This window comes from Peromyscus leucopus, chromosome 14, assembly GCF_004664715.2.
Source record: "Peromyscus leucopus breed LL Stock chromosome 14, UCI_PerLeu_2.1, whole genome shotgun sequence".
Classification (NCBI taxonomy): Eukaryota; Metazoa; Chordata; class Mammalia; order Rodentia; family Cricetidae; genus Peromyscus; species Peromyscus leucopus.
Window position 1 is genome coordinate 5613202 of NC_051075.1, and position 497610 is coordinate 6110811.

The 497610-nt window shown below is 39.7% G+C and overlaps 2 protein-coding genes and 1 pseudogene across 4 annotated transcripts; 2 read left to right on the forward strand and 1 right to left on the reverse strand.

Moving 5' to 3' along the window:
• Positions 1-34152: 34152 nt before the first annotated feature.
• On the forward strand, positions 34153-38436 carry Sostdc1 (sclerostin domain containing 1). The gene is made up of 2 exons (XM_028878419.2): positions 34153-34551; positions 37034-38436. The coding sequence occupies exons 1-2, from the start codon at positions 34347-34349 to the stop codon at positions 37447-37449; spliced, it is 621 nt and encodes a 206-aa protein (XP_028734252.1). The 5' UTR covers positions 34153-34346; the 3' UTR covers positions 37450-38436.
• Positions 38437-87159: 48723 nt separating this feature from the next.
• Positions 87160-368828, forward strand: Crppa (CDP-L-ribitol pyrophosphorylase A). 3 transcript variants are annotated; one of them, XM_028878413.2, is made up of 10 exons: positions 87162-88162; positions 95355-95631; positions 133775-133924; positions 190233-190337; positions 200197-200242; positions 219069-219163; positions 237253-237345; positions 237789-237881; positions 272554-272685; positions 367964-368828. In XM_028878413.2, the coding sequence occupies exons 1-10, from the start codon at positions 87912-87914 to the stop codon at positions 368066-368068; spliced, it is 1347 nt and encodes a 448-aa protein (XP_028734246.1). In that variant the 5' UTR covers positions 87162-87911; the 3' UTR covers positions 368069-368828. The 3 variants fall into 3 exon arrangements, with proteins under 3 accessions (XP_028734248.1, XP_028734246.1, XP_028734249.1); XM_028878416.2 differs by lacking the exon at positions 87162-88162 and adding an exon at positions 88289-88648; XM_028878415.2 differs by lacking the exon at positions 190233-190337 and having other exon boundaries at positions 87160-88162.
• On the reverse strand, positions 206527-207163 carry LOC114699384 (annotated as a pseudogene).
• Positions 368829-497610: the final 128782 nt, after the last annotated feature.

Genomic DNA, 497610 nt, shown 5'->3' on the forward strand with positions numbered 1-497610 from the left:
GTTCTCATTGGACTTCACAGGAAGGCTCAAAAGGAGAAGCCATTGCCATGCTTTCTAGTTTCTTATGGGAAAACTCTGTTGAAATAAAACAGCTCATGTCTAAGTAGTTCTTCTCACAATGCATAGCTTTCACCTCAAAAGGAATTAGAGTTTATTCTAGAACCAAGTGTGAGTGACCAGCACCTTATGAATAGAGGAGTAGTGCGCACGGATGAGCAAGTGTCTCTGTGGTATGATGAAGCGTGTTTTGGGTATATGATAAGAGTAAATATAGCTGATTCTAGAGGTAGATCGATTCCCATCTTCCTGAGAAACTGCCATGTTGATTTCCATCTGAGTTTGTTTTCCCACCAGCAATGGATGAGTCTTTTCCTTGCTCCACGTCTTGTCAGCATGGGCTGTCATGAGTTGTATTGATCATAAGCTGTTCTTATGGGTATAAGATGAAATCTCAAAGTAGTTTTGATTTGCATTTCCATGATGACTAAGGATTTGGACATTTCTTTGTTTCTTAGCCATCTGAGTTTCCTCTTTTGAGAATTCTCTTGAACCCCATCTTTAACTTAGGTTGTTTTCCTGATACCTAGCTCTTCAAGTTCTTTTATCATACAAGTCTTTACTTGCTTGTTTAGAGTTACCCCAAGCTATTTTAGATTATTTGAGGCTATTGTAAAAGGATTATTTCCCAGGTTTCTTTCTTGGTCAGTCTGTCATTTGTATTTATAAAAGCCATTGATTTTTGTGAGTTAATTTTGTATCTAGCTACTTCCCTGGTAGAATTTTTAGGGACATGTATATATGCTATCATATCATCTGCAAATAGGAGTATTATGACTTCTTCCTTTCCAATTTCTATCCCTTTGACCTTCTTTAGTTGTCTTATTTCTTTAGCTAAGACTTCAAGTACTGTATTGAATAGATATGGAGAAAGTGGACCGCCTTGTCTTGTTCCTGATTTTAGTGGAATCGCTTTGAGTTTCTGTTCATTTAATTTGATGTTGGCTATGAACTTGCTGTAAATTGCCTTTATTATATCTAGGTATATCCCTTGTATCCTAATCTCTTCAGAAATTTTATCATGAGAAATGTTGAATTTTGTCAAACATCTTTTCTGCATCTAATAAGATGATCATCTGTTTTTTGTTTTTAAGTTTGCTTATGTGATGGATTACACTTATCAATTTATGTGTGCCGAGCATCTCTGCATCTCTGGGATAAAGCCTACTTGATCATGGTGAACAATTTTTCTATGTTTTCTTGAATTTGATTTGCAAGTATTTCAATGAGAACTTTTGCAACTATGTTCATAAGGGAAATTGGTCTGTAATTCTCTTTCTTTTTGTTGAGTATTTATGTGGTTGACTATTAGGATAACTGTGGCCTCATAAAATGAATTGAGTAGTGCTCCTGTTTTTATTTTATGGACAATTTGAGGAGCATTGGCTCTTCTTTAAAAGTCTAGTAGAATTCTCTGATGAGGCCTTCTGATCCCTGACTCCCCATTTTGATAGACTCTGAATTGCTGCTTCTACTTCTCTAGGGCCTGTAGTCTGTTTCAGTTTATTTGGTCCTGGTTTAACTTTAGTAAGTGGTATGTAATAATTTATCCATTTCTTTTAGATTGTCTAATGGTGGAGCACATGTTTTTAAAGTTTGTTCTTTGTGTATGTTATTATGACCCTCTTCTCATCTCTAATTTTGTTAATTTGGGTATTCGCTCTCTACCTTTTTAGTTAATTTGGATAAGGATTTGTTAATCTTACTGACTTTCTCAAAGAACCAGCTCTTTGTTTCATTGATTCTTTGTATTATTGTCTTCTCATTTGTTTCTGTTTTTATTGATTTTAAGCCCCAAGTTTAATTATTTCTTGATGTCTAATCCTTTTGGGTGTGATTTCTTCTTTTTGTTCTAGAGCTTTTAGGTGTGCTGTTAAATTGCTAGTATGAAATCTCTCTAGTTTCTTTATGTAGACACTTAGTGCTGTGAACTTGTCTCTGAGAACCACCTGCCTTTATTGTGTCCCATAAGTTTGAGTATGTTGTGTATTTACTTTGCAGAAAGTCTTTAATTTCTTTCTTAATTTCTGTCTTTACCTATTTTTCATTCAGTAGAGAGTTGTTCAGTTTTCATGAGTTTGTAAGCTTTCTGTTGTTATTAATATCCAGCTTTAACCTGTGGTGGTCAGATAGGATGCACAGTCTTATCTGAATTTTCTTGTATCTGTTGAGACTTGCTTTGTGTCTGAGGATGTGGTCAATTTTGGAGAAAGTCCCTTGAAGTTCTGAGAAGAAGATATATTCTTTGGGGTTTGGGTAAAATGTTCTGTAAATATCTGTCATGTCCATTTGGTCTAGGTCATCAGTTAGCTCCAGCATTTCTCTGTTTAGTTTTTGTCTGGATGACCTGCCTATTGGCAAGAATGGGGTGTTGAAGTCTCCCACTATCAACGTGTGAGTGTCAATATGTGATTTAAGCTGTAGTTGTGTTTATTCTATGAACTTGGGTGACCTCATGTTTGGCCATAGATGTTAAGCATTGCAATGTCCTCTTATATTTTCCTTTGATGAATATGTAGTGTCCTTCCCTATTTCTCCTACTTAACTTTGGAAGTCTATTTTGTCAGATATTCAGATGGATACACCAGATAGCTTTTTAGGTCTATTTGTTTAGAATATATCTTTTCATCCTGCTACCCAAAAGCAATGTCTATTCTGGATATTAAGGATGTGGATTTTTTTTTTTTTTGGTGCAGCAGAAGGATGGATCCTGTTTTTGAATCCATTCTGTTAGCTTGTGTCTTTTTATTAGGGAATTGAGACCATTGGTGTTGAGAGTTATCAATGAGAAGTACTTGTTGGTTTCTGTTATTTTGTTGTTGTTGTTGTTGTTGTTGTTGTTGTGGTGGTGGTGGTGGTGGTGGTGTGTGTGTGTCTCTCCCCTCTTTTGAATTTGCTGGTCTTAGATTGTTCATTCCTCGAGTTTTCTGAAGTGTGATTAGCCTCTTCAGGTTGAGGTTTTCCTCCCAGAACTTCCTGTAGGGCTGGATTTGTAGATAAATATTGCTTAGGTTTGATTTTTATCATGGAATATCTTTTTTTCTATTTTTAAATTTTTTATTAAACTTTATTTTTATTTATTCTTTGTGTCTTTCATATCATGCATCTCAATCCCATTCATTTCCTGTCCCTTTGTATCTGTCCTCTGCCCTTGCAAACTCCACTCACAATAGAATAAAACAAAATTTAAGAAGAAAAAAGAAAGATCTCATCATGGAAGCTGCAGTGTGACACAGTGAGTCATGCAGTAACCTCCTTTATCCATACATCTTTATGTGCAAGTGTTCATTGCAGAGTCATTGGTCTGGTTTGAGGCCTTTGGTTTCTTCTACTCTATTGATGCTGGGTCCTCACTGGGACTCCTCTTGGATGTCTTGTTGTTGCCTTGTATCATGGAGATCCTGCAGCTTTGGGTTTGTAAGACCTGCCCCTTCACATGCTCAAGCAGATCATAGATGGGATAGATGTTGTGGTGGGCCAACCCATAACCCTGGTTCTGGGACTGGGTAGTTGCAGGATTGGTCAGCCCACCAGCTTTCCCCTGTCTTCACCACCAGGGTGTATAGCTGAAAGTTTTCCTGTGTCCTGCCCAGTCCGCTTTCACTCAGACCCAAGTAAACACACAGAGACTTATATTAATTAAAAGTGCTCAGCCATTAGCTCAGGCCTACCACTGACTAGCTCCTACACTCAAACTCAGCCTATTTCCGTTAATCTATATGTTGCCACGTTTTCCATGGCTTTACCCGTGTGCCGTTACATGCTACTCCTTGGACAGCAGACTAGCATCTCCTGACTCAGCCTTCCTCTTTCCAGAATTCTCCTTGTCTGCTTATCCCGCCTATACTTCCTGCCTGGCTACTGGCCAATCAGTTTTATTTATCAACCAATCAGAGCAATACATATTCACAGCATACAAAAAGACATTCCCCCCCATCAAGGATGAGCTCTCCAGCATTACTCTGGCTAGTTCAAAATTTGCAGCAACGAGCAAGGGGCAGGGCCAGTTCACCTGCCTTCATGCCCTCAGGGTTGGCTCACCCACACTCACACCTTCCCAGAAAAGGTGTAAGGGCTGCTCTCCTGAGTGCTGTAGCTGGTGAGGGGCAGGGCCAGCTCCCCTGCTCTTACGACCTCAGGGCAAGCTCTCTCACCTGCCTCAGAGGTGTAGCGGAGCAGTGGGGGAGGACATCTCTCCCCCACCACGCCGCCATATGGCAGATCAGGGGTGGGGCCAGATCGCCCATGCTCACAGTCTCTGGGCAGGCTCACCTGTGTTCCCATGCACAGGTCATCCTCATCTGCTGTGCTGCCCAGATGAGGTGCAGGGCCCGCTTTCCCCAATGGTGCAGCTGGTAAGGAGGAGGGTCAGCTCCCTCGACAGCTGGAGGTGGTAGGGGGAAGAAGGGAGGGCGTATTTCTCTCACCCTCACCGCCATATGGCAGATGAGGGAGGCAGTACCAGCTATGCGCCTCTCGTGCCCTCAGGGCTGGCTCCCCTGTGCCCCTATCTACAGGGTCAGTTCTACTGTGCTGCCCAGGTAAGGCGCAGGGCTAATCCTCCCGAGTGCTGCAGCTAGTGAGGGGTTAGGTCAGGTTGCCCCACCTACTGCAGGAGTCGAGGGCAAGAAGAAAAGGGCATCTTTCCTCACCCATGCCACCACGTGACAGACTAGAGGGGTGCAACCTGCTCTCCCATTCCTCTGTCCCCGGCCAGTTTGCTCACGCCCCTGCAAACAGGTCCAGTTCTATTGCGCTGCCCAGGCCATGTGCAGGACCTGCTCTCTTGAGTACTGTAGCTGGTGAGAGGAAGGACTGGTTCTCCCTGGTGTTGTAGCCAGGGAGAGGCGGAGACAACTCTGTGCAGCCCTATCTTCTCGGTCTTCGGCGGTATCAGGAGCCTCAGACATCAACACAGACCGTGGCTGCGTCAGGGCCATAAACCCAGCTATGGGCCCCAGCATCAGCCCAGGCCCAGACATCACCATGGCCCTGGGTGGCAATCAAGCCACTCACTCCAGCCTGCTCCTCACCACTTTCACCTCCTCAGATATGCATGCCTCTGTCCACAGGACATGAACCATTCTGTTTCTTGATCTCTCCCACACCACACCATAGTTTGCTCACCGTAGTAGTGCCCCTCTGCCCAGTGCCACAAGGCACCAGGCAGGCCATGCTTTCTCCTCAGAGAGCAGGCCTGCATGTGTATTTACCCTACTCAGTCTGAATATATTACATTTTAAGCCATAATAAGGCTTTAAAATGAATATTTTTCTTGTCTACTAGAGTACCAGGTCTTGGTCATTGTTTTTCTTATTTTCTTTGTGCTGGGAAATGAACCTATAGACTCCGGCAGGCTAAGCAGGTGCTTCCTTGCCACTGAGCTGCACTCCCAGCTAGGCCTTAGGACTGGAACATCTTAATTTCTCCATCTATCTGATTGAAAGTTTTGCTAGGTATAATGGGCTGGGCTGGCATCTGTGGTCTCTAGAGTCTGCAACACATCTGTCCAGGACCTTCTGGCTTTTAGGTTCTCCATTGAGAAGCTAGGTATAAAATTCTAATACTATATATATATATATATATATATATACATATACATATATATACATATATATACACACATATATATAATGTATGTTATAGATATGCCTATATGTGTCACTTGGTCTTTTTTCATTTCAGCTTTTCATATTCTTTCTTTGTTCTGTATGCTTAGTGTTTTGAGTATTATGTGGTAAGGGGAACTTTTTTTTCTGGTCCAGTCCATTTAGTTAGGAAAAATGTCTTCTATGATTTTGTTAAAAATATTTCCTGTGTCTTTTACCTGCATTTCTTCTCCTTCCTCTATTCCTATTATTTTTAGATTTGGGTTTTCATAGTGCCCCAGACTTCCCGGATGTTTTATGCCTGGATTATTTTTAGATTTAACATTTTCTTTAGCTGAGGTATTCATTTTTTCTATCATGTCTTCAACATCTGAGATTTTGTCTTCCATCCCTTGAATTCTGCTGGTGAGGCTCACCTCTGAGTTTCATGTTCGAGTTCCTAAATTTTTCATATCCAGATTTCCTTCTCTTTGTTTTCTTTATTGACTCTATTTCCACTTTCATGTCTTGAGATGTTTTATTCGTTTCCTTCCCCTGTTTGTGTTTTCATAGATTTTTCTAAAGGGGTTCACTCATCTCCCCTTTACAAATCTCCATCATATTATAAAGGCTGTTTTAAGGTCTTTGTTTTGCGCTTCAGCTACGCTGCAGTTCGCAGGACCACTGTGGTAGGGTTGCTGGCTCTAGTGGAGACGTTGTCCTGGCTGTTGTTGCCTGTGTTTTTATGCTGGCATCCAGGCATCTGGCTTTGGGAAGATTATAATTCTAGATGTCTTTGTTGGGTGGGTGCTTTGTTTCTTGGTTTCTGTTGCCCTCTCTGGTTCTTAGGAGAGCATGGTGGCTGTGTGTTGCTTCGCAGGGATTTTTTCTGGGATCCTGCCAGTTGTGGCTACTGGAGGCTCCAGCTAAAATGTGTTTCTAGGCATTGGGAGCTGACATTTAGGAATGGGGATGAGCTAGGTGGGGGCTGAAGGGGTCCACAGGAGGGAGGACCGTAGATGTTACACCAGACTGCTCGATCCCCTGGGAGTGGGGACAAAGTGTGAGGAGCGACCACAACATGTAGTCTGCAATAGAGCTGGAGATGAAGCAGAGGATATGGAGGAGAGGATATGGAGGAGAGGATATGGAGGAGAGGATATGGAGGAGAGGATATGGAGGAGAGGATATGGAGCAGAGGATATGGAGCAGAGGATATGGAGCAGAGGATATGGAGCAGAGGATATGGAGCAGAGGATATGGAGCAGAGGAGGGAGCGGTGAAGAGCTGCAGTTAGCCTCCCTGCTTCCTTGGCCTGCATGGCTGGTAGGTTTTCAGGAAATAAAGAACTCTCGAAGGAGAAGAAACTGACTGGGTTTGCTTCAGAAAGCAGCAGCAGTATCCATATAATGAAGGAGGTGGATGCTGAAAGACCTTCCCAGACTCCTGCATGAGTAGTCTGGAAAAATCTTAACTCACTAGAATCTGCAGCAGGGACCAGTATAAGAAAAATTCAGGAAGCACAGTCAGAGCTCTAGGTTTCCAGGAGGAGGTTTGGAAGACCTACGTGTCTTTCTCTAAGCTCAACAAAAATACATCTTTTCCCGGGGTGGAGGTGTTTTGGAATGATTTTGATGCAAGTCTTCCCATGAGGAAAATGTCACTCCAGGAGTGATCAGAGATCTCAGAGTCATAGGAGCCTTTAAGATGAAGAGAAAGTTCCAGAAAGAGCCAGTCTCCGGGTGTGTGAAGAGGGTGCTGCTGGCAGTGAGAACAGCTCCAAGGAAAACTCCCCCAAACCTACTGGAAGACTGGATGGACATTCCTAATGAGGCGCACACAGCATGGTGACAGGGGCCAGGCCACCATCAGTAACAACATGACAGTGCCCAGGGACCCAATGTTCGTATTTCCTCTCCTTTTAACTGACATCTCATTTTACCCGAAGTAGTGCTGTCCAGTCTGGATCTCATGCCAGTGGGATCCCACTTCAAGTGTGTCACAGAAAGAGAGTTGCCAGATGTATGGAAAAGAAAAAAAGGGTAAATGCCCAGTTACATATGAATGTTGGATAAATATTGAATAATTTTAGGGTGTGGTTTATATATACCCATTATTTAAGGATTTATTTTAAAGTGTGCATGTGTGTGTGTGGGTGGGGTGGGGGCACACTGTGTACACGTATGAGTGCAGGTGCCTGTGTAGGCCAGAAGAGGGCATTGGACTTCTTGGAGCTGAAGTTACAGGTGATGATGAGCCACCAGATATGGGTGCTGGGAACCAAACGGGTCCTTTGGAAGACCAGCAAGCACCAGGCCATCGCTTCAGTCCTTGTTCTTAGCATTTAAAAGATCTGGCTCTTTTTCTAAAATCCCAGTCCCACCGGGTGTCTTGTGTTTATGTGGCGGTACTGGCCAGGAGGCTCTTGCTTTTTAGGTACTGGACCTTCCTCTGGAGCCACAAGCACTTCCTTAGGCCAGACAGCCAAAGCACAGCGGATCAAGGGAGGTGTCCCGAGGCAACCTCTATAAATGGAGGATGGCGGCTCGGGACTAGACAAGCACCACCCGTCCTTTGCCAGAAGAGTGTGGGCATGCCGTTGCTCAGTGGCCCTGGCAGCCCGGTCCTGTTGGCACAGCAGCCATGTGGGTTATACATGCCAGTGCCGGCTTTGCCTTCTCCCTCCACAGTCTCCCTGCTCATTCCCGCCTGCTCCGATGAAGTCCCTTCAAGTGAGGTTTCGTCCACCTCTTGGTATCTACATTTGAGCAGTCATGAACAAAGAGAACACATTTAAGCATGGAGGCAAATATCAGCAACCCCTTTTCTTCCAAATAGTTTTAAGTATTCAAAGATTTGAAATGTAAGTTTGTAGTAATAAATTTGACAATTGAGAAATGATTGTTACCTTGCATGACAGTATAATTTTAGATAATAAGCAAACTTTTTAAAATTTACTTTTGGAAAAGGGCATTTTCCTTGTTTGACAATTAAAAATAAAAACAAGTGCCTTGCTCATATTTTCTTATAGCCAAAGGGAAAAAAGTCTCTCTCTCTCTCATCTATCTATTTATCTATCTATCTATCTATCTATCTATCTATCTATCTATCTATCTATCACCTATCTATATAGCTATTTATTATCTATCTGTATCTATTATATATCTATGTATCTATCATCTATCTATCTGTCCGTCTGTCTGTCTATCTATCTGTCTGTCTATCTATGTCTGTATCCAGTACCCTGTCAGCAAGCCCAAACTGAGCAACCACAGCTCACCAAGTCTATTTTCTATGATCTCTTTGCTTAAGGAAGTGATTTTAAAATAACTCTTTATAGTGAGACTGTTTGCTTGTGATGTTTGTGATCACTACTTCTCAAGTGCTTCTGGTCACCAGTGTAAACACTGTGCCAACATTTGAGGGAGAGCTCTCTTTTGGTAGTTTTGTGTTTCACCAACCTGGGATTTCAGTACCTGGAGCCTGCACTGGGTTCTGTGTGCAACAATCCGTCATGTCCTCTGGGCGGTTTGGCAGACAGCTGATGACTTGTTCTGTCATGAACTGAAGTCATGGATACCCATGAGGCACAGAGAAGTACTCCATTGTTCCAGGTGTTTTGTTATTTTAAAATAAATCATGCAGGCACCATCCCACTCAATTGCTGGCAAAGAAATATTCATCCTCACCTTTACGGTTTTGCAGTGTTTTGACTTGTACAGTTTAGCCCACATTTTGTATGTTTTTCCCCTCAAGGAGTAAGTGACATGGTTTTTAAAAAGTACCGTCTGTCCCTGACCTTTTAGCAGCATCATTTAGAAATAACTAGAAAGTGAAATGACATCTGACCCTAAGTGGCAATGATATGATTTTTCACACACCGAGATTCATGGTGCAAAGGTAAACTTAGCATGAGAAGGGACCGCAGAGGTCCGTCCCAAGATTCTCAGTCTCCTCTGACTATTCCTTATCTATTTGTGGAAATTTCTCGAGGATCTATTGTAATTGCAAACTTTTAAATTCTGCCAGGCTACATCTGTGAACTTCAGCAAGAGCACCCTCACTCCATACCTCACCCCTCACACTATCGCCCACCCACACCCCCCACAGAGCATGGAAAAAACTTCCCAGAAAAGTTAATTTAGACCTTTGAACGAACAGGGAAATGGTGACTATTTCCACTTGAAACCATCTTTCTACCTGACTTGGGTCTGCCTTTCTGAATCACAGTCATCCTGTACTGTTAAAAATCATGTCAAATCAAGAAAGTGTCTGTGAAATAAAACTCAGAGACAAGGAATCTCCGAGACAAGCACTGGCCATCCCCAATTGCCGTCAGCATGGTTCTCAGTAGGGCCAGTTTATTGGGTCTTCCCTGACTAAGAATATTGTTTTCAGCAACATGCTGGATCCGGCACTTACTGCCTGGGACTCTAACAATGCCCATTTGTTTGAATGGCACTCTGCCGACTTAGAACTTAGTAAAATTCTTGCCATAGGGATCAACAATGATCAGCAGCACACATATTAATAGGAATGTGGTTTCACACAGGGTGCAAATCAGATTCTTGGAGTTTGAACTTGGCCCTGGTGAACCTGGGGCGAATGAACCCAGAAAATTAGATTTTTAACGACATTTTCCCCAAGCACTTCCTTCACTGTTAGGAGACAGTGTACGAGCACAAAGTAAGAATGTGGAGTTTCAGCTATCGTTTTTATTTTATTATCATATTTTGATGGTCAGCTGTAAAAAACAGAGCACACCCCAGCTGGATTAAACAGAAGGGATCTTTTGTAAAGGTGAGGGACTGTGGGGGGGGGGAGGACCAGGCCGCCAGAACCTGGTGGTGACGCAAAGGGACGGTGCCAAGTCACATGCTCAAGGCTGCTTGCAGGACACCATGCCGCTCACACTGCAGAAGTGACGTCCCAAGCAGCGTGAAATGAGATGGGGGCACTTGTTCAGACAGCAGGATTCCTCCCACTCAGAGTACTAACACACAGACCTCTCCCCCTTCTCATTTTCTCTCACAACTTGTTAGGGGCTTTTCAAATGTGCTATATGTTCTAAATAAATAAAAAAAAAAAAAAACCTAAATTTTTTTTTAAAAAAAGCTCAAAATTCAATTTGAATACAGATTTTCACTCATTTTTATATCAGTTTTGAATGCATTTATTGAATGCATATGGGAATATATAAGAATGTGACCATGTGGAATTATTCAAAGGCATCACAGTGTATAAACATAGCTCGACTGTGTGCACATTCTAACAGTCCCCACTTATGGGCACACTCATGGGGAAGGAAGGTATGAAAGGAAGGCACTATGGGTTGATGGTTTTCTTTGTTTCTGTGCCACCATTTTTTGGTCTAGCCATGACAGAAGCCATGTGAGGAAGAAAAGTGTGCCTTAGAATTTCTTCAAAGGGCATGTGTTTTTCTGTGTAGGAAACAAGGTCTGTTTCAAAGAGAACCTGTCTTTCAGGGTTGCTGATGCCTGCTCAGTAGTGGACATCAGCATGGCTGCTTTGCACTTGCTGGGAGGGAGCCTTGCTGGACTCACAGGGCACCTTCTGTTGAAGTGCTGAGACTGTGGATGGTACCCGAAAGCAAGCAATAAGGAAGTATTCCCCACATGCCCGCAGTGCACGGCATTGCACTTCCGGTACGCTGGCTGGGGTGTGCCTTGGAAGATTCTAATTCACCAAGAAAGATATTTCACTGTCTGTAAATATGCTTTTCCAAGCAGGAAAACATGAATGCTAGAAAATGTGCTGACTTATTTCATTAAAAACAAAACAAAACAAAACAAATATACAGGTTGCCTAAGACTAGGTACAAGAAACGTGTATAAATCTATCACTTTCCTGTTAGGCATAGAGAGCCCAAGAACAGAAGTCACCTGGTATGGCACGTTGTATAATCATGATCCTGAGCTGGAAAACGCCTATTGGCAAAGCCTCCTGTTACACTGCCACACCAATTCGATGGATTTTGCCTGCACTTTGTCCTTCAGGGCCTGTGCTCATGGGCTTGTAAACTACCGTCAACACCCACCTTCAATACACACAGACAAGTAAAAGACACGTCAATAAAATGCTTGTCCTCACAACTAAGACTGAATGCTTGACTTCTCTCTAATGGACATTGGGCTTTGTATTTTTGACATTTATTTTTTCATTCTATTTTAGCCACACTGTCGATGGAGGTGGAGTTTTCTAGGCTCGACTCCCTGGTCTCAGATAAACACACAGAAGCTTATGTTAATTACAAAATGCTTGGCCAATAGCTCAGGCTTATTAATAACTAGCTCTTACATTCAAATTAACCAATTTCTATTAATCTATGTATTGCCACATGGCTTGTGGTTTTATCTGCACTCTAGCATCTTGCTTCTTTGTAGGCACACTGGCGTCTCTCTTGACTACACCCTTCTTCATCTGAGTCCTCATTTTGATTGTCCCACCTAACTTTATCCTGCCTTGCTATAGGCCAAGTATCTTTATTATTAACCAATGAGAGTAATAAATATTCACAGTGTACATAAGGATCATCCCACAGCACCACACTCATTATTCTTTCAAACAAAATTTGTTTTCTAACTTCAAAGTCAGGTTAATTTTAATACGCAACATATTTCATCCTACTATACACATTATTCAACTTGTGTGGAAAATTTATATAAATTATAAATTGTTTATATGCTGTGGGATGTTGTTCTGTATGCTGTGAATATGTGTTGTTTTGATTGGTTGATAAATAAAATGCTGATTGGCCAGTAGCCAGGCAGGAAGTATAGGCTGGACAAACAGATGAGGAGAATTCTGGGAGCAGGAAGGGCTGAGTCAGGAGTCGCCAGCCAGACACAGAGGAAGCAAGATGACAAGGTAGAACTGAGAAAAGGTACCAAGCCATGTGGCTAAACATAAATAAGAATTATGGGTTAAGTTAGGTGTAAGAGCTAGTTACAATTAATATAAGCCTCTGTGTGTTTACTTCGGGGAGCCGAGTGGGAGAGATTTGTCCCAAACACCTGCTGACAGGGACACAGGAAATCTTCTGATTACATTTATATGTTAATTGACTTTGCTATTTCATTTCATTATTGTAAAAGTCTTCCACTATGAATCACAGAACAAAAATTAAAGACATAAATACATTTTTTAAAATATTAGAAATAGCATTAGTAGATACTACTTCATAAGTATTTATTAATTCAGATGAAGTTATAGGCTGTAGATACATGAAGCCTGTTTTCTCCATTAGATTTTTTGCTTCTGGTGTATTTCTCAGAACTGGTTTTGGAAACATTGTGCAATTAACAGTTGTTTGAAATATGCTTTAGAATAGGTAATCATGACCATTCCATGAAAATGTAGGCCTTGTTCAGAAGAGCCAAAATAGCCTTAGATAAAGAAAACTCATAAAATCCAGTTTTCTATTTTGGATTACTAATATTTTTAATAACTTCCTGAAAATTTTATAAAAGTATTTGATCAATATTTAAAGGAAACCATAACAACACAAAATATTTCTCTAAGTGGTTACAGGGGATATTGTCCAAGCTGAATATAACCTTTACACAGTTGACTAATTTTTCCCATCACCCCTTGCAGCAGACTACTTTGGCTGGCTTCCTGGTGGACTGAAGACTACATTTCCTAGACATTCCTATAGCTGGACATGGTCATGGCATTAGACTCTCTTTTCCAGGTGACTGAATGTTGAGTCTAGAGAGATATGAACACTGGTGATGGTTGTTAGACTGTCTTGTGCATAGGAAGTTGGTCTTGCTTACGCCACCGTGAATCTGGCTTTATGTTACATAGGAGACAAATACTCATTCTAGATAATGCAATGCCCAAGACTCCACAAACAGAACAATCCACTAATTTGCCAGTGGAATAGATTAATCTACGATGTAAATATTAAGATTTTATTTATACACATATAAAATGTATATATATTACACAGCCATGTATATTTATATGTATTAATTATATGATTTGGAGATCTATGTTATGAAATAGTTTTCCTTAGTCTAGCTCAGCTCTGGAGTTTAGGACCACATGGCAGTATTTGTTCATAACCAAAATGATCAAGAAGAGCTATGCTTCATTATTATGAAAGCTTCTGCAATCTAAATGTTCAGAAGGCTACTGAGTCAATAAATTCTAGAATAGATACATTTAAAACATACAAGGAAGAGCTTAAAAGGAAGTTGATTTTCTTTAACATTTTCATTAAAAGTATTGATGGTATTTATTTCCAATGAAAAAAAAGTATTTGGGACTTCATTGGAGTTTGGAATTTACCATTTTATCCATATGCTTCTTTTTATTTGAAAGTTAGACAAAGAATACACATTTAGAAATGTTGCGCGTGTGTGTGTGTGAGTGTGTGTGTGTGTGTGTGTGTGTGTGTGTGTGTGTGTGACTGTGTCTGTAGATATATGATAAGTATGAACTGGAATTCAGGAAGGCTCAGTCTGGTTATCTTGTCTGGGAGAAAGACATTTAGTTCTTTGGATTACTTTTAACTTTAGAGTTATCTACTCCCAGATTTCCTCTTGTTTTAATAAATTACCAACTGTTGATATGTGAGTAAGTTACACACATTCTTTGAAAAGTGTAGGATATACTGTTAGCTTGCAGGGTGGCTTCAAAGATGTTAGACAATATTACCAGATGCCAAAGTGTTGACATACTATTGCCTGTCACTCTGAGGTCACTGTCAAAGAGTGGACAACGGAAATAAAATCTTTCTGAACAACTATTTTGTTGCAGCAACGGGAAAATTAGAAATGTGTGAAAAGTGCACATGATTTAGCTTCAAACCACAGTCTAAGACAAAGATTTCTGTGTGGGTAATTTGTTTAGGAATGTAATGCCAGCCAGTAAGAGTGAATAGAAAATATCCTACCAGAGGAAGTTAATAAAAGTATACATTATCTAGCTGGCTACTCTCTGTGTGTCAGGTTTTTCTATTCCAAGGGGTGTTCTGGGAAGACTCGGAATGTCCACTTTAAGAAACTGGTAGCTATGAGTGTCAACAGCCAGGAGGTGATGATTCCTGCAGGTTTTCACAGTGTGCCCTGCCCTGGAGCACACAGGAACTCCTGGGAACTCTCAGAGAGGGGTCAGTGGCACCCAAGAGCAAGAAAGCACGAAGTGTGGGACAGAAGCAAACGCAGGCGAAGGCACTCAGGTGGCATTGCCACAAGCAGGGCCAAGTCCCCAGGGACTGAACACTGCAAGAGTGGCCGGGAAGAGAGGGGAGGATGTGAAGCCCGTCATATGAGATGGTTATGGCAAGCCAAACAAAGCGTAATTAAATGGCAAAACAGAAATATTTTCTGTTTATAATAAAGCAGTTACAGCACAAAAGGGGAAGGCCACTTACAAATTCTTAGAAAGAACAAAGTGAACACGATTTTTAAATTAATAGGCAAATAAAGGAAGAAAAAACCCTATGATAAACATAAAAAATGACCTCATAAATTCACAGTTTTACAGATATTAATTCAATTAGCTATTGAACTGACAATTCAATTAAAATTATTATTCTCAGTTATGGTGTGGGTAGAAAATGACTGCTTTTTTATGCAGCTGAAGATTATTCAATACAGTACTTTTTGAAGAGCAGCTCGGCATTATTTGCAAATGCTATGAAATGACAGCCTGCCACATTCACAGAGGCACTCTCTTCCATGGAGTTAAAAATACAGTTAACCTGCCCTTTATCAGTGAAATCCTTGATAATCTAAACATTGTCATTATACCCACAGGCACTCTCTTCCATGGAATTAAAAATACAGTTAACCTGCCCTTTATCAGTGAGATCCTTGATAATCTAAACATTGTCATTATACCCACAGGCACTCTCTTCCATGGAATTAAAAATACAGTTAACCTGCCCTTTATCAGTGAAATCCTTGATAATCTAAACATTGTCATTATACCCACAGGAAAGGATAGTCTTCACCCCCTGTCAAGGAAACTTCTTTGTGCAACAAATGGAGACCACAGAAACAGAAAACCACACCCAATCAAATCAGACTTGTGGAGGTCAGACCCAGTGGATACATCCATAGAACACTCCTGCATCTAAGGATCAGGGACACTGTGGAAGGGAAGGGGGAAAGAGTCTAAGAGCCAGAAGATCGGAGAATTTGCTGTGCGATTGTGTCTCTTAGTAACATCAGAAGCTACACCCATAAAGTCTCTGCAACACAACTGCCCAAACTTGAGTTGAACAAGGGCAGCACCAACAGATATGTCAAAGTGGACGGGAAAAGCCCACAGGCCACAACCCTACACAAAGAACTATAGATAACCGAAGAATGCTGGGAGCAGGAGACAAGAAAACTGGAAAAGGACACAAAATGTAATAAAATCATATACCAATTTGAGGAACACAGATATAAAAATTTTCAGTAAAATACTACCAATTAAATTAAAGTCCCAATTAGTTTCAGCCCAGAAATTCAACATTAGCTCAACACAATACAAGTGAATCAATATGATACAATATATAAATGGGCTAAATGACATAAACCACATGATAATGCTAATAGATTCAAGAAAGGCCTATGACAAACTTCAAATCCTTTTCATGATAAAAGCTCTGAGAAACTCTGACCAAATGAACATTTCTGGAGATAACAAAGGCGATATGTAACAAACTTATAGCCAGCACTTTACTAAATGAGTAAAAGCCAAAAACATTTCCTTTAAAATTAGGACCAAGCTGAGAGGTAGTGGTGCACACCTTTAATTCCAGCACTCGGGAGGCAGAGCCAGGTAGATCTCTGTGAGTTCGAGGCCAGCCTGGACTACAGAGCGAGAGCCAGGACAGGCTCCAAAACTACACAAAGAAACCCTGTCTGGAAACAAACAAACAAAAAACAAAACAAAAAATAAATAAAATTAGGACCAAGACAACGATGCTCACTCTAACCAGTCTTTAAAAATATAATTCTTTACCACTGTCATAAGGACCAACCTCCAGCAGCGCAGGGCTCAATGAGGATCCATAGAGTCAGCAAACTAGGACTTTTTTTTATCTGAGGGAGTAAGGGAAAAGACACCCACACTCTTGATGATTTCCTTCTGACTTGTTTTTTATTCTTCTAATTTTTTCTCTACATCTTTCTTGGTGCTTTCCTTCTCTCAATCTTGATCTTTTCCTTCTAATTCACTTTAATTTTTCCTGTACAGCTTATATACCCCAGCAAAATCTTTCAAGGAATGTAAAAAATCTATATGGGTACATTCTATTTTTCAAGTGACTACAAGAAAAACAAAGCACATTTTCCATATCCTTTACATGAATAAACATTTTACATATTACAGGTTAAAAAACAAGTTGTCCCAAGAACCCACATACATTCATACTCAAGCAACTTGTTATAGATTAATCATGTGGGCAAGCAAGGTATTCTTCTCTGCTGGGTCTTTTACTGGCAGGCTGCATTTTCCAGCTACAAAGAAAGGACCAATTACTTTATTACTTATCTTGAAAGATATTTTTTTTTTGTTTTTTGTTTTTTTGTTTTTTTGTTTTTTTCGAGACAGGCTTTCTCTTCTGTAGCTTTGCGCCTTTCCTGGAACTCACTTGGTAGCCCAGGCTGGCCCCGAACTCACAGAGAACCGCCTGCCTCTGCCTCCCGAGTCCTGGGATTAAAGGCGTGTGCCACCACCGCCCAGGCTGAAAGATATTTTTATAAGGAATCTTAGGAGAATCACAAACCTAAACCTTTATATATGAAAGAAGCTCTACTTTAAATCTTTAGGGTGCACACCCACTCATCAGCAGTTTTTATATCAGGAAGCTGAGGGCAGAAATGAGTGTAAGGAATCAATCGTCATCCCATTTTAGGAAGAAAGGCTTGTCAGCTAATGATAATTGGGCTACCTTGTTTTTGATTCCTGACCTTAAGGAGTCCCTCACTCAACTATGTGTCTGTCTAAAACTTTGGATTGTCTTCTTGTTTTTTTTTCCTCAAAGCTATTTCACAAAAAACATCTCAATCTAACCTTAAGTTATTTTCAAAGCTTTGTTTCAGCTATGATGCACTCTGAAACCTGTGAACACATCTCCCAACATTAAAATTAAAAGAATTTAAGCTAGCTGGGCTACTGGGCCTCAAATGTTTTTCTTACTCATTAATCTAAGCCACAGTCTGTGGCTCCTCAGCAGAAACTCCTGTGTCCTCGCCGTGTGACACTTCCTTGTTACTGATTATCCTCTGCAGCCTCGGCTTTATCAGAGGCAGGGACAACATTTTATCCTACCTTTACCTACGTTAATTTCCCCACTAAACTAACCTCTATCATAATTCTTTACTATATTTATTAAAAACCCTCAATCATCAAAACCCTTTCTAAACTAACACTATTGATGTATAAAATCATTGCTTCAGTTGAACAGTACAGCTTAGGAGGAAATCATCTCCGCAATAATCCACAGGTAAAAATGCCCAGTAGAACGGGATATTTCCAAGAGATGATCATACTGCATTAAGGGCAGTGGGGATCCCCCCACACCCTTCACACCATGCCAGATACCAGAGAAAAACGTCAGTGGCAAACATGCAAAGATGCAGCAGTAGCAAGAGACATTCGCCAGGCGGTGGTGGTGGCGGCGGCGGCGGCGGCGGCGGCGGCGGCGGCGGCGGCGGCGGCGGCGGCGGCGGCGGCGGCGGCGGCGGCGGCGCACGCCTTTAATCCCAGCACTCAGGAGGCAGTGAGTTCGAGGCCAGCCTGATCTCCAAAGCAAGTTCCAGGGAAGGCGCAAAGCTACAACAAGAAAAACCCTGTCTCAAAAAACCAAGAAAAGAAAAAAAGAAATAAAGAAAGGAAGGAAGGAAGGAAGGAAGGAAGGAAGGAAGAAAGAGAGAGAGAGAGAGAAAGAAAGAAAGAGAGAAAGAGAGAAAGAGAGAAAGAGAGAAAGAAAGAAAGAAAGAAAGAAAGAAAGAAAGAAAGAAAGAAAGAAAGAAAGAAAGAAAGAAAGAAAGAAAGAAAGAAAGAAAGAAAGAAAGAAAGAAAGATTCTGGGTCCAGGCTCTCAGAGCCTTGCCTGTTGGAGATTCAACCATCAGGATTTTGTTTCCTGGTAGGAAACCCTGAAGACAGTTACTACCTGCTACTTCTCCGACATGGCCATGGGCAATTCTTCAAGTTTTGTTGAGACAGAAGAGAAATAAGTTAAAGAAAACACACAGGAAAGGACATGATTGAGGGAACCCTATTTGTAGATGATGTGATCCTATACATAAAAGACACTCAAGAGTCTATCAGAAAACTTGAAGAACTGCCAAGCATTTTCAGCTAGGCAACAGGATACAAAACCAATGTTCAAAGCCAATATCTTTTCTAGATAACACTAATGAGCTTGCCAAGGAAGAAATCACAAGGGAAAATATGCACAGGTAAATTCACATAGGGAAATTTGTGCAGGGAAATAGCGGAAGAGAGAGCCATTGCCAATGGCTTTTGGAAAGCGTAAGCTGCAGGAAATGATTTCAAGAACTGGCCAATGAGATTGCATGAAATTTTAAAGCTTTTGTATAGCAAAGGAAACGAATACCAGAGCAAAGAGACAGCCTATAGAGTGGGGAAACGTCATTCCCAATTGAGATAGGAGATTAGTATCTAGAACATGTGAAGAGCTTGCAAGCTGGCCTTGGTGGTGAATGCTTTAAGCTACATCTCTCAGGAAGCAGAGGAAAGAGGATCCCTCTGGGTTCAAGGTCAGCCTGGTCTATGTCCTAGGTCAGCCAGAATATGTAGTAGACCCTGTCTCAAAAAAAAAAAAATCCAAAATAACTATAAAACTTGAACACTAGAAAAATCATCCAGTTAACTAATAGGCTAGTGAGCTGGATAGATACTTCTCAGAGAAGAAACACAAACTGTTAATAAAAAGTTAATTAAAAATGTTCCATACTCTTGGCTACCACAGAAATACAAATTAAAATTGTGTTGGTAGCCTATTCCACCTGAGTCTGAATGGCTACCAAGCACACCAACGGCAGCAAATATCCAAGGACATGGGAAAAGAGCTCTGCACACTGCCGATGGGTGTGTAGACTGGAGCAGCCATGATGGAAATCAGTATAGACCTTCCCCCAAATAACTACCCAGTGACCCAGCCCTACCACCCTTAGGTATATACCCAAAAGATTCTCAGGCAACAAATCATAAGATTCTTTTCCATCAATATTTACTGCTAAACTGCTCACAGTTGCTAAGAAGTGAAAATGACCTAGATGTATATCAGCAGGTGAATGGCTAAAGAAAATGTGATGCATGTACATAACGGTAAATTTTATTTAGCTAGAAGAAAAACAATCCAGGCACTTGCAGAAAAACAAATGGAATTAGATCTAATTAACCTGAGTTAAAAAAGTCTGACTCAGGCAAACATGTTTGTTGTGGAATATTACTTTAACTATGTAAAGGTGTGTTACATTTGTTTATGCTGCATTTGTTTAACGATGTAAAGATGTGTTGCTTTGCCTGCCTAAGGCACCTGATTGGTCTAATAAAAAGCTGAATGGTCAATAGCTAGATAGTAGAAGGACAGGCAGAGCTAGTGGGCAGAGAGAATAAGTAGGAGGAGGAATGTAGGCTTGGAGAATGGAGAGAGAATAAAGTAGAAAGAGAGGGAGACATCTGGGGCCCGCCAGCCAGGCAGCTGCCAGTCAGACAGACATAGAGCAGGACATACAGAATGAAAGAAAGGTAAGAAGCCCCAAGGCAAAATGAAGATGAAGAGAAACTGGTTAAATTAAGTTATAAGAGCCAGTGGGACAAGTAAAAGATAAGGCCAAGCATTTATAATTAATAATGTCTTCGTGTCATGATTGGGGATCTGGTTGGTGTCTCTGAAGAAAGCCTGCTAAGTGTTTTCTCCCACATGTGGGACCTTGACTTAAATCCATAGATATGTTCATTTAATTGTGTGTGTATGTGTGTGTGTGTGTATGTGTGTGTGTGTTATGGGGTGTGTGTGTGTGTGTGTGTGTGTGTGTGTGTGTGTGTGTAAAGGTCATGAAAGCAGAAAGGGCTCCACGAGAGGAGGAAGGACTACTAAAAGATGGGAAGAGGGTAATGTATCATGTGACGTGGAGCAAAGGTGGGGACTGTCTGACCCACTAGAGGGGGGAGGCGAGGGGGGTAACAGCAAGCAGAGGAGGGCAGTAGGGGTGAAATACAGCCAGAGAGGGGAGAGGAGAGGAGGAGGAACAACAGCAAGAAGCTGGAGAGCAGTGAACAATAGCAAGAGGTGAAGACACGGAAGCAGGAGACTCCTGGGCTGCTGGGACAGGGCTCCCAGGAGCTTGTCCTGTGCGCTTGACGACCTGTGCTGGAGCACCCCTAAAAGTTGTCCTGTGACCTCCGCCTGTGCACTGTGTCATCTGTGCTCCTCTATTCGTACACACACACCACATGTGTGCAATAATAATAAATGAAATGTAAATGAAGCTATAATGAAGGAAACTATAATGAAACCCATTATTTTGTATACTAGAAATTAGTAAAAATACACTCAAAGAAATGTACACACTGGGAAGAGATGTTACTCAGTGGTCGAGTGCTGGTCTAGCATACGTGAGGCCCTGGGTTCAATTCCCAATACTGTAAAAGAACAATGAAATCAGTAACACACACACACACACACACACACACACACACACACACACACCCATTAGGGAGTGTTTTATACCAAAACAATTCTATATGATATTCAACTTATGAGACTGGAAGCTTAGAAAGAATCCTCAAAGTACCGTGTGCTGTTTAAAGCATGTCGCTGATATACCCGTGTGAGAATATAAACCATGTCTTGGAAAAATGGGGCCTTAACCATATGCCTCCCTTCCTTCTCCAGTTGGAGACTTACGCCTTAAGCAGTGTGTGTTGCTTCCAGTCAATTCTGCAACATTCCTCTCTGCTCCTGCTCTGCACAGTGACGGCTCAGCCACCTCATTTCTTCGTGTGTCGGGCTTTCTAGCCAGGTGTGCTCCTCAGTGGTCCATAGTTTGATATGAGATATGAATAACTGAGATATGAATAGTTTGATCTCAGCTGTGAATCACTGTGTATTTTGAATTCAACTTTCTTCTACAGTGCTTTGGTATTATCTACGGCTCCATACTGATCACATCCCTGCTTTGCTCAAAATTCTTCCAAAAGCCCCTTCGGTTGACTTCAGACTAAAACTCAAACTTTTCAACTTTTCAGGGGGCAAACAATGGTACTTGAAATCTTGTCATGCTCACTGGAATCTCCCGCCTCTTTCCTAACGACTCACGGAAGGCATTTCCTGACAGGCGTTTGTCATGCCCTCTCATTGCCAGGCCTCGGTATGCCCGCTTCCTGCTGTCTCCAGGACACAGCAAGCTCGCTTTTATCATCTGCCTGCTGTTCTTTATCCCTAATGTTCTACTCAGCGTTCATTTCCACTGGAATCTTCTTGGCCCCTGCTGGTGGCTTGGAGCCCTGCTCCTGTCTGTCATGACCTCACCCTTACTTAAAACCTTCTATTGTAATTATCTGTTTAACTGACTGTCTCCACCTCACTTTGTGAATTGGGGGTGGTAGCCTTGTCTTGTGTATAACTTCAGGGCAAGTCATAGTATTAGTATTTTCTAAGTACCCCATTTGTGTTGGTTAAAGTGATAAATTAATGAAGGGTAACAAAGGGAAACATTATCAGTCTTACAAGGGGAAAAAAAAAAAAAAAAAAACCAAACAACTGTATTTCTTCCCACCGATAAGGAAAAATCAGTTTTTAGATGGAACATAGGGAGGTTAGACAAGACGATGAGGATTTAAGATGTGAATTCTCGAAAGGCTCTAGGCCTTTTTTTGAATCATAGGATGATTTCACTGGATCAAAGAGTGGTTTGGCAAGCAGTTGTTTGGGAACCCTGAAACTGTGCCAACATTTCTGCGCTGATCTGCTCAAGAGTGAACGCATTGAAGGAACCGTCATTACCATGTGCACTAGCCGCCTTTATAATCGGGAGGCAACACAGCGCAGGAAGAGGGCTGTAAACGACAGTGGTGATGTGCTCTGGGTTGCCTCTAAACGCTCAATCTCCCAGAGATCGGATCTGTGGGGACGCGAGCCTTTCAAGTGCTTCGGTCTCGGATTTGTGAGGTATTTGGAGACAGCCACCCTAGGGTGTGGCTCGGCACAGTTGCACTTCGTTTCGTTGACTTCTGAAGCTAGCCGGATTCCTGGGACTACAGTATGTCCGCTGCAAAAGCGGGCGGACATTTCGATGGCCACTGAACAGCTTGTAATGTCCTGGCAGCGGGGACTCTTGAGCCTGTTTCAAGATCCTCTTTGGCTGTCTGTCAGCGAAGTTGATCTCCCCAGACTCTGGCAGCTGCCAGCCCCGACTGCGTTATAAACACGAAGATGAGGGAGGCCCAAAGACAATAGGAACCTTTGCTTGATATAAAGCTGTCCAAGCAGTAAGACATTGTAAGGATCCTCTTTGTCTTTTCTTGTCAAAAGCAATTTAATCAATGCCTCTTAATCAGAGAATAATTGGTAAACTGTGTAAGATTTTTACTTAACCTAATTTTTACTAATCTTAAACAATGGTAAGGCCTTAAAACACCTTTACATAAGTATTAAAGATGAAAGCAAAGATAAAATAAGAAAAAAATGGTCACAATTCGGGTATTGCCTCTCCAGAAAATTCTTTTCTTCCTAATAAAATATTGAGTCTCACCTGTCCGTGTGCACTTCAGAGCACACGAGGTCAGTACATCAAAGAGCTACAATAAATTGTCGTGACTTGTGGCTTAGTGAAGTCACAGTTTGTTTCTATAGGATTTTAAAAACTTTAAAAATGAAAGAATCAAATCTGTAAATAGTGGTGAATATTAAAGAACACTATGGAATATGCACATTTTCTCTGTAACCAATGCAAATTACCGGTGATCTATGAATAAAAAGGATACAAGTTAAAGTCTGGCTTAAACTGAGTGCTGACAAGGTGGTACTGTCCATGAAAGTTGTCGTTGCCAAGCCTGATGTCCTGAGTTCTGTCCCTGGGACCTGGGTAATGGAAGGGAGATCTGGCTCTGGAAAGCTCTCTCCTGCCCTTCACATGTTCACCATGGTGTGCATTGCCCACATACATGCGAAGTCAATGAATAAATATAACAAAAAGACATTAAAATTTTATATCCTGTAGAATTCAAGTGCTCATGAAGACTGTATGAATTCCAGTCTAGAAATGAAGTACACAGAATTTACTGCTTTTTGTTATATTTTAAAATCAATTTAATTAAGAACCCTGGCCTTCATTTTCTTTTTCCTCTGTCCCTGGTCCCTCATCAAAGAGTTTGCAAAGCCCCCCACCCTGCCCCACCCAACTCCCGCGTGGAATCTGTCCTGGCACTGGTCATCCGCAGCTCGGCAGGCCGTTGGTACATTCCCGCAAGCTCAGCGAGGACTTCATAGCCTTCTGTGTTCTTGGAATCTTTGATGACTGTGCTTCCCATTCCTTAAGAAGCCTCCTGTCTTTTATTTTTGTGTTTCTGTAACAAAACTCCTGGTACAAACAGCTTTGGCCTGTGGTTCCATCATTGCCAGCCAGTGAGTTCCTGGCTTGGGGAGAAGTGTGGGCCAGCAGCTCTGTCTGGCAGACCAGGAAACTCAGAGAGCACAAAGAGGAATCCATGGCAGATACAACCACCAAAGGCTTGCCCCATTGACCTCGACTCCTGAAAGCTCACTACACAGCCTTCAAAATGCTAGCGCGATCTGGAGACCAAATGTTCAAAATACAAGCCTGTGTGGAGCATTTCAGATTCAACCCACCACCTCTCTTGTCTGGGGTAATGTCAGGGACCAGGTTTGACCCTGTCTTTCACCAACTGCACATGCCTAACCCTCCTTTTATATTCCCTACCTTTCCTCTACCCAATTACTAGAATGTGAGAATATAAAAACCGGGGTATAAAAACATAGTGGATTAAAGTGAATGTCCTGTTAGATTTATGGATGAGAAGACTTGGAAATGCTCTAAATATTCATTAATTAAAAAAAAAAACTAGATCAATAAGGTATGTCAAATCGTACAGTAAATGGTTATAAAATGAGGTAAATATAAATGTTCTGATATGAGAAAATTTTCAATGTAGTGCCTTATATGCAAGGAGTACTTTGAGGAAAAAGAATAACATGATATAATCTGTACGAAAAGAAAAAATTTACATGCTTGTAAATGCAGAAATTGTTGGCAATCAGCATAATGAACTCATAACTGTGATTATCTTAAAGAATGAGTTGGAGGAAGCATGTGCAAAGGTGGGCTTTATCCTTCTACTTAATGAACCATTTGCATGTTTTGGAATATACATGTACTATTTTAAATAGGTTTTGTAACCTCCAGTTTTTAATTTTTAAAGGTTTGTTATTTGATGTTTTGTGTTTGGCTTGCATGCATGCAGATGTATCATGTGCATGCTTGGTGTGTGAGGAGGTCAGAGGAGGGAGTCCGATTCCCTGGATGGTTGTGAGCCACTGTGTGGGTCCTGAGAACGAACCAGGCACTCTGCAAGAGCAAGTGCTTTGACCACGGCACCATCTCTCTAGCACGATAATGTCAGAGTTTTAAAAGGAGCGTCAGTGTGGATCTTTCCTATAATAAAATCTTTTTTGTATTTCTTCAATAATTTTTAAGTAAACTTAGGTATTAAGTAATGTGGTGATATTTTGTTTGTGTTCTAACAAATAAAGCTCGCCAGGAGATCAGAGTGGGGAGCTAGCTACTAGAGGCCAGCTGTGGTGGCCCACGCCTTTAATCCCAGCACTTGGGAGGAGGAAACAGGAAGTGATATGGCTAGGTAGAGAGAGGAAGTGATAAGGCCGGGTGGAGACAGGAGCTCTGACCTTTCCATCTGAGGATTCTGCAGAGGTAAGAAGTCTCTCTAGTGGCTGCTCCTTTACTTCTCTGATCTTTCAGCGTTTACCCCATATCTGACTCCAGCCAGGTTCATATTATTAAGACCAATTAGAATTCATACTACAAAGTAATCATGCCAATTTTCTTGTTATTGTCATGGAAATAGTAAGAATGATATTTGTTTAGAATATTGTTTTGAATATTTACAGCAGCATTGCTTTTCAAGGTTTAGAAGTTAAGTCACTAGTCTATGCTAAAGTCTACATTCTTTCCTGTTTTACTTTGATGCCTCATTTTTAATTGTTTAATTATTTTATTGATGATAAATGTGGTTTCTTGTACACAAGGGCAGAAATGCAAATCACTCAACCTTATTAATATTAGAACAAGTATCTTTATGTTATTATAGAACAAAATTCTCAAAAATCCATATGCCCCATGTTTAGAAAAGCTTGCCTTTGTTCGGCTTTTTCCTTGTCTTTCTCATTGTCTGACTGATGAAATACAAATATGTACACACACACACACACACACACACACACACACACATACACACACACACATACACACACACACACACACCACACACACACACACCACACACACACATACACACACACATACACACACACACATACACATACACACACACACATACACACACACATACACACACACACATACACACACACACACACACACACACACACACACACACATACATATATATAAATGAAGGATCAAGAGGCAGACCTTTGACTATAAAATGATGATTCACAGGAAGGTTCTTGACATGAGAAACAATGTCTGCGAAGGCATGGAAAGAAGCACTGAATAGAGTGTAAGTTTAAGAACCCCTATTGAGGATAAAACACAGTAAGAGACAGACAGGAAAGGGATGGGGTTGGCTGGCTGACAAGATGGGTGTTTTGATTCAAGTAGAAGGAACAACCGATTTCTTGAAGAAAGGTTCAGGCGTGTGTTTTAAAAGTTCATTCTGGAAGGAGCATTTTAGCATGATTGGAACAGAAGACAAGAGGAGAATTAAGAAGTTATGACCACAGTTGAGGTAAGTGATGCTGGAAGAAATGAGCAGGGCCAATAGCTCCATCTGTGCTAAAAGGCCTGAGAGGTTCATGTTATTTATGGCTTCACATAAAATACAAGCCGTCCATTTTATAAGCCAGCAGAAGCACACCAAGGTCACCTCCCGGGGCTGCTGACAGTGGGCAGTCAGAACACTCCGGGCAATGTTAGGTGACTTCAGATGTACAGGAAAGTCTTCTGTGGTTACCATGTGACACTTTGGTTTTAAACGGAGATCTATGGTAACATGTAGAGCATACTCCCCAGTGAAACTGTTGTCAGAGCCTAGAAAGGTCTTCTCCCAGTTGTCTCTGTGATTCTTCTTGGTGCCCATCAGCACTTAGCCTCTTCCTGACTTACCTACACTATTTATTCTCCTTTCAACCCTGTCAGATCCCCGTGGATCATTCTCTCGGGCACCCAGGGTTCAAATACGTTTTCACCTTTGTCATCTTCTCCAATCAACTGCCAAAGTAGCTCCACGGGATCTTTCCCCAGGGTCCCAGCCCTCCCTCCTTCCACTGTGAGGTCTTGTTCATCTTCACCGAGGCTCTCTTAGAACACCCCCCTTACCATGTTCTAGTATACCCACACCTAAACCACCTTGCACAGTGTGGTTACACTTAGTGTCTCAAAGCATCATGTTCCTTTGTCCGTCTTTGAAATCTAGGAAGGCCTGTAGAAATTTCAGCTAATAGAGGTCCATTGGAAAACTCTAGTATTATGTACTAAAATCAAACCTCCTATATCTCATTCATTTCATAGCTGGATCCATAAGCTATAAATCATATTCCCTTTCAGAGGAAAGGGTATTTATGGCAACACTCTTCAAAATAGCCAAATGTTGCTCAGCCCATCGCGGTAGTCAGGATATATAAACTGGGGAGAGTTCATATAGGGACCTACTGCACAACAACGGGAAAGTCAACTTTTATTTCATATCAAGCTTTTTAAAAAGACAAAACTAATAACCGCTGTCAGAAATCAAGAGTGCTTCTTTAGGAACAAGGAAGAGAGCAGCTGCTGAGAAGGGCAAGGGGAATTTAAGGGACTGGAAATTTTCTAGTATTTGGCTTGGGTAGCAGTTACATGACTTTCCAACTATGAAAATAAAAATATATACTCATGGGTGTCCATCAGTGACTCCTGTCACTGAGCAGGTAATGTCCAAACGTCCAAACCTATGAGACTAGATTAGTCAAGATCTGATCCAGTCTACATTCCCATCTGTCTAGTCATATGCTGCCTTCCTGATCAAATCCCCTTTGCACAGCTCTGTAGGTGTGGGATTTCCTACATCATGGGCTCTATGTATAAAGGAGTGGGAAAAACCTATGTCACCAAAAAATATTAGATTTAAAATTAGAAACTTCTGACAAATTTGTTTACTGGAAAGAATGTGATTTTGTTGCATCAAATCCTCTACAAAATTGTGGGGTTTTATTTATTTATTTATTTTTTATTTTCTTGTATTTCAGGGAACTTCAAACTGTGCTGGCTCTAAGCTTAAGTCTCTACTGGTAATGTACGGTCATAATCAACTTAGTTTTACTGTGAAGCTGGCTGGTACTACTGGAGCAATGCTGGCTACTGCCAGGCTGGGAGCCAACTTCGGTTGTGGGATGCCCTTCAGGCTTGTGGGCAATAACCAAAACCTAGTGATCAGAGTTTTGTCTACACTGGGTGACCTTGGATTCTCAGCAAATCTGATACTGATGCCAAATGTATTGATTAGGAGTCAGGACACTGCAGGCGGTGACTGCCAGGGCCCTGGGTACCCACTTCTGCACATGGAGCATTAGTCAGGGAACCCAGGGTTTCCTAGGATTGAGGCAGGATAAATAGAGCTCGAGGAAAAGAGTTGGGGTTTCGGACTTCCGTGTGACTGGACAGTAGAAGGATCTGGAGCACAGGCACAGTTCCATAGAGGACTGGACTGGGCCTGGAGGGAGACCACTGTTATGGAAGCACGTGTGCATTATTAAACATCATGTCTGTAACGTTCACATGTAAAAGCATCATTTGGAAAGCTCATTAACACAGGTTCCTGTGCTCTGACGTATGCTATTCGGGTTAGCTCCAGGCTTTCCAGTTCTATCAAGCTATCAGGTGAAATACTGTTTTTAATTGCTGTTAGGAACAAAACTACTTCCCTCTCTCAGTAATCACCCAGGTTAGGATATTTAATACTCTGTCAAGTTGACTTTAACTATGATAGGGTCTGGGTACACTAGATGAAGACATTAATTCCTGTTGCATAAAGTAGCAAGCGGCAGTAAAATGGACAATTTACTAGGCTCCTGGCATGTGCAATTAAATGAGAGTGGAATCCCTGTTCACCTAACCTCGGGCTTAGAGCTTGTATGTGAGGCTTCTGGGGAGGAGGGGAGGTGTAGCCAGTTTCTAGTTGGCAGAACTCAGAGATACTATTAAACCTCCTATAATACTCGGCCTCCCTGTCTACCAGGGAAGAGCTCCTCGGCCCCAATGTCAATGTTGAAGACTTTGCAAAGCTCTGTCTGGCAATACGTATGTTGGGTTTAGAAATCTCACTTGGGTTTTTTAATCAGGTTACACAGGTCATTCATTATGTGTGGTCATCTAAATTATTATTATCCCCATTAGGAACATTAAAAGTAGAAGAAGAAAATAGAAAAAAATCCTCCAAACCAAACCCTAAAGAATCTAAAGAAACTAAAACTTAAAAAGGCAACTATTAGAGATGTCACAGCTGGGCCTCCTTCAGCAGAAGCTGGAGGTTTTGGTAGCACTCGTGAAGGAGTCTTTCCTTTTATCTCCGAGAGCTGCTGAGTTTCTCACTGGAGAAGGGTCAAGCCCCTTAGCACAGACAGGCAGGAAGAAAACTGTACATGAAGACTAGATGAAAGGCATTTCTTTCAGTGAAATGGTGGCCTGAGCTTGGCAGTTCATGCCTGGTACCGCTTTTGAGGCTGAGTGACAGATTTGGGTGTGGTGCCTGTGAAAGCTGAAGAAGGAGAATGGCAAGCTGGAGTCCAGCCTGGGCAACTGCAAGACCAAACCAGAGCAACAACAAGTAAGTCGACGAACGAACAACAGCCAACATTCGAACTCTTGGGGAGGTAGGCGAGCAGGGACAGGGCTCTTATCTGATTGATCAAGACAGGGCCCGCAGCAAGTCTGTTCTCTTTTTAAGTGAATGAAAAGCCTGTATTTGTTCAGTTTCCCCCCCTAAACTTACAATGGTTATTCACTTTTTTGATGAACAAATTCTTTCTATTAACTGGAACCATGTGAAAATGATTAAGGTCATGAAAAAACAGATATAGATCATACTTGAATACAATGAACATTTCTGCATATATTTATTTCAATTCTTCCTTTGTCAAAGATGGAAAAACAAGTAGTCAGGCTCCATTTACCTATTTCGCTGGGGCAGACAGTCTCCATCCTCCTTGACTTATGTTTTTACCTTACACTGGGTAAAATCGTGTTTATTCAGGACTTCTCCAGTCTTTAAGTCATGTTTATAGTTTGAAGGCTATAATGACAACATTACTTTTAGAATTCATATTCAGGGAATATTTCTCCACATATTTTATGTGTTTGATAGATTTTGTGCTACCTTTTAGATGGGGACTTATTGCCTTTCTGTGGTAAAACAGTCTGGTGATGTTTACAGATGAAGACACTGACAGAATTTTAGGAAAGATAACATGTGTAAGTTCCTGAGCACTGTAAATGGTGGAAATAAGCCTCAAGTGCAGGACCACAGTCTACTTTATGGAATGAAGTATTACCTAACAAGAATTGAAAATGTCAGTAATTGTGATCTCCAAAAAAGATAGATTTGAAATCATATTCTGATTAGAGCTCCAGGAGTCACACAATGGACAATATTATTGGAACATAAAAATTCCTATGACACATTCTGCTTGTTAGATCAATAGCAGAAATTGTAATTCTATCATTTAGTTGTAACTAGTTGAATGATGCTGATGACTCAGCTATGAAACAGAAGGCAGGCCCCAAAACTTACCTACTGAAAATGGCACTTGTTATGTTTTATTGTTCCAAATGTGATGCTACCAAGGCCCCGGTGTGAATCACAAAGTGACTTACTGACCCCATCATTATTTCTATACACAACGTTATACAGATCACCCCACTCCTAATTAGTTAGAACAAGTAAGTCTTATCTCTGTGGATGTTGTTGATTCAGCACCATTTACTAGGCTGCATTTGGGATTTGAGCCAGGGCTGTAGCCTCATCTAAAGGAATGCCTTTAAGGAATTGCTCCCTAATGTGCCCATATGGTGACTGGCAGAATTCTGGGACATTTTCTGAGAGTCTCAGTTCCTAGGTTGCAGCCTGAGAACTCATTTGATGTCTGGCTTCCACTAGGACAAGGATATCAGAGACCCAGAGCAGGTGAGCAAGAAAGAAGTCACTGTTTTTCAAAAACATAACCTGCATCTCATCATGTTCTCATATCATATCCATTGACAATTAGCCTGTTAGGGTCATCCTATAGGCAGGCAAGGAAGATTGACACAACAGCGTGGATATCGTGAGGAAGAATGTATCACATTCCATAGTGGCTGCTACCAATATTTACTGATCTTTTCACATGTTGAAGGGTTTTTTTTTAAATGTAGTTCAAATATTTAATTTTTTCTCATTATCCATAATACTCATAAAAAATGTTTCTTCCTTTGTGAGGCCTGTCAGGAACAACAGATGTGAGGCTGGATCCAGATGTGAAGGGCACAGGGCAAGGGATCAAGTCCTAGTCTACCCAAAGAGGGCTTGAAGAAAAATAGGTATTAATCAAGGAATAAGAGGGAGTAAGGCTATTCCAAGGAAAGGGGGGAACAGATGGTGAGGAGGCCTGAGGGGGAGGAAGAGTCAGGGGTGCTGTTTAACATTCACATCTATAATCCTACCAGAGTACCCACGGATTACAGTGATTCTTAATACAGTGGGTTACAGTGATTATTAAATAATCATTAGATGTTGTTTATGATTGTTTCTATTTTACCGTGTTAGTTTCCGAGATTAACCCTGCATTTCCTCGTAAGTGTACACAGCCACACGCTTCCCTCCTCATCTGGCTGCCCCCAGAGATGACACCCAGGGTGGAGTGCACAGAACACAAGAGCTTAAGAGATTTCACAAGTGATATGAGTTTGTTCAATCTGTAATCCAACCTGATAATTAAATTCAAATTAAAATATTTCCTGCTTTCGATACACAAAAAAAAAGAGTACTTTGGGGGAAGGACTGTGTTATTTTTGAATCCTGCTTCCTGTAGGCATTGCTTCAACTGTTAATATGAACCTTGTGTAATTAACATGGAGTTCCTTAATGTACAGTAAATTTATTGTTTGGCTCTGATTTCCAATTTTTTATTTTATAGATTTTTGGACACATAAAGGAGTAAATAGAATACTCACCATCACATCCTAACAGCCCTCAACCCATATGAATTTACCAACATCCACACTCCTAACTAGCCGCCCCCCCCATATTATTTTGACGCTTATTCCAGACACCGTATTGTTTCATCTATGGATTGCTGGGGATGCTATGAATGTGTTGCTCTGATTGATTGATAAAATGCTGATTGGCCAGTAGCCAGGCAGGAAGTATAGGCCGGACAAGCAGAAAAGAGAATTCTGGGAACAGGAAGGCTGAGTCAGGAGTCACCAGCCAGACACAGAGGAAGTGAGATGTAAAAGTACCTGTAAGCCATGTGGCAACTTATAGATTAAAGAAATGGGTTAATTTAAGATGTAAGAGATAGTTAATAGTTAGCCTGAGCTAATGGCCGAGCAATATTAATTAATATGAGCTTCTGAGTGATTATTTTATAAGTGGGCTGCAGAACTGCAGGGGCCTGATTGGGACTGGAGAAAACTCCAGCTACAGTGGAAATTTTGTATCTCTAAAGGATAAGCAGTCATCCTTTCTAAAGTAAAATCACAGTCCAGGTTTCTCCTGAAAAAAGAAAAGAACAGCATTCCTTTATTGTTTAATACTGGGACATCTAGTCTCATATTTATTTTCTTTTTATAGGGATGGATAGATGATGGAAAATTGATGGTTCTTAATTGGGGATGGTTTTACTCCACTGGGAGAAACTTGGCAGTAGCAGAATTATTTTCCTTATAAGTGGGGGCGCCACTGGCATCTACTGGGTAGAATCCAAAGATCACACTAAAGATCCAGGGCAGTGCCCACATGGTAAGCAATTGCTTGTTCCACAACGTCAGTAGGTGCCACTGTTGATAGAGACAGTTGAGGATGGATGGAACGGGGTTTGGTGGGGGTTAGGGGGCTGCAGGGTAGAGGTGGTGCCAAACAGTAGCTATAATGGATCAGAACATACAAATAAGAGAGATACAAAATACCAAGACATCTTCCTAATAGCCACACTAATGACTAACGTGGATTTATAATTGAAAAGGCAGATGAAACTTGGCTTCTTTTTTAATCATTTATTTTGTGCATGCATGCTCCTGCCATAGCACACATGTGACAGCTAGAGAACGCATTCCCAGAGTCCACTCTCCTCCCTCTGTGTGGCTTCCAGAGACTGAACCCAGGGTTGTCGGGCTGCTGACTCATCCTGCGGGACCCTCATGTTCTCAGAGATAAAGATCAGGAACCTGATAATGGAATATTTGTGTCAGGTGGAAAGAAAGTGGCCCAGACAGAAACAGCACTTCTGGCTTGGGCATGGGACACAAAGGAAGTGGTGAGAAAAATATCTGACAATACAAACACAATCGGGATCTGCAGCGTAAGAACAGACTAGAAATACTTTGAATTGGTGAACGATATGTAGGAAATGGATTTCTTGTGTATAAGAGACAGGCTGAATGCTAAATCTTGTTGGCATATTTCAAGATGAAAACTGATATTAGTTACTTTAATTCAGACAGAGTTCTGCTCATTATCCTCTATAGAGAACCCCTGGCAATAATTTACTTAGCAGGACAGTAGTTCATGCAGATCAAAGCAGCGTTATTTAAGTGTGTCCAGAGGGCAGGATTTAGTTCTGTGCCTTCTTCTTTACAGGAAAAGTGAGGAAAAGGGTTTTTTTTTTCCTCAAGAGACAAAACATATTGAACTAAATAAATACTTTATGCAAGTCCAGCACTACTGAAAACTCACATGGATTCTTTCAACTACTGAGGAAGAAGTTCTTCTGGGCCCCAAATCTTCTCAAGTCTGAGGGGAATACAGAACCAAAACGTAAAACATAGATTAAACTAAGCGCAGTCTCTTCGTGTGAGCAGCAACATACTTCTCCTTCCATTAAACTTGACCGCGAACGAGGCTCCCGAGAGGACGTGGCACAGGCGGGTGGCGGTTGTGACTGAGCCTTGCCTGCTTCAGCTCGCAGACCAGCAAAGCCCGACTCTGAAGTCTCAGGCAATCTGTGGAGCAAGCTCCTCCTCTTCTGCAGCCTTCTTCTCCATTGGTAAAATTCTTTTGCAGGGTCATGTAGGGATCCCACCCCTTCTCTGTGTTTTCACTCTGAAGCTCACACAACTTTACACCTGAATGAACGCCAAGCCTCTGTGGATATATAAAGGGAACGGTGGGGAGGAATTCCACAGTCAATAGTGCAGAAGCAGGGGAAAGAATTGCTAAGCGCCTCCTCAGGCAAGCAAACCCTCCACTCACCATGCTTCCTCCAGCCATTCATCTCTATCTCATCCCACTTATATGCATCCTAATGAAAAACTGTTTGGCTTTTAAAAACGATGCCACAGAAATCCTTTATTCACATGTGGTTAAACCTGTTCCTGCACACCCCAGCAGCAACAGCACGTTGAATCAAGCCAGAAATGGAGGCAGGCATTTCGGTAGCACTGGACTGGATCGCAACAGTAAGTGTGTTTTACTTGTATAGATTTTTTTCCTTTGGGGGAGCATCAGCTGCATTCCTGTAGAATGGTTTTATTGTATTCTACCTTGAACGATGATGTATGTTTTGCAAAACAATCTGGAAGCAATCTGCTGCGTGGGTAGGCTGGAGTTCTCCTGGCTAGTGATTTTAGAGTTAATATAATTATAACGGTGGCTTGATAATGCAAATGCAGATGTGGTTTGTCCAATACCCACTGAAAAATGAATCTATGAATTAAACTGTTGCTTCTTTAAAACTCTGCAAAAGGAGAATTCTTTAGAGTGTTGCTCTGCACAGTTTAAGGTCATGCTGTCTCACACTTTGTTAATTTCAGAACATGTACAAATTTGGTGAAGTGACCAATGGTAACTAACTAGAATTATGTATAGGGAACCACAAAGGATGAAAGGAAACTTTCAGGCAACATGAAATCGCTCACACAGATGTCTAAAATATGCCTAGTTTGGAGAGGTGTAAAGGTTTGATGATGTTCACTGTAAATGAGGTTTATACTACAAAATATTAGAGGATCGTGCTTTTCTAAAATTCTTTATTCAACAGGTCAAATTGAGGTAACTGTATGTTTCTGTGAAGCACTGAGTGCATATCTCTAATGGGAGATTTTAAATACTAGTATGCTAATGTTTAGCACAGGGAGTGTTCTGTGACCCCTTTCGGTTTGCTTAATTGACATGCTGAGTAACTACTAGTTAGATGTATTCAAATTTCTGCCCCTAACTTTTGCTTTATTCTCTTTCTTTAAAAGCGTTCACATTAGTAATCAACTTGAAGACAGAGAGACAGTGTGCAGGAAATCTTACACAGATATTTGCCCCTCCTTTTTAAACTTCATCCAACAACGAAAAAGAATTTTTTGACCTTAGCAAAGTCAAAGCACAATGCCTCTCTAAGAAGACCCAAGTGTTTGAATTGCCTGGAGATGGTTGATTTTGGGGGCACAGGAAGTGTCTGATCAGTACTGGGTTACTGAGCAGTGTGGTGGGTATTCATTGCCCGTGAGAGAAACGTCACCACAAAAATGCCCAATCTTAGACACCCAGGAACAAAAGCCAGGCAAGTCAAAATCACTGCTGGCTGTTTCCAGGTGCATTCCTAAGGCAGCTGCAGGAAGGTGAGCTGGAGTCAGAAGCAGGCTAGTCCAAAACACTGTCCAGCCAAACCGTTAACCCTTTCATCTCCGTCCCCAGCTCTGTACGCACAGATGTACACACGCACATATTTCACAGCTACACACTTCCCTGTGCCTATGAGCCTGAACTCAGACATTCTGGGGTACAGAAATGGAGCAAGACTCCTGACTCACTGTCCACTTTGAGATTGTTTTCGGGAGTTAGATGAACGATTTCCACAGCTTTTATTAGTTTTGGTTTGGACAGTTCATCAGCCTGTTTTTAAGCCTTTTTCCTGTTTAATAATAAGCCTTGATTTCTTTTCATATTTGTCATAAGCAATTCTCATTTAGATAACAAAGAGAAGAAAACTTCAAATGTTTTAAGACTAATTTTTGTTTTAATTACATAAGGCACATGACCAGAAACAGCCAATTAGAGAACATACTTATCAAATCCATATAACTAAAACAGAACGTCGTCCACGCCTGATCGTCAGGAAGTGAACACTGTGCTTCCTCGTGCAGTTGTAAATCAGACATGTTAGGTATTTTTCTGCCATAAAATTCATGGAAATGTAGCCAAGTTGTTATGGCAACCATACGTTCCCAATTTAGGGGCTTTTATATTCTTTAAATATTGAGTTGTGGTGGCATTTTGCATTTCAAACATTTTACTGTTTGTATTTTTAAAACATAGCTTGGGAATTTATGTTTAGAACATAGTTATTAAGTTTGATATGCAAAATGTCAATGGTTGTACCCATATGCATGTGTGACTGTGCAGCTGAATTCTATAATTGAAATAAAATATTACAGCATGCATATGCACTGTACACAATATTTAAATACTTTCCACATTTTCTCAAGAGATTTTTGAAAAACTTAATTAAAAGCACTTGCAGACATTAACCAATATGACCCATGAGAGCAAAAACATTAAAGTGTACTCTTTGAAGAGTGAATATTTACAGGAGTGGAAGGAACCCTTATTGGGAATGAGACTACGAGAACGTGACTTTTAGATACTTTAATAAACAATCAGTTAATGAAGCAAATGTAAAAGAATGAATCTCTTTCTTCCTGACCCACTTCCTCCAACATAGTTACAGACTGTATGTAGCCTGGTCATTTTGATGAAAGTGTCTTATGAACCCCTCCCCCCTCTCACCCCACCCCTCCCCCCGACTTGCATTGTGAAAATAAAGTGCGTAGTCCTGCAATTTTTTTTTTTTTTTTTGGTCATTGCAAAATACTTAAAACGAGAAAAAAAAATCCCAAACACCTTCAGTTGCTTTTTGTCTCTGATGCAGTTCTGTCCTGTTTCCTCTAGGTCGAGTTCAAGTGGGCTGCCGGGAACTGCGCTCCACCAAGTACATTTCCGACGGCCAGTGCACCAGCATCAGCCCTCTGAAGGAGCTGGTGTGCGCCGGCGAGTGCCTGCCCCTGCCGGTGCTTCCCAACTGGATCGGAGGAGGCTACGGAACAAAGTACTGGAGCCGACGGAGCTCCCAGGAGTGGCGGTGTGTCAACGACAAGACGCGCACCCAGAGAATCCAGCTGCAGTGTCAGGACGGCAGCACACGCACCTACAAAATCACGGTGGTCACGGCCTGCAAGTGCAAGCGTTACACGCGCCAGCACAACGAGTCCAGCCACAACTTCGAGAGCGTGTCGCCCGCCAAGCCCGCCCAGCACCACAGAGAGCGGAAGAGAGCCAGCAAAGCCAGCAAGCACAGTCTGAGCTAGAACGGGACTGACTAGAAAGCAGCTGCTCCCCAGATTTGATGGCTTGCAAGACTCGAGCCTGCAATTGCTCTTTTCTCACTTGAAAGTATATGCCTTCTGCTTTGATCAGGCCCAGCAGGCTGTCCTTCTCTGGGACCTTCTCTGGGACTAGCTTTTCCTTTGCAAGTTTCTCAAGATGTAATGAGCACAGTGAAAGCCAGGCATCCTGTCGTTTCCATTCTTAAAAAGCACCTGATGCTGTTTAAACATCCTCAATTTACAGTTTAAAACGTGCCATCCCCTAGCCCACCCTTACCTTTCCCAAACATAACCCCTTCAAACCAGAAAAGTTCATCAAAAAATGTATCTTCACGAAACGTTTCTGAAAGGGCCTTTTCCAGTGGTTTTCATGGGAATAGTTTGGCAGCCAGGGGTTAGCTTCCCTTGAAAGAGAGGCAAACCTTGCGACATTTCACTTCAAAAATAAGCCCTGTAGCTTTTTACAGACTCGGTGTGAAATTATACCCTGCATGTTGACCTCGCTTGGAATGGAATGCCAGCAATGCATGGCAGCAGCTAATAAGTAAAGCTGATTATTTATTTTTCAATGTTGTTATTTAATGAGCTTTCACATGTGATTTTTTTCAAAATGTTATTTTTTTCTTTATGTTTTGAAGCTTTTTCATGTACCTAAATATTTCCCAATATGATTTGTGGTCGGTCTAGAAATATGAAAATATGTGTTGTAGATATGTAAAGTAAGTATTCTAGTCTCCTCATATATTACTTGTTTCCTCATGAGCTTCGTCAGCATGGTTCTCTGTAAAGCTGAAATATGTACACTTGATTATTTGGTCCATGCAATCAGAAGTCAGCTTGACCTCTAATGCCATTGGTTTCTTTTAACAAATATAAACATGGCTAAATGTTATTGTCCTTGCCTCTATAACATGTATAAAAAGGTACATGCTTGCAAACATTGTAAAATAAAGTTATAAGTGTACCTGGCTCTTCTTGTCGCTGCTGAGGATCAAAATTAGGGCCTAGTAAGTGCTGAGCCCTCAGACTTAGAGTCACATTCAAGCAGAATAATCTGCATTAAAAGAGGGGAGGGAGCGGGGGGGGGGGGCGGTGAGCTGCAAGGAGCACAGCGGATGGCAATCTCTGGGTGGGAGAGGGCATTGAAAGGCTTCCATCAGAGTTCCTGCACAAGTTCTGGGGGCAGAACTCAGTGTTTCAGTTTTCCGGGTCATCTCCTTGTGCAGCTAAGTTTGAGAGGAAAGGAAAAGAAATGGGTACAACATCCTACCTTGGGGAACTTTGAGCACTCTTATATGGTCCCAAATCACAAAAGGAAAAGAAAATTTCTAAGCTAATTTTATAGTTTCCTCAGGTTCATACCATTAGACTAAGTAACATAATGATAGTCTTTGACCGGATCACCTGCTTAGATGACTGATGATAATTCAAACATGATTGGTCCCTGCTTCACAAGAGAAAAATCAGAGAGGCCCACTTTCCGCTAGCTGATGGGTAAGGACTCCTCAGTTCTCCTTAGTGCTAGGTTGGCATCACATGTGTATACAGAATGCTGTCAGACTGAAACAGAGACCAGAAAACAGCTCCAGACGACGAATGCCAGTTTACTAATGATTTATTTCCAGATCTTAAACTGTTTCACAGTACATCATATCAGCGCATGGGGCATCCGCAAGTATTTCATTACACCAGAATGTCTCATTTCATGCCCCGGTCTTCTTTGCTGAATCACAGGAGCTTGTACTGACAATGGCTTTTCAGACCCAAGAAGCCTTTCACTAATCAAACACTGAGTGAAGGTCTCAGTGAAGATAAAGCAAGAGCAGATTCTGATTAATTAGGACACAGGGTGAGGAATAAAGTAAGCTCACAATCAAGACTTCCAATAGTCTCCACTGAACTAAGAAGTGGATCTGTTTTTCATGTTCACATTCAATTTGCCGGTCTACATGTGGCTGCATTGCACTGGTGATATGCTCAATGTGTGATATTTAATGCTAACTAAGAGGAGAAGGTCAGCAACCAGTTGGGAAGGTCTAGGGCACAATCTCTTTCAGTGAAGTAAAACTGAAAGGTCAACAGAAAGGGCCAGTTTTAGTTATCTTACAAAAAAATGTGCCTGAGCTGCCATTTACACACTAGGTCTCTTTAAACAGTTCACTCAGGTTGGTGAGGCGTACTTAATTTTATTATCACCTTAGTAACTATCACTTCAAAATGGTAGACTGTGATACTTTTAGCATGGAATGTCCTCTGGTTTACTCTCAGAATGTCGACCCCCAAAGACATTTATTTATCAATTTTATTTATCAAGTAATTATTTTGGTTACTATGGGTAAAGGGACTTTTTAAGTAGTTTGATAGATATGTAGATGGATACATTGACACTTATACTGGACAGCTATATACACATGTATATTAGTAAGAGTAGGGGAGGAATAATTACTAGTACACATGCAAATGGATAACATGCATACCTAGAATGGACACGGAGCCTTAGAGAGTCTGTCTGCAGGGCCAGAGACACAAGGCCTGTTGCCAAGTCTGGTGGCCTGAGTTCAATCCCCAGGGCCTACATGGCAGGAGGAGAGAAGTCACTTCCACAAGTGGTCCTTTGACTCCTGCACGTGCTTGTCTGCATACCCACACAGCCCGCTAAATAGCTAACTTTAAATCTGTTTATAAAAAGTTAATATTTTAGTGCCTAGCCACTATGATTTGCTAACTGTACTAATTGGAACTAACTAACTAATGAGTCTGCACTTGAGAGTGGAGATAGGAGGAACAGAATGTCAAGACTGTTTTCAGTCACATAGGGAGACTAACGCCTATCTCAAAACAGCAACAATAAATAACAAAAGATAATAATCGGAACACTTTATTAATCATCTTTATTCTACTGGATTAAAAAAATCCATCAAGTTTAGTGTATAGGCACGCTTGACTAAAAAGACCGACTCTCTGATGGAGATACAGCTCAGTTAGGAGAGGGCTGGTCCAACATGCATGAAGCTGTGGTTCATTCCCAACGTTACAGAAAAGCTGGGCATGGAGATGCATGCCTGAGATCTCAGTGTTCAGGGGCTAGAGGCAGGAAGATGACAACTTTAAGGTCATCCTTGGCTACATAGTGAGTTTGAGGCCAGCCTGGGCAACATGAGACCCTGTCTCCTAAAAAGAAATCCAAAAGCAGAAAAAAAAAAAAAAAATCCCAAACCACAAAAACCCAGCCAACTGACCGACCAAACAAACAACCCAAAACTTGGTTCATTCCTGTCCCTTCTTAAATGGGTAAAGGACAATGGAATATTTTATTATGTAATATGACATGTCTATCAAATGTGGTGTTTTATTGGACACCATTTAATGTTTGCACGAAGAAGTTGTAAGTGAAGAAAACAGTATCTAGCAGCAGAAAAATTTTTAAAACTTATATAATATTGAAAAAATTCAAGTGCTTGATAGCTTCTTTTTAATATTTGATTTTGTTTTTGTTTTTTTAACCATCATTAGGAATCTCTAGGTATTACAATCTCATTCATTTTATTTGAAATTAGAGCATTATTTGGATTACATTTAAATTTCAACTACACTTGTTAGTCTTAAAATAATAATTAATTCCATACCCTAAACTCAGCACTTATGAGCTTTTCTAGTAACACAATCTCAGTAAGCAATGAAAGTCATGTATGTGGTCACCAACAGATATTGGAATGAATAAAGAAAATCTGAATATTTATTCGACATCAAAGAAGAAGAAAAAAAATGGGCCAGTGAGGTGGCTAAGTATGGGTATTACCAAGCCTGACATCTTGAGCTAAGTCCCTGAAACCCAGAAGCAAACTAGTAAGCAGCGATGCTCCATGGCCTCTGCTTTAGTTCCGCCTGCCGGTTCCTGAGTTGCTCCAGTTCTTGGTTTCCTCCAGGACAGACTGTGATCATGTCATGTAAGCCCAGTAACCCTTCCTTCTCTAAGGTGCTTTTGCTTATGGTGTCTATCACATCAATAGAAATCAAACATGGAGAAAACCCTTCCTCAAGAAAAAGAGATATATTTTATTTTTATCTGTGTGTATGTATGTGTCTGCATGTGAGTATGTGAGACATGTGTATGTTGTTGGTTGTTTTATCTTTTTGGCTCTTTGTTTTTGCTCTTTGGGGTTGCCCATCACCCAGCCCCTAATAAACACATGGAGACTTATATTAACACTTATGAATGCCTGGTCTTAGCTTAGTTTATTTCTAGCCAGCTTTTCTTAATTTAAATTATCCCATCTATCTTTTGCTGCTGGATTTTTACCCTTCTCTATTTCTCTATATCTTTTCTTTTCCTGTGTCTGACTGGGTGGCTGGCCCCTTCTTTTTTCGCTCCTTCATCTCCTTGTTCTCTTGCTCTTTCATCCTCCCAGATTTTTCCTCTCATTTATTCTCTGTACCTGCCAGCCCTGCCTATCTTTTCTCCTGCCTTGCTATTGGCCATTCAGCTCTTTATTAGACCAATCAGATATTTTAGACAGGCACAGTAACACAGTTTCACAGAGTTAAACAAATGCAACACATCTTTACATCATTTAACAAATGTTCCACAGCAAAAACAAATATAACACATCTTAAAATAATATCACACAACACGTGTATATGGGTGACAGATCCCTTGGAGCTGGAGTTAAAAACTGTTGTAAGTCACCTGATGTGGGTGCTAATCATTGAACTAAGGCCTGTTGTAAGAATCTAAAGCACTCTTATGAACCACTGTTGCAGCCTTCCTCCTGCTTCGGTTCTAATTGTTGTGTGGATGCATGCACACTCATGTGGCCAGCACACGTGAAGGTCAGGAAGACCCCAGTTGTCACTTGCCACCATCCATCTTGGGCCTCCTCTTTGTCACTGTGTGCACTAGCCTGGCTGGCCTGCAAGCTTCAGGGGTTCTCCTGTTTCCACCTCCCGTGGGAGCACTGAGGTTGGAGACACATGCTACTGCTCCGGCCTTCTGGAGACCCAAACTCAGTTCTAACAGTTGCTCAGCAGAGACTTTACACAGAGCCATGTTCTCAGCACAAACTCTTCTTTGAGTTGCTTTGTCATGTATTTTATAATAGCAATGAACTTCATCCGAGAGAACTATGGTACCGATTACATGCCTGTATCAAACATCATAACAAGCCCCATCACTTCCTACAAATAAGATACATAATTTAAAAAAGCATGACAAGTGGGATCCTGATAGAAACGCAGGAGTTCAGTGGGAAGGTGACTCCCAGAGGAGAGCATCCTCTTTTTTAAAAATAGAATTCCTTTCCTCAAGAACACAGAGAGATGGCTGCCAGCATGTTTCCACTGGAACTTATCTTGAATTTAAGTTGTCTGTCTCCACTTCTGAGCTAAGCACACATTTGGCAAGTAGCAATCTTTGTTCCGCCCACAAAGAAAGGCTGCTGTAGTAGTGGACCCAGCAGGCATTGTGCTTACCCGTGTTTGGAAATCACGCACTCTAACAATGTATTTGGTCCATTAGCCTGGGTATTTTATGAATAGTCTTGAAAAGCTATGTCATAGGTGTTACAGCAGAAATCCTCATGGGGAGATGGTTCATTTTCCAGGTTCAAATATTTAGTAACATGAATTAATGCCAAGCTGACTGCATAATCATTTCCAGAGCAAATCAGACCAAAGGGTGGTGTACCACCAGGCCTAGCCAACTTGCTGAATTATTTTCTGTTAACAGATGAGTCAAACAGTTGGAGGATTTCTATAAAGAAATGAAATACTTTCTATAACTTTAGTAACTGGAAACCAAGAGCTGCCTTGTATTACTGATTTTATTTTCAGCCATGGAAATAAACCAGAATGTTTAAATTGAATGACATTGTCAAAGAGGCCCAGATATTTTATCCATAGTTTATTGTCATCAAGATGACTAATTGTTTGATGTGGCTTAAAGATAAGCTACCATTGAAGTATAGCTATTGCTTTTGCTTTCTCTCTCTCTCTCTCTCTCTCTCTCCTTATTACTTTTTTCCTTTTTGTTTTGCATGTGTGGTACATGGATATATGTGTAGTGTGTGTGTGTGTGTGTGTGTGTGTGTGTGTGTGTGTGTGTGTGTGTGTAGGCCAGGGTAGGATGTGGACCATCTTTCTGTCACTCCCCGCCTAGAGACAGGGTTTCTCACCAGACTGGAAGCTCATTATCTGGCTAGGCTGGGTAGCCAGGAAGGCCTCAGGATCCTCCATTCTCTGTCCCCCAATGCTGTAGTCTTGTGGGCGCTGGGGATTTACACGCAAGTCCTCACGCTGGCAGAGCAAATATCCTTCGTCACTAACTCCCTCCCAGCTGCCCTTTTCTATTTTTACCCCTTTTAATTATGTTTTTAAGTTAGGGTCCAAAGTAATGGCTTTCATTATGATTTTTTATTTTAAATAATTGTGTGTGCGTATGTGTGTGTTTACATTGCTCATCCACTTCTATAACCTGCATAGGTCAGAAAAGTTGGTATTGGGTGGGTTATACACACTCTGATGGAGACGTACCAGCAGTGGCCCAGAAACTCAGTGTATTTATTTTATACATCTGAATGCGTGGGTGGGTTTACTGGATACAGCTGAACAAGGAAATGGGCTGAAGTCATCTGGTGGTGGGGTCCACAGGGAAGCAGTTCCCGGCTGCAGTCACCTGAGAGGAGGAAGCTCCGGCTGACACTTTCTGCACACTGACAATAGTCATCCTTCGACCAGGAGAAGGCTTTGCCGTTTCCGTGGGTCTGAGACACTGGAGTGCTTGTCACAGCTGTGCTCACATCAGCAACACACATTTGCCTTTCACCTTTTAGATTCTCTCAGGGCTTCCTCTGCTTCCCAGCATCTACACTACCTGCCCCCCCCCATGGATTCACTTCCGTCCCACAAAGCTGTCCTTCTGCTTTCATCTTCACATTCAAGTGAGAGAAAGCATCCGCATCCGCAGCCGCATCTCTTTATGAGTCTGCCTTACTTTACCGAACACAGTGAGCTCCAGCTCCATCAATTTTCCTGCAGTGTTGTGGTTTTGTTCTTGTTTACGACCAAATACAACCCCATTGAGTGGATGTACCATATTTCTTTATCCACTTATCTGCTGGTGGGCATCTAGGCAAAGAGTGAGCAATACACATGGGTGAATAAGTATCTCTGTGATTCCGATTCCTTTGGGCACATGGCTAGGGGTGTTTCATCTGGACCACACAGAAGATCTACTATTAGTGCTTTTTGGAGCCTCCCAACGGACTAGCAGACTTTCTCCCTGCCAGGGTGTAAGCGCTTTTACCCACATCCCTGACAGTATTCTTATCGTGTTTTTTTTTTTTTTTTAAATTATAGTCATTTTCATTGAGGTGAGATGGACTGTCTCAATTTTCATGTTCAATAGAAATAAATTTTTCATTTGAAATTTATTCTTAATAATTTATACAAACTTTAGATTTTTTTAAAAACTTACAATAGGGCAAATATGCTACTAAATGATCAATGAGTACTTTCATTTGCAAAGTGGTTGATCTACATTTGGCATTTAAAGACAGCTAAAAACACTGAACACAGCCATGAAGCAACCCAAACTTTGAATAGTATTCTACAGTATGCATTGGACACTTCATTTATTTTATTTATATACATGCCAATCTTACTGCCTGAGTGTCCTGATAATTGTTTGCCCTGTTTCCTCTCTTATTTTTCATACATGGTTTATAAATGATAATATTTTTTGCTTTAAACGTATTTGTGTTGTTTTACTTATGCAACTCTGCATGTGTCCATGTGCATGTGCATTGGGTGCCTGTGGACTCCAGGAGAGAGTGCTACATCACCTGGAGCCTGAGCTACAGGCAGTCATGAGCTGCATCAGGTCAGTGCTGGGAACCGAACTCTGATCCTCTGCAAGAGCAGTGTCTTAGTTAGTGTTTTATTCCTGTGTAGAGACACCATGACCAGGGCAACCGCTATAAAGGAAAACATTTAACTAGGGCTGGCTTACAGTTTCAGAGGTTCAGTCCATTCTCATCATGGTGGGATGCAGGTAGACATGGTGCTGGAGAAGAAACTGAAAGTTCTACATCAGGATGGCAGGTAGCAGGAAGTGAACTGAGACACACTTCCTCCAACAAGGCCACACTACCTCCTTCAACAAGGTCACATCTCCTAACAGGGCCACTCCCTATGAGCCCTTGGGGCTGCTTTCTTTTAAACCGCCATAAACATCTTGTGCTCTTAACAGCTGAACCATCTCTTCAGCCTCCAATTTTTGTCTTTGAAAGGAGATTTCTCAAGTTCAAAGTGTTAAAAGAAACTTTCTTGTCATGGTTTCCTTTATTACTAAACCTACCAAATGCACTTAACAATCTAATGAAGGAGTTTTATTTTACTACTGACAATATTTTTTTCTGAGTTGATTAATTTTGTCTTCTTTTTTAGAGGAATACATATTTTACATTTAACCTGTGATTGTTTGATATTTCAAAAAGTAATACCATTTTCAATTCAACCCATTTGTATAGGAGAATATGCAGGCATGACCTGGTGGCCAGCCTACTCGGCATACTGCACTTCTAAAACATGACACACCACGCTCCTGAAGTCAGAACACTGAATTCTGAAGTAGCTCTGGCTGGCCTGCAGATGAGTCTGCACTCTCCATGTCTCTTTTAATGTGCTTCTTGTGCCTGGAGACCAAGTATGAGTGTTCACTATCCAATCTCAGGCAATGTGCTAACGAATCACAGCTGATAGGCTTCCACTATATAAGTGGAATAAAGCATGCAATAAAACAGACACGGTTCCCTGAAACCCTCTCCAGAGTAGTTTATTTTCATGCCCTTACCAACCCACCCATGGGTATTGCTGTCTTGTTAGAGGATGCCCAGTTAAGAACAGCACATTTGCAATGGGTCCCAGGATGTGTGGACTTGAACTTAGAAGTCTGCTGTGTTGCTAATTGGTTGAGTGACTCGTAATCATAGCTCCAGTTTCCTGAGTCTCTGGCACTTGACCAGTAGGGTAACGTGACTGAGCTACACAACGTCTAAAATGTCTGGAAGCTCCCAAACCTTCTCTTATCTCACACAACATGATTGCAGTTCCAACTGTAGCGACAGACAGACGCATGGTTTCATGTATGCTCTTCTCTAGTTCTGATTATTTTCTAGTTCACCCAGTCATGTAACTTCAGAGTAAGGTTTTGGTCAAAGTTCTTATGAAAGTCGACATATTGCCTCATGTTCATTGTTTCTGGAAATCATGCAACATATGCTGAAAGTAAAGACCCAACTCTGGGAGAATGAAGACTACACTTTCTTTCAGGCATTTTGCACTGTGTCCAAACACCAGGATGACATTAAGGGCCAAGGAAAAGTGGAAGGGCTTTGGAACAACACATTAGAATTTTTTCTTGTTAAAAAGTTCTACTGTGGATCTACCTACTTGATTCTAGATAAAATGATAAGAAAAGGCAAATATAACCTAGAAGGTTTTATTGTAAAATAACGTTATGATGCTAATGAAAGGTTTTCTTTGGAAAAAGTTGAGCATAAATATTATGACAGCAACAGAACAGAGATCTTTGTAGCAGACAAATCGTATGCATCTTTAAAGTCATCCGCCAGCCAGCTCCTTCATCTACCAGTTGTTGGGGATATAGTCTGTGTCTGTCAGGTTCTAAGAATACAGCAGTGAACACATGGAAATCCAACGGGAAAGCACACATGTTCCACTGTCAAGTGCAAAGGTACGTGCACACGATCCTGTTCTTGAACAAGACTTACAGGGCAGCATTGCTGTCATCCGTTTCCGGAGCTCAACTCTTCGGACATACCAACAGGAAGACTATGCTTCCGAAGACAACATTGCCATTGCCACAAGCATTTGAGTTAAACGCTTGCAAATAAGAGGAGTACAGTGGAAAAAAACACTTAATCTGGTTTTGATTATGAAGTCTGCCAAGAACAGTTGAAACCTCTATTTTTAGTAGATATAATCTTAGTAAAGATTTTCAAAAGCATCTATCTTTATATATAAAATTACTAGATTAAAAACATTTAATTTTCCCTGTGGTCTACGAATATGTATGCATATGTGGATGCGCACACTTGTGTGCATGTTTGCAGCAACCAGAGGGTAAAATCATAGGCCATTTCCTATCACCTTCCACCTTTCTCTTTTCTTTTTTGAGACAGTTTCTTCCTAAATCTGGATCTTGATGTTTTGGCTAGACTGGCTGCCTGGCAAGTCCCCAGGATTTGCCTATGTCCAGCCCCAGATGGCGGGCATGCTCCACTTTTACGTGGGTGTGAAGCCAAATGTCATTGTCAAGTGTCTTCGTCTATTGTTCCTCCCTAGACCCCTTTCTTGAGTCAGGGTCTCCCATTAAGCCTGGAGCTTGCTGGTTGGGATAGGTTTGTGGACCAGCAAACCCCACGGACCCTCCTGTCTCCACTTCTGGAGTGCCGAGACTATAGGCTGGGGTTTCTCTGGGTTCTTCCAGATCAGTCTCTCATGTTGGAGCAGCAAGAGCTTTCCTGACCGAGCCATGTCCCTATCCCAGATTACAACTCCTTATATGCATTTCAGTTGCTTTTGGGAGTCTCCCCTCTTCTAACCGTTATACTAAATCTGAAGGTTCCTGCTTCATGCTACTTCCCATTTATTAGCTGAAGTCATTCTCTTGCTGAAGGTAACATGGGTTTTGAGACAATAGTTGTAGACAACTTTAGCAAGCAAACTATGTAGAGCTGTTCATTCATGCCACTAAACACTGTTTAGAAAGACATTCTAAAGGAGGGGTACACATTTAAAACAAAGCCACTGTAATCAGTTTGCTCTGGAGAGGGGAGTGTGGTGATAGGATGGCCCATCTGGATGTGTACAGATGTGTAAGGCTATGGAAAATTTTATAGACTGCACTGGGCATTTGCAGGGCTATCGAGAAAGCCATGTTGTTATTATCAAGTGAAGTTAATTCTTAGTCATTAACATATGTCTTATGTAAAAAAAAAGTAAGACAGATTTCATTTGTGTAAATATACATTATATCTGTGCTCCTTAATTCACACAGTAAGGGAAGAATCCAAGAGAATGCCTCTAGCAGATGTTGGAGCAGGAACAAAGCTACTTTCTGATTACTGTGTTCTTTCAGAGTTGAGACATTTATAAATTGGTAATATTATTAAACTGAAACAGGTGTGGTTACTGGACATCGTGGGTTATGGATTTCCTGTTGCATTTTATTATCTCTTTATGAACAGTTGTAATGGTCTCTGTGCTCATGGGAAGGTAACCACAGCAGCAGAGAGAGCACTGTGTGTTGAGCTGAGGTAGGAGAGATGGGACATGCTGATCATGGAGGGAAGGCAGAAAGGACAAGTGTCAGCACAGTAGAGTGGCACTGGCCAGGTCCAGACAGCAGCAGTCTCTCGCGATGGCGGCCCAGCACAGGAGCCTGCCATCCTGCCGTCAGAGGCCCGGTGCTCTCTGTCTGCTTACACACACTAAGCACAGGAAAACATCTCTCTCCTTGCCAGGAACTATTGCTAGTCCCCATTAGAGCATTACCTCCACTGTTTGTATTCCTCTTAAATACACATATGCCCAGGGGGCCACCAAGGCAAGGTCTGCAAACTTAAGGATGACTAGTCCCTCAAGGCTGAGAGTGTAAGGCGAGGGAAAACGGCGGTGACTGCAGAGAAAACTTCAGTCTGCTGCCACACCGAAGCCAAGTACGTCAAACCCTTATATTTCATACACATTTTACTAATTTTATATCGTAGCAGTTAATTCTTAAAAGAATTGCACCTGACAGGCTGTATCTACCCATGCATCTGCTGGCTCGGGTCTATCTGTCCGACAGGCCGATGGGTGCTTACATGATCTCTCAGAAGTTAGGAGACCTGATTCACCATCTCAAATATATCACTCCTGAATTCAGCTGGACTGTAAATTCCCCAAGGTCCAAGTTGAGATTTCTGCATTCGGAAACCAAGAGAAACGGAGGACACACTCTGAGTAAGTTCAGGGACCTAGTTACAATGATTCTGTTTATTAACGGTCTAAGCAGGAAGGTACAAGGCTTAGTGCAGGGGGGTGAGGGGGGGTCAGCAGTGACAGAGCTGTCACCACCTAGGCTCTCAAAAGGGAGGAAAGGGTGAAGTTACGGGAGGCTGGATGTCTAGGGTAGGCATGAAGACTGTTCAGTCTGAGCCCATCAGAGGGGCCTGCAGAGGGAGGGAGCCAGGGCAGTAATCACCTTGTCCCTCTCCTTACTCCTTCCAATTGATCTCCTGCCAAGGCTCCCACCAGCTGACTCCATCCGGAGGCCATGGGCCAGGGAGCTGAGGAATGAAATTCATGTCAATGACGGGCTTATCTTCCTTTACAACATCTGGAAGTATGGATTGCACTGAGTCGGCATTGAATCATGACAGAACCTCTTGGTCTTTGGTGTGTCGTTCCCCAAATGCAGACATTAAGATGCTCTTCGAGGCCCCTCTCATCATCCCACCTCACTGTTTCATGACTGAGAATGTGATAGTTTGGGGAGACATTCCCAGAACTTTGAGTACCTTTCTTAAAGTCCAATATCATGTGTATCCAGAAGTAAGTTAATAAAAAGTAAAGACTGGAGACACAAAAACCAAGATAGCGTGTTTTGAGCAACAGCCTGTGGACTACAAATCAGGGAAATGTTTGCTGTCGGCTGTGGTAGCGTCTGAGGAGTCTTCACATGTTTATATTCTGCAGCAGGGGAGGGGAGAGTGTTTTCGTTCTTCACATTATTAGATGCTTTCAGAAGAGTGGTGTTGCTAGAATCTGCTGTTTATGAGTGATGATTGATGGGTGCTGTCTACTGACGCCAAGTAAAGGGTCTATTTCAGAGATGTTACCATAGTTCAAAAATGGGATATTAACTGGGAGAAAAGACTGTACAGCCTTAGAGATCCATTAAAAATTTATCTAAATTGATCTAAATTAAATTGAGATAAATGATACCCTCAATATGATAATGCTCACCAAATGGTATTACTGATATCACCACAAAACAAAGCATTCTTTGCTAGGTGAATTCTTCAACTTTAGGAAAGCAAGAATTTGCATTTAGCATCTCTTAAGTTTGTCTGCGATCATAAACAAGGGCAAGAACAAAATTTCAGAAGGTTCAAGGTCTACAGCTTTGAGATACGTTTGCTGCGTGATGTTTCCTGTGATTTCAAAATGTGTACATGTCACTCCCCAACAATGTACCCTCTGGTGGCCATCAGCATAATCCACGAGCTCCTTGAAGTTGTAGAAGGACATCGTCATTGATCATGTGCAGCTGGTGTCCTCACGTGGGACAGTGATGATCATATCACGGTTTCACAGGGTGAGACAGATCCAGGGATGAGGACAGCGGGGTGCCAGCCACTTTAGATAGACATCAAAGCCAATCTTGGAACTTGGCATAGGTGTGGAATGATGCGAAATGAAGCACTCAGCTTTCAGAATTTCAAAGACTCACTTTAAGGGGAAAGCACTCCATAGATAAAAGTCAACGGGACAGCATGAACAGCTGTGCCAGGCTTTGCTTTGTGGTTACTCTGCAGAGCACAGCCTTTAGATGTACAAAGCGTGGAAAGGGCTGCCAACTTTCTAATTTCTTTTTCACCTACTCGGAGTGCCTGAAAGTAAAACATCTGTAACAAGGATGGCTCCCTCTTCCTCTCTACTCTTTCATACTTGGAAAGCATGTGGCAGGTCTCAGCCGTTAGTGGTATATATATATTCCTTGTTCCACAGCCAGCATCTAGACTGCTGGGATTTAGGAACACAGGGAAAAGGTTAGAGAAGGAATTCATTCACACTTTTGTCTCATTTTATAGTATTACATAGTGGGACACATAGAGAGAAGCACCAGCATCAGAGTACCTGGGATCGAATCCCAACCTCCACACTTCATAGTTGGTTATTCTGAGCAGTATGTGTTTCCTCAGCTCTAAGGATGTTAGTTGTGTGTGTCTTAGATGAGGTCCTGTTATGAGTTGTACTGTGGGCGTTTCCTAGGTGGAAACTAGTTCAGTGAGGGAGAATGTTGACTTGAGTAGGACACATCTTCTCTGTGTTTGGAGTAGGAGCAGGCTACAGGGAGAGAGGAGAGAAGGAGGGAGAACTCAGAGTGCGGGATGGAGTATTTGAGATTTACTCTGGACATCTCTTTTGTTTAAATAAAAACAAACAGCTTTGACATCCAGACTCTGGTCCATTAACTTTTTCTCCATCTTCAGTTTGTTTTTTATGACTGTCTTGCCATTTGACACACAGTGTCGCTCCAAGCTGGTGCAGGATGTGTTTTATACAGGCAACCCTGGTCCTTTGGTACTTTCTGGAACCTTTCCACTACTGCATTGGCTTATATGTTGCTTCAGGGGTCGTCCTTGTATGAAGAGACAAGAGCAGCTTCCGCCTTCATTTTTGTTTTCATAATCCTAATCAAATTTGTCAATCCTGTCCTAAGTGTTCAGATGGCTACTTTGTTCTGGCTTCTCATTTTATTGTTAATGTTTACTAATGGCTCCATCATTCCGGAAAAATCAGTCTTTAATTATTTCTAATATATTCTCCATGAGAAAAGAAGAATTTTGAGCATTTTCCCATGCACACTTATTTATAGATGATATTTGGTAATATTAATATCATAAAACTACTAAAATTGTAAAACACATGTAAGAGCAGTCACCTGTTAAATTCAAAGATAGGAACAATATTTTTGGTCTGAGTGTTTGTGGCTGCCCTGACTCACAGGTAAACCTAGCTCCCTGGTAACAGTGGTCAGTTCCAGGGTCTTTGGGAAGTGACCAGGTCATGAAGGTCCTAGTCACATGCACAGACAAAAGCTAGATAATCCCTTCTGCCCTGTGAGGACACAGGCAGGGCCATCTGTGAAGAATGGAATCTCAGCAGACATTGCCTTGTCTTCAACTTCCAGCCTCCCAAACTGCGAGAAATAAAGGCTTGTTTTTAAGCCACCAACTGATGGTATTTTGATATATTGGTCTTAAGGAACTATGGGGAACACCAAGGACAAAAACAAAACCAAGTGGCCCTGAACGTATTCCCTGAAGAGTAGCCCCTGTAACTTAGGGACACTTGTGCATCATGTAACTTAGACTGAAACTCTAGGTGTTCCTGGTCTATTCTTTAGTTTGCTCTTAGTACCACTGAAGTGCTCTAGGTCATAATGTAATTAGTGCATTACAAACTAGTTTTCTAGGATATCACAATTGGATAAATTCTTCCCATTTATCAATCTCTCTGCCATCTATTTTTTTCTACAAGCCAAGACCATTTTATATAGGTAAAACTCAGAAATGGCAACAAATGGGAATAGAATATTTAATAGCATTGTAAAAAGCGTGTTCTGTTTAGTTTTATAAAAGGATATTTTAAAAGAGGCTAAACACTGGGCTTGTTTTCAGCACAGTTTGCTAATTTAAAAATGTGTTGACCCTTCTTCCCAGTATACCCTTACTATGCTAACCTAATAAACAGCAGATCGACCTGTTCCAATGTCTACATTTACACAGACATTAACCTCTTTTGTCACTTTTTACGTAAGATGGGAATACACCTGGAAATATTAAAAATTTTACTTCGACAGATGAATAACTTCATTTCTTTTACTTTTCTGTGCCAGAAACAAATTAACTTGGTAATTTCAAAATGGAACCTATCATGTTTAGCTTTCAATCGCTGTGACAAAGACCCAGAACCCAGAGGAGGAAGGGGTTTATCTGGCTTACATGTCCCAATCATATTCCATCACTGAGGGACACCAGGACAGATAGTCAAGCAGGACAGGAGTCGGGAGGCAGGAACTAAATGAGCAGGGACCATGGAGGAATACTGCTTTCTGGCTTGCTCCTCAAAACTTTTTCAGCCTGTTTTATACCACCCAGGACCCTCTGCCCAGGAACAATACTACCCAAGGGGGATGGTTCCTCCCACATCAATCATCAGTCAAGAATTGCCTACAGGCAACCTGATGGAGGCAATCCCTCAGTAAAGGCACCTTCTTCCCAGATGACTCCAGCTTATGTCGAATGAAGAGCAAAACAACACACACACACACACACACACACACACACACACATGACTAAACAACACAGCACACAGTCATTTTCTCTTCTGTTTTCTGTAGGTAAAATCAGTGTTACAGAAAGATTAATCCAGATCTGAGTATCCAGTGGTTTTTTTTTTTTTGCTATAATAGTGCATATAAATTGTAGATTAAATATTGAACTTTTGGAAGGAAAGCAGAAATAACGCTGCTGGATGACTATAGCATCTGTTGCTTCATGACCTATTGCTAGCACTGAACACTTAACTGCATTGGAGTCTGTGTAGTGATACATTGTGTACCCTAATAAACTTGCTGAAAGATCAGAGAAGCAGAGCAAGCCACAGCCACCAGTTCTTACCTCTACTACATCTTCAGTCTAAAGAGAGTGAGTTCCTGTTTTCTCACGCCTTATAAATCTTTCTCTGCCCAGACATCACTTCCTGGAATTAAAGGTGAGTGTGCTTCCCAGTACTGGGATTAAAGGTATGTGCCACCACTGCCTGGCTCTGTTTCCAGTGTGGCCTTGAACTCACAGAGATCCAGATGTATCTCTGTCTCCAGAATGATAGAATTAAGGCTGTGTGCCACTACTGCCTGATCTCTATGTCTAATCTAGTGGCTGGCTCTGTCCTCCAATCCCCAGGCAAGTTTATTAGGGTACACAATATATCACTACAATTCTAGGGCAAGTTTTTGCTGTTGTTAATTATATGCAATGCTTTTGGAGGGTCTGGCTGTGTTTTATACCATCTGTGTACAGTGGAACTTGTGTATAGTTCCTGATTCATGGCTGCCCACGGTAAGTACCAAAGATCCAGTTGAAGCTAACTAATAAAATGGTGAGCATGAGTGAAACTTGTTGGCATAGGCAGCTAACCAGCCAGGCTGGTTCTAGCACATGTCAAGCCTTTAAGAAAATCTGTTTCAGGAATCCCTTGTTTTAATTTAATGTATAGTGTCTTTTTTCTCTTAATTTTTAAAATGAAGAACTACTTTCTCAATTTGGAGTCATAATTGCAATTATTGTCTGTATCTCTTGGTTCTGTAATTCAGTAGTACTTTCTGAGGTGGAAGTCAGCATCCCAAGCAGCGTTTAGAATCTCAGATGACTAGAGGCAGGGAGGCAGTGATCTTGCACTGCCCTTAATACAAAGCATCATTGTTTCACGGAACAGAAAAATCTCAACAATGTGCAGGAGACAAAGTGGGTTTCTGTGTGCATCTAATTGGTGAATGCTCCTTTGATATGGCCTCCATACATAAAACAGAGCTCAGGGATAGTTGCATGAGGTAGTTATGATTATTTTACTCTGGTTTTTAGATGCCCTAATCTTTTAACATGAAATAGTTCACAACCATAGCAAAAGGAATCAATATTGACACTACTTTTTAACCTAACCCTTGAGAAAACTCAGCCAAACCTTCTACTTCTGCCATTGTTCACAACAACCTGTTGTTTCTTAGTCTTTCCCACTACACTGAAGACCTGATATTTAAGGATTAGCAACGACCTAAGGTGAGAACATACTTTGCTTTTACACAAGATGTAGCCTATTTCTACAAAAAAGAGCACAGTAAATGTGTTAAAAAGAAGATCAAATTAACAAAATGTTTCCCTAATTTCTGGGCCTAATTCCATTACTAAGCCACAAAGGCTTGATAGAAGTCATTTCATTGGTCTGCCTCCATTTTGACTAAAGCAGGTTCTTTCCTATAATTGTTGAACCTTAAAGACTGTCTCAAGGCTCTGGCTAAGTTGATTCTGATTGTCATGCATTATATTCTATTTGAATTCTATCATTGTTGACCTTGGGATTTATTCAAAGACTAAGAATCTTGAATATAATATGGAAAATATAATATGGAAAAAGCAGGAACCCTGAATGAAAACCACAAGAAAACCATGACATGATGGCTGGCTAAATCTCTTCTTCAGAGGACACTGCTCAGGAACAAAGGACCTGAGGTTATAAAGAACACGTCTTCCATTAATGTAAGATAGTGGAAGCATCAGCCTAAAGTGAGGCCTTTTTAACAATCTAGATCCTATGGTTCCTCTCTTGATTTCCGGAATCAGTGTCTTAACAAACCCCTCAACTTTCTATGACTCTCAAGTGTGACCATCTGTGGCTCAGCTGAAGCTGAAGAATTGCATCTGAGCAGGTATCAAGCAAGCTACTAACTGGAGGTCAAAAACACTGCTGAGCTATTTCCAAAACTGTAGATGTGCTAGTTAGTCTGTTTTTTTTTTTTTCTAAATTGCTCACATCTTTAAAAATTAACAGATTTTAATTTTTAGACAAGTTTTAGGTTCATAACAAAATTGATGAGAAGTGGGAGCTGTCCCTATATAGTATAATTTGTGGGGGGGGGGGGAAGAGGAGAGTCAGACATCAACCTTGGACATCCTTTCTCTGTCCACCTTGTTTTTTGGTACAGGGTCTTTCACTGGGGTCTGGGGCTCACCAGTTAGGCTAACCTGGCTGGTCAGTGAGTTCCAACAAAATGCTTGTCTCTGCCTCTCAGCTCTGAGGTTTCCAGTAAGTGCCACCAAGTCCAGCTTTCTGTGTTGGGGACTGGAAATTGAACTGAAGTCCTCATGCTTTCAAGATGTGCACTTTATAACTGAGTCATCTTCCTGGCCCCCAGTTTCCATATGTTCTTGGTGTGCATTCAATGGGTTCTGACAAATGTATAATGATATACATTCGCCATTGTCATATCTACAGAATAAATTCATTATCATAAAATGAAAAGGAAGAGAAAAAGGGGTTTTTAAGTAAACGAAACTCTAGTATAGGCTATGACAATGGTAGATACATATGGAAATATACATCAAGAGTGAACCATATTATGGTCTATAGATCACAATAGAATAAATGCTACCTGAACAGCAAAGAATCCCCCTGTCCACATCACTGAACTCTCTAATTTCACCAAGTCTTCTTGGATGTCACTCATCAGGAGCTTGTAGTTTTTGTGGTGTATCTTTTACATAATTCTGTCACATTTATACATAAATATTTCAATTTGGGGGATATATGTATTATGTGGTCTAAAGTTCAAATTATGCTTGTTCATTATTAATATATATATATATAAAAGTTTGAATTTTGTACATTAGTCTTATATCTTAACCTTAATGCAAGAACCTATTAGTTTTAAGAGTTTATGTTATCAGTAAAAGAGGTAGACCTTTCTTTTATAATGTGCATACTATTTCTTTTTTGTTTGTTCTTCTTTTATTAGCAATTTCTTCTATTACCTGTTGAGAGGAGTGTGAGGAGAGGCGTCCTTGTTTTGTTACTGATCCTTTTGCTTTTTGCGGCAGGTTCTTAGGTAGCCTGCAGTAGCCTTGAGTTTAGCCTTGAGAGTAGCCTTGTGTATCTGAGGGGGCCCTTAAAACTCTGATATTCCTGCTTCTACCCTAAGACTAGGTCACATCACGCACCAGCAGGCATAGCTGTTTGTGATGTTAATTAGACAGTTTTGAGTGTTTCATGATGTATGATGTCACCAGCAGGAGTGTTATAGATTAGGATCCTCCCCCCCATTCTTGCTCACTGAGAGATTCTTTTCTTTTCTTTTCTTTTTTTTTTTTTCTTTTTTTTTTTTTTTGGTTTTTCGAGACAGGGTTTCTCTGTGTAGCTTTGCGCCTCTCCTGGAACTCACTTGGTAGCCCAGGCTGGCCTCGAACTCACAGAGATCCGCCTGGCTCTGCCTCCCGAGTGCTGGGATTAAAGGCGTGCGCCACCACCGCCCGGCATAGAGAGATTCTTTTCTTAATCATGAACAGTTTCAAACCATGAAATATTTTGTCAAAAATGTAGTTTGTACCTATTGATGTAATCACATTGATTTTTCTTTTCTTTTTTGATTTCTTGGCATACTTTAATTGAATTTTAGGTACTGAACAGACCTTAAGATAAATCCTAATCAGTCATGATCTCTACCTCTGTTTATACTCTATTGATTTTGATTTATTTTCTCTTCCTCCATATATCATGTTGTGTATATTCACAAGAGCTTTGTGCGCGCGCGCGTGTGTGTGTGTGTGTGTGTGTGTGTGTGTGTGTGTGTATGTGTAGTGAAGTCTTGCTGTGTGACCTGTCTGGTCTCAGACTTATGATAGTCCTATCTCATAGTTCATGTGCCGGGTTTGCAGGCATGAGTCCCCACGCTCATTTCTACTTTTCTTTTAATATGGCTGCCACTTTGGAACTATGGCAATGTTGGCCAATGAAATGAGGCTCCCTGCTTCTATATTCTGAAAAAGACTGTAAAAAATTGTTATAACTTCTTTTTTAAACATTTATTTTAATTTCTGTGTCTGTGTGAGTATATGATGTGGGTGCAGGTGTCTGAGGACGCCTGAAGAAGGCATCAGCTCACCTTAGTCATAGGTGGTTGTGAGCCACTTGACTTGGGTGCTGGAAATTGACCTCAGATCCTCTAAAAGAGCAGTAAGTTCTCTCATCTGCTGAGCCTTCTCACCAACTCCTGTCATAATTTCAAAAAGATTTGGTACAATTAACAGCTGAATCCATGTGGGGCTGGTGCTTCTGTTTTGAGAGAAAGTAAGTTAATAAACAACTTTTGTTTAGCAACTATAGTTCTATTCACTTAGTTTGTTTCTTCCTTTCTGAGTTTCAGTAGATAGCTGTTCATGAAATTTGTCTATTGTATTTAGATGGTAGGTTTGCAGGCCAGAGTTGCTCATATTATTTCTTAGTGATTCTTCAGTACTTATGGAGTTTTTAAACAGTGATAGCACTCATCTGTGTCTTGTTATTTTCTCTCCATGTTTAGAACTTTATTCATTGCTTCGCTAATTTTATTATTTATTTTCTTCTACTATATTTTATTTTACTTTTATCATTTATAAAGGTAGAAAATCAGTTATTGGTACTAGGTCTTTACTAACATATGAAGTTAATGCCATGCATGTCTCTCTCTCTGAGCACAGCTTTCTCTGCATCACATATACTTTGACAAATTGTATTTGATTAAAAATATCTAACAATTTCTCTTGAGACCTTCAGTTTTGGCCATGTGTTCTTCTGAAGTATTTTGTGTATTCCCTAAGTATTTTTAGATTTTTGTCTTTCCTTCTCCTATTGATTTCATTATGAACTAAAATGGGCACTGTATGATTTTCATTTCATTGATGTTCTTGAAGATTTCCTAGTGGTCTATCTTGATGATTGCTCCAAGTGAGCTTTAGAAGATGTGCATATTCCTTTTCTTGGATGAATAGATCTGTTGGTTGACAGAACATTACATTCACCTGTGTTGAGTCTACCTGCTTGACCCATCCTTCTCTGATAAAAGTTATGTTGAACTCTCCAACTATAACAGCGGATTCATGTGTGTTTCCTTGGAGTTTTATCAGTTTGCTTCATGTATTTTGCCATGTGGCTGATGGATGACTTGTTTGAGAACTGACCTCTTATGAAATATTCTTTCTTTAGCCTTGATAACATTTCCTCTTCTGAAGTTTATTCTATATAAAGAAAAGTACCCACCCCTCTTAAAAAAAAACTCATTTATTACTGTCTTTCCTATACATCTATGTATTCTTTTACATTCAAAGGTGGTTTCCTGATAGAGACCAGATGGTTGAGTCTTCTTTGGACAACTAAAACTTAAGGTGATTTTTGATGTAGTTGGAGCAATATTTACTATGTTTGTTATAGTTTTTTTTATTTGTTGTACTTATTTTTTGGTTCCAAATTTTATCTTTCACAGATGTTCAACCTTCTGGGTTTTATTTGAGAAATTTTTTTTATTTTATAATTTGATGTAATTTTACATATCAGCCACGGATTCCCCTGTCCTCCCTCCTCCTGCCCCCCCTCCCCCAGCCCACCCCTCATTCCCATCTCCTCCAGGGCAAGGATTCCCCTGGGGATTCAGCTCAACCTGGTAGATTCAGTCCAGGCAGGTCCAGTGCCCTCCTCCCAGGCTGAGCAAAGTGTTCCTGCATAAGCCCCAGGTTCCAAACAGCCAGCTCATGCACTAAGGACAGATCCTGGTCCCACTGTCTGGGTGCCTCCCAAACAGTTCAAGCTAATCAACTGTCTCACTTATCCAGAGGGCCTGATCCAGTTGGGGGCTCTTCAGCTATTGGTTCATAGTTCGTGTGTTTCCACTAGTTTGGCTATTTGTCCCTGTGATTTTTCCAATCTTGGTCTCAACAATTCTCAATCATACAATCTCTCCTCTTTCTTGCCGATTGGATTCCTGGAGCTCTCTTTCAGGGATCATTTCTATAGTTTGTTATTTAAGAATTTTATATCATTACATTTTTCCTCTTTTTTTAACATATCAAATATACTTTGGAAGTTTCACTTAATGCTTGCCCTGGGATTTACAACATATGCTACAAGTAATCAGGCTCACTACAAATAGTATTATTCTGCTCCATGGGTAAGAAAAATCTCTTATAATGTCTAGCTATTCCTAATTTTCTGTTCCTCATCTCTTGCCTCATTGCTGTCATTTATTTCCTTTATTTTAAAACATATACATAAATAGATAATGAAAAGCATTATTTCTATTTTTCTTCTTCTTCTTCTTCTTCTTCTTCTTCTTATTATTATTATTATTATCATTATTTAGTTTTTGAGAGAGGGTTTCTCTGTGTAACAGTCCTAGTTGTCCTGGAACTCCCTTGCAGACCAGGCTGGCCTTGAACTCACAGAGACCTGCCTGGTTCTCCCTCCATAGTGCTGGCGTTAATGCCATGCACCTGGCTATTTCTATTATTATTTGAACAAACTGTTATTTGTTAGATCAATTATGAATTATTATTTTATTTTTGCTTACAGACACTCCCTTTCAGATGTCTTCAATTATCACAAGGCTTCCATCTTCTGACTGATTTTTCTCTTTCTGAAGAACTTCTTCACTTTAACACTTCTTACAGGGTAGATTTTACTGACAGCAGATTTCCTCAAGTTTTCTTTGTAGAAAAGAGTCTATTTCTCTTTGACTTTGAATAGATGATTTTGAAAGAGAAAGAATTCCAGCTTGGCATTTTCTGTATCTTCCAACATTGCTTTATTGCTTTTGTTTTCTTCTGTTTTGTTGAGAACTCAGATATGATTCTCATTTTTACTGTATAGTATTGAAGAGATTACTCTTTGATATGTGTTCCATAACTTGAGTATACGGTACCTTGGTTTAATATTTTTACACTTACTCTACTTTTAGTGTTCTCTTATCTTTCTGAATCTGTGGTTGTGGTTTGCCTGACTTTAATTTGGAGGCATTCTCTATTTTCAGTATCATTTCTGACCTTTCTCTTTGCTTTTTAACTCCTTCTTACATGGATATAAAACCATTTGACATAGTCTCACAGTTCTTTGACACTTTTTTGTTGCTAATCCAGAATTTATTTTATTCTATTTTTAATTTTCAGAATTTCTCTTTTAATAGTCTCAAACTCAGAAGTTCTTTTTTATCTATTAAACAATTCATTAATAATTTTAAATACAGCTAGCTTACAAACTCAAATATTTGTAATATTTGGAACACTTTGGGTCTGTGATCTCTCCCAGTGGCAGTTCCTTCCTGGTGTGACTGGCCGTGCTGGATTGTGAGTCTCTTTCTACTTCACTGTGGGGCTGTGTCCAAGCAGCTAATGCACTAGAACTGCACTGTTGAAGCTGTATTGTGTTTCTGTAAGTTCTCTGGGTGCATTCTCAGTTGCTAGACCACTGTCCTGGCCCTGAAATTCCTATCCAGGGAAGAAGCCTTGCATCAGGCAATGTTGTGGAATATTTCTTTACACTGTGAGAAGATGTGTCACCGTGATTGGTTTAATAAAGAGTGGAATGGCCAATAGCTGGGCAGGAAGAGGTTAGTGGGACTTCTGGGGAGATAGGTCTGGGGAAAGAAGAAAGGCGGAGTCTCCAGCAGAGGCAGAGGAAGAGGACACACAGAAGGAGAGGTAACAGCCAGGAGCCACACTGCAGCATGTAGATTAACAGAAATGGGTTAACTTAAATTGTAAGAGCTAGTTAGGAACAAGCCTAAGCTAAAGCCTAGCTTTCATAATGAATAAGAAGTCTCCATGTTGTGGTTTGTGAGCTGCTGGCAGGACAGAAAAAGACTCATTACAAGGCAAAGTTGGATTTTTAACTTAGATTCAAGAGTTTCTTTCTTGCTCTCTTTTTTCTTTTTCTTTCGCCATCCCCCACATTTGTAAAGCAAATTTCCCTGACACTTGGCTTCTTGTGGGGACAGAGTGTTTGTAATTTCTGTTCCATGCACTGGATGCCTAGAATGAATTCTAGAATGAATACCTAGAACCAGGTTCTCTGCAGAGAGGTCAGTTGTAATATTGTTCTACCTGCCCCAATCTAATGTGGACCAGACACTAACATCCAGGGCTCCATCCTATTTTGGTTCAGACATTCCTTCAGGGCATTAGTCCGGTCTTTTACTGAGCTCAGCAAAGTCTATTTCATTTTTCTTACACTCTTCTTCTTCTTCTTCTTCTTCTTCTTCTTCTTCTTCTTCTTCTTCTTCTTCTTCTTCTTCTCCTCCTCCTCCTCCTCCTCCTCCTCCTCCTCCTCCTCCTCCTCCTTCTCCTCCTCCTTCCCCTCCTCCTTCCCCTCCTCCTCCTTTTCTTCCTCCTTCTTCTTCATATTCTTCTTCTTTTGGCTTTTAGAATTTCTTTTAATACATAGATTATCTGCCTGTTCACATTTTCCACCTGTCATTGTATTGCCTATTTCTACTATTAGAATATTAATCATAGTTTAAAATTTTTCCCAATTAGATAATTCCAACATCCTGTTCACACTTTCCTTTGGTTATGAAGACTGTTCAGGAATATTCTCTATCATTCTGTTCTGCCTGCCAGTGCTTGGCTGAAAGGGAGGCCTGGTATACTCGGCAATGTTGCTACTGCACATGTCCATTTGATGAAGTAGAATACAGAGCCACATAGTCCTATGGCAGGTCTAATGCTTTTGGTGTCCCTGATTGTGACCGCCATCATTTCTAAGTCCCCTGGCACCCACACCAATTCATCTCTTAGGTTGGACACATCTGCTGACAGAGGCTGGTTTTGCTGATTTTCTTCTTGGTTAGGCATGGTAAAACACCAACGGTTTAAGTTTGAGTAAAATAGTCTTAAGGTCAGGCTTAGTTCAAAAGAACAGAGCAGTATTGCTTTTTTTCTTCTTCATAGAACAGTTTCCTTTCCCCTCCTCTGCCAGAAGCACAAAGTGTTTCTGTAGGTATTCAGTGAAGGATGTAATAAAAACTGCTAGGAGTGAAAAGACGATTGAGTCCCCTGCCCTCTAGAATGTTGCTCTCCTTTGTATTTCCACTTGCTTCCGCAGCATTAGGAGGCAGAGATTTTCTGTGGCCTCTGTTCTCTGACAGAGCTAAGAAGTGTTGTTTCAGTTTCACTTGGCTTAGCTTTTTACTGGTCAAGACAGAGTAACACCTAAGCTCTAGATACACCCCGTTTTTATGAGGCTGTCCATGTACCTTGGATACCAATCTTGATTACAAATGGTTGTCAGCGCAGTGGTAGCTGTCTCTTTCAGACTCCTGTGAAAATAGCTACAAAGTTCCTATACTTACTTAAAATTTTCCATTTAATTACAAATAACACAGGATTACAAACAGAAAAATTTACTGATGTACAATTAGCCTGGCATGTCCACGGGAAAAACAACAACAAAGACTATTTCCAACATAACGGAAGGTCAGCACAGACATAAAGGTTGTCTTCTGACCTCCATGCATGTGCCATAACATGCCTATGCCCACATCCGTTTCCACATACACACATACACAAACGGATACACACATACACACATGATCACACACAGAGAAAATTGTGCATATACAGATTTTTTTGTTGTCAGTATTCCATAAACAACAGTATAACAAATGTTTTACTTAGCATATTTACATTGTAGTAGAAATTAAAACTAATCTAGAGGTTACTGAAATATGCAGAAATATGTACAGATCATAGGCAAATACTAAAAAATTTTATATAAGAGGCTTAAATATTCTCAGATTTTTGTATTGGCCAGGTGCCCTGAATCAACCCTAACAGGTAATAGGTAGCAGCCTGTCTCTTCATTAGAACAAACCATGAAGTAATACGGAAGAGGGTCGAGGTGCTTAAGCAGGAGCCACCAATAGAATGGCTGCTCAGATCTTTATCCAAATCCAGTCTTTGCCTCGGGTTCGGAACACTACAATGACTCAATGCTTGTGAAAGTAGTTTCAGTTATTGATTAGGCACACACTAAAAGTGGAGCTTTGCCCAGCCTTCATGCGGGGGAGGAGCTCCGTCCAACCTCAACTACCCCGCCATCCACTCCTCCTGTCTCCACTCAGAGAGGTGCAGGCTTCCCATGGGCTTGAACAAAGCTCGGCACCTGAAGTTGAGGCAGGACGGAGCTCCTCCTGAAGGACGTAGTACCTATCAGCACACAATTCAGGTCTTAGACTTGGGGGAATGAGTGACATTAAAAAGCAAAACAAAACAAAACAAAAACCCCAAACATCTGGATAGCTGTCACTTTGGCCTCATTATGGACAGAAATAGTTGAGAACTATTCATAATTAACTTGTTTTAGATAACTGAGATGCAAACATTGCGCAATTTTATTTTCAGATTTCAAAGACTTTTTTTGGCAGCTAAACTCATTAACATCTTAGAATTTCTTTTTGTATATATTTAATTACAGTAAAATCTGTCAATTAAAAAAGATCCACATTGCATTGCTGTAGCAAATGAGTATCGATAGACTGAGATCTAAATTAAGTTCTATTTGAGCCCATTTTAGAAATCCATCCAAAAGAAAGTTGAATTACATCAATCTGCCTGTGAAATAGCCTTGAGGTCTTAGGATATGCCATGAATCAGTAACCAAGTCTTCATCATCACTTTTTTTTCCTTAATTAACTTGAGACCAGGAAATTCATTTTCTTATAATTATAAAGAATTTTTAGAAGCACAAAATGTGTTTACAACATGCTGCTAATATGCAACAGACTGAGCAGCTTCCAAGAGATGAAATCCGGTTGAAGAGAAGAAGATTCATCTTCTTTAGCTCCATCGGCCGGCATTCTTAGCGCGGTCACCAGGCCACGCAGGAAGCTCACTGTCAGAACATCATCTGCATGAAGATGAGCCGCTCTTGACAGACTGGATTCTCCAGCCTGCTTAGGGGACGACCCTTGCAAGTCTCCTTTGAAATCAAGAGCTATTTTAAATCAGTGTTTGGCTGGTTAGGCCTCATTGTCTAGGGTTTCATTGTTGACTATTTCATAGTTTTACTGCCCCCCCCCATCTCTTCCTTGCTTTTAGTGCTTATTTACTCATTCATTCATTTATTCTTCATTTAAATATTTCAGGAGATATTATTATTATTATTATTATTATTATTATTATGAATTCTTTCCTTATTTGTGGAGCCAAATAGAGAGGTCAAGAAAAGTGACACCAACCAGACAGCTGTCCTTAGTTAACTTCAGAGAGATTACAGTCCTCAGCAGCTCCAGGGAAGCGCTCTAGAGACAGTGGCAACAGAAAGGGTTTTAAGGAAGGCAAGTTTCTTCTCCCCTTTTTCACATTAGTATCTATCAGTTGTACAATGCACTGGGTTGCACTGTAATTTCACACATGTGTATGATGTAGTTGGCTGGCGTTCATCGTCTCTCTGGGCCATCCTCTCCGATCCCCACCCTAATCGTCAGAAGAAGGGATTTTTGAGCAAGATTGTAAGAATTTGACTTGGAAATCTCTCCAGTTCCTTGGAGGCATCCACCTTCAGCTTCTCCTAACCTCATGGACAGAGATGAGGTAAGGACAGAGAAGGATGACTCCATCTGAGACACTCTTTGTGTGTGGACCCAGACTTCAGAAACTTGGACTCTTAGAGTTGGAAGGATTTAGAGAAGTGTACAGATTGAATTCTAGAGGAATTTTGCCAATTCAGGACAACTTGAGAATAAAGCGCTGTCGTGAGTCATAACTAAAGGGAAACACGAGGTGGGTCTGGGGGTTGGGGCTTTCCTTTTTAAAAAGACTGAAGTGCCTAAAACAGTGAAGAATGGAACTGACAGTCTTCCATGTTCTGAACAGCGGCCCAAGTGTGTCCGGCCACTGAGGGGGGTCTCTGCATAGCTGGGGACAGGCTCTGGATTTGTTCTTCACACTGAAAACTGACAGACCTTGCTGGGTGCTATTCTGGTATTATATCCATATATAACCATTTGAAAGCACAGACAGGGGTTTTGGAATTATTTTGATTTTAGACAAACAAGCAAACAGACAAAAGGATAGGAAATGTGATCTTTTCTTCACCTTCAGATTCATGAAAAATTATCTTGTATTGTTAAAATATAAAATGTATCCTGTAACCTCTGAGATTTGTGTATAAAACAATTTCTTGGGTTATAAATTGGGGAGAAAAGTATAGTTAGTTCAAGAAATATATATCCCTGAGAATAAATGCATTTATATTCAAACACATAGTAATTCTTTTTTCTGTTCCTAAAATATGAAATTATGGCTCTCTGAAAAATAGGAGCTTAGCTAATACTGGATTTTAATCAAAAGAATGTGAATTTGTGTGAAAGGGGGAGGGGGAGGGAGGGAGAGAGAACACAAATACATCTAAACACAGGAGAGAAACTGCAATGCACTCTGAGTGAGGAAGGAGCTTGCAATTGGAGATGAATTCAACACACATTCTCACTCTTTTCCACAATGAAGGAAGCTAGGAGACTGGGCCGAGTCTCCTCAAATTAAGTGCTGAGTGAATAAGTCAACATTCCAAAGGAGCGCACATACTCTTCATTTTTTAAGTTAAATCCTTAATTCACTAAATGTTTACTGAGTTCCTGGGATGCATAGCTGGTCCTTCTCACTGGAGATGCTGTGGAATTACAGATGTGCTCGGCTCAACAGAGCTTTCATTACAGGACGACATGACTAAGGAATGCCACTGTGTGACATACTCCAAGGCGCAGCAGCAGAACACCAAACACCACACTGTCTTCCTGAGTCACTGCCAACCCCCCAGCACTCCTGTGGGTGGCGGGTGATTGCCTGGACAGGTATAAATCAGGCATTCTCTTGGTGCATGCTTTGAGTTTTTATTGATACAAAGTGCTTGGGGGAACACAAGTTGGTACTAGTTGGAACCCCTCAAATACCAACTTTTTTCTTTTTCTTTTTTTTCTGACAAGGAAGGACAGCCTTAAAAACAGAAGGCCACCATTCATTAATAAGATGTTTTTAAAAGACCCCACAACGGATAAAGTATTGTGTTATGAGGACAATGAAAGTAGGTTGAGGTGAGACCTTCCCTTCCAGTCAAGTGCATTTCGTGAAGATGATAAACCAGCAGAAATAAGGATGTGAACACACACACACACACACACACACACACACACACACACACACACCACAATTTACATATATTTTATTCTGAAAACAAGCCTGTAAGATGGGGTAGGAAATGATGTTATTATGTCCAATTTATAGAAGTTTTATCACTAAAAATAACCGACTTGCAAAGTCTCCATGGCGGGATCAAGCACGCCCAGACTTGGCTCTTTCAGTCTGGGGCTTAGTCATGTTTCTAGCTCCATTTTGCTCTTCCTCATAAGAATGCTAATGGCCCTGTATACAGAGTCTTGCTCATTCATTTATTTGTGTACTTATAGAAGACCTCCTAATTGTCAACCACTGTGAAAAAATGCTAGGAATATAAAAGCAAATTGCCTGCTATCAAGGTGTCTCCAGGTCTTTGAACAGCATTTTATCTCCTCCGAAATGCTCTTTATGAAAAATTAATCTTAATTGTATTCTATACTGTGTATCAATTATTTATATTTTACAGATGAAGAAACAGAAACTTCAAGGAATTTTGTAACTCACCTGACCTAAAAATGATAGGAAGACACAGTCACCATTATTCAGTACTCATGGTGAAATGAGTAGAGAGCTCAGACCCCTGTCCTACATGGTCAGACGTGAATCTCTACACACTAAGCTGACTGCATGAACTGGGCACTGGGATGCATGCCTGTCATTTTCGGACTCAGGTGCTGGATGCAAGATCAGAAGTTCAAACTTATCCACAATTACACAGCAAGTTCAAGTTCAAAAGAGACTTTGTCTCAATATCACCACCCCAAAGAAGAGACTTCAGTCTCAGCTGAGATGACAGCCAGACATCCCCTGCTGCACCCCCATTCTCTAGCCTCCTTGGGTTCTCCCAGCCTTTCCAGACATTGGACAAGAAAGGTAAAGACAAAGAACCGGGCTGCCAATGAAGACCTACTACGTGTCACACTGAGTGCCCTGTGCCTTCCTTCTATCAGGAACTCCCAAGTCTGCAGCCTGGCATGAGTGTTCAAGACGAGAAGGAAACAGTCTAAAGACCTGAATGTGTGACTATGGAGGCAAGCGTTGGGGGCCACGCGGACTCTTTCTTTTCTCCACCGCAAGTAGCAGACAGAGGCCTAATGGCTAGCATGAGACAGGCCTGTGAGGGGCTATGCAGATTAGTAAGCCTCCACGTTTGCCTGTGAAGGGTTCTCTTGGTCACATTAATTGTGGTGGGATGTCCAACCCATGCTGAATGGCACCATTCCCTGAATGCGATCCTGGGCTGCGTAAACAGAAAGGGAACTGAGCAGCAGCCTGTGGTCACAGCCCGTTTCTCCTGACTATGAACATAAATGTGACAGCTGCTTCCCACCCCTGCTGCCTCAACTTCCCTGACAGGATAGGCTGCACTTTGAACTCTGAGCTAAATCAAACTCTTTCCCCCTTAAGTTGATCTGTTAGAGTGTTTCATCACAGCAATAGGAAATGAAACTAAGATACTAGGTTCAATGTACTACAAAACTCACAATATTAAGGTCTAAAAAGGAGGAAAGGCAAAGTAAATACAAACTGAAGTCTTCGTACTTACTTCCTGTAATTAGATCCTAATTAATTCTTTTGTATAACGCCCAGGGCACACATACTGTGCTTTGAAATCACTGGGGTAATAGACAATAAATTCTAACTCTTCGTTTGTTTGTGTACCTGTATGTGTGTATCTCTTGGACTGAAGTCAGAGGACAACCTGAAGGAGTCAGTTCTCTCCTTCCATGGGAGCTCTGGGGATTGAACTCAGGTGGTCAGGCTTGGCACCAAGCGCCTTTGTCCGCTAAGCCATCTTCTTGGTTGGACAATGAATTTAAACATGTATTAAAGGAGCGACAGTCAAAATCTTTAGATGATACTGTGGAGATGCTATTTTTATTGAGTTCTGGGTGCCTAGTAAGTTGTGGGTGTATAATCAACAATCTAGAAAAATATGATCTTCATGGTGCAAGTATGAATGTCACGGGAAACCCTCATAAGTTGCAAACTTTTCACATTCATTTCTATCAGTTTGTTTCTGGGACACATTGGTTAGCTTTTGGCAATGGGACAATCAAAAATTTGAAATCCAAACATTGTATACAAGAAAACTTTGAATTAATGAATTTCTCAAGTACAATACAGTGAAATTCTTCAATGTCATTCCATTCAAACTGATAATCACAGAAACTGTTTCTGAAGATGAAAAAGGGAAGGATTTGAAACTTAGAAGCCTTTCATTTCAATTCTCCATCACCTATTAATGTAGTTTGTGCTTTCAAAGTAACTTCACCATTCTATGGAAACAGTTTTCATCTGTGGAGAAGAGATCACTTGACCATCGCCAACATACTCCAGTTGAGTCACGCTTTAATTGCTTATTTATAATGTGTACAAACTCTGCCTTCACACACACACACACACACACACACACACACACACACACACACACACACAGAAATTTCTACTCCAAAAATGATAGTACTGAAGTTCTTTGCCCCCACCCTCAGTTTTCAGATGTTCAGAAGGAAAAGCAAAATTTACTTCATCCTTTCTTTGAAAGATTTAAAACATGCAAATTAGAAGTATATATCTTTGTCTTTTTAATGCAAAACTTAAAACGAAGATACAGACACAGAGAGAGAGAGAGAAAGAGAGAGAGAGAGAGAGAAGAGAGAGAGAGAGAGAGAGAGAGAGAGAGAGAGAGAGAGAGAGAGAAAAGGGGGGAAGGGTCTTCCATCTCTATCTTCTAAAATTAGTTTAGTTAACAAGAAGTAAAAGAATAATAAATGAAAGTTTCCCTCTGTTCCACTGCATTACCCAATTTCGGGGGGGGGATGTACAGTGTATTTTCTGGGCATAGTCATTCTTAGAACTTAGCAACATGGTGGCCTTGGCCATTATTAAGTCAGGGCAAATTACTGGAGAAATAAAAATATGTTTGCTTTTTTAAAAGGAATAATGATGTCTCTGTGTTGTGCTACAGCCCTTTGAAAACCTAATTGAACATGTTTAAGACTTGAAAAAGCTTTTTCCAATTTCAACAACAAAGACCATTAAAAATTGAGTCACTATGCAATTCTTGAGAATATTTCATCATGAACAGAGAGCTCAATTTCAAGTTATTTATTTATTTAACACTTCTATTCAAAAAGTGGGCTTTGTTTTCAAGTTTGTGGGCTTTGCTCTGGCATATGTCTGAAATTTTTTGATGATTTATTTCTTTTATGGTGCTTGGAATTGAACCCGGGGTCCAGGATACATGAGTTTTGAAATAAATTTAAAAAAAAATAGAAAATGTTGAATCAGAAAATAAAATGAATAAATAGAAATATTCAGAGGAAAACTAATTTATAATATGTGATATGAGGCATCATTCAAGATAAAAAGATATCTCAATTTCTAAGGCACACTAAAGGTTTCAGCGCTGCCATGGATTCCATGTGCAACGTCCCTCAGAGGCTCATGAGTTTGAATATCTGATCATCAGTTGGTGGCAGTGTTTTGGGAGGATAAGGAACTCTTATGACTGTGGCCTAATGAGCAGAAGTGGGTCATTGCTGGTGGGCCTGGAAGGTCAAATCGGTTTCTGGTTTCCATATGGATGGTATGCTTATTGGCCAGTTGTAATATGAACAAGCCATATCTTAAGTTCCTACCACTATGGACAGGAGTGTCCTCAGCTACCATGGCTCCCACTGCTGTGGACAGAGCAGCCCGAGGTGCCAGGCTTTCCTACTATGGTGGGCTATATTCCTTGACACTGTGTCCAAAACAAAATAACCCTCCCTTGGTTGGCTTTCATCAGATGTTTTACCACAGAAATGAGAAAAGCAACACAGAAAGTTGATGCCTTCATGTGGGCTTTTTCTGAGATGCACCTGATCACATTGCTCACGAGCCCTTTTGCTTTGCAGGGAGAATGGGGAGGAGCAGGAATAGTGGGCTAGAGGAGGTCTAGAACGCTGCAAGCAGAGTTTCCTGGGAGGTTCCACAGTGAGTTCTGAAGCTGCCAATACCAATGTGGACAATAAAGAGCACTCTGAGCCGAAGAGACGGTTTTTCATGAGGAGTATGTACAGCTCTCGAAGAGGTCCTGGGGTTCAGCATCCCAAACCCTGGTCTTGCTCTGTCAGGAACACTGTCACCATGACAACAGAAGTAACTAATGAAGAGGTTTTTACACTCAATGCCTTTCATTCTGCCCAGAAAAGTTTGCTCTAAGAGACATTGCTTGCTGCTAATTAAAAAAAAAAAATGTGATTTTTTTTTTTTTTTTTGGCGGGGGAGATATTTTGATAATCTGAGACAAAATAGGAATTAAAATGTTCAGCTTCACTATGAAGAGTACTGAAAACAGAATGGAAATACTCTGCTCTCTTTTAACACAATATAAGTTCTTCTGACCTACGATTACAGCCTCTTCCTTCCGGCCTGGCACCAATTTCAGGTTCCATTCCTGTAAAGGCAGAGCAGTAACAGCCATTGTCTCACAGAGCAGTTGTGAGATATAAAGGAAATAATTCTTTCTATAGTCACATGATATTTCAGCATGCTACAATTAGTCAATAAGTGTTCGACCGTGGCATCAAAGCAGACAGCCCTCCGGGGTCAGTGATCAGCTTGTTACAGAACACTGCTCTTTCTCCACCTTAATCTATTAAAAGCTAACTCAGGACTTCCACGCGTGTGATATCGAGTGTGGCTCCTGACTAACAGGTCTCCTCCAATGAGCCCTGCCCAGAACCAACCTCAGACGCGGATTCGCATGTGCACCTGTACAAACCTCAAAGCTAATTCTGATATACAGCCCAGTTAGAACTGCTAACCCAGGTCATGTGTCCCGAAAGAACTTGGCTTCTTTTCATTTCCCAGATCTCTAGTTTGTTAAGGCAAATTCCCTTTACCTTAGCTGCTGTTACTAAATTTTGAGTTTTTCTTAGCCATGGCCATGGCATTTTGTAAAACTCTGTTTTTTCTTCGTCTCTTCTCTAAGTGATCTCCTCTTTCCTGGAAATCATACTGAGGATGTGACTGAAACTGCCAGGTCCTGGACAATTGGAGTGGGAACCAGACTAACCAGTTCATTTCCTTTCATGACTCCACCCTCTAAAGCCTACTGGCTGCGAGGCCTTGGTCCCCAGTGGTCCCCACTCCACGGAGCTCCGTCTCCTTTTCTTCTCTTCAGCTCCCTGTAATAAAACACTTACTTTAAACTGAAATGCGCTGAGGTCCATGCATTTCATACTTAAAACTTTTGAGACAAGAACCTGGAAGCCACTGATTTAGTGCACGTTTTATGCGACCGTGTGTGTCTTATGCCCTAACTCCTGAATTAAAAGCCCACCTGCAAGCTGAGGAGGCCTCCACTTCTCTCGAAGACACTTCCAAATTTCTCATTTCTCTGGGGATGCTGGCTCTTCTGAACACACAGTCACGACATGTGGAAATCATATTAAAGTCTTATCTGAGCTTGCTTGTCAGAGGACTCCAATTTTCCCCATCTCTGAGAACTGAAGCAGTAACTAAATGCTATTACCTCTACACAGTGGGGAACTGTCCTGAGACCCAATGGAATGAAGGTTCCTTGTTGTTTAACGACAGTGTCATTTCCGACCATGAGCTCAGAATGCTGCCATAGATGCTGGAGGCGATAAGCAGAAGAATAAATTTACAAGTGTTTCCAGAACACTGGAACATGCCTCTGGCAGAACTTAGGGAATCTGCCATGGCCTCCCCTCTCCCCTTCAGCGTGTGTAGCATTTATCTGTGGCTCCAGCAGGCATTGGGTCAAATGGTAGGTTGATTTTTAGTTCTTTGAAGAATCACCACAATGATTTCCATAAGCACTAGAATAATTTACATACATATCAACAATACATTAGGGTTCTCTTTTGTTCATATTTTCACCAATACTGGTTATTATTTGTTTTCTTAATGACTGTCATTCTGACTAGGATGAGGTGGAATCTTGATATAGTTTTAATTTATATACTCTTGATAGCTAGTGAGGTTAACATTTTTCGTGTTTATTGACAATATGTACTTCATGTTTTGTGAACTGTTCATTTTGGTAGACCTACATTTATCAATTGAATTGTTTTTTCTATTTGTTTAATTTTTGATTTCTTTGTATATTTTCGATATTAATCATCTGCCAAGTGTATTGCTAGCAAGATCTTTCCCCATCTTTTCTGTGGACTGTCTCTTTTTAGTTAATTGTTTCCTTTGCTCTTCACTTTTATGCGGTCCTGTTTGTGGATCACTGGCATCATTTCCCGAGTGACTGGAAAATTCATGCCTCCCCACTCTTTGGAGTTGTTTCTCTTGCTTTTGCCTCTGAAAGTTTCTGAGTTTCACATCTTACATTAAGGTCTTTCATCCACTTGGAAGTATTCTCACTCCAGATGAGAAGAGGGACTAGTTGGATTTCTGTACACTCTCTGTGCGCTGTCACTCCAGATGAGAAGAGGGACTAGTTGGATTTCTGTACATTCTCTGCGTGCTGTTTTGCCAGCACCATTAGTTGAAGAGGCTGTCTTTTTTTTTCTTCATTTTTTGGCAACATTGTCAAAAATCATATGATTATTAATACATTCGAGTTCATGTCTGAATCTTCTCCTCTATTCATTGGTCTAGATAGACAGGAGACATTGCTGAATGCTTCGTTACAATGAGTCTGCAGTGCCACTGGAAATCAGTGTTATTCCTTTTGCTCAAGATTGCTTTGGGTGTCCAGAAAATGTTCTGTTTTCTATATTAATTTTAAGAAATGTGGAGAACCAAATGTGAATCTGAGCTTGCTTCACCCAGCAGGGCTGCATAAGGGGATGACTTAACCACGGGCATGGTTACCAGGTATTTGGAAGGGTCTACACTTGGCTCTGTGGTGTGCTTTGATCTAGCAAGGAGGAGGTCCCTTGCCCCGCCCCTTGGCATTGTTATTAAAAAATGGGAAAGGCTGTTGTGTATTGACCCAGGTCCTCCCAAAGCTCTCCTGAGTATCTGTCTTTATCCTCTTCACTTTATTTCTATCTAATATTTCTTAATTCCTCTTTTCACCACCTAAGGACCCCTCAAAAGGTGGGAGCTGGACTCCCACAGATGGTGCCATAACTTGGGACTTGGACACAGAGGAGATAAGTAAAGGAGGATGGGGGCACCGTGGAAGCAGTTGGACATGTCCAGTCATGGATTACAGTTAAGGTGGTGGTATTCTGTCCTTCTGGAGTCAAATTGTGTATAGATAAAGCAGAGTGGCTAAAAGTTAAGCCAAAGCAAGTAGTAAAAGTTAGGCTGCAGCAAGTATCTCTCTCCGTCTCTGGCTATGTCTGTGTTTAAGGTTCTCAGTTTCTCTCTCTCTAAAGTTGTAAAAATTCTGGTGAAGTTTTGTTTGAGAAGTGTGGCCTTAGGTATATTAGGATAGAATAAGCTTTAGGTCTAGGGATACAGTGAACAATTTTTTTTTTTTTTTTTTGAGACAGGGCTTCTCTGTGTAGCTTTGCACCTTTCCTGGATCTCGCTCTGTAGACCAGGCTGGCCTCGAACTCACAAAGATCTGCCTACCTCTGCCTCCCAAGTGCTGGGATTAAAGGTGTGCACCATTACTGCCTGGCACAGCGAACATTTAATAAGAAAGTCATTTAAAATAAGAACAGATTTTCCTGAGCGGAAGCTGGAATGCAGAAAGCAGCATCCAGGACCTAGTAGCCACTGAGAACTTAACAGTCCAAGTGGCTTCAGAGGCTTCAGAAGCCATGAACAACAGTGATCTGAGATCAAAAAGCCACTTTAGAGACTGCCAGCTTCAGAAAGCAGCAGCAGCAACAGAAGAGTGTGAATAGCTGCCCCAGCCAGGTATTGGCCGCTGAGACCCATGGGGCATCATAACTTCCCAGGAAGCAGATGCCAAGAGCCAGCACAGGCAGCTGGGGTCTGCATGCTTTCGGGCATGAGGAGCCATGGTGAGAAGAAGCAGTCAGTCAGGGTAGTTGTGAAAGCCTGATTGACACAGTTTGAGGCTACACTCAACCTTGACAAGCCGAGCAGCAGAGATGCTGTGCCACGAGAGAGGTGAGTGGCAGGCTGCAGCTTGGGGAGTGCAGTAGAAACATCAGGCCCCAGCAGCTGGAGCTGAGTGAGAGACACCTGGGAGAGCCCAGGCAGAGAGCTGCCTGGGGCAGCATCCTCCCAGGGTGGAAAGGGCAGCAGAGGTAGAGCTGTGGACCGAGGGGAAACTGCTGGCTGATAGAGCGCCTGGGTGAGACGCACTGGAACTCAGGCCAGCCTGAGCTCCCAGCAGCAGGGTAAGGTGGAGCAGCCCTGAGGGCTACAATTGTCTCTGTAAGCAGGGCAGCCCACAGAAGCTTCCTGGACTCGGAGTGCTGCATGAAAGGCCACCGACAAACCAAGTAATGGGACCTGAGGAAGCCACAGCCTCTTAACGGCTGGGTTTCCTCCCGGAGCCAGGGTTGCTGAATCAAAGACACATGGTGTAGCAGCAGGAGAAACCATGAGCTCGTGTGGTGTGAGGTGATTGAGAGCCTCAGGGCCTCAGGACACAGGGGGCCTGGTCGGTTATGGGAGGCACAGGAAGACTGGAATTGTAAAAGCAATGGAAGGAGCCAGGAGCCAAAAGCTGTGCAGTTTCTGTTTGCTGGCTATAAGAAGGTCTCTTTCTAAGAGCATTCTGCACCAGCCAGCTATTATGGCACTAATTGTGGAGCTAATAGCTTTAGCCCTGGAGCAAATTGCCTAAGGGGAAGGCTATGGACTGCAAAGAGCAGCTGTAGCTGAGAGCAAAAGTTTCAGAGACTCTAGTTTGAACTGAGTTGATTTGTATTTCGAGGAGCTGCAATAAATTTGGGTAATGGGACTTCTCATATTTGGAACTGTTTGCCTAAGAGTTATTATGACTTGGACCATTATACAAAGACTTCAGGGCAGCTGATGAGCCAGGCCCTGATCTTGATCTGTCACTTGAACTTTGGGACTGACTTTTTGAACTTTTGCAAACCTCAGAAATGGGACAATTTTGATTTCACCTATAGACTATATCAACTGTGATGACTTGTGAACTGTTTTGTGTAGGCATATATGCTTCATTAACTATGGTGATTCATGAATTGTTTTGTGTAAAAAATGGAACTATTTATTTCATGTAAAAATGGAGAAATTTGCTTTTTCTAATGAGGCTCAAGATGCAGCTTAGAAAACTATAAAGAAAATGGGGAGTTAATATTCCTCATTCTCTTTAATTAAAAAAAATTCTTGTCCCTTGAGTGGATTAATGTTAACTTGTGCTACTGTATCCTATGTTTTGTATAGTTCTATTAAGAAATTGATTTTTATGTTTGCTAAAGGTTAGGAAATGTAAATAGGTCTATTAAGAAATTGCTTTTGGATGTTTGCTCAAGTTTGTAAAGTGTAAATAGTTCTATTGAGAATTTGTTTTAGATATAAGTTTGTAAGAATTGTAAATATTATAGTGATCTAGAGTTATGTTAACCTGTTGATATTGCTGAACCATGGTTTGGTGAAGCTAAGGGAGCCTTTAGGTTTGATGCAGTTGCATCAGGAGTTTACTGATTTATTTGATGCAGTTGCATCAAGAGTTAATTGATTTTTTAAAAAAGGGCTTAGTGCAGTTGAGGCTGCTATAGACATCTTAGACCCATTTTAAAAAGGCATTTCATCTTGGTCATCCTCTACTCCTTTACTTTGAGATGTGGCAGTCTGAGGGAGCAGGAGTATTGCTTTTGATGTTTCAGCTACTTGCAAGCTCTTAGTAGGGACCTGAATCAGAGTTGCATAGAATTAAGTTCTGTACTTTCCCCTGTCAAAGGCTGGCAGTCAGAGATGGGTAAGTCCTTGTTAGTTGCCAACCTAAGACAGAGTACACTTGATGGACAGTGTGTAAGTAACTGTGTTGGAACTCTGTGGATTTGGTCCTGGGTTTCAAAACCAAAATGTGAGCTTTGCAACTCTGGAGGAAAGGTATCCTGACTACTTGGGGAGTCAGGCGATGCCTTGAGCTGCTAGGACAGCTCTGATGGCTGGAGCTGTAATGAGACAGTTCAGCCCTGGAGGGTGAGGTATCCTGGATACCCCGAGCTACTAAGACAGCTCAGCCCTGGAGGTATCCTGGAGCTGCTAGGACAGCTCTGATGACTGGAGCTGCAATGAGACAGCTCAGCCCTGGAAGGGAAGGTGTTCTGACTGCTCAGGAGAGTCAGGCCTGGAGCTGCTAGGACAGATCAGTAGGGGAGGGTATCCTGACTGTTTGGGTATCAGGCTATACCTGGTGTGGTGGGGGGATGGTCTCTCCACAGGATATAGCAATCCTGCTCCTCTCCTGGAGAGCCGCTACAGCTGAGATTTGCCCAGCCCCCACTTAAGGGGGCTTCCTAGCACAGCTCTGCTTCTTCTCCAGCCTAAGATGTTGCTTCTTTTGCTTCACTCTGCAAAAGGAGAAACCCCTGCAGAAATGTAGCAATCTCTTCTGGCTCTGGAGAAGTGTTTCTTTTTTAGCTCCCCCTTGCTCAGTCCACTATAGAACATCTCAGCAAGGTTCTTCTCTGCACCAATGAATGAAGACACCCAAAACTCTTTTGAGAAAGATATTTACTTGGGAATGAGGAGTCCAGGAGAGTAGCTGCCTCTACCAGGGTGGAGAGAACAGCCCACACCTGACCAGGCAGGGTGGTTTATATATGATGTCTTGGGGCAGAGTCAACCAGGGATTGGTTAGGTTTTTTTTTCTGCCCAGGGATTGGTCAGTTTTGTAGGCTAGGGGCAGAGATAGCCCTGATTTCAGAGCCAAACTATGTTTCTTTCACTAGCCTTTCTTACCTTTTTGACACTAATTCTAAGGCCAGGGCACATTTCTTTCACTGGCTCTGATTCTAGGGACCAAGAGTGTTTCTTTGGTACTGGTTTCAGAGTCAGGGCATGTTTCCTTGGTTCTGGGCTTGGGGATAAAGTGTTCATTTCTCTGGCTCAGGTTTCAAACCCAGGCTGTGTTTCTTTGCCTGGTCCTGGGCCTCAGGGCCAGGGTGCTACTTTTCTGCTCTGTCATTGGTTGGTTTCACAGGTCAATTGGCCAGGCACAGAGATGGCTCTGATCTCACTGAGTTTTCTTTAGCCAGCCCCCTTTCCCTGCACCCCTTTTTGTTTAGTAATAAGCAGCTGGGAGTTGGCAAGGGGGCAAAGTTATCATTAGACTGCTTCCTGCTGAATTGGGGCATCAAGGTTCTTTGTACAATCTTGATCTTCTTCCTGAGGATATAAGCAGGTTCTACAGATCTCTGGCTTTGCTGATAGGGGCTGGTAATCCTGTAATATTAACTGGTTCAGAATTTGATTAGAAATATTTTGGACCTGTTGTTGAAGAAATCTAGCCAAGAGGTTTATGAGGCAGGGTACAATTAGTAGGGCTAAGAAAAGGAAGAAAAGAGGGGATAAGAAAGGTAGCATCCATTTCCATATCTGACTATTAGTGCTCCACTGTTTGGGGGCATCAAGCTGTTTCTGAGTTTGAAGATCCATCTGGAGTTGTTGGATCTTATCTCTCACTATCCCTGATTGATTGATGTAAAAGCAACGCTCTTCCTCAAGAAAGAGACCAAGACCACCTCTTTCTGCTGTTAATAAATCTAATCCTCTCCGATTTTGTAATACTACAGTGGCCAGTGAGTCTATCTGTTCCCAAAGAGTAAGGATGGTCTGAGCTACCCGTTGGAAGTCCTGGATGAATTGTGAGGAAAGCTGATGGTAAATAGTTAGGGAAGTAGTCAGTCCCGCTGTTCCAGTGGCTACACCTGCACTTATGCCCAGGGCTGCTAGAAAGGGTATTACTTAGATGGCTTGTTTGTCATGCCTTGCTGCTATGAACTTGACAGTGGGAACTGGCAAGGGTTCTTCACCAGGTACCACCCCTAATTTAGGAAACAGGAATACCAGGGCATAAGTCCCAGACCACCTAGCAGGTAAACAATGATAAACTTGAGTACCACAGAGAATAGAGGCATTGTGAATGTTTGGACATAGGGGCTGGGTGATAGTACCATGGGTAATGGTATTATTGCAGTTTGCAGAATCCAGAGTGCCCACAAGGTGTGTTCCTGAGGAGTCAAAGCAGTCTGTAATGCCAAAGAGGAATGTGAGAGAGATAAGGGGTAGTAGTGACATTTGGCTCAGAGTAATTAACAAGTGGTAAGGCGAGAGAATCTAAAGGACAATGGGTGAGGACACGAATAGTGGGTGAGCATTTGATTCTGGAGGGACACATAACCAGCATTCTCCAAAGTGGTCAGCCTGAGCATTACTCAACAGCTGATATGTGGTAGTTACGGTCTGAAACAAGAAATGGTGTGACAAGGAGGTGGGATCAACATTGTCAAAAAATGGTAACATTAAGGATGTAAGAGCTTTTAAGGAGCTTTGGACCACTTCTACTATATTCCTATGGGTTAAGAGAGTAGAATTTGTACCCTCTGTATTTTTAGCATATCTGGTGGGCAGGTTTGATAAATGCTATGGTAAACCTTCCCAATGACTCCTATTTTCCAATTGCCATGGGTCCTTAATTAGGATGTAAAAGGTTCCCCATTCTTCATAACAGGCAGGGTGTTCTCCTGAATATGCATTATGTCTCCAGCAGTCTCCAGACCTTGCCACATGAGTGGTCTAGTTGAACTGAACCTCAAATCTCCAAATGTAGAGTTTGATAGCAATGTGGGTGAGTTGGAAGAAGTATAAGGACAAGAGGTAGGGCATGACCTGATAGAGTGGGGCTCGAGTCTTGACAGAATCAGAGGCAGGCTGGTAGTCTGTATATAGTTTTTGGGATTGTCTCTTTGCTAATTGACAAGCACAGGTTAGAGCTATCAATTCATCCTGATGATTTGTGGTATGGGATGGAAGAGCTTGTGTTTTGACCACTATGGTGTCTAAGATGGTTGCATATCCTGCTGTATGTACTCCTTCATATAAGAAGGAGCTGCCATCTGTATACCATGTATAAGTGGCCCCAGGTAATGCTCCTTCCTGTATATGTATAGGATAAGGTAATAACTCTTCTAGGGTCTCAATGCATGAATTTGACAGGGAGTATTCCAGTACTGGTTGGTGGAGAAGATTTGAAATGTTAAGAGGTGGACATGGTTGAAAAGTCAGTGTTGTGTTCCCTACCAATGCCACCTGAATGGAGAGAACTTTGGAGGGAGGTAATGTTTGAAGGCCCTTGTATGTTAAAAGATGTACAGATGGTGAGGAGAAAGGACAGTAATGGGTGACCCAAACATTAGCTTCATAAGAAGCTGCATCCATCTGTGATCTCAGGATCCAGGTTGGTATATTGTGAGTGGGCCTTTGTAAGGTGGTTGGGAAATGGAGAGAGGGTTTCAGTTTTTTCGTGGATGACCTTTTAGACTTTTTCATAATTTACTGCCTTAAGGGAAGCCTTGTGGAGACCAGTTAGGAGGAAAGTTATAAATTTATTCCTAGCTTGAATGTCTCCTGGATTATTGTAACCCCATTCGGGCTCCTGATCTTGGACTGCCCTAGCCCCCATTGGATAGGTGTTATCTGTTTGATGGAGTTCATCTGCATGGACCCTAGCCTGATCTCAGACTTGCCTATGATCTTGTGGGAGGAGATTGTTGGTAAGAATCATATAAAACTGTAGATGTAACCAACCATCTTATTAAATAAGAAACACAGAACCAATGCAAAGAAGAAAGCCAAGAGGTCAGAGCTAAGAGCTAAAACCTTACCCTTCCTCCTGCGGTGGTCCTACCTCTCCGATCCAGAGCTACTTCCTGTGTGTCTGTCTTTTTATAGTGTTTCTGTTCTGCCTTCTCGTTGGTTGTAAACCCAACCACATGACCGCCTTGTCACGGCCTGTCTGTACAGAGCTCCAGGTCTTCTATGGTTGGTATTGAGATTAAAGGCATGTGTATCCAATACTGGCTGTATCCCTGAACACACAGAGACTTACCTAGCTCTGCCTACCAAATGCTGGGATTACAAGTATACGCCACCACTGCCCTGCCTTCCTATGGCTTGCTAATAGCTCTGACCCCTGGGCAACTTTATTTATTAACATACAAATAACATTTTATTACAATAAAATATCACCATATAAAACATTGTGAAAAGTAAGGTCATAGGATTGGTTAATGTACTGGAATTCTTTAATAAAAGTAGAAGAACTGACAGTATTAGAACCCTAACGTTTTTTTCTATTTGGGAAAGCTCAGATAAGGAGAAGGGGACATTTACCCTGACTAGACCATCCACCCCAGCAACCTCTCACAAAACAGAACTGGGGCTGGTTTAGATCGGGGAGGGACAGAAGGTCCCAAGGTAGAGTGGGAACAAGTAGTGGGAGGCCTAGGGGCTGTCCGTGAGTTGAAGGTGGGTGACAGGGAGAGTTGACCTGGGGGATGACCTGTTACTGAGGAAGGGGGAAAGGGAAACTGAAGGGACTGGAAAAGAGGGAGCCGTGGGTTTGGGCTTTGGTTTATAAAATCTGGCTTTAGGAAGGCTCGGAAGGCCTTTTCTTAATTAGTGATTGATGTGAGAGGGCCCAGCCCATTGTGGGTAGGGCCACCCTGGATTAGGTAGTTCTGGGTTTTATAAGAAAGCAGGCTGAGCAAGCCATGTGGAGAAAGCTAGTAGGCAGCACCCCTCCATGGTCTCTGCATCAGCTTCTGCCTCTGGGTTTGTGCTGCTTGAGTTCCTGTGCTGGCTTCCTTCAGTGATGAACACTGATGTGAAGAATAAACCAAATGAACCCTCTCCTCCCTACACTGCTTTTGGTCATGATGTTTTGTCACAGCAATAGTAACTCTTAACAGGACAGACTGCTCTCTTTGTACCTTATAGCATTAACATTGTGTTTTCACTTTCATGAAATTCTGAGAATTTCTTTTATAATTTGTTTTGATTTCTTTGACACACCGTTCATCATTAAATCTCCTTGAGTTTCTGTATATTTTATAGTTTGTCTTAGCAAAGATTTCTAACTGAGCCCATTGTAACTAGGTAAAGACAAGAAACTGTTTCAATTTTCCTGAATTTGTTGAAACCTCTTTTGTTCTCTAATAAATGACCCATTTTAGAGGTTATCCCCTGGGTTGCTAAGAACAATGTGTATTTTACAATGTTTGGCTGGAACATTCTGTAGATGTCTGGTAAGTACATTTGAGCTATGATGTCATTTAATAACAACTTTTTTTATTGGTTGATCTGTCTGTTAGTGAGTGGGGCATTAAAATCTTCCATTATTATTGTATTGGAATAAATTTGTCTCTTTAAGTTCAACAGTATTTGCTGTATGAAACTAGGAGAATTGGTGTTCAGTGTATGTCTAGACTTGTAATGTCCTCTTAATGGATGGTTCCTTTAATTAGTATAAAGAGATCTTTTAACAGTCTTTTTTTATTAGTTTTGATTTGGAGTCTATTTTATCATAAATAACAGCCACCCCTGCTTGCCTTTTAGTTCTCTTTACTTGGAATAACTTCTTCTATCTTTTCCAGATAAGGCAATATTTGATTTTGATGGCAAGCTGTGTCTCTGAGCCAACAATTAGATAGATCACGTTTTCTTAGTCTAGTCTACTAGGCTGTCTTCTGATTGGTCTATTAATATTCAGTTACTATTAAAAGGTGTGTGTTAATTTCTATCATTTTATTAGTTTTGCTTCTTTATTCTTCTTTTAGTCTCTCATATAGGACCACCGATGTGTTTATATTCATTCTCACCCCAAAAGACTCCTTTTAGTGTTTTCTTTTGGGTGTGTGGGTATGTCCATATAGATGTGCATGAGTGCATGTGGTGTGTGTGTGTGTGTGTGTGTGTGTGTGTGTGTGTGTGTGAATGTGGAGGCCAGAGGCTGTGATATCAGGTATCTTTCCCAGTGATTCTTTATTTTTGAGTCATGGTCTTTCATAAAATCTGGATCCTATAGATTTCTCTAGACTATCTAGCCAGGAAGTTCCAGGGATCTGCCCGTTCCTTACCCTGTCCTTCCACCCTAGTACTGGTGCCATCTCCTTAGCCCTCTGCCACGTTCCCTGCAGGGCTGGTTTAGCGGCAACGACTTCCTTAATTTTGTTGTTACTATGGAACATTTTCCTTTCTTCTTCAGCTATGACAAGTCATGCTGCTGGATTGCTGGCTATAGTAATCTAGTTGACAATTGTTGTCCATTAGAACTTGGGTAATTTTTATTTTCAGCTTGACATACTTTATTGCCACTTGGGAATTGTCTGTTCTCAGCAGAAGAATCATCCTGCCAGATTGGTCTGTGAGGAACTGTTTTGACTGATGATGGATGTAGGAGGGACTAACCGTCATTCACGCACTCCTCTCTTTTAGAGTTTCTGTTGAGAAACTGTCTATAATTCTGATGGGTTTGCTTTTCATCTGTGACCTGGTGCCTCTCTTGCAGCTGTATTCTCGATGTTTAGTTTGGTAATTATCCAACACGAAGATTTTTCTCCTCTTTTTAGTGTTTTGTGACAAATGTCTGCAGAGTATGCATGCTTACCTCTTTCCCTAAATTTGGGATATTTTCTGAGATGATTTTATTGAATATATTATTTATGTCTTTAGCCCCCTTGATTTATAAACTTTGTATGTTAACGGTATCCCATTGATCTTTTCACTTATTATTTTTTTCTTTTCTTTTTTTTTCTTTTTACTTTTTACTCTTGGCTCTTCATTCTTTGGGCTCTTTGGGGGCCTGCCATCCAGCTCCCAAATAAATACACTGAGTCTTATTCTTACCTTTGAATGCCTGGCCTTAGCTTGGCTTATTTCTAGCAGCTTTTCTTAAATTATCCCATCTACCTTTTGCCTCTGGGCTTTTATCTTTCTCTATTCCATGTACCTTTCTTTCCTTCTTTCTCCGTGGCTGGCTGTGTGGCTGTGTGGCTGTGTGGCTGTGTGGCTGTGTGGCTGTGTGGCTGTGTGGCTGTGTGGCTGTGTGGCTGTGTGGCTGTGGCTGTGTGGCTGTGTGGCTGTGTGGCTGTGTGGCTGTGTGGCTGTGTGGCTGTGTGGCTGTGTGGCTGGGTGGCTGTGTGGCTGTGTGGCTGTGTGGCTGTGTGGCTGTGTGGCTGTGTGGCTGGCTGTGTGGCTGTGTGGCTGTGTGGCTGGCCCCTGATGTCCTCTCTCCTTTTGTCGCTCCTTGATCTTCTCCTCCCAGATTTCTCCTTCCATTTATCCTCTCTTCCCGCCAGCCCCGTCCATCCTTTCTCCTGCCTTGCTATTGGCCATTTAGTTCTTTATTAGACCACACAGGTGTTTTAGACAGGCACAGTAACACAGCCTCACAGAGTTAAACAAATGCAACATAAAAGAATGCAACACATCTTTGCCTCATTAAACAAAGGTTCCAAAGCATCAACAAATGTAACACATCTTAAAATAATACTCTACAACATATATGTTGTGCTCAGACTTTCTTATTTTTATCTTTGTCAGTTTCTGAATTTGTCTGTCCTGTCTTCCCTTCCTGATATTATGTCTTCCACTTGTTCCATGGTGTATGTATGTGTGAATACATGTCTGAGTGTAGGTAAGTATACATGTCTGAAAAAAAGGAGGCCAGAGGAAGACACTGAGTGTTATTTCCCCCTCTGATTCTCTGCTTTACTGCCTTGAAACAGGAAGGGCCTCTACCTCAGCTCACAGCTCATTTGGCTAGGTCACCTGACTGTGAGTTGGATCTGTAAGTCTCCATTTCTCAAAACCTGAGTTATCTGTCTTTTTACATGGATGCTGAGGATTGGAATTTGCTCAGCATGTGCTCATACCCATTAAGTTATCTCCCCAACACCTTGATATTCTTGGATGATGGTTGGTTGTTATAAGTTAATATAATAGGAAATTGCATCTGTGCATATGCTTGAATGGAATCTATTGTTTTATGTCTATACAATATGCATAAGATACTGCTTTTCTCATATATGTATAAATGCTGTAGTTTGTCCTTTTGCTCACTACCAGTTGATCTGCTATGTTTTGTTCATATACAGCATATGAGATCTAATGAGTCTTAGTGACAAGATCAAAATTACTGTATTTTCTTTAAGAAGAACTTTAACCAATGTTGTAAGTTCCTCACTATAGTTTGTCAGTATTTGGTCATAGAAAATGATTCTACAGTAATTGGTAAAGTATATCCCTTTTTAATTATAAAAATGAACAGGTTTCTTTGTGAGGTTTTCATACCTGAATGCATTGTGCTTAATCACACCAACCCTCAATACTACCTCATCTCCCTCTCCTCCCCTTGGACTCTTTCCTCTTAGTCCCACATATGAGAGAACACACGTGATACTTGACATGATGATCTCTAGTTCCATCCGATTTCCTTCTTTATGGACAAATATCCCATTGTGAATGGACCATACTTTATCCATTCTTCTCTTAGACAGCTAGGCTGATTCTGTGTCTATAAAACTGAATATTGCCTTGATAAACAGGGTGTGTGCATTATCTCTATTCTAGTCTGAACTCATTTCCTCAGGTGTATGCACAGAAGTAGTCTAGCTTTGTCATCTGGTAATTTGCTTTTTAATTTTCGAGAAACTGCTGCAGTGAGTCCTGTAGAGCTACCCTAATTTAAATTCCCACCACAGGCAGACAAGGATTCTTCCCCCTGCATTCTTGCCAGCATTTGCTCTTGTAAAACTTCTGTCCTTTTGGATGGCTTGCTCTATAGTCCACTTGTTCCTCATTCCACATGCCCCAAACCTGACATAGCCTAGCATAATGGAGCTTAATGGTTAACACTGCGGACACAGAGGTAATGTACTCCATTGCAAAGAATTTATAAAATCTAACCAGCCCACAACCACTTAGGGAAGACCAAAAGCCATGGTCTTATAGAGGCACAGTTTCCCTGATGCTCTCTCTGCTGTCTGTGGTGCTCTCTACCCGCTGAGTGCTCTGCTGTCTGTGGTCTTGCTGTTGACCTTCATGGACACTCTTCTCTCCAGGATCTGTAACAAAATCCTTCTGTTAGTTTATAAGCTGTAGTTGGAAGTTTTTCTCAGGTCCCACCAGGCCCCTGAAGTCCCATGGCCTGCTTATAAAATAATCACTCAGAAGCTTATATTAATTATAAGTGCTCGGCCATTAGCTCAGGCTTATTACTGACTGGCTCTGACACTTAATTTAACCCACAATTCTGTCCTATGTTTAGCCCTGTGGCTTGGTACCTTTTCTCAGTTCTGCCTTGTCATCTTGCTTCCTCTGTGTCTGGTTGGCGACACCTGACTCAACCCTTCCTCTTCCCAGAATTCTCCTCGTCTGCTTGCCCCACCTATACTTCCTGCCTGGCTACTGGCCAGTCAGTATTTTATTAAACTAGTATACAAAAGCATTATCCCACAGCAGATGAGCCTCTCTAGTGTCTCATGTGAGCAAACTATAACACTTCCAAACACCTAACTCCCTAGCAAAGATCTCTCAGCTAGAATCAGTCTCTCCCCACCACACATTTCCCTCTCCCTGTCTCTCAGCCTCTCCCTCCCTTGCTCCCCCACCTCTGTTTCTGGAAAGAAAACCTTCAAGCATTGCAATACAAATATGTACACTACAATGCTTTCTTTTCATCTCAGGGTCAAGAGTTCGATAAACTTCAGTTAGCACAGAAGCTGTCCTTTAGCCACAATGAAAGCAACAAAAGAAAATGCTTTAGAATATTAGACAAAAGAGGGCAAGAGCAGAGAATTTATTTTTGTATGCTTTTAATTTGCAAAATGGATAAAAATAATGAGATTTAATATTATAACTGGGTAATTTCAATGCTCAACATTTTTTATGAATTTAATTTAGCTATTGATGGGTGAAGATTGATAATATACATGGTCAAATAATTCCATATACTTTGCCATATTCAATCAGCAATTCATTCAGTAAGTATTAGGCATTCCTGGAGCTGGGCATATAACCCCAACCAAAAGCAAAGCTAGTCCTTGCTCTCATGAATTTTACATTCCAGATTCCTGAATACAATAGTGCTTGACACTCCATTATATTTCATGAACACTTTCCAAATAATGGCAAGATGCGAAGCAGGCTGGAATTTCTCAACGCTGGTTTGCACCTCTAAATAAACAAAGGATTTATGGCTGCCTGTGTAGTCTTACACAAGTTACTTAGCATTTTTATTTCCTCCATCAAGGAATTTGACCACTAGGGTTTTTCTTGTTAACATGAGATGTGTGTTGGTTATTCAGCAGTTACTGTGATTGCTGTCGTTCTCTGGTCACAACAAAAACGCACTTGCTCAACAGGATCACCTTTGCAACTTTGAAAACGTTCCACAGCCTTTGGCTGCACACTAGACTAATCAAATGCCAAATTTTGATCATGGAACACAGGGTTCAGAGACACTCTGCTCGGTGGTTCCATCGTGCAGGCAGGTCTGGGAATCAGTCTGGGTTCTAGACTTCTCCTATCCCATTCACCTGACTGCTTGGTAGAATCAGTGCGCATTTGCGGACATCGAAATTCCTATAACCGAGGCGCACACATCTGGGTTTTGTACTGTAACTTGAACACAGATCTTTCCCACTTATCTAGAATGGGGACAGTGACTGTGTCGTGCCCAGCTGCGTGTGTGTGACCATCACTTGTGTAAGGACTGCAACCACAGTCTCAGCTGGGCCTGCCCGGAGGGAGAGAGGGAAGAGCAGGAAGAGCGCTCGCAGCCTGGGGCGCTGGGCCCGGGCGGGGAAGACAGGCTCGGCCGCTCCCGCGGGGATCAGCCCCGGGGCCCACCTTCCCCTTCTCGGCGCCGCTCCTCGCCCACCCCGACCCGCGATCGCGGCCCAGGGCTGGTGTTGGCGCCCCCTTCTCGGTTCCCGCCTGCACCGCGGGGTTCAGAGCTCTGCTCGAGTCATGGAGCTGGGGCCGCACAGCAGGCCCGCTGAGCCGGGGCGTTGCGTGAGCGGCTCGCCGAGCGCGGGCTCAGCGTTCCCGGCGTCCCGGGTGTCTGCCGCCGGGGCCGAGCCCGTGAGTCGGCCCACAGCCGTGGCCGCCGTGCTGCCGGCCGGAGGCTGCGGGGAGAGGATGGGCGTCCGCACCCCGAAGCAGTTCTGCCGCGTTCTGGAGAGGCCGCTCATCAGCTACACCCTGCAGGCCCTGGAGAGGTAACTGGCGCGAGGCCCCGCTCCCCCGAACCCGGGCCCACCCCAGCAGGCGCGGCGGGGACCGGGCTGGGGAGCCCACTAAGCAGTGCACAGGAGCCCGGGGACTCGGTTCCTACGCCGGCCCCGCGGGGCCGCAGGAAGAGCGTCTCTAGGAGTGCCCGGTGCGCGCTGCCGCCGCGCATGCGTGCGCCCCAGTGCCCTGGACGCACCTCCAGTCCCCTGGGCAGGCACGTTTTTGGTTTTGGTTTTCTTCTGGGAGATCGGCCTGGACTAATACCAGGCAGTAGAGAGAAGGACAGGGTTGATTCCAGTCTTTCAATAGCCGGGAGGGACTGGAGGGTGAGATCGAGGCCAGCCACCCTAGAAAAGAGACTGAATTTATTAGTTCCAGAAACAGTGGGCAGTGTCAGGAAGGCCCGGAAGGGAAGATGTGGTGAGAGGAGAAGGAGGGACCTGTTCTTTGTGTTGTGATGTCATGGAGCTGAGGTGAGACTGGAAGCATTGTAGAGGTCTCCAGTTCCGCAGGGCCTTTACTTTTGAAGTCAGATGCAGACCTGTGTGAGGCCTTAAGTCCAGAAGTGGTTACATTCCAAGACAGAGGGCGTTGTTTAGCATCAGGAACCTTTACAGGAGGCTTTGATAGAAACCACTGTCCTTGGCATTTTGTGCCGGAGAGCAACTCCATCTCCCGTCCCCAACACACACCAGAAAGCCAAAGGGACAAAGGAATTGCTTATAAGATTATTTTACTTTCTGGTTATTGGCATTTGGCAAATGGAAGTGTAAGGGGCCGCAATCATCCTTGATTAATGTAATCAGGCCAGTGGTTAGATCTGGAACTCAGTCAGACCTGGAAACGATTCCGAAAGTTACCACCCCTGTCTGTGGCTTTTATTCCTCTGGATAATACCGAGACTGCTTCGTCCAGCCATCCTGTCAATACCACACACCTACAGAGGTCTAGCACCACAGACATGCTGGCACCACCGCATCCATGCCGTCAGTGGGATGGCTTGCAGCATCTCTGCCGGCCATGGGATGACTTGTGATGGACACTGGCAGGAGAATCTTTGACTGCTTGGTAGTTATATGAAGGAAGTTGGAGATGTTTTTTTTTTTTTCATTTACCATCTCTTTACACGGGAAATGCTTCATATTAATTGGCTTTTTTGCATGTACCGTGGTAGCCTGAGATAGGTGAACACCAAAATTTAAATCTTTTAATGTAAAAAAATGTTTGGAGAGTGTTTGGAAAATATTATGGAATATACTATAAAATATAAATAACAAAATATTATTGAAAATATGGCAAAAGTACACTTGTTTTCTATTGGAGAAGTTATTTTGGCCACTCCACGTAGTTAAAAGGATATTTATTTAATGGCGTAACTCACAAATTAAGTGAAAGGTAGGTCGCAGGGTCTGGAAAAGGTGTATCGCAGTCCAGCAGTGTTCTCCGGAGCTCTGCTCAGTCCACCTCCACCGTTCAGGGTCCTGGAACAGAGAGCATGCTGGCCCATCCAGCTCTCGGGTCCCCAGGCGCCTCCCTTGGCCCCGCCTCGTAGGTGTGACAGTTGCCAGAGTCTCAATGGGGATTGGAACTTCCAGATCCAAGCTGGAATGGCTATCCACTACAGTTTTCCATTTTGCTTAATTGATTACAGCAATTTGAAATCCTAATAACCTACTAGGGAAATTGGGATAAATTATAGCAGGTTATAACTCAGGGAACTTTGATTACTTTTTCATTTGATTGACAAGGAACTGAGATCAGAAGTCTTAGTCCCTCATGTGACTATTGCTTTGTGACATGAGTTTCTATGAAGAAATTTTGTTTCAAGAAGCCACGTGACCAAAGTATTATTGTCAGGGGCATTAAGTTCCGATAGGAGGCTCAACTCAGTTCATTAACTTAGGTATCCAAATTTTGCTGTTTAGAATAATGTTCTTCCTGGATCTGAAGTTGGAAATTGTTTTGTCCCTCAGTCACTGAATGGGAGGCCCATAGAATCGACAGCAGAGCAGTTCCGACAATGGAGTGAGCACATTTGCAGCGGGGCTGATTGACATTCCACAGAAGGAAGCAGTGGATGGCACAGTGTGGAGTCTGAGAAACAGACAGAGTGCTGCTGCTCATCCTCCTGACAGAGGAGAGGCGGGGTGATGTTTTGCATAAGGGGTTACAGGATGGAGTTGATAGTTTAGTGAACTTTAGCTTGCATAAGGGGTTACAGGATGGAGTTGACAGTTTAGTGAACTTTAGCTCAGGATTGGGGCCCATTTCTTCACTCTGCTGTGTAACAGCTTTACCAAGACCTGGGGATGTTTAAGATCTTGGCAGGGGCTGAAGTAGCTGGGAAAAACCTGCAGCTGGCTGACTCACAGAGGGGTCAAGGCTTGATTTTTTTTTTTTTTTTTCTGTTGTTGTTAAGATACAAAATGTGGGGTTGGTGACTGGGGGACCGTAGAAAAAAAAATTCTTACCAGTAGTCTGATTTCTGGTTTCAAATACTTGGGGAAAGAAAATGTTGATTAGAAGTGTGGGTTAGTGTGGACTAGCTTTAGAAGAGGACAAGATTATAGCTACACAAGACCAAACCAGTGAAGAGAACCTCAGCCATGCTTGGGTGGGGCTGGGCTGCCCCGTCAGGTCGGCTGTGACCTCGCTTGCCCTAAAGCTCTTACGGTTTCTTTTTTTTTTTTTTGGTTTTTCGAGACAGGGTTTCTCTGTGTAGCTTTGCGCCTCTCCTGGGACTCACTTGGTAGTCCAGGCTGGCCTCGAACTCACAGAGATCCGCCTGGCTCTGCCTCCCGAGTGCTGGGATTAAAGGCGTGCGCCACCACCGCCCGGTAAGCTCTTACGGTTTCTTAAGCCCTCTTAGGTGGAAGACCCTTCTTAAGAGAACTTGTTCCTCAGATATGGTTCATGTTTATCAAAGCATTATAATTTGACCTCTGATATCAATCACACACAATTGTTCTGGTCTATAATATTGGTTTAAACCACTGCAAATTCTTCAGAGCAGGTCAGATGAGAATTCCTGGAATGTTTCTGTAAATGAGCAATATTGATCATGGGAGTTAAACTGAGATCATAAGAATGGGAGAGACGAGCTGTGAGAATTGTTTAGTGATTCAGAAAGAGAAAGGTGCTTAAGACCCTCTTAGTTGAATGGTAAGCAGATCAATTTGATGAAGTCAGAAGGTTATATCCAAGCCAAGGGAAGAAGCAAGGCTGTCCTACTTTGTACAGGTTGCATGATCAGAGCTCTGTGTTGCCTTGCCTTTTGAGATTCCTTCAAAACCAGGCCAAGACCAGTGGCTCCAAGGCTCATAGAGCTGAGCTGCAGCTAGAGGATTTGCTGTTGCTAAGGGATTAGCATCCAGTCTACCCCACTACCTCAGTATTTTGTCCTAAATCATCAAAATGGGCACGAAGAGGTGGGACCCTGTAGACAGTGGCTACAATGCAACTCAGAGTCAAGTTTCCCCAAAGGCAATCATGTTGATTGAGAGCAGCAGCTGCCACTGTCCCTGTCAGGCAGGCTTTCTGCAGCCTGAATGAGAGTGTTTTGTAGGTGTTAACAAGGCTTGATTTCCCCCAGGTTTTTAAATAAGAAATTTGTGTACATGTTCTATTCCCAACCAGCTTTATTAAACCATCTGAGCAGAGTAAGCTTGTAACATTTGTTATTCCAGAAGAAAATAACTTCTGAGATATTATATTTCCTCCTCAAAATGTCTGTAGGTGTTATAGAGCTTGGGGCTAGGTTTATATTTGTTATGGAATGTGCTAGGAAGGAAATAATCATGCAGATTTGATGGAATTGTGCTGCCGGGGTTTGGTGTGGACTTGTTTTCAGCTCAGAGGTAGACCAGATGCTTCTATTCAGCAAGTATTTATTCAGCACGCACTGTGTGAGGTACTTAAGGTCTTTTACAGTCTCATGATTTTGCATTATTAAAAGTCTTTTATAGAATTAAAAATTAATTCTGTGATTTGAAAAGAATGTGAATAAGTCCTTTGAAATACAAACAGTACTTACAAAAGCTTGCAGGCCCTGGTTGTTGAACAAAATAGTATAGTAAGCTTACTCCTTCTTGAGTGATATGGAGTAATGTTTCCTAAACTATCGCTTTTTTGAGGGACTTTTTCCTCTTTCATGCTATAATTCTATTCTCATTTCTATGTAACCTAATCAATGATACGAGATTTAACTTAATGGAAGTTCTCATGATATAGCAATTCCTGAAATGCATGCTTTGAAAAACAGTGGTGTAAAACATTGTAAAACTGGGCATGGTGACTCTCATATGTAAATCTGTCAGTCAGGAGGCTAATGCAGGAGCTTGAGACCAGCTTGGGGTCAGTTGTGCATTCCAGGGCAATTGGTATTGGACACCATCTCAACAATAGCACCCCTCCCCAAAGAAAAGCAAAAACAAACCAAGACCTACTATAAATTCAACTTAATAAAGTTAGGGCTAGCAAGATGGCTTAGTGGTTAAGAGTACTTGTTGATCTTGCAGAGGACCTGGTTCAGTTTCCTTTGCCACAGCTCACACTCATCTGTTCTGTCTTCTAGTCTCACTCGACTGCATGTGGACATACATGTATGCAGGAAAAACACTCATACATTTAATAAAGTTTATATAATTGCCTGGGAATGGTCTAAAGCTACAGGTTTAGCTGTTTATTTATTTATTTATTTATTTATTTATTTATTTATTTATTTATTTTTGGTTTTTCAAGACAGGGTTTCTCTGTGTAGCTTTGTGCCTTTTCTGGAACTCACTTTGGAGACCAGGCTGGCCTCTAACTCACAAAGATCCGCCTGGCTCTGCCTCCCAAGTGCTGGGATTAAAGGCGTGCACCACCACTGCCTGGTGGTTTAGCTGTTTATAACAATTACATCTACTTTATTTGAAAGAGAGGGAATCATGGAACAGATATTTGAATGCTTATGTGTTATCCTTTCATTTCTCTTCTTGATTCTTTCATATTTTAGATAAATGTAATTTTTCATTAAACTCTTTAAAGTTATCTCAGCTGAAGTCTCTGGAAGAGTATGCAATGGAAAGAAACAAAGGTAAACCACTTACGAATCAAGTGAATCTCTTGCCACTGATGTAGGTGAATAGTTATTATAATTCCTTTTATATTAAAGAGAAGTTAACATGGGACCACATTATATAATTAGACAGGGTTTCTCTTTGTAGCCCTGGCTGTCCTGGAACTCTCTTTGTAGACCAGGCTAGTCTCAAACTCATGTAGATCCTCCTGCCTTTGCCACAGGGTGCTGGGATTAAGATGTGCACCACCTCACCCCTGGCTAAATAATTTCTTAAAAGCATTTTTTTTTTTTTTTTTTCGAGACAGGGTTTCTCTGTGGGTGCATTTCGACCCGGACCACGGTACTCTCCCTTCAGGAAGCAGCTAGGCAGGAAAGTGAGAGGGTTGTAGCAGAGGGGAGGCCTGTGTGTTATGGGCCTGGAAGAGGCAGTAAGGTCTACAGAGACCAGTAGCATGGCCCTGGGGTTTGACCATGAGAGGGATCATCCAGAAGTAGCCAGAGTAGATTGTGTTGGGATGAGATGAGGAGACAGTTCAGAACCCCATTAAGGATTGGACATAAGAGATTGCAAGAAAGAATGATGGATCACAGCTGTGGGAGTTGAGCCAACACCTTTCAGAACTCCCCAGTGAGGCAGGACCGAAGGGTGGTGATTTGCCAGTTGCTAGAATCTTTGTGAACAGCATAATTTCCACACTCCTAGGATAGGGTAAATTCTAGAGTTGTCAAGAATGAGATTGGTGTGGGGGATGGGCTAAGCAAACCAAGGAACAATTTACAAGTGGTCTCATTCTGGAGTCTTTATCACTTATAAAGACTACAGATTGCTCATGGGCATCCTGTTATTGCATCATTTTTATCATTAAAGTCATTTTGAAATGTCTGGTAAAATGTAAAAGTAATTGAGTACCTCTTACTTAGAATCTAAGGTTAAAATCAAGGAAACCAGCCCACAAGTGTTGTAAGATGTTACACTGTGGGCAGTTTATTCATCTAATAAACACTTGCATAAGAATTTTGTGTAAAACAAGACAGATATGTGTTGCTCTGGGGCGTATACTCCAGAAGATGAATTATATAAAACAAAACACAAAACAAACAAAAAACACCAAAAAGGAATATTGTATTATCAATGAAGAAATGGCATCTTCCTATCTTTATTCATTTTGAATAAAACAGAAATACAGAGGTATATATTTTTATACTATGAAAGATAGTAAAGACATTATATGAATCTATGGTTTTGATACTTGGTGTATTTCCAGGACTTAACTATTCTAGCATGAATATATAGGATTTTGTTGGCTTATAATTCTGTTTAATTTTTCTTATTTTAAATTACTTTTTTGTAGTTGGCATATAAAATTTTAGAAAATTTAAATGACTTTTACTCAGAATTGACACTGTGGGTCAGAGGCATTTGTCCTGGTTTGGGGCCCTTGGAACATGCAGGTCCCCAGTGTCACTTGCTGGCTAACACCACTGTCCATAAGCCTGCCACACTTTCTGATCCAGAGCCAGTCAGTAAGGACTATATTCAGTCTGGGGGGCTGTGTGGGGCCCGTCAGTATGGACTGTGTTCAGTCTGGGGGGCTGTGTGGGGCCTGTCAGTATGGACTGTGTTCAGTCTTAGGGAGGACTGTGTGAGGGCAGATACTTAATTTTCACAGGGCAGTGGTTGGTTGTAGCTCATGGATCATCTTGAGATAGTCAGCTGGTAGAACTCAATAGTGTTGAGTTCTCACACTGTGGGAGAAAATAGTAGGAAAAATATAAATATAAAAGCATATTCTTTTGTGTGTTTTCTCAGATAACTTACAGATATACTACTTGTTCAAATTTAATTGAAGGAAAAAAAAATCTAATGTATCTAATATGTAGGATAGTATACTTTATGTACCCTGCCATGTAAGACACATAGAGCGTGAAAAATCTCCTCCATTGATAGTGTGAAATGCTTACTGATTCCCAGACCTAATCAAAACGTGTGACAATTGAGCCTTCAGGAATAATCTCCCAGTGTAGATAGATTGGTAGCTTATTTATACTGGAATGCAGTTTTCTTTTATGAGCTTTAGAGTCCGTGTCTATTAAATGCACACATGCTTTCTTTGTAGAGTATGCTGGATAAAGGACATTGTCGTGGCAGTGACAGGGGAGAACATGGAAGCAATGAGGAACATCATCCAGAGGTACGGGCACAAGCGCATCTCACTAGCTGAGGCCGGAGCCACGCGCCACAGGTCGATTTTCAGCGGACTGAAAGCCCTGGCAGAGGATCAGCCAGCCTGTAAACTCGCTAAGCCAGAAGTGGTGATTATCCACGATGCCGTGAGACCTTTTGTGGAGGAAGACGTTCTCCTGAGAGTTGTCACGGCGGCTAAGGAGCATGGGGTGAGTGTTTGACACTGAGGACGGGTGAGGGGCAAACACTGTGGTATGGTTAATTGGTTGAATTTTTGATAGAAATGTGTTGAACTGCCTCTAACTGGCTGCATAAGCTGGAGACATGACTTGAAGGCTGTCATAGCACTGCAGACTGTGAGACTTGAACTTTCTTTGGATATCATATGAGCCATTTGGAGGACTCACTAACGATGCCATTAGAATATATGCCCATTACACTCATCCAGTCCTCCTTCCCCAGAGTTGCTTTTCTTTTTCTCTTCATGCTATGCTGTACCAACATGTGTATTTGTTTACATATATGCACATATTACTGGCTAGATTCCACATATGAGAGAGTATGCGGTTTATTTCTTCTTGACATTGTAGGTAATGGACATGAGTTGTGAAGGAGGATATAAAGCTAGCTATTTTTCTAGTACTAATTCTGTTCTGAATTCTTTGTTTTTGGTGGTGGATGAGCATATCAAATATATTCAATACTGAAAATGGGAAATTTAATATGCTGTTTCACAGTTTCTATTTCAATGCCAATTCTAACTATATAAATTTCATTAAGTTGTATAGACTTTGAATTGGGTTAATTTTGGTGTGTGATGTTTTTATTATTTGAAAGTTTTTTTCCTAATGAAGTTTATAAATATATATACACAAATGGAACTTTAATGAGTTAAATTCATAAGCAGTTGTATTTCCAAAATGCATAGAAATCTGGTAAAAGTGCAGTATATACACAGTTAACAAAGACCTGGCCCATGGAACTTGTTTTCATACCTTGACTCTTCCAGAAATGGCCTATGTTCTAGGGTAAATAGCACCTGACCTTTGCATTGCTTCCAGTGAGTCATTTGAAGACAAGACTGCTTTCCTTTCTGTGGCAGCAGATAAACACAGGCTGGGAAAACACCTATTGCCGTGTGTAGAGCGTGGTTACTTTGTTCTGTTCTTACCAGGTAAATGTCTGTAAATATGGGCACGGATACCAAACTTAAGTTTGCATTCTAAACTTGAGACAGAGAAAAAAAATATTGTGTGACACTATTCATGGGGAGACATGAACAAATATCTGCTCACCCCAGATGGGGAACCAATGACAGATTAAAGTGAGGATACCACCGAAGTCCAACTTGATGAGCCAAGGAGTTTAATTGGGGATATTTATAAGAATGTGGGTGAGTAGACTCACAGGTGCAGAAATGACTTAGAGACAGTTGCATCACTGAAAGCTGGCCCCAGCCTAGGTGACGCTCAGATGAGCGGGAAATCCTGCACAGCCTGCAGGCAGCTCTGCAGGTTGGAGAAAGGGCCCTTTTCCAGGTAGCTGATTTGGTCTCAGTCTCTTCTGGGCAGTTCAGCTGGTCTCTTCTTCCAGGTAGTTTGACTGAACTCTGTTTCTTTAAAGCCGCTCGGCGGAGCTCTCTTTTCTCAGCAGCTGCACTTGTCTGAGAGTCTTTCTAGGTGGCGGACTGTTCTGTCTCTTCCAGAGGCCACTCAGTTCTTAGTGCTTTTATAACCTTGGGGAGGGAGAAGCCTAGCTGGAGTCACTAGTCAATTTCAGAGACTTCCTGGAGCCTCTAAGTCGTTGACTTCCTGAGCTTAATGTACTTCCCCCAAAGCTGGAGGTTTGTCTGTGAGGAAACTGCTACACAACATACAGAGTGTTAGGGTCCGAGAGAAGTCCCATAAAGGACTGCTGTGGGATGTCTTTCCGTAGGCTGTGAATATGTGTTGCCTTGATTGGTTGATAAACAAATCTGTTTGGCCAACGGTGAGGCAGAATAAGGTTCTGCCGTACGTTTGAACTGGAGAGAGAGCAGAGGAAAGGAGAGTGGGGCAGACGCTGCCAGCCGCAGCCAGGAAGAAGCAAGATGTGAAAGTGCCGGTAGGGCACGAAGCCACGTGGCAATGCACAGAGTAATAGAGACGGGCTGGGTTCAGTCGTAAGAGCCAGCTAGTGAGGAAGGAGCCTGAGCCAATAGACCATACAGTTTGTAAATAATATAAGCCTCTGTGTGTTTACTTGGGACCAAGCGGCTAAGGGACGCAGGTGGAGAGATTTGTCCCGACCACTGGGCCAGGTAGGACCAGAGAAACTTCTGGCTACAAAAGACCCCCAGTCATGTTTGGAATCAGCAAGAGAGTTTAATAAAAGATTCCAGCATGCTGGGGTCAAACCATCTGACAAATGGCCATCCCGAGAGAAGCTGGAGGCTCCTTTCAAGCAGGCTTAGGGGCATTTCAGCTGTGGTTCAGTGTACCCTGAGGTGATTGGGTGTAGACCCTTACTTACTAGTATAGGAATCATTTTATGATTGGCTTGTGACATCTGGTCAGCAGCTGTGGTTGCAGTGTCAGGGGTCTGTCTGCTGTGTCAGGGGTCTGTCTGTCTGCTGTGTCAGGGGTCTGTGTGCTGTGTCAGGGGTCTGTCTGCTGTGTCAGGGGTCTGTCTGTGTGCTGTGTCAGGGGTCTGTCTGTGTGCTGTGTCAGGGGTCTGTCTGTCTGCTGTGTCAGGGTCTGTCTGTCTGCTGTGTCAGGGGTCCGTCTGTCTGTGTGCTGTGTCAGGGGTCTGTCTGTCTGCTGTGTCAGGGGTCCGTCTGTCTGCAGTGTCAGGGGTCTGTCTGTCTGCTGTGTCAGGGTCTGTCTGTGTGCTGTGTCAGGGGTCTGTCTGCTGTGTCAGGGGTCTGTCTGTCTGCTGTGTCAGGGGTCTGTCTGCTGTGTCAGGGGTCTGTCTGTCTGCTGTGTCAGGGGTCTGTCTGCTGTGTCAGGGGTCTGTCTGTCTGCTGTGTCAGGGGTCTGTCTGCTGTGTCAGGGGTCCGTCTGTCTGCTGTGTCAGGGGTCTGTCTGTCTGCTGTGTCAGGGGTCTGTCTGCTGTGTCAGGGTCTGTCTGCTGTGTCAGGGTCTGTCTGTGTGCTGTGTCAGGGGTCCGTCTGTCTGCTGTGTCAGGGTCTGTCTGTCTGCTGTGTCAGGGGTCTGTCTGTCTGCTGTGTCAGGGTCTGTCTGTCTGCTGTGTCAGGGGTCCGTCTGTCTGCTGTGTCAGGGGTCTGTCTGTGTGCTGTGTCAGGGGTCCGTCTGTCTGCTGTGTCAGGGGTCTGTCTGTGTGCTGTGTCAGGGGTCTGTCTGTGTGCTGTGTCAGGGTCTGTCTGTCTGCTGTGTCAGGGGTCTGTCTGTCTGCTGTGTCAGGGGTCTGTCTGTCTGCTGTGTCAGGGGTCCGTCTGTCTGTGTGCTGTGTCAGGGGTCTGTCTGTCTGCTGTGTCAGGGGTCTGTCTGTGTGCTGTGTCAGGGGTCTGTCTGTGTGCTGTGTCAGGGGTCTGTCTGTGTGCTGTGTCAGGGGTCTGTCTGTCTGCTGTGTCAGGGGTCTGTCTGTGTGCTGTGTCAGGGGTCTGTCTGTGTGCTGTGTCAGGGGTCCGTCTGTCTGCTGTGTCAGGGGTCTGTCTGTGTGCTGTGTCAGGGTCTGTCTGTCTGCTGTGTCAGGGGTCTGTCTGTCTGCTGTGTCAGGGTCTGTCTGTGTGCTGTGTCAGGGGTCTGTCTGTGTGCTGTGTCAGGGGTCTGTCTGTGTGCTGTGTCAGGGGTCTGTCTGTCTGCTGTGTCAGGGGTCTGTCTGCTGTGTCAGGGGTCCATCTATCTGCTGTGTCAAGGGTCTGTCTGTGTGCTGTGTCAGGGGTCTGTCTGTGTGCTGTGTCAGGGGTCTGTCTGACTGAAAACAGCAAGAACAGTTCCTACTTGTGGCCGGGTAGAAGCCTGATTGGTCACCAGACTAGACGTATTTCCTGAGGGTCTGATTGAAGCCAGACATGAGTCAGCTTAGGATGGTGGGGTAATATGGGGCAGGAGTCTTAGCAAACTGGTCCCTGGAAAAAACAACAACAACAAAAAAACCCCAGTAACTGGCCGTTAGATTCAATCCTATTATAAGAGGAGATGGCCATTTCAAGAGATGTGTTGTGGGATATTTGATTGCATTGACACTCCAAGACTGTTAATAACGTTTACCTTGAATCAGGGAGTGCAGTTAGTGACCAGCCAACGTGAATTAGCCACAGAGAAGCCAGGGATATGATAGAGAGAGGCACAGGAAAGAGTAGTGAGGGGCTTAGAAAGATTCACGGGTCTTTTCCATCTGGGAAGGTGGAGGGTCGTCAGCTGGTCATTCCTCCCCTGCTTTCTTGATATATCAGATTTTTATCCTAATATCTGACTCCTGGGTTTTTGTTAATAATAGCACAATTTAGATAAGTGCTTCAGAGATGGTATAGTTTAATAGATCTCAGATTTGTTTTTGTATTGGGAATTCTCTTGGTGGTGTCTTAAGGGACAAAAGATTGTTTTTCTTGTTCTAATTAATATGCTGAGAGTGTCATTGTTTCTCATGTGATTAATAAATGTTATCAAAATGTATGGCAGCTATTTTTTATTAAACACATCAGGGAGAATTCTTGAAAAGAAGCTGTCTGTAAAAACGGATTGAGTGATTAGGACTGCAGTGATGTGGACAGGTTGGAGACTTCATCTCTAGCCAGCTTTAGCCCCCTGAATATCCATTCCTTGCTCACCTCTGTGTTGGAAGTAATATCTCATGACTCATAGATTAAAAAGCCTTTGGCATCTATTAACTTAGCTGAACACTAACTTCCTCCAACCCCCAAGGTAAGATTGTCATCAGATAGCATGCACAGCTAGTAGAGCATTCCTCATTTTGCTGTAACCACCTCTGTGATATTTCCACCAATGCATTTGACAGTGTCTGGATTTATTACTTTCTTTGTTTTGATACTATAAAACTTCATGAAACTGCTTCCACATTGGAACTCAAAATTTAGAGTAACCTAAATCTGTGTTCCTAGGCTATGGTCACTCAAATTTGGTTCCAGATAAATTATCCCTTATTCCTGTTGAGGTGAGAGCTGTGTTGTTTTTCATTGACAAAGTTTTGTGGCAATTTTTGTTAAACTGTCATTTCGTTAAATTGTGAATCCAACTATTTTGAAAATTTAATCACATGTATATCTTAAAATCAACAACTTGTATTTTTAATGAAATTTGGACATTTCTAATTACACTTAAAAGTATGATTCAAAAACCAAAACTTTATGTCATTAATTTTTGGGAAAAAACATAAGAAATATGGTTTCATTGGGAGACATTGCCTTGGTTTTGTGGATGGGAAAGGATGCTTTTCATGAATGGTAGAATCATGAGTTTCATATGGATATGTGTATTAAAGATTTTTCTCAATTCATTAATGATTAACTAGATGTTACAGTTGGTTAAAGTTTAAATCCAGAGACCCACAAACTTCTATGCAATAAAAATCAGTTCTTAGATGAACTAAAATATAGGCAAAACTGGAATTTTCATGGAGGAGTCACTCAGACCCTACTAGACAGAACATATTCCCATATTTATGGACAAAGTTTATTGAGAATTGCTCTAGTTATCTGTAAGCTTTAGAATGATGAAGAGCTTAAAGGCCACACTGAGATGATGTGGGAGGGTCTACTCTAAGGAACAGGTTTTCCACTGACGTGATCCTGTCCAAAGTTTCTGTAAGGGGCTGGCAGTGCCTGGAATACTGCCACAGCAACTCAGGTACATGCAAGTGATATTTCCTGCCACCTTAGACTTGGAATCATGAAAAAGCAAATGCAGTTGAGATAAGAGTAGTTGTATTCAAAGGGTGGCAAATACTGTTTTAACCTGTCCACAAAATGGGAAGAGTGACCTGAGTCATGACCACTCAGCTAGAACTCAGATAGTTTAAAAACTATCAATGGAGATGGGATACACCAAGCAACTAAGAAGAAGGTTAGCTGCATATAGAAGCTTGGGAGTGTCACCAGCACACAGTTTCTCTTTGTGTGGTTACATTCTCAGGATCCACATGGAGGAAAGATGGCTTTTATAGGGCCAGTGGCTAGATTCTTACAGAAATTTCTCTTTCTTACTATTAATGTTAATTCGGGTATAAAATACTAAGTGAATTTTTCTATTACTTTAAAAATAGGTTGTCATTTTTTCCTGTTTTCTTTTCCTTCTGCTTTTGATAAGTCTGTGAAATAAACCAGACTGTTAAAATTGTTTTCCCATGGAGATGGAGAGGTGGTGTAGTGGGCTGCTTTATCCAGCTTGATATGAGAGTCTGTGCCCAGTCTTATTGTAACTCGTGAGGCCATGTGCTAAGGACATCCCTGTGAGGCCTGCTCCTTTTGTGAAGGAAAATGGAGAAGGAGTTGATTTTTGGAAAGAGAGGAGTTGAGGGGAGGGTCTGGAAGGAGTGGAGGGAGGAGAAACTGTGGTTGGAATGTAAAATATGAGAGAAGAATAAAAGTCAAAAAACCAAAGAAGGGCATGTAGAGGACTAAAGTTCATAGCCCAGCATTCATGTCTCGTGGTACACAACACCTGTAACTCAGGCTTCAGGGGATCTAATGTCCTCTTCTGGCCTCTGTAGGTGCCTGTACTCATGTCTGCAAAGCCACACTGACAGATCATTTAAAAAATAAAACACTAACAGGTACACTGTTGATATTCCCTTGAAAGTAAGTTGCCTTTAAAAAGACGTTTATCTATTTCTCCTCACAGTGGTTCAGTTCATAGAAGTGTCTGCACATGAGCTGCTTTCCTTCCTTACTGTCCTTTAAGAAATTGAATTCCCAGCTTTATTCTAGAAAATTCTGAACCATTGTCTGGTTGTTCTCTGCTGCATTTCCTATCTGACTCTATTTTCCTTTTCCTTATGTATAAGCATGCTAGGTCCTTTTATCCCGTCTTCATGTCTAGCTTTTCCTTCCCATTTCCATGTTTTCTGGATGCCTGGTCCTAGGTGATCTGTTTTCTATTTCATTTACTTTTTAGCTATGTCAAATCTCCTGGTTAGGAAGCCACTGAATATTTTTCAGTTCTCTGGAGTTCTTTCTAGTCCGTTTTCAAATGTGATTAGTCCTCCTTCTGGTTTTGATTTCACATTTTATCCTTTAATATTTAAACCATTTATACACTGCAGCTAATTGTACTTCTTGGTAGCTCTCCAGCTTTTCCTTTCTGTTCACTTTTGCTCGTGATTCGTTTCCTCCTTTGCCCTACAGTTTGAGCTGCAACAGATGTCGAAGAACAAGTCCTGCTCATGTTTGGCAGGACTTTATCAGGGAGAATCCCGAGGACGTGGGAGAGGGTGCATTTCTGAAGCCTGGATTCATGTTCTTGCTGCCAGCAGTTCCAAGCACATTACCAACTTCGAGCAGCATTACATTGATTCTTGGCTTGTGGTTTTGTAGATCCTGGGTAACATTAAATCAAACTATTCCTGCACATATGCCAAGCTGATCATTAGGACTTTTCAGGAGCAGCTGTCCCTGCAGTATAGGTCGAAAGCCAAGACAATCTTGCTTGCGGGCTTCCTTGACTTGGGTGTTCTACCTTTTAAATAAGGACTGTGCCCTTTGTGAGCCGTGTCAGAGCCTCATCATAACCAAGTGGTTCAGGCTCAAGATGTTTGTTATCCTTCTTCATTGTCTACTAAAGGTAATGTCCCTGTTCACCAAAGTGTCTTTATAAATTACTTCTTTTTTTCTAGCTATTGTCTTTGTTACTCTCAGGAAGTTTTGTCATGAGTTCAGTCATATACTTTAAAAATCTTTTTGTAAAATTCTGGCTTATATTTATTGGTTTTGTTTTTTATTCAATGGTTTTAAAAGAAAATATTACTGCCATTTTGACAAAAATAGATATCTCCATCTCTTCTAAACATGAAGTAATCTTATGATTTCAGTTCAGATGTTAAGATGAATAGCATCAAGAATTTCTTACAAGGGAATGTTAGAGAGTGGAAGTATGCCGGGATATTAAAGGATGTCTAAAAGGTGGTTGAGACTCATTTTTACAGGAACAGGCAGGGTATTCCATATTAGGAGAACAGGCAATGTCTAGCTACTGCATACTGTAAGAACTGATACTCATAGCATGGATTGTAAAGGATGCAGTATATATCAGTTTCCAAAAGACTTGCCCCTGGAAGAGACATATGGAAAGCTGCTTATGTACCTTCTTTCCTTTGGGTGAAGAGTTTGATGTTTCAGTGCTTGCTTGCATATATTTCAGTTTTCCCAGTCAATTTATAAAGTAGATCAGATTTGCTGTGTGTACTTCCACATCCCAGGTTGTTTTCCAAGGTATAACAATATGGCTTCTTCTAGAACTGTTCTTTCTAATATCTTGGGTCTTCCTGATTTAGAAACTAAATGTATTATCAGTATGCTTTATAATAAAGGATTTTATTGGCCTTTGTTCTAAGTTCTTGGAACAATCTACAGACTTAGACTTTCTAACTAATAGGTTTTTTGTTTTGTTTTTTCTATTTCTGAGGTGGGATCTTTCCTCGGCTGATGCTCATGAAGGATGATGTAATTTGGGATGGGAGTTGGTCACCAAAAAGGCCTGTGATGCCATTAGAGGGTTAATACTTTGAGCTGGCTCACCATTGTAGAGGTGAAGGGGGCTGTAGATTAAACTGAATTGCAGGGAATCCATTCAATGAGTCAGGTGTATTTCAGGAAACTGTAGTATGGACCCTGAGGCTCAGAACAGCTGCCTGATTACTGTGGACACACTGAGGTGCTGAGTAATGTGTTCTGAGTCCATGGAAACTTTGTGTTTCAGATTCTTCCAGACCATATGAAATCTAGATCTTCATTCGGGAGTTGGTCTGACATTGTAATCAACCTGGAATTGTGAATGTGGCGCTTCCTTGAGATTTGGGTGTTGGTTTATCAGACCTCTGTTGTCCAAATGCTAAGCAGTCTTATTAATAAAAAACCCAGAACCAAATATTGGAGTGAAAGCTGAAAGATCAGAGAAGCAAAGTAAGCTACAGCCACCACCTCTTACCTCACTAGCTTCTCAGCCTGAAAGAACCTCTAGCTGAAAGGGACGATTCTGCCGAAAAGCCTCTAGTTCCTGTCTCCTCATGCCTTATATACCTTTCTCCACTCAGCCGTCACTTCCTGGGATTAAAGGCATGTGTGCTTCTCAGTACTGGGATTAAAGGTGTTTGCCACTACTGCCTGATTCTGTTTTTTTTTTTTTTTTTTTTTTCTCCTAGACTGAGTCAATCTCATGTAGTCCAGGGTGGCTTTGAACTCACAGAGTTCCAGACGGAGCTCTGCCTCCCAAGGGCTAGGATTAAAGGTGTGTGTCACCACTGCCTGGCCTCTATGTTTAATCTAGTGGCTTGTTCTGTTATCTGATCTTTCTTGCCCAGTGGCTAACTTTTGCCACAAAGAAAGTAAACTCTATATGGAGTTTCTTCTATGCCCATCATCTTCTCTGAAGTAGATTGATGCTGCTAGGAGGAGGCATGTCTCATTGTCATTAAAAAACAAAAACAAGCTGTTTTTAAAACATCTTAAATGACATATTCTGTAGATCCCTGAAGTATTTGAAGATGACCTGCCTATCTAAAATATATCTCTTTGACCTTGAAAACATACCTAACATGACAGGTTCCATCGTAATAGGTGATTAACTACTAGCTTGCATTTCTTTATATCCCAATTAGTTGATAATAATAACTTTCAAGGACTAGAAATTTGTATTACATTGTTAAATAAGTTGTATAGGTACAATACCTTGAATAAGAGTTGAAATGTATGTACAGTATGTTCTAACAAAAATAATCTCAAGTTTGTATCAATATATAAAGATACACATCAATGTAAAATACTTAAAGCAAGGAGTTGCTTTTTAAAAGAAGATTTGATAATCTACCTTTTTATCTTATCATATCTGTATCCTTCCTTTTTTTTTCCAGAGTAGATTCAATAATCTACCCCTTTATCCTATCATTTCTATATAATACATTTCTATATCATATCCCCCTTTCTTCTTTTAGGAAGAGATTGACTATGACCAACAACAATTTTTAACCAACCCCTAAATAAAAACAAACATTCATAATCTATTTTTGGGGAATGTGGGCACAGTTTTCTAGGCTACTTCCTGTTGATAGCACTGGTAGTCTTATGGGGAAACAAAGAAAATTTAGGATTATGGTCAAGTCCTGACTGGAGTGGTCTGTGAGGCTTTATCATCTCAGCTAGCCATCTCGATAGTGTCCTGAGTGGTTTGTAGTCCAAAGCCAATCTTTGGGTGGTGTTTGTCAGCTTAGTGGTATTATTATTGTCCTGATAGAATCATTATTGTGGGATCCCATCATCTTTTTGGAGACTTCAAAGTTGCTCTTAGGCGTGGTCATGGTTCACTGCAGAAAACTGATAGAGACCCAAATCTAAAATCATGTATAGGAAGCTATAAGCCTTTTTTCTAGAATTAGTACTCTATATGACGATTAATATCATGAGTTTAAAATGTATATATTAATCTTATAAATTTTGATATAAAATTTATACCTTAAGAAAAGTTTTAAAGAGTCAAAATAAAACCAAAGGATCATGAGATTAATAGCAATAGAATAGTTCCTTAATTTTGGTTTTTCTTCTGTCCCATATCAGGTGGCTCTTCTGATGTGATATAGAGATTTTGCATTTTCTTTTAACAAGCATGCTTGGGTTTAGAGAAGGGGAGAGATATATTCCAACTCCAAAGCCAGCTTTAATTTTTATTGAACTAGGACTACGTAAAGACCATTTGCATTATGTCTCTGTAGAGAACAGCAGAAACAAACATTTAGGAAGACTTAAGAAATTTTATCCTGTTTGATATATGATATGCCAATAGGCCAATTTACTCTTTCTTGGGACATTTTTTTCTGTATGATTTATCCTTTTTCCTCAGATATCTCTTTTGTCCAGTGTTCTTCAGATTCCATAGCCTTCATTCTCCTGAAAGACAAAAACAAAACCCTTCCCCAATCCTAACTTTGGGGAGTTTCCCAATCTAATATTCATCAATTTTGATTTATAGTTTCTTCCGATTTTTTCTTCTTTGTTCTATAGCTGGTTTATCATCAAGAGCAGTATGGTTTTTTACAATAGGCATTAGGTTCTTTAATTGCTCTGGGAAGAAGTTTCTTTCATGGTGACAGGAAAAGACTAAACCGAATTTGACATGGGGGCCTGTGAGAGGCCCCTCAGGGAGTTTCCCAATGGCAAAGATTATCTTGACTGTCCTTTGTTGAACTACATTCCTTAGTTCAATGTCTGCCTTTACCACCCCTTCTGCAAAATACAGAAGGGAGGGGCATTCTATTAGGATTATTAGCAAAAACATTGTTTCTAGGAACACCATGTTTACAGCCAGTTTTTAGGCAACTTTGTTTACTGCAATTGAAACATTTTGACATTTTGATTTTTCTTCAAACCTCTGGAAATCACCTCTCCTATCCAAGCATCATCATGATTGTGAGATTCAATAGTTGTATCCATTCCTCCAAGGGTGCTGGTCTTGCCTTTAATGGCCTAATTACCCTTATGCATTGTGCATTAGCATTTTCAAAAGCCAGAGATTCAATTATTATCTATCTAGCTTCTGAATTTGGTATCATTCTATTTAGTGCTAAAGTCAGTCTTTGTAAGAAATAAGTGAAGGTTTCTTTTGGGTCCTCTATAACTTTAGTAAATGACTCAGTTTTCTTTCCAAATTCTTTAATCCTTTCCCAATCATTCAAGGCTGCCATTTGGCATAAAGCTAGGGTTTAGTCATCATATAAATATTGCTTTGTATATCACCATAATTGCCTTCTCCAAGAAGTTGATCTTGGGAAATTTTCATATTTCTAGCTCTACTTCATTGTTCAATGGTCTTAGCTTCATCCTTTTACCAGGTCCTCCACTGCAATTGGGGACCAGCCTCTAAGACAGCTGTAACCCAATTTATCCAGTCTTGGGGGATAATTCTATTACAAGTTGACCATGAGTTTAATACCTGCTCTAGGACTCCTCAGCCCGAAACAGATCCAGACAGATCTCTGCTTCCAAGTGCTAGGATTAAAGATGTGTGCCATGACTACCTGGCCTCTATGTTTAATCTAGTGGCTTGTTCTGTCCTCTGATCTTCAGGCCGATTTTATTAGGGTACACAATATATCACCATAAACCTGTGTAAGGCCATGGAAGAATTCTGGATTTGTGGCTATTGGGTGATCTGATCACCCACCTGGGGCCGTTGTCTGAAGCAGGAGCATTTTTGTCAGGGATTTCTCACTTCAATCTGTGATGTCCATGCTAACATAGGTAGCTTCTCTGAGAACTATACCACAGTGTGCCAGTTGGAACAGAAACAATGAACAGTCTTTACATCTGGCAGTATTAGCTCTTCCTTCTTGAGTGGCTCTTTGGGTATCCATGAATCTGTAGTTGCTTTTTTCTCTCCCTTTGTCTGCTCTTCTCAAACCATCTTCTAATCTTCTGTGTGGCTCCCTTGTTTTATTCTGTTTCAATAATCTACTGATCTCTGAGAAACCTAAATCATGGCTATACTATTGATTTCTACATAAAACTTAAAGTAAAATTCATATTTTTAGTATAATCACAATTTTGTTTGTTTGTTATTGGATGCTCCATTAAATGTATAAAGGAAGAGGTATATGTTAAAAACTTGATTTTACATCTAGTAATATACAATTATCTTAGTCAATGTTCTGTTGCTGTGAAGAAGCACCATGACCACAGCAATTCTTATAAAGGAAAACATTTAATTGGGGCAGGCTTACAGGTTCAGAGGTTCAGTCCATTATTGTCATGGAGGGAAGCATGGCAGCATGCAGGCAGACAAGATGCTGGAGAAGGAGCTGAGAGATTTACATTCTGACCACAGGCAGCAGGAAGAGAGCAACCCCAGGCCTGGCTTGAGCATTTGAAAGCTCAAAGCCCACCCTGTGACACACTTCCTTCAATAAAGCCACACCTACTCCTACAAAGCCACTCTTGCTAATAGTGCCACTTCCTATGAGCCTTTGTGGGCCATTTTCATTCAAACTACCACAACAATCTAAACTATTCTGTTCTTGGAAGGTCAAAGAGAAAGGACTTGCACCTTGAGAGAGAAGAGCTAATGAGATCTCCTATTGCTGGCTTGAACTGTCAGGCTGAAGGCAGTTAGGGTGACTGCTTCTCTGCGGCTCCATAATGACTCTGAGGCTTTCTTGGTGCCCAGCAGTTGTCCATCAGAACAACATGTAGCAGCAAGATGCATGTGTTACCGCCTGACATCCAGACTGGGCACTAGACGTGCCAAAGGGCTCTGAGCTGGCCTCAGGGCATTCTGTTCTGCTCATTTACTGTTCTTGTACTTGTCTAAATAGATGTCACCAGCCCTTTGTGCACTACTACAAGATAACCAGGGTCAGGGTTCTAGTCCTTACTGCTGGGGTCTGCCACAGCCGAGCCAGGGCAGGAGTCTCCAACCATTTCTCAGCAAACCACGCACAGATCCTTGAAAGCACTACCACAGAGTACAAGATAATTTGACCACCTAAGAGAATTGCTTACTCTTATTCTTACCCTAGTCCCTGCATGTATTCTCTGTTTTTATGCTTTCTGCCTTTTCTCATGCTACAGTTAACCTTTTGAAAAAAGATTATTCCTTCTGTGTGCATCACATATTTATATGCAGACATGGGCTCCCACCACCATGCTGAGATCTCCCAAATCTCCTGTGCTCAGGCCTTTCTTCTGAATTCAAGATCTTCTGTATTCAGCATCCAACTCAGTGGAGCTCTTTGAATTTGTCTTTTTTCCTTGACTATGGCTTTAGATACGTGTTAGAATATTTTAACCCTCTCTAGAGTTGGCCTTGAGGTTGATAATGGTGGTGGGGGCATTGATTCTTGCCTCTGGCTCCTTCCAACACTGGATAACACAATCAGATTAAGATGAAGATGACTTTTCAGTGATGTGGTAGGAAGTTTAGAGGGTCAGTATTAGATGAATAAAAATTACTTTGAAAACTATTGTAATAGTCCATATGAGAGATAATGAAGGCCTGTCTAAGCCAATGAGGTAGAGATGGAGTTAGAGGATGTTTAGGATTGTCTGGACCTGACTGACTAGCAGTGTGAGCCACTGGGTAATGAAACATATACCTGTTGTCCCCCTTCTTCCCTGATGTTGGGGCTCATTGCTCCCTGTGATAGGTCTGTCCTTTACCACCTCCTCAGATACCTCCAAGGTTCTGTGAGAGTAAAGCTTAGATCCTGACCTCTCACTGCCCTTGTGCCCATGCAGCCATGGGAATTGTATTTATGTAAGAGGTTTTACTGTCCGGGTCTTCTTTAGCACTGGGTCACAGGTCACCTTACCTCTTAATCCCATCGAGCAAAACTCCATGCACTTATCACCCACACTGGGTGGAGTTTTAAGTATTTTAAAACAGGAGTTTTTGACTTACAGGCAGGCTCTTCGTTTCTTTCAGTATTTCAGTTCTGTTGCGCAGACTTTCTACCTAGTTCACCGTCTTGTTATAGGAGTGGCCTCGATGTAGGACCGTTAGGCCCCTCCCTCTTTGCTTCTTCACCCCTACTTAGGATCCCTCATGTGGCAGTCACAAAGTGTGGGGGAACATGATAATTGAAAGTGTTATAGTATGTGTTTGTATTTATTCTTTAACAAAATAACTAGTTTTATTATTTAATAAGAATTTTTATTTTTTTTAACAAAATGACTAATTTTTGTTATTCCTTAACTTTTTTTTAACTCTTAGAAAAATGACTAATCTTTAATAAAAGGACCAATTGCCTAAAATTAATGTGTGATTGACAATAATGAGAGTTTATAGGTAGTTCTGGATAATTTGTTTATGGATTAGATTAAGAAATCCACCTTAATTAGTTTCAGATTGTTATAAAACACTTAACAAAGAAGTTTTACATAGATATCACTTCTTGTATAGCAAGAAATAGTTTATTATTCTTGATTTTTAACTAGTTTCTTGTTTAAAATGAGACACTTATATTGTTTCTTTGGAGACAGTGACGTGTGTAGCTAGAGACATTGGTAGGTCTGTATCTGTGTAATCATGGGCTTGTTCAATATGGCTATATTTAGCAGTGATTAATGGTACTGTGGCAATCCTCTTAGCTTCTTTTGTGTTCATCAGGAAAAATATCTGTTAACTTCAGTGTTCCAGCCCCAAGCCGTGGGTTCTGGGCATGTGCTTTGGAGCAGAAACAGAAAATCACCTGGCAGTGATTTAGTCTGCAGTTGAAAATTTGACTTTTAAGCAGAATTAATGTGACTAATTACTTGTATTTGATTGTGATCAGGGTGCTAGAAATCTGTCTTATTTGTGTGTAGGTTACATAATGATCCTTCCTAGATGAAGGAACAACCTTGGTATTGCTTTAAATCTAGAGCTAATGAAGGGATTCTTTTGTAAAACAGTGAGTTTTAAAAAATGGAACCACTCCATGGGAACAGATGAAACTGTGTTTGGTCATACTGCAGAAGCTACTTACTGCTCCGAGAGCCTTTGTGTATCTGTCCTATGCTCTGACTCTAGATGAGGTTGGGAGAAGTATGTCAAGGATGGATGATTCTCTATAGTGATTCAGTGAAATAAGGTTTATTAACACACAGATGCAATATTTGGTAATACTAGGTATTATACCAAATACTAGTATTTGGTAATACTAAAAATAAGGTGGATATTTTCTTTCTAGGAGTTAAAGTTTAGCCAATGACATGGAGTTCCTTTCATGACTTTTGTTGCACATCTAGTTTAGTGGTGTTTTATAGGGCAACAGAATAAGGTTCTGTCTCTCTTTGCCTCTGTCTCTCTCATATACACACACTCATGATGGGTCTTCTCTGATCTCTTAAACCTTTCTGTAAACATAACACAGGTATACACAGAGGTGTTTACATGGTGTTTTCTAGATTCCATCAAGTTGACAATGAATGTGAACTATTACAAAGTTCTTTTGGTGTTTTAGGATCTTCCCCTGTTTTTATGAAAGGTATTTCACATTTTGATCTTGGCATTGATGTTGTAAGACTTTCCTTTTTTAGCTTGACTTTTGTGCATTTTGGGAAAGAATTTCTCCTGCAGGGTTCCTCACTGGAGCTTTTCCTTCCTTCCTTCCTTCCTTCCTTCCTTCCTTCCTTCCTTCCTTCCTTCCTTCCTTCCTTCCTTCTCCTCCTCCTCCTCCTCTTCCCCTCTTCTTTCATCTCCTGACTCTGTCATCCCCCACAACTTCTGAGTACTACAGTAACACAGGCCCGAGCCAATCTGCAGCCTGAACAGATGCTGTCTGTCCTTCAGATGGAAGCAGCTGGTGATGCAGGCTTCTCACAGTTGCTTGTGTTACTTTACTTGATAGTTCTGAGTCTCAAGGGGCTTATGTCCATCAAGAAGAAGTATTTCTACTGTGCATTGTCTAGTTAGCTATAATCATATGCTGGTTAACTTGACATAAGCTAGGGTAAAGCAAGAAAATACCTCTAGCAAGTTGGTCTCCATCAGAAATTAGATATTCAACTTTCACAGTAGTTCTGTAAACAGGTCTATTGGGGTTTTCTTGATTGATGATAGGTATGGGAAGGTCCAGACTACAATGGGCAGTGCCACCTCCAGGCAGGTGATCTTGGGGGTATATATAAAAAAATGTGTACAGGTGTAGACACACATATGCACATTACCAATAACAACGAAAGCAAAAGAGGCCATGAGTTGAAAGGAGGCAAGGAGGTGAGGGTGCAGGGGAGGGTTTGGAGGGAGGAAAAAGAAGGAGGGAATGATGTAATTGTACTATAATCTTTAAAAAAATCATTAAAACAGTAAGATAGGAAATTCCTGGAGAGCAAGCTAGTAAGCTGATTTCTTCCATGGCTTCTGTTTCAGTTCTTGTCTCCAGGTTCTTGCCTTGAGATTCTGCTCTGATTTCTCTTCATGATAAACTGTAAACTGTAGGATCCTTAACCTTTTCAAGTTGCTTTTGTTCTTGGTGTTTATCACAGCAACAGAAAGCAAATTAGAGCAATGCATGTGCCTGAGGAGGAGTAGATGTTAGTACTACCCTAGGGGTGGCTCATAAAGTAAACCCATTTTTGTTTTGTTTTGCTTTTTAGCTTATTAAAAATAGGGCCTTTCTATATAGCTCAGGCTGCCTTGAAACACAGTGATCTACCTGACTCCTGGGTACTGGAATTACAGGTACTCACCACCATGCCCAGTTTTAATCCTGTTATTAAAAACAGTAAAGAGAAGTGGTGTTTGTGATTCTGCACTGTTTGATTTGTGTCAAGGATGACCACTGTGCATGGACCCATGTAAATACTTTAACCAATGAGAGGTGGGTCACCACAATAGTACCATGCTGTTTTGTTTCATTTGGAGTTCATTAGGCTAACTCCTAAGAATATTTGATAATATGGGGATGATGCTTTATCGAAGAGCTTCCCCGAGAGCTCATGTTTTAGAGGGAACTGGCTATGTCCATACTTGTGTCATATTTATGACACTTTTATTTCAGAAAACATCCCATAAATAAGGATTCATTGCACATGTGGCTCTGTACAGAGGTCTGTTAGCAGACACAGCCCTGGAATAGGGGTCTCTAGCTTTAGCATCTTGCTTCTGCGTCTGCTATTGTAAGATGGGTCGTGAGTGATGGTAGAAGGGCCAGCAGAAGCTGCTGTGACCATGCACTAATATTCTTACTGATTTTGAGGCATACAGAGACAAGATCTAGCAATTCTTTAATTTACCCATACCACTCTAAAGGTATTTAAAATGTGGATGAATTCTGCTCCCAAAGAGCTAGTGTTCAGTAGTTAAGAGAGAAGGGTTCCTGATACTCATTTTTGAAACTGTTCTGTATGTGTTGACATTATGTGGAGTATATTGGACACTAACATCTACCATCTAGTATGACAAGCTTACCATTGATTTTAAAATTGTTTCTTCCCCAATTTTACCCAGTCTCCTTTTCTACCAAATGGATAAACATAATGTAAACTTTATCATTCTCTGACTTTTCTCTTAGTTATGTTACATGCACGTCTAGGATAATTATTGGTTATATATGCATGACTTCTGTTTTGCATCTATTTTGACTTTTTTGAACATTGTATTTAGGGAAATTATTTTATATAAGTCTGTATAGTTATAATTTCATTCATGATCACTACTATAATATCACAACTCATTTATTTTACAAATGACATTTACTTTCTAAGTCCTTGCTACTATAGATGCTCAAGGGACAAATGGTGGGGAAGCTCCTGGAAGGCCTCAGGGAAGGAGAGCATGTGTATTAAATAGTGATATGGAGGCGATTGTGATGGAAGTGATGAAAAGTAGGCAGATTTCAGATGTTTTGCCATTGCCAGAGTTAACTGATAGGTTGAGCAGTCATTATGAGCGTGGGAGAAATCAAGAATGACTTTTAAGATACTGAACAGATTGACTAGAATAATACAGTTAGCATTCTTGTACATGGGGATGTCTGTAAGAGTACTGTGTGGTGTATAGCATAGACAAGACTAAAGCTGACTTTAATGTAATAGTTGAGATGTTTATTTTGAACTCAGTGAAGGTAAGTGGAGATATTCAACAGGCAACTGGATGTACAAATCCAGAGTTGACCAGAACATTACAGAGGAACTTTGGGTAACTGTCCAGGCACTTTTTTCCCCAGTGGCTAACTTTTGCCACAAAGAAAGCAAACTCCATAATGAGTTTCTTTAATGCCCATTATCTTCTCTGAAGTAGACTAGTACTGCCAGGAACAGACATGTCTCAATGTCTAGAAAGTCAAAGTTCTTAAAACATTTTAAATGCCACATTCTGTAGGTTTTTGAAGTATTTGAAGATTACCTACCTAATTGAATTATATCTATGTATAGTTAGAAAACTTAACATGGCTTTAAGTTTGACTATCATAGAAGACTAATTTTTGATTGGCATTTCTTAATTATTCATTACAATTTAAATGAGCTGCACAAATATAATATGTTAAACAAGAGTAGAAATACACATACAGTATAACAAAATTAACTTTAAATTTGTATCAATAAACTAAAATCTATACCAAAGTAAAACATTTTAAACAAGTTGCTCTTTAAAAGTAGGTTCAACAATCCACCCTTTTATCCTATCATATCTATATCCTATATTTCCATATCATATCCCCCTTTCTTCTTTTAGAAAGATATTAACTATGACCAATAACAATTTGTAACAAACAACCTAAACAAAGACAAGCATCCATAATTCATTTTTTGTGAATGTGGGCGTAGTGTTCTAGGCTACTTCCTGCTGGTAGGGGGCGCTGGTAGTCTTATGGGGATCCTGAGAAAATTTGAGATAATGGTCAAGTCCTGGGAAGACTATTGATAGGTACCATCTGTTAAGGTTCAGGAGGTCTGGCTTGATCAAATCTGATCCATCTTAACCTGGAACAAATCCATAGCCTCTTGCTTCCTGTGGAAACAAAAGCAGAGCCTCCTTTCTAAAGCAAAGATCCAAATTTTGAAGTCAAGATATCTTTAAAATAAACATATTGGTTTAACTGAGTAGCCTTTACAATCAAATGTCTCTCTGCAGTTAAAAATCCCAAAGACAATATAATTCATACTCTGTGTGTGATTTCCATCTTTATGTGGCTTATTTTTTATATTACTCTTTTTTCTTTTTCCTTAAATACTTTATTTTTTAAAACTTTCTATTTCTTTATATAACTGTATATATTCCTTTTCCTTTATCTTCCAAGCCTACATATATTTTTATATACATTCAAAACCAATTAAAATCTTATTCCATCTGAATCTGCCTTACTGTGAATCTATTGCTTTAAGCTGCAGTGATAGCCTTGACTGCTGACTCTGCCCATCTCAGCTTTCCAACATGGTGGAACTACATTTACCGCCAGCTCTGGGGGAACCATGCTCATGCATGGCTGAGTCTGTGAAGCAGTGGGTCTATGCTTCTATTAAAGCAGCATGTAGCCAGAAACCTCTTTTTTTTCCCGTCTGTACTAGCAAAGGCTAAATCCACCATGAAGCATAGTGTGAGGCTTAGAGACGTCTCATTCCTGCCATGCTGCAGGTCAAGCCTGCACGCCAAGAACCTGCCACAGAGTAGCTCAAGCCTGCAGGCTGTGGCTGGCCTGAGAGAGACAACCAGGAAGCTGCTTTTAGCTGCATTTTAGAATTTTTTTTTTTTAAACTTTCTCAGGTTTAAATGGAAACTCTTGTCCTGTGTTTTGGCACCATTTGTGGCTGGAAGTTTTCCTGTGTCCCACCCAGTCCTCAACTGTTCAGACCTAAGTAAACACACAGAGGCTTATATTAATTAAAACTGCTTGGCCATTAGCTCAGGCTAACTACTGACTAGCTCTTACACTTAAACTCAGCCCATTTCTGTTAATCTATATGTTGCCACGTATTCCATGGCTTTACCTGTGTGTCATTACATGCTGCTCCATGGATGGCAGGTTGGCGTCTCTTGACTCAGCCTTCTTCTTCCCAGAATTCTCCTCATCTGCTTGTCTTACCTATACTTTCTGCCTGGCTACTGGCCAATCAGTGTTTTATTAAACCAGTGTACAAAAAGCATTATCCCACAGCAGTTATTCTTTACTTTATGACTAATATGCATTTATAAGTGAATGCATACTCTATTTGTCTTTTGGGGTCTAGGTTACCTTACTCAGCATGATCTTTCCTAGTTCTATCCATTTACCTGCATATTTTATGATGTCATTGTTTTTATGAGCTGAGTTATACTCCATTGTGTAATTGTACCATATTTTCTTTATCCATTCTTCAGTTGATGGACATCTAGGTGTTTCCAGTTTCTTGCTATTATGAATAATGCTGATATGAACATAGTTGAGCCAGTGTCCTTGTAGTATGGTAGAGTGTCCTTGGTTGTATGCCTAGAAATGCTATATCTGGGTCTTGAGGTAGATAAATTCCTAATTTTCTGAAAACCACCATATTGACTTCCAAATTGACTGTACAAGTTTACACCCCCACCAGCAATGGAGGAGTGTTCCCTTTGCTCCACTTTCTTGCTAGCATGAGCATCCCTTGTGTTTTGATCTTAGCCATCTGACAGGTGTAAGATGGAAGGAATATCAAGTTGTTTTGATTTGCATTTCCCTGATGACTAAGGATGTTGAACATTTATTTGTTTCTCAGCCATTTGAGATTCCTCTGTTGAGAATTCTCTGTTTAGATCTGTACCCCATTTTAAATTGGATTATTTGGTTTGTTGATGTCTAGTTTCTTGAGTTCTTCATATATTTTGGAAAATAAACCCTCTGTCAGATGTAGGGTTGGTAAAGATCTTTTCCCATTCTGTAGGTGACTGTTTTGTCCTTTTGACAGTGTCCTTTGCCTTACAGAAGCTTTTCAGTTTTATGAGGTCCCATTTGTTCGTTTTTGAGCTTATTGCCTGCATGATTGATGTTCTGTTAAGAAGTTGTCTCCTGTGCCAATGCATTCAAGGCTATTCCCTACTTTCTTTTTTATCAGTTTCAATGTATCTGGTATTATTTTGAGGTCTTTGATCCACTTGAACTTCAGTTTGGTGAAGGATGATAGATATGGGCTGATTTGTATTCTTCTACATGCTGACATTCAGTTAGACCAGCACCTCTTTGTTGAACATGTTTTTTTTTTCCTTGTATATTTCTGGCTTTTTCATCAAAAATCAGGTATCCATAGGTATGTGGATTTATGTTGCTCTTTGATTCAGTTGCATTGATCAGCCTGTATGTTTTATGCCAATATCATGCAGTTTTTATTACTACAGATCTGTCATACATTTTGAAATCAGGGATGATGTTACCTTTTAAGATGATGTTACTTTTTAATAAAAGAAGTTCTTTTATTGTACAGGATTGTTTTAGCTATTCTGTTTTTTTCCCCATATAAAGTTGAGCATTGTTCTTTCAAGTTCTATAATTGTGTTAGAATTTTGATGTGAATTGTATTTAATATGTAAATTGCCTTTGCTAAGATGGCCATTTTTACTATGTTAATCCTACTGATCCATAAACATGGGAGATCTTTCCATTTTCTGGTATCTTCTTCAATTTCTTTCTTCAAAGACTTGAATGAAGTTCTTGCCATATAGGTCTTTCACTTGCTTGGTTAAGAGTTACATCAAGATATTTTATATTATTTGTGGCTATTGTGAAGGGTGTTATTTTCCTAGTTTCTTTCTCAGTCTGCTTATCATTTGTATATAGGAGGGCTACTGACTTTTTTGAGTTAATTTTGTATTCAGCCACTTCAGTGAAGGTGTTTATCAGCTGTAGGAGTTCTCTGGTAGAATTTTTGGGGTTACTATAAGATCATCTGCAAATAGCAATACTTTGACGTTTTCCTTTACAATTTGTATCCCCTTGATCTCCTTTTGTTGTCTTGTTGCTCTAGCTAGAACTATATTGAATAGATATGGAGAGAGTGGACAGCTTTGTCTTGTTTCTGATTTTAAGGGAATTGCTTGGAGTTTCTCTCCATTTAATTAGATGTTGGCTATTGGCTTGCTGTATATCGCCTTTGTTATGTTTAGGTATGTTCCTTGTATTCCTGATCTTTCCAAGACTTTTATTATGAAGGTGTGTTGGATTTGTCAAAGGCCTTTTCCGCATCTAATGAGATGATCACGTGTTTTTTTTTTTTCTTTCAGTTTGTTTATTTGGTGGATTACATTAACAGGTTTTCATTTGTTGAACCATTCCTGTATCTCTGGGATAAAGCCTACTTGATCATGGTAGATGATCTTTTTGATGTGTTCTTGGATTTGGTTTGTGAGTATTTTATTGAGTGTTTTTGTATCAATGTTCATGAGTGAGATTTGTCTGTAATTCGCTTTCTTTGTTGAGTCTTTGTGTGGTTTGGATATCAGAATGACTGTGGCCTCATAAAATGAATTTGGCAGTGTTCCTTCTGTTTCTACTATATGGAATAGTTTGAGGAGTATTGGCATTAGCTCTTCTTTGAAAGTCTGTTAGAATTCTGTATTAAAACCATCAGGCTCTGGGCTTCTTTTGGTTTGGAGACTTTTAATGACAGGTTCTATTTCCTTAGGAGTTATAGGTCTAAATTGTTTATCTGATCTTGACTTAACTTTGGTAAGTGGTATCTATCAAGAAAATTGTTTATTTCTTTTAGATTTTCCCATTTTATGAAGTACAGTTTTTTGAAGTATGGCTTAATGGTTCTTTGAATTTTCTCAGTGTCCGTTGTTATATCCCCCTTTGCTTCTCTGATTTTGTTAATTTGAATATTCTCTTTCTGCCTTTTAGTTGGTTTGATAAGGGTTTGTCTATTTTGTTGATTTTCTCAAAGAACCAACTCTTTGTTTCATTGATTCTTTGTATTGTTCTGGTTCTTTTTTATTGATTTCAGCTCTCAGTTTGATTATTTCCTGCTGTCTACTCTTGTCTACTCTTTGCTTCCTTTTTTCTATAGCTTTCAGGTGTGTTGTTAAGTCTCTAGTATGAACTCTCCAAATTCTTTCTGAAGGCACTTAGTGCTATGAACTTTCCTCTTAACTTTGCTTTTGTAGTGTCCCATAAATTTGGATATGTTGTCTATTCATTTTCATTTAATTCTCAGAAGTCTTTAATTTCTCTCTTATTTTTTTTTCCTTGACCTAGCATTGATTCAGTAGTGAGTTGTGCCTTTTCCATGAATTTGTAGGCTGTTATTTCTTTATTTCTGCTGTTGAAATCTAGCTTTAATCCATGGTGGTCTGATAGGATACAGGGGTTACTTCAATTTTCTTGTATCTTTTGAGACTTGTCTTTTGAGAGAGTACAAAATCAATTTTGGAGAATGTTCTATGAGGTGCTGAGAAGAAGGTATATTCTTTTGTGTTTGGGTGAAGTGTTCTATAGATATATGTTAGATCCATTGAGTCATAACGTTTGTTAGTGCCATTATTTCTCTGTTTAGTTTCTGTCTGGATGACCTATCCATTGGTGAAAGTGGGTATTAAAGTCTCCCACAATTAATTTGTGAGGTTCATGTGTAATTTAAGCTTTAGTAATGTTTCTTTTACAAACATGGATGCCTGCGTTTGGAGCATAGATGTTAAGTATTACAATGTCAGCTAGGCAGTGGTGGCGCATACCATTAAACCCAGGATTTGGGAGGCAGAGGCAGGCGGATCTTTGTTGAATGGGTGTTGCTTCCTTGGTTTTGTTGTGCCGGAATCACAAGACCCCCAAGCAAGACCACCACAGAGACAATATCAGATGCAAGCACACAGAGGGTTTTTTAAATAACAGAGCAAGCCCAGAGCTCTTCCAACATCCGACACAGCGGTTGGAGGAGGATGGCCTTGAGCACTCACTTTAAGGGGTTTATATAGGAAAGGTTTACATGCAGCTTGGGATTGGACAAGGGGCTGGCGTGAGGCAGTTCTTTGAAGTTACTGGCTGAACTATAAGCATGAGGTTACTGATGACTAACAGGATTCAGGAGATCTACAGAGACATAAATTTTTATTCCCTATCCCCTGCTTTTGTTGAACCCAGGATAGATACATTTGGATTTATTGTTCCAGCCCTACTCTCCCCTGAGTTCAACTTCTAGTCAGTTGAGCCCATTACTCCCCATATCTTGTTTTGCCAAGGCCAGGATATACAGATTTATTGTTTCAGCCTTATTTTCCCATGAGTTTAACTTCTGGTCAGTTCTAAAGCTGCTGGTCAGCATATACCTTAGTGGGGTGGCAGAGGGGGGTGTCTTTCCCTTTCAGTTTCTGTTTCCTCTTTGGTCTTCTGGCCTAAGTAACCAGGGGTTTTGTTGACTAGCAAATCTTCAGGTCAAGTAGAGTGTCCCTAGTGGGTTTTTTGTGGCCTGCAAGACCTCTGGGGTTTTGGTCTTCCTGCAGTCCCAAGTGCCTGTGTGGCTGCTGGAGTTCTGAGTACCTGCTTGGTACAAATCTTTAGGGAGTTTTGGATGGCTGTGGGCAGTGTTTTACTCTGGGTCCCTAGATATGGCCTGGCCTCCAGTAAGGCAGAGGTCTTCTTCTAAAGCTGTTTGTCAGAATATAGGGCCCCTGGGGTGGGGCACAGTCTTGACCTGGTGGACAAACTTTAAGGAGTGTTAATGGGCAGTTGGTCTTACCTTGGGTCCTTAGATTGGGCCTTGCCTCTGGTAATGTAGCCTAAAGCAGCTGGTGGGATGGGCTGGGATATAGAGCCCTGTCATTTGATTCTTAATAGTCGACTTTGTGAGTGGCTGAATGAAGAGAGAGAGAACAAGGGTATGAGGAATGAGACATGCCACTCAAGGGCATGCCCTCATATGACCCACTTCCTATAAATAGATCCTATCTCCTAGTGCTCCATTCAGATGTGAATTAATTAATAGATCAGAGTTAGAGCCTTCATGATCAAGTTACCTCTCAAGGTTCCCTTTATGGACAGTGTTATACTGAGGACCAAAATTTCAACTCACGAGTGTTGGGGTTTGGTTCATGTTCAAACTCTTAAGAGTCTTATTAATAAAATCAAACCTGAGGCCAGGTATTGGGGTGAATGCTGGAAGATCAGAGAAGCAGAACAAGCCACAGCCACCTCACCTTGCCAATTCCTCAGCTGATCCTGTTTCCTCAGACTGGAAACCTCTGAGTCCTCATCCAAATGGATCTCAGCTGAACTGCTGCTCCAAAGCCTGAAAGCTTAACCAACCAAAAGCTTCTAGTTTCTGGTCTTCACGCCTTATATATCTTTCTGTTTTTGCCATCACTCCCTGGGATTAAAGGCTCACTTCTGGGATTAAAGGCGTGAGTCACCATGCCTAGCTGTTTCCAATGTGGCCTTGAACTCACAGAGATCCAGAGGGATTTCTACCTCTGGAATGCTAGGATTAAAGGTGTGAGTGCCACCATTTTCTAGCCTTTGTATCTAGTGGCTGTTCTGTCTCTGACCCCAGATAAGTTTATTAGGGTGCACAATATTTTGGGGAACACAATACCACCACAAGAGGGGGTTGATTTAATGGTGGCAGTTGACGCAGCATGCTTACATGCTAATGATGATACTGGAAACTGAGGCAATGTAGAAAGATGGCTATGAATGTGTACTGAGGGAAACAGGTACCGTATGTAATGTGAAGGTGAGACCCTTAGGAGCTAGAACTTTTTGTATGTTTTTTCAAGGGTATGTATTAAACTTTGACTAAATATACTCCTTTAAAATACAGATTTATACAATATTTTCATAATTCTATTTTTGAATTGTTCATTTCTCATGTGACTTTTGTGTTTTGAACTTTCTCCATGCATCTTTTCAGCATTTGTTTGTTGTACAGTTGTTTAGTGGATTCATGAAGAGCCTCTATATACAAGGTGGTATCATCTGCCTCAAATGAGGACAGTTTTGTTCACTGCTGTTACATTTCCATAAGCGATTCTCCCAGTTATAACTCCTACAGTATTGTCTAATAATGAAAGTATAGCAGCAAATTGCTTTCCCCTTTTTTCCTGATCATAAAAAGAGAATTTTAGTCTTTACTGTTATGTATGATCTTAGCTATTGGATTCTCAAGACTCTTCTTAGTGGGTCAAGTCCCCTTGTGTTTCTATTTTGTATGCTTTTTGTCAAGAAGGGAGTGTTGGATTTTGTGATGTCTTCTCCATCTACTGAGAAGATATGTGCTTCATCCCTTGTCCTATTATTATGGTATATTATATTGGGTTTTAGTATGATGAATCAATCTGGCATTTCTGGAATAAATTCCCCCTTGGTCATGGTGTATAATACTTTTTACATGCTGCGAATACATATAAGCAATGTCAGCCCTCCATGTCCTAAGGTTCTGTGTTATAGATTTAAACAAGTGTTGATGAAAATACTGGGGAAAATGTGTTTATATTGAACATGTAGAGATTCTGAATAATGTGCTGTAGTAGCCACTTACATTATATTTATATTGTATGAGGTGTAAGCTATCTAGGAATGATTTAAAGTATCTGAGAGGCTGTGGGTAGTGATATGTAAATCCCAGGGCACTTACATAGGTGATTTTGGTGTGCACATGGACCTCTGGAACCAGTTACCTGAGGATACAGAGGGATGATTATGGTTAGGGATTTCTGTCTATGTGTCCACGAGGCATGGCTCTGCAGGTACCTTCCCTGTGATGATTTTGCTTCGTGTGGGTATTGAGGTTACGCTGGACACTGCAGGGTCAATGAGGAAGCATTCCCTTCCTGCACCTGCTCTTTTCTTGTTGGAAACCTTTTGAGGAATTGTCATTTTCTTTACATTTTTACATAATTAATGAAGCCATGCAGGGCTTGACTTTGTTCATTGTGGGAATTTAAGTTGTTAACTCAATTTCCTTGCCACAGTTCATTTCTAGTTTTCCATTTTTGAATTTGTTTTGATAGATTATATATATATATATATATATATATATATATATATGATAGAAACCAAAATGCTTTTTATCATAAACATCATTTATCCAGCATCTATAATTTCTGTAACTGATGCTTAAAAATTGTTCAACAGGAATAAAGACTCACATAGATATTTCAGCAATACATTAGCCAAGTCCCTTATGTGTAGCAGAAGTTTTTCCGGCTCCTCCCAGCCCTGCAGTCCCATAGTTGCTTATAAAATAATCACTCAGAGGCTTATATTAATCACCAACTGTGTGGCCTATGGCAGGCCTCTTGCTAGCTCGCTCCTTCATCTTAAATGAACCCATTTCTACTTATCTACGTATCGCTATGAGTTCCTTGGCTTTATCTGCGTCCCATTATTTGTTGCTCCTTGGACTGCAGTTCGGAGTCTCCCCCTAGTCTCCTTTCTCCTCCCATTATCTCTCTTGGATTTTCCTGCCTGGCTCCATCCTGTCCTGCCATAGGCCAATGCAGCTTTATTTACTAAGCAATGGGAACAGCATATATTCACAGCATACAGAAAGACATCCCATAGCACTTGGATATTTGTGTATTGCCTGTGATTTCATCTTAAAGTAACTTCAAGTTCCCTACTAATTGATTTTCTTGATTCATTGGTTTCTTTTTTAGTAGTATATATTTCAATTTTTACATATTTCTGAAATTTCTACCTTTCTGCTATAATTTCTATTTTTAAGATTTTTTTTTTATTTAAAAATACTTTTATTCAGCCGGGCAGTGGTGGTGCACGCCTTTAATCCCAGCACTCGAGAGGCAGAGCCAGGCTGATCTCTGTGAGTTCGAGGCCAGCCTGGGCTACCAAGTGAGTTTCAGGAAAGGCACAAAGCTACACAGAGAAACCCTGTCTCGAAAAACCAAAAAAAAATTTTTTTATCCATTTTTACATACCAACCACAAATCCCCCCTCTCATCCCTCTTCTCGCTCCCCCCCCACCTTCCCCCATCCCCTCCTTCAAAAGGGTAAGTCCTCCCATGGGGGCACAGCAAAAGCCTAGTAACATTCGGTTGAGGCAGGACCAAGCCCATCCCCTCTGCATCAAGGATGAGCAAGGTGTCCGACTGTAGGTAATGGGATCCAGAAAGCCAGCTCATGTACCAGGGATAGATCCTGATCACACTGCCAGGGGCCCCTCAAACAGACCCAGCTACATCTAATTTCTATTCTGAAGAGAGAATGTTCTTACTACAATTTGAGTCCTTCAAAATTTAATGATTTTTTTCTCCAACATTATATTTCTATTAATTTAGAAATTTCATCACACTCATGTCCCATTCCTCTGAGTCCACCCCCGCTTTGGAACCCCCCAAATAAAACCAAACCAAAAAAACAAACCGAAAATAATATCGAGTCAAATTTGTGTTGCCCATATACTCACTGGAGCATGGTCAAACCCCCAGTGTCCAACCCCTTAAAGAAAACTAGCCCCTCATCCCCAAACCCCTCCAGACGCTTCGGACTGCTGGGCTACATACACTTCAGCATTTTCATCGCAAATTTTAAGGACTCTCTTCAATAGCTCACTGTCTGGACTGTTCCTTTTTCTTGGCCTTCAATGTCCTTCATTCTCAGTTATGAGTCTGCAGTCATCGACACCACTGCAAAAGAAGCTTCCCTGCCCGTGGCAGCAGCACCGATTGTGAACTTCCACACAGTATCCAGTGGCAAAACAGACGGTGGATGCCAACAAGTTTTCCAGTGGCAGCTCACATCACAGGCATCAACCTGGTCCCTAGCAGCAGCACTGGTCATGGACATCAACATGGTTCCCATTGGCAGCATCATGGACCATGGGCGTCAGCAGGGCCTGCTGCACAGCACTGATCACAGACAGTAAGTGGCCCCCAGTGGCAGTGCAGACCGTGGACATCAGCTTGGCCTCTGGTGGCAGCACGGGCTGTGGAAGTCTTCAGAGGAGACTGAATCCAGAAAGTGAACCATGCTTCGTCTCGGATACCTTCTGGTTGTTCAGAGTCAGGGTGGCTGGGCAGCGTGTCCCGGGATAGGCGGGCCGGCACGACCCCAGCGCTGTGGCCCCAGCAGGGTGAGCAGCCAGAGTGTCAGCAGCAGCGGTGGTCCACTGCAGGTCCAGTGGTTTGCAGTGCTCCATCCCTGTTGCTGCTGCCACCTCTGCTTCTCTCCCAAGAGACCTGCCTTATTTCAGTTGTTCTGGGGATACTGTGCACTCTGCAGGCTCTTCCTCTGCTGCCCTATGTGGTGGTATTGTGTTTCCCAAAATATTGTGCACCCTAATAAACTTATCTGGGGTCAGAGAACAGAACAGCCACAATATTAAACATAGAGGTTAGGCAGTGGTAGCACACGCCTTTAATCCTAGCATTCTGAAGGCAGAGATCTGTCTGGATCTCTGTGAGTTCAAAGCCACACTGGAAACAGCCAGGCATGGTGACTCACGCCTTTAATCCCAGGAAGTGATGGCAGACACCAGAAAGGTCTATAAGGTGTGAGGACCAGGAACTAGAGCCTGGTTAAGCTTTTAGGCTGTTAGCAGCAGTTCAGCTGAGACCCATTCAGATGAGGACTCAGAGGCTTCCAGTCTGAGGAAACAGGATCAGCTGAGGAACTGGCGAGGTGAGGTAGCTGTGGCTTGTTCTGCTTCTCTGATCTTCTAGCATTCACCCCAGTACCTGGCTCCAGGTTTGTTTTTATTAATAAGACCTTTAAGATTCATGCTACAGCCCTGTCTCCGCTTGAGTCCTCCACACGTCTCCCAGACTCCTCTGAGTGGCCTGTGGCCCGTGTGTGCTCACAGCCACGGCCATTTTCAATCTTTTTTCTACACAGTCTTATTTTATGGCATCATTTATGGTCTGCCTTGGAGGATTTTCCATTTATATTTTGCTATTGTTGGTTGACACATTCAATAAAGCTTATGTGACTTAAAACAGTTTTCAAGACTTTCCATGTTGATTTGCCTAATGTGACTTTATCGAAGGCCTTTGCCTTAGGGTGTCCATTCCTGCAACAAAACACCATGGCCAAAAAGAAGTTGGGAAGGCAAGGGTTATTTGGCTTATACATCCATATTTCTGTTCATCACCGAAAGAAATCAGGACAGGAACTCAAGGCAGGAACCTGGAGGCAGGAACCTGGAGGCAGGAGCTGAAGCAGAGGACATGGAGGGGTGCTGCTTACTGGCTTGCTTCCCATGACTTGCTCAGCCTGCTTTCTTATAGAACCCGGGACCACCAACCAGCCCAGGGATGGTACCATTCACAATGGGCTAGGCTGTCTCCCATCAATCACTAATTAAGAAAATGGCTTATAGGCTTCTCTAAAGCTGTATCTTGTGGAGGCATTTTTTCAATTGAGGTTCCCTCCCTTCAGATGACTCTAGCTTGTGTCAAGTTGACATAAGACTAGTCAGCGTAGTATTACTGTTGCCAACTGAGTGTCAGTGTTGGAAGGTTTTCATCATGGGGTTTCATGGATTGGCAGCTGAATATGTTTAATTCTTATACTTTCCCAATGGGTTATCCTTTTGATTGTAAAATAGCCTTATTTATCTCTACTAACATTTTTGTTTACATTATATATATAAACATATACATATATATGTATGTATATATGTATATGTTATTGTTGCTTTAGCTTTATTATGGTCATGGCTTATGCAATCTTTTTTTTTTGGTTTTTTGGTTTTTTGAGACAGGGTTTCTCTGTGTAGCTTTGTGCCTTTCCTGGAATTCGAACAATCTTTTAAAAATCTTTTAATTTACTCTCTTTGTATCTTTGCATAGGGACTGCTTAGTTTTGCTGTTTAAACCTTATCCTCATGTTAGGACTGGGAAGCAGACTTGGCGGTTGCTAGGTCTGTTTGTACTCCTTCACAATGAATACTCTTTTTGTTTTCTTTTCTCTATTAATTTTTCTCTTTAGCTCACTGAGAATTGGAGTACCAGCTTTATTAAGGCTGAGAGAGCACAACTCTGACCATAATAACCGAATTTTTCCTTCTTTCCTCCCCTCTCTTTTCTTTTCTTTTTAAAATTAGAGTTTAGTTGTGTAGTCCAGCCTGGCCTGAATTCACGATTCTTCTCAATCTCCCATTTGTTTGTGTGTATTATTGATTTTTAAAAAATATTTATACTTTCTCTTTGCATTCGATGAGTATTTTCCTTTGGAATATTTGAATTTCTTACAGGTGTGCTATTAAGTCACTAGTATGAGCTCTCTCTAAAAGGCCCGCAGTGCTATGAACTCTCCTCTTAGCACTGTTTTCACTGTGTCCCATAAGTCTGCGTGTGTTATGCATTCGTTTTCATTGAATTCTGGAAAGTCTTTAACTTCCTTCTTTATTTCTTCCTTCACCCAGTAGTAACTCAGTGGAGAGTTGTTCCATTTCCACGTGTTTGAGGGCTTTCTGTTGTTGTTGAAATCCAGCTTTAGTCTATGGTGGTCTGATAAGATACAGGGAGTTATTTTAATTCCTTTGTATCTGTTGAGACTTGCCTTGTGGCCGAGTATATGGTAAATTTTGGAGAAGGTTCCATGCAGAATATTTTTATTTCTTTATCTGGTGTGTGTGTGTGTGTGTGTGTGTGTGTGTGTGTGTTTGTGTGTGTGTTTGTGTGTGATGTGTGTGTGTGTGTGTGTGTGTGTTTGTGTGTGTGTTTGTGTGTGATGTGTGTGTGTGTGTGTGTGTGTGTGTTTGTGTGTGTGTTATTGGCTAGTTTTATGTCAACTCTGCTTGACACAAGCTAGAGTCATTGGAGAGGAGGGAGCCTCAATTGAGAAAGCGTTTCCATAAGACTGGGCTATAGGCAACCCAGCAGAGCATTTTCTTTTTTCTTTTATTAATTTTTTAAAATTTATTTTACATACCAACCACAGTTTCCACTCCTTCCTCTCCTCCCGTTCCTCCCCTCACCTCCTTTCTGTCCCTCCCATCCACTCCTCAGAAAGGATAAGGCCTCCCATGGAATATGATGGCACATTAAGTTGAGGCAGGACTAAGCTCCTCCCCGCTGCATCAAGGCTGAGCGAGGCATCCCACCATAGGGAGTAGGTTCCAAAAAGCCAGCTAATGCACCAGGGACAGATCCTGATCCCACTGCGAGGGGCCCCACAAACAGACCAAGCTACACAATTGTCACCTACACGCAGAAGGCCTAGGTCGGTCCCATGCAGGATCTCTAGCTGTTGGTCTAGAGTTCATGAACTCCCACAAGCTCAGGCCAGCTGTCTCTGTGGGTTTCCCTGTCATGATCTTGACCCCCTTTGCTTATATAATGCCTCCTTCCTCTCTTCAACAGGACTCCTAGAGCTCAGCCCAATGCTTGGCTGTGGATCTCTTCATCTGCTCCCATCAGTTGCTGGATGAAGGCTCTCTGATGACAGTTAGGGTAGTTACCAGTCTGATTATAGGAGAGGACCAGTTGAGGCACCCTCTCCACTATTGCCAGGAGTCTTAGCTGGGGTCATCCTGTGGATTTCTGAGATTTTCCCTGGTACCAGGTTTTTCCCTAACTCCACAATGGCCCCCCTCTATCAAGATATCTCTTTTATTATGCTCCCCTTATATCCCGCCCCCAACCATTGGCCACCCAGATCCCTCATGTTCCCATTTCCCACTCCCCGCTCCCAGTTTACCCAGGAGATCTCATCTATTTCCCCTTCCCAGGGCAATTCATGTGTCCCTCTTAGGGTTCTCCTTGTACCTTGTTTCTCTAGGGCTGTGGATTGTAGCCTGGTTATCCTTTGCTTTATATCTACTATCCACTTATGAGTGAGGACATACCATATTTGTCTTTCTGGGTCTGGTTTACCTCACTCAGGATGAATGGCTCAGTGGTTAAGAGCTCTTCTAGAGGACCTAGGTTCAATTTCCAGCACTCACAACTGTCTGTAACTCCAGTTTTAGAAGATCCAGCATCCTCACACAGCCATACATGCAGGCAAAACACCAGTGCACTTAAAATAAAAATAAATAATTAAAAAAAAGAAATCATTGAAAAAGAACTGGAGCATTGGTGATCCCAGCTTACTATGGGTGGGTCCACCCCTGGGCTGTTGATGTCCTGGGTTCTGTAAGAAAGCAGGCTGAGCAAGCCATGATGAGCAAGCCGGTGAGCAGCACTGCTCAATGGCCTCTGCATCAGCTCCTGCCTCCAGGTTCCTGCCTTGTTTGAGTTTTTGTTCTGACTGCTCTTGTGATGAACAGTGCTATGAAAACATAAGCCACACAAACCCTTCCCTCTCAAAGTGGCTTTGGTCACGGTGTTTCATCATAGCAAGCGTAACCCTGACTAGGACAGTGTTATTTTCTTAGCTTGGTCTATTGGGCCCACAATATACATGTTAGCAAAAGTCGGATTTCCACTTCCCCATTCCACTGAGCTGAAGAGGCATTGTTGAGGCATACCCTAAGTTGTTGCATTATTACGTAAAATGTTGGTTTCTCAGACTTCGCCTTCCTGTGAGTGATACCATTTTACAAGCAGCATCTGACTGCATTTTGAAGATGGAAGATGGCTCTGTGTCTGGGTTGATACAAGAACAGCCGGCACTGTTCATGCAGCACAGACTGATAATTAACTTGTTACTGGGAATAGAATGGGTCCTATTCACAAATGTGTTGGGCAACTGGGACACATGAGCATATTGATATATTCAGGAAAAAACATTTCTGAGAATTCAGTAGTCACCCCAGAGAGATGAGAGGTTCCACCTCCCTCATCTGGGCTCAATGAAGAGATGGAAAGCCAGCACTGCACTGGTGAAGACCCATTGGTCTGTTACTGACCACCAATATGTGCATCAAGGGGCCACAGGCAGAAGACCTGGCTGCCTCGGGTGCTTTGATCTGCCTTGGTTCCTGGTTTGGATGTGGCCAACTCCAATTGCTGTCGCCTCTTTCCTGTTCACCTGTGTGTGCTTGCTGTCCATCCATCTGCTCTGTTTGTCTGCACCTGGCTCCTCCCTTTCACTGCTGCTGCTGGACTCTGCAGCTCTGACCCTGCCGCCTGACTCCACATCAGCAGCCCTAGTGCCTCCAAGACTCCGTTATGTGTGTATTAATTTCCCAGCTGCTTGGAAGCTGCTTGCCTTTTTAACTCCTTAGTCATTTTGTGATCTACATCTATACACACAAACATATATTTGTGTGCATTTTGTCTTGTGATGTGCAATGTGTGATGAGAGTTAATATTAGTAACTAACTAAGAGTAGTTGATATTGGATTAAAAGAGCCTGCGTTTGCCTATCAAGTAAAGCAGGAATATCTTGCAAATTAGACATTGTGGGAAGACATAGAATTTCATATATATATTCCTGACCTAGTGTTCTTACAACAGACATGTTTTTATATGACTCTGTCCTTCTTTCCTTCCATGTATTATTATTATTATGCATATATACTCTATGTGTTACAAAGTGAAGCCATGGTTATAATTATTAGCTCTATAGCCCCTTCTAGAAGCTGGAAGGAGAAAAGTAAACAGGCAGGTGTGGTTTATATTTCTTGTTAGGCATGTTTGCTTTATGGGTCACCACATTCATGTTCCCATTTATTGTCATTTTCTTATTTCTGTGAACTTTTTATCTCTATTCATTTTTTGTTTTAGTTGCATTTCAATGTGTGGATTATGTATCTCTTATTTAATGCCATTGCTTTTTAATTAGTTAATATAAGGGAGGAAATGATCATTTTCCTCGGTGTTTTAAATTTGCTGCTACTTTAACGATGTGTTTTCTGCTGTGCTTTAGAATTGCTGTTGGAGTTAATTTTCTTTAGATTGAAGAACATCTTAAATAATCTGTAACGTGAACTGGCTAGCAAAGCATTTCTTCTTTTATTGTGTGTTTTTATTTTCTCTTTTGAGATGTTGGTTCTACTGTTGTAGACTAGATTGTTTTGTTTTTCAGAGTGACTGCTGCCCCCCAGCTTCCTAGCACTCACCATTTCCGATGGGGAATAACTGTGGAGCTGCTGTAGAGAGTCACGTTACTTATTGTAGCGTTCCTTCCTAGATTTCCTCTTGGAAACACAGTGTCCGAATACCTTGCTTCACTTCAGAACTGATTCCCTTAGTTTTCTGATGACAGTACCCAGAGCCGCTTTGAAATCTATGTGTGCTCCGTTTCCCTGGGGGCAGTTTCTGTGACTTCCCTTCATGTGCCAATCATACTGTCGTCTTTGGATGCAATGCTTTATTGAAAATGCAGTGTTTTCGAAAATGTGTGTTTCTCCTTCCAGATACTGACTGGTTCCACAGTCCACCTTTCCAGGAGATGTTATTTGCTTGCTTGTGACTAGGCTGATGCATTCGACTTGAGACTTCTGCACAGAAAGCGTCTGCTGTCACTTTCTCAGGTGTTAGAAAGTTGGGCGTTTGTATTCATTGAGATGGCAGGTTTGGCATGCTTGGCTCTGGCTACCGTGGCCTCTCCTCCTGCTGTCCACTGGTACCCTTCTGGCTCTTCAGCAGCATCCTTTGCTGGCTCTTCAGCTCGAGGTTTCAGAATGCCGCTGGCATACTTCCCCTGCAATCTGACCCAGTTAGACGCTGGCCTTTGTGCAGGGGTAGGTTGAAGACCGATGTTTGAAGTTTGTTTTGATCCTAGTGGGTGGGAGTTTGCCAGCCTTGCTTCCTGTGTCTTCTGGTAAATAGCCAGCCTTCCACTCAGCCTTTTTGGGTCTCACGTAGATTCCAGTATCCTCTTAACTGCTCGTTATAATAATCTCCTTTTTCTAAGAATGTGCTTAGTCTGAATTTCTCTGTGATTTTTTTTTTGAGGGGGGTTTATAGATCTTTAATCTTAGACCCCTCCTCTCCCACTATGAAACCTTACTGCTGCTCTGGAGCTGTGGATGAGCATGAGCCCTGTTGCTTTTGGAGTGACACGCTCTTCATTGTGCTGCCACTGAAAGAGCCTTGAAGAACGGGGCTGTCTTCCTGCCTCTCTTTTCCTGGCGTAGACACTTTGCTCTGCCCGTGAGCAGGAGAGCATCTGGGCCACATTGGCATGGTTTCAGTGCCTGCACAGGGTGCCAAGGGGACCACAGCCTCCTTGCTTTTTGCAGAATGAGCTGGAGCCCAGTGCCCCCAGCTTTTGTTTGTAGGTCCCCTCCTCTCACGCTCCCTGCTTATCCCCTCTCTCCCCTCTCCTGCTTTAAGCTCTGCTGCCTCCTGAAGCTGCTGCTCCATTGAGCTGCGGATGGAGGAGAAGCAGGTCACCCCCTAAGGGCCACACACGCTTTTCTTTTCTCAACCAAGACTCAGATTGTCCTGAGTAAGTTGTTATCTGCTGGAGGCCCTCGGGGCAGCTCCCATAGGCTTTCCGTGGCTGCTCTAAAAATACCTTTCATACCTTTCATTGCCTGTTTCACCGGGGAGAGCCTGTGAAGCTCTTTGCCCTCCCAGTTTGGATATCTCACATTCTCTCTTAGTTTTTTCCTTTTCTTTCTTCTTTCTTTATGGCCTGATATGGAATTCTAGTACTGCCTATAGGTAGCTGTCACGGAAATTTAATATTTTCCTTAAAAATCAGGGTGAAAGTGTTTCTTTCCCATTTGACACTTAAATGTCCCTGTGGTAGGTGTTGGGCACTATTTTCCCTCCCTCCCTTTTGGCTCCACATTCGGACTCGATGTGCTGGAAACATTGCTGCAGTTATAAACTGGCTCCTCGGTTCGTACATTAGCTGTGTTTTCACCCAGCTGGCTGTAAACTGGCTTCCGTAAACTCACACGTGGACTGTCTTGCTCAGATGATGTTCTCCTCAGAGCACACTATTCTATTTGTTTATTGCCGTCATGAGCTGAGATTGTCATGTAACAATTCTGTGAAGAAATGGCATGTTGGAGTGAAGAGAAGGGTGAGCTGACCGCCCACAGTGGAGGCTTACTGTGAGGCTACTTAGGGGTAGCTGTCTGGTAGGACAGTCAAGACCACGTTACAAGGGAAACCCTATTGAATGTAGAGGGCAGAAGGTCAGTCATGGAGGATCATCCTTAATGTGCATTTCAGCTGTAGCCATTAATAAGACAGAGCTTTCCTTGAAGAAATGGAAATGAATGGATGCCTTGCCTGAGGAAGTGCAGCATGGACATTATGTTTGAAAAGAACTGTTTGTAAAATGAATTAGAGCAAGACATAAATTCATTGTTATTCAGGTTGTTTAGTCTCAAATGGAGATCCTGGGGAGTTTGTTTCTTTAATGATCCAATGTGTAAATTAAATTTTCTGAAAGCACACTCATTTCTAAGCATTCATTTGAAACTCATTTTAATTGTTTCACAATAGACTCTCCCCCTCCCGTCTTCAGGGAAAACCCAGTTGTCTTGTAACATTCTGTTATAGAGTTTGACCTCAGTGACTTATGATGGAAAGGATTTTTTTATTTCCTTTATTTCCGTGTGTGTGAGATGTGGGAGGGGGCATGTGTCACAGTATGCATGTGAAAGTCAGAGGACCATCTCTGGGGGGCTGTTTTCTCCTTCTACCTTGTGGGTCTCAGGGATCAAACTCGTCATGTTGCCTGCCTGATGGGGAAAAGAAGTTGAATATATAATGAAAATAGTATTTCCATATTGAAGTGCATGCATGGAATTGCTCTTCTATGAAGTCAATTTTTAAATTTTATAAGTTAATTGTGAATTGAGCAAACATTTGTTTAGATGCTTTCTTGAGAGAGATTTTTAAAACTATGAAGATCTAGTTTTGGAAGTGAGACATAGAATTATGAGTTTTCCTCCAAATGCTCTGTAGGTAAAGCAGATATGCTTATGCTTTTCTTTCTTTCTTTTGTTTTGCCTTGTAGGCAGCAGGGGCAATTCGACCTCTGGTGTCCACTGTCATCAGTCCCGCGGCAGATGGCTGCTTGGACCACGCCCTGGACCGGGCCAAACACCGGGCAAGTGAAATGCCACAGGCTTTTCTCTTTGATGTGATCTATGAGGCGTATCAGCAGGTAAGAGTCTGGGCTTTCCAAAAGCCACTGTTCTGTTGTGCTTTTTAAAACTGTCTACATTTGAATTTTCAGGAAGACCTACGAGACTCAGCTTGTAGCTGTAGTCCAGGGCAGAGTATACCACAGCGAAGAAACGGGAGTACTCGATTGGCTTAGAACAGATACTCAGGCGGGGCGGGAAGAATCCATCTGGAAGCTGCTTAAGCTCTCTCCTTCTTTTGATGGGTCGCAGAGAGCAATTCCCGGAGCAATGGAAATGCAGGAACATGTGTGTCATGCTTAGAAATCCCTTAGAGGACCAGAGTCCAGGGTTGGGGGTGGGTGGGCTTTGTCACATAGATGTCCTCTGGCCAGCACATCCAGAAATTCCACATTCTTAGGAGAAATGCAGATGTTCACTGTAAACATGGCTATGCATTCAGATAAATCTCCCATACCAGTGCCCTCCCAAACACTGGTCCACACCTGTCTTATAAACAGGTCTTCTTGAGGACAATAGTTTTAGGCCTAATATGGTGAATTTTCTGCACAGATACCTGGACATCTTAATTAAATATTTAAGTTAACTAACTATAAAAAATATCACCCCGGAAATTGATACTAGAATATCTGTAGTTTTTCTTTCATTTGGAAAGCTTCTGTACTTACATAATTTTATTGCTATTTATTTACATATTTGAGTAAGTCATTATTGAGTGTCATATAATTGATCTATCAGAAACTTTCTTAGTGAAACAAGTTGGAATAGCTCAGTGCTCCACTGGCATTGGATAATCAGTAAATGTGTTGAAAGAGATGGGCAGTTAAGGTTATAAGGTAATGAAAATAGAGACATTTATACTAAATATGTTAGATATAGTTAGGTTAGGGAATGGTAGTTGTTATTCCCATATATACATTCAATTATCAATACTTGGCTACAGTTACTTTTTGAAGATTGATTATGTAGACTTTTATTTCAATGAGAAATTCAGACATAATTTTTCTTTTCTTAAAGTAATTTGGAATATAGGACATTACTTTGAGAATTTTATTTTAATTAAACTCATTATTCTATTACGAATTTCTCCAAGTGGAGTTCACATATCCCACAGACTAAATGTTGCTGAGCTCTACTCTGCCATTAGCACATTTCTGAGATTTGTGAAAGTGTTTACTAGTTTTAATATATACCCTTGTGTATTGTTGTGATTTGAATATGAACTGTCCATCACAGGCTCATATATTGAACACTTGACACCAGTCAGGTGGTGCTATTTTAGAAGACAGTAGAAACTTTATGATGGAGGCTGAAGGAAGTAGACTGTGGGTGCCTTGGACAGAAAAGTCTTTGCTGTTTTCTTTTATTTTACTTTTTGGTTTCTTGAGACAGGATTGCATGAGTCTGACCTCAGACTATCTGTGTAACCAAGGCTGGCCTTGGCCTCCTGTGCTGAGGTTATGAGCATGAACCACCATGCCTGCCCTGGTCTCATTCTGTATCTTTTTCTTTGCTTCCTAACCACCATAATATGAATTGTTCTTGTCTTTGATGTTGGACTGAAACCTCTGAAATCATGAATTAAATACATCCTTCTTCCCTTAAGTTGTTCCGTCAGGTATTTTGTCATGGTAATGAAAAGCCCAAGACATAGAACATATTTATGATAATTGGGATAATTTAGATAGTGTAATATGATGCTCTAATATTTAGAATGGATTTGAAGGTAAAATTGGGAAAAGTCTCCTAGTAGATTGAATATCACATACCAAAGATAGGGAAGAATCATTAGCCCAAAGACTTGTTCTGAGAAGCTAGGATGCAGTTATCTTTTTCTGAGATGGAAGCGAAGGTTTCACTTACAAGATGTGATTCTTTCTAGACCTACGATTGTGAATGTTTAGAAAGTATAGTGAAGAGTAAAGACTGCTATGTGTAGAACATAGACTTGCTCCATGGAATGTCTGATGGGTTGGTTAATAGCAGGATGATGCTAAAAGCTCTTATTTCATCTTGTATCTTCCTCTTCTGTTGCTTTAATACTTGGAATCAGATCCCAAGGTAACGGTGAATGAAAATGTTAGTCATTAAAGACTGCATAGAACTCTTCCCTTTCAAGGCTGAAGAATCCAAAAGAGGAGAACTCAGGTATTTTCAGTGGATTCTCAACTTCCAGCTTCTATAAGCTCTCTTCCAGAATCCTGGAGTGGAGTCTAAAAGTCTTCAATCATTTCCCCAAGTTTTTCAGGGGCAGGAGAGTCGTTCAAGCTATCATTCCATGTTGAGGAGCAATCACAAAATTGAATTATTTTCTTTAAGCAGAAGCAATATGGGAACAAAATTACCACTTGTTTCAGGACCACAGTTTTGGTAGACAGACATCCTGTAAACAGAAGCTGATTGGCTTCCTTAACATCAACAATTCTTTAAGCACCAGGTGGAAAGATGGTATTGACTAGAACTGGGATAATGACCAATTAGACCACAGTTTGATAGAGACCACTGGACTCCGCACACTTCTTGTTTCCTTTCTGTGGAATCATAGAACTTACGTTGATATCTTAAGCAACAGCGCTTACCAAGCCAGGGTTACCTGATCATGATCTGTGGGAATGTCATCTATCAGGCCTGGTTGGAAGGTCACAGCAAGACTGAGGCTGAGACAAGCTCATTGCAAGCAATCAGACTTTTTATACCCTTATCAGAAACAGAATACAGAGGTGGTTTCCAGGATCAATACAATGGTAGTTGCCAGGATACAGGGATGTTTTCAGGCTATACAGGATATACAAGATTTATGTCAGCTGGGCAGTAGTGGCACACGCCTTTAATCCCTGCAGTCAGGAGGCAGAGCCAGGCAGATCTCTGTGAGTTCAAGGCCAGCCTGGTCTACAGAGCAAGATCCAGGATGGAGAAACCCTGTTTCAAAAAAACTAAAAGAAAAAAAAAAGACTAATGTCTAAAACTAACTGTCCTGTCAAACTTTTATATGCTTTATTGACTTCTAGGGAATGGAGAGAAACACAGGCAGCTTGAATGCTTCCCTGCCTGAGGGAGTGCCTCGGTTTCTCAGGAACTGGAAGTCACACAGTGTCCCAGGACCCATGGACACTATAATCTGAAAAGCCTGTTACACATGCCTCTCAAGGCAGCTGGACCAAGCTGCCATGATTTGCTGCAGTTCCCCCTCTTTATTTTTTAAATGCAGAATATGCAATCAATCTTCAAAGCAGGCATGGAGTAGCAAATCATTCTCAAGGCTGTAATGCTTCTCAGTATAACCACCAAAAATTCTCAGGGGCTTTCCTATGGACCACAGTTCAGAAGTTCCATTAGAGACACAAAAAATAATGACCAAAAATCTTTGCTAGGTTTTGCACAGCACCAGAGAAGGGTGATTCATTTAACTTTGAATGCTAAATGGTTAATATTTCATCATTCAAGGCCTCAACATCAATGCTTACATTGTCATGTGACTGTATTCCTGTAAGATGACTACGAATCTGACTCCAGTTAAATTGAGAATAATTAACATAAATAGGGATGCTTTTGTCTTCCCATTTAACAAAGTCAAACACAGGATCAGGTGCATTGTGCTCGGTGTGTCTCAGCAGTAACAAGCACATTCAACATAGGCAACACATCAAGGAACAGCATTCTTCAGTCACAGCCTCCCGCTGAGACTTTTCCCTCGGTCACTGTTGGTAGAGACTCCGTTCTTGGCTTGATGACTCCGGCACTCTGACTCCAGCACTCTGTTCACTGTGTTTTCTTCAGGGGAAGCCTCCGTAGATACTCTTGATCCTTTCCATTCACCTTCCACAGGTCGAGTCAGACTTTCCGATATCCACACCGGCTTTTCAGTACCCTGAGGAAACATGCAAACACAGCCACAGCTCCCGTGAACTTCTAGATCGGGGCCGTCCATTGACCAGACAACATCTCTCTAATGGACCATGATCCGTTCCACTGACCAGACAACATCTCTCTAAGGGACCATGATCCTATATTATTTTGGAGGGGCCCAAAGTGCTCTACAGCAGTAAGGCCAAATTTAAAATTTGGCTAAGCCTTGCCCAAATTAAAAACAAAATTAAAGTGTATATAGAATAGAATATAAAAATCTCGTGAGGAGTAGCTATACTACCCCTTTCCCTCTCCTTTATTTTAAATAACGTTTAAGTTGTCCATTAATTTTTCCACAAAAGATTACTTTGGGGGTTATGTGGAATGCCTGTGATGTGGCTCACAGCGTTCTGTTGGCAAAATTCCTGAAAGGGTTTGGCTGTGTCTGCAGGACCATTGTCAGTTTTCAGTGTTTCACAAGGGCCTGAAACAGTATTGGCTCTTAGTAAAAAGGTGATAACACCCTTAACTGCCTCTTCTGATAGGGGAATAGCAAAAAATGAGCAACGAGTAGGTGTCCCCAATGATGCGAACATATTTCAGTCTACCAAAACTAGGGTCACAAGTAACATACATGAGCCAAATATGATGTGGCAATAATCCTCAGAGTTACGGCATAAGAGGGAAGAGGCATGACACTAACTTTTACCCATGGAGGGCATTAAACCTGTTTTCAAGGCTGAATCATTTTTTGATGAAAGCGTACATGAGATTCTCGTGCTTCCTTTAGGCTGTTCATTCCTAGGAAAAGAGCCAGTGATAAAAGGGAGTCTGCCTTTGCATTTCCCTCAGATAGAGGTCCTGAAAAATTAGAAGGTGACCTAATATGGCCAAAATAAACTGGATTTTCCCACCGCTGCAATTCCTGTTGAATTAATGGTAATAAATCACAATTAGAGGTGCCTGGTGAAGTGATCCATGCTGCTTCTAGACACTGTGTTTCGAGGACTGTGTTTGTGAATCAGAGCTGCAGTTTAGAGGTTGAGGGTGGCATTATCAGGTGTTGTAAATCATGCGTCATTCCGTCTGCTGTGCAGAAGCAGTTGGGTGAGTGAAAATCAGCGAAGCCTCTCTAGACACCAGGGCACCTTAATCTTCCGGGGCATGTGCTCATACTGTTTGTGTAGAGGGTACTAGCTGAAGCCTGGTACTTTTAGGAAATAGAATAGCATGTCTTGATGTAAAATCAACAAGTTTACTGGAAAGAAAATGATTGTTAATTTGAAAGAGATATACAGCAAAAGCCAGTTCCAAGTCATCTGAAGTATTCAACAAAAATTCCAGCTGTTTTGTATCATAAGGATTACAATCTAAAGGGTTAAACCAAGTTTTACCTCTATCAACATCTTTTAGCATTTTAATATTTTTAGCAGAAATCAGAATACCATCCATGTAATGTATAACAAAAGTAAGAGGAAACAGCTCTCTATCTCTGCTTAAAGCAGTAGCAACACATTTTTGACATAGTTAAGGCACTATCGGCCCTGGGAGGGCTGTAGCCAGAGTTAGCTCTCGAAGGCCAATGCCAGCACAGAGGTGGATATAATCATTAGGATCCCCTTTCTTCCCAGTGGGATGGATGCAGTCTGGTGTGTAGCATTAGCATTCTCATACACTAGTTGCTTTGACAATAATTGCCCCTGCCTCTCTATCAACCACCAGGCAACTGACCACTGGCAAAAAACAGGCCCCAGTCTAATTTCATAAATTTCCTGTCTTTCTTCCAGAATCTAGTAACTAATGCCTTGCTTGCAGTACCAAAGCATTTGTTTGTCCACAAGCCTCAAAAGGAAATGTAATCTGTTGTTGAGCATCACTGTACATGCCTTCTCTTGCTAACATTTCAAAAGTTATGGGCATATTATTTTGTTGATTTCTAGTAGCTTGGTCTTGACATCTTTCTGAATAGTCAGTCCTCCACTGTCTGTATTCACCCCCAGTAGGACAAGTTTTTGTCGAGACTTTCCAGTCAACAGGAATAAAAGCATCCCTAGAAATAAAATCAAGGAGAGACAACATTAAAGAGCATTTGGCCCATATTGAGCACAAGCCTGCCTAATATCCTTAAGAGTCTTAAATGAAATGGGTATATATTTTCTACCTCACTGTGCCTGGTTATTAGGATGGGGTATTTCACTCATCGGGAAAAGAGAAAATCATTCTATGTCCTCTCCCTGGAGATCCAGGACTCAGTACAGAATCTCTGGTGTGGGAGACCTGTACCATGACTTAAAAGGAATGAGTTCACTAAAGGAGAGTAAGAAACTTCCCCAATAACTTCAGAAAGAAGTGAAATGAAGCATGGAAAAGAAGTCTCTTTGCTGTCAGGAACCGTACTTGATAGGTAGGAGTTAGGAATGGAGGGAATTGGAGCTGGGGGTGCGGGACTAAAATCAGCACAAGGAGGAGGAAGACCCTCAACCATCACAGAGAGAGCCATTGGGTAATATACCTTCAGGTTCTAGGTTTTTCGTCTGTTCTCAGAGCTAGTTCTGCTTTTTCTTCATCACTTTCACTTTAAATGTAACTATGTCACTTTTCTCAACTATTTCTTTCCAAAGCTGAAAAGCATCACTGGGTATTTTCTCTGATCCCCTTGCTTCTAATTCTTCCTAATTGCTCTTCCTAACTAGGACCCATTTCTGGGAACCAGAGACCCCTCGTCAGGGAAAGAAGGTGGAAGTTCACTAACAAACTCCAGGAATTTCATCAATTGATGGTGTTCACTTTAACTACTCCCAAGAGCAATGGAGTTCGAATAACCTTGGCAAACAAATTCTGCTCCTTTGACCCTACCTGTCCCATATATATATTTATGTCCAATGAATCAATCTCCTGCCTTTTTACAACTTGTGTGCATACCAGAACTTAGGAATTCCCCACCTTAACATTTTCTCTTTTCATAAGTTCTCACATTTCAGATTCCTGTTCAGGTGCCACCTGTAAGTAGCAGCACTTACTTACCAAGCCAGGGTTACCAGACTGTGGTCTGTGGGAACGTCATCTATCAGGCCTGGACTGGAGGGATCTCAGCAAGACTGAGGCTGAGACAAGTTCATAGCAAGCAATTCGACTTTTTATACTCTTATCAGAAACAGAATACAATGGTCAGGAAGAATAACAGGCGTAGTTGCTACGATTCAGTGATGTTTGTACACTATATAGTGTACACAGATTAATGTCTATGACTAATGTTTGGCCAAGCTTCTATTTGCTTTGTGGACTTCTAGGGAATGCAGAGATGCACAGATAGCCTGATACTCAACTACCTGAGAGGGTGCCTCCGTTTCTCAGGAATTGAAAGGCACATTATACCCCAGGAACTCTAACCTGAAAAACCTATGATGCATGCCTCTCAAGGCAGCTAGACCAGGCCAGCTGCATGATTCCCTGCAAACATCATTTAGTACCTGATTCACCTGGTTTTCCTGATATCTGCCTGTCTGTTATCTATCTGTCTATCTACTTCCATCTATCTGTCTGTCTGTCTGTCTGTCTATCTATCTATCTATCTATCCACATACACAAAAAAATTCTTTCCTTTCTTTTACCATTACTTTTCTCTTTGCTTTTAGGATAGGGGTCTAGACATAATTTATTGGGACTCCCAAAAGTTAAGTCCACTGTGGTCTAGGATTTTAGAAACAGAGAAATTTTGCTGGACCTAGACAGATAAACAAACATGGAGTTGCTATCATGTAAGCATTTAATGCTTTGGATTTGATCAAGACCGTCAAATGAATGAATATAGAAAGAGAAGAAGAGCAGAACAGGCTGAACCAATGTTTTGAACTTGTGGAGGGATTGTTATTTCATATGGTCATTTCTAAAAAATTACCAGAAACTCCGCGAATTAAAACACCTTACAGTTCTGGAGATCTTAAGGCTGAAATCAAGGTGTTGACAGAGTAGATACACTTCTGGAGGAGCTGGAAGACTCGCTTCTTGTCCTTCCCTTCTCCTCTATGATCTTGCACTACTTGGCACATAGTCCGTTCCTTGACCGTCACTGTCACATGCTCTGGGCTCACTCTGGTGTAGAAGGATCCTTATGATTGCTTGGACTCACTTGGGGAATTCAGGATAATTTTCTTATCTTATGATTGTTAAATTAACCACCCCTTGTCTTCTGTTAACAGATTGTAGGGATTAAGGCATGGGTATCGTTGTATAGGGAAACATTGTACAGCATACCACAGGAGATGAGGAATAATTGGCTGAGGGGAAAGATGATTGGTCGTATAACTAAGCAGGTTATAGCCCAGAAATATTGTAGGAAATATTCAGGATAATGGGACCATTGTCCTGAGTAATGGAAAAGTATTTATGGGAAATTGTGCCCATGAATCTTAGCAAATTGCTGAGATCACTAGTGATTGAGGATAATGGTGTACATGAGAATCTGGTTTGAATTAATTTCAGAGAGAATAGAGGACTAGTTTGAGGAAGCGCATTGACACAATTGAGCAGGAGATGAAGTGGGTAGCAGCAAGCAGTTGTAGATGAAGGTAGATGACCTAAGAGCTCATTGATGGAAATGCTTCCCTAAAAGCAATGTTGGAGTGAGTGATGGGACCCTATAGTAGGGTGTTGAATTCAGCTGACCTTGGGTGGGAATATCGATAGCACAAGGGCAGGAGACGTGGAAAGCAGGTGGATACAGATGGGCTTCTGTATGTGATGGTGGGATTTGAAATTTGTCCTTCCCCTGTTTCCTGTGTTCTAGGCAGCAGGTCTGTTATACAGGGAGGGGATGTGAGTGACATGTTATGGCCTTTTGAATTGTCAGTACTGTCATTTATTCCTTCCTTCTTTCCCAACCTTCTTGTTGGCTGAAGATTGAAGCCAGGAACTTATGCATGTTATACAAGCACTCTGTCAGCTTTTCACTCCCATATTTGGCCTAAGACATTTCTAATGACAAAAATAATGAGTCTGTTTTGGGGGTATTCATAACAAAGTAAGAAAAACTTTTGATTGAAAAGTCTATAAAGCAATTGAATGGTTCAGTCATTTGTGTGATAAGATTAGCCTTGAGATAAGGCTAATGTTGGCTTTTTATCAGCATAGAGCTTCTCTTTTTGGAACTCATGTGAAACATGCATACTAGAATTTACCATTTTTTAGTAGTTGTGGAGAAACATGCTAACCATAGCCAGGCTTGTTTGAAATTGAGTACATGAGGCTTGTACTTGGATGTTGTAGATCTGTGGGATGTTATAGGTGACTCTGTGGGATGTTATAGGTGACTCTGTGGGATGTTGTAGGTGACTCTGTGGGATGTTATAGGTGACTCTGTGGGATGTTGTAGGTGACTCTGTGGGATGTTGTAGGTGACTCTGTGGGATGTTATAGGTGACTCTGGGATGTTAAAGGTGACTCTGTGGGATGTTATAGGTGACTCTGTGGGATGTTATAGGTGACTCTGTGGGATGTTATAGGTGACTCTGTGGGATGTTAAAGGTGACTCTGTGGGATGTTGTTGGTGACTCTGTGGGATGTTGTAGGTGACTCTGTGGGATGTTGTAGGTGACTCTGTGGGATGTTGTTGGTGACTCTGTGGGATGTTGTTGGTGACTCTGTGGGATGTTGTAGGTGACTCTGTGGGATGTTGTAGGTGACTCTGTGGGATGTTGTAGGTGACTCTGTGGGATGTTGTAGGTGACTCTGTGGGATGTTGTTGGTGACTCTGTGGGATGTTGTTGGTGACTCTGTGGGATGTTGTAGGTGACTCTGTGGGATGTTGTAGGTGACTCTGTGGGATGTTGTAGGTGACTCTGTGGGATGTTGTAGGTGACTCTGTGGGATGTTGTAGGTGACTCTGTGGGATGTTATAGGTGACTCTGTGGGATGTTATAGGTGACTCTGTGGGATGTTGTAGGTGACTCTGTGGGATGTTATAGGTGACTCTGTGGGATGTTGTTGGTGACTTTGTGGGATGTTGTAGGTGACTCTGTGGGATGCTGTAGATGACTCTTGAGGGCACATAGGCCACACTTCTGCTCTGTGCAGCCTGCTGGTCTTCGTTCCCTTTCTGCATCCCACTTCCTTCAGCTGTGCTCTGACCATCGTCTGCTCCTTTTCGTTCCTTCACACATTTCCTTCTGTCTGGTATTTGCAGTCCTGTTTTGTTGCTCTTCACATACCGAGCAGACACTTAGGGAAGCCTTTACAGCTCCAGGCATGAGGTTAGGCCAAGCCATTACATGTTTTTAATTCCTTCTCACAGTGATTTAGGAATTCAGCTGTGAAATGTGTGACTCCAGATAGGTAGTGAGCCCCATGAAGGTAGGTATTTTAGTTAGGGTTTCTTTTTTCTTTTCTTTCTTTTTTTTAACCACTAAAACTATTTATTTGCAGTTAATGTTTTTCTTTTGTATTGTTATATTAAATCATTTAAATGAGTAGCTGCTATAATACTTCTTTTTCATGCTGATTTTTGACATTCTTGATGTTTTAGAAATAGAAAAGACAGGGGAAAAAAGAACAGTTTAAGAAATAGAGTAGCCACCATTGGGGAATGGCAGGATGAATAGTGCCATGTTACATGAATATTATGCAGACTTTAAAAATCCTACTTTAGAACAATTCACATTGTATGCATGGATTGTCTTATGTAAATCTTATCCAATAAATACAAATTTAACATAAATGTACTTTATGTACGCCATACACATATGCATTTCTAAAGCTGATTATGAATAGGGAACAGATAAGGAAATGAACTATAGTGATAACACCAATTTTTGTTGGTCAGATTATAACTTTTTTCCTTTTAAAAATGTCTCTACATGCATATATGCGTCTTAGATTTGAAGGAAAATAGAGCTAGGGAGGCGCTAATAACTGTCTGGATTTGAGTAGAAACGATTGGTGTGCAGCATCGCTTCTGGTTGCTTCCAAAAGCCTCCTGTCCCTCCCTGGTGGGTCTGCTCTGTTCTTGTTTCTCATTGGCTGTTGGCCCAACTGAGCTGCAGATTTGCTGGTGTTGCTCGAACAGCATGGGGGATGATAAAGACTCCACAGAGCTCCCTGTGTCCTCTGAACCCAGGGCATGAACTTTGCATTGCATTCCTTAGGCGAAGCACAGAATTAGTTTCCAGAATCACTCAGCACTCCCGGGGATGCCACAGAATAACAAAAACTAAAACAAAAAGTATTCCAGAACATTGATATCCTTCCTGTGTCCCCAAGAGTCAAGAGGCAGGCAGGAGAAGGCAGGAGCAAAACAAAGCACCTCTGCTATGCTTTTCGGGAGTGTTCATAGGACAGACACCTTTGGAAAAGAGGGCTGGTGTTTCAGTTGTGGGAGGCAGAAACAATGAGTTACTTGGTTTTTATTTTTATTTTTTTGGTTTTTTTAAGACAGGGTTTCTCTGTATAGTTTTGGTGCCTGTCCTGGATCTCACTCTATAGACCAAGCTGACCTCGAACTCACAGAGATCCACCTGGCACTGCCTCTCGAGTGCTGAGATTAAAGGCGTGTACCACCGCTGCCTGGCTACTTGGTTTTTCTTAAAGTTAGAAAATCTCTTTTTAAAATTTATTCTAATCTTATACATTACAATCTGAATGCAGTTTCCTCTCCCTCTTCTCCCATCTAGTCTCTCCCTCCATCTCTTCTTTCCCCCAGGTCCACCCTCCCTCCATCTCTCTTCAGAAAAGAGCAGGCCTCCCAGGAACATCAACCAAACATGGCATAACAAGCTACAATAAGACGAGGCACATACCATTATATCAAAGCTGGACAAAGCAATTCAGGAGGAGGAAAAGAGTCCCAACAGCAGTCAAAAGAGTCAGAGACAGCCCCGGCTCCCACTGTTAAGAGTCCCACAAGAAGACCAAGCTACACACCATTCCATATACATGCAGAAGACCTAGGTCAGACCCCTACAGGCTCCCTGATCTCTGAGGGCCCTCATGAGTCCCAGTCAGTTCGTTCTGTGAGCCATGTTCTTGTGGTGTTCCTGTCCTCTGATTGCTCCGATCCTTCCTCCCATTCATCCGCTGGACTTGCAGAGCTCTGCCTAATGTTTGGCTGTGGGACACTGCATCTACTTCCATCAGTTGATGGATAAAGTCTCTCTGGTCTCTTTGGTAATGACTCTGTTAGGCTCTGGTCCCAGAACACTCTGCAGGCAGGACAAGCAGTAGGTTGAAGGCTTTGTGGCTGGGTTGGTGTCCCAGTCCATCCACTTGGGGCGTTGCCTGGTTACAGGAGATGGCTGGTTCAGGCTCTATGTTCCCTATACTAGGAGTCTTTTCTAGGGTTACTCTTAGTTTCCATTGCACTAGGTTTCTGCCTTGCCTTGAAATGTTTCCCAGTATTTTCAGTTTCTCCCAGTATTTCCTCCCCCTCCTCCATCTGATCACCTCTGTTCCCAATCCTACCCACTCCCAGTCTACTCTCGATATCTACCCTATTTCTTCTTCCCAGGGAGATCCTTCAGACTCCTCTTAAGCCCTCCTTGTTACTTTGCCTCTCTAGGTCTGTGGATTGTGTTGCGATTATCTTTTATTTTGTGGCTAATATCCACTTATAAGTGAATACATGCTGTATTTGTCTTTCTAGGTCTGGGTGGGTTACCTCATTCAGGATGATTTTTTCTAGTTGCATCAGTTGCTTGCAAAATTTATGTCATTTTTTAAAAACAGCTGAGTAATACTCAATTGTGTATATGTACCACATTTTCTTTATCCATTCTTTGGTTGAGGGGCATCTAGGTTGTCTCCAGGTTCTGGCTATTATTAATAAAGCTGCTATGAACAGAGTTAAGCAAGTGTCCTTGTGATAGATGGAGCATCCTTGGGTATACGCCTAAAAGTGGTACAGCTGGGTTTTGAGGTAGGTTGATTCTCAATTTTCTGAGAAACTGCCATATTGATTTCCAAATTGGCTGTACAAGTTTGCACCCCCACCCCCAGCAATGCACCCCCCACCCCTCGCCAGCACGAGCTGTCATTTGTGTTTTTGATTTTAGCCATCTGACAGGTGTAAGATGAATCTCAAAGTTGTTTTGATTTGCATTTCCCTGATGGCTAAGGATGTTGAACATTTCTTTAAGTATTTCTCAGCCATTTGAGATTCCTCTGTTGAGAATTCTCTGCTTAGATCTGTACCTCATTTTTAAATGGATTATTTGGTTTGTTGATGTCTAGTTTCTTGAATTCTTTATATTTTGGAAATTAGCCTTCTCTCAGATGTGGAATTGGTGGGAATCTTTTCCCACACTGTAGGCTGCTGTTTTGTCCTGTTGATGGTGTTCTTTACTTTAAAGAAGCTTTTCAGTTCCATTAGGGCCCATTTATTAATTGTGATCTTAGTCCCTGTGCTGTCAGTGTTCTGTTCAGGACGTTGTCTCCTGTGCCAATGCATTCAAGGCTCTTCCCCACTCTCTCTTCTATCAGGTTCAGTGTAACTGGATTTATGCTAAAGTCTCTGATCCACTTGGACTTGAGTTTTGTGCAGGGTGATGGATATGAATAGGGTTTCTACTGCTGTGGTAAAACACCGTGACTGAAGAAAAAAACAAAATAAAACAACAACAACAACAAAAACCTTGGGGAGACCAGGACTTATTTCATTTTATAGCCTGCAGTCCATCATCCAGGAAAGTCAGGACAGGAACTCACATCAGGTACCTGGAGGCAGGAACAGACGTGGAGGCCATGGAGGAGTGCTTACTGGCCCTCTCAGATTGTTTTTTATGCAATCTAGGACCGTCTTGTACCACCTCCTGTGGCATGGACCCACCTACATTGGTCATCAGTCAAGAAAATGTGCCATAGGCCAATCTGGCGTGGGCATTTTCTCAATTGAGGTTTCCTCTGCCAAAAGGAAACTTGACTCTAGCATGTGTCAAGTTGACATGACACGAGCCAGCACAGCAGAAGTGGTGTCTGTCTTATTCCTGGCAGCCTGCTAATATTTTATTATATTACACATACATATGTCACATACATGTCTGTTCTGAAGAATAGCTAGCTGTGAAGATGTGTGTGAACATGAGCATACAGTAGAGAAAACGCTCTACACATGTTCCTCAGACACTTCTCCCTATGAATTAGGTCTTTATACAAATGTCACTCCCTCAGAAGCCTTTTGTAGATGAAATTCTAAACGATCTTATTAAATAAAAAACACAGAACTAAATACAGAGTTAAAAGCCCAAGAGGTCAGAGCACTAGTGAATAGCCATCCTTCCCGAGAGAGAGAGAGAGAGAGAGAGAGAGAGAGAGAGAGAGAGAGAGAGAGAGAGAGACCTTCTGTGTGACTGTCTTTTTTATTGTCTTTCTGTTCTGCTTTCTCATTAGCTCTAAACCCAACCACATGATTTCCTCATCACTGCCTGCCTATACAGACCTCCAGGTCTCTATGGTTCGTACTGGGATTAAAGGTTCAGGTCACCACTTGGCTGTGTCCTTGAACACACAGAGATTCTGCCTGCCACGTGATCCGATTAAGGGCGTGTGCCACCACAACCACTGGACTTCTGCTAAATGGCTTGCCTTTAGCTCCCCAGGCAACTTTATTTATTAACATACAAATAAAATCATATTTCAGCACAAATAAAATGTCACCATAGCCTTCCCTGTAGTCCATATGTGGCAACTCTTTCATGCACCCTCGTTATTTTCTTTATTAGATCTCACCGCGTAACATCTACTCTTTTGGAATTTTTCCCCTTCTATTCTGATAGAATTTCAGTTCCATGAGGGCAGGAACTTTGTCTTATCCTCTTCATCTCTAGTAGCTGGAAGTCATCATGGTTCACACTTAGTTTTTAATAACTATTGTTGAATTGAATTTTGTACATAAATACATGTGTGTGTAGATATGATGCTGCCAATGGTATAAATAGCCTTATATGGGGCAATCTCTCTCTCCCATCTCTCCCCATGTGTGCCTGGGTGTGTGCGTGTGCGTGTGCGTGTGCGTGTGCGTGTGCGTGTGTGTGTGTGTGTGTGTGTGTGTGTATGTATGGGCTGCGGGTATAGCCCAGTGGAAGAACATGTGTCTAATGTGTGAGGCTCTTGGTTCAATTCCTACCATGACAAATAAAACAAAAGAAAACACAGAAACTAAACCAAACAACAACAACAAAAATCCTGCAAGCCTTCATCTGTTCTCTAAAACCTTTAATTTATCAGAAAGTCATTAAAGTTATAGGCAGAGGCTTGTGTGTGAGGGTGGTAATTTGTAGCACTTTAATAAAAGTGAAAAATCCACTCAAACTATATATCTTGATAGCAGTTAAAATGTATCATGCTTGTTATTAGACATTTAAAAAGTTCATTAAAATTGTTTTGCATAACAGTTTCATAAATACTCATGATAGCTGTCACAGAACCTGTGGCATGTTTGGAACACACTCATCTATGAAATGGACTCTGGTTGTCTAAAGCATACATGAGTTAGTAATCATAAAGCAGGAAGGTGGGGTGCACCTGTGACCCACTCACATGTTAATGCCATGTTGGGAGTGCAGATAATTTAAAAGTTATTAAAATCCACACGCTTGATACTCAGGTTACTTAAGATTATAATGAAAATATTTAATAATTTGTTTCTCTTTATTCCTGTGCAACTAGATGAACACTGGCTTTCCTTTGTTTCTTCTTTCAAGATCATCTAGAAAACAAGACTACCCTTGGGGGATTTTTAAAGATATACTAAGAAGTTGCTAAAGGAAAAGATCCCTAAAGAAAAAAGCAAGAATTAAAGAACAGCAAACAAGTTGTCTAGTTAGTAGTGTGAACTAAACCCAGAGCATGGTCCTTGAGGTTCCTACTGATTGGTCAGATACGTCACTGTATCCTTGCACTTTTAAGGCAAACAACAGACTATTACACAAAAAGGCTTTCCAATTACACAAGTCTCTCTCTTGAGAAAGTTGTTGTGGTGGTCACAGATCATATTCCAGGCTTCATTGTGGGGAAACTCCACTCATTTCTTGCACACACATTTCCAAGTATGTGATGTTTAGAATGGCTGGTTTGTTAATAAGACTTTGAGAATGCACATACATAAAAGATACAGCAAGATTTACTGTAGACAGATTTTTCTTTGGGCTACCAGCTGACAAACAATGACATGGAGACTTATTGTTAATTATGACAGCTTGGTCTTAGCTTAGGTTTGTCCCACTAGTTCTTATGACTTAAATTAACCCATTAATACTAATCTGTGTTCTGCCACATGGCATTACCTCATCTCCATACTGCCTACCCTCTTCCTCTGAATCTGGCTGGTGACTCCGCCTTCTTCTTCCCAGAGTTCTCTCTCTGCCCTGAAGTCCTGCTTATACCTCCTTCATAACTATTGGACATTCATATTTTTATTGCACCGATTACAGCCACACATCTTCATGCAGTGTACAAATATCCCACAACATTTCCCCCTTTTTGTCAAATAAAAAGGGAAGGTTTTTACTCTAGCGCAGTAGAACTATATACAATAAGAACAATTGTCATATGTAAGAATTGCATTCACAATGTCCAGTCCATTGGTATTTGGAAAATTCAGAGAAAATACTCCATTATCTATTCCATTGTTGTGAGACAAACCTTAAATGGACACACCAGCCCCTAGGGCTCTGGGTACTGGCTCCATCCTCCTTGGTTCCCTGAGAGCCTAGCCTGCCAGCACATTTCCTGCCCCAGGTCTGGGAAGTTGCTGTGTCTAAGATGTGGAGGTATTTTACCTATCACACCTGTTGCTTAAGTGCTCTACTGAATAGCAGGGCCTCTTAAAATAGCCGTGTCTCTGTATGCTGAGCCTACCAAAGAGACTGCTTTCTCAGGACCTATGTGGACATTTGAACCTCCATGTTGGACACCTTATGTAGATGGATTTTTTTTGGGCCACCAGCTCACAAGTAATGACATGAAAACTTATTGTTTTGTTTTTCGAGACAGGGTTTCTCTGTGTAGTTTTGCGCCTTTCCTGGAACTCACTTTGTAGTGGCCTCGAACTGGCCTTGAACTCACAGAGATCCGCCTACCTCTGCCTCCCAAGTGCTGGGATTAAAGGCGTGCACCAGCCTTAGCTTAGGCTTGTCTCATTAGCTCTCATAACTTAAATTAACCCATTTATACTGGTCTGTGTTCTTCCACGTGGCTTTACCTCATCTCCAGACTGCCCATCCTGCTTCTCCCCAGTGTGACTGGCGACTCTGCCTTCTTCTTCTCAAGTTCTTTCTCTGCTCTGAAGTCCCACCTATCCCTCCTGTGTAGCTACTGGACATTCAGCTTTTTACTACACCAATCCCAGCAATACATGTACAAATATCTTCCTGTAATGCACAAATATCCCACAACAATTTACCAGTGACTGAAGCATTCTATGGGATGTTAGTTGATTAAAATTTTGACTTGCTATCTTAGACTTTCGTGTGGGTATATATAGTATTTACATGTTATTCTATAGTAGAGTTTGAGAAGAAAATTTTCTTTTTACAATACATTGCCTACTGAACTTTGAATGCAATGTCCTTCTCAGATTTCACTAATTCTTGCTATGTCTCTGGGTAGTGAATTATGAGAAAATAGAGGAATGTAACAGGGAGTTTATTTATAACACGTATCCTACCCATACCCCACATGGATTGAAATGAATAGTCTGTGTCTTGTTTGGTCAAGATATCTGGGATTCAGCTGCTGAGTTAATTGAAGCCACTGGAAAAGATGGATGAAAAGTGTCTTGCTTTTGTCCTCTGAGCATTGTGATTATCAGAAGTTCATTTCTTGTTATAGTCTTATTCCTTGTACCCTTCTCTTTCATCTTGGATCATTCAGCAAAGATGGAATAGGACAGTACTGAGTGTGTAGTGGGCACTGGATTAGAGTTTGAAGTTATTGGTATTTTCAGTCTCAGAAAAAGGAGCCTAAGAATGACCGACAGAGGCATTCAGGAGAAATAGGAGGAGGAGGCATAAGTTCTTTGTCAGCATGGATATGAGGAAAGGGACAGGGAATGAAAAGGGTGTGTGTGTGTGTGTGTGTGTGTGTGTGTGTGTGTGTGTGTACACGTGTGTGCTGGGGAATGAAAGGAAATCATAGGAAAAATGAAGGTGAAATGACTAGAGATTAAAAGATGAAGCCTTCGAAATCGGAAAGGGACAGTTTCCATGTTAATGTAGCTACAGACCGTTACTTCCTTCTGCATCCATTCCATTTGCCACGCATTGGAGCAGTAGCTGCATCTCAGCTGGAATGCACACAGGTCTGCAGCTGGGTTGCCTCATAGTGCACACCAGACTCAGTCTGAAATATGTTGAAATGGAACACTGTCTGCGTCATGGTTTTCTCCACTTGTCATATTTTGTCACTTTGCCTTCCTACTTTATTTTTCTTCTAACAACCATTACACAAGGTACACTAACTTAGCCGTGTAACTGGTTCTCTGGTGGGAAAATCCTAAAGTGCAGATCACGATTCTATTGTCTTTGCTGGGATCTTCAAGCACAACAGTCCTTATCTAGAGAAATTTGTGCTTGTTAGTCTAAAACCATAAAATATTTTTTCTCTGGTTCAGTTCCAGTGTATCAAAATATATTTATAATGATCAGATTAAGCTTAGTTACATGAGTTCATCAGTAGTTCTAGGCTCACAATATTTACTCTCAATTTGAATGAGTAACTTTCTTATCTGTGACTCCACTGTCTATTTAGTTTTAGTTAATTTCACCTAAAGAAGATAGTTTTCTATATACTATTTTTTCTTATTGCTTATCCTCATACTCTGAATGTCGTCTCCTGCTGAAGTTCATATACTAAAATCCAAGCTCTACAAAGATGATATGAAAAGTGACCTTCCAGGAGGTGGCTTGGTCATTGGACTCCATCCTACAAAGTGGGATTGGTATACTTACTGGAAGAGGCCACAGGACGCTTGCTTCTGTTATAAGGAGATAGCAGGAAGACCATTGGAAGTGCCTTGACTTCAGAATCTGGTGGCTTAATTTCAGACTTCAAAGCCTTTAGAATTGTAATAATTTTTCTTGTTCATAAATTATCCTACTTGAATTATTATAGAAGTCTGACTAGACTTATTGAAATCTCATTAATACTGATAATTAATATTTCTTATTTTTATTCTCTATATTTTTACTGATTTGCTGTAGTTTCTTTTATAGACTAGATATTATTCCTTTCCTGATTTTACTGACCATGTATATCTTCTCTTAACCTGTCAGCACTGTCTTCAATGTATTTCATTTTGATTCTTCAAGCTCTGTCAGTCTTAGGTCTTTATAAAGTTCCTAAATATGGTGGTATATTTTATTCTCCTGGCATTACCATTACCTTATTACTTCACAATTAAGTAAGTCTTCAATATATTTGGATATCATTTTAAATATTCTGTAACACAGGGCTCCTACCTCCTCCTCCTTCTCCTCTTCCTCCTCCTCCTTCTTCCTTCTCCTTCTCCTCTTCCTTCTTTTCTTTCTCCTCCTCCCCCTTCTTAACTGTTTTTGACATCATTCATTAATCATCCATTCTTAGTAATTTGGGCCTCTTTTGTGTTGTAAATCTCTGTTACATTCATGTGTTGAGTATTTTGGGGTTCATTATTTTCACATTTCAGTGGAGCCACTTCATTTTAATTTTCTTAATTACTTTCAAAAATGTCTTTTTGGCAGTGGCTTCCTAGGAATCTAAGCCTTAGGCAAAACTTAAATGCAGATACAAGAAGATATATTACTAATCTGTCCACTGCCTCAGGAACACACAGAACTTGTCTCTTCATCTCGCAGATAGGCTGATCAGGTCTGCATGCTTCTTTGATTGTCCAAGGCAGGATTCGTCTGCCTCTTTCTTAGCTTCAGTCCCACAGAGACAATCAAACCCCGCTTGTATCACTAAGCCACTGCAGAAATGAGGGAAGCCCGATATCTTGGCAGGTGCTGTAAAGCTTCACCTCTGTCTTTCATACCCACACCTGTGGCTCGCATGCTATCCAGTGGCTAGTCACACAGGGCTGGGAGAGACCAAGAGATTCAGAGGTCCGGCATGCTGTGTTACTGGCATTCTATGTATTGGCCTTTATTACATTTCTACAAGTTATTTGTTTATATGTCTGCTAATTCCTCATGTTTGGATATTTTTATTGATACTCACTGGAATTATAATCAAGAATTAAATTGATGTTCTTAAGTTTTAATTATTAGTTTTGAATATCCAGCTCATTTATTCAGAACTTTTATATTCTTTGAGGTGTGTTACTTCATACATTATATATTTCCTTAACATTTTCCCAAATTACTAAGGTATTTTCTGTTATACTTCTTCTTCTTTTTTTTTTTTTTTTTTTTTTTCAAGACAGGGTTTCTCTGTGTAGCTTTGCGCCTTTTCCTGGAACTCACTTGGTAGCCCAGGCTGGCCTTGAACTCACAGAGATCCGCCTGCCTCTGCCTCCCGAGTGCTGGGATTAAAGGCTTGCGCCACCACCGCCCGCCTCTGTTATACTTCTTAAACAGCCTTTATTGTTATGTGTTTGTTTTCTATTGGTGTATTGAACTTAGAGGTGGCAAACTGTGAAAACTTGGTGTTAAGCCTACACTTAAATTGTAAGGAGATAATGACATGTAGTGTCTTCTGCTTTGACCAGGGCCTTAGTGGGAATTTTATAGAACATCAAGCCTAGTGACGACAGTTGAATGTGTGTCACCATATGATTTAAAAAATTGATTGCCTTTTTGCATAAAAATGACATGCCCTAAAGATGTGTTTTTTTTTTTTCCCTTTTGCACAATGGAATAGAAAATGATACTTACTGTAAAATCCTTAGGAATCACCATCACCAAAGCTTTAGACTTTTTCCTTAGCTCACACTTCTTTAGGGACTGTGTGTTAACAGGACACAAAAGTATTTCTTGAGCTAGGATAAACAGATGTAAAGAACATGACATGGATCTGGTTGAACTGCAGATGTATGTAACAATAACAAGAAAATCAAGGGAGGAAGCAAACAGAGACTATAGACAGAGCCCAGGGAAGGGATAACAAAGATATGTCTCTTTCTTCCTGTGGTTTGCCCTGAATGTGATATTGTACCAGAAAAAACAGAATCCTGTGGAAAGTTTTTGACTTGGAAGACTTTTTGAAATACCATGTGGTTTTGAAGTGAGAAAGTTAAAGGTGGAGATGGGACTGGGAGCAGATGGGTGTGGGATGTGTGAGAAGACTTGGGACATGATGCGTGAGAAGTATTGCTGCTTATTCTACGGAGGGAGGAGCAGTGGTCTTTTGAACTATGGTGGGTGTTTTCTTTTGCCTTTCACAATCCTGATCTCTTTGTTGCAGAATTTGGCAAGAAACGCTGCTTTTCAAATGTTGAAAGAACTTTAAGCCACAGTGTCACCTCTGCCCAGTTGTTGCTCTGGCATTCTGTCCCTCAGATCAGGGGCTGATTTCTGGTAGATACCCAGGAGGGGCCAGGAATGACAGGCACAACTGACCCGGGTGGACCCTGAAGAATTAAACACACCCAGACTCACACTTCTGCTTTTGTGCATGACAAGAAGTGGCAGACACTGGTTTCAGGCCATCCTCTGACATTTCTCTCTCTCAGGGTGGCAGACTGATCAGGGACTAAGCAGTCCGTGATGGCAGCACCGTGTTTCCACCACAGAGTGTGTGAACAAGGGCATCTGCTCTTCAGTATTCAGGATGAAAACTTACTGATGGCTTGAAGAAGAGATGAAAGCCTGGTGGTGTAGATGATGAAATCGATTCGGTGCTGCCGTCCTCTGCTCGCTCGGATCTCACTCAATCCTAAGTCTCACTTGGACAGTGTATGCGTTACTCTCTTGGGAGCCTGATGGCTTGAATAAACCCTTTCTCAGGCAGGCCTTAGAGCTTCAATTCCTTTCTTTTTGGGTTCTTTTGTTTTGGAAAGTTGTAGCAGGGTAGAACAAGTATGGTGATACTGATGATGTATTTCATCAAAGAGTGCAGGTTTTAAAGTCAATGATCGTGTCCCTTATCTTTCTCTCTTTAGGCTGATGAACGAACTCTTCTATGTGTGCCTGGATTGTAGGTTGTTCATCTGCAGTAGATGTCACTTTGATCACACTGGGGATTACTTTTTGGTTTCGGTTGGTTAATATGGCACTCTAAGCAATGGTAAGATGCGGACAGCACTTTCACCAAAGCCTCTTTCCTGTCAGGCAGGCTGGACAACAGACCCGGAGGTCCTGGGGGGCTTCAGGCCATCCTTGCACTTGAGGTTCATATTGAACATGTTTTCTAACTGCTTACACTGTGGACCGTTAGTACCATGGCCAGACACAGGCCTATGCTCTTTAGACTTTTCTGTGAATTTCCTCAGCCCTCCTTCAGTGGCTGGTGAGCTGGCCTGGCAGACTGAGCACTCAGGGACTCCACCTTCAATATTCCCATCCTCCTTTTTGTTCCTTTCTTTCCCTATCTTGCCCGCTTTGAGAGATTTAACTTTTCTGATCTTTTATTTTATGTTGTTTATAGTGGTTCAGCTTCCAATGCAGCTTCCCACTCCATTCAAGCATGGAGGGAACTCTACTCTGTGATCCACTGAAGTGTACACAGCAACTCTTACTGTTCTATTTTCAATTAAATTGCTAAATTATTTAAATAATTCCTAAATTATTTTCTTGCCACATTTTAAAATGCACATACTTTTTAAAGATACACACGTCTCATATAAGGTAGTCACTTTCTGAGATGTTTGATGTCACCGTAGTTTGAGTTTTAACATAAGCTTCTTCTTGGGCGTATCAGGAAGGACTAGCCACTGCCAAAGACCTAGAAGGAAATGCTTTGCTTTTAAGTGGTTTTGGCAAAGGTTTGGTTTATTGGTATGCCAAACCTGAAAAGTCTATTTTGATTTCTAAAGTAAGTTTGTCTACAAATGTTAAAGCTCTCCTGTTTATGGATTCACCCATGTTATAGAAATTACCCAACTCTGAAATATTTTGTGTGGCCCATACCTTGCCAAGTTACATCCTCTTGAACTACTTTAACATGTGTCGCTTATTTCTCACTTTTGTTCATCTTTTTATTCGTACGGTGTTGGAGAGTGAGCACAGTGGTTGTTGGCTGCTGCTTGTGTGTCCTGTCGCTGAGTACGAACTCATCCCCAGCACCACAGACTTTCCATAATATAATTTTAATTTTACGTGATTTCAAATCTAATGTCATTGTTCTTACTTGTGTTTTGATAAACTCATTTATATTTCTAGCCATGAGCTAGTTCTGTGTTTTGTCATTTTTTTTAGGATAATTACTTATTTTCACAAGATTTTGAGTAAACTAATTTTTAAAGATTTTTCAGGACTGATAAAAATAAGTATTTTTTCATTTTTAGTCATTAGAACAAGGTTTTGTTATAGAAATATATGTGCACAGTTGAATATCATATATCTATACATTTCATAAGCCTTATAACCTTATAGTTAGTATAAAACATAAAACTATGCACCATGTCGTTAGGATTGGATCAAATCACCACCGAGGGTTCTGGCTCCTGCTTATGACAGAATAGCCTGTATAGCCGACCCTCTGGTGGGTAAACTGACAGAGTGCCCGTGGGTAGAGTTGAGCAGTGGCAGGTCTGATGGACAAACTTATAAAGACAATGAAGTGTGGCCAAAAGTGTGCAAAAATTGGGACATACTGAACCTCTGAGAAGGATTTCAACGGACTGGAATTTATATGATATATCACTTAATTCCCTGTCCCTCAGTGCTAAGTCGATCCTTACTGTCTTGGTGGGTTCTGCAGATACCCCCATTGCCAGGTCATTTGGAAATGGCTCGTCTTTCCACCTGTGCTGTGTGTACAGTTCCCCCTGCTGCACAGCCACCCCTGGTGTGCACGCAGAGCTCAGGGGTGCTAGTTATCCAGCAGGCATCTGCGCCTTTGCTGACTTCCTGTCGTCCGCCTGCAGCGCTGCACTCTCTGACGTCTTCCGTGTGCTGCTGTTGCAGCAGTAGACTTGGGGCAGTTGGTCGCACCCAAGGCTCCTCTGTCAGTCTCCCTCCTTCCTCCAGTAGTTCCTAGCTTGCTAATCCCTTGTCTGTTGATTCTGATTCATTACTCTTGGCTTGATGAGCTTAAGCCAACTCTGGCCTCACCAAGCTCTTAAACTTCTACAATTTTTGGTAGGTAGGCTATGGCGCTACCTTTACCAAGGATTTTGGAATCTCACATTCAGATTTAAAAAAAATATACTGACCAATGAGGTTTGCTCCTTCACTAAGTACAATTTTGAGAATTCTTGTCTCTGTCCCCTTCCCTCATACCCCACACCTCTATTTTTCTTTCTTCCCCCTTCCCAAACAATGTAGCCCAGCTGGTATCAATTGTCCTGCCTCAGTATCCCCGGTGTTGGGAACATAGGAATATAAGTGACCATATCCAGATGTTGGAATTGTGTTATTTCTTTGTAATTAAACTATCAAAAGTAGTTTAATACATTGTGTCCCATCGCTGTTTTCAAATCATTGTGGAGTATATGGCTCCTGAGTGGTGAATGAGAGCTTTTCTCCTCAGATTGCTATGTGGCCCTTGTAGGGTCTTATGAAGTCAATGGAAGTGTGGACTTGGAGAAGTAAATGAATTGTGAGTCTGTCCCAGAAATTTGGGAGCCACTGGTGAAACAAGCTGTATATGTGACTCTAGCTTCCCTACAAATCTTTGCTGTCTTCTGAACACTATATACAGACAGCAGTATCCCCTGAGGATCCAGGGAAAAACCCACTAAGATGGTGGGAAAGACAGTCAAAGCCTTTGTCAGCTTCATGCTGGAGCAGGGCTTGGCCTTGAGTTCAGGTCTTACTGTGATCATAGGAATTTGATAATCACTGATGGGGTTGATTATTGAGAATTCAGATGCACTGTGCCTTGTAGACTATTTCCCAATGTATACAACAACCTTCTAGAAAAATATCAAACTCTAGTTTGTAGAACAGCAATATGATCCAGTACATAGTTAAGATTTATTGTACATTAAAAAAATGACTTGCAGTATGGCAGTACTGGATTTTAAATGAAGAGACTCCTGAAAAAAAAAAAAGGAGACAAAGTTGCTATAATGAATAGGCTAAGGAATTTCAAGACAAATGCAGAAACAGTAAGAAAACAATAGAAAACTCCAGGGCCAAGTTTAGTGAATATATTGTCTGTGATTAACAGCAAACTGAAGAATGGAATTGTGAACTTGAAAACAGGCTTGGTTCCAAGAGACCACAGTAGAAGTTGCTGGTTGCCTTTCAACCTGGATCCAGGCCTGGAACAGCAATACTTCTCTTGTGGCCTCTGGTTGGAGCAGCCAGGGGCCAGCCTGTATTTAAAGAGGAAAATTCCCCAGGAACTTGTGGTCATTTTTAATTCAAAATAGCCATTATGTTTTCAGAGCAAGAAACATATACCACAGCTCCTGGAATTCCTGTTACTTATTCACTGGAGTAATTCAGTCCACTTTTCAGCCTGGCTGCTTCTAACGAGGAAGGAAGCTGTCTCATTTGCCAGAATATTGAGAAGGAACCATGTAGAAATTGTAGCAAGTATAAATAAGTAAAAAAAAATCATTTTGTGAATAATCCTTTCTTCTTTGGTTTAGTTTATTCAGCCTCTAGAAAAGTGTTTGCATGTTGGTATGTCTGCACAGGTCCACAAACAAGCTTCTTTGAGTTTTGTAGAGCTGAGTAGGTTTATAAATGAACTAACATTTTTTTTTTTCTGGTGAGATTTTTATCTTTAGCACTTTTGATGATATTAGGCTATAAACTGTCAGCCAGTAAGAAGGTTTTGCTACTCCTTTAAGTAATTCAACCAGCTGTTCTTTTTAAATTATGTATAAAATGGCAAGGGTATAAAACAAAAACATCATGCCATCAAGAGCTGGCTCAGCAGTGAAGAGTACTGGCTGCTCTCCCAGAGGACCCGAGTTTGGTTCCCAGCACCCACATGGCAGCTCACAACTGTAACTCCAGTTTTAGGTGACTGATGTCCTTTTCTGGCCTCCGCAGGTACCAGGCACATGTGTGAGTTGACATACATGCAAGCAAAATACCCAAACTTGTAAAAAAAATACAGTTACATTATATGTAAATGAAGATCTTCACACTATAATGCTGTGTGAACTGGAGCATCAATGCAGGAGCTTGTTCAACAGCAAGACACTGTGCCCCCATTCTTGGGTCAACCTGGTCCCCACCTTGCTATCCTAATGCCCTTACCTCTGTTCTACCAGGAAGTGAGAGCCAGAGGCCATGAGGACAGTGGGTCTCAAATACCACTTCTATTTCCAGCTGAGTGACTTGGGACAGTTAGAGCGACAGACCGGAATTTCTCTGGGCTTGTTTCCACACCTGTAAAGGAAAGGTTAGGATAAGTTGTTTTTCGAAACTCTTCTCCGTTCTGACGTCATGACTCAGAAGCAGATCAGGGCTGTGGTTTTTCAGACAGCATGTGGAAGAGACTGTAAGGACACCCAGTGGTCATTTTGTTGGTTACCTGAGTGGAATAGGTGTGAGACTTTAATCCAGCTGCTGGAGACTGCACCCATGCAGCGATTCCGTTCAGGTGTGTGAGGTGGCGTGGGGGTAAAGATAACTGCCGATGAGTCACTTCTCCACAATTTGTTGGAGAAGAAACACTTGCTTCCAAAGAGATTTCCTGTTTGGGGACTAAAACAGGAAAGGAGGGTCATTTCGGTTATACAATACCAGCTTTGTATGCAAAGCTCTAGTAATAATTTACCTTTTAGCTTAAGGAACTATAACATACTTAACAATTATTCCAGTTTTCACAGCATACCATATTGTTTTCTTTCTTTCTTTCTTTCTTTTCTTCCTTCCTTCCTTCCTTCCTTCCTTCCTTCCTTCCTTCCTTCCTTCTTTCTTTCTTTCTTTTTGCAGCAATTGCGAAGCCAGAAAACAAGGCGAAAGATCTAGGATTCACGCAAATGCCGTGAATTAACCTTTGACATATTGTGCTGACAGAGAAAGAGGCCCAAGTCAATCCCCTCCCTTCCCCAAGCAAGGCCCATATGTAACAGACTTACAGACAGCTGGCGTTCTGCCAAGACTCAAAGTCCCGTGCTAAGATACCGAAGTCCCATCCTCTCTACAGTGCTTGCCACTGAGCTGAGCCTGTCTCCCAGCTCTGGCCCATGTCCTCTCTTGGAAAGCTCCTGCTGCTGTCTACTGTCCAGTTTTGTGTTCTAGGATTCAAGAACCTGTAACCGCCCCCCCCTCCCTTATCACATGTGTTTGTTATTGAGTATGAAGAAGTCTGTGTCATGTGGTTTGCAGCAGCTTACTCTGGGCATTAACTACAGCTATGGTTTGGATGGCTGCTGTATCGTGTAGTTACTTTAAGCAGACTCTGAGTTCCTGGCAGGGACTTAGGGTTGATTGGTGATAATACATACGCTGTAGCCTATTAAGCCAACTGAAATTTAGCTAAAATGGCATCGGTACCTTTACCCCCAAATCTTCCCTTGTCAAATTTCCATAGCCTTTGGAATTTTTATGAGGGGAAAGGGAAAGTGGTTTTCTGAATGCCTACTGTATGGAAGGAATAGTCACTAAGAAGTGATGGTCCCTTCATTAAAACAAGAAGTCAGTACTTGGTAGGGAGATTGGCTACAAAATGGCAAAACAAGACACAAGTTGAAACTCCGATATGATTCCTGATGCATTTCCCCAACCACATCGCACAATGATAGAATATTTATTCTAATAACGGTTTCGATGATATATGCACAAAGCAATGCACAAGCATCTTTTTGATAAGAGTTGATAACCCAGATCTCCTTGCAACACCTATTTAGTCACATGCAGTCTTTACTTTTATCTGTTTTCATCTCTCTGGTTTAATGCTGTGGTTTAGTCTGAATGTTGAACGTATTTTTGATATGCATACCTCAGGACAAGTAAATTTCATTAGAATAGAAGAAATAAAACATGACTATTTTCTGATGGCTGTAGTTCATTGAGGAGGTTCAGGAAATCTATTGAATGTATGTGCTTAATGTCCTTAGATTCCTTTCTTGGTAACACACCCTTTTTCTCAACCACAATGTTCGTTTGAGTAAACTGAAAACTACAAAGAATAAAACCATAACCTCCCTTTTTAGGATAACTAAAATGAGCTTCATTTTTTCTTTTCTCCTAAGGCAATTTCAAATTTCCTTTTTAAGTTAAAACAAAAAAGAGTTCAGACTCTCCCTGGACAGAGAAAGATAGGTTTCATCATTACATGCAGCCTGTATGTTCTCTACCACAGAACATCAAATGGACTTGAGTGCCAGGAAGTCACTTAGACCCTCTTCCTAGTTTAATGTAGGCTGATCTCTTCACCACATTCCTGGTTTTGATGCCCTGTGTGAGGCACAAATGTCCTTTGTTTTCAATCATAGGTCAAGTCATGTTACATCATGTCCTGGTGTACAAAGGCAGTATGACATCCCAAAGGGGGAAAAGCTGAATCATACATTGAGTTCTACATTATAAATTTTAGTTTGTATGCATGCCTTTATTCATTCAGATCAAGGACTTTATTGAAGTTTTTCTTTTCAATAAAATGTTCTTGTTATCAAATCTTTTCCAAGAAGTTATCACTATCATTATTGTTATTATTCTATATTATTTTATAGAATATAGGTATATTATTCTATAACAAAAATGTAATGTGTCAGTCCTTGTGGTAAGGCATTTCTGTTAAAATTGATTCAATTTGGTGAAATCTACTGTAGTCAAATTGTTTTATTTACTAAAACCATGTTTTAGGTTTTGTCCTAAAAATCGATGGACAAAAGTTGCATACATTAATGTTGTATCAATATATATATATATATAAGTGGTGTACCCAAACCAGACAAATTAACATATCTCTTACCTTAAATGTATATTTATTTTTAAATAATTTTTTATTCTTTGAAAATTTCATACACTTATAGTTTGATCTTATCCACCCACCACTCCCTCCCTTCATCTTCCTCTAGTATCCCTTCCTCATGTTGTCTCCGTCCAACCTTCCTGTCCTCCTTTTCTTTTTGGACTACTATCCTGCTGAGTCCAATCAATGTTGCCTATATGTGTACGGCTGTGGGACCATCCAGTGAGGCATGGGCAACTTACCAGTGGCCACATCCCCCAAAGAGCCTGACTCTTCCTCCCTCAAAGCCATTAACTGCCACTACGTTTGCTAAGCAGTTCCATGCTGGGATTTTGACTGGCTTGGTCTCACACCAAGAGACTCCATCTCTCGTCAACATTCTCGTTGATGCTATCCGAGGTTCGCTTCTCCCATCCTCCGTGACACTTTCTTTGCAGTGTTTGATGATAGGCAAGCTAACTAGGGTCATGCAATGTCTGTGTTTTTATTTGTAATTTTTTTCTTACCCCCTAACCACTTGTATGTACCCCCTCCTTTTTTTGAGAATTATTCAGGCTCCTTTCTGTTTTCATAATTTTGGTTGTGAGCCTAGCTTTTAATACCTGAGCCATCTTTCTTGCCCAGCCTTTTCATTTTTAAAGTACAGGTTTTTCTTTTTGAGTTTTCCGCATACTGTTTGGCTCTTGTCCCTTATCTGACGATTTGCAAATACTTTCTTCTGCCTCTGGGATCTGTGGGGTTTCTCTTTTTTTAAGTTATTTAATTCACAGTGTAGAAGCATATTAGTTTTCACTTTTGCTCATCTATTTTTGGTTTGGCTGTTGTGGGTTTTTTTTTTTTTTTTTTTTTTTTTTTTTTGAGCTATAACCAAGAAATGGCTCAAATTAGTGATATGCAGCCTGGGTCATTTGGGGCTTTCTATGAGACCACCTTGGTCAACAACTCAGTTGAATGGAACCCAGTCCCACCACTGGGAACCTTGTCTAGCTACAAGAGATGGCCAGTTGAAACGCTGTGTCCTCTATTACTAGGAGTCCTCATAAGGATCACCTTTACCAAATCCAGAAAGTTTCCACTGCACTAGGTTTCCACCTCCTCAAAGGTCCCCCAATTCTAGCCCTCTCTCCCCACTCTCTCTCCACCCCATCTTCCCCCCCCCCACTGATCCTCCCCGACTCCTGTTCCTGCCTGCTCCCAGTCTGCCTAAAAGATCTGTTCTTTTCCCTTCCCAGGGAGATTCCTCCTTCTCTCCTAGACCCCTCCTCTTTTTCTAACCCCTCTGGGTGTACAGATTGTAGCTTGCTTATCAGTGACATCCAGTCAGTCTTTGAAATGATCTGTCAGAAAAAATTTTATGCACACGGGTAATGGGACACACACACACACACACACACACACACACACACACACACACACACACACCATTATGGGATGTATGGCCCCTACTTTCATATTAACCTTTAATAAATCTCTGTACTCCCCAGTACTTTCATGTTTCTTGTTTCATTATTTGCTCATTGCATCACAGAAGAACCCCAAGACACTATCAGTTAACATTACTAAATATGTTAGAAAAAAGTATTTGTAGATTTTTTTGATTTTATATATAAAATCTACAGTCAGTAAGCAGATTTAGGATTAACTCTCAGTTCAACTCTTAGTACCTGGATGCCTTTTATCTCTGCCTACTTGCTGTAGTTAATGATTTTGCATTATTATGTTGGACAGCAGTAGTGATAATATTCTTGCCATGTTTTCTTATATCAGAGGAAAAGCCTTCAGCTTTTCACCATTGAATAATAACTGTTTTCTTACCACATGTGGTCTAAATTTTGTTCAGTTAAGTCTCTTCTTTTTAAATCTTTCTTTCTCTCTCCCATGTTCTCTGTCTTTTTCTTAGTCTACCTATGGGTTGGTTAGTTTTTCTTGACTTTAAACAAAAGCCACTCAGCCAGCCTACCTCTCTTTCCTCGGGACTTGGTCTTTTGTTGTGGACCCCGGGCCCCTGCCACCCCTTTCAGCCTTGTTTATAGCCCATGTTCATTCGGCCAACCTGCAGAACCACTCTCTATCCCCAAGACCCAGAACTACTACTCCCGGGGACCTCACATCAACCACACTTGGTTATGATCCAGACTGGGGCTACAGTAACAAATAATGAAACACACACTCATCAAAGCACAGTCTAGATATCTACACTAAGAAACAACTCAAATGTCATGACTCCAGATGCTTGGGCCGAAGCACGAGCTATAAACATAAACAACCAACACAGTATGTCTCCTTCGAAGCCAGCAATGCCATGGTAATAGGCCCCGAGAAAGCAATTTAACTGAAGCCTAAGACAAAGACTTCAAAATAGTATTTATGAATATGTTCAAGAACATTGAAAGGGACATAAATAAATGCATTAATGAATATTGGGAAAACAAAGCAGTTGAATGAAATAATGAAAATGATCCAAGATGCTAAAGTATCATTTAACAGAGAAGTAGAATTGCTAAAGAAAAGGCAAAATGAAATAAAACTCACCATGCAAAACTCAGGAAGTCAAACAAAAGCCAAGAAGTAATTCTCACCAACAGATTAAAAGACACAGAAGGGTGAGTTTCAAATTCTGAAGACAGGGTAATAGATATAGATAGTTCAGTCAAAGAAAAATCTAAAAATCTAAAAAAAAATTAGGCACAAAGCATCCAGGAAATCTAGCATGTTATGAGAAGACCAAAGCTGTGAGTCACAGATATAGAGGAAGAAGAAGAAACCCAGATCAGAGGCCCAGAAAATATTTTTAACAAAATCATAGAAGTAAATTTTCCATATTTAAAGAAAGGTACAAAAGGCATACAAAACAGCAAATATACATGACCAGAAAAGAAATTCTATACAGCACATAAAAATCAAACACTCAATGTACAGAATAAAGAAGGGGTACTCAAAATTTTAAGGGGAAAAGACCAACTCACATGTAAAGGCAGACCCATTAGAATAACACCGAACTTTTCAGTGGAAACTCTGAAAGCCTGAAGGGCCTGGGTAGATGTCCTGCAAGATCTGAGAGATGAGAGGTTCCAGCCCAGACTATTACACACAATGAAACTATCAATGAAAATCAATAGATAAATAAAAACCTAAATCAATAGATAAATAAAAAGCATTTATGTCCACCAATCCAGATCTACAGAAGACACTAGAATGAAAACTTTAGTCTAAAAAGGTTATTACTCCTAAACAGACACAAGGAATAAATAATCTCAGAATATTTAATCAAAAGATGGGGGAAAGAAACCACAACAAAATATCAGGAATTAATAAAAACTATTCAATAATAAATTTTGACACTAATGTTCTCAGTTTCTCAATAAGAAGACACAGGCTAACAGACTGGATTGGAAAACAAATTCATCTTTATGTCGCATCTAATAACTACCCTTCACCATCAAGCACAGATATCAACTTAGGATGAAATGTATTTCAAGCGAATGGAACCAAAAAGTAAGCAGATATAGCTATTTTACTTGAAATCAAAAATAGATTTCAAATCAAAACTGATCAGAAGAGATATGGAAGACACTACATACTCATTGAAGGGAAAACCACAACAAAGGTACCACAGTTCTAAGCATTTATACAACAAACACAAGGGCATCCAAGTTCATAAAAGAAACATTAGGACAGAAAACAACAACAACCAAAAGAAAAAATCCCCCAAAAAACAAACAAACAAACAAAATCACATATTGACCCTAACCCAGTGATAGTGGGTAACTAGTACCCCATCTTGCCACTAGACAGGCCCTTCTGACAAGAACTAAAGAGTAAGACTGAAATTAAGTAACATCATAAATCAAATAGACCGAGCAAATCTTTTGAGAACATTTTATCCAAATACTAAAGAATATATATTTTTTAGCATTTACAGAACTTTCTCCAAAATTGGCTGCAGACAAGGAAACAAACTTAGTCCCGATATGTATAGGCAAATTGAAATAACTCCCTGAATCCTATGTGATTACCATGGAGTAAAGCTATATATCAACAGTAATAGAAATGGAAGGAAGCACACCAAATAAAATAAATCTAAATAACTCTCTACTGAATGAAAACTGTGCCAAGATGGAAATGAAGAAGAAAATCACCTTTTTAGAATTCACTGAAAGTAAAGACACAACACACCCTAACTCATGGAACATAATGAAGGCAGTTCTGTGAGGTAAGTTCATGGCATTGAGTCCCTACACAAAAAGAACAGAAAAGATCTTATATTACTAACTCAATGATATACTTGGAAGTGCTAGAAAAACAAGAATAAATAATACCCCACAAGAATAAGTGCAAAGAAATAATCAAACTCAGGGTGGAAATAAATGATATAGAAGCACCACCACCACCAACAAGAAGTACAATACAAAGATTTGTGAAATCAAAGACGTCAAGACAACAAGAATGACAAACCTTTAGTCAAATTATCCAAAAGAAAGAGTGTAGTAGACTTTCTTTTGGGCCACCAACCAGCTCCCAATTCATGACATAGAGACTCAATATTAGTTATGAATGCTTGGTCTTAGCTTAGGCTCATTTCTTGCTAGCTCTTATAACTTAATTTAACCTGTTTCTCTTAATCTGTGTTTGTCTCAGGTTTTTTAGCCTTTCTTTCATTTTGTATGTTCTATTTTCACTGTGTCCTCTGTGTCTGTCTGTCTGTCTGGTGGCTGCCTGGCTGGCTGGCCTTGGGTGTTTCTCTCTCTTCTCCCTCATTCTCTGTTCTCTTGGTTTCTCCTCTTGAGCTTAGATTCCCCCTCCTTTTTATTCTCTCAGCCCACCAGCCCTATGTATCCCTCTACTACCTAGCTACTGGACATTCAGCTTTGTATTAGGCCAGTCAGGTGCCTTAGACAGGCAAGGTAAAACAGAAGCAACAGATCTTTACATCATTGAACAAATGCAGCATAAACTAATGTAACACATCTTTATATAGTTAAACAAATGCAGCATAAACAAATGTTACATAACTTTGCCTAGTATTCTACAACATTTCCCCCTTTTTGTGTAAATAAAAAGGAAGGGTTTTAACTTGAAGATAGTAAGACTATATACAACAAGAACAGTTATCAAGTAAGAATTACATTTACAATTCAGAAAAATACCCCATTATATTCCTATCTTGGTGAATCTGAAGTTTTGTACCTAATTTTTTGCTGGGAGCCATTCCCCAGATGTGGATGGATCCTGCAGAGGATGTAAGGAGTCGGCAGGAGGAGGAAGTGGGCCAGGCCATGGTGGTCGGAAGAATCTTGCAGCCTGGCTGACTAGCAGTCAGAGTGTTTCTTTATTTATACAGAATTTAGTTAGCAGGGATACATTCATGATGTTCCAAAACATAGATCATATCATTTTTGTTTTTGGACATGTGTTTTACTTCCTTTTGCTCATCTTTTAGTCATCATTAATAAACTATGACAGAACAGATTTATCATTTTCAATCATTTCCCTCAAGTTTTGACATCATTGATAAACAGAGTTATCATTTTTACTCATTAACCCCATAACCCAATTTTTTGAGAATCTAGAGGTATATGACAGCCTGTACTCAGGCTGGTTGTTTTGGTTGTTTCAAGGACATTAGACCAAAACAAAATTTTCACCCACCCTGGGCATTTTGCCATGTCCCAAGCAGTGTATTCTTAACTCTTAGTGGGGACTCTGAAAAAAATTGAGATAATGGTCAAGTCCTATAGTGGTCAAGAAAAGTAGCTATAAAATTTGTTGTCTAGTCTCAGAAATGCTCCCATGCAGAAGGATCAGTGTATATGTCACGCGTCTTGTAGTTTTTCTTGGTTTGTTTCTTTATGTCTGTAGCCAAGATTTTTGGGAGGTCTCCTCTAATCAAACCTGATCTCTATTAACCTTGAAGGAATCCACAGCCTTTCATTTCCTCTGGAAACAAAAGCAGAACTTCTTCCCAAGTAGAATATACGTTCTGATTTCCACTTTCAAGTTAAAACATTCCTAAAGTATGTAGACTAGTTTAATCCAGCAGTCCCTTTTACAATCCATTATCTCTCATTAGCTGTCATTTGCTCATCAGCATTCAAAAAATTCAAAGTCAACAAAGCACCACACAGAATTCAGATTCCCTGTGTATTTCTTATCTTTACATGGCTTTTCCCCCTTTATATTATTTTTCTCTCTCTTTAAAGACTTTAGTTATTATTTTTAAACTATTTATTTTTTCTATGGCTATCTATACCCATTTTCTTTTCTTTCTTAAGCATCTACACACATTAAAAAACACACCATAACAGATTTAGAGGTTTTGTCAGTCTGGACCTACTTTACTGAGTATCTGTAGTGTTCTCTCACCATGTGAGTCAAACTCTAAACTTGCTGCCTGACTTTGTGCTAGTGACTGGCTTTGCCTAGTTTGGGTCCATGAGAGATGAGCTTTATGCCTCATGGGCCTAGCGAAGAGCTGCATTTAATTGGTAGCTGCATTGAGCCACCCCAGCTCACACTATGGCATGCATTTTTGCTTAGCTTGTTGTTTCTACTTAACATGCTGGCTGCTCACGTGCTCACTGTACCTCTGTATTTCAGAGCCATGTTTCTGTACACCACAACTGGGCTACTATGAAACCCTGGTTGATTTTTTTCTTTTTTTTTTTTTCCCCACTTTCTCAGGCCCTATGTAGAAATATGTGCCCCATGTTGGGTGCCAAATGTAGCAGGCTTTCTTAGACCACCAGCTCCCAAATCACAACACCAAGACTTATTATTAATTATGAATGCTTGGTCATAGCTTGGGCTTATTTCTAGCTACCTTTTTTTCTTTAACTTAAATAACCCATTTCTATTAATCTGTGTGCTAACCCAAGACTTGTTATATCATGTACATACTGTCCGTCCTGCTTTCCTGCTTCTTCCATGTCTGGCTGGTGGCTCCTGGCTGACTGGTGGCTCCCCTTTTCTCTCTCCCCATCAGCCCTATCTATCTTTCCTCTGTTTAGATATTGACTGTTCAGTTTTTTATTAGAACCCATCAGATGCCTTTACAGGCAAGGTAAAATAGCAACACATCCTTATATAGTTAAACAAATGCAGCATAAACAAATGCAGCACATCTCTACATAGTTGCACAATTATTCTGCAACACAAATGAATGCAACACATCTTTTCATAGTTAAACAAATACTCTATTCTACAACAATTGTTCATATGTTCTTTTGTGATGTCTGGATTAAATATTTCAACCTTCTGTATATAATATTACAGTCTTAAATTCTCAATCTTGTAATTCTATCATCCTTTTTGTATGGTTATGTTCTTGTTCATTTTGCTCAACTCCACATCCACTATCAGTATGCTTTGTAATTTTTTTTTATTGAAAGATAGATATGTTATACTGTATATTTATAGTAAATAGAACTTTAGTAATTTGGTGGTAAAGTGTCACTGTGGGGAAGTATTCCATATTTCTGTGATGAGAGGGGCTTGGGCTTTTGTCTCTCTGTCTGAGTTTGTAATACAAATTTTGTCTTTGGTTAGGTGAGGCAGGATCACTTGTATGGGTTGTAAGTGGACATTTTCTTTCATGTATGAAAGGCTAGGATGTGTGAGCTGATGGTTCTATCTTCCAGGTCAGTCAAGTGCTGATGAAAACCTCAGCACTTAAGAGTCTGGTTAATGAGTTTGTTGCAGGAGAACCTTCTTGCTGGTGATGACAGAATTTCTGTAATTGCTGTGAGAAGCTGACAAAGCTCCTGGAATGAGATTCACAAAGGCTGTGCTCTTTTCAGACTGGGCCTCTCTGGAGCTTCAAACTCAGACTTTCTACACTGAGGCTCCAGGAATTTAAACTTAAAAATGACAAAAATGAACAGGGATATTTGATTGCCATTATTTTAGTATAAAGTAGGTACTGAGAACCCACACTATTACCCCCACTACAGCAAAAGAATCAGAAACAACAGTGGTCCAAGACACTGCAGTAGTACGTTCGTCTTTTTCAGTATTTTGGCGCCAGAGAAAATTGGTTCAATATTGAGATTCACAGGGGAGAAAGGGTAACTTTTTCTTGCTCTTTGGATGATTAAGTGATTTCTGTTATTTGCGAATGTTATCATCCTCGATTTTTCATTTTAATCACACCTCTTGAAAAAGAGAATTGCACATCTACTCAGTTCTGTGAGAGTTGGCGACTGCTAGTACATATGCATGAAGATTATTCTTTTTCTGCTTGGAGCATGATATACACACAATTTTATGAAATGCATCTAACATAAATTAATCCCTTCCCCCTCAGCAATATTGCTTCAGCTTTTTTGGTCCTTCCATAGCCTAGAAATAAAAATAAACCAATTTTAGCTCACAGTGGACTTGATGACTGTAAAGGTTTTGCTCACATGAAGATTCCCTAGAGAAGGAAGACCTTTGTGATTGGCTGTGCAGGACAGACGATCTACCTTGATACACTGACGTATGTTTTCAGAGATTCCTTTCTGTTAAATATGCATCTATTTCTTTTTATATCTTCTTAGTGAAAATGAATCAACAAGCTATCTCTCCTCCTCAGTTTTTATGTTGGAGTTATCACTGGCCTATTTCTGATGGCTGGATAATAATTAGTATTTCATGAGGCGAGGGTACTGTTGCTTACATCCAATAGCAGGGGACGCATGCAGTCACTCAGGAAATAGTGATTCTAACTGAAAGGGAATGCAGTCAATTCAGACAATTAGCTGGGCGTGGAAAACCTTCAACCTTAGAAGCCCCCTAACCTTCCTAACTCACTGCTCTTCTTACGTGAGCATATTTTTCTATCTTAAAGCACATGGTTTGATTTGTTGATGTTTTAAGTGTCTGAAGGTTCATGCACTGGCAAGTTGGCCCCCAGTGTGATGCTTTTGAGAGGGGAGCCCCAGTAAGGCATGCAGCATTGCCTTGGCTAGGAGCCCATACTGTTCCTCTACAACAGGGTTCGTTCTGTTGAAAGTGAGTGGCTATAATGAATGCACGTGCAATGTTTGTGCCCCCCCTTTCAGTTTATATTTTCTTCTGCTTTTCTACCATATTACACAGCCATACTTCCTTTTCATCCTGTTTGGATGACAATCCTTGGACCTTCCCAGCCACCATAACCATGGCCTGGGGGCTTTTCTTCATATGTTATCTGTCCAATATCAGATACTTTGTTATGACAGCAAAAATGGACTGAAACAGGGGCTAGGGAGACATATCAATCAGTAATGCCAGTCATGTTTGCTGTGTCACCGTGAGGACCCAGGGCTGATCACTAGAACCTAAGTAAAAACAAGACATTGGGTGCGGTAGTGCACACTTGAGCAGCTCAGAGGAGACTGAGACTGGAGGATCTCTGGGGTGTGCTTACTAGATTACCTGAGGCCAGCAAAAGTTCCTGTTTCAGAAAACATGGTGGAAGGCCCCCAAGAAACCTCAAGTATACATGTAACACAGACACAAAAGGCTAAACCAACATTCTAGTCCATATGGAGAGTGTTATACTCTTACTTGTGACTATAAAACAGTTTTTGAGAGTAGTTGCTAGGTAGAGTATCCCTTGGCATATTATATTGGCAAATCTACACACACACAGACACACAGACATGCACACACATGCACAGACACAGACACATACACATGGCAAGTGCACACACACACTTTGACTATGTTGTTCTAAAATAAATCATGTCTATTAATTTTGAATATATTGTAGATACATTCCTTGGCACAATGTAGTTTATGTTGAACATGGAACCTTTTGTCATAATGTAGTGTGTTTAACCATTGTTGCTAGTAGAAGTTTCCATTAATGTTCCTACAGGCAATGACCTGATACTCTGAAGACTTTAAGTGTCCTGCTAATGGGAACAGTGCTTCGGCAGAGTGTGGTGTGGGAAAGGCTTTTGGTTAATTTGGCACATTTCCAAATAGGCACAGGTAATGCTTCACCTTGCATAGACTTCATGCTCACAGAGAATTTTCAGGTCTTTGCTGATAATTCTTATTTTTCCCGGAATTTTCCAATGCCCATGGAGTTTCCCTGACTAACTCTTGTGTTTCCAAGGAACAGATCCTCACTCTTTTCCAAGAAAGATGTTAACCACTGAAAAAACACAACTGGTTGACAAATGACAAAAGAAGAGCAGAATTATTTCTAGGGTTTTTGTTACTCTTCTTTTGATGAGTTAGTTTCTTCCATTTCCCATCTGCCTCATTCATTGACACTCCATCCCTTGAGATTTCAATTAGTCCATGCTGCTCTCTGCTCCCCCAAGGAGGGCATGACATTTATTTCACTCTTTCTCAACCAGGAAATTCTCTTCTTGCTTTCTGCAGATGGATGAATAACGACTTTCTTTGGCAGCTGATTCATCTAGATTCTAAACCAGTAACCATGTGCAGGCTGCTGGGAGGCTAGGTCTCAGCTGTACACCACTAAGAAGAATCAATAGAATTCGAATTTGGAGGGAATTACTGTAAATAAATAAGTTTGGCACCTAAAATCAACCAGGGACTGTGACTTCAGCATTCTGCTAGGATTAGGGAAGGGAGGATGCTCAATATCTCCAGCATTTTGAGTATGGCATCTTATTTAATAACCTAAGTTTCAGAAGAAAGAGAACAGATGAATTCAGGAACAGGCTAAAAACCTCCTGTTTCAAGCACATTCTTTGAGCTTAGAAGTGATCAATGACATTTGAATTGTTACATTTTATATTGCACTGTTCTGTCATGGGCTGACTGCATGAAAATAATGAGATTGGTAACTGTGCACCTAGAATATGCTTAGTCTCTTGGTCTGTTAATATTGATGAATGATTTCCTTGCATATTATAAAAGTTAACTGTATCAATGGACAACTGCCTTCAAAGTGGAAAGGATCAAGGTAGCTTTTTAACATCAGGGTCTGGTTGAAGTCAAATTATACCAAGGTGAGTGCCCAAAGTCAAGTATAACGTGGGTGGTTGGTGTGCTCTTCTCTTCCATCATGGAATACACACAATATGCAGAGAAGTGAGTAAAGCGACCTGCTTGTGAGTCTGCCTGCTCATTTTACTTTATCACAACTGAGCAAATAGAATGACCTAACTCACTGATGCTAAAGGGACTTAAGAACTCTCTTAGTAAACCATGAGAGAAGATGAATATTAAATCTTAATGGAATAATTAATAATATCTAAATCACATTTATTAAATATTATTGTTTATTAAACAGTATTATTAAATGATAACACATAGGTATTGATAAACATTAAAGAAGAATTACATGAAGAAGCCACATGTTCCTGCTTAAGCTTCCAGTGTTAGACAACCGTGGCCTGTAACTGTTAAATACTTCCTCACCAGTCTGCACCTCTGTGTGCCATGTGAGGGAAGGGTATGAGGACCTACGCCTGTTCCAGCAACAAAGGCTTTTGTTCGTGAAGGGGCATGATACATTTCTTAGCTGGTATTTTGTACATTTGGTGAATTCTTCTAAAGATAAAGCACACACATTTAGTTTACATTCATGCAGCATGCTGTGTGTCTTGCCTATTTTTATTCCTGTTCTGGTTTGTAGTCCCCTCTTCTCACATGGCTTCTGTTTTCTCTTAATTTCCTTGCCCTCCTCTATTTATTTGAAAATTTCCTTACTTTTGATGTCTTTATGGATTGAATTACACTGGTACTATTTTCCTGTGACTTGTTCTTTTTTGTAGTTTTTGTTATTTCTATTCAATATATTTGTAGTTTATTACTTTTCTATGGTTGTAATATTTGATTGTTTATTAAATTCTGTATAGTTTAGCCTAACTTGAAACAACTTTTCCAGAAAACAGACTATCAGATTCTTTTGTTATGCCAGTGGTTATTAGCTCCCTCGGTCCTCGCCACTTTGATGACGGTTGTCCATGGGTACAGTTAACTTTTATAAAATGCAAGTGTGTATACGGCAAATTAATAGGACACAAGAAAGCAAACATATTTCTACATACAAAGACCAAAATTGAAAATATAATACAATCATGCCAAAGAGTGTATAATATTACATATAAGCTTAATAAAACATTTAGGATGTATTTTTTTTATAATCAAGAATTTTTTTTTCATTTTACATACCAATCACAGATCCTCCTCTCTTCCCTCCTCCCACCCCCAGCCTTCTTCCCCCAAATCTACCCTAAATTCCCTCCTCCGACAAGGCAAGGCCTGCCATGGGGAGTCAGCAGAGCCTGGTCCATTCAGTTGAGGCAGGACCAAGCCTTTCCCCCTGCATCAAGGCTGTGCGAGGTGTCCTGCTTTCTTGTGTCCTATAAATTTGCCATATATACTAACATATATGTTAGGTTGGTTCATTGGGATTATCTACATAATTAATATTCTACAAATATAAAAATATGTCTTCTTTCTCAATCTATATATCTTTTATTTATGTTCCCTAGCTTATTGCAATAGTTACAAATTACCTGGCACCTTATCATAAAAATCAGATGACATTTATATTTGAATGGTCTCTTCTAGTTTAATGGGTGTGTTTGAAAGCCAATACCATGTTGATTTTGTTACTATGGCTCTATAGTGTATTTTGAAATCTGGTATTGTGAAACCATCAGCGTTAATCTTTTTATATAAGATTGCTTTGGCTATTTGATGTCTTTTGTGCTTCAAAATAAATTTTAACTTGCTTTTTTCTATTTAACTTGCTTTTTTCTATTCTAAATAAATAGATAGATAGATAGATAGATAAACAAATAAATAAAATGCAAGTGTGGACATGTCAGGCCTGTTGTATCATCTTTCTTTGACCAGTGGGTTGTTTAGGCTTGTTCTTATAGGTATGGTGCAGGTGTGGACAGAAGTGTGCAAGCTCTCCCAAAGCCAGCTGTGTAATTGGAACACTGTCGTTTCTGCCATTTTTGTTTTTGTTTTTTACTGTCCTTATCATCAGTATAGAGACATAGGTTTCATGTCTACCTTTGTGGGGAGAGATGTAAAGCTATGTGGTTGAGGGTGTAGATATAGGGAACACCTGGAAGCCATCATGTCCAAATTTATGAGTTCATTAGAAATATTTTCTACCTGTCATGTTATGTGGAGCATTGTTATTCGTGCCGCTACATGACATGATTTTTTTTTCCTTTCAGTTTCTTTACCTTGTAATGCCAGGTAGGAATTTAAGTTTTCACTGTTCTCATTACTATTTTGTTTTGCTTTATAATACATATATTAGTTTCTTAGGTTTCAAAAAATCCTCAGAGTGGCTTAGTAAAAGCAGAAAGTTACTGTGTTTCATTTCTGGAGCCTGCCAGTCTGACCAGGCGTGGGCTTGCTGCCCTGGGTGGCAACAGGATACCAGCCGCACTTGTCTCTCTCAGCTCCCAGCATTTGCTGGCAGCCTCACCTCTCCTGGTACGTGGGTGCAGCACTTTTGTTACCTAGTGTGTGTCTTTCTTCTTTGTGTGTTCGTCTCTGTCTAAAATTTGCCACTCTAAAAGGACATGGTGATTGGACCGGGGACCATCCTAATAACTTAATTCTAACTTGTTGGTCTTTGTAAAATCATCATTTTTAAGAAAGGTCCTGTTTTTAGGTTTCCAGAGATGAGACTTTCAAACAGAGCAGATACAGTATAGTCCATAATGGGTCATTGTTATGAACAAAGGATTTTTAGGTACTGATGTTCTCATCAGTTTGCCTAAAAGAATGTTTGCATGCTTCTCTTTGCAAATGGTAAGGTTATCCTAGATCACGCCTATCTAGAGAGAATGTGATGTGATGGAGACTAGTAGGGACACAGGAAGGCAGGTGCAAACATGAGCTGGGACCCTTAAGTGTTAGGCATTGAACAGGTACACTTCAGCATTCATATTTTTATCCTTTGGCTATACACAAAGTCAAAGATCAGTGAAAGCGTCTGTACTTAGTAGGATTATAGTCACAGATCAAAGTCATTCATATGAATATTATCTACAACAGTCTCATATGTATATCTCCTGGGTTTTATGGAATATATAGGAGACATATCTATGGGAGAATTTTGTCTATAGTATGTATACATTTAAATTTATTAGAGAGGCAGAAGGGTTTTCCAAGTGGTGACGTCGATGTCTGTGTGGTCTTCAAACTTTCTATTCCAGCATATGTTAAATAGCATTTCATGTATGAGTTTCCTTTCTGTTTCATGTTTAATCATTACTTTAGATTTAGATATAAGTGGGCAATTTGGATTTTGTTTTGTTTATTTGTTTGCTTATTATTTATACAGGATAACACTCTGTGGCTGGGTCTGGCCTATAACTTACTCTGTAGACCAGTGTGACCTGAAACTCACAGACACTGGTTTGCTTCTGCCTCCCAAGTGCTAGGATTAGAGGCGTGCGCCTCCATACTTGTTCAAAATAGCTACATCTATTTGTTTATATATCTGTATGCATGTGGGCACATGTGTACCATGGGCATGTGTGTCCATTAGGACACATGGGCACGGTGTGTGCTCATCAGGTCTCTCCTTCTGTGGGTCCTAGGGAGAAACTCAGGTCATCAGACTTTGTGGCAAGTGCCTTTACCTGATGAGCCATTCCTGCCCACTCTGTTAGTTTTATGCAGATTTATTCTTTATTGACTCTTTAGAATCCTTTTATATTCTGAATGAATTCTTTGTTATAGGTGGAACAATTAACTTCCCTCTCTTTGTTTTTTTTTTTTTTTTTTTCAATTTTGTGGATTTTTGAGGGTCTTGGAGACTTTGTACTTGGAAACTTTCCACTTTGAGGGCAAAAAAATATTCTCCAATATAATTTTTTTTCTAAACTTTTATCCTTGATTTGGGTACAGAGAAAAAGTTGTATAGTAATAACCAATTTAGCCAATACAATTTGCAGAATAAGTCCTCATTAATTTCCCACTTACTTGTAATGCCAGCTGTCAGATATTTACAACTACATGTATCCTTTTCTGCTATCAAGTTCCCTTGGAGATTTGTTCTTTTTAGCAAGGTATCCTACTTGCTATAACATGATACTATTATGGCAATAGGCACAAGGCAAAGAATATGTCAATTGTAATTTATAACTTATTGGCAATAACATATTCAGGAAGTTATATTGACTGATTCTTATTTAATAGTACTATGGGATTTTAGGGCTTTATTTCTTATATAAATTTTAGGGTTTAGATTTTTACAATTTTTAAGAATACATTAAGATTATTTATTTTATTTGTAATTTATCGGAGAGTGATTTGAAGATGAACTATGATATTTCTAATATAGCATCTATGAATAGTCAAATCTCTTTCAATTAAAACTACATTTATACTAAACTCAACTCTCAAGAAGTCTTAAAATTCTTTTGTTAAATTTATTATAGGGTAGCTTGTTTTTTTGTTATTATAAATGATATTTTTTGTATTTAAGATTCACTGGGACATACTCTGTATGAAAGTAGAACTCAAATTTCTTGGTAAGCATCACAAAGTGTGTAGCTCTGAAAACTTTACAGCAAAGTCCACCTGACAAATAGCTTCATGCGTCTTGCGCTCCCTGTGCTTGGCTCCTTTCACTGCCCTTTGAGCCTGGACACCGCCAGTCTGGTTTCTGTCTCTGTAGTTTACTCTAAAGTGCTATTCCAAGGCCAGGCATGTTGGCGCACACCTTTAATCCTAGCACTTGGGAGGCAGAGGCAGGTGAATCTTGTAACTGAAAGTTTTCCTGTGCCTACCTGGCTCCGCATCCTCATGGTCTGCAACCGCTCAGACCCAAATGAACACACAGAGGCTTATATTAATTACGAACTATATGGCCTACTGGCTCAGACTTCTTGCTAGCTAGCTCTTACATCTTAAATTAACCCATTTCTATAAATCCATACTTTGCCATGTGACTTGTGGTTTACTGGTATCTTTACATCTTGCTTCTCATGGCGGCAGCTGGGAGCATCTCCTTTGCTCTGCCTTTCTCTTTCCGCCTCTCTAGTTAAAATGTCCCGCCTAACCCTATTCTTCCTTACTACTGGCCAAACAGCTTTATTTATCAACCAAACAGAGCAACATATTTTCACAGTATATAAAAAGACATTCCCCCATCAGAATGTCTGTGAATTTGAGGCTGATCTGGTCTGCATAGTGAAAAGCCAGTGCTATATAGAAAGAACTTGTCTAAAAAAGAACAAACAAACAAACAAACAAATAAATGAATAAATAAGCCATATCAATGAACTCATGGATTTACAATCTGTCTTGCTTGCTGCAGTAAAAATTTTGAAATTCATTCACATTTTTGTCCTTCATTCTATTTTATTGTTTAAAAGATTTGTTTTATTAGTGTTTAGCCTTATTGCCTAGTGTTTAAGTGGATTTAATTCTTCCTCTGTTATGGTATCTGTCTAGTTAGAAGAACATAGCCCTGACAGAATAAAGAAAAGGTGTTTGTTAAGCAGAGGGGCCACAGAATTTGGCAGAAGCTGAGTTTCATGGGTCACATTTAGTGAAGAGTTGATGGTGAGGCACTTTGCAGTATGGCAGACTTGCGGGTTAGTTCTCCAGACTCCAGTGAGATGAAAGCTAGGGAGCAGGAAGAAGGGGCCAGCTTGAAGGAGAAGATCAGCAAGACACTCCTGGTCAAGCTGTGCAGAAAGTAGGAAAAATAATTTTATAACCATAGTTTTGTTTAGGAAAGATTTAGGATAATGTCTGTTGGGAATTAATGCAGATTGTTATAGTTCTGATTGCACTAAACTCGCATTTGTTGTGAGTTAGGATGTATCAGTTGAATGAAAGAAAGATGTGTAACAAGATCCATGGGTGTCTCTGTTTGGCTTCTCCATGTGTGGCATGTGGCCACTAAGACAGTGAGCTCCTCATTTTATATGTGCCTATGTGCTTCCTACCTACTCAACCCTCTCAGCCTTACTTATTCATCTCAGCATATTGCCTGGAAGATTTCCCATGAATATTTGTTTCATTAGTGAACAGAGGTTATCCAATGTCTCCAATTATTCTTTTCCATATTTCTCACTTAAAAGTTGGGAGATAATAGCTGGGCGGTGGTGACGCACGCCTTTAATCCCAGCACTTGGGAGGCAGAGGCAGGCAGATCTCTGTGAGTTCGAGGCCAACCTGGGCTACCAAGTGAGTTCCAGGAAAGGCGCAAAGCTACACAGAGAAACCCTGTCTCAAAAAACCAAAAACAACAACAAAAAAAGTTGGGAGATAAGTTTCAACTGCCTGTGAGTGTGACTATGCCTTGCAGGTAACTTCAACTCTTTTGACCACTAGCCACTGCAGTAGACTGGCTTTTATACATTGTGGCTGATCCTGCTGCTAGGTCTAGAAACTAAGTCTAGACCTGGGCTCTCCCTCCTCTGAATGTCTTGGGCTCATTTCAGCTCTTTAGGCTCCTTTGATGCGCTGGTGGCAAAACTCTCTGACAGTTCTTGCAGGAATTTAAATCTTTCTTTCTTTGTGCTTAGATGGTGATAAGGGTTTTGTTTTCCTTCAGTTGTTTACACATATTAGATAATTCATTGCCACATAAGATTAATGGCTTGTAATTTAGGCCACTATTTCATTTTCTGATTTTATTGTCTAACTTTTGAGTAGTTCACCCAAGAAGATAAATGAGAGTCAAACAGTCCACTGACATTTTTGCTTTTTATTGTTTTGGGCAATATTTGGTCATGAAGGGCTAAAAGTGCAATTTCAGTATTACCTATTATCAGCGAAGTTGTTTCCCATAATACTACCTTGTACTAATTATCTGGATCCATCCATTTAAATTGAAAGTCTCTGGATTGCTGAGCTGACAGCTATGGATGGCATTGCTATCGTATTGAGCACTGGCTGTGTAAGCTTGCCAAGATTTGGAATAATCTGATAGCTTTTGTTTTTTTCGTAATACTGGATATTTAAAGGCCTTTGCAAATGCATTGTGTAAACTCGTTTAAAATTTCCTACCCAAAAAGAAATCTTGTGCTTATGCACATCATTTGTGCTTTTACTTCTCATACAGTGAGGAGTGTTTCTGTATCAACCCCGTATGAACACAGTCGGAGGCTGTTTACTCAGAAGATGATCTGATAGAAGAACAAAGCTTCTTGGATAACTGTCTCATGCAACTCTAAGCAGCATTGCATAATTCAAGCAATGTAAATGTATGCAAAATGCTTCAGGTTTGATTTTGAGATGATAAATTGAATGCAGGTGTTCATTGTTTACCTAATTGTAGACTGGTCTATTTTGTTAATACTTGACTATTGTGAGCATGCTCCTCCAAGGACAGAACGAGAAACCTGTGCATGCATGCCTTTCATTTCGCTTTACTCTGATGTATATATTGTTCCCTGTTGGGCAAACTTCCCGGGCTGCCCCACTGCAATAGTAATTTGAATGTTGTCATGGATGGAATGATGTATAATCAGATTATTTGTAGCCATGGACCATTACATGATTACCATAAAACAATAGTTTCTAACCTTTTTTGGGGGGAGGAGGGTTGTAAAACCTCTGAAAATTAAGAAATCCTTTCTTTCCCAGAAAAATAATCGCATTATACACAAAACATTTTTCCCCAGACGTTTTGAATCCCTGTGAGTCATATTCATTTACTTTATGTTTAAAAATATGTTACAATTGCATACCATATGAGGGGAGGCCATCTTTGTAGAAGTCAATTTGGAATATGTATGTAATTAGTATGTACACATTTTCTGTTTCTAGGTACTGATAGTGGACTGGACAATTTATATCATTTTATTCACAACTTAAACATCATTCAAGGGAATAGAAAGGAAAAAAAGCTGTCATAAATCCTTAAGATCAAGAATAGGAGGAATGCCAATAACAAAGAAAATTAGCCGGGAAGGTGCATTCATGGCAGAGACTCAGATGTAAGAGGGCAAAGTTCCCAGCAACTGGAGGCAAGCAAAGAGCTCTCCAAGTTTAGGAGCAGAGGAAAGAGAAAACAGTGCGCGTTTGTGAGAAGAAGCTGACAGAGAAGTCAGCTCTGGGAGGAGGAGCGAGAAGAGGAGAACACAGGCTGCCTCAGTGGAGGGCCAAGGTGCTTTCCCACAGTGACTCCAGAACCTGTGCAGGCTGACGGCTGACCGAGGAAGTCCCTGCTCCCTCTCAGCAGCTAGCATCTTTGTGGCTTTTCTTTCTGTCTTTGTTTGTGCAATCTCTCCAATTTAAGAGGAAATTCCTGAACATACCAGTCTGAGGGATTTTCATAAACGTCTCTGTGCAATCTTTCCATAGGAAGTTCTTGGAGGATTTGTTTTGGGAAAATAGGCCACCTAAAACAAGAAGACTGCACAGCAAACACAGGGCTGGGCTGAATGACAGAGATCGTGAGTGTCCCTGGGATGGTAGGTGGTATTCTGAGAACAGTACCTATGGAATTGGCAGAAAGTACAATGGTCTCTGTTGAAAAGAGTCAAAGATTCCAAGGGTGACTTTTTCATGATTCTTAGCATATCTCGAGAGTAGATGTGGGTATGGGTAGCCAAGTGTGCACACAGTATTGAATGAGTTATAAGCACACAGAAAGCTAACCACATAAAACAAAAGACAAGCTTGGATTCCAGGCCAAGCAAACTTATTCAGGAAAGCAACTTTTAGCATTATGTGTTTAGCTGTGAGAAAGGTTCGCATAGTCAGTGCTGGTGAGATCAAAACTACACCGTTGAAATCATGGGAGTGGAAAGTACGGCTGTGTATTGTGGTGAGGAAAAGAGATAAAGCTCTTTCTTGTTTTTTGTTGTTGTTCAAAATAGAATAAATAAATAAAAAAGAAAAAGCAAAAGGTCACATCGCAGATATATTAATTAGAAGCATTGTGTGGTAGGTAAATCACACAAGCAGAGTAGAGTCACCGTCTTCTGGAAACAGTGTCTTGCATTTGTACCGTTGCCATGAACCTTCTGGGCAAAGCGTCTCATTCTCAATGTGTACTTGTCTGCCTGATTTGCATTGGGCAGAGGGGTTTTGCTGGATGTAACGGGTGGAGGCTGACAGTGTGCCAGCAGTGCTGGGTTGTCCTCTTGTGCTGCTCTCACAGCCACAGGAAGACAGTCTACAGCTGCTGCCCCTCCAGTCTAAGCCGGCTGAGGAAACAGGAATCAGAGCTCTGCCACCCCACAACTGTGTCATGAACAAGTGTATTGTAACTGACCACAGATCTTCTGCATATGTGTAACTGGGCAAATATTGACTGTTAAACATAGAAATAAAATACTAGGCTAGTGTTTACAGCCTGTATGGAAGACAAAGTTAGTTATAGGGGGATGAATTGTTCTTGATTGTTTTTGCTCTTTTGTTCTTTGGCTCTTGGTGTTTTGGGGGGGCCCACCACCCAACTCCCAGATAAACACATGGAGGAGACTTATTCTTACTTATGAATGCCTGGATTTAGCTTGGCTTGTTTCTAGCCAGCTTTTCTTAAATTATCCCATCTATCTTTGTCCTTTGGGCTTTTATATTTCTCTATTTCTGTATAACTTTCATTATTTCTTACTCTGTGGCTTGCTGTGTAGCTTGGTAGCTGGCCCCTCGAGTCCTCCTCTCTCTTCTCTTTCTTCCTTTCCTCCCAGAATTCTCCTACTATTTAGTCTCTGTGCCTGTCAGCCCCACCTATCCTTTCTCCTGCCTCATCATTGGCTATTCAGCTCTTTATTAGCCCATCAGGTGTTTTAGACAGGTGCAGTAACATAGCTTCACAGGGTTAAACAAATACCACATAAAAGAATGCAACACACCTTTGCATCATTAAACAAATATTCCACAGCATAAACAAATCTAACACACCTTAAAGTAGTATTCTACAACAATGAGTGGATTGTTTTCACATTAAGCCTTGAGGCAGACTTTTGGTTTTCTTTCTCTTTTTCTTTTTTTAACAGTGTCTCACAGTGTGGCCCTGGATGGTCAGTGCTCTGTATGTACATTAGGTTGGCCTCATACTCACAGATTTCTGCTTGCCTCTGCTCCTGAGTTCTAGGATTAGAAGTGTACACCATCATGCCTGGCAGATACTGGTTTTTAATAGCATGTGCACATATACATGATAAATGTATAGACTACCAACTAAGAAAGCTGATTGCAACATGGCTAATTTGTGGGCTGAGTTTATAAAGAACAGCTACTATTAGGATAGCAGAACAAGGAAGCTGGGATCCTGGTAATAAATCTCTTCAGGCATTTAACCAGGATTTAAGAAAGTGATGACTTTTCCAATAAAGAGCAAGTATTGGTTTCATGAGCTTGAAGCCTCAGTGAGGTAACCAGGAGGGTTCGGTGTTGGGGGTTAAGAGGGATCATGAGTTAGGGGTTCAAGTTCGAGATTGCTACTAGAAGTGAGCACTCCAAACGAGTTCCAAAAGGGAAGTCTGCAGGTGTATAACAGAAATGAGTTGTTCATATGAAGACAAGTCAGTTCACATGTTCTAGGATAGCCGTTATCAGAAAGCCAGGAAGAGGCAAGTGTGCTGGGATGCGGAGAGGGGAATTCTCGGACTTTATTGGTGACAATGTGACCCAAAGCAACCATTACTGAAAATGATCTGGTTTCCTTAAAATATTAAAGATTATAAATAGAACCTCTGGCCCGGCAGTCCTCCTCCAAATGCATGGCTAAGGACAGTGCATGGATCATATCAGGGGAGTATCTATACTGATGTCCACTGAAGCCTTCTTCATGGCAGCAGAGATGGGGAATATTGAAATACGTATTGATGGATGAATGATAAGGAAAACACAATTACATGCATTCATAAGCACTGGAATGTTTTCTGCCATGGAAGGAAGGAAGTCTTGCTGTTTGTGACGTAGTAGACAAATCTCTTTTTCTGAGCAGACATTAAGCATAAAGGAAAGTAGAGGGCAAAGATGGCCTTCCTGCCTACATTGTCAGGCTCACCTCCAGTCTCCCCGCAGAGAAAAGAAAGCTCTGCCTAACCAGTGATGGGGACTGATCCGGTGCTGACAGCTTTCCGAACCCCAGATTTGGGGCTTTAATTTATCATAGTTAATTTGTTAGACCACATATACAACTTGTTACCAGTAATCACTCGACAGATGCCTCCTGTTACTGTAATGTTTTTTCTCATTTAACTCATAGTCACTATTCATCAAATTGAAGATGCTAGGGGACAGATTAGTCTGTCTCCAGTCTGAAACCTTCCCCAGGTGGAAGCCAGGTCTGTGTGTTCCCAATATCTATGCTCTCAATTGGCCACAGTGCCTCATATTCACTACAGCATGGCTGCATTTCTATTGTTTACATCAAACCTATGAAGGGGCATGTTGTAAGTTTTAGTGTGCACAGTTTGTACATCGCTTTAGAGATAGTAATTATAAGAACAAGTTGATTGGCATGTGTGAAAATTAATATCCTCTGTTTGTCATACTGCTAGCCAGATTCAAAATTGTATGATAGAGTAACTGCATAGATATGATTTTAGATTTGGGGGTTTAGATTTTATTTTCCCTGTAGCTTATAACTGGAACATTAGACTGGTTTTCTGAAAGTATTAAATATCTATATTTGAAATAAAACTACACTTCCTAGTAAGCACTTGTTTTTAGGAAATATAGCACTTTTCCCCTGCATAGTACAATATACTACATACATGTTACATTCTTTGAGGCAAGAAGTAGTCACACAAAAGTGCATACATGGGAAACATATGAAAATGAAACAGCTTCGTGCCAATCCTGATGTCTGATTCTCAAATCTAGAAGCATTCTATTTATTTTGAGACCTCCCACTGATATTCTTTCTGATGAGCCTCTTATCTGTTCTCATTCTGCTCCCGCAGAGTTATGACTTGGGATTCCTTTTTCACTCCTATTCTGGAATTCCTTTTCTCACTCCTTTGTGTAGATAGGCTTACCATATTGCATGTCTTTTCTTGCCTCATGTTTCTCTTCCAGTTTTGTAGACTATCACCTCTTGTAGACGTCTCAAAAGTACGTGTGGTCCTCTTTAAGGAGCTTAGAAGCTGTTGCTCCATCATAGCATGTGTAAAAGTAGAAGAAGCACTTCTTCCATCATTGAGAAATGTGAGGTAATAGGTCACACTAGTGTCACTCATTTGGAAAGACAAATAGATAAATACAGAATCAAAACTTACCAGAGCAGAAATTTTCCTGGTAAGTGGTGTCGAGAGAGCCTGAGCCTGATCATCATGACTCAGGGAGTTTATCTTGGTTGTCAACGTGACCGAATTGAACAGCATTTAGGAAATTTGGTAAGCTAATTGATGCATTCAAAATTTGAATAGAGTATTGAGAAGTGGTGGAACTGTGAGAGGTGAGCATTTGTTGAAGGAAGTTGTATATACTGTGGAACTACATCATGCTCTGGCTCCTTTCTGTTAATTCTCTCCTTCCTGTCCATCATAATCTGAGGTGCTCTGCCATGCCCTTCCTATCTGAGACTGAGCAAAGTAATTAATCTCTTTAAGTTGGTCTTCTAGGTATTTACTTGGTGACGTCAATGAGAAAGTCCAACTAACACAATTGGGAGGTGAAATAACCAACTCTGGCCCAACTCCTGTGGCTCAGAGGACTCAGCTGATGAGTCCACAGTCTAGAGGCTGAGGCTCATGAAAAGAATGAGGATTCATCATACATGCACAGAAGTGCCTGCCCCTCCCTCCATAACTACAGCATTGCCAAAGTTCTATTTATCTTTTATCCAGTAACTGCGGTTAGCTCGGAAGCATAAGCATATGAGAGAAGTCAGAAAATAGCAGACAGAGAGCACGTGTAACCAAGTCGGGCATGGCAAGGATGCTGGGGTTACTTTGCTGGGAATGGAAAGTGTATGAGATTAATATGTGCAGGGTTTTAATGGCTGAAGTGCTCAGCAATGGGAACCAATAAGCAGAAAGCTAGATGTGTATGTGAGAGCTTCTTCCCAGGGAGAGGGTTACTGAGGAGGGCCTGATGAACCAGCCTGCCTTCATCCTGGACTTAAAAGCCATCTTATAGTAAATGTTTCTATTTATGATTAAATATCTGATTTTCAAGATTAAGCTAGCCACACCTGTAACCTTAGCTACAAATTGTTCTGTACTGCCTGTTCCATGAAATGGTAACCATACCTTGGTTGTTATGACCGCCTTGCAGCCTTTGTTTCAGAAGGTTGTTATGACCAACTTGTTATGCTTATGTTCTGCTTCTGTGACCCCCCAACCCCCGACTTATTTCCCTGCCAAATCTCCAATTAGGAAACCACTCACTTCTGAGCTATAGAAACCTTATCTTTCCTACACCCAGTGCTGATCTCTTGAACTCTGCCTTAGGGAGAGGAAGTACACTAATAAAACTTGTTTTAATTAATTTGGCCATGATTTGGGTGGTGGTCCTTCTCTTTACATCTATGGATTAACAGGCCAAGTAGGGAGAATATTAGTTCACTTTCTGTTGTGACAAATACATGATATAATGACTTATCTGTAGGAAATGTTTATCTCATGGTTTCATGGCTTTTGATTTGTGTCCTCTTTGCTCTGGGGCTATGGACAGGTGGTTAAATCTCTGGCACACAGGGCAGAAGGAGCTGCTCATCTCATGGGGTCTGGAAATGAAGAAGACGACACTGCAGTTCCATATCTCCTTCAAGGGCACACCCCTTCCATTAGGTGTATAGTCTAAAAGTTCCACCAATGCTACCACAGGGAAGGGACCAAGCTCTTCACCTGGGTCTTCCTTGTGTCCTCACTGACCAGCAGTGGCTCTTCCCTTTGCATATGGATATGCATGAGCCAGGACATGTGGCCTTGCTCTCATAAGAAAGCAAAACTTTTCTGAGGTCAAAAGTTCCTTCCGTAGCCTGTGACTACAGCTCTGACAGACTGAAGGACAGAGTTTCCCTTTGGTACTTCTCTGTCTTTTCTTTGCTCAAATATGTGTATCATATCTTGTAATTTTCCATGTCTTAGGAAAAAGTATCTGTCCCTTAATATTTTGAATAGCAGACATTCAGATTTTTTTCACTGACTGCAGAGTTCTGAACTCACTTTTAAAGAAAAGTTTTATTATAAAATGTCTTCAAGCCCCATTACTGTTATAATATTAATCTATATATATACTGATAAGTCCAGACTTGTCTCCAAGAAAGCCCAGCCTCTTTTCCTGAATGAATTTCATAAATATTTGCATTATATTTTCCTGTTCTCCACAGACTCACCTATGGCATAGCCAAGAGCACAACATCTCGTGTGTTTCACTGCACCATGGGAGGCAGACAGGAAGGGACTCGTCCTCCAGACTTTTCTCATGATGCATTTTGTGAGCATCAGCAAGACTGGCTAGGGAATGTTCATTCTTTCTGTTTTTCCTTTCAGGGAAAGTCAAGGTTGTTATTTGTTATTGTGTTATCATGGGGTAGTTCTTCCCTCTGTAGACATCTCACATAGTACCAGATACTATTGTAAGAATGTTGAAACTATAAAGCAGAGGTCTACCAGCATTCATCTTAACTTATCAAATGTAACTCCTGATATCGGATTTAAGCATTCCTTGAAATTCTATGATGTAGCACATAAAAATAGAAGATGTGAGTTGTAACTGTTCAGGTGAAATAGAGACTTTGCATATTTGGCTTTTTTTCATAAATTTCAAAGGCTACTACAGTTAGGATTTTGTCATCTTCCAGTACAATAAAGTAACTTTGGAGTTTGTGCTGAATACTGTATTTATTATTGTGCCTTGCTGCTGTTCCCCTTACATGGTGGCTCAGTGGGCAAAGTACTTGTCACACAAACATAAGGACTGGAGTTCGATTGCCATCACCCACCTGTACACCTGTGTCCCATGATCATCACACACAGCTGCACCCTCACACACAGGTGCATGCTCACACATATAGGTGCATCCTCACACACAGCTGCATCCTCACACATAGGTGCATGCTCACACATACACATAAATGCATAGATGTATCCTCACACACATAGGTGAATCTTCACACATAGGTGCATCCTCACATATAGGTGCATCCTCACACACAGGTACATCCTCACACATACAGGTGCATGCTCACACATAGGTGCATCCTCACACACAGGTGCACCCTCACACATACACATAAATGCATAGATGTATCCTCACACACATAGGTGAATCTTCACACATAGGTGCATCCTCACATATAGGTGCATCCTCACATATAGGTGCATCCTCACACACAGGTACATCCTCACACATATAGGTGCATGCTCACACAATTAGGTGCATACTCACACACAGGTACATCCTCACACATATAAGTGTATCCTCACACACAGGTACATCCTCACACATAGGTGCATACACACATGCGCACGCATACACACACACATACGCACACACGCATAGGTATATCCTCACACACAGGTGCATCCTCATACATATAAGTGTATCCTCACACACAGGTGCATCCTCATACACAGGTGCATCCTCACACATAGGTACATACACACATGCACAAACACACACACAAACACACACACACACACACACACACACACACACACACACATGCATAGGTGCATCCTCACACATAAACTTGGGAATAAAAATGCCTTGATGCTCTTACCTTGACAAGACTTCACTTGATTAGATGTTGTTCCTCATCTTCCAGTTAGTCTTTCTGCTGGCAACCAGAGACTGCTGCCTCTGATAGGCCCTCCTTAAACTACAGTCAGATAGTTTTCCCTGTGTGATTCCTATAGATAAGTTCCCAGGGTGCAGATGACATCCTGTTGCCGGTTTCTGAAGTCTGCCTCCCCGCTAGACTGAAGTTCCTCTGAGGACATGACTCGTGTGTTATTTATCTTTATGTAGATGGTACATTATTCAGAGCTTCAGTGAATTATATCGTTGCTTAGTGGTTTTGCTGGTTCTACCTAAATTTATGTATGTTTTACTGTGTTTGGGAAATTTTTGTTTTTCTATATAGTGAAAGCCTGAACCATTTCTGTGTTTAGAAACAAAGATAAAAATGTTTTAAGAATACTATATTGGGTTGGGGATTTAGCTCAGTGGTAGAGCACTTGCCTAGCAAGTGCAAGGCCCTGGGTTTGGTTCTCAGCTCTGGAAAAAAAAAGAATGATATATTGATATTCTAAATATTAAAATGAATAATAGCCGTGATGGCTTAATATCCTGTTATAAATGGAAGACAGGGATTTGGATTTTACAGATGTATGTAGAAGGAAGGTCTCTGACGTGGGAATTCCTCAGCCCTGCTTTCAGATGAGCAACAGAAAGAAATATTGTTCTAGTCGAAGGCATCCAGGGAGCCCAGCTCTTTGTGATGGTTTAGACTTTCCTGTTTGCTCATTGCTTTATTTCATTTTTAGAGCATAAAAACGATTATTCTATAATACAGTCAGATAATTAACTCATTTGCTAATTCTCTGAGTGCTTCCTTTCATATTTTACTCATTTGTAAAATAAAAGGCTTTTTTGTTTTGTTTTGCTTTGTTTTTTCCAATTGTGTTATAGTTTGTTAAGTCCTCTATGTATGTTTCTCTTTTCCTTTGTTACCAGTGTAGTGACTATGACTTGGAATTTGGAACAGAGTGCTTGCAGTTGGCCCTAAAATACTGTCACACGAAAGCGAAACTTGTAGAAGGGCCCCCCGAGCTCTGGAAGGTAAGAGAGATTCAGCATGGGAGGCTCTTCTGCTGCATGTGAGTGTGTGTGTGTGTGTGTGTGTGTGTGTGTGTGTGTGTGTGTGTGTGTGAGAGAGAGAGAGAGAGAGAGAGAGAGAGAGAGAGAGAGAGAGAGAATATGTGTATGTGTGTGTGTTTGTGTGTTGTGCTTCTAGTTGTAAGGGAAAGAACTTTGAAGTCAGAGTCTCACTCGGTCTTGTGAACATCAGCATGGGAGGATGTTTCTGTTTTTTTGTCTTCAAGAAAATTCACCTGGGAATCCTTAGACATGTCTCATTTCGGCCTCTACGTTTGTTTACTTGCATCTTTTCCCTTGCTCTCTGTGTGCAGCCTTGTTTTATGTTTTCTCAGTGGGTTGAAGCTACAATTCTGTTGCCTACTCCAGCAGCATTTCCTCAGCCCTGGGATGAACCAAGTTGAAAGCGTGTAACAACTGCTTTGACCCATGGTGCAGCTGGGCCCTTGATGGTCCCCTGACAAGGCCCCAGTCTTCTGATGGCATGTGTCATTCTCTCAGGTTGCTGGAGATAAGCTGTGGCATCATCCCTCTGTAGCCTTATGCCCAGGCAGGTGCAGTCCAGCATGGCTGCCTTTCCTTCATCAGGGAGAAGTGTGCTGAACTAGAACAGTCCTGAAGGAGTGCAGTAGACCATACCTGTGAAGTTTAAAACAGGCAGAGCTGCCCAAAGATGCTTTGGAGTCTTGTAATATCTGTGAGATTCTGGAGTGTTCTGAATACAAGCTCACCAGGAAGCCCTGGCTGTCCTGGAACTCATCATGTACATCAGGCTTTCAGAGACTTGCCTGCCTCTGCCCTGGGTTTTGGGATTAAAGGACTTTGTCACTTTGCTGGCTACAGTCTACACAGTGAGTGGGCGGTGGTGTTTTTTTTTTTTTTTTTTTTTTTTTTTTTTTTTTTTTTTTTTTTTTTTTTTTTTTTTTTTACAGTGATGACATGGATCTTGCTGCATGCCAAGATTGCCTCAGACACAAAAGATTGAGTTCTGAAATTCCAGAAAGAGTGACATGCTTGGACTGTTGCCTAATACATAAAGTTGGTGCAGTGTTGTTGCTCATTTAAGAACATCTAAATTTTATCAGCCCAGTAGAAAAACACTCATTTCATCTTTGTCTAGCCACGGCTCCTGTGTGCTTCCCTCAATATGCACTTTGTAAACACTGCTCAGTCTGTCTAGGAATGTGTCCGAGATCTTGCCTCTGTAGTAAGCCATAGAGTTCAGCTGCATTTGTTGTCTTTACATCTCACAAGCCATAATGTATTACTAATAGACTATTTGTATGGTTGTCGTTGGTAGTGTGCTGTCGACTTCAGGACTACACGGGAGTAACTGTACTAGTGTTGTATTAAATCCAGCCCCTGCTACCCTCCCCCAGATAGCACAGACACCCTTCTGAGACATCGTCTGCGACTGATTCCCTGGCGGACACACTGCTAGATGCCAGGATCTCTTCCTGGGAAGTGAGTTTGTATCAGAGGGGTTTTGGTGACCGCACATCTTGCTTCACCCCCTCCCTGCCCCTTGCCCAGTGAACCAGTGTCTGGCTGCCGGTTTGTACTGTGAAATCGCCACCACCTTCAGAAGGGTAGAAGAGGAGACCCTGATTTCTACCATGGGAGCCCCCTATCCCCATGCTGTCTGTCTCTGAACTCTCTTCTAAGACCTGGCCATGCTGTGGTCTATCTGTTTATGCCTTGGTAACTTTTCTAATAAATCCTCCATTTCCCAGTAATCCATCTGAGTCCCTTCTGAACTCTCATCCAAACCCTTTCAGTAACTGGGAGAATTTTGTTAATTATGAGTTAGGTGTTTTGCTAAGGATCTTGATCTCTACCTTTGCCTAATTCATTTCACTATGCACACTGAGTCTGAGGGCCACAGGGGAACACACAGTGGAACTCCAAGGCACTGACAGCACTCCCTGACTTCTTCTGACCCGTTGGAAGGTGTGGTTCTTTTTCTTCTGTCTGAGCTTTCATCAAGGTTGTAAAACACATAGATCTGTGGATAAAAGATAAGAAACACATTGCTCTTTAATTTTTCAACCCATCTTCAAATGTATTAATTCTTTTTTGGGATATACTCATATTTCATTATTGTTTATAGCAACAGCGGTGTGAATGTTCCCTTAGCTGGGTTCTGTGCCATGTTGGGCTTTCTCTCCTGCTTTTACTGGCTCCACTGGTGAGGCACTCTGCATATTTTATGGGTTGAATTCTCTCTCATGCAGATGTGTGCTCGTGTTCTAAGTGCTGGCATCTGTGCCTGAGACTGTTGGAAAGAGTCTGCAGATGCAATCAAGTTATGATAAGATCAAACTGGAGTAGGATAGGCCCTAAGTCCAACATGACTGGTGTCCTTATGTGACAGGAGACCTGGATACCAGGTGAATAGCACGTGAAGACAAAGGCAGGGAATGGAGGGATGGATCTACAACCCAAAGTCACCAAAGTATTGCTGTCATTCACTGGAAGCTAGGAAGAGGTTTGGAAGGGATTCCTCCAAAACTCTGAGAGGGAACTGAAACCTGTCCGCCTTTGGACTGTAGACTTCAAGCCCCCAGAAATGAGAAGATGAGTTTTTATTTTTCTGAGCCATCCTATTGGCAGTGTTCTGTTGCAACATCTGAACACACATGCTGTAGGAGTGCCACAGTCTTCCAGGCCTGGTGAGTATCAGGATGATAGCATCATTTCCCCTACAGGAAGACGCTGCAGTCTCCCAGCTGTGACTTTGGTTTGGCTAACAATATGCATCAGAGTGTACTGTCTCTATAAAGCCTGTAATAAATGGACTGGGAAACATATCTCTATCACTGTTGAGATTTTAGGTACTTACAGTTCTTCTGAATAAAGGGAAAATATTAAAAATGTAATATTGCTGTTGTCTCAGGCTGGGTATCCTTTCCATATCCTGTCTTGTCTTTTTAAGCTGGTTTTTTTCCCCACATCCTGTCCTGTCTTCCTTTTTAGCTTTTTTTTCCTTTCTGACTATAACCAATAACAATTTGTGACCAAACACCTTAAACAATGACAAATATCTATAAGTTATTTTTTGGGGGGAGTGGTCTTCATTCTCCAGACTACTTCCTGTTGTTTTGGGGACACTGTTATCTTTGGATGTTCCTGAGAAAATTTAGGATTATGGTCAAGACATAACTGGAGTAGTCTGTGAGGCTGGATCATCTCAGCCAGTTCCCTTGAAGCTGTTCTAGATGCAGAACTCAGAAGGAACTGCAACAGAGGCGTTCTGAGATATTGGGTCATCTGGAACACCCGCTGCCATTAGAGACTTTTCAGGATGTCTTTCTTCATCAAACGGGATTTTTTTTTTTTAAACCTGAAATGAATCTGTAGCCTCTCACTTCCTTTGGAAACAAAAGCATAACATCTCCCCAAAGTAACATATTTTTTGACTTAAATTTTGAAGTCAAGATAATTTTAAAATATATAGGTTGGTTTAATATAGCAGTTTTCATAATCAAATGTCTCTTAGCAGTTATTATTTGTTCATTAACAGTCAGACAAATCTAAAGACAACACAAGAACATATAGGATCTAGTCTCTCTGGATTTTTCTCATCTTTATGTGGCTTAGTATAGTTTTTATTACTCTTCCTTTTTTAAGAACTTTTTATTTTAAAACTATATTTTTTAGTCTAAGACTGTATATATTCTTTATTTTCCCTCCTCCAAGCCTATGTACGTTTAAAATACACTGTAAACCTTCTAGAGGCGTTTTTGTCTGAATCTGTCCTTATTGTGCATCTGTAATCTTTTTTGCTTATATGAACAAAAATTCTAAACCCGCCACATAGCATGTGACTGGGAGATGCCTCTCTGTACTGCGAACCCACCATGTGACTTAGCAAATGGGATAATTTAAGAAAAGCTGGCTACAAACAAACCAAGCTAAGTCCGGAGTATTCATAAGAAAGAATAAACCTTGGTGTATTTATTTGAGAGCTCAGTGTCGGGTGAGACTATGCGAACCCACCATGTGACTTAGCTTATGGCATGCTGGCAGTTGCCACGAGATGTGTCTCTCTACCTCAGCAGGTATGAGAGACACAAGGCTAAGAAGTTACTCTTGGCTCTTTTTTTGTGTGTGTTTAAATTTTTTTTTTATGTTTTGTTAGGTCTTAGGTGGAAATTCCAGCCCCATGTTGAAGAGCCATATGTAAGTGGAGTTTTCCAATCCCATGAGCCACTTTCAAATTACCACACAGAGGCTTATATTAATTGTAAATGCTCAGCCAATAGCTCAGGCTTATTACTAGCTAACTGTTACACTTAAATTATTCCATATTTCTATTTATGCTTTGCCAAGTGGCGCTTGCCTTATTTCCTCATTTTCTATAAAATCTGCTTGCTCAGCGGCTAGTATCTCCCTGTCTCCACCTATCTCTCCCCCAGCATCCCCAGTCTGATCACCCTGCCTATACTTTTTGCTTGGCTATTAGCCAATCAGTGTTTTATTAACAATGAGCATAATCCATACCACTCTGCAAAGTTGGGGCATCCATCTTCAGGCAGACTCTTCTATGAAGCAGGGATTTTGAAGGACTGTCTTGCCTTGTTTTAGCAAAGTTCAGCAGTCACCTTCCTGTGGGTCCTGCATGTCCAGTTTATACATCATACTGTCAGCAGTCAAGGCAAAGCAGTTTCTTGCCCAAATGGCTAGCCTTGCCATATTGAAAGCAAATTCCATATGGTTTGCATTCTACCCCCAGCTATGGAATGCCAGTGCCCTGCACTGTGGCAGGCATTTTAATTCAGTTTTTTTGTTTCTATTTAGTGTGAAAAAACGCTGTTTAAGTGCTCTGCTGTACAGCAGGGTTTCTTAAAGGAGCCATATCTTTTCTTTCTTTCCAGCTTCCTCAGGCCCTACCTGGTGGATATTTGAGCCTCACATTGGTATACCAAAATGCAGGTTTTTTTTTTTTTTTTTAACTCTTTACTCTTTGGAGACCCGACACTGAGCTCTCAAATAAATACACCGAGGTTTATTCTTTCTTATGAATACTCTGGACTTAGCTTGGTTTGTTTGTAGCCAGCTTTTCTTAAATTATCCCATTTGCCTTTTGCCCCTGGACTTTTATCTTTCTCTATTCTATATAACTTTCTTCATATTCCATGGCTTGCTGTGTAGCTGGGTGACTGGTCTCTGATGTTCTCCTCCTTTTCTTGCTCCTGGATCTTCTCTTTCCAGATTTCTCCTCCTATATATTCTCTTTGCCTGCCAACCCCACCTATCCTTTCTCCTGTCTTGCCATTGGCTGTTCGTTCATCTCTTTATTAGACCATCAGGTGTTTTAGACAGGCACAGTAACACAGCTTCATCAAGTTAAACAAATGCAACATAAAAGAATACAACACATCTTTGCATTGTTAAACAAATGTTCCACAGCATAAACAAATGTGACACATCTTAAAATAATATTCCATAACAACAAAACATGTTTGTAAAAACTGGCACAGTGACTCATGTTTACAATTTCAGCTGAGGCAGGAGGATTGCCATGAGTTTGAAGTCAGTGTGGGTTACATAGTGAATTCCAGGCCAGTCTGAGCTATAGAATATGATTCTATTTAGGAACCAAATACAAAACCACTAGATGTGAATAATCTTAATTTTGCTAAGATGATAATATTGCAGTTCCAGTAGCTAGAATGTGACTCAGAAGCCTGATACAGTGAAACACATGTAGGGACATAATCGAGAAGCATTTCAGTGCCAAGTGCAGCGAGGTAGAAGAGGACTCTGAAATAGGCAACAGTCTGCCTTGTCCTGGGAAGTCAGGGAGCTCCTGCCCTGGTGACGTGCAGGGTGACATGCAGGGTGACATGCAGGGTGACATGCAGGGTGAGCACAGCCTGTAGGATTGGCTTAAAGGCCATCAGAAATTCCATGAGAAGGTTATTGTTTTAAAGTTGACATATATATTTTGATATAAATAAAGTGAAAAACTCAGACGTTCAGGGTTAATACCAGTCTATGCTAGTTCCTTTCATGTCTGAGGAATGCATTATTAATTTACTTTTTAAAAAGTCCTTACCATACAGGATAGAGAACCCTCTCCTTATGAACTGGTTTTTTCCTCTTCCCTCAAAATGTCCAAACATAGAAAAGTCCTGCTGTGGCTCCTGAGACGGGGGACCGTACTCCTGGGGTCCCTGAGGGGCTGTGAGTTGGTAGCTTCAGTGAGCATTTGTTTCGATGAGATTTGATCCTATTTAAGAAGAACCTAAGTGAGTATCTGTCCAATGTTTTCCCCCAGTATACTTTTAGACGTCTGCAGCTCACACTTGTACTCTGTACACTCTCAGCTAAACAGACTTCTTGTTTCTAAATGTCAAAAATGTCTCCAAGGCACGAGATTTATAGGCAGTTCTTGGAGAAATTTAACAACTCCTTCATTGTCTTCAAGTGCGTCCCGAGAAGGAGGCTGGGGTATTTGTGTCATCACGGCATTACTGGGATGAATGACTGGAAGATTCCTTTGGATTGGCACTAGCTTCTGCAGACCCCATTGTTTTAGCATCTCAGTTTAAAAGCAAAGCAGTGGACACATTTCTGCTTTGCTTTCAACCATTCAGCGTGGTGATATCATGTCTGTTGTTGAATTTCATCATGCAGTTTTCTCAATCTAGGAAACGAAGTTCAAAAATACCCGCTGTAAGCAAGGGTACTGAGAAACCTCGAAATGACCATGGTGGGAAGATTTTTTGTTTTTGTTTTGTTTTGTTTTGTTTTATAGATATGAAAGAGAGACTAGCCAGAGGTCTTTGGAGGAAGTCAAAAGCAGTCATGGGGGCAGAGAGGAGAGGGGTGGACTGGCCTGTGCTCTCTCCAGAAGCAGAGAAAAGAGTGGGAACAGGGAAAAGCCTCCTAAAGAAAACACTTAGGGACCAGGCCTGCAGGCCGATGGCTTTGGTATTCACCATAGGTACATGCCAGGAGGCAAGTGGCTCTTCCTGCTAGATAGAAACCTGAGAAATGCTGAGAGTGAGCGGCAGCTTTCCATTGTCCATCTAAAGCTAAGCAGGACTGTCGTTTTGGGGTTCCCTTTGGACCTGACACCTGTGTCTAACAAATATCCTGTATCTTTCAAGTGTAAGAATTAATAGCTTTTTTTTTTTTTTTTTTTGCCAAGTATTGGGGTGATGTCTCCTATGAGGTTGTTGTGTGGGGCTAAGTGTGATGTACTCTTACTCGGGAAGGTAGAGGTCACCTTGGCTTGCTTCAGTTTGGGAAGGTCTCTTCTGTGGCTTAGCACATAAAATGAAGAAAATATGTCTAGTATTCCCAGGTGAAGTGCCTGTTGGGAGTTGAGGGAAACAAGGCCTGTTTGTGTGAACTTCAGGTTTCTCTTCTGTTGACTTTCTCAGCTAAACCCATGACTCAGAGGACTCATTGCACAGACAGGACCATGTGAAGGAGACCTAACTGAGCTGGACTTGGTGAGGGGCAGGTGTAGGCTAGCGTGACTCTCCCTGTACAAACTGCCCTCACTGATCTTCATGGGCGCTCCAGAGGCTCTAGTGAGTCTGAAAACCAGTCAGTGAGAAAAACATCAACATGTTAGTCCATTACTACAAGAGTTTTTAAAGTAATTATTTCCAATAGTTGGTGTTGTGCAAGGTCAAAGGAAAAGCCCAGATCACGCTGACGGAAGAAAATCAATTTCATCATTTGATCTCACCCCAAAGGCTGAGAAATGCTGAAAACCAACTTCAAAAGTGACCGTCAGGATGCTTTTGTAATGTTTTGTTTCCTTAAAAATAAAGGACAACTCATTTTTAAAAAAAGTTAGAGAAGTGAATAACACATCATTTTAAAATTATGACATTTTCCAGTAATATTCCCTTTGAAGTACATTAGCTGTTTTATTTAGGAAAAAAACAGATTTTCCCCTCTAACTAGGATCTGGCTATGTAGTTCATAGCTCAGGCAAGCCTCAAATCACTGTGCAGACTAACTTGGCCTCAATTCACCCTCCTCCTGCCTCAGTCTCCAGATGCTGGATTATTGATGAGTCGCTATGCCTGGGTTTAAAACTGTTCTTAAAAGCATACTACATGTTGATCTGAGGAAGAAATAAATAAAAAATAAAAAAATGTTAATCTTTGTTATTCGTAAGTAATGGCAGTGTTTGAAGTTTTAAGAATTCTAAAAGCTATTTTAATATTTGGTGATAAACTTACATAAGCTTAAAAATCCAATATTAGTATTAATTTGAATTTAGAATGTAGTTTACCTCTCAAAGCCGGAGAAAATAAAAAATGAATAGTTAACTAAGTATATTCTTGATTTCAGTCTGGAGTTTAAGCTCCACAACAGACAATGACTACACGAATTATTTCTTTATTTAGATTAAAAATACTAGGTAGTTTGGAATTCAGATATCTAATTAACCTTAGCTTAAGAAAGAGTTTACACCTAGCTTTACTCAGTTTCACAGAAAGTCCTTGGTGGAAGCGATGTCCCTGGAGGTGAAAGGTCAGCCGCCTTCCTTCATTGCTCGAATCTCAGAACTCTGAGCAGCAGCTAGAGCATTTTATAAACATTTATTGGAACCAGATACACTACATTTGGCAATCTATGGAGTGAGCTTGTTCTTCTTTTCTAGAATGCAGAACGGCACCGTGGATAGTAACTGCAGTCCTGAGGGTCATGGACATCAGTGCAGTGTGCTTTCTTTAGACAGTATTGTGATGCCACCTTTGGTTTTATTGAATTGTTAAATGGTCCAGTAGATTTCCATCTTCCTTTCTGAGTTTGCTGTTGCTGTATCTCTGAAGAGTAGGCCATCATCAATTACTGTAGGGTAAGGGCCCAGCAGACGAATCTAATTCATAGAAGTGCCCAGGTCTGCCTGAACTAAAAAGACAGCTATACAAATCTGTGGATGAGATGATTTCGGGGAAGGAAATCCAACCTTAGAGTCTGGTAAGGTACTAGTTAAGTGAGCATTTGTCAACATGAGGTGTCGGTCATTGGCATCATTAATCATCTGAGTATTTAATTGATGGGCCTATTGGACCTTATTATAGTTACTTAATACTGTTTTATTGTCTGCCCCGTGCTCTAGTTCCACAATAAAGGAAACCAGTTCTGCAGGTGTTCTGTGTCTGGACTCACTGGATGGCCTCTGGGAAGGATCTGCCAAAACCAGACCTACACACCATGCAGGATACTCTAAGATGAACTGTGTGCCATGCTCATGAGCAAGGTGTTTGCTATTAAGGAAGGAATACTGTGGTACCCTGTAGATTATTTTTGATAGGAGCTGTGTTTTCAGGCGTGACTAACCTGATTCATAAAGACCTTCACATTTCAGAAGTCCCTTGAAATGTAAATTAGTCTCTGAGCATTTCAGTTTAGAATGGGGCTGGTGACTTTTGTTGTGTGGATACCCCTTCCTCTTTCAGCTCTCCCCCCCTCCTCTCCCTTCCTCTCTCTACTTCCCCCTCCTTATTTTCCAATATAAAACCTTATAGAGCAGTAGTCTGAATACTTTTGTTTGAACACTTACACATTTTCTTTGATTATATAACCCTAGGTATCCTAATCATATTTCAGTAACCACTGCTCTATGCTATCCTCATTTATTTAAAGATATAAGACTCGGATCTTCATAATTTGTTGAAATTGAATTTGATTTAATGTGAATGTCAAATGCTACTTTCATTTGGAAATTGCCTGTGTTGTGTGTGTACAGTTTCTCCAGGAGGAAGAATTTCCTTGGGGGCTTGTTTTATTACTTTCACATTCCTGCCTGCTCTGTTGAGTCTAATGAGGTTTCTCTGTCCCTCAGGTGACCTACAAACAAGATCTGTATGCAGCCGAATCACTGATTAAGGGTATGTTTGACCTTGTGGCTGTCAGCTTCTGTGTTTGAGGAACCGGGAGCTAGCTAAGGATTTCGTGGGACAGTTAACTCCCAGCCATTTTAGGAGGAAAGCTGCCTGGAGGCCACGGAGATCTCTGATTGTGTTTTGAAAATAATTGTATTTTGTTTTGTTTCCTGCTTGTGAAATACACTTATTATGCCACATTAGCCTATTAGTACTATTGGAAGGGCAGCTGTAGAAACTGATATTTCAATAAAAATGGTGAAGGTCTCTCGGCTTTACTGCTTAGAAGGCTGTCCCTGCCCCTCAGCGCTGTCCTGTCAAAACAAAACAGAAAAAGAAACTTATTTTTTCCTGACAATGACTGCAGTAATTTTTTCAAGTTCAGTGATTATGTATGTGGAAACGCCCCTTCTTTCCATCACTGTAGCCTTTAAGGTCCCACACAGTGTGTTTAATAACCATAAAGTACTTCGTGCTGTGCCGGGGCTGTAGTCAGCACCCAAGGACGTTCTCCCTGTGTTCTGCAGGCTGTTTGGTTTCAGAGTTCTCGAGGGCAGCATCATACGGCCATCAGCTGAGCCTTGCATTTCAGGAGGCTTTGCTAGTCTCCTAGCCACTCCAAGGAGACGTTGGCAACACTGTCTTTACACCTGGACTGTGACCATGAAAAGCATCTCTTGAAGTTGTCAAATGTCACAAGGGATGAAGTTGCCCCTTCCTGAGAACCCCATTTTAAACACCCAGTCTTACACACCAGAGATGTTCCCTCTGACTTTGAGACAACAGGAAGCTGCTGATTGTTTTCATCAAAATCAGATTCTGGGCAAAATGATTTGCTCCAGTTTTGGCTGTGAAGTCAACTCCTGAATTCAGTCTCTTGCTGTGTGGGGAAGAGCAGTAGGCCTGGACGCATGGTTTTGGTTTAGAGTTTGAGGAAAGCGGTTGGCCATCAATCGGCCTCACATGTGGAAAGCTGAGCTCTTCCTTAAGCGTGAGGCCGTTTACACTTACCCTCAGATTTGTTTCTCTTCGGGAGTATTTTCTTTCAAACCATTAATGTTATATAATTTGTTTCTGTGTTTGTAAATAGTTAATCTATAACCATAAATCAAAAAGTTGGCATATATTTACATTATCAGCCAGGCAATATATAAATATTTCGTTATGAATGGCTGGCTAAGCCATATTGTGGTTGTTTATACCTTTAACACAAAGAAATAGAAAACTCAGTTTGATTTTATTTCCAAGTAAATTCTGCATTGCTTACGTAGAGTGCTGGTGTGATGTGAGCAGTATGTAGTTAAGTGTCTCAAATGCCAATTCTCCATGTTGTAATACTTCCCCCACATCTTATCATAGCTGGCAGATAGGAAAAAAGAAGTATTTAAAGCTAGTTGTTTTCTTATTTAGGTAACAGTTTCTAACATATTTTCAAAGTATTCTATTTTATTCTGAGAGTGATCTGATATGTCTAGGTATAAGCAGTTGATTTAGTTGGAAACTCAGGAGTTTCCATATTCTTTAAAGCTTGTATTTCTAAGCCTCCAGAGGAGATTCTGATGTTACTGGACCTACATAGGTCTACATCTCTGGGCAGTCATGTGGTTTCCTCACACCCTGAGACTTTAGTCTTCAACCACCCTTTGAATCAGAAGCTATTTGCATAAGAACCTCAGGTAATTATGTCATAAATCAAATTCAAGAGGCATTCTTCTAGGCTGCCCCTTAGAGTCTCCTATAGGTCACACCTATCTAACCTATTTTTTGCTGCATTACAAGTTTGGAGTCTTGCTATATAGTATTCCAACTCCAAATGTATATTTCTTCACCCAAGATTACTACCTTCTTCATGACCTGTACTAAATACCAACACTGATAACTGAAGTACCTTTAGAAACAAGAGAAAGAACATTTTTGGAGTTTTGTTTTGGATTTCTAAGGTTGTGAGATGTAGCAGTGTATGGCAGTGTATACCTATAATCCTAGTGCTGGCGAGCCGGACAGGAGCATCCTTGAAGCTCACTGGAAAGCCAGCCTAGGTGAGCTCAGGTTTAGTGAGAGATCCTGCCTCAAAAAGTCAGGTGGAGAGCAACTGATCATGACACCCAATCTCTGACCCATGTACACCTGCACAGCCACACGCACTCTTGCCACACACATACACACAGATTGTTAAATATAATGTGGTTAGCAGACGTCTGTTAAGAACTATTCTCAGGCTTACCTTTTCCAACTAAATCAAGTAGGGTTATCTATTATTTCCAATGGTCAACAATAAGACCACTACCACAATTTTAGGCAAATTTTGAAACAAACTTTAATTAAATACTGGCCAGGATGATGGACTCTGGCCAGGGCCATTCTGGGGTTCCCAGAAAATGGTGACAAGTCACATTTTGCAAAGGCTTATAAATGCAAACCAATAAATGTATTTCCCTCCAGGTCCAGTCAGGAGCAAGCATACATCCTGATGTGTTTCTCACCTCTGTACCTCCAGCCTACATCCAACCAGGGGCAAGCATACATCCTGATGTGTTTCCCACCTCTGTACCTCCCATGTGATCAAGCACAGCCTGTGCACAAATTTGTTTAGGAGAGGGAAAACGTGTGGTTTGTTATCTTCCATAAGCAATTAATATACATATAATTAATATAAATATAAATATAAACAAAGCCTCCAGCAGTTCAGGAACTCTCTCTTCTAGGGAAAGGGGCTTAGAGGTTAGGGGCATTTTTGTTTGATGGGTCTCTTAGACAGTAATTGAAACTTAGAACATAACTTTAGAGCTCATTTCCAGGGGAAGCAATTTGATACCCACAGGTACAGATTACAGGAAGAGATTCAGCTCAGCAGTGGTGGGAAGATGGGCAGAGACACAGATCCATGGAACTGCCTGCTACCACCCCAGGAGTTCCTTTAAGAATTCTCCTCTAAGGTGAAGTTCACATTCTTGACTTCGCTGCAAGAAGAATTTTAGAACAAGTCAGTATTAAGCAGAATTGGAGTTTATAAGATGTTTTTAGGTCATGGGTTAGTAGAAAAGTACTTAGGGATGGCGTACAACCCCAGTGTGGGTGTGGGCTTCTCATGTATTTGATGTCAATGGGTTCTGAAGTTCCATCTTCCCAGAGTTGTTAAGAAACTTACATGAGATCATTGGGTGGTTCCTGAGATATACAGACAAAAGGATTGAAGAATGAATTGCATTTGGTACTGTAAAACCCAAGATCATAAGAATTGCATGGGAAGTTAAGATGTTTTTACTGTCAACAAAAGTTAATAGACTTACCGATGAGACTCCCAGATAATATCTGGGAGAGGATAAGGCAATATTTGGGGGTATATGTATGCCTGAAGCATATTTCATTGCTGTTTTAATTTTAAGTATCTGTATATAAATGAATATTATCTCCACATTAACAGCCTTCAGAGCACATAGCATTAACTGTGCTGGAATTCTTGATTCCCAGTTGCTTTGAGTTTTCATCCAGACCCATGAGTGAGGCAATTCTCTCCTTTTCCATGTCCCTTAATCTTTCCTGTCTTTCTAGCTGCCATCTGTAAGCTAGAGGGCCAAGAAAGTCTGTGGTGTTGTGTCCATCAAAACCCAAAGCTCAGAGAACCAGGATAGCATTATTGTTTGCACTGAAACTGAGACCAATGGATGTTTCAGCTTCAATGAGGGAGAATTCTCCCTTTCAGCCTTTCTGTCCTCCTATTCTCATGGGAATTTGGATGGACTGCATGCTACTGTCTTCATGTTGATGAGGCCATGACTTTGTTTAATCTGACCACTTTTGTTGACCTCTTCCAGAAACTCTAGCTCCCTTACAGATACAACCAGAGCTTAACAGCTATTTAAGCAGTCCTTTCTCAGACAAATTGTTACATAAAATTAACAATTACATTTAATAAATGGTCAAAGTTGTTTTGTGGTTTATATGTTTTAATTTACTTGTACTCCGTATTGCACCCAAGCAATGATGGTCTTGAACATGCTGGGCAAGCGGTCTACAACTGACCTGCACTTCCAGCCCACTTTTTACTTTTTATTCTGACATTGAGTCTCTCTAAGTTGCCAAGCTGTCCTTTAGCTTCTAGTCTTCTTTCCCATGTGAGCCTCTTGAGTATATGGAACCACAGGCTGGCTTCACAATACACTTATGAGCACTGATTTCTAACATATTGGTCTTTAACTTTGTATTGAGCATTGCTTGGAGCATTTTGTCTATGGCTCTTTATTATCCCCAAATCAGTGACATAGGTAGTGTTATGATTTCTATATTGTAATACATTCAAGTATTCTAGGTAACAACTTACTTGAGAATGATGGGAAATAACTTCTTAAATGTAAAGCTCTGCCTTAGGTTGTTTCTCCTGCCTTAGGTAAGTACTTAGTGTCTCTTAATCTGGGACCCATAGGCTGCCTGTATTTTTGTATGCTCAGAAGCTAATGCACATCATTTATCTGTAATAGTTTTTATTTATTCTTTGATAATTCCCACATGTGGAAATGCATCTTGGTCATACTCATCCCGAACTCACCACTCCACTCCCTAGATATCTTCCCAACACATCCCTTTTTCATGTCTGTGTTCAAGTTTCCTTCCCCTCATCCCCCTTTTAACCCTGTGCAGTTAGTGTTGTTGCCTCTTGGAATGTTGACTGACCTTTCTTCTTCTTCTTCTTCTTCTTCTTCTTCTTCTTCTTCTTCTTCTTCTTCTTCTTCTTCTTCTTCTTCTTCTCCTCTTCCTCTTCCTCCTTCTCCTTTTCTCCTTTCCTCCTCCTCCTCCTTCTTCATTTTTTGTTTTTCAAGACAGGGTTTCTCTGTGTACATCTGGCTGCCCTAGAACTCCCTCTGTAGACCAGGCTGGCCTAGAACTCACAGAGATTCACCTGCCTCTGCTTCCCTTAGTGCTAGGATTAAAGGCATACACAATCATTGCCCAGCAACTGATATTCTTTACTTGACCTTGTACAGGACTTATGCAGGTAGTTATAACAACAATGAGTTCTTGAGTACAATGTCCATCTTATTTCTAGAGATAGTGTTATTTTCTTTTTTTATTAAGAAATTTTTAAAATTCATTTTGCATACCAATTAAAGATCCCCCTCTTCCCTCCTCCTACCCCTCCAACCTCCCCCTCCCAACCCACCCCTCATTCCCTCCTACAAGAAGGTAAGGCCTCCCATGGGGAGGTATATTTAGTAGAAGCAGGTCCAAGCCCCTCCCCCTGCCTCAGGGTTGTGCAAAGTGTCCCATCATAGGTAGTGGGCTCCAAAAAGCCTGTTCATGAACCAGAGATGGATCCTGATCCTACTGCCAGGGGGCCCCTTAAGCAGATCAAGCTAAACAACTGTCTCGATATGCAGAGGGCCTAGTCCAGTCCCATGCAGGCTCCACAGCTGTTGGTCTGAATTTCAAGAGTTCCTACTAGTTTGGGTTGGTTGTCTCTGTAGGTTTCTCCATCATGATCTTGATGCCCTTGCTCATAGAATCCCTCTTCTCTCTCTTTGTCTGGATTCTTGGAGCTCAGCCTGGTGTTTGGCTGTGGATCTCTGCATCTGCTTCCATCAGTTATTGGATGAAGGCTCTATGATGACACTTAGGGTCTTCACCTATCTGATTCTGGGGGTAAGCCAGTTCAGGCACCCTCTCCACTACTGCTAGTAGTCTAAGCTGGGGTCATATTTGTGGATTCCTGGGAACTTCCCTAGCAACCGGTTTTTCCCTATCCCCATGATGTCTCCCTCTTTCATAGTATTAGCGATACCATAGAACTTCTCATCTTTTGGCTGTCGTATTTTTCTCTTTGTTTTCCAAGATGTTTCCTGAGCCTTGAGTTAGAGAAATTGATATGGATATTCTATTTAGGGTGAGCACTAATTTGACACTTATTCTTAGGTCTTTGGTGAGTATTGAGTCTCTGTATTCTGTCCATTTCAGAAAGAGGCTTCTCTGGCCAAGATTGAGGGATGAACTAATACATAAGAATTAACAGAAATATCTAGAAGATACTTTGGCAACTTGTCTGTTTGGTTAAATAATATTACTATATTATCCATTGGGGCCTATGACTTCCTGAGCAATAAACTTTTTTGTTTGTTTGTTTGTTTTTGAGACAGGGTTTCTCTGTGTAGCTTTGGTGCCTGTCCTGGGTCTCACTCTGTAGACCAGGCTGGCCTCAAACTCACAGAGATCCGCCTGGTTTGGCCTCCGAGTGCTGGGATTAAAGGTGTGTGCCACCAACACCCGGAGAATTTTAATTTTTTTTTTTTTTTTTTTATTTAACAGTCTAGGAAGTTTGCAACCATCAACAGTTGCAATGCAATTTCTGGTGCAATGTGGAAATCAGGCATCTCAGTGGAGCACTTAGTATAGCAGACCATGTAGGTAAAATATATGCATACTTTCAGTAACAGGTTTGAAGAAATCTCTCTAAAATTAACTTCATTGCTTTTATTCTCAGCAAACTGACCTGGTCCACTCAACATGAACTTTATTGTTCATGATGTTAGCATATATTATCTTTTTACAATCAATTCATGACCATCAGAAGATATTACTTTGACATACATGTCATCAGGGCCTTCACACCTTCCACAGGTTTTCTTCTTTCCATCCATTATGTTCTAACAAAAGTCTACTGTGATCTCACAGGAACTTGAGTACTCCCCCCTGGGGTTCTAAGGCACAGGAAGGAACTACTTCCATTGGGTCACAGCCACTATCTGCAACACATGGGAGATCAGTCCTGAGCAATGAGCTTTGGAAAGTTTTATAGTGTGACATCAATTTCCTGCTGTGGAGGAGGCCTCAGGTTCATCAGGAAGGTGGTTGGTTACCCTTACTGCCTCCATGCCACTATTGCATCAGTGTGTACAGCTTGCCTGGCAGGTTGATAGTGGAGCATTTGGGGTCCAATGTGGGGTAAGACCATTGATGTCTTTTCTTCAGTGATCTGTAGAGCACCTTCTGATACTATAAAAGGTAGCCCTAGGAACAAAGTTTTCAGATCAGTTTCAGTTTGATTTCTTTATGTCCTGTATCCACAATGTGTTGTGTCTTGATCATCTAGTTATGGTAGGCATCTAAGAGCAATGAAAAGAGTCTGTGTTGCTTTGGTGGCCTCTGAGATTCCCTGACCAGAAAGTCATAGGAAGGTATCCTGTGCTTAGAATTGAGATTTTCATTCAGTAACCCATGTCTTCTGGGAAAAGCATTGTCCACTCTTTGTCCAGGGTTCCTGGAAACACATCATTTATTATGTTGTATCAGCAGTGGGATTTGAGTCACCACAAAATGAAACTTATAATACATAAATGTTTATGTTCACTGTGATAAATATTAATGTTTCTAGTTATTTTAAGTTCATGGTTCATTTTGTCACAAAATTATATACCAAAATAAATATTTTTATTTGAAGAATTTTATGGATTTCAGTGTTGGTAACAGTTTCAATATGTGTTGAACCTGTTTCAGATCATGGTTCAATAAGCATGGAAGGGATATCTATTTTTTTTTCCTTTCTATCTGTTGTTACTGCTTTGGGTTTAATAGTTGTATGGTAATAGATACAGGTATAGTTTTTGTCCTTGAAGATTTAAAGTTATCTTTAAATGTATGACCTTCTCCTCTCACCATATTGTCTTTCTGCTTGCAAAAGATGCACAGCTGTATTTGGTCTATGTGTCCATCCATCCTTATGCCATTAAAACTACTGCTGTAATGTAGAACTAGTGTAACATATGTGTGTGGTTTAAGGGCACATAGCACTCAGGCCAGGCTCTTATATGAGTTAGCTCATTTATTCTTCAGAATAATATTACTCCTCACAATTTGCTGGTAGGGTGGCTGAGATAGAGGCATATTCTTCTGTGTTTCAAAATTGTCAAGAAAATTATCTACGATTCAGATACAGGTCTTCTGTGTTTCAAAATTGTTAAGAACATTATCTACGATTCAGATACAGGTCTGCATTATCCACGTCCCAACTTTTGGGGTCGTGTTCTCATTTCACTTCTAACCATGCAGACCCACTTGGCCAGGCATGAGAAGTAATCTTGTGTTGGAACACAGACCATGAATGAAGCTGTGTGAGGAGAGTTCTGAGCTGGTGAGAAAAGTGCACATAAACAGACAAGAGTCTGCACATGGTTTGTTCTTGGATGTGCTTTCATGCCCCTCCCAGGTGTAATAATGGGAATGGTTTTTCCTCAGATTACCCATCACCTTACCCATTATTATTCAGAATGATGTCTCCAAGCATGACTTGTCCTGTGGAAGCCTAAATTCATGTGGTCTTGCCCTTGTGACTGTATACATCTCCAAATAGGAATAAATTACCCAATCTAATTTTTATCTTCTGCTATTTTTTTAACTTGATTTAACTGAGCATCATTCCGTACATGGGTTCCTACTTCTGGTGTGCCACAGAAAGATGTCTGGAGAGTGGTAGTCTCATGGCTGTCTTTCATAGGGTCTGTCCTAAAATACAGTTAATTACAAATTACTGTTACACTTATATAAAACAATGCAACCCCAGCATTTTATTTTCCTAAGATAGTGTGTTAAAATTGGTCCATGTTATTTAGTGTTTAACTCTTTCCAGCTTTTATTCTGAGTAAAAATGAAAACAATATCTTCAGAGCTGTGTGATTAATTAGTACAACAAAACTCTGGGCTGACTGATACGTTTGTAAACATCCACTGAACAAAGAATACTGTATTTCCCCATCCCTGCCACCAACTGGCTGAGCCCACCCAAGCCTGCTCTGCATGTTCAGACAACCCCAATGATGTTAAAGTGCTAACAGACGCCAGTGCTAGCATATTTTATCTCGATGTACACAAGCCGTACAAACAGTCTCAAACCACACTTGATTTAATATGCTGACCATATCTTGGCAAAAGGGTCAATATTCTAAAATCTTTCTAAGAAAAGAGCCCCTATGGAATTTCTTCATTAAAAGAGCATATTTATTTTTTCAATATTGCCCTTCAGCAAGCCTAATAATTCAGTTTTGTGACTAAAGGGTATTATAAAAATTCATTTTATTCTGTCCTGGTGATAATTGTACAAACTTGAGTAAACTTATGCTATAAAAATGGCTTGTGGGTGCCTCTTTTCATATGATGCTTTATATAAAAATACAAAAAGAGAAGTTAAAATTGAAAATCATTTTTAGCTGCTTTTAGTTAGAATTGGTTAATATTAATTCATATAAAGATCTGTGTCTTTTTCCTGGTCATCGTTTATTGTTTTCCCATTGTTTTATTTAAAAGGAGAATTGATTTGTTTGAAATGTAACTTCTTTTACTGGCTAATAATTTTACATTTTATTTGGAATATATAACTCCACCTCCCAGTTTTGAATGTCGATGTGCAGGTGCACTTCTTTCCCAGTAATAAGAAAACCAAATCTGTGTTCTCATTCTTGTTTTCCCTCACCTTGTTTAAAGACTCTGCTGATAGGAAAGCATTTTCCCTCCTTTGTGCACACACGGAAGGATGCAGAGATGCTTCTAGATCGGCTTTGACTGGAGGGAAGAAGATACATTACATGGGAACACATTGGGATCAGCATTATGGAAACTTAGGACTTATTGTGTTGGCTTTGGTGTCTTACGCACATGGAAAATGGATGGTTTCATTTTGAAAGGGTTCTTTAACATTTACTTAGTATTGTGATTTGAAGTACAAAATTCTTTTGAAACTTGTGAATGAAGTTGAAAAGATGAGCCAGGGGCAGTCAGGTTTCCACTGGGTACAGCTGGACTGCTCTCCATCTGTGGTATGTTCTTGTCAGAGGTCCCTTGTTAGACTCAGTGAGGGCACCGTTCATTATTAACCATGCTTCTTTGGACAATGCGAAGTGACAGCTAAGATTTACTCAGAAACCTTGCTTTTTGATGTTTCTCGTTTTTGACTGATACTTAATTTCCCACATTTCCCCCATTAATACCAAGTCTTTTTTGTACATAATAGTTTTTGTTCTTTACTGTCTTGAAAACAGTGCTGTGATGGTATCTTGTGTGAATATGTGAGAACATTTGCGTCAAGAACATTTGCGTCAAGCTTTCATTAATAAGAATAGGAAGGCTGTAACAATTTAAAAGGAACTTGGTTTCTTCAGCATTTTATTGTTAAGAAAGATGTAAATTAGAAAGTTAAATATTTGGGTCAAGATTAGAGAAAATGGAGTTTTCTTGTTTGTTTAATCTTATAATTTTCTTAATTTGTCATCAGTGAAATGTCAGTTCAAGGACAGGCAAGGAAGTGTATCATTTTAAAAATGTCAAAGGTCACAGTGAGCTACTAAGTATCAAGTAAGATGGTACCAGATGGAAGCCAGTCACTTGTGCCTCACTCTGGGGTAGGTGTTACAAAAGCCCCAACCCCAGGTGTGACACGTATGTTCAAAGTAATGACACATTTTTTAAGTACGTGGATGTATCTTGAACCTTAGAAGAGAATATTTCTTTCAAATTTACTTTTCTAAATTGGGAAGGAATATATGCTTAAAAGGGAAAATAATATGCTACCAGAAAATAGTACAACATGTATGTGGCTTCACTTAAGTATGTGCTAAGACAAGATGCCACATGCACACTGCTTACACTCAATTCTAAGGAAGGACATTTCATTCTGGCACCTTGTGACTAATTTTAAAATGTGGTTAAACATTTTAAATGTGGTTACAACAGCTTTTAACAAATCTGCCTCAATGTGATTGTGCTTCAATTTCAATGTGCACAGATCAGTATAGCTTTCTCCACACAAGGCTGTGCTGACATCATCACATGTGTGTATTAATGTCCTTGCAAGCCTGTATTTCCTGATTTCTTGTAGTGATGGCACATTGATTATAGTCCCTTCGTTTGCTGCCCACCTCATACACTAACAGCCTCCCCTGTCCCGATGATGAGAAACCTTATGATGTAATTGAGATGGTGTATTCAGGCTCAGTAGTGGTGCCACGTTTTCGTTTCTCCTTTTCTCTCCTTATGGAGCCCAGGTTGGCTTTGACCTCATGGTGTTCTGCCTTATCCCCTTGAGTGCTGGAACTATAGGCTCATGTCACTCAGTATTTCTCACTTGTGAGTCTGTTTGATGCCACTCTTCATCTTTGAGGGACAGAAAGCAGAACCTATTAAGTTCTGATTCCCTGAGCTCAACAGGTGATGGAAGATGCCGCCCTTACTTTGAGTGGATTAGTGCTTCGGGTACCAAATATCTTTCAGAAATAACTACCTGTGGATTAAACACAGGTACACTTATTTACCTGTAAACTCCAAAGCTTTGATATGAGAGGCTAACCTAGTAGAAAAGGAGGCCTCCTGGAATAAACTTGAAGTGTCACGGAAACTGACAATGTAGCCCTGGAATCTCTTGCCTCTAGAACTAACCGAATGTTGCTGGTGTTTCACTTTATTTATCTGAAGGGAAATAAGATGAGGATGGCAAATTAAATTTGGTCCTCCTTCATAACCTTTTGAATTTATTGACTATAAATCTTTTTGCTCATGAGAGATTTGTGTTGGAATATTGCTTGAATTTCACCTTCCTGAAAGAGTATCACATGTAACATCCCATCATGTTTCAAGAGCACTGACTAGTGTAGCACTTCCTGAATTGGTATTTTAAGATATTTGACAGGTAATCCCACCATGTATGTGTGAGCCTAGCAAAATGACCTATACTGACTCTTTTCCCCGGGTGTTCAGACTTGCACAGTTTTCTGGATACCAAGCACCATTGTTTGTATTAATATTCTGAATATAAGATAATACTATCCTGTTATAGTCTGTTGTAAAATTTTGGGTCCTGTTCAAATTATTAGTGTTTCAGTAGTAAATTCACACAGTTCCTGATGGTTCCGGTTGTAACTATCTCGAGTTGTGTTTCCAGTGTCCGTTGCATTTCTCAATGCTCCTCTGGTTTTGTTTGGATCAGTCTCCTGTGGTTCTGCTCTGTGACCTGTCAAGCACCTTGTTTATCACTCACACCCTCTTTAAGAGTCTGCAGCACGATATTTTGTGTCAAATCAATTTGTGCACAGCTCCCGGGTACACCTGGGAACCGAGTTTATGAATGGTCCGTACTGTTCCACCACTATGTCTCTTCCATCCCTTCTCCCTTTTCAACATTGTCCTGGAAAAATGAGACCTTGCCATACTCCTTCACATTTCCATTGACTCTGCTCCTGTCCAGAAGAGGAGAGGAAGAAGAAACAGTAACAGTGCTACGTTCCAAAGCCACTACAACTCCTGATCAGTGGGAATGAACCCTCTGCGATTATTCAGTCTGCCCTCCCCAGTCATTGCTGTTGTTGTCATGGCCACCACTGACAGGATTGTTTCCAGGAAAACACAGGAGTGCTACACTAACCAATGCTCCTGAAATATGGCAACAGTCTCAGATAGTAGCAATACAAGGCATCAAACAGTAATTTTAGAACTGACAAAAATATATCCACATTGAAGAATAGCTTGCTGTGTAGTTCGGAAGTCAACATTTAGTGCTTCCTCAAATGCTCTCCACTGTACTTTTTCAGGGGGAGTATCTCACTGATTGACAAGACTTGCTAGCCAGTGAGTTCCATGGACCCACACCTCCCTCTCTCCCCTTTCCTCCCTCCCCAGGGCTGTTTGGTGTGGGTTCTAGAAGTTGTCATTCTCTGTGATAAATGCTTTGCTGACTAAGCTGTCTCCCCAGCCCAAGATACTTTCTGAATGAGGAGAAGCAGTGTGGGTAAAAGGATGGATTGACATTCGGGTTATTGTTTCCCCAAATCTTTACACAGTCCAGACCCGTGCCTTATTCAAACGTAGAAGTCACCCGAATTTATGGTGATTTCTTCACTACCCCCTTCAATGTATCTGTGTGTACATGAATGCTCTCATTTCGTAGCCTTGAGCTTGTAATTCTTTAGTCTGGGACGCCCAAGTGCTGAGAATGCAGGCAGGTGCCTCTGTGCCTGCCTCTTCTTATCACAGTTGATGTTTGAGATGGCTTCTTGCCAAGTAGCCGTGGCTGAACTGATACTTGCTGTGTTTGTAGCCCAGGCATCCTTGAATTCATGGCACTCCTTTACCTCAGCTTTCCAAGAGTTGAAATTATCATCATGTACTATCATGCCCAGTTTTCTTATCATATTTTGTGTGTTGTTTTTAAAACAAAAGAAATTTTAAGTTTATTTAATGTATCCTTATGTGCTTTTTTTTTTTTTTTTTAAGTTTTATCTTTTGTTTTGGCCTGTAGGTGATCTGACTATTGATCCTAGTCTAGTCATGTGTGGTTCAGTGCTGTGTGTTTCTTTGTCTTTGATAATATGACAATTGGATTATGCAGCTTGATCCGATTTAGAGTTTTATTTTCCCTAAGACAAGAGAAGGCAAAGGTAGTTAGAGGTTCTTCCTAACAACAACCTCTGACACTGACTTTGTACCTATTCTGGAAAGAGTGTGAATCATAGCATTTTAATTGTATTAATTAGTTTTCATATATTAGATACATCCTTACACAATTTAACGATGTGTGTGTGTGTGTGTGTGTGTATGTATGTGTGTCTGTGTCTCTGTGTGTGTCTATGTATGCCTGTGCCCATGCATGCACACAGGCCAGAGGTCAGAAACTTTCATGCAGAAAAAAAGTTAAAATGTGTGTGTTGTGTGTGCATGTGTGTATATATGTGTGTGGTGTATATGTATAGATGTGTGTGTGTGTGGTAGGTATGTATATGTGTGTGGTGTGTGTGTGTGTGTGTGTGAGATGTGTATGTGTGGTTTGTATATATGTGTGTGCGCTCATGCGTGTGTGCGCACGTGTGTGTGTGTGTGTGTGTGTGTGTGTGTGTGTATGTGTATACCTCTGTCTCTGCATGCATAGAGGCCGGAAGATGTCCTACACTGTCCTGCTTTATCGTGCTATGCCTTATTCCTTTGACATAGGGTCTTTCACTAAAGCTGGAGTCAGGCAAGCCCCAGTGATTGTCTTGTTCCTGCTCTTCCATTCCTGGATTTTTATGTGGGTGTTGGGAATTCAAACTCAGGCCCTCTTGCTTTTCGAGTGTGTGGTCTACCTACTCAGCCATCTCCCTGTTTCATTGTGACTCAGTTCTGAGAAAAGGGGTTACTAGAACTAGAATGGCCCATAATTATTCACTGGTTTGATTTAATGATGCATACTTTATCATTTTGGGAAGTAAGTGCTAATAATGTCAACATTTCAATAGTGAGATAAATCTTTTTATGTATACTTTCATTTATTATCATAATTTTTACTTTCAGACTCTATGTAGACATTATAAAATGGGGTCGGAGATATAGCTCAGTAGAAGAACATTTGTTTGACTTTTCTTAAAAATTATCTTTTCTCAGTTCAGACTTGAACACACTACTAGGGTATGACCTAATGACTTCCAGAAGCATCTCAGATATTTAATTGAATTTTTATAAAACTTCGTTATTAAATGCTTGTCCAGTTCCTGATATCTATAATTATTAAACGTGTTGTCATTTTCATATGCCATCTTTAGAGTATTGGGAAAACTGCTGAACTGTAAACCTTGGTGAGACTTGCAGATAAAGTGCTGGCATTTGGGGTTAGTTTTCTTTTACTGTTTAATATAAGAAGTATGAAGACTCAGTACATGGGTGGCTCACCATGTCTTTCTAAACTCTCCTTTCTCTAATTGCCACCCTATCCATGAAGATTAAAGAAAACTGGAATATTACCTCAGAAGAGTCACACCGCTGGGGGGGCTAATTAGCATATTTTTTAAAGAGGGGAAGCTTTTATAATTCTCAAATTATACAAAGTTAGTGTCAGCTAAGCAGAGATTCAGTCTGGCTGCATGTTGGGTCACTTTTGGAACTTCACAAAATTCAGGCTAGAAACTTGAGTCGTTAGGAAATCTGTGTATTTGAAGTTTGAAGGTAGGAAAGAGGGCTATTAGTAACTTCTAATATTCAACCAGACAGGAATTGAGTTAGGAGAGATAATTGAAGATTTTTATTAGTCTGCTCTTGGGGTAGGAAAAGATTGAGAAATTGCCATTTTGAATAGAGGATATATACATGTGGTCCATAGAAAGTATAAGAAGTAGTTGGTGTGTCAGACCACTATGTGGTCTACAAAGGGTGGGAACTTTGTTATAGGAGCCGACCACACAAAAAGCACCATATTTGTCGCTGTTTCTTGACCTCAAATCCAGATCATCCTCACTTAGGTTTTGCTTGCATGATCTTTAATGGGTAGGGATGGGAATTTCAATTTCTTTTACTCTTAATATATTTTATGTGTTTTTTGTATCTTAATTTTGTTTTATAAGATGAGGACACTTTTTATTCTAAAATGTTTTCAAGTTTAAAGGTTCCAGGACCTCACAGATAACTCCTGTGCTTTTACCTGGTTTCACAGATCCATGACATGATAATTTTTTGCTTCATTTACTTTATTATTCCCACATGAGTCCTTCACTTCCCATCCACATAACTGTGTGTTAAGTGGGTGATGAATTAGGTGTATGCATTTATATTGTTACATAGCACTCTAATACCAAATGCTTTTTTCTGAGAAAATGCTAATACAATGGTTAGTACTTTGGCAAGTAAAATAATAAAGACTTGAGTAATTATCACCAAATGAAAAGAGAACATTAAGTTCCTGTGAGCATTGAAATCATTAATGCTCTTTGCTAACAGTCATAAGAATCTAGATGGACACAGTTTTAGACAAATACAATGTATTAAACTGATGCAGAATAGAGTTTATGAACACTCGTAATTTAAAACAACAAATCTACTCATGAGCTCTAAAAATTACATAAATGATAACAGTCCTATACAGTTTTCTGGAAAGTAGACAAAAACACTTCTTATCTTTAAATAATTTAACTATTTATTATAAATATGATAGGACTTAATGGGAATATAAAATTTTGTTAAAAAATTCTCAGTCACAATTATAGTTTGGCAAGGAGAAAATACTTTAATCATCCTATGTTTATATGTATGCAAAGAAGACTAGAGGTTATAAATATACTTAACAAAATTACTGTAAGATCTACATAAAAATAATTTTGCACTGAAATAGAAAATAAAATTAGAGTGTCAACTGATAGTATTACCAATGAAGAATTGAAAACAAACTGTAAAATGATGCTGTGCTAGATGCTATAAACCACTGTTAGAAATAATTAAGGAAGATATCAGGAGATTCGGGACTGACTCGTGATCATTGAAAGACTTGGTATTTTAATGTTGTTATTTCTTTAAAAACTCCGCATTACTGAAACTGACTGGAAAATTTACATGGCAATGAAAGATTCCTGAGTAAAAGTTCTATATTTAAAATATCTGAAGTACTGTCTAAAATAAATGCCAAATGTAATTAAAATTTATTTTTAGTAGACTTTTGTTTTAAAGTGGTAGAAGACTGCTGGCTTTAGTTTTGTTCCTGGGGATTCACCCTGAGCAGAGGGGGGTGCTTGCATAGGAACATATAATGAAACAACGAAGGAACGATTGTTATGTGACTTGTTACTTTTTTACTTGAAACAGTTCTTAATTATCTGTAGTTTATCAATGTCAAAAATGATCGTAGTGCCGACACACTGATTGTTGAGTTGGCAGGTCACTTTGTAGTCATATATTCAACATTTTGGGCATTAGAAACATTTAGAAATGTTTCTAGGCATTTGCAAGGATGCTGGAGAGCCATGTTTCCTTCCATGTTTAAGTTTATATATATCGATTGTGTTGACTTCATTTCAAAAGACTCTGGTTGGAGGATGGTTATCTTGTCAGCAGAGTCTTTTGGGAGGGATCGCATGACCTTGGCCTCACTGGATATTCTGCCTTAGCCTTTCCTGCTAAAGATCTCCTAGTAATTTTGCTGCCTATTGATCACATTATGCTTATGGGTCCTTTACTTACCCCAACCTATTTTATCTTATTTGCATTTTTTTTTTGGTTTTTTTCAAGACAGGGTTTCTCTGTGTAGCTTTGCGCCTCTCCTAGAACTCACTTGGTAGCCCAGGCTGGCCTCGAACTCACAGAGATCCTCCTGGCTCTGCCTCCCGAGTGCTGGGATTAAAGGCGTGCGCTACCACTGCCCGGCTATTTGCATTTTTATTTCTGTGAATTTCTTCAAATTCCTTGCTTCCACTCATAAGCAAAACCTACTCACCTTTCCAGGGTAAATTCTAATCTCATTTAATTGTACAGAATCATCTTTTTTGTCAGCAGTCTGTGTTTTGTAACTGGGTGATGTTCCACAGCACTTACTGACTGGCTCCTTTATCTCCATTCTTCACCAGACTGGATTTTATAAGGGTTGTGTATCTATAGACTTTTGGGAATTATAGATCCTTAGCAAGTAAGCAAACAGATCCCCGAGAGATGAGGTGATGTAAAGGTAGTATAGCTTGGTATGGCAGTTCAATATTCACAAGAGGGATTCTCTCAATCTCATTTCATTGGAATTACTTTGTTTACATATGCTTAGTCTTCTTGACTGAAGGCTCTGAGCAAACAGTGTGTGAACAGCTTTTTATAGCAACTATTACAAATGTGGTATCACTCTAGGAAGGCGTGGTCTTTATGAAGACTTATATATACATATGGTGGAGTGAAAACAGGAATTATAACTTAGATATTAATACATGCTTACATTGATGCATTAACTGGGATAGTGACAATGGAGGAATATGGGGTGTTTGAAGGCTCACTAAGTGTTCCATGCCTTTCCCTCTAAGGGAGCTATAGTCTGTAAATGTAGTCGTTTGGATTTGTGTCCCTTTTCTACTACTGAGAACACTGGGATCTTATGAACGTCAGTCCTCTTCTCTGCAATGAGGGCTTCTGACTTCACTATACATATTCATAATATTTCTTTCCTCTGTGGTCACCATGTTTTCTACATTACTATAGCTTTGTGAACAAACAGGATTGTTGATAAGATGGGAATTAGTAACAAGAGTATTATTAGCCGGTGATCTTATTTTAACTGTCCTTTCTAGCTTTGCTTGAAAAGATTATCAATTGATTAGTATATGTAGAAGACATATTACGTAAACCACCATGTATGATGCAGCAAGGTCAAATGCTGACCCATCCAGTTTTGATTGGGAAATACTGTTTCAAATTAGGTTTTTGTCTTAGTTCAAGACACGGTTCTTGACAGCTGGAGTGATATTCCTCAGTACCTCAGATTGCTGTGGAGCAGGAATGCATATTTTAGGAGGATGCACAGAGAGTTCAGAGGTGAATGCCACCGTGTCACATGGTTTATATTTTAATTTTTAAGCTATCTCAACCGAACAAGTTGGAGGAAAATTCAACTGTTTTCATTTGCTGTGGTAAGAATATGAACAGTAACTGGGCTGTATTGAATTGACGGTCTAGATGCATGCCGAGGAAAATCTGGGCATGACTTAAAGGAAACAACTCCCTATAAGTGGGAATATTTGAGAATCTGGGAGACTCCTTATGAGCAAGGGAGGACAGCAGTGGTCACATAGATATTTGTCACTCCTGGTTACTCCCTGTAAAATATAAAGCAAGATCTCCCACTTCTCATGTTTGCTTGATGGATGTTTACTACAGTGTTTAATGTCTGGATGCATTGGCCTGTCTGGTATACAGCACCTAGGATGTCTTAGCACATAGCTCAGGTTACTCTCCCTGGCCTGGAGCTAGACTCTTCCTCACCTTACTCAAGGTTGATGAAAGTCAAGCAAGCACACGTTTTTGGATAATAAGGCTTTGTTCTATGCTTTCTTTGAATGGTAAAGTTTAAACATTTTTCTATTTTTAATTTCAGAGAAAATTTCACAAGAGATTTGTGTGGTTGTGAACACAAAAGATGAAGAATCTGTAGGGCATCTTCTCAAGGAAGTGCTAAAAAATGAATTAAATGTAAGTATTCAAGGACTGAGTAGGATTAGCTGTCATAAATTTTTGTGGTATAAAAGTATCTTCCTTGACAAAGCCCACAAATCTTTCAAACATTATGTTGCTATTTCCTCTTTCCCCAAGATCTTTCATTCTCTTGATACTGTGATTGAAGCATCTCCATCCTGTCCATTTCTCTAGGCCAGTGGTTCTCAACCTTCCTAATGCTGTGTGTGACCTTTTAATACAGATCCTCATGTTGTGGTGACCCCCCCCAACCATAAAATTATTTTGTTGTTACTTCATACTGGCAATTTTGCTACTGTTAAGAATCTTGATGTAAATATCTGATATGCAGAATATCTGATATGTGATCCTTGTGAAGGGTCATTGGACCCCAGAGGGGTGGTGACCCACAGGTTGAGAACCATGGGCCCAACTGTTTTGTTAAAGATTAGTTCATAGTGGCTACTTCTGGTGGGTATTCTGAGGTACATAAAGTGCTTTTTTACTTTATAATTTTAACTCTTTTTATTTAATAATTCTTGTGTTATCCATATTCTTAGTATTTTCTGTTAATTTAATTTTCCTCTTCAGAGGTTACTCCATTTTAGATGTATGTGCATGATTAATTATTACTTTCTCTTTGTTTTTATTTGTTTAGAATCTTCTCACTTTCCACTTTGTATTCTTTCCAATCATAAGAAAATCTGTTAATTTGCTACTTTACTCTTCATTTCTATGAGTGGATTTTTTCCCTGTTGTTTCTAAGTATTCCAAGGCAGATTGTTTATTATTTCATTTAGTGTATTAAATGCTAGGCTATTTTGGATCTGTTTTGTAGATAGGTCTTCCCAGTGTACATCTCTACTTATGGGAACATCATTTTGCTTTTTATTCCTTCATTTCTTATACTTCTTTGAGATCCTATGGTATTCAGGACAGATAATTTTATCTACTTTTAAGGGAAGTTCAGGCTTGTTGGATCATTTCTAGCTTAATGGTGTAATGCTCCTCCGAGAGCTGTTTTCAGGATTGACACTGAAGCCATGTTCTCCCTGGGACCTCCATCCTTGCTGCCCCTGGCTTTCACAGGCCTCTTATTTACTCATGGTCTAATTCTTTTTATCAGTCTAGACCTCTCTGCTGAGACTTTGCCCCACAAGAGTGTTTTAGGTTACAGTTGTGAGTGTTCTGTGCCCCAGAACCACCACCTCCCCGGCAAAGTGAGAGCTTTCAGGCTTCCTCCCGTTGTCAATCTAGTTTTTCGAAAATTGAAGTTGGCATATCCTCAAAGAGTTGTGGTGGATGTTAGAAGGGGCTGTCATCCCTGCTTAGCTCTCTCTGGCTTCTAGCTTTGTGAATTGTTAAAGTACAGATACTCATCAGGATGTTGTCCTCTTTAACTGTCCTGACCTAACAACTTTGTGTAGCTTTCTGTACACACAGTGCTTTTCTTTAAAATCACCCAATGATCCCCCCTTTTATTTTACAATTAAAGAAATCTTCTGGCTTTTAATTTGTACAAGTTCATGTCACCAGTGTGTGAATGTAGGTGATGGTTGATGCCAAATGTTTTTTGTTAATTAATATTTCTCAAGCACAGATGAAAGAAAAACAACAGTATGAAATTTTAAAGTTTGACAGGATTATAGTTAAGTCTGGAAGAAGTAACTCCCTTGGAAAGGGATTAATTTGGTTTTATGTAGATTTATCTTCCATTGTGAAAGCAGATTTATCTTGTGGCACTGTGTTTTTCAGCCCATACTTTACAGAAAAAGCACAAAATGGTGACTGTTATAACTTTCTACACCCCCGAGCTTTATCTGTCTTTGAAAAGAGCATATAAAAATGATGACGTCACATCGCTGAAGTCTGCAGGGCAGAGCAGTGTGGGTGTGGAGCTGTTCCTCACACAATGGGGGATTGTTTTATTGATGTGAATAGGAGAAATGTTTCCCATTGAAACTGAGGGAAGAGATTGGGTATGTTTATGCTAATTGCCTGGGAAGAATTTTGCAAACATACATTTGGGATGACCCAAACGTCTAACTCTAACAAAATGGAAAACACCAAATTTCTGTATGAAATGGCTGGAAGTTAAATGGAGAAGCCTCCTTGTTAAGAGACACCTTTCCTACCCCACATATTTATGAATGCACATGTGACTGGAATTACAATTCTAGGACTTCAGTATCAATCTCACTGCCATCATTTGAATTATTTTTTTCCGGGCCTTGAATTTCACAGAAATAGCTCTTCAGAGGTACTTCTGGGAGGTAGATCCTGATGAGTGGGGCCTGTTTGGGTTTGAATGTGAAATTCTTGATTGACACAAAATACTTGATTGATGTATTTGAACACTTGGTAACCCGTTGTCGGTCTGTGGAACCTCTAAGAGGTGAGGTCTGGTAGCCAGTAGGCCACTGACCACAGGCTTGAGAGTTATAGTCTGACTGCACGCTGGTCTAAGCTGTTTTCTGATTTGTAGAGCTGTAACCAGCTCAAGTTCCTGCTACTCCCAGCAGGAGCTGCCCTACACTCACCATGCCTTCGGCACTGATAAGCTGTAACCGCTCAGATAGGGGGACAAGCCCAGTCCGTCCTTTTCCAGGTGGTTTATGGCAGGGATTCTGTCACAACCCCAAGAAAGGTAACCCTGAGATGTGGGGTTGATGCTGTGATGGTAGCTACACTGTGCAGCTTGTAGGCTTTTGCAGCTGGATTTCAGGGGGAAGGTGAAAGGAGCAATCTGTGGCCCCTTGAAGCACTAGAATTCTGTAAAGAGCTTAAAGGCATTTTTTTTTTTTCCCCGTGGATGTGCAGGGGAATGAAGGTAAAAGTGTGGACAGTAAAAACTGTTCAAATGTTTTAGAAGGGACACACATGTTCTACTGATCATTTTGCTAGAAGCCACTTGGTGGAATACAGAAATAACAGGATTGTACTGGTTGGTTTTGTGTGTCAACTTGACACAAGCTAGAGTCATCAGAGAGGAAGGAGCCTCAGTTGAGAAAATGCCTCCATGAGATTCAGCTATAAGGCATTTTCTCAATTAGCATTCAATGGGGAAGGGCCCAGACCATTGGCCTTGCTTTGGTCTGGCCATTCCCTGATATGCCCACATCATTCCCTGTAGGAACGGGTGTTTTCTTTGTACCATTGTAGGTTGGAAGTGTGCTATCTCTTTGATTTTATAAGGGCTCATATTTCAGAATTTGTCTTGAGTCTCCGAAGAGATTTTGGACTTTTGAAACTGTTGAGGACTTTGAAGTTGTACTGAATGCATTTATTAGTAATGAGATGGCCATGAATCTTTTGGGGACAGAGGTGGAATATTCTGATTTGAATGATTTATGTTCCCTACAGTCTCATGTCTTTAAATACTTGCTCCCTATCTTCTATCACTGTTTTGAGAATCTAGTGGAAGTAGGTGAGTGATTGGTGGGATTTGAGAGGTTTTGCTTAGTGCCATTTCTGACTTCTTCGATGCTGAGACTGTTTAAGCAGCAGCCACCTGCTTTGCCATTGTGTCCCCCACCATCATTGGCAGTGTGCCCTGACATGAGCCGGAACAAACCCTGCTCCCTTAAGGTTTTCTCTCAGGTAGCTTCTCACAGTCAGAAGAAAATTTGCTAATACCAGTCCTCAGTCACCTCTTTCTTACTCTCAGAAAATGTTGAAAATATTCATACTGTTTTAAAAGTAGTGAGGGATGGGTAAGTAGGAGGTGTGATTAGCCTTTCGTTAATTACTCATTTCATTGACCCTCAAGAGAGTCGATGCCCACGATAACTCCACCATTGGCTGTAGTGACTTGAGCTAAGCAGGTGTGACTCTTAAGGAGCTTTCCGTCATATTGGATAATAATACAGTACATAATAGGAAATACAAACTCTAAGGGATGCAGCTGTGTCCTGAATGGGTTGGCTCTGGAAATCAGTATGGGGTGATGAGGGGATGAAGAAAGAATAGACACAGGTACAGAAAGTCTGCGGTTGGGTGGGCTGTGTTCTTTCTGGTGGAGCAAGACCAGCTATGCACAAAAACCTGGAACCTCAGGGTGTTTATTATGTGTGGCACCAGAAGGAGGAGTTAGGAAGTCTCTGTAGGAAGCATTGCAAGTTGCAGCCATCCAGGAGGAGGAAGCCACAGTTGCTAGTTTTTGTACACACTGGTCAATCTGTTGTAAACTGTCACATTTGGTCCAGAGGAAGGTTTCACTGCTCCGTGAGCCTTCCCTGCAGGAAGACTTTGCCAGTTCCCAGGGATCTGAACCATCAGGGTCCCTGACATGAAAGAAGATAATCTCTGCTTACATAAGAGAATCGTGGAAAACAGTTTTGGAAGTGAAAGTCACTAAATGAACTCTCTCAACAGACATGCTGTTAAGCTGTAAAAGGCAGAGGGGCATCAGGAGTTACTTAGTGAAGTTCAAACTCAAAGGAGCCATGTTGTGAACAGTTTGTGAAGAGCCTCATGCAAGGCGAATCAAACCGGTCGGAGCAGAGATGGGGCAGTGGGAGACAGGGGAGTAAGGACAGAGCCAGAGACAGCCTCGCAGGCTGTGCTCAGTTTACCGCCGCCTCTGCTTCACAGCAAACTCAGGTGAAGAGGAACTGAGCTGGACAAGTCTGTCCTGTTCGTCTTTACAGAATGTTCATGCAGGCTGCTGCTGACTGGCTCTCCATAGGAAAATCTGTGGTGTTTAGAATTTCTTTTTTAAATTTCACTTTACCCCTGAAACACATAAGTGCATTCAGTTCATTTTGCATTCTTGTAACAAAAGAGATGAATGTCATAAGGAATGCTGACTTACACTCCAAATGATCAGGCACTGTTTGAGCTTTTTATGTATTTGGCTCATCCAGCACTTCCTGTTTCCTGGAGCACAGAATTTAATTATTGTTTTCTATAACCACAAATGACAAGCTATGTTTAACTGAAAGTCATTTGTTTTCTGGGTATAAGGCAGGATCTGGCTTTGTTGGAATTGTTCTCTAATGCCTGATTTATTTTTCCTAATGGCCTACAGGTTGAGTCTAGTGTGCAGACCTGTGCCTGTAGATATAGTGTGCAGAGCTGTGCATTTGTTAGTGGATAGAACTGTGCCCTTGCACACAATGTGTAGATCTGCACCTTTTGTTACAGTCCTTACAAAACTCAGTGTATGGCACTAGGCAAACAAAACATCAAGATTAGCAAAAGGAGCCAGAAGAAAGGCAAAAATGAAACAGCAATTTAAGATCTATTTAGCAAAAATAAAGTGATTTTTATGGGTATTTTGTTACCCACAGAAACATTTTGATATGAAGATATCAGGCAATTGTTTTTTGGATGCTGTCTTAATTAGGGTTTCTATTGCTGTGAAGAGACATCATGACTATAACAACTCTTATAAAGGGAAACATTTAATTGGGGCTGGCCTACAGTTTCAGAGGTTTAGTCCATTATCTTCATGTCCAGAAGCAAGGTAGGATCCAGGTAGACATGGTGCTGAAGTAGGACCTGAGAGTGCTACATCTTGATCCTCACACAGGAAATAAACTGTGTGCTACACTGGGCGTAGCTTGAGCATAGGAGACCTTAAAGCCCAACCCACACTGACATTTTCTTTCAAACCACCACAAATGTTGAACACAGTTAATAGTGAAAGACACTCTAAAGCTAGTTCTTGTTTGGGGTCCACTCTGAACAGAGGCAAGGGCTCATTTGGGATATGGTGTGTGTGTGTGTGTGTGTGTGTGTGTGTGTGTGTGTGTGTGTGTCTGTGTGTGTGTGTGTGTGTGTGTGTAGTGTGTGCCAGACTAGAAACTACCTGCAGATCATTCTGCTGAATACATTAGGTTTATTTGGACATTAGCCAGATTTTCTGAGAAGTACTAGAGGGGAAAAGAAAGTCCAAATGTAGTGGACTCTAAGTAGCTCATGATGCTATTAATTACATCCATACCATATCCAAGGAAATTTGTTTATTGTTATAATTGGTTGCCATGGTTTTAGAACATTGTTAATGAGAGAGCTAAGGTAATTCTAAATGTCACTTGCTGTGTTTCTCTGTTTTAAAAACATCTTTGCCTTTTTCGAGATTATATTTTATGTGATAAATTTTATATTCTTTTTGAATAAATTTTTGAGATTGTAATATAATTGCAAGTTACTCCCTTCCCTTCCCTCCCTCCAAGTCACCCCACATACTCCCTTTGCTCTTTTAAGAAGATCACTCATATAAATGTTCTCTGTATCCTTGTGTTCATGGGAATGATGTCAGTGTTCACAAGTGCTAACAAATGTAATGCTGAATAGTCAGAACAAAAGAACAGTAGAACAGCCAGAGTTACCAGCCGATGTTGTTATTATTTTCATGAAATTAGTTCAGTAAATTGGTTTTATACATACAGGAAGTAGTCCCTGTAGGAAATTCCATACTGGACATTACAAAAAGTGTTCTCTTAAATTAAAGTCATAATACAGGGCTCCACTGCTTGCTTAGCATACATAAAGTCTGGAGTTCAGTTCTCTGCACTTTAGGATCAAAACAATGCCCCTCTCCAATAAAACTGGCTCTTTGGTATATTTAATTGTTAACCTTTTGACTTTATCTATCTATCTATCTATCTATCTATCTATCTATCTATCTATCTATCTATCCTTCTGCCATATATTGCATTCTGATCACAGTTTCCCCTCCCTCTTCTCTTTCCAGTCCCTCCCCTCTCACCTGGCTCTCCTCCTCCATTTCCCTTCAGAAAAGAGCAGGCCTCCCAGGGATATCTACCGAACATGGCATAACAAGTTACAATAAGACAAGGCACAAACCCTCATATCAAGGCTGGACAAGGCAATTCAGCAGTAGGAAAAGGGTCCCAAGCGCAGACACAAAGAGTCAGAGACAGCCCCCTGCTGCTCCCACTCTTAGTCCTACAATAACACCAAGTTACACAACTATAACATATATGCAGAGGACCTGCCCACAAATTGGCTGGTCCAGGCTCCATATCCCCCATTACTACACTCTTCATTAGGGTCATCCTTGTAGATTCCAAGGAGTTTCCATTGCATTAGATTTCTACCTTAGCCCTAAAATGGCCCCCAATTCCAGTCATCTTTCCCAGTACTCTTTCCCTCCATCCCTAGCCCCCACCTGATCCCTCCTGTTCCCATTTCTACCAGTTCCCACTCTATCTTTTGATTTCCTCCCTCCTTCCTCCCACGTTCCTTCTTTAAGATATATGCTCCTCTGTGTGTGCACATATGCATGCAGACTCATGTATATGAAGGCCAGAAATTGATGTTGGGAGTCTTCCTCAATCTTTACCCTAATTTTGGAGGTAGTATCCCTCTCTGAGCCTGGAGCTCACTAATCCAATTAGCCTGGCTAGCCAGCAAACTTTAAGGATTCTCCTATTTCTGCTCCCTGGTGATGGGATTCCATATCGTCACCGCCCCAGCCGCCTCTTTATGTGTGTCCTGGGGATCCGACACGAGGTTCTCAAGCTTGTGTGGCAAGCACCCTACCCACTGAGCCGTCCCCCCAACCCCTTTCCCTTCATTTCTTCACCTACAGGCTGCCCTGGACCCCAGTAAAACTCATTACACAGCCCACACTTTCCTCAGATGTTCAGTCACACTGCCTTAGCCCTTGAAGTGCAGGATTACCCCATGTGTAACTCGGCCTGGCGTTAGTTGATTTTAGTGAATAGGTGCATACTGAGAAGTTAGGTTTTTTAAATCAAGATATGGTTTTAGTGCTTACTATAATGTTACTTTTTCGATTGTTGTGATCCAGTTAGAGGGCACGTGACTTTTAAAGAAATATCATTTATATTTATTAATGCTTTGTCTGCTAATAGAGTTAGGAAACGCGTTTCAACTGTCTGGCTGTTATACTGTACAGTTATACTGTAAAGTGTAGAAAGGCAGGTTATTTCATTGTCCCAGCAGCTGTCGCTAAATCCTGATTCCAGGGGCTGGTGTTTCTACAATAAGTAAACCAAAATGCCCCGTTGAGCCTATGAATAAGTTATCCATGGTGTTTTGTTACTTGAAAACTTGTTTCAGGGTCCCACAACTAGAGCTCACCCATGTGCTTTTTCTTTGTTACATTGACACTCTGCATCTGTGGTGACTTGTAAATCAAAGTCCCCAAGGTGTGGCTGGGCCCCCCACAATCTATACTGAACATCTCTCTTGCAAGTATATTGTTTTCGTGTTCCGGCATGTCGTCTTATTTGTGCCTTGAAATTATGCAGTTTTCACTTTTCCTTTGTGCCAGCATGCTCGCTGATTTTATGTTTTGGAGCTTGGTGTCTTCTCACTGTCCCCATGGAGTTGGCTTCAGTTTCTAGTTCTGAGACCTCTGCACAGACCCACTGACGATGGCGCCATCCTGCATATGCTGCTTGGACTGTAATTAACTGCCTTACCTTCACCGCCTCTTCTCATGGGTCCCTCACATGGCTTTGTGTATATGGTGGGAGTCTCATAAATCATCGTGGTTAACGATGATAGGACTATGTTGAAGCAAACTTCTGGAATATATCTTTGCCTGGATATCAGCCAGATAGATACGTTTCTGTAGATAAATAGGTAGCCTCTGGGCATGTGCCAATCATGGGAAGAGTTGGGAAGAGTTGAAAACACTAAGCACACTTAAGAAGTTCTAGCTGATTTCATAACCAGAGAAAGGACTGTGTTCACAAGAGGAGAGGGTGGAAGGTGAGGCAGGATTGTAGATGCTGCAGAAATGGGCTGATGTCATTGCTGTTGTCAGCCTTCTGTAAGGACAAGAGAAGCTGTGACGGAGGAGTGAGCTCTAGACAACGAACCAGCAGTGGGGGAAGAACTGAATTCGGATGCAGCATGTGAAGTCCTCAGAATTTCAGTAATGTTCTCTTTACTGTTAAGAAATTCCTGCTTTAAAAATATCTTGAGGGCTGGGGAGATAAATCAGTAAAAAGTACTTACTTTGCAAGCACTAAGGTTGAACTAGTTCCCCAGAACCCATGTCAATAAACTTGAGTGTGGTGATGTGTGCTTGCAGTCTCAATACTGGGACGGTAGAGACAGGACCATCCCAGGGGCTTGCTGACCACTCACCTAGGCTGCTTAGTAAGTCTGGACTAGGAAGAGACATTGTCTTTTAAAAAGTGGATAATACCTAAGGAATTGTACCTGAGACAATCCTCTGGTCCTCACATCTACACACATTCATGTGCATGCTCACCTGAGCACACAGTTACCTGTGCCTGGTACATATAATATTCATACTTAAATATTTGTAGCATATGATTCTTTTCATATTTTTTGCAAATATATATATAATCTATCTTTAATGTTTGCAAATAGTTTGGGACTATAAATAATACCTATTTAGCAGGTTACTAATATATATCTTATAATGGAGAGCTGTATGTCATGGGAAATTTTTATACAAACAAAACAAATCTATTTCTCAATCAAAAGGAACGTAACATACATTTAAGAAAAACAGCTTGTGCACAAGAAATAAAAAGGCATTATCCAGGTTGCCTTTGAATAGTAATTTCAAGTCTATGATACTTTGCTTAGAACTTGAATTATTTGTTGTACATATCTTATGTAGAAATTTTAAAATAGCACTTATATATAAATCTAGGTTATTTCCTATTCCTTAGAAAAATTAAACTTTATACATGCAAAGAAAATTAGGTTATGTAAATTTGGCAAGAATTTGACAAAAATTAGTTGGAATAATTAATTTGTTTACTTTTGTCATTCATGCCATTCACGTTTGCCATGCTAGGAGATCTACTAAAGAAATAGGTGATTCATTTCAGACCACAGGAAAATCAGTAGTTTGGGATTTGTCAAGGATAATTTGGTCTCTGGATTGTATGTGGGTGTACTTGTGACTGTATGCACTTGAGAGAAGTTAGCCCATTTAGATGTGTATGCTTTTAAGGGAGCGACCTGTGCTTCAGCCTGGGATTCAGGGACCCGTGATATTGCCATCAACTGGAAGTGTTCAGAAATGCAGATTCCTGTATCCAGGAAAATGAACAATCTGCATCTTTATGAGGTTCTGAGAGATTCTGGTGCACATTTAAGTTTGGGAATTGCAGGTCTAACCATCTGCTACATTTGATATTCTTCTCAAAGGCAGAAACTCACTCACTGGCCTTGAGTGTGTGTTCAGTTTTAGCTTTCACTGAACGCTGCCTGGTCAGCTAACAGGAGCCTTACACTATTCCATCCCAGTCTAGGATTTCCTACTTTGTGCTTCTACTTATGACAGAGAGGATTTGTTTATGTCAACTTCTAAATTCTTAACTTGGAAAATTTTTATGCATTATTAAATCTCAACAGATCACATTACTGTGTATACCTTATAATATGTTATCTTTTATCATTTTATCTAGGAAATATGTACACATTGTGCTTGCCAAACACAATTTATGAATTAACAGCTCTGATTGTCCATTTTACTTATTCGCTGCCCAGTAACCATGAACCAATGTAATGTCCTATAGTACAAACTCAGAACAAGACACAGGCTGCATTAGCTTTGTATTGCTATATATGTATGTATATATATATGTGTATATATATATATATATATATATATATATATATATATATATATATAAAATAAAATGGGACCTTGAATTCCTTGTTACAGGAACTCATGTTTTTTTAGGATTAGCTCTGTTTTCACTGCCATTCTACAATCTTTGGTAGTTTCTCATCGGAACAATAGTTGGTCCTCCAAGTGCCTCTAAGAGAGAGAGAAAGGAATTCTCACTAGAAGACAGTTCTTAAGGGAGTGTTTCTATTGTAATCTGTCTTCCTGTTGCTCAGCATGTGTTAGTTGCAGGAGTTAAGAGCACCTGATTCTTCTCCAAGGTCAAATCCAAAGATTTGAATTACAAGAGATTTGTTAACTACTTTTTTCCAAATCTAAGACCCAGAAAGTTGCTAAGAGTTAAGAGATTATATGAGCCCCTTTAAGATAGTATCAATTGACTGTATCCATTCAAGTGCTTCTTCCAAGTGGATTTTCAGTACCCTACTCTTCTTGTCCAGTGACTTCACCAAATTAAAAGTACTAGCGCTGTACTGATGAGCAGTGGACTTATGTTGTACAGACCAGAATCTGTGTATTAATTCCTTCCTGGCTGTGTCATCATAAATCGACTACTTTATCCTCAGCTACTGTGTCCATAATACACTTGCTTATGTGTACGTATGCAGTATGATTTCAGCATACATTTGTTTTAAGCATTCAGCACAACTTCCATCAAATAATAAAAGCTCAGCAATGTAGGGTATCAAATGGGAAGGAGTTACGGAGTTAGAATGATGTGCTAAAGCTGTCATTTGGAAGAGGAAGACTAAATAAGCGAGAGGAGTTAATAAGAGCACACATTTAATATTGTGCTGTGTGCAAGGAGAGACCGCTCTGTGTTGTCAAGAAAGAAATGGGAATGGGATGCAGCACACTCACTGAATGGAGAGCAGCGATTTCTGGAAAAGCCCATGGACTGGGAACTCACATCTCATGGAAGCATGGGTCTTTCTGTGAGAGGGGACTGGGCCCAGTGGCCCGTGGCAGGCAGACCTTGGTCACAGTGTTCTTTTGCTTTCTCTTCAGATATTCTTACTTGAAAGGATTTTTTTTTTCTGACAGCTCATCTTCCTCCCTGCTCTCCATCCTTTAAATAGTATTTAAATTATACAGTTGTATGCTGTTAGTGAATGACAGATCTTTGGGTGTGATCAGCTGGCAAGGGTCTGAGTCTAACAGAGGAACATGGGCATCACTCAGCAGCTCAGTCTTCACTGTTGGGGGCTTTAGTTTATATAGAATAGCAGACACAGAGTGGCAGTCTGATACATTTATAACCTCACAACACTGGGATTGATTTCCTACTAGGTGCATTTTTTCCCTCAGATTTTGAGAAAGACATTAGAAGCTAGCAGTTCTTGTCTCTCACTTATTAGCTGATCCTATGAATCCTATCAGATATTTATTTTATGAGTTAATAAATTGAGCCACAGGACGCAGTAAGTTCTTACAAAAGTCACACAGAAAGGATGTTTCAGAGACAGATCGAAAGTCAAGGAGTTGAGCTCCAGACTCAATGCTCTTAAAGAATAGCTTGAAAGCTGATTCAAATGAAGGAACTCCATAGGGAAGACTCAAAGTTAAGTGACCCAACAAGGAAAACAAAGCTTTTATAGTGATTTTTACATTTCCTCAGACCGGAAGGGAAGTGTGTGTCTCTAGCACTCTCTTGTTAGACCCACACTAGGGCTGCAGGCTGAATGGGGGGAGTGTATTGGCAGGTTCTGATTTTGAGATGACTCAACCAACATGTTCTGTGAAAAGTGGGTGGGTTTGCTTCTCAGAGACATTTCAGAATCTCTGACTCTGGGGACTTGAGGAAAAGCCTTTCAGGCTTGGTTGAGCCTTAGCTCTTCTTGGAGGGAAGTTCTCCAACAAGCCATCTTCCTCACAAATACACATGCTTTAGATAGTATTCCACTGTGCAGTTGTTCTCATGTAGTTCATGGTAAATCTTTAGTGAATAGTCATTATGCTATAAGGAAAACATTTAAATATTGCTATACTTCCTTAATTTTCTGAATGTCTTGGAAATTTGTTTTAAGTATTTAAATGTTTTTGAGCTAAAATACTTAGAGAAAGAAAGTTCTTCTAGCCACAGGCTGTTCCCTGTGCTGTGCCTGAGAGTGGAAATGTTAAGAATGACAGTCCTGAGTGATGGTGTGGGATTGTTCACATACAGTCTGGTTGTGCCAGCTAACGTATTCCTTGTTTACTGAGGAGATCAAAGATACCAGTGCCATATTTCGGTTAAGTCACATTTCTTTATTCCAATTAGATTAATTGATTATTTCCTGTTGAGAAGGGAGATGTAGGACCAAAAATAATTCTCCCTAACTGTAAACAGTTGTGAATAGTCTTGGTTTTAAGAAGAAAAGATTTATAGTTTGGTTGGTGTGTGTGTTCACATACATACCACTTATATTTAAAAGCCTTTTATACAATACTCTTTGCATGTACATACCTTATCTGGTGAACAGTGCTACATTAGTTCAGTTTTAAATTTATCCAATAGCTGAACAAATGTATTTTAATAACTATTAAATACCTACCACTATATAGCTGAGTGGTGGTTTACATGTCTATATCCTGTGTTCTAAAAGAAGATGTTGACTTAGCAGTTACCAGTTAAGTTTACTCAATATTTTTTAAAAAGCTTTAACACATTAATAAATAAATAGAGTACTTATAGGTTCTATTTATCACATCAAGAATTAGCCCAGTTTTTATACCAATGAAGGAAGTGGACTTTAAAGATTAAAAGTCTGTGTTGAAGAGCGGAGTCGGTTGGTTGTATTTTGAATAAGTGGTAGTCTTAAAATAGTCCCAATATTAGGGAATACTTTATTTTCAGAATGTTTAATATAAAAGTAGAATAATATATTAAAATAGTTAAAAAGTAACAACCAAGTAAATATGATAGTATGAAGACAGTTTATAAATTCTCTCTGTCCAGTTCTTTCAATAAAAAGCACAAATGTAATAAATACAGCATGAAGATTGCTTTTTCTTGACAGCCAGGCTGGATTTAGAACTCCCCGAGAGCGAGGCACCATTCTGGCTGTGCAGGTGTCGGTTTTCCCATGAAGACTAATGGGTGGGTGTGGGTTCCGGATTAGACTCCAACCCTACTGAATGCCCATGGCACCATCTTTACTGGAGTTCAAGATGGACAAATGGCATCAAAGGAAGCAGCTGGTGGAGTGCCATTCATTTCCTCACTGTTCCTGGGCTGGCCCTCACCTCCCTCCGCTCCACCTCATGTCTTTCTGCATAGCATACTGATACTCCAAAACTGTGCAACGTAAATTCCCTCTCCCGTGAGTGCACGAGTCACCATAACAGGTGTTTGGTTAATTGAGCAAGCCACGATTCTGAGGCATAGTACAGCAAAGGCCAGGGGAGAGTTGGAAAGCAACTTCTTGAATAAGAAATCCACCCGTTCTCCAAGGGGCCTCTGACATGAAGAGTTCCTCCAAGTGCCCCTTGGTGCAAAACCCAAAAGCAAGCAAGACTTAGGGATACAGACTGAGCTTTGCATTTCCACAAAGGCCCCTGAAAGTTGGTGGAACCTCATCTACAAGTTTCAAATGAAATCAGAATTCAGAAATATCATCCCATGTCTGATTGTCCCTCAGCTACAAAGAGAGGAGGAAAGAGAATTACAAATATCACGTCTCTGAGGACACCTATGACAATCCACTCAGTGTGAGAATCTAGCCAATACAGTGATTGGTAGAGAATGGGCACATGAGAGATGGAGTGAAGATCTGGGGGGAAGAATGTGATCTTTAGGTGGAATGGCTAGAATGTATACGTTTATGAAGGAAAGAAAGTCTAATGCAAACTTTTATTCCTAGGCAAGTTATTCTCAGAATTCAAAACAAAAGGCTCAAGGAATATACACCTGTTGAGGCCTTTGCTTAAAAACATAAAACAAAGCTATGGAGATGGCTCAGTCGGCAAGATGCTTGCTGTGTGAACATGAGCACCTGAGTTTACATCCTTAGAACACATGAAAGTTAGAACAATTCCTGCATTTTCCTGTGAGGTGGGAGACAGGAGAATTCCTCAGAAACTGTGTGGCCTCTTTGCCTTGTGTACACAGCAGCAGACAACAGATCCTTTCACGAACAGAGTAGATGGTGGGGACAGATGCCCACAGCTGTCTGACCTCCACACACATGCAATGGTATGCACATTGCCACACTTGTGCATTTATCATGCATATATAAAACCAAATACAAGTCCACAAAACTCTTGCAGATTAATATAATCCAATATAAAAATGTGCAAAAATGAATTAATAAGTAGGACAGTATTAAAAACCAAGTTTCCTTGGATGTAGGTTGTTGCTTGTAAAATATGGAAGACATGCGGTTACCGCATAATTTCCAGATGATGATCCAGCCTGCTCCTCCTCTTTCACAGAAGGTGTCAACACTGACTTTCAAATGGATCAGGTTGTCATTAATAGTCCAGGGTCTCTATCGTATTTGGTGATACCTTTGTTTAATCATTGGAAATTGGTTTCTCTGCATGTTAAAGATTATCTCAAGTTTATCAGTGGTTTCAGGTATACTTCATTTAGTGTTCTTTCATTTAAATTTAAAAATTTCATATGTATTGCATTCTTTTATAAGAATTATATTTATTCCTTTATGTCATCCTCCTGTTCTTGTAGTTACAGCATTGAATGGTGTCCATCCCACATTCAGAGATTACTCTTTGGTGATTAAAAATATGTTATTATTTTTTTTAGTTAAATCTGGTCTTTTATATAAAATATGGCAAAGTTTTAAATGCTGTTAAGCATTTGTTAGTGATTAAAAATGTATTTTTTCTCAACTATTCCAAACTTTGTCCTTAAGAAATTCACCTTTTTTTTTTTTTTAAAATGCTTAGGAGCTTAACTCAAGGCTCACATTTTCATCACAGATCTCATTTATGTGCATACAAAAGGGTTTTTTGTTTGTTTGTTTTTTGAGGCAGGGTTTCTCTGTGTAGTTTTTGTGCCTGTCCTAGATCTTGCTCAGTAGACCAGGCTGGCCTGGAACTCAGAGAGATCTGCCTGGTTCTGCCTCCCGAGTGCTAGGATTAAAAGTATGTCCCACCACTGCCTGGCAAAAAGGGAATTTTTAAACTAAAGCCATTCTTCTGAATCCAGAGTTCTGCATGATAAGGTCTGTTTCTGTGGTTGTCTGGATTCATATCTGACGAATGAGAGACGATTCAGCTTCCATGCACACTGCTTATCCGGACATAATACCACTGACCCTGTAGGAGACCTGAGACTCCAGGCCCTGTAAAAGACACTTTGCTCCTCACAGTATTGCAGTAGGGAGAACAGCAGGGCAGAACTTGCGCTCTGAAATGCAACTCCTGCATGAGAGATGTAGTTAGGTTAGTTGTTTCCTGGTAATGGGGCCCTTTATAAACATCCTGACAGGTGTAAGATGGAATTTCAGTCATTTTGATTTGCATTTTCCTGATGGCTAAGGATGTTTAACATTTCTTTAGGTGTTTCTCAGCCATTTGAGATTCCTCTGTTGAGAATTCTCTATACCACGTTTTTTTTTTAAAAAAAAAATTGTATTATTTGGTTTGTTGATATATAGTTTCTTGAGTTCTTTATACCTTTTGGAAATTAGTCCTCTTTCAGATGTGGGGTTGGTAAAACTTTTCGAATTCTGTAGTCTGCCATTTTGTTCTTTTTGATGGTGTCATTTGCTTTTTGTTTTATGAGGTCCCATTTATTAACTGTTGATCTCATGCCTGCATGATTGGTGTTCTGTTCAGGAAGTTGTCTCCTGTGCCAATGCATTCAAGGCACTTTCTCGTCTATCAGGTTCTAGCTGGCTGATTCACGTGGAAGACCTGCACCTTTCTGAAGGGAAGGGAAAGGAAGTGGATGTGGGGTGTTGGTGGGAGGAGGGACTGGGAAGACAGGAGGGAGGAAGGGGGAACTGTGATGGGTCTGGGAAAAAATCATTTTAAAGGAAAAAATCCTGATATTAGGAGAGTCTAACATTAAGCAAAGGATGCCTACAAACCACCCATCCTTCAGTCACATGGGAGACATATCTTTATGACTCAGGAATGTTTGGGGAAAGTGCTCCCAGGAGACTGACATCTCTAGTCTTAATTTCTAAAGAGTAAGTGAGTCTACAGGAGCAAGGCATAGCTTTCATTGCAAGTGGTCGGCCATAGCAACATCATGGAAGAGTCCGCAGCAAGTCAGACGCTTAAGCCTTTGAAATTATTTGGATATTTTAGAGGCGTGAAACATCATCTCCTTGTAACATCCAGAAGACTGGATTTCTTGGTGAAGCTTGATACACAGAGGGAGTTGATCTCTCTTAATGTGTTCATTGTATATGCTGCCAGGGAAGGCTTGCTTTTGTTTTTGTTTGTTTTGTTTTTTAAATCAGTGTTCTCTTTGAGCTTTGAGCTCAGTACAAATTTTAAATGGAAATAAAATCTTAGGAGTTATCAGTGAACTAATTTCTATATCAGAACTAGTTCTTGAAGCCTTCCCCTCCCTCATCCAGGAGTTTCTAACAGTACATGGACTTAAGCTGTTGACCAGGGCATCTGGGCTACAGTTCCATGTGTCAGGAACAGCCTTATATTTTAGAAGTAGATTGTAAAGTGTGATAAACACCATGCAGGCATGAATCATGAGATGTGAGTTTTAGGGACATTATTACAGCTAGATTTTATAAGAGAACCCTTTATAATAATTCTTAAATTCGTGTTTATAATTAAAAAAAAACTTGAAGCAAGATAATGCCAAGACATAAGACATACTTTATTGGGAGCATTTTTATGATTGATGTGTTGTCCCTTCTAATCTAGTCTAAGGTTGCTTACTACTTTTTGTTAGTTTGTTTGCTGGGACAGAGTCTCACCATGGAGGCAGCGCTGGCCTGGAGCTCACAGAGATCCACCAGTCTCTGTGGTCTGAGTACTGGGATCAAAGGTGTGCGACACGGCACCCAGATGAGCTACGTCTTAGACATTTTTTGTCGGTCTTTGTTTCTGGTTATTATTGCCCAAGTTCAGCTCTTATTTCTCTTAAACAGACATCATTGTTATAATTCTTACTGCTTTCCCTGCTTTTAGTCATTCTGGGTGGAGTGAAATCTACGGTGTGAACTATGGCATTTAAGAAGCTTCTGTGATCCCGCCAGCACCGACCAGTCTGCCTTTCTCTTTTATCCTGAACATTTACTGTAGTACATTCCTCATAAACATAAACCAGGCTCCTTGCCTGTTCCTTAGTGTTTTCTTGGTCCCCAGCATTTTTTCCCTATTTGAAATAGTTTTCTACATTTTTATTTTTTAAAATACTATACATTATTCATGGATTAATTGAAATCTCTTTCTTGTGGTGGTCTGATATACAGTTTATAGCAGATCTGCTGCTTTGTCATAAGGTCACTGACATCCATGTAGGTCTGTCTGTTCAGACTGTAAATGTCTTCTGATGTGTTTTTTCTCCTAGTGTGCTACCATCACATCCACAGCTCTGGACCACTCAGGTGGAGACATTCAGAACTTCCTCATAGACCAGTGCTGTAGCTTCATCTGGGTGACTGTAAGTACTAAACATGAATGGTTGGAGCATTTGAGACCCGAGCAAGCAATGTTAGAGAGAATGGATCTTTCTTGACTCATACATGTGCAACAGACAATTTTAGTAGATTAGTTGTGCTATTCACTACATGCTTAAAAATTGCATTTCTTACTATTTCAAATAGGAAAACATTATTTTCTGAACTCAATTCCTAGGAGATGCAAGTATTGCTTCTATAGACAGAAATTTAATTTTTCCATGTTTAAAGCAGATATTATGATGTAAGTTCAACCCAGAAAATAGCTCATATCTTAATATGCATAAATTATGTGTATCTTTTAAAGTAGTTTAATGGTTAATTCTGATAAATATTTTGATTATGATGTAAAAGTTCATCTCCTCATGAGTCAACTTTCATTCTGTACGATCTTTCTTTCACTGTCTCTTATATTGCTGTCTTCTAGGTTCTGTCCTCTGATTTTCAAGAGACCCGGAAGTTCCTGACTGCACTTGAGGAGAGCAGCCTTCCTCTCTTGTATCCAGTAGTTGTTGTTTTGGTAAGTGAGGAAAGCAGTTTGTCTCCCGTTGAACCTGTACTTTCTTCTCGTTTGTATCTGGAAAAATTGGACTCATCACCATCATGCAGAAGAACTCCAATTTTCTTAGGTAACTTCTGATGACTCTTGTCTTTGGAGCTATGACCATGTGGTTCAGTGACACTGGAAGACTAGTTGGTTCCTTTATCCTCACCAACATAACAAAAACATGGCCAAGGTGACTGGTTAATTAATGTCTAAGCTTTATTTAGGGTGGTCTCTGAACATAACAAAAACATGGCCAAGGTGATTGGTTAATGTCTAAGCTTTATTTAGGGTGGTCTGTCAACACAACAGAAGCAACAGGAGAGAAAATCCAAAGGCTGAAAGTACATGAGGAAGAAACAGTGTGGAAGGAAATCCTTTTTGGCTTCTCTGTGCCATGGAAAAAATGAGTAGAATGAGCAAGTGAGGGAAGAGATTATTTAGAAGAATGGCCTGGACATTTTTGGAGATACACATCACACACACACACACACACACACACACACACACACACACACCACATGTGTATATACATATGTGTGTGTTTGTTTATATATTTGTTTTGTTACAGACACACACACACACACTCACACACACACTCACACTCACATTTGTAAATGACTGAAAGAGTATGTTGACTGAAGAATTCACTTGGTTAGCCTGCCACAGTCTGTATCAAGGAAGATAACAGAGAGCAAATCCATTGAGGCGAAAGGTCAGAATCTATGTTGGTCTAACTGGCTGAGGAACAGGGCCTGAAGTCTGCAGCATTTTTTTTTTTTTTATCATATGAGAAGGACTTCTAAACATTCTCATAAATTGTGACTATCTGTTCCTAAAGCTCAAGTCTGTTCTGTACTATGGTAGCTTAATTTTTGTTATAGGTAAGATAATTAATACAAAATAAAGATAATACTTTGTATTAAACATAACTAATGTGAGCAATGAAAGTAGAGACAAGTTGGGTAGAGTAGGATTAGGATGAGTTCATTCACTGGCCAAGTGTATTTTGTTATGTCCCTAAGGATAGGTTCTAGGGGTGCAGCTAATATGGAAACTCATCACAAGTGAGTGATTTCCAGAGCAACACAGACTGTCATTGAGCATTTTATGAATCAACTCAGTGGTGGAAGGCACCAGGCTTTGAGGGATGAAGGGCACATTTGAAGTCCTGGGTTGAGCCCTCTGTTCCTCTTTCCAGATTTATTTGTGTAGAGGTCTTCATTTGATGTTCACAGGTGAGATGCCAAAGGGGCCGTGCAGTCTAGTCAGAGGAGACCAGTGCCCTAGTTCCTGTCTCGGGATGCTTAACTTTGAGATTCATTTTCCTGAGTGTAAAATTCAAGATAGTAACACCCACTTTGTACAGATCAGCATGAATGAACGTGGAAAGTAGCTTTCAGCCCAGCATTGGAGCCTTGGCAAGCCGGTAATGGCGCAGTAGCCTGGTACTTTCTGGCTTCTCCTCTTTCCAGTCTGGATGGGATGATTCAAAGTTCACTTCCATTACTCTAATCTGGTTTCCAAGCTTTGGTCAAGTTATCCATGTTTCTCCTGGGTACTTCCACTGGAGTGTTTCCCTTTCTAAATTCAGTATCTCAGCTCTATCACATTATTTCTAAGCTAACAGTTACTAAAGTTATAACAGTCACATTAGGCCAAAGGCACTCAAGGTCATTTCCCAATGAATGACAATTTAGCTGATTATTCTCCAAGTTAGTAGAAGTATGGAAATACTATGATAATAATATTCAGTAAAATAGATTTAAGTCTAGATAGTGTTAGGGTCCTGGAGAAGTCCCACAAAAGACCATGTATGCAATGAGCAAGAGCATTTATTATTTTGAGAAAGATTCCAGTATGCTGGGGCCAACCATCCTACACAAAGGCACAATAGTGATGACCCTGAGAGAAGCTCACAGGCTCCTTTTAAGCACAGCCAAGAGGAGTCCTAGGGCAGTTAGGTCATTTCATATGATTGGTTTAAGCAAGTGGCAAACATGTTAGTACATTCTAACTGGCCAGGGCTAGTCAGAGGCTGGTTAAAGCTATAGCTTTTTCCATTTTTTGGCAGGCCTGTACAAGTGCCAGGCTTTGTCCTTATTTGGTTATCACCTTGAGCTGCTGACTGTGGCTCTGGCCTGGACTGCACCTACCAGGCCCCTCATCCTTGCTCTCAGGGGTGTTGGAGATTGATTGTCCTTTGTTCGTGGCCCTTCTTCAGAAACTGCCTGCTCAGTCTCAGGAGACGGAAATTGAGGCCTGATATCTGAGAGCAGACTGAGCAGCCTGTTATGGCGTCTGCTTGGTCCTCTCAGATAGGTTATACATTAAACATTAAAGGAAATATATATAACACAGTCCAGGAGAGGCCAGTTCTGCAAAACTGCTCCAGGGTTGTGAATCCAAGACCTCAGAGTAGTTGGACTGTAGGAAACTTTTTTTTTTATTTTTTTTTATTTTTTTTATTTTTTTAAATTTATTTATTAATTATATATACAGTGTTCTGTCTGCACGCATCCCTGCAGGCCAGAAGAGGGCACCAGATCTCATTACAGATGGTTGTGAGCCACCATGTGGTTACTGGGAATTGAACTCAGGACCTTTGGAAGAGCAAGCAGTGCTCTTAACCTCTGAGCCATCTCTCCAGCCCTGTAGGAAACTTTTTTATCTGAGGGTATTTAGGAATAAGTTCCTATCTATCTGACAGGTAAATACGGAAGCACACATGCTTCTGATGGTAACTTTCTCTTTTACCTCATCTTAAAAAGTCTCTTTTTCTGAAAATCTGTCTCCACACAGCTGCATCTCTTTACATACACACAGCCTCATCTCTTCCCGCACAGCCATGTATTTTTATACACAGTTCATCTCTTTTTTACATAGCTCCAAAATTTCTTCTCTCTACCCTGCTACATTCCTTTACATGCTAATATTTAATACATACACATATATGTGTGTGTATTATATGTAGCATGTAGTATTGGAGTTTATAGTATAAACATGAATTTTGCTTGCATTTATATTTGTTATTTACATATATATTTATAACATTTTGTTTAACTGTATTAGAGGTCTCAGAGGCCATTCTGTCCATTTCACTTCTTCTAAATTAACTTTACTGAAAAATCAATACAATGTATGCTTTTGTTTTGATTTTTAATGGGGCTATAGTTAAATGACTGCAAATTCTAAGACATCTAGTTTTTTTTTTTACACAGTATTCTTTATTCATCATAAATATGTTCTAAAATTATAAATGATAAAGAAATGTGTATTTTTACTTTGAACTGGTGTGATTCAATAGATATAAAATGTAACTTTTTATTGATACACGATTTCATGTAACCCAGGCTGTGCCCCCAAGAATGACCTTGAACTCCTCACTTCCAAGTGCCGTGATTACATGACTGTTTCAGCCTTTCTGTCCAGACTGTAACTGCTGTTTAGTCTTAAATGGGTTGTATAAGGACTACCAACTTCCAGTTTGACTCTCCCTGAGAAGAGTCATCTAAAAACCCAGTGAAATTGTGATCATTTCATTCTCGTTCAGACATTTGTGAAGTTCTTACCTGGCTCCTGTCAATTTAGAAGGTTGTAGTCGGCCCTGTCTTCATTTTCCATGCTTTTGAGTCAAGTACAGGAAAAGGAGACTGGAGGTCAACTAAGCTTAGTAGATCAATTTTTGAAATTTAGTTTAATTGATTAAATAATTGTGTGTGTGCGTATGTGTTGTGTGTGTATGTATGTGTGTGTATGTGTGTGTGAATGTGTATGTGTGAGTGTGTGTGTATGGTGTGTATGAGTGTGTGTGTATGTGAGTGTGTGGTGTGTATGAGTATGTGTGTATGTGAGTATGTGTATATGTGTGTGAATGTATGTGTGTGTATGTGTGTGAGTGTGCATGTACATGTGCATGTAGGTCAGAAGATAACTAGTGGAAGCTGATTATCTCCTCTACCACATGGGTTCTGGGAGGGACTTGAACTCCTGTGCACATGCCAGGTGCCTTTATCTACAGAGCCATCTCCGTGGCCCTGGGTTGTTTGAGAAAGTATTAAATGTTGGTATGGGATTTTCTCATAGTGTCAAGTAGATACAAAAAGTCCTTTGAAATTCCTTGGTTTCTATCATCAAAAGGGACAATCAGCTTTTGAGTCAATTGATTCAGGAACTTACACACTGAAAGGAACACAGGATGTGCTCCTGAGTCTTGGCATAGTGGACTGGATTTATTTTAGATTTTGTACAAGTCTCTACTATGTGACTACTTAATGAAAACTCAGGCGTTAGGACATCTTTAATGCTGGGGACGTTTATTGTTTAGGCTAAACTGGTGTGGGGAAGTAGTTTCTACTTTAAGATCCAGTTGAAGGAGGGCACAAAATTTCCACATAAAGACAAGGGAAAAAATGAAGTGCTTTGGAAAGAACTAAGAAACTTGTTAAAATAATGTTTTCTTTTTAAAGAGCTCGTTTTTTTTTTTTCATACTCTTTTTATGTAACCCTGTGGATATTGTGTAATAGTATATTATGACAAGCTTCATTTCCAGTGGTCATTTTATAAAACACTTCGGGTAAGTTTAGTTCTCTAAAATTCTTTTATTTGCCCTCCATGTTCAAAATACTGTTGTGGACCATCTATTTGGTCATCTTTCTTACTTTCCCTTTATTTTTTTTATATTGGCTTACTTTGACAAATTCTTGTGTTGATAACATTTAATATTATTTAAGGAATAAGCTTTTTTTATATTTAATTCCTTGAGAACTTCATATTTATTTTGAATATATTCACCCTCTCAACTCCTCCTATGACTCAGCCTCCCATCCCTTCCTACCCAACTTTGAGATTATTTTTTTCCTCTTTCCCCATTGAGTCCAGTCTGTCTGTTGCCAACTAGTTTTGGGATCGGGGCCAGCGCTGCTGTGTGGTCACCCTCTATGTGTCACATCGGTCAAGTGTCTGACTCCCCCTCCTGCAGCCACTATCCAGTGCTGATGGCTTTTCAGCCAGTGGCGGATCAAGTGTCCCCCCACACCCTTCTATGCTGGAAGCTAGCGTTACTTTGATCAACCTAAAATCTTTGTTTTGGTAGATTTAACTACATATTTCTACAATGAACCAGAGATGGTTGGTAATATTGGCTGTTTGATGAAAACAGATGTTTGTATTAAAAGTGGAAAAAAGATTGCTGGGTAGAATTATTCACAGTGTTGTGTTTTAATGAATTTGTGTGTATTCTTGGTGACATTTGTTGTTCCATACAATCTTTTAGTTTTGACCTTTGGAAACACATTGTCAGATAATAAGCATGTCTCTCATTGGGAGACAATTCCCTATTTGGATGAAAAACACTCTATTATAGATAAATACATATAAAAGGATTCACAATTTAGATAGTTTATGTTATTCAGTAAGAAAAGTCTATAGAAAATACATATAAGAAAAATACAGGTTAAAATCATTGCTTTCTTTCTCAAAAAATTATGTAAGAATATGATTGAATTCTCTTTGAGGTGTGACATCTGTGTGTGTGTGGGGGGTGGGTGTGTATGCATTTTATCTAACACTGTGTTTGATGTTCTCCTATGACTCCATAATGTGTTTTCTCTCCTGCTCTCACCCTCTCTTTCTCCCCATCCTCCCCATTCCTTTCTGTTCCCTTTGTCACCTAGGCAGCTGTGTTTCTGCTCTCATGTCCTAAACACCTCTATGATTCTATGCGGCTGTACAAAATCTAGGATCTGAAGAGGAGAGAAAATGTGATAATTGCCTTTTTGAGAACAATTTCATCATTTAGGAGAACATTTTTGAGAAAGTTTTTGCCTATGCCTATATTTTGAAGCATTCCCACAGCTTTTTCTTCTAACAACTTTGGTATTTCAGATCTCACATTAAGATCTTTGATGGTTTTGGAGCTGGGTTTTCTTCAGGGTGAGAGATAGGGATCTAGGTTCATTCTTGTATGTATGCATATCCATATTTTCAGAACCATTATTCAAATTTTTTTCTGATGATTGTTTTTATATTTTGCTAAAAATTAGGTGTCTCTGGCTGGGTGGGTTTGCTCCTGGGTTCTCCATTCTGCTTCATTGATCTGTGCGCTGTGCCACTTTTGTTACTATGACAGTAATATATCTTGAAGCCAGGACCGGTAATATCTTCAGCCTTGTTCTTTCTGCTTAGGATTGCTTTATCTATTCAAACTTTTATGTTTCCTTAGGAATCTTAGGACTTTTTTCTAGTTTTGTAAAAAATGCCACTGTCATTGGAATTTTATAGAATGTTTACACTATAGTAACCATGTTTACAGTCTTAATTCTGCCAATACATGACCATGAGAGATCTTTCTAAATCTTGTAGTGTCTTCTTCAGTTTTCTTTTTTTTTCTCCCGTGTTTTAAATTTTTCGTTGTAGAGGTCTTCCACTTCCTTAGTTAGGTTTATTCCTAGATATTATTTTGGAGCTCCTAAGATTCGAATTGCTTTCCTGATTTCTTTCTGAGCATGTTTATTATTGGTATACAAGAAGGCTACACCATTTCCTATGCTTTTGGGGAATCCTGCTTCTTTGCTGCAGTGCTCATCAATTCTAAAAGTTACCTGTTGGAATCTGTCTGCTCTCCTTGTATAAGATCATGGCATCCTACTTCTTTCTCATTTGTATTCCTCTTATTTCTCCTAGGCTTGAGTCTTTGCCTAAAACCGTGAGCATTCTTTGAATAAGAATAGAGAAAGTCAAGAGTCTTGTCTGGTTCTGAATTTTATAGTGGAAAATGCACTGAATTTCTCCCATTGGGTGTACTTTTGACTGTAAATTTGTTGTATATAGCTTTGCAGCATTTTATCATGTTGAGGTACATTCCTTCTATTCCTTATTTCTTTCTTTTTTTTTTTTTTTTTGATTTTTCGAGACAGGGTTTCTCTGCGTAGCTTTGCGCCTTTCCTGGAGCTCACTTGGTAGCCCAGGCTGGCCTCGAACTCACAGAGATCCGCCTGGCTCTGCCTCCCGAGTGCTGGGATTAAAGGCGTGCGCCACCACCGCCCGGCTTATTCCTTATTTCTTAAGAGCTTTTTTAAAAAAAGGATGTTGGACTTTGTCAAAACCATGCTTCTGTAATTTCTATCCTTAAGTTTGTTTATGTGATGTATTATATGTATTTATTTTTATGTTTTTAACTGTCCTTACGTCCCCGGGTTTAAGTGAATCTGAGAGTGGTAAATGGTCTTTCTGATGTGTTCTTCACTTGGATTTGCATGTATTTTATGGAGAATTTTGCACCTGTGTCTATCAGGGAGTTGGCGGACAGTTTGGTTTTGTTGCTGCGACAGTCTGGTTTTGATATCTGTAACCCTGACTTCATGAAGTCTGTAGCTCTGTTGCTTCCCTTTCCAGTATGTGAAGTGGTTAGAGGAGCATCGAGCTCATTCTGTACACATCTGGTAGAGTTCAGCAGGGAACATGTGGGTCTGGACGTTTATGTTTTTTGAGGAATTTTTTTGAAGTTTCTGTTCCATTGCTTGTTATAGATCTGTTTAAATTGTTTATACCCTCTTGGTTTAATTTTGGTAAGCTACATGGTATAGACATTCATCCAGTTCTTTCAGATTTTCCAGTTGAATCACATTTTAGTTTTTGAGTGTGTCCTAATGACTTTCTGAATTTCATTGGTATCTGTTGTCATGCTTCCTCTTTCATCTCTAATTTTATTAGTTTGGGTCTTCTCTTTCTGCTGGATAGTTTGGCTAAGGGTTTGTCCAACATTTCGAAGATCCAAGTTCATTAATTATTGTGTTTTTTTATTTCCACTTTGTTAAATTTTGTCATAATCTTTATTATTTCTTTCATGTACTGACTTTGGGTTTGGCTTGTTATCTTTTCTAGATAGCCATTTTTTCAGATAGTCTTATACCCTAAGCCTAGCTCTTATTTATTTATTTATTTTTAACACTGGTACTTTTAGCCCACTAAGGACTGCTCTGATTGTATGCAGTAGGTTTTGATATGTAGTGTTTTCATTGTCATCTGCTTTTTGGCATTTGAAATTTTCCTTCTTGATTTCTTTGATGACCTATCATCACTCAATACTATGTTGTTTAGTCTCCATGAGTTTACAAATATTCTGTGATTTCTCTTGCTGTTGGTTTCTAATTTTACTTCATTGTGATCAGGTAGAGAATACATGAAATTGTTTTGAGTTTACTATGATTGTTAAGACTTGCCTTGTTTCCTATTACACAATATATTTTAGAGAAAGTTTCATGAGCTATTGAGAAGATTGTATATTCTGCAGTATTTGCATAGATTGTTAACTAAGTTAACTAATGATAACTTAGGTACATTTGATTTCTATGTCACCTAATGAAGATGCTTTTTATACTTGTTTCTTGTTGGAATAACCTATCTGTTCATGAGAGTGGGATATTGAAATACTCACCATTATTGTGCTGGGGTTAACAAACACATGTAGAAGTGTTTGTTTCATGAAAATATGTATGTCAGTGTTTGGTGCTTATATATTTAGAATTGTTTTACCTTCTTGATTATTCCCCTAATCTTCTGAGATAACCTTTGTTATCTTTTCTAATATTTCCATTTTGTCAGATATTAAAATAGTGACATCTGCTCACTCTTCACATCTGTTTGTATTGGAATGCCATTTGCATCCTTTATCCTAAGGCAGTGTTTGTCTTTGATAATCAGGTATATTCTTCCAGGCAACAACTAAGGAGATCCTGTTTTTTTAAAACCAATCTGCTTGTTTGTGCCTCTCTGTGGTGGTATTGTGTTCCCCAAAATATTGTGTACTCTAATAAATTTATCTGGGGTCAGAGAACAGACAGCCACTAGATACAAAGGCTAGAAAATGGTGGCACTCACACCTTTAATCCTAGCATTCCAGAGATAGAAATCCCTCTGGATCTCTGTGAGTTCAAGGCCACATTGGAAACAGCCAGGCATGGTGACTCACGCCTTTAATCCCAGGAAGCAATGCTTTAATCCTAGGGAGTGATGGTAGAAAGCATAAATGTATATAAGGCGTGAGGACCAGAAACTAGAGGCATTTGGCTGGTTAAGCATTTGGCTGGTTAAGCATGTGGCTGATTAAGCATTCAGGCTTTTAAGCAGCAGTTCAGCTGAGAGCCATTGGGATGAGGACACAGAAGCATCCAGTCTGAGGAGACAAGACCAGCTGAGGATCCGGCGAGGTGAGATAGCTCTGGCTTATTCTGTCTCTCTGACTTTCCAGTATTCACCCCAATAACTGGCCTCGGGTTTGATTTTATGAATAAGAACTTTTAAAATTCCTGCTACACCTCTCTACTAGAAAATTGAGACCATTAGCATTCAAGTTATCATTGGAAGTTATGTTTCCCTCACGTGTTGATTTTGTCAGGTTCAAATATTTTCTATTTCTGATTTGCATATCTAACTATTCTGGTGTAGCTTATTCTTTCCCATAGTATTATACATGTGTTTATCTTTCTCTTATGTGCATGGCAGTTCTTCTAGAATCTTCTGTGGCATTGGCTTAATAGTGCTGCATTCTTACAGTTTTGTGTTTATCATGGAAAGGCTTTTTCTCTGGCAATTATGATCAATGGTTTTGTGATTTATAGCAGTCCTGGTTAGCAATTATAGTCTTTACAGCTTGGAATTCTATACTAACTCAAGCTATTAGAGTTTCTGTTGAGAAATATGCTGTAATTTTGATAAGCTTGATTTTATATGTGACTTTGTGTATCCATCTTGCAAATTTCAGTCTTTTTTCTTAGTTACCCATGTTTAGGGTCTTGACTAGATTACAGTATGGAGAGGTATTTCTCTGGTCTTATCCATGTTTCTTGAATATGAATGGTCGGTCATCCCTCTTCTTAGATTTGGAAACTTTCTGTTATGATTTCTTTTGACTAATGTTGAAACCATTACCCTGAAGTTTGTCTTCTTCTATTCCCACGATTTAGAAATCTTGTCCTTTAAAGATGTTCCATATGTCTGTTCTTCCTTAAACCATTCTATCGTTTTTTTTTAAAACTCTATGAGCTTTTTTTAAGATTTTAATTTCATTTTTTTTAGTATTTCAATGTCTTTATTGGGTTCATTTACATATCTTTTGTCTTCTTTATTCCATTAGATGTATTTTTGTATTTTCTCTTTAGTTTATTTATATCCTCTTTGATTTATTAAATTATTTTACTTTCAGTTATATATATGTGTGTGTGTGTGTGTGTGTGAATATGTGTATGTAAGTGCCTTCAGTGGTAAAAGGCTTTGTCCCCAGGAATATGGAGTTGCAGGTGATTGTGAGCCACCTGACGTGTGTGCTGGACCCAAACTCTTGTCTACTGAGAGAGCAGTTAGTGTTTTTGCCACTGACCTCTCTCTCTCTAGCCCTCGTCCTTTTCCATTTGATCAAATATTCTTATAGACAGTTTTTAAGTCCTTGTTTTGTGTTTCATCTTGTTTTTTTCTTATTGCGATCTATTACTCTGGAATTGATATTTTTAAAGGGTGACCTAGTGCTTCTAATTTTCCTGTGTCTAGTATTATTGCATTAGGAGTTGTGTGGCCAGAGTTACTTCATTGGTTAGATTTTTATCAGCTACAGTCTTTCAGTTGAAATATCTGCAATGTTCAAACAGGACTAGGCTGTAGTAGGGTCAAGGTGTTGTACCTCTGCAGTTTACTGGGGATTTTAGGTGCCAGGCATAATCTCTAACACTACCCCAGGGGTCACCTTTTTCCTAAAGACACAGCCACAGCTAGAGATTCCCCCTTCATTAAGAAAGTATTGTAACACTCCTTACAAACAGTCAGTACCTATTGAAGAATGACGGGAAAAGGATAGTGTATACTAAGATGTTACTCACTAAGGTTAGAGATAGCAGGGAATTAAACTAAGCATAGGGCTTACTTCTATGTCGACTGGGACAAATATCAAAGAGGAAAAGTGGGAGGAAGGGGATATTGCTGTATTGTTAGGAAACAGCTTAAATATCACTGAAGCTATAGAAGGTTACAGTGGAGATGTAAAATGAGGAGGAAGGGTAAAGTGACTGATAAGAATGAGGTGGAAATCATGGGAGTTGTGAATCAAACAGTTATGAGAAATACATGCTATGATAGGTGCCCAAACAGGTGTTTATGAAAGAATGAGAACCAGTAAAATACAAGTTAAATAGATGAAGAAGATTATAGCGTCCGTCATATACCCCTTTCTGTTTGGGTTGGGATTTGAATTTTTCCTACTCCCATCATACTTCATATGGCAGAGTCAGGTAACTGGGATAGTGGTTTGTGTCTAATTCAAACTGATAAACCAGATTTGGGGTATACAATATCCCCGTGAGTTCAAGGAAATTACCTTTGGGGTTGAATGTTTGTTTAGTATCCAGTAGCTGTCAGTCCTGCCGGGATTTTCCCAGAAGTCAGCAGGAAATGTGGATTTTGGGGAATTTCTACCCATTATTGTTCTGCTTGTCCTGGAGGACCACTCTTCCCATGCGTGGGTTTCTTTAGAAGGTACTGAAGTGACCACACAGGCCCGCCCAGTTGTTTGCTTGTCCGGCTGGAGATGCTGTCCCATGCAGGCCCTGGCTTCTGTTTCTCTTCCATCCTGTGCTCTCCTGACTGGCGGATTGGATCAGGCACAGAAGTAATTACATGGTCCTGCACAGCCACTGCTTCTCAATTCCTATGTTGTCATTTCCCCAGGCCGTTTTCTATGATTTCTTCTTAGAGTGTTCTCTCCATGGTTCCTGGGAAGAAGCTTCAGGCTCATGGGTTACACCTCAGTCTCCGTTTTCAAAGCCTGGGCTCCTCCTGCATCTCTGCCCATGGCCCCTGATGTATCCACTTCCTATTGCCTCTTCTCCTTCAGCACTGATGCTGGGGGATGGGGAGAACAATGCCAGGGTGGTTTGTGGCTCCTCCTTCCTGCTTTGGTAGAGCTCAGTTGGTATGTGCCCTCTACTTTGGGCTATTGTCTCATTTGTAAACAAAAGTCATTGTTTATTATACTGGCTGTTTCCTTCCTTCAAATGTGATATCCAATACTGTTTAGTGTAGCCTATAAACTATTAAAGTTTTTTCTGAGTTCATCTTTGTACCGTCTTAGACTATATGATGTAAATGTTCCACAGCTTACAGTAGGTAATTACGCATTCTGAGAAGCCAGTCGTATGATGAAAACACATTTGACATCTGTAACCTACACAGCACTGGAGCTTAGCAGCTCCTATTGTGGAGCCTGCAGGTTGTTTTCCCTCTGGAAGGTGGGACTGGCTGGGCACTGGCACTCCCTGCATTCTGTAGCATCAGAGAGTATCCTAGCACTAGTCAAGATCAAAATTCAGTGTTTGCTTTCTACCGAATACAGATTGCTGTCACACCGTTGTGGAAAAGGAATATTCTACATGGATAGTCTAAGTTGGGGACTGTGTATATTTGACCCTTTTTTCAGATTGTTTCTTGTTAGAGGATTATCTGAAAGTTCTTTTCACAGTGTCCTTTATAAAAGCTATGTACATGGGGCATACCCAGTTCTCTGTTTTTCTTTTCTTATTTCCTTTAGGTTTACTACTTCTATAATAATGGACATATATTTAAAAAGATAGCATTTGAAAGTATCAAAGGTAAATTCATAAAAAGTAAAATTGATGTTAAAATTACTCAGGAAATCATTGGCTTCTATTTGAATGAAACAAGAATCAACAGGGCTAAGATTGTGAACTGAGGTAGCCTCCTATACTTAGAGACTTGTGGTCACAGAGCTATTGACTTTTCCTGGGCAGTAAGGAAGAGAGACTTTTGGAGGCAGTACTACCAATACTGTATTCTAACCAAGATTATATAAAAATGATCTTGTAAAAACCATCATAATTCACATATTATCTCCAAAAAGCTCAGTAGGAATTCTAACTTACTTGGCTGTATTTCCACAAAATATCCTTTAAATAGTAGTTAGCATATGATTTAAAGCTTAATTTTTCAGTATGCAGGGACGAGTCACCTAAGTGGCATGAGAACTCCGCTTTCACTGACAGTGTCCACAGTTTTATTGGTGATATAAGAGATGGGAAACTGTGAATTTACTCTAGCAAAAATTATAAAGTATCAAGTGGAATTTTAGTGTTGTAAAAACATAATTAAACCTTCAAAGGTATTAAAATAGTGTATTTTTGTTAGGAAATAGTTTATAGATATAACAGATGAGAATATGTGGTCTTTACTATAGTTCAAAACGTTTAATATTTGAACATGTCAGCAAATAATAAAATAATTTTTAAAAGTTCAGAAAACCATCAGCCATTGACACTTGATACTTTACATGTGAGGAAACTGTCATAGAGATGTAAATTGTTTCCAGAAGGTTCCACGGCCCCCAGTGGCTGCACAGGAGCAAAATCAATCCAGTGTGCTGTACATTATATACACTTGTTACTTTGATGCTTTCATGAATGTGTTAAAGAATGGAAAAAGATTAAAAATACACATAGATATATCCAAAGTTCCTGCCTAATAAAGAACAAATGTCAATTGGAAAATAAGGCAGGGCCTTCTTTTTAAGTCTAGTAGCTTCTTATTTTAGCTTTGCAGTCATGAAGATTTTACTGAATTTAAGTTATAAAAATTCACAATCTTGTTAAATTTCTCAGCAGCTCCTACACATAGATCTTTGTCACCTTTTACTTAACTGCTTATTTGACACATTTCCTGCTGATAACCCTTAGTCTTAGCCAGGAAAGATGCTTTTTCAAGGAATAGGTTCTTACCCAACAAGCAAAGGAGAGAGATTTACCTCTTAGAGTCTCCATACTGGCTTTGTGTTTCAGTCTGTTTGCTTTTGCTCTCTAGATTTCTTGCTATCCTTTGCAAGTGATTGTCTCAGCTCGGGAATCAGTCGCCGGCTGGCCTGGGAATGCTCCGAGTCCCAGGTCTGCCACAGCCTCAACCATACTGCTTTTGTAGCTTCGTGAACAGTTCTGCTTTTCCTTCTGAAATATTTCGTTTGTATTACATATTGAGTATTTTGATTTTCCCTTACATGTATTGGCTTTCACTTTCCTGCCTGCACACCACTTCAGTGAAAACGGAATTACTTGTATAAGTATTACAAATTCTTTCATTTGTTTTGTGCTAATACAGTAAGTCTCAGGTATTTCCTGCCTAAGTCAATAATAAAACCTAGATAAATACTGGTTGAAGAATACCTTTGGAGCCTTTTATAACTGTAGTAATAAAGGAATTAATTTCTAACAGAAAGATGAGGAAGGCTGAAGTCATTTTTATGAGGGTGTTGAATAGAGAGAGCTGGCTGTGTTGTTAAGTTTCAGATCTTTGCTTATGGCTAAATGGTGAATGGAAAGCTTCTGTTGTGGGATGTAGAAACTGATGATTAATTGTGATGAGCATATAACTGATGATGTACAGAGAAACAGTTCTCATAGAAATACCTTCCTGCTGTTAATCCACTTAAAGGATAGGATTATTTTAGATACAGTGGTGTTCTAATGGAATCTGCAAACAGAATTTTATCCAGAGGACATTTCCTAATTTTTATAAATATATTTTTTTTTAATTAAACACAGATTTAGGACTTGCTAATTACTCCCTAGTTTCAATAGGCTTCTCAGTTTGGGTCAGTGAAAGAAAAAATTTGCAAATTTTTTTTGCCAGAATAATCCTTGTTAATCAACTTGAAAATTGGCATGCGAAGCCCACAAGGCCAAGCAGATGAAACTGGGGCTCTGTTAGGGTCGTGTTGGCCGTAGCCCTGGGAGAACTGGTGACTGACTGTGTGGTTCATTGTCTTAAACATGCCTGCTTCAGTGGGAGAATTGTATTTAACGTTGAATACAGTCAGTTATTACCATGGCACTTATGAACCTTACCAAACAAGTTTATTTGACTTATGGTATAGCTGCTCTCTAGTTTTATATTTTAGTCAATAATTATTTTAAAACTACCCAGGGATTTAGAACAGTTACTGAGTGTAATATGTTTTCCCTGGTAATTATTCTCTATATGAGTAGAGATAATGCTTCAGTAATGCACTTCCCAGATGGTGGAGGAACTCTGTACTTTGTAACACTTAGTTTGGGTAAATACTTTTTCACTCCTAATAAATGTACAAACCACATATAGAAACTATGCTTGAAAGTTTCTCTACCTTGGTGTTTTGTGTACTGTCTTTTATTTAAATAATGAAATCAGCTTTAATAAAACATTGCCTTATTGTTTATTTACAAAGCTATTATACCTTTTAAGTATTATTAAAGGTATATGTTATATTTACATAATAATAAATTAATATGACATAAATAATATAAAATATGGAACCTGACTTTGCATACATTATTCAGTTGCATACATGATTTGAATTAATTTTTGTTTAGTAGAGAGATGTTAATTATATTCTCATGTGACTAACCTGGTAAGTATTTTGGATCTGAAGTTAATGTCTCAGGTATAAGTACTAGCTTAAGCATACTTTAACCTGTCTAAGATGTTTAGTGTCTGTGACCTTCAGTTCAGAAAAGCCTTTATCCATAATAAAATATGCCTAAAGAGTTTTTTTAAAAGACTTTCCATTTCTAAGTATCAGCATGTTATAAAATCATTTAACATTTTTATACTCTCCAGCATGGAAGTTTCAAATGTAAATCAGTTGTCTTTATACCAGCCATGTTAAATATGAATCATATGCAATGATATGCTGTTCCCTCCTCCTCTTCCTCCTTTTCCTCCTTCTTGATTTTTCAAGACAGGGTTTCTTTGTTCTAGGCTGGCCTAGAACTCACTCTGTAGACTAGGTTGGCCTGGAACTCACAGATGCCTGATTGCCTCTACTTCCCAAGTGGTGGGATTAAAGGTGTGTGCCAGCACACCTGGTTGCCATGCTTGTTTTAAGCCACTTTTGAGACCACAAAAGACTTATGAGTTATTTTTCTTTCATTTTTGTTTCTTTCTCATTCTTACATTTTCATTGTATGGTTTTTATAAGATAATGCTAGGTCTTTTCTTTTGACCTTTCTTTACCTTTCCCTTGTCTCTCTATTGAAAATGGAAAATTAAATTAATCATTTCTTCCTACCAGGCTATCCTTGTATATCTGTCTTAGGCCTTATTTTTTTTTTTAAGAATGTTTCAATGATTAAATTCGTGCTATGAATTCCTCTTACAATTCCGTGTAAATTATAGATAAAATCTAGTAGTCACTTCTAGTGAACTGTCCTCTCCATTACCTAACTTTTTAATGCTATAGATTCATATAGTATTTAACTAACACCTGTGTGATAAACATTCTGAAATGCTTGTGTTTTGCTTTATAAATAACTCCTTTTTAGAAAGTCATTTTATTTGAAGGAGTTGTGGTATTTTATGCTAGGGAAGTTTCATATTATTTTATCTCAGTTACATACAGATATAGTTGTATTTTATCTTTTAAATTTTTTAAATGAAGATTTTAAAATAAATAGTTTATTGACCATAGTAACTAGGGAACTGTTCTAGTTGTTAACAGCTCAAGAATTCTTGATTTCTTTCCCTTCTAAATAAGTGGTAGATAAGCAATCAAGAAATCCTGGAGAAAACAGGAACCGAGGACAGGTGTTGGGTTAAATGAGTGGAGAGGTAACTTCTCATCCTTGGAAATGTGCGTGAGTAGTTGACTGTTTAGCCTGTTGAGGTTGCGGAGGCTAGAGACTGAGCAGGGTCCAGCTCTGAGGTGTCAGAGGAACATTACTTGAAGACAGAGGAGCAAAGCGTTGCAAAGAGCTGGTGGATGGATCTGAAGAAGAAGATCTACACAGAAGCAAGAAGGCTTGAGACTGTGGCCGAGAGTCAAGGCTGGCCTTCTGCTGTGGGATCCCACACCACGGCTCTGTTCGGTCAGAACTGAGGTGGTCCTGCATGCTCCTGATACTCAGCATGCAGCACCAAGACTGGATTGGACTGAGCAGAGAGGCCCCTTAAAGCAGTGGTGCTCTGCCATCCCAGTGCTGTGACCCTTTCATTCTGTTCCCCACCCGCAAAATTATTTCATAACTGTAATTTTCCTGTTATGAATCCTAATGCAAATATCTGATACGAGTAATATCTGGTGTGCAACCATTATGGTGGTCGCAACCTACAGGTTGAGAACTGCAGCCTTAATGAATTTGGTTTATTGAGAAGAAACTGCTTCCTAGTGGTCCAAGAACTAACGATGGCGGTTTATCTGTTACAGCAGCTCAGTCTTGGAAGAATTGGGCAGATAATGAATCATAACATATTTAAGCTTGGAAGGTGCTGCTCACCTTTCATCCTAGCATTTGGGAGGCAGAGATAGGCAGATCTCTGTGAGTCTGAGGCCAACCTGGTCTACACAGAGAGTTCTAGGCTAGCTAGAGCTACATAGTGAGACTCCATCTTAAGAAACAAAATAAATAAAGATGATAATCCCAATAACTTTGTCATAGTATACTTATGAAGATGTCCTATAATGGTAAGTTTGATGTACATATTGTTTTATTAGTATTTGAATTTTTAATATTTTTAAAATCTTACATTTCATAGGCTGGCACCTCATATAGTCTATACATATATCATTTATGTGTAAATGTATTATATTTTTTGCCAATGTCTTTACCAAGTCTTACACAGTATCTGAATTATAGGCTATGATTTTTTGAGCTACTTGTTTTTGCAATATTTTACATTCTGAAAACTAAAATAGGAAAATGCCAGCCAATCAAACAAAATCCAAAGCATCTTTGGACTTTGCACTGAATCTCTAGCAGATACAAGAAAATGATAAGAACTTTACCAAACCCACATGCTGTTCCTTGGGGATAAGAATATGAAGTGACCTAAAAATAGATTACTTTCGCAGTTTTCTAGACTCTGAATTGCTTTTCTTGAAAGTGTGGGAAGAGATGAAGTCAGCACAGAGAGCTGCTGATTGAAACATGCTCAGACTGGAGTGCTGTTTAAAACAATCTCATGTGGGATTCCTTTGAAAAGCATAATGCAATTCAAGTTTCCCAGCATCAGAGGCTGTATTTGCATTCTGAAACTAAGACTTGCTGACATGGAGCACAGCAAGTGCTATCAAGACACCCTCGCACCCTCATCCTCACACCCTCATCCCCACCCTCATCCCCTCATCCCCACCCCACCCTCATCCTCACACCCTCATCCCCATACCTTCATCCTCCACCCTCATCCCCACACCCTTGTCCTCACACCCTCACACCCTCATCCCCACACCCTCAACCCCACACCCTCATCTTCACACCCTCATCCTCACACCCTCATCTCCACACCCTCATCCCCACACCCTCCTCCCCACACCCTCCTCCCCACACCCTCATCCCCACACCCTCATCCTCACACCCTCATCCCCACACCCTCATCCCCACACCCTCATCCTCACACCCTCATCCCCGTACCCTCATCCCCACACCCTCGTCCTCACACCCTCACACCCTCATCCTCGCACCCTCATCCCCACACCCTCGTCCTCACACCCTCACACCCTCATCCTCACACCCTCATCCCCACACCCTCATCCCCACACCCTCATCCTCACACCCTCATCCCCCCATCTCACACCCTCATCCCCCCACCCCCTTCCCCACCCCGCCCCTGCATCCTTACTAGTGACCTCTTGTTTGTGAATGACAGCACTGGATGTCACATACAGTCGCATACAGTCCTTGAGCCCTCCCATAGAGTCCTCATCTAGAATATGCGGAAAGAGCACCACTGACTAACTTATTCAGATTGTGTGTGATTATGACTGAGTTCCTGCTTGGGGAAGCAATAGGGTTCAATGGCGACCCTGTGTTCCTTGCTCTTCACATGTGGAAGAGATGGAATTTGCACTCCATTTATAACTCTCAGAACCCTTCTAACAAATGTTATCGCCTAATGCATATTATTAATGTAATTACGTCAGCGTAGTCATAACAGACACTTATTGAAAAAGTGAGTCACCATTCTCTTTTAAAAATAAACGATCCCCTTTAATCCTCACAGCAGTTGTGAGAGTTGATTGTCATAAATACCATTATCCCCAGTTCAACACTAAGCCTGACTCTCAATCTGCCTCACCATATAAGGTGCATGGGTAATGTCAATACTTGCCCTTTTTGAGTCATTGAGACCTCTATCATTAGAATGAAAGGGAATCGTAAAAATAATTTAATAGAACATTCTCATTCTAGAACCTTCTCATATGAGAAGTAACTGAAGTCCTTTGTCTAAAATTAACTTCTTTGTACGGGAAACTGGCAGGTCATCCCTGTCCAGTGGGAGAGTGTCTCCAGCTCTGCAAGCCACAGGGGCTCTTCACAAATAGTTGTTGCAGGCTAGGTCAGCCACACACAGTGTGCAATGCAGTGTCCATCTGGAAGGCCCTCCAAAGGCTCATGTGTTAAGGGCTGGTCAACTTATTCTGAAGCTGTTGGGACTAGTTGAGGAAAGTTAGGCCATTGGTGTGCCCTGGTGCACTGCCTGTGCTCAGACACAGAAGAATGGAGCCAGCTGCTTCTGGACTAAATTTCCCAAACCCGTGTGCCAGAAGCCTCTACCCTTCCAAGCCCGTTGCTTATGCTGGCTATTTACTTAAAGGGAAATAACACCAACAGTTGATAGTAGGAGGTAAAGTCATAGCTATTACATCCAATGATGTTGACGAGAACTTAGAATTTTTAAGTAGAGCTCAATAGGCAGTTGTGGTGAGGGCCAGATGTGGGGGCAATGAAAGCCCTATAGGCAGTGCTCATGAAGTTTCAGACAGACGATGGGCTCATCTGGGAATTGCTAGAGACCAGTCTTGTTATACAGCAACAAGGGATTTGGGATGTATTTCTGCCCACACCCTTGTGCCTGGGACTTCCTGTGTGGCTGAGTGGAAAATGGATGGTGTTCTGTAACGCATTTGATTTTGACATAAAGAATTTGACACAAGTGATACCTACAATCACTTAAGGAATGTGCAATATAAAAACTGTGAATTGTGGCATCAAAAACTAAAGCTGGGGAAGCTTAAATTTTGAATTATTTCTTGTGATCAAAGTTGTCATTAACCTGTTATGTTTTGTTCACTCTTCATGGTAACCACAAATCAAAAACCTAACAAAATTTCAGTTTTATTATTTATTTGTGTGTGTTTTGCATGTATGCATGTATGTATATATGTATGTGCACCACATTTGTGCCTGGTGTCTATGGAAGTCCAGAGAGGGCACTGGAGTTCCTGGAAATGGAGTTACAGATGGGTGTCTGAGCTGGGCGGTGGGTGCTGGGAACCTAGCCTGGACTTCTGCAAGGCTGACAAGTGCTGTTAACTACACAACTGTCTTTCCAACCCCAAGGTATTTTTTTAAATAATGTATAGGTGTTTTGTCTGAATTCATCTCTGTGTACCACATGTGTACCTGAGGCTCATAGAGACCCAAAGCAAAAGCTTTGATAGATCTACAAAAAAATGATACCACTTGAGAAGCCTCTCAGTCACAAAGCAAGCAGCCAGAGAAGCAAAGGACCTATTAAAAACACACTGTGGAGGGGCCACTCCTTCATGGCAACCAGTAGACTGACTGTGGCTCCATACCTCTCCTACATCTCCACATCCAATCCCCCAGTCTCACCTCCAGTTCTGTAGCAGAAATCCTGCTGTGGTCTCCCTTTCCTCTCTGACTCCATCCCTGGTGGACCACAGAGATCTTTTCCCTTAGCCTTCCTTCTCCCAACGCATCCCGTTATCCTAGCCTTCAACACTAGTCAGCATCACACCAGCCCAGCAGGACAGGGAAAGAGCCCCTAGCTCCAGCAGGCACTCACTGCTAACCCGCAGGCTATGCCTTCAGAAGACCAGGTCGGGAGCCTGATTTCTTCCTCTGTTCCCCCAGATCCCGCCCTCCAGTCTCATCCCCAGCTCTTCAGCAGGCACCTGTGGCAGCCATACCTGCCCCCTCCCATCTTCCAGGAGTCCCACAGATCCTTCCTGTTCTAACCACACCCACTGTTGTTTTGTCCATGTCCCCAACCCTAGTAGGCACACTTTGCTAGCCAAAGGGCCTCTCCTACATGGGCAACAGGTAGGCTCACAGCAGCTCCACACTTCCTTTGCTCCTCCAGATCCAATCCCCCAGTCTCATCTCTAGTTCTGCAACCGAACACCTGCTGCAGGTTCCCTTTCCTCTCCGACCCCATCCCCAATGGACCACGAAGATCCTCTCCTCAACTTTTCTTCCCCCAACTTATCTGAATATCCCTGGCCTCCAACACCGAGCAGACATTCCCTATGAACACACCAATGAGCAGACCAGGGAAACAGGCAAGCTGACTGAAGGCCTTCACCATACCCTCCTCTCTCTCCTCCAAACCGAATCACCCAGTCACACCCCTAGCTCTGCAACAGAACCCCTGCTGCAGCCTCCCTCCCCTGCCCACATCGTCTGTGGATCCCACAGACCTTCCCCTCCCGACCTCCTCCCTCCCCTGCTCACACCGTCTGTGGATCCCACAGGCCTTCTCCTCCAGACCTCCCCTGCCCACACCGTCTGTGGATCTCACAGGCCTTCCCCTCCTGACCTCCGACCTCCCCTGCCCACACTGTCTGTGGATCCCACAGGCCTTCTCCTCCTGACCTCCTCCTTCCCCTGCCCACACCGTCTGTGGATCCCACAGACCTTCTCCTCCGACCTCCTCCCTCCCCTGCCCACACCGTCTGTGGATCCCACAGGCCTTCTCCTCCTGACCTCCTCCCTCCCCTGCCCACACCGTCTGTGGATCCCACAGACCTTCTCCTCCCGACCTCCTCCCTCCCCTGCCCACACTGTTTGTGGATCCCACAGGCCTTCTCCTCCTGACCTCCTCCCTCCCCTGCCCACACCGTCTGTGGATCCCACAGGCCTTCTCCTCCTGACCTCCTCCCTCCCCTGCCCACACCGTCTGTGGATCCCACAGGCCTTCTCCTCCTGACCTCCTCCCTCCCCTGCCCACACCGTCTGTGGATCCCACAGACCTTCTCCTCCTGACCTCCTCCCTCCCCTGCCCACACCGTCTGTGGATCCCACAGACCTTCTCCTCCTGACCTCCTCCCTCCCCTGCCCACACCGTCCGTGGATCCCACAGGTCTTTTCCTCCTGACCTCCTCCCTCCCCTGCCCACACTGTCTGTGGATCCCACAGGCCTTCTCCTCCTGACCTCCCCTGCCCACACCGTCTGTGGATCCCACAGGTCTTCTTCTCCCGACCTTGCTCTCCCCACGTGTTGCTTTATCCCAGCCCCCAGCTCCAGCAGGCACTGCCCGCTAACCCACAGACTCCTGCCAGGGAAGCAGGTGTACGGTCGGCAGATCTTCCCCTCTTCTTTTCATCTAGATACAACCCCTCGTCTCATTTCCAGCGCCATATCAAACCCTCTGGGGTGACCTCTTTTCACTATCTCCCCAAATTCCAAGGAGACGAAATAAGCAGATCCTGATGGGACACTCTGCTCTTCTCCCTCCCGTGAACTCCAGACTCCTAGCCTATCCCTTCCCCCAATTGTCAGCCCCCGATACACAGAAACACATTTTACCGGGAACTCCCAGTGTCCACAACTATCAGGTCTAAAGCCAACTTTCTACTGGGAAACACACAGCCATCACACTCCCTAAAAATCCAGAGAGGAAACAGAAACCTAGTGACAAAATACTCACCCACCAAAGACAAATCCAGAAATCGACCCCAAGACCTAGAATCACCCCCAATCCAGACTTCCACACACCAGCATAAGAACACAATCAAAACAACCAGGACAATGTGTCCCCACCAGAGCCCAGCTCTGCTACCACAGCAGGCCCTGGTTGTTCCAACATAGCTGAAGCCCAAGAAAAGGACCTTGAAGCTGCCTGCCTGTATTAAGATTGAAATTCAGTAAAACACAGAGACAGGGGAAGGAAATGAGAAGAACAGTTCAAGACATGAAAAGGAAAATAGAATCAGTAAAACACAAACTGAGGGAATTCTGGAGCAAAAATGTAAAAATTTGAATAGGAACTACAGGGGCAAGCTTCACCAACAGAGTAAAAGAGATGGAAGAGAGAATCTCAGCATTGAAGACATGATATAAGAAATGAGTACACCAAAGAAAACATTAAATTTAAAAAATACTGGCACAAAGCATCCAAGAAATCTGGGACACTACAAAAAGACCAAATCTAGGAAGAATAGGAACAGAGGAAGGAGAAAGGCACAGAAAATATTTTCAGCAAAATAATAAAAGAAAAATTTCCTAACCTAAAGAAGGAGATGCCTCTAAGGGTACAAGAAACATACAGAACACCAAAGTCCCTTTGCCACATAATAATCAAAACACTAAACACACATAATAAAGAATATTAAAAGCTGTGAGGGGAAAAGGCCAAGTAACATATAAAGGCAGACCTATTAGAATTATACCTGCCTTCTCAATGGAGACATTATAAACTAGAAGGGCCTGGTCCAATGTCCTACAGACTCTAAGAGACCACAGATGCCAGCCCAAAATTTTCAATCATAGATGGAGAAAATAAGATGTTCCATGATAAAGCCAAGTTTATCTATCTATAAATTATCTACAAATCCTGCCCTACAGAGGGTGCTAGAAATAATATTCCAACCTAAGGAGGTCAACTGTACCCATGAAAACACAAGGAATAGATAATCTCAGACCAGCAAAATCTAAAGCAAGAAAATGCATCTCTCTCCTCTCTTTCTCTCTCTCCACCACCACCACCACCACCACCACCATCAACAACAACAACAACAACAACAAAGTAACAGAAATTAACAATCATTTGTCATTGATATCTCTCACTATCAATGATCTCAATGTCCCAATAAAAAGACAAACAGGATGGATGCAAAAACAGGTTCCATCTTTCTCTGTACAAAAGAAACATGCCTCAACATCAGAGATGTTACTTCAAGGTAAAGGGTTGCAAAAGATATTCCAAGCAAATGGAACTAAGAAGCAAGCTGGTGTAGCCATTTTAATGTCTAACAAAATAGACTTCAAATCAAAAGAGTCAGAGAAGGATACTACATACTCATCAAAGGAAAAAACCAAGATGACATTTCAATTCTTAACATCTATGCACCAAACTCAAGAGAAGCCAAGTTTGTAAAGGAAACACTACCTCACCTTAAATAACATATTGACACTCACATACTGATAGTAGGAGATACCACTATCCACATTCATTAATAGATAAGTCATCTAGACAAAAACTAAACAGAAATACTGGACCTAGCAGACATTATAAACCAAATGGACCTGACATGTCAACAGAACATTTCACCAAAACACAAAAGAGTATATGTTTTTCTCTGCACCTCATGGAACTTTCCCCAAAATTGACCACATACGCAGACACAAACAAGTCTCAACAGATACAATTAAAATGAAGTGACTCCCTGCATCCTATCAGAGCACTATGGATTAAAGCTGGGAATCAACAGCCACAGAAACAACAGAAAGTTGTTCATTCACTGGAATGAAAAATGGGATAAGAAATAAAAAAATTAAAGATTTCCTAGAATTCAATGAAAATGAACACACAGCATATCCAGACTTTTGGAACACCTGCTTCTTTCTCTGAATTGTATTGGCATAAAGTCAGATATCAAATGGACGCTGACATAAATCCACAAACCTATGGACACCTGGTTTTTGATAATGAAGGCAGAAATATGCAGTGGGAAAAATGAACAGCATCTTCAACAAATGGTGCTAGTCAAACTGGATGTGTACATATCAAAGAATTCAAATAATTGCATAAGTATCATCCTACACAAAACTCAACTCCAAATGGACCAAAGATCCCAACATAAAATCAGACACATTGAACCTGAAAATGGGGACTAGCCTTGACCTCATTGACATGGGAGAAGACTTTCTGAACAGAAAACTGATAGCACAGTCATTAAGATCAACAGTTAATAAATGGGACCTCATGAAACTGAAAAGCTTTTGTAAGACAAAGGACACCATCACTCAGACAAAGCAGCAGCCTATAAAATGGGAAAAGATTTTTTTTTTTTACCAACTCTGCATCTGACAGTAGACCAATATCCAAAATATATAAAGAACTCAACAAACTATATATCAAAATCCAAATCATCCAATTATAAATGGAGTGCAGATCTAAACAGATTGTAACAGAGTGATCTCAAATGGCTGAGAAACACTTAAAGAAATGTTCAACATCCTTAGCCATCAGGGAAATGCAAATCAAAACTACTTTGAGACTTCATCCTACACCATCAGAATGTCTAAGATCAAAAACACATGTGACAGCTCATGCTGGTGAGGATGTGGAGAAAGGGGAACACTCCGCCATTGCTTGGGGGGAGTGCAAACTTCTTCAACCACTTTGGAAATCAACATGGTGGTTCCTCAGAAAGTTGTGAATCGACCTACTTCAAGATCCAGCTATACTACTCTTGGGCATATACCCAAAGGACATTTCATCCTACAACAAGGACACTTGCTCAACCATGTTCATTGCTCCTCTATTCTCAATAGCCAGAAACTGGAAGCAATGTAAATGTCCCTCAACAGAGGAATGAATAATGAAATGTTCATTTATACAATGGAGCATTACTAATCTGTTAAAAAATGGCATCATGTAATTTGCAGGCAAATGAATGAAACTAGAAAAAAAAATCATCCTGAATGAGCTAACCCAGACCTAGAAAGACAAATATGGTATGTACTCACTTATAAGTGGGTATTAGCTGTTAAGTAAATGATTATCAAGCTACAATCCACAGACCCATTGAGGTTAGTTATATAGGAAGGAATTTTGGGGGGGGGACACCTGGATCTCCCTGGAAGGGGGAATTAGAATAGATTTTTTTTGTATGAAGTAGAGGATTGTGGGGATAGGACTGAGAGAATCAGGTGGGAATGGGGAGGGACATATGGTGAGGAAGGTGATGTGGGGAGAGACAGTTTGAATTGGAAGGCATTTAAGAGGAAAAAAAAAAAAACAAATTTGAAACAAGATGACAGTAGTAACAACCTATCAGTCATCTCTGTGAATTAAACATCTGTCAAAGATCATGGCATCAGTCATAATGAAGGAGGCATTTCAGCAAAATTATGGATTTGTAAATACATCTATAGTCTGCATCAAAGCATTGCAGTATATAAAGCATGTATGAATAGATCTGAAAGAAGAGGAAATGAAGTGCAGTATTAGGGAATTATGATACCTTCTGCATGTCAAGCAGTGGGTGGATCACCAGGAAAGTTTATGTGGAAACACCAGTCTTAATTGTTCCCTAGATTAAATTAATAGACATACTGAGTTGTTCCTCCAACAACCAAATACAATTCTTCTCCATTGTGCACAGGGTGCTTCCATGATAGATTATGAAAGTCTACAGAATGTCTTTAAACTTATTGGAGTTGTAAACGCTAATGGTTAGTTTACAAGATTAAACCATTTTACTGATTGATGTTTGATGAGTCCACATGTACCTCAGATGAAGGCTCCAAATGCTTGTGGAGACACTCTTAGTCTTATATGTACCATGTACCTGCATTTTGGGTTTCTGAACCTTTGAACATGTTGTGTTTTTTTCTCCATAATCCAGATACCTTATCTTCTGAAAATCCCATTTAATGTTGTTTTCCATTTTGAATCATATTAACTCAGTAAATATATATATATAAAAATAGTATAGACAGATACACCTGGATCTTCCCCCACAAGTTCAAGGCAGTATCTAGTGGACTTTGTAGTTGATGGCGTAAATACATACAGCCACTTTCATTGATGAATGGACTTAAAAAAAATCATCTTTTAAAAAAAAATCACATAATGCTTATCAAGATCACCTACAGACAAGTTTTAAATTTCATGATATAAAACAAAATTTTGGCAAGTCATAAAAATATGCATATTGCCAACTTAAGAAATTTGGACATGAGAATTTTGAACTTTTCCTGACTATAGAAAATTGCTATCGACTCAGTAGAAGCTATTATTTGAGGTTTGGATTTGGGGTTTGGTTTTTGTCTGGCTGTGTCATTGGTAATGTTGTACCGTGTTCCCAGAACTGGCAGCGTGCTCCCACTGGACATACATACACCATACTGTGATGCTAAGCTGTAGCATCCTAGTGATTAGGGATATTAATTATGTTCATTTTTACTTAATGATATTTGCATTTTCTAAGGCAAGGCCTAACCCACTGAAAGAGGGAGGATATTTGAATTCACATGGTATAGGAAACTCTTAGACTCACATGCCTGTAACTAATTACTTTATAACTAACTATACTAAAAACTATAGTCTGATAGTTTTCTCTAGGGAAAAAATAAAATGAATATTAATGTTATTTATATATAAAATGCTTCATATCAATGACTAGTATTGCTTTTCACTCCTGTTTCTAATATTTATTACAGATGGCCCAGCTGTGTTAATACTTGTAGTTGTGTGTAATGCATACGGTCATTTTCCTATAGTATCGGTGGCCAAGTTATGTTCTTTTAAAAAATTGTGTGTGGGAGAGATGGCTCAGTGGCTACGAGCACTGGCTGCTTTCCAGAGGACTCAGGTTCTATTCCTAGCACCCCCCATGGTGGCTTTTAATCATTTGTAATTATAGTTGTAGGAAACCGATGCCCACTCTGGCCTCCATGGATACTGCATGCACATGGTGTGCCCACTCTGGCCTCCATGGATACTGCATGCACATGGTGTGCAAACATATGTGCAGGGGAAACATTTCAAAGCCTGATTAAAAAATCTCTCTCTCTCTCTCTCTCTCTCTCTCTCTCTCTCTCTCTCTCTCTCTCTCTCTCTCTCTCTCTCTCTCTCTCTCTCTCTCTCTCTCTCTCTCTCTCTCTCTCTGTCTCTGTCTCTCTCTCTCTGCCTCTCTTGGTCTCTCTGTCTCTGTCTCTCTCTCTCTCTGTGTCTCTGTCTCTGTCTCTGTCTCTCTCTATCGCTCTCTCTTCCCTCTCATGCATGCCAATGCCTGTGTAGACCAGGAGAGGGACTTGGATCATCTGGAGTAAGTGTTATAGGCTATTGTAAGCTGTTCACTGTGGATCTTCTGGAGGAGAAACATACACTTTTAACCACTGTGATTCCTTTCAGCCCTAAAATTATGTTTTTGTGAAATAGTTGGAAGAAATTAATTTTAGTAAAAGCTTGTAATTTTTTTTCTCTTGACTGTCTACAATACAAAGTTCTGGTTCTGTTACTTTGACCTCTCAGATAAGGATGTGAAAAACACTGTGCACTCCACTGTAACATTAGGACTTACATAAAACACTTATTCTTTAACACTATTAAATCAAAAGAAACTTCAAAGCCTTTGTGTCGATAAAGCTGCGTACAAAATGTTTTTGATATTTACTGCTTTTTGTTGGAAGCTATCATTTCCCAGTCTGCTAGCATTAGCATTAGTTTGTAAAGATTTAAAAACAGTTGTTAATAATTTGGCCTGGCTATCCCTGATAGTTTGTAATTTAATTTGTTTCCATTTATCAAATTATGTCTTGATCGTCATAAAGACAATGAAACTTGCTCTGAGTGAAACAGTTCATTGCGATGTGGCGGGGATGCTCATGCTTCTTCGTTTTCTTTCTTTCTTTTTTTTAAAGTACAGTTCATTATATTAATTTTCACTAGTAGATTTCACATAATTCTTAAATAGTTGACGCAAGTAGAAAGTTTTGAAGATTTCCTCTGATCTTGGAGATAAACCATGCCTTGATCTTCTCGGTCACTGGCCATTTCCACCAGCTGTGAGATGTGTCCCACGCATTCTTGAAAAGTCACGTTTTGGCTATACTGAGCCTAATTTACCCTATTTATTTTTTGTACACATGTGGATACTTTATATTATCTGTTGTGTCACACCCACTGGTCTATCTCTGTTTCTTTCTAAGTCATTTATTTGATAATTACCAGTACTCTCCTCTTGGCCACCCTCTTTCCACTTTTTTTTGGCATTGAGCAATGTGTTATTTGGATACATTTAAGCTACAAAAATTAAATTTTTTCTTAGTCAAATAAACAGTCATTTTCCCCTCATATTAAAAATCTTGACTTCTTTCTCTGGCCTTCCTGAAAACATGAACAATGTATTTAAGAATGGCAAGTTGGAGTTTTATTATATTTAATATTCAGGCCTGCTCCTTTAATAAAAGTACCTGTCTTTAGAGATGAATGAAAATCACATTTAAAATTATTAAGCATTAATTGCAATTCATCTGAGACCAATGATATATGAGCAGGTCATTTGAGAAATCTAAAGCATGTGTAGGACTGAGTGTACAAGGCTGGAGGTGCAGGTGGGCTGTGCAAACAATGGTGGGGGCCAGAGCCCTTGCCACCTGTGGAGCGGCCAAGGTTAAAGACATCAGCCATTGCTACTCCACTCAAGGAAGTCTTTACCCTCTACTTCAATGAAATCAGTCTTTTCTGTAGGGCAGAAGGAGACAGCTTCATCTTTATGTATAAATGTAAAAGAATTTGAAAATACCATGCTAAAGAGAATATACTATTAATATAATTTATATTTGAGTTAATGGATAGTCTGAATTGATTAAAAAATACATATCTGCTAATGTATTCTTACACATTTTCAGGACTCCCACTTGGTGAAATATTTAGCTAAATTTCAATGGATATGTACTTGCCCAAAGTGCCGTTTTGTTTTATTAACATAAAACATTTACATCTCTCCATAGTTGTCATGATTATTTTGCAACTCTTTGCTATAGTTGTTTATAATCCTGTCTGTCTTTTAAAAATTAGATTCACTTGTGATTTTGTACCAACTGAATTTTTCCATTGGAATTATATAAGTGGTTGGCGTGTTTTAGAAGTTCAAAGTTAGCCAGGGATAGTGTGTACATCTTTAATCCAAGCACTTGGGAGGGAAAGGCAGGTAGACTTCTATATGTTCAAGGCCAGCCTGCTCTCCATAGGGAGTTTCAGGTGAGCCAGGGTTACATAGTGAGTCCCTGTCTCAAAAAAAACAAACAAACATGAAAACACAAAAATAAATAAAAGGTCTACTTCAATAGTCCTATGTAAAATATAATGTGCTTTTAAAATCATGGCATTAGTGCCCACAAGATGGCTCAGGGAGTAATGGTTCTTGCTTCCAAGCTCAACCATATGGGTTTGATCCCTGGAACCCATGTGGTGGAAAGAGAGAACCAACTCTTGCAAGGTGTCCTCACACTCCACACATGCACTGTGATGCACAACTAAATAAATATAAAAGGGTTGTTTTTAATAGATTATGTCATTAGTGCCGACATCTGTAGGAGATTGTCCTTATCTTTAAAATACCACCAGGTCTTTATATCTGGTAAATGAGTATTGAGTTGCAGCCTGCTTTTCATGGTTAAATTTTATGAACCTGATGATATATTATTGTTATTGTGTTGGTAGCACAAGGCTCAGCATGTAGTAAATATACTTGGTTGGGATCTGAACCTTTCGCCTGTGTTTTGTTTATTAATGTCTTAGCCATTGGGCATTCTTCATTTTACAGATCTGTAGTTGGATTAGCCATCACCTGGTTCCAGGTGACACATCTCATGAATTGATAGCAACTCTAGAAACAACTGTACCACATTCTTGGTTCCAACCATAGTGATTTTGCTGCAATGTGTGTTTTGTAAGAACAATTACTATCTTTGTGTTGGTAAGTGTGGGTTGGTATTGGCCAGTGTGGAAATGACATCAGCTCATAGGTAAGTTTTCTAAGGAAAACAGGAAATTATAACCTTAAAAGAAAAGGGAAGGGTGCCCTCAATATATGCTTTTCGAGAGACAAGTGGACTCCTCTGTTCTTCCAGGATAACTGAAATTATGCACCTGATCCAGGCCAGACTCCGAGAGGTGCATCAGCCCCTGGCTGTGCCGACTTCCAGGTAGCTTTCTCATACAGAGCTCTGTTTTCATCAGGACCACCATCCTTTCTCTAGTAAGGTTATCCACATTCCCATTCTTTCTCATTTCTGCATTTTAAATATCTACGAGAACTATAATTTGAATTAAAGGACTTTTATGTGGTTACTATTTGAGAAATCCCCCCTAGGAACAATTTTCCTCTCTTTAAATATGGATTTAAAAAAACTTGAAAAGTATTTGGTAAAATTTATATTAAACAAAAAAATTACTTTTCATATACTTAAATGGGTGAGCAATCATATTGGCCAGGTCATTCATTCCAAAAGCAAAGCATTCCAGACACATTAATTATGGGTGACAATGTTGGGAGCCATGTAGCCTAGTTTCGTTCAGATCAGCATATGAGTGCCTGTCCAGTGAGTGGGTCTTTACGAGGCAAGGACCAGGGGACTTCAGGACAGCACAGAATACTGCTGGGACCACATGACCTTGTATGCTCTCCTCTCTCATAATGTTGATGATTCTCTTGGCGGTTTTCAGTATCACTTTGTCAGGCATGTGTTGGACAGATGTGATCATTCCTGGAAACCCCACTTTTTCCAAATATTTTCCCTTAAAATTCTTTGGTAACAGTTACTTCTCAGGTTTCTTATCTGGAAATCCTAGGTGTCAACCCAGACCCCAGGACCTGTTCTGATTCAGTGCTGACAGGATCGGAGGCAAGAAAAGTTAATAGTCATTTGAAGAAGTGCAAGCTAACTCTATGCAATCAGTTTGTGCCAGATCATTCATATTTCTACAAATATGCTTTGTTCAGTTTTGAATGATATTGTAGTTCTGGAAAATGTGTGCCTATGTTTATTACTTTTTAGCTTTGTAAGGACAGGATAAGCCTGGCTCAATACTTAGCCAAGCTACCAAAATGCTGAATGTTGTTTTTGTTTTAAAAGTTGTTTTGAAATAAAGGTTGATTGAAAAACATATTTGACATATTTGTTTTTACCAGAAGTTAATGCTGGAGGGTGGGAAAAACATGCTTGTTTTTGAAATATAAATAAAGACTACTTGAGCTATTTGGGTCTGGCCACTTGTTGGAAACTCATCTGGTGGTGGGATACTGCTTCATTTCTTCACATGCATGCCCCTTCTCTGTCTCAGACCTTGAACCCAGGCTGTGGCGGGACCACGGCAAGCCAGAAGCATTTTGTAGTGTTTGTATGATATTGGTACTTACACATATTTAAAAGGTTAATCAAACTTTGAGGCCTTAAGCATCATACAGGAGTAGTCTTTCAGGCAAGGTGGTTTAGCACCATGGTATACAGTCTCTGCCATCATTACCAAGGAGCAGATTTTGTACCTGGTAGTCAACCCCCTGACTCTATGTTCTGTCCGTGACTACAATTTGTACAATTGTCTACAGTTTGGTAAGTTAGATTGCCTTTTGTTTGTAAGCCTATCACCAGCAGTTTGGGTTCACTCAAATATTACAAATCCATGGGAAGGAGACTTTGTAGATGTAATTTGATCAATGATATAAAGGAATCTCTTTAATTCATCAACTTTAATGTTTTTGAGCCATCGTTTATAGGACTTCTAACTAGGAACCAATACCTGTTGCTGTAGCTGGTAGACATTGAGGGCTTAGCTTCCAAACCCCGATTTACAAGCTAAACTGCATTGGTGGGAAGTCTGGCATTTGTAGTGCATTTACAGTTCTGGCTATGCTGTGCTCACGATACAGGAGCTAAGCACTGAAATTCTACCTGAATGACGTTCCAGGGAAGCAGAGGTAGGAGAAGGCGATCCTGAGGCTCCAAGGTCACATCGTCTCATCTTGTCCTGTCAGCTGCCCAGCTCATTGGAAAGCCTTTCTGCTTTTAATTTTCTTGAAAAACCTTTACTTTTCTTGCTTTTTTTCTTTTAGTTTTTTTGTGGAATGTCATTTTAAAGTTATTTCTTTGGCATATAATTGTATTTATGTCATTTTAGATTTCTAAAGGAAATTTCTGTATGTACCTATTTCAATTAACTATGTTTAATGACAAGTTCTAAAGCATTGTTATTGAATAACTATTGAACTAATATCTATTAAAAATTATTGAATCAGTGTTATTAAAATGAGCATTATAGGAGCTAGGACATAAGTCAGTGATTGTATGCATGCCAGCCATGTGTGAGGCCCTAGGCTTAATCTGCAGCAGTGAAGGAAAAAGCAAGGAGTTTCATGTAATGTTCTCCCCTGGAAAAGAAAAATGCCATGTTTGGGTAGAAAACCTCATTTATGTGTGCTATAGAAGGAACATAATAAAATGTATGCCTGCTAGAAATGTATTTCCTTGTGGGAGAGCGGGGCAGAGGGCAGTTTCCGTAGAAGAGCATGAGGGTGGGGACACATTAAAGTGTCTCTGGTTAGTAAGCATATGTAATAGGGAAATTTCTAGTTCTGAAAAAATATTTTGAATTAGGTCTTTCAAAAAACATACACATTTATTCATGTTTTTTTTTCTTTTTGCATCATTTAGGCTAATGGTTCCCAACCTTCCTAATGTTGCAACCCTTTAATACAGTTCCTCATGTTAGGATGACCCCAACCATAAAATCATTCTGTTGCTACTTTATAACTGTAAACTTGGTACTGTTATGAATCATAATGTAAATATCTGTGTTTTCCAATGGCCTTAGATGACCCCTGTGAAAAGGTCATTTGACTCAAAGGGAGTTGGGAAGCACAGGCTGAGAACTACTGATTTAGGCAGTTTCCTGTAAGAGCATTGTGCTATGTTTCCACTTAATTTATCTTGGGTCAGGCAGTGGTGGTACACGCTTTTAATCCTAGCACTCGGGAACCAGAGGCAGATGGATCTCTGTGATTTCAAGGTCAGTCTGGATTACAGAGTGAGTTCTAGGGCAGCCATGGCTACATAGAGAAACCCTGTCACAAAACACAAAAAAACATTTATCTTAAAAAAGCTATAATAATTTGTAGAATTAAGGAAGGCTCAACCTGGGATCCTTTAAATTTCAGTTATATTTTTTAAATTTTTATTTATGTTTTCAACATAGTATTCTTCTCGATTATTTGCAAATTTCACACAATACACACCAATCACACTCACTTCCTGTTCCTCTCAGATCTACCCTCCTACCCTCTTGCCTCCCCTCCAAAAGAAAAAAAAAATACACCAAGTCCAATTTGTGTTGCCCATGTACCCACTGGGTACTGCTCAAACTCCCAGTGGCCAGCTCCTTAAAGAAAACCGAGTCCTTCCATGCCAAAACACCATATTTTCCAGAATACAGACCTTGCTAAAAACAATGTTCCATAAAAAAATTGCTTGGGGCTTGTTAGACATAGATAATTATTTATTAGAGATGTCAGATATTCTAAATTACTGTACAAAGTTACTTCCATTAATTTTATTAGCTTTTCATAGGCTAAGAAATAATGAACCTTGTTATAGATCATTAATTAAACATAATTAGTAGAATCATGTTTTTATAAAACTGGTATGATTTGCAACAGAATGGTGGCATTTTGTATTTTTCAATGTATTCTTATTGAGCATTTATTTCATTTTTATAAAGGAGACACCATCCACTTATTAGGTATTTATTGCCTAAAAGACATTGGGAATTATTAACATGAATGAACAGAAATAATAGAACATGGCAGTTGTGTTTTGTTTTTCTCCAAGAGGAATGCTGAAGAAAAATGCTGTGCTTGTGCCCTGCAGGTACACTGCCTTGACTTCACCTTAGTCCCGCCCACTCAGAAGATGGAAAGCCTGATGTGGATCAGGGGCTTGGCAAAGGAAGTGAAAAAAAGGAATGTTTTATTAAGTGGACTCCTCATAAACTACTCACAGGTATGAAAGGCGTTAATATTCCCAAAATGCGTGTTTTCAGACTTCTAATGGTAGGAATGTGATTTTGATAAAGCAAGTGGATGTTGATGGTACAGAAAATGATGGCAGGGGCTGGGGAGAGGGTTCAGTAGGTCAAGCTTTTGCACATAAGTGTGAGAAGCTGAGTTTGAGTCCCAAGAACCTGTGTTAAAAGCTGGTGTTATATGATGGGTCTGTAACCATAATACCATTGGCGAGAAATAGGAGTTGGAGACAGGGAACTCTGCAGGAATTTTTATGCCAGCTGGCCTGGCGCACACAGTGACAAACAGCCAACAGTGTCTCATGTGAGGCAAAAGGAAAGGGCTGACACTGGACATTGTCCTCTCTGTCTTCCACATGTGTGCTGCATTCAGGGGAGCATGCATACACTCCCATACATGCGCACACACACACACACACACACACACACACACACACACACACACACGCAGGCTTATTCATCCCTTCATGGACCTCTGTGTCTTGCACATATGTGCTGCACTCAGGAGAACATTCACACACTCCCATACACACACACACACACACACACACACACACACACACACACACACATACTTACTCATATCTTCATGTTCATGGTTGCGATAGGTCTAACCTCTCAACTATAGGATGAAAATAAAAATAGAAATGTTTTAGAGAAAAGATGATTGCAGTTTGATCAGTTATGGATCTCTGTAACAATGTACATCAGTTACAAAAACAAACTTCTTTAATGAGGGTGAGAGCAGCACTTATCTGTGGGAAAAAGAGAATAACTATTTAGAATACAGTTAGAGACTCTATTTGTTATTAGAATGGCAACAGCAGGTTGTCTCTAGGGTCCATGACTGGTCCATCCACAGGGAGCTGACTAGACTGACAGTGTCAGACATAAATTCCCTCCTATTGGTCAGGCCTTAGGTCTGAAAAGACAGTTCACATGCTCAGCCACAGTTGATGCATCTGTGATGAAAGCCCTAGACCCAAGGCTCAGGAAGAATCATGGAAGAGGGGGAAGAAGGGTTCTAAGAGCCAGAGGACCAGGGTACCTACTGCTAGATAGTGTCTTCTCGACTTGGCAGGACAGCTGCACCCATGAAATTTCAACACTATGGCTGTCTGAACAAGACCTGCATAACAGCAGTTGTCACGGCAGTGGGGTGGGGGAAGAGCATCAGTGGCGGCCGCGAGAAGGAAAGTCAGTTTTCTCCAGGATGAGATTGCTTCCTGATAGGTATGCAACCGTGGTCAGCCCTAACCTATGCACATATATGAACAACACTGAGAGGCCTCGGTAGGCTGTGCTCTCGGTAGATGTTGTGTGTGTACGTGTGTGTATGTGTTACATGTATATGCAGATACTAGGCATATGTAGCAATAATTAAAGAAGCAGTCAGGAATTTGAGAAGGAGTTGGGGGCATATGATGAGCAGGAGAAAGAGAGGAGTAAAATTGACGTAAATTCAGTGTTCCTATATGAAATTCTCAAAAAATAAAATTAGCAAAACAAAACCCAAAAGAAAAGGTGTAAGCTGGCAAATACCAACTAACAGGTAGCCCACATAGGACTGCCAAATTCAGTAAACAAAAATACTTCAAATAAGTTTGTAATTATGTTCCAAACTGGAATTTAAATTTCAGATTTAACTAAAGTCCTCTATTTTATGGGAAATCCTATAACATTCTGACCCATGCCTCATGGCAAATCTGAAATTGCTTAACTTTATGTCATTTTTATCAAATTGGCAATGAAGTGCTTTCTCCATTATATGTTATTTAAGCACTTAAAATGAATGCCTGGCAACTAGATTCTGATGATCATAGCACTCCCGTAAACAAAGGCGTTTGTGATCACGCTGGTAGCAGCTAGTTAGTTAGTGGAAGGCAAGATGCTTTGCTCCTGATCATCTCTATACAATGAATGGGATTTCCAGAAGATTCTCATTGAGAAGTTGGAATTACATTTTGTGCAAACATAGACCTGTATAGATATATACAGATCTAGATCATAGGTTGTCAGACCTGTGACTGCTTTACATTATCTTGGAGTTCTTGTGTAGATGGATTAGTAAGTCTGACAGTTGCTTTTGGGGTGGTTTGGAATAAATGTGATTGATTACTGGCTTTCCAGGTAACCATAGATATTTAAAATTACACAAGGGGAAGACAGAGATGGCTCAGTTTTTAAAAGAGCTTGCTGCTCCTGCAGAGGATCCATGTTTGCCATGTTGGGCAGGGGATAACCACTGTAGTGCCAGCTCCAAGGGATCTGAAACCCTTTACTGGCCTGTATACACACCTGCATACATGTGTCCATGTACACACACACACACACACACACACACACACACACACACACACACGCGCGCGCGCGCGCACGTGTGTGTGTGTGTGTGTGTGTGTGTGTGTGTGAAAATACAAATAAATCTTTAAAATTTAAAATTTATGTGTGGGAAAAACAAAATAATGTATTTTTATGTACAGCTACAATTTGTGAAATTATCCTAGGTATATCATTAGCCTGCAGGTATATTTTTAAATAGATAAACTTTATTTAAATATAATGATCATCATCACTACAGGCATAGTGGGGAATCTGCAACTCTATGTGGACGTCTGAGGTAGGAGCACGATGAGCTGAGACTGAGCTGATGAGCTGAGGTAGGAGCACGATGAGCTGAAACCCACATCAGCTTGTCTGTGTAAGTTAGTGAGTCTTGAAAATGTAAAGACCACCTTATAGGCAGTACTTCAGTGTTCTTTAACACATAGCTGTAAGTATTGCTCCAAAATATGTAAACATGACCTCGGTTTCACCTTTAAAAATATGTCACATTTTAGTTTACACAGGAGCCTGGACATCTAAGATGTTGGAACTGTAAGGGCTGTGAAAGTCAAACTGGCCAAGGCCTAAAGAGATACATATTCTTGCACAAAGACAGATAATGGGTAGAGTGAAAATTTGAGTCTGTGTTCTTGGTCAGGAATTTCCTACTCAATTTACTGTAATTTTTGGTTATAGTTTATGAATATGGTAGGAATTATAAAGAAATCAGTTTTCCATGTGTTGCAAGGGAATCATGGATGAATAATGCTAACACCACACTATGCAGATGTAAAGTAGAATTTATCTAGGTAAAGGTCAACATGGAAGAAAGAAAGAGCGTGTCCAATCCTTAGAACCTTCAGGGCTTCATGACCCACATCGGGTAAATGTGTCTGCATTCACTACAGACAGATTTCCAGTGAAGAGTAGAGTTGCCAGCTAAAACATCAATGCCCTGTTGGTTGTAATTTCTAAATACATAATAATAATTTGTTATTATAAATAACAATACTTTATATATAATAATAAATAAATAATTTTTAGTATTAAGTGTGGTCCAAATATCACGTGGGACACAAATGCGTTGTAAATTGCTTATATGCAGTTTGAATTTAACCGGATGTCTTGTGATTTTTATCTGCTGAATCCAGCAGCTTTAATATGTGATTCCAATACCCAGCATGCTCTGTGTGCTTACAGGGTGAGGTGCAAGTAGGTTGTCTTAGTGTCTTTGTACCTGAGAGAATTCCCTGTTCGGAAAGTGTATTTGCTTGAAAACAAAAGAAGCACCTGGAATCCATTGCTTGCTCTCTGACAGTTCTGTGTGACTCTGAGCTGAGACCTTCAAAGCCAGGTCTCTATAAGCTACCCATGGTGGGATGAAGAAAAAGCCTGTAAAATCTTTCAAGATACCGCTATCAGTAAATGATTACTCTTACCCAGGGTGGTAATGCACACTGGTAAGTCCATCACTTAAGTATGTGGAGTATGAGGATTTAGAGTTGGAAAAACTGTTTTCAAAAACAAAATCTTATTTTGTATTATTTTTAATCCAACTTTTCTATGGCAGTCACGGATTTGTAAAATATAAAATTCTATTGGAGGAACATGTTCTAATTACCTGAAAATCTGTATCTGATATAATTAAGAATTTGTTAAGATCTAATATCTAAAGTGTGAATGTTTTAAGCCAATAACAGCTATTTTATTGATGTCTAAAATATTTCCATAGTGATTCTCAATATAAACATTTATAAGTATACATTTTCTATAATTTTTACATATGAACTATAATAAAACTTTTAAGGTCTATAAGCATTATAAAGTCCTGTTGTTTTCCACTCTGTGCGTGTATTTAAACTCTCAGGTATTCGAGGTAGAAGTAAACATGCTTTCAAGGTTAAAGAGTTGTCTGAGCGCAGGACCGACTAGTCTGATGAGTCAGCGTCTGTTTGCTTCTGTACTAAACAGCTGTATAGTGATGGAGAATGTATGTCAAGATTCTAAGCCCCAGATGCTGCATTTGTAAAATTTAGACCTTGGAAGCATCATGTGAAGCTAGCCATGGTAGAAGCTGCCAATAGTCCCATCATCTATATCATATGAGCCAGGAAGATTATGAGTTTGAGATCAGCCTGATTTATATAATGAGGCCTTACCTCAACCAAGCAAAGAAACCACGAAACAGAATCAAATGAATGTGGAGAAAATGGAGAGCTAGGCAATGTGTTAGCCCTACCCAGTGACAGTCTGATGCAAGTTAAACCTGAAACCTGAATCTAGTTTTTTTTTTTCCCCCTTTTCTTTGTATGACCATGAGTTTCACTATACTATTTTTTTTTTTGTTTTTTTTTTTTTGTTTTTTCAAGACAGGGTTTCTCTGTGTAGCTTTGCGCCTTTCCTGGAACTCGCTTTGGAGACCAGGCTGGCCTCGAACTCACAGAGATCCGCCTGCCTCTGCCTCCCGAGTGCTGGGATTAAAGTCGTGCGCTCACTATATTATTTTTATTCACTAATAAATTTTGTTTTAGAGTTAGTTTACTTTAGTATAGTTTAGAGAGGGAATGTTTCCTTTCTCTTATACATCTTAATATAATTAAAATGGAAGTCAACCAGAGGAGAGCTAGATAAATAGCCAGGACGGGGGCAGGGGAAAGGAAGCATCTCAACATAGTAGAGTGCTTGGAATTTTGTCTCTACATGTTCAAATTTTTATTTCTTCCTGCTCAGCAGCCTTCTGGTGGTCTTGGTTAGAGGCAATGGTAGTTTTGAAAGGAACCCCTGAGTCTGTGAGCACTTTCATAGGTGGGAACACGAGCAAGGACTGTGAGCTGCAGGAAGCAGCTGTGGAGATTGCAGTCTAGGGTCCATCACCCTGGCTCCGAATTCCAGCGTTTAATGTTGCTCCAGATACGGAAGGCCTACAGTGGGAATACAGCCGACAAAGCATTTCTGTACATGTCTGTCTAGGAATTATGTGTGCGAGACTTACGAAAACCATGTAAATTCTCCAAACAAGATATGAAACTAAAAACTGAAGCCTTTAGCAGCATTAAATTAAATGAAATTATGTAAATAAGTCTCGCATCGCAAATACATCAGATTACTGTATTTGGTGGGTTAAATGCTATTATCCTTTGCTGTCTGTTTCAGAAGTCTTGTGTGCACTCTGAAAGATACCTAGAAACATTCTGGATTCTGAATCTTTGTAATTACTGTAAGTGCCCTTGTTAGGAAATACAAAAACAAGTCCATCATCTCTAGGATATCTCTTTGTCCAAAGACCGAATTTGGTTTCTCTCCTGAAGTGGTATTAGGTGCCATCCTTCAAGAGCAGAGGACTGTTCATAGAGTAGGTCTGTGTGTCTAAATGCTGACAATCATTAACAAACAAACCAAAACTTAAAATAAGATTGGAGGAGGTCGGCCTTGGTTTCCTTCAGTGAGCAGGTACTTAGTATTTAACGTGGGTAATGGAGTGAAAAACAGCTGTTTCCACGACACCGAATCATGCACCCCAAACATGCAACACTGAACCTGTTTCCAGGAACCCACAAGCCCCGTTCAGAGTAACTAGATTCCTCCCCCTCCCTTCTTTTATTTTTTTCTGGATGTGGGATGTTTATTAGATGAAATATTTTGCACTTGTTAGTATCACTTGGACTTTTATTATTTACAGTTAGTCATTTGGGAAAATATGACGGTCATAAAAATAATGTCTTCCAATTTGTCTACATTTTGAAAAACAAAATTGTTTTTAAGGAGTTTGGTTGGCTCACTTGGTAAACTCTAAAAACATCAATAAGGTCAGCTTACTAGGGCATATCCAAATGAAATTCAGTATTAGACACACTGATTGGTTACATTTATTTGTGATAAAAAGGAACTGGTTATGCATGAAAATGAAAACGTATTTTTTCAGGAAGTGCAATATAGAAGATTCTTGAACTAATTCTTTAGGGAATGTATTTCATTGTCATTTACTGTATAACCAATGTTTGTAAGCCTGAGGGCAGATTTAGCTGGTGACCATCTGTGTCTGGGTCAGCATCAGGCTTGCAGTCACCCTAGGCCCTCTTAGAAATGACCCCCTTTCCAACTCAGGGCTCACTATGCTCACTATGGGCTCTTGCACTGGGAGTTCCGTTCTTCCTTCTCACAGGACCTTCTTCACACAGCCTCTTACTACAGCAGAGCAAGCAACGGAGGCAGCCAGCAAGGCCAACCTCCCACTCTTCCTTACCTTCCTAACGGAGCAACAAGCGGTCACTGCTTCATTCTGTAGATGGGGATGAGTTTCCAGTCCCCGCCCTCACTCAGGGAGGGCGTTACACAGGCACAGATACTGGGTGTTGGCGATTGTCGGAAGCCCCATCAGATTCTGCCAGCCACAATACTAGTAAAGTTTAATACAATATAATGGACTATGTGTTAATTTATTGCTGACTGTCCCCATGTAAATTTAGGTATTCACAATGTGAAAAGCGTCGTTAATAGACATATGAATGTACTGAAACCATATGTATTCTTAAGTACATATGTGTGTTTTCTCACTGGCCATGTGAGTCCATTGGTAACAGCTGGGTAGGTACAGTGGAATATAGAAAGCCAAAAGATAGAAACTTAATTTTACAGTCTGTTTACAATTGCTTTCAGTAAGTAAATCCATGTCTGATACAGTTTAGTGGTAGCACTAGTTTTTAATGTTGTATTTTTACTGAGGAAACAGGTAAGTTGCATATGAGTTTAAAAAAATATAGAATAATGAAATGAGCATATTCAGCCCAAATTTTGTTTCTGATATTTCAACCATGTGACAATTTTCGAGTCACTTAATTTTTTTCTCTCAATTATAATATAATTTTTTTTCTCTCAAATATAATAGCTATGTCCTCATAGATAGCAAGTTTAAATTAAACAAACTAATAAAAATAAATGTTTTAAGTCATGCATTCCAAAGAGCCCTCAAAGGCATTCTACAGCATTATAGCTTCATGTGGCTCAGCCTCAAACTTTGCATTTTCAATTTTCTTTCAAATTGTTCCTTTCATCCTGAGTCCAGTCACCCAGCTTGCTTGCTGACTTACTACTGTCTACTGCAGACCTCCCACCGGCCTGAGTACAAGGTCAAGCTTCCAGTCCTTGTGAGGTTCACAGCCTGGGAGATGAACAAAACTTGAAATTACAAGGGTATAGATTTTGACATAATTTTCCTGGTTTGTATTATATAGACTCACTCTCTCTCTCTCTCTCTCTCTCTCTCTCTCTCTCTCTCTCTCTCTCTCTCTCTCTCTCTCCCTCCCTCCCTCCCTCCCTCCCTCCCTCCTCCCTCCTCCCTCCTCCTTGCTTCCCTCCCTCCTCCCTAGCACATTTGCAGAGAAGACTTAGCTGTAGACCATCTGATATGGCTGATAGACAAAATTTGTTCGAGGAGTCGCAAAGCAGGCCGTGGTAGTGCTTACCTGCCTGCTGTGCCGAGTCACCTGACGCAGGAGAGCTTCTCTGTAGGAAGTGAGCAAGTCCTGCAGAGGTCTGCTGTACTTTTTCATGTAGGAATACTAGGCTCAGGGGTCTTAGAAGTGATGAGAAAACCACAGGAACTTGCAGGGAGTAGTAGTACAGGTCTGTATTCCCACATGCTTAGGGAACTGGTGGGGAGGATAACTTGAGAACCATGAAAAGAATGGGAGACAGTTATGGAAACAAAAACAAATTTTTTTTTTCAGATTTGTAGACTATAGATAGCCTGCTTTATTCAACTCAACAAGTTAAAAAATGTTGTAGTATAGAAAAATAGATACCACAAAAATCATGAAAATAATGTTAAATATGTATAGTTGTTAGAGCTTCTTTGAATAGACTGAGGATGAAATACCACTATTTCAAAATATAAAAATTGAGATCACTCAATAATAGTTATTTACAAAATATTCCTGTGTTAACACAAATTTCTATAGGTCTTAATAATAATAATAATAATAATAATAATAATAAACAACCCAGAGCCAGATATTGGGGTAAATGAAAGATCAGAGAGACAGAACAAGCCACAGCCAACCTTACCTTGCCAACTCCTCAGCTGGTTTTGTTTCCTCAGACTGAAAGCCTCTGAATCCTCACTCAAATGGATCTCAGTTGAATTGCTTAAGAGACTCTAGTTCCTGGTCCTCATGCCTTCTATACCTTTCTGCTTCCTGCCATAACTTCCTGGGATTAAAGGCGTGTAGCCTTCCCAAGCAAAGACGTGAGATCTCAAGTTTTTTAGATTAAAGACATGCGCAACCACAGCCTGGCTCTATTCCCAATGTGGCCTTGAACTCACAGAGATCTGGATGGATCTCTGCTTCCCGAATGCTAGGATTAAAAGGCATGTGCTACCATTGCCTGACTATATAGAAATGTTTAATATAGTGGCTGGCTTTTCCTATGATCTTCAGATAAGCTTTATTAGTGTGAACAATATATTGGGGGACACAATGTATCACCACATTCCTGTCATATACTTTCAATGAAACTTGATGATTTTCCCTTATCATGCCACAATGTAAGAATTGTTTTTAGAATATTGTGTCAATGTGGAATGTATATATTTCTAGACAACTATAATCCTTCAGTTAGATTCATGAAGTCTGAATTATTACAAAGTAATTCCTGTGGTATGATGGTGTCTCATTTGAGAGAGTTGAGATTCATTGCTTTAAAGCATATAACCCAGAAAGTGTTGGGTCCCAGAGGCAGGGAAAGCATTTTCTGAAAATAGAGCTGTAAGTTAGAACTAGCCACACATGCAAGCTGATGACTGACAGCTGATGATCTTCAGGAGAGACCCTCTATGGATTCGCTGAAGGCAGACAGTTCACTCAGAGTGAGCTGATGTCCTAGAAACTGCTCGACACATTCACTACCCTACTACTAGTGCTAAAAGTATGATTTAATTTCTGATTTATCCAATTCATGTAATCTTAATTAAATGAGAAAATCATAAATAATAGGCTAAAAACAAATTGCATAGCCAGTCCATGGAAAAAATAGAGAATTTCCAAATGTATGTGCTGTTATTTCTGTTTTTGGAATAAAGTGTGTTGTATTTATGTGAAAATACCCTGTTGAGAGTCTTTTTGTGTGATGACTTTCTTTAAATGCCAGTTGAATGAAGTGTGTATCTTTCTCAGGTTATTTAATTTATGGAATACTAATTATCCAAACTGTAGAAGCAGCTTTCTAAAGAACTCTAAAATTATAGCATTTGAATGAACCAAATAGAGCACATCATAGGGATGTGGTTTTGATAGCCTCGGTGTGCTGGGGGCCACGGAGTGACATTCTAAGTCAAGGTCAGCAAGTCTTACTGCAAAGACACATAGGGTGGGTATTGACCATTAGATACATATTTTATGTAATTTAGACACAAAAGCAAATAATTTAAATAAAAGTGACTAATTTGTCTATGAACAGTTTTCCAGGAATGATATGGGCCTACTAAGTTTCTTCTTTTCTGCCCCGGTTGTTACTTTATATAATGTAATTGTGTGCATAATCAGCAGTTGTGTTGTTAGTCTCTCAGAATTCACTGTTCAGATGTCTTTACGTGGGGAAATGGAAGCAATTTCTATTCTTTCTGCAGTCCCAGTGACAAACCAAGGAGGATTCAACCAAGTTCACTGTGGAGAACCAATGAGGGGTATTTACTTGGGTGTGGGGGTCCCCACAAGGGGTGCACTGAAAGTCCTTTCTCTCCTCCTCCCAGGCCTGTGTACTCTAGCCTCTCCCTGAGGCTATCTGCAATTAGGCCAGAGTTGCCAACAGCAGGTGACATGGAATAGCTGGGTGTTGTCGTGAGGTCCTGACGGGGAGGGGCATGAACAGTCCACAAGTCCAGATGGGGTGATGTTTTCCACATGCACACAGCTGGACTCCCCAGAATGGTGGCTGTTTGGCTTGGGAGGGTTGTCCTGTACAACAGCATGCTCTTGGCATTTCTGATATGACCATGATGAACGCAGTGAGGGATGTTCTCCACTGAGATTCGGAGAGAAAGGAGTAATGTTTGGTACAAGCTTGTGTATAGAAAATGGTGAGGTTTATTAGTTTTTCATTCATCTAATTACTCACCTTGGACAAATGATGAGGAAATGTTTTAACTGAGCTTCAGCTTCCTGTTGCTGAGTGGAGAAGGATGATGGCACACTGACGTTATTAGAAAACGATTCGCTTGAATAATAAACATCAACAGTGACTCCTTTCCTATTCTTGCTCTTAATGGGCAGGAAAAACAGATGTTTTACAAAGATACCATTCATGACTCTTGTACTTCTGCCATTAATTATAGTTTATAGCCACTTTATCATTCTGAAAGACTGTCAGGAAGAAGAAGGGAAGTAATGGTCAATAAGAGTACTGCAAAAATGGCTACCTTTTCCAGTTAAAATTGTATATTGTAATCTTTTTCATTTTACTACTTGTTAGAAAATATTTGAAACTTGACATTTTAAATTAACATATAGGCAAATATTACAAAGTATATATTCAGAAACATAAGAAGTGCTGCTTGTTGGGCATGTCTAATATTTTCTTTATTTATCAGAAGGACTTTTTCATTGAAAATATTCAAATTAAGACCAGGAGAGATGGCTCAGCAGTGGACGGTGCCTATTGCCCCAGCACAGCGGTGGACAGTGCCTGCTGCCCCTGCACGGTGGTGGACGGTGCATACTGCTCCTGAATAGCCTGCTTTTGTATAGAATCCAGGACCATAGTTCATGTGTTTCCATTCGTTTGGCTATTTGTCCCTGTGCTTTATCCAACCTTGGTTTCAACAATTCTCGCTTATATAAACCCTCCTCTTTCTTGCTAATTAGACTCCCGGCGCTCCACCCGGGGCCTAGCCGTGGATCTCTGCATCCAGATTCCTCAGTCCTTGGATGGGGTATCTAGCACGACTATTAGGGTGTTTGGCCATCCCACCACCAGAGTAGGTCAGTCCCGGCTGTCTCTCGACCATTGCTAGCAGTCTTTTGTGGGGGTATCTTTGTGGATTTCTGTGGGCCTCTTTAGCACTTTGTTTCTTCCTTTTCTCGTGTGGTGTTCATTTACCATGGTCTCCTATTCCTTGTTCTCCCTCTCTGTTCTTGATCCAGCTGGGATCTCCCGCTCTCTTTCCTTCGACCCTCGCCTTTCATTGCTCCCACTCATGTCCAGGTTGTTCATGTAGATCTCAGCCATTTCTCCATCATTGGGCGATCCTCGTGTCTTTCTTGGGGTCCTGTTTTCCAGGTAGCCTCACTGATGATGTGAGTAGCAGTCCAGTCATCCTTGTTCCACATCTAGTTTCCTCCTATGAGTGAGTACATACCATATGGGCCCCCAACTGGATCAGGCCCTCTGAATAGGTGAGACAGTTGATTGGCTTGATCTGTTTGGGAGGCATCTAGGCAGTGGTACCAGGTCCTGGGCTCATTGCATGAGTTAGCTGTTTGAAACCTGGGACTTATGCAGGGACGCTTGACTCAGTCTGGGAGGAGGGGACTGGACCTGCCTGGACTGAGTCTATCAAGTTGACCTCAGTCCTGGGGCGGGGGGGGGGGGGGGGGCTTGCTCTGGAGGAGGTGGGAATGGGGGTGGGCTGGGGGGAAGGGGAGGGGGGCAGGAAGGGGGAGAACAAGGGAATCTGTGGCTGTTATGTAGAAGTGAATAGTATTGTAAAATAATAAAAAACAAACAAACAAACAAAAAAAGAATCCAGGGCCACCAGCCTAGTGGTGGCCCCGTCCACATTGATCTGGGCCCTTTCCCATTTATCACCAATTAAGAAAATGCCCTACAGGCCTGCCTACAGCCCTGTCTTGTGGAGGCATTTTCTTCCCTGAAGTTCCCTCTCTCACATGACTTTAGCTTCTGTCAAGTTGACATACCATCTCACCTGAGTCAGAATGGCTATAATCATGAAATCTGATAACACATGTTGGAGAGGATGTAGAGAAAGTGAAACACTTATCTACTACTGATGAGTAAAAATTAATGCAACAATTATGGAAATAAGTTGGAAGGTTCCTCAAAAATTAAAAATAGAACTGCCATATAATATAACTCAGCTGTTTCACTGCTGGGCATCTATCCAGATAACGTTATACCCTACCATAGAGATGTTTACACTCCTGTGTTTATTGCGTCTTCATTCACTACAGCAGGGGATTGGTATTAACCTAGTTGTTCATAACTGGGTGGATAATTGGATAGTTAAAATGTGGAATGTGTATATATATATACACACATATATATGTGTAGACATATATATAATATATATATATATATATATATATATATATATATATATATATTACTATTCAGGTCTAAAGAAAAATGTGATTGTAGTTTTAAAAGCTGAACGGGGGACAATATATGGCATATTAAAATATAGATTAAACTATGTGTCACTCACAAGTCTTCATGTTCAATTTGATGGTTTGAGCCAGCTATATGCTCTAATCTGATTATAATGTAGAATTTATTTGAAAAATAACATTTGGGGCCAGAGATTTGCCCCAGTGGTTAAGCACTTCCTGCCAAGGCACTCACCTTTGTTGATCCCTGGATTCCACGTGAACTGGAAGGCGAGAACTGACTCCTAAACTGACGTCCACGTCCAGATGCCAGGGCATGCCCCCTGTTCACAACAAATAAATAAATGCAGTAACACTTACATTTCCATTCTATGGCAGGGAATATACTGTTGTGAAAAGACTGGAGTCACTAGGTGTAAAGCTACAAGCAATTATTTGGGGAACACATGCATGGAAAGGTTTTTAATGCATCTACTTTATGCATTGTGTTTTCAGTTTCTTTTTAGTGAGAGGGCATTTCCTGCTTGCTGATTGGCGGGTTGTCTTAGGCTCTGATTAGAACTGTTTGCTTTTGAATTTTAAGTAGGAATAAGTTTTGCTAAGTAAACGTGGGCTTCCATTAAGAGTACTGTACTCTTCACTTTAATCCTTTATCCCTTTATTACATTTCTGACTCCATATTTAAGATAGATGTTTTGATGCAATTAAAGGATTTTGCTTCTTCAGGAAGGGTGGTCTGTTTTTTGTTTTTAACTTAAGAAAATCCTGTATCAACCCAGACTTAATTGTATTTTCTCACCCTGTGAGTAGATACAAGCTAAAGCCCTTGAGAAGCTGCCACAAGTTGTTACTGACTTCAATTCTGAACCATGCAAGAATGATTAATCATGATCCCCAAATCTCCCTTTTTACCTGAAAATGAACTAGTTATACTGTTTTCTCAAAAGCATGTTAATCCAAAAGTGAAGATTAAAGCATGCAGCAGCACATCGTTGTGAACTTTGACGGCACTTCCAACGGTGAAAGCGTCCATGTGAAACAGAAAAGGCTGTGATGCGAGCAGTTAGTGGGGCTTCACAGCCCCCGCAGGTTTCTTGGCCAGTTGGTCAGCTTGGATTTCTTCATGGTTTGTCTGTGGAGAACCTGATCTTAGAGCTAACAGGGCTGAGCAGGGAGACATAGGGAGGTACATGAATGGGTTAATGATCTTGGTTGACAGCTGTCTTCTTCAAGGATATACTTGTTTCCCTAGCTGCTCACTTGCCCAGGATGCCTCTGCTGTGTTGCAGTGAAGCACAAAAACCCTTCTTAGCTGTGATCCTTTCATCTTATTAAAAAAACAATACCTGTCCTATGATGAGATTTCAGTTGTTGTTGTTGTTTATAAACTAAGAACACTAGGTTTTAACAATACCGTCCTGAGGATTTTCTTAACAAATAATACTTTAAGTCTAGTATCTCTTCATGTATTCTTTTTGCTTCTTTTAAGCTATTTGCTCTTTTGGTTTTTTTCTAACACACTGGGAAAAAAGACAAAAATTTTAAACTTGTTCAAGCACTTAGCAAATATCTTGAGGAAGTCACAGGATGGTACTAGAAGTAGCTGTTGGGCCTTCTGAGGAATGGCTGGGTGTCTAGAGCTCCAGGCTTCTGAAATGCTAGCCACTGCATTGAGGTTGCTGGTTTCAGTCACAATATGTGTTGGACTCAGAAAAACCAAGCAAATAGACATGTGTCCTAAGACAAGACAGAAAAGAACTTTCTCATTTGGATCTTTGTGAATTGTGACAATTCCTGACTAGCAGAAGCAGCAAATAAAAATCAGTAAATGGGTTAGAGAGGTTGTTCAGTGCTGGAGGGTGCTGGATGCTCTTTCAGAGGACCAGGCACCTGGTTGGTAACTCACAACTGTCTGTAACTCCAGTTGCAGGGTATCTGGCACCTTCTTTTGGCCTTTAAGGGCATCATGCATATGTGGTGCACGTATAGCACATATATACATGCAGGTAAAACACCCCTACACTTAAAATAGCAATAAAGTAATTTAAAAAAATCAATAGAAATACAAAAAGCTTCCCTGGCTGTGATTTTTTTTTTCATAGAACTCACCAAATTTAATTTCACTGCTACAGACTCTCTGACATCAACAAGCAGAAAGAGAGAAACTTTAAATTTTAAATTTTATTTCAAATACAAACTTGGAACAGGCTTTGTGAAATTCTGTCTCTTCAACAATTCAGACTTAAATTTCTTGATATAATGAAAACTTGAAGACTTTGGTTTTGGACTTTGGTCCCAACATTTGTAAGGTACAATCCTAAACTACCATCTCTGACTCCCTGTTCTGTTTGAATTTTAATTGATTTTCACAGTTTGATGTCCATGTGAATCAGGTCAATCTTTACTGGAGTCATGTACCATATATTCTGATGGTTATGATGTTTGAAAGGAGAAACATGTACAGAGATTTAGACAAAGTACTAAGTTCACTTTAAAGATTATTTTTAAAAAAGGAAAATGTAGACTAATAATGGTTTTCAATTGAAATTTTTTATTTTTTAAATTTTATTTAAAAACTTGCAAATAAATAAAAAATTATTTTAAACTAAAAGTCTAACAGATATTTAAATTCGAAAATAGATGTTTGCCCTAATTTGTGAATTTGATTTCATCCTTAGCTTTTATGGTTTAATGTGTTTTAATCGCACACTTACAGAAGAGCCCAGAAGACAGCCGGCATTGAGAATACACACTCAGATGTCTGGTGTACAAGCTGCCAGCACCATGCCGTTGCTGTCAATAAGGAAGTTACTTCTTTTAGAAACCTAAATCCTGACATTGTCCAGAAAGTTTTAAAAGACTTATTTATAACTGTTATAAAGTCGAACTGTTGAAACTTGTTCACAGAAACGTTTTGACTTGCGTTAATGCTTTACATCCTGGGCTTATATTAAAATTTCACACACAATAAAAAAGGAAAAATGCCCACCCCTGATTTCTCTCCCCACTTTTCTCCTAGCAACCATGCACTTAGGAACCGTTCACTCATGGGAAAAACACCTGACTTTCTGAGCTCTGGTAACAGAAAGAAGATTGAGAGACAGTCTTTTTATTTATTTGTTTATTTTTGAGGTTAAGAGGTTTCCCTTCAGTGGTTTTTTAGGCACCTTCCCCATGTCTGCGGAGTGCATATCTTGTGGCATAATTATGAAACATTTGATGTGAATAGCACACAAGTTAGTGTCTTCAAGAGCCAACCAGATATCCTTCGCTTGCCTTCTGCAAAGCACCATTAATCGCACCCCGGAAGCGCAGCTGTGTTCTGAAGTCTCCAGCAGCTTCTCACTCCAGCCACTGGAAGGGGAGTTTGCCGATCCATTCAGTGGACTTCTCATGGGATCTCCTCTGATGGGAGTGCCTCAGTGCCAGGCTGGTAAAGATGTGCTTCTTCACCCCTCCAGCAGAGGGCACACTCCTCTCTGATCAGCTTTTGTAGCCAGTCCTTTCCTGGGGGCTTTACCACAGGGGCATTTGGGGCTGTCTGCTTTGTATGATCCATGGCTTAGACACTTCCTTTTTTACCCAGCTTCTCCTTTGGCTGGAGTTCTGTGAGTGAGAGGTGGCCACTACTGTTAGTCACTACAGCACTCTGAGGCTGCTAACACAATTCCATCCTTAACTTTTTATCTTGCAATTATCTTAGAAAATTGAATCCAGTAGGTGTGTTTTGCTCCTGAAATATATCAGTGAATTTGTATAAGTCTTTAGCTATATAAAATGCATATTCCTGAACAAAAATTATAGTAATTCAAACTTTTTAAAATTCATTATTTACGTCAAAATTTGTTCTGTTTGCTGGAGAAAGATCACGGTAGCATGGCTTTTTAAGCTAACTTACTTGATCGATGAACTAATTGGTTTGTTCCTTGGGACTTTGTAAGTGTAAATCGAAGAGGGATAATTCATGCTGATTTAAATAACTTAACAAAAACTGGAAGATTTGGGGATTTGGCTTTGCATCCAAATGTTAAAATACAGTGGTCCTCCTCCTTCTCTCCTCTAGTCTTCCCATTGCCTGTGCTGAGCGTCTTGATGACTCATCCTCAGGCATTTTAAAGATAGCCTCCAAAGTAAGCACTGGAAATAGTGCACAGTCCTTGCTTGTGCCCCCTTCTTAGTATGCACCTCAAATCCTGAGTCTAATTACTCTTACTTCTTCATAAAAATATATCTATACTTTCTGATCCACTTGTGATGGGTCCCGAGGTGTTCTTTCTACTAAATAATCACAAGTAACTTGCCCACGCACCCACACCTGAAGCCAGGTCAGTCAAGCTCATGTATGTGAACAAGGGTAGGATGCAGGATGCTTTCCTCAAATAGAGGTGTGATACCATTCTCTACAAGGTGGATGATGGACACACGCAAGCAAAGGTCATTGCAGGCTTGTGATTTGAGGAGTAAGTGAGAAAACATCCAATAATATTTGTGTCTGAATGTTATAAAATTTTGGTGCTTATTTAATAATTTTCTATGATGTTATCAAGGATCAGATTTGCAGGGTGCCTTATGCAGATTGTTCTAGAAATATTGTCAACCACTTTTAAGTACTTGTGAAATGTACTATAAAGTATATACAGCTAAAATAGTTCCAAACCTTAGGAAATGTTAACAAAACTGACTGTTATAATAGTAACACCCATTTTCCTTCTCTTCTGTCCAACATACTCCCTAGGCAAAAAAGGAAACCCTAGTTCATACAATAAATACCATTTTTGTCTTGGTTATACTGCCAGCAACTGGGATTTAAAAAAACAAAACAAAACAAAACCAAAACCCAAGAAACTACTATTTCTACCTTGTCCATTAGGCTTGCTAAAATTGTCTTTTCCCAAGAGAAAAGGCCAGAGCTTTGGTGTGTTTATAGTATTTTACCATACTGTTTAGCTGTCTTGGTTGTCTTGGCTTTGGCTCGTTGCTGGGGGTGTTGTTCCAACTTGCAGTGAATGTCTGGTGATCTCTTCATTCACCCAAGAAGTTCTCATCACTTCCCATCGTGTGCTGAGATAGTCTTACTTAATGTAGACCACAGTCTTATTCATGGGTACACTCTTCAATACAAGCCTAAGCAGATGGGGCACTTGGGGGGTGGTTGTTGTTGTTTTGTTTTCTGCCCCCTGCCTATTTGTAGTACCCAGAATGGTCCTGACATGCTAGGCCCTTGGTAGCTATGTGTTGGTGGATTAATGTGTAAGGCCACAATGGCAAGTATTTAGGGAGCACCCTAAATTGATGTGTCCTTGTTTTATTTATCATACAGTATGTCTTCAGTTTATTCATAGTGTATTATTGAAAGTATTTAAATTATCAAGAGAATGATGATCATACAATATGTAGGTCCTGCAATGGATTGAATTTGTATGAATTTATTTATCCCAGAGACTTAGAAAGTCCTATAAGTAATTTAGCATATATTTATATTAAGTGAAAGTGTATCATTTCAATAATTAGAAGAGAGGCACATGACACATTTTCACATCCAATCATGATAAATTCATAGCAAACCAAGGGCATAATTAAATTTTAATTGAAAATTACATACCAGAAACATAAGGTAGATATCATACTTAGTATGGTAAGACAATGTTGGGATATTGTCTTTACACTGACAAATGAGAGAAGAATGCCCAGGATTCCCACTTCTGTCACCCTTGTACTGGGTACCCAGGCTAGAGCTTGAAGATGAGACTGAGGTGGAAGGGACTGAGGTAAGAGAGCCACAGATCATTGTTTGCAATTTGAAAAGAATATTAATTAAATAGCAAGTGAGATATTACAGACAAAATTGTTAGAGGGATCTAAATGTTTTATGTAGAGAATCAAAATATTTATATACTTTTATTTCACTATAAGTTTTAAAAATTGGTATAAACCTCAGTTGCTGTGTTGTAGCAAGTAATCATGTTATGGATGTGTGTATGTGTTCCTGTGATCCCTAAGTTTATAGAGAAAAATGAGTATCATGTTCATTTCCTTACCAATGAATTTTATTTGTGTTAAATATGTGTTCGGATTTATATATCTTTGTTTCTATACATGGTCTGAAAATACTAAGAAAAATGTTTAGAATAAAGTACTGCAAATGAACAAAGCTAAGAGCCCCTTTGCACTGATGAGGTTCAGCACCACCCTTTTCTGGTGAGCAGTTGGGCAATGAGAGCCCTCGCTGCTGAGCATGAGTGGCTTGCTTCAGGTTTCTGCACGCTCTGTTTCCACAGGCTGTGTGAGTGTTCTCTGGCAGGATTGCACTGTTGCTCAAGGGAGTTGATAATATGCCAATTTATTAATCGCACAATAAGTCATTTAGATCTGTGCATTTCTCACACTTTGTGAAAAGCCTTGTGATTTTTTTCAAACGTTAATTGATGTTTCAGAAATCTCAAGGCACAAGGCTGTTGTGGTGTGATTATTTGCTGTTTAGAAGTCATATTAGGCAAAACAAAGCAAAAAACAAACAAACAAGACCAACCTTGTATTTTTGATTGAATTTCCAGTCATCAAATAACTGTAGACCTTCATGAGTCATTTGAGTTTATAGTAATGTGAATGTTATAAAAAATATTTAATTTTGAGCCTGTCCAGAGTGCTTTAAGTTCTTCATTTTACATGTAGTCATTATGATGATCAAATATTTCTCTTGATGTAGAAGAATGAGTTTTTGGAATACTATATAGATTAGAAATTGAGAGTTTAGCAGTGTCTTTGGTAAGACAGTGTTTTTGAATATGTCAATAAACTATTTCCTATTTCTTCTCATATTGAAGCATGAATTATTATCACTGAAATGGTGAATGATCTCTAGTAAGTTCTATGTGGAGATACCAGGCAGAAAATTTTATTGTAATGGTAATAAATAAGATCTTAATTTGTTTTTATAGAATTAATGTTTTCTTCTTTACCAGTGGGACCCTGATCCTGCAAGATTGAACCTTAGACTCTTACTAAATAGCAAAAATGTTTGTGTTTTATAGAATTTTTAGAAGAGGGCACTAAAAAATGATTGTAGCTGATTTTTTGGTTCTTCTGCTTTTCACTGGATAAATTTATGCTATGATGTTAATGTGGTTTTAAAAATTGAGTAGCCAGTGAACATTTTTCTCTATGAAGCAAAGGCACTTACCATAAATATAAAACTGGACATCAGATGAAGTAGTGAAGACAGATTTTATTAAGCAACCATCTCACAGGAAGGTAAAGGGCTGAGATCTATCCTATGTAAGCAGCGGTGACCGGGCATTCTGAAGGGAGAATGAAGGAGCCCCAATGGGAAGAGAGCAGACTGCTGTGGAGAATATTGCCCACAGCTGGCTGGGGTGAGTGCAATTGAACCAGTGGAGTTGGCTATTTGGCCATTAAGTTAGAATTCCACTTTGCTGTGGAGATAATGGGAGGTGCCTCAACCTTCTAGATGACTTAGTTTCCAGAAAAGTTTTCAGGACCTTGAGAAACTCACCTGAATTTTAGGTGCCATATTATGTCAAAGAGTTGGAGGTCAGGGGATTGTCACCTGCTGTTGCCTGGTACATTGTCCTTTCGACTTTGAGCTCTCTGAGGCCGGCTGGAGTCATTCTGGGGCCGTGGCTTTACATTGCTGAGAGTCCTATAAAGTTGTCTTGTGTGTTTGACACAGCCCTGTGAGCTGTCTTTACGTATTAGGGGTCTGCTCTACTCACTTTGGTATACACGTTCAATTTAATTCGAGTGCTAACTTTCCTGTAGAAAAGAGGATGCCCCTGAGTGGTCATGGAAACGTGGGAGATGTTCCTTCCTGAACTGCCACTGTTCCATTGCGCTGTGCTTGCTCGGCCTCTGAGACACTGCTCACCGTTGTGCGTGTGCTTCCGGTTCATATTTTTTAACTGAATATTGCGTAGGGTGGAAGCCCTCCCGCCATCCTGCTCTCATCTCCACCCCGCAGTAACTTCTGTTCCCAGTCAGAGCTTTGTTTTCATACCCAGGCTTTCCTTCTTGCCCTGCAGCATTCTTCAGACTCACAATGGTGCATTATGATGTAGGTGGGCCATGTTTACCTTATTCTGGCTGACCTGAGATTTAGGTAGGTTCTTTGGGGCTTTTGTTGATTTTGTTTGTTTCTTTGTTTAAGATTTTTTTTTAACCCTCAGCAATATTGTCAAGTGAACACAGTGCCTACTGTGTTTCACCAAAACAAAATAGTGAGCATTTGAGTAACTGGCCAACAACATTTGCTTGTTTTGTATATGATAGTAATGCATCATAAGGCCATGAGAAAGCACTGCCATGGAGTAGCAGTGACATTTTCAGAGTGATCTAATTGATGTTACTGTGTGCTCCTCAGGGAGAATGAAAAGTAGGAAACATCACTGCATTTGTGTGATCAGAAAGTATGATGGGGTAAGACCACTCCTCATCTGACCTGCAAAGAGAGCTTTTTTTGTATTGGACTCTGACTTAATTCTCTGATGTTGGCTTTGAACTCAGTCAGCCATATTATTGCAAGCACTACTGTGTTTTTCTTGTATGTGTATGTTAACGAACATAGTGTTCTTTTCCAATATTAGTTGAAGGTCACCCTGCTAACTCAGGTCGTTTATCTGACTTTTTCCTTCTGTTTATGCCCAGCCTATTTAAGGTACTTGTTGGCACATGAGAAGATAAACATTTATTGATCACCATGTGCCAGGTACTTTCAGATGAACCTCATTGTAACTTGAGAATAGTTTCATGAAGTGAATGTTGGTGGTCTTACCCATTCATTATCATCAATTCTTAGGTCACATTTAGGGCCTGGGAATGCAGGTGAAGCAAGCTGTCAATTTCTGTGGTGACCAAAACAGATATGAAGGCTAGAGAAGACTTGAGGGATTGATGGACAAGTCATAAAAAGGGAAGAGGTTCTTTACATTGGGGCATTCACAGCCCGGCCCTGGACACGGGGAGGAACATATTACAGATGACTGCTCAGCTCAAGGATTTCTGTATCTGTTCAGTGTAGTGACTGGAAGAGAAGGGCAGCCGTATAGAAGTGCAGGTCAGTTTAAAAAGGGACTGTGTTAAAGACGGAAGAGCTGAGTGGAAATCTCTGTTTCATGGCCAAATCTGGCTGCATGGGTAAAACAGCAGAGAGGAGCAGGGGGCCAGCATAGCATTCTTTCAGCAGTGGTGCCCTTCAGTTTTTTGTTTATCTTAATTACCTCTGCCTGCAGGGGTCATGGTGTGGCTTTGGTTAGGGTAGGGCACCTAATCGTATGTTATCAACAACCTTGCAAACAGTGGTTATCGTTTTTCTTTGTTATCTCCAAGATTTGGGGGGAGGGGGAATAAAAATGATGGCATTGCAAAAACCTGTCAGAATGATATGGGAAATTATTTAAGTTGCAAAACTCTTCACTTAATTCTTTTATTCTACTTCTCTAAGATGTCCCATCCTCAATGGCATCCCTACAAAATGGTGTGTTCTGCAGATATATTAGGAAAAAAACCAAATATACAAATCCCAATAAACAAAAGTATTTTAAATTAATCACATTTTCAAAAAGTTTCCCAGGTTTCAGAACATCATGGTCAATGAGACTTTGACCATTTGGTACCACCATCTTGCTCATAAGCATTCTTTATTTTGACACTTACTGGAAAATGTGCCTCATGCTCTTGAATCTCATTTGATTTGCCTTAGAAAATTCTTGCTCATGAATTCAGTACAGTAAAATAAATTGTGATGCATTAATAAATGCAAATAGTTTTTCTTGGCACTGAGATTCTTCTGGCTATAGAAACATTTTCCCTGGCTTCTGTCTCTTTCAATGTATGTTTGAAACCTGTAATGGTGTGCTTCTTAAATACTTCCCAAAGACCCATACAGTAAAGACTTGATGGACAGCCTAGGGTACTGCTGCAGGTGGTGGCTAGTGAAATGAGGATAGGTTCTTAGGAGTGGCCTTTGCAGGGGGTGGGCCCTGGTTCCTCCCTCATCTGCTTCTAGTGGGGTGATGATGTGTTGTTAAGAGTGGCCTTTGCACGGGATGAGGACCCCCGGTCTCTTCCCCTGTCTGCTTCCTGGTACTGCCATGGTAACAAAACATTAGAATAAATCTGAGTCCTGAAGAGAGCTGGTGGGAAGAAACCTGTGTAAATGAAGTGTACTGGCTGGTTTTGTGTGTCAACTTGTTACAAGTTAGAGTCATCAGAGGAAGGAGCCTCGGTTGAGGAAATGCCTCCATGAGATACAGCTGTAAGGCATTTCCTGATCAATAGGGAAGGGCCCAGCCCATGGTGGGTGGTGCCATCCCTGGGTAGGTAGTCCTGGGTTCTATAAGAAGGTGAGCTGAGTAAGCCATGTGAAGCAAGCCAGTAAGCAGCTCCCCTCCGTGGCCTCTGTATCAGTTCCTGCCTCCAGGATCCTGCCCTGTTAGAGTTCCTGTCCTGACTTCTGCAGTGAGGAACAGCAATGCTGAAGTGTGAGCCAAATAAACCCTTCCCTCCCCAGGTTGCCCTTTGGTCATGGTGTTTCATTGCAGCACTAGAAACCCTGACTAAAACACGAAGGAAGGAAGGAAAACTGAGTAAATTGCTTGTTTTCCTTCAAGGGGAGAGGCACACAAAAGAGTAAGCTTTCTGGTGTTTTTATAGTTTTTTTTTTCAATTTTTTCTTACTTCATTAGAGCAGAGCTGCGAATTCTTACCCTAAAGTTTGCACGTCTTCATTTGTAGGAGCCCAGCGGGGACATGTATGCATCACATGTGCTGTTAAACACATGTGTTTGCGAAGCAAGCTTACTTTAGAAGGGTCTTTCTGCTACCATGGCATGTAGACTATCCTATCATAAGGACAAACCTATGAGGTTTTGATACATACTTTACAGCAAGTATGTATTAACTCTCTTTGAGGGATTATTGTTTCCCTAAATATAAAGGCTTTTACCTATAATTGGATGAACTCACCCAAATTACCAAAAATGTTTGCTTTATTTAAAACTGACTGTCAATGTTAATGGTATTTCAAGAATTGCCTTCCCAATTACACCCAGATTAATCAGTTATCAAAAGCATAACTATTCTGTGTTAGTCACATTTCCATTGGCTACAGTGTATTGCATTGCATCCAAATTGAGTTGAGGGAATGCACCACAAAGGAATTTGAAAAAGAAGCAGTCTTTTCCTCCATTTTCTATGAAAATCCTCTAGGAAGAATGAAGGAATACTGAAAATCCTGAGTGTGAAATGATAGTCTTATAAAATTGTAGCTACATTCCAAGCAATGTCAGATATTTTTGAAGATACTAAATTGTTCTCTTATATAAGTAGCTGTTATATTAACTGGTGAAAATAGTTTTAACAGTTTTTCAAAATCATGTTCAGAATTATATGCTTTTTAAATGATCAATACTAAAAGTCTGGCTCCTTTGCAGAGCCTAGGAGTGATTTTGAAGTTGAAAAAGTTTTCATACTTGAGCATGTTAGGAAAACCTCATATCTCCTAGATGTAATTGTGATGGTGGATTGGGGTTAATTCTCTTAACCACAGTGAAACCTTTGGTATTTTTAAAGACAAGGGAAACCTTTGAACACATACCTGGAAGAAGAACATGATGAGACCTGTGGGTTTAGGAAGATTGCTTTTTATTACCAATTGTTTCATGGAAGCCAAAGAGAACAAATCTATTGAGGAATGCCTATTGTTTAATTATAGTTGTATGATTCATTTTATAACATTGTGATCTAAGTAAGCTGTGGTGAAAATAATTCCTTTGTTCCTATTCCCTAACACAGTTTCAAACGCAAGCTTTTCTACACAGCTATGGAATGAATGCTTCCAAGTCAGAGGTGTTTTCTACTAAAGGTCAATAATTGAAGCTAGCCTTTCAGTGTGGCTTTCCCTGACAGCTTCACTGCATGGATCTGGCAACGCAAATATTCATTTTTGGCCAGGACTATGCCTTTGGCTTTGTTGTTGATTGAGATTTTTCCACGCATGTGAATATAGTAGTTCTTCCTTAAACAAACAGATGCTCATTGGCTGAGTTGTTATCAACTAGCCAGATGGAAATCATGCAGCCACAATTCTGTAGACGATGTTGTTAGCTTAGTAGAAGTCAGTATATGCTATGAAAGTTTCATGTGCATTCCCCCACACCCCTCTGTGTGTATGTTTTCATGAGTGTGCATGTGCATTCATTATGCAGGTACATGTCATTGCACATACATGTGGAAGCCAGAGGACAATCTTGGGTGTTGTTCCTCAGTAGTCATCTACTTTTTAATGTGATAGTTTCTTTCCCTGGCCTGGAGCTAACCAAATAGGCTAAACCAGCTGATCAGAGAACCCTAGGAATCCACCTCTGCTTCCCCAATGCTAGGATTACAAGTATGTGCCACCACACCTGATTGATTCTTTTCCTTTTTACTAGAATTCTTGAGCTCAAACTGAGACAGAAGCATCCCTTCTCTATTCCTCCTGCCACCTTCTTATTTATTTATTTTATCTCTGTGGATGTTGAATGCTGTCAGACCATGGTGTAGCTGCTCTTCTGTGCCAAACTTAGTTCTGTGGATGCCTTAGGCTCCTCCATCCCCATCCCCATCTGTGAAGATGTCTGTTGCTAGTGAAATCTTAGCCACACTTCCTGGCAAGATTTGCTCTGGTTCTGATGTCAAGGGTCAGGCAGAAGAATCTGCCTATGTTGAAATCAATGTGAGAGTTTAAGAAATGTGTTTCTATCCATCAGGGCCTGGAGAGATGCTGACTGGTATTGCAACATACGAAAGTGTTTACTTGTGGGTCCCTCATCCTTCATTCAGTCTGCACTTAAGTTACATCCCCTCAAATTATTTTAGTTATGACTTAAGAAGCTGAAGTTACGATCTTTTGTATTTTACTGTTTGTGAAAGAATCTGTAAAAGGATGTAGAAAATCAATTTTTTTGTTTTATATCATTTATAAAAATACATTTGGAGAAATGAAAAAATGCCAGTTTGTTAGATCTCATATTACTTTTGTAAATAAGACATTTCTTGTGAAAAAGATATACAGAGTAGTTAGTGTAATTTCAAATGAACCATGCTGCTTCTGAAAACTTGAGTATGTGATGATGAATAAAATTAGTATTTATTGGAGCACACTGTGAGCCTACACTCGACTTAGATCTTCAGAGTCGTCTAATGTTAAGCTTGGAGCAGGATTATTCTGCTCTCTCTGGTAAGAAAACAGAACTGGGGATTCTCTAACTTTTTAAAGGTCTTGCTGCTAACTGAGATAGTGTAGAATTGAAACTGGATTTCAATCCAATTAGAAATCAAAGCCTGTAATATTAAAAGGGATAATACTGTATAATAAATTTTCTATGTGTATATTCAAATGATAATGTAACAATTTAAATCAGTAGTATGGTTTTGAGACTGTTAATAGGAGCTTTCTAATCTATGGATTTACTGAAGCGTCCACTTTCATCTTGCCACATTGTTCCCATTTTATGCTATTTGTCCCAAATATAAATTTCTACAAAGTAAATTACTCAGGGATTGAAACTATGGGGTACCAGACTGTCACAAGACTTCCTCAGATACCCTGATAAAAGAACAACGGGAACTTTTGCTATGTGACCTTGTCCAGACACAGATTTGGCAAGGCTGGTGACTCTGGAGTCAGTGACTTGGAGAAGCCAAGAATGTGGCACTGGGGGCCAACTCTTTCCCCTGAGCTGTGGTCATCAGTCTTAATGGAGCTGTGTCTGAGGTTTCCTATGTTCTCTTTACCAGCATTGCCCGGCTTAGCTCTCTGCTGACCTTGGCCAGTCTCCTGAAAACAGTACAGGAGATGGTGTACTTCTTTTGTTCAGCAGTGGGAGAATTCTGCTCCCTATTAAAGCCTTGTTAAATACATGAAATATATAATTTTTTGCTACACTTAAGTCCTTAAAATAATTTGAAATTGAGGTAGATAATATGTTTCAATTGATTTATTTTAATTTTAATTTATGCATATCTCTGTGTATTTGCCATGTATGTGCTGGTGCTCTGGAGGCCAGAATAGGTAGTCCCTTGGATTCCCTGAAGCTGACGTTACAGAAGGTTGTGAGCCACTTGATGTGGGTGCTGAGAACCAAACTCAGGTCCTCTGGAAGAGCAGCATCCACTCTTAACTCCTGGGCCATCTCTCCAGCCCCAGTAAGTCTCAGTTTAGAAGAAAATAGAAGCGTAAGGTATTTCAGGCAGACAGTCCTCCAGATTATGATTGTGAAGTTGGGCACAGCAGTAAAGTGGTTTCTAAGATACCACAAAGGACTTCCTGTGCATTTGGTCCTGTTGGAGGTCTTACATCCAAAACTATTTATGAATAAATTGATGAATTATAGAGAGGTAGAGTCAAGTCAGAGCACAGGAGAAGTGTGAGTTACCCTATAAAGATAACATTTAGAGAAAATGAGCTCAGCAGTTGCCCTCAAAAAGGGAGTGTTTACAAGAACCAGGAAAGAGAAATGTGATACCAAAGTGGTCAGGCAGCTTATCATTCATATTTGTGAATGTTTTATATCAAATGGCATGTTCTAATATGTGACTCCTGGAAAATACTGCCAAGATGGAGAAGGATTCAAACTTTGAATTCCACCTCCCCTCCATAGCTTTACAGTAAGCACAGGGAGCACTGGTTAACCCAGGGAACTTAAAAGAACATGCTTAGGACGCCTGCAACTGAGGTTTAAGAGTAAGCTAAGTAGCAGGAAGGGCTTAAGGGCAGACCCAAGGATCTCCCTGGGAAGGTGAAGTAGAATAGATTTTGCGGGTAGACTAGAGGTGGGTGGGGTTGAGAATAGGAGGAATCAACTGGCAGGGTGCTGTGAGATGTCGCTCTGTATGCTGTGAATATGTCTTGCTCTGATTGGTTGATAAATAAAACACTGATTGGCCAGTAGCCAGGCAGGAAGTATAGGCGGGGTAAGCAGACAAGGAGAATTCTGGGAAGAGGAAGGTTGAGTTAGGACTTGCCAGCCAGACACAGAGGAAGCAAGGCAGAACTGAGAAAAGGTACCAAGCCAAGTGGCTAAACATAGATAAGAATTATGGGTTAATTTAAGTGTAAGAGCTAGCCAGTAATAAGCCTAAGCTAATGGCCAAGCAGTTATAATTAATATAAGCTTCCAAGTGATTATTTTACAAGCAGGCCACAGGACTGCGGGGGGCCTGGCAGGACCAGAGAAACTTCCAACTACAACGTGGGGTGGGAGTGTCACAATCATTATTAAATTGTGTATTTATTATTCACATATATTTACATGGGTTGTTTATTCATTAAATTACACAACAATGTGAATTTTTATACAGATAATTATGAGAGGGAACTTGGGATCTACCAATAATATAGATTAAAAACATTATGTGGTTGTTTTTTTTTTTTTTTGTCTCTCGTTTGACTCATTGTAATGTTGAAAAACACATGTACCTTAAAAATCTCTGTGGATTTATATACCTTCTTTGAAGAAAGTATACTTTAATAAGGTGCTTTAGGCAACAGAATTATTAGTGGATGTTAAAATCGTAAGGCCCCACCCTACCAAAGGGATAACCTAATATCTTCTGGAACAACTAATCTGAGTCTGTATATAAGGTGACAGCTCTTCATCTAAGTGGAGAGGAAACTGTACTTAGAAAATGGGAAGAGTTAGGAATTCATGTAACAGCCAAGGCTCTGTGTGGGCTTCACACACACTTACTGCCCATAGATAGAGCTTTAAGATGGTACTGAATCAGGATTGCTGTTTAGGTGATGAGGAAACTCTGCCTTGGGAAGTTTAGGCAGCTGCCTAGAAGTAGCTAGAGGCACTGGGATGTAAACAAGCCTGCTTATTTGGAAAGTGACTATGTACCTCTAGACACAGCCTCACAGGGAACAATGATAGAGGCTGATACTGTTTAAACTACATGTACAATATAGGACAAACTAACGAGCTAAGGTTGGCTCATTTAAAAATGGAGAGAAGAGACATGTTTCTACTGTGGGAAGTCTGCCTCATAGTGGACTAAAACCTAACTTGAAGGGAAGTCTGATAATTTGAAACTTTTAGTGTTATAACAATTGGATTTTGTTCATTAAGTTATTAGTGCTGGCAGTATCTATAAATGTAGACAAAATTTTAAACAGTCTTAGTAAATAGCCAAAGAGATCAGAGAGCCACAACTATCTTACCACCTCACTGCCGCTTCCCCAGAGAGAGCTTCTTCCTGTCTGATTTGTGTTTTTATTGCTTTTCTGTTCTGCTTTCTCATTGGCCCTAAGCCCAGCCACATGACTTCCTCTTCACTGCCTATCTATTCAAACCTCCAGGTCTCTATGGTTGGTACTGGGATGAAAGGCTTGTGTCACCACACTTGGCTGTGTCCTTGACCACACAGAAACTCTGCCTGCCAATGTGATCAGATTAAGGGCGTGTGCTACCAACCGCCTGACTTCTGTTTATGGCTTCACTATGTGACCTCGCTATGTGACCACTGATCTCCAGGCAAACTTTATTTATTAACATACAAATAAAATCACATTTCAGCACAATTAAAATATCACCACATATGAGCACCAACTTGACTTTGAGAAAAATAAATGCAATTCTTTGGCTCTGATTTCGTTTTGTTAAAATGAGTGATTAGTGTGGCTTCCTCCAAGACCCCTTAACATAATAGCCAATGTCCTTAGTCTTCCTTGATGATTGGTCAATTAACACTGGAGTTTTGCTTTAGATAATTAAGAAATGCTTCAGTTTTTAAAATAATGTTACAAAATAGTTTTGTCCTTGGTAAGCTAACTTATCGACAGGCTACTGGAATGATGTGAAAATGTATATTGTGATTTTTAAATCATTTCCTGTTAAACAAGGACTTGTACTATGGTGGTTGACTCGCTTCCTTAACCTCTCCTCTGAAATGAGCTTTTTGTAGCTCATAAAGCTTTCTCTAAAATATATTTTAAGCATATTTAAGTTGTGTAGCATCTCCAGAACACAAGATTTTCCAAGTTACCTGTAGTAATTTTATGTAACACCAATTAGTTGGCCAAGCATAGAAAAACCTTAAGCAACATACTTCAGCAGATAGGAACCCATTTTACAAACAAATGAAGAGTATGAGTTAGGTATGTTTTTATTTTATTTATGTTTTATTTATTCAATGATGAATAAATAAACCATCCTCCACAGCAACTGAACATTGGGTTTACAGATTGAAAAATAAATGTTGATGATAATCAAAGTTATACTAGCTCTGTTTGTCATTAGGTTTAACTGCACTGTTTATGTGTGTGTGTATATATGAATTTCATATGGCGCAGTTTTAAAATCTGTAAGTTGTTTGCTGTTAGCTGAAAATTTAAAAATAGTTGATATTTGTTACCTTATTTTCTTTCTAACATTCAGAATTTTATATTTCCAAATTTTTATTTCTTAGAATAAGAGTATCTTAAACAATATATATATGAAAACATAATTATATACACATTGTGGAATTAATTGGATAATTATGCTGTCCTGTCCATATGTATCTGTGTATATGTTTATGTGGGGGCCAGAGGTCAGTCTTTGGTGTTGTGCCTCACTCTCTTTCGACTTGGTTTCTCTGAGTCAGGGTCTCTCATAGCCTGAGCCCACCAAGCAAGCTGCATTGACGGTCCAGCGAACCCCAAAGATCCCTGTGTCTCCACCTGTCTCTCCTGCATGCAGCACTACATCTGGCTTTTATATGGGTCCTGGAGATTGAATGGAGGCCCTCATACTGTGTGATCAGCACGTTACTGACTGAGCTCCTTCCTGTGTGCCTGCTGCCTTTTCATTATTATCAGGAAAAGTGATGCCTTTCTCTAAAAGAGAATGTGCTCTTAAACAGACATGTTCTGTCCAGATGACTTGGACTTTGAGACATGAAAGACATTTGAGGTTTTGTTTGGTCCATCAGGTGTTATGTATCACTTTTGTTTGTACCTTAAAGATGGGAGTCTGATACAGAAGTCCCAGGAAGTAAAAATTTCTAGAATTTATATTTATAACTTGTCCATGTTTTTCTATCTATTAATTTGATGGTGATGATAAGGAATGAATAATTGAGACTAATTCTTGTATTTTATCAGTTTTTAAATGATAACCTTTAAAAGCATTACTATATTTTAAACTCATTTGGAGATAAGGATGTTTTAAAGGTCTAATTAGGATACAGTACTCCATAATTTGGATGTTGAATGCTTCCCCAAGGCCCATTCTTTTATATGTTTATACTCTAGTTGAGATCCAGTGGTAGGTATAATGATATAATGATAACTTGTTGTTATTCCACCCTTAACCACATGTACAGTATTCTGTGGAGGAAAGAAATTTTAAAGCAGGAGAAATATCAGGGAAAGAAATTATTAGCAGGAGAGGTAAGTCGTGTTGAAGGGCACTTGTTGGTCTTGCAGAAAGCCTAGGTTCATTTCCAAGCACCCACATCTTGGGGCTCATAACTTCCTGTCACTCCAACAACAGGGGAATCTGACTCCCTCTTCTAATCTTCATGGGAAATTACATTTGCATATACACATCTGCACACTTACACACACACACATACACACACACACACACACACACACACACACACACACACACACATGCACCAACTAATCTATACCCTTAAAAAATGATTTTATTTTGGAAGTTAGATTTTTTTTATAATATTATATATATGCTATATTCGTTTCTTGAAACTGAAACAGAATGGTTTATCCCACATTTTTCCAGTAATTCATGAAAGAATTTCTGAGTACAAATGCATATGTAATATGCATAAATATTTTCTTTGGTCTTCATATTCTACCAATTACTTAATTTTAAATTCTAAAGTGTTACAGACATAACTGTGAATCCTCAGAAGTTCTTCTCACAACTGTACTTCATATGGCTTTGGAGTCACTAGCAAGCCATGTTTACCCGCCCCAGATGCTACCAGGCAGATCACAGAAAAGTGCTGCTCTACACTTCTGCATGCCCCCTCCATCTGTTACCGTCCCAAGCATGCATCCTGCTTGTCTGGGAACACGCTCCGTTAAGAATGTGTTTTCCCTCAGACTCGACAGCTCGAGATGATACCTCACAGCTCCTCTCTAAGACATTCACTGTCCTAACCAGGACCTAGTCAATCATCCTTTGTTTTCTATTCTGCTTCTACACAGCAGCAAGGAGACCTTCACTGTCTTCTCTGCTATTTCTAGTTTATTATCTAACCTCTGTTTTGATTATATCAAAACTGTTGGTAAAAAATGTGTGCACAGGGAGACACAAAAAGAATTTTCCTAGTAGTCCCAAGGCTTGGATGAACCACTGATGTTCTAAAATGGTCAGGAAATGCTGGAGGAGAAGTTGTGTTCCAGTTGATAGTGTGTACACCATGACAAAAATAAAAATAATATTTATCTATTTCTGATGTGTAGCTCCACTTACTTCTATTCATAAAAATGATTGGATTGTAAGGAGAAATTTTAATGGGAATGTTTGTTTTTAGTGTATCTTTTTCTCATAATTATTGCTATAGGCTGTTTTAAGTCATTAGTCTTTGAACTTTTTAATGTTGAATAGTGTTTGGTTGAATTATATCCAAGCGTTCTTTTCCTGGGGGATTTACATGTGTTCCCTTGATCTAGACATGACTGCCCAAGTGAGTATGTCTATTCTTTACTGACTGACTGACCTCTGGAACTATAATTATAACTGATTTCCAGAATTATGATTTTGTTTATTGTAGACTTGATAAGAACTATGTTTTTTTAAGGTGAATTATCCCTTTTAAGATATTTGCATTGAACCCTTGGTTTTACAAGTGACATGTAAAAATCTACCTGTGCCATCCATTCTGTTATTTTAGGAAATGTGTCACTAACCACAGGTATAAGCACATTATGCCGTCTTGTCCTGTATAGTTGTAGTTTCTAACTCTAGTTAGAAAATCAGGCCAACTAGTGATTTCTTCTCTGATGCTCTAGCCAGCTGTTCCCTGATGGCCATGTCGGGGACATCAGATGAGGGGTGACATGCTGCTTCTTCTTCTTTGCCTCTGAGCTCAGTGCACACTGGTGTTTACATCGATAGTTGTTCTTGGAAAGAATGCTAGGTAGCATGAGCTTGAAGGGCCCTTGACTTATTTAAGGTTTTGGTGATCAGTTTGTTTTTGTCAGCTTGACACAACCCAGAGGAAGAGGGAACATCAGTTGCCTCCCTTAGGTTGGCCTGTGGGGCATTGTCTTGATCAAGGATTGACATAGGAGGACCCAGCTCACTGTGGGCAGTGCCACATCTGATTCAGTAGTCAGGGTTGTGTAATAAAGCAAGCTGAGCAAGCCACTGAACAGTGTTCCTCCATGATTGTGACGTCAGTTGCTGCCTCCAGGTTCTTACCTTGAACTCCTGCCCTGGCCTCCCTAGACAATGTACTGTAATATGTAAGCTGAAACACACCCTTTCCTTCCCAGCTGGTTTTAGACAGTGTTATAGCACAGAAGTGGAAAAAACTAGTTCATTGATAATAAACACAGAGATCTGTTCAGAGCAGGAGGGCCTGAGTCTGGGTCCCAGAATCCCTGTAAAAATGCATGATGTATGGCACGTGCTTGTAATCCTAGAGCACTGAAAGTAGAGGTGGACAGTTCTGGGACTCACTGGCCAGCCAGACTAGCCTGCTGGATGATCCCCAGGTCAGTGTGAGACTGTTTAAAAATTAATGAATTGAAGGAAGGGAGGGAGGGAGGGAGGGAGGAAAGAAAGAAAGGAAAGGAAAGGAAAGAGAGAGAGAGAGAGAGAGAGAGAGAGAGAGAGAGAGAGAGAGAGAGAGAAAGAAAGAAAGAGGTTCCTGTCACCTGAGAAACAACTCAAGGTTGTCCTCCAGCCTCTATAAGTACACCACATGTGCACACACATGTGCATATGCATGTACACATGCATTCATGTATACATAGTCACACATATGTACACACCTATGTAAGATTTTGATGATTATAAGTGTTGCTGGTATAAATATAGATTTATGCATATTTTATTTGAGCAGTTTTCATTTTCTAGAGTAAATATGTGCATGAATGCTAAGTTGTCTATAAAGTGCAGATTTAATTTTTTTAATTTAAGAATTTTTTATTCTTTTTACATACCAACCACAGATCCCCTCTCATCCCTCTTCCCACTCTCCCCAAGTCTTTCCCCACCCACCCCATGACCTACCCTGTCACCCCTTCCTCCGAAAGGGTAAGGCCTCCCATGGGGAGTCAGCAAAGCCTGGTACATTCACTTGAGGCAGGACCAAGCCCATCTCCCCTGCATCAAGGCTGTGCAAGATGTCCCACCATAGACAATGGGCTTCAAAAAGCCAGCTCATGCAGATTTAATTTTATAAAAATACTCCTATATGTTTCTTCAAGTATCTCTCGATTTCGTATGACTTAAGTGATGTAGGGTAGAGAACCCCTGTTCTCTACCCTACATTTGACAATGTCTGTTTCAGTGATGTTTTTGCCATTCTAGTCGGTCTGTAATGGTACTTAATGTGATTTTAGTTTGCATTTCTACTAAGAATGTTCATCTTTGCAAGTATGGTTCTTATTTGATTTCTTTGTCAAATTATCTGTGTAAATATTATGTCCATTCTTAGCAGATTTTCTATTAGAGTTTTAAGAGTTTTTTTTAAGCAACTCCTATCAGTCATTGGCTTGATTTTTTTTTTTGTACCAGTTTTTAGTGTGTGCGTTATGCTTGTAGATTTTGTGAAGTCAGCACCATTTCTCATAACATTCAAATGAAGTCATTGCAAAACATCCAGGAAGAACTGATTCATCCATGGGTATGAAGCTCCATGTACTCATGTTTCTTGTGTCAGATGGCGTAGTCTTTGCATAGAACTAAAGCTCCTCCTCCAGAGTCCTGGAGTATACAGCACACATGCTGGGTGCCTAGTTACTAGACTGCATTGTTTCAGGAACAGACAATATGGGGGTTAGAAGGCTGTCTTCATATCTAATGCAGACGCAGAGCTTCTCTTATGTTGTCCTGGTTGCTGTGGAGCCACCCAGAGTGCAGAACATGTAGACACAGACATTGATTGTACAGTTGGAGTTGTTGTTTGTTTGTTTGATAGAATCTACTTTTGGCATCTTGTCTATGATATCTTTTCTTAACATAATATAAAATATTTTTAATCAACAGTTTTGTTTACATTTAAGTTTATGGTCCTCATTGAGTAATTTTTTTGTTTGTTTTTTCTTTTCTTTTATTTTACAATACTATTCAGTTCTACATAACAGCCACAGATTCCCTTGTTCTCCCCCTTCCTGCCCCCTCCCCTTCCCCCCCAGCCCACCCCCCATTCCCACCACCTCCAGATCAAGGCCTCCCCCGAGGACTGAGATTGACCTGATAGAATCAGTCCAGGCAGGTCCAGTTGTTTGTTTGTTTTTGAGACAGGGTTTCTCTGTGTAGTTTTGGAGCCTGTTCTGGATCTCACTCCGTAGACTAGGCTGGCCTCAAACTCACAGAGATCTGCCTCACTCTGTCTCCCAAGTGCTGGGATTAAATGCGTGCACCACTGCCACCTGGCTTTGAGTAATTTTTTAATGTAAAGTATAGGTATAGGTTTTATCTTTATGAACAAATATGTAATTTTAACATTGTATATTGAAAAGACTGATGTTTCTCATTGGTACCCTTTGACAATAGTGACTGATCATGTTCCTGTGTGTTTCTGAGTGCCTCCTGTGTTCTTCCCTCTTCCAATCTTCTGCTGCCTTAAACACTGAAGATTTATCATGTCTTAACATTTGCTAATAAGGATTTAATTTGGGAAAGTGCATGATAGGCATTTGTTTTTGTTTTGTATATAATTCTATTATAGGTGAAGAACAAACTCATATGCTCTCGGTTCTTTGAAGTTCACATGTGACATGCAGCATGGTCTCTATACACATGGGGAAGTATCTGGTTTGCTGTTGTCATGGTGATTGTTGACATTGCTTGAGTGTGACCTTCCTTTCAGAGTGTTATATCCATGGTGATTATGTCTTCATGATCTGTTAACTTGTTAGAAGGTTTTGGTTCTTAATTTCTAAGTGTTTGTGTCAGTTTTTCTAACTTCATTCAGCTCTATCAGATTTTGCTTCATACGTTTCAGATTGTCTTGAGACTGTTAGAACTGGCCAGTTCTTAGTCAGGTGATGTCTCACTATGTGATACCTTCCCTATCCTGCAAAATCACTTCTGCTTTGGATTCATGTGGCTATGTTTTCCTAGTGTGCTTTCTAACTTCTGCACTTCGGATTCCACTTCCACCACAGTCTGTTTGGGGAGACGCATTCAAGCCAGAACATAAAATGTGTCTGGGAGACTCTGCTTTCAACTGTTTGAGCTCTGTAGTCATAAGAATACCCACTGCTCTTAATTCATCAATAAACTGATATGTCATTTTTTGGAGTGCTGCCCATTTTCATATTACTCAATAGGCTAAAAATGGTTGCAATATCTATGTCAACAGGAATTTTTCCTGCTTTTGTTTTGGGGATTTTAAATAATAAAAAATGGCCAAATATATGAAGTTGTATCTCATTTTGGTAGTGGCTTGCATTTCCTCAGTAGGTACCTGATGTGAAATCTTTTGACCATTTGTGTATCTACTTTTGAAAAATCTGTGTCTTTTGCTCCCACTCCAGTATTTACGAAGCCCAACCCTGCTAAGCCTCCAGTATCAGATGAGGTCAGTCATGCTCAGGGGGCTATGGTCTTCTTGTTGAATTGCCTATTGAATTTATTTGACTTTTTGGTGAATATCATTTCTAGCCATGTTTATCATGATGTGTGATTATTTATACTAGAAAGTCTTGGATAATGCTACCATCCTAGTAACATAACATCCTGTCACATTTTGGCAGATTTGAGATTTGTGTGTGTGTGTGTGTGTGTGTGTGTGTGTGTGTGTGTGTAGTAGTAGTAGTATTTTCCTACTTATCCTGTACATTTAGAATGCTATAAAGGTATTAATACTATTAAAATTGCATGAATGCTGAAAATAGCTTTATTTTAGCTCATAATCTACCCATTTATTTGTTTCACACCACAAATTGTACTCTGCTGATGGATGTGACTCCATTATCAGTTTAGTTTCCTTTTGTTAATTTATTCTTGCATATTTATCCTTCCTTTTTCCCTCCTCTCTCCCTTCCTCCTTGCCATCCTCCCCCTCCCTCCCATCCCCCTTCCCTCCTTTCCTCCCTTTTTTTCTCCCTCTTCTCCTCCCTCCCATCCTCCCTCCTCTCCTCCCTCCTCTCCTCCCTCCTCAAGATGCACTGTTGCTTCACCAGATGTCCGAGTCAAGGCACACCGTGACTGATAAGAAAGCATTTAACAAGTTATAAGTCTAGCGTGATTCATAGACTGATGAACAGTTTTCTCTCATTCCTTAACTGGCACCCTCTATATTCTATTAAATTTTATTTCAATAATCATATTTTATTATCTAAGAAGACAGAATTTCTGTTCTCTAAATACAAGGAGCTCTCAGGATCTGGGCTTACAGTTATTCTGTGAAGACAGAATACGGAGATTAGTATCTTCAGGATCCATTAAGCTATAACTATATCTTCCTTCTGAAGATTCTTTGTAAAGTAAAAGAATGGAAGATTCTACCAGTCCTGTAATATATCAGACGTGTATGAATGTTCAAATATTGTGGACTATTTTGACTGAAGAGGTGGGGCTTAGGGTAATACATGTTCTTGAATAGATGTTGATAACCTTTGAAGATCATTTCACTTAAAACTAATGAGGCATAGGGGAATAGAAGTAAAAGGTGGATCACTTCGATGAAAGGTGTAGCATTTTTATTTTTTTTTTTTTGAGATAGGATTTTGCTATATAGCACTGACTGGCTTGGTGTTGTGTACCCCAGGCTGACTTGAGGCCTTGAAAGTCTTCCCGTCTCATTCTCATGTGTGGAGATTGCAGGTATCCATCGTCATGCCCCCTGAGAGGATCACCAGTAATCCACTGCCAGCATTTTGCTTATTGTTAATTAAAATAGTTCAGAGAAACTACGATTTGCACGTGCATATATTTAAGCGATTCAGTTTAAGAATTATAAACAGCAAGCTTTCATCTTTCCCAGTTCTCTAATTTTGCTTCATATGTATCCTCAAGCTTATTAACTGTGTTAAGCCCTTGCCGCTGAGGACCGTTTTCACTGGTTTCCAAGGACTCCCTGAAAATGCAGTGTGTTTCCACTGAGCCAGATGAACGTGGAGCTGTGAAAACGTTCCAGATGGGACTTGAAAAGCAGCAGCAAACTTTTCTCCTGTCCTCTCAGTTGGAGACCTGAGGTATATCATCTAATGGGCTACACAATGTGTGGAAGTGTTTACACTTCAATTGTTTTGTCCCCCAAAGAGCTGAGTGGAAATTACAGGGTATTTTGATACTAATTAAAGATTTTTACTGAATAATGCAAAAGATACTTTGAAGCTCTGCTTGGAATTTATTAAATATTTATTCTAAATAACTTAAAATCTATTGACTTTTCAAAGAATCTCCATAAAAATCCATTTTCTAGATTTCAAAAAGATGAAGTTCTGCCATTTATGTGGGTTATGGTTGATTGGGTACTTCCTATAAAAAAACATACATATAAACACACACACACACATACACACATATATAACAACATTTTTGGTTTTTATGATTTTATAACTTGAAGTCTCAGTTTTTCTAAGCATATAGTACATTTTTCTTCAAAATATGAATAAAGAATGGTGAATTTCATTGACTTAATTGTTAGGGGTGTTTTTTTGTTTGTTTGTTTTGTTTTGTTTTTCGAGACAGGGTTTCTCTGTGTAGCTTTGCGCCTTTCCTGGAACTCACTTGGTAGCCCAGGCTGGCCTCAAACTCACAGAGATCTGCCTGGCTCTGCCTCCTGAGTGCTGGGATTAAAGGCGTGTACCATCGCCGCCTGGCCCTATTAGGGGTGTTTTTAAATTCAGGTTGATAACATGGTCAAGACTACTGTTGGATTGCTGTAATGGTGGTGGTAATGGAGTGCAGTTCCTCTAACTGGATCCTTCGGCACAGTGTTCTCAACTTTCCTCATGGTGTAGCCCTTTAATACAGTTCCTCATGTTGGGGTGACCCGCAACCACAAAGTTATTTTTATTGCTACTTCATAACTGTAATTTTGCTATTGTTGTGAATCGTAATGTGAGTATCTGATGAAGGATATTTGATATGTGACCCCAATGGATCTCAACTCACATGTTGAGAACCATTGCTTTAGAAGCTTGTAAGTAGCAAATGACTAATTTTCTTAAGCTATGATGTAGCTTCTCTTTTTCAGTTCTTATATACTGTTGGCTAGGGCTTCTCAATGGTATTGAATGTAGTGGTGTTTCCTTGTAGATATCATGAATTTTAATATGGGAGACCATTTTAGTTTCTTAGGTAGAAAAACATACTTTATTTGGGTACATTGATGGCTTTTGGGTACTTAATGTCTTCTAAAAACTCTTCTGCTCCAAACATGTACTATTTTGACCACTCTTAAATAAATTGGGATTAAGATTAACATGCTAAGTATAATCTTTCCTTCATATATATATTTAAGGGCTTTTAGAGGAAATGGGAGAAGTAATAATTATACAATTTGAAATACTTATAATCATTCATAAATAATTCACAAAAGAGAAAATTGGTGAAACTCATTTGTCTATTGATATTATCAAAGTATACCATGTCCCTCCAGAAAACCTGGCAGAGATAACACATGAATCTAAAGTTTTCTTCACACATTCTTGGCTGACAGGACTGTCTTTCCTTGAACGGTTTCCTTCTAGATTCCCTTTATTCTATGAGAATCTTCTCTGCTGCATGTTAGTCTCCAATCGACCCGTGTGCTGGCACATGTCACTGCTTCTGGGTGTTCCACTCTGAGGATGGAGCTTTCCTCTGCAGTTTCATGGACGCTGCCTTCCCTGCAGCCATGGACCCATATCCAGACCAACGAACAGTTTCTATGTTCTTTCTAGAAACTCTCACTTGGTTACAGAAAGGAGCTTCTTTAGGTTTTTAACTCCCTGGATCTATGGTAGACAAGGGATTCCTTCTCTTCTGATGTTAATGTATAGAAAGTGGACAGTCATTTTGCTAGTGTTTGAAAGGAAGTGAAGAAAACATTCTTAAAAAGAAAGAAAAAGTACTAGTCCTAACATGCTTTATGGTGGTATTTTATTTGTACTGAAATGTGATTTTCATTGTATGTTAATAAATAAAGTTGCCCAGGGGTCTGAGCTATTAGAGCCATAGCAAGAGCATGGTGGTGGCGGTGGTGCATGCCTTTAATCCCAGCACTTGGTAGAAGAGCTAGGTAAATCTCTGTGTGTTCAGGGATACAGCCAGCATTGGAGACATACGCCTTTAAGACCTGGAGGGCTGTACATTCAGACAGTGACGAGGCAGTCATGTGTTTGGGTTTACAACCAATGAGAAGGCAGAACAGAAAGACTATTTAAAGACAGACACACAGGAAGTAGCTCTCTTTTGGGGAAGCTAGGAGCACTGCAGGAGGTAAGATTTTAGCTCTGAGCTCTGACCTCTCGGCTTTCTCTTTTACATTGGTTCTGTGTTTCTTATTTTAATAAGACGGTTGGTTACATCTACAACACTTCACTTTTATTGTACATTAAAACACACCATTTTAAAGCATCTATTATATAATTATCAACGGACTTGGTTGAGAAGCGGTGTCAAGGTGTTTTTTAATTGTGTTGACAAGAGGGTGATGTGCAAAGCCACGTTAGGAAAGTATTTACTTTTAACAGTATGTGCTCATTACTGTATTAGGTATTTTTCTGTCACTGACAAAACATGAAATGATAGATGAAGACAAGAGATGTCGATTTTGGCTCATGATTTCTGAGGTTTCAGACATGGTCACTTATTCCCATTGTTTCCAGGCCTGTGAGGAAGAGGAGAGCATCAAGGGGAGGAGCACATGCAGAACAAAGCTGCTCACCTCTGGTGACCAAAAACAGGATGAAGGGAAAGGCCTCAGTCCCCCCACTACAACACCCACCCACCACGGGCCACCCACTGGTGGCCTAAGTTCTTCCTCCCACACTACTGCTAATGAGTACTCCAGCTAGCTGCCAGCTGCAGCCCTGACTCTCGACTGGACGTCTCTTCATAATTTGCCTTTTGGAGAATATTTAAGATCCAAACCACAGCAATTTTAAACCAGTTTTCTAAAATCATACCTGTAGATTCTCTTAGTGAGTTTGGAGAGAAAGTTTGAAATTTAGAATCAGAAAAATGTGCGTGATTATATAAAAGGAGTACAAGTGGCACATGAACGAAGCAATTGTACTCTCCTGCACACATTTTTTAAAACAACTTTGAGTTTTCACTCCTGAGAGTTGAGCTGCCACTGCTGGATTCTGTGACAGGTCCCAAGAGCACCATGGAGCTTTGTGGCTACTGGCCAGGTGCCTCCTGATAGCCAGTGGGAACAGATGTGAGAAGAATGTGGTTCAGCTCAAAGTCTAGTCTCTATGAATTCCCTAAAGGTATCAGGACCCAGTACTTCTCCCCTGGAAAGTTTTCATCAGCTGGTTGATTACATAGTCTCCATGATTACTTTCTTTCCTCACAAAGAAACAAGACATTTGGACAGATAGCACCCATAAGGAACCAAGACAAAGCCCATTCCAAAAGACCCGTGGTTATGATTTTCTTATTTGTACTTTCATATTTCATTTGTTTGTAGGAGACTTTTTACAAGTATCAATGTAATTATTATCCTCTTAACATGTGGACAGGGTTTCTAACTGCTGGTCACAGGGAAGTTCTCACTCCTAAAACCCTACACACCATAACATACGTCAGGGAAGCCTCCTCGCTTACTTACCCCTTAACGCCTCCCATTGGTGTTCTCCCCCAGCACGGTGCTCCCTGCTTGGCTTGCTTTTCTGTGCACAAGATGACTATTGCTGGGAATAACTTCGTTCTTTACAGCCATGTGTTCAGATGCAGGGTATGACTTTACAGTGTTTGAACATAGTTCTTGAGAGAGGCACTCAGCTTCAGTGTATGACTTCTATAGTGTTTGAATACAGTCCTTGAGAGAGGTTCTAAGACAAAATGATGACGAATACAGGACTCAGATCTGAGCACTGAGTGTCACCATGTTAAATCCACTTTTCTATCTTGACTCTTAAAAGCCATGGTGTTTCATCTTTAAATTCCCTGCATTTTTTGTCTAACAATGCTCCCTGTGAATAATTCCTGTATTATATAATTGTATATACATGAGAAATATTTCTTTTGCCTTCCTATCATTCAGGTTTAGATGGATTTGTAATGTTGGATTAAGAATTCTGTTACAGAAAAATAGAGAGCCAGACAAGTATACAGTTTAATGCTTATTTTATCTTTATATCATATTTATTTCCTCAGATAAGGCTGGATTGCATCTTTCTACCTCATATGATTTCCTGTCTTTATTTAATTTCCTGTTTATTAATGTGCTACATAAAGTTTTTAATTTTCTCTGAAGCTGACTCTATTTGCATGATGTCTTGAATTTTGTAAGTTATGGGTAATATAAGCTAGGTGTTATCATTGAAATAAGTTGTAATTTCCATGGTCTTTTTATTTATGTGATTCAGACATGATTATGTGATTCTGGCAGCTAAGGGCAATGGGAAGTCATGTTTCTGGGTGTTGGATTTCAGTTCCTTAAGTCCTACGTGCCTGAACCGTTTCTAACAGAGTTTCCCATATGGGTTGACAGTGACTGCAAGTTTTTAACCATGTGGGGTTGTGATTTTATTTGAGAATCCCCGCAGGGATCTCTGCCTTGCCAGGAACTGTCAGCCAAACCTCTCTGTAACTGCCTGAGCAGCTCTCATCACCTCGTTTGTTGGGAAACTTGACTTTCATTAACACTTGTGCAAATAGAGCCATGTAGTGTATACATTCTTTTTTCCTTTTTCCAGTGTGCACTGGTTAACCCTGGCCTTCACCCTAAAATTGAAGGAGAGAATTTATTTATATTGGCTTTGAGGGTTTTACAAGTTTCTCATAGATACCTTGATACCACAGACTAATTGGAATTAGTGCTTTCATTATTTTTAATAACACATATCTTCTCATTTCTATAACAATGTCAGTTTTAGCTGTCACTCCTTACGCTGTGTTACTGGGTAGTATATATACACGTTTTTTATTTCACTTTCAACTGTTATCAGTCTGGATTCTTATATGTGAAAATTTTATTAGACTGAAATGCTAATGCTACATACAAAAACAGTAAAAATCAATTTTATATTTTATGTTGTCTGTCATAAAATCAATTCCAGTATAATGTGTGTTAACAATGATTTGCATGCACAAAAATTTCCTGTTTAGCTTTTGATTCTGTTGCATATATTTTCTCATTGCTTTATCTTGAAGTTACTTTGTGCACAGTACTATGTAGAGTTCATTTTTCACTAATGCTAGTAAAACAAAGGTCACAACGGGGTGAGGGAGCTGCCTCAGTCAGTAACGTGCTTGCTATGCACACTTGAGGATCTGATTCAAGGTCTCCAGTGCCATGCAGAAAAGCAGGTAGAGCAATGAACAGCTATAATCTGTGTAATAGAGAGCCAGAGACAGAGGGGCCCTGGGCTTTACACTAGCCAGCCAAGCTGAATTGGTGAGACCCAGGTTCAATGAAAGACTGTCTCAAAAATCATGGTGAAGAGTGATTGAGGAGGTATTTGAAGTCACCTACTGGCCTCCATGTGCATGCATACACATGTACATCCCCACACATATGCAGAAAGAAACATACACATGTGCATACCCACACACAGAAACAAACATACACATGTGCATCCATACATATGTGTGTGTATATATATATATATATATATATATATATATATATAAACAAACATGCTCATGTGCACAAAGAAACATATAAAACAAAAGCAATCAAGAGTCATGTTGTCTAAATGAAATTATTAGAAATATTATGTCAGTTCAACCCAGATATAGAGGGCACCAGCAGACTAGAGACAGAATTCTGTCCAAGTGCAGCTTGGAGAGCTAATGAGCACAGCTTAAGAGTTCCATCCCAAGTCATCTTTCTATCTCCTATGTGCTTCGGCACCCTCTGAGATCACAAGTGTCTGATGTGAGAAATATGAAGAGCCTCATTTCTATAGACCTAACCATCAGCTATATTGTTCTGCTTTGTTTCCTCAAGGTGGCTGTGGGCCAAACCTTCTACAGGTCACCACAACAGCTCTGTTTTGTGATGCTAATGGTTATGTGATACCCAGAGAAAATAGCTACCTTACTTGTTTACTGCTAGCAGAGTGAAGGCAATTGTGAGGTTAGTTTTAGTTGTCAATTTGACTCTATCTAAATTCAGCTATGAAGAGACTCTCAGTGAGGATTTGTCTAGATTAGATTGGACTGGAGGTGTGACTGTGAACGATTTTCTTAGTTGTATTGACTGACTTGGGAAGAGTCACCTGTTGTGGGTGGCACCATTCCCTATGCAGGGACTATAGAAACAGAGAAAGTGATCTGAGTGTAATCATGAATATGTTCACTCCCTGTCAGGTCTCGACTGTGGGTGTTTTAGGTTCTTATCTCCTTGGATTCCCTGCAATGATGGACTGTAACCTGGATTTTGAGCTAAAATAAATCCTTTCTTGGAATCCTAAGTTGCTGTTATCAGAGTATTTCATTGCAACGACAGGAAATGAAACTAAGATAGCAATGAACATGTGTCATCTGTTGAACCGGTTCATGATTGCATGACTTTTTGGCCTGTGTCACTTTCTGCATATGATTTTTTTTTTTGCATTTTTTGATATCAAATAATGGTGGTGGTTGATGCCCATAATAAACATCTAAAAACATCACCTAATATAAATAGTCACTTATGAGAGTTAAAATAAAAAAATGAATGACAAGGAGAAAAGTGAAAAATATTCAATAATTAATGTTTGCATACTGTCACTATGTCCAATATTCCCTGTGGGATAACACAGTGGGATCCTTCCATTCTAGAAGGCTACAGTTTCTATAGGAAAGATGAACGGTCAGTGAGAGAAGCCATAGTGCTATGGGAAGTTTAATTAAGAAAGTGATACGTAAGGAGAGATGGAAAATAACTAGGTAAACAAATGGGGTTAGGAAAAGTTTAGCTTTTTTTCCCCTGAAGCTTAGGAAATCAAATATATCTGTAGTAAACATCCTTATTATTAGTCAGTGGGTCAGAGATCTGTGTACTTTCCTAAGTAAGACCTAAGTGGAAAGCTAAAAGCCTATTCTTTTCTCAGTGTTCTGGATAATGAGAACACATTATTCAGTAAATTGTCTGGAAATATAGACCTGTGCCTTCCTAAAGACTGGATAGTTCACCTGCAACCTGCAGGGAAGACAATAGTTTAATCTCTAAAGGCATTTTATGCATTGACTGTCCACTTTATATGGGCCATCAACCAGCAAATGTCCAGGAAAGTATGCTATTTCCCACAGTTTGTAAGTTAGATGACAACACTGGACCAGATTAACTTAGCACAGTCATTTGGGAAAGTGTATGTACATTAACATCAATTTGTTTTATGGTCTAACAAAATTTTTGTGAATTTGGAGAAGCTGGTAATGAAAGTTGTTCAGAAATGATGGGATAAGTTCTCTCAAAGAAGTTATAGATAACCTTAGTGACCCATTTTAGCTTCAAAGAAGTGAAGCAAAGCATTGTTAAGAATGAAGAAAGAGGAAAGAGAGAGCTTCTGGTAGGAGGAGGGGGGCGAGTCCATACTGAGGAGCAAAGATGCCCAACAAGGCCATAGTGTGGGATGTTGACGATGACTTGATAAGTGATATGAAGCCAACAGTGCATTTTGAGTGGTCAACCAGATGAGAGCCAGTGGACTATGCAGAATTGAGTTTCTATGATCTGATAGACACAGTTTAGGCTGTACAACTGTTCCTAATGAACCATTTAAGTGAATGTTATAGATCCATTTTTCTAAGACTCTACAAATGAATGGGTAAAACTAGCATAATTAACAAAGGCTAAGAAACAGAAACACAGACTTAACTTGTGTATAGTCAAGGGTCTTGTACCACTTCAGAGGTAATGAATGATAAGGGGGGAGGTTTAAAACAGCACTATTAGACAGGATGTTACTAGTGAGGTCTGCACATTCTTTCAATGAAAAGTAATTTAATGTAGGGCTTTGAAGTTTTTATTAATAAATAAAAAAGAGTGGATACAAACATTAGATCCTCAAGGTCTTGGTCAAACTGAAGTCTTTGCAGTGGGAGGAGAGAGATTGGTGGTGGCTGTGCAAACTCACCTCTGGGACCTGTGAGTAAGTTCTTACAAGTCTTACTCACTCAAACTGTACTTTCTCCCAGTGATTGGGTGCTCAAGACTTTGTGTAGCAGTCTAACTGGGATGGAGAGGCAGAAAGGAAAGTGGTGAGAGAAACAGCTGTGGCATTCCAAAGCTTATTTTAAGTATTTTCTAAGGAAAAGGCTATTTTTGAATTTGCATTTCCATGTGGGTGCCATGTGACCATGAGCACAAGTTAATTGGTGACTGGCTCTTGTGTGCCTCATCCACACATGAATTGCTGATAGAACATATATAGTCTCTCTCCGATGTGTTCCACCACGGCAGGAACATGTTTATGGCATTGATCTGCTTCCTAGAATTGATGATGAATGAACATATTTCAGAAATCTGGCTGCTTTTTCCCAGATGTAAGAATTCCTGTCTCTGGGCTTAGTCTGTAAAACAAATTTAAATACATTGAAATATATAGGAAAATAAGTTTATTAAATTTCTCTAAAAAAAATCTCTCCCATGGTTCATTTTGTTAGTTTATTTTTTGTATGTTCTGCTGTTTTTTTAATATTGTATTTTTATTTATGTGTATATGTGTGTGTATGTCAAGTCTGTGCATGTAACCAGAGATCAAAAGAGGGCACTGGATTTCTGGTAGCTAGAGTTGTAGGTGATTGAGAGCTATTCAAACTTCAGTCCTTGACATTGTTTTAACCACTGCGCCATCATTCCAGCCCTGTTTTTGTTTTTATTTTTCAATCTTAGCGTTTGTGTCTTTAGTCATGGGGACACTCATGTGTGGATCATAGTCTTCCTGTTGAGGTCAGAGGTCATAACTCCAGATGTTGGTTTTTGGCCTTCCACCCTTTTTGAGACCACTCATGCCCCCACTCCCTGACCACCTCCTCCTTACCCCTTCTCACTGTATAAATCTCACTGGGGATCCTGTGTTCCCATTTCCCATCTCTCTACAGGGGTGTTGGGATTACAGGCATACTGTGTAATTGAGATTACAGTACTGTGTCTGGTTGTGGCCATTTCAACTCAGTTCTCATGCTTGCTTGGTGAGCACTTTACCACAGATCAATCTCCTCAGCCCTTCTACTATTTTCTAAAAGTAAAACTCCAGTACTATTTTTAAAAATCACCTTTAACTGTAAGCTTCAGATACAATGTACATTTCGAAGTCACTGAAGTATTAGCTAAGCATAAAGACACAGCAGATTCAAGAGGGTAGGTGATCCTTCAATTGTTCTTTCCTTAAAAAAAAAAAAAGCACTCCCCATAAACATGCCCCCCCATGAGAAAGAATATCTTATTACTCGGGAAACTGATGAGCTGAGTGATTGATGATGATATAGACTATGCAAAGCAGGCCTATAGCATAGGAGAATTATAAGCCTTACAGGGAAATATAGCAGCCAGATTATCCAGGTCAGTTCTTAGCCCTGTGACCAACTAGTAATTTGACAATGACTGATGACTTATACTTCTCTTGACATTTTTCCCTTTCCTATTTTCCATTTATTTGAAAAAAATGGCAAAAACTTTTGTTTATAAGATTGATATGAATATTGAATGTGTTAACTATCAAAGTATCTCATAAAAGTATTAGTTAAAGAAATAACTATTAGGATATGAATGTATCATGTCAGGGATATTTGAGTGCATAGCTTAGTTAGACTACCACAGGCACACCAAGTAGAAACATTCCAAGATAGAATCTTAGAGAAGATGAATGGGGACTATGATGCCTAGTTTTATGTCAACCTAACACAAGCTAGAGTATCTGAAAGGAGGGAAACTCAATTGAGAAAATGCCTCCATAATATCTAGTTTGATGGCATTCTCTTAATTAATGAACTATGGGGGAGGGCCCAGCCCACTGTGGGGGTGCCATTCCTGGGCTGGTGGTCCTGGGTTCTATAAGAAAGGCTGAGTAAGCCATGATGAGCAAGCCACTAAGCAGCACTCTTACATGCCTCTGCATCAGCTCCTGCCTCCAGGATCCTGCCCTTTATGAGTTCTGACTTCCTTCACTGATGGACTACAATGTACAAGTATAAGCCAAATACACCCTTCCCTCCCCAAGTTACTTTGGCCATGGTGTTTCATCACAGCATTACTAACACTTACTAAGACAGGACTCCCTGAGAAGTAATTGTACAGGGGGAGAGAAAATTAGTGAAGTATTATATAGTAGACAGCAAGGAAAAAGGATAAAGTAAGAATTATTTAATACTAGCTATTACTCCAAAATAAAAAAAAAATTACATCACAACATTTCATAAGTGACAGCTCTAGGTTGTAATCTGCATAAATACAAACTTATCCAGAGTTCTGTATTGAAAAGTGATGTTGCTGTCCATATTGTTTAAGGGAGAAAGGATTCTCATGTTCTTAGAAAATGCCAAGTAAGATAAGTACAGTAAAAAATGTGCTAAAGTAAATGGGAAGATGATAGTGAGTGCTGAATGTGACATGGCTTGTTAGAGGATAATTTCTAGAAGGGAGCAAATGATTGTAAGTTAAGTATAAGAGCTGTGTTATGATATGGAGATGATCTAGCTGCAACATTCCGGAGAGCAGGCCCTGCACCTTCCCGGGACAGCACAGTAGAGCCAACCCTGTTGGAGGTCTGGGTGAGCCAGCCCAGAAGTTGTGAGCATGGGAGAGCTGTCCTCATTAGTCATCTGTTTTGTGACAGCATGGGTGGGGGAGAGATGTCCCTCCTACCCATCAACTACTGAGACAGATGGGAAAGCTGGCCCTGAGGTCATAAAATCTGAAGAGCTGTCCCTGCCCCCACCAGCTGCAACCTTCAAGAGAGCAGGCCGTGTACCTCACCTGGGCAGCACAGTAGGACCAACCCCGTTGGAGGAGGTGTAGATAAAAGAACCCTGAAGTTGTGAGCATGGGAGAGCTGTCCCCATTACTCATCTGTCATGTAGTGGCATGGGTTAGGAGAGCTGGCCCTGAGGTCATAAGAGTGGGAGAGCTATCCCTGCTCCTCCTCAGTTGCAGTATTCAGAAGAGTGGCCCCTACACCTCAAATGGACAAGACTGTAGAGCTGACCCTGAAGGTGTAGGTGTGGGAGAACTGACCCCACCCCTTGCTCATTGCTACAAGGGGTGAACTAGCCAGGGCAATGCTGGAGAGCTCCCCCTAGGGGTGAGGACAGAGGGGAGCTGGTGGATTGACCAACCCTGCAACTACCCAGGCCCAGAACCAGGGTTTTGTGTTGGCTCACCCCAACATCCACCCCATCTATGATCTGCTGGAGCATGCAGGTGAGGGGTTGGAGGGTGTAAGGTGGGGCTGGGGTTGGTCCTGTGGACCCAGAGCTGTGGGATCTGCAGAACACAGGACAGCGATAGGATGTCTAGGAAGATCCTCAGTGAGGGCCCAGCATCTATGATGTATCAGAGACCAGGGGCCTTGAACCAGATCAGTGATTCTTTGCATGTAGAAGTGTACAGATAAAGGGGTTTACTGCGTAACTCACCATGTCACACTGCAGCTTCCGTGAGATTTTCCCTTTCTCTCCTTTTCCCCCCCTTTCCCTTTAAATTTTATTTTATTTCATTTTGGGTAGGGGGAGGGAGACATGGGGGATTGGGAGGTATGACGTGAAAGATACAAACAATAAATGAAAAGAAAGTTAAAAAAAATGTGGAGATGTTGATGAAGGGATCTTACTAGGACACACAAGCAGAAGGCCTGTTGTACAGTGATGTAAGCAGGACATGAGGGGACACAGGCAGTATGCCACGGCATTCTGAAGAAAAGAGTGAGTCCCCCCATAAATTTATTTTTAATCCCTATTATTTTTATTAGTTCTTTGAAAATTTTGTACAATGCATTTTGATTATATTCAGCTCCTCCCCCAATTCTTCCCAGATCTGCCCCCACCCACTCAACTTCATTATCTTCTTTTTTGTCCCCTCAGGATCAGGTTCAATTTATGCTACACATATATGCTTAGCATTCCACTAGAACGTTATCTGTTTACTAGGGGCCAAGGTCTTAAAGAAAAATGACCTTCCCTCTCTTACCAGCTACTTATTGTCAAAACCTCCTCGGCAAGACTTTGTGCCCACCTTCCCTCTCCATGCTGGGACTTGGTCTGGCTTTAGCTTACACTAGTCTTGTGCATCCTTTCCCAGCTCCTGAGTTCATATGTTCAGCTGTCCTACTGGGTCTGGAAGACACTGTTCCCTTGTGCTCATCCACTACCTCTGGATTTATGCTCTTTCTGTCTCCTCTTCCACAATGAACGCTGAGCCTTGGGAGGAGGGGTGGAGTATAGATACCACGTTTAGGATTGAATATTCCACAGATGCTTATTATCAGTACCTTAGCCAGTTATGAGTCTCTGTGTTAAACAGCATCTACTATAAATAGAAGCTTCTCTGATGAGGGCTGAGAGATGACTTAATCTATGGATAGAATGATAAGTCATTAGGGGTTGTATTAAAACTATATCTACTTAGAGGAAAAATAGTAGTTGGTTCTCTGTTAGGATCTGTGTCCTGTCTAGCCACAGGTCCTTGACCACTATTGGTACCAGGTATGGGTTTCATCTTGTGGAGAGGGACTGAAATTCAACCAGAAAGTGGATCATTACTCCACTTCCATTTGTTCCACTATTGGAAAATCATATAAATTTTAGTGTGAATACTACACAAAGCAATACTTCAAGGAGGGCACATCATTTCAATAGATGCTTTTAAGCTTGGTAGGAATAGAGATGGTCTTAGAACATTCAGGAGCAGCTCCTTCTTTACAAATCTTATGGCTCAGAGTTTGAACAGAGTCAAGAAGTACCCAGGGTCAGCTGTGGGAATGCTTCAGCAAAGGGAGCCAAAGGAGGCCAGATTAGAACTCCAAAATAAAGACAGAGCAGTGTTGGAGAGCTAGCAGCTCTGGTTTTGTTTGTTCGTTTGGTTAGGATTGCTTTGTGGTAGGGTCTCAGATTTATTGTGTAGCTGAGAATTGGTTTGAACTTGTGATCCTTCTGAATCTGCCTCCTAACTGCTAGGAATACTGCACTCTGCCTGACCTTTATGTTTCTAATTGATTAAAAAATAATTCAAAATGCTAGAGAAAAATATAGACAAGTTCATGTCTTTTCCAAGAACTTTTAATAATTCCTTGAGAAAAACCATTTCTTTTCAATAGCTTTTATTTTTGCATGAGTGTGTCATTGACAATAAACATGCAAACTTTATGATAGTGTTCATTTATATAATAAAATAGATTATTTGGGAAAATCTCTACTTTGTATTCTGAATGAGGTTGCTTAGAAAATTAGCAGAAACTAGATAATATATAATGATTCTGCATTGTGTATGTACTCAGTTGTCTTCCAGGGGTCTAGGATCCCTTTCAGCAATTAACCTACATGTACCAAAAGAAACTGGCATTCCTCTTAGTTGTGTTTAATAAGTCAGACATTATACTTCAAAGCACTGCAATATAACACAACAATTTCTGGAAAACATCAACCTGGTATGTTTTGCAGTAGATGGTTTCTTATTAGATTTCACATGTCCTTTCCACAGGGCCCTGCCACAGGAAATTCTATCCTGTCCATTTTGTAGAGCAATTGTCTTATATATTGAAACAAATCTTTCTTGTCCTATCAGCCAGCTCCCAAATAATGACACTTATAATGACAGAGACTTATATTAATTATGAAAGCTTACCTTACAGCTTAGGCTTGTTGCTAACTAGTTCTTATATTTTAAATTAACCCATAATTTTTTATCTACATTCTCCCATATGGCTTTTTGCCTTCTTTTCATTCTGTACCTCTGACTTGTTCTACATCTCCTGGCATCTCCTGCATGCCAGATACCTCCTCCCCTCTCTTTCGGCCCAAAGTCCCACATAAAGCCATTGGCCACTCAGCTCTCCACCAAAGCAATCAGAAGGCACCTTGGCAAAGACACATCCCCACAATGTAAACAAATATTCCACAGCAATATATGTCAATAAATCTCTTAGAAGTACAGAAGCAAAATCATCTTTTCATATCTGGCTTTATGTAGTTTTGTTTTCAAAGGCTTTTATAGTTCAAAATATGAAATTCTCATTGTAAACATTAACATTTACTCATTTTGAAAGTCTGATTGATGGATTTATGGAAATTGGGTAAAGTTTGTGCATGCAATGGTAGGTTATTGGTAGTTGGTTTAACGATTTGTCCATTTGGCTGCATAATAGAAGAAGAATATCCCCTAAGCTCTATGTCCTGTGTAGTTATCAGCTCCTGATTTTCCACTTCTCCATTTTTTCTTACATTATGATGGTTTAACATGAAGAGTGATTTCCTGCTATAAAACCTTTATGGTCTGGTGGAAACAAAGCTCTCCTGAATGAATTAGAAAAGGATGTTCTTAGAGGTGGCAGTTTTATATTATTAACTCATTCATGCCACAGGCTGTGTCCACTAGTGCCTTTGTGATCTTCTAAGATGACTTCAATACAACTCTAGGGCTATCTTCTGAGAGAGAGATAGTCACACAAAACTAGCCGTCTCCAGAGCCGGATGTTTTTGTATGACCAAATTTCTGCCACCTCACTCTCAAGACTATTTAGACTTTCTTCCTCTCACTGGGGTCATAAAGAAGGACAGGAACTCTTGGCACAGCCCTGTGCAAAAGCTTTCCGTGTCAGTAAAAGATGCACAAATTGACTGCAAAGTGCAAGTACAGACAAAGTTAGCCACAGTCTGAGCTGACATACAGCAGTGATGGTTCCTTAGATAGAGCAATTGAAATGCCACGACAGTGAATACTGATCCTAGCACAGTTTTCCTATCTAAACCTAGGCCAAGCTTTCATATATTAAACCAAGCATGCTTCTTCTGAAGCTCCAGAAAACATAATTACATAGCATTTGTTAAAGTAACTCACTAAAATCAAATAGAATTTAGCATTGCTGGTGTTTGTTTACTTAAAAGCAGATTCTGTCCCAAGAATTGTTCCCTCCATTCATCCAATCAGACCCCAGGGAGCAGAGCTTCCCACACTAACTGAGATGGAAGACTACTGATCTGTTTAAGTTGGTCCTTTCTCTATGTGCACTCTGTTAGGAAACAGTGTGTGATAGTCACTGATCATGTGAGTCCAGCATTGGAGCTCTGTGACCTGTCCCACCCCAGTCCTCTGATCACTTGTGTGGATGTGGCAGGGTTGTGGTCTCCTGGATTTTTTTGTTCTGTTAAAATTACAAGATGGTTAATATATATAGAATATTCATGGTGGTAGCAGCAAGCTCATAGCTTTGGAAAAATAAAAAAGTATACACAAAGCTCTGCTGCTCTGTATTCAAGTATAATATAAATTCACCGTGAATAATTACATTATAGTACAAATGTTCAAAACAGAATCAGTGTTAAAATATTAATACATTAACACATTAATAGCAAAGAAATATAAAAATGCATCCATATTTTGGTACAAAATCAAGGACAAAAAAAAACCCTCAAATCAAATCCTTGGTTTTAATCTGCCTGAAAAGGCTACAACTATGTTCATTTATCGGTGAATATTTATTAAAATACACATAGAAGTTTTAAATATGTTATGTGTCAGCAAGCAAGCTGTCTACTTGATTCACATTCAACATGTAATATGTGTGTAAAATCAACAGCATAAAATTTAAGCAGGACTCACTACGTGTGTTTATAGTTAAAATTCCTGAAATAAAAATATTCTCTTCTTTGCATTCCTCGGCTCATCCCTGTTTTATTGTGTGAATGGTAGGATACTGCCCAGATAACATCAGCCACTCCCTGCTCTCTGTCTCTTGCATTATGACATTACAACCACAAGCCATTGAACTTCAAATTAGTTACTCAAGCTTCCTGCATAGAATTGTCTCAACTGGATACCATAATTGTAGTCTTGGCTTTAGGGGCTAAATTCTCTGTTGTTGTCACAAGTCAAATGAGAATTGTTTTATATAAAAGCGAAAATCACACACACACACACACACACACACACACACACACACACACACACACGAGAAGCGGGGAGATCATGCACACACATTCTCATGTAGCCTAGGCTGGAGTCAAACTTACCATGTACCCAAGGTTGGCCTTCAATTTCTGACCCTCCTGCTTCAACTATTTGTGCCTTTTAAAAGCTAGGATTCTGTGCAAATGGCATCATACCCAGCTCCTGTTTGGCTTGACATTTAATTTCAGTGCTTGCTGCTCCATCATGCGCCATCAAAAGTTTATCAGAGTGGGAGAATAAGGGCATCATGCTATGCAGATTGCAGATCTCAGTTACTCTTCCATGGAATAATGTGTCTGTCTTATGGAAGCTAGTTAATCTTCCAGAGATTCTGGTTCCCTCTGTGAGATGCATGCCATAAAGTCAATTTGAGATGGCATCACTGAAGAATCTTGTTTAATTCTTCCTGCTACTCATAGTATATTGAAGAGATTGTGTGTGTGTGTGTGTGTGTGTGTGTGTGTGTGTGTGTGTGTGTTGGTTATTTGTGGTTCGCTTTGATTTATACATATATATTACATTAGTTATATGCTATATACATTATATAATAAAAGTTAGCTCAATTATCATTTTTAATTAAGAGAAAAAGCAGTGTATTATATCAGGGATCTGTAAACCTACAATCTCTGCCATATAATCCTATTTTCTCTTCTCTTTCCCCTCTTTCTTTATTTTCCTCCTCCCCACTCTTTCCTTCCTTCCTTCTTTCTTCCCTTCCTTCCTTCCTTTTTTTCCTTCCTTCCTTTTTTTCCTCTTTAAAAATACAGGGTAATTCCTAGCTTATAGGCTGAACAAAAACAGGACACCAGCAAAAATCTGTCCTGTAGAAATGGTTGATTATATTGATATTATAAATAATTTCATTACCTCATAGATAATTTTCAAAAATTATGAAAAGGACTTGCCTGTGAGCTTTTCTGATAGGCTTACAGATCTTTTTTTCATTTTACTGGATTGCCCCGGCCAGCAGGGTTTCAACAGGAACTCAGCCACCCTAAGGACGGAATGATAGGGACAGGAGACAAAGGAATACACCAAGACAAGATTCTGATCGAGGTGCAACTTTATTTTTCTCCAGGAGGGTTTATATAGTTCCTGCACGGTGGGGGGAGCAGGAGGCTGTTATCTGCATAGGGTGGGGCAAGCTAACAGGATGTTTGTGTAGGATGTTTATGCAGGATGTTGACAGGGTGAAAAGGCCAAGGGCTCTGACTCAATGTCCTGTCGCTAGGCAACTTGACCGTAAGATGTTCTAGTTCCCTGTCTTATCGGGGGTCTGTATTTTTCCATTAACTAGAGATTCTTTCCTTGTCCCTGACATTGGATCACTCAAAATTTGCATTGTTGGTTTAATTTAAAGCTAAGGTCAACTAAAGCCAAGCAAGCTACCAGCAGCATGGTTCATTGTCATAAATGTTCAAATTTTGAATTTATGAGAACTAAAGTGTATTATCAGTTAAAGAAAATCAAAATTAAACATGTTCTATATAAGCAAAGCGGGATTTGTTTGGAAGAACAAACAATAATGATACAATTTGTTTCAGAAAAATACACTGAGCACTCTCAGAAGCATATATAGGTTAGAAGTAAAAATTGGTTTATGAAAGAAAATACATTTCTTTTTAAATTCTTTTTTGATAATTTTATACACAAATAAGCTATTTATATTGTTTCTACTCTTCTAGCTCTCATTCTAACTCCTCTCATATGCCTCCATTCCCTCTTCCTCTCCCAATCTATTATTTTATACACACACACACACAAGCTACTAAGTCCAGTTAGTATTGCTCCTATGTACATAATCTTTAGGGCTGAATATTTGGGATGAGCTCATACTTTAGGAAACTGATTCTTCCTTTCTCTGAACCCACTGAAGCTTGTGGCTTTATATCTAGGGGTGGGGCCTTGGGAATTCCCCCCCTCCACTAAAATCAAAAACAATTGAAAACCAATGCTACTGAGTATGAGGAAGAAAGGGAACCTTCATTCACTCTTGGTAGAATTGCAAACTACTGTGGCCATTATGGAAACCAGTCTGGAGAATTCTAAGCACACTTCATATTGTACCCAAAGGAGTCAATATCCTGCTATAGAGATTCTTGCTCATCCATGTTCATTTCTCACCTAAGAGCTAGGAAGTGGGAGCAATGTAAATATTCTTCATTTGATAAATGGGTAATGGAAATATTATACACATATATATTGGAATTCTATTCTGCTTTAAGAGAAAAATGAAATGACCATTTTTTTTTCAGGTAAGTGAATGGGACTGGAAAATATTATGCTAAATGAGGTAACACAGATCCAAAGGGACAAACATGTGTTGTCTCTTATTTGTGATCCTAGCTCCAAATCTTTAGATATGAGTGTATTTCATGAAGTAACTACAGAAGCCAGGAAAGTAAAAAGGTACACCGTGAGGGTAGGGGACAATAAAGTACTAAAGATGTGGATGAGACACAGGTCTGTGAAGGGGAAAACTCAAAAGTTGGGGGTGGACTTTAAATCTGAATGGTTAGAGATGGTAAAGCAGAGTTGTAGATTAGAATATGATTGAAATGTATGGTGCCTCTGGATTTGTCCAAGGCCATTCTGGCCACTAAGGAAATTCTGTGGTCTTATATAAATTTTAAGATTCTCTTTTTCTGTCAAAAGCATCATTTGAGTTTGGTTGGTATCGTATCTTTACGTCATTCTGGGTAGTATGGACACTTGAGAACTACTCCCCCATCCATGAGCATGGGATACCTTCATCTGTGCCATCTGAAATTCTTTCACCAGTGTTTATACACTTTAATGTACAAATTCATTTCTTAATATTGCTTTTGTATAATTTCTTTATAGTTTACAGAAATAAAAGTGATTTTATATTATTTGTAAGCCACAAATGAATCAAATTATAACTGAATTACATCTTTCTTTTCCATTTGAATACTTCTGTTCTCATTTTCCTTCTGCACTGTTCTGGCCAGGACTCCAGCCAGGACTCCCATTGCTGTGTTGAATGTAAGAACTTTCGGGCCTTAACTCTGCATGGCCGTAGCTGTGGACTTAAGCAGGGAGGGCTTTTATTATGTGGCAATACCTTTACTTTTTACCCAGTTTTATAATAAATTTTATGATGGAGGAATTTTCATTTCTGTTAACTGCATTTTCATCTATTGAGAACATCTTATTGGGGGGAGTCCTTCATGCTTTTAATATGATATATTTGTTGCTTTGCATGTATTAAAACATTTTGCACAGGATAAGTCCTACCTATTAATAGTGTATTTTTTAAAATATAATTGATTTCAATTTGTTTCTTTTTAATAGTTTTTATTTATTTATGACACCTCTTATTTTGTTTTCTTTATTTATTTCATTGATTTTCCATGTGCTCTTAGGCTTTATTATTCCACAAGAAGATGAATTTTTTTAGAATTTCATTATGGGAATAATATCTTTACATCATTTCCACCCATCCTTTCCCTTTGCCAACTCCTCTCATGTACTCTGTATTTTCTATCAGATCCATAACTTCCTTTTTAAAAATTTTTATGGATTTAATGTTGTTCAGATGTATATATGTATAGGGCCAATCACAAGAAATAAATATTTTCCTTTACCCAAGAGCATTTACCATCTGTGAGATTCAATTATAAAAATACTAAGCCCATGCAGTTATAAATGCACTACAATTACTTTGTTCTTGATATAGTATATGAATTTATTATCCACATTTTAATTTTCTTAGTGAAATGTTGTTACAACCCCCGTGGTCATGAGGACACTGTTCTGTAGATGAACTAGTGTAGAGATTCATAGTTCTCTGCTCTGTTGACTTGAGGATGCATAAATGACCCACAATTCTAAAAGTGCTTAAGAACTCATTAAAATTTAACCCAGAAGAAAATTTCAACTGTACATTATTCATTGGAGATTTATTAGGCAGCTATACTTAATTTGTAGATGTTGCATTCTGAATAAGCTATGAGGATCTCCAAAAAAGTTGAAAATATCAGTAAGTAAAATATAAAGCCTTGGAAGAAACATATCACAGGCTTTCCTTTTCATTAATAAATGGGAAGCAGTAAAGGAAAAAAGTCTGACTAAAAATAGCTTAAAATATGAGAGGTTTATTAATTTTATATTTATGATATCATACATCTCAGAGTAGCCTTTTCATAAGTATCTTTTTTTTTTTTTTTTGGTTTTTCGAGACAGGGTTTCTCTGTGTAGCTTTGCACCTTTCCTGGAACTCACTTGGTAGCCTAGGCTGGCCTCGAACTCACAGAGATCCGCTTGCCTCTGCCTCCCAAGTGCTGGGATTAAAGGCGTGCGCCACCACCGCCCGGCTCATAAGTATCTTTTACACAACATAGAACTTTATTCTTGAAAGAAGTAACTTTTTCCATATTAAACAGGGTTCTTTAAATTTAGTAAGAATATAAAAAGTGTGTTTCTTTGACTTTTTACACACGTAAATGTTATTTTTAATGAAAATTACCATATACTCAAATAATTTACCTTGGAAGACATGTACATGAATATTTGGTTAGTGAGTTATCCTGAATTACATACAAATCAATGATATAAATGTTCTTCTTAAAGTATTTCTTTGTACTAGGAACTGAACCTAGGGTCTCATACATGCTGGTAAGTGTTTTGTTATGAACTATAACCCAATCTTCCTTTTACTTTGTACATTTTGAGATGATATACCACTGGGTTGTCTAACATGGCTTCGAACTCACTCAATCGTTCAGGTCCTTGTCATCGCCTCTTGTCACCTGTGACTTTCAAACAGAGTAGAAAGCTGCTCAGCACATGCAGTTACAAATACACTCAGCCTCTTAAACAGCTGGGAGATTATGTAGGCTGCTGCCTCCAGGCTAAGCTTTGAATTGTTCTAATGTAATTTCTAGTGTTTTAAGATAACCTACTATACTGATAATTAGTCTGATAAGGATAAAAAAACATAGTTCATGGTAGACTGGCTGTACTACTTTTATTTACCCTTTAAAATAAAATGATTTAACATTCACATTTATATAGCTCACTTAAGTCTCTTGTGTTTTATATGTCTGATTTGTTTATCTTTGTTTTTTGCTACATTAAAATTCCTGTATAGTTGTTAGCTTAATTTGGATCTATTTCTTCACCCATTCTTATGAATTAGTGAAGAAAGTGTGAAAAAGTCAGCTCCTAGTGTCCTATAAAGAAATTGTGTATTGATGTTGATTAAATACTGAAAAAGTGGTTTCTTTGACACCCAGGGTTATCGATTGTTGAGCAGTAGTTTTGTTTTCCCCGTGAAGAGTGGCAGGAAGTACTGGCTTTAGGTCTTGCCTCTGCTGTAACAACAATGCAGAAACAACCCAGTAAATTACAAATGTGTGGCCTTGTGTCAAGTGACAGTTTCTTTACAAAACTAGGTGACATAGATTTGTCCTGAGTGTAGCAGCTTGTTGATCTCTGGACCAAAATAAGAATTAAATTGGAAGATGTAGGGAACAAGATGCTAACAAGAGGCCAGGGATGGAGAGCAAGGGAAGGGCACCTGTTTGATTTTACTAATGTACAGTCTGCTGGTATAGCCCAGGTTGGCCTGAACAAGGCCTCCTAGTGTCTCAGCTACCCCAGTGTGAGATGACAGACCTGTGTCAATGCGCTTGTGCTGGAAAGGGCTTTTCAGGCCCATTGGTAACTTTTAGGTTTTCCTATGTAAAATGTTTGCCTTGGTTGTTTTTTTTTTTTTGTTTTGTTTTTTTTGTTGTTGTTGTTGTTTTTTTTTTTCTATGAAACATTCCCCTTTTATCCTTAATACCTGGGACATTCTAGGTACTCAAAACCCAACAAAAGTTATTGGTACCTTAATTCAGTGACTGATGTGATTTAAAGGATTCCTTCCCAGCAATTCGTCAATGCTAAAAGCTGTTCTATTTGTTAGACATGGCAGAATTTCTGTTTGGTCTATTTTGGAGATACAATTTCATGTAGTTCATCCTGGTCTTGAACTCACTATATAGTGGAACATGACCCTGAGATCCTGATTCTCCCATCAAGTACCGAGATTATGAACATACACTCTCTTGTCCAGCAATCAATGGCAAAATTATAAATAAGCTTTTTGAAAGCTTGTTTATTGAAACAGATGTATAAGAGATAGGACTTTTTTTTATTATTTCTGTCTAAGATTCAGACACCATCAAAGTCTACTGGAGAGTGATAAAGGGTACTCTGTATAAGAATGAGATGATAAGGATATACAATATGACTGTGGTTCTCAAACTCTGCTCCATAGAAAGGCTTGACTGATCATGTCCGTGTGCTTCTGTGAGTGGGAGGTGGGCCAGAGAGGCAAAGACTCACTGCTGTTCCTGTATCCTGCTTCTTCAGCCCAGGCAATTACACTTTATGATTTATTTTCTTATGTCTCTATGTAGTAATTTGTGTGATTAGTGCATGTAAGACCTTACTTCTTAAAGCCATTAGTAAATTGATGAATGACATCTATAGCACTTATATACGTTTATGTTTTGCCCTTGGCCTTTGTAATATTGTCTTGAGTACACTTAATCAAAGCATTAGCCTGACTTGTTTTAACAAAAGCCACACTGACAGCAATATAACAGTGCTCCTGAGTTTGTCTGTCACCCTGACACTTTTCTGCATCTCATCACAGACATTCTGCTCTTGGAAAACAACGCAGCTTTAGTTAGTTGCCAAAACCCAAAATAGAAAATATGCCAAGTGTCTGGATGGGCATATTTTAGCTGTGTTGGAGTCAGGCGTGGTAGTACGTGTCTTTAATCTCAGCACTTAGGAGACAGAGGCAGGCAGATTTCTGTGAGTTCTGGGCCAGCCTGACCTACATAGGGGTTTCCAGGCAAGCCAAGGTTTCATAGTGAAACTGTGTCAGGGAAAAAAAGGAGGCAAGAAAGAGAGAGAGAGAGAGAGAGAGAGAGAGAGAGAGAGAGAGAGAGAGAGAGAGAGAGAGAGAGAGAGAGAGAGAGGAGAGAGAGAGAGAAATAGGAAAAGAAAAAAGAAAAGAAAAGAAAAGAGAGTATTGTGTTAACTTTTAACTTTTTGGGAGACTTGAGCCTAGTTACTACAAAAGATGCATTTCTCTTTTTGCCTTGAGTGTTTAGTTTTCATCAAAGACTTTCAATGTTCTCAGCACATCAGTATATTCTAGTTCAAGAGAAAGAAAATACCTGTTTAATATTATCTGATAGTAAAACCTCAAAGTTTTAATTTTTTCCCTACTCCTCCATAGTATCACATGAATCAGTGATAAAATTTGTATGAGAATCCACTTCCCATAAGGCTGTATTTGATAATGACTTTCTCAGCTGTGCTATTTTTCCCTTAGTACAGTTCTGACATGGACTGGTGAGGATGTTCAAGGCCTGCTGAGTCACATCTCGTCATCTCTGCGTCATAGGCAGGGGTGGGAGAGTCATCTGCAGATACTGCTCCAAACTGACTCTTCCTCAACTGCTAACTCCAAGTTACTTACTGACTAATAGTAAGCTCTTAAAGTGATTGACAGGGATTTCAACTAAATGATTCTAAGTCCTTACAGTAGTCAAAACACAAGATAACCCTAAAGAATAATGTTTTAAAAGATTTAGCACTCAAAAAGCATTTCAAGGGTACCAAGGGTGCCTTTTCCCTTGTGTGTATGCTTTGGAGCTTATATAGGATTACACTTCTTATCAGCTCCCATCTCATCAATAGTCAGGAGAAGAGAGGACATGAATTAGTACAGGTAGACATGGACATGTGGTAGAACTGGGGTGTCCTCTGGTGTTTACCACAAAGCTCTTGGGTGGTTTAAATGTTCTGGGTTGGTATTTTTGAAGGTACTTCAAGCATGTTTTTCTGTATTTCTCAGATTATACTCACACTCAGTTGTAACTTTCCCCTTCACCCTGAGCTAAGACACTTCTCTCGACTCTCCCTTTGCCTAGACAGTAATAGACAGTGCAGAGATTTCTCCTCTCTGAAAGATTATTCTTATAGATGGTAAGTAAACAGCAGATATTCTCTAAAATTGATGCTTTTGTTTCCACATAAATCTCTTTAGCTGTGAAAGATTCAGGCAGAGGACTATGTCCCATCCATCTGAATGGTTGACAGGGTTTATAGCCTATTACCTGTTGGTTTTCACAGCTTGCTGGTTTATACTCTTGTCATAATATTTATGTTATCTACTTTTTGTCACTTCAAAAAAATAATAAAACTTATGTTGTGAAATATTTTTTCTGCATGATATTTTCCTAGGGTTTTAATAAAGCATTGCCGGTTTAATGAGCACTCTGTGCTCATATTTTGTGCAAGATTATAATTACAAACATTTACTATGTAGTTCATCATGGACTGTTTTCATATTACAGACAGCATGATGATGAAAAACAAAGGTCAGCATTACTTTTAAATCTCTCAGACTTATTAGTTGTATTTCATATATATACATACATATGAACATACACACACACATATATGTATGTATGTATGTATCTCTACCCAAGCATAGGATATAAGGTTAGTTGAAATGACAGGAAAATTGAGTCTCATAGTGATAAATGACAACTGAAAATCAATGTAGGAATCAGTGGTATTGAAGGGGCGAAATAAGGCTTCTATGTAGTCCTTCTGTCTCAGTCTCTCAAGTACTGTGATTGTAGATGTACACCACCCATGTCTAACTATATAGATCACTAAATAATTATGAATAGAGGGACATTATTGTGTAGCTGCCTCCAAAGTTCAATCTGCCTTTGAGTGTTCAAATTTGAATGTTGTATTTGATATTATCATCATTTATTTCAAAGGTAAATCATGTACCTTCATTTTCCTTTGTAATATGTTTTTAAAATACAAAAGTTTATCACATAAAGAAGGTCTTTTCTTCTCAGTGTATTTTAGTCTTTTGGGGTTACCAAATAATTTAACATAGAGTAGGTGGCTGATAGATAATAGACATAAATTTCTTATTATTGAGAAGCCCAAGATCAAATTGTTAGGTAGACATAGACTACTGCTGGCATCTTTTCTGGCTCTTAGATGATATCTTCTTCTTGCATCTTTATGGGGTACAACAGTCAAGAGAGCATTGGGGGGGGTCTTTACCAAGGCACTAATCTCATGAGGTCTCCAGCATTAAAGCCTACTTGTCTTCCAAAGTCCTTGCTTCTGAATAGGATCCATGTATTGGTAAGGATTTCAACACATACATTTGGGATTTCTCACATCAAATCTCTCCCCTCAGGACTAAGGGGACTAACTCTACAGAGGACTAACTCTACAGAGGAGGTTGCAGAAAGAGTGTAAGAGCCAGAAGGGATGGAGAACAGCAGGGAAATAAGGCCTTCTAAACACAGAAGGACTGAGACATGTATGAACTCATGGATATTGAGGCAGCATGCACATGTCTGTACCAGGTGGGGTCTCAGCTCCAAGAAAAGTGGACACAAGCTCCCATCCCTAACCCAGAAGGTATCTTCTGTGGTCATATTTTAATTGTGCTGAAATGTGATTTTATTTGTATGTTAGTAAATAAAGTTTGCCTGGAGATCAGAGGTCATAGCAAGCCAGGAACAGAAGCCAGGTGATGGTAGCCCACGCCCTTAATCCAATCACATGGCAGGCAGAGTCTCTGTGTGGTCAAGGACACAGCCAAGTGTGGTGACCCTGAGCCTTTATCCCAGTACGAACCATAGAGACCTGGAGGCCTGTATAGACAGGCAGTGATGAGGAAGTCATGTGCCTGGGCTTAGAGCCAATGATAAGGCAGAACAGGAAATCAATAAAAGCTCAAGTCAGGCAGGAAGAGGCTCTCTCTGGGGAAGCTACTGCTGGTGGTAAGCTAAAGCTAGTCGTGGCTATTGCTGTGATTTCTTCAACTATCACCCCTGTATTTGGCTCTGTGTTTCTTATTTACTAAAACTATTTAGAAATTCACCTACAATCTTCAACTGATAACCACTTAAAAATGAAAACTTGGTTTTCTCCAAAGGAGTCTCATTGGGTATACAAAACACTCTTAACGGTGGGCTCCATGCCCAGCAGTAGATGGCCAACACAAGATGAACTCAATGGCTTCTTTGGAGGTGTGTGTGAACATGTGTTTCTCTGTGTCTGTAACATAAGGCTTTTCTTTGGCTCTTTTTTCCATTTTGTTTGTTTATTTGTTTGTTTGTTTGTTTTGTCCTAATTTGGTTTGTCTTTGCTTTATCTATTATTATTCTCTAGATACCTGTTTGTTTTCTAAGGAGAAACAGAAGCATGTGGATTTGGAGGTGAGGGAAAGTGGGGAGGAACTGGGAGGAGCTGGGGGAAAGGAAACTCCAATTGAAACATTATATGAAAAAAATCAAATTTCAATAAAAATAGGAAAAAAATGAACATCTTATTGTCTACAATATATTTATTTCCAGATTAATTGTTTCAAAAGTTAAAAGTTGGCCCAAATTATAGAGCTAAATTGAGTTAGATAAGGAATGCTTTTAGAGATCATAGCTGGAGAAAAATTATCAATAAAATATATATCTTATTAAGAACTCTCAGGAGGCCAGCCTGGATTTCCTAACAAGACTATCTGCAAAGAAAGAAAAATCTCTGTAAATATCTTTGTGTATATATAAAACCTCCCACTTTGTTCCCCAACCCCTGATAAGAAGTGGACACCTCCTTTCTTTCATGGGCCCCTATTGATGATGGACTGATCTTCCAACATTGGCCATACTTGAGTCATAATAATAAAGTCCTAATGGCAGCTGCTATGGGAAGAGGGGGAGATGGCCCAGGTGGTGACGCGCTTGTTCTGCAAGCATCAGGACCTGTGTGTGGATCCCCAGGACCTGTGTGTGGATCCCCAGGACCCACTGTGTGAGCGGGGCGAGGCTGGGAATGCCTGCATCCCCAACGCTGGGGAGGAGGATCCTCCTGGGGGCTTGCTAGACAGCTAGTCTGTGGAATCGTTAGCTCCAGGTTCATGATGAGACTCAATGGGGAAAGTGAGGTAGAAATTCACCTCAGAAGACACAATGTTGACTTCAAGCCTACACACACAAACACAGGAAAAGACTTGGTCATACCACACACATATGTATACACTCAAGCACATGATTATGTGCACACATGTACATAAATACACAGTACATTATGGAAATGCCTGACACATGCAACTATAAGTTTCTTAAGAGTAAAAAGCATGTGCTGAATATCCTTTGAATGTATTAATTTACAATTATCAGGATCTGCATGTTTGGTGTCAAAATAACTATAATTGGTTCCTTTTCAAACTTCATAGAGGACAGAATATAAAGTTACAAACAAAATTATCTCTGGATTCAAAATTATATTCTACAGCTGTAGAGACGCTCAGTGGTCAGCAGCATTTGCTGCTCTTACAGAAGGCTCCAGTTGAATTTCCAGTACTCACATGGTGGCTCCCTGCCTTCCATAACTCCAGATACAAGAAAGTCTTCTGGTCTCCACAGGCTACTGCATACAGGCAGCATACATAAACTCACAGAAGCACACACACATACATATATTTTTTTATTTCTTAAATTACGTTATGAATTCATATTAACTTTATTGCTCAGAACCATATTTATTGCCTTACAAACTTGAGTGAGATACTTAAAAGTTTGTCTTGTTTACTAATCTAAAATAATAATCATATCATGCAGGACTTAGTATAAAGTTTATTTATCACATTCTGTAACGGGCATACAAAAAGTTCATATTCATTATTTATTGAAATAACTTGAATAGATTTCTGTACTTTCAGATCAACAGTTTCTAAGTTCCGGTATGAGAGTCCAGTTCTTGAGGATTAGGCCCTCGTATGTAAAAATTTAGGAGGTAGAGAAGGTTCCAATTGTACAGAAAGTAAGATGCTTCTCACATTTTGTTCCTAGGAGAAAATTTAAATCTTTCATTTTCCAAAGACATAGAAGCGAACATGGTACAGACATACATTATAAAAGGCACTGTGGCAGATTTCATGCTTCAGAGATAAACAGATAATCATTACCATATACAAGTTCAAAATAGTATGGAAGTAATTTTTCATGGGAGATTAACAGCTGAAGCCAGAAATGTTTGTGGTTGTTCATATGGAAATTGCTTTGTTAAATGAATGTAAGAACTAGGCAAGTAGTCAGTAAACCCATATGAAGTGGTATGTTAAGTGTTCAAAATTCCATACAGAATGGCCCTGACTCCAGATAAAGCTGTGCATATTCATAGAATTCTTTGTCTTTTAGTGTTTGAATCATTTATGAGCACAACTGTTTTAATGGAAACAGTTTTTCCTCTCCTGGTTTTGTTTATTATCAGAGTATAGTGTTTCTGTATGTATGCTCTGAAGTGTCCATAACAAGCTTGCATCCCAAAAGGGACTGCAGAACTATTTCTGGTGGTCTTTGAGTCTATAATTGCTGCCAGCTGAAGAAGCAAAATCCCAATAAGTTGAAGAAACTTTCACAAATAACACTTACCATAATTACAAGGTATAAAGCTCAGTGTGTAGTTTATACAATAAAGTCCTAACTAACCACAAAGCACACACATCTAGTCAAATGGTGGTCCTCACAGAGGTACACATTAACCTTTTGCTTGACACAGAACTTGTTTAGATTTATTAAAGTCGTCTGACTGGGCATTTGAAATGTCTTAAAAAACCCTTTTGCAGGCTTGCCTCTTTTGTTGGGAGCCATTTAAAGAGCATGTCACAATTAATAAAAAACGCCATCTTCAAAGGGTAGAAGACCTCCATTTTGCCTAGTGTTTAGTACGCTGAAATCAAGGCCACTCATTGCTGTTGCTTATTTAATGGTGTGCTCTAGTTTGAAGAGATACAATATAAAAAAAATGAGATCCCAAAACAAAAATATTACTCAGTAATCATACCATACAGTTGCCCCATCCATAGTTGAGCAAGGAGGTGAAGTTATTACATACAGCTGGGTTTCAGGTTTTAGTAATCTTGAAAGGAGCAGATACTCACTTTTCATTACTGACTGTGTATCCAGAAGAAGGAGTTTAAAAAGAGAATGAATCTATCTTTGCTCACAGTCTCATGCTCTAGTCTTAGTTGCTTGGCTCCACCATTACTGGGCCCTGTTGAAGCAGAACTTAATAGGTGGATGGGACATTGGTGAGAGCAGAGCGGCTCGCCTCTTGGTGGCTGGGAAGCAGAAAGCTGTGGGGAGGTGGGGTCTGGGGAAAATACGGACCCTTCAAAAGCATGCCCCAAGGACCTAGTGACAGACTTCCTCCTACAAGATGTTACCTCCTAACAACCTATTCAGCTACAGGCTCATCGATGGATTGATTATCTGTGTTCTCTAGCATGGTTTCAGAGATAGACCTGACTGGATGGTGAGAGAATTTTGTTAATTAGATTGAGGTGAAATAGATACCATACCACGTAGGTGTCACCAATCCCTGGTTTAGTTCCTGGACTGTACGAAAAGGAAAGGGCTAGTGAGCACAAACATTCATTGCTCTCGGGGTCTTGACTGTGACTACCTTTGACCACGTACCTCAAGCTCCTGCTGCCAGGATGTCTGCTAGAACAGACTGTCCCCTTAACCAGCCAACCCTCCTCGACTAAGCTGTGCTGGTTGGGGTATTTTATTACAGCAACAGGAAAATTAACCAAGAAGCTTCTTGGGACAGGTAGCCCCTCCTCCACAACATCTCAGCCTCCAGAGCCCTTGTACTTTGGGACTAGAATGTGAGGGGCAGCCCCAACATCTGCAAATTCCTTAGCGTCATTTGTCCCTTGTATTGCTACTATCTCCTGGTTTCTGGTTAGATAGCTGATCCACACTATTGCCCACTTGCCATAATGAGTAGAGTTTGACTTACGTTAGGATGGCTGCTACTTGCTCTTTCTTACCAGTATAGTTAGGCCAAACAGATCCCAGATCCAAGTTATGCAGGTTTTGTTGTTGTTGTTGTTTTGTTTTGTTTTTGTTTTTGTGAAGGGTGAGTGGTAAGCAATTAAGTCTTTAAGACATTTTGATCACTTTTTACTATACACAGTTAGGAGTCAGGCCACCTCTTTACTACTTTGCTTTGGAATTATTTCAGCTGAATATTCTTCATTTTTTTTTTTTTTTTGTACTGCCTTCCACAAAGAACTAAAACACAGCCAGTTTCCAGTAATAAGTTCTATTTCCATCTGGAGACTCATCAGAATAGTCTTTGCTGTCCAGATTTTCTATCAGCTGTCCAGGAGTGCTTTAGTATTCTTTTGGGAGATTGAAACTCTGCCTACAGGTCTCCTGTTGTCTTTCTGAGCCCCGCTACAGTTTTTAAACAGTATACTCAATGCAACACATGCTTTTCCCTGCATGTACTCAACATATCTACTCCCTTCCCAGTTCTAAGCCTCCTCCACATTTCTAGATTACAGCACCTCCTCTGGGTACATATTTTCGGTCTCTTCATGCTGCTATGACAGTATCATAGACTGGGTGACTCATGTGCCATATAAATTTATTCCTCACACACATTTTTTCTTTTTGGTTTGTGTGTATGGTAGAGGGTAAGCATGGGTGGGCAAACATGTACATTGCTGTGTGAGTGGATAGCAGCCTGAACTCGTAGTCATTCTCTTTCGCTGTTGATCCCGTTGATTTCTGAGATGGAGTCTTCCTCCCACTGAAGCTGTAGCCCACCAACTGGCTAGGCTGGCCGGTTGGAAGCCCCAAGCATCTTCTCTTACCTCTCCAGCACTGGGATTGCAGGTGTGTGCTGCTGTGCTCTACACTTTACACGGATGCTAGGGACCTGAACTCAACCTCTAAGGTTAAAAAGCAAACATTTTGCACACCACGCCACCATTCTCCATAGTTCATGAATCTGGGAAGTACACAATCAATGTATTGACAGATTGTCTGTTGGCTAAGGGCCTCCCTCCACCATAGCTTACGCAAGTCATCTTTTCACCATGGCCTCACCTGGTAGAAGTTTCCTAAGTCAGGTTTGTAAGAGAACTAGTCCTAGGAATGATTAAAGGAATGTGTTACCCAGTCACCTATTGTAGCAGGAATCTTAAAAGTTCTTATTAATAAAATCAAACCTGAGCCAGTTATTGGGGTGAATGCTGGAAAATCAGAGAAGAGAACAAGCCATAGCTATCTCACCTCGGCAGTTCCTCAGCTGATCCTGTTTCCTCAGACTGGATGCCTCTCAGCTGAACTCAAAAGCCTGAGTGCTTAACCAGCCAAATGCTTCTAGTTCCTGGTCTTCATGCCTTATATACCTTTCTGCTATCTGCCATCACGCCCTGGGATTAAAAACTCACTTCTTGGGATTAAAGGTGTGTGTCACCATGCCTGGCTGTTTCCAATATGGTCTTGAACTCACAGAGATCCAGAGGGATTTCTACCTTTGGAATGCTAGGATTAAAGGTGTGAGTGCCACCATTTTCTAGCCTTTGTATCTAGTGGCTGATCTGTGTCTGACCCCAGATATGTTTATTAGGGTACACAATATTTTGGGGGACACAATACCACCACAACCTACCACTGCCATTACCCACCAAATGTCATCACACTTGGAATTAGGACTCAATATCTGAGTTATGGGGACATGTACATCAAGTTCCTGGCAATCTTTTGGAGATGTTATTCAGCTGAGTCTAATTTAAGCAGTAGGGTACAGAAAGCCATCACCTCCTACACATATCTGTGTTCACTAGCAGTGCATGAGAGGAAGAGAATGCATTCTGGGGCACCTGCCAATTACTGCAACTTGCTGAATGAAAGCAAGGGTCTGTGTGGGGAAGTTGACATATGCCTTTTGTAAATCCATTATTTCACTTAGAAATGGATAGTTTAAGAGAGATAGAAGGCACTGAAGCTCTGGGACTTTGTTTTTATTGATATGTTTATTTATAGTCTAAGAATTAGTAAAAATGTTGAAGACAGAGTCTTCTAGGTTCCTGTCTCCTAGCTTTTTTTTTTTTAACCACAGAAACCCAATTTTATTTTGTAATGTGGGTGGCTTCTCTGGTGTAATTGATTCCCTGGAGTGTTTGTTTAGAGAGACCCTGTTGCCTTCTCTCTTGCTGGCATGCATGGAAGGCATCTAACATCACCACATTAAAGAAACAGTCTTTATTTTCTTCAAGGCAGTCATCGTCCTTTCTCAACACAAAACGCGTTCTTTTTTAAACATTATAACGGTGTTATTTCTGTCAAGTGTTTCATTGAAACAGTTCATTCTCTAGAGTGATATGATTGGTGCACTGTAGACAGTATCATAAATAATCTCAGGTGGACCCACTGTGTGAACATCTCAACAGGTATTTATTTTATACTGTGTATTCTCAGTCTTGATTTTTATCTTATGTGAACTTGGGGTACCAACCAGAAAAGAACAGTGTTTTTGTTTTGTTTGGTTTGGTTTGGTTTTTTGAGACAGGGGTTTCTTCATGTAGTTTTGGTGCCTGTCCTGGATCTTGATCTGTAGACCAGGCTGGCCTTGAACTCACAGAGATCCGCCAGGCTCTGCTTCCCCGAGTGCTGGGATTAAAGGCGTGCACCACCACCGCCCAAGAACAGGTTTTGAGATTTGAAATGGTGACATAGCAGAAGGCTTGAGCCTTAAGACAGAAATGTGTTTCCTGGTTGTTACAAGTGGACATGGTGAAGAATGGGAAAACATGGGAAGAGAGAGGGAAAGAGGTAGGTGGAGGAAAAAAATGAGTAAAAGAGTTATAAAAACTTAAACTTCATTCCTCATTTGAAATATTACTGAACATCTTCTGTGGACTGGGTCAAAAGTTTGGAGCAAAGCTGTGTGAGATACAGGCATCTGGAACTGCTGCATGGAGTTTCATGAGATGATGGGGGTCTGGGATTGCTGCATGGAGTTTCATGAGATGACAGGCATCCGGAACTGCTGAATGGAGCAGGCCAGAAGACACTCAGTGAAGGACAGAACATGTGGATAGGGACATGTACTAAGAGGGGACAGTGAGAGGCTAAGATGAACATGTTTGATTTATGGAGAAAGACTTTTCTTGAGTAGAAGGAATGAAATGAAAAATCACTCCTTTGTGCAGGCAGAAATATGGAGTTGACGGAAGTATCATGGAGAAAGGAATCAGTGTATTAAGGACCTGTGGCAGAAGACTGGGAGTGTAAAATCAGCTGATATAGTTCGGTTGAGGAGAAAGGAGCAATATAATATGTCAGTGACAAATGGGAGCAATGTCACCCTCCTTTAGCATCATGGGTGTGTAATGATAATTAAATATTGGATGGTGGCTAAAATTTTCAATTATGTTTGTATGATTTTGATTTATTTTTCAATAAATTGAAATTGAATTTACATAGCCAATTTTTATAATAGCTTAAGAAATATAACAGTGTTTTCTGTTTATAGCATTTAAGATAGGAACAGTTGTCTACTCTACATTCAATTTTAAGATAAAAATAGTAATATCTTGTCTGGACCACTGTCTTTCCCCCCTCTTTTCCTTTCTTCTGTCAACGTTGTCCTCTGTTCTAGTAAGGTTCCTGTTTTACTTCAGTAATCATAATTTCTATAATTACAACATGTTTTGCCTTTTCTTAAATTCCTGTCATTACAGAATCTTCCTAAGACTCTTCCTATCTGACTACATCTTGGAAGGTTATGAACTCTTTCTTCATTTACACTCTTCCCCTGGCTCTTTATCACAAAAATCTCCCCTGGTTTAATATCTAGTTTAGATCCATCCTTCTTGCCAAGTTACTCTTGTGTCCCTCAACTTCTCCTCTGTTCACTAAAGCCCGTGGTTTTCTGACTTTACTGCTCCATGAACTCAGAGACTAGTTCAAACTTCTCATTTTGGTGCTCTTCAAACCATAAGCATAGACACTCTTTCCAAAAGCTCAACTTGTCCATTTTGGAAAAGAAGAGGAAAATGTCATCATGGTCACTGACACTATTCGGGAGACTGTGATGAGTTTAAAGATTTTTAAAATAAATCTTCATTTCTTCCTATGAATACCCAGAAAAACTAAAAGTACATCTACAACTTCAGTTGATGAGCATGCAAGACCCCCAAATTTTCTAAACTATTCTTTTAATGAAATCTTGACCAAAGTTAACATATTGACTGTTTAATTTGAAGAATGCTAATGGCATTCCTTATGAAAATCCTCATGAGATTTGCCATTATAGATTTTGTGATTGGTTGTTTTGAACAGTCTATAAATATAAAATCAAATTACTAGAATTTAAATTTCTAATTTTTATTATTGATTAGTCTACTTCAGTTTCAAAAGTTGATACTTTCACATACCTCAATCCTTCACTATAGCCATTTTGGGGAGTTTATTTCATTGTGATTTGCTGTTGTGATTATAATTTTTACTCTTCCATAATTGCTTATTAGCAATGTTTTGAAACCTGCCAAATTTTGAATGTAATCGTCAAAAATATTGTTTCATATTTTCTATTCATTTTATGTAGGAAAATCTATTATTTTGTGGGTTTATCAGTATCTACCTATTTATTGAACTCTGTTAATAATTCACCTGTATTTTCAGCTAATTATATATAAAAAGGAACATAGATTTATGTTTTGCTTCCAATAGTTAACCCTTTGTTTCATGTGTCACATTTTGTTTCCTTTTTCATTACGCTGCCTGAGAACCTAAGTACGCTAATATAATTCCATTTATCCATTGGTGGGTTGTGAATGGTGTTGGATGCTTTAGGCATCTGTGTAGCTCAGCTCTCTTCTTCCTTTCACTGGGACAAAGTCCCTATTATAAACAAATTAGAAAGAGGAAAGGTTTACTTTGTCTCACACATCCAGAAAGTTCACTCCATCACCATTTAGCTCCATGGCTGTTAAGTCAGTAACAAGATGATCATGGTGAGAAGCTTTGTAGAGCAAATCTCTTTATAATGTGATGTGCAGGACAGCAATCAGAGAACAGAAAGAACCAGTATCTCAGAATCACCATCAACTACACCTCTGTAGCAGGCTTCCTTCATTCACTTTGAAACAGCATCACAGGCATGCACTCATCTTTACTATATGAGCCAAACTGCAGCAGCATCTAATTTAAAAGATCTTTTGTTTCTGATTTATTAAAACACATTGTTAGAGTCTTTTTTGTAGCACATTTTACTGTGTGTGTGTGTGTGTGTGTGTGCGCACACGCACGCGCGCAGTAAATGTGTGGAAGTCACAGGTCCACTTTCAGGAATCCGTTCTTTTCCTTCTACCATATGCGCCCCAGGGCTCAAGCCCGGGTTGTAAAGCTTGACCACAAGCTCCTCCACCCATTGAGCCATCTCTCTGGCCTCTACTAGAGATGCCTGTGTGCCGCCTGAGCTTCGAGTGAGTCCTTCCATACACCTTTATAGTGTATATTGAGATGAGAAGAGAATGTTGTTCTTTATTGAAACTTTCCATTGATATAATATTCATTTTTCAGATTGTTTTCATCATATAATGCCACTTATTTCAGAGTCTTAGAGCACCTTACTATTGTAATTCATTCCCTGAACAAGTTTGGGGATTAACTGTTTATGTATTCTGCTCTCTTTTCTTGTGCAACTTAGTTTTCTATGATCAATTCTGCTATGCTTGCTTTCAAGCACATCCCGTAAGTTATTGGTCATTTATGGAGTGTTCATCTTGGTTATCTTCATGTCTCACTTCCTCATCTTAGATATTTTGTGTCTCTTCTTTCCCCCACCCCCATATTCTAAAAGACATTCTGACTTGTGTCCTTGGTAGTTTGATCTTTTTTTTCATACTGCTGTATATACTATTGAAAGGGTTTGCGTGATCACATCCTTGGTAGTTTTCAGAATCTCTAAATGCAGTTCTTACTAATTTAGACATTACTTTTAATCCTTACTTATTACTCACCTATTAGTAATGTTTTCTTTGCATTATTAACTACAGAAACACACTCATCTGTTTTTTAAATTTAGTGACCTTATTTCATGATATTTGCCTCCCACAAACACTGGATTCATATTAATCTTTGCAATTCATGAGGCAGTTTTAGTGATTCTGAAGTAGAATGCAGGAGTTATTTGTATATTGATTGGCTGTTTGATTTCTGCAGAATACTTTTCTTTCTGGAATTTCATTGCCAATATAAGGCACTGGTGTTGCTCTGGACCAAGTACCCAGCCTGCCTCATTCAAAAAGAGATTAAAGGATGCATTTTTACAAAGCTTTTTACCAAGGTTAGAAAATGAAGAATGGATGATCTTTTTTACTGTTAGATGTTTCTCAATTTATTATGAAGTTATGTACAAGTAAATTTACCATTCAACAATATGAAGTCAAAAATCATGTGCTGCACCTAACTTACTGAGCATAATAGCTAGACAGCATGGTGTGCATGCAGCTGTTACCTTTGTGATTTGCCTTGTATAACTGGGTAGCTTGCTACCATTGCCCAACATGGCTAGAGCCTATAATATTATATATTGCTCATCCAGGAAGAGAAAAAAATGTAAACTTAGAAGCACCATTATTGTCAGGCGGTGGTGGCGCATGCCTTTCCTCCCAGCACTCGGGAGGCAGAGGCAGGCAGATCTCCGTGAGTTCAAGGCCAGCCTGGTCTACAGAGTGAGATCCAGGACAGGAACCAAAACTACATGGAGAAACCCTGTCTTGAAAAAACAAAAGAAAAAAACAAAAAACAAAAACAAAACAAAACAAAATGAAGCACCATTACCTTGAGATAGGTAAACTCATAAGTGAAACTATAGTATGTTGGGAATGGTCTGTAGTTCTATAAGTACCTAGCTATTCTCACATTTTGAGTAAAATCTTTTTTGCTCCTTTATTTTCTTTCTTCATGTTGAAGAAACACAAAACTAACTTTTTTACTTCTTGGCATGTTTGGGATAAGGTGTTTTTTGTTTGTTTTCAGCTTGGTTCCATCTTTTATTGTTTCTCATGAATTGCCCATAATTTCTATCACAATATAGCATTTCCTTTCTTTTCTACTATTGTACCTCATACATCCAGTTTATACTTGTGCATGTCTATGTGCATGCACACTTCCATGGTGCACCTCAGCCCACCATCTCTTCTACCCGTGTACATCTGGAAGTGTTTAACTGAGAAGGTGTGGTTTGTCCTAGGCCTTCATCTTATACTTCACTTGATCTTTTCAAATAAGAAGTATTTATAATAAGAAAAACAGCTTTCTGGTATATGCTTGTCATCCATTAACTCATTTTATAAAATTCTAAAAAAAATGAAATTTTCTTTAAATGTTGGAATTTATAACATTCTAAAAAATGTATTTATTGAGGAGAGCATCATTATAATTCCCATTACTTTCATTCAATAGTTAAGAACCCATTTTGTCGTAGCTATTATCTTTCTCAAATTGTCTTCAAATTGCTGGTGATTATTCTCTAGTTGATACATTGGCTTATATTTAATGCAGTTCTAAATTATTCTCCTGGGTTGCATTAAATAAATGAGCTATTTTTAGATACATTATACATTATGTAGATGACCGTAGAGTAAATGGTGAAAGTGATGTTTAGTATTGTTTCATTGCTGAAAAAGCAGAGTACTCATCATATTTAGGCGGAAAAACCCAGCTTTATGTTTATTTTAATAAAAAATTTTAAAGTGTTATATTATTGTAGATAGGAATTCTTCTTTCATGACTTCCTCACCCCATCATTCAATAAAAACCAGGGATTATATTTTAAAAGCTAGTTCAGTTGTCTGTATTTAGAAAAGATGTGATTAGCAGTTTTAAAAACAGGATAAGTGTTTGTTGATTAAATCAAATTTAATTCACATTTTTAGTTTTTCATTTCTTATTAAATTAAAATCTATTTTATAAAATTTTTGGTATTCAACAAAACCTTTACATATTTGTCTCTGAAATTGTCAAGCCATTTTTCTGAAATGTTGAGAATTATAAGTAAGGGAGTTAAACCACCGGAAGTTCTGAAGCCCTTTTGAATCCTAACTCATATTATCATGATGGGTGCAGCATTTCTTTCAATGCCTCCTAAGCACTGTACAACTTGGCACACAATCTGTAACCACTGCTTATCATCACCATTGCACATTTACTAGGTGACCTGTGTTTTGTATGGCCCTTTGGTGGAGCTGTAAGAGTATTTTGGAGAATCTCCTTGGCCCTTTGCAGATGATATGGAAGTAGACATTGTAGTGAAGGCAGGACTTGAAGTTACTGATTTTCAGCCTTGTTTCATGTCAAAAGCCAAGTCCTCAGTCTCACATAGCCTGCCTTTAGACAATCTGAACTTTGACCTTCTTGTGGCTTTCCCATACTTTAGAGAGCTTTTCTGCTGTTTCATGGACCTTGATAACTAGCAACATTCCCAACTAGAGGAAACAACAATTTTTTTTTTGGTTTAAAGGAAGAATAATGCATTCTTAACGTGATTTATTAGTGTTTAACTATCAATCATATTAAAATATATCTTTAGCAGTTACATTCTCCCATATCTTTTTATTAATATGCACACCATAAGCTACCACAGTGATGTTTTGAATCTCTATGCATTATCTTCTGTTCTGACAAAATAATATGCTTCCTTTGTGCTCAGTTCAAAGCAAGAAATTTCTTGTTATTCTTTTAAACAAATCTGTTTTGTGTCTTTCTTAAAATATGTACTTTGGGTGACATGATGTAGAAGACAGAAGATGGGGGGCTAGCATGAAGAAGAAGAGAGAGCCAGCCTGCAGGTGGGGGAAGGGATATACAGGAGGGTGAGGACAAAAGCCGTGGGGTGGGGACAAATGAGAATGAAGCGTAGCGCATGCGTGCAGAGGCCGTGAGGAAACCTATTACTTTTTGTGCTGACCTAAACAATTTAAAAACTATGAACTTTATTCCTTTTATATCTCATATAATTTGATAAAGGTAGTATATGCTAGGGAAGTGATAAGAAATTGTTACCTCACATTGAAAATTATTATGTATGAGGGTATTTCCCCAGTGCTCTATACGCAGGGCATGCAACACAAGCTCTGACCTTCCTCCCATAAGAATTAGATAAGTCACCTCACCCTTTTTCTAAACTTAAAAAAATCTATTTTTAAAATATGTAATGTATCCGCACAAATGCCAGACTGAACAGGGAAAGTGTGGTATATACTCAGAACAGCATTTTATTCAGTTATCAGTAAGAATGAAATCATGTCCTTTGCAGCAAAGGAAGTAACCAGAGATCATGATGTTAAGTGAAATAAGCAGGCTCTAAACTTCATGGGATCCAGGGAGAGGAGGGACCAGAACATTCGAGACAGTTGTGGAACAGAAAGGAAGTTAGGGAGGAAGAGTTATAGAGGTAGTAATGGAGGTGATTATGGTCAGAGGACAGCCTGTGCAGCCATGAAAATTTCTTTTAAAACCAGTTGTTTTGTTGACATACACTAGTTAAAAATTAACGCATGCCAGTTTTTAAAAAATGGGGTAAGCTCCATGTAGGCTTCACTGCTGTTCTGAATAGTTTGTTCCTTACGTGCGATGACTTTTTATGATTTCCTAGCTCTCCAAACATCAGGACCTGAGCAGGATAGACCCCAGCACAAGCTTTGTTTTCATTGTTTTAAGTCCTGGAAATAAACAGTTCATCTTGTAGCAAGAATATACCTCTATAAGACTGCTGCAAGAAATTCTAGAAACTCTTACTGCTGACCTTGAGATGGCTGCTGTTTTCAGTACATTCCTACAACGATTACTATCTGTTTTTGCTTTCATAATGGACTGTTCAGTATGTGGTAGTCTCTCTCATTCTTTTCATCGGAAATGTGTATAATCATGATGGACACTTTCTTTCTTGTAATTATTATTGCTCTGCTAGATTTTAATTATTTATAGCCGTCAGGCATTTATTGGTTTTTTAAAGGCCTTCCAATCCCAATCAGAATGAATAAACAATTAAAAGGAAGAAAGATTTTGCAGCCCGTCTTTTCCTTTTGATTGTGTGTGTTCTATATAACACTTAAATTATTCTTTATGAAATTAGTATATCCAGGAAACTGGAGAATTATGCTTTCGGCTGAGAGAATGGAAAACATGTTAGCATTTCCTTTGTAGGGTTTCCAGGGCGCCACAAGAGAGTTCTAATGTGCTGCTCTCTGCGTTCTGCCCAGATCTTTTTCAGCTTATTCTAATGCTGGAGCAACAATTAAATGCTGCTTCGTCTTTCCTGTGTCCTACACCTCACTGCAAACATGTCGGCAGAGAAAGCAGACGTTCGTTATTTCTCAATATAAAACAGATCCTGCCAGGGAGCCTGCCAAACCCCACAACCGTGACCGTCAAATCAATGCATGTTTTGGTTTAAAGTTTTATTTTTGCCTTTGCTCTGTTTTCTGGGCTCTGGTATCTGTTGTCCCCCATGGCTTATCACCTTGTGGCCTGACAGTTTCTGACATTGACAAGACTTCCTGCCTACCTTTGTAATGTATACGCATGACCACATGACTGTAACAGAAAATGACATTCTGACTCAGTAAATATTTGCTTTAGGTCCACTACATCTGTTTTACAGACTCCCTTTTCTTTTTATTTCTTTATCATTTTGTAAAACATATGTACTTTTAGCTTTTGTCTAGAAGTTACAAATCCTTGACTCATGAGTATTTCAGCTGTCCAATTGGGGATTTATTATTGACCATGGGAATTTAGTTCTCTCACTAGTTTGTATTCATACCATAAAACATAACTAAGCTTTGTAAATTGTGAAGAATGGTTTTGGAGCTGTGAATATGTGATATACCACATAGTGAATTTTCTGATGCTGCTGCTTAAAAAAAGAGCAGTTATATTTGATATTATTTTATATATGTACACACACACACACATACACACAATTATGAAGCTACCCGCCCGGGTTCACACCTATAATCCCAGAAGTCAACAGGAAGATTGTGACTTCAAGGTCACCATGGGTAAAATATCCAGACAGAATATCATGGGGAGGAGAAATATCTAATCTTAAGTCATTTAGAATCATCCTTTCCTTGATAAGACTGTCTCTGATGCTGTTATTTAATGGTGAAACTCTATAGATTTGGTCATTGATAAGACTGTCATCTCTGGTACCTTTGTTGAATGGGGAAGCTCTATAGATTTGGCCTCTGGTTTGGAATCTCTGGTTTTCATCAATTAGTAATATAGCTTTGGAAAAAGCTGTTTTCCTTCCTTTGGGATGAGTGTTCAAATAATGGAATTTACCTTGTAGAGTTTGTTATATTTCTGCTACCCTTTTCCATGTGACTTTGAGTTATATAATCCTGTTTTACTGGTGGTAGTTTGTGTTTTATAGTCACATTTGACTTTATATTAATTTAAAACCATTAATGACCTAAAATAGATTGGCTTGTCTGTGGAAAATGAAAAAGTATAATTTTCATTTCCTTTTCACACACCAAGGTTTTGATATGTGTTTAAAAATCCTGTCTTTGTGGAATTATTGGCTGCTTTGCTTTATCTCCTGTTAAACTGTCCATCTTTATCTCTATGAACTGATCTTTTCTGTAATACTAAAGAAAAATGATCCCAGCACTTGTTGAGGTGTGAAAAGCTGTACCCAGGGACCATGGCAGTAGCAGGTCTCCACGGTGGAGTAACTGGCCGGAGCTTGATACACCCCAGAAGTGTGCAGCATGGGAAGGCAGTGGACGGAAGTGCAGATGAGGAGACAGTGGCATCATAGTGTTCCCTCTGTCTTCTGAGACTGTACAAACAAAAGGAAGTTTATTCTAGCCATCTGTGGTTTCTCTACTGTTTTTTAATTCAAACTCTGCTATCTGTAATATACAATGATGTGATTGTATGTAAGATTACCTACAACCTGGGTTCATGGCTATAAATCTAGCACTCATGGGGCTGAGGCAGGTGGGTTCTCAGGAGATTGAGGTGTCACCCTCAATAGTGAGTTGCAGGCCAGCCGAAGCTACAGGGTGAGACTATGCTAAACAACAAAACAATAACAGAAACAGAAAACAAACTAAAAACACTAAAGGAGGGGCTTTTGTTAAGCAATTTTGATAAAAATTCTTACTAGAAACAGGGTAGGGTGGCCAGCTATTCTCTAGAGGAGGGGGAAGCTAAGGAATTGAATCAGAGGCAGTGGCTGATAAGGCAGGAGATATTGGCTAAAACTGGATGAGGCATGTGAGGAGCAAAGACTTCAAAGAGAAGTCGTTTGATCAGTCCAAGTCTTTGTTACCGTGTAAGCACAGGCCACCAAGTTACCTTTTTATTTGTGACTTTTGAAACGTCCCAAGTATCACAGTATGTAATTCCTTGCATTTCTTCCTATATATTTAGTTTCTCTCTTGAACTCCATGCTAACCCCACTTCTAGGGTGATTCAAGCTCACTGGCCAGTGTGAATCTTGGGGACTTTTCCCATTCTTTGGTTCCCAGTGTTTCATTTGCAGATGACACTTCCATGTTCAGACTCACATACACACTTTCTACTTTGTCTTTTCATGGATGTCTTCCTAGCCCACCAGGTTAGTCCAAAATAGACTAGGTTGTTGTATGCATGCAAATCCTATGATTGGTGACTCACACATGTACACACACAGACACATGCACATCTATGATATGCTGTCTGCTCTGAAGTCTTTTCGTGACTGTAGAGACCCAAGCTTTCTTTGGAAGAGTGGCTGGTCTTTGAATGTCTTCTAGTCCCGTGAAGTCTAGCCCCGTGCCCTTTGGTTTCAACTGTGGCTTTCCATTTTTCATCCTACTTGACAAATGTTGTGTTTCTATCTGTCAGCTTTGTCCATTTAGAAAAAACATTTGATTTATTTTATTCACCTGGTCATTTGTTTTTGCCTTGCTTTTTCTTTTTTTCTTTTTTTTTTTTTTTTCGAGACAGGGTTTCTCTGTGTAGCTTTGCGCCTTTCCTGGAACTCACTTGGTAGCTCAGGCTGGCCTCGAACTCACAGAGATCCGCCTGGCTCTGCCTCCCGAGTGCTGGGATTAAAGGCGTGCGCCACCACTGCCCGGCTTGCCTTGCTTTTTCTTAACTGGTAACTGATTTCAGTTTTTAATATTTTTGTCATTTTTAACTTTTTATATTGAAAATGTTTCAATCTTACCAAAAGAATTTAAGAACAGTACAAGGCACTCATGTCTGCTTTGAGACAGAATATCTTACATCATCAGATTATGTAAACTTGGAAATTAACATTAATGTAACTCCATTATCTAACCTTCAAATAGCTTTCTTCTTTTTCTTGTTCTGGAACCAATGTTGCATTTTGTCTTGTCGACTCCTTTAATTTGAAGGTATATCTTTGGCCTTCTAGGAGCATGCACTTTGAAATCTTTATTTGTCTGTGTATTCACTACTGATGTGTGTGTGTGTGTGTGTTGGGAGCATGGAGGCCGGAGGCCGGAGGAGAATGCCCAGTGCACTGCTCTATCCCTGCCTGCTGTGTTCTCTTGAGATAGGGTATCTCACTGAACCTGGAGCGAGGCTGCTGAACACAGGCCCCGACTGTTCTCTTCCCAACTTCCTTCCCCGCCTTTGATTCCTTCATACACACAGCCAGTTCTGTCTGGACTCAGTGCAATGCATATGTCCGTGCCTCACTTGTATGCTACTTCCAGGGCTTGAGCCTGGGGTTCTCTTACTTACATAGCAAGGTACTCTTACCCCTTACACTCTCTCTCCCTGCCTCAGCCTGTACTTTGATGAATGTCACATAATTATTTTTTGTAATGTTGCCAACTAGGTTTATATGCTGGTTAGATTTTTTTCTCATGTGACATAAACTGGGAAGATGAACTCTTAATTGAGGAATTTAGTTCCATTAGTTTTGCATTTTCTTGATTGCTAATTAATAAAGAGCCCAGTCCACTGTGGGCATGGCCACTGCTGAGCACATGGGTCTGGGCTATATAGAAAAAGGTAGCCGAGCAAGCTAGGAAAAAGGATCCAATAAGCAGCATTCCTGCATGGTCTCAGCTTCCTGTTTGAGCTCTTCCCCTGGCTTCCCTTGACAGTGGACTGTGATGACGTATAAACTAAATTAGCCTTTTCTTCCCCCAGATTGGTTTGGTCAGAATTTTTACTATAGCAACAGAAGAAGGGCAGTTTCTGTACTGTTTTCTCATGAGTGAGCTCAGGACATGTATTTTCCACAAAAATAGTATAGTATATTTTGTCCACCTCAGTGTATCATATGAAGAGCTCATTATTAATACCAACTTAGATCAGTAGATTAATGTGGTACGTATCTCTACTAAAATTTTATTTTGTCTTTTGGAATATGCAATTATTTTTTCAGGAGATTTCTTGAGACTGTATAAGTATCCCAATTTTCAATCATACTTTGCACACCAATTTTAATATACATCAGTAATTCTTAATGGAAACATATATAGTATTGCTTATCAAATGGTGGGATTCTGTTTCCACTCCATTCTGGTGTTAAGTGGGGTTCTGCAATGAGGAAGAGCTCTCTTCTATGCCATTGTTTGCCTACACATCCCGTTCTCTTCTCATTCTTTCCTCTCCCTTCTGCTTTCTGAGTGGACTAATAGGGGTCTTTGGTTTATTTTACTTTACTTTTTTATTGTGCTCTAAAGTTTCAAGCTTTTGTTGCTCAGATCACCCCAGTTTCAGTTATTGGGAGCATGTCCTGTTGCCTTCCTGTTGTCTTGCTTGTCAACACTGTTGAGTACCTCCTTTCGACACTCCAGAGGCTCTTGTTCTTTTTCCCATTCCCCTGGAGAGCCAGCAGCTTCCCAAGGAGATCCAGCTTTCTGCTTTAGAGAATGGTTTTTAAGAGACCATGATCAGGGCAAACAGGGGTGCTCACCACCCCACTGTGTCGTCGTTTGCAGTCCCTTTAGGTGGGAAGAAATTGGAAATTATGTATACCTCTATACATGGAGCACATCCATTCATGTCTGCTTTTATGTGTGTGTGTTTGTATTAGTATAAAACTGTCTAAACAAAATGGATTTACTCACATCTAACCTGTGTAAACAGAACGGATCCACTCACATCTAACCTGACCACACAGAGTGGATCCACTCACATCTAACCTGACCACGCAGAGTGGATCCACTCACATCTAACCTGACCACACAGAGTGGATCCACTCACATCTAACCTGACCACGCAGAGTGGGTCCTTTGACATTTCAGCCTCAAGCAATGGGAGAAGCCTTCCTAGGCTTCCTTTCTTATACATAACTTTTTTCTCCAATGTATCTTTTTATCATTTCTCTGTAGAATACACAGGACTGTACTGCAGGACTGCTTACCCATGCCTCTGGAGGAGCAAGTTTAATAACCACGGCAGAATAGCTTTGTCTCTCTCATAGAGTACGGAATCAAAATACTGTTCTCCGAATTGGCTATTTTATTTGTGGCTTCCTTCAATTTACTTACTTATAGCACACGTTGGCTCAGTTGCTGTCTTTACAAACCCGTTTTGGAGTTTTCCCATATTCTAATTGTTCTAAGTGGAGTGTGTGGAAGTGACATGGTGTGTTGGCAGTGGGAGTTACGTGAAAGTGCTCCCCAGATTACAGTATCATCTACACTCTTCCACTTCATCGTTAATTTCTGGGGTGGAGGATGATCCATGAATGGAGTTGGTCAAGTATTCCCTCTTGTGTGACAATTTAGGTGACTCCATTCTCTCCTCTTCCTGTGGGTTTGCCTGGATTACCTAAATCAATGCTGCCCTCTTCTGTTACAGTAGCAAAGCCCAGTGGCTTTCTTGGGTGAATTTAGAGGCAGGAGTTTTGTGTTTTCCAGTTGCTTGGTTCTCACTGTACTTCTAGATCCTGGCTTTGTGGATCTGACTTCTTGTTCCCTTCATCACTGGGTATCAAAGATTCCCTGTCCCTCCCTGTGTGTACTTTTGTCCCAGAGAAAGGCAGCCAATCTGAGCCGTGCTTACTCCTCTCCCACAGGTGATGGCCTCACACATGTCACGTGTCTGTATTTTCACACTTATGTTGGGTTTTTTTTCCTGCTACTGACTTTGGATCCACCTTATCCCTTCAGCTTTCCTCTGTCCATGTATTTTCAGCCTTCTCCTAATTGCTGCCAAGGTTTATGAGAGGATGGGGCATGAGAACTTTTTAAAGAACGTTTTCTTTTTCCTCTAACTAAGTCATTTTGAAGTTTGGGATTTTCCTGTCATCATGTTGTATGCCGAGTGGGGGAGAGGTTCATTTGATCTTCTCACGGTTTTCTGGAGAAAAGACTGAGAGCATTGCACTGGCCTTAGCCCCCTGCAAGCCTCAATTGTTCCTTGCCCCTTTATTTTCTTCCAATTTAGAAGTTTCTCATCCTGCTTCCAGACATTTTGAGATTTACTTCCATATTTGTATGATTGTTTAATATTTTAATTAGCCTGCTTTCATTTCACTCATTTTTAACTCATTTTATTTGAGTGTTCATCTCCCAATGAACATATTTCTTACCAACATTGTAATTTTTTAAAATTATCTTATAAATTTAGCTGTTATTTTAATTGTTTCCTAGAACATGCTTGGTGTTTTAGATGTATGCATTTATTTTAAAGTTATTTCTCACTTTCCATTTCTTCCTGCCTCCTAGGCTTCTACTCTGAGATTTGTTCCCATGTGCCTGGGTGACTCTGCAGTGTAAGAAATGTATTTCGCTCATTTGGCAGCGATTGTAACTTTTCAAAAGTAGCATTTATAGCTAGTTTGGTAGCTTAGGGAGAAGACTAGTTTGATTTTGTTTTGTCACTTGGAATAAACTGTTGTTTGATTCTTGGCACTGTTGTTGAAGTGACAAAAATGGCCGATGGCACCGTTGCTGGTGGGTCTGCCCAGTGAACTGCAAGCTCTCTGTAGAGTTAGTGCCCGGGGTTCCCCAATATTTATCTGTATGATTGTTTATTTTCCTCTCAGCTACCCCAAGATTCTTTGGGTTTCATTTATGGTTGAATTCATGTGTTGCTGTATCTGTAGACTAAGAATAATTTCAGCAATAAACCTTTATACATCACTCTCCATTGTTTCCTTTCCTCCTGTGTACAGGTCTGTTAGACATGCGTTACGTATTCTGCGCCCCTTACCGCCCCTCTTAGTCTCTGTTTTGTTGCTTTCTCTTACTTTTTTTGCATAATTTCCTCAACTCTTTCTTTAGTTTTAATAATTTTCACTTCTGCTCTATTTAATTTCTTATTTGATCTGTTTCTGAGCCTTTTTTGCTTAAATTCGATAGAGTCTTGAGTATGTCGATACTGCTTCAAATCTGTAGTGTTTGAGATGTTCCAGTCACATTCATGTTTGAGACTGTTTGCCTATTTTAGGACTTATTTAAATATATTGTAGAATTTAAGTTTTTATTTTGCATCTGGAAATTCTAATGTAAATTCATTTTGATGCTCAACTGTCCTAGTGTTTGCTTTATACCTTGTAATTATGAACACATGTATACATTTACCTATTTATCTGACTACATAATCCATATGAACAAAACAAAACCAAACAACAGAAAATTCTCACCCATATCTAACCACATCTCCATAAACAGATTGTGTGGGTTTCTGAATCATCGAATGGATGAAAGGATTTTCTTTCTGTTCTCCTCTGAACTTACTTCATGCTGATGAAGGGATTTTTAGTTCTTGTCTTCTGTAGCTAAGGCTCACTTAGCTGGGATGCCTTCTGAGTTCACTGGGACAGCACAGTGACTCCTCCGTCTTCGTTAACAACTCTAAGTCTTCAGGAATAATCTTTCCCTCCGAGCCTCCTGTTTCATACCTGTATTCTTTTGTGGGTTAAGAGCACACTATGCTCTTTCCTGGAAGTAGCTGCATTTTTATGTCTTAAGTGTGAAAGCATCATCTGCATGAAACTTCTCCTTAGTGTTCTTTTGCTGATTTTGGATCTTGCCAAATGGGATCTTTAGCAGATCCTGAACTTAATCCAACTCACATTTTTTTTTTTTTACCTTTATAATGATTTCATTATCTGTTGTCTTTTTTCTTAGCTTCTTTTACATATCTGGAGCTAATACCATCACTTTCCTGTCACTACTTTCTTTATTTCCCTTTACTTTTCTAAGATACAGATGTTTTCATGCCTGTTTTATGTAAGCCAGTTTCCTATAACAAAATTAGGCAGGATATTGCATCTAATCGGTTTTTAATTCAACATACATTTATTTTCTGTCTTGGAGACATTTTTACTGACATTGGATCTCTTTGTGTCTTTGGCTAAAGCATCTTCTTTATATCCTTGAGAATGAAAATATGTATCTACCAAGTTTCCTTGTTCCATTCCAAAGCATCATTTTAGTGAAGATGTGTGACCTGGCGATGCACGGAGTTCTTTCCACCTGAGGAACTATTCTTGTGTGCTCAATTTATTTTGCATCCTCTTGATTGGAAACAGATCAGGAAGAAACATGTGTGCCAGCCCTGACCTTGGGAACAGTTGCTTCTGCTCCCATGGAGGAAGGGACTTGGCTGGGTTAGTTTTCAGGCTGAGCCTGACAGAACATACCAAACTAGACTAGAATTCTTTTTGCAGGCTGCAGCTCACTGCTTTCTTTCTTTCTTTCTTTCTTTTTTTTTTCTTGGAAGGATATTGATTTTTTTAAAACAATGGTAAACATATTTTTAGAGAAAACCTGGCATTTACTTTCCTCCTGTTGAACACTTGAGATTATAGCAGTTCTCAACTAGAGGGTTTTTTTTAATTTTGTAAATATTCAAAAACTGTTAACAAAAATCACACGCAATTGTTCCTATTAAGAGTGTGTGTTAGAATTATACTGCTTTCTCTTAGTTCTCTTGTGAAATTTAGAAATACACATTTGAAGCTCTTCTATGAGAACAGTCTTGTAGTGATATTGTGTTCCTCAATATACTGTGCACCTTAATAAACTTATCTGGGGTCAGAGAACAGAACAGCTGCTACATAGACATAGAGGCCAGAAAATGGTGGCACACACCTTTAATCCCAGCATTCTGGAGGCAGAGATCCATTGGGATTTCTGAGTTCAAAGCCACACTGGAAACAGCCAGGCATGGTGACATACACCTTTAATCCCAGGAAGTGATGGCAGAAAGCAGAAAGGTATATAAGGCATGAGGACCAGGAACTAGAGCTGGTTAAGCTTTTAGGCTTTTGATCAACAGTTCAACTGAGATCCATTCGGATGAGGTCACAGAGGCTTCCAGTTTGAGGAAACGAGATCAGCTGAGGAATTGGCGAGGTGAGGGTAGCTGTGGCTTGTTCTGCTTCTCTGATCTTCCAGCGTTCACCCCAATACCTGGCTCCAGGTTTGTCTTTATTGATAAGACCTTTTAAGATTCATGCTACACAAATAATTATAATTTCTGCCTCAGTAGAAGTTGTTACTGCTTGGCTGGAGAGATGGCTCAGCAATTAAGCGTGCAGAGGACGGAGGTGTGAGTTCCCGGCATGCACATGGCAGCTCACAACCTTCAGTTACTACAGTTCCAGGGGATCTCTCACCCTCTTCTAGCCTCCCCAAGCTTCTGCACACACATGGCACACACGTAAGTATACACGTGTACTCATGCAGGCTCGCACACATACACATAAGTAAAAAAGAAATTTACCTGTTCCCCTGCTGCCATCTATATATGAAAAAAAGCTTTAAAAATCTATTTCTTTGACCATTCATCATTTTATCTTTGAATCAAAGGCATCATCTGAACATAGATAATCTTTGGTGTCATTGGGTGATTTTTTTAATTTCTGTTTTTTGGTATGAGTACTTTGCCTTTGTGTAAGTTTGTGTATCACATGTGGGCTTGGTGCCTGAGAACAGAAAGTGTCACATCCCATGAAACTTGAGTGACAGATGGTTGTGAGACGACACATGGGTGCTGGGAATTGAACCCAGGTCCTCTGTGAAGGAGCAAATGCTTTTAAACACTAAACTGTCTCTCCAGCCCCCTTTTGCTAAGTTTCTTTTCATGTTATTTGCCAACCAGTACCTAATGTGTGGATTTCCTGCTTGTGCACCTACCTTATGTGAAATGGTGCTTCTCATGTGGTGGATCCTTGGCATTTAATATAGTGCAGAAGAGTAGATCCTCATTGTTGTTCATTATGCATGATTCTCAGACCACTGTTGTTTCATAAGAGGGGAAATGTAGCACCAATTCTTTGTTTTTTACATGTTTTCCAGCTGCTGAATGAAATACAGTAGTGGATGTATTCAGCCTGTGGCCTGCAGGCTTCAGGAAACTGTGAATGCTGTCTAACTCAGAACTGCAAACTGGATTAAAACAAGAAACTTTTCTCATAATTTTCCCCCTTGTAACACCATTGCATGGGTTGCAAGCATGAATTTGGTGCATGATAATGGCATGTCACTTTGTCAAAAGTTGCACATGACTTATTGGTTATTTCAAACATGACATATATTAATTAAAAATTCCAATGTATCATAGTTGTCTTAGTCTTCTGTAAAACCTGACCTTTTGAGAATTGGGTGATCAAATTACCTACAGATATGTACATGAACATATAGAGTGAGTACAATGAATATAGCATGTGAAGTGTAGAATACAACTTGGGAAACTTCTCCCTTAGCACCTTATGACTTAACTAAGAAGGAAAACTTGTAAATATGATAACTATAAAAATACTAGTAAGACATTTTGAGTGAAACTATAGAAACAAATTGCTGATATATAAAGTACTTTTTGAAGGAAGCTGTCATAGCTGAGTCTTTGAAAATTGATGTGTATTAGAAAGACAGTTATTAGGAAGCCATTTCCTGGAGAAAGAGGCACAACCACAAAAGTGGATTCCAAATTCTTTTATGATGTCATTTATAAATAATATCAGTAAGTGAGAACGTCAGAAGTTTGCATCAGGTTGATTGTGGGTACTCTGGAATGAGAGTATGAAATGCTGATGAGAGTAAGTCTCAGTGAAATGTAACCAGTTCCTGGTGGGCTTTCATGTAGCTACAGGCAAAACCAAGAGGATGCGACACATTAGAGCACTGTGGGCACACCTGACGCTGTGCAGACAGACTGAGCTTGGAGTCTGTCGGGAGAGAATGTCAGAGTGGAAAATGAGTGGCCTGGGTCACTGTTGAGTGAGTTGTAGAGGTTCACAATAGTTTGCTAGTCAAAGAGTACAATGCATGAGAGATCGCCTTTTCAGATTTATTGTGTTATAAAATTGATACTATGAGTGATGTTATAAGAAAATGAGGCAGAATTGTGTGACAAGTTCCAGCTCTGTAAGCAATTGACACAGCAATTAACTGCTTTTTCTTCTGGCCGGACATCTGGGGTTTCCCTCTCCACATTTCCCCAATTTTAGTCAGCGCCTTTGTTATCACTTCCTTCTTCTTCCTATTCAGCAAAGAACTGGTGGTGCCTCCTAGAGCGTTCCTTTGTGTTTTATAGTTAATAACCCTGGGTATCCCATTTTTAATCATTATCCCACCTCACAAATGCTTACTGAGCATCAATTGACCTGCATTAGGCAGAAAATAAGGGGGACAGAAGCTATGTATGGTGGCTGATTATCAGTGACCCCAAATGTAGTTTCCATAATATTTATTACTTAGACTTTGCAGAGATAGGTTTTCTTTTTCCCCATAGGAGAAAGAAGAATCTCTCTCTCTCTCTCTCTCTCTCCCTCTCTCTCTCACTCTCTTTCTTTGTTCTGAATAATGAACAATAACCTTTTCAATAATATATTAAATAAACCAAATCAGGTAATAATAAGAATATGACCACTTTAAATGCTTCTCTTTTAGAAAGGGCCATTTTCCTTTTTCTCTAACCTGTCAAAGGGTGATTACTATGACCTGCCCTGAACACTTAAGCCTATGTCCACTAGATGACAGTGTGTCACCACTAGACCTCTCCCCATATCTGCAAAATACATGTAAAAACAGAACCAAGTAATTCTGATTTGATATTATTGATGATATTAATTAATGTAACAAGACGATTAAAGGTTTATAAAATCTACTATTGATATTTTTTGCTTTGTGTTTGGAATTAATAGATATAGCCAAACATATGTACAGATATGGTGTTAACAGTTGTGTTTGTTTAAGGTATTTGAAGGATTTAGGAACATAAGAATTAATGTTATGCATTTACCAAAACAAGATTGATAAAAGTGAAGGGTGTTAATAGCAAAGTATAAGCAACCTGAATTTATGAGTAGTTTTGTAGCTCCAGGAAGCTGAGTTCACTGTTGGGTTTGGATTTGGAATTTGCCTAGACAATACAATGTTTACTTTTCTGGAGATTTTTAAATCTCCTGAGACATCTGAAGCCTAAATATATATTCATATATTTTAACTTTATGGTTCTCAGCAAAATTCATTGCATTCCTTAGGAGTGGTGTGTATGGAGAATGAATATCTCAAAAATTTCCTTTTGTGTTTTCTGTAAAGATTGGGAGAACAATGACATCATAGCCTTTCCTGCTATTCTTTGAAACTTAGCTCTAAAAACCTACATGTTTTATTCCCACAGCCTAACATAAACATAATTACACGTCTTCAAGTGTTGACATCTGCATACTTACAGTGATGAGAGTTAACAGTTTGAATCCACTTTTTAAAGAGATCTTCTACTTTAAGTACTCTGGAAATAGTTTCTCCAAAAATTTCCTTTTGTCAGAATTAAAAGGCACAGCGAGTAAGAAAAGAGTGATGAAGACACAGCTCTTATGATCTCAGCCACTGTTGTGCTTTCCGAATGCCACTTCTGTGCAAATTAATTTTGGAACGGGAGCTTTTCCTGTTGTAAATGTCAGGATGGAACTGGAGAAAGGAAAAAAGAGCTGCCAGGAGTTGAGGGGGAATTGCTGTGGTGACATTAAAGAATCAAATATTTTCAAAAAGCTCACTAGAGGCTTAGAAGTCTCATAAGGATCTCTGCCCCAAGACTTACTTCTGGGCAGAAGGTGAAAGATATGATGGACACGAGACAATCAGTTCATCAACAGACAACAAATCACACACATGGGATAAGACCAAAGTAACCTGTAGGCTTCTACACACAAAACTTAATTGCTGTGGAATAAAATTAGAATATTGCCTTATCTGTTAAAAAGATAATTTTTTTAGGGCAAGTTCTACAAAGAGCAGTGTACAAGTGATAGGAAGGAAAGTGGGTGAGGCTTAATTGGGCATGGGGGATGGAGACCAATACAGAAGAAGAGCAATGGAGGAAAGATAAATCACACTAAGGGGGGTTGAAAAAGCCATAGGGAATCATATTGTTTTATATTTATTTAAAATTACATGTAAGTATGTGGTGGTTTGAAGGAGAATGCCCCCCATAGGTTCATATATTTTAATACTTGATCCTTAGTTGGTGAAACTGTTTGGGAAGGATTAAGAGGTGTGGCCTTGTTGGAAGAGGTGTGTCCTTGATGATAGGCTTTGAGGTATTAAAAGACTTACATCATTTCCAGTGTCTCTCCATCTACTTGCTACTGTGGATCGGGATGTGAACTCTCAGCAGTTGCTGCCACCATGAACTATAACCCTAGCAAACTGTAAGCTAATTGAAGCACTTTCTTTTATAAGCCATTTTAGTTGTAGTGTTTTGTCAAAGCAAGAGCAAAATAACGAAGACAAAGTGTGTGTATACATACATAATTTTTCAATGATGTGTGCCACTTGGGGAGATAATGATTCCCCCAAGAGTCATGGACTACATGACAGAAATTCCAGTACCAGGTATGAGAAACCTCCTTTTGCTTTGTTGATTAGGCAGTCCAAGAGACTCCTTAAACAATATAGGATGCTGCTTTTCTCACTGGTTACCTCCCAGAAGCTGAGGGTAAGTTTCTGTTGTTGAGAACAACTTGCACTTTGGACAAAGGATTTGGAAGACTCGAGCTGGATCTGAGCTGAGAGTTGGTCTTCAAATTACTGGAAGGTGCTATGCAAGCTACCAAGAGAAGTAATCAGCTATGATGCCTATAATCCACAACAATAAACCACAAACAACCACATCCAGTGCAGAAAAATATTCATTAAAGGTGCAATCGTAGCTCTTATGTCTTGGCACCAATTAGCTGTCCAATTGGACTTAAGCCTCCCTGGACATGAGGGAAATCATACCTGGTAATGGAAACCTAGCCACCTACTCATGGCCAGTGTTATCATGGCTCTAAGAAGAGAACTTACTGCTGCCACTGTACTCAACCAGTATGATTCCTAACTGTCTTCTGACCACTTATCCTTATGCTGTAGCTCTCACCAATCATCAAAGAAGCTCCTCTTTGCAGCAAGCAGAAACCATTATAGAAAGTCACAACAGATCAAAACCAGAGAGCACCTGATATATTTATAGCACAACCCCTATACCTCAGGTTTAGGGAGCATCACTGAAGAGGGTCAGAAATAATGTAAGAGCCACAGGAACAGAGAGTATGCCCTAGTGAGATTGATTCCTCTAGAAATGACAGGAAAGCTACATCCATGATGCTTCAACACTGTGGCTGCCTAAATAAGACCTGAAGCTTGACATCACCAATGGACATGCTAATGTGTAAGGGGGAAATCTCATAGGGTCCCAAACCCTAGACAAACAGCTATAGGCAAAGGACTGCAAAGAGAGGCAGAATTAGTATTTCTTGGTACTTCCTAATTGACTATCCAAAAATAAGTGGTCAGTCCTGAAATCACATACATACAAGTAACAATAAACAGGCTCAGCAGGTTGCATTTATATATTTATGCACACATATATGTATATATGCATATACATGTGTATCAATAATAATTAAAAAGATACTGTTAATTTGAGAGGGAGTGAAGGAGCCTATGGAGGGGTTAAGGGAGGGAAGAAATATAACAATTTTAAATTTCAAAAATAAAATATAATTTGGATGAGGAAAAAGGTAAGGGTTATTAGAACTTGTGTGTGCATGTGCATGCACACAACTTTTGTACAAGTATACTATATTTCAACTCAATCTTGAAATTGTAGGTGGTAGAAAAGTAAATGAGCAAAATTTCCTAGGTAAAACTCATGGTAAATTCTGGTGCTCAGTATTGCAGTTTAAGGATATAGAACATTAAAAATAGTCATTTTGTGTGGTTCCCTTGTTGTTATTCCTTACACTTTCAAAATCTGACAGTTAAGCTTCGGTATGTCATTGAGTAATTGTTATGCACTGAGTAAAACTAAGGACAAACGTGGTCACTTTTAGCTTGACTGCCACAATATATTGCTTCACATTCTGTTGACTTAGGTCAATTGAAAACCAACATTGCTGAATTATTAATGTTCTTTTGGCTGTCTCTTAAATAAGGCTGGATTTTCCAAACAAAATATTTTTTTTGTAAAAAATATTGAAGATTATATGTAGACATAAATATTCTCTGAAAATTCAGATAAAATTCTAGATTATTGATTTTACATGATGCAAATTCAATTTAAATGTAAATCATCTTGAAAATTTAATATAATTTGTTTTGCTTCTGAGAAACCTAAAGTAAATTTGTGATTAAATCTTTTAAAATACAGCAAAGCACAACGAAGAAAGAATTGCCATAAATCTGTTGGATTGTCAGGGTTGTCTAGAGGAACAGAACATATAGAATTAAGATAATATATATATACACACACAGACTGTGGTCCAGCTAGTCCAACAATGACTGTCTACCAAATGAAGGTCCAAGAAGAATCCAGTAGTTGTTCAGTCTGCAGGATGAGGCTGGATATATCAGCTGCTCTTCAGTATATACTAGAATCCCAAAGAAGTTGGCAAGCAAGCAAGCAAGCAAGGAGAGAGAGAGAGAGAGAGAGAGAGAGAGAGAGAGAGAGAGAGACAGAGAGACAGAGAGACAGAGAGAGACAGAGAGACAGAGACAGAGAGACAGAGAGAGAGATGGAGACAGAGAGAGACAGAGAGACAGAGAGAGGGAGGGAGGGAGAGAGAGAGAGAGAGAGAGAGAGAGAGAGAGAGAGACAGAGAGAGAGAGAGAGACAGAGTTTCCTTTCTCTGTGTCCTTTATATAAGCTGCCAGCAGAAAAGTGTGGCTCTTATTAAAAGCAGATCTTCCCACCTCAAAGATCTGGATTAGGCATGGGTCTTCTAATTTCCAATGATTTAATTAAGAAAAAAAAATCCCTCTCAGGTGTACCCAGCCATTTGGGTCTTGGTTAATTTCAGATGTAGTCAAGTTGCCATATCTATCATCCTCAAATGGATCTTTTTAACAATTGATATTCTTTCCTCCAGTGTTTTCATGGGAATCCACATGTTCCCCTTTTCAGCTGAATTTTTACCTTTGCCCTGCTATTGGCATAAACAAAACTAAAAAAGAGTAGATGCTCTATTGGCAAATACTTTTTAGATTTTTATTGTTTTGCAAGAGAATAGAGTTTCACCCCCCCCCCAAATAATCTTGCAGTGCTGTGCAAGTGAACAGGGTAACAGGACAAACAGTGAGCGCCATGTAGTGACTGTGATTGGAGGAGAGGGTATGCTGTTACAAAGCAGAGAGTGAATGGTAGCACTGAGTACAAACTGTTGCTTATTCAAGTCCACCAACTGTGCTTTAAAAGTGTATGCCTGTAAATGCAAACATTGGCGTGCAGCATTGAAAATGTCTTTATTTTCTGAGGACATGTAGAGGTGCTGATCTCTGTGGGGATGTGTGTGTGTGTGCAATGCCCATGGATGTTAGAAGAGTGCAGCAGACCTCCTGTTGGAGCTACAGGAGTTTATGGCTGCCTGGTGTGGGTCCTGGGAAGGGAACTCTGTGAATGAGCAGTGTGTTCTCTTCTCTTCACCGCTGGGCTGTCTCTGTAGCACTAGAATTAATGTTCTCGCAGCTATAGAGAGAACATAAACTGCTGATGAAGTCAATGTGTTTTCCTTTACTTTTTAGCATGGGAATTTGGCTTTATTTGCTGTCTCGTGACCTGGCTTATAGCACTGGTACATGTCTATGAGACTAGTCATCATGTTTGACTATCAAAAATTATTCTTGTCTACGCCAGACATTTGGTTCATTTCTCTCATCCTTTGCTTTCATTTTCTCAAGCAAACATCACATTAATTTATTTTGTTTTTAAGTGTGTTAATCATAGTTTTTGAAATTTGTGTGTTCTGCTTTTGATTTGTATATTATTGTTTTGTCTTCTATTTCCAGGATGAGCAGAAACTACAAGAGAGTTTACAGCAAGGTGCTTCCATCATAGCTGCCCTAGTTAAAGAAAGAAGTCCTGCACTCGCTGGTCAGCTCCTGGTGGCATGAAGAACACAGACCAGTCATCAATGAGCTGCCAAGGACACTTCCCCAGACTCCACCTCGTGCCTGTCTCCCCACCTCACTGTCTCTCTCTCATGTGTGGGAGAGATGTTTAGTTGTTTTCTCCATCTTGCCACTTATAGGATGTAATGTTTAGGTTGTCAAGATGGGTTAGTGTTCATGTCCATGAAATTATGTGTGTCAAACATAAATGGCTTCAACCATAAAAGGATAGATAAATGAAAAATACTGCCCTTATGTAAGGAACCTGCTCACTCCTCCAGGGAGTCCAATTTCAATGATCAAGTGAGCTATCCCTTCAGGAGATGAAACTTTAGACAGCTTAGCTATTATCTTAACTCTATGTAACTTAACAGATTGGTGCCATTTTGATGGAGACAATGAAAATGCTTCAGAATTATCCAGAACTCTAAAATTGTCTTCTCACTATGTGATATTATATCTTTTTGCCTTGTTTTAGAATTCATCACATCTTATAAAGAAAAGGGAAGCTGGGGAATTGACTCAGTGAGAAAGTACTTGCTGAGTATGAATGGAGCAATATCACAAAAGAAAAAGAAAAGGCTTGGAAATGTTGGGTATAAACAAGAACTGGGTTGTCTCCAGTTTTTTCACCTTTCCCTCCTGTTGCTCTCAGTCTCTGAAGAGCCTGGAATTCCTGTCCACTCTTCTATTTTTTTGGGGGGAGGGGGTTCAAGACAGGGCTTCTCCGTGTAGTTTTGATGACTGTCCTGGATCTCACTCTGTAGACCAGGCTGGCCTCGAATTCACAAAGACCCACCTGGCTCTACCTCCCAAGTGCTGGGATTAAAGGCGTGCGTCACCACCACCCAGCCCTATCATTTTTAATTGAATGTTTTCTTTGGATTATGAGATGTTATTTGACATTATTTTAAAGAGTTTCTGCTTTTTCTGTTTGTTTCAGAAAAGTCTGGAGAGCTTTATGAAGGCTGAGTTGTGTCAGTCCCTGGCTGTGGTCCTCTGGAAGGCAGGGTAGTCTGTGATATGGAGCTAATTAATCTTGATGTAGGAACTGTGGTCTTGATAAGTCAAGATTTTATTCTTCCAATTTCTATTGGCCATACATATTAATTTTTAATATTTTCCTTTATGTTAAGTTGAATAATTATATATACATACAGTTATTAAAATGCTTTTTATTCTATACATAAAAAAATTCATTTTTTTGAAATATGTTAAATCACAATATGCTGGGACTTACACTGTATGAAGAAATTATAAAAGCTGCATGAAATGTGTTTGTTCAAGATTTTCAATAAAAAATACCTTTCTGAAATGTCTCCCATAACATGTTAAATGAATCCCTCTATATTTTTTGAGTTTCAGTATAAAATCAGTGTGATTGTGTCACATTTGAATGGTAAATGAAATCCCAAGTACTGACATTGTATTAGAGTTTATTGCTGCCAAAAATGTGATTAGCCAGTAGTAAAGAGCATTTTGGCCCAATGGGCATGGTCTTCTCTGAAGAGACATGATCAGATAAGAAGCTGGGGGAGGTGGCACTCACTCTCTTGGACTATGGAGGGGCTTGCTGAAGCCACGGAGAACGTGTGGCTTGCTCTGTAGAGTGCTAGATATTAGAGGGTACAGGCATTCACCCAGGGTGTAAATTAGTGATTCATACATTGAAGATGTAGAAGAAATGCCCAGCTGACACTGTTTATGTGAAGAAATTGAATTCCGGGATCTTAATTAACTTGCCCAATGTCCCAGAGCTGAATTTTAGGGAGAGACAGGGCTTCCTCAGGAAGAATGGAATCAGTTTAAGCTCAAAGCCTTAATATGGCAGGGATCTCAGGTAGAGAAGCCCCAGTCCCTGCAAACTCAAAACAGGGTTATTTTACACATCTGAACAAGGAGATGGGTTATTATATTCAGCTGAACAAGGAAGCAGATTTAGCTAGTCATAGGAGAAACAATCTCTGTAGGTGTGTTAGATTTGCTATTGCTGTAAGGAGACACCATGACCACAGCAACTCTTATGGAGGAAAACATTGAATTGGGGCTGGCTTACAGTTCAGAGTGGGAGCATGGCAGCATGTAGACAGACATGGTGCTGGAGAAGGAGCTGAGAGTTCTACATCTGGATCTACAGCCTGGCTTAAGCATTTGAAACCCCAAAGCCCACCTCTGGTGGCATATTTCCTCTAACAAGACCACATCTACCCCAACAAAGATTATATCTTAATAAGGCCACTCCATAATTCAAATATATGAGCTTATGGAAGCCATTCTTATTCAAATACCCACATTCCACTCCTTAGCCCCCATATCATAGCAAAGGTTCATTCAGTCCAACTTCAAAAGTTCCCATGTCTATTACAGTTTCAACACTGTTTAAAAATCCAAACTTCATAGTCTCTTCTGAGACTCAAGGTAATCTCTTAGCCCTTTAAAATCAAAATAAAAAATGAAGACCACATACTTGAAACATACAATGGCACACACAGAAAATGCATTATAATTCCAAAGGGGAGGAAAAGGAACATAGTGAAGAAATACTGGACTGAAACAAGACCTAAAATCAGCAGGGCAAACTCCAAATTTTTCATCTCCATGTCTGTGGTCAAAGTGCTCTTTGAATCTCCAACTCTTTTTAGTTTTGTTGACTACAGCATACTTCTTTCTCTTGGGCTAGTTCCACATGCTGTTAGTAGCTCTCCTTGTCAGGTTTTCCATGATTATAGAATCTTTAACATCTTGGGTTCTCCAATGCAATCCAGGGTTCACTTTTACACAATGGCCTATCTAGGCCTCCATGCTGGGACACCCCTGACACGTGTCTGGCCTCAGTAGCTTACCTTTAGCTACAGAGGGAAAGTCCATAACCCCTTTTTTAAATTCTTAACTCTAAAGCCAGAACCATGTGGTCAAGCTACCAAGTTCTACTGATTTCTGGGGCTGGAGAATGGTCACTCATTCAAATACATTTTCACTAGCTTTCTGTTTTCAGTGGTTTCCTTCACTGCCTAATCTTTGCTGTCCTGGAACTCACTGTAGAACAGGCCAGTCTTGAACTCAGAGATCTACCTGCCCCTGCCTCTGGAGTGTGGCATGTGTCACCATACCAGCCCTAAACTTTTCCTTAATTCCATTTTGCAAGTTTGAAGCTTAGCTAGAAGGGGTCTTTCCCTTAGGTCACTATTCCCTCTATTCCACTTTGCACTAGGCTTTTCTTTATTCTTTTTTTTATCTCTTTGAATGCTGGACTTGACTTCATTACACTTCCTGGTGCTACTTTTCTCCTCAAACTGTACATTTTGTATTTTTCCTTGCTCAGTTTGCTCCTTTTTATTATAGATCTGCATAAGCATGGCCACTAATAACCAAACAACACAGTCAATATTCAGATATCTGGAAATCTCCTCTGCCAAAACTATTAATTTTTAACTCTTCAATTTAGCCTTAGGTAGATTTTTTTTAAACAAGAGCAGAAAACAGCCATAATCTTTGCCAAAATACCACAAGAATGGTCTCTAGACCACATGCTAATATTCCACTCTGAAACCTCTTGAGCTAGGCCCAAACAGTTCAAATCACCCTTATCACCACTGTCTTCCATGCTGCTACTAGTATGGCTCACTAAGCACTGCTTAAAGCATTCCTAAACCCAAGTCCCAAAGTTCACATTCTTTTAAACAAAACCCCAATCAGGTCTATCACAGCAATACCCTAATCTCTGGTACCAATTTCTGTCATTGTCAGGGTTTCTATTGATGTGATGAGACACCATGACCACAGAAACTATTAAAAAGAAAAACATTTAGCTGAGGCTGGTGTACAGGTTCTGAGGTTTAGTCCATTATCATCACGGTGGAAAGCATGGTGGTGCTCAGACAGACACGGTGCTGGAGAAGGAGCTGAGCATTCTATCTGGATTGGCAGGAAGAGAGAGGCACACAATGGGTCTGGCTTGAGCATTTGAAACCCCAAAGCCCACCCCCAGTGACACATTCCCATCAACAAGTCCACTTATACCCCAACAAAGACTTACATCCTAATAGTGCCACTTCTAATGACCAAGCATTCAAATTTATGAGCCTCTGAGAGCCATTCCTAGTCAAACCACCACAGTAGCATCTTAGCAGATGTTTACAGTTGTAAAGGAATGTCCTGCTATCCTTATGAGGCTATCCGTGTTTGTGTGTGTGTGTGTGTGTGTGTGTGTGTGTGTGTGTGTGTGTGTGTGTGTGTCTGGTGGGGGTGGGTGAGTTGCCATTTTCCCAGGGATCTGAGACTAGGATTCTTGAGGTGGCCAGTCCCATGCCAACAGCATATATTCACTCAAGATTTCCCTTACTCATCAAGTCTTCTTCTGCTTCCCACCACTTATGAATGTTACCATCTGCAGAAGAGTCAGATCCTGAATTCTGTAAAGGCTTGTGCAGTCATCTCAGGCATTCTGTACTAGTTTAACAGGAAAGTTCATTTTCCATGATAACTCATCATCACTATGGATTTTGTTCCCCGATTTTTAAATTATGGTAATCACTGAATGAAAATTAAATAATAAATCCAATCCATGATATAAAAATATGTAAATTTTATTGTTTTAATTCTGAAACTAATTGTATAGCATTTAAAACATTTTTTTCATTGATTCATGCTCCTCACTTCCACTCATTTACCAGGCCTTCCATATCTGCCCTCCACCCTTGTAACCTCCCTTGCAAAAGAAAATTTAAAAATTAAAAAAAAAAAAAAAAAAAAAAAAACCCTCTCCAATTTACCTGGGCAATGACCTTATCCTCTATCAATCACAGAGTTCTCTCATTCCACTGTCTCCAGTTCCACCATACTTTATCATTCTTCTCCTCTGTCTTTCCTGCCTCTCTGTCCAATATTCATCCCCCCAATGGCATTGGAAACTGCAATGTGTCATGCAGTACACTCTTTTATCCAAACAGCTTTACTTGCAAATGTTGATTGCAATGAGTCATTGGTCTTGTTCAAGGCCTCTGGTGTTGGCTACACCATCGGTACTGGACCCTCACCAGGACTCCTCTCAGCTGTCCTGCTATGTTCCAAGTCATGGAGATCCTACAGCTATGGGCCCACAGAACCAGTCCCTTCATGTGTCCTAGCCATTCGTCAATAGAGTAGGTGTTGGGAGTGGGCTCACTCAAGCTCATGAATCTGGGCCTGGATGGTAGCTGAGTTGGTTATCTTGAATATCCCCTCCCCCCCCCCACTCCTGGCAAGGGGTGGGACCCTTTTCCCCAAGTCCATACCACTGCCTATCCATGCTGCTCCATGAGGAGTGAAGGGTGGGGCCAAATTTCCTGCAGCTGGCAAGGGACCATCTCAGCACACTTGGACATCAACATGGTTCAGTCAGCAGCTCAGACCATGAACATCTGCATAGACTGTCATGGTAGCACGGTCCACAGACAGCAACACAGACCTCAGCTACAATAGGACCAAGGGCCCAGACATGGCCCTCAGTGTCTGCCCTGGCTCAGAAATCAACATGGCCTCAAGTGGCAGCCCTGACCACAACCATTCTAATGGTCATTGGTAGCAACAGGTGGTAGTCCTGACCAATATCACTATGGCATCAGATGACTGCACAGGTCTCTCACATCAGTTTGTTCCTCACAGCTGTGCCTCTTCAGTTCTACCTGTCTCCAGAAACCACTCTGCTTCACTTTCTGTCCCATCTCTCCACCACATAGTTCATCATAGTGGCACCCACAATCCAGCAGCCTAGGACAGATGCTTGGGTGTGTCCCAGTCACCCCAAACCATGGAGTTACTCTTAAAGTGATGGAAATTATTCTAGTTTGCTAAATATCTCATTTTTTCTTATACAGGGAAGTGAACTATGTTCTGTACTAATTTCATCAGTATATGCCATGAGCCTGTAAATTTATAGACTGTTAAATGGTATCACTTGCTACATAAACAGAACGAAATGCTTTTAAAAACAAAATAAACAAATGTTTAAAAATGTATCATTTAATACTTTGTTGAATTGATAAACATAATATATATGCAATGTGTAGTTTGCATCAAAACTTCCTGAAACTCAAGAGACTGACTTAAATATTATTTACTCCCTCGGGAATGGCAGCTAATGGCCTGAGGAAATATATCAACATTCAGCTGCATAATCTCTCAGAATGTTAGTAAAATGAAATTTAAGTTAGACATTGCTTATTCTTTTATTTGTAGCTGGGAGATTTTAGGGTTAATGACTTTTTAATTTTTTACTTTTGAGATTATAATCACAAATCTTTCCCCTTTACTTTCCTCCCTCCAAATCCTCCCATATACCCCTCTCCACTCTCTGTCAAATCATGATCTCTTTTTTCATTAATTTTTGATGTTTATTGGAGTTGATATTCTAAAGTCATTGCTATAGATGTTTAATCACAATTTCTCATTACCTAATCATCTGATGAATTATATGCTTTTATTTTTCCATGTTTCTCTGATCTTAACTTTCAAATTTTGTTGAACTTACATTTAGAAAAGTAATTTTGAGGGGAAATTTTATGAAGCGATTCCACTTCAAGCCATGGAATTTTATAGTTATAACTGAGACCATTATTACAATGTTTCTTCACATTCTAACAATCATAAATTTTCACTCAAATCTTCAGACATACATGACAAACAGACATTGTGCAAAATAGTATATAGATAAAATTAATTTTGAAAAATTATAAATGTTCAAAACTGTAAAATAGTACTATGGAGTTAGAATTTCTGATTTGTAAATTCATTTTTATATTCACTTTTTTGAGAGAATTGTGGACACACTAAACTTCTTATACTCACTTTTTAAAGGAGTAACTCCAAACTGAAAAGCAAAATTTGTAGTGTCACTTGGCTACCCAATTTATTTAAAATATAATAGCTGTAAAATCATAATTACATTTTTTTCTGGTGTAATCTGTGATAGATCTCTACACACTTGGAAAATTCAGCATTTTTCAACCATTCAACATTCTAAGGTTAAATTTTTTTTAACCAAAGTGGCAGTGGGTGGCAGAAAGGATAATGCAATCCTTTACTCAAACTATGTAAGTAAGGCACACAGATTCTAATGATCCTTACATTTAAGGAGGAGAGAGAATAAAATCTTTCTTTACCCTAAACATCCAGAAGAGAGGTCCAATATAATTCAAAGTCACTTACTCTATCAAAGAAATAATCTACATTTTTTTTTTTTTTTTTGGTGTGGGGACTGGCTCTTGCAGATCAAGCCAATTTCTTTTTCCTTCCTTCCTTCCTTCCTTCCTTCCTTCCTTCCTTCCTTCCTTCCTTCCTTCCTTCCTTCCTTCTTTCCTTCCTTCCTTCCTCTCTTCCTTCTTTCCTTCTTCCCTCCCTCCCTCCCTTTTTCTTTCTTTCTTTCTCTCTTTCTCTCTTTCTTTCTTTCTTTCTTTCTTTCTTTCTTTTCTTTCTTTCTTTCTTTCTTTCTTTCTTTCTTTCTTTCTTTCTTTCCTTCTTCTCCCCTCTTTCTTTATATTTTATTTTAAATTTTTATTTACTTTACATCCCAACTGCAGTTTCTTCTTCCTTCTCTCTTCTCCCCTTCTCTCAGTCCCTCAATCCAATGCTCCTCTTCCGTTCAGGAAAGGACAGGCCTCCCATTGATATCAACAAAACATAGCATATCAAGTTGTAGTAAGACTAAGCACCTCCCCTTGTATTAAGGCTGGGCAAGGCAGCCCAATGTGAGGACTAGGGTCCCAAAAGCCAGCCAAAGAGTCAGAGACAGCTACACTACTGTCCCATATATGCAGGCTCTTTTGGTTGTCAGTTCAGACTCTGTGAGCTTCTATGAGATGAGGTTAGTTGATTTTTTGCATTTCCTTTAACCCTGCGGCTCCTACAACCCTTCCCCTCTCTCTTCAGCAGGATTCCCTCAGCTTGGCCTAATGGTTAACTGTGGGTCTCTGCATCTGTTTCCACCAGTTTGCTGGGTAAAGCCTCCCTGATGACAATTGGTTTAGACACTAATCTATGAGTACAGCAGAATATCATTAGGCATTACATTGACATTATTATTATTATTATTATTATTATTATTATTATTATTATTATTATTTGCTGGTTGTGTTTGGTTCTATCCTAGGTCTTTGGGTCATCCAGCCTCTGGGTCCTGGTGCTCCAGGTAGGGTCAAGGGTAGTATCACTCTCATGGCATGAGTCTTAGGCTGGACCCATCATTGGTTGGCCACACCCTCAATCTCTGTGTCACCATTACCCCAGCATATCCCACAGGCAGGACAAACTGTAGGTGGAAAGTTATGTGACTGGGTTGGTGTCCTAATTCCTCCACTAGAAGTCTTGCCTGGTCACAAGAGATGGTCAATGCAGGCTACATATTCCCTATTGCTAGGAGTCTTAGCTGGGGCCATCTTTGTAGATTCCTGTGAGTATCCTTTGTACCAGGTTTCTACCTGCCCCAGAAATGACCCCTGTAAGATGAATTGCTAAACAGTCTTATTAATAAAAAACCTGGAGCCAGATATTGGAGTAAAAACTGAGAGATCGGGAAAGCAGAAAGAAGTCAGCCACATTCTTACCACTTGGAAATCTTCAGCCAAAGAGAGAGACCTACTTCCTGTATACCCATACCTATATCCTTTCTGTGTCTGCCATCTCAATTCCTCTCTCTACCCAGCTAAATCACTTCCTGTGTTTCTGTACAGACCTCCAGACCTCTATGATTAGTGCTGGGATTAAAGATGTGTGCTACCATTGCCTGACTTCTATATTTAATATAGTGGGTGGCTTTTTCCTCTGATCCTCAGATAAGCTTTATTGAGGTGCACAAATAAAATAAAACATCACCACATTTCCCCTTTTTTGTCTAAAATAAAAATGTTATAACTAATATAAGAAAAACTATATATAATAAGTACAATAACTATGCACAATATATAAGGCAATAAATACATCAACAATGTCTAGTCAATTTGCATTTGACAAATTCAGAGAAAATATTCCATTATATATCTTATTTTGGTGAGTCCAAAATGTACCTAATTCACTTTCTATCCTAACTTGTATTACCAACCAAAAACTATCTTTTCATTTCTTTCAAGCGTACACACTTTACACCTCTTAATGAGTTTCTTTTCTGAATTGTTAGAAGGAAAACTATAACTATCCAATCTTCAACTCCTTCAGAGATCCAAAAAGGAAGTAGTATTTTCTAGTTAAACAGGAAATGCAAACAAGCGACTTCTAAAAAATGTGAGTTATGACAGAAACAGCTAGCTGCCTGGACAGTCACCTGTGCTTTCTCTGCAATGTTGGGGCATCATCTTCAGCCTACATACTTGGCATATCTGACAGACTCATCTGTGAAGCAGGATTTTCAAAAGAGCTTTCCTACCTTGTCTTGGCAAAGATTGGTAGTCCTTTCTTTTGTGTCCTGCTTGTCCATTTTGGACAGCATACTGTCAGCAATCAATTTGAGGGAACTTTCTTGCCCAGTGGCTAACTTTTTGCCACAATGAAAGTAAACTCCATATGGAGTTTCTTCAGTGCCAATCATCTTCTCTGAAGCAGATTCGTGCTGCCAGGAGCAGACATGTCTCATAGTCATAAATTTTTTTTAAAAAAAATCTATGTTATTAAAATATCTTAAATACCATATTCTGTAGATCTCTGAAGTGTTTGAAGATGACCTGTCTATCTAACATATATCTCTGCTTGACCTTGAAAACATACCTAATATGACTACAAGTTCAATTGTAATGATTAATTACTAACTTACATTTCTTTATATCCTAATTAATTGGTAATAATAACTTTCAAGGACTAGCAAATTGTATCACATTGTTAAATGAAATGTATAGGTACAATGCCTTGAACAAAATTAGAAATATATGTACAGTATTGTCTAACAAAATCAATCTCAAATTTATATCAATATACATAATTTGTATACAATATACAAAAATCCAATCCAAAGTAAAATATTTAAAACTGGTAGTTGTCTTCGAAAAGTAGATTTAATAATCTCCCTTTATTCTATCATTTATATATCTTTTTAGGAGATTCAATAATCTACCTCTTATCTATATCCTCTTTCTTTTTTCAAACAATAACCCTGAATCTAAATTCTTTTGTTTAGCTTTTTTTTTCTGACCATTAACAATAACAACTTGTAACCAACCATCCTAAACAATAACAATTATCCATAACTCATTGAAAGACAAAAATCACCTATCCCACCTCTTGAGAATGTAGGCATCATGTTTTTAAAATCACTTTCTGCTGTCTGGGGGTGAAAGCATTTTTGGGGATCCTGAAAAGAAAAATTTTGGGTTAATTGTCAAGTCTTGGGAGAAGTAGCTGTATCATTTGTTGTCCAGTCTCTGCATAATGTGAAAATGGAGGGCTTGTCTCAAGTCCTTGCTTGAGTAGTCTGTGGGGCTGGATCATCTCAGGTAGCCATCTCAAAATTGTCCTGAGCATTTTGTAGTCCAAAGCTGATCCTTCTGTGGTATTTGTCATCTTATTGATATTATTATCATCCTGATGGAATCATCATTGTGGGGCCCCATCATCCTTTTGTAGACTTCAAATTTTCTGTTAGGCATGGTCATGGCTCCCTGCAGAAAACTGATAGAGACTCAAACATGAAAACATGTACAGACAGCTAGATAAAGCCTTTATTCTAGAATTAGTTAGTACTTTATATGACCATTAATGCCATAACAAAAGTTTAATATACATATTATATATATATCATAAATTTTGATATAAAATTCATATCTTAAGAAAAGTTTAAAGAATCAAAATAGAACTAAAGAATTATGAGATTAGTAGCAATAGAATAGTTCCTTAATTTTGGTTTTTCTTCTGTCTCTTATCAGGTGGCTCTTCTGACATGATATAGAGATTTTACCTTTTTTTTTTTTTTTTTTTAACAAACATGCTTAGGTTTAGAGGAGAGAGCCATACTCAAACTCCAAAACCAGCTTTAATTTTTAATTGAACTGGGACTACATAAAGACCATTTGTGTTAAATGTTTGTAGAGAAGAGCAGAAACAAACATTTAGGAAGACTTATGAAATTTTATATGTGATATACCAATAGACCAATTTACTCTTTTTCTTGGGACTTTTTTTTCTGGATCATTTGTCTTTTTTCTTCAGATGTCTCATTCATCCAGTGTCCTTCAGATTCCTTAACCTTCATTTTCCTGAAAGACAATACCAAAAACCCTTCCCCAACCCTAACTTTGGGGAGGTTCTCTTTTGGTACATTATATCTGATTAAATTAAAAGCATTTGGTTAGTGGTATAAGTTAATTTAAATTGAATGGTCATGCTGGTTGATGAACTATCACCTCTTATAATCAAGTGGTCTCTCTTGTTCAAATTGAAACTTTATCAATTTTTATGATATTCATACCTTTTCTTCTCCTGTAGAAACAAAAGCGAAACCCCGTCCCCAATATCCTGGTTCCCATTCTGAGGTCAGCACATCCTTAAAGTATATAGGCTGATTTAATTCTATAGTTTTTTTCATTATCCAATGTCTCTCTGCAGCTGTTGTTCCTTTCTCATTAGCACTGAAAAGTCGAAGTTAATAGAGCATTATGTAATCTATTTCTGTTTATTTTTGTTAGCCTTTTCTGTTTATTTATCATATCATTTAGAGTTCAATTTGATCTTTCTATTACTTATTGGTCTGTAGGATTGTGTGGTATACCTGTAATATGCTTTATATTGTAATAAGCAAAAACTGTTTCATTTTACCAGAGACATATGCTGGAGCATTGTCACTTTTAATTTGTGCAGGTATACCCATGATGGCCATAACTTCTAGCAAATGTGTGATTACAGAATCAGCCTTTTCAGAACTCAGAGCAGTTGCCCATTGAAATCCTGAATAGATATCAATGATATGGTGTACATACTTCAATTTTCCAAATTCTGAAAAATGAAACACATCCATCTGCTAGATTTCATTTCTCTGAGTACCTCTTGGGTTACATCCTGCTGGTAGTGGAGTTTGGTTGTAAAAAGAACAAGTAGGACATTTCCTTATAATTTCCTTGGCTTGCTGCCAGATTATGGAAGAATCCCTTTTTAAACTCTTACTATTAACAATGATGTTTTTCATAAAATTCTGAGGCTGCCAGCACATTTCCTATCAATAGTTTATCAATCTTATCATAACCTTGTGCTAGAGGGCCTGGCAGACACATATAGGATCAGATGTGAGTTATATATAAAGGATGATTCCTATTCATAATTATATCTTATAACTTAATAAGTAACAAAGTTAAGTCTGACTCATCAGGGGTAAATTCTGCAGTCTCAATATGTTAGACCACTCTTTTAGTATACTGAGAGTCAGTAACTATGTTAACAGGTTCCAAAAAATCAATTACTACCATAAAAATAGCATATAATTCCAATTTTTGAACTGAATTATAAGGACTTTGAACCAGTTAGCTTGTACATACTCTTGAGCATTTGGCAACTCCTGTAAGGTTACTGGATAGATTAAGGTTGGTTGTTTAAAAACAGGCTGTTTCTCTGTAGATATATAATTCAATGCTGAGATAGTCACACCTTTTAATTCTTCTTTCTGGATCTGAATTTCTTTATGATTTGTTTTAACAAGTTTTTCTAAGTCTCTTATCTTGGCACTCAAATTAACCATCCTTTTTAATGAGAAAATAAAAATAACCAACAAATAATATTCAAAACTGATATTATGTAAATCTCATCAACATTAATTATCCTCTCATTTAATTGTTCCATTTTCAGACTGCCTAATATGTTATCAAACAGAGACCAAATTCCCTCCATTGTAAAAATGTTTCTCATTTTTTTAATGTGGGAAAATTTTTCTTTTAACTAATTTCTCCCTTTATGATATCTTAATTGACTCACCAAGTCTGCTGACTGTGTAGGCTTCAGTAGAAGCCTGAAGGAGTTTCAAGGCAGCTTACCTAGTGTGGTAACAATCAGCAATGGGGATCCAGAGAGAGCTCACTGCTCACCAGGAGAGAAGAAGCCAAAGAAACTCCAGTCCATGTGGGGTGGAGACTCTGGCTGCATGCAGCTTGGGCCCGAGCCCAGACAAGTGGCTTTTTGTGAATTTGTGCCACAAATGTTGAGTTATCAAATGTAAGACAAATTGCTATATGGTCTTATTAATAAAAAAAAAACACCCCAGTGCCAGATAATGGGGTAAAACCTGAGAGATTAGTGAAGCAGAAAGAGGCCAGCAATGTTCTTACTGCCTGGAAATCCTCAGCCAAAGAGAGAAACTTCTTGTATACCACACCTATATCCTTTCTGTGCCGGCCATCTCATTTTCTCGCTCTGCCAACTACATCACTTCCTAAGTATCTGTACAGACCTCCAGATCTATTGTTAGTGTTGGGATTAAAGGCATGTGCCACCATGCCTGGCTCTGTTCCCAGTGTGGCCTTGAACTCACAGAGATCCGGATGAATCTCTGCCTCTTGAATGCTAGGATCAAAGGCATGTGCTACCACTGCCTGACTTCTATGTTTAATATAGTGGTTGACTTTTTTCTCTGATCCCCAGGCAAGCTTTGTTTGTTAGAGCACAATTAAAATATCACCACTTATTCCCCCTTTCTATTTCTCTCTTTTAATACTCTTGCTCTCCCCAACCTGATCCCTCAGGTTCCCATCCCCACTCACCCCCAATTCACTCATCCACTCTTCTACTTCCCCTCCCTGGTTATTCTTTACTTTAGAGATAATATCCATTTATAAGTAAGTACATACCATGTTTGTCTTTCTGGGTCTGGGTTACCTCACTCAGGATAACATTTTCTAGTTCCATCCATTTGCCTGCAAATTTCCTGATGTCATTTTTTTAACAGCTGAGTAATACTTCATTGTATAAATATACCACATTTTCTTTATCCATTTTTCAGCTGAAGGACATCTAGTTTTTTCCAACTTCTGGGTGACAGAATGTTTAATGGGAAAACAAAATCCTGGGAGTTGGGCAGTCGAGCTGGCCAGTGGGTCTCTTACCTGCTCCTCAGACTGTTTTGGTCTCTGTAGAGTATTTTAATTAAAACATTATGAAACTTATTTAGAAGAGGAAGGACTGAAGATATTTTCAAAATTTAATTTGAAAATAAATAATAAAATTCAATTAATTTATAGCTAAGATAATTTGAACTCAGTGGACCAGTAGTGGCTGCATACACAGTATTCAGTATTATATAGTTTGTATTCTTATATTGATTAGTTTCCAGACTGAAAAACATGTCCACATTTTTAAAAATGAAAAGTAAAAGAAAACGTAATCTTTATTCTACTATGTTGTTTTCAGAAGATTATAATAGGTAACAATATTGGTAAGTAACTAAATTGTTGAGAGTTTGAAATCTAACATCATTTTCATTTATACTTAGTACATATATAATTTTTAAACTGACACACTCATAACAGAAGAAAATATTTTCAAAATATGGCTGTATAATGGTTTATATTTTTGAAAGATTAGATTGTAATTCTAGATCTATTACTTCAAAGATACTGTGATATTGAACGATCATAAATCTTGCTTCAATTATTCCTTCTCATTTTTAGGTTTCATTTTGCAGTTTCAGTGGCTTCCAAGGATGTAAAGCTAAACCTGAGCACAGTGGAAATGACTATTTTTGTCCCTCAATATCTGTGGTGTTATTTTTTTGTTCAGAAATAATCTTCACTTGCATTGGAGGAACATGTGTTTCTCTTTTACTCTGAGAATCATGTGACCTGATTTGGCCAACATAATGAATCTGCAGTGACAGTGTTCACCCTCTGTGAAGGAGCCAAGGAGACAACTCCGTTGGTAACATGCTCACTATTTAAGCATAAACACCAGAGTTCATCCTCAGAGGCTATGTGACAGGCATGCACAGCACTATACCCAACTACTGGGAGAAAACAGGCAGGCTTGGCTCCTCCTTGCTGACCAGAGAATCTAGCCAAGTTGTCAGCTCCAAGTTCAATGAGAAGATATTCTGCCTCATAAATATGTTGGAGTGAGATTTGGCAAAACTCCTCATGTTGAACTATTGTCTACATATGTAAGCACATACACAAGTGTACATGAATACACACAGTCTATCTCTTCTAATTTGCACCTTTTGGGGTCTAATTTTTTGTAGCTCTATTTTATATCCTAAATAATTAATAGAATCTCCTCTTTGTATCTTTTCAGGAGCAATTTGTAATCCCCAGCAAGGCAAAATTTTCTTTACTTCTTCAAATATTATTTCTAAAGTATCTGCATTTGAGTCAGCTAGTAAAATATCATCCATATAATGATAAATTATAGATTTAGGAAATTTTTTTACGTACCACTTCCAATGGCTGTTGTACAAAATATTGGCACAGAGTTGGGCTATTCAACTTTCCCTGTGGGAGGACCCTCCATTGAAATCTTTTAACTGGTTGAGAATTATTATAAGTGGGCACTGTGAAAGCAAATCTTTCCTGTCTTTTTCTTATAAGGGTATTGAAAAGAAACAGTCTTTTAAATCAATAACTATGAGAGGCCATCCTTTTGGTAACAGAGTAGGCAAAGGAATTCCAGATTGTAGAGAGCCCATTGGCTGAATTACTTTGTTAGTTACTCTAAGGTCTGTTACCATTCTCCATTTACCAGATTTCTTTTTAATAACAAATACAGGAGAATTCCAAGGGCTGGTTGATTCTTCAATATGCTGAGCATTTAACTGTTCTTCTACCAGCTCTTCTAAAGCCTGGAGTTTCTCTGTTGTTAAAGGCCATTGCTGAACCCATACAGGCTTGTCTGTTAACCATTTTAAAGGTAGAGCTGTTGGTGTCTTTGGAAGATCATCAGTTGTTGTGCCCTGTTCTTTTATAATATGGATGGCTGGTGAGCACTCATTAGAATAATATCTTCTAATATTTCTCTCAGAAACATGTGCTAATTTATGATTTGTTTCTGAGATTGGAGGGATGTTAATCTGAGTATTCTATTGTTGCAACAAGTCTCGACCCCACAGGTTCAAAGCTATGTTAGCCACATATGGTTTTAATTTTCCTCTCTGTCCTTCTGGACCTATACATTTGAGCCATCTTGCACTCTGTTTCACCTGAGATAATGTCCCACTTCCTAACAGTTGAACGTTTACCTCCTGAAGAGGCCAAGTTGGATGCCAAAATTCTGGTGCAATTATGGTAACATCCGCACCTGTGTCTACCAGACCAGACAACAAAACACCATTTATTTTTATCGTTAATTTTGGTCTTTGTTCATTAATAGAAGTTTGCCAAAAAAATTCTTTATGTTTTCTCCTGAATTTTCTATTCTCTCTGTTTCATCATCCTGAACAGCATGATTTATTCCAATAGGCATTTGGTTATTTAATTGCTGTGAGTAGGGGTTTCCTCTATGACTGCAGGAAAGGTTTGAACTGGTTTTGCTATGGGGGCCTGCATGAGGCCCCTCCGGGAGTTTCCCGAAAACTGAGGCAAAGGATTACCCTGTCTGTCCTTTGTTGATCTACATTCGTTGGTCCAGTGTTTTTCCTTACCACACCTTCTGCATACTCCAGAAGGAAGGGGCATTCTGTTGCCATTGTTCCTTGAAGAAACATTGCTTCTAGGAATGACCTGTTTACAGTCCCTTTTCAAATGTCCTTGCTTTCCACACCCAAAACATCTAACACTCCTCAAACCTTTTGAAATTACTTCTCCTACCCACGTATCATCATGCTCATCAGCCTCAACATTAATTGTTTCTCTAATCCTATCTTCAAAAGGTGCAGATCTTGCCTTTAACGGCCTGATTATTCTTTTGCATGCTGCATTCGCATTCTCAAGGGCCAAAGATTCAATTATTATCTTACTAGTTTCTGATTCCAGGACCATTCTCTTTATTGCTGAAGCCAGTCTTTGTAAAAAAATCTGTGAAAGATTCTTTTAGGCCTTGTATAACCTTTGTAAATGATTCAGTTTTTTTTCTTGGTTCTTCAACTTTGTCCCATGCATTCAAGACTGCATAAAATTAGGGTTTGCACATCATATAAACATTGTGTTTGTACTGAAGCATATTGGCCTTCTCCAATAAGCTGATCCTGGCAAACTTGTATTCCTTTATCCCTCCATTGTTTTTCTATGTTTTTAGCCTCATCCTTGAACCAAGTTAACCACTGAAGCCTTTGACTGGGTTCAAGAACAGCTTGTGCCAGCTCCTACCACTCCTGTGGTACAATCCTATTATATGATGACCAAGAGTTTAACATTTGCTTTACATATGGGGAATGAATGCCATAAGATACTATTGCCTCCTTAAACTTTGTAAATCTAACATTTCAATTGGAGCCCAAATGTTTTGTATAGTCATTTGATTAGGCAACTGCTGTATGTATTAAGGGTGACTGTGTGAAAATAGGCTTTCTTTCTGTAACCTTATGATCCAATCTTTTTTTTTATTTTTATTTTTTTTATTTTACAATACTATTCAGTTCTACATAATAGCCACAGATTCCCTTGTTCTCTCCCTTCCTGCCCCCCCTCCCCCCAGCCCACCCCCACATTCCCACCTCCTCCAGATCAAGGTCTCCCCTAAGGACTGGGATCGACCTGATAGACTCAGTCCAGGCAGGTCCAGTCCCCTCCTCCCAGATTGAGCCAAGCGTCCCTGCATAAGTGACAGGTTTCAAACAGCCAACTCATGCAACGAGCCCAGGAACTGGTACCACTGCCTAGATGCCTCCCAAACAGATCAAGCCAATCGACTGTCTCACCTATTCAGAGGGCCTGATCCAGTTGGGGGCCCCTCAGCCTTTGGTTCATAGTTCATGTGTTTCCATTCATTTGGTTATTTGTCCCTGTGCTTTATCCAACCTTGGTTTCAACAATTCTCACTCATATAAACCCTCCTCTTTCTCACTAATTAGACTCCCAGCGCTCCACCCGGGGCCTAACCGTGGATGTCTGCATCCAGATTCCTCAGTCCTTGGATGGGTTTATGGCACAACCATTAGGGTGTTTGGCCATCCCATCATCAGAGTAGGTCAGTTCTGGCTGTCTCTCGACCATTTCCAGCAGTCTTTTGTGGGGGTATCTTTGTGGATTTCTGTGGGCCTCTTTAGCGCTTTGTTTCTTCCTTTTCTCATGTGGTCTTCATTTACCATGGTCTCCTATTCCTTGTTCTCCCTCTCTGTTCTTGATCCAGCTAGGATCTCCCACTCTCTTTCCCTTGACCCTCACCCTTCATTGCTCCCACTCATGTCCAGGATGTTCATGTAGATCTCATCCATTTCTCTGTGTCTTTCTTGGGGTCCCAATTTCCAGGTAGCCTCACTGGTGATGTGAGTAGCAGTCTAGTCACCCTTGTTCCACATCTAGTATCCTCCTATGAGTGAGTACATACCATATTTGTCTTCCTGAGTCTGGATTACCTCACTCAGGATGATTTTTTCTAGATCCATCTATTTGCCTGCAAACCTCATGATGTCATTGTTTTTCTCTGCTGAGTAGTATTCCATTGTGTATATGTGCCACAATTTATTTATCCATTCTTCAGTTGAAGGGCATCTAGGTTGTTTCTAGGTTTTGGCTATTACAAACAATGCTGATATGAACATAGCTGAGCAAGTGCTCTTGTGGTATGATTGAGCATTTCTTGGGTATATGCCCAAGAGTGGTATAGCTGGATCTTGGGGGAGATTGATTTCCAATTTTCTAAGAAAGCGCCATATTGATTTCCAAAGTGGTTGTACAAGCTTGCATTCCACCAGCAGTGGAGGAGAGTTCCCCTAGTTTCACATCCTCTCCAGCATAAAGTATCTTCAGTGTTTTTGATCTTAGCCATTCTGACAGGCATAAGGTGGTATCTCAGAGTTGTTTTGATTTGCATTTCCCTGATGATTAGGGATGTTGAGCAATTCCTTAAATGTCTTTCAGCCATTTGAGTTTCCTCTGTTGAGAATTCTCTGTTTAGTTCTAAAGCCCATTTCTCAATTGGACTGTTGGTTGTTTTGATGTCTAATTTCTTGAGTTCCTTATATATTCTGGATATCAGCCCTCTGTCACATGTGGGGTTGGTGAAGATCTTTTCCCATTCTGTAGGCTGTCGCTTTGCCTTGTTGACCATATCCTTTGCTCTACAAAAGCTTCTCAGTTTCAAGAGGTCCCATTGATTGATTGTTTCTCTCAGTATCTGTGCTACTAGTGTTATATTTAGGAAGTGATCTCCTATGCCAATGCGTTCAAGACTCCTTCCTACTTTCTCTTCTAGCAGGTTCAGAGTAGCTGGATTTATGTTGAGGTCCTTGATCCACTTGGACTTAAGTTTTGTGCATGGTGACAGATATGGATATGATCCAATCTTGAAACAACTTCATTGTTAATTTCTTCTGTCTGAATTTGAATTTCTCTATGATTCATTTTTACAGGTTTAACAAGTTTTTTTAATACTGTCATCCTGGCACTTAAATTGACTATCTTTTTTAAATAGTAAAATGAGGATAAGCATAGTAATAAACTGTATAATTCGATCAACATTAATCTTTTTGTATAGTTGTGCCATTGTCAGACTGCCTAAAATTTCAAACAAAGTCCATTTTCTTCCAATGTACACATAAAACCAATTTTTTTTTAATGTGGAAAAAATTTCTCTTTTAAATAGTTTCCTTTAAAATATCTGATATGTTAAGTGACTTACCAAGTCTATGTAGAACAGTAGAAATCCGAAGGAATTTCAAACAGCCACCTAGTGTCCAAGGTGTGAATCCGGGGAGAGAGAGAGAGAGAGAGAGAGAGAGAGAGAGAGAGAGAGAGAGAGAGAGAGAGAGAATGCAAGAAAGCGTAGCTGGCTAAAGCTTAAATCCAGCCATATGTTCCCTCTTGAGCTGAGTCAAGGCTTGGCTCTGGCTTCCTTAAGATCCGCTCCCATGTGCTGGGTTTTAGGCAGGGACCCTGTTTGGCAGGGCAGGCCTGAGTTGTTTATAGCACTGGCTTTAAGTAAGTAGCTCAAGGTTAGTCCAGCCTGAGGCCAAGCCGACCTGGGCCTGGGCTAGGGAGCTAACCACCCAGGCTAGCAAGCCGACCACCCAGGCAGGAAACCGGACCTGCCACCAAGCCAAGTCAAGTGGTTTTTAATGGATTCTTGTCACGTTGGGTGCCAAATGTTGATGTAACCAACTGTCTTATTAAATAAGAAACACAGAACTAATGCAAAGAAGAAAGCCAAGAGATCAGAGCTAAGAGCCTTACCCTCCTGCTGCAGCTAGCCAAGAGACCTCTCCGAAAGGGACCTACTTCCTGTGTGGTTGCCTTTATATAGTCTTTCTGTTCCACCTTCTCATTGGTTGTAATCCCAAACACATGACTGCCTCATCACTGCCTGTCTGTAGAGACTCCAAGGTCTTCTATGGTATTGAGATTAAAGGCATGTGTCTCCAATGCTGGCTGTATCCTTGAACACACAGAGATCTACCTAGCTCTGTCTACCTAGTGCTGGGCTTAAAGCCGTGTGCCACCACCGCCATGCTTTTGCTATGGCTCTAATAGCTCTGACCCCTGGGCAACTTTATTTATTAACATACAATTAAAATTACATTTCAGTACAAATAAAATACCACCATACAGACATACACACACAGGAGAGAGAGAGAGAGAGAGAGAGAGAGAGAGAGAGAGAGAGAGAGAGAGAGAGAGGCAGACAGACAGAAAGACAGACACGCTATTACTTGGACTCCCTGCTTCTGTAACTGTTGAAACACATCGAGGCCTACCTCTAGCTTTCTCCCTACAGAAAGATGATGGAGCCAGCTGACACCTAGCTCACCCCACATTGATCAAAAGTCCAGCAGATGTCAATAGAGTCACATAGCTCTGTTCCTTTGACATTCAACAGACATTTATATAAATAAATGCTCATTAATTTTGCTAATATTGAGTTTGGGGTCTTCTATTACAAAGCAATTGGTGACCAAAATGAAAAAAAAATTTACAGCAATAGATGATATATTTTGTCTTTGCAAGTCTGGAATTTTCTGAAAGACATACTTTTGTTACCATAGAATGGTCATAGGATAATTTTTAGTCAGAGCAATGATCCCAAACTGCTGGGAAATTCTAAGGACAACTTGGTAGTCAGTAGTTTAAGAACAAATGTAGACTTGAATATTGAATATTTACTTCTTCAAAACAGTTTTCTTGGATATGAAATGATATTAAGTTAATATTATGGACATTTAACACAAAAATAAAAATAGCTAATGCTTATTTAATGATTACTATGCTTGAAGAACCAGTCTTAATGCTTTATATACATTTGATAATTCATGGTATAATTCTTCATAATAATTTTATGTGCTAGGTAATAGCACTCATTATCAATTACAAGATAAGAAGACCAAGGCACATTTTAAGTGACTAATTCATAATCAACCAAAAAGTAAATGGGAACAATGACAGTGAAATTTGTTTATCTGGCCTCAGAGCATCTATTTCTAAGAAAAATGGTATGTAATACTGTAAAATATACTTCTTAGTATTACTTAGAGCTCTCAAAGATATGACAATCAGGTTTTTAAATAACAAAATGTTTTATAGATAAAGAAGTAGGTTTAGAAAATAACTCAAGAATGATAAAGTAGACTGTTTTGCCTGATCATGACCAACTCTGAATCAAATATTCTCGATAATGTTGGTTCTCATGGGAAATCGGTGCAGTGAATGGGAAGCAGTATGGAGATCAGGGACAGGGTGCAACTAGGTTGTTCTTCCTTTCCTGTTGGAAACATTGGATCCTTTGATTTTCATAAATGTCTTCATAGCTCAAACACATTATGTAAAATTCCCCACTTAATGAGGATGCTACCAAATAATCTAAATAGTTGTTAAAACAGCTGGATCTATTTAGCAGCAATAATGAGGCCTGGATTTTCTAATGCAGTTATCTCTTCCCATTTAACCTTAGTAATCCTTGTAAGGTTTCTGTGAAGTTGGTCTGGATCAACCTTGTGACATGACAATTGTGAATAGGCAGATATAGATACACTGTATGCTGGAAACTATACAAAGACAGATTTTGGCAAATTGCATCACAAATATGAAGATCTTGTTCTTTACTTGGGGTTTTAAAAATATGATTTACATCTCTGTCCTGAATTTTATCTGGATACCGTCTTTTATTTTCAGTTTTGTAAAACTAGTGGAGCTTAGAGGCAGAAGCATCCAAAAGTCAATCTTAGTGATGTTTGACCCAAATAGAAACATGACTGAAGACTCTATGTTGGCCAGTCTTTTGTTTTGACTAGTCAGTCATCTAGATGGTCATCACAGACAGTCATCTAGACAGTCATGACAGACAGTCATCTGGACAGTCATCTAGAAAGTCATCACAGACAGTACTCTAGACAGTCATCACAGACAGTCATCTGGACAGTCATTACAGACAGTCATCTAGACAGTCATAACAGGCAGTCATCACAGACAGTCATCTAGACAGTCATCACAGACAGTCATCTAGACAGGCATCACAGACAGTCATCATAGACAGTCATCTAGACAGTCATCACAGATGGTCATCACAGACAGTCATCTGGACAGTCATCACAGACAGTCATCACAGACTGGTTATTGGGATAAAGCTGTCATATATCTGATAGGTTGACTGAAAGAAGTTTCTTGAGCTTTGCCATTTGGATCTATCTGTTATGCTTATTTGTTCTACTCATACTAAAATAAGCTTTTGAAATTGGTTGGTTTATTTGTACAATCAGGCATTTCTTCACTTTTTTTAAAATCAGTCTTTACATCAAAGTCCTTAAATTAGTTGCACTCAAGCTTTTCATTCTAAGTGGATATCAAAACCCTTTTAGGTTTTCGTTACTAATCTTAGTTACTAACTTTCAATGGTTTGATTACCCGCTCCTCCCACCCCCATCCTGTGTGTGTTTTTAAGACCCTGTGAAGTTCATGGTTCCCTTTTCTTTTCCTGTTTGAATAGAAATTCATTTTCTTTAACCCAACCTGAGTTTTAAAAAACTATTCTTGAACTGCCCATTGCAGGAATTTGGTTGTTGGCTTTATTGAATGGAGGTATGCATGACCCTATGTTAAAAGAATTCTATTCAAAGACATTTCCGCCTGTTTGTTTTTTGGGTCAGTTCCTGCTCACACGAGTCTGGAAAAGAGCCAAATTATGTGAGCAAATTAAATTTTGAGGATCCCAGTGGGAATATCCATAAATTCTGATATAAAATAGCAACTTAAGATAAATTGAATATGTTATGATGGCCAGAGAAAGTTATAGACTAGTGATTGTTGGCTCTGGTTGGAATCTTAATGAATATTAAAAGGTTATGATTAATTATGCAGTTACACAGACCACAGCTCATTCCTAAACCTATGTGTTTTGCTAAAAACATTTTTATTTTTATTTACTTTGAATTTCTGTTTCATATTAGACAAGGATTAATTTCTGAAGCTATAGTTTATATTCTTAGTCTATTAAATGTGTAATATGTAATTTTACATCATTATTAAAAATTAATGATTATCTTAGTGTATCTACACGTAGCAGTGAGTTCAGTAAAGAAAAATTTGAAAGAATGTATATTTTCTTCTTTTTAGATTCCTATTTTTCTTCAGACTATCATTCTCAGTATATAAATTGAAAGGCATGTTGATAGAGACAAGCAATGTGACATTTTTCTATTCAGTTTATTCATTACTTTTGACTCAATGCTAAAACTTAAATCTAAAACTTTCAATAAGGAAGCACAATCCGGAAATTTTACCTTATAGTAATATATTTTCATTAATTTCTCTGCCTGTACAGAGTTCAAGTTCAGAGAAGCAGAGAGTAAAACCCTTTAGTTGTCACATGGACATGTGCTTAGAAGAGAATCAAAGTAAGTGGAATGTGAGTGTATGGTTGGCACACAGGACAAGAAGAACTAGAAACTAGGGGTGTTTACCACAGTGGAAAATGAAATGAATTCATTTAATGCATGCAATAAATAAATTCATGTTTAACTCTAATTATGCATACACAATTAGCAATATCATTGGCACTGTCAATACCTTTTATAATATGAGCATCCTAATTATCCTGTGACCTAAAATGAAATTGCACTTCCATTTTTTTTTTCATTTTCAAACCAAATTATTATAATATAAATCCACATTTTTCCTTCAGGGAACTAACTCCATTCATAGTATCCTTTCTAGTACTTTGACACATGGTTTGTAAGTCCTTCTGTTCATAACCTTCCATCTTAAGTTATCATAAACTACCAAGTTCTTGCCTTTGTTACTGATGTTCCTCGTGAGAAGGCTCCCAAACCCTTGCTGGCCCTCGCCACCCTTCATCTTAATCACCTCTATGTAGCCCACAAGGAAATCCATCTTTGTGTTCTGAAAATCACTCTTAGATGCTCTTCCAGGTTACCCAGACAGCTTAATTTTTGAAATACTAAATAGATGGAGTTATAGGCTAGACTGACATCTCAATCCCCCTATTGCAATAGACATATAACTACCAACAGTGATGAGCAGGTATAGACTGGTCAGTCACATTAGGCCCCATTCTTCATAGTTCACCACAAAAACACTTGAGATCCTAAAATGTTTGTTCCCAACTACCCTTGAACCACAGAGCATGCAGTGCACATGCTCAGTCACACCCCTATGCAAAGGACTTGATTCCTTAGTATAGTAAGATCTGGATACTCCAGAATGCCTGATGCAACCATGTCCATTCTTCTCTAGAAAATGCCTGTGTCCAACAATTAAAATAGAAAACAGTATAGATATTAATAATTTTCCCAAGGGCTAGATATTTTAAGGGTTAGTCATAACCAACACATAACATATTCAATATATTTAAAAACATCTAAGTGGGATATAGAGTTCATTGTACTTGAGTAAATTTAAGAATACATTTTATGTAGAAACGAACATTCAGGTAAAATATGTAATGGTTGTTGTTTTTTTTCTTCATAACTATCCCAGTGGCCTCTGTGTGATAAGAATATTTTGGAGACAATCCTGTTCTTTGATAATAATAGTCATTAAGTTGTAGTTTATTCTCTGTTACATGGCCTGGAGTAATGTTCTTGAGAGTTCAGTGAGCCACATACGTGACAGTAGCCTGGGGCTTGTAGAAGCCAAGCCAGGATCCTGAGATCACACAGCTGGAAAGTGGCTGGGCAGAAACTGAAAGCCTGTATTTTTGTATGATTTCTATACTGTGTTTTGTCAATAAGTGTGCAAAAATGATATTCAGTAACCATAATAATGCATCTGGTGATAAATATTTAGGCTATTTTAGTGGTTTTTTTTGCTTATTTATTTATGGTTTTCACTTTTCTATGGAATAGGTAAGATGACAGTCATTAGTCGTATTTCACCTGATTGTTAAGATGCTGTACTATTTACTGCCTATCTCTATGATCAAGTACTCCTGTCTCGAGGCCAGGCAGAGAGCCCAGTGGTTAAGAACACTTTCTGCTCTCCCAAAGGACTGGTTTGGTTCCCAGCACCCATGTCAGAATACTCACAATCACATTTCACTTAAGCTTCAGGGGAACCAGCATCCTCTTCTGGCCTCCACAAGAACTTGCACACATATTACACGCCCCACTCCCCCCACAAAGACACATACATAAACATACACATACACACATAGAGACACCATAACCAAAAATGACAAATCTTTTAAAAAAGAACTCTAGCTCTTAGAGAAAACTTACATGAGAATAAAAGGATTCTATTTTCATAAAGACTTACTCAAAATGTGAGAAAAATTGGAATATTATGAAAGCATATGGAGCTCTCTGTGCTTGAGGTAATTCAGGGTAGCTGCTTCTAACATGGGAGAGGTGGATTCCTCTCCACAGAGTTGGTACTCAAGATTGGCTTAGATTTCTATTTACCTCCATTCTTGATCTTTCCAATAGAAGCACCTAGTCTTCCTTGATATTCCTATAGGACAAGTAGGTACCTCTACTTAGTGATGATATGCTGTATGGAACACTTTTCTTACATATCTTTTAATATACTCCTTTGCTCTTAAAATGTAATTGAACAAAGCTAAAGATTACATTTTAGCTACCCAGTTAACTGTAGGCTTACTTGAAAAACAACACTAACCAGTTAAGTCCTTTCAAAGCAAAGATTAATTTCAGCTCGGTAGCAACACCAGTCCCCAAAATGAGCTTGTTTAGTGATGCAGATGAACAAGCCTTGTCCCACTTGAGAAGCCATTGAAGCATATATGATGTTATGGTCTCTATTCATATTTTTTTTAACTTATCTCTTGTTTCAAGCCCGAGAACTAAACAAAAGTCCATTTCAGGATTTCTCCACCTCCTGTTGCATCAGGGATATATGGAGATATTGGGTCTAAAGTATTGATATGAGAGAACGTCCCCCTGGTTCTTGATTGTAAGCCTTCACTACTGACCAGCAAGGGTCATCACATCTTTGTACGTCCAGAAATCAGGGGCATTAACCCATCCAGGTCCCTGTGTTCCTGGGTTCCATCATAATCTCTGAGTTCTCCAACTCTGTCTTTGACTCTTCCTCTTCTTGCATTCCTAAGCTTCACTGGTATAACCTAATGGATTTCTGGTTTGAAGAAGGTTCAGCAGCAATTTTAATTTTGGTTCTTCTTGCTTTCCTCATTTCAAGAGCTTCCAGTACAGGGGAAGGAGAACGTAGGGAACAGAACACCAATGGATAACTCAAGTAGTCCGGTCCTCAGCAGGTCAAATGTTAAGGGAGGGCTAACAGGTATTGCTCCTTCTAGGGTAAGTTTCTGGTCTACCCCAGTGGCTAAAACACGGACTTCAATATTACATCTACAGTCGCTAGTGCATAGAGTGTTTGCACTTGAGCACATGTCTCTATGACCTGGCTGTTGAATTTAGGGTAAATTTCTTTCTTTTCAACCCCATTTTTATGTTATAATTATTAAAGTCACTCCTTTTCTGTATGCCATGCCCTTCCCCAGACCATTCTTGATAACAATGTCTTCACTTGCTTTCTTCACTCTTCATGCTTGATAGTCCCCGTTAGTGTCTCTTTATGTTTTGTCTCTTTTCTCACTTATATGTGTTTAGTGCTTTATCCGGGAAGTCAGACCATCTCACTGTATGTGTACTGTAAGAGCATGTTCTTACAGTATCATGTTCTGTGTATCTATAATACAGAATAATAAATATATGCTGGTAACAGGAATATCAGATGACAGGCTTCCAGAAAGACACACCCAATACTGAACGAACCTTCCAAAAGCCTTTTCTTCACAAGCACCAGAAGTAAAGCCCTCCTTATTTTTCCTGACCCACTAACTTCAATAAATCTAGTTCCATCTCTAGTTATTAATCACCACTTGCCTTTCACTGAGGTTTCCATCATTTATTACAACACATCTACACCTACTTTTTTGACCACCACCACCATTGGAATCACACAGTACTCTTTTCTACTGACTCTGTTCACTGACTCCTGCTGTACTTTAACAATGTCCTGGGAATTCATCACCTGTCTTTATTCAATGACTAGCCTTTCTACATTACCACGTGAATCCTCTTTGACTGGCATATCTTCCCTGTGGTGATATTTTAATTGTGCTCTAACAAACAAAGCTTGCCTGGGGATCAGAGGAAAAATGCAGCCACTATATTAAACATAGAAGTCAGGCACTGGTAGCACATGCCTTTAATCCTAGCATTCAGGAGGCAGAGATTTATCTAGACCTCTGTGAGTTCAAGGCCACATTGGGAACAGAGCCAGGTGTGATGGCACATGCCTTTATTCCCAGCACTAGTTAATCATAGTAGTCTGGAGGCCTGTAAGACAGACAGGAAGTGATACAGCTGGGCAGAAAGAGGACGTGATGTAGCTGGGCAGGGAGAGAGGAAGTAAGATGTCATGGCACAGAAAGGTATATAAGGTGTGAGTATATAGGATGTAGCTCTCTCTTGGGCTGAAGATTTCCTAGTGGTAAGAACTTGTGGCTGTGGCTTGTTCTGTTCCTCTGATTTCTCAGCTTTTACTCCAATATCTAGCTCAAGATTTTTTATTAATAAGACTGTTTAGCAATTTGTCTTACACTTTCCTGACTGTTTTCCCAGTTTTAGTGCTCACATAAATAATATACAAGCAGAGTGAGGCAGCCTGGTTTGTATTTCTCCCCATACTTTTAAAGACGAACATCAAGGGCATATTTATTGGTTTGTACCTGTGTGCTCTATAGGGCTTTCCTCTGCTTTGTCGTACAGTGAGCATCGCACAAACACATAACATTCGGAATTGGTAGAGACTGATGATTAAGTGATTGTCTTCTCAGAGTATAGATGAGCAACTTATTAAACCCGCTGACTCTCCGGTGGTATACATTTTCTGTACTACATCTTATTTAATCTAATGGAGAGTACATATTCTTATGTATAATATAGAGTATCAACTGGCATTAACAGGAGCCATTTATTTTGATAATTTTAATTCTTAGGCTGTTCTAGTAAAGCTCTGTAAATTTTTATGAAAAGGCAGACACTTAAATATATATGATTTGACTGCCACATCCATGCATGGCTTCCAGGGATGGACTTGACTGGGGTTGTGAAAGAACCAAGAAAAGACAGACAGACATACAGATAGACAGAGAGAAAGCTGGGATTAAGGAGCCTAGGCTTTTAGATGGATAAACTGCAGCACCCCAGAAGCTCAGCATGCTTATTATATACCATTGAAAAGCGAGTCAGGGTTATTGCATATAGATGAACAGGAGGTAGGGTTTATGATGCATACCTGGGTCAAGGAGAAGGGGTTCGCCAACCTTGGTTGGATCCATTTCTGCAGGGAGCAGTTGTCAGGCTATTAATATTGGGGACTATGGTAGACATTTTCTGAGTACATTATTGACACTTATACTCAGTCCCCTGAAGAAGGTGTTGCTATCCCTCTGAGCCTGAGGTTGTGGGGTCCTTGACATGGCCATGCCTAAGTCAATGAGTTCACAAAGGACTTCTTTCAGGGCTTTCTCTACTCCCTACACTTGACAATATTATTATATGAATAAAGGGAAAAAAAAGAAAATGAAGTCAGCTGACAAATGATTTGTGAGTGTCCAAATAGCATCTGAAAATCTGGGTGCTCTCATGAAGAAAACTTACAAACCATTGTACCGGCATTTGTAACAGGTTGTTTTTGTTAAAAAACAAAACAAAACAAAACAAAACAAAAAACAACTAGACTATTGAAGTTGATCTTGTTTCTTTAGATTTTTTTCCTAAGGTATACCAGAAATTCAAACAAACTCTTCAAATTAGTTTTCTATTTGTTGCTTTACTGGAAACAAAGCTCCATCTGGTGGAAGAAATTGCTCCTGTGTTTGGCATTCTTGAGCAGAAGCAATGAGGAAAAATAAATGTGTACATGTCTGCACACACCCATGTGTTTGCATGTGGCTCACATAGACTTTCCTCTGCCGTGAATGTGTAAAAGTGGCTTGTGTACCACCAATTCTTTGATGTTTAAGAAATGACATTCAGCATTCGATTATTATGAATGGTTCATAAATTCATCACCAGAATAATCTTACTATAAAAAAATCACAAACAAGTGCTTGTCTCCTCAATTTAATATAAAAATTTTGTGTACATAATTGTGTTTGTGCTCATGAATGTTTGTAAAGGCCAGAAGTGGACAAATACTTTCTTTTTCAGTCACTCTCCACCTTATTTTATTTTATTCTATTTTATTGTATTTTATTTTATTTTAGATAAGGTCTCTCACTGATCTGGAGCTCACTAATTTGGCCAGACTGACTGGCTGGGGAACCCTTATTCTCCAGGTTTTTCCTCCCCAGGGCTCATATGACGGTCGCACTCTATCAACTCCAATTTTATACAAAGCTGCTGGGGTAAAACTCAGGCTCTCGTGCTTCCATGGCCAGCACCTTTTGGTCGGAGTCTTCTCCCCAGCTCCCAACTTCCTTTTGAAATAGTTTATTTGTGCTCTGATAATAAAAATTTACCTACAGGATTCTATGGAAAATGGAAAATTATGAGAATCAAACAGGGAAATGCTCAAAAACATAAGCACATGTTGGCTAATCTGCCATTTTACTCCATGTCTGCTTTCTCAAACACACGAGTGAGTCATATGTACTCTTGTGATGAGTGGCATGGCTTTGGAGCTATTAGCTCCAGAATGACTAGACACCCACTAGAGTCGACATACTGAAAATGTTTCAGATGAACTTAGTCCATAAATCTATTTGTTTTATTTATATTAAAATGTTAAATAAAAATACTAACTAATTTACATTTGAAAATTGTTAATGTTTTTACAAAACCACAGCTAGATTGCAAGGAAGGTTGCTTTTTTTTTGAGACGTGATTTCAACTTGAGGAGTAATTGCTTCATTTAAGAAGTTGGTGTGGTAAAAAAAAAAAAAAAGAAGAAGTCGGTGTGGTAATATGGATGAGCATGACTCCCATAGGCCCATATATTTGAATACTTTGTCCCCAGCTGATGGAACCATTTGGGAAGGATCATGAGGTGTGGACTTGTTGGAGGAAGTGTGTCACTGGGATGGGCTCTCTGTCTCTGTCTCTTTCTCTCTCTCTGCCTGTCTGTGTGTCTCCCCCTCTCTCTCTGCCTCCTGCTCATGGATTAGATGTAAGCTCTCAGCTGCTGCTCCAGTGCCATGCTGATTGTCTGCTGCCATGCTCCCTGCCATGATGACCACGGACTCACCCTCTGACACATGAGCACCAGTAAACTCTTTCTTCTATCAGTTGCTTTGGTCATGGCATCTCTTCACAGCAATTGAAAATAGCAGACAGACAGTCACACTAGTTTTTGTAGGCTCTCCTGGTCCTCAGTGTTTCACGCTGCACCTTTAGTCTTCAGTGTGTGTTACCTGGACTTGATTCCATTATAGCTCCCTTGTGATGCTTGAGAACTTCACAGTTTAGCAGCAGAAGAAAATTCAGCAGCATGGGTCTGTGACTATCAACTGCATGAAGGAAATATCCTAAACACATGTACAAAGTGATTTGTGCAAAGCAAGAGAGGTAAATCAGGTGTTTCTCAAGTGGAGCAAGCTTTTAGGGCATTGGCTTGGAGAGATGCTGAGGGTGTAGAAGACACAATGTTTGAGAAAACATTGGGGGAACCAGAATTGTTAAACATGCAGATCTATGTTCTTCAAGGGAAGGAAATGATGCCTTTTTGCCTGGAAGACTGATATGGGTGTTGTATAAGAACCTGGCAATCTTTTTGCTACTCTATGGGGCCACCATTCATCTGACTCCTCCTAAATCCTGAGCATTGTTTAGGCCCTAATCCTGGGCTTTGTCTCTCAGTGAATGGAACCACTCTGTATGAAAGAAATTCTCCATCAATAGAATCTATCATTATGCTTATTATACATCCTTCCTCCTTAGGTCCTTAACCTGAGAGTTGTTTATCAGGCATGAAAACTCAATCTTGTTGTAAAGGTCATAGGCCCTTTGCTGCTTTTCAAGGGAATTGATATAGCCATCCCTGAAGCTCTGTTATGATAGCTGTCATGTGGAGACTTTTCTCAAAAGGTTTACTTTGCTTAGATGTGTTAAAAATAATTAAACAAACAAACAAACTGTGAAGTCAGACTGGAACTTTTTGACCCAGTGCCTGCTGAAGTGGTGCTGACCCTAATTTCATTCTTCACCGGGTGTAGATTATCTCCCAGTAGCTGTGAGGTTTATTTCCCTGCGGCCTCCAGGCTTGCAGGGACCCTGAAATGAAAGCTTGGTTCCCCCTGAAACAATCCCCTTAAGACTGGGAAACATTTGAAACTGATTGTTTTCTTGTTGAGATCATTTCAGTTGTTTTAGACACCATCATATTCAACTTATTTCACAACAAGAGCTGAGATCTAGGAGTGGTTCTGGCAAGTGCATAAAGTTTGCTGGTTGAAAAGTGGAAGCTAAAATCTGAAAAGCCACTTCTATCTCGATGTAGTAATGAGCAAGTTGGTGAGAAAACTTTCTACCTAGCCTGGGTTGTAGCTCAGTAGTGGATCACTGGCCTAGCATGCCCCAACTCTGGGATTAATTTATAGAAGCTCCACAATAAATAGAGAATAACTATATTTTATAGCTACAGTTTGGAAGAGATGCAATGGGCGATATGGCATGAAGAGCTAATAATCGTTTCAAGGTATCCGTCATGGACTTTCTTTGTTCCCATGATTTCGTAGTCTTGGCGTCTATTGTGTCAATTGAAAACTAACACATGATCTTATTTTTAAATTAGCATTAGTGATTTTGTCCACGGTTTCTCTAGTGTGTGCGGGAAAAGTGTCAACTTGTGGTAGAGACAGAAGGATGGCTCAGTCAGAAAGGTGGGCGTTTTGAGATAATGTGAGTGACAGGGCTGTGAAGGAAATGGGGTGTACTCTGTTGTGGAGGAACTAAGAGTTATGTATGAGAGCTCAGACATCAGAATATGGAAAGTTTATAAACAAGGAGAGTTAAGGGTGTATGAAAGTGGTTTCGGATAAATATGTGCACTGAACCGCTCTTTGGATCTGCAAGGACAATGATGCCTTTAAAATCGTTTGTCAGCTCTTCTATATTCTCTGTGGAATTGCTAATGAAGACACTGATGATCGGGTATGTGCAGGCAGGTAATGGGTGAGATTCTTTTAGGAAATGTAGAAGTCAGTCAAGCTCCCTGAGTGGGCATTCACATGTCTTGTCCTCTTAAGAGGCCAATCCTCAGAATGTGCCAGATTTATAAAAAAAGTCTGAGGGCCGGGCGGTGGTGGTGCATGCCTTTAATCCCAGCACTCGGGAGGCAGAGGCAGGCGGATCTTTGTGAGTTCGAGGCCAGCCTGGGCTACCAAGTGAGTTCCGGGAAAGGCACAAAGCTACACAGAGAAACCCTGTCTCGAAAAACAAAACAAAACAAAACAAAACAAAAAAAAAAAAAAAAAAAAAGGTCTGAGGATACTAATTATAACTCCACTTAAGTTATTAATGGTTTCAGCTATCTAGATCAGTAAATTAAGGCACTCTGAAGAGAATGTTTAAATCAATTATAGCTATAACTATATAGATAGAGATATAGAGAACTAAGTGTTTGTTTTCTTTCTGCACTCAATCTGTGAACAAATAAAACTACTTTTTTCAATGCTAATTGGTTGTCCTTACCATTTTCTTTCTCTTAGCTACAATACTTACTATGTTTTAAAGTATAAGTATGACAACAAAATTGATGGAAAGGTTTTTTAGTTTATTGCATAATTTGTAAAATAATGATAGTTTCTGGAAATACCACAAACACTTCCCCTTTCCCTCTGGCCCTAATGTCGTTAAGTACAACACATTGAACTGTTCAAAGTGTGAGGAAACAAAGCAACAAAGCAACCATCTCCCTTTCCACTTTGCTCCTCTCTGCTCAGGCTTTCACCAAAGGATGCTCAGCTCTACAGCTCCTCACCAGTGAATCTCACTTTATCCTTAGCCCTGCAGGCTTATTTCCCTACAATCAAGGTAGTTTTAGAATATAGAACTAAATAGTTTTCAGTATGGCTTCTAACGGTTACACTTTCAGACTGGAATTTCATCTCCATTAACAGATGTAGTGATATATTTTTATGAAAATATCTCTTGACCTCAAAGAGAATGAATGTTTCCAGACTTTCCAGCTAAGTTAATGATATACTCGGAGATCATTTAAGACTATATTCTTAACCCATGGTGCTACTGTGTACTCTTCATGTTTAACGTTAACCTCCCTTAAAAAGAGCAATGTAACTAATCTCACTATGGCTTGGATTTCCCTTCAAAATCAGCTTTTATAATCTAAGCTGTTGTATAGCTTTAATCTTAGGTTACATACTCTTCCATTCTTCTGGCCCCGAGTAATATATGTGTGTCTTTGTGTGTTATGGTTATCATTTTCTGAAAGCAGCCAACAGATTGGAAGCAACCTATGCAACAAGTATCTACCACACATGTTGAAAGCAGTTTGAGGATATAGCTTGATAACGTATATTTACAATAGTTGGTGTCAGTAAAATTACTTCTTCACTTGCCAAACTCGGCTAAAAGAGCTGGAGAGATGGCTCAGCAGTTAAGAGCACTTGCTCTTCTTGCAAGAGGACCAGGATTCAATTCCTAGCACCCACACGGCATCTCACAACTGTCTGTAACTTCGGGGTCAGGGAAATCTCACACCCTTTTTAGGCCTCTGTGGGCACCAGGGATGCTTATAATGCACAGCTATACATGCAGGCAAAATACCCATGTACATAAAAATAAAACCACTTACATATTTGTGCAGAGTCATTTCGTCCTCTGCCATGCCATGTTTTCTGTGATGTTCAAAGCACATCTCTTTGTTAAGGACACACACACACACACACACACACACACACACACACACACAGGCAGAGATGCAGATGTACACATGCCAGGCATCAGTCATAGACACACACAACAGACAAATTACAAATTGACCAGTAACGATGTATTACAGACATATGGACCTATGAACTTATTAATGACCTAACATCTAGCTTGTACTCTATCAAAGGCAACTACTGGTAAACAGCCTTCTGATCTGTTTCTGTACATTCAACACGTTCTCAACTCAATATTTAAGTGAGATCATGAAGTTTTTGTCTTCCTATGCTTGGTTTATTACACTTAACACAATGACTTCCAGGTTTACTAATGGCATAATCTCTTTTTAAAGGTTGAACACTATGGTTTTGTGCATGTATGTATTCACACTGACATAATTTCATTGTTTTTGCATCACCCAATTTGTGTTGCTATGGCACAGATGGTAGAAAGAAATGAGGGGTGGTGAGAGAAGAGAGGAGAAGAAGGGAGAAGAGGAAAGGGCAGAAGTGAGTGGGGGAAGAAAAGAGGAAGGAATGAATTTGTGTCTTGCTATGGAGGCTGGAAAGTCCAAAATCACAGGACAAAACCAGCAGGGAACTTCCATATCACCCATGGGTAAGGACGGGATCAAAAGGGCTAGGGAGTGAACTCCTCTTTCGGGTCTTTGTACCATAGGAACCCTTCCGTGATGGAAGGGCCTTCCTGACTCCAACCCCTTAGAGCCAGCCCCCAGAATTTACACTGCAGATTAAGTTTTCAACACATAATTTTTGGGTGCACCACTTAAACTCTAGTTTGCCATATGTACCATTTTTAGTTGGAAAGAAAAATTTTAACATCTGGCAAATGACACTTTAATCTGACTAAGCATGCAACATTGTGCACTTATTTTTACTTCAACTTTCAGAAGATACTTTGTCAATTATTTGAGGTCATTTGGGTTCCACACAAGACTCCACTGTTAGTAAAAATATATTGTACTAAATCTCCTATATAGCAGAAATCATGTAGGTTTGTACAAATAGAAAAAAAGTTTTTAAAATTCAAACACAATTATATCTGAGCATATTTATCTGCATAAAATATGAGTTACTGGGCACAGTATTCAGCTTTGGATTTTTATTTATTTATTCATTTATTTATTTTTATTTTTTATTTATTTTTTGTTTTTTTTTTTTCGAGACAGGGTTTCTCTGTGTAGCTTTGCACCTTTCCTGGAACTCACTCTATAGCCCAGGCTGGCCTCAAACTCACAGAGATTCTCCAGCCTCTGCCTCCTGAGTGCTGGAATTAAAGGTGTGTGCCACCACCGCCTGGCTTCAGCTTTGGATTTTTTGGCCAGTTGTACTATATAATTGCAACGAAACAATCACTTTATATTTGTAATTTCATGGATTATTCATAATATGGCCTAAGTTTTTTAACCCAATGAAACAATGCCCTTTAAAACGGCTTCTGTGTCCTGCATGTGTGCTTCATCTGGTAGTTGTTAGTATGTTGACCTATTTCCTCCACCTAGTGTAAGGGTGGACATGGTGGAAAAGGAGTTAGGCTCTGACCAGGTTCTTTGGAGGGGTAAGGGAAGTATGTGTGCTGTTGGATTTTCATTTGGTTTGGACAAAATTTCCTAACCCAAGTTAGTTCTAGCTTGGAACTAGCTTCCTTGGTATTGAGAAAAGGTAACACACGATGGACCATGAAGCCCCCGCATGACAGGAGCAACCCTTTTTATTCCAGACTCTCAAGTGTGATTTGCACCAGCTGGCCAGGCAGTTGCGGAACTAGCCTTTTAAGAACTGCCCACTAGAGGGAGTAGAGCACCATAAATGTTTGCTTTGTTGCCCTGCTGCTTTCAAGAGGGAAAACAAGGCCCAAATGCAAATCCCTAGACCTTATTTAACATTTTCTCCAATGCTTTTCTTGTCCAAATTTCATCGATTATTCCTATAAGCAAAGAAAAATTAGCATAGCATTAGTACATTCATATTTTAGTGTGTGAAATGTTCAGAAAGTCAGGCGGCTATGGAGAAATGGAATCCAGATGCATTATTTGAACTTAACAGTGCAAAAACACCCAGGGAAGCGTGGGCTTCACCATATTTCCTGAGGTCTCTTCCGTTGTTTTATTTGTCCTGGATGTGACTGATGTATTTACCTGCTAGTTTGTCATTTTGTTACAGCTTGTCCAGGCATTTAAGGTAAAGGATTCCACTCGGCGGATGTTTGGACCGTGGGGGAAGTCAAATGTTGAGCTTTCAGAACTAAAATTATCAGCTGCCTACCTTAGAAAAATGAAAATCAATGGTAAACTCTCTAGTTCTCGGATGACTGGCTCAAATATGGATTGTTTTTCATATCCCATTTCATAGATTTTTTTCCTTGGTTTCCAGAAATGATTTAAAAAATGTTCACATCCTCTTATACACTCTCCAAATTTTGTTTCGTATTGCATTTTTTTAATGGCTGACTATTTGAAGAAAATGAAAAATACTGTATATAATCCAATTTGAAGTGTTGAAATACAATAACCTTGTTTGAAAACTTAAAATGAAAATCTTCATTGAAAATTGAGATAATTACTCTTTATATGGTAAAATACATTTAAATTTTGAGTTTAGTTAGTTATTACTATTGTGATATGTGACTATTTCAAACTTAATCTCAATAAAGAAAATATAAATTTCTTAACCTCTTAGCTACTCAAAAGCATTTGTAACTAATTTTCTTCCTAGTTATGTAGTTACCTGCTGTTAGTTCTAGAGCTGAAAACAAGTTTTGCCTTTTGTTGTCCAAAGTCACTAAAACATGTTTCTTTTATTTATATGAAAATAAGTTCTTTCATTTTTCCTCTGCAACACAGATAGACAGATAGACAGATGCACACACACAGAGCAAACCACGTTTCTTAGAGAGAGCTCTCTTGATGAGACATTGTTGTTGAAGAAGTGTCTTGGGACATGGCTGATTCTGTGACCCACTCTCCCTTAGTTTCTTACCTCCTCCTTCCTTTGACATTCCGGTTTTCATCGGTGAGCAAAACTCTATCTCCAACTCACCCAAACGCCAGATTACCCATTTTCATTTTTGTTTTCTTTCTGCTTGGAAAAACTCGGCATGAAGTTAATACACACTGGCTCTAAACACCCGAAACACCTGAGATGCTAATGGGCAGAAATGAACATCTCGGCCATTTTCCCTCTTCCCTTGGGCTGTACTAGCCCTTTGCACAGTTTGAATCTTTAGGGACATTTTTAGCACGTGGCATCCTATACATATGAAAGTTATTATGCATGTGTATTTCTTCGATTTTTCTTAACAAAAGTGGAATCACAGGAAACACACTCTAATAAGATTTGCCCCTTGCACTGGCAACACATTTTTCCGAGGCCTCTGCATCCGTGTTTAGAGTTATTTCATTGGTTGTAGCTTTGTGGACCTCCATATTTATTGTACCCTATCTCCTATTCTAGATGTTTGAATCATCTCTAGCATTTGTTTAACAAACGGTTCTTTCAGTGCAGAAACATAAGTAAATATCTTTGGAATCTGATGCATTTCCTACATTTTCATGAGTAAATCCTGTGGATACTGAAATCATACCTGGCTTGCTATTTACTTTTTGCTTATGACTTGCCTGTTTCTATAGAGGTTTTCAGGGGTCTGTGTTTTATGTTGCTCTGGGTCTCTGAAAGATGTTTATTTTTATCAACTAAACATATAGGTTGCCAACAATTAGATTTCAAAACATAAAATGCTATTTGTCTGAAAGCATATTTACCAGAAAGTGAAAGAACAGCATTTAATTTGACAATTCTGGTAGAAAACTCTTATTGTTAAGATCTGATGAACAGGAAAATGTCCCTTGCTGGGTCACCCAAATCACTGTGGGATTCAGACCACATTGATCAAATATAAGATCCTCTCTTATATATTGGCAGTTTGGTTGTTGATTGAATGGTTGCATAACAATTTAACGGGCACAGAGTGATTATTAGTTTACACATCAATACACTTAAAATATGCATATAAAACACTGTATATTATTTAAGAAGTCATAGAAATTCAAGGTCATAAATACATTAGTATGATTCTAGAGGGAAAAGTGAACATGATGGGGGGGGCACAAAAGGCAACAGAAAACAAAACCGAATAGGCGTGCAGCTGACACACTGTTCTTGTGATACTGAAATGTGTGTAGGAATTCGTGGCTCTTTTCCTGAGAGCAGTTTCTACACTATCTTGTTTGTGGAAATGCTTTCTTTCTTTCTTTTTCTCTCTTTCTTTCTTTCTTTCTTTCTTTCTTTCTTTCTTTCTTTCTTTCTTTCTTTCTTTCTTTCTTTCTTTCTTTCTTCTTTCTTGCTATTAAAACAGGCAGAAAAGATACAGGGGCAGCCTTCAAGTGGGCTGATTGGAGCTGGGGTTAGTATTGAGCATATTGGCACTGTATGAAGGTGTGCTGGGAACTACAGAGATGAGTACTTAATCTCTCTGTCCTTTGGGGCACTTTCTGGAAAAAGAAGGGCATGGTGGTGTTAAAGCTTCCCATTACATGACCTCGAGTGAAAGGTATAAGAACTGCCCTTCCTGAACCCGCCCTTCCTGGTGGTGTGAAGTATCCGAGCTCCAAGGCCTGGAATCTGAAGCTGAAAGATGGTCTAACTCTTGACTTGCCAAGACTGGCCAAGCCATCACAGCGCGCGAAAGACAGATTTCAGCCAGAATGTGCTAAAAGCCTCCCGCTCCAGGCATGGTCTGAGCACTTTTCACAAACTCACTTAATCAGGAAAACGAAGGTACAAGGTTTTAGACGTGGAAAAGGAGTCACAGAGAAGCCAAATAACCCGCTGGAGATCCTCCTATTAATCAATGTAGGGGGTGGTGTTGAAATCTAGCAAGAGTTCGAGACTTCCGAAGCAAGTTTAACCAAAAGCATCCACTGTGAGGAAGACAGCGCGGTGCGGGCATAACACAATGACCAGGAGGTGCAGGCAGAAGCTGCAAGGGCCTCTATTCCACTTATGTGACACTGGCTTCCGGCCTTCCTTCCTTCCTGGGGCTGTAGAAGGCACTCCGGAATCGGGTCTGCACAGCAGAGGCAGGGTTATGGAAACTCTCTTTGCTTCGGAAAGGTCGCAAGCTCTCCCTGTGTCTCTCTTTTGGATGAGCAGAAACTCCCAACAACGCGGGCAGATATTGGAAAGTTTTTAAACCTTCCAGTTTTGCAAAGTTGCTCACCTCCGCCCACACTTCCACCCCTGCTGAACGCCACGAAGTTCTAAGTCTCTGTTGAGTTTTGAATGAAGAAAGTGTAATTTGAGTTTGTTTTCTCAGCAAGGTGATGGCAAAAGATATTTATGGCGTTGAAGAATTTCAGCTCTTTCTGCAGCATGTAGAGTGTGTAGTATATTTAAATACCACTCTCCGGGATATCTCCCCTTTGCTGAGATAATAAAATTGATCAGATGTTTTCAGGTTAAATAAACTGTTGTAACAATCTTGCAGCTGCCTGCTGGTTGTGGTTTTCAAAAGCAATTACTCACTCTGGAGTCAACTTTGAACTGTACACTTTAATTGAAAAGCTGATTGGAGGCCATTGCTCCTGATTTAGCATTTAATTTGGCAGATTAGGAAGCAAAAGGACTCGGGAAGGGAGGGAGAGGGAGGCAAAGCACTAGAAGAATCTCTGAGTTCAGATTTCCGTTTGCTTGAGAGGCTTGCACACCAGGTGCTTTGTGTGTTCACGGAGGAGAATGTGCCTGGACTGGTGCACACATTCCCGAGACATTTGTCTGAAATGGTCTTCAGGGTACTGAGTTTATCCCATTTACTCCCCCTGACCCCCACCCAGCCCAGTGTGTCTGTGAGAGGGGAGGGGCAGAGGGAGGAGGAGATGAAGAGAGATAGGAGGGGGAGGGGTAGGGAGGGGGAGGGGAATTCTTGATTCAAGTAAGAGGTTTCAGGTAAGAATTCAGCTCTGTTACCTGTCTGATCAGGAGTTTAATTCATTTCTTCAAATTCTGTGATGTCACAGGGACTCACTTTTACTGGTGATGACATGGTTAAGGACTCACTTTTACTGGCATACATCTAAGAACTCTGACAGCTCTGTCAAAACCCAGCAAGATGCTAGCTTGTTTCCAGGGCTGCTCAGGAGAGCCGCTAGGCTTCTACTGTATTTGTTAAAGTTCTTCATGATTAAGAAAACAGTGAAACCTGGATTTTCCATCCAGGAAGTTAGTAGCATCCTTAAAATGGTCAGAAAATAATTTTTAGAATCAACTTGTGGAATGACAGAAGTTGTTTCTCTTTAGTTTACTCCCATCAAAGAATAAATCTAAGTGCTTTCAAGGTAATTTAGACGAGATTATGAAGGGCATTTTGTAGATACACGCTTCCTATGGTTAAAACATTAATTAACGTGTGTGTATGTGATTCGTTTGGTCTTTTACATCCAAGGTCACTTGTGAACCTGTACTGGGATCTTTCTGTGAGCCAGAAAATACATTGATAGCCCAAATTAGAGCTGAGATGAAAGGCAATACGAGACTGTATTGACTTTGCAAGAAGCTTTAAAAAGCTCATTAGGTACCTTTTGGAGGTTGTCGTGGAATGTAGTTTCGCTGGTCACAATCTGTTGATACATTCAGTGACTGTTTAAATATGATTCCATCAGTGTTCTGCTCTCTGAAGATAATTCTTTGGTCACATTTTGCTCTCAGAACTCTGCTGAAATGGGAAGCGGGGTTGTAATATGTGACTTGCACTGTTGCTTCCCGATTCAGAGTCCACTTTATCAGCAACAAAGAGCAGCCGGCCTGTATTTGACATTTGAGTATCCAATCTGAAGCTTGTGGAGTTAGTGAAAAAACGAAACATCTGTGTTGCTACATAAGAAAATCATCCTGAAGCAAGATCATCAGTGGAGATGGCAGCTTCCTGGTACCCGACTTCCAACAGCCTTTCTTTTTTTCTTTTCTTTTTTTTTTAATGGTGATCTGGTATTCATGAGATCTGCAAGTACAAATAGCTCATACCCAAAGACAGGAAGGGGCTTTACAGAAACAAAGACTTGATTTTGAAGTTTAACTCTTTCAAAATATTTTAATGAAAAAACTATTTATTAAAAAAAAAAAACCAAAGCTGATAGGCCCCTATTTTGGGTGAGTGCATTTGTTTAGAAAAGTGGAAAAAGGAAATATGTTGTGTGGTGAGGTTAAAAATATCCTCCATCATGGGGGAAACAGTTGAAGAAGTTTGTATATAACATTACTAGGAGCAGGATGGAGAGATAACAGGTTAATATTTCAGTCATATTCTTCACACATGAAAAAGAATAGTCATACAAATATCTTTTTAAATAAAAAGCTATGAAACCACTGAGTTTAATAGAATTTTCCTTTTCAACGAGCTTGGAACACAGGAAGGGTAAATTTGAAATGTCAGTTCTAGAGTCTGAATTTCAGAAACGAAAGCAAAGTCCACTGATGGTGTGTTGTGTGGTGATGTTTAAGAATGTGGGCTCTAGGTAAAAGAGAAGGGAATCCATCTCAGGGTATCAGTTCTGATACAGCTGCATTCTCTCATCCATATCTTTCAGGAACGTGAGCATGATAACAGTCACTGTCGTGGCTAAGGCTAAATGAGCTAATTAACTAGCGTAAATAGAAATTCCTAATGTGTATGAGTCATTATTTTTCTGTTATGCATTGCCTTTGTGTTATAGGTAATAATTAGAAAGCTTCCTCAAAATTATCACAAAGAAATTATGCTAATCAAATACTAAGTCACATTTGACATGAAAACTGAAACATCAATTTTCACAAAAGTTAAGGATAACAATAACTTACATATATAATTTATAATTAGCTATATAAATGGACCTTAGTTGTCTAGACTTCAAAAGGGAAAGTTGAGAAAAAAATACTTTTAGGAATTGCTGTACTTCGTTAACAGACACAGGACAATTACAATTCAATTGTTCAATAGGAAAAATCTGGGCAAGATTAACTTCGTCTGGATGTAGGTTCTCATTTTATTTCTCTGTTCTATTTTGATTTTACACTAAATTAGTGGAAACTTTTACAAGAAAGATTAAACAAAGGATCCGCGATAGAAATGATGTTATGGTTACTTATGGAGACTGGGTTTGTTGTAGTCCACAGCCACACTGTAAATCTCTGTACTAGACTTCCTTATATTCTTTGGCATACAGATATTTCAGACTCTCACCACCAATTCTTTAATGTTACTGAATTTCTCAATGCTATAAAATCCTGGTGTGTGTGTGTGTGTGTGTGTGTGTGTGTGTGTGTGTGTGTGTGTGTGTTCCTTAGAGGCCTCATAGCATGGAGTGCAGGTCACCAGCTACTACCTCCTTCAGATGAGGTTCATTGAGAGTGCTAGCCAGAGCGGACGTGAAGTCTCAGAGGCTCCAGTTACTCGGTCCGTCTGCTCTCAGCTCTGGTGGAGGTTTGATTAAGAAGACTGCATTTTGCTTTGCAGACATACACTTGAGTCTTATTGAGATAATTTGCTCCAAAGAAACTCTGGCTACTGCTCAGGTGAAACGGCTTTCTTTCCATAAGGTTTCACTTTACTGGAGGTGAGATCCAAGAACTGCATTTTAATGAGAGGAGGAGGATTTCTCCAAGGCGACTTGCTAGCATTTCTTTGTCCAGTCCGCTTTCTTTCATTTCCAGTTGATTGAGGGACATCAGATAGGATTCTTGTTTCCCCCTGCATGCTTCTTGTCAACTATCTTGCCTTTCACAGCCCAACTACACTGGGACGTTTACAGCCTTTCATTGGAGCCTGCCAGACCTAGGTGTTATGCACCATACCTCCAGGGATCATTACCATATGGTATTTTAGGAGAGGACACAGTTCATTTCAATGCAATTCAAATGAGCAGATTTCTTTTCTTTATTACACCATTGCATTTGGCGGCAATCCACCAGAGGCAGAATCTAACTCTCAAAGGAATGCTCTGCCCACTCTGTCCATTTAACAGGACATTTGGCTCAAAACGCCAGTCGGTTGATCACACATGTGCAACAGATGTGTGAGCATGCGTAGCGAAAATAAAAAATAAAAAATCCCAGCAGTGTGCTGTGGGAAATGTAGCATGGAAAACAGGGACACAAAAGAAGTCTGGTTCTTGAACTTTGATTTTTGTTGTTGGAAGGCTGTGTTTCTTATTACTCTTTCCCTCCCTTCCAAGGAGGAACAGGTACGGGTTTCCATTATTATTTCACAGTGATTATTCATGTAACACTGGTAAGGCAACTTAGTTCATTTTCACAGACCTTGTTTTATAAAGATATAATTTTAAATATTCAGGCCAGACTTTCATGGGCCCCTGACTCTCAGGAACTGAGTGTTGGCATACTTCCACTGAAAAAAACCACCCATTTACAAGGGAGGATATCAGAAATATACATCCTTTCATCCGTGCCCCACAGGCTTACACAGAAAGAGAGAGCACCAGCTGTTTTTCTCATGGAGAATAAGGGTTACTTGGGGAAAACTCTCTTCCTGTTTTTATATGGACAACTAAATTGTTGTATAGCCAGTTAATTTTGGTTAGGTCAACAGTACAAGGTTAATTATTGGAGCCTTCCTCTTTTGCCTTCATAAGATTAATAAGAACCAAAAGAAATAAATGGAATATCATGACTTATTCTAGAAGGGCTGTTTATTGTGTTTGATGCTTTTAAAATTATATTTGAAAACATACTATACTTTCTTGTCTTTTTTCTTCGAGGAAATAGTGGAAGGTTTTGAAAAACTGAATGATGTGAACTTAAATAGATTCAGGAAGGATTTTAAAGTATGCTAATATTTAGAAAACATACCAATTTCTATTTTATAATGGAAAGATTATTAAAGCTAAAAAGATTATCTAACCTATGAGACAATTTTGAAATGATACTTTTCCCCCTTGTACTGTTCAGTTTGTTCAGAATAACTGTGTATGGGGAAAAAAACTATAATATAATCCGACATTCTTTTTATAACTTGGGATTTGATCCACATATCAAAAGGCAAGTAGACTGATTTCCTTCAATGGTCTGCATCCAGCTTCATGCTATTATATAACCTCAGAATAAAGCAGCCATATCCCTGTTGATATTTCCAATTCTTTCTCTTAAACTTGCTCAGCATCACATGTGGAAGAAGAAATCCACTCTATACAGTTATGAGAACTGCTTTTCATTCATATCCTTGCTACTCTTAATAAATGTTCCAAAGAAAAATCTTCTGTAACAGCCACTCATAGAGAAGCAGAAACTGGCAAAACCACAGAGAAGGAAACCTATGTGACAACAGTGGCCGTGTCTTCCTGGATACAGAAAACAAACAGAGCTTTGGAAGCGTTTGCCAATGCGTGCCTGCCAAATAAAATATTGTTTTATGAAGTCAGGAAAAAACTAATTTTAAAGGTTATTGTAGGTTATTTGTGGTCACTTCTGGTGTGCATACAGAATGATGTCACCCCAAACTCTTCTTCTCTATTTATATTTCAGTCTTAGAGATCTTTTGTCTATGACTCCATCTCAGCTACTAGACACATCTAAAATTCAATACTCATAAAATCTACACTCAAAGAAATGAAAGGAGATGGAAAAAGGACTCAGCCAAGTCCAGGAAAGAAATCATTCAGGTAGATTCATCTTCTAAAATACCTACACTGTAGATGTCTTCTCAGTCTCAGGACATACTTGCTTGAGAAATTCTCAAATAACCACAGGAGAGCTCTACTGGAAGAGAATTGGCCCTTGAGTTGAGGCTGATGGGGTCTCTGCCAGAGACATCACAGCCGAGGAAAGGGAGCAAGGGATTCCTGGTGCAATGCAGTGTCTCTCTTGCCTCCTGAAAGGGCCGGACCCTTCCTGTGTCTCCCAGGTATCACTCAGTCTGCCCACAAGCTTGTTAACAGTGGATTCTCCTAATCCTTGTACTCTTGCCAATAGCCTTTTCTTTGTGGGACTTTTTTTTTTTTTTTTTTTTTTTTGAGGGCATTTGAGCAACATAGAAGGTTGTGAAGAGAGTGAACCATATTGACATCTTCCAGAGACTAGTGTAATCAGTAAGAATCTTGAGACAAGGGGACTTGGGGTGTGGAGAAGGAGCACCATGCAGGCAGAAGGAGAAACATGCTTGTGGACAAATAAGCATGATACTCCCATGACACAGACACCTACACACTCCATACATGCAGGAGATTGGCAATGCCTGAGAAATCTGAAGCAAATACTCCAGTAGTCAGTGAACACAAAGGGCTTCTGTTCAGGATTAGGTAGACTCTTCAAAACCTCTTTGCATGAGATTGGACTGTCTCAGGAGATCCGGAGAGTTCAGGAGAACTCTGATGTCATCAACGTAAGCCAGCAACTGTCAACTTACAGCACACGCTAACCGACTTTTGCTTCTGTAATGGCAATTCTCCTGTGCTATCTTATGGTTGAAGCACTCTAATCCTATAACTGAATTCTACCCTAAGAGCTCCAGTGATTCTTTACTAATACTTTTTTTTTTTTTTGGAGGGAAGCCTGGCCCCTAAAATTGTTTCCTCATCTCTCTGTGTAGCTTTGAAAGTGATACAAACAGTTATGGTAAAGCTGTAGAAATCACAGAATGGAGACAAGGTATAAGAATACATGGTGGGTAGATATAAACGGGATTGAGGAATATCAGGGGGCTAAGGAGATGGTGCTACATGATTAAGGTGCTTGGGTGAGGATCAGAGTTTGGATCCCCAGAGATTCAGGAAAATGCTGGGTTAGATGTGGCCACCTGCTTGTAATGCCAGGCCTAGGAGGCAGAGACAGGGGCGCTCTAAAGCAAACTAGTAAGATTAGCCATATCTGTGGGATCAGTGATTGATTAAGAGACCCTGGCTTAATGAATAAGACAGAAAGGAACCGAATGGCACATTAGCCCAAGGAACCTTGAGCCGCCCAGGCACCAGCACACATGTACTTGTGCACTCGTCCACTCACGATTACAAAACCATGTACACACACGGATGTAACACACAGGAATTCCAGTGGATCAAAAAGTCAGTACAAGGTACTTACACAAATTCAACTCATAACCACATGACCCCCACCACACACATACAGAAAACCATTTAAGAAGATAGAGGGAGACTGAAACTGGAATATTGGTTTCAATGTGAATTGTCCCCACAGGCTCATGTATTGGAAACTTTGATACCCAGCAGGTGGCAGTGTGGGGAGACTGTAGAACCTTTGGGAAGGGTTGGAGCCTAGTGGGAAGAAGTGAATCCCATGGGGGCAGGCCTTATTGATTATATTCTTGGTCCAGTTCCGTCTAGGTTCTCTAGTTCCCGACAATCAACATCATGTGTCTGCTGCCCAGTCGCTCCTCTTCACCTGCTGTGTATACCTGGCTACCCCAGTGTGCACTCCTCCCCTACCATGATGGACTGTCCCCTGTTAAAGCGAGCTCCAGAACAACCCCTTTCCTGCTTTAGCTGCTGGTTTCAAGTATTTCATCACAAAGATAAGAACAGCAATGAATACAAACCACCCTTCAGCATAAGTTACCGCTGTACTAACTGGTGTTTACTAAACAGTTCTAGAATGATGTGATGTTTGGTCTCCATGGTGCTGGGTTCTCACCCACTTGTGCAATCTCTTGACAATAAAAAGAAGAGACAATTGCAATTGGTTTTGGGAAGATGGGACTAGAACTCTCTGTTGTCATCCCCCCCCCCCTTTTGGGCTTTTTCGAGACAGGGTTTCTCTGTGTAGATTTGTGCCTTTCCTGGAACTCACTCTGTAGCCCAGGCTGGCCTTAAATTCACAGAGATCCTCCTGCCTCTGTCTTCTGAGTGCTGGGATTAAAGGCGTGTGCCACCACTGCCCAGCTGTTGTTCCCCTTTTAATTCAGGATGAAGGAGGATGCATTTTTGCCTTTTGATAGGATGATGCAATCTCTTTGTCTCTTTGATGTCTAGAGTGCTGTGTAGAAAATGTCCCCTAAAACCGTGTGTGAATGCTGCTCCTGTGCAAACAGAAAAAACAGAGTTTTTATCTTCCAAGAATCTTTTTTCCCATTTAAAGGCTAAAGAAATCTTAAAACAAACAAACAAACAAACAAAAAAACCTTAAGAGACAAACTAAGTATACTGATGTAATGCTAACTAGGGATGGTTGGGGTTCATTCTCCAGGAGTGTCAGATCTCTGTTAGCTGCCTGTTACTGCAAGGTTCACTGAGCAAGCCTTACCCTGGAGCCTTGATACTTCTCACTGGGTGTGTTCAGACCTGGGGGCAAAGCTGCTCCCAGAGCTGAGCAACCATCTGCACAGCCCGAAGGGATCTCTAAATTTTGGCTAGGCACTGGCTCTGAACCAGCTGGAGTGGTTCCAGGACTCCTGGCTGCTCTTTGTGTTCCTTCCCTGCACTGACAAGGACTTCTCAGCTCACTTCGACTGATGCTTATAAAACAGTTTACAAGGTATTGGGAGAACTTCCTTCAGCACAGAGGTTTGTTTGGGTTCATCACACGAGAAGGAAGACAGGTTCCTTCTGCATCATGATTTATTACAAAACACACTATCTCCTGACAGTCATATTCCAAAGAGGCAGTCACTTGTCATTTAAATTTTGTTTTGCTAATTAAAAAAAAAAAAACCTCAAAACACTATCACAATAACAATGTGTTTTTTTTTTTCATAAACAATTTTAACTGTGGTGTTTCTCATCTGTTGGACTATACTATAGCTTAAGTTTCCTGACATGGGTAATTTGTTCCAATTACTGTTTCTTAAAATTGGACAATCATTGTCTTATTTTTCTAGTTACATTATAATTAAAAATCAATTAGTCAATTCTTTCCCCAATTTTCTTCATTCTAACATCATCAAATTTGATATTCTAACATCCCCAATAGCAATAAATAATAATATTCAGACTGCTAAATTCACTCTCCCCCTTTATGCCTTCTATTATCATTTATATCTTTACTGTGTGTTTTCAAGGTAAGATTTGAGTTGTTTGTTAGAACCATAATTATGCAGTACAGTTATTGCCAATAACAGTTATAGAAAGTCAAGAACTCTGCTGGCTGTATTCACAAAATTTAAGTCCAGGTGGAATAAAACGAACTCTTTTAATTCTAGAAGAGTCAGTTATTACAAACCCTATGGCACTGAAAAAAATCTGCAATCATGTTCAAAGATTCTCTTCCTCTCAATTCAGCAGCAGCCCGATGTTTCCCTTTTGTTTGTCCGTTGTTTTTCTGTATTGCTTTTTATTTCCCTGATATTTCAGTGAATATTTTCCCTCATTAATGAGCAGAAAGATATGTTTATACCATGTTATCAATCATTTTCTTCTGTTTATTCACTTTTTGCTTATAGTTACATGTTTACATCTTTTAAATGGACACCTAGGAACAGAGAATTGAATTATTATATTTATTTTTTACTATAACCCTCAAGACAATCACAAAGCATTAGGTGATGAATAATAGGTCTTGTCTTTGAATATTATCATAAGGTATCATGCAGTTTGTAATCTTTCGAGAGTAGGTATTTCTCTTAATGTTATGTACCTAACATTCATCCCATCTTAGAACTTGTGGGTCTGGTTAACTTATTTTTATTTATAGTATATTTTTCTACTGCATGAGTACACCTTTGGTGAAATAAATTGAGCAGTCTTAATATTTATATTAGTATAGTATAATTAATATTCATATGTGTAGTCAATAGTTGAGACCTGTAAGACTAACTTAATAGTACTTAACGTTATATGGTTACTGGGCTATAGAATATGTGATCACCCAATTTCAAATGATAGTGCATGGATACATTCTTGTGGAAGAAAGTATTATTTCCACAAATAAAGCACAAAGGACACTATCACATGTTCTTCATTTGGCATTCAGTGATCTCTTATGTTTGTTGTTTGAATGTGTTCAGCATGGAATCACATCAAGAGTCTGATTTGCTTTCTGCTTTATTGTTTTTGTGAGTGACTTCAGAATATTGGTTTTGAGATGGCACAGAATAGCCACTACAAAGAGGACAAATTGAGGAGCTTGGAAAGATGGATAGAGTGAGATAATCAACACTAAATCAAAGGACCAACAACTTACTTCATTCCAAAAATGCTCTTCCTTCAAGCTTTTTTGTGATTGACTCCTGCCTCAGTTTATTCCATTTAGAAACACTGATCTTGCCGGGTGGCGGCAGTGCACGCCTTTAATCCAAGCAAGGCAGAGCCAGGCGGATCTCTGTGAGTTCAAGGCTAGCCCGGTCTACAAAGTGAGATCTAGGACAGGCACCAAAGCTACACAGAGAAACCCTGTCTCTAAAAAAACCAAAACAACAACCACAACAACAAAAACACTGATCTTCAGTTTATCTTCTGAGAGTCACACACATGAAATCACAAGGGACAGTCTTCTGCGGACATCTTTCCCTTAGCACTGGTCTTGGATGTTCAGCCCTGTTCTTGCATCTATTAGTGGTTCTTGGAATGCTGTCACTGCCTTGCCTATATTCCGCCGTATAGATAACACATATTGTGTTATTTATTAGGTGGTTAGTGGACATCTGGGCTATTTCCAGGGTTTATTTGTCACAAATAAAGCTGCTAAGCATATTTATTTATTTACAAATCATTTGAAGGATATGTGTTTCTCTTGAGTAAATAGTGAGGAATGGAGTTGCTATATAACTTATGTTTAACTTTAGGAACTGGTTCCAAACTGCTGTTTCCTAAAGTGGATGAGTCATGTCACATTCCCACTTCCTCACTAATCATTATAAACTTAGTGGGAACAGAATAAAGATGGAATTGGTATGGAATTTTACCTTGGTCTGCAGGCTCAGCTCCTGGCAAGAATTTCCAGCTAGCTCATTCTGATAGCCTATCATATGGATCCATATTCTGCACCCCCACTCTCTCTGTATGTGTGCTGTGTTAAAATATTAATACGTTGCTAATTTTCTTTCTTTTTCTTTATTATTATTATTAATTTGTTGCTTGTTTGTTTGTTTTTCAATACAAGGTTTCTCTTTGTAGCTCTGGCTGTCCGGGAACTCACTTTGTAGACCAGGCTGGCTTCGAATTCAGAGATTCACCTGCCTCTGCCTCCTGAGTGCTGCACCATGACTGCCTGGCTTATCATTTTTAATAATAAGTTTATTATATTTATTTTTATTATTTAAGACAATTTTAAATTTAAATATATTTTCCCTTTTATTTTATTTTACAATACCATTCAGTTCTACATATCAGCCATGGATTCCCTTGTTTTCCCCCCTCCTGCCCCCCTCTCCTTCCCCCCAGCACACCCCTCCCCATTCCTACCTCCTCCAGGGCAAAGCCTCCCCGGAGGACTGAGATCAATCTGGTAGACTCAGTCCAGGCCGGTCCAGTCCCCTCCTCCCAGACTGAGCCAAATGTCCCTGCATAAGCCCCAGGTTTCAGACAGCCAGCTCATGCACTGAGCACAGGACCTGGTCCCACTGCCTATATGCCTCCCAAACAGATCAAGCCAATGAACTGTCTCACCTATTCAGAGGGCCTGATCCAGTTGGGGGCCCCTCAGCCTTTGGTTCATAGTTCATGTGTTTCCATTCATTTGGCTCTTTGTCCCTGTGCTTTATCCAACATTAGTCTCCACAATTCTCGCTCATATAAACTCTCCTCTTTCTCGCTAATTAGACTCCCAGAGCTCCACCTGGGGCCTAGCTGTGGCTCTCTGCAACCAGATCCCTCAGTTGTTGGACGGGGTTTCTAGCACGACTCTTAGGGTGTTTGGCCATCCCATCACCAGAGTAGGTCAGTTCCGGCTGTCTCTCGACCATTGCCAACAGTCTATTGTGGAGGTATCTTTGTGGATTTCTGTGGGCCTCTCTAGCATTTTGTTTCTTCCTTTTCTCATGTGGTCTTCATTTACCATGGTCTCCTATTCCTTGTTTTCCCTTCCTGTTCTTGATCCAGCTGGGATCTCCCGCTCCCACAGGCTCTCTTTCCCTCGACCTTCACCCTTCATTACTCCCACTCATGTCCAGGCTGTTCATGTAGATCTCAGCCATTTCTCCATCATTGGGATCCCCGTGTCTTTCTTGGGGTCCTGTTTTCCAGGTAGCCTCCCTGGTGATGTGAGTAGCAGTCCAGTCATTCTTGTTCCACATCTAGTATCCTCCTATGAGTGAGTAATACCATATTTGTCTTTCTGAGTCTGGGTTACCTCACTCAGGATGATTTTTTTCTAGATCCATCCATTTGCCTGCAAACCTCATGATGTCATTGTTTTTCTCTGCTGAGTAGTATTCCATTGTGTATATGTGCCACATTTTATTTATCCATTCTTCACATAGTAAAATTGCAATTCTACCAAAAGCAATCTACAGATTCAATGCAATCCCCATCAAAATACCAACACAATTCTTCACAGACCTGGAAAGAATAATATTCAATTTCATATGGAAAAGCAAAAAACCCAGGATAGCCAAAAGAATCCTGTACAATAAGACAACCTCTGGAGACATCACGATCCCTGACTTCGAGCTCTACTATAGAGCTACAGTAATAAAAACAGCTTGGTATTGGCATAAAAACCGACATGTGGACCAATGGAATTGAATTGAAGACCCTGACATTAATCCACACACCTATGAACATAGTTTTTGACAAAGAAGCCAAAAGTGTACAATGGAAAAAAGAAAGCACCTTCAACAAATGGTGCTGGCATAACTGGATATCAAGGTTTAGAAGGCTGCAAATAGATCCATATCTGTCACTGTGCACAAAACTTAAGTCCAAGTGGATCAAGGACCTCAACATAAATCCAGCTACTCTGAACCTGCTAGAAGAGAAAGTAGGAAGTAGTCTTGAACACATTGGCATAGGAGATCACTTCCTAAATATAACACCAGTAGCACAGACACTGAGAGAAACAATCAATCAATGGAACCTCTTGAAACTGAGAAGCTTTTGTAGAGCAAAGGATATGGTCAACAAGGCAAAGCGACAGCCTACAGAATGGGAAAAGGTCTTCACCAACCCCACATGTGACAGAGGACTGATATCCAGAATATATAAGGAACTCAAGAAATTAGACATCAAAACGACCAACAGTCCAATTAAGAAATGGGCTATAGAACTGAACAGAGAATTCTCAACAGAGGAAACTCAAATGGCTGCAAGACATTTAAGGAATTGCTCAACATCCCTAATCATCAGGGAAATGCAAATCAAAACAACTCTGAGATACCACCTTACACCTGTCAGAATGGCTAAGATCAAAAACACTGAAGATACCTTATGCTGGAGAGGATGTGGAGCTAGGGGAACTCTCCTCCACTGCCGGTGGGAATGCAAGCTTGTACAACCACTTTGGAAATCAATATGGCGCTTTCTTAGAAAATTGGGAATCAATCTCCCCCAAGATCCAGCTATACCACTCTTGGGCATATACCCAAGAAATGCTCAATCATGCCACAATTTAAATATATTTTGATCATATCTTCCCCTCCCCAAGTCCTTCCACATTCTCTTCTCCTCCTACCTGCTCAACTTTAAGTTCTTTCTAAGAAAAAAAACCTTCAAATCACAAAAAAATAAAACAACACCCAACTGTTTCCAAATAAAAGCGCGCGCGCGCGCGCGCGCACACACACACACACACACACACACACACACACACTGTCGAGTCCATTATATGTCAGTCAGCTACTCCGCATTAGGTCTGCCCTGAAGCAGTTGAACTGCAACTAGGCTTTGAGCATGCTGGGGAACTGCTCTGTTACTGAGCTGTATTCCTCAGATGAAAATACATTTTAAAACATTTTCTTTCAGCCTATGGTTTGCCTGTCAATTTTGTTGGGTGAATAAATAAGACTCCTTAAGAATTTTCACATTCATAAGCATATAATTGATAAAAAAAAAAAGACATCTTTTCTCGAGTTTAATACATTTTCTTCTAAGAAAACCATCTTTTTTTTAGGGCATAATGGCCCCCTCTATTCTTATCTACTTGAGATTTTTAAGGTGATAGAGTTACATTTCTCAAATATCCAATTTGAGATTTTCTTGTTTTTTCCCCCTCACTTTTAAAAAATATAAATTCATAAAAAAGTCACATCATACAATTTTATTTGCTAGCTTTTTTTTTTTTTTTTTTTTTTTTTTTAGATTATTGGTCATGAATTTTTTCAAAACCATGTGAATTTGTGTGTGACCTCTTCTGCAGGTCCTTCCCAGTGACTCCCACACTCTGAAATCTTCTTCTCTAACTGTGTGAACTATTGCTTTCAGCTTTGTGTGAGCTCTAGCAGCTGTTTGGCCTAAAGGTTTCCAGTTACTATGACTTCTATTTCGGGTAACTTTACTACAGGTATGCACAAGTGTATGTGCATATGCTTTTCAAGACAGGGTTACTGGGTTTCCCTGTGTAGCTCTGGCTGTCCTAGAACTTGTTCTGTATACCAGACCGGCATCAAACCCAGATATTTGCCTGCCTCTGCCTCCCCAACGCTAGCTTCAAAGGCCTGCACCACGTGCTTATTTGCTCACAGTTTAATACTATAATAAGTTATTTTCAGTGGTCGGAAGATTTCCTGTGTCCCAGCCTACCTGTGGTGGTCGGGACTAATCTCTCCTATTCACGTCCACTAAGTAAATACACAGAGGCTTATATTAATTATAACTGCATGGCCTATGGCTCAAGCCTTTTGCTAGCTAGTTGTGTATCTCAAATTAGTCCACCTTCTTCCTGTCTCTCTTTGAATTTCCCACCTGCCTCAAAGCTGCCTTGCCATAGGCCAAACGGCTTTACTTATCAACCAATCGGAGCAACACATATTCGCAGCGTCCAGAAAGACATTCCCCCATCAGTTCTCCCTAGAGCTATTCTCCTATGCAGCATTTCCTCTTTAATATCCCACCTCACAAATTCTGGCTGTGGCTTCTGCAAGTTCTCACTTCTCTTACAGACAACACTCAGGCCTCTTGTGGTGTCCTCGACCCCTCTGGCTCCTACAATTCTTTCTCCCTCTCTTCTGTAGGATTCCCCGAACTCTGCCTACTATTTGACTTCGGGTTTCTGCATCTGCTCCTATCAGCTGCTGGAGGAAGCCTCTCTGGTGATGATTGGGCTCGGCAACTTTCTATGAGTATAGCAGAATATCATTACGAATCATTTCATTGGCTTTTCTTTGTCAGTCATGTTTGGGTCTCTCCCAGGTCTCTGGGCCATTGAGAACCCCTGGTTCCCGGACAGCCAGGCAGTGTTAGGTGTGGGCTCTCTCGTGGCATGGGCCTCAAGTTGGGCCAGTGATTGGTTGGCCACTGCACAAGTTCTCTGTCACCTTTACTCCAGCACATCTTTCACAAATTGCAGGCAGAGGGTTTTGTGGCTGTGTTGGTGTCCCAGTTCCACCACTGGAAGTCTTGTCTGGTTACAGAAGATGGCCAGTTCAGGCTTGGTATCCCCCATCACTGGGAGTCTTCACTAGGGTCACCCTCATAGAGTCCATACAGGGAGTTTTCACCTTACCCCAGAAGTGCCTTCCTCTGTTCCAATCCTCTCTCCCAGTGCTCTCTCCCTCCATCCCTCCTCCATCCCTCCTTTTCCCAAACACACCTGCCCCAGTCTGTCCACAAAGCAAAATCTATTCTATTTCCCCTTTCCAGGAAGATGCATGTTTCCCCCCTTGAGCCCTCCTTGTTACTTAGCTTCTGGGTCTGTGGATTGTAGCATGCTTGTCCTTTATTTAACAGCTAATACTCACTTATAAGGAAAAGCATTTACTTAAACATAAACATTTCCTTTTCGTCAGTAGTAGCACTTGGTGTGAGGGATGGGGAAGGGGCGAAGTGAGGACGAGCGGCAGAAGATGGCAAGAGTCAGGGTTAACAGCTTACTCTTTAAGTATGTATCGTTACCACGTTCTCTCTAGATCACTCAAGAAGATTATGTTGAACTTCCCATGATGGTTTGGCTCTAGGATTTATCTCATAGTCCCTGTGACCTGTGGATTGTCCTGCAAATAACTAAGAATATTGCATGAAATACATATCACATTTTCTTTTTAATTAAAAATTTATATATTGTATTCTGGTTATGGTTTTTCCTCCCACATCTCCTCCAAGATCCTCCCCACTCCCCAACTCACTAATTCCATGTCTTCTTTTTCTCTATCTCCTTAGGGAACAAATAGGAAAATAAAAAAAGGAAACAAGTGAAATTGAAAAACAAGTGAAAAAACATAAACCACTCAGCGTGTGCACATGCACACACACACACACACACACACACACACACACACACACACACAGTATACCACAATTTATCAAAACACCAAATTGGAAAACAACATAAAAGCAAAAGGCCAGTAAGATTAAAAAGAGAAAAGGCACATACAAAGCAATACAAGACAAAACACCTACCAAATCACCAGTGAGTCCCATCTACATGAGGGCCTACATGCCGTCTGCCCTCATGTGTGGTTTATTCCCAGTGTGCCTCCATTGGAGAAAACTGATCGTTCCTTTGCGAGTGGCAGCTAATCGCAGATAGATTCTTGGTTAGGGATAGGAGATCATGTCCATTTCCCCATGTTAGCACTGGGACCCCGTCTGGCTTGAACCTGTGTAGACTCTGTCTGTGCATGCTGCCACATTCTCTGTGAGTTCATATGTGAGTCAGTCCTAATGTGTCTGGAAGGCATGCTTTCCTTGGAATCATCAATCCCCCCTGGCCCTTGCAATCTTTTGACCCCACTTCAGCACAGTTCCCTGAGCCCCCAGGGGAGAAGTTTGATAAAGACATTCTGTTTAGGACTGAGTGTGCCAAGGTCTCGTACTCTCTTTATATTGTCCAATTGTGGGTCTCTGTATTATTTCCCATCTACTACAAGAGGAAGCTTCTCTGATGATGGCTGATTAAGACAATGGTTTATGGGTATAGCAGAATGTTATTAGGAGTAATTTTATTGCTAGGTGTGTGTGTGTGTGTGTGTGTGTGTGTGTGTATGTGTGTGTGTGTGTGTGTGTGTGTATGTGTGTGTGTTTAGAGAACAATAGTATTTGGTTTTCTCTGAGATCCATGGCCTATCTAGCCTCAGGTTCTTGGCCAATAGAGCAATGTCAGGCATGGATTCCATCTAGTAGAGTAGTCTTTAAATTCATTTGGATCGTGGTTGGTTACTCACACAATGTTTGTGCCACTATTACAGCAGCTTATCATGCAGGCAGGTTACCATTTTAGATTAATGCATTGTAGCTGTTTTGGTGGTTGTCTTTGTCCTCTGGTAGTCTGTAGGGGACCTTATAGTACCATAAACACTAGTCAGCAGGGGTGAAGACTCTAGTTAAGCTCCAGCTTGACATCCCCATATCAATGAGATATGTAGATGTTTTATCTTCAGCAATAGGGCTCTACCATCAGCTTATGGAGAGCACACAATAACCTTGGAAACAGCTTGAGTTGTTTGGGGGTTTCCATGGGGCTCCTTTGGCCAAGAACTCAATTAGGTGTAACCCATTGCTGACACTGGGAGTTTCATTTGGTAGCAAAATATGTCTAGTTGGGGCCTTGCCTCACCAATTATTTGATGACTCCATTTAGATGTCTTTCACGTATATGTACATGTTTTTGAAAGTTTCTAGAGTAGTTAAGTTTCCATATGACTCTTCAAATGGCCCTTAATGTTAGCTGTTCCTTTCTGTGTTTCCTCCCTTATTCATTCCTCTCTTCCCCCTCCCCATTTAATCTGCCTGTTCCAGTCTGCTCCTGTCTCTCCATAACTATATGTCTACCTTTCCTTCCATCAGAGAGCCTCCCCTTCCACTGGTCCTGTACTCTACATCTAACCTCTGTGGACACATGGATTGTAGCATGCCTATCAAAAAGGCTTAAAACTAACATCTGCATATAAAAGAATACATGCCAGATTTGCCTTTTTGGGTCTGTGTTATCTCTCTCAGAATGGAGCAATCACATTTATAATATTTTTTCTTTAATAAGCTCAAAATATTTTGATCACATATTATATATCATATATCATAGAGAATTGTTTGCATGCAATAAGTTATACAATTCAAGGATTAGAATATTTTCCTTTGAAATTTATGTAAGGAATAAAAATGTCTTTCTAGTTTTGAATATTATATAATTTAAATATTATGTGAGGCTAGCTATATGTGTAATTTAAAAATGCATTATGTCAAAAATATCAGAATATAATTTGGACTTTTAATTTTACTGGTCTTTTAAAATCACTGTTCTGACAGAGATTTCCGGTCCCCAACCAGAACTCATATATTAACATTTCATGAAGAATGGGAAACTTGGATCACAGTTATGATATACCAAATAGTAAAATAAATATACACTAGATAAGAATATCTCTTTGTGGTTTGGCCCACAGCGATGCATTCCCTGGCCAGTTGACAGCTACTCTCTTGGGAACTGTGAACTTTTTTCCTCCACTATCTGCTCTAGGATGCTTGGCAGGGTTGCTCAGTCCATCTGAGAGAAGGCGAGAAAGTAGGTCGGATTTTGTATTGATTGATATAAGTCTGAGCATGGCAATCATTTCTCTTTGATTCTGTGGATTATGGAACTATGACCAACAGTTCTACAAGAAGTGATCCATGTCAGTTCCTTGCATCCCCCTGAGTCAAATTTCTATCAGTGAAGAAGTTCCACAGTTCTCTTTCAGAAGGACAGAGGAGAGATATGTCCTTAGCACAGTCCTCCTTTCTTCAATTAGAAGTGACGCCAGTCTAGATTTCTATGGACTTTTCTCTTACTGGGGAAATTGGAGGATGTTTCAAATTATGAAAAACCAAGAAAATTCATCTGGATAATCTTTGTGTATATGTTATCACCTGTCCCAGTTGCTGTTATCTGTATAATTAGGATAAAATTCCAGTAAAAAGTTTTCCTAAGCGAGCAGATAACAGTATAGACCTGCAAACAGAAATGAATGCTTTGTTATTTCTATAGGATTGTTGATGTTCTTCAAATTGCCAAGTCAAAGCCAAGATGGTTTGTGGCTGAAATTAATGACTCTACCATAAGAGAAAACCATTGCCTGGTGGTGTTTGATAAACATGGAATCTTGGCAAGGGTTTATCCTTTAGGTCTCATAGAAATATGTATGTATCTAGGCATAGAGGTGAGGCAAGACAGATGCTAAAAGGCTTTCACACCAGTCTGTATATAGTGTGAGACTCTGTCTTGCCAACCAACATACCAATAGACAAACATGAATCAATTTTTAATTGGCTTTATTTCTTGATTCTCTTTTAACTAGTCAAGGTAAGCCATCCCACTTGTGGATTCTTAGTGAATGAGTGAGTAATTGAAAAATGTGGTACCTATTGTACTACCACACTAAAGCACAGAGTATCTTATATATAGTTTAACATAATTTCCTCTTTATTTTTGTATAGACTTACATTAGCTGCTTAATTCCCACCATGACAATGGAATGTGTTTGGTTTTATGTCCTTTCTAAGTACAAAAAAATTTGAGGTGTAAACCCAGAAAGGTAGAATCCCACTGTGGCTATTTTATGCTAGTTATATTTTTGTATCACTTTCAATTTTACTCTTGACTTGTTCAAAATAATACTTAGAAAGTATTTTCTTCATATTTAGAAATATAATATCCCAAATGTAGTGTTGTAACCTAGCCACCCTGCAACCAATACAACTTTATGGAGAGGTTCCCAAGAGACTGTATCTCTCCAGGCAGAGCCCATCCTTGTAATGACAACCCTTGTGATGATACCAGACTAACTTTGTCCTGAAGTACTTTCCTCAGAAAAAGCTTCAGTTGGATTACATCCATTACATAGTGAGCTATCTTTGTCTTTGGATATGGCCACGGGAGTATTTGACTTTAAATTTCCTCTTTCTCCATATTCTAAACATTTCAGCATTTGTCACATTTAACTAAATTTTAATTATCCCTTTTGTATATCTTTGAGCAAACCACGGGCTTTATGAAGGAATGGGCATGTTTACTTGGCTCATCTTGTGTCTCTACTATTTACTGCAGTCTACATCTGTGTCTTGGAATAAGGTCTCTCAAAAGGTAATTATTAAAATAATAAAGTATTTTTGGTGTGAAAGTGTTTGCTCTGTGGCATGAGCTTATAACAGAAAGCCACAGGAGAACACATGAATATGCTTCTTTGTTTCATTTGAAGTTACTTTCCCTCTCACCTGCAAAGTTGTTTTTGTTTCTTTGGATGGTGCAGGTGGTTTTTCATCCTTATGTTTTGGGTTGTGCTAGTGTGATTCTCATGGCTAAATAAGGAGCTACAATCAAGTAAGAACAGAACAGAACAAAATGAAGGAACAGAAATGGATTTTGGCCACTGGTTTTCACCATTTGCTAATAGCCCAGATCATTTCCCAAGACTGTAACAAGACAGATTTCCTTAGAAATAGCTGACAAGATAGGGAACAATGCGTATAAGCCAACCAAGTGTCATATAAATTTGAGAGTAAGGCCTTCCGATCCAAGCAGACATTGTTATGATATTCTGCACATAGCTTCAGAAATAATTCCCCAATGTGATCACATAATTCAGGCAAAGGATAGCCCTGGAAACATTTGTCAGCAGGACAGCTTTTACAAATAGACTGTGTTAGCTTTCCAAAGAACGAATTGGATAGTATAGTTTTGGTAAATGATCTAATTGTCAAGAGTAGCATAATGTAATTTTCTTATTTCAAATGGATACTTTTCTATACTCAGCTGCCTTCTCAAATTTTCTCCAAAAATAATAATTAAATTTGGTAACAGGCCTGACTGCAAGAGAATTCTATCTCCCTGCATCATTTCAATCATATTCCTAGCTGATGGGGTCAAAGTACCCATTTCATAATAAAAGCTACACCAGAAAGAAAAGAGGATGGTGGAAAACTGGCCTAGGATACTGAAGACTGTATTCTAGCCTTAACTCTACACTTACATATATGTAATTGTGCCTGAGTTATACATAGATGGTCAGGACCTCTGTTTTCACACCTTTGTCAGTGATATTCCTGATCCATTCTGTCTCATGAAAAGCAAGATAAGAAATAGAATATCTCTTTAAACCTCACCCATATTTGAGATAGTTATGTGTACCATGTCAAAGGACTCAAGAACATTGTTATTAACAATTGGAATTTGGAAGACTAATAGGTATGGCAGATGGAAAAACAGAAAGGGGATTGAAAGAGAAAAAGAAATATTTTCAATAGCAGTAGAATCAGAAGTCCTAGATTGAAAATCTGCAGATCAAGGAGGAGAAAGCTGACCACACTAGAACCAATTACAGCATTTATTTCCCTTGGCCTGGAATTGCAGTATATTTCTTAAATAAACTTATTGTTCCTCAAGGCTGCCAGAGAATGATGTACAGGTCTGAGACCTAATCGGAAATGTTTTGTTGGCTGAATTTCTTGGAATGATAATCAATTAAAATATTTTTCTTGTACTTTTGACTGGCAACTTTTCTAAGCCAGAGTATGCTTACAAGAAAAATGAAATTTTACTTGCCCATTGTCAGCATAGCGATTTTTTCTATATGGAAGATGATCAAGAAACAATTCTGGGTAATGCAAATGATTGAGTTAAGCATTCCTGCAAATGACTGAGTTAAAATTATTTAGGTGGACTGGGGCTATTAGAAAAGGGAAATAGTAGAGGAGAGCATATACACATATATGTGCACTACACTTTATACATACATGCACACATTATCTATCTATCTATCTATCATCTATCTATCTATCTATCATCTATCTATCTATCTATCAAACATCTATATGCCTTTGTGTGAGCATGTATGTCTATATGCTTTTCCTTTTATTTTGGAGAATATCTCACTATATAGCATAGGATGAACTTGGACTCATGATCCTTGTCCTGCCCCAAATACTAGCATGCTAGGATTATAGATATACAGTGAGATAACTTAATTTCAAGTATTATTTTGTTTTTCAATTAATTTATTTTTATTTTATGTGCATTGGTGATTTGCCATGGGTGTCAGGTCCCTTGGAACTTGAATTACAGACAGTTGTGAGCTGCCATGTGGGTGCTGGGAATTGAACCAGGGTCCTCTGGACGAACAGTCAGTGCTCTTAACCACTGAGCCACGTCTCTCCAGCCCCTCAAGTATTATTTTCATTATTCAAAATGATTCAGACAAGAGCCTCCTTTTATCTCTATTTAATTTCATTTTTCTTGGAATGGAAACAGGAATCATTAAAAGTGCAGAGTAGCTTTCATTTATTGTCTTATGTGTAGGAGTGTGGATTATAAATGCGTGATCATTTTCATACATGCATATGTGAATGTATGTGTGTATATGCAAATGTGCATATGTGTTAGTGTGTATGTCTGCATGTGTTTGCAGATGCATGTGGAGGCCAGATGATAATATCAGGTGTAGTTCCTCACAGGCCATCATCTGTCTTTAGTTTTTAGTTGTAGTTTCTAGACAGGTTCTCTCACTGAAACTCACCAGAACTACAGCCTGCCTACGAAGCAAACCTGTCTCTACCTCGGCACTTCTGGGATTGTAAAAGTGAGCAAACATACCCAAATTTTTACATAAAGTTTGGGCTCCAGGATCTAACTCAGGTCTTTGTCTTTCAGTGCATGAACATATCTGTATCTGGACCACAGTTATACTTGAAGCTGAAGTATGGGTATGGATTGAGTTCTATCTATTTGCTGAACTACCTTTCTCCACTAGAGTTTACTTTTCTCTGAATAATAGAATTTTGTGGAAAACAGCATTTTTGTCTTTTCTCCAAACACATTGATTACAATATCCTAGATATTAGGAAGACAGACTTCCAGAAGACAGCTACTTAATACAATGATTTGTAAGCAAAGAGTGCCATGTAGCAGGAATTGAAATTGCTCTCTGTGTTTAAAGGACAAACCCAGTTTTGTTTGCGTTTGTATGCAGGTCAGACTGAGGAAGTGGATCCTCTGATTTGATCTATTTTGTCTGTGTGTTTTTTACCCACTTTAATTTTTCTCATGTTCAGCTCTTATTTTGTTGTAGTAGCAATGAAATTCATTATCTAGAGAGTTGAAATGTATCCACCAAAAAGATAAACCAAAGCAATAACCTTTGCTCCCTCTAAACCGACCCACACTGCAAGCTGAGTCTTCAGATGTAGTCGAGTTGTGAGGAAATCATAACGATGGGAAATGACGCTGTATTCTTAGAAAAAGAGGAATATTTGATTTAGAAAAACAAAGGAAGACAAATGAGGGGTCACGATACATAAATTGGGGTGACACATGACCATGGATGACAAAGATTGCCAGGAAGCAGTAGAAACGGACTCTTTGTTATAGCCTCTAAACTGTTTCCTGACATCTTGTATGTTCCCCTTACTGCTACAGAAACAAAGATCTTACGGCTTCTGAACTTGTGCTAATTTGTTAGGTCAACCATAGGAAACCAAGTTATACAACATATGTAAATACTTCAGCAGATGAGCACCAATTCCCCTGTTCTCTATTATATTACATAATGTTTTCACTGCTTTTACTTTAACATCAGTTATTACTTATAACTTGTTTTGCTTGCTCTCTATGCATTTTGTAATCTATAAAAACTGGAAATTTTGGACTTGGAAAATTATAGACAGTAAGTTCCTTTTGAAATTAACAAGTTCATATTATTATTTTGATTCATGATTTTTTTTAATTCAAGGCAATGGTTTCCTGAAGAATATATGTATTACTTAATGAGTCAGGCTTTACTCTAGTTCTGACAGTCAGCATGAGAGTGAGAGAGAAAAAAAACACTGTGTTAACCATAAAAAGAAAATAAACAAGCATATTGGTTTTTGAAAAAAATAACATTGCATTATTAGAAATATTTCTAGTACTAATATAATTATAGGAAATATAGAGAGTAAAAAAAGAAACATGAATTTGTCAGGAAAATTAAAAAAAGCAAGAAGTGAGGAAGAAAAACTGTGCAGAAAAGACACACAGAGCAAACAAGAGGATAGGGACATGAGAAAGACTGTTTTTACAGTCACTCTTGTTTTATGACATTTTAATGTCTGACTTTCATCTCTGATCATCAGGCTGGTGGAAGATTGGTTCTTCCAGACCTCTATATTTAAATGATTATTTATTACTGAAAACCTTTTTACTAATATCATTGTCAAGTGCTTGTTCCAATGTCATCTTGCCCAAGAGTACTCTGACCCCCCAAATCCTGTGGCCCACACCTGTCAGCCTTTGCAGTCCCAGTGCTTAAAGCATCTCTGCCCGGTTCCACCTGTCCATCTTTTGATTGTTTAGCAGCATTGTTTGTAATTTACCTTTTTGTCTGGTTTATCTCACCCAAAATGGAAGCACCATGAACCATGCACCTTCATAATTAAGGAATCCTATGAGTGTCTGCTACATTCTACATGCTTATTATTGTTATTTAGTCTATATATTGTAGTATTTTCAAGACAAAAATTATTCATCTTGTATTTTAAAGACATTTTTGGTTATTGTGTATTGAGCTCGGAGCTTAGAGGCTTGGATATCCTCACTTTATCACTAGAGATGGAATTGCATATATTTAATGAGGATTTATTATTGCTTGGACTCCTATTTACCTCCTGAAATTTCTCTATAAGTAGTTTAGCAAGACGCTAACAAATCCCTATGAAACACATCTGGTGTACTTTGTCTCCAACTCCTGGTCTCTTCAAACTTTTAAAACTGTCATAGATTACTGGAAATGCAACTGTGTTTGAAATTAGTTCAGTAAAACAGTAGTTACAGATGCTCCATTAGGGGTTTGAAAACAAAGTCGCCAGCCAAAGAAAATGGCTTGTAAATGTCTAGCCATCGCTACAGCAATGCAGAAGTAAGCCTTCTGGCGGTGAGGGAAGAGGAGCCCTTGCTTGCTGTCACATTGACAGAGTTGGAGAACTTTATTTGTTGCCTGCTAGCCATCACTGTGGGAGTGCTGCAATGAAGTACTAGGTGTGGGAGGTGATGAAAGACGATATACCGATGCACAGCAACAGAACTGGAAGATCTCCTGGGAATGGGTCAACCAGGTACAACTTTGCTATTTCCTCTTTCCCGTTTGTGTAAGAATCTCTTTACTGTAATCTATACAATATAAAGGCAACATTTTCAACTTAATGGATGCCTTGGTCTGGCATAAGCAGTTCCACATGGTGATTGACAAATGGCTTTTGAGCTAAACTTTCTTCCAGTTCAAGAAATGTATCTATCAGGATTTTCTCTTTGCTCGTAAAAATATGACTTGTATCTGAAGATATGTATCTTAGGTGAAATTTTAGATATTTTTCAACTCATCAAACCCACTGCTCTTGATTTCTGTGGAGGGTGGGCAGTCACAAATAGAATTTCTTTATATACTTTGTCAGTGAGCTTGATGGATGGTAGATGAACAAGTAGCATCCTGGGTTGTTCCGAGTCATGTCTGTGCTGTAGGTCATGGTATATGGTGACTTGTCATGTCTTTGTGCTGCTATCTCTTATGTAAAGATACTTGTACATAAGAAAATTCTATTTTAAATAACAATATCAATTTGGAGTTGCATGGGGGATAAAGGCTGGGATAGCAGGATAACATGTATATCATATCTAAAGGTCAACATTTCTCAGTGATGGAAAAATTCAATACATTCATCCATCCCATTCTTCTCAGGGTCATACAAAACAAAGATATGCAACTAAATACAGGCTCAGCTTCCATCTCAACACCTTACGGCTTTAAAGGGAATGAAGTACTGGCTCCCAACCTTCTGCTATTGGTTCATGGGTTTTACTGATACAATCTTTTATGTTCGAAATTTCTGATTATAAGATAACATAAGATTAATGACAATACTAATAACTAATATCTTTCATGTCTGTAATATATTTAATCCAAAAATTTCAATATACTATATAATTAGCCATTTTATGTTTTTAAAATATGAGACCTTGAGTAAAATTCTCAGAACTTGTTAATAATGAAATAATGGCAGTAGAGAGAAAGGAAACCTAAATGTATCCTCCTCTATTGCAGAGGCTGGATCGGAAAGATGGCTTATGTAACACTAGTGGAGAGTTCATAGGGTGTGAGCCTCAGAGTTGGGTAGTGAACTTCAAACAGTCACTGAAGCCAACTGGTGGGATGAGATGCTGCATCTCAGCCCATTCTCTGTGTGAACAGCCTTTAGTCTGGCTCCTCAATACTGGGGAAGACATCTCACATTCTTGGGAAGTTGAATCCAAACCAAAACTCTACTGGATCTCCTGTCCAACCTCTGGGTGGTCCTTGGGTGAGCCAGTTTCCCCTGAAGGAGCCCTGGGAAATTTGATATGGCTGCATTCAGTTTAAAGGTTGCTCCTGGGTGGTCCATAGCAGTTTTCTAAAGTCACTGTAAGAGATTCAGAGAAGTGTAGGAATCTGGGTCTGGACAAGATCCAGTCTGTTCAGAGTGCTGATTACTTCTAAGTATCTTAGTAACCAAACTGGAAAGACTAGGGTAGTTCTGGGAGGCCCAGGTAGTTCACAACAACGTATCCACTCGATGCTGCCAACCTTGGGCAGCATCTTCTTTCCAAGAGCCAACTCAACTCACCTCAAGCTCAAATTGAGACCTAACTGGACCACCGGTCATGCCAGGAGTCAGAATTTTCAAGGAACTGCCTTACAGTTGAGAAGACAAAGAAATGTATTTTCATAAATTTGGGACTTATAAATTCTTCAAAAAGTCAATCTTTAATTATATACAAATTAATAAAGGGAACTAAGATGTGATCAATAAAAGATCTCCTAACTCTACTACAGAAAATAGCTCAGGACAGAGGAAAGAACAAGCCCGTTAGAGATGTCCAACGTGAATCCAATTGCTTATTTTGTCACTTGCTGACACCGATGAACCGACAGGCAGACATCATTAACCCAAATGCAGAAAATAGAAAATAGTTAAAAAGTGTTCAGACACATTTGTGTGAGTCAGTTAACTGAGACAGGTGATTATGTTCTTAGGGTGCTTGCCATACTACTCATTCTGATCATTTGTGATACTTGTGTGCATTGGAAAGCCTCTGCTGGCATTTAATCAGTAACCTGCTCTGTGGATAGAAGAAAGAACAATGATTGGCTTCACGAAAAATTGATCATTTTGCAGCTTCCACTCTCATGGTCTAAGAGACAAAAGAATCAAGCCTTTCACTGATCAAGAGCCTGAAACCACACAAAGTCATCCTAAGAATTGCCCCTGAGATCCAGTGTGCTGCAACCTAGGAATGGTGCCATTACCCAGGAATCAAAGAGCAAAGAAGACACAAGACTTTAGAACAAGATCCCCATGAGGCAGAGATTCTAGGGTTAGCAGAGGCTTCTAGCAGTACATGCTGGAGAGAAGATGATGACTATTTCAGGAGGTTCATGGGCAGCATCTCTGTGCACACATATATTTCTCCCTTAAATACAAACATTTTAAATTAAAAACAAACAAATTTAGAATGAGGATGACTATTGTAAGAAGAAAGTTTAAGTCATAGGGGTAAATACAGGTAAACTAGGACTAAGAAGCAGTGTGGATGGAGGCAAAGCAGAGGAAACAAGAGATGGAATGGCACCTTGCTTCACATCATGGTGGAGAATGTGTGAGACCAATGCAGCTCTCATTTGATGTCTCAACTTGAATGTGTAATCATTTCAAATGCCATAGGTCCAGAATTGAGCATCTGATCTTTACCCTCTCAAAGTTTATTTCATGGCCTTTTCTATTCACTTAATGGGAATTGCATTCTCCAAGTTGTTCAAATCATAAACCATAGCTCATCTTTGACTCATTATTTTTCCTGTATTATTTTGTATTATAAAATTTCATAAGTGCATTTTATCATGTATTTGCCTTCACACAAATACTCCTCTCTATCCACCCAACTTTATGTTCTCTATAATAAAACATAACCAAAAAACCCTTGAAGAAACACAAAAATCCCCACAAAAACACAAAATTGAAAATCAAAACAAATATGCAAAGGACTGCTGTGACAAAAAAATGAGAAAACAATGCAAACTTGAAAGAAAAAATCTATAAAAATATTATTGATATCATTTTGTCTGGGCCAACTACTCCTGCATATGGGGCCTGCTTTGGAGTGTGGTTGATATACCCAGTGAGAGTTCATTTTAAGTCATTCTTTCATTTACATTCCGTATCTGATTTGTCAACAAATTTAATCGGCCGTATCTGCTCTGAAGATGATGAGTCTGATACATTAGTGCTAGCAGCTGGTCCAAATCAGCATCATTTCCCTTGTGCAGCACTCATGTAGCCTACTTGTGTGTAACACTGCTTTCATTCATTTCCTCCTTCGAAATAGTCAGACAAATGCTGCTGAAAATGTGTCAGATCTGTGAGATGGATTAGCAGGCAAAGATCTGCGAGATGGATTAGCAGGTAAAGACGCTGCTGCCAACCACAACCAGAGGGCGTTTGGTCCCTTGAATCTAGATGATGGAAGGACAGAACTGACTACAGCAAGAGTTTGTCTGACCTCCACAGGTGCACTGTGGCATGCACTTACAAAAAATGTTCAAATTAAAAAAAAAAAGTTAGATCACACTACTGCACCAAATAAACCTTTCAGAAGGTGAGTATAACCCATAGGACATGTCATGATCTGACCTTGCTGCCTGTCTTAATTGTGCTCATCATCTATGAACACATTATGCTATTCTTTTTTTTTTTTTTAAAGATTTATTTATTTATTATGTATACAGAAGAGGGCGCCAGATCTCATTACAGATGGTTGTGAGCCACCATGTGGTTGCTGGGAATTGAACTCAGGACCTCTGTAAGAGCAGTCGGTGCTCTTAACCTCTGAGCCATCTCTCCAGCCCCACATTATGCTATTCTTATAATCATTTGTTCTTATATCATTATATAATCATTAAATGTTATAGAAGAATTATTACTTAATTGGTCTTATATAACTTGCTTTAATCCATGATCCCCTCATTTTTTACACATGAAAGATACTCTTCTCTGTCGTTTTAGAATATTCATTTTCCAAACATGATTATATCTTCCCCTTCTCCTCTTTTAAAACTGAATGGAAAAATCTTTATTTACGTTACTGTGGCAATCATTTGCATTGAACATAATGTATAGTTTATACAGTTGTCCACTTATTTATTTCCAATGTCTGTACATAAAAGTGAATATTCATTACTGTAGGAATCGGGGGGGGGGGTTGGTTAATTGTTATATTGTCAAGAGAAGCTAAACAAGAACATGGCCAAGGCACTGACTGAGATTCTTGACTGTGGAAGAAGTAAGACAATGTCTTATTGGGTATTCTCTAGACATGTGGAAATCAGTCCTGCTGCCCCTATGGGTGCTGTTCCAAACTGTCCACACACTTGTCAAGCACGAGTTTAATTAATCCCTTTTCTTCTTCTCATTGCTAGAGTCAGTTCAATTTTCTGAGACTGGCAGCTGTTATAATTCCAAAAAAGGCATTACTTGGAAAAAGCTGTGAAGTGAGTACCTGCTAGGAAAGAGAAGGGAAGTTGTTTCATGTTCACTTCAGACAGAACTCTGAGCATTCAAGGTGAAGCTGGTAAATAGATGAGCATCTTGAGACCAGCTTACTAAATCTATAGGTCGTTAATGGCTGCCTGTCTAGCAGCTGCTCCATCAACCAATGGTAGAGAGTGGTAGAGAGCTGAGACTGCATCTTGTCTTCAAAGGTTTTTTTTCCTCTCTCTCTCTCTCTCTCTTTCTCTCTCTCTCTCTCTCTCTCTCTCTCTCTCTCTCTCTCTCTCTCTTTCTCTCTCTTCCTATTTTGTCTTTAATTGAAATTACATTTGTAGTGGGTAGCTATTCCAGCTTGGATCTCGAAGTTCCAACCCCCATTGAGACTCTGGCAACTGTCACGCCTACGAGGTGGGGCCAGGGGAGGCATCTGGAGACCTGAGAGCTGGATGGGCCAGCGCTCTCTCTGTGCACTCTCTCTGTGCCGGGACCCTGAATGGTGGAGATGGACCAAGCAGAGCTCCAGAGAACACCCCTGGACTGCGATACACCTTTCCCAGACCCTGCGACCTACCTATCACTTAATTTGTGAGTTACGCCATTAAATAAATATCCTTTTAACTATGTGGAGTGGCCATAATATTTCATCCAATATACATTCTTCTCTCATACAATAAAGCTGAGTAAATTTCTCCTCACTCTATTCCTCCCAGTTCCTTCCCACTTCTCCTCCCATCCAGATCCACTCCTTTTCTGTCTCTCATTAGAAAGGAACAGACTTCTAAGAGATAACAACCAAACATGACAAAATAAAATATAATAAGATGAAGCAACAACTATTATATTGAAATTGGACAGGGTAACCCATAGGTGGAAAAGAGTCCCAAGAGCAGGTGCAGAGACCCACTCAATCTCACAATCAGGAGTCCCATAAAAATACTCAGCTAATAGTTACAATGTATATGTGCAGAACTCCTCTGCAGTCCCATGCAGCTATAGGCTTGCTGCTTCAGTGTTCGTGAGCTCATATGCTCCTTGACTAGGTGATTCAGAGGTCCCTGTCTCCTGGTGTTCTCCATCCCCTCTGGCTCTAATAATCTTTCTGCCTCCTCTTCTCGAAGATTCCCTGAGCTCTGAATGGAGGGATTTGATGGAGACCTTCAATTTAGACTCCTTATGTAATGTCTGGCTTTGGGCCTCTGAACCTGTTCCCATCTGGTGCCAGAAGAAGTTTTTCTGATGATGATGACTGGCTAAGACACTGATCTAAGAGTATAGCAGAATATCCTTAGGAATCATTTTATTGATGTTATATTTTAAAAAGACCATTAGTGTTTGGTTTTTACCTTAGGTCTTGGGCTATCTAGTCTCTGTTTCTTGATCAACAATGCAGTGTTAGGTATGGGTTCCTTCTCATAGAGTGGGCTCTAAGTCAAATTAGACATTGGTTGGCTACTCCACCAAGTTCTGTGTCACCACCATCATGGGCTATATTCAAATCAGGACAGATTGTAGGTCAAAGATTTTGTGGCTCGGTTGGTGTTTGCATTTCTCTTTTGGTAGCCCACAGAGTACCTTCCTGCACCAAAGACACTAGAATGTAGGGTTGAAGACTCCATGTAGGCACCAACTGGACTTCTCCATGTTCAACGAGTAGTGTGGGCATTGTCTTGAGCAATGGGGCCCTGCTCTCTGTTTTCAGAGAGCAATCCTTTGTCTTAGCAACAGCCTGGATTGACTGGGGATTTTCATGTGATTTCCTTGGCCAATGACACAATTAAATGTACCCTAGTCCTACTAGTGGACTGGTACAAAAGATGGCCTGTTGAGATTCTGTTTCTCCCATTACTAGGAGTACTCATTAGGATCACATTAATATATTCCAGGAGGTTTTCACAACTACTCAAATAACCCCCATTTCTGCCATCTCTCCCCACACTTGTTCCCTCTACCACATCTACCCCCATCTGATCCCCCCTCACTCCCATCTGACTCAGTCCATCCATAAAATTTATTCTATTTCCTCCTCCCAGAGATTTCCCTGCCCTGCCCCCTTGCTCCCTCAGATCCCCTCCTCTTTACCTAACCTCTCTGAGTCTACAGACTGTAGCTTAGTTATCATTTACTTAACAGATACTAACCACTTATAACTGAATGCATACTGTATTTATCTTTCTGGCTCTGGGTTACATCACCCAGGATGACTCTTTTTAATTGTATCCATTTGCCTGCAAATTTCATGCTTTTTCTTTTTTTTTTTTTTTTTTTTGCAGCTGAATGATAATCTATTGTATCAGTGTACTACATTTTCTTTGTTAAGTCTTCATTTGAGGGACATTTAGAATGCTTCCAGTTTCTGGCTGTTATGAATATAAAGCCACAATGAACATGGCTGAACAAGTGTTCTTGTGGTAAGATGGAACAACTTTTGGGTCTATGCTCAAAAGTGTCACAGCTGGGCCTTGAGTAAGACTGATTCCCAACATTCTGAGGGACGGCCATATTAATTCTCATAGTGGCTATACAGGTTTACACTCCCACCAGGAAGGAGTGTTCCCCTTGCTCCACACCCTCACCTACATATGTGTTACCTGTGTTACTGATTTAGTCATTCTGACTGGTATACGGTGAATCTCAAAGTAGTTTTAATATGCAGTTCCCTGATGGTCAAGGATGTTGAATATTTCTTTAAATGTTTCTCAGCCATTTGAGAATCCCATATCGAGAATTCTTTGATTCAATTTGTATCTCATTTTTTAATTGGATTCTTTGATTTGTTGATATCTAGTTTCTTGAATTCTTTATATATTTTGAATATTAGCTCTCTTTCAGAGGTCAAATAGGTAAAAATCTTTTCACATTCTGTGGGCTGCTGCTTTGTCTGAATGATGGTGTATTTTGCCCTACAGAAGCTTTTCAGTTTGATGAGGTCCCATTTATTGTTGATCTTAGTGCTTGTGATACTGGTATTCTGTTCAGGGAGTTGTCCCTTGTGCCAATTGTTTCAAGGCTATTCCCCACTCTCTGTTCTATTAGGTTCAGTGCATCTGGTTTTCAAAGTAAGGATCACATGGGGTAGTCAATACTCCAGATACTGGCACACATGAGAGAAAGCTTAATTCCATCTCAGCCCACCTCAGAGCTTTCTGAAGGACAAATGGGCTCTCAAGAAAGATGGAAAAAATGAGTAGCAAGAGAAAGAAGGGACTGAAATAGAGAAATGTATGATAAATTGTTTATGTTCTGACAAATAAAGCTTGCCTGGAGATCAGAGGGTAGAGCTAGCCACCTTTAGTCCCAGCACTCGGGAGGAGGAAGCAGGAAGATCAAGAGTTCAAGGCCACCCTGGGCTACATGAGATTGAACCATTCTATAAGAGAAACAGAGCTGGGTGGTGGTGGTGCCTGCCTTTAATCCCAGCACTAGGGAGTTGGAGACAGGTTCTAGGGTGCCCCCATTCAGTCTGAAGATTTATAAAGACAGGAGCTCCTCCTATTCAGTCTGAGATTTCATAGAGGTAAGAAGTCTCTAGTGGCTGGCTGCTCTGTTTCTCTGATATTTCAGCTTTCACCCTAATACCTGACTCTGAGTTTTTATTTGATAAGACTAATTAAGTTCACACTTCATCTGGCACTCAACTTTTGGGGCACAAATTCATGAAAAAGCCACTTGCCTATGGCTTTGTACACACCAGAGCTGCACACAGGGGCTCCTGCTGGAGTCACTGCCTCACTGGCTAGGTTTTTCTTTCTTTTTTCCCCAAGCCTCTGAGCAAGTTTTGGGATTTTTCTGTTGCAGCCTTTCTGCAGCAAACTTCACAGGCGCTTGGGCTCCAAACGCCACTAGAGTTAACCATGTTTACACATTCCCCTATGCAGAAGGCTGGCTTCTTCTCTCCTGGTGGATTGTGGACTTTCCCTGGATCCCCTCTTTAGGCAACCACTAGGTTGTAGTGGGTAGCTAGCTGTTCCAGCTTTGACCTTGAAGCACTGCCCCAGTGAGGCGGCTGGTAACTGCCATGCCTACCTATAACCTGCCCCTGGGGTGTGGCTGAGACAAGAGCCCTTAAGGCCTGAGATCCATATGTGTTGGCCCTCTTGGCTCCTCATGATCCTGAATGCTGGATTGCAGACCAAGTCAGAGTTCTCCAGAGAACCATGCTGGACTGCACTTCCCTTCTCCCAGATCCTGTAACCAAACCCTTTACTGGCTATAAGTTACCTCAAAATAAACCTTTTACTACCAGGTAAACTACATGGAATTGCCTTGTTAAATCCCCGCCTTACTAGGTAGCTGCTTTGACACCGCTAGGACTTCTATTCTGTGCAGTAGCAGTCAGCCTCACACTTCACTGTCATCACCATCATTGTCAGATTTGGTGAGACAACTGGGAATTCTTAAAGGGGGAATTAGTTGAGAGAGAGAGAGAGAGAGAGAGAGAGAGAGAGAGAGAGAGAGAGAGAGAGAGTTTTTCCCCATGTTAAAAAAGGGAAACACTATTACAATGGAGAGAGTTAGGTCTCTGTATGCTTACACAATGGGTGGTTTAAAAATGGAACAATTAAATGAAGGGATAATTACCATAACTGGGATTAACATAATGTTAATTATCATTTTGGTAATCTTTATTGTCAGTTTGACAATTCTTGGTTCATCTCTAAAAAAGTTGGATGATCTGAGTGCTAAGATACAGGCCTTAGAAAACATATTAAAACAGATCATAGAAACATTCAGACCCAGACAGAGAAATTTAAAGGAAAACCAGCCTCATCATTATATTATTAAATTAGAGAGGAACAGCCTAAGGTTTTCAAACAACCAACCTTAATTTATCCAGTAACCTTACAGGAACAACTACCAAATGACAGATATCACCAAAGCTGTCAAAGAGCTGACTGGATTCCTGTGGAAATGCTAGATTTAAGAGATTTAAGGAAGCAATAGTCTCATATGGTATGCATTCACCTTTTGTGAAGGAGATGTTAAATTCATGGTCAACTAGTAACAGAATTGTCCCACAAGACTGGAGAGACTTGGTTACAGCAGTACTGGAAACTGGTCCTCAATCACAGTGGAGGACCTGGTAGAAGAAGCTGCTAGGACCACTGAACAATGAAGCAGGGCTAGAGGTACTGAAATCTCCCAAGACCAACTTCTTGGAGAGGGTGATTATACTGATGTACAAAGGCAGTCTCTATATGAGGACCACACCCTGGTTCTATGCCTTTCAGCAGCTTTGAATGCTTGGTACACAACTGAAGAAGTTGCAAAGAAAATTGAGTCCTTTACTGAAGTTATACAGGGCCCAAAAGAAACCTTCACTGATATTTTTACAAAGATCGACTTAGGCTATAAATAGAATGATAACAAATTCAGAAGTTAGACAAATGAAAATTGAATCTCTGGCTTTTGGAAATGATTCATGTACAGTTTCCTCAATCTATAATTTACCATTATATGAATGACATCTTACTAGTCAGTTTGATTGTAGATACTTTAGAGAAAATGTTTGAAGAAGTAAGGAAATTTTTAACTTGCTGGGGATTACAAATTGCTCCTCAAAAAATACAAAGAGGAGGTTCTATTAATTACTTAGGATATAAAATAGGTATACAAAAAATCCAAACCCCAAAAGGTACAAATCAGGAAAGATAAATTGTGGACTTTGAAAATTTCTGGGAGACATTACTTATCTTAATTTGTTTCAAACCTTAAAAGGTGACAAGGAGTTAAATAGTTCCAAATAGTTATCAGCTGAAGTAGAAAGAATTGCCTTTGGTGGAAAAGAAATTACAGGATGTACATGTGGATCATTTGGATCCAGTGCTTGATTGCATACTGGATATTTTACCTTCTATGTATTCCCCTACAGGGATTTTAATGCAGAGGAAAGATATCATCTTAGAATGGGTCTTTTTTACCACACAAATAGAGTAAAAAATTAAAGACATATGTGGGAAAGTTTTCTGAGTTGATTCTAAAAGGAATATTAAGACTTCATCAAATGACAGAAATGGACCCAGCAGAAATTATAATACCTTTTACTATTGCTAAAATTTCCTCTTTGTGGGCAGAAAATGAACACTGGCAAAGAGCTTGCAGTAATTTTTTTTTTTTTTTTTTGGAAAATTAACAACAGATATCCCCAAAGCAAGAGAAATCAGTTTATAAAGAGAACTAACTGGATCCTTCCTCACATTGTATGGGAAACACCAATTTCTGGAGCCCTACATTCTATACTGATGCAAACATATCAGTAAATCAGGAAATTTAAGCAAATTGGCTCAAAGCCCTTATGATTCTTTCCAAAAGTCAGAATTATATGCTATTCTCATGGTATTAATGAATTTTACAGAACCTCTTAATATAATTACTGACTCTCAATATGCAGAAAGAGTTGTTTTACACATTGAAAATGCTGAACTTATTCTTGATGAATCAGAATTAACTTTATTATTCATATGATTACAGGAACTAGTCAAGAATAGGAATCATCCCATGTATATATCACATATCAAATCCCATATGGTTCTGCCAGGCCCTCTAGCATGAGGTAATGATGAAATTGGTCAATTATTAATAGGAAATGTCCTGGAGGCCTCAGAATTTCATAAAAACTCCATGTCAATAGAAAGGGTTTGGAAAAGGATTTTTTCTATCACTTGGTAACATATATTAGGAAATTATAAGAATATGTCCTACTTGCTCCTTGTATAATCAAACTCCAATGCCTGGAGGAAGTAACCCAAAGGGTATTCAAAGAAATGAAGTACAGCAAATGAATGTGTTTCATTTTGCAGAGTTTGGAAAACTAAAATATGTACACCGTACCATAGATACATATTCAGGATTTCAATGGGCAACTGCTTTGAGTTCTGAAAAGGCTAATTCTATAATTATACATAGATTAGTAGTCATGGCTATCATGGGGATACCTGTACAAATTAAGACTGACAATGCTCCAGCATATGTCTCCAGTAAAATGAAACAATTTTTTGTGTATTACAAGATAAAACATTTTACAGGTATACCACACAATCCTACAGGGCAAGCAGTTATAGAAAGATCTAATCAAACTCTAAAGAGTATGCGTAATAAACAGAATGGGGTAATAAAGACTCTCAGAGATAGATTACATAATGCTTTATTAACTTTAAATTTTCTAAATGCTAATGAGAAAGGAATGATAGCTGCAGAGAGACATTGGATAGTAGAAAAAAAACTACAGAATTAAATCACCCTGTAAAGATGTGTTGACCTCAGAATGGAAACCAGGATATATGCTATGTTGGGGATGAGGTTTTGCTTTTGTTTTCTCAGGAGAAGAAAAGCAATGGATACCATCAAAATTGGTAAAGATTAGATTTGAACAAGAGATGTCTCTTAATTAGAAGAGGCGATAGTTCATCAACCAGCATGACCATTCAATATAAACTGACTTATAAAACTAACAAATGCTTTTCATTGCATCAGATATAACTTGCTAAAAGGGAAACTCCCCAAAGTTATGCTTGGGGCAGGGTTCTGTTTTTGTCTTTCCAGGAGAATGAAGGCAACCAGCTTAGGAATCTGAAGACCACTGGATAAATGAGACATCTGAAAATAAATGATGAATCATCCAGAAACAATGTCCCAAGGAAAGGAGTAAATTGGCCTATTGATATATTACATTTCCAACAGGATAAGATTCCATAAACCTTCCTAAATGTTTGTTTCTGCTCTTCTCTACAGATATATAATACAAATGATCTTTTTGTAGTCTCAGTTAAATTGAAAATTAAAGCTGGCTTTGGAGTTCGAGCACAACTCTCTTATTCTATAAACCCTAGCATATTGTTAAAAGAAAATTCAGAGTCTTTGTTTCATATCAGAAGAGCCACCTGGTATGGAACAGAAGAAAACAGAAAGCAAGGGACTATTATTGTCACAAATCTTTTACTCCTCAAATTTATTTTGACTCTTTAAAATTTTTCTTTAGGTATAGTACTATCTTAAAATTTAAACTTCCTGTCTTGATATTGATGATGTTGACATTTTCTACAGTGAGTGATAAGCTTTCTTAATAGCAATCTTTGAAGTTTCTAAAAAGATGATGGGGCCCTGCCCCACAATGATGATTCCCCCTGGACTGTGGTAATATCATGGAGCTGACAAACACCACCTGAATTATGACTTTGGACTACAAAGTGCTCAGGACAATTTCAAGGTGGCTGTCTGAAATGATCCAGCCTTACAGATTACTCTAGCCAGGACTTAAGACAAGGCCTGCACTTTTCCATTACACAGAAACTGGACAATAAATGATGGATAGCTAGCTCTTCCAGGACTTGACAATTATCCCAATTTTTTCAGAGTTCTTAAAGATGCCATTGCCCCAGATGGCAGGAAGTAATTTTAAGAACACAATGCCCATATTCCTAAGAGGTAGGGTGGGCAGTTTTTGGTTATTCAGTGGGTTATGGATAATTGTCATTTTTTAGGGGGGTTAGTTACAAGTTGTTCTTGGTAATGACCAGGAAAAAGCTGAACAAAGTAGATTAGAGTCAGAAATTTTGTTCTAAAAAGAAAAAGGGGGGCGAGTATAGAAATAGGATAAAAAGGTATATTATTGAATCTACTTTTTAAAAGCAATTACTAGTTTTAAATATTTTATATTGGCTTGGATTTTTATGTATTGATACAAATTTGAGGCTATTTTGGTTAGAACATACTGTACATATGTTTCTACTCTTGTTCAAGGTTTTATACCTATATGGTTCATTTGACAATGTAATGTGAATTTCTAGTCCTTGAAAGTTATTATTACAAACTACTTAAGATAATAAAGAAGTTCAGGTTAGTAGTTAGCCACCCATTACAATAAAACTTGTAGTCATGTCAGATATGTTTTCAAGGTCAACCAGAGATATGTTTTAGATAGGCAGGTGGTCTTCAAACCCTTCAGAGATCTATAAAATATGACATTTAATATGTTTTAATAAATTAAGGTTCTTTTTTTTAATGTCGATGAGACATGTCTGCTTCTGGCAGCACCAATCTACTTCAAAGAAGGTGGTGGGCATCAAAGAAACTCCATATGGAGTTTACTTTCTTAGTGGCAAAAGTTAGCCACTGGGCAAGAAAATGCCCCTGTCTTGAATGCTGACAGTATGATGTCCAAACTGGTCAAGCCGAACAGAAAAGAAAGTTACTACCAAAGTTGGCAAGATAAGGCAGAATAGTACTTCAAAAATTCTGCCATCACAGAAAAGTCTGTCAGATATTCTATGTCTGTAGGCTGAAGACAGATGCCCCAGATGTTACAGAGGAATTTTGTCTGACTGCCCAGGTAACCAGCTGTTTCTGTCATTTCTTATATTTGGAAGTTGTTTGCTCTGCCCTTCTTGTTTACTCAGGTAATATTATATCCTTCTCAGGTCTCTGATGGAATTGAAGACTAGATAGTTCTAGTTCTAGTTTTCTTTGTTACCAGATTCAGAAAAGACACTCACAAAAGAGGTGTAAAGTGTATAAGGTTAAGAGACATAAAAAGATAGTTTTGGGTTGGTAATACAAGTTAGGATAGAAAGTGAATTAAGTACAACACTTTGGACTCACCAAGATAGGATAGATAATGGAGTATTTTTTTCTGAATTTGTCAAATGGACTGGATATTGTTAATGTAATTATTACCTGTATATATTTATATATAGTGATTGTACTTACTGTATACAGTTTTTCTATGTTAGTTAAAACCCTTGCTTTTTGTTTAGACAAAAGGGGAAACATCGTATTTTCTTTGTGTTTGGACAAATAAAGCTTGTTTGGAGATCAGAGGGCAGAGCTAGGTACTAGTTAACCTTAGAGGCCAGGCAGTGGTGGCACACACCTTTAATACCAGCACTTGGGAGGAGGAAGCGGGAAGATCAGGAGTTCTAGGCCACCCTTGACTACACAAGATTGATCCAGTCTATAAGAGAAACAGAGCTAGGTGGTGGTGCATGCCTTTAATCCCAGCACTAGGGAGGTAGAGATAGGAATATAAGGCATGTAGAGACAGGACTTTGGGTGTCCCCATTCAGTATGAGGATTTATAGAGACAGGATCACCCCCCATTCAGTCTGAGGTTTCATAGAGACAAGATCACACCCATTTAGTCTGAGAATTTGTAGAGACAGGAGCGCACCCTATTTATTCTGAGATTTTAGTGAGGTAAGAAGTCTTTAGTGGCTGGCTGCTCTGCTTCTCTGATCTTTCAACTTTCGCACTCATCTCTGACCCTGGGTTTTTATTGATAAGACTAACTAGGTTCATGATTCAGAGAAATTATGCAATATATAAAATACAGCCTATATGTGGTAATACATCTGTAAACCTGAATAAAATATGTTTTGCCAAGATAATTTGAACATACAAAACAGTTCTAAGAGAATTTAAAAAGTTAATCATTTGAATGTTTGAGAGGGTTAATGTTTGAAAGTTAAAAGTAACTATATCTAGAGAGCTTCAATAATTTGAGTTCAATTAAAACGTGAAACTGCTACTTTTTTATTATATAAGCTATTATAGTCTACCGAGAAAATTAAATATAAAGTCTTATAGAGTTAATTAGCATGAAAAGAAAGTGTGGCCCACCTTACATGTAAATACAGATGCAAACACTGTAGAATAAAAAGTATTTATTTTGTAGAAATCTATCAGTATATTATCCACATTAGTCTGTAAAAATAAGAACCACATGGTGATATTAGCAAGTCTGAAAAATAGTAATTTTTTTTACTTTAAAAGTAAAACTTGGTTGTTAGAAAAGCCAATAAGAACAAGCTACAAAAAAGTGACAAAACAGTTTACCCCCAAACAAGATGAAATATCATTGTTAATTACAAAACTCTCCTTTCAAATAGTATAAAAAATGAGATGAGATTTTGTACTTCTTTATTAATTGCATTGGAATGCGGAGTTAAGGCAAATTAAGGTCAAAACAAACATTGGAAAATAACAACTTTTTTCTTTTGAATATAATGTGTCTACAAATCTCAAAATTCTTTTAAAAATCCAGACAATAAATATTATTCAATAAGTAAAGTTTATAGAAAAGAAAAAGAATAAATACATAAGATCAACATAATGGTCTGTATTATCTCAAAGCAATTGACAATGATAAGGAAAAAGTATATTCTATTTATGATAATACTTAAAAAAAAACAGATCCAAGCTATAGACAATACAGTGATTTTGGATGAAAAGAATTAATACAGAGAAATGTCTGTTCTTTAATGTTTTTCTATAAATCGGGCACTTCTAAGAGGAGTTCATCAAATATTGACTTTAGAATTGGATACAATAATATGAAAGTTCACTGAGTAGAGTAAGTGTTTGAGAACAGCCAAGAAAAGTTTGATATAGGAGAATGTGAAGCTGGGAAACTTACTCTATACATTCCTCACCAGACTATAAGGTCATATAATCAAATCAGTATGGCTTGGCTTTTATGGCTCCATGAAAAGAACAGAGAATCTGGAAAAACAGTTCTTTATATTAAAATCTCATACATGACAGCATTATTATATCTTCTCATAAAGAAAGGAATGACTTATTTATTAGTCAAGCCTGACAAATTAGAGATTGATCTAGAGAAAAACAAACATGTCCTACCCTCTCTACACCTATTTTGTTCAAAAGTGTGGCCATTAAGCAGAAGTGTTATTTGATTTAAAATTAATTAAAATTAAATATTATTTCAAAATTATGCTTTTACTGACATTGACCATATTTAAAATTTTTCAGTAGCTATACATGAATAGTGTCTATCCATGTAATTCATTTGGGAGCAAAAATCATAAAACCTTTTTATGAATGCAAAATGTTTTTAATTTCTATATGTCATATTTATATATATTTATATACAATTTACAAAGGTATATAAAAATCAAACATTTCTTTGCATATAAATATAAAATTTATTTTAATTTTTGTACTATATTATAAAAAATCATAAGCTACTTAGAGAATCAACATTACATAAATCATATAGAGTTGAGGGAAAATGATTAGCTTTTAGAGAAATCCAGAAAACAAAATTAAAAGGAGACATTTTGCATTTCAAAGGTATATTAAAAGTCACATACTAAGATGTTTGTATGTCAATACATCACTTTGTACACTATATATTAAAAAACAACTTTGTTTTATTTTTATTTTTATTTTTAATTTATTTTTTTTTAAGACAGGGTTTCTCTGTGTAGCCCTGGCTGTCCTGCAACTCAATCTGTAGACCAGGTTGGCCTCAAACTCAGAAATCTGCCTGGCTCTGCCTCCCAAGTGCTGAAATTAAAGGTATGTGCCACCATCACTCTTTGTTTTAATTTTTAATTGTGTGTTTCTCTATCTGTCTGCCTGCCCCCACCTCTCTCTCTCTCCTCTCTCTCTCTCTCTCTCTCTCTCTCTCTCTCTCTCTCTCTCTCTCTCTCGTGTGTGTGTGTGTGTGTGTGTGTGTGTGTGTGTGTGTGTGTGTGTATGTGAGTTCAGAGCCCATGTGCGTCAGAAGATGGTGTTAGATATGGAGCTGGATTAATATGTGGTTGTGAGTAGCCTGACCTGACCTGGGTACTGGGAATCAAACTCGGGTGCTCTGAAAGATCAGTACATGCTCTTAACCACTGAGCAAACTCTCCAGCCCTACATTAAAATGTTTTATTTGCTAGTTACAACTCAGGAAAGCTGGAAAATATGTATCTTTATGTGTACACATATATCAGTATCCTAGGATATGTTGTAAAGGGAAGGAAGTGTATGATGGGTCAGAGAACAACTATAGAAATTCAGTGTAGGCGAGGACTGGCTTGGGGTTGTATTTCTGAGAATAAGTAAGTTGAGACCTAACAGAAAGCTTTGATGTGGGTAGATGGGCAAAGCACATTTTGAGCTGAGATTGCAAAGCTGTTGGCTCATTAAACAACAGAGAATAGGCAGAATGCTTGCTGCTATGGGAACAAAAAGATGAGTTGTGGGAAATAAGATCAGAGAGACTGGAGTTACAGTTTAACTTATACTTATTGTTGAAATCAAAGTTTGGGTTATGAACTCCTCTGGTCAGCAAGTGAGAAAGCACACTCATTTAAAAACCTTTATAACAACTTCACATTGCTAAGACCCCAGTAAATGATCACTGGACTCAGTTTAATGTATCAAACTCTCTGGTGCTTCACAGGTGAATGTTTTGTCTAACAGTGCAAATGCTTCTGTTCTAACGGGCTCCATGTCAGTCCACACAGGCAACAGAAACAAAGACAGCGAATCTGTGGCAGCGTCTCCGTCAGTTAAGTGCTTGCTCCACAAAGTGGAGTTTAGGTTCCCAGCACCTTTGTAACATGCTGCGTAGTCGGGTTTGGGGGAAAGCCTGTGATCCCAGCATTCAGAAGGTCGACAGCTGAATTAGAGAACTTCAGGTTCTGTGAGAAAATTAAGGTGGAGCGTGATCGAGGAAGACAACCAAAACTGATTTCTGTTCCTCCCCACAGGCTTACATGTATACCCACATACATGTGTGCACACACAAACAGGTACACACACGTGGACACATAAAAAAAGAGGTCCTGGGAAATGGCCTGGTGAGAGTAGGAGCACTTGACATGAAGGCCTGGTTATGTGAACTTGATCCCTGGAAACCATCGTGGTAGGACAGATTTGTCTCCTGAAAGTTCTGCTCTGACTTCTACATGTATGCTGTGGTGTCTGCGGGCTCACATCCATGCACATATATCATATCCACATACACTAATATAAATATTCTTAAGAGAAGACCATAACCCAAATCAAATTCATTTCCTTATGGATATTTAGATAAGCCCTGTGGTAAGTCCTTGAGAGATGTCTGGCAATATATTTAGAGCAAAAGAAAGCCACTAGAATGTTGAAGGTAGAACTGAGTCTATATACACATAGTGAGAAAAATCTGCTTAAAACTAGAAACCAAAGACATCTGGACTAAGATTATTTTAGCTGTCATGCAGATGGGATAGAAAGGAGTCATTAGTTAAATGAAGGAGGCTAAAGATGGGTGGGTTTCCGGGAGAAGATAGCAAAGTGCCGTAAATGGTTTCTAGTCAACTTCTTCCTCCTTCCCTCCCTCTCCTCTGCCTCCTGTTCTTCCTCCTTTTTGCCATAGGACTGGTGCACCGTGATGGTGTTTATGGAGAGAGGACAAAAGAAAATAAAAATACATGGGTCAAAATTAAGTTCTATTTTAGAAAATTGTAATGTGATATGACTATTTCAAACTCAAGAAGAAATAAAATTCATTAGAGAGAGGCCTCAACTGGGGACATAATTTGTTAATTATCAGCATGTGATGGGAGCTTATCAAGTATCCTATTTTGTCTAAATGCAGCTCGATTTTAGAACTGAAAGTTCAACTCCTGGAAAATACTATGGATAAGATCAACCAAAGAGGTCACATAGAAGGGTTCAGTCAATCTAATACTTAAAGGGAATGGGGGTTTGGAAACAACAGACAACAATGTCAGAAATTTTCAAATTTCTGAATCCAAAGGAGGAAGGTATTTCCAGAAATGGAAGGTTAATCATAAAAATCAGATGGCTTTTGGGAAAGAAAACTACAACTCAGACTTGGTAGGAGGGTGGTCACAAATGATCTGAACAAGGCAAGTTTAGTGAGTGATGGAAAAGAAACTCCATAAAAACAAGCTGAAGAGTTAACTGCAAGACAGAGGTGTAGCTAGAGTTGTCCTGCCTTGCCCACAGTCAGGACAAATCTTTGTCACCCGCCAGTCCCACAGCCGCTCAGACCCAACCAAGTAAACACAGAGACTTATATTGTTTACAAACTATATGGCCATGACAGGCTTCTTGCTAACTGTCCTTATAGCTTAAATTAATCCATTTCCATAAATCTATACCTTGCCACATGGCTCGTGACTTACCGGCGTCTTTACATGCTGCTTGTCCTGGTAGTGGCTGGCAGTGTCTCCTTCTGCCTTCCTGTTCTTTCTTTTCTCCTCTCTGTTAGTCCTGCTTATACTTCCTGCCTAGCCACTGGCCAATCAGTGTCTTATTTATTGACCAATCAGAGCAACACATTTGCCATACAGAACATCCCACAGCACAGAGGCTCAGTGTCTGCCATGAAACCAAGTTAGTACTGAAGGGAAGCTGGGAAACAAGCAGGAATCTAAGGAGATTACACAGGACATGGAAATACAGTTTGTGGTTCTACGCAGGCAGATGTACAGTAGGTCCACCAAGCAATGCTGAGTGTCTCAGTTTGGATAATTCTGAGTGAAAACTTTACCATAAAGTTAATGTAACTCTTTATTTCTAGTTGTTGATACTTGATAGTTATTTTCAGCTTCTCGTTTGCTGGAATAAATGTGTTTTAGTGTGGTTCTAGTGTTGAAGTTTTCCAAGGAAAGATGAAAGAAAGAAATGGAGGCAAAGAAGTTAAAACAATTTAAAGAATATTATTTCAATTAGGAAACATACATTAAATGCCAAGTTAAACGAGGAAAGTGAAACTCACGGCTTAGATGCCTCAGAGATGTTCAAGATTGAATATGAAATGAAACTGAGAAAATCCAACAGAAGAACAGCAGTGGCAGCCAGGAGACAGTGCCTTTCGGCATGTGACCACTCATTGGCAAGGGACAGAGAAAAAGGTGATGGGAGGTGAGGAAGGAATGGAACATCCTCATACAGTTTGAGGTTAAGAGGAGGAGGAGGGCAATGAGCCAAGGACAAATCTGAGACGCTAACATGGCCAGTCTTCGCAGTAGGTAGGTAAAGTGTATAGAGTGATAGCGAAGGTTTCGAGTGGGAAGGAGTGACTAAGGAAGGCTAAATTGGAAGCAGCGTGTATCTAGTTGACTGTCTGAGCTTGTGATTCTATATATATGTCTGTGTGTGTGGATAAGAATCCAGGCCCTCTGAGGCTGTCCTGTGTTTCTATCTGTTTCTCTTCCTGCTAACCTTCTATCTAAATCTCTTATCCCTCTCTCCTCAAGAGTACCCTGGGGTAAAATGTGGGAGTCAGTCTCCCATCTGGCCACCCACATTCCCCTTTATGATATACCTTTAACTATGAGCTAAAACAAATCCTCTTTTCCATTAAGTCATTTTGTCAGATTATGTTATAATGTAAAATGGCTCCAACTTTAAAAATCCCCAGTTTTTTAAAAGACAATTTTGACAATTTGAATTTCCAGAGCCTCTTAACTTTGTATTTCTATAAAATACAAAATCAAGTTGTATGATTCCAGCATAATAACACAAAGTAAATATTTGCATTATAAAATATAAGTTTAGGACATATCAAAGACTGATTGGGCCTAAGCAAGCCCCAGTCTAGCAGGGCAAAATCTTGTAGTGCCACATCCAACATCGATGACTCACACCATAATCAACTGGACTCCAGAAGGCTTGGGTAGCCCTACCCCTCCAGATTTTCCAGCTGCAGGAAACAGGTTTTCTTGTAGGCTGGGTTGACCCCACCATGCCTGGAGCTCTCCTTGGCAGATGTTCCATGTCCTGCATACCCACGATTCTGTCAATTACTGCAACTTAGACTCATCTTCACAGCTTTACAAACTTGGTCCCTTAAGTCCTTTTTCTCTGGGACACAGGCCCCTGTTCATGCCTGTTGAGGATTATTTTGATTAGGTTAACTGAGGCAAAAAGATTTAGTCTATAAGCAAGCAGCTTAGCTCACTGGGTTTAAGTCCTGACCTGTGTAAAATGAAGAAAAACAGGAACCACTGGTGTGTACACACCCACGATTCTCTCTCCTAGTGTGGGTGTGATGAGACCAGCTGTTTTAAGTTCCTCCTGGTATTCCATCAACGATGGACTACATCTAGAACTGTGGTTTTAAACTCCCTTTCTTGTTGAGTTGTTTTTGTTTGAATGTTTTATCATAGTAGTAGAAAAACTAAGATGGGGGGCTTGGGAAGGAAGGACAAAGAAAGGTTCTTTTATTTATCTGTCATCTGTCTGTGTGTCTGTGTGTCTTGCTATCTACTTTTCATCTTTCTATCATCTACCTAGATATATTTCTATACTCATATATGTATTTCTGTGATGATGTATTGTATACCCTAATAAACTTGCATGAGGATCAGAGGACAGAGCCAGACACTAGATTAGACATAGAAGCCAGGCAGTGGTGGCACACACCCTTAATCCTATCACTCAGGAGGCAGAGATCCATCTGGATCTCTGTGAGTTCAAGGCCACACTGGAAACAGCCAGGCAGTGGTGTTGCACACCTTTAATTCCAGTACTGGGAAGCACAGTTCTCTGATCTTTGAGCTTTCACCCTGATATCTGGCTCTGGGTTTTTTTTTTTTTTTTTTTTTTTATTAAAAGACCATCTAATATTTGAACAACATATTTCCATTATTAATGAACTCTGTTCATAGTGCTCATCCTAATTTTATGGATCACAATGAGGTATAGTTCATAATTTATACATTCTCATTTTACATAGTTAACCCCACAAACCAATATTTCAAAGCATGTTTAATCTGAAATAATTGGGATAAAATATCATGCAAGTTTAAGAAATAGATTGAATGACTATGAAATGCTTATATGTAGAAAATAAGAAATTTTAAGTCATAATATTGATGGGTTTTCATATATTGTACTCTTATACATATGAACCCAGTAAGTCTATCATGTATAACTTGGAATGTATAGTAAGTAATTACTTTGTTTATGAAGAAAATCTCATTGTCATTCCTGGATACAGAAAATTTTGCACTGGTAATAGTGTATGAGGGTATATAGAAAAGTCACAATTAATTCAAATCCAAATGATTATTTATCAATTTTTAAAATGTACAGCTGTTTAGATGATTTAATAGCCTGTGTAATCTATGAACTTATTGAAATCGAATGGATTAATGTTCTAGATTTTCTGTCTGAATATATTTAAAATGTGACTTTTTGTCTGTTGGATGTAGCCCAAAGCAGAAAACAAAGAACACCTAAGAGGCCTCCCATCTCTTTCAAATCCACTTCCTTCCTTGTGCTGGGTGATGAATGCAAGTTTTGGCACAGTTGTATATATGGTAACTGGGCATGACAGAGCTAAATTAAAAGTAAAGCAAAGACATTTAGTCTCTTTTCATTATTCAGAATTGTTCAAACACTTATTACAAGGCCCGAGATAAAGCTCAGTAAGGTGAGCTTACCCAGTATGCTCTAGGCTCAAGTTATCTTCAGTGCCAAAACCCAAACCAAACCAACAACAATAGAACACCAAAACAAAATATAGCCAATTTTCAAAGAGTTTGAGTATGATGTAATATAATATGGAATATTTTTCATTGTTCAAATACATAATTTATGGAATTTAAGTATATTTATATAAAAGCTTATAACTTTCAAAGTATATCTTAGTAGGAAATAATGGAATATTTTATATTTTACGGCTAAAAACAACCTAAATTACCCATCCATTTTTCAGAACATTAACACATATGGTTTAGCATGATTATCAATCCAAAAATATTTAAAAATTCAATTTCAGTAAAATGCATTTTGCTTCCTGTGATTCTACAAGTTGTTAATAAAACAGTAACGATTTCTTCCTTTACAAATAACTTTTTATTTTAAACTTATAAGTTGTTCATTACAAAATACTTAGAAGATATACGAAAAATTAAAACACCAGTTTGTGCCACTGTACAAAGTTATTCAATTAAGAATAAATTTAACCAATGAGGTAAAAGATATATGAATTAGAAAAATAAAACCTTGATGAAAGAAATGTATGAGGTAGACATAAATAAGCTGAATGCTAGCTCGTGTCAATAGATGAAAGAATTAAGATTGTTAACATGTCCAGACTACCCAAAGCAATCTATAGCCTCTATCATTTTTAAATGTCAATAAAATACTAATCCGTATCAAAGTACAATCCCATTCTCCTCAGCAATAAAAGCATGAAAAATTCATATAACCCCCTAAATATCCTGAATAGTGAAAATACTGTAACAAAACAAGAATATTTGCATATTACCCCCCAAAACACATGGATCAAAACCAGCAATTCACAATTGGGATTAGATTGAGCCAGAAAATTTATGCACAGTTAAGAGAACAATCAATCTGAGGAGATAATCTATAGAGTGGAATAACACTTAACAAAGCCTTCCATCTGACATACAAAGAATTCAAACAACTCAGGAACAAGAGCACAATAGTACAATTAAAAGCCAGGCCTATCTGGGAATATCTGGGGATATATCTCTTTCATTAGCAATAAAAGCCAGAAGGACTAACTACACACATAAGCTGTACCTTAGATTTTTAAATGTAATCATTATATCTGGGCAAAAGTCTTCCATGGCCAATAAAGTTTCTTTTTACTAAACATTGAATATTTTTTCATGTGATGTACATTTTTAATATTTACTTCAGAGAGTTCATGGCCTGCATTTTCATTTTTAAGTGAAATATGCTCAGATATTACAGAATAAGTTAAATTTCAGTTAATGATACAGACGCGACATTACTAAGACAATGGAAACTTTGTAGTTAAAATGTCGGGAAATTGTTTTTAGTATTTGGAGCTTCAGAGGAACAGAAATGAGAGCATGAATATTAACAGAGGTTTTATTGGATTGCCTTGCACAATATGATCTGGGTAGTCCACTCACAGTCGTGCACACTGAAGAGTCTGAGAGCCTGTCAACAGCTCAGTCCATGAGCTTCTGTACTTCAGCAGTTCTAATCTCATGTCGAAGGCCTGGGGGATTCCTGGAGACCTCCTAGTTTTCAGTACCCCCCCTGGAATGCCAAAGAACCTGAGGTCTGGTGTCAGCACTGAACCGCAGAAGCAGCCACGGTTGCAGGGGTAGAACAAGGCTGATGCAGTAGATGAACTCAAGAACAACACACAAGCAGGCGAAAGGCTTTTCTCTGTGACCTCTTCATATTTAGGCCACTGCCTGAGGTGTCATCCACATTCTGAGTGGGTGTTTTCACTTCAGTTAATAATAAAGAAAAGCCCCTCACATGTATGCCTTGTGCATGAGTCTTATCTCAAGGGCAAGTCTAGCTTCTGTCTACAATCAATATTAACCATCACACTTGTTACTATTTTTCAGATTGAATATTTCCTCTTACATACATATATTGTTTTTAGATCTAGCCTTATAAATACAGTTTCTTTTAGGTAGACAATGTCTGACAGTTACTAAAACTCACCAATTTTCAAAGAACTGTAGATGAAATTCTAAACAGTCTTATTAAATAAGAAACACAGAGCCAAATACAAAGGGATCTGAGCCATGACTACCTTATCTTACCACCTCACTGCCATTGCTTTCCCAGAGAGAGCTTCTTCCTGTCTGATTTGTGTTTTTATTGCCTTTCTGTTCTGCTTTCTCATTGGCTCTAAGCCCAGCCACATGACTTCCTCATCACTGCCTATCTATACAGACCTCCAGGTCTCTATGGTTGGTACTGGGATTAAAGGCTCGTGTCACCACACTTGGCTGTGTCCTTGACCACACAGAGACTCTGCCTGCCATGTGATTGGATTAAGGGCATGGGATACCACTGCCTGACTCTGCTTATGGCTCGCTATGTGACCTCTGATCTCCAGGCAAACTTTATTTATTAAGATAGAAATAAAATCACATTTCAGCACAATTAAAATATCACCACAGAGACATTGTGCTTTAGTCTAATTCATTTGAAATTTTAGGGTTTTATTTTACTTTTTCTTATTTCTTATGAAGTACCAGGGGATAAAATCCCTGTCTTATCTACAGTTCAAAGCTGTCACCCCTGTTGACTTGGCCATCTCTTGTGTGGATTTGTTTCCCTACTCAGTACTTCCTTCTTTTAGCATGTAAAATAATAGGGTCCTTTCCTGATAAGTATGAGACTCATTTGACTGATGGCTCTTGACCTACTTCTTTCATATTTTTTCATTTTCACATTTTTTGGTTCATTTCTCTGCTTTTGGACAGAGTCTCTCATAGCCCAGGCAGGCCTTAAACTTGTCTCATGTATGCACGGTGCTGATTGTACCTAGGGTTTCATGCTTGCTGGACATGAACTCTACCAACTGAAATATATTTCAGTCTCTCTTTGTTTCCAGTGGTTAGGGTCTGAGTCTGGCATTTTTAGGTATGGCCTCTTCTTCACAGGATTGAAACAAGGCCTTATAGATCTGTAAAAGTAGGAAGATAACTTTATTTATAACACGTGATAGATAGGACAGATCACAACCATACTGCCCAGGATGGGTAACAGGATACATGGTAAATAGTCTTGCTGCCAACTCTGACGCCATGATTTGGATACCTTAACTCATGTGGTGAAAAGAGAGAACTCTTAAAAGCTGTCTTCTGACCTCCCCAAGAGTGCCACAATATGCTTATACCCACCCCCATCAAATAAATAAGTGTTTAAAAATAAAGAAATACAACTGTTGAGATTGACAGTGTTGACAAAGGCACTACAGGCCTATCATAACTATATGTGGCTTCCTTTTACGGGGTTTTAGAGAAGAACTGGTTGCTAAACGTCATAGTTTGGGTGGTTCTGATTTTGTCTGACAAAATAAATTATAAGACCACTTCTCTATTAAATATGCGTCTTCCCATAACACATCTGACTTAAGTCATATGCATGCCCAGGTATGCATAGGCAATTTGTTTATTTTGCTAGAGCATCATATAACTGTCTGATACTGTAACTAATGTCTTCTTATAGACTTGGGTAATTGGAGCTCATTATTTCTTCAGACATTTAGCACGTGTCATTTCTACGTGTGTATACGTGTACATCCTATTGTATATACTGCTCAACCTTCTGATAGTCCATCACAGGCCATTAGAACTGTTCATGTTCTAGTTTCAACACATTTTTTTCCACAATTTTTATTCTTTGTTTCTGAAACACCCAAGTGACCACTTGAGAATTCAGCAAGCGTAATTGTTTTTCTGGTTGACAGATTCGTCTCAGTTAAATTAGCTGCACGGTTCTGGATGAAGTTTAGGGCACCATGAACATTTCTGAAAACAGGCTGGCAGCTTCATCTTCTGCATCTTCCTTTTTACGAGAGCTTTCTCTATGGCTCTGTGACGGTGCTGGAAGCTCGGGCTTCTGTGAGAGCGATCACTTCTCTCCCAACTGCTGTGCTATAGGAGGGCAGTTCCCTACTCCAACGGTGCAGCAGTCTGTCAGTTTCTCTTAGGGCCGGAGCAATGTATCCAAGGATTTTATTTTATTTTACAAGATGTTCAGACAGCACTAGTTTTAGTTTTAGGATTTCTGTTGGTTCTGTCTTACATTCTTCTTAAAGTATTTTCCTTATGAACATATTTTTTTTTTTTTACAGTTTAGCCTTGCTAAATGGAAACTTTAAATATCATTTTTGTTAACTCTGAGAATCAAATCATGTTGAGGTCCCTCTGTGTTGATTTTTTTTTCCATACAGTGGGAGTTATATGGTTCATGACTTCTTTGATCTTTCTTCTTTCTCTCTTTCCTTCATTCCTTCTTCCCTTCCCTCCTTCCTTCCTTTCTTATTTTGGTTTATCCTTCTTTAAAAATTATCATATATTTTTATTTATTTATTTATTTACTTATCTATCTATCTATCTATCTATCTATCTATCTATCTATCTATCTATCTATTTGTGGAAGTCTGTATGAGCACATGAGATTGCACACATGTGGAAGCTAACCTTAGTGAATTCTTTAGCGTGTTGTCAATTTCAGATTTTGTCTGGATGCTGTGAATGTGATTTGAGGAAAGTCATGATTCACTTATGCTTTTCTGCAGAATATTGGATTTTTAATTAGTGGGTAACTGGCTTGGAAAACTGCAATCTGCCTCTCTATAGGAGAAGACATCTCAAATCTTGGTGTCTTAAACTTCAGCATAATCATTTATATCTTCCTTTTATGTGCATGGTTTGGAAGTCATTCAGAGACTGTTTGCACTTTATTCACAAAATTTAGGCTGCGCCCTCCCAGGTTTTACTTTTCTTTTCCCAAGTTGCTTTCTTAGTTGCTGTGGGTACTCTGAATTTTGTCATCTTTAAGCAATTGCCATCATAAGGTTTTGTACAGGACGATGAAGATCTGAACTAGCAACCTTTACCAGACACAAAGAGTTGCCCTGTATATAAAGCTCACAATCTTATTTTTAATTATTTATTATACACACACAACATAAATAGGCACACACACACACACACACACACACACACACACTCACACAAACACACACAGACACCCATACACACACAGAGATGGAGACAGAGACAGAGAGAGATTGCAATGCCTTCTAATCTACCTTAAAATATAACTTTACCAACACTTGTAAATTCTTTGTAAGTAGGACGTATTTTGTATTTGTATTTTGTAGTAGCATATATTGCATTGGTTATGCTCTATGTATCTATATGATAATTTCACATTATATTCCTCAATGAAAATTACTTAGCCAGTTAACAATACAAATTTAATATTCACACTTGAGGTATCCTCTTATATCACTAAAACAAAGAAATAATGGCAGTTCTCCTCATTCTCTAGAGGTTGAATATAAGGGGAAAAGATAGTTATTTTCTTCAGTTTGGGGTTTAAATGCCTTTGAACTCTGGATTCCTATCATGCAGGTGTTGTGACTCCATGTTTGGCTCTAGTGCCTGAGACAATAGGTACACAAAGCTATTTAGATTAATTACTGATTCAAAATATATAGTCACCAACTGTTAAGCAATGTATGCAACAACTTAATTGAAAAGAGCATGTGACTTTCCCAGGGTAGCAATTCCAATCAGCACAGGCAGGGACAGGGCACATCAGTTACAACCAGAAATAACAGCTCCCACCTGAGTGGTTGAAATTCAGTCAGAATCTAGAGTGTCAGATTGCACTGGCCACTGAATTGTGTCTCTTGAGAAAAGACAGCATTTAATTGCAAGACAAAGACAAAGACCTCTCAATTTCATACCTTTGGTACAAGTCATCAGACTCCTTGTTTTCTTTCTGTTTTCATATAGCAAGAGCCACCATCTCCCAATGCCACAACTGGACACAAGGGTAGTTATCCAAAATGAAGCACTTGCTTCTTTGTGCATGACATTCAGTTTCTTGCATCTTAGTGGAGAGAAGCAGAAATGTCTTGCTGAACCACAGTCCTCACCAGTCATCGCATAACCCAGGAACACTGACATTTACAAAGCGTATTCCTAACACTAAAGGAAATGCAATTTGCAATGTTCAGAAGCTAGGGGACATATTCTCCTCATTTGTGTTTCAGGTTTTGCTTAAATTGGCTTACAGATTTATCTACAGTGCATGGCACATGTATATTTTTGTCACCACTCATCTTACAACAGCTGTGATCCTGATGGGGATTGAGTTAACCAAAGACCCCTCTGCATGCAAGTAGTCACCAGGCAGCTAATGGGTTAGGGCTGACCCGACAATAAAGTGAGCAGAACCACACAGCTGTGAACCAAATGTAAGATAATAACTACCAGTTGGCCATTATGGGGTTAACTGCTGGTGTTCTGGTAAGTGTAAAAAAATGTTGAGGTTCTGCTCAAACACACAGCCAAAATTTGAGCATTTCCACTGGGTCAATGTGAAAACTGTCTGTTTCTTTCTAAACTGGTGATTATTTTTAGGATGCCAATCTTGTTGGAGTGTCTACAGCCTATAATATTAGTAGCATAATTTTTGTGATAATTATGTTATATCATTCCAGCATGCTTTTAATCTAAATAAGGAATCCTTGCAGAATATCAGCTTCCTGGTCTCTGGGGTTTCAGCCATCAGTGCCTGCAACTTTATAATTTCCAGACTTACTACACTTAGCTGGGGAAGAATTTTTACCTACATTTGTTGAGTTAAAGACACATCCCTTCTGTTGTTTTAAACAAATGAAAGAGTATTACTGCAATGTCAGTCCAAACATGTGTAATTAACATGGAAAATATGTCTGAGCCATATTGGTCAAGATAGATGACTTCCTTGCATGACTTATAAACAGTTAGAGGCATAAAGCCAGGATGTCTAAACCGAGTTGTATACCACAAAGGTTTATCTGGAAGGGCTTTGCAGTCACAAAGGAAAGAAAGAGACACAAGTAGACTGCCAGATTTGCTTAACAAGGGGAGTCAGTTTTTTGCTATCTGTAGAAAAAATAAGCCCTCTGTCTTGCCTTTTGACATGTGTTCCTCACACCACAGAAGCCAAAACAGACATCCTATTCCTCTGGAAGCGTTCATCAAACCGTATAATGGTGTGTACCAGTGTCCAAATGATTCTGGATGGAAATTAGGTCTCTAAATTCCTTTTAAATTTTAGTGGTGACTGAGTAGAATTCTTTGGGATTCTCTGGTTAGTAGCCTAGGCTGTAATGGAAAAAGGTCTAACTCTGTTTCCTATATATCCTTTTAAATGTATGAAGGAAGCATTTGTTTTTCATAGTTTTTTCCTAGCTATACACTCAATACTGGTACCAGTTAGATGAGAAACATGAGGCCACTGGGGATGAGGAAGAAGACAGCCAGACGCTTTGCTATTTTGTCAGCAAAGTGAGATTATCCCATATACACCTGAAAATGGTTTCTGTGTTTGTTTTTTTTTTTTTTTTTTTTTAATAATGTGTTTTTATTGTATCCGTTCCCCATTACCCTTCCTAACCCATCCCCTCTGGGTCCCTTCAAGTCACAACCCTCCTACACTTATGACCTCTATTTTTTTTTAGAATATTCTTTTTAAATTGAAAATAGATTCTTCTCTCATATAATAATAATCCCGACCACAATTTCCCTTTCCTCCACTTCTCCCCGCACCCCTACTCCTCCTCTCCCTGAGATCCGATTCCACTCCATTCCCTTTCAGAAAAGAGAAGGCCTCAAAGAGACAACAGCCAAACACAACAAAACAACATACAATAAGACAAGGCAGAAGCCCTCACATTGAGGTTGGACAAGTCAACCCTGTAGGAGGAAAATAGTCCCAAGAGCAGGCAAAAGAGTCAGAGACACACCGGTTCACACTGTTAGGAGTCCCACAAAAACATCGAGCTAACAGCCACAGCATGCACGCAGAGGACCTGGTTTAGACCTGCAGCCTATGCTTGCCACTTCAGTCTCTCTGAGCCCATATGTATGCTGCTCAGTTGATTCTGTGGGCCATGTTCGCTTGGTGTCCTCCATCCCCTCTGACTCCTACATCTTTCCTTCCGCTCTTCTGAGGGGTTTCCCTATCTCTGAGGGGAGGGACCCAATGGAGGTCTCCAATAGAGACACCCTCTATCTCCATATGTCAGACTGTGGTTCTCTGCACCCACATCCATCTGCTGCATGAGAAAGCCTCTCTGATGGCAACTGCACAAGGCACTGATTAAAAAGTATAGCAGAATAACGTTAGGAATATCTATCTATCTATCTATCTATCTATCTATCTATCTATCTATCTATCTATCTATCGTCTATCTATCTATCTGTTTTTGGCCAGTCCTGTTTGGTTCTACTCCACGTCTCTGGGCTATCCAGCCCCTCATTCCTGGCCATCCAGGCAGCGTGGGTCATGGAGTCCCTCTCATGGACAGGAGAGTCTAAGTTAAACCATACATTGGTTGGCCATTTCCATATGTTCTGTGCTGCCGTTGCTGCAGCATATCTTTCAGGCAGGACAGTTTGTAGGTAGAGGGTTTTGTGGATGGGTTGGTGTCCAGCTTTCTCTTTCTGTAGCCTGTAGAGTACTTTCTCATGCCAAAGAGACTAGAACATAGGGGTGAAGGCTCCAGGTATAAGCTTGACCTCTCTACATTCAATGAATTGTGTGGATGTTGTCTTCAGCAATAGGACCCAACTGTCAGTTTTTGGAGAGCAACTCTTCTGACATACACTGGGTTCTTTAGAGATCTACACAGGTCCCCCTCAGCCAACAACTAAACCAAATGCAACCCAGTCCTACCACTGGAAGCCTTGCCTGGCTAAAAAGATGGCCAGTTCAGACTCTGTGTCCATTCTTACTGGAGTCCTCACTAGGGTCATGCTCATAGATTCTAGGAAGTTTCCATTGCACTAGGTTTCTACAGCATTCCCCTAAATGTCCCCAAATTCCAACTTTCTCTCCTTGCATTCTCTCTTCATCCCTTCCCTCCTCTATCTGATCTCTCCCTTTCCTGTCTCTACCCACCCCCAGTCCACCTGCAATATTTAGTCTATTTCCTTTTCCCAGGAAGATCTATGCATCCCCCTAAAGCCATCCTCTGTATTTAACTTCCCTGGGTGTACAGATTGTAGCTTGTTTATGATTTACTTAACAACTAATATCTAATATCTACTTAGAAGTGAATACGAACTATATTTGTCTTCCTGGGTCTGGGTTACTTTACTCAGGATGATTTTTTTTAGTTGCATCCAATTGCTTGCAAGTTTTATGATGTCTTTTTTTTCTTTTTTAATGGCTGAATAATACTCCATTGTGTAAATGTGCCACATTTTCTTTATCCATTCTTTGGTTAAGGGACATCTGGGTTGTTTCCAGTTTCTGGCTATTATGAATAAATCAGCAATGAACATGGTCCTTGTGTTAGGATGGAGCATCCTCTGGGTATATTCCCAAGAGTGGTATAGCTAGGTCTTGTGGTAGATTGATTCCCAATTTTATGAGAAACTGCCATATTGATTTACATAGTGGCTGTACAAGCTTGTACTCCCACCATCAATGAAGAAGTGTTCCCCTTGCTCCACATCCTCTCCAGCATAAGCTGTCCCTTATTTTATTGATCGATTTGACAGGTGTAAGATAGAATCTCAAAGTAGTTTTGCTTTGTATTTTCCTGATAAGGGTGTTGAACATTCTTTAAGTGTTACCCAGACATCTGAAATTTCTCTATTGATAATTCTCTGTTTATATTTGTACCCATTTTTTTTTTTTTTTGGTTTCTTTGTGTAGCTTTGTGCCTTTCCTGGAACTCACTCTGTAGCCCAGGCTGGCCTTGAACTCACAGAGATCTGACTGGCTCTGCTTCCCAAGTGCTGGGATTAAAGGTGTGAGCCACCACTGCCCGGCTTGTACCCAATTTTTAAATGGATTGTTTAGTTTTTTTATATCTAGTTTCTTGAGTTCTTTATATGTTTTGGATATTAGACCTCTATCAAATGTGGAGTTGTTAAAAAATTTTTCCATTCTGTGGGTCATTGTTTTGTCCTGTTGATGGTGTCTTTTGCCTTAAGGAAGCTTTTCAGTTTCATGAGGTCCCATTTATTAATTGTTTATCATTATTGGTGTTCTGTGAAGAGAGTCATCTCCTGTGTCAATACACTCAAGGCTGTTCATCACTTTCTCTTTTATCAGGTTCAGGGTATCTGGTTTTATGCTGGGGTGTTTGATCCACTTGGACTTGAGTTTTGTGCTGGGTGATAGATATGGAAATATTTGCATTCTTCCACATGAAGACATCCAGTTTGACCAGCACCATTTGTTGAAGATGCTTTCTTTTTTCAAGTGTGTATTTCTGGCTTTTTTAAAAAATCAGGTGTTCCTAGTTGTGTGCATTTATGCATGGGTCATCAATTTTATTCCATTGATTAAAGTGTCTTTTTAAATGCCAATACCATGTAGTTTTTGTTACTATAGCTCTGAAGTACAACATGAAATCAGGATGCTGATACCTCCAGCAGTTCTTTATTTGTTCAGGATTGTTTTAGCTCTCCTGGGATTTTTGTCTTTCCAATATGAAGTTGATGTTTTTTCAAGGTCTTTTCAAGATTGCTTTTGGTAGGGTAGCCATTTTTTACTATGTTAATTCTACCCATCCATGAGCATGGGAGAGCTTTCTCTCTTCAGACATCTTAAATTTCTTTCTTCAAAGACATGAAGTTTTTATCAAATAATCCTTTCACTTCCTTGGTTTGAATTACCCCAAGATATTTTATATTCTTTGAGGCTTTTGTGAAAGATGTTGTTTCTCTGATTTCTTTCTTATTCCATTTGTCATTTGGATATAGGAGGGCTACTGATTTCTTTTATTTCATTTTTTTTTATCAGCTATAGTAGTTCTTTGGTGGAATTTTTTTGGTCACTTATGTATACTATCATATCATCTTCAAATAATTATTCTTGGATTTCTTCCTTTTCAATTTATACCCCCCTTGATCTCTTTTAGTTGTCCTATTGCTCTAGATAAAATTTCAAGTACTATATTGAGTAGATATGGAGTGGAAAACCTTGTCTTGTTCCTGATTTTAGGGGAATTGCTTTGAGTTTAATTTGATAATGACTTAACTATATCCCAGACATGGTTAGTGCTAGAAATTAAGTCCTCCACAAGATTAAGTAACACAAGCAAAGCAAGATAGGATAGCACATGGAAGGAAAAGAATTTGGGAAAAGGCACAAGAAACAGATATAGATGCAGAGACCATATCATTCATATACCCAGGATCCCAAAAACACACAAAACCAGAATTCATAACATATATGCCAAACCTGTAAGGTAATAAATAAATAAATAAATAAATAAATAAATAAATAAATAAATAAATGCTTTGACATGATATTAAGAGAAAAGGAACTTCCAAAGATACCTTTAAGTTCATTTTCTGTTGGCCATGTACTGCTGAGCAAGCAGTCTACCCTTAAGAATAGTTTATTTTCCCAGTGTGACTCCCTTGAGAGATATAATTCTTTATTTGTAAGTGGCTATCAACTGGAGAAAGACTCTGGCTTAGGGATGGTTGTATGTGTTCATTTTTCCTTTCTGCTTCAGGGTCCCTTAGGTTGGTCCCACACATACTGTTAGAGGATCTGTGAGTTCATGTCTGCTTTGGTCCTGCTATGTTTAACTTTTGTTTTCTGGGTGTCTTCCATCTCCTCTGACTCTCACATTCTTTCTACCTCCTCTTCTGAAGGGTTCCATAAGCCATGAGGGGAGGGATTTGATGGAGGTATTCCATTTAGGGCTGAGCATTCCAAGGTCTCTAACTCTCTACACATTGTTTGGCTCAGGGTCTTTGTATTTTGTTCCCATCTGCTATAAGGGAAAACTTCTCTAATGATGGCTGAGCAAGTCACTGATCTATGTATATAGCAGAATGTCATTAGAAATCATATTATTGCTACTTTCCGCCTACGAACAGTAGTATTTGGCTTTCGCCTAGGCCCCTGGCCTATCTAATACTAGGTTCTTGGTCACCCAAGCAGTGCCATGTGTGGGTTCCATGTCATGGAGTAGGCCCTTAAGTCAAGTCAGACATTGGTTGCACACCCCCACCAGTTTTGTGCCACCATTGCACTAGCATGTCTTGGGGGTGTCTACCAACACAATGCTCAATGGATTTGTAGCTAGGCTGGTTTATATGTTTCTCCTTTGGTAGCATGCAGAGTGCCTTCTGGCACCAAGAAGGGTGAAAGTTCTATGTAGACACCAGCTTTACTTCTTCATGTTGACTGAGTTGTGATACCAGCAGCATTCATAAAATCTTAATGAGCTAGTAATGTGTGTCACCTAATAGTAAAGATCTTAAGATGTGTAGTTGATTCTTGAATTATGTGGCAGTGTGGATTCTGGATGATGCACACAAATAGAGAGATAGAGAAGGAAGGAAGAGTCAGAGTGAGAAACAAATAGAAATATAGAACATTTTTTGCTAAACTGTTATAAGAGAAAACTGCCTTTTGTCCCAAAGTGGCCTGAGGTAGAGTGCTCAAGAAAGAAGACTGAAATAAGATTGCTGCAGAATTCATATTCACCACAGACTGCAGCAGAGTTTTACATGGAATTTGAGTGACTTTTGATCAACTTCCTCCAGCTATATGTACTCAAGATGCACAGAAGGATAGTAGAATGAGATATCTACTATCTCAGGATATGAACCAACTGGGAAGACTTGATCTGGCCAAGAGAACATGGGAAAGGGAGCAAAGCAGAGACATAATTATGTTCAGTAGCCATATGCTAGCATCTCAGCAAACTTTTTCTTGTCTTCCTCCATTCCATTCTACTCTTCTGACAAAAGAACATAGCTAAAAGGAGGATGGGAAAGTGACACACTCTTTCCCCATCTTACCCTGCCAATCACCTGATATACCTCAGAGATCATACAGAGTAGATTCCTCTACAGTATCCTTAGAGATGAGTCTTTTGTTTGCAATATACCTAAAAATGCATGAGAGACGCTCTGGTGATTTCAGGGATGCTGACTGAAATCTAAAGCTCCGTGCAGATGTAATGTATTCAGACAGTAGCTTCTCAATCCTACATCTACTGACTTGACTTGAATGACTTCACTAACTCTACATTTCCTTTGTCTGTAAAATGGGCATAAGGAATGTATTTAACCAGTTGTTCTTCACCATAATAAAATGGCACACTGTGATTATCTTATTAATGTCTTCTGGATGGGTTCCATTGAAAAGGGAAGCATGGCAGAGGAAGTTGGGGAGAAATATCATTTGGGTTTTTGTTGTTATTGTTGTTTGAGACAAAGTTTCTCTGTGTAACAGCCCTGGCTGTCCTGGAACTCACTTTGTAGACCAGGCTGGCCTTGAACTCGCTGAGATCTGCTTGCCTTTGCCTCCACAGTGCTGGGATTAAAGGTGCGTGCCACCACTGCCCAGTGAGAAATATCATTTGATACTTAGACTGCCCTTGATAAAAGCTTTAGGATAATGACCATCCTTATTTTCAGTTTTTGTCTTTAACATGTGATCAGTGGCCCAGCTGAATTAGCATTACCTGGGAAATTGCTAGAAATTCAACTTGGGGTTCGTTGGTGGTTAACACACTCTTTCTTTTTTTTCTTCCAAAGACATTGCTGTTCTAATCCTCTGAGACCCTATTTTGATTTATCTGTTCTTAAAAAACACTTAAGTCAGGTTTCCCATTTCTCAGTCTTGATTCTGAAGCTGAAATAATAAATATATGGGTTTTGTTGGCGAAAACCAAGAAGAAAGATCATTCTGTAAATCTACAATTAGGTTTTGACTGATAAAGTCTTTTTGACAAATTTATTAATCATAAGGACAAGGTTTTAAAACCTGACATACTTTGACAATACCCACTAGAAGACAAATCCACTTAAGTGAATTGGAATCCATATTTTAAAAGAGGTTAATAATAATAAAAAATAAACAGGAGGTTATTTGGGATGGTGATGGTAAGGTTTTCTGGATTTTACATACATTTTCTGCTTAAAATACTACTTCAGAGCTTCATAGTATCCTGTGTTTTTCAGACAATTAAGATGATCTTGACTGTAATTAACAGAGCTATCATTCTGTACTCCTTTCCTCGCTCACCTGGTATATGAGAGCTATCTCATAGTAAAGACAGCTTAAGAATATGTGTTGAGAAATACAAATATGAAATTGAATTTTACAGTGCTCTGTACTGTTCATTGTCACCTCATGAATCTAGAGGTGTCTATGAGCTTGAGAGACTGCTGCTGGTGGATGACCTCATCTCCCATACTTACCTCGTCTCTGGTTACATTTTCCTCTCTGGTTAACGGTTCTCTAGTCTTGAGGGTACAGTGCCAAACTTCCTAGACAGGTGTAAATTAGTGCTTCCCATCCCTACCTTATTCATGGTTTATGCTCTCGACAAACTAAAATGTTGAGTAACAGATGTACCAAAGGAACGTGACTGTCATTTGCTGTATTTTCTTCATGTTTGGAGCATTTTAAATGTCTAAGTCATTGCATAAGAATTGCATGATACTGAATTATATGAATTGTCTGAGGTCAAACATTGGACTTGAAAACTTTTCTTTGTGAGGTTGAAATCTTCCTTGTTTTGAGAAATTCACTTGTCAAGAAATTAACTTGGAGGTTAATTGCTAATGAAAGCAGTGGTTACAAACTGTAGCTGGACATGATTCTGAAAGACAGAAGAGAGAAGGGCAAAGTGGCAGAGCCCACGTTTCCTCTGACACAGAGCAGAGTCTCTCACTGAGTAACAGTCCTGCCACAGAACCACTGGCTTTCATAGATGTACTGTTTTCTCTTTTCATTTTGAGAAAAAGGAGGTTAATTATGTTGTGCTAAGTGTACAGGGTGGTCCAGCAATATACTCTCCCCTGATTAGTTATATTTACATTAGTGAGTCTATGACTGCCAGCTCACTTCCCTTGGTCTCTTCCTTCTTCCTGTTGTTTTCCTTCCCAAATGATCATAAACACTTTCTCAGATAAACACCGGTTTTCTTTTCACTGCTCAGGTGACCTATGACAAACTCCGCCATTTCTTTATTTCTTGACATTACACTTACCTGAAAGCATGTAAATGCACATGCACACATACAAAATACATAGATGTAAAATCGTTTGAAGCATATGTGATTCTAAAATACTGAACAAACTTTTCTGAATCTATTTCATTCTCTTTTCTTAACTTTCTAAAACAAGACCTGCCAACATGTCAATGCTGAGTGTAGGTAGGAAATAGGTCTGACTCAGCTGATCTTACTACAGTACTCAAAATACAGAGAGGGAAAACTGCTCAGTAGTTGGTTTAAAGTTGAAAGTCACTTATAACAAATTTTTATTATATTTTGCATATAATATTATTATATTTTGTATAGAATATATTAAATATTTCCTATTATTAAAAAACACTACCAACAAAAATAAGACATCTTCTGATACCTGGTGCTTCTCTTTCTTCAATGCCAAGGGTGCACCAGACTCTCCAGATAGTCCCTGTTATTCCTCAGGAGTTTTGTATATGGGTGTAGGCATTAAAGATTTCCTTATCTCCATAGGACTAGAACATTGCTCAGATTACATTGTGTCAAACCTCAAACTAATTACATGAAATGTCTGTCTTGTAACTAAGACAGTTGTCTACTGTCCTAACTAATAAATGGGAATGACTGTCCAAAGAATGTGTTTTATTTTACTCATGTTTCTTGTCTTTCCCTTCTCCACCCACTTCCTGACTTGGCTCATGGTGGAGATTTGCATTACAATGGGTTTTAAATTTTTGTTTATTTTGTGTGTATGGGTGTTTTTCTGCATGTATGTACAACACCCATGTGCCTGGTTCCCATGGAAGCCAGAAGAGGGCATTGGATTCCCTGGGACTGGGGTTACTGAAGGTTGTGAACTGCCATGTTGGTGCTGGGAGTCCAAGCCTGGACTTCTGAAAGAAGAGTCAGTGTTCTTAACCACTGAGCCAGCTCTCTAGCTCCTCAATGGATTACTATTTTTACAACATATTAGTTCTTTTTCTCTTCCTTCTGGACTACAAATAGAGCATGGACTCAGCAGATGCTACATAGATAAAGATAGACATTCTGCACAGTTACCACCAGACATGCAGATGAAAACATAAAGTTTTGTAAATAATACCCAGATTGGGGTGAAAGGTTTAGAAAGAGTAAGCTTTGCCATTGTGTTGAATTTTTTTTTAATACACATTGCTTCTGAAGTATTAGGTTTTTAAAAAACATATAACAATAGCAGTGAAGTTTTAACATCTTCATTTTTTTGAAATTCCACATAGAGGTACTTAGAATGTAGCTATGGAAGTTATGTATTTGGGTTAGCAGGGACTAATAATTGTAGAGTGGACAGTTTGTCATTAGACTAGTACACAAATGAGATGCCACTTCCCGTGTTCATTTCCCGAACAAGTGTCTATGCCGTTTGTGTACACAACCCAAAGTCCTTATGGCTTAGAAATCTGTCTGTCTGTAACGAGTCTTCTTGTTTATCTATGGATTCACTTCTTACTTTCTATCTCAAGATCTTCACATTTCTTTACAGAAACGTTCAAGCCTCCCACTCCAAGGACTTTATTGCTCCCTCTCTGGAGAAAGCCTTCCTCATTGCTCCTCTCTGGAGAAAGCCTTCCTCATTGCCCCTCTCTGGAGAAAGCCTTCCTCATTAGCCCCTCTCTGGAGAAAGCCTTCCGCATTGCCCCTCTCTGGAGAAAGCCTTCCTCATTGCCCCTCTCTGGAGAAAGCCTTCCTCATTGCCCCTCTCTGGAGAAAGCCTTCCTCATTGCCCCTCTCTGGAGAAAGTCTTCCTCTCAAAGTCTGCATTCCTTGCGCTTGCTTCCTTAATGTTTTCTTCTAATTTTTCCTTTCCAAATGGGATGTTCCCTGATAATTTTATATAAAAGTTAATACACTTCCGGCACTATCTTTTCCTCCTCTTTTGTGGTTTTTGGTTTGTTAGTATGTTTTCATATTCCAACTTCCTGAGAAAGTAAGAGGGCCATATCCACAGTGAATACTTCATAAACATTTTTAAATTATTAAATTGTACAAAGATTTGGTTGCAAAAAATGATTGTTTACTTTTTTGTTAATCAGAAGTACAAACCTCCAAATTATATTTAACACCAAAATAGGGAACACAGATTTTCCTTTCCATTTCATGAATTTTTCAAAGTTAACAAGAATTGAAAGTGGTTGTATATCAGAAACAGGTGTGCTTCATCTGTGTAGTAAAACACTGGGTTTCAAAGAATGGAAAATTTGGGTTGGCCATAGCAGAAGGAACTATTGAATGAATAACAGAGACATGGCAATATTATTCTATAGACGTGCCACTTGATAGGAAAATGCTCATTGAAATGTTGTTAGAGTACCTTTGATCACATTTAATTAACTGAAATGTAAAATACACATTTACTTAATGTCTTCTTTCCCAACCACAATTGGGGAAATTTTTTTTTCAAGTATAAGAGCCAGAAAAAGATAATGTGTCCTGGCCTTGTACTCCCAAGCTCCATGAAGAATTTCATATTTCTTAAATAAAACATTGTAAACAATAACTGACTTTTTTTTGACTGAAAAGAATTTTAAGAACCTTTCATTCTGTGAAAATTGTCTGCAATGCTTTTGCTTTATTCTTTGTTTTTCTCTTTATATATTTTTTTCTCATTGAGTACTCCAAAGCATTTTAAAAATGTAAATAGAACATGAAATTCTAGGACAACTTAAGAGCAGTTGTATTGAACACTATACCTTGGATTATTGTACTTTTTACCATAGGTGTATTTTCTGGGACCATGCACACACATCACTCACAATTTCCTTGGGATCAGCATTGTTTTTTCTTACACTGGTCTGATACTTCCATACACCATCTTTATCCTTTTCCAGCAACAATGTAGAGTTAAAATAGGCAGCTTTTAAATTGGAAGAGTCAGTGAATTGTAAACCATCATCGGTTCTCAGAGGTCATGGACTTTAGAGGTAGAGAGAGAAATTCTCGTCTTCATCTGGCACAACGTAATTCTGCAAAGAGCCATAGGTATAGTGTTGAACTACCTAAGAATTTTTCAGCACCTCTAGTAGAAACAGAAACAGGATTTATTTTAAAAGTATGATGTTCATTTTTTTAAAAGCGAGAGATTGGCAACAGTGCCCTGGCTGTTTGAGCAGAGTCTCTTTTGTCTCCTTTGCTGCACCTAGCCAGCCTTCCTGAGATGTATGTGAAAAAGCAGCGTTGATGGGCCTGTGTCTGTGATGAATGATTTGGGAATGGTCCAAGTAGTAAGAAAGGGATTTAGTCTGGTTTTCTTGACTGTAGCCCCTTTTATTTATGAGAAGCTTGTGAGAAGATTTGCAGGGAAAGAGAAAGAAAAAAAACCCTCATAATGTGGCTTTTCATTCAGACTGGTGTTTAGGAATAACCATGGCTGACACTGCTCCAGTGCTGGGGTGAAGGTAGGAGGCCTGCTGCTTCCCATGCAGCAAAGGAAGAAGAAAAGGAATACAGTGAATAGCAGAAGTCTGTCGTCTCATGCTTTCTGTCTAGATTTTTATTTTATTATTGCCTCTTGCTTAGAGACATTTTCATTAAACTACATCAAATACATCTTTTATTCTGTTTTCTCTTTGTTCATGTGTGTGTAATTGTTAATACACATATATTCTGTTAGTTCCCAGAAAGACTTTCAGGAGTGTATGTTGGGAATTTACCCATTTGTAAGTAATGGAATGAAGATATAGTCTCAATAATATTTCCAGAGAATAAACATAATGAGAGAGGCAGATCCCAAACTCAAATTTAGACATGCTTGACTTCAAAGTCTTAAGGTTAATTACTATGTCTACTTGTGTCCTACATCTAGGGGGAGAATTGGTGCCATTTATTCCTATGTATAGCCTAGGTGTATTGGTGAAATTATTAAGGCTGCTCCACGTAGTTAAAAGGGAGGTTTATTTTGTGGGGTAACTTACAAGTGAAGGGATAGGTAACAGGGTCTGGGAAAGGTGTGGTACAGTCTGGTGGTGTTCTCTGGAGAACTCTGTTCCATCTACCTTCAGCATCCTGGGTCCAGGAAACAAGAGAGCTGGCCCATCTGGATCTTGGGTCTTCAGGGTCCTCTCTTGGTCCCACCTTGTAGGTGTGACAGTTACTGAAGCCTCAATGGGGGTTGGAACTTCCAGATCAAAGCTGGAATGGCTACCCACTACATAGGTGGATTTACAGCCATCCATATTCTAGACTCATCATGTATTCCCTGGTCAATATCATTCATAAAATCATTCCTATTCCTTTCATTTTGAGATAGAATCTATCTAGGTAGGGAATCATTCTCTTTTGGATTAAGTGGCTATGATGATGATTTAAAGATATTATCAAGCAGAATTTGAAATGCCTCTATTAAAATTACCAAAACATTCAATGTTTCTTTAGTTTTTGTCATTTAAACTTTTAATTCTCAGCATCAATACTGTGAAAATTCATCTGAATTTTGGGCTGACAATGTATTATGTTATTTAGCAAGTATCTTGAAAGGCCTATATAGGGAATACCCACACACAGAGCACTTGAATTCTCTTGCTTTCTTTTAAAATCAATTACTCTATCACTTTGCCAAGTAAGTGATTCTATTCATATAAAGTTAATCACAGATTTTAATATTTTTATATCAAAAATCACATATAATCATCAGGTACAGCTAAACATTTATTGACATTTGGGTGGGTAGATTTTATATAGGTGAAATGTACAAATGTTGTATGTCATCTGATGATCTTTGGTTAAATCTACATGCCTAAGAAAGAAAAAGCTCCCTTACAGTTTTGAAAATTAGTGTGTCAAATTTAGCATAATCCTCAATTCTTATTCCTTGCCTGCCAAAGAGAGACAAACCGTGTCTAAATTTTTACAACATTGGTTAACTTTATCCATTTTAGGATTCAAGAACATTCAAAAAACAAGATAGTCCTTTGCTTGCTTCCGAATGCATTTTTTTCGCTCAGTATGTTTTCAAGGCATCTTCATTGTAGGGTGGTGATTTGTTTCTTTGTACTTCTGAGTAGCATCCTATTGTGTGAATTTATCACAGTCTGTCCATTTTCCTGTTGATGACAACTGTGGCTGAGTTGGTCCATTCTTTGAGCAATGGAGTTGATAGAAATCATTTGGGGATGCTGGAAAGAAGACTCAGCCTTTAAGAGTACATGCTGTCCTTGCAGAGGATCAGAGTTCAGTTCCCAACTCCCATGTCAGGAGGCTCACAACTGCCTGTAATTCTAGTCCATGAGATTCACCCCTTCTTCTAACCTGTGTGCGCATCTGCATACAAATCTCCACGGCCCACTAAATAAAATCTTTAGAAAACTAAAGATTGTCATTTTGGTTGTCATTGCACACATGTTCTTCAAGTTCTTATTTCTGTTAGGTAAATATTCAAATGTAAAATTTCTGCATATTTGGCTAGGTGTATTTTAGTTTTATCAAGGAAATTCAGGACAGTTCCCAGGGTATTTGCACCATTTAATCAATAATATACGAACATTTTTGTGTCTCTATGTTTTTGCCAGTACTTAGTATTTTCTGCTTTTTAAATCTTGGATTACTTTAGCGTATATACTAGTATCAAATTGTAATTTAATCTTTATTTATTGATGATTAGACATCAACACTTCCATCCAATTGAGTATTTTTCAAGCACACAGCTATGAACTATTCAATACCACTGCCCTGTTTTCAAAATTGGATAGCTTTTCTTTTTCCCTGCCTGATTTTTGAAAACAGAAATGCTGAGAACAAGAAAAATAACTGGTATTTAATTATGTGTCTAAAAATTTTAGTTAGATAAAACTATCCCAATTAAACTGATGGTTATAGATAAAGCAAGGAAATGATCTTAGGTGTGGTCTGTAGTCGCAATTGATTTTCAGAGCAATCTCTCCACAACTATGCAGAGTTGTTCCCTCTGGACCACAGCAGGACAGGCTGAATTAGACCGAGAGTCATCAGATTATCTTTAATTCCCAGTTTCTCTCTCAAAAATCTTAAGGGAACTGTCTAATTTGGTTAATGTTCCTCTGAGTATGTCATTAAGACCTGTCACTCTTTTCCCACTGTCCAATATTTCCTTGTAAAATTCAACTGTACACCTCACACATTACTCTCCACATTATTTAATAATTTTATGATACCTATGGCCAACTGCTAAATTTAACAATGGAGGATCAGTTTAAGAAGGAGCAGAGGGATGATAAATGCATTCCTCTTATTACCATAAAGTTGGAAAATTGTGACCATATGCATAGGCTGTGCCAGAGGGGCAGAGAAGTTGCTTTGTCTCCTTGTTACTCACCCACTGTGCTGATCTAAGATCCTTTTGTGGTCATAGGGTGACAGAAGCAATCCATCAGGCCTGTGCTGTAAAACGTTATCTAAAGGCAGAAAGGAGCCCTGCAGGACAGATAGAATTCTACGTGGAGCCATGGGATTTATGATAAAATTCTATAACCAAATAAAAAATATCTGTGACCACATTTATGTGAAGCAATGGTGCCATTCTTTGGCTGGCTTAGGTCCTCACAGGTGCACATTCTTTGTCGTAGTAGAGATAGATCCCAGTAGACATTCAGGTCTGTTTTGAATTTAAAGTGGAAGTTCCAAGACAGATTTGGTGATTCTTTTCCTCTCCCCGACTCTCTCAATACACATTGTGGAAAAACACTAGAGTGACACATATTTTAGTTCAGAACAGTATTCTAAACACACACACACACACACACACACACACACACACACACACACACACACAATCACACAAAATATATAATTTCTATTTTGCCATATAATTTTTGTGAGGACTCTACATGTATTGAGCCAATGCTATGGGAAACATTGAAGAGAATGAGTTCCAAGAATGTGAGACAGGAAGCTTAGCAATACATGGTAGAGGACTTAAGATCAGAAAGGTTTAAACTGAAATTCAGTATTGCAAAAGTTATACCATGATGATTGAAACAATATGTCTGAATATGCAAATTAGTGATCTGAAGAACAAGATCAGTTACTTGTATCTCAAAGAAAAATGTACTTAGATATTTTGATCATAATTGAGAAATAATTGTTCTTCCTTCCTCTCTTTAGTTAATATGACTAACTATCTACCATTGTAAAGTTTCTGCTACCAAGAGAGACAGGCAATAAACGTTCGCTATGTGAATTAGTATTTTTACTTTGTTGCCTCTGTAGGCTATGAAGAAAATAAAAAGATTTGGTATATTTTGGCATTCTTTAGGAAGAGTGAAGAATGTAAAATACTGAAAATTTATGCAAAGTCTATGCTAACTAAGAGAAATTCCTCCTTTAGAGGAAATGTGTCACTTACCCTTGACTTATTTTCATATCACTGCCTCTTTTCCCTGGACAACTTCACATGAGTGTGTGGAAGAAATCGTCCACTTTATACTGCTGGTGCCGTATGAACTGGCGTGTGCAGTAAAGATGATGCTGACTGTTAGTCTTCTGGACATTGGCACTGGCATGCCATATTGGAATGACTGCAGTAACCTGGACAAGATGGTCGACAACACCAGGGAGCCGGTGACTGAGGTCCACTGTTGCTTTCCATATTCTTTCCTTCCTCCTTCGTAATCACTGAGCTCTACTCTCAGCCATAGCTTTAAGTTTATCACAAAGTGGAGCAGTGAGTCCCCACAGAACTCCTTCTCTATCACAGAGCTCCCCTTCCATCAACATCCAGTGTGGTCCATCTGTTCCAACCGAAGAACCAATGTCAGTACATATTTCTGAGATCTGGCCTTTTCCAACACAGGAGCCATTGTGCAGCCATAGTTTGGCTACTGGTACATATGGCTACTGAAATATATAGGTGGCTAGTCTAATTTGAGATGTACTATAGATTAAGACTTTGAAGACTGTAATGGAAGATATCTATCTATCTATCTATCTATCTATAGATAGATAGATAGATAGATAGATAGATATAGATATGGTTTTTTGAGACAGAGTTTCTTTGTGTAGCTTTGCACCTTTCCTGGAACTCACTTGGTAGCCCAGGCTGGCCTCAAACTCATAGAGATCTGCTTAGCTCTGCCTCCCTAGTGCTGGGATTAAAGGCATGCGCCACTACCGCCCGGCTAAAATAGTGTTAATAATTAAAATATTCACTTCATACTATAGTTAAGATATTTAAATGTTTGTGTTTAATGAGACGTATTGCTAAAATATTGCTAAAATTAATTCCATGTTTGTTTCTCCATTCGCTTTTTAAAATGAGGCTATTAGAAACATTTAAATTGTGAATTATATATATATAGCTTACATTATGCTGCCATCTGATAGAGCTATTTTAGTGAGGCAATTTCCCCTTACACCTGGTTATTTAAATTGAGACCCTCCATTCCCATACTCACTTTCATCCTTTTATTAAATGAAATCCTTAACATCGACACTCAAAATTCCAGGCTTTGGTATGGATATATATAAGATATATGAAAGAAGAAGACTAAAAGGTAGATAGACTATCCAATTCTCAAAGGCTTCATTTATGAAATTAGAATATGCTAAAATAAAATTTTCTGCTCTTTTATTACAATAAAAGTTAGACTGAAAGTCTAACACACATGCTTTAAGCACACAAACCATACATTCTGAAGGACAGTACAGGTCCTGGGTTTGTGACTGTTCTGAAAAGTATAACTTTTCAAATGATCTAAGCAAATGAGTTGCAGACTCACAGCCATGAACTGTCCAGATGGGTCCCGAGGTAACTGACATCTTGGTTCAGTGGCTTCTAGGAATGAGCCACTTTTATATGGTTCATGGACATACAGCCCCAAACACTTGAATCTGAGAGAAGACCCAGTAATGTTTGCAGACCTCTGATGGACTGAGTCCTTTTCTCCATACTTAAAGAAGTGTTCGAACTGCAGGCAACTAGTCAGGCTCAGGTTCAGCCTGTGCTAGTTGTAGATCCCTAGCAGACTATAAAGGAGCTCAGTTTGTCAATATCAAAGACGGCAGCACATGTCTATGAGGCTACAAAATTCTACAAGCATTCTTAGTAAACTTAACTGATACTAATGGCCTCAACCTCTGTTTTCATATATATGTCAGACATCTATTTTTGGCATGATATTCTCTGTAACATATAACTGAATCATGTGATGATCATAATACAAAGGTCATCTGGGCCAAGTTCAACATATATTAAACATCTAATTGAGTTAAAAATAATTTCCGCCAGGCGGTGGTGGCGCATGCCTTTAATCCCAGCACTCGGGAGGCAGAGCCAGGCAGATCTCTGTGAATTCGAGGCCAGCCTGGGCTACCAAGTGAGTTCCAGGAAAAGGCGCAAAGCTACACAGAGAAACCCTGTCTTGAAAAACCAAAATAATAATAATAATAATAATAATAATAATAATAATAATAATTTCCTTTAGACATGAAGATGTTATATTTGACAGTGAAAGACAGGATGAGTTTTCCAAGCATTAAAGTGAACTCAGATTTATATCAGTAATTTGAAAAGATTTTATTTGGAAGCATGATACAAATTCAACATGAAATGGCTTCCTAATGCTTTGTGACTTAAGATTGTAGAATGTTAAGAAAATACAATTGTCCTCCTAAAGCTTTTATAGGGCCTCTTGAGTCCTTTTGCTGCCCTTCAGAGAGACAAACACTATTTTCTCTGAATTTTGTGAAAAGAAAAATACCAGGAGACCATTCATAAGAGACATAAGGTACATGTCTTTCCTTCCTGGTATTATTAGTTTTTGAGAATACATAGTCCAGAGCTGTTTATATCAATTCATTTGCTAATGAATTGGAGATTCTTTCTTGCAAGAGGAATTATGAAACAATGAAAAAAAGCAGTGGCTGCTAATACTCAACTATGTAATGAAATGTTCAGGTTCACAAAAAAATTCCACATTAGTAGTGGGGTACAGCATAACCTGTGGAACAGTCTGGACCCCACAATGGCTGGAGAGGCAGCTTTGCATGTCAGTCACATCAGTACTTCAGCAGTCATTAATGTGTCTGCTCTTCTGCTCCAAGCTCATGCCTTCCCCTTTTAACCTATTGATCACAGACCGTCTCCAGGAACTTAAAAATAAAGCCAAAATAAACAAAAACCTTAACATAACCTCTTAGATTATTCAAAAGACAGTGTTCACAAACACATTTTATTTGCAAAAATAATGAGAAGTGTGATCTAAAAGGATCAGTTTCTCCTAAAACTCTCTTCAGTCTTTAACCCCTGGCCCCAGGTTACCTCTTTTCCATCCTGAACTATAGCACTTTGCTTCAGCTGTCCAGATTCCCAGCTGCAGTTTATTGACCAACAGGGTTATAAGTCTACATGTGCCACAAAGACTTGAAACACCACTTAAAATAAATGTGGCGGGAAGAATTCCTTTTCACCCCTGAGTTCTGCACTTAGCTCATTTAAATAGTTTGTTGTTGTTTGGAAACTTGTCCTTCAACAATTCAAAAGAACTACTCTTATGGGAAATGTTTTAATTGAAGAATTTCTGAGAGTTTTATTTTCTGGAACAGGTTGAACAGAAGTTTGGGCTTCTGAGTCACAAGGATGCAGCACTGAGAGACCCCTCGGATTCCTCTGGGGATGCCATGGGAGGTACCATGGAGATATTGGTAATAATGATTTAAGTGGGTTTCTTGTTTCTGTTGGTTTTAAGGACCATCTGTTCTCCACAGAATGCCCAGTTAAAATACACTCCCCTTCTGCTCCAGTGAGTATATGGGTAACACAAATTGGGCTTGTTTTTTTGCTTTTCTTCTTCTTTTTGTCGGGGGAAGGAATGGTCACAAGGGTGAAAGTTAGACCGGGAAGGACAGAGGAGTGAATGTACTTGGGTTCATGATGTGAAATTACCAAATAATAAAATTATGAAAAAGATAGCCATGATCCAGTGACAAATCATATGCGATTCTCTTCCCTGTCCATGATAGTCTAGCCCACATTGTCAACCCCTCTCAGATCTTTATAGTTTTGGACCTTTTTGCTTGGTATTCTCATGGTGCATCAGAGCTTCCCTACCGATCTTGACTTATTCAAACTAGCCTTTTTATATTGATGACATCTCTGCCCAAGTGTAATTTTCTCTGAGATACTGCTTTTTCTGACCATCCTGTCCCCAAAAGTGGCTTTGTCAAAAAATCCTTCTCAGCTTTATAATATTTAAAGTACTTTTCACATCATCTTCTTACTTTTTAACCTATTTATTTATTTATGATTCTTTCCCTGTGCATTTAGGGATGACCTTTCTGATACATAACTTCATTTCAACTACACTAATTGTTAATTGGTTTTTTTTTTTTTAACAAAAGCTAACTGTTTTTGGAAATGAATCATAGAGGGTAACATAAGCACCTCAAGCCAATAATCAAGGAGAGAATGACTATTAGTTTCAAACGTCAGTTAATCAGTAAATACAAAGGTACTAGTTATAAAGGAAATCTTTCCTTGGCAACTATCTGAACTTCTTCTTCTTCTTCTTCTTCTTCTTCTTCTTCTTCTTCTTCTTCTTCTTCTTCTTCTTCTTCTTCTTCTTCTTCTTCTTCTTCTTCTTTTTCTCCTTCTTCTTCTTCTTCTCCTTCTTCTTCTTCTTCTTCTTCTTCTTCTTCTTCTTCTTCTTCTTCTTCTTCTTCTTCTTCTTCTTCTTCTCCTCCTCCTCCTCCTCCTCTCAGGTGGGAGGGCCATTTTAATGTCAGGGCAGAATCTAGTTTGACATTTTAAAAAGCCTATTAGCTGCTTTAAATAGCTCACAGTCCAAAGAAGTTTTTTATTTACCTAGAGATAAAACAAAACTAAACAAGCAAACAAACAAAAAACATTAATTGATACTGTGGTCTTCTGCCAAGAAGCAAGAGGATCCTCTGCTGACGAGTCACAATTAAGCATGGCACACAGTAAGAGGAACATATTGATGCAGATACCATTTCTAGACGAAACAAAATATTTGTGGACTCTCTTCTGTCTCCCACATTTCTGAGTCACAGGTCCAAAGGAAAGGATCCAGGAACATCCTGTATATGAAAGATAGCCAAGGTCTTGTTCAATTGTGCATTAATTTCACATAAACATGCAAGATTTTACTCTTCCTTGTGAACTACTCACACATGCTTTACCAACCTTCCTTTTCTATAGGTGTTATATTGCAGTGTTCACTTTGCAAAATACGTATATCAAATAATCAGTTGCCCCAAAGAAGCACTGGATGTGTTTTGTTCATATGCATTACGGTTGTGCAACCTTGGGGTATTTGTATCAAAATTCCACTGGCAGCGTTCTGCGTTTGATCTGTGAGCTATTAGAAGCCCTGTTACTACAGATGAAAGGAGTTAGGAAGTTCTGTATCATAATGCAGTGTGAGCAGTAATTCACAGGGCAGGTAATTTGCAATGACGAGCCAAGCCTTTGATTGCACCAGGTTTATGGCTATTAGCAGTTTCCCCTTTCAAATTTGTATGGTTCCATACTTCCTTTTTGACCTCTTTTTCATCATTTATGGTCCAATTTGGTAGTGAAAAAACATAACTGCTTGCTTCGCGCACGGCTGTCATTCAAACCCCGGTGACTTACTGAGCACTTTGACAGTTGTGATGATGAAAAAAACATTAGGCAGGTGCACAGAACACTAACCAGGTTCCTGAAACAATGCTTTATGGGATTCACAGTGGACCTCTGGGCTATAAACCGATTGAGACTTGATTTTCTCTATCACTTTAATCCAAGTGTTCAAACTTGCATTCAAGGAAGGAGGCACAGCTTTTGCTAAATTGAAGTGAAATAAAATTTCCAATAATATTGTTAATATAGTCCCTTGTAGGAACAATTGCAAGGGCAGAGATTGTTCAACACTAAAATAACATGAAACCAGGGCTCGCATGTCTTCTTTGAAGTCATGCAATCAGGAGTAGTACTTGATACTGGACTATATAAAATTTAAGCCCTATAAAATCCTTTAGCAATGAAAACTTGCAGCTAAATGGCATGATTCAGCCCCTTAGCTGTCTGAATTGTATGTATGCCATGTGAAAAAAAAAAAACATCATATTTTATTGTGGAGGTTTTTTTTTTCACATTAAAATTGGTCATCTGTTGTACAGGTGTGCAGCACATCTTGATGTGAGTTAGTCTGTTCTCATGTGCAGCTTGTCTGGGAGATGGGAACCTGCACAACTCAACATAGTCCAGGTCCCCAATTAGTGTGTTTGGGGAAGCATTCAAAGTCGGCACTCCTAAGCACAGGGGACAGGCAGTGACTTCTCAGCACCAGAACCCAAATCTGGTTAGTGTTCGACACAACAGAAGGCATCACTCGGATTCAGAACCCAAGTGGCAAAAATGCCACAAGTCTGTAATGATAAAACAAGAATATTGTCAAGGTCATCTACTTTCGGTCATCCTTTTAGTATCTAAGTAACCTATCTTTCCAAAAATAACATAAAAAAAGAAATATATTTTGATCAAGTTATTTATTATAACCAGAAAAATTATTTAAATGTCCCAAATATTAGCTGGGCACTTTCAGACTGCTTATATTTCTAATTCATAGCTTCTAAAATTCACACCTTTACATACGTAGGAATCATTTCATGTCACAGGCCTCCAGGAAGAATTACTAGAAGCAATATGGAAAGATAGGGAAAGAGGTTTTATTTATTTAGGGGAAGAGGTTTATTTATTTGTGAGTGTATTCATACAGAATAAATACATTTGAAGATCAAAGACTCTCCGAACAATTCACTCACGAATATTGACTTATATATATGAAGCTCTTACACAGAACATTGTTGACATCCTTTTCAGTTCCACAGTAGTTAATGGAAGGCAGAAGCATGAGTTGCATTTCTAGATGTAGTGTGCATGGCCACAGTGCTTGTTCACTTCCTGCTTGTCTACTAAATACGGCAGCATCAGCATTTGCTTTTACAAGCTTACTCCTAACCATTTCAGCGTTTTCTATAACACCCACTTCACATTCGGTACTCTGTCCCTGGGCATTTACCCTACGCTTTCCTTTTCTCCAAATGTGTTAGGCAGAGATCAGTGACATGAAAATGCCCAAGACAGGAAGTTCAACTCAAAAACAAGGCAATGGTGATGCTTTATGAGTTCTACAGAGATGGCAAGAAATTGTATATCTGCCCCGTCCCCAAGGCTGGTTGTGACTTCAGTACAGAGTGGAACTGTTTCTGAGAAGTTATTGATCTTGACTTACAAGCCCGCAGTAAAGCAGAGGTAACAAATAATGTCATGCTTGAAGTTGGTGGGAAAAAATATTTGCAGTCGTGGTTGTGAGTTGGGACCAAACTGGGAAGCACTGAACTCAAACCCAGCGGCATTCTGACTTTTTTCAGTCTCACCTAATATTTTTATTTCTTTAGTTTACTGATTAGATTTTTAGGTTAGTTAACTAGTATTTCCTGTTCATTTTTATCAGGCCTAACCAAAAAACACATGCTTGTGTGTGTATGGATACGCATGCTGACAGCAGCTAACATGTCTTAGCCCGTATGTATGGCACCCGTTACTTTTACCTTCATCTTGTCAAAGGTTTCACATGATCCTTTAGTGAAGCTTATTTAGAAGACTGAATGAACTAGGGAGACACTAGTATTTGAGCAAACACGAGCAGCTCTTAAACAGAGTCCACAGGATAGCACATACAAACACTGTTTCTGTGTACACAACTAGCCTGTTTCCTCTTCGAGAGTCCCTTCAGCTAGGCTATCCTGATATACTTGCATTATAATGGAAGATCTGAATGAATTCCTTTTTAAAGCTGAAATACCAAGGAAATTCGTTTCAGTTTGTGAAATTACACTTAGCAGGTTTATTTTTTCTCTCTCTCTCCACTTGAAACCCACAAGTTTTTATTAAAGCTGTGGTTCATATTTCAAATAGCAAGAAATCCTCAGGTCTCTCCCTTTTCTTCCTCTTCAAAATAAATCTACAAAGCACCTGGGTTTAGAAGAACAACAAAGATATATTGGCTATTAACTTAGAAAACTAGCAAACACTTCCATAATAGGAATAACCAGTGTGCACTGTAATCGATGAGGAGGCAAAATTTCACAATGTTTATTGATTCATAAGGTTAAGATTAAAGTTAGATTCTTGACCATGTTTATCAACAGACTTTTTTTTGTAAAGCAGTAAGTGAACCTGGAATCCCACAAGCCAATCAATAAAGTTTAAAAGCTTCAGTGAATCTAACCCATAACAGGTCCTTGTTTGGAGAACACGCTCAAGAAACACATGTGCCTTTAAGAGGTCTTGAAAGACTTTACACCCATGGACCATTACCATTTCCAAACACCCTGCAGCATTACCAGCCCGACATATGCTGACTGTATATCACCATGACTCTCTCACTGAAGCTCTTTTGACGGGAGTGCTTTTAATACCCACTTTCTCAGCTGAGCTCAGGAGTGATTTGTTTTACATGCCACATTAATCCTTTCCACATTTTCTGGATGAGGCAACCACAATTCCACTTGTGAGGTGTTTCTAAAACACAGTTATAGGAATAAAGCAGCGGGGTCCCGGCTTTGACAAGTTCCCTCTAGGCAGCTGACAAAGTGGGCTATCATGCCTTGCTTTAAACTCTTCAAACAAGCAATTGTGCCCAGCCACTAGGGTGGCCAGCCTTGCAAGCCAGTAGGAGGCCCTATTTATGGAAGGCAATTTACTCTCAATTAAAACGCTGTAGGAATCTTCAGAGATGTAAGGCTGCATTGATACTAATGCATATTAGTAAAATGAAGATCAGGAGGGAAGGTAAAGGAGCAGGAGAAACGAAAATAGTTAAAACTCATCCCTGCAAAAACAAAAGAAGTTCATATACTGCACTTCTCCATCCTTCAAAAGGAGCTTCCCCCGCTTAATAAATGGGCAATTAGTGTTCAAAGCACAGGCTTTTATTATGTGGTAATTTTATAGTTTTAGCTTTAAAAGCAACTTCTCTATCCCTTCCTCAAATGTATTCCAAGGCCAATGAACTTGTGTTACATGTATTTATGAACTTTTCTATATTTTTAATGTTCATTGAATATAAGTAATGTAGGTTTTTGAAATTTTAAGTTGTCAACGAGGTTAACTGATTGAACTAAGCAACTTTTAAAAACTGTTATTTCATGTCAGCACTGGGCTGATTTTATTAACTTGTTAGTATTATGCTCTGGATTTTATGTGTTAAAATGGAACTGTAGAAACAACTAGAGGCTGAAAATTGTGCCTTTATCCAATTCTAATTTATTGTTCTTCCTCATAAATTTTATTTGCAGCTTCAATGGTCTGAAGAAGGCAGTAAGTCATAGTGAGGGGAGTTTTACATAGTTTAGATGGAGTTCCTTAGTTTTGTTTGAAATTAATTCAATCCGTTTCTCTGGTGTCATAATCACGTGGCTAGTCATCTGTCTCCAAGCAAATGATCACTTGAGTCAAAAAAACCTTCTACCTCCATGGTCCAGGATATCTCTTCCACATGAGCAGGGCAAACAATCTTTCCATGAGTTGGGTAGGGCTTGATGTAATACTCAGGAAAGACTTGAGCTGGCCTTTTACCTCAAATTGTCTTCCTAAAGTCATCAGGACTAGGACTCCAGTTGTGTCTCTGGAGAAGTACCTTGGAAGCAGTGTATGCTGAGGTTTCATCCTTGTTGTGTTGACGTCCTGGCCAACAACTGTTCTTTGAAAACTGTAATGCTTAACTAATACCTACAAAATGGAGGGAGGATTCAAATAAACCCTCTCATGTTCTTAACAAGAGCCTAGTTCTAAAACAACAGACATCAACATTCATTTTGCAGTAAAAGGCCATTTTACAACTTTACTGTATTTAAGTTTCTGATCCTTTAAAGCATATATACATATATATATATATATAAATATATTAGTATATATAATCAAGTAATGAAAATGATTATAATCTTCTTCTCCTTACTCCCATGTTCTTTATTGACATTTATCAGGCAACTTGCATTGAAATATTAGTGTATAATCAAAGGTAGAAGGGGAATCAATACTTAGCCAATGATTTCTAGATGTGAAAACATATATCTGTATCAGCAAACTTTTATGAACTTAAAAATTATATAAATAACCAAGCCCTTAAAATGTGAATTTAAATTCATTTGCCAATTGATAGAGATGCATGACTCCCTTTAATTTATGTATATCTTCAAACTGATTTATGTGCAAACTGATTTCAGTTTGAGTGGGCTTGTCTTAGCATCTAGAGACATTGCTTCCCTGCACAAAGGTGACTGCTGTCTTAAGCTTCACTTTGAGTGGTCCGTTTTCAGTAACTTTAATCTTTCTGAATTATTTTTCACTCTAAATTTATGCTTTTTTAAGAGGATCTAGAATTTTTTTGGCGAACTTAGCATCGTAAAAACATTGTTTTATCCTCTTCTTAGACAATTTGCTCGGTTGAGTTTGAGTTCATATTTAGTTCTATCCACTAAAATTGCCCATTCCTTTCTTGCTATTGGGCATTTTTTCAGACTTAACAAAAACCAAATCCATATTATAGGCCTGTTGGCCAACATTCCAGGTAAATGAACGGTTTTAAAGAAAAATGGTGCCATTTTTCAAAGCCTGACATTAAAAAAAATACAAGTCCAGAATTGAAGGCTTCAATAATTTTTCCATTCCTATATGCTACAAGAAGCAAATGGTCACACAAATGAATACATCTGGGATTGTTTTCCAGCTGTAATTCCCCACCAGGGAGAATATTTAGAAATAAGGCTCCGTCTTTGTGTTGGAACTACAAAGGGCTCAACCATCTTGATGCCTTTCCAGGTCATTTAATGGTTTTCCTCATATTGTGTGGTGGCTTTACTATGTGGGTACCTATGCTTGCCTATCACCATTACCAACCACTTACTTTGGGTCTGTTCCAACTTCCAAATCTGTTTTGTGGTATTTATAGCTTAAAGCTAATAAGGCCATTTGGTATTTTTAATATAAATATTAAAAATATATTTTGCCATGGAAATCTAGAGGAAATGATTCAAAATTAAAAAGCAGACTTATTAAAGAATAGAGCACCCTTGCCTTTAAGCTGCTAGGGGAGAGTGCCAGAGCTTGAGAGGTGGCATTCTGAGTCTAGAGTCCCGGAAGTGCAGTGATAAGAGCATATGTGCATGCTACATACATATATCACTGTGTTGTGCATCACCATACATGTACTGGTATGCTGCTGTATGTGTATAGATTGCGTACACACAAAGCTATATATTCAATTGAATAAATGAGAAAGCAGTGGTAATTCAGACCTTACTTTGAAATCTCTGACTTCATAATACAAAACTTCAAATGCATGTGCTTGTTTATTGTATTCTTTATCAACTCAAGTTTGAAAGGTTTTGAAATTTAGACTTTTTGTTTTCTTGTGACTTTGTATGAAATGAGAGATACATAAATACTTCTAAATTAAAGAATGAAAAAAACAAATACTATTATTAAAGTTTTAAGTAAACATATATTTAAGGGGATTACATTAAACACAGCTTCACAGCCTGTTTACAAGTCAGTCTAAATTAAGCTTATAACAAATTTCCTACCCTTGAATGTACTAGTTTGTGATTAACTTAATTTTATCTTCTTTTTAAAATTTACATTTTACTTTATTTTAATGATTCCCTGAATTTAATTAGACTTCTTATACCTGTAATTTACGTTACAAAACTAGGAATTTTCAACGCTTAATATTTTCCTTTAACTCACAAATTAAACATGATTAGATATTTTGATTATGGACAAAATCCAAGTAAAATAAACTATGCCAAAGACATGGTTCAGTATCTTTTAAGATTTCATCCTCAAAAATTTCTAGTTTAATATTATATCATGTTGGAGAAGCTAAGTTTCCTCCAAGGGAATTATGCTTTCCTTGTTCAATAGTGTTCAAATTGTGGATGGGAAGAGGGGCTGAAGACCGTATTGGTGGTAATTGCCAGTTCAGGAGATTTGTCACATTTCCTTTTCCCTTTCTCTTTGATGACATTATTGTTAACAGGACTTTCCTCTCCTCTGTTGCAATTGTTGACCACATTTTTGTCTTAAGAAACATTTGCCTCTTTCCGACACAAGATGCTTAGAGCAGGCTGTTTTGTTTTTCACATTTTCAATGCTCTGAGGTTGAGTTTGGATTGATTTTGGTGGAGGGAAGCTCGCTACACAAGGTTATTTTCCAAGTTTGCTTTATTTGACATCTTTACAAATGCAGGCTCATTGGTCCAGCACCCCTCGATGGCTCCGTAGAGATGCCAGCTGTCACGCATATTCATCTGCCATGTGTGCGTCTTTCTATTTTCAGGTTCTCTCTTTGTGTTTCTGACGTACTTATTTCTGTATCAGTGTTGAACATTTATGACCACCTCAACTATATAGTAAAACAGGGAGGAGGTAGCTGTCATTTTTTTTAGGCTGTATGGATATATATTTACATATTTATTGCTTATATTCCTTAATTCTTTTCTTAGTAATGCATTGAATATTTATATTAACTTAGGAAGAATTGATACTTTAAAAGTTTTATTAAAAATTCTCTCTGGAAACTTATTACGTATCTTCTTGAGATTTTTGTCTGTGGGTAATATGTTAGAGTCATTTTCTTGTAAGCACTAGCTATTTTTTTAATACATATTTGTACTTATGCTATATTTTTAATTGACTGTTTAAATAAAATATCTATTTTACATATGGTTATTATTAGAAAAAGATAGCGTTTTGTAGCTTAAGATTTCCGCTTTGCCCACAGTCAGGACAAATCTCTGTCACCCGCCAGTCCCACAGCCGCTCAGACCCAAACAAGTAAACGCAGAGACTTATTTTGCTTGTAAACTGTATGGCCGTGGCAGGCTTCTTGTTAACTATTCTTATATCTTAAATTAACCATTTCCTTTTATCTATGCCTTAAAGTGATCCATTTCTACAAATCTATACCTTGCCACGTGGCTGGTGGCTTATCAGCGTCTTCACATGCTGCTGGTCATGGCAGCAGCTGCAGCCTCTCTGGTCATTGCAACGGCTGCAGCGTCTCCTTCTGCCTTTCTGTCCTTTTATTTCTCCTCTCTGTTAGTCCCGCCTATCTTTCCTGCCTAGCCACGGCCGATCAGGTTTTATTTATTAACCAATTAGAACAACTTGACATACAGACCATCCCCCAGCACAGCCAAGTGCAGACCATCTCAAACACCTGCACTCAGGCCCATGGTCCTAATCATCCTCTATACGGACCTGCTGGGTAACGCCACAAAGAACCCAAGAAGGGCTCCCACAGGACATACAGAACATCCCACAGCAGCGTATTTTTACTTCACTATCTTATTCTAATTCATTATAACTTGTAATAATTATAACTTTTCTATCGAAATTCTGCTTTATCCCTTGTTATTTTTGTGTATTTTGTGCTTTATTATGGCTGAAAATTGATCCTGTTATATTAACTCATCCACTTGTGCTAGTTAAATTTGATAGTCTACCCTAAACTGCACTCTTTTTGGCTTCTGATAGAATAGATGTTTTAAGCAGGCTAACTATGTTTTTAATAATGGTTTTTAGATTTTAGACTAATACCATCAGTTTATTATGTGGAGATGGATTTCTCATTTTCACCATTAGTCAATTAATGGAGTGACTTACTAATACATCTGTAGGTAGAGAATGCGACAATATTTAAAAAATATAAGTGGTGTGAAAGATAGTCAAGGCATGTGGTATTGGCACAGAGGGAGGGGAGGGGACGATAGATGGAGAAGACTGGCAGGAGGGCACGATGAGATATGGCAAATGCACGAGTAATGGGAAAATTAAAGGGAAAGAGAAGCGGGAAGATCCTTGTTTGAGTGACCAGATACCTCTGAATAAAATTAACAGAAAGGAGAGATGCAAGAGGAGACACTGGAGTGGTCTTAGAAAAGATGAAGAATTATCTAATGAATATTTATTAAGTATCCACACTGTTGGGTTATTCTGTAGTCCCTATATTCATGGAACTTCTCATATGGTACTGGAAGGCATTTCTGTAAATTCTTCTGAATGATTTCAACAATTATTACTGTATCCAGAAGTATCAAGTGACACTAACTATCTGTGCATTATAAAGATGTGTAAGTACTGTAGCAGCAGCAGATGAGGACTTCTCCAGCAGCACAGGAGTAGACAGTAACGTGTTTGTAAGCTTATCGTCTGACACTGCTGAAGCTCTCAACATCCTTGAGAAAGTCAGAATGTGGTAGCTAGATGGAAAAAGGAGATGAGTGGTGCTGAGTTCTGGCAAACTCAAAAGATAACTGGGTCATTTTCTGGAATTTTTCTGAATTTTACAGATTTTCAGAAGTAACATATTGCTCACACTCTATAAAAGACAATTTAACATGGGCATTGCTGTGCACCCTACTTTCATAAAAATGTATTAAAATGTATAAAGATTCACAGTACAGAAGTACATATTTTTGTTGTTACTTCAGGTGAAATTTAGCTGCTTTTTTGCAACTTCAAATGGCATTCTATTCCGAGTGAAGTTTTTAGGACTGACTTCTTGAATGACAGCTAGGAATCTGTGTATATCATTGGCTATCATACCCCTTTGTTGCTATTTACACTAGTTGGAGTGGCTGAAATGATCCAGAAAGAAAAACTATATTAGAGGAGAAAAGATTGTAAACAAAATTGAGGAAAATATAATCTAAAGATATAAATGGATAAAAGGGAAATATAAGAGAGAGGTTTAAGAATGAAATGCTAACCAGTGCAGGTAAAATATACTGAGCTAACTATCAGATGTTTGCTTACAGATGGACTGAAGAGAAGTCAGCAAATGACTGGTATGCTATGTTGACATTATCTGATAAATGCTCAATCATTACTTTTCTTTTTTTTTTTTTTTTTTTTTTTTTTTTTGGTTTTTCGAGACAGGGTTTCTCTGTGTAGCTTTGCGCCTTTTCCTGGAACTCACTTGGTAGTCCAGGCTGGCCTTGAACTCACAGAGATCCGCCTGGCTCTGCCTCCCAAGTGCTGGGATTAAAGGCGTGCGCCACCACCGCCCGGCAATCATTACTTTTCTGATCAAGGAAAAATCTTCCAATAAGTAGATCTCAGAACAAGATTGTTGGCATCCAAAGAACCCCATGGATACCCAACATACCAACATTAAAAAATGAAGGAGCTTTGGGATGAAGGACATCTGGGGAAATAATATGCATTTGATCTATGAAAGTAAGATTATTAGAAGATTAGAGAAGTAATATGTGAACATATTTAATTAATATTTCCAAGTCCATCAGAGTGACCCCATGATGTGTGCTGAATAAGCACTGACCAATCAATCATGATGATAGAATGACCTGGTCCACAGGCATCTCCCAGTTCCATCCTGGACCAATTTGTGCACCTTGCTTGTCCCTTTGTGGATGCTTTGCATTGTCCTTGCTGTATGGTGCTCACTCATCAATGACTGTCACTCATGAAGATTAGGTTGACATTGTTAAATGTTCAACCCACCGTGAAAAAGAAAATCTTATATTGTGGCTGAACATGTCTTTTGAATAAACTAATCATCTTGACAATTATGGAAAACCACCACTGGTCAGAATGCAGAACTGTGGAGTCCTGTCCCAACTGATAGATTATGCAACACCATTCTTACACCTAAGGCTCAGGGATCATTATGGAACTGAGATGACCATTTAGTGTTGGAAAGTCAACTGGTGTGCTCTTCCCTGAGGAGGACAATGTCTCCCGCTCTCAACATTCCTTTGTTGCTTATAGTTCTCCACATAGGGTTGAGGGCTCCCAGTCTTTCCCTGTCCACTTTAACATGTTGTTTGTCATTGTCCTTGTTCAGCTCGTTCTTACAGGGACATATTGGTAATGACTTTTCATCAGATGATGTTGTCTCTTAACTATATCATCCTGAGCACATCCCATTACCAGTGAAATTTAACAGGCCAGTCTCCATACCTGCTTAGTATTTCATTCCAAGAATGTGTCCCATGCTTCGAGGGTTTTGCTTCCTGTTCCAAAATACACGGATGTTCCAGGTGTGTAGACAAGCATCAGCAAGGCTGTCGTCTTCTTTGATGCTATTTTTCTGTGGAAATCACAGCCACTGACCACATGATCTGAAAAGATTAAATTCTGCTTGTTTTATGACATTCTAAAACAGCAGGGTTAAAGGCTGCACCAGCTGCCAGCTGCACAGAACCATCCTTTCATGTGTGGCTGCCAGACACAGCCACAGGAATGATTCTGGAGCAGAAATCTGTGGTGGTGCCATTCTAGAGGGAAGAACCTGGTTGTTGGCATTTTAATGCTTCAGTGATATTTAAGAACATAAAACATGTTCTTAAAATTAGGTTGATTTTCAATTGTTGGTGATGGAATTTCAGTTACTGGGGAGATTATTCTACCCTCTGGAGGCACTCCATCCTCTCTGTTGAATGTTAAAGCAATACATTCTCTCTGTTGATTAAGTACCACTTTTACTGTCTGAGAAGAGCCTAGGGTCTCTTTTTGATCACAGTTTGGTCATTTTATTTTAATATGAGCTACTTTTAAATATGTATATATGTACATGTGTACTTGTAGACATATGAATATATATATATATGTTAGTGGAACATATTTAAAATATTAATATGTGATTCTTTTAAAAGAACTAATGGCTGTGATTACACAGAAGGGGAGAACTTATCCTATGTGGATTCACACTGGAAGTATATTCCTCTCTGTGATGTATGGTACCATCTTCCTGAGGGGCTGATGTGTGCTCACCACCTAAAGTCAAGTGGAGGCAGTTCACAGGCTCAGAGCTCATGTGGGGTACAGAGAGGCACCACATCAGACACAAGGCTTACAGACCCATTGGGAACACACAGAGGAAGAGCCTCATTAGTTTTATGAATGGCTACAAGCATAAGAGGTCTGAAACAGTTATACAATCAAGTAAACTATATACAGGAAAGTAAAGCTGGGAGTTTGGGGATAAGAAACACCACTGTCACTAAACAATAGCTGTAAACCACATTTAAGAGAAATTATTCTTGGCCTGGATTTAGAGACTATTCAGACTTTTCCCAGATGCCAAATGAAAGAGCTACCACGTTTCTGGAAAATGATTTCCCTGGAAACATGCTATGGCAGATGGAGCAGCGTGTGGAGTGGACTAGATAGGCTGGGTGATTTTGTTTTGTTTTTAACAGTGTGAGAAAGGAATAGAGCCAGAGAACATACTTTAGCATATCAGACATGCTAAGCTGAATAGCAGGAACCTTGTCTTGCTTACAACATGGAAAGAGTACAAATTGTTTAGATGGATCACCTCAAGCTGGCACAGTATCTGCTGTGAACCCTGACCATCCAAGATGGATGCAGAATTCAATCCTTACAAACAATTATTTCTGAAACTTTTAGTATCGATAAATTCGAGCTGTACCATTTTGGAAGAGTTACCTCCTCAGTGTGACCATCAAAGCAGAAAACACAGGAGGAAGAAGTGATAGGTGGTAGAGTAGGACATTGGTACAGAGATGGGCAAGGTCACTTTTAGTCCGAGTTCCAAGGAAACAAAAGGGGGTTGGAGGAGAAAAGTCATATTATGTGTTTTATTGCTTCTTAAAATGTGTTCCTTTGAGGGGACAAGACCAAGTGTCTTGTACATTTCAATTGATAATTATTAAAGTCTGTTGGCATAATTCTTAAAATTTTGATAAAAGAAATAGAGCATGCCCAGTAGTGTCTACCTATTTGTTTGTTTGGGTTTTTTTTTTTTTTTTTTTTTTTTTTTTTTTTTTTTTTTTTTTTTTTGAGACAGGGTTTCTCTGTGTAACAGCCCTGGCTGTCCTGCAACTCGCTCTGTAAATCAGGCTGGCCTTGAACTCACAAAAATCCACCTGCCTTTGCCTCCCAAGTGCTGTGATTAAAGGCGTGCACCACCACTGCCCTGTGTGTCTACCATTTTTACCTTTCAAACATGTATCATGACTTTGACCTGGAAATGTGGCCTCATCTTTTTTCCTGCCTCATAGTGCTTTGCTATGTAAATATGATTTCTGTCACTCAAATCCTCTTGTCCCCTTGCTCAAGGAGAACACCACTTTTGGAGCAACACATCTGGGTCTCCTTACATGCTAAGGGTAAGGATTTTTCTCTATTTTTTTATCCTCTGCTCATGCTTATTGGCTTTGAACCCACCAAGAAGAAAACTCATCATGTTGCAATATGTTTGTACAATGTAGCCTCTTCCTAAAATCCTTAATAATATGATGTTAAGATCTTATGAAGGAGAGAGAGATAGACAGAGACAGGGACAGAGAGACAGAGACGCAGAGACAGAGCTCTAAGAAGCAGAGAACTATGGGGCTTTTCTGTGATTACCATGAGATACATAGAGCAAGAGGTCGTATTAGCTTTCAGATTTTCACCCTGAAATAAGTTCCTAGTTTTGCCAGTTTTTGAAATTCCAAAGAAAGAACAGTGCCAAAGTTCTGGCAGGCAATCAGCCATTAGGCCTCCTTTCAGCAATTAGTGTTTTACATCAGCTCCAAGGGATGCCCAGGCACCACTGAGGTGATCGTCTATTGCCTTACAGTACAGAAATACATGTCAAAGTTAATTTAATTCAAGTTGAAAGAGTATACTTATAATACTTCTTTTACCTCTTTTGTTCCTTTGACCATTTATTTATTTTTTCCAGCATAATATTTTTATTGGTTCTTTTGGGATTTCCCATTATACATCCCTATCACATTTGCTTCCTAATTCTACACGTTATACCTCCCCTAGTGGTATCCCCCTAGAAAAAGGTCCCATTTCTGTTATCTCTATAGTCAGTGGAGCATGGTTAAACTTTCAGTGGCCTGCGCCTTAAATAGAACTGCGTCCTTCTCCACCTACAGCCCTGCTGGAAGCATCTGTTGTGGAGAGGGACACTTTAGCATCCTATCACAGCTTTGAGTGCTCTTCTTCCTTGTTAGGCTGTTACTATTTGTGCGTTTGTGGGGGGGGGAGTTTGGGGTGGAGGTAGGGGTTGCCACAGAAGTCCTCCATGTCCCTCTTGCTCAACTGTGCATCTGCAGTCATCCATATCATGGTCAAAGTAGCTTAAAGCATGGGTCATAGGCTTCCATTTGGTTTCTGATGTCAGCACAGACCATGAACCTGGTGTCAGTACGGCAACTGAGACAAGGTTATCCGACGTCTTTGGGATCATGGACATCAACGTGGCTTCAGGCCCCAGCATAGACCATTGACATCTGCTCAGCATTAGGTGGCAACACGGGCCACTAACATCAACACAGACGTGATCACAGTAAGACCACTGATCCACATATGGCCCTCTGTGATAGCATGGACCCTAACATCACCATGGCCTTAAGTAGCACCCTAGGCTACTCAGATCAGTATGGCCCTCTGCAACAGCACGGCACCAGAACATCAACCTGGTTTCAGGCACAGCCCAGGGACCTCCACTTGGCCTTTAGTGGTAACACTGGCCAGGGACATCAACTCAGACCCAGACATAGTGGTCAGTGGCAGCCCGGATCGGATACCACCATGGTCTTAGGTGGCAGCACAAGCCACTCACATCAGTATGGTCCCTGGCAGGTAGCAATGGCCAATGGACATCAATGTGGATTCAGGCCACTGCACAGGCATGAACACCCCAATGTCCTTAGGTAATAACATGGTCTTCAGACTTCAACCTGGACCCCGGCCACATCAGGGCCACTGAACCATTCATGACTCCTAGCAGCATCAAGGGACATGGTGATTCTTCGAGGAGGTCCAGTCTGGAAAGTGGACCATTCCTCATCCCGGGTCTCCTTTATTGCCCAGAGCTAGGGTGATCCTGTTCCCAGGCAGCTTGGTTCGAGGGCTGAGTCTGTGTCTACCTAAGCTCGGGGCTGCTGCACACCATCCCATAGACCCCACTGGGAAATGACATGATCCACTTTTGACCTCAGTCCTCTCTCATACCCGTCACCACTGTCCTCTCTCCACAGCACTCATACAGCTTTGTTCCTCCATCACTCCCATCCCCCATTGCCGGCTCCCTCCTCGAGATGAGGCCCATGGCTTCCACAAGCGCATGAGCAGGGGGTTGTTTCTGCCTGGCTGGCTTCTTCGGGGGTGCACGGCCGCAACACTTCTTTTTATAAAGAGATTTATTTATTTTCATTTTATGAGTATTGGTGATTTGCTGCATGTATGTCTGTGTGTCAATGCGTGCAGTGCCCCCTGGAGCTGGAAAAGGGAGTTAGATCTCCTGACTGGAGATACAGAAGGTTGTGAGCCGCCATGG

What these genes read in the sequence shown, in the direction of transcription:
- Crppa (XM_028878413.2), top strand. Translation starts at nt 87,912, where the DNA reads ATGGAGCTGGGGCCGCACAGCAGGCCCGCTGAGCCGGGGCGTTGCGTG. An exon ending in ACCCTGCAGGCCCTGGAGAG is followed by an intron (nt 88,163 to 95,354) that starts GTAACTGGCGCG and finishes CTTTCTTTGTAG; the next exon opens with AGTATGCTGGATAAAGGACA. An exon ending in TCCTCATAAACTACTCACAG is followed by an intron (nt 272,686 to 367,963) that starts GTATGAAAGGCG and finishes TTCTATTTCCAG; the next exon opens with GATGAGCAGAAACTACAAGA.
- Sostdc1 (XM_028878419.2), top strand. Translation starts at nt 34,347, where the DNA reads ATGCTTCCTCCAGCCATTCATCTCTATCTCATCCCACTTATATGCATC. An exon ending in CACTGGACTGGATCGCAACA is followed by an intron (nt 34,552 to 37,033) that starts GTAAGTGTGTTT and finishes TGTTTCCTCTAG; the next exon opens with GTCGAGTTCAAGTGGGCTGC.